This window comes from Rutilus rutilus (genome assembly GCF_951802725.1).
Source record: "Rutilus rutilus genome assembly, chromosome: 14".
NCBI lineage: Eukaryota > Metazoa > Chordata > Actinopteri > Cypriniformes > Leuciscidae > Rutilus > Rutilus rutilus.
This window is the reverse complement of record NC_140219.1, coordinates 13,455,199-14,031,914: the sequence shown is the minus strand read 5'-3', so window position 1 is coordinate 14,031,914 and position 576,716 is coordinate 13,455,199. Positions and strand designations below refer to the sequence as shown.

Sequence of the window (576,716 nt, the reverse complement as noted above, 5' to 3'; positions counted from 1 at the left end):
GGCCTAGCCTATTTTCATGTTTACACTGTTCGATCGCGCCCGCGCCTCACACACACACACACACACACACACACACACACACACACACACACACACACACACACACACACACCATATTCTAGCATTGCAATCTCCTGTTCATTATAGCCATAATAAAATATAATAATAAAATAGTCAACCTAACATATAAAAATTCCACTGCTCTGTTTATATAGTCAGTAGTAGGCTACAATTCCTACCATTTTGCGCATGTGAAGGATGATTTTTTCCGTCGATATTGGAACGTGAGTGAAGTACAAAGCCTATAATAAAGAATAGTTTACCATCCAAATACATCGCAAATGTTGAAACATTTTGATTCTAATTAGAGAGTTACGTGAGCCCAACGCCGCTTACTTTCACTTTCGCTTGAAAGTAGCCGATTTCATTTTGGCTTGTTTATAGTTATTTTTTCATTCTTGTTCTGTTCTGAATATCATTACATTTAAATGATTTGTTGTGGAATATGTTTTGTGTATTTTTTTTTACCACATTTTATTGTTGTGTATATTGGTAGACTATATGCATAATAATACCGCGAAATTCAGTGCGGTCAATCTGACCGTCTATGGCCGAAATAGGTAAATATGTTAATTTGGTTTTTTTTGCCTTATGTGTAATTTATATGAAAAACATTTTAAATGAAAATACAGACACTTTTAGGAAAAGTCAGGTACCAGTAGGAAAGTTATTGCAGATATAAAATTCAAAACGGTCAAAATGACCGTCATGGCAGTTCTAGTGTTAAAGGGGTCATATGATGTGATTTCTTGTTTTCCTTTTTCTTTAGTGTGTTATGTAGCTGTTTGTGCATGTATACGATCTGCAGAGTTACAAACCCAAAGAGATATTCTTTGTAAAAGTTAAGGCTCAGCCACACCTTCCTAAAACGCTTCATTCAAACATGCCCCCACAAATCTACGTCAGTCTGTGGGGGCAGAGTTTCATAACACTGCCCAAATGTATACGCAAAGAAAGAAGTCATCACTTTTACTCTCACTGTCTTATTGTTGCCGCCGGCTTTCTTTTATCAACTTTCTTTTGATAAATTGCATGTTCAGATATTCATATAACAAAATATTCTGGGGGGCCATGAGATTGTTATGAAAATGATTAAAAATACTGGCAGTGGCTGGCAAAAAAAAAAAAAAAAAAAAAAAAAAAAACAGTAACAGGGAAATAGTTAATTAATTAATTTAATTATTAACTTAATTATTTTAATAATAAGCAGTTATTTAAAAAAAAAATGTTTAATGTTGTTAGTGTTTTTATGGTGTTAATTCATATTAAAAAAAAATTATGCTATCTCTCACTTTGACATCAGTGACAAACCTGAATTTGCTAAATGTGTGACATTTAATTAGCATCACCAACAAGTATATGAAGTGCCTCCTACAAGTGAAACATACTTTGTTACCATATACTGTATATATATATATATATATATATATATATATATATATATATATATAAAATAAATCTTGTGTTTTTTGTAGTTCACATTTTGCCACTGCAGTCCCATAGCAGCAAAATGTAAGATACAAAAAATATTTTTGAGATTTAAAAACATTTTTTTTACCGATTGACAGCCCTATCCATTAAATATTTGCAACACTGTTCCCATTAGCTCCAGGGATCTTTAGATTGAGCTATTAGAATTGAATTGTCAAAAGAGCCGCAGAAAAACACTTTAGCAAATGTCTTTTTAAAATAGTCTTTTTTTTTTTTTACCCCTGCTTTTTCTTCCACTTTTTGCCCTTAAGTAAAAAAAAAACGATCTGATTAATTGATAGCAACAGGAAAAAGCTACTGGATTGTGATGCAGACAATAACTTAAATTCCGCACTTTAAAGTTACTGTGCTCTGCAGATGTTGTGCATGGCACACAGTTTGCAGCATTACTACAGTCTGCAGTGCTTTTGAATAGCCTGTTGATGTTCAGCGTAAATGCCTCTGTCATCAAAACTCTGTGGATCTCTGGGTTCATTGCACTTTGGTGAAACAAGGACACCCCAGTCAGAGACACAGGCCATCCCTACTGCCTCATTAGCAAAATAAATGTGAATGAGCACAATGCCAGCTAGTGGGCTTAAAGAGTCATACACAATACACTTAACTATTGTCATTCAGATCTCAGGGTGAGAATCACAGATTGATATCAGACAATACCGTTTCACTAGACGGGGACTGGAGAGACATTCGCTTTTGTTCTTTTTGACAGAGGGGGGCTCCCCGAAACCCCCACATGTCTCCCTTCCTCGCATCCCCGACAGGACTGTGAATTAGCCCTCTTAATTAACATTTACCAAACATCTAGTAGCCGTGTTAAGGTAATGGGACACCCTTTAATCATTAATGGAAACAAATTAACCTTTGAATATCAGCAAGAGGAAGGTTGTTAGTCGTACCCTCATCAACCATGTTCTGTCAGCCTGATTGCAGAAGCACGAAAATGCTGCAGCGCTCTGTGCCGGGCTGCCCTGTTGCAGCTGGGGAGGGAAGTAGCATGTATGTGGGACATTAAGACGCTCATTTTAGTCCTGCACAATCAAATCAGGTCAGCGCAATGCACTGCAGCCCGCAGGAAATAGCCAGTCCAGAAAGGCCTTGCATTGAGTTAATTAGACCTTCATTTACTGAACTGTCACTTGATTGCTTTTTGATGGGGTTTAGAGTAAGAGAGCATTTTTAAATTTAGCAAAGGCTTGTCATATAATTCTCGGGAAGCAATACTTTTCTTTAAAAAGAAGAAGAAGAAGCCTGGTCTGATTTTTCAGACATCGTAATGAAACTGATTTCGGAAGGAGCCGTGTTGTTTCCCGTCCAAGCCCGTTGGTGATCAGCGGCACGGTAATTAATGCGGTTGCAGTGAGGCCGTTCGCACATCCCCGAGACTCTTACAATATGTGACCTTTAAATACCACACTTGGAGCTGGAGTTTGGCAGTAAGCGAGGCTGGGCCGTGTGTGTAAAAGTGGACATTTGGTGATGAGGCTGGAGAATGTTTGACACAGCTGTGAGGTGACAGCTGCCATGAAGCTGTCTGCTGGAGAGAAATAAACACATCAAGTGTGTGTAGATACATTTATATGTGTTTATTTGCATTAATTGTTACATTCAAACCTTCTGAAATGGTGAGCAATGCAAGGAATTTGACTTTCAAATGAGATAACGTAAACCTGATATATCTGATATATCCATTATTCAGATTCCCTCCGCACCAAGTGTCCATGTGCCTGTGAGCCCTCGTGAGTGAACGAGAAGAGCTATTTTGCGGATGATAGTTTAATGCAAATCAAATAGAGCTCGGGCATAATTCAGTCATTCTTTATTCATGAGCGTACTCCACGACTGGCCGCCGCTCTGGCTGTTGTGTTGTGTGGAAGGGAAGGTCAGAGTAAGGTGAAGTATTGGCATGCCTGCGTCTGTGGCGCACTGGAGCGGACCAAGACAGAAAGACAAATGGCCGTACGTGTCCGTTCAGGGCTAGTGGCTATGATTGTCTCTTTAGAGATGTGTGGGTGTCAATGAGCGGGTGTGTGTACAGGTGGGGGCCGAGGTGGGCTGCGCTCGCGTTTAGAGGCTGTTTCCCGATACGTCTCCTCTGTCTCTGGGGTTCAGACTCAAATAACGAAGCCTCGCCCAACCACTCTGAGCGGGGGAGAGCTCCTGGCTCTGTCGCTGCAATAATAATTATAAAAATTAATAAAATGTGTCAAAGCATGAGAGCCAGCGGTGCTTACTAAATCATTTATGTGGCAATGACTCATAGACTAAATTTTATCACAACAAACCAGCAACGCAGCAGAACTTTTCTCCCGCGCTCAATCTTTTACCCTGTTTTTTCATTAGTCTAAAATCAGATTACAGATTGTAGCTTCCGTGCAAGAAATAATAGCTAAATGATACGATGCTTCCTTAAATGTGCAGCGTTCCCACAAGCATTCTCTTTAAACAATTTACTTTCATAAACAGTGTTTATTCACAAGGCATCATTAGTTAACTGTAATAAATATAGTAGATTGTCTTTTGATCATCCGCATTTAGATATTTAATTTCAGCAGTCTATGGAATGCTATAGAAAAACAATAAAATTTTACTCGCTAGTAATCAAGCAGTGTAAATTGGAAGCTCATTAAGAATGACAGCGTAATTACTTTGTGGCCTTATAGTCAGATTTACGCTCATCAATAAATACGGTGCAATCAGCAGGCTTTCATTATGGTGTGCTCCTTTTCACCGGCTAAGAAGCTTGATAATAAAGGAGAAACTATATAATTTACTTGAAGCGTGAATATCACAACAAATGACAGTCATTCCTCCCTCAGTGCAGACTCATGGTGAATCCCCTAATTACTCTACCTGCTTCAGTGTGCTGTGGTAGCACATTAAACTGTGTTTCAATGAATTTGATACTGTATGTTTTTGAAAAGATGCAAGGCATCAGATTATTACAAGGTCTCATGTTCTTGGCAATGAGGGTAGCCATGTTAGACCCATTATATTAAATGTGATCAGATTACGTGCTTGCTGTAAATTAATATGTCCACCGTTGCTAGTCTCATTAGTGTTAGAAATTTGCCAAAATAAAACTATACTTGCCAGGAGTTTCTTAGTGAATGGCCCTCAAGTTGTTGTTTATGTATACCATTCAGCATCAAACATTACACAATAAAATACAGTGTAATGGATTGTTCAATGGAGTGCAGTACAGATTAGCAATACAGCACAGCACAGTATTTCAAGGCAAACTAGTGTTGTGAAGCAGAGTGGCTATTTTTTGTATATATAAAGTGGAAGCAACAGAATCTATTATTAAAGACGCAATGTTCAATGAACATTTCGATTTTTTACTGATTATTGATATGATCCAAAAATGTTTTTGAAAATGATGGATTAATCTGTTTCACATGTGATCTTTTACATTTTGCTTAATTTATCATATTATAATGAAATATTTCAAAATGATCCTTTTTTTTCAGGACACAGTATTGATTCTTTAAAAGATAGATACATATTATATTTTATGCATTTTATATATTTATTTTTACCATGTAATTTAATTCTCTGTATGAAGTCTGAGGGCAGGTGATTGCTTGGGAATAAGTGATAATGCTATGATTTTGATTAAAATATTGAGAAAATCTGATGGAAAATCAGGTCATTTGTCCCACAAAAACAGGTCCGATCAGGTCAGGTCAGGTCACTAACATACCATTAACAATGTTGTGATGAAAGGTTGTCAGTGTTAAAAGATGTGACTAAAATTCTGTATAAAGAGAACAAAACTCATTTACAGAAGATTAAATGCATGTGGGAACGGATAGTTATTTTGACGATTCATGCTCTTAGCTTGATACAAAGTGAATAGTAAAGGCAGACAGACACTCGCCTCGTTCTGTTTAAGGATTCACCTCTTCAGCTGAGAGTTTGAAGGTGCTTACTTCATAATTGGCTGCGTGAGCCCCCGGCCTTTCAGCTGTCAAACACTCATTAGATAAAGATGTGCATATTAAGCTGTTATTGATGGCTTTGTCTGATTTATTTGCATTATGTTTTGATTCGGAGGCACACAGAGGAAGATGGAGTTATAATGAGAATCATCATCAGGGCAATGAGGTTGAAAAGCAGTGGAGCCATACAAATGTCATTACCAACTGTGCAGCAGGTACTCAATGAAAAAATAATGGCTGAGAGATGCACTTATAGGCACCGTGTTTCAATGCTCCCTAAAGAGGAAAGGTAACAAGGCAGATAGCAATGTATGTAATGATACCATAGGGCATAACTTGCTCTATTTTCAGATGAATAGTATTAAACAGGGTTAGACTTTAGATTCAGTGTTTAATTCTGTGAAGTGAACCTCTATCCGGCCTTCAAAATAGGTATTATAACTGTATTTAGTGGTTTTTGTTTGGCTATAAAGGCAATTTCCAGGATTGTGGGGCCAAACTTTGATATAGATTTGAGATATTTTCAGGTTTATCAGAAAGGGCAAACTGAAGAAATGTTTATAATAATACTGGTTTGGTTGGTTTGCCTAATTTAGGTGCCATACATTTATACTAAAGTGATCTCACTATAGATGCAGCATCTATAATAAGCAAACTTTCATTTATGAACATCTTTTGAGGCATGCAAATGTATTTTAATTCCTGAAATATGAAGTCGATTTTATTGTTAATGTTACAGTGCAATATTGGTGTTTTAAGTTTGTTGATGATAATTATGTTCAGTCATACAATTGTGCCAAATTACTTTACTTTTATTTGTTTGATTTTTAAATAATATCAAATTATATATCAAATTATATATTTCATTAAAAAAAAAAAACTGTGCATTCCCTGTCCTCAAAGAGGCTTCCAAAAAGTTTTACCCTCCTAGTCAGGTGATTCGTAAAAAGATCTGTTGAAAGTGCCTCTTTTATGTGCTGTCAGTATGCCCTTAATCGTCTGTTTCGGTCTCTTTTAAAACATAAAAAACATTTTCTTGAAAATGTCTCATACGAGTTCCTATGAATACTAATGAGATTACACTCATACCTAGACTATACCACTAACTATTTAGAGAGATAAATCAACTCGGGTTTCAGTTATCCTGAAATCCTGATGTTCTGCAATACCTGCTGCTTATGCACGCCACCTCGTCATACAAATACATTTATACACCAACACTGTATGAGTAATGACTCTCTGAACAAATTAGACTTACATGAGGGGAAGTATCACCGTGCACCGTGCATGTACACACACAATACAATGCCTTCATCTCAAAACAAGAGATAACAGATCAAATGAGGATGTCAGAGGGGAGGTGAGGAGCTGCAATTGTGTGAATTTTATACAATCAAACAGAAGTGCTTTGTATAAGAAAGAGGCAGCGAATTCTATGATCAAAGATCTTTTTTTGTTACGGAGTACAATTTCATTTCCTCCAATCTGTCTGCAAGATTAAGTGCCAGCCCTGCAAATGACTGTTATTCGTTTTGATGTCAGTGAAGACAGACACTCTGGAACAATGCAATATTGAGCCTACAGACATGCAGATTGTAATCGAGGGGTATACAGTGGAGACATGGTTATAGCAGCACTCAGACTCGAGGTATTATCTCGCTTGCATGTTTATTTAATGGGAACAGACACAAGCGTATGCAGTGTGATGCAGGAGGATGTGTTTTGCGTGCTGGGGAGATGAAGGCAAAAGTGCATTTGGTGGATACAGCTGTCCTTTAGGACCACTGCCATGTCTTGATGACACAATTCAATGCTCTTGTTTTTAACCGGAAAACATTACAAATTAGACATTAGACGAGTGCCAAAGGTGAATCTGGCTCTTAAAGTTCAACAATTTTCCTCTTATTTTAGAGAAAAAATAGAAGTCAGCCACTATAATCACTCAGCGTATTGGAACTGGCTGCAGTGTAATGGCATATAACAGCCACTGGCTGAAAAGGGAGCACACATTAATAACCAGGCGGCTCCATTCCTCCTCTATTAATCATTAAAGCGTATTGATTCATAAGAGCCTTGCTTTCCTCCTCAGTTTAAATGAGAATGAGCTCCAAATTGATCCATCAATCAATCATTGGTTGCACAGTAAGCATCAAAATGGCTTGTGCTTGGGCTTCTTGTAGCCTGAAATTACTGAACACCAGCAAACAATGTGTTTGATGAAGCCCGTAAGCCAGTGCAAGTTTGCACCACACAGAGTCACTTAAAGGTCAGCTGAAGCTGGTAAGTGCTGCTATTGACTCTTTACAGATTGATAGCAAGTACATGAGATGACAATGGTATGGAAAAATATGAGGGCTGTCAGTTTAACACGTTATTTAATTAATTAGTTATGAAGAAAAAAAAAACCTAAGTAGGTCATCTTACATTTCATACAGCTGATTGGTGACGCACATTAGGCAGGGCAACTAAAATTCACGTTTTTGTCCCATATCTATTCCATATGATTAGGCTAGTTAAGCAATATCACACAAGTAACGAGGCAAAATATGACAGGAGTTTTTTTAGAATAGCACAAATGCAATACTGATTTTATACAACAGTTCAATAAATAAGAAGTTAATATTGTCATATATTTTAGACACAATATTGTTTGTTTTTGTCAACGAAAATATTACATATGAAGCCACAGCAGACACCGTTTTTTGAATGCTTTTGCATTTTGAACGAATCAGGTGAACCAATGATTCAATGGCACATTCTTAAAGAGAGCCATTTACTTAATTCCTGATTGAATTAGCAGTCTGAAAGAATCAAATGAATGACTCAATGACTTCCTCATTTAAACATTTACCGCCACCTACTTGCAGTTTTAGTTTCTCATTTAAAGTATTATTTCATTTAAAAATAATTTCATAGTTCATCACTTACTCACACTCATGGCTGTTGCAGCCTTAAAGTTTGTGTAATAAATTCTATTTGATGCTTTTCCCATTTAACACAATAATGACTTCATCTTTTTGGGGTAATTTTTCAGATAAATTTGATGTGTGATTAATTAATCTCCACATCGTGTAATTAATTAGATTAAAAAAACTTTAATCGCTTGACTGCCATAATATATGTCAGTACCCAGTGGTTAAATTGGGCCGGGGCTCTCCGGGGCTCAGCCCCGGCACATAAGCCTGGTCGTTTGCAGTCAGTTGCCTATAGGAAATTATGTCACATAAAATTTGATAAAAGTGATGCTTTTGAAAACATATTTATGATTATAAATGAAAGATTTTGAAATGGCATGTCTATTTTGTCTCGGCGGAGCTGAGATGAGAACAATCGGAACACGGCCGTGCCCGTACTCTTGTTCAGCTGCTTAATCTCGTTGTCAGTCGACCATGATCGCGCACCGCTCGCGCATGCCATGCGCATCTAGGTAGGCTCAGAACTCCGACATGGATAAATGTACGCAGCAATAATGAATGTTCCTGGGAGATCCGTAGTTGCGCGGGATGTGGAAGCGCGCAAAAGTTCCAGAACCTTCTACTGCCTTGAAAAAAAAAAAAAAAAAAAAAAACCCGAGCTGCTGGCCGCCGCTGCAGCAACAGATCAGTTTTGTCAAGTTCAGCACAACGTTGGTTGTACAAAAAGTGCCCTGGCCTTGAATAACAAGGTAAGGAAAAAATGTTTGGCACATTGTATGGGTCACTATATCATAACAAGGTAATACAATGTGTAATCAAGCGTTTTATATTTAATATGAGGGAAATAGGCTACACATGCCGTGGACGTGACACAAAAAATCTTTAACTTTTAGGTGGCAAAATATTTTTTTGTAATTCTGTGAATTACACAAAGTACTACCCACCGGATGAAGAAGGGTTGGCTCTCCACAGAACATAACATATTCATTTTATTTTATTTTTCATGTTCGCATTTATGAGGAAAAAAACATGTTACGGACGGGACCGCTCTGAATGTGGCACTAAAAGACTGTTTAAAACTTTCACTGAGACCTCAAACAGAAAGCACAAAGCCTTTCTTTAAAATTAATTTCGTTTTGTATTAATTGTATCTTAATTTTAATCAATGTTTCATTTCAAAAATAAGAAGTAGGCTAAATATAGTATATAGACAATAGATAGGCTAATCACGACACGGACGCGCCGGCGAGTGAACTGGACTCTCGTCTCATAAATGAACCGAAACTCAGCGTATAAGGGAGCCTACTTGCCTGACAGACCTGATAAATATATCTATAGAAAGCTTGGAAGGTCTTCTTTTCAAAACGAAAGAAAACAGACCGCTGCTTGTGTAGCCTAATCCGTATGAAATGTGCATTTCTCTCTGGCGAGTTTACTACTGCGAAGATTGCATCGTCAACTTCATCTATGCAGGGCACTGACACAGAAAACACTTGTTTATTAATAAACAATTAAAATGTCTCCTTGCTATATTTTACATATTCATAATCATTACTTTTGATGGTTCTTTGTGACAGCTTTTAGGTGCTTTATTGGCAGCGCCACCCTTACATGAACGCGTCACCACCGCATCAGCACCGAAAACAGGACATTTTTTTCAATCCCTGTTTTGGCAGGGGGAAAACTGATCAGAAAATGTAACGAAACGTTGTAGAAATGTAGTGGAGTAGAAAGTATAATAATTGCTGCAAAATGTAACGAAGTAAAAGTCAAACGTATGCACTATTGATTCTACTTAAGTAAAGCCTACAGAAACGAAGTATTTGTACTTCGTTACATTCCACCACTGCTGATTAACAGTAATGTAAATGCTAAATGTCCTAATACCTGTTGATACTACAACAATGCAAATATGCTCTTAACCTTGCAGTTTTTCACATATCATGTAAGACTCAATTTCTCCATTTCTTTGCACAAAACTCTCCAGAAAATGCCATTTAATAGTTTATTTTTCAAAAAAAAATTCCGGGGGGGCATACACCCGGACCCCCCTAGGGAGAGCCCCCCCACATAATAAATCCCAATTTAACCCCTGTCAGTACCTATATAAATGTAAATAGCTCACACCTTTTTCGATAAAATAAACAAAATTATATCGATGGTTTTGCATATTGAATTATTTTGTTTTAATCATTTCTCTCGAATTATCCACTATGTTGGATTTATTTTGGGTATTCAGCTTATCAGTGCATTCTGCTATTGTTTTCTATTTAAAGGATACATTTGATATTGTCTTAGAATTTTGGCCAAAATAAGGATTCTTAAGAGGCAGCATTTTTAGGTTGTCTACTTTTTTGGAACAGTCTTCACATGAGCATGCTTATGATGCATTAAACTTCCGTTTCCATAAGCCGTTAACAAGGTTTAGGAACAGAGTATTAAAAAACTGTACAAAACTGCCAAAGTTTGCTAATGTGTTGCAATTTTCTCCTCAAATGAACAGACTGTTTTGCTAGCTCTCACATTTTTTTTACATTTAGGACATAACCAAAGTGTTGAAGGTTAATTTGCAAAACATGTCAGATGTTAGACTATTACAGAGGACATATAATATCCATGAATACTGTATTAGTTGAGTTTAGTGTGGTTCTTCCTCCATATCAAGGTTAACATAAATGAAAGGGAATGAGAGCTTCAGATGAGACACTAAAGAAATAATTACTCCCCGGTGTTCTCAACTGAATCAATGCATTGAGTATGAAGAGTTATGTTTTATTTAAGCTTGCGCGATTCTTCAGTTGAAGATGCACTGTGGAATAAATGTTCAACACTTTGTCAGCAGCGTTCAGTTGGCTTAATTTGGTCTAACAATAATTCAAAATAACTGATCATGGAAATTGTATTGTATTATATATACTGAAAAGTTCTTGCATTGTGTCTCATGCTATTAAATATTCATTAGTCTTCTGAATACCCTTAAATCAAGGTCTCTGGCATTATCTGTCTCCTCACGGATGTCATTAAGCTCAGCTACAAGCCCTCTTGCTCCACACACACTCTCCGGCGCATAGCAGTCCACAGATGGACACACACGGGGAGGTGTGTGATGGGAGCACGGCCTCAGACGCAGAGCTGTCCCTCACAGCCATGTAATAAAATAAACATGGTCACACACAAACACAAAGCTTGCTACTCAAAAGTAAACTTGTGTGTGCGCAAAAGAGGTCCTGCGGAGAGGGTGTGATTAGCGTATCAAGCATGCATCAGAAGCCCTCACAGCTGTCATTGTGTTCGTGGGACGTCAAGATAAGTAGCTTTAATATTCCGAGTCATCACAGCATAGCAACAGTTGCCTTGCCCCCCGAAGAACGGTGCAGGGGCTTTCTGAGAAGCCAAGCTTTAGAAAGTTGTCTGACCTTTCCCTTGACCCCGCTGCCCTTGCCTTCTTTAGCCCTGACCTTCCGCAAGCTTAGGAACAATGAGCACAGATCCTTAAAGGTGGGAGGCTCTTGGGAGACTACACCACAAAGCAGCGCTAATGCTTTCTGTTTATCCATTTTAATCCTCTGTGGAACTAGTCTGACCTTCTGCCCTCTGCTCTGACCCCACAAACCCAGCCGAAACTCCCCCTGCTCGCCAACCAGTCACCAAAGCTTGTGAACAAACCCCAACCACCCCCTCATCAGCATATTCCTTTTTTATATCCTGCAGCATCCCTTAAGATGGCAGTAGCATGCATTGGAATGAACTAATATATTCTGGAAATAATGAATGACCTTGAATGACCTAGAAGAACCATGCAAGTTTGCTCGTATTGTTCTTCAAGTGTTCTGCAAGCATTCTAAATAATAATGCTGCTGCTATATTTTGATACTCACAACCTTCTAAAGGAAAATAAATGTTTAAATAAATGTCTGAAAAAACTTAACTGATAACATTTGTTATGGGTAAAAGGTTCCAAAACCTAGTGAGCCGACTACCTAGACAGCATTTTAATATAATGTGTTTTAATCAAAATGATGGCAGCATTGTATGTAGAAAGTTCCTCATGATAGACGAGAAATGTCAGTTTGGTCAGTACTGAAAATTTGGCAAACCAAGTAAAAGTAAAAAAAATAATAATTAAAAAAGCATACTTTTGTTGTTAGCTTTGCAACATTTAACTCAAAGCCGCAAATTCACTTTGCAAGTTGTTTGATTCTGTTTGTAAGTTTTCAAGTGGTATCTGTCAATTAGTTTTTTTTTACAAATATGCTAATTCCTACTAAGTAGAGATGTTAAAAAGTAGTAACATTAAGAATTTGACACAAATACTTCTCTATAGGATATGAACTAACATAACTTATAATTACACATAAGACTAATTACACATTCATTATTTATTTACTTCAAACGTACAGTACTTTAATTATAACTATGAGTAGAAATATATTGCAAGGAGGTGAGCACTCGCCTGCTCTTCAGTGTTTTTAAAGCAAATCTTAATCCTCGGTGACAATATGGTGGTATAAGATTTAAGGAATGCTGTAAAATTCCTTTTTTTTTTTTTTTTTACAGTTTTGGAAATGTTTGTCTCTTTAGTTCAGTTTTTTGGTTGTAGTGTTGTTGTGGTGACCCTTCTTTGCTGAGAAGCCGTTTTTCTGTTTTGTCTGTAAATTAGTACATGATTAGGGTTGGTTTGAGTTATAATTGTGAATAATCTTCTAACAAACTTACAACTGAGGACTTCAGTTGCTTCTGAAAGTGCATGATTTTCTTTCTTTGTTCACTTTCTTTATTATCCCGTTGATTGCTGTGTGCCTTGCTTCATTTCTGTGGCATTCAGTTGCTGCCTATGAAGTACATTACAGTCATCTGATTATTAGTTCATGTCTTATATAATAATATAATAATTGATTCACATTTCAAATGAGTTATTTCACTTATGATTAATTAACATATTTGGCTTAAATTTAGCTAAAAGTCTTGTTTTAAAGTTTTCATACTCTCTAGTACAGTGGTAGTGAAAAGAAAAGGTAGATATGCCATCAGCCTTTCATCCTTTTATACTTAACAGGGATAAAATAAAATAAAAAAGTAGAAAACTGTGAAGGTGGATTTGATGAGCAGTGTCCTTTTGTTCTGCTGACCAACTTGAGTAAAAATAACTATGTTCTGAAGCTGTCTTTCTATTCCAGCTGGATATCTGCCATGTTGTCGGATCCATCAAATGATTAATGGTCAAGTCTCTTGGGATGGGTCTGATCAATTAAAAATAGATACTGGCACAGTCTGCAAGAGCGATTGAAAAACAAAAAGCATCAATTACAGAAAGATGTCGGTTCTTGTTTGGTGAATCACATTGATGACTAGACCAAATTTGCCGTGAAGCCATTTTCATTTAGTTTCTAAGCTCATGCCTTGACAACTGACAAAAGAGTCATCGCTTTGCTAGAAGGCAACATGTAAGAGGTAATAATTGCAAAATGCTAAGGACAATTAGCACAAATAAAGGAAGATCACAAATGACTTGAGCACAGATGGTGCATGCAGAAACACATAGCATTTGTCCAGGATGTCTTGCCAGTTTCTTAGATAAATGCTGGTAAAGATTTGATTGTCCCTGCAAGTAGAGGGTTGCATTAGAGCTCTATCTTCTGGAGCAATCTCCACTCAGTACTTATTTATAAAAAAATTGGCACTTTCAAAGACTGCATCACACAATCTATAGTCATCATGAGTCCACTTTTCTTACCTCTCTCTTTTTTTCTTGCGAAAGACAGGTTTGAGCTGTTTGAACTGGAGCCTGACTGATGCATGTTTTGTGAGATTAATTATTTGCGGTAAGTTTGCCCTTGAAAATAAATTCACGGGAGCATAGAGGGCACAGCCACCACGGCAGTGGGAGCTCAAATGAGATTTTAGTCAACTGTACTGGCCACTTACCACTTTTTGCTTTGTTTATGAGTGCCCTTAAGTCTTTAACTCACCCTTTGGCATTGTATGTAATTTATTGACTCCGGGAAAGAAAGCATATTTTTCATTGTGGCTGTAATGGTCTGAAATCTAATGACTCATGACAAAGAATTGCTTTTTATTTGTGTGATCATTTAAGTGTTGTGCCTTTTGATGGATGAAGAAATTCAAGTTATGGACTGCAAGAATATTGGCCTTGAAATGTGAAACAATCGAGCTTTAATCCTAAAGCAAAAGAGTGGTTGTACTTCACTAAACCAATGTACTTTTGCGTGTGGTAATTCAGCTTATTCACTAACCTCCTGCTATCCACTTGCTGCAGCGAACTGTGACTTGTGACACGTTTGCATCAATACCTGATTCACATAATTCCTGTAGTGAATTTGCCACTAATACAAAATAGTCTGCATGTGAACATTTTAGGGAATTCCCCTTAGTTTTGTATTTATTTATTCATTCCAACAAAAAGAAAAATGACACTAGGAAACCAACAAAAAAAAAAGAAAAGATAAATGTATTTTTGTCATCAAAGGTCAAACTTTTTCTTGAAGTTGTCCAGCATGACCTTTTAATGACATTTGAAGACCCGAGTGTAGCTTGACCTTGAAGCTCTGGTGGCCCTACATTGCTCACCATGATGATTCTTCAATTACAGGCAGGGCATTCTCTGACAGGAGATGACATCATGTTTCATCTGTACTGGACAGTCTCTTTGCTCCAATTGCGTTAGTGTGACTTGAGGCAAACCTTTGGCTTTGATGAAACCATTTTGTCCAAAGTTCTTCTTTCTTCCCTATAGAGGCTATGTTGGATCAGTGTCAGCAGATAAATGATAGGTGTATGACTGAAGTCAAGTAAGGCCAAAATAGAAACATATAAAAAGGAAACTGAGCATAAGAGTGGCCTTGTCCCCATGACTTTCATTAGAAAAGTCACATGTGGTTGAGTGCACCAAAAAAGGTCACCAATGGCCAGTGTAAATGCAACCAAGAGTGAAATAATCTAATGTGGGGCAGTGCAGCATATTTTCACTTTTTGTTGTTGTTGCAGTCCTCATCCTTCAAAGGCTACGAGCACAATGACAGTGCCAAATCAATGTGTTTTACAAGCATCTTTCAGAATACTAATATACAATATAGATCACTTTTGTTTGAAAGTACTTGATGGATTTCTTTACTGACAGACCTTGATTGATTGGGCTACCAAAAGTACCAAAGCATTTCAAACTTAATTTTGATCATTGCCATTAAAGGCAAATAAGAATGGTAGCAAGAATCATCATGGGTGCATTTAAAAAAGAAATACTGGAATTGTCTTCTGTATAAGGATTGCATTAAATATCAGCTGATATTAGAGAGATTTTTTATTTTTATTTAGTGTATATATATAACAGCTAATGTTCGATATTTATTTGTGCATGTTAATTTCCCTATGTTTACATTTTATATTACTGCTGTATATTTCATATGCATACATTTATTTTACATTTTTTTTTTAATTATTGATTTGTTTTTAGTGGGTTATAATTTATTTACACCAAATAGTATAGAATTTTAATATTTTCCCATTATAAATGATCAGCCATAACATGAAAATCATTATGTGCTTGCTTATCAGTATCAGCTAGAATTTGTAATATTGATATGTAGGCTAACATTCTTCTTTTGTGACATATCCATGCCAAAATGAAATTAAACTCGAACTGTATTACTATCAATATAATAAATAAATAGATTTAAGCACAGAAACATGTTATGTTTTTTTCTATTTGTAAGGCTTAAACCGTCTATTTTGTAAAGAGAAGCCGGACCAGCAGGGTTTTAGCTTTGTTTAATGTGAATCGCAACCCAGTGTTTGGGGGGGGGGGGGGGGGGGGGAGTCAGCATGTGTTTTGTTATGAACAACAGCTGGTGCAGAGATATAGCCAATGATTTCAGTCACGCTCTCCAGACCTAGAATATGTAATAATTATCTACTGCAGCTTCACTCTTTTGTTTATAATGGATATTCCCTCTTAAAGGTAAAATAATTTTTAAAAATACTCTTATACCAGGTTAATTCAACAAAGAGTCAGCAGGTATAATAGGTTTGAACAAAAACAAAAAAGAAAGAAAGAAAAAGAAACTGCAATTGGATGTAATGAATGAATTAAACGATAAACAAAGATGCAAATACAGTACAAATCAAAAATGCTTGCTGTAGCATGATTGTGGCGGACAGCATGTGCATCTGCATCAGCTTTAACAAAACCATCAATAGGGAAAAATAAATAAGAATATAATAATTGCTCATTCTAGCATTAGGATTTTGCACCTAGCACATATTTGTCTTGTTTTTGAATGTATTTCTTTTGTGTTTAATGCTGAAACCTTGCGCTGTTTACCAGTCTGTACAATGATCTTTGAACCATGAACAAAACCAACACTTTGTATTTAATTTTGAGAGTTTTTGAAATAAGTCAAAAGTAAAATAATAAAAATGTGTTTCTTTTCTCAATGGATGGTATCCAGATTTGGAAAAGCAGAGTTTTAGACTGGCAGCTTCTCTTGGCATTCAATTGCTGACCACTGACATAAATATTCGGTTGATATGACCAATTGCATCTGTCCCTTACGACTTGCTACATTTTATACACTTGAGTTGCACCAGAGTTCTTACAAAAGCAGAAAACTTTTCAGTAATTGGTATAGTTTGAAGACCAACCTTTTAGGGACTTAGTGGGCCACAAGGGTGAAGATAGTCTTGTCAGATAATGCGGCATATTCTTGAAAACTGCTTGTCCTGGCTGACTCTGGAGTGTCAGTGTGCCTTGAAGGATGGAGCCAGAGGTTAGAGTGCCCAGGACTCAGGCGTAAAGCCTTGTGGCAAAATTGAGACTTTTGAGCAAATCACATCCACCAGCAGACAGTCAGAGACAGCAGAGTTTGACCTATGACCCTGCAAGGGGGAACAGCTATAAATGTGTGCTATTTCATTTAATAAGTGTTCACTCAGCCTTGCGACATGAATCCAAACCCTAAATCTTTGAATTGTTGTTGTTAAATTATAATTAGCACAGTTTTCTCAGATAAGCTGTCAAATCTACACTGAAAGTGAATACCACGCTATATGTCTATACTACACTCAATGCATTTCCAAAATGTCAATGTTTTTACATAAATGTAAATTTATTTATGTTATGTCTTTTTTTTTATGTCTTTTCCACAATTTCATGTATGCTGGAAGTTTTTCCGTCAATAAATCCGCTATATGAGATATGTTATCTCTATTGCATTACCTGTTGAGCTGCTAACATCTCAGCCAGATGTTGTAGTGCTAGGTTTGCAAGGTCTGCCTTTCATTTATGCTAAATGTGTTGTCCCACTTTAAACCAATTAGGCTAGCATGTTAAGAAACTGTGAACACTTCAAAAGGCCAATGATTGGTGCCATCACTGCCATTGAGCTTAAACTGAATCGTGAAGTACAGTCTTACCCAAGTCTTACCCAAGCCTTTAGCTAATCCACCTCTCGCCCCACAATCCATAATTTCACGCAGTGCAAAATGCAGAGTTTGGGACAAATATAGGCTATAGGTAAATCAGGGACGGCAGCACATAACATTCCAATCACACTCACGACCTCACACGCCATTTATCTCTCATCAGGCAAACTGATTGTGCCCTAAATATGGAATAAAATGAGGGAGAAAGTGGTTGCTTATCGAGGAACTCCCAGGTGGCAGTGCTTAATGTATAATTATGGCATGTGGAATGCAGCTTTCATTTTGAAGAGAGCAACGGTTTAATTACAGAGCTACCTCTGTTGATAGGAGTGTCTCGGCGTCTGCTGCCGTTGTCAGCTAAAAATCTCTGTGTGATGCCATGTTCAGATACTCCACATGTCTCATTAACCTGCCGGCGCTGCTTGTGTTTTTCCTCGCAGAACTGCAAGACGTTAGTCTTCTAAAAGGCTGTAGAAGGGTGCCTTCAGCAGCTTCACTGTTGAAATTGAACGATTGAAGTTGTAGCTCTATATTTGATGACAGTCAACTGCAGGACGAGATGCAGACGGTAGACGTGCAGTCGTGTGTAGTAGAGGTATTCAGTGATGAATCATCCATATCCATCTCATTATTGTCAAAATGGTAAAATGAGGCTGGCAAAAAACATTGTCAACATAGGTTGTGCATTATATTTAAACATATATATGATCTATATACAGCTAGCAACCGCCATGTGTTATAGGTCCTCTGAGATTCTGAAGCTGATGTTGAATGGCAGTAGTTCTTCTGAAAGCACATTTCAGGTCTCCTTCATTTCAGAGACGGATTTGCAGTAATAAGTCTATTGACTATAAGCTGTCTGTGAGCACCTGAAAGGTCCTTCTAGAGAACACAGGAGCTTGAGTATACAGTGATAATGAACTAAAAGACTAACAGGTGTGATGATCAATTGAAATGCCATGGTAACTTATTAGAGCAGGAAAAGTGAACAGAGACAACAGAAAATAATGAAAAGCAAACTAAAAGTCCATGAAAATATAAAAAAGAATGAACAAACAAATGATTGAATATGTGTGACAAGTGCGATGAAATGTAATGCTTTGTTTTAAAGGAATAGTTTGCCCATGAATTACCACTTATGAAATTTAAGAGATACAGTAGTGGCCAAAAGTGATGCCCAGAGTGGAGATTTATTTTTAATGACCCTACAAGTTAGATTAAACCAACAAAATATGAGTAAAATAAATATTTTATATATTTTAAATATTTTAAATATGAGTGTGAACAAAACACTAAACTGCTAAAGGACAAAAAACACTACTGAAGAATCACAAAAACTAGTCCTTTAAACTCACATTCTATATTCCAAGTCTTCTGAATTTATACTTTGTATAAGAAAATTTAAATCTAAGCCTAAATCTAATCTATTTCCTGATTGGCATATCTTCACTTCTTCTGTATGTACAGTAGTGGCCAAAAGGGATGTCCGCCCATTGGCGCCCAATGAAAATCGGCATCTTCACCCTTTATTCAAATATTATAAAAAATGTGTTCAAGATTTTGTAAGCACATTGTGTAGTTGTGTTTAGAGTCAATTGTTTTATTTGTGATAATGTAATGAAACATGCCAAATTGTGTGGACATAATTTTTGGCAAGGCTAGCATACAAAGACACTATGAACACATGCAAAAATGAGAAAGCCAACTAAATATTAATAACTGATTATGTTGTATTCAATGTATGTTTTTTTTTTCCTGTGAGCTTTTTCTTTTCTGTGCTTTTTTTTTTTGTTACTGTAGTTACTGTAGATGAATATGTCACTACGGCATTATGGTCAAAATATGATGAGGAAAAAAGTAAAGTAACATCAATAAAGGGACATTCTTTTAAAATGGTTAAAATGAAAATCATGGATATTGACAAAACATTGAGGGCCCTATTTTAACGATCTGAAAGGCAAGTGTCAAAGCGCAAAGCGCAAGTAACTTTGTGGGCGGGTCTTGGCGCTGTTGCTATTTTCCCGGCGGGATAAATGACTCTTGCGCCTGGCGCAAATCTAAAAGGGGTTGGTCTGAAGTAGCTTCATTATTCATAGGTGTGGTTTGGGCGTAACGTGAAATAAACCAATCAGAGCGACATCTCACATTCCCTTTAAGAGCAGGCGCGCTTGTTCTAAAGCGAATTCCTATTATAACGGCGGATTTTACCACTGACTTTAAACTGTTTTTTTTCGGTTAGTGGCGCAATTGTTTTCTAAACCTGTAAAATAGCATGAGGGAACGTTTGCGCCGGAACACGCCTCCTCTTTGCGCTGAACCGCCCCGGGGAGCGCAAGTGTATTTCTTAGTTAACCGACGTGCTTCTGTGGAGGGAAAAGTCCGCTTTGCGCGGGTGCAAAATAGGAATGATACATGCGTCCGTGTACAAAGTCAATTGCGCTGGGTGCAAGATAGGGCCCTGAGACTGTACAAATCTCATAATGCTGGACTTAATATCTCATACTGACTTTATTCTCATAAAAGGCCTATTATGAGATTATTCACAAAACATTTAGGGCTGGGGGAATTAACGCGTTAATCTGTGCGATTAATTTGAGATTTTTAACGCATTAAACAAAAATATAACGCAATTGACGCAGCACCTTTTTTTGCCTCGTTTTAATGACTTCCTGTTGCGGCTGCTATTGAAAAGGCCAAAAATATGCCGTCCCGCCCCTCCGTGTTCGCCGATCAGGTTTCATTCTCGTGCAGCTTGTTTAGTAACTTCAGGAGCGGGTCTTTTCCGCTCAGTGTGCGCCCCGCTCTCCATTCCGTGTGTGTGTGTCGGCGCGCTGCGCTCTCTGCTCAATGTGCGCGTTCTGCTCTGTCATTAACGGCCCAAATCATGTACCAATCACGCACTGGAAAAGCAAAGTCTGCTCAAATAACGTGAATTTTTTCAGTAGTAGACTTCTGTTTGCTGAGCTGGTATAGCCATGCAGGGCAACAGTGGAAAAATGACCTTCTCTGATCACATGCTCTGGTAATAATAGCTTTAAATGACTATACTTTATTTTGATAATTAGTCAAAAAATAAATCTAAGTCAAGTCTGAGTATGTTGCATAGAACTGAATGAAGAATAATATATTGATGTTTAATATTTTAATATAGGGCTATTTTCTGTCCAATTTGTGTGGACATTTTTCTTTTCTTCCCCTTTTTTGTGTGTTGTTTAATTTAATTAGCGATTCTACGTTTAAATATTGATGATTACAAGTTTGGGGGAAATGCAATTAATTGAGATTAATCACAGCAAATTGTGCCATTAATTAGTTGCTTTTTTTTAATCGATTCCCAGCCCTAAAAACATTACAACTTTATTCTTGGACTGTTACAAATGTACTATTTGTTCTCATAATTTTGACTTAATATATTGATTTAAATAATTTTGATCATTTTATTTTCTCTCAGTGTTCTCATATTTTATTCTCAATATCAGTACTTTAATTATGTAATGTTAAAATGTTATCCTTAAACATTTTATTCCCATCAAAAGCCTTATGAGAGATTATTCTCAAAACATTGACAACTTAATGTTACAACTTTTTTTCTCATAATTTTTAAGTCGTCCTCTACATTAATTTTACTTTAACATTATTACTTTAATGAATTTATTGTAAGTATTACTACTTTAAAAAAAAAAAAAAACTATTTTAATGTTAGCATTTTATCATACAAACTTTGTGGCTTTATTCTTGTAAAATGTCGGTTATGGATTTATTTGAACGTGGCACTAAAACTCAAAAGCCATACCTTTTGTGTTTCACATAAGAAAGGGAAAATGTACAGGGCGGAACCACTCGGGGTGGGTACATTTTTAGGTGAACCGTTCCTTTGAGCCCTTGTTATCATTTAGGACTGTCAAAATAAGAAAGTAATGCAAAGATCAAAGCAGAAAGACAAGATGAACTATTCAAAATACATTATTCAGTAGTGGTAGATACTGTTGAGACCACCTAGAGCAGATTTTTTAATAATTGCCCCCATAATGGCATTGGCTGTGCTTTTTGATGTGAAAGAAAGATAAATATTTCACATGCTGGTTCAGAACGTCGTCATTAATATCACTATGGCATCAGGATTGACCTGTGGGAATGTGTTCTGCACAAAGCACTTCCTGTGGCATTCCTCTATTTGATTTCCTGCAGTAACCTTGGCGATCGGCTCTTTTGGGCCAATTAATTCAGGTCACAGTTTCATCTTATTGGTCCATACAGCAGAGTACCCAGCACTGATGCAGCCTGAATACCAGCCAGGAAGAAATGATTCTTCGCTCCCCTGGCTCCTATTGGCGCCTGCATGCCTGACACCACTCCCAAACTGGGCAAGTCCTTGGTTTGAACCCAATCTCAGCTGTCAGACCAGGAACCTTTCAACTTCCCTTTTAATTTGCCCTGTGTGTCTTTTCCCTATAGAAAAAACCCCCCCTTTTTTTTAAATTCACAAGTCGATCTTTTGTAAGCTGTCTGTAAGGCTGTTCGTTTTATTTGCGTCTCATGGCAATAGGGTGTAAGAAGACTTTGGCATGTGTGTTTGTGTGTGTTTGCATGAAAATGGGAAGGCTTGTGCTTCTGTGAGCAGCTTGTAGATTACAAATCAGGCCCACATCCTTTGCAGAGCTCGTGAGCCTTAGTCTGAGAACCTCATTACCTATTCAGGTCACTACAGGACAACAAAGCTGGTCTGCTCAAAATAAGCTGAATATAGCCAATGCACTAAGGGACGCTCGGCTTATTCAGGCCCTTGATTTCAGCTCCTCCAATAAAATGGCAGCTTTGATGTCAGGTAGGTAGGCCTAATGGACAACTAATGAGCCATCACATGGTGGCCAGGCATTTTGAATACATGTCTGATCTTAGGATTAAAAGGCCTGCGCGTCTCCATATTGAGATGTGTGCGGCTTGAGACAATGAGATGAAAGATGAAAATGACTGACTGTTTATGTTCAAGGCTTGATCAGCTATACATTATTTAGTGCTCAAGCTTTGCCATGTTGTTGGTGTTTTTATGCATTTCCACTACCGATTACTTGATGCTTTGGCGGGCTTGTCATATGAAAAGATCTTGTAGTGCAAGCTTTTATTTCTTTTTTTATACATGTTGCATAATCCTCAAGGTCATGTAATGGCCTTCAATTCTTCATAAACGCTGTAATTCCAGCCGTTTATGTGCCAGTCAACTTAAAGTCCTGTGTACCTGAGCACTATAAAGAGTCCAGATTGGTGATTGTCGAATTCTTTTCATTGACATAGTTTTAGACGGCAAATTAATAGTTTGTTTGGAACGGCATGATTGCTTTCACTCTAACTGTTAATGTACCAGCCCTTTCATCCTGAAGACCATAATTTGTAGGCGAGCAAGAGTTGAGAGCAGAGCATATTATATTGCAATACAAATTTGTGAATTAGAGCCATTTTGAAGCAGCTCGCCTGTCGCTACTATCTGTTGTGTTATTTTGAAAGGTTATAGGGTTTATAGCACGGGCCTGGCGTGTTTTGTAACCTTTAGTCATGATGTGCCAAGCCCTTGCAGGCTGATTGCTGATGCATTAGTGCTCTCATTTTGACTTCATCATGCAGTGTTTAGAGCGGGACACACTCACAGTTCCCTTTAAAAGCAGTTGTGACCCCTGCTTGCTATGTGCTGCTGGCTTTTCAGCTCGATCCAACACAAACAAGTTTCTATTGTTACAATTCAAAAGAATTGATATGAAAGAGATGTGTAAAATTTTGTCAGTGTTAGACTAAGCATAAATGCCCTTGCCGCAAGGCTCTTTTCTTAATTTACTATATGCACTAAACACACACACACTACTACCATTCAAAGGGCCCTATTTTAACGATCTGAAACGCAAGTGTCAAAGCGCAAGTAACTTTGTGGGCGGGTCTTGGCGCTGTTATAAATGACTCTTGCGCCTGGCGCAAATCTAAAAGGGGTTGGTCTGAAGTAGCTTCATTATTCATAGGTGTGGTTTGGGCGTAACGTGAAATAAACCAATCAGAGCGACATCTCACATTCCCTTTAAGAGCTGACGCGCTTGTTCTAAAGCGGATTCCTATTATAACGGCGGATTTGCCAGGCGCACAATCTATCTATTGTAATAATGTATGATTTGCAAAAATGATAACTGCTGCGTCTGTGTGTAGATGAGAGAATCAAAGTGTATGCGCGTTGTGCACATGCTACATTGATTAAGGCCAAGCATGCGCCCTTAAAATAGCATATGAATAACATGCGCAACGCGCCACTGACTTTAAACTGTTTTTTTTTTCGGTTAGTGGCGCAATTGTTTTCTAAACCTGTAAAATAGCATGAGGGAACGTTTGCGCCGGAACACGCCTCCTCTTTGCGCTGAACCGCCCCGGGGAGCGCAAGTGTATTTCTTAGTTAACCGACGTGCATCTGTGGAGGGAAAAGTCTGCTTTGCGCGGGTGCAAAATAGGAATGATACATGCGTCGGTGTACAAAGTCAATTGCGCTGGGTGCAAGATAGGGCCCAAAAGGTTTAGATAGTTTTTTTAAGTCCAGGAAGCTTTTGTAACATTATAAATGTCTTTACTGTCACTTTTGATCAATTTAATGCATCCTTGCTGAATAAAAGTATTAATGCATTTAATTTCTTTCCAAAAATGATAGTGTATAATGTTACAAAAGCTTTCTATTTCAGATAAATGCTGTTTTTTTGTTTGTTTGTTTTTTTACTTTGATAATAGTAATAAATGTTTCTTGAGCAGCAAAATAAGCCTATTAGAATGTTTTTTGAAGGATCGTGTGACACTGAATACTGGAATAATAATGCTGAATATTCAGCTTTGCCAACACGGGAATAAATAGCATTTTAAAATATATTCAAATAGAAAAGTTATTTCAAATTGTAAAAAAATGTTGAGTTTTGAATCAAATAAATGCAGCCTTAAAGGGATAGTTCACTTTGAAATTAATTTTTGATATGTTTTAGCTTACCTCAAGGGCATCCAAGATGTAGGTGTCTTTGTTTCCGCAGTAGTTTCAATTTTGATAGGTCAAACCGTTCTTGTCTGTCAGTCATATAATGCAGGTCGATGGTCACTGTCTCAAAACACAAGCACAGAGTCCAAATTAAAACAATTCCCCATCGTCCAAATTAAACAATTCCCCATCGTAAGTACACATTGATGGCCTAAGACACGAAACGAGCGGTTTGTGTGAGAAAACGACCAGTATTTATATAGTTGTTATCTCTTGAACACAGCACACGTCCAAATGATCTGACGGCGCGGGCGGGTATAGATATATAAATAGATGTCGCCTTGGCTACGGTTTCGTTCCAATGAACTGCAGTAGCGAAGGCGACATCTAGTGTATACATCTATACCCGCCCGCGGGCGGGTATAGATGTATACACTAGATGTCGCTTGGCTACGGTTTCGTTCCAATGAACTGCAGTAGCCAAGGCGACATCTATTTATATATCTATACCCGCCCGCGCCGTCAGATCATTTGGACGTGTGCTGTGTTCAAGAGGTAAAAACTATATAAATACTGGTCGTTTTCTCACACAAACCGCTCGTTTCGTGTCTTAGGCCATCAATGTGTACTTACGATGGGGAATTGTTTAATTTGGACGATGGGGAATTGTTTTAATTTGGACTCTGTGCTTGGGTTTTGAGACAGTGACCATCGACCTGCATTATATGACTGACAGACAAGAACGGTTTGACCTAAAAATATCAAAATTGAAACTACTGCGGAAACAAAGACACCTACATCTTGGATGCCCTTGAGGTAAGCTAAAACATACCAAAATTTTATTTCAAAGTGAACTATCCCTTTAATTGGTGAGCAGAAAAGACTTCTTATAAAATATAAAAAATCATACTTTTAACTGTGTGTGTGTGTGTGTTCAATGTTATAACGAGTTGTAATTTAAAGGGGACCTATTATGCAAAATTTTACTTTTCACTTTTCACTTTCACTTTTATATTGTTTTTGAACATATTTGTTTTGTCCACAGTGTGCACAACCACCCTATTGTGGTAAAAATCCATCCATTCCATTTGTTATTTTCCCCATAAATCTGAAACAGTGTCTCAAGATGAGCCTTTCAGGAATGTGCTCCAATATGATGTCACATTGGAACAGGCCCTGCCCACGACTGGCACATAATCTGCCCTATTAGCTTAGCTGCCCTCCTGACTGAGCTGTACACAGTCCACCCTGTTTATCTCCTTGCCAGAGCATTTAACAGCAGCATTCAAGTACGATATGTATTATTAAAGCTTCTAAAGTTATTCAACCAAGAGCAGCGAGTGATTTTCTTTTGTTGTTTGACTAACAACATACAGTTTATAGCAGTAGGTGCTGTATTACGCTGCTGTCACTTTAATACGCAGATCTAATACAATTTCTTTCCCTACTGTTTACATTCATAGACATATCTGAATGTAGGTGTAGCTGGAAATGATACTTCTGCTTAGTTCACAGCTCGAAGTAAACTATGACATATTTTACTGAAATTGCACTCTAGCCAAGACAAAGAGGTAATTCGACTTTCATCACCATGTTAGTGGTAAGCTGTGTCATGTCATCAACCACAGGCATTTCATTTGTATATGATGGTTACTTTCTATGTATGATTACATGACAGAAATTGTGCACAGTTTTTAGATCAAGCGGTGACACAGCTTGCCCCACTTCCTAGACATTTTTCTCACCTCCCTCTATACTTAATGGACTCTGTAAGCATCAGTGCAGGCCTCAGATGAAACTGATTGACATTATATGACCAAGACGGTGATTCTGAAGGAGCAACTTGTCTATTAACTGATCCAGTGAAGAGGCGCAGATCTGTGAAAACGTTTTGTCGCTTTGCCTTTATGAATCTGGCAACAGTGTGCTGGTGTTAGAGCTGTACTGTGTGAATATAGATGAGTCTCTGATCCCATTATCTAACCAGTTTAACTTGGAAATCCCCTTGGCTAAGTGATCGCTTTTGAAAAGTCTTTAAATATGAATGAGCTGTTTGTCTTGCTGTAGGGGTTACAGGGTGGATTAAATGATAATCAATGTTTTAATGGTGAAAGGAAATGCTGAAATTAGTCATGATGAAGAATTGATGTGGAATTATTAAAACAAGGAAAATGTATGATTGTGTTATTACAAAATGGGAAAATGGAATTGATCAATCGCTGTCTTGGTGTCATCTTTGCCTACTGCACATCAGGAATATAAAAATGTTGTTCGATTATATAAAAATCTTTATTGCACTTGAACAATTTTCTAATTCAACATCACATCTATAGTCTTACAAGTTTTTATCTATTAACCTGATTATATTGAAATCTCTGTGTGTCGCCTTATAGAATTTATCCGCATGTTTTGTGTTTTTATTAGAAACTGATATAGTTATTTTTTTTATATTATTATGTAAATGCATCTTTGTGAGCTGGTGTCAATCTGACTCAAGATTACATCACACCTCCTATCAATTCACCTTCAGTTATTAAATACAAAAGTAATTATTAAAAACGATTATTACTCTCACAGGAGCTAAATCGCAGAGGCAAATCAGAGGTCAAATTAAAACAGTTTCCTTGTGGACTATTTAAAGAAAGAGAAGAATAGATTCATAAAACTGTAAGGGACCTTTATATTCCCGGTGGAAAAATATTTCCCACACTTTGAACAAAGTTCATGAAGCTTCGATTAACTAAGGTTTCATGTTATGCCTCATCCCATTTCCTTTCACTTTTCAAGGTAGTTTGAAATCCTCTGAGGTTCTGTCTCCTTGTTAATAAAGCACATTATTGTACAATATGCTTTAATAACAAAGCCAAGGCTTCCATTCCACTGCATGTTTGATGTTTGATTGAGTCGTCTTTTTCATTTGGACTGTTTTTAAGGATTGACCTGAATGAGATGCAGTGAAATTCTCCACCAGTTTATTTTGTGTAAGGCATTTTACAGCACAGCTACTTTCCTCCTCTAAATCCCCTCCTCTCTGCTTATCCAGCCGGCTGGAAATCTTCTAAACACCAGCACAATGGGACTGCGGTGATGGCAGTCTGTTTAATAGGAGCTGATCCCCAGCTGTTTAAATATGCATTCTGTTTTACCACGGAAACTTTTCAAGCTTCTTAATTGATACTAAGACTTTTTGAAAGCAATATGGCTGCCTGGCACTGCAAGGTGATATGGACTGGAATGCCTTTGTTCTCTTTACAAATTGGTGGTCTTTAATGAGGACCACCTTGTCTTATTCCATTGTCTCTAGTACAATTAGTAACATGCTGGATTATGCCACCCTAAAGATGGTTCAAGGAAACAGTGAAACAGGCCATAATGTGTTTAAAGCCCCTTTGTCAACAGTGTTCTCAAACATAAGGTTTTATTTGCTTTGTCTGTTTTATTGCCTTTGGGGTGGGGTGTTCTCTCCCTCCCCCAGGGCCACCTTCCTCTTTCTGTTTTTTCCCTATCCCTAACCCCTCTAATCCCTAACAATCTCTTCTTGTTTCTTTCTATGAAGAAAGTTATTGCTTACTTTGTTTCATTGTAGTTGGTGCTGTCAAGTTTCTCCATAAGAAGTGTATTGCTGTCAAATTTCTCCATAAGAAGCGTATTGCTGCCATACAGAATGTATTAGTCTCACTAGAAGGGTCAATATGAGTAGATGATGGAAGCGCTCTTGATAATGAAATGTTGAGTGTGTAGCGTTGCAAGGACAGTAGACACATTACCCTGCTCAGCCAGCTCCATATGCACCTGCATTGTGAATAGAAATGAGATCAAATAAGTATGGACGGAGTCATAGGAGGGTGGTGAGGTTTGTTCCGTAGGGAGGTCAGCATTTTGCCAGTGTTTCAAAGTGCATTTTAACCACACTGACCAAATTGGTATGAGTGAAATGATGAATGGTGTGCTAAAGTTTTATAATTATTTATAAATATTTTTTTATTTGTAAAAAAACGTAACTCTATATCTCAGATTTTTTTGCTTTATGTCTCACAATGTGACTTAAAATAAAAATGTTATCTCCCAATTGTGATTTTATAGATCCAATTCTTACTTTTATATCTCATAGTGACTACATTGCACAAATTGCAGTTTTTTTCATTGCAGGTTACTTTTTCTGGTGCAACTTTTTATCTCCAAATTGTGACTGTGTAACTCCCAATTACTTTAAATGACTTTAAATATTGCAATTGGATTTTTTCTCACTATTGCAACTTTTTATCTCACAGTGTGACTTTATTTTAAACATATATCACAAGAAAAAGCAATTTTAACAAATAAGAAAAAAAAAAGAAAAAAAGTTGTATTCTCCATCTGTCTGAATGGCATCATTAATGCCCCTCATCATGTCCACTTTGTGGAAAATAGACAATGCAATTGGTGGTTCAGCTTTGCTTGTAAATTTGAAGGCATTTAGAAAAAAAGGAGCATGCGTTTGTCCGTCCCCTCAACCTTGATCAGGTCAATAAAGCTCTTGCAGTGGATGATATAAGCTCAATGATATATAGGCACAGAGGTAATGACAGAGCTTAGATGCAGAGTTGAAGAAAATGAATCTGACCTGATATAATAGAAAGGGAAATGAAACGGACAAATATCACTCAATAGAAAGACCAAATGAAATGTCACGGACTGTGCTTCATTCACATGTCCTTACCTGATGATCCATCAAACCATCACTTGTCATGTGTACGCTTTCTAACTTTTTTTTTTAATCGTCATGCACTTGAAAGTTCTTACTTCAGCTATTTGAAACTTCAAGTGCAAGAGGAAATGGCCATTTGGGTGACCTATAAATCCTTCATCGCTCACACAAGTCCAATCAATTGTCTGCAATCCACTCCAGAGAGTTAAGGTCATAAAGTTAGATGTCCCTGATGCTTCTAGCTTTGTCACACTCTGATTCTCCTGGTGCTTTTCCCCAAATTTTGGCATGCTGCCTCACTGCTTTGGACCCTCCTTCTCTGACTCGACTATCAAAACAACTGTCATTAGGCAAATTTGCTTTGGTGCAAGATTATGTTAATTATCGCCAAATTATCACTTCATTAAAGCGGGTAGAGATAAATGATCTTTTTGATGAAATGGTTGCAGAATGGGAAAATAATGATCCGACTAAAATAAATAAATAAATGCAGTCTTGCGCAAATGAAATAAATAACTAATCAGAGGGAGCAGGCGGCAAGCCGTTCTCTCGCTGCACAATGGGATGTGACAGAATGAGTTTTATAGAGAGCCGAGACCACCCGTTCCTTCCAGCACCCTCTGTGTACAGCTTTCTATAGTGGGACCCATACACTTTCCTAATTGAGGTATACATTAATCATTCCAAATACCAATTATAATGAAGGCCTTCATCAGCCTCACACTGCACCCTTTGTTTCCAAAACAAAGTGTGCTGCTCCAAGGAAAGACTGTGGTATAATTTTGTAGATTGATGTCTCCATAATAATCATTATTATTGTAGGTATTATCCTCATGACAAATTTGGCTCTGCTTCTTTCGGGGCGAATGCAATTATGTTTGAATGCCAGCGCGGCTGAAAACACGGCAGTGGAGGCATTCAGACTTGTTCTGAGATGCCATAGCCTTATACCTGAATGTGTGTCAGAGGAGATTATAATGCCCAAGTACAGTATTTTCTAACTCTGGTCTTAGAATGGTGGAAAGATTGGATTGCCATGGCAACGTCAGCAGGGCACCTCATTCCCTGTTGCTGGCCTGTGGTTGGTGGCACATAAAAACAGATGGAATGGGTTTGGCTCAGAGAGCATATGCTCGGATGGGTGTCTATGCCTGCGTTTGGCTTTTGTCCTTAATCTAGGGAGGCCTGAACAGTTCATTGTGTCCAGGTACAATTAGTACTCTTACTGTATTTACTGTATGTTCTTATTTTGATATATTTATTTATTTGTTTGTTAACCTTACTAGTCTAGTGAGTTACAGTCTAACCTTACTACTAGTGAGTTCTTCCATTACCTCTTTATTGGGATCCTGTTGGAATAGAGACAGTCCATAAATCATGCTGTATGTTTAGAAGTTTGATTTTATTTGCCTATTTTTTTCAAATACAACGAGATTACAAATTTTCAGCTGCCATTACTCCAAGTATCCGTGTCACATGATCCTTCAGAACATTCAAAATATTTCTTAGCATTATCAATTTTGAAAACAGTTGTGCTGCTTAATAGTTTTTTGAAAACTGAATTATAAATAAACATTGAATAAAAAGTTTTAAAAAGCATTTATTTACAACATAAAAGTCTTTTGATCAATTGAATGCATTCTTGCTGAATAAAAGTTATTGCTTCCTGACTCTTTTAAACGGTAGTGTAAATATAACCAACAATTGCAAGAATGAAAATGTTTGACATCCTTTTGAAAAAGCATCTCACAGAAATTAAGTTGGCCCTTTTCACTGCATCTGGCTGACCACAGTACATTATAATTATGTTTGATTATGTTATTGTGCAAGACATGTGGTGGCGAATTTACAACATGAAGTTTGATTTAGCTCACCTTCTGTCTGTTAAATCATGATTATGTTTGCCAGCGCTGCGTACGTGTTCACTTGCACAAAGCTTTTACTCAGGCCAGTGCTCCATTTTCTTAGACATGACAGCATCTTAAATCTAGATTTCAGAGTGCAGAAAGATGAAATAAACTGTTGCCTTTGGCTGAGCTGAATCCAATGCTTTTGCATTTAGATCTCTGTGACTTCATGGCTTTTTGCTTTTCCTTTCCTTTCCCTTCACTTATCTTTTCTCTTTCAGCCAAGCAAGGAAATTGCTCCTCTCAATCGGTTGCTGTAGTAGCCCAGTGCTCCTCTGTCTGAGCAAACTGAAACACATAATCCCCTCAGGCGCCACTGTAATGGCACTGCAGCATTGCACTGAAACTCACTCACTCATTGGTTACGTCATCAGAATATAGGTATGTCTTCCTGTTCATTTCAAATTAGTTGGATAAGGTTTGGAAGGACATTCAGCAGGCATAGGGCAACCTCTTCTCGAGCCTCTCCACTGTAGTTATTTACCATTGTCATGAAGGCAATTTTAGGGCCCTTATATATCTCCAAGTTAAGTGATCTGAATAAAGGTGCGATAGCAGCAGAGCATTATTGTGATTTCAGTAGCTCTACAGTTCCCACTTCCCACAAACTGTAGATTGAACCTGCGACCTTTGTGTTGGCGGTTGAGATGTTTTGAATTTAGCATATGATTTGGCCACCGTGATTAAATAAACACCGTAGAGTGGGCTCTCAGTCATTGTGAAAGGCTGTAAAGGCAGACTCCATACCCTACAAGGTTATGGAAATGTCCCGGTGGTGAAGTTGTTTACGGATTATAGACCTTTGTGGTTGTTCTGCTAGACAGCCAGTGCTGAAATATTAGGCATAGCACAAATAAACATCAGTCTAATGAGAGACTATATTTTCCATGTACTAGTCAACAACAGTACAGCTATAAATGTGATCTACTGTATAATTTGCAACTATCTCCTTTCTTTTTAATACAGCTCTACCTCTGATGATCTTCCCAAGTCAGGCTCAAGAGACACAAAATCCAATTTAGTCCTCCCGCTGTACTCCGTACACCTGTCCTCTGAGCTCTGGGCTCATTTGCAGCTTTTTGTTTCCACCTTTAATTAACAACTGAGAAAACAATGGTAACATGCACCACTAAATAGTGCAATGTCACACAGTTCAGCGGAGACCTCCGTCGACCACAATATTACTCTCAAATGGAATTAATCCCATTCTGGCTCACTCGCTTGCAAAGCACACTAATACGCTGTGCTATATTATTCATTTATTCATGTGGGTTACCATGAAAATATATTCCTTTTGTTAATTGTCAGTGATTTTGTGTTTACAGTTGCTTTTAATGCATGTTGATTTCAACGGCAGATATTTTGTGCCAACAAAAGGCATACCATATTAATTTAGTCGTGTGATTTGCTACTGGGGGCATTAAGTGCTTGTTAACAGGTGCATGTTATTGTCTCGTGTTCTCTGGCATCCACAATTTGTGTCCTTTAATTGCATGCACTTGGTTTTGGTTTTCGCACTTGAGGAATGTCTGATTGGGTGTTGATTAGAGAACGAGTTCTCCATATCCACGTGAATGGTGTTTAGATGCCACAGTGAGTGGAAAGATTCAGTTTGTGATAAAGGGCTTGTGATTCAGGGTGAATGGCATTTCATTGAAATGCATAATCTGTAGATAATAATCAAAGACATTTGATTTGGACACATGTATGATATTGTTCAGGCTCCTCTATGACACAGGGAAATTGTGAGGATGGGGAAAACATGCAATCTGAGATGAGATGGGCTTTTCTTTCAATCGTTTTGCTCAGTAACATGAATGAGTTTGGTGAGCTGTCTTGTAGGTAAAGATTAGATGTCAAACACGTATTCCCATATAGTTAAATGTTTCTTGTCTTTACAAATTGGCCAAAAGTTTCCCACTATATAGCTTTACTTGGTTATTTTGCTGTGCCATGATCAGTACACGGTGATGTCACATCACATTACTTAGCAACATAATCTGCATTTGTTTTATTTAATCCAAAACCAACATGCCAACGTGAGCTGGGCTTCAAAGCAAACTGCTTCCTATTGATACTGAACATGTTCTTTGGATGTGAAACAAAGCTTAAGCACGGCTAAAAGGGAAAAAAATCCCACATTTGAGGATGGATCCAGAAAAAATAATTAGAAAACTAACTGGACAGAACATAAAAATGTTAGTGGGCAAGCTAGTGTATCATCTGTTTACTGTTTAAATCGGAGAAGCTGTTTGTTTGACAATGTCAAAATATTCTGTCTCCCTGCTCTCATTCATTCAGCTCTCCTACAGATGGATTTTTTCTCTTTGAGCTTCCTGCCTTATCTGTAACAGTTCAACATTATGATAAAAACTTTGGCTGCACAGGCAGAGAGCTTTTCCCTCTGGTGTGAGACTCCAAGATGTTGAGGAAGAACACAGTGAGTTCACTCTCCTCAGGGCAACAGGGTCACCACAGGGAGATTTTTCCAAAATATTGAAATATTTGCCCAGTACGTTGTGTGTTTTCTTTTTGCCTTCCACAAAATGAATGCCCTGGGAGAAAATCATTTTTCATTATATCATGCATAACCATTGTAATCTTGATCAAAATGACCAGATGAGTGCTTTGAGCTCTCTCATCATGAGGTTTTTGAAAGTCATTGTAATGTGGAGAGAACATTCACAGCATTGTCTGTTTTAATGAATAAATGTAATCAATGTCTGTGTTCTAAAACCTAGTGACATGTACTTTGTGAATTGTGAAATTACAGAGTGCAATACAATGAGCTCCATTAAAAAAACATTCAAGATGGTGGACAAGTTGAGAGAAATGTTCATTTTAAATATTCTTATATTTCATTCAGTAATGAGAAGTATTTATAAGATGCCTCTTTTTATCCTTTGAATTAGGCAGTCCCAAAATGCATTGCATTGAATTACATAAAAAATGTTTATGTGGATGATTTGAGAAAAAATATTCTTTGTGAACATATTTAAGTTGAACTAAAATTGACTACCCAGTATTTGTTTGTTTTATATGTATATGCTTAGAGAATCACGGCGTTAGCATAGCAACAGGCTAACTTCAAATTTGATTGTTCTCGAAACTTGATTGATCTCCTGCGCGCATTTGGAATGGCAAAATTTTATATGACCATAATTTTAGAACATAAAAATTACAGTTTAATCTGTATGAATAATCTGTTATGCATATTGTTTATTCAACCAAAGAGAGTGTGCACTGCGGTGTTGCAATGCAAAATACATCAGCAAGTATGCTGATGATGATGATGATTTGATCTAGTCTCAGAATGAGTGAATACTAATCATTCCTTAGATAAGCTATCCCTGGAGTTCAGCCATTAACACATGCTCCAACACCCTGCCAAAAAACCTTGCCTGCCATCCAAATCTCCCCAACCCAGTGCTGTTCACCTCCGTATTGTATCACGTACACCCTGGGCTCGTCCTAACCTTGGGCCAACTCAAAACCCCGGTCCCCTTGTATGAATGTGGTAATTAATGAGAAGCATAGCCAAGCAGTGTGAATTATGTTGGCTTTGGTACCAGTTCTATGGCACACAGATGTGTAATAAACCTTGCCTAAAATAAGACCTCTTCCTCGAACATAGAGCGAAAAGCAATTAATATAAGTCATCACGACTGTAATGACTCATTTGCACAAAAGAGGAAGAATGGTAATCTAAACACACTAAGAGTTGAAGCTGACAATGAACTGAATGTTTGCATGTTCAGTTAATGCATCACATTTTTGGGTACTCTTGTTTTTGGGGTGAATGGTGCCTCCCAAGACAACTCATATTTTAATTTTTAATTTTTAAATACTTTATCTTGGATAAATATAGGCAAAGAAATCCCTCAAGATAACAAATTTTTTAGAATAAATGGGATACATAGTCTTGCAAAAGGTTTAAAACTATTTCTAAAATTATATTATATTATATTATATTATATTATATTATATTATATTATATTATATTATATTATATTATATTATATTATATTATATTATATTATATTACTTTTTTGTTAGATTTGTGAATTGATTTGAGATCTTTATTATTGTAAACATTTTTGAGGGGTACAATGCGAAACAAATTATAGGATATTTTGGAAATAAGAATTATAGTTAAAGAATAAAAGCAAAAGAAAGTTATATTGCAGATACTCATTGAATATGTCCTCTCTGTTAGCACACAGCAGCATTATATGTATGGAGACAAGTTAAATGACAAGCCTATGTGATTTTTTTCTTGCTAGCCCTTGCACATTTCTGATCTTGCTTGAGAGTGCAATCCATCTTGTCGAATTACTGTAATGTTGGAAGAATAGTCCCAATCATTTTTCAGCCCTTTCCATTGTCACTTTTGGGTTTGTATAAAAGGAGGTTGGCAGAGGAAGAAATGAACATAAGAACTTTGCTTTAAACTGGTAAGATGGAAAGATCTCTCAGGATCATTCGATCCCCGTCAATACAAAAGCCTCAGGTGCTCATGTTCTTTAAGTGTGTGTTTCTTCTTCTGTGCATAAGACAGTCTGGCATATCTGCCATCTAGTCTTTTGCTGCGGGGAAGATGTAGTCACCTCTCATTCTCTCATATTCTCTCATATTCCTTTCAGATTATACCAAGCGTCTGACATATGCTGCCAGACTATTTCCCTGACATGCAGAAAGTTTAGGTCAACTAATCAACCTCTCCATACTGTACGCCTGCCTTACTAGCACAAGAGATCCTTCACCCCGATTGGCGTGGTGGATAATGCAGACTGCAAAAGGCCAGACTTTAATTTCAAACTCTTCTATCGGCTCTTTTGTCCTCTCGAGAGGGGGCATTGACAGCTGTTTCCTTGGATCTTTGGCCCATGTCCGACATGCCCTGGACTGAGAAGGGTGGCTCGGGTCAGACAGCGAGTGCGTCAGCTCAAGACTGGCTTCTCTAAAGGCCACTTTCCTCAGACAGTCAAGCCAGAGAGAGTCACAGCTATCAGGGAATCAGGCGTGGTTATGATATCATCTGTCTGCCTTTAGCCCAATTACTGTGTGGTGGCTTCCTCCCGGTGCCACTATGAATCTGGGCAGCCGGCAGTAAACACAAAACACTGTGTCATTTCTCATTTGCAGGGCTGATTAGGGTTATATTGTGGGGACTACATACAGATGAGGCAGTGTTTGTCAGATTTGTAATGGTGGGTGAGAAATGGAAGGTCTAATCAACCTTGTGACTGACTGTAATGATCGACCTCAGGTCCTGTTCGTGTATAAACGAAGTGCAAATTCTTCTGTGATGCTTCTCTTAATGATGTGCCTGAGCATTTATCCTCGCTAGAATAACTTCTCACTTCTTTGCATTGCTACAATTTAGTACATATCCCTATACAGGGCCGGCGCCAAGGGTGGGGGGCATTTGTGGGGCATTCGTGGGCCACCCCCCCCCCCCCCCCCCCCACCCGAAAAAGAATGAAGAATTGTTATTTTAAATTTGTAGAATTAAAATGAATAGAAATTCAAATACATTTATGTAACTGTATTTTTAACTAAAACGCAAGTTTTTCCAAGACAAACTTTGACTGTTCACTTGCCAAAGCCTCAGAAAGTAAAAAAAAAAAAAAAAAAAATGTCCAAAGCCTGACAATAGAAAGTTTTAATAGATCGAAGGATGGACTTAAGTTTAAGTTTTAAGTTTGCCACCTATTAAAATGTGGTTATCTTTGGTTTATTTATTTTTTTGTTTAATTTACTTTACGTATTTCACGATATTTATTGATTAAACATTTTTAGACCAAATTAGAAGAACACTTAATTTTCCAGAATGTGTTGCATTCATCGTCCTGTCATTCTAATGTGTTGTGGCCAATTCAATTCAAATTCTATCTCATGAATTGAAAGTGAGCTAGTTCCTTAGTTCTGAATTTTCAGAAAAGTCAGTATTTGTGTTGAGTTGGCTCTATGTTGCTCTATGACTTTCAGTGGACCATTTGAGATGGACCTACAGGGGTCTACGGACACCATTTTGCGAAATTCTGGTATATTATGTTGCTTGTGGTAAGACAAGTTATAAATTCAGTCTTGCCAAAAAACCTCAATACAGTGTATTTCAATACAGTGTGTAGATATTTTTTTGGCACTGGATTTTCAAGCCTAGCTACATTTTAGCAATTGATTGAATTAGTACTGGCCACATTATATGGGTACATCTCCTGGCAGACCGTCTTTTCCTTCCATACACTTTGAACTCATTGTTTTGCAACTTGTAAATCCATAACCCCATTCTCTATTGTAATGAACTCTGACTTCCTGCAATTCACACTCCCGGATCCATCCTTTGAAGAATGTCCGAGTTATTAGATGAGTACAGGGAAGAGAATAGGAGGCACTTAACATGAAGAGTTTTCAGAGCCAAGAAATCCGATTCCTTATTGTGGCTAAGTTTAGGTTCCCGCTTTGTGCAGGTGCAGGTTCTTTCCTCGTCGAGACGCTCTGCAAGGCCAAGCCAGCACATACCTCTGTGAGTCAGACAATAGATCACATCATACAAAGGGTCACCTCTGCTTCTTTAGGCCTTTGATTTGTATCCTCATTGACAACACACATGGGCTTCTCAGTTCTTTGTTAATACCACAATTCCCAGTGTTCTTCACTTTCAAATGAGTCTGACCTTCCAGCACAGAGGCAGTCCTCCTCTAGCCTACTGTGCACCCCAGGCATCCCTGCACCTCATGCAGATGGGCTGTATGGCTGCATGCAGACAGGCTCTGTGTTGGCTTCAGGTCGATCCGATTACTCTCCTGTGGTGAGGATAATGGCCTTGCCTGAAGGTGTGGATATTTAGGAGAGGCCATTATCTGCCCGACAAGTCCTCCTTGGTCTTCTGCACAAGGCTATAGTGTCTGGGCCAGAAAGGTAGCCGGTCGCAGTAGCACATCAGCATATCACATGCACTTGACAAAATGACAACATCCTATAATGCTGATGGTAAATAATGTGACATTGTTTTAATGGAGCATATAGTGTTGCAGAGAGAGAGCCAGCCATTGATTGTAATATAGTATGTCCTTCTCTAGTCAGTCTTAAAGGGGTAGTTCACCTAAAAATAAAAAAGTTCTGTCATTGTTTACTCTCATTTTAAACCCTTTTAGTATTTATAATGCCTATAAGGCATTTAGTCTTTTTTTAGTTGGAACACACATGGCTGTTCTTGTCTATACCATGCAAGTAGTATGGGACTGTGGTGGTCGATCTTAAAAGATATCAGAAATACATCAGAAAAGTCATCCATATAATTTAAGTCTTGTGAAGAGGTACAGTGAATAAATATTAAAAGAATGGGCCAGAATATAAGTATTAAAATCTCCCTCTCAACAAATATTTCAATGTATTATTATTATTATTATTATTATTTTATTTATTTTTTTAGTATCTTTCCCACACAAAGCTATATTCAGACGATTTGCTTCAGAACTGTGCATAATTCACTTAGATCACTTTTATGGTGCTTATTTTTTACACATTTAGGTACTTGAATGCCTCGGTTTTCATTCACTTTTAATTGTAAACTGTATAATTGGTAATCTGCAATTGTTGCCATAAGGAGATATTTCTACCTCATGTAACTCTTAAATTGTGTTTTGTTGGTCTAACCTTATTAAGGTTAAATCAATGATGTTAACCTAAAAAAAGGTCTTAGCTGGTAACATTTTAATTAATTTATTTTATTCAAGAATGTTTATTTATTAATTTATCAATGCATGGAAAAGATCAACAATCTTTTTTTTTTAATTCTCCTCTTGTTTCACAATTTGGAATGACATGAGGGTGAGTAAATGATGGCAGAATTTTTATTATTGGGTTAATGTTCCTTTAAGATTTGTCTTACTGTGCTGCTAGTACACCCGCTGTGGCCCAGTCCTTATTTGCAACTATGCCATGATGTGTTCCACAATTAGCATCCAAATTAAGAGTATAAAGAAGGAACACTGGCCCTGAGATTTATTGCCCTGTCCCAAAATGCACTCCCACAAAGGGCACAGCAGGGTGACTGGGTTTTAGCCCAGTACTGACAGCCCAGTGCTTTTTGTCCCCAATAAAGGGTATGTCTAAATTATTAAGCACAGAAGTTGGTTTTTGATATACTTTTTTTACGCATAAATAATAATAATAAAAAAAAAAAAAAACTTTTAGTCTTGTAAATTTAAATGTTAAAGACAAATATTTGCTAAAAAAAAAAAAAATTCTCAAGAAATTTCAGTTTGCCCTCCAGCCATTGCTTGGTGGGCACGGGATTCAGACCTGGTCCCAGAGGTTGGCCTGAATGAACAGTGGGTCACAATGAGCCCTTTCCCCGCTGCTGGAGCAGCTGCAGTCCTTTGATAGAATGAGGTCAATTCAAGAATGGAGATGGCTGGAACTGATTGAGGGGCCTATTCAAAGAAATAAGGTACAAACTGTTTTGTATTGGTGAAAAAAGAGTGGCACACCCCCTCCCCCCTTTCCCTTCCCCTCCTCCCACTTTTATTGCTTTGCTTGTCGGTGTCAGGAATAAATCATTTAAATTGTTCTCTGATTCCCCCTCCTACCATTTGGCAAAATGATAATTGAAACATTAATAGGACATTAATAGGATGTGTGTCCCGGTAACCTTTGAGATAAATCTCTGTATAATAGGATGAATTCACCCTGACCAACAGGAATGTAGAGTAATTAAACATGAGGTGACGAGGCTCATTTGGGCATGTCTTATAATTCATTTGTAGCTCAGAGCAGTGCGCGCTGCGATTGGAACAGATTTAGTAGTCAGAGGAAGAACTCATTTGTTGGTCATTACACCGAGTTTGTTTGCAGTACTAATGATGGGGACTACAAGCCTTTTTGAATTAGATGTGTAGAAGTGTAGTGTCCTATTAGCGACCCTACTTCTGAACACCATTAAAACAACATAATACAGTGCAGCGCACAGTCCAATGCATGTTTGAATTTTGTGGTCCAGGTCCTGCTTAAAATTTGTAACGATGAGCCCCTTTCTCTGTCATTTTGTCTTTTGTCAGATGTTATTTTGACAGATAAGTAGCATAGCATTGCACTGGGTATGAATCCAAGTAGTGATGTACTTGGCCAGAATTGCGTGCATCATCCACTTCAGCAAATTAGAACGAACACCGATTTGAAATTGACACTCCTCAGTTGGATTATTCTCAAACGGCTGCTTTGTTTGGCAGCATTAGGTGTATTTTCTGCTGTCGTTTGTAATTTTTGCAATTAGTGAGAATCAGGATATCTAAAAAGGATGTTGCAGAATGATTTTGCAGGGAAGCATTCAGATTGGACCTCAGCGAAAACTAATTTTCATTTGATTGTCATCACAGCAGCCGCCATTGCCACACACATTAGCATTTTACTTTCGGGGAAAATTAACAGTAGATATTCATATCACATTATAGATTTTAATGAATTATGGCAAGACAAAGGATCGCTTAAGAAAGGATAATTGCTGTATGCTGAACTCGGGTTGCGCTCATTACTTTTCAACAATGCCGTCTCACTCTTTTCCTCTCCAGTCGAGACGGATCTATTCCATTATGAGCCATTTGATGGCAAATTAAAAAGAGTGTGATGGAAACATGCAGAACTGATGAATTTAGACAAGGAGACAAAGTGGAGAACATTTAATAGTTTAATAATAAGCTGCAGTATACATTCAGTGATAATTCTGTTTTTCATGTTGCCAGAAGCTGTTTGGTGAGACCAGCAAAAACATTCAGCTACTAGATCTATATCTTTTTCACACATTGCTGCTGTTTGTACTTTCCACATTATAAAATGAATATTGCAAAGAAACTGATTTTGCAATTTCGCTCCGTCCGCCGCTATGGTAATTCCACCAAATCAGTTTTTTTTTTCTTTTTCTCCTGCAGTAAAACAAACTTGTTTGGTTGGGCTTGGTACAGCGTTCTTAAATGATCTGGAAAAATGGAGGGCTGTACTTGATGATAGATAGCAAAGCAAGTCTGTCTCAGAGCATCTGGGTTTGCTTTACATGGAACTTACTTCCATTTAGCGCCTCTCAAACACTTCAGAAATGAGTGGAACCACTACCAGTGACTCAAAATGATAGTTTTACTCTTACCCTTACTTGAGTATTAAGATTAAACAACAACCTGTTATCTTGAAAGTTTAATGTTTGTTGCAATTTTTTGGTTTCTTTTGCTATCTCACTCTAAGCTCATTGTACTGACACACAACTGTTGGTGTTGATTTTTTTTTTTGACTTTTTTTTTTTTGACTTTTTGTCTTTTTTTTTTTTTTTGCCCACACAGAAACTTGATGGCACGAAAACTGACCAATAAGAAACTCTTTTACAACAAGGTAGACTGCAATCAACAGTTGCCAGGGATAACACAGTCAACAAAAATTCAAGATCAATTGAAAATGTAAAAAAAAAAAGGATAAAAGAAGAAATAACAAAGTCAATAAAAAGGGGACAAATAAAGAAAAAAGCCAGTTAATTTCAAGTATAACTTACTGATAAAATAACTACACAGCATTAAATATTCTCATTATACATTTTAAATTATTTATAAAATATATTTTGGCATATATGTTTTTTTTTTTCCTTTTTGTCTTTGTGTACAAACGCTACTGTAGCTTTAGTTGAACACCAATGTTTATTTTTAATTTTTTTTTACTTTCGCAACAAAACATTAAAGGGATTGTCACATAACAACAGATTATTAAAAATGATAGTATTAAACCCTAAACAGAGTTTCACATAGCAAGACGTAAGTGACGACCCCTTCTATCCTAGCCCCATAGTCAAAATCCAAAAAAGTACAAGACCAGAGCACGAAGTTCTAGTAAACTGCGCTCCACTGGCTACAATCAGGAAAGGGCACAGGAGATTTCAAAAGCAACAAGTCTCATGTTTTTTTTTTTCTTGTTTTTGTCCATATATATATATATATATATATATATATATATATATATATATATATATATGGCTGTAAGTCTGGGGGATCGGTCTCTCCCTATTCCAGTTTTTCGGTGAGCTTGAGCTGATAGCGCAAGTTCATTTAGCTCCATCAGAGATAAAAAATAAGCAGTGTAATGACCTCATGGTTTGCTGACATTGGAATATCTTGAGGGAAACAGAGAGGGGTTGTCTTATCAGACCAGTGAGAAGCCACTGAAATGAAATGAAATCTGAGGGAGTGTTCCTGTGCGCTCTCCCGCAATTGGACGGCTTATGTCATATGGGAAGAGTCTCGCTAATCTGTAGCGTCAGAGAGACCCACGTCCTCTTCGGGAACAGTGAGCGGTTTGGCAGCTGAAGCAAAAACTGCATACCAAAGAAGGCATTAGAAGAAAGTTAGAAGTCTCTTTCGAGTCTACAAGGCATGACTTTACTCAGGTGTCACTGGCGGTGCCCTGGAAGGCCTTTCTCCTCTAAGGGCAAGACGTGAGGGCAGGGTGGAGCGTGTCAGGCAGCACACAGTAACCAGCCTGTCCACTGCAGATAGACGATTGTGACGAACGTACAAGCGTTGTTGTTACTACCAAGCCACGATGACAGTCTGAGCTCGCAGACACATTTTCAACTTAGTTTGTTCGGTCTCTGGAGAATACATTGTGCTGCACATGTGTCTCACCCTTCTTTCCCCAGGCCCGTTCGGCTCAACGCTCGCAAAAAAGCACACAAATATACACACACGCACACGTCGGCACACACTCGTAGTAGCATATGCGTTCTGTGTACACGTGGGAGCCGGTTAAAGCACGATGTCCTTCAGCCGCTTGCTGCCGGGGGACTCCTTCTCACGGCCGTCCTGCAAGAGCGTGTTGATCTCCCGCATAGCCGGCTCACTGTCCTTCCCCTCCGGCTGCCGCAGCAGGCTGTGGTTGGCTATGCGCTCTACGTCCCGGCATTTCAGTGTGCTGTAAGCGGAGGGTGGTTTGGACTGGGGGCTCTTCAGGTGCACTGGGGAGGTGATGGGGCTAACGGCCTCTCGGCCATTTCCGGCCTCGCGAACTGTGCCGTTGGTCTTGGGGCTGCAGACGGCCGGCTCTGCCGTTTGCCGCCTGCCCCTCTGTTCAGCCCGCTCCTCGTCCGGCCCATCTTTGCCAAAGGTGGCAAAAGTCCTTTTGGTGGTGCCACAGTCCTCGTAATGAGGTACGTCCACGGTCGTGGCCTCGATGGACAGAGCGATGACATTGCGGCCGTGTTCGGGAGACTTCACTTTTGCTGGCATCGGCACCCGGGGCATCCAGCAGCGATCCGAGTGGCCAAGGATACGACATTCGTCTTGGCAGTGGAACCCCTCTGACTGATCTGCACAAAAAGAGAGAGAAAGAGAGGAGGAGTTAGTTTTGTTGTCTAAACCAGGGCTTTTAAAACTGTGCATGCAATCACTTGGCTGCAGCTAAATTTGTGTTTCAGTAAATGACACACACACACACACAAAAGCAGTTTAGTCTAGGGCTGCACGATATACCAACATTAAATAGAAATCGCGATATTGCTTATGATTTACAAATCCTAAATGCTGCGATTTAATTGTACAAGTATTTGTGCTAGCTGCGTGTTATATACTTGCAACTTGTAAAAACAATGTTTTCTGTGTCTCAGAGGGGCTCATTTTATTATTAAGCTGCTTGGTGCACATTATTAACGAAACTCGTTCGCATTACACCAGAGAATTCAATTGTCACAAAAGGCTGTTTCAGGTCTGTTCATCTGTTCAACTTAGCGCTGTTATCTTGCAGAGACATGGTTGTAAGAGTGTGTTCTTTGCGTTCCCCTAAGTGCATTTGGCTACCTACCAACACAAGAAAAATATGTCTGTAAAAAGCATTTTACATGTACACACAGAACGAACATGAGAGCGTTTTCTGCGCTAAACACCCCGGCGAGTTTAACACTCGCAGCGCAGATCACAGTTCATATCCAGACCAGAGCGAGCGTGTTTCAAAATGCTATGGACATATTTAATTGAATCTAATGCTCCAAACGTGAACCAGTGGTGTGTATGACGTATTCACGTAAACAGTACTTTGTTGTCATGGATTTATTTTCCCCCCATAGTTCACTTAAAAATATTTTGGTGCATCTTGAGATAGATGCTTGTTTAGGCGGGTCCTGGAATGGAAATGTTTGGGAACCCCTGGTCTAAACTGCCGTTTGCACAGATTCTGCTTATTTGGGGTTTCTTTCATGGATTTCAGGCATGGTTTGTTTTGGGGCTTTCATCTTTCCAGCACATGTCAGAGCTGGAAAAGGGGGAAAAAAAAGACTCTGGCATGCTGAAGAGCCCCGCTCCATTTTAATGTAAGCTGGCACTATTTCTTCAACAAGTTTTAATGCTATAACTTTTTGAGGGCCTTTTAATAAACCAATTAAAGGGTGCATTGTTAAATCAAAAGTGGATCCCCATCTTGTGAGTAATTGTTTCACTCTGTTGCCAGGCTTGATGAAAGGAGGGTTTAGACAGTGCAATCACAGATTTCACAGTGAGGGACACTGGCAAAGTAGCCTCATTGTTAAATGCTGAACATTGTGCTCTGCCTCTGTCATCTAGCTGGCAGTTATTAATATGTAATGATGTTTTAAAGCTGTTGTTTAATAAAAAAAAAAGAACAAAAAAAAAAAAGGATTTGTCTGAGTCAGTATTACTACAGATCTGTCCTTTGTTGTGTTGGAGGGAAGTGCTTTCAAGCTGCTTTTTGTATCATTATAACTACAAAAAAAGCCAAGCTCTCTCTCGCTCAAGTTGAGGAGCTGTCTGCCTCTTTCAATTCCCTTTTATTTAAAAGAGATGCATCTGTGATAATCAAGGCAGCTCTCTTTTTATTAGCAGTCAGCCCAAAACAGCTTTCTGCGTGAGTCCTTTTGACTCCATACATATTTCATTATTGGCCATCTGGATAGACAAGCACGACAAGGGCACTCTCTCTGCTTAAATGTTTGCTAATACACACAAATGGTATTTGCATAACAAAATCACATTGTCAGATTGCTGTTTCCACATGCACCGCTCACATATAATAATAATAATAATAATAATAAAGAGCGTAATTAGGGATGCACTGTTAATTCTGGCCAATAGAGATAATACTAATTATTTTTAGATCGCTGATAACCAAATTACTGATATTAAAACTAGTTTATTTAGGCATCCAAATTCTTATTTGAATCTTTATTCTGATAGCACCACAATATTTATACATAAAAATAATAATAATAATAGCATTATAATATTCATGTGTGTGTGTGTGTGTGTGTGTGTGTGGAACAAAACTGATAAATGTTTTAAAAATCTCTGCTATCAATAAATAACTGATATGGTACCAATATATGAGTATGCCTTAAGCATTACATTCCAAAGTCATATTGATGAATGTTGATATAGAGTTTGCAGTAGTTGTAAAGCCAGAGAACACCTGTTATTGTTGATAACTGAATGACAAGTTCACATCCCATCAACCAAAATAGACAGATAATATTCCACACAGATGTTTGTTGACACATTTGGTCAGCTTTATTGGTAAATCAGCCCAAGGGTTGAGACCTTGCTACATACTTGTAGCCCTCGGTGACAGCGAGAGATTGTGGGAAGGATTCACACATTTACATCTGAAACTCTAGGCTTGACGGATCATCCAATTAAAATCACTAATTATCTGCTTTTCCTGCTCTTTCAGGACTCTGAGGGACAACACAGCTTTGGGGCCTGAATCAATATTTAAAGATTGGAGCGTTACTTTCCTAGATCTCCACAGCCAAAACTGTCACCCTTAAAATGTGATCTAATGAGATTGACAGATTACTAACTTAAGTCTGGAGACACTTCAGATACCCTGCAACACATGTGAGAAGATAAAGGCTCCTGTGTGCTTGTGTATCTGTATCTCTGTGTATTATTCGAGATTTGACCCACATATATAGTCGCACCATTCACACACAGACCGTCACACACGCATGCTTCCTCATACTAAAACTCAGCCGAGCAGCAGGGAGAATGGAGAAATTAAATTGAAAAAGTAAAAAATAAATTGGAAAGTAAAGCTCTGGATCGACTACGGTATCTCAAGTGGCTCAAATTTAGCCCATAATTACCAAGCCCTGTGAACACACACACAAGTCCACATCTTGAAAGGGCTTTTCATCACCAAAAGTCAATGTTATCACCATAGCAACAAGGGTGAGTCTCACCATTATCCACATATACAGCGAGCGAGTGCCGAGGACACCACACCTGCCACGCCGCAATCTGCCTACCCAGAATTCCTCCTTTCATTTCATAAGAATCTGCTTTTCTACAGAAACATGGATTTATCTGCATCCTGTGGATCAATAGGAGGCACTTTAACAAGATTCAAATCGTGTTCACCTCTTGAATGGGCGACACACAAAAATAGAGTGCATTTTCCAATTCCCCTTCCTCATGACAGTAGGGACACGTCCATTCATTGAATGTTGTCATCTTTTTCAGCCTCTGTCCTTTAAGGGGACCCCCATGGAGCGATTCTCTTGTAAATTACATCACTGTGAAAGCAGAACGCCATTAACAGCTCTCTCACATCCTGTCAGCGGTTTATCCACAAAACTCACAGATGTTTCTCTCAAAGATCTGCGCTAACCACAAAACAAATTGCAGTAAGACATGACAGCCTGTCAACCCCTGACAAAACAAGAATTTCTTCCTATCTTTTTTTGGAAGAGAGATAGAAATATAATGGCAACAAGTGAAGCAATTAAAGCTTCAATGCAGCTGATCTTTGAGTTGTGCAGAAGAGAGCAGTAAAAGGGAGATGGCCCTCCTACAGAGAATGTCTATTGAAAGTCATCAGGAAAATACGCTTGCCAATCAGTTCCGGGAAAAGACTTAAAATACAGTCCAGAGCACTATGTCAGAAGGAACATTTGCTGTCTAGGATTTAAAGCCTAATTATGGGCTTGGCTCTTGCTGGAGGCGGAAGCATTTATATTTTCTTACTCTTCCACATTTGTAAGTAAAGCACAGAGTTTATATAAAAATAAAAATAAATCATGGGGATGAGAGTCCCACAGCAGTGCTGAGTATCGGAAATAGTAGGATTTAATTTTTGCACTGAGAGGATGAAAGAATGCACAAGGTGTTTGGGACTGTTTTAAATATGTGTACCACTATCTGCATTCTACAAAGCTGAAGAATAATAAATAGTCCACTTGTAATGCAAAGGCTCTTGTGATAAGAACCCACCACTGCTGTCAGCTTGTAGTAGAACGGCATCAGTTTACTTCATGAGAGAAGAACTCTGTCCCATAATGAGGCTAGAGAGAACCTTAACTCGTTCCTTAAGCCCCAGCTCTGGCAGGTCAGAGGTCACAGCGAATTTGAAAAAGATTTTGCTTTGCTCTCTACCAATAAACAGGTTGTACTCCATTCAGAATTGAATCTGGTATATCTTCTAAATACCAATTCGGTTCATGAGTTTGAATTGATGTAGCAAACACGATGCATAAAAACAGAAAGACAAGATGGATGGATGGATGGATGGATGGATAGATAGATGGATTCTGAAATCAGAACTTTGCACAACACTGCTACCTAAAAAGGGATGTTAATCCATTTAAAATGTCTGTTATCTTAAACATGGCTAAATGAGCTAAATGTGTGGGTGGGCTGAGTTTCGCATACCCAAAACAAAAGGAATGGCTTTTAATCTGGAAAAAAATTCTGACATCTTTTGTGTCACTGCCAGACTTTCATCTTGTTTGGAAGCTATTATGCTCCTTCTTGGAAAACACGCTTTCTTTTCTCTCCAAAAATCCGTGTACGAGCGCTGGAGGTCTGCATTGTTGATGTAATGCGAGAGATGGCCAGAGAAAATGCAGCTAATGTACCTGTTTAAATAGGCTCGGGCTCAGGGAGTATGTAAGGGGAAAGTGGGCATGCTCATACACTCTCAAACCCTCGACTGGGGAGGAAATTGCAACCACGGGGCTCTGCAGTTTTCACAGTGACACTATTCAGTCACTTTGGATTTACAGGCTTGGGGAAAGAATGTCATTTCTTTGAGGAACAAGGTGAAACAGCCAAAGAAACAAGCAAGATGTTCCTAATAAATCAAACTATTCTGAGCAACATGATGCATCGGTTTAAAGATTAACTATATTAAACCTGAGCATGTTTTGCTGCGGTTGTGAGCATAATGATCATATAAATCATATTTAGATGCATTCTGCTTCTTGTTTGTCTCTCTCTATTGTTGTTCCGTGTAGACGGATGTAACGATTCAGCTGCAGCCGACTCCTGTGAGAAATAATGTACTGGAGTGAGAGAGCAGACATTGGTCGTGGCGCTCACTTTTGCACATTCTTTTTTATTATTCTCATTATTATAAATCTGGTTCCCACCAGTGTTTAGAAAGCTAAACGAAACAGTAATGTTAAATTATGTATCTTGTTTACTATTATTATTATTATTTAATAGGCTACTATTATTAATCATTATTATAATTATGGCTATTTTATTGTCTTATTTTTTGTCCCTGTCTTATTTTTATTTATTATATCTCTTATTTATTTATATTTTAGGTATTACCTCTGGACCTTTGTGGAACAAGCACTTGGCAATGGCACATTATTTATTATTTAATAATAAATAATACATTTGTGATTAATTTAATGATTTCCTGCCAGTCGTTAGAAAGCAGCATGAAACCGTAATAATGTATTTTTTTTACATTATTATTATTATATTTTGTTATTTTACTTTTATTTATTATCTCGCTTATTATTTATTTATTATTGCTGGACCTTTCTACTGACCCACACTTTGCAATAGGTGGCACATTAAACTGGGTGTTAATGTTAATTTGGCTATATGAGAGACTTAAATAAATGTCATGCAACTAGGGTTCATCTCATTCGCGTCATTCGTTGGAGGCACAGGAAGTGACCGGGAGGTCCTGGGTGACATTGCAGCACGTCCGTCCAGGATGGGGGTCATGTTGTCTCCACTCTAACACTATCGCAAGCTGCCATGCACAGGCTACAACAAGCCAGGCAGACACTGGGGGCTTCCCACGAGGGAGAGTCCAAGTGCTGCTGTCATCCCAGCCAGGCAATTCAGTCTGTGCACCATAAATCAGCCGCGAGCCCTCAGCCCTGCGGGACCACAAGATGGAGTGTGATGGTCTTGTTTTTACAAACAGTGGAGGAGGATGCGTCACTGAGCCACGAAGACGGCACTCCGTGCAGAGACCTTGCCATCTAGAGCAGCTCTCCAAGATTCTCACTCCATCTGCTTGCTCCCTGTCTTTCTCTTTTTTTTCCTCCCTTCCTCTTTCACACCATTTGGAAAAATAGTTTCTGTATTACACCTGTACATCTGCTTTTCTCTGTCTTGTACCTTCAATTTCTGTGACTCCTTCGGGAAAGTGACCTTGACATTCTCCGTCTTCCTTTGGCTCGGATATTAATTATTGAGGATATTATACCTGCTGCTTAGCCTTGTTAAGGACTGTCACACGGAAATCAAGGGTTCCCTGTGCCCGCTTCTGTGTCTTAACATTAGTACCAGTCAATTTATCAGGAAGCAAATCAGGGTCTGGTCTATCCCGCTCTGGTAAGTGTGTCTGACAGCCAGTCTCCTCAGTGAAGCCACCTGCACTCCTAATCTCAAACACACACTGACAGCTTAACTTATATCTGTGGTTTACTGCTGCATCGTTCTTTTTTTGACCTCTGCCTTTGTGAGAATTAGTAGCACAGCTCCAAAATATGTCTTTCCACCTCTCTTCCCGCCCCATCAGACCCTCTGTGGCTGGTCCTAGTTAAAGAATGAATTTCTAAACTGGTGCTGACAAACAATGCAGTATATAGATTGGTACAAACAGTATCTGCTTAGCAGCTGTGTAACTACATGAGGGAAAAAGACACTGTGATGCTGTATTATGAATCACTTTGAAGCTTTATGTGGGAGAAGAGGAGGGTGGAGGTTAGCAAATGGACTGCTTGATGCTGTGGTAATGAGCTGAGCATGTGCCTCACACAGGTAGCATATTTCTTTACTTTATGGTGAGGGACGGTTTAGTAGCATTATTTGTTTGCAATAGCACTACGATATAATTGTTACAAATCCAGTTTATATAATGCTATATTCTCCTGTTGTGATCCATTGCTCGCTAACATTTACAATTAACTAGGTCAGGGGTTTTAAAAGTTTGTAAAGGCCACCAAATATATGACCTGCTTTCAAGAGACCCCCTCCTTAAAATATGAAGGTAGCTATATATGTCTATGTATAAACACCCATTAAAGGGTTAGTTCACCCAAAAATGAAAATTCTGTCAGTAATTACTCACCCACATGTTGTTCCAACCCCGTAAGACCTTTGTTCATCTTCAGAACACAAATTAAGATATTTTTTATTAAATCTGAGTGCTGGATCACTCCTCCATAGGCTTCTGAGACAGTATAACTTGCTGGCCCAGAAAATGTATTAAAGACATCGTTAATATAGTCCAAGTGACTCCAGTGGCTCAATCTTAAGTATATCAAGCGACGAGAATACTTTTTGTGCGCAAAAACAAACAAAAATAACGACTTTATTCCACTTTTCATTTCCTTCTCTCTGAGCCTCGAGTCTTTTCACGTAGTGTTTAAGCGTAGCGCGTCTGTGTTGCACGTCACCATGTAGGCTCACTATTGGGCGACACATCGTTTTTTTTTACTGGTCAATTTTGAGATTTTTGTGTTGAAAAAAAGTCCGAAATACACATTTAGATCTTTATTTTATTACACTTTGTCTGTTTGCGTCTGTAGATTTCTCATAAATTCAACAAAAGTTCGCGTTCTAAATGAACATTCTGCTCCACGATCTCTGCCGTCAGCCTGTCATCACAGGCACCGTTAGGAAGCTCTCTCTCTTGTGTACAATCCTGTCAGATCCAAATATGGTCATTTCCTTTTTATCAGCAACCAATCGTGAAAGTAAAAGGGCTGAATGCGCAATCTCATTGGCTGATGATAAATCTTTAAAGCCCGTTTTCTCAAAATGACTTTGCTCTCATACTCCAAGTCCGAAATCTCCACTTCAGTAGCACCTATATACACCAAACTTTCCAGACTTGTACCTAGTTATATTATGAAGACATTTACAGAGGGATTTGTAAATATATTATTCCGAGCCTGATTTATATAACATTTTATTCCAAAAAACATGGCGAAAATCATTTTTTTAAGGCTATTGACAGTATTTTCTGATTTACAGGATATTTACAAGTAGATATCCATAAATCCCTCTGTAATTTTTTTCCCATCTAATATGTGAACACAATGAAAAAATCATTTTTAACCTGGCTTTATCCAATACTCAGATATTGTTTTTTAAAATGTATGCAAATTAGTGCATATTTGATTAGATATTGCCTGATTTGCATATTTAAACATTAAATTACAGAAAACTTGTAATACATTTTTTTTCTCATCTTAATGTAGGTAATCAACTGGGAAAGTTTCGTGGTGATATATGCTAGTTAAAAAATTTACCCTATTCACCTGCAGTGTCTCGCCTTAAGATTGAGCCACTGGAGTCACTTGGACTATATTAACGATGTCTTTAATACATTTTCTGGGCCAGCAAGTTATAGTGTCTTAGAAGCCTATGGAGAAGTGATCCAGCACTCAGATTTAATCAAAAATATCTTAATTTGTGTTCTGAAGATGAACGAAGGTCTTACGGGGTTGGAACAACATGAGGGTGAGTAATTACTGACAGAATTTTCATTTTTGGGTGAACTAACCCTTTAATACAGTGAAAAATAAATGAATATAAATATTTACATAAATATTTATTTTCTAATAAGCTGACAGTGTTTCATTTTCTATTCACTATTAGAGTACTTTTAGATGTATAAATGAGAAACCATAAAATAATTTGTGATTAATTTTATGATCTTAAGTCTTTAGAAAGCAGAATGCAACAATTATAATGTCAAAATGTCAAATTCTCTACATTTATTTGTTACTAAATTATTATTAATGTTATTGCTATTTTATAGTTTTCTTCTTTTTTTTTTTTTTTTCTCTGGGCTTTTCTGCTTGCCCACAGTTTTCAAGCTACTGAATTCCATGACTAAATCCTTAGCTGAAAGTATCAACATGTGACGTCTTGGAGCCATTTTGTGGGTAAGGGATCTTAAGAATAGTTTAGTCATAATTGTCAACAGTATATCTGAATTAATTTAACCACTGAAATTAAAAGGTTGATTATAAAGGATGCAGTTACTGTCTTTCTGCTCTTTATTTTATAGAACGCTTCAGAGCCACTATGAGGAGTTGAACTGAACTAATGGGTTAGAATCCCCCGAGGATGACCAGCAACCGATGTCATCTCCCTGTTGCCGTGCCACTGCACCCGTATAGCTCTCCACTGGATGGTGTCACGGCCTGCGAAGTAGATAGCATGCTAATATAGGGTGAAGCGACTTCTTAGAGCCCACTATTATAAAACATGGGGAATATCTGACAGAAAACAGGATATTATGTCTCTGGGTTTGGGAATGACAGATTCGCTTATTAGTTCTGGAAAATCACAGAGAAGGCCATTGAAGTGGTCTCGACCCCAGAGTCCCAAATTAACCTGACTCATAGATCTGGCAACCACCAAGGCACGCACCCTAAGGCAGACAGTCACAAGAGCCGGGTCTTCTTTTCCAAAAGGATTGGTTTGTGGAGGACATCTTTAAATACTCTGTTACAAATGCTGTATTCTGTGTTTAAGCTTGACCGAGCAATGTAGCTAATTTACTCAGAAACCCTTGAGTCTGAGAAGAGCGAGAGGGACAAAGCAGACAGTAAATTACATCTGTGAGGGGACGGGCTGGGCTTTGGGGGTTAAGGGTTTGGGGGGGGGGGGTGGGGAGGGGGGGTGTAACGGAGGATGCAAACTCATTGGCTGCAGCAAATTAAATCATCTGTGAGAAGCACATTGCCGAAGTCGGTGAACTCCTCTGAAATCTGCAGGCCAGCCTCTTTTCTTGAAGCAAGCCTATAAGATATTCTTCTATTAGGGCTTTATTTGCTATTCATAAAGCATCCAGCCTAGAGAATGTAACTTGCTTCAGGGCAGGGGTGGCAAAAATAGATTTGTGGGTGGATGAATGAACAGTTTTCCTTCTATTTATCTGTGTCTCTTGACCTTCATTCTTTTAAGTTCTTCATTCAATTACTGCTTGCATTTGAGCTGCGAAATATAAAAAGAATAATTCATTGCAATATATACAATATATATTATCTTACTTTTCAAACGTTTGAGGAGGGGGGAGTCTGTTGTGCTCACCACGGTTACATTTATTTGATTTAGAAATACAGTAAAAACAGTACTTTTTTTTTTTACTGTACATATTGATATGTTTTAAAATGTAATTTATTCCTGTGACAAATGTGTATTTTCAGCCATTACTCTTTAGTATTAGTCTTTAGTGTCACATGATCATTCAGAAGTCATTCTAATATGCTGAATCAGTGCTCAAGAAATATTTCTTATAATTAAAGTTGAAAAGAGTTGTGCTGCCTAATATTTTTGCGAACTCTTTGATGATGAAATAACATTTATTTCAATAGAAATCATTTTAAATTTTGATCAATTCAATGCATCGTTGCTAAATAAAGCATTCAAGTGAACCTCAAACTTTTTAAAGGTAGTGTATATAAATATATATATGTTAATCAAAAGCCAAATGATTCATGAATTGACCAAAGCAGAAGTGGCTATTTAAATCCAAAAAGGAGAATCAACTTAAAAATCTTAACATCCTTTCCCACAAACTGCTATTGCTCCATTTTCCTCCTTTTGAGCTATTTTTTATTCAGTGGGAATAAAGCCGATGCCCTGTTCCTGTCAAGCAAAGACTGACAGAAACGTACCTGGACACAATGCAACCCGAGTGCATAAAATCAGTGTGTCTTCTCTTCAACAGCTGGGCCCAACTGTGTCAACCGAATACTAATATCTGCAGACTGTCATCCCCTGTGAGACGTGTGTGAGCGGCCTGCTTGCATAGACTGTGTTACATAATTAATGCAGTGTGTCTTCTCATTCAGGCATGTTCACTGTGTCAACCTTGGCTATGCGTTTTATATTCCGTTTTATCTTGTTTTCCAAGCTGGCCTATCTCATTCGCTTTCTTTCATTCTTTTGTCTTTCTCTTCTTCTGTCTCTCACTCTCTTCTTCATGCCCATGTCTGCCTCTTTCTCCTACTTTCTTTTAACTGACTCCCTCATTATTTCCCACATGCCCCTTCTGCCTCTCTCCTTCTTTCACATTCTTTCTTTTCAGATAATGCAGAGAGACTGTACACAGTCTGACTGCTTGTTAACGTTCCATTCGTCTTTATTTTTCGAGTTGATTTTCCTACGCATATAAAGACGGTTGGGAAAGTGCTACCTGTAATGTAAGAACAGCATTCCATCAAGTCATCATTGGCCGGCATGACAAGAGTCAGCAGCCAAGAGGAGGAGCCCTGCTGGCTCACCTGATGCTTATTGTACCGCAGAAGATATATACAGCATTGAAATCCAGGTCCAGGTGCAGTATAGCCGTGCCCACCTCTAAGTCGGTAACCATCTGGCCTCGCACCAGTGACGCCACACCCTGTTTTGTTCTCACATCCCTATGGACACTTATAGTCTCCCTTTTTATTAGTATTTCAAGAGTTTTCACTCCCCACATGCCCAAAACAGCAGCTCTGGCCAACCATTGCAAAACATGGTGTAATACTGAGTAAAATTGACAGCCAGAGCGACACTGCATCTGAAATGGCAGCAGACCTTGCCTTGAATCGCAGCCAGACGGTCGGGAGGGGACATTTGTGATTGCTCATCTACAGTATATGCTGCAAAAGCTTACCTTAAAGAAAGCATGAGTCACGCACTGAGATACTACTGGGGCGTATTCCTCAGTGAAAACCCTGAGATCACAAGCAAGAAGAAAAACAGCACAGTCTAATGTTCGACTCGAGTTGAGTCAAAGGAAGTTAGTGTGTCATTGGCGATGGAAGGCACCCGGTTGTGCCAGAGGGGTGGGTGGGATTGCGAAAGGCACAATGTGGGCAGTGTTGCTGTGGCTGAAGTTAATTGGATTTCCTTGGTGCCCACTCTTGGCCACATGCGGGGCCGTGACATTAAATGCCCTTATCTATGACAGAAGAATAAAACCAAGTACAGAGAAAGCCACTGGTCTTAAGAAGCCTTACTGGCAGTCCCCAGTCACCTCTTGTGCTCTTTCACAATTCCAGCTCAACTGGGGCAGAACTGGACTGCAGGGGTGGGCAGCTTGAGTTTGGCATGAAGAGTGACCCCAGAAAGTATTAGGACACTTAGTCACACTTAAAAAGGTATGAATTTCATTCAAGAATATTAATCCAAGTGGCATCTGCTAACATGACATCTGCTATTATGCTAGCAGAACTCATTTTCCTTTTCCTTTCCTTTTCTTTTTATTTATTTTCGTGGATGTGCTCTACCATTCAGAAGTTTGGGATCAGTAAGATTTTTTATAAAGAAATCAATATTTTTATCCAGTAGTGACTCAAAAGTGACAGTAAAGACATTTGTAATGCTGTTTTGGCGAGCATAAGATGCATCTTTCAAAAACATAAAAAATCGTATTGACCCTTACTGAAGTTCAACACAGGTGTTCAAGCAAAATAGCCCCTGGTCTTGCTTGAGGATCAGAAGCAAAGCCCACGAGAGGAGCTCTACATGGGAGCTAATGATCCCATAAAGGCCAGAGATTAAATTAGACATCTATCACCATTGCGAAATTGTGTAAGTGACAGCGTAGATTTGGATGGAGACATATTAGGCTGCCTTTTTAGAACTTTTGTGATGTTAATGTGACAAAAATTATGAGCAAGATTGCACATTATCCTTTAACAAAGGGCCTGAGCCCCCGCTGTGATGTTTGGCCCATTTGATTGTGTTGATCTCTAGTCTTGCAGTGCAGCGGCCCATTCCAGCCTACTCTTTAATGGATAGTGCATGAGAGCAGGGGAGCATCATTAAAAAAACCCATTTTGAGGCCTCCCTGTCTCCCATTAAACTTAACAGCCAGCCTCCCCCATTAGTTTTTATACTCCTTTTTAAGGGGTTGGGGGCAAGGGCCCTAAAACCATGAAGGTTAATTGGCTACCCAGAGGATGGAGTGATTGAGTTCAATCTCCTCTTTTTGGAAGCCTTGAAAACAGACCGTAGGGGCGGCATGTAGGAAAACAAAGTCTGTTGCAGTGGCACGCTCAGAATGCAAGCCACACTGCCTTTTTTTTCCTCTGAGGAAAACGATTGCTTAAGCTCTGGGGAGAGCTGACCGCTTTGAGGGAAAGAAAAGAGGGTATTTGCACGTAAAAGGGTTGCTGAGGTTTTCTGCTTTGTGAAGCTGACATTATACAGAGATAACGCCTTTGGGCAAAGTGGGGAGACTCCCAGGGTTTGTGGCCGTAAATGATCTCACTCACCAGTTCCTGTCTTTAATCTTTCATCAATAGCTGATAATCTGTCATTTTTATGCAGGAGGAAACTGAACAAAATTTTAACCCACTGAGATCATCTGCAATGGAGTGAGTGAGGATGCAGTGAGGACAGAGGGATGAAGCAGTGACAAGATGAAGGCATCCCTGTGAACTCAACAGCACAGTCATTGCTTTGATGTTGGGTCTGCGTATGCATTTCAGCCGATCATTTATGTTTACACCAGGGCAAATGAATATACATCAGAGTGACAGGATACAGAAAGGGCAGCTGCCCAGGGTTTTAACCTTTCCGTAATGGCTGTAATTACCTCAGATGAGCAGAAGGCGTCATTTTAGTGTTACAATTCACAAGTCGTAATACGGGAGAAATGCAATGCCAAAACGGGTTGTATAAAGATAAAACAGGAAATATAGCATGGAAAGGGAATGGAGGACGGCTTCTATTCACTCAAATGCATGCTGCATTAATAGGAAGGGGGTTAAAAGAGAAATTCTCGCACTGCCGCAGTGACAGAGCAGCCAGTTCTCCCTTGTATATTTTTCTCCACTCTCTTTTCTCGCTCACACTCCCCTCTCTCTTTTCTACCCAGCTGCAGTGATAAATGTCTCTTTGTATTCTGGACAGAAAACTGCCGGGTACAATGTACTTGTCAGAAGACAGCCGATTTTTTTTTTCCCTTTACCGCTGCAGAGTTTATTCGTAATCTTTCCTTGAGTGAGCGAACCCGGTGGTTCTAGAAAAAAATGCAATACAAAATTGACATTTGCTCAAGTAAATAATGTGTGCAACAGATTATCCTGTTTGTATAAGCGTGGGTGTGTTTTGTGAGGGCAGTACATTCTTTTAATCAGCTCGCATTTCGGTGTACGCGCGTGTAGTTTTGTCCGTAAGCTTGAATCAGGAATGTCGAGTTTTAGTGAAGCTAGTTGAGCAATTCTAATGGGAGTTAATGGAGTTGAGTAGGACTTGCTGTGGGTGCTGTGGGCTTCATGCCAGCAAGGATCTCATCCTGCCATCTATTAAACCAACTGCCTACAGATCAAGGCTCACTTTTTGGCAGCACTCGCCACACAGTCCAATCCAATCACTGTCAAACGGAGCAGCTGTGAGGATGAGGGCCTGGTTCAGCTTGGGATCGGTGCTGATGGGATTCTGCTGATTGGATAAATTTCCTAGTTCTCGGTATGTGATCTGCAATGTACGTGACCCCTACAGGATTCAACAATAAGGATTTTTTTTCTTTTTTCTGCTGGTCCTGCTCATATATTCACTGACCCCAACACAAAATAATTGTAAATTTTTATTTAATAATGTATATTTATTTGTGTAATGTTTCTTTATTACATTAATGGGAGTGTTTACACATCTGTTTTATGTTTTAAAATATTTTTTTATATATATTTGTAATTATATTTAATATTTTTCCTTTGACAAATGAAAATTTGCAACAAACTGGAAATGTATACAATGTAATATATCTCCATAAAAAAAGTTTAAAATGAATGTAAAAGATCAGTGAATGCAAACTTTTCGGTGACAGCGCAGCACTGGCCTGAAAGTGACGATCCCATCAACTGACCCAAAAATCTCTGACGCTGGCCAGTGCCATCCTTATTATTGAGCCCTGCTCTATCCCTCCCGGGTAAAAGAGTTTGGGACGGGATGCAAGCAATGCTTACTTTAAGATCCGGGCACCCCAGTAACAGTTGTTACGATGAGCCCATTACAATCCAAGAGCCTTCTACTGGGATGGACTTTGTCTCACCTCACTATTAGTTACATTCCGGTTAGAGCACAGCTGGGGATGCAATGTGGTTAGCTTCATTTTCCCTTCTGCACCCTAGAGGATGCTTTGCCCCTGGGCTTTGTTACTTGTGGATTTTCATGACTGCGAGAGAGAGAGAGAGAGAGAGAGAGAGAGAGAGAGCAATGTGGGTTTGGATAAGGGCCACAAGTCAGGAAGGACCAGGAGTGTACGGAGCAGATGGACATGAGGATGAAAGGTGTGTGGCAAAGAAATCCAGCGTCGTTAAAGACAACTCTCCAAAAACAGATCAATCAGGATAGCACAATTTGGCACACTGCAGACAGCATGGCGCCGCGTTTCAGCTGACCTATCCATCCATCTATCAGGCTAAAACCCTCACTCATTGCTTTTCCTTTTGCACAGTCCCTCTCTCATTAACCCTTAGAAGCACACTTTTTCTTTTCTCCTTCCTTTTAGTCTCCCAAACTGACTTGAGATTGAAGAGCAGCGGTTCTTTCTCACCGTGACTATCAAACAGCACATTACCTTGCCTTAATCTTCTCCTCTGTCGTGCACAAGGCCAATCTCTCAGCATTCCTATCTGCGCAGAATTGTACCCAGTTACATACGTGTTCAACAAACAATTGGGATTCAGCCTGTTTTCTGAGGAGATTATTAACACACAACCGCAAGCATTGGTCCTGAATAGGCAATGGAATCCTGAGCCTTCTTTTCCTCACCCTCCCGCTCTCTTTCTCGCCTTCCGTGAATCAAAGCTAGGAATGTCTGGAAAATGAGCTGTCGACTGAGGGTTCACAATGAGATACATCAACCTCATTGCCAACCCTGGAAATAATGAACCGCTCCTTTTTTTTCCCCCTCTGATTTGTTCAATAAGCTTCCCATAACAAGTGCAGAAAGATAAGAAGCCCCCTCTTGAGCTGATTAAACCCCGTTGCGAGTATTCAGAAGAAGGGTTTTGGAGATTGGGGGTTCAAGGCAGAGCAGTGCTATCAAGAGTTATGTGATTGTCTGAGATGTTTTCATGTTTTTGAGAGGAAGGCACACCTTCAAAGAGAACGACCTCAAGGCCTACCTGCCAGAGTATTGCGGGAAAGCACTGAATAAAAACACGATTAATTTCCTCATTTGTACACAATGTTGTGAAGGTAACCGCTGGAGAGCTAAGCTGTAACACCTTGCAGTAATACTCTGACTCTTTCATTAAAGAAAAATGCTTTAATGCAGGAAAGTAAACAGCACGTTTAAGAGGACGTTCACACAGGCACTCTATCTGTGCTATTTTTTTAATCGCTAGTCTATTTTACACATAGATGGACCAGGCCAAAAATCACGTTCTGTTCAAATCTGTTGGGCTCTGCCTAGCTTGTGTTTTTAAGACATGACATCACACAAAGCCGATGTTCTTTTTTTAAAAATCGTAAAAAAATATTTGAGTCTTTATAGTTTTTGACTTTTGATGGATATACAGAATCCTTTAAATCAGTGTGAATGCGTGTTTGTGGTGGTGTTTGTGGGAAGTGTGTGCGTGTGCTGAGATGATTGGGTATTGAATTATTTATTTGTTATATTGGTTGATTTAATTGTATTTTCTTTAATTTGATATTTCTTTTTTTTTTTTGGTGGCTTGTTAATTGCGTTCTTGATTATAAATTTGCATTAAGGTGTGAATTGAGGTGGTTTGAATTCAATTTATTTGGATCTTTTTGTTTTCATTTTTCTTTCTCTTTCCCAAATGTGACTTATCCCAAGGGATATTGATATTGATATTGACTGTCCAAGATCCGATTTTACAGGTGGCCACTTTGACTTATTCTTTTCCTTTTGTGTGAATGTTATTGTATTTGTAATTTGTGTATTTTTCTTTTTATAATTGTTGTATGATTATTCTTTTACTTCTTGGGTGTCAAATAAAGATTGTACACATCTCTGCTTGTTCTTTCCATTTATTGGGAAACCCTGTAGTTGGGAGCATTTACAAAACATATTCTATATCTTAGGTGGCAATAGCCTCCGCTCACAATGACATTCATTATTTTAGTCCGTTTTACTCTGACTATAATTTTAGTAAACAAAAATAATAAATGAAAAATTAAACCAAATAATTAAAAATGTTATTCATTTACATTTAAATTTATGATTGGAATATTTGAACAATAGTATTCTCTCTAGATTTGTCTACAAAATCTTTATTGAATTGTTAATGTTGTTTTTTCTTGCCATATTTTTGTCAACAGTTCGTTTTCCTTGAAATTTTTTAATTATTGTCATGATGTGCATTTGTCATTTCATCTTCATTATCGTTGACAAAATTGAAACCCTTCATTAACGACCATTTTCATCAGTAATTTCATTGACTAATTTAACACTGCAAGCCACTTAGCCACTTTAAGGCAAAAATGTTTTTCATGACATTTTCATTAATTACATGCCATGCAAATGTAATTAAATGCAATAAGTCCAAATTATATATCCATTTATTTATTTATATACCTGTGTCTCATATCAGGCAGAAACTCAGTGAGACTTTAATGTCTGATTCATTCAAATGTTAATATTAGTTTTTAAGAGAAGTCAGCTGTCATGATGCACCCTTGAGGCTGCAGTTTAGTTCAGAGTCGAGAGAAAACCGCACTAGACTGTCAAAGACATCATTTATCCTGCTCTCTGCTCCCTGCTTACCTGACTCGGAGTCCTCTCTCTGTCTTTCTCTGTTCCTGTCTTCATTTCGACATCTGTCAGCATTTGCATTAGGTGATCAGAGCTCCCCCCACAAAAAAAAAAAAAATCCCACCTACAGGTTTTGGGTAAACCTGGAGTGCAAAACCTGTTATATATAGTTGTCAATTATTTTAATATGAGGAAAACTGGCAGGAAATCTGAGCAGTACAGTGCATATACAGATCTTGCCAGTAACGTGTTGAAGAGAATGAGAGGGTGACCGAGGAGGAGGAGTTTGGGATGGGTGAGGGGGTCCATGGGGGGTGATGGAGACAAAAAAGGAAACTCTTTTATCAATTTCATCAAAATCAATTAGAAGCCAGAGTCTACTGATGGGGTACTGGGTGGTGGAGGCAGTGTGAAATCCTGGGGCATGGGAGGAGATACAAGCCTGTGGGGACAGAGGAATTGATGAATAAAAGACTCCTGGGGTCGGGGACACTCTGAGTGGAACATGCTGGAACTCAGCAACTGCAAATTGAGCTGCCAAAGCTCCTCAATCTCCTCTGGGGGTGGGGAAAAGAAAAAGAGCAAGGAGAAGAATAGCTTAATGGTGACTGTCATTTTGTCTGGTGGGACTGGGAACTCTACAAATAGCCTTCAACCAAACCTCTGGCCTAGAACAAGCTAAATCAGCAGTCAATCCTTGAGATTCACAGATTTCTTTGGGCCCTTACAGGGCCGTAAATGCTCTTGAAGGGATGTGGAAGTATTTTTCATGTTTATATGCTATTTCTATCAGGTACCATCATTCTTAAGAGTCTTCTGCTTGTAAACTGATGTATAATTCAAAGCAGGGAGGCTTTAAACACAGAGGGAAGGGTTCAGTCAGCGACTGAGCACTGTAGGTAATTCTGCCCTAATTCAATCATTAGTCTTGGCTCTTGACCACCACAGCCCTGCTACAGTAGCATTAGCACCATCTCCTACGCTTTCCTGTCAAGAACACACCATCTCCCGATAAGTGGAATGTTTTGTGCCATAGAAGCTTCTATAAATTGCCGTATTCTTGAAAGAAAAGGAGTGCAAACTGCAGGAAATAGACATAGATCCTGGTAATAGAATAAAAAGGCTATGAAGGAAGCACCCCTGAGGAAGTTTGTGTATTGTGTATTAAGAGACTGTAGTCCTAAGGGGGCTTTTTTTCTCCGTTCTCACACCAGATCTCACAATGGAAGAGAAGTTGGGGAGGAGCCATTTTAAATCGGAGGTAACACTGTGTCCCTGGTGCAAACGTTAACTTTTCAAAGAGCTGCGTGAATCATAAACATTTACACTGCCAGGGAGCCTGGGGAACGAGACAGGAGGGAGCTTACTATCCCTCAACTTCCTGCCTCTGTTTGTTTCCAGGAAGAATGAGGGTAAAAAAAAAAACATAAAAACAAAAGCAAAAAGGGGAAACATAGGAGAGTCTTTATATCCAGACTCTCTGTTTATGTCCTTTGGCAATTGCAGTTTAAACTTGTTTCACTGTGCTAGAACAGTTAAAGGGTAGATCAGAGGTATTCCCACTACAACTGCTATATGCCTTAGTGTCTTGGTGAATGAGTGTGTCTTTTTCCTAGCTGGAAATTCAGCCTTAGGTTGTTTTTTGGGGAATCTATGATTGTCAAAATATTTTACACTAACACCAAACTCTGGTGTAGCACCTTTTATGATACAAAATGAGGTAAAAGAGCCACTAAACGTGAGACTCTATCTACTTTCGGCAAACAGTCCACCTGAGATTTCTGAAGCCGTCTCATCCTGGGTTTGAGAGATTTAAATGTTTCGAGCCAATTTAGTCAGTAAGTCAGCTTTAGCAATATAATAAAGAGCAACAGTTCCTGCCCACATTTTAAGTAGCCTTGGCTCCAGATGTAGTTTCTCATACGGATTGTAAAGAGTTATAAGCTATGAACCAAACCAACAAGCAACGAGGTGAATCACAAAACGGCAAACTTTGAGGGAAAAATTTAATGAGAAGAAACTACAATCCCATGAAGCATCGCGAATGACAATAAAATAAAATATAAAATGGAGAAATGTAAAACTATTCGTTTAAAGAAATGTAAAACTATTCATCCTAATTTTGATTGATTTTATTTTAAAAAATTGCAGAATAGTGGGTAATGTAGTTTTTGACTAGGTATTTTGCTGTTAAACATGGTTATAAAAAAAATAAATAAAAAATTGAAATCATGTGAGTTGATGGTTTCAACAAAAACAGAAAGTGACATGGATTTTTATTTCCGGAACCCAACAGTTGCAATTACAATTACAGAGATTGTAATGGCGGATTAATTCCATTATATTTCTGCATATGTAATGTCCATTGTCAGTTCATTTCATAATTATAAACAGGCTATGATACATCTGCGGCTATAGACTTTTAAAGGACTCAAATGAAAGCCGTCTGCTCACTGCATTGCTTACCATTGGGGTAAAGGGGCCAGTAACTGCTGCAGAATAATATGATAGAAGACATGCCTCAAAATGAAAGTAGTATCTGATATTTGTCACCATCTAATGGCTTTGGTTAAAACCGTTGACAGCGACGTTGAAGTGCTTGCTCATTTTGCTTATCTGCTATCCTTTATTTTCAATGTTTGCTTGCTCATGAGCAGATAAGAGCTTTGCTAATGATAAAATGGCTGACCTGGAAAAGCTTCATCTAGTTGTAACATTCTCTGTACATTTTTCTAGTTGTGTCCAATTATGTAAGTGCCGAGCTCGAGGGTATGTCAGAGTGCATTTTATGAGTCCTATACTGTATATTAATTTCTCTTACAGAGAGACGTCTACAACAGCTTAAACTGTAGTCATGAGACATACTAATTGTTCATTACACATTGACAGGAAGTTGGCGGTGAAAGAAATGCAGAAAGATCTCCATCATGGAAACCCAGAGGCTTGTAATTCCTCTCAGCGGTTTCCATAGTGCAGACATAACATGGACGCCACAGTGAGCCTAGCAACGCTCAAACAAATTTACATATAAAAATTTTAATGGGAGAACGTTTCCTCCCTCCGGTTGTCAAGTAGCCATACGTCGTGCGATTCATCTGGAGAACAAACCGGTTAATTAGCCTGCTGGAATTAGCCATAGAGCACACGATCTGGACCAAATGAGATCTTAATTGGTTCACCTGCCAATTCTACATAATTCAGGCTCCTGCTTTACAGAGGGGAAAAAACACAATGAGGAAGAACAAGCTAAATTATTTTATAGCCGTTAACTCTGTCTTTTCTCATCCCTAGCTCTCTTATTAGGCTCTTCTTCTCTAAGCAAGACACCAAGATCTGTAAGCGGCAGTACTATGACTCAGACGCTATGATTTAGAGCGTCACAAGCGAGCCACAATGCCTCACGTTCTTTAAACTCCTATCTGAGCGACCGTCCTGCCGATTTTAATGACCATTTTTTATTTTAATAACGATTTTAATGATTCATCTCCCTCAGAAATGCTCCATTTTCTATTCAGCATTCAGCAAATGTCAAGCTCTCATTGTAATTCAGAAAATTGGTTGACTAATTTCCATCCGACAAGAATAGAGTTTTTCGCTATTGACTATTAGCGACTGCTAGAGGTGTTCAATTGTTCTAAATTACATAGATCAAAGGCTGATTGAACATGACAACACAAAACAATCGGTGCAATAAAACCATTCGGAGCCCTCCTTTGGTCTTCTCCGCGCTTTGATTCTCAGTAGCGCTGCCATTCGTCGCTCTATAACTTTGTAGCATTGAGTGGCAGTAGCTGAGAGTGAACATGACCTCTTACTGACTCCTGCCATCATACCGACTCCTGCCATCATACCGGATGTCTTTAACGGCAGTCGGAAAAAAAAGAAACATCAACATTAATTCCCTGCTAAATGATCCACGTGAATTATGTATGAGGAGACTGCGTGATATGTAGATTTCCACCTTCAACCTTTGTCAGCCTAATTGCTGCCATTTAGGTCTGGATCTGAAGTGTAGCAGTCGACTGCAGACGTTGCTCACATCCGTCAATAATGTTCTTGGGCTCGTATCAAAGACTCCAGGAAGAGAAGTGCTGCCTGTGCATTAGCGAGGCGCCTCTGGGCCAACTCTGCCTGCGAAGCTAAGTCTTGATTTTTTTTTTTTTTCTATATGCATTCAGCTAGTCAAGATCTTTCTGTCTTACCTTGGTCATGTAGCTGCGAGTTGTTGGGGGGTACGGTCATATTCAGTACGTCGTTGACAGCCGTGTCAGCGTAGTGCCCTCTCTGAACATCATGTTCGCTGTCGGTTTGGTCGCTCTCCTCGTGCCCGCTGTCCTTCAGACTGTTTCCTTCCATGTCCTTGAATGTTGACGTGCTACAGCCAGGTGAAGGAGAAAAGACAAGAAAGAAGGATAGTGTTATTTAACTGTCAACTTTGGTTTCATCATTCACTCTCTCTTCACCCCTTGCTACCTTTATTTATCTTCCAGCCACACAGAGAGTGTAGCTGAAAATAGGTGTTTTTTCTCAAATTCTTATATGGTGGGATAAAGGATCGGGGGTCAATGACCTACACTCACTTTGGCTGTGCAGAGCTCTTTTGTGTAGCTTCGGCTTTCTATAGACTGTTTCAGAAATACGTCTGTTGATTGCAGTGGCATTTATGGGGTAGTTGACCCAAAAATGAAAACTCTGTCATCATTTACTCAACCTCATGTCAGACTCTCAAGCTCTGGCTTTCTCTCGTCTATGTAACATTCTCTCTAATGAAAGTAAATGAGGACTAGGGTTGTCAAAATCCAAATTGACTGAAAAAAAAAAAAACATTATAAAAGTGGTGCATATGACAGACCAAAATTAAGGCATATTATATAGTAATGATAATGTAAGTTAATAAAAGTGGTGCCATATATGTCCTGAGAGGTTAATATTTTTTCTTCAGAACAATGTCCAAAATTACTTCCCTCTTTTACTTTCATTGTACTGACACAGTTTTCTTAAAATTCGCAGTAACACTTTACAATAAAAATTTAAATCAAAAGTATAACATTATTTAATAGACCTGAACAAGTACTAACAATGAACAGTTTTATTTTTATTATCTGGCATTAATAATGATGAATAAATACTGTAACAAAGGTACTGCTCATTTTTATTTAGTTAAGGCATTAACCAGTGTTAACTAATGGAACCTGAGGGTGTGTAAAAAGAACTATCTCTCTAAAAAAGTATATTTATATTCATGTGAATCGTTAAATAAAACTGCACAGACATAGATATCTTGTATAACACCCCTGCATACAGATGAGCCATCAATATTTATGGTTAATTTTCCTGGAAGAGAAATACTTTTGAATTTTGACAAAAGCTACGATTCTTTTATTGCATAGTTGTTGTTTTTTACGTAAACAAAATCAGGCCACTTCCTTTTATTTAGGAAAACTCATGTTGGTCACATAAACCCCTGGATGTTTAAAGAAAGAGGTGTAATAATTTTAATAATTTGAGCAAACTGTGCTTTCCCTCTTTACCCACATTATATGACTTGATAAAGCGAGAGGGGTAAAAAAATTAAATAAAAGCTGCCAAGAGACAGCTGCAGTGAACAAGCCTGATTTCCCTTAATTTGATAGTTAGCCCAGTGGAACACATTCAGCCTCTGAAGCAACAGAGGATCAGAAACGCATGCATACACATACACACACTGACATACATAGACAAAAGCATCTCTGCAGCCTCTTCTAAGGAGAAAGAGAGGAGGGAGAGAGGGATTCTAGCAATGTCACCGCAATGGTGGTAGTGCAGCCTCTGATTTTATCAGTCTAATTGCACCTGTCCCAGTCTGTGCGCCCACAGGCTCCAGAGGGGATTTCTTTGTAGTGTCGCAGAGCCAAACAGTCGACACTTGAATACTCTTTGTTTATGTAAACATAGGCAGTGCTTTTTTAGAAGATAAAATTGCTGTAATTGGTTTGAAAAATGCGGTACTGAGGTACACCGGAATGTTTTTTTGCTCCAGGTAAAAGAGGCATTACAGTCCCTGTGCACATCCGTAGCAGCCAGGGCCCCAGGCGGCCAAGGACCTTCATTAGGGACGTCTGCATGCCAATGCTCCGTGCCAGTCAATAGCCTCCTTTTAGGTGGACTGAGGAATGCTAGCCAAGTCCTGCCAGTACAAAGGATCTATTGTCCTTGCTCTTTTCTTTCACAGTGCGAAATAACGTTACCTTTTCCTTATCTCCGTGGCCTTACAAAGCCCTCCTTGTGTGCACTGAGGAAGAATCCTTTGGAATTCCGGGATTAAAATTCATGTAGATTTAGCTATCAGATTAACATCTACACAGATGTAGCTTAACCGCCCAAGCCTCCTCCGCTCTGGGCTACAGTTTTACTATTCTCTAACATGTAATATGTATACACGTTTGCAGGGATTTGATGGAATTATTCATATAAAAAAAGCATGATGAGGATGTGCTAAATCTCTTACAATACTGAATTATTAAAGCTTAACACTGGCCATTTATAAACATTCTGAGCATTCATATCTTGCCTATACGATATGTGACCAACCCTAAGACTTTATTTTTGGGTTATTTTTAATGAAAAATGGCATCTTAAACGGGCCATATCGTAAGTTTTTGTTGTTGTTAGATAACGAGTGTTGTAATTTTGTACTGTACTGTAATTGTATGTCCACCCATTGAAACTAATATGCAAAAACATCTCATTCCGAAATATCTGACACTTGGTACACCCAGTTGACGTGATAAAAAGCAGAATATATACTATAATACTTGTTTTGCTCTTTGCACAGGCAAATAGGATATTTAGCATAATACAAAAGAAAATATGAAAAACAAAACAAGCTATGATCTGACCGCTTTAAGAACGCATCAAAATAAGTTAGATAAGTTAATCTGATTGCTTTATAAAGACATACCTTTTAATTAGGTGTGCTCTGCTGTTTACATAACTGGAGTCAATGGAATAATTCTCCGTCTGGGGGAAAGAGACAGAATTAAAGAGGGAGAGAGAGAGAAAGAAAGAGAGAGAGAGAGGGAACAAAAATGAATTTAATTATGCAGCAACCAAAATAATGTCACCAGTAATTGCCTTTCAATATAAATGTTATTTTACACAAAGACTCTAGTTAGCTGCCTGGGCTTTCAAAGGCAAACTCCCCCATTCTCTTTCTAAGCACATGTGGCCTGTTCTGCTGCAGTGAGTCTGCTCCTGTCGTCACTCCTCCAGCCTCCCCCACCCAAAAAACATCCTTAGTCAGACCACACTCTTCAAAATGTCATTAAGCCAGACTGGGGAATAGAGGAGTGGTGTTGGGGGTTAGAGAAGAAAGTTTCCTCTCTTCGAGTGCTGCTTTTCCTCACAACACTTTTGAGGATGCTAATGTGGAAATATCAAAGAAATAAATATACAGAGGGAAGAAATTAAGAGCGTGCCAGGGGATTTTTTTTAACTTTGCAATTGCAGATGAAAAGGCCTCAATGATCTGCATTTGATGACTCTTTGACCCACATTGAGAAAGAGACTTCAGAGTCTTCTGGAAGGCAGCGCTTTCTAAATAAATGACTAGAAGCACACAGTAGAACTGGGTGATATATTTATTGAGTATTCGCAGTATATTTGTGGCGGTATTGCTAGTGTTGTGAAATTAAATCAACATCATGAATAATGCAAAGACTTCAATGCACTTCATATTTGGTCATTACATTTTGTAAACAGCATGACTAATTTCACAATCCTCTTTGACTTGTAACTTGCAGGAATTAGAGTGTTGAGAAAGACCTGTTCCTAAGTCTTGTTGGTAAGTTCAATTAATTGGCTAATGAATCACTTTAAACTGTTCATTTCAGTGATTCGGAACTCTAGCCCCCGGTTTCACAGACAAGGCTTAAGCCTAGTGTGCCTGTTTGATGCTTGAGCTGTTTTAACTGAAACCAACTTGCACTGACATATCTTAAAATAGGGACATTAAGCAACAGCTGCTGATTGAACGGCAACGGCAGCTGGAAGTAAGTGTTAACTGCTGTAGCTAAAGAGCGCAAAAATCACTAAGCAACAGTAAAGAGGACGGCGTAGGGGTAATTTAATCATCATACAAAATACAAAAAAAGGAAGTGATTTTAAAAAGCAAGAGAAGGGTTGCTTTTGGCATTTAATGATATACAGAAACGATTACAATGCCACATAACCTAAAACATAACATTAACTTTCTTTATCTGTCACGTAGTAACGACTACGGCAAATCAGCTGCTCTCCCGTAGTAGACGGTTACAGTAGAACGTCGCGAGTGCGCAATAGAACGACAGAATGCCGTTGCCGTTCCACCAGAGGCTGTTGCTTAAAGTCCCTAATATGTTTCTAAGACATTGTTTATAAAAGCTACTTAAATGTCCTAATTGAACTAAGGCCTAATCCTGGCTTAATCTAAGCCCTGTTTGTGAAACCAGGGCTAGATTCAACGATTCATTTGCTTGGTCAAAAAGTCTCCACATGGCATTTTTCATATTTAAAATGATTAGTATAAACATATATGCAGCTTAATATCACTGTAAATGGCTGTTGCTTAATTGGTGCATAAAAATATTATGTTAATTTAGTGGAAAAACTGGCTGTTTTCCTGTTTGGATTAAACATTTTGAATCTAACTGGCTACTTTTGATGCATGTGTTTTCCATGGGGAGAAACCTGCCTCTCAGATTCAACTTCAGCTCATTCTAAACTGAGATAGAAAATAATTCAATGGCTTCCTTCCAGGGGTATGTCTAGCCATCAGCCCCTCTGACAACAGCAGTCACCCAGACGATAAGAAGGTTAATGCAGACAGTGCAACAAGACCAATGATTATGCTGCCAGCCGGGGACCTCCACACTAGCTGCTGGGAGACAGATACAAGCTATCATAATCACAGACGGAATAACTCTGCATAAAGATCTATGATCCCAAAAATATGCCCATTTCCTTCATCTGTGTATAGATCCCTACAGCGCAAGTAGTGCATGTCAACAACTACATAAGTGACATGTTATGCAGGATTAATTTCACAATGGATTTATTGGATCCTACTTCTGGAAACATACTTTTACTGGTTTTTAGTATTTTTTTATATTATATTTAGCAACAGCAGCATGCGTAGCAGATTTAGCCTGCCAAGACCAAATACATTAACGTGATTGTCATGATTGAAATGAAGTATGTCATATCTTTAGAGGCCTGTTATATATATTCAAATAAAATAAAATAAAATAAATCTTGTTTTTCTAGTGTAGTAATGCTCATCACTGTCCACCTCAGATCTTCTTCCATCCCCAGTCAATAAGCTGCTGCTTACTGCCTCACCTCCACACATCTTAATTACCTCCACGCATGATAATGTTTTAATTACAAGTGACGGGTGACCAGGCGTCTAATTGAGATGTTTGGGCGGGTGAAATCTGTACCCACTGAAGGTTAACGTTCTCTTTTATGTGTGTGTGTGTGTGAGTGTGAGTGTGAGGGTGAGGGAGGGAGGGAAGGTGGGTGTGTGTGGGGGGGGTTGTTTCCTGTGTGGGTGTTTGCTATGTTTCTAATTAAACCTTAAGTCATTGTAATCACAGAGATAATTTGTAAAAAGCCATTTTAATTAACATTATATTAGCAGACTTCAATTTGGAACATACTCTTGTTTGTTCTCGTTGTAGCTCACAAGTTAGTTATTTGCCTCTTTGTTCTTGTCAGGGCTGACTCCATTAATATCAAAGTAACAGGCATGAGCAAATATTTCAGAACTGAGGTATATATCTAAATATATACATATACATATACATATACATATACACACACACCTCAGTTCTGAAATATTTGCTATATAGATAGATAGAGAGATAGGTAGGTGTGTGTGTGTTTGTGTGTGTGTGTGTGTGTGTGTGTGTGTGTGTGTGTTGTGTGTGTTTTATGCCACCTGTGCTCTACTTTAGTCCCTGTGAGAACTCATTACAGAACCTTTCCATCTCTACAGTCGTCCACAAAAGGACTAATGAATAGCAATGGACTAAGTAACAAGGGGAAAGCTTCATTAAAAAAGACAGTATACAAATTTCCAAATGATGTTCCTCTATGTGGCCGGCCCATAATTGGTTCTGAGCGGCGTTATCCAGATCTCTGCTGGGAGAGCGAGAGTCTGTCCTACTTGTGTATCTACACATACGAAGCTATGCTCTCACTCTCCTCGGCCACGGCACTTAAAACAAATGAGAGCACTGTTGAAACGCAGTTACACTGCATGGATCACTAACCCTTTTACGAGAAGAGTCACTGTCGATGATGCAGGCTCAGTCATCTCAGCAGATTTCCTTCTGTTGACATTTTGATCCCTCCGCTTATATCAGAATGGGCTAATTGGAGTAATAGCTTCAGTTATGCAAATGCAGCTGCTGTTTCATAGAGGCATCTCACTGCTGGAGATTACGAAATGCGCTTCAGTACTGTATTCAAGCAGATATCAACACGTTCTTTGAAGAACGTGATAGATAAGTGCCATTATTCCACAACAAAAGCATCTATTGATGTGTGGTGATGATTCACTAATGGATCATGATAATTAGTAAGCTTCCCCCAAAAAGTGATATCAATTGTATTCCGCAATGTTCTTGTGTTTTTCATTAATTCAGGTTGATGGCCAGAGGGCATTTAAGAGGCGCCCTTGGCCCTTAGAGGTCTTTATGCCAGAGAGCTTCCATGCATTAGCGGCAATCTTCCTGTAAAGTAATGTACTGTATGCCTACACCACTGACCGCCATCAAATCATAAGGACTATCAATATTTCTTTCACAGAGGTTGGGTTTCAGGCTCGGAGATGAGGGTTGTTTAAACTACAGACGAGCTGCCACAAATGGCTACTTAATCAGGTTCTACAATGTGTTGTTATGATCCGAGCGGCCCCAGTTTGGCGGCCAGTGTCACCCTATCCCTGTAATTATCGTTGTGTTTCTTCCCACATACTTAAGGGTCTGGTGGGGCAAATCACACCTTAAGAGCTCTGTGAGCGAAGGCGGAAAGGCCAGAGAGGAAAGTAATGGAAAGAGGGCGGTAAACGAGACCTTCAGAGAGCTAGGCGACACCCTAACCTAATTTCTCTCTCTCTCTCTCTCTCTCTCTCTTTCTCTCCAACCTGCAGCCTCTAACCCCAACCGAACTCTTCCAACTTCAACTAGTGGAGAGGAAAAGCAATCTCCTCGCTTAGTTGCCGCTGTGAGATTTGATTTGCCTTCTTCCCAGCGTGACAATTGGTTCCATAGTCCGGATGCGCGAGCGTTCATTGTACAGAGGCCAGATGCAATGAGCGAGCGGAGCAGGAGTTCTTCAGGTGGCAAAAAAAATGGGAAAATAACATACTTGTCACACCTCTGCCGCAATTTATGTATTATCTCTTCTAAAACTGATACATCAGCCCGTACTTGCATTTACACATGCAAATTATGCACTAATTCAAACTGCACGCCAGAACAGCAATTAATAATTATCAGACTGTACCCTTGTTTTCACCACCGTAGATAAAAGGTCCATTAAATTAATTCCAGGACACAAAACTAGTTAAATAAAAGCTCAAAGTATTATTTTTTTTTAGGTAGTGGTTGGGGATAAAAAAAAAAAAAAAAAACCTGTCTTAAAGATCAAGCGAGTCCCCTTTTCTTCTTTCTAACTCCACTAAAGTTCAGATGCTCCTAATATGTCACAGTCAGAGGTGGAAAAGCATATTCTCCTCTGAATACCAATGCGGTGACTATTAAGATTTTTTTTTTATATATAAAAAAAAAACATGTATTACATGAACTAAAAAAAAAACAATATGAAGGACCTCAATTAAAATTAAACCATTCCATTAACTCATTTTAATAGCAGTTTGGTGCTCGCAGTTATTTGGAAGCTGACTCTTCAGTCATCTTAAAAGCTTATTTACACAGTCCCAAGAGTGTTGAGAGGAAATCGGCACTCATAATGAGTACTGTTGTTTATTTACCTCCACCCACAAGGAGCTTACCGAGGAGAGGTTATCATGAGGCAAAGGCAGGTAGTGCATAGCTATTTTCTTGTTTAAAAAAAATGGCAAAACTGGAGACAGACTTTGTTGAGCAGGGCTTAGTGATAGGAGCAGAAATGAGCCTGTAGCAAGGGTGGCATTTTCCACGGAGGCTTAGGAGATGTCTATATGTCTACAAATGTATTGCTGCAGTGAGGCTGCAGAGAAATTACGTGTGAACGTTTGACTGTGAATGGAACAGGGGAGTCTCTCACCCCCCGGCATATTGAAAGCCAATCTCAACATGGAGTCGCTCTGCACAGACATCACACACTCTTCCTTTTTCCTTCTATGACATGCAGGCCTTCCTTTACTTTTATTTTCATTGTTTTCTTGCCTCCTACTCTCTTGAAGCCTTCTATTTTCACCCCACCATCTTTTTGGTGGGTCTGCAGCATCTCTAAGCCGCTCGTCTCCTTCCACGCGGCACCCGTGATGACAGGAACGGACCACAGCAGCTTCATCTTCGCACCTGGTAGGAGTGGATTTATCCTTCCTTCCCCAGCTCAGAGAAACACAGCGCTCCTCAGCCCGGTGTTAGGTTGCCAACCCCTGATTATAGAATTTCCCATAGATCCTCTGCCATCTGCTAGATTATAGATTCCCCCCCCAGATTCTCTTCCAGACTGTGTGAGCCCTAGGGGAGGCTCGACAGTATAAAGGGAGGTGAAGGAGCGCCTCAGGCTCACCCTGGCATCGGGATGAGATTACGTTTTCTATTTCTGCCTCTTCGGCAGGAACCGTGATGAATATGAGGACTTGTTGATGTTTAATAGCAGCCGGCTACCTACAAACACAAATTATAACGAATCAATCGCTACGGGAGCCCATGTGACAAATAAGCTGCCATATCCCCGAGATCATTCCACTTCATCACCTGTCAATTCACACTCAACTCAGTTTGGCCCATTGCAAATCCATCTTATTATGAAAGGGAGCCATTTTCGAGGATAAATGCTTTTGGAGCTTTAAACTGGCTGTGTGGTGTTCAGTTGTTTCAAAAAAAAAAAAACACCTAGTGGGTTCAAAGTGATTTGTATTTTCAAAAAACAACTTCACAGAAAAATACGTAAAAGAATCATTTTTAAGCCTGTATCCTGCAGTAACCTTCGCACATTCGGCATCGCATTATTCCACTAACTAAAGCATTTCTCCATGGGGACGAAACAGTGTGTTACAAATGAGTAAACACAATACACTTCCCTACCTCATTCATTCAGCGTTGCTTTTCCTGTGAAGTGTAGTAGATATATTTTATTGTAGTAGAGAAAACAATCACAAAGCTCTTATAAACAACCAAAGCAAAAATGGCTATTTCCTAGCTCAACAGCTGCACCGTTAACAGAGAAGGGAAAAAGAAAATGCCCTTCTGTTTGATCCTGTAAAAGACTCAATCTACATATGCTAAGGGCTATAGGCTCCATTCAGTTTGTGTGTGATTAATTATGCATACATTAATAGCAGCTATGTTAATAATTCATAAGGTCATCATATGTCAGAACTCTGCCTTTTTGTGTGATGAAAAGATTTAAATAACCTTTCCTATCATGCATATCTGCATTCCTGCAAGGAGGGTCATTCTGTTGAGTCGTTTGCTAACGTTAGGCCACATTCCTACTGTGACACTCCTTTCTGATCTACTGTACATGCGAGAGTGTGTGTGCGTACTTTGATATTTCTCTTTTACAAGAACACTTGGGTTTGTTGTTGGCCTGTGGTGTTTGGGAATTGATCAGATACTCTGTCCACTATAAATAGCTCTTTGGATGTTACAATATCCTTCTCAACCCGTAGTCTGTGTCTGTGTGTTTCGAAGAATTCACAATCTGCTTGGATGCTTTACAGGAAGCATACTGGTCATAATAGAAGAAAAGTGTGTGTGTAATTGTGGTGGTGTGTGGGTGGGGGGCCTTGGCTATCATGTTGCATTTTCAAAGGACAATTTAGCCATAGAAACTAATGAAACTCGCAGAACTTGCAGAAGTCATTCTATTTCAAATGCTTGGACTAAAAGACATTCACTCCTTTTATTCAAAAGGCTCCTCGCATCCACCTGGCGTCACCAGGGATGGAAAAGGAGAGTCACCTGGACGATAGATAATTGCAGGATGTACAAACCTGTGTCGGTTCACTAGCCTTCAGATAAAAGGATGTGACACGCACAGGTTATTGAGGTACAGTCTTTATTTTCCTACTGAATTAGTAGAATTTTCTTTTAATTGTGGCTCTTAGTATTTTTAGGAAATCTATCATGACTGCATTACTATTCTAAAGATTGTGGTTAGTAATTTTTTGTGTATATACTCACCAAGGCTGTATTTATTTGATAATTTGAGTGAAATATTATAACCATTTAAAATAACTGTTTTCTATTTCATTATATTTTAAAATGCAATTCATTCCTGTGATGGCAAAGCTGAATTTTCAGCATCATTACTCCAGTCTTCAGAGCCACATGATCCTTCAGAAATGATCTAATATGCTGATTTGGTGCTCCAGAATGATCGGAATATGACAAAAACATGTATCCTATTATTATAATTGTTGAAAACAGTTAAGTATTCTTTCAACCAACAGAATTCAACAGAATAGCATTTGTTTAAAAAAATTATATTTAAGTCTTTACTGTCATTTTTGATCAATTTGATGCATCCTAGCTTAATAAAATTATTCATTTCTTTTAAAAATCTTACTGACAAACTTTTGACCAGTACAAATTAATCATGAATATTTTAAAGTATAAATATATGATAATCATATACATTAATTTTCAAACAATTCTTTTTCAAACAATTCAATTCTTAAATACTTAAACAGCTCTGTTTGTATCATCTAGCATTTTTAGTGGTTCTTGTTAATTTGCTTATTCTTAAAATTAGAGGTTTGCTCATGATAGATAGATAGATAGATAGATAGATAGATAGATAGATAGATAGATAGATAGATAGATAGATAGATAGATAGAAGGATGGATGGATAGATGGATAGATAGATGGATAGATAGATAGATATTTTTACACCATAGTCATGCATCTTTCTGTTTCTCTCTCCCTCACAGACACACTCGCTAATACACACAGAGACTCATTCGACAGGCGTGAGCGGACATGAGCGATGTGAACACCTTTACATCAGTGTAATATCCAGCACTGGGCTCCAGCAGGGAGTGCCGACTCATCCATTCTGGATGCTGCTTTTGTTATGAGTGTAAATCATATATCCGCTTGACACTTTGATCCAAAATAATGACATAGTATCTAGGGGTATGTTCTCCCAAATATCTGTCAACGTACTGAGATGTCTAACAGTCCCCCCATCCCCCACACACACTTTCAGCCCATTTGCCTCCCCCGCCGAAAGCCCGGCACCTTTTCACAATGACAAGGCACAAAAGCATCTTTCCAGGATTCTTTTTTTTTTTCCCTGTGGATGGAAATTTGCAGCAACTCATTACAGACTCTTAGTCTCCCCGGATATACTCCCTGTCTCTGTCTGCCTCAAGTGCACTTTCTCTTTCCTCACTCTGTCTTTTCATTTCTCTCTTTTCCCCCTTTCTAAGATGGATTGAGCCAGCCTCCGTATTGACATCTCCTTATTGACATCCCTAACAGATGAGATGTGGGGAGATGCAATGTGCAAACAGGAAGCGGTGCGAACTTCATCATCTTTCACTAATCCCTCCAACCTTCCCCACTTATTCAAACAAACAATGTTTACTGCATACTTGGCTTCGGATCCTGGGCTCCAGAGCGACAGTGCAGTTAGCACACGGTCTAGACATTTTAAGGTGATGCTAATACGGATGACAGATTCAAGCCTCTCTCTCTTTCCACTATGTAACAATCTAACTGTGGCTCTCATAAGGGGTTCTAAAAATCATTCACTTCTTCACATTTAGATCAGCCGCTTTAACAATACTTTCTTTCTCTTTATACTGTATGTTGTTGAGGGTTTTATTCCTCATCCTCATCTTTCTTTCTTTTTAAAATGCATTCAATGCCAAAAATCCAATTGAAAATGCTAAGTTAATATTCATAATGTTAAAAAAAGAAAGGAAAATTAAAGACTTTAAACGTACCTGCCCTTTTAATACTGTTGGCTCCTTTATTTCTTAACTTTTTTGGATTTTAATCCATTTTTGGACAAAATTATCTGCTAAATAATTTGTATTTTTTATTTATTTTTATTACATTCTGTAACAATGTTTTGCTCTGTTTTTCTAGCAAATAAAGCACATCCATTGCAATTAAAGACTGCGAAGATGCAAAAACCAACCCCCGCCTTTTCTCTTGTTGCAGTTTATGCCCTTATGCACTTTACCACCTTACTAAGCGTTGCTGGATGACAGACGTAGTAGTGGCTGGGCGCTAATGCCCTAATGGACAGATGGGAGGATAAAAACTCAACTGTAATCATAACAAGCTTGACCCAATCAGCACAATTCATGATGCAATACTATAAGACTACACATACGAACACATCTGCTCCTAATATTTGAAATGGCCTTTTTTAGCAGCTGTCAGCATCGGGATTGAGAGCGACACTTTACCTTGCCACACATCAGTGGCTCATCTGTAGACCAATGAGCAGATGTTCATCAGGGTGCTGACAGTCTGCCATCACCACTCCACAACATCGTCCCCTCACACCATTGCGTTGTGCGTTACACGAGGGACTGTCTTTCAATTAGCGATTTGCTTCAAAACATTCCCCCAACTACACCACAACACTTATTTAACACCCTTCCCTTCACTCCTTTAACACTGAACAAACAAATAAACCCACATAAGCAGCAACACACTTTACATGCGTGCTGACAGGCTCACACCCTTGTTTTACATTCCCACATCCTGGGCCCGACCACATGTGCACACACACACACACACTCTCCTAAGTGGGCCAGTAGGGGTGCTGCTCTGCTCCAGCTCCCAGAGAGAGCGGAGCAGCTTGTGGGCTTGCTGTGGCGAGGAGGGCCAGATGCTGCGGGCTTGACCCCACGCCGTCGCAGCAGCTGAAACACACCAGGATTATCTGTGCTGACTTTCTTTAATTTAATTTGTATTAGACCATCTTTAGGGCCAAACAGGTTTGGGGGGAGAAGAGCATGGCAAGGGGGTTGTGGACAACAACAAAAAACAACAGCATACGGAAACAACAAGCCCCCCCCCCCCCCCCCCCCCGTGCTTCAAACATCTGCATTTGCGCTGTTAAAAATCAGATTTGTATTTGCCATTGTGCCGGTATAATGAGAGTAATAGCACACCTTGTGTCACATTATTGTCACCAAGACTTCCTTGAAATAAAGAGCTGAAATAATTTGGCTTGCACCGTAAACAATCTGTGGTAATTGTCTCTTATCAAAGACGTCAGGGTGCATTCATGTGCATGCACACGTGGGTGTGCTTGTGTATTTTTGCTTTTGCGCAGCAGTTTTCAAAGCTTGACATATCTTAAGGCTCACTGTGTGTCTGTACAGATTCAGATGTGTTAGTTTGTCTTTGTGTCAAGAGCAGTGGCGAACCATTTCATTCATCTTTTGTCATTCGGCTCCTCCTGGTTAGCGGCCAATTTTATTCCTTGCAGGCTAATAAAAAATGTGATATCCTATAGAGCTGGACTCTTTTCATTTATTCAGAGGGCTCCAACTGCGGCCTTTCCATTTAATCTACATTATGTTTTTCAAAAGCAAAGTGGTGAAATCCCTCTGCAGTTGGACAATTTAAGCTTCAAAACCCAATACTTAACTGGGATTCAAGCTAAGCTTGGGCGAAAATGGTTCCGCCTCCGTATGCACAGCGTAGCTGTATCTCTAATTTAGCATTTTAATGCTGCTCTTCAGAGAAAGTCGTGGCCATTTTGCATGATGAGCCACAGGATTCTCTGTGTTTTTGTTCAGGTGGCAGGCCTGTTGATGAAGCTATCGTGCACTAAAAAAAGCATAGCAACGCCACACAGATGCGAACATGCAGCGTATGCTACGAGAAAAAAAATGAAATAACATCAGTGCAGCACAGACGGATCAAGAGTGCGAACATCTATAAAAAGATAGTACTGCTGGAGAGTGTCAAAGTGGAGAAGAGTTAATCTTCCTCTGTTTTGATGACAAGTGGAATAATTGGTCTCTCTTACACTCATTACACGAGAATAATGCCAACCTAAGAGATCTTCAACAGCTCCAATTTTGTTCAGTTCGAGCTTTGAAAAATAGCACTTCCTCTGATTAGCAGAAATAGAGAAGATCTGAAACCTGGGGTCCTGTGCTGTAGGTTAATAAGCAATTTAAGATATTTTTTGAAAATGAGTCTTTAAAATGGGGTTATAACATCTACAGGGGGAATTTGATGGGAATTTTAGTAGCTTGTGCTCAGGTAATTATTGACACAAAATATGCTGTTTCATTCTTTGACTGTATTTGTCTTCGAAATCCTTGTGTTATCTGAAAACACTCCACATATCCATCCCAGTTTTATCCAGATATGCCAATAAACTACTAATATGGTGAGTGAAGCTGATTTTTACATTTAATGACTAGACTCCTTGTTATTCTCTCTATTTTTCTCATTATAACTAGCACAATCAACCATCTACCTTTATAGATGCCCATACTGAGAGTGTAGTTGGACGAACATACCAAGACTGGCAAACCCCCCTCCGATAAATGCGGGATAATTATTGTCCTGGTTAACAGGTCCGCTTTAATAGAGATCATTTGTTAGACTAGAGACGAGGTCAGCCTAAACAATACAGGGGTATCGGTTCTAGGAGAGAGAAAGCATTTATCTCTCCTTTTGTTCTTACAAAACCAATATGTAGTGATTTCTGATAATATGGGTTTCTTGCATATTGTTAGATTCGCTAATTAAAACCTGAACAGATCGGTGGGATTGGATTCTTTGTTAATTAACACCCAGAAAGTAACTTTAAGGTGAATTCAGAGGGAAAGAATCAAGTGACGTCCCTCTCCCGGTGGAGAACAGATGCTCTCAGGAGCATGCAGTTAATAGGAGGTTACGAAGGTGTCACCTTGTAAACAAGAATTACACACACGCACCTCTATTTTTGCATTGCTCCCTTAGTGATCGTCTCCCCACTGGATACTCGCTTTTCTAGACCAAAAAAGGTTGTGCTCTCTGTGCCTCTGCCCCTGCGGAGTCCTATTTCTCTCGCTCTTCGCCCCCGTGAGACACATGGCAGCCTCTCGCTTTCATGCAATTTCAAACAACACATATCATGACGTGCTGGATTAGTGCTTGTTCCCCTAGCAGCCCTGACAGTGAGACAGCCAAAAACAAAAGAGAAAAAAAGTAACACTTCATTAATGGAGCTTTAAACAAACAGGCTCATTTTGGATGCATTCGCATTTTGCTCTGTGCCTCGCTGCTGCTGCGAAAAAAAAGAAAAAAGTAGATAAATAATTCAAGTAATGACAACCACAGGCTTTGTTCACCAACTTCCTTCTAGATCTAAGAGTTATCCACTTTACAAATGCTTGTTTTGCGGTGTTGTATCAAGCGAGTAAATAAAACTTCCAGCTGTCTTGCCATGTTCCGAATACGAATTGTATTCAAAGTGAAAACTGAAAAGGTGTACATATGCAATCCTGTCAATCCACTTCCTGCAGATAAATAAATAAATAAATATAGGCATAGCTAAACAGCTGTGTCTCGGATTATGAAAAGGATCAATTCACAAAACCAAAAAATGCAGCTTTCATGGTTATGTTTTGCTGCCTAACTATTTAGAAATGAATATGAAGGTTTAATTATTAAAAAATAGATATATGAATGTCTATAGCAAAATTAACAGACATTCGTATTTCTTAATTTTTATTTTCATAAATGGATCTACTCTTATGAATATGACATTCTTAAGAGTTAGTTAAAGGGATAGTTCATCAAAACATTTTTTTACAAAATGTAATTTTGCCATAATTTACTCACCCTCATGTTCCTTTCTCTCTTCTGACAGATAAAAGATATTCGCACAAAAAAAAAAAAATGTCTCAAGTGTTTTTTGGTCCATACAGTGGAAGTCAGTGGGGTTTCTCTGTATGGACAAAAACAGTTACAGGGTTCCCACACTTTGAAAGGTCCCTTCAAATTCAAGGACAGCCCCTCCGATAAAGAACTTTCCAGGTCCAATACCCTCAAATGCAAGGACTTAATGTGGGGACACATTTCAAGTGAGAGCAAAGTGACATCGTATTACCTTGTAAGATACATTGTTACAGTTTTCATCTGTCAAACAACTATGCAAAAAAAGCTCATTTTTTTGCATTTATTTTTGGCCATTTGACAGAGATCTGATATTCTATTTGTCGTATTTATGTTTTGCATAAAAGTGAAGAATATTCGGTACATCCTATAAAAAATTTAAATAATCAAATAAAATATTAAATAAAATAAAAATGTGTCAAGGTTATTTCAACATGACAACTTGACAGCTCAACAATAAACCATGAGAAAACATGAGATGTGAACTTGCAAGAGAACACATATTAGGCTATTATTTTACATTTGATTATTTTATTTATTTCTACATAACTTTTCAGTATATGTTGGTGTGCCTTAAGCATTTATTTACTACTTAAATTATGACTACATTATTATGTAATTATTTGTCCCATTTTTATTTAAATAATTTAGCACTTTTTAAAACCTTTTTTAAATGCCATAAATTGTGTATGACAGATAGGATCATCATTTGTTATGCATATGTTTAATATTTATAAACAATAAATTAATAAATAACATACTGTCTACCAAGCTCTGACAATATATGTTATATTAAGAGATTATCCAAATGTAAAAACAGAAACAAAAAACCAATAGACCTAACGTTACATCTTTAAAAGCACGGATTCATCTCTCATGGCATACTGCTTTAAGTCAGAAGTCCACCGCACAGCGTGAGCAAATGAAACTGTGCAGTTCACCTTACATTCATTATTAGTTACTGGAAAGACCCATTGATACCTATTTTCATATCTGGAGAGGACGTGAGCTCGACATGGTTTTTAAAAAAAACGCGCATTACGCTCGTTTACTAACATGCAATCACCCACAAATGAATGTGTGGGTCTATGTGAAATACGGGACAAATCGCGTCCTGCATTGATTTGATACGGAACGCATAATTTTACCTTTAAATACGGGACAAAAAAAATTTATAATTCTTTGTAATCTTCTTTGGTGAGCCAAATATATTGAAACTTGCATTTTCCAGGCATCACATTTCAGCTGTTTCAACCTATTTTTGCAATGTTTCACAGTGTGTCTGTGAAACGTTGAGGTATCATCGTAGAAGTTTCGTGCACATTTGAACGCTATGGCAACGTACAACACAAAGTACCTCACGTGGAAAACACTTAACGTAACGCGTAACTAACGTAAATCAAGCAAGCTAGTATGCATAGGCCACGAAGTGTTGGCGAAATAACACATTAGTGCAGTGGTTCTCAACCCTGCTCCTGAAGGACCCCCAACACTGCACGTTTTCTTTGTCTCCCTAATCAAACACACCTGATTCAACTCATTAGCTCATTAACCCATGTGATAATGAGCTAATGAGTTGAATCAGGTGTGTTTGATTAAGGAGACAAAGAAAAAGTGCAGTGTTGGGGGTCCTTCAGGGGCAGGGTTGAGAACCACTGCATTAGTGGACCGGAGAGAATAATATGGATTTTGTTCCAGAAAACTTAAATTCAAGCACTTTCAAGGACCTTTTGTCAAGAATTTTCCAGGGCCTTGAAAAAATCAGATTCACAAACTTTCAAGGATTTCAAGGACCCGTGGGAACCCTGCAGTTAAAGCCTGCACTTTTTTTAAATATCATTTAGTTTCAGAGGTTTTTAAATCACTTCTTAAAGCTTAGTTGTTTTATGTAACATTAGAAACTATGCTAGTGTAGTATTAATACTATCATTACTATTATTTTATACTATTAGCCTATACTGTACTATACTATTGTATATTTGTTTAGCACTTTGGTTGATTTTGTTTTTAAATGTGCTATATATGTATATATGTGTGACTGTTTTTTTTTGTGTTCAACAGAAAAAAGAAAGTCATGCAGGTTTGGAATGACATGAGGGTGAGTAAATGATTTTTAGGGGAATTATCCCTTCAGGAATTAGAAATATAGAGTCAAATATGAATGTCTAAATAATAACACAGATATAAAACATGTCCTACTGATTTTCAAGAGGCTAGATTATATCTGACCAATGGAAGATACGTTTATATTTCTAGAATATGTAGAAAATGTTATTAAACTGAAAACAGATGTAAGCTTCCTAACATACTGTTTTCCTGCCTTAGGATTTAATAGCTTCCTACTGCTTGTTTTACTCATTTACTCCAATATTACATGATCTCAGTACTTTCTGCTTGCTTACAATAGGTGTATTCTATAGGTGATACATAATCGTTAATATATGGCCACATTATCTGACTGTAACTAGTGTCATATATACACTTTTTTGGAAGTCACTGGGAAGTGTTGAGGGAAGCTCTGATAAGCAGCTCTTATCCTTTTAAGACTGCCCCTTAATCCGACAGAGGGAAAGCTGCAGCTTTAAGAGATTTAGTCTGGATTATTGCTAGTCTTCCAAATTAAACCAAAAGTCAGCTTTTTGTGGTTGCTCATGCAAGCTACAGCCCACCACAGCACTGTGGCTGGAGCATTATAATTAGAATCACTCCCTGTCTCTCTTTCTTTCCCTATCTAGTCCAGTAAGCAGCACCCAGGTAGCATCTCTCCACTATCTCTGAGCGGATGTCTGCCCACTCAAATTCTCCATCCTGACAGCCTGGTCCTTCTAGTGGCTAAACCTGAGGCGTTCCTCTTAACCAGGGTGAGTTGTCTCAGGCACAACAAATCTGGTCTTAAGTCTGTGGAGTAATCATTATTAAGACACGAACAGATGAAAGAGAGTCCCGAGAGTCTCTCCGACGTCCCCTAATCTGTCAGACATGCTTGTCTGCGGTGCATTAGCACGTCCATAAAGCATTGCCCAGGACCGCAGGGCTATAGATGGCAGGGAGGGCTCGCTAGCACCTGTGTTCTATCTAATGGCGAGCAATGTTTTGAAGTAACTAAATCAGCCAAGGCCATAAAATATGAAAATACCATAAAGCAAACACTGTCAGCGAGAGCCCAGAGCTACATTGTCAAGTTACCTCTCCTGTACCTTCGTATTTCAGGACACGACATAAAAATAGACCACAATAACAATTAATCACGCTCTGTGGGGAGAAGCTAAGAACCCCTGAGAGAAAACTGTCTCTCTCCATTTGTTATATGAAACACCCAAGACATAATAAACAAGAGACCAACAGAGAATAACACCCCTCCGCACCACACACCACCCCCTCCGGCTATATTTATGACAGATCAACTTGCGTGTTCGGGGGCGTCTTCTTGGGCTTTTGTCGCTATAACGGGCTCTGTCAGTTCGCTTTAGGCTAACGACGTCTCAGAATTTTGGGCCGCCGAACACACGTCTTTAGAGTGACCTGCACCCCTAAGGACAAATTAAACCCTTATCATTACAGCTGAGAAGCAAGACTCATCAACCCTGTGCGATTCCAGTCTCTCGTTCACTCACATTCTTCATCGTTCTCTCTTTCAAAGCAGCTGTCTTGTCAGAATGTGGTTAGAGAGGCTGCAGCCCAGGCTGAGAGCGCAGTGCCCAGAAACAGAGCAGCAAATCAGAACACACCGATCTCATTCATTAACTTTGGCTCCCTGGCTGCAGGACATCAAACGCTGGACGTGACGAGAGAGTCAAAGCAAACCTCCATTGTGTCTTGCGAAGTGGTCTCCGAAAAAAAAAAAGGCAGCTTATAATCGTTTTTGCATTTTCTGTTGCATCATAGACATTCAATTTCAGGAGCTTTTCACTCGCTGATGTTTATTTTGGTCTGTTGGGCTTTCAAACGCATTTGACTCTGCATGTCTCAGGCTTTCAGGTAAAAAATTAAATAAAAAAATAAAAAACACACTCAAGAAACAACAAATCGTGTCAGTGAAGTAGGGCTACTGGAATCCCATTTATGCAGGAGGCTTGAGCAATCAAAATGCAAAACAGGATCAAACCTGTCCAACCCCACGAAAAAACAAGCCAGTAGAAAATTCTCACAGCATCTTGCAGATAACATCAACATATTTCTCACTAAACTTCTTAAACTTCTAAACAAGATTCTTGGTGGCCCGTGTCAAGGCTTATATTTACTCACCCTCATGGCTTCCCTTTCTTCAGAAGAAGTCATACAGGTTTGAAACAACATGAGGGTGAGTAAATTATGACAGAATTTTCCTCTTTGGATGAAATATAAAAGTATATAATAAAAGACAAAACAAAGAACAGCCAGAAGCGGTAGGGAAGAAGGGTGGGTTATTGGGTTCTTTGAAAGAAAGTCAAGGGGGAATGGGCAATAGCAATGATTGGAGTGGCTAAGGCCCCTGGAAGGATGAACCTGGTCATAGCCCATTAGGAAAGACGTGAGCGGGTGCTACAGCTCATTACATGCTCTGCCTCCTGTTCTATGGCTGAACAATGCACAATTATGTTGGCCTGCTGTTTTCTCAGCGCTACAGCTATACAGCGGTCTTCCTGCCAACAATCTTGCTGTTCATTAAACCACCTCAACACACACTCAGCACACCCTGCCTACTAGACAAATAACCCCGGTTGCCAATAGACCCACAAAGGGGCTGGTTATTCTTACTCTTGTAAACCCAGTGAATGCAGAAATTAATCTCAGCAGATATTCGGTGCAATATTTTGTACACATTCTCTCAAGAAAGACTTTTTTTTCCTTTCATAAATATAGAGGCGAGTAATAAGGGTGAGTTCTTGATATGTAATTGACTCGATACATCAGAAGATTGTATTAGACGCAGAAAAGTGAGGCAAGCACAGATCAATACATAAACCAATTACATGTTCAGATATTAATCTGTGAAAATAAATGCACAAAAAACAACCAAAAATGCAATATCACACATTCTAACAAACTGCACAAGGCTTTTATAACGTACAACACTGGAGATAAAAGTGCTAGGCACTGTTATGGTGAACTAACTTTCTATCTATCTTTCATATATCCAATTTATGATAATGAACGTAATCCCTGGCACGGAGAGAACAATTTAAAGTAAAAAAAAAAAAAGTACAAAACCAAATTCAGTTTGGCCACTTCAAAAGGTGTGTTTGTATGAGATTTTAGCTTGAAAAACAATATTTATAATGGCTGTTCTTTTCTTTTTTGTTATAATGCCACATGAACTTCCTATACCTCCAAATTCTTTTGGATCCTTTGCTATGGGGTTAGGGAACATCCTGTTAACATCCAGAGTACTGGCCATCAATTGATTGTAAACTGCAAATTAATAACAAGCTTATAACGAGCTTAACAAAAGAATGTTTTATAAAAGCACTTTCCACCTCTGTACTTGGGCATGTTTATAGCATCCCACTTTCAAATGATTCAGACAACATAGTTTATACTGTAATGCAGAGAGTTAAATAGATATTTAATTTCCCTAAAAGGTCTATCCATGTGCAGATCCCCTGGTAGTTTAATTGGCAAGTAGGTGTAAAAATATTTGGAAGGACATCTGCTCTCACAAATCTGATAGTTTGCACATATACATACAACCCACCAGTTTGAATTGCAAGCGCTAGAATTTTCCTGAATTTTCTTCTGGGTTCTTTTTTTTGTTGTTGTTCATGTCAGGGCACTACACATGTAACTGTGAATATTGCACATAATCTGCTAGTTAAAATAAGCGAACAATGGTGTACCTTGTCCATTATCCTCTCTATATAATTTAACGAATCAACTAATATTCTGATAAACCATGTAAAAAGTTGTCTGTTCGTCATTCCCTGTGGCAATGCCTTGCGTTAGAAAATGTAGGCCGACCTTTCCCATCCTATTAATTTAACCACAGGCATTTTCAGCGCTGGCAGCTAAATCTGTGTTAATGAGAGATGAGGCTAAGAGAGAGAGAAATCATTTATATAGTTATTTTCCTCTCTTGTGGGTCTCAACTGTATCTGTATCTGTATCTGTATCTGGCCAGCTACTTTTCCATCAGAAGTCCTTTTTCACAGGTTCTATCTTGTCGCCCTGATCTAAGCGATCACACATTAAGTGTTACTTTGCAAAAGTGTGAAAAAATTTGTTTGTTTTTTATGAAAGTAAACATGCAAAGAGAATAAAAAAAAAAAAATTAAACATGAATGGCTGCTGATTTTAATATACTGTATATGAACATACACAGTACAGTATGTACATGCACAGTATGTATAATGCAAAAAGACTAAATGGGACTGTTAAGAAACATTGAGAAAACCTATAAAAAATGCTTTCATGACCATAAAAGACTATAGAACCATAAAACTATAAAAAATGCTTTCATGACCATTCCAAATATTCAATCCAAGTAAAGCTCTGTAGCTTATGTAACAGTCAATTCTAGGTCTAGTAAATTTTCTTTTTTCATACGCATGTGTCATAAGGGTATATTTATATTAAACTAATTACTACTATATTTTGGATGTAATATTTTTTAACGGATGAATCCTCTGATCTACAGGTTGTTTCATGATAACTGATCTAAACTTCAAGGAATAACTTTATTTTTTCATAGAGATGCCTAAAAATTTGTTTAGTACTGCACCATAATACAAGAAGTTGGTAGCACTTAATGGGGGGGGGGGGGGAAGCTATTTGTCTTCCATTTCTGTTTTTAGCATGTGTCACTTTGCAAATGCTTTCATATTAGGGTGCTTTTCTTCTCTCCATTCTCTCACTCTCTCCTTTTTTGTACTGACTGACTAAAGACATTACATTGTCAGCTTTTTGTCATAAATGTTTGAGAGCGGACATCAAATTATAGTGCTTATGTCAGCTCATGACTGGAGTCACAAAAGATAGCATTAGGGTTTTTTCTTATTCCAGATGAGGCTATGAATGCCTCATCTGCAGGCTACAGTAAGACAATTTAAAGAGAATGAGTTTGCTTGACTATATTTCTCTAATAATGTCTCACTTGAACGTCAGAGTTCAGCGAGTGGTTGAACATCCGTGCTATAATGGAACTGTGGCCCTTTTATTAGATCCAGAAATGTTCCTGTTAGTAGGCGACTCTTGAAGGCAGAATGCCAGCCGAGTCTGTGGCTTACAAATATAACCTTTGAAAACTCCCATCTTCATCTGCCAGAATCCAATCAGAACGCATCGCAAGGTACTTGAGATAAGGCATATCTCTCACTTCCTTATCCTTTTTCTTCCTGCTCTGTCTCTCGTACTGTCTATTTTTCTCTTTGGCACATAACATAAAATAAAGAACAGGAGAGCTCAAGTTGATAAAAAATATGTCAAGTTTAGGCAGTCTGTGTTGTTTTTCGACATGTCTTTCTTTCTTTCTTTCTTTCTGTTTACTAATTACCCACCTAATTGAAAGTGGCAAAATCCAAGTTCTTCATCAGAGCAGCCCAGTTCATTGAACCCTTTCTGAAAGCCCTTCAGGGAGGCAGCATGCTGTGGCCTTTACCTTATCGTGTATGGGATTTAGAATGATTAATTGGCTTAGTCTGACGAAAGTCAGAGAAACACAAAACCCCAGCGGTTCAGTTAAGTCAAAACATTTTCAAAACCCTGACCTAAAAGGTGAAACAAATGATTTTTCAAAAGCAATTTTGTGTTGAAAAACAAGTGAATGATGGAGAAGAAATTTATTTTAAACAGACAAACGTGAAACAAATTAATAAATATGGTAGCCTAATTGCAACTAGTAGTATGCAAACAACAGATCATGTAGCTCTGGAATAATTCTGAGGGTTTGTCAAACCAAAAGTTCTCCAACAAAGGTTTAACTTCATTAATAGGGGCTAATGTATTCAACAACCACTCTTTTAGTAGATAGATTCTGAGCATGAGACATAGGCTAGTCCTAAGTGGCTGAAATGACTGGCAGCAGATGAAAAGAATGTGTATTATTTTTTACATGGCATGACATTGCTTTGTATACTCAAAATGACATGACAATGAGTCTTGTGCGGAGAAACATTATTGTGAAGCTGTAAGTGCATGCTGGATATGCGACTGATTAGTTTGGCACCCAGGAGAATAGGGCTAACATAACATTAACACAAAGTGAATGCATTTGTAGCTTGGCTTCATTATAATGAAAAGACAACTCTCAAAATGATATGTCTGTATCACTATCACTATAGTACTATATGTCAATAATCTCATCAAATGTACATTATAATGAAACTCTCAAAATGATATGTCTCTATAGTACTATATGTGAATAATCTAATCAAATGTGCAGATCCTTATTGACAGGCTGATCTCAAATATGAAAATAAATAAGTACCATATGCTAGCAGTGGGATTTATGAGCTATTTTTTTCGGTAACAGAGTGCTAGCATCTGGACGAACAGTACTTCAATTATTGCTCCAAAAACAGAGACAGTGGGTTTTCACACTCTCCTTAAAACATAAATCTGTTTTAAGGGAACTACAGTACATAAACTAGCAGGATGCTTTCTCCAAGCACCAACGCAAGGCAGATCAATACTTGATGATTTTTAGCTTTTTATCAGTGTCATAGATGAAAAGAAGCCTCGTTTTAGTTTGAGCAGATTGTCATGTGTGCTTATGCTGCAAGATTCGCTACTGATCTTGTATAATCGGCTAGAGAGCCACATCTCTGCTGCGGCTTGAACCTTATTTTGGAGACAACCACAGACAGGTTAACCACGTGGCTTTGTACAAACAATGTGGACTCCTCAGAGACTGGGACCACAGAATCATCTCCAGAGAGTCAGTATCATAAACACAGAGCTTTCCTGTAGCCTTGAGATACAAATTGCTGTTATCTCTATATATCTTCTATATTCTACCCTGTTCTACCCTCGTGTTACTGCCTCCTGAGTCATTGTATTCCTCATTTGTAAGTCACTTTGGATAATCACGTCTGCTAAATGAATAAATATAAATCTTGGCAAGTTTTCAGCCCTGTTATGTGCCCTCGTTCAATGGTGGTCTTATACCACAAGTATATCTGCCACTGCTGTTGTGTTGTGCTCTGCATGTTCACAAAAAAACACACTGTGTGCTCTGCAAAAGCACGCTATCAGTAGCATCAGTGTGCATATACTATCTAGATTATCAGATTAGCTTCATTATCAATAAGCCGGCAGTGTGTAATTTTAATTAATACTATGCAATATTTCTTCACTTGCAGAAAAAAGAAAATTGGCATAGCACTCTTCCAAACATCCATTTTCAGAATATAAGCTCCAACTGGAACTGTAAAGTAAACAAACAAACCACGTCTCCAAATCATGCTTAAATCACGAAACGCTGGAAAACAGCCCTCAGGCCTTGATACTTCATGACAAGGAGATGCTGGTTAATCACAACTGTGTACCAACCAGTGTGTCCTCAGCAGACCTCCGGGAAACCCTGACTTGTAGAGTCAAAAGCTTCCAAGCCCAGACTCATAATGCGTGACAGAGCTATTATCAGTCATTTCACAGCTGCAATGTTTGATTGTGCCCCACATAAATGGATGCGTAATTACATTGAGAACATTTTTCATATACAGCATGTTGAATGGGGAGTCCCTGTATTTTGCAAATGTCACACAGAAGGGGAAAAGGATATGGGCGACTGTAGTCAGCCCATCTTCGGGGACTGGTGGAGAAATATGCAGAAATGTGGTCAAAGAGATGTTTGTTAATGTCAGGTGGAGCGCCGTGCATGATGAAACCAGCATACAAATAAGCCCACATCTTTATCAGGCCAATCACTGGCCCATATGAAAATTGGAAAATGTGCTATAGGCCCTGATACACACCGCCTCTCTCTCTCTCTCTCTCTTCTATGCTGCAGTGAAACAACAAAGCTTTGCATTAGAGTTTATTGTACTATCACACTCAATCAACAGGCTTATTCAGCCCACACCACCCCCCTTCCTTAATTCTTTGTCTTTTCATCAGTTGAGAAAAATAGATGTTCGTTAATCCTGCTGTTTAGGAAGTTTTATTCAAGGATTAAGCTACCATGCCTACCTAGCTACTACATTTGCTGTTACACTCTGTAATTCCTTTGTCCAGCCAGCGTGCAGCTTTAAGTCTTGCGTTAACCTCTGTGTAGTCTGACATACTGGATGATGGTAAGTAGGGCTCTGTCTGTATATTCCTTCATTCAAAAGTTGGATTTTAAATATCCTCAATGTTTTACTTGATCATCTGGTGACAGCTTCAATATAGTAGTGCTATAACTGCGTTCTATTGATTTCCACAGGCTTTACAAACGACCAAGAGGGCTGAATCAGCCAATCAATGAATAGGTGCAAATTTAACCTCTCTCATTTTGCCAGCAGTGAAACTTCTCATGTGTGCTAAGTCTTTTGTGTACAACTCAAACAGCCATTCCACTATAATTGAAACTACAATATACAATTGAGTGCATACGTTTGCATGTAATAAGCTATAAGGTCTTTTTTATTTAGTACTGCCCTTCGATATTTCCCAAAAGTCAAAGTGATAGTGAAACCGATCATCCTTTTCAACAGTGTACATCTCATTATTTCTTAATGCATAATTTTTCCTTATTGAGCATTAATGAATGTTTGCGCCTTTAGTAATAGTTGTGTATGAGTCCCTTGAGGTGGGCATACACAGTGCGATGTCTGTGCGATTTCAGCAAGGTTACCTACTCACACTGAACGAGTAGATCGCATGCGATGTAAAGCCAAAGCTCACGTTTTATGTCCTCACACTATACGGTCCGATCATCGAGCTGCGACTTGACTGCTCACACTATACGTGTGAAATATGTGTGATAAACCCCTGTGCCGGGTTGCGCCAATAGACCATGATATCGTGTATCCAGAGATATTGTCAAAACAAGCATCAGCTATCAATATCAAGAGTATTTAGCATTTCCAATGTATTAAATTATTATTAGTATTAATGTATTATTATTAGGGAAAGGCCTACTTTTATTATTAAATTTATAGGCTATTATAATTCATTTGTCACGCAATAATTTTATAGCGCATCCCCGCATAACCGACATGCTGCAAAGATTAGATAGAAGCTCACTCCTCCTCATTGAAAATTGTCTAAAAACATTTAGGTCGATTACAATGAATTATAGGCCTATAATTAAAATTATTAACAGTCTATGTCCGAACACTGCAATAATCAGTCATCAATGAAAATTAAAAACAGTTTTATTTCAAAAACAGCTTGTTTAACATGAGCATTTAACAAATTAATAAAAGAGGCACGGAAGCTACATCGCAAGACGTGGGTAATATGGTTTATCCATTTTGCAACACGAACTGGAGGTAAGCAACAGTAATTTGTAGTTAGTTTGATATCTACAGAACTTAAAGATCTCCTTCTTTTCGTTTTCTTTCTTACTGCTTTAAAGATCAAATGGTTAAACTTCTGTTTTCACGCAGGCGAAAATCACACAGTGTATGCCCGCCTTTAGTTATCCTCAGTCACTGTTGGGAACAGCTTAAATGGTTCTGGAAAGTCAAAAAACATGCAGTAGCTGGAGGGTTTTTAAATTTTTCAGTGGGCAGCTTCATTACTCGGGACAAATCAGGGACTTAAGCACAGTTGTCACAAACATGCAAACAGTTGTTGATCACTGCGGAACCTACGTACCATCATAAGAACCAAGAGGCATCATAAAAAGTTTATATAGTGTCTAATTTCTGGTTGATTGGTTGATTACGTTACTATTGATTACCCCTGTCATCGCGATTAATCCTGCTTATCACTGTGTAACTCTGCTGCCAACAGATTTAATTTTGCCTTTTCATTTCAGATGTCCACCATAAACCACTGCATGCCACCCATGAAGAAAGAGAACTTGGGTGTGAATCGTTGTTTTGGCAATGATTGTTCTTAATGGTTGCACCTGAAATTACATGCAGTGCTGCCGATTAGCCAGGTCAGTGCATTTGGCAGATGTTCAGGCTACAGCTCTTTTGTTCAGCACGAAAAAGAGAGAGCAGAAACAGAGGTGGCCAAATAATCCACTTTGGCAACTGTCCAATGTTGGCTGGCTCACTTTTTTATTTTACCTATACTTAGGTTTCCAACACTGACAAATAATGCAAGCATGGATTAGTATGCAGGCTTAGTTAAAGGGATAGTTCACAAAAAATGAAAATTCTGTCATTAATTACTCACCCTCATGTCGTTCCAAACTCTTAAGACTTTCGTTCAACTTCGGAACACAAATGAAGATCTTTTTGATGAAATATGAGAGCTTTCTGTCCCTCCATAGACAGCTACGCAACTGACACTTTGATGCTTCAAAAAGTACAGAAATTGAGCAGTTTAGTTCAAATTTTCTGCAGAGACTCGATCGCTTCATATGATGAACAGATTGAATTTAGGTTTTTATTCACATATAAGCATTGATCAGCGAACATAAACAGAAGCTTAACCTAAGCTCCTTGAACGCCGAGAACAAACCTCTTGTAGAAGCTCATTGGTTTTTGCACACGTCAATCGTCTCTTCAGAAATTTTTTTTCTGAATATGGTTTAGTTTTATGACCTCTTTATGAACTTTTTGAAGTGTCCGTGTCAGTTGCATAGCTGTCTATTTAGATTTCATCAAAAGATCCTCATTTGTGTTCAGAAGATGCACGAAAATCTTACGGGTTTGAAACGACATTAGGGTGTGTAATTAATGAAGGAATTTTCATTTTTGGGTGAACTATCCCTTTAAAAGAAACCATATTTAAATTTTCCAGTACTGCAGTGAAAAACAAACAAGAACAAAGGAACCGAGTAAAAGAAACCACTAGCTATCAGTAAGCTAATTTTGCCTTTTTGACTAGGTTGGATTAGCAGCCCTGCGACGGATCTCCCTCTAACCTCCCTTGACCCCTCCCTTGCCGCTGGTAGCCGTGGCAGGCTGAAGGATGGAGCAGACTGGAGCAAATCTCACCTCAGGCAGCGGCATGCCGTTGATGATGAGGTCAGGCTGCTGAGGGCCCTGCCCTGTGAAGGTATGGTGGAAGCCATGGTTGGGTGCAGCATTCCTGGAGTTCTGGTTCTCCACGTTGAGGAAGGTGCTCTCGGAGCGCCTGCAGCCCAGCGGCAGAGTCTGCTGGTGGTAGTCGAAGTAGTTGAGCGAAGAGGTGAGAGACGAACAACTCACCACATTCATCTTGTCCGTCTCCTCCACGTCCCGCGGCACCAGCCGGATGTCGTTCTTGCTCAGCTTCTTCTTCTTGCTGGTCTTCTTCTGGTTGCCGTAGGAGTACTCCGCCACCCTGCGCAGGTACAAGAAACTGAACAGACTCAATAAAGCAGTGCTCTGCCTTCCTCACTGCACACACAGCCAGCACCAGGTCCTCGCCTGGCTCGGGCTGAGGTGCCAGACCCATATTCATTGGCGGCGCAAGAGAGATCGGCCACATTCGAGCGACCTCCGGCCGCCAATGGAGCCGACATCCCTCATTTGTTTGCATTTCCATGCTCGGCGATTCGACTTGTCACAAACACACATGCACAATGCAAACATGCTAAACCACAGAAGCACACACAGCGACAAATGATACTAAGCGTCATAGCAAGTGTAAGCAATAATATTCAAAGCAAAGCCCGCATTTGTCTGCTTCTTCTTTTTTCTTTTTTTTATCATGTTACAAACCAGCCCGCTGGCAGGTGGGTTGTGAATTTCAATTCTCTGAGCTACACTCTGTGGCTACTCTTAACTTGATTTGAGGGTTTTGATTCTAATCACAGTAAATGAGAAACTTTGAAATCTTACCCCGAAGGATGCTTAAGTTGCAATCTAAACATAAACTTATGAGCTCATAAAGAAAGTTAGTGTAGTTATGCCTGAGCTATTCCCCCCTGACCTCTCTCTTTTTCCCATGAGGATCATTACATCTTATATCCTGAAACAATCTTACACTTATTTCTTTCTGTGTCCTTAGAAGGGCACACATTCATCGGAACTTACAGCTTTAGCTTAATGGTACGCTGGCTCTGCCAGCAAAACACAAAGCTCCTCTTTCTGTGCTTTTCATTTGGATTCAGCCTGTGCCTCCCTGCTCTTTACTTTTTTCTGTCTCGGAAAAATGATAACGGTGCAGGACCTTATCTTTTTAGGAGGCATCTAAAAGCATTTTTTCCTCAGTGTGAGTTAAAGCACACACCTTTGATTTTTTTTTTTTTATTAGGCGGCCCAAAGCATGCTTAATAACTGGTCGTAAAAAATTACTATTATGTTGTCGATGGAATAGTGAATTTGTTTCTTTTGTTAAAGAGATTAAATTGCAAATATGTAAGAAGAGATTTAGAGTGGTTACTTTCTGGAGGCTCTTCATATTTAATATGATGATGTGAATTATTATTATGAATATTATTAGGTGGTGGTGTTGTCTGTGTTGTTTTAATAAAAACTATTTGTTTTTGTTCTGTAAACTGCAACAGCATCGGTGTATTTTATTTAACTGTGTTAATGAAGTCGTCTCAATGGTCTGTTTGGTCATACAGTATGTGTTTTGGCTCTCGTCGCAGTGAACACAATCCTAAGAATCTCAGATGAGCCAGAAAGGAGAGCCTGTGAGCACTGCAGAAGAAAACCGTATAAAGCACTCTCACTAACCCCCTGTTGGGAGAGCTGAAAGCCTCCATCAGGTTTCTATCAGGAGAGGAAAATAAATGTTAACAGCAGCAATCTAAACACAGGCCATCTCTAACCATCTTGCGATCACGGCATGGTAGATACTTTGCGTGACTAAACATCGAAATCACGATCTAGCCTTCTTCAAAATGTTTGATTGCATTCGTCTCTGTTAAGATGGATCATTTACTGTATGCTGCTGCATTACAAGACAGAAACATCAACAACAATTTGAGGTAAAAATATGCTAATGGTTTCAGGTTAAATTTGCAAAAGCAATTTATATGGAAATGTTGAGTGGTAATGTAGCAGAGGGAAATCAACACAGTGGCCAATGTTACAGATTGATAAGTATTCATATTACAGTAGATTAACAAAATAATATTCTCCCCTACACACTATGTGTCAAAGACTATTACAGGTCTATACATTTGCATGATTTACCTTTTATGAGCATAATTGTTATTATGAAAGTGTGATTGTTGCCACAGCAACATTTGGTTACTATGTCATTGCTATTGTTTTTTGATATAGTGAACCTCTACGATCACAACCATAAAATGTTGTCATTCAACCCATAAACAAAATCTCTAAATGTATTTTCTAGTCAATATTTTGATTAGAGCAAATTTGACAGAAGACTGAGAGGTCATAAAATTACACCAATAATGTATTCAGGCACCAGTCTCAGTGCAGATGGTGTGTATGAGGAAAGGCCTGTGCTTGCTTAACCTTCCTTACTTAGAATGCATCAGTCACCAAGTAAGGGTACACATATAAAGTTGTTTTTGCTTATTTTAGAGCACCCTATCATTTAGCTTGTACTTTTCTATTGTTCACTTATTTCAGAGATAACCCACTAAACTTAGGTTTAATTGCCGCTTACATTAAGTATAAGTATTTCTATCATTAAAGTGATAAGTTGGAATGGATGGAAACAAAGAGGTTGTTAGAAGAAAATTGTGGGGGAAAAAATACGTAAATATTTATTTTGGTATTGCTATTGTATCTGCTATTTGTTTGCTACGTATTTTTAATAAATGTATTTTAAGCTCATGTAAGGCTCTCCTCATACACGGTTTTATAACTGTGGAATTAAAAGAAAATGATGCAGCTTTGTAAAAAGTAATATTTATGATGGTGTAAATATAATTGATAAACGGTAATGATTACTAAAATTATATCATGTTAAAATTATACTATAAAATTATATCATGTTATGCATTTATGTCATCAGTAATGGCAGCAGCAGAGCAAGGCCTGAAGCGCATGCACAGTTGACACAGCGCGTGCACAGCCAATATACACATCAAACATGCTCTCCTATGTCTTAATCATTATATGCTGTCTCATTCATTAATCATTGTATGCTGATTCATTTTTAGTACAAATATATGCAGGATAGTAAACTAGACCAGAGTGCGAATTATGGGATGGTTGGTGGGGTCTGACCCCCTAAGTAAGGCCTGAACTAAAATTATTTGTTGGCCTTTCCATATTTTACATGTAGGCCTACACATTTAATTATTAGTTTTTCATTTTAAAACAACGTTGGCGGAATTTCTGCCAGTCATTTTCAAAGCCAATTAAGTCAGTCTCGCGCAACCAAAATTGTTCTTTGGCGCCCCAAGCAGCACAGCTAACTACCCAAAGATGTTTGAAATATACAAACTTTTTTGTTATTTACTTATGTAAATAATGATAAATGTTTAATGTGGTCATACAAACAGTAGGCTTAAGTTACTACTTATGTTGTGTCGACTGTCGATATTCCATTCCGTCCTAACGAAAGACCTCGAGCAACGTACTGTTGCTATGGTTACCACCTCAGGTGAACAGTTTTCGTCGGTGAGCTTGTGTTCAGCTTTTGGGTTTAGGCCTTTTATTAACTCTGTTTTAGACCAGTTGATAATTCGCACACTGAACTAGGTTGTTTTTAACTTAAAATAATGTATCAAAGATTGTTTGGGTACCTGCAGTTGTATGTTCGGATTTCCTTGTTATCCCTTTTGCACTTGACTGCCACAAAGATCATTGTGACAAACAGGATGACTGCGATAGAACCCAGGGCAATGATGAAAATGAGAGACAGGTTGACGGGTCCGATTTGCTCCTGTGCATTGAGATCAGGGGAGAGATAAATGACAATATAGGCAGAGGCAGATAGAGAAGTTTGGCCGTGGTCGTGCGCCACCACCGTTATTTGATAGGATGGTTTCGCGTTCTCCCCAAACGTCTTTGTGGTTCGCACCTCTCCGTTTATCTGGTCTATTTCAAAGTATGCCATGTCTCCTTCTGAAATTGAATACGTTAACCTTCCGTTTTCCCCCTCATCGTAATCATCAGCTTTTATTTGCGTAACCAAATAACCAACTCCAGCATTTTTCGGAATTGACACCTCCGCGGTGCCATTGACCAGGGGCGGGGTGGTCATCACTGGTGTGTTGTCATTTACATCCAGTACAACAATGCGCACGGTGGCGTTGCTGGTCAAAGGTGGATCTCCCCCATCCTTCGCAGAGACTTTAAACTCAAAAGTCCGCGTATCTTCGTGATTAAAAGCCCTAACGCCGTATATTTCGCCGTTTGAGTTCACAGTAACGTAAGATTCCACAGACATGCCCCGCACCTCCGATTTGATGATTTCATATGACACAGTGCCGTTCATGCCCAGGTCAGGGTCCCTGGCGGACACCGCCAGCAGAAACGCACCTGGGACGTTATTTTCGAGGACCATGGCTTGATAATGTGGCTTAGTGAAGTACGGGGGGTTGTCGTTTTCATCCGTGACTTTCACTGCAAAAGATTTCGAGCTTCTTAACGGGGGATATCCGCTGTCCTCGGCTAGAATGGTCAAATTGTACATGTCTCTCTGCTCCCTATCCAGGCGGCCATCAACAAGTAAGGTGGAGAAGCTCTCGAACTCGTTGAGTCTAAAAGGCACATTGCCCTGCAGTCTGCACTGCACTTTTCCATTCGGTCCCGAATCGTTGTCTGAGACTCTCACTAGAGCTATTACATATCCTAGAGGAGCGTTTTCGCTCACCTCTACAATCTCACTGTTTTCTGACAACAGTTTGATCTCTGGCGCGTTGTCGTTTATGTCGATTACATTAACAATCACTTTGCAGTGGGCAGGGATTGAATTTGGACCCAGATCTTTGGCTTGGACATCAATTTCGTGGACATGTAATTCCTCGTGGTCCAAAACGCCATTCACTGTGATCACGCCTGTTTTAGGGTCGATTTTAAACATTTGTTTGGTCAGGTTGGAGACAAAGTTTATGAATGAGTAGACCACCTCGCCATTGGTTCCTTCGTCCGGGTCCGTGGCGTTCAAGTCTATGACTAACGTACTTATGGGGGAATTCTCCAGCACGTTTACAGTGTATACTGGCTCATCGAAAACTGGGTTGTTATCGTTGGAGTCTATGACTTTGATGTTAAGTTGCACAGTCCCAGACTTTGGGGGGTCTCCACCATCCTCCGCTGTGAGTTCAAACGTGTAACGCGACTGCGTCTCTCTGTCTAAAGTCTTTTCCACCACAAGTTCTGCGATTTTGGACCCGTCTCCCCTCGTCTTAATCTCGAGACCGAAAATATCATTAGGGGTAATTGTGTACGTCTGAATGCCGTTGCTCCCCGAGTCCGGATCGCTTGCCCCCTCTAGGGGAAATCGGGTACCGGGAGCGGCATTTTCCGAGATTTCTATGTCAATGTGGTTGGTGGGGAAGCGGGGCGCGTTGTCGTTTACGTCGATAATCTCAATTTTAATCACGCAGATCTCCATCGAGTTCGACATCACCTCCAACGAAATAAAACACTTCGGTGTCTGTCGGCAAACAGCATCCCGATCAATTTTTTGCTTTGTGATGAGCAGTCCGGCGGGGCTCAGATTAACCCATCGCGGCTCGGAATTGGAGATAACCCGTAAATAAGGCTGTCGGTTTCCCAGTGCAAAACCCGCAACTTTTGCGTCCGCCGTCACGTTGGCTATCTTTGTGCCTGGACGCAGCTCTTCTTCCACGGTGTATTTCAAATTGAATACGGCATTGACTCCAGCCCAGCACAAGAGAAAGCACAAAAACATTTGTACGATATCCATGTCCTTGGAATGCATTATAGCCTACCTGTTGATGTATGTCTTCACACGCTCATTTGCATGAACTTTTATTAACATTTAAACCTATGAACATTCGGTATGAGGTAAAAATAAATAAAAAAGCTCCAATAAGTCAAACGAACAAAATCACAGTCTGGTAGATATCCTTTAGAATGAACGAAAATGTTTATATCTGCGATGAAATTCATCTGACTTGTAGGCTACTGATTACGCAGTTAATAACTTCCATTTACTTTATCGAAATCTTATCAGGCCACCCATTTCTTGCATTATTTTTGAAAAGCATGTGAAGAAAACTGGTGAATAATTCTTCAAAATGAATGTGAAAACATTGTGAACGAAAAACATGGCTTCATCATGAACATTTGTGTAGTTCAGGATAACCGAGATGTAAACCGACCATTTTGAGCCAGTGAAAGAAATGTTCAATACAAATGTAGGCTAAATGTCCGCTGGAAGGTCCTCAACTTGTGAATGAATGAAAAGAAGGATCCAATTCAAAAATGTTTGCTCTCGGTATCATGATTCGCGATGAACACTTGACATTGAGTTAAAACATCGCTCGTGCCTCAATCCATTTAAAGATGTTAAGTTGGGATGTCTCCTCCTTGATCCGCATTTATGTCCATGCACATATCCAACTGAAACCACAATGATTCCAATTTCAGAAGGAAAAAAATCAGTAGGCTACAATCTCTGAAACTGGAACAATGATGGAAAACCAATATTAATAAAATATCAGTCCAGTTCACAATTCAGTGATATTCCCATTCGAGCAAGAGGTGGGTGCCTTGTCCAGTGAAGATTTCTCTCGACAAGCGTAAATTTCTTGTATGAAGGTATTTCAGCTGGCCTTAGTCCAGAAAGAATGAAACTAAATCCGAATAAAACACTGAGGAAAGATCAGTGGGAAAAAAATAAAGCATTTGTAAGTGCAGCTGGGCTCGTCTCGCCGTGATAAAAGCGCCCGGTCAGAAATATCCAGCCTCTGGATGAAACGAAATAGTTCTTGACATAGTTCTTAAATGTGTATCACTGAGGTAAACGCACGGCGCTCATCTTCAGCGCATACTGTCGAATGCACAGCTCAGTGTCTCGCGCTCAGTCTCAGGACCCGCAATCCCCACAGCCAATCAGAGGTTACACTGGAGAGCTGGATTTGCTGGTGGGTGGGGCAAAACTACAGATATGAACTCGGCCAACTAGCTCTAGTTCATGCAACACACAGTATGTCACGCGTGCCAGTTATGTCTGGACATAGCCTACAGTGTTTGAATTACAATTCTTGATTTTCCGGAGGGGCAGCTTTTTATAAGGAATTCCCGTAAGCAATTTTCAAGGTGCAATTAGTTGAGGTAGATAACGTCTTATAAATAAATAGTATATATTCTGTCTAATGATTCGTCCGATTTTTCGTGTTGCTATTCCTCCCAAAAAATATTTTTCGCGAATTCCGTTTTATTAAACTGAGTTTTGTAGGCTATATAGTTTACCCTAATTTAGATAAGGTAATATATGCTATTAGACCTATAATAACGATACGTTTTATGTCTATCCAAATCAAAAGTTGACGATTAATATTCTCAAGCGAAAGTAGGCTAACTGGACGACTCTTAATAGGCTACCTAATCAATCTATTCAAAATTAGTCCATTTTATAGTGGTATTTTCTTGACCTAAAGCAGGTGTGCATCTATTTCATCCGCTGGTAGAAAGGACCCATGATAGCCTATCAGCTTCATTAGTAGAAATATGAATAGTCTGCCTAATTTTAGATCAGACAGATCTGAGTCGTATCCACGTCATATTAGGCTAGTCTACGCCTGACATTGCCTACGTTTTTTACTCACTTGTCTACGAGATTTAGTAAAGGTGAGATGCACGTGTTGCGCTTGGGGTAGCTGTTTTAAGAAATATTAATGGCATACATGCATATGAAAGGGATCACTGCACAATATCAATACTATAGGGCTTGGAATTATAGCGTTTGCGCTAATTACGAATCTTTCAGGGAGCTGCCTTTCATTCCCATCACTGATGGCGGCCACAACATATCAATGACATCTCTCTCTCTCTCTCTCTCTCTCTCTCTCTCTCTCTCTCTCTCTCTCTCTCTCTCTCTCTCTCTCTCTCTCTCTCTCTCTCTTTGTGACACACACAGACAGAAAGAAATAGAGGCGCGCTCGGGCGTAACATATGAAATGCGAGACTAAGGGACAAATAATATTAATTATTAATAGGTATTAATAGCATTATTATAAATCGGCGTATTTTTGTTATTACTTATTCCTTGTCAATATTACATAGGGTAAACTGGGCCCTTGGGTTTGTTTTTTTTTTCTGTCTTTCTTTTTTTTTTTTTACTTCCTCACAATCTGGCTCATGTACACGCACAAGAAGAGTCAGGAGTCATGTGCACACATGACAGCATGTTGAGGGTAAATCGTGTTTAAAGTCACAAGGCTGACACCTAGCGGCAGACACCACTTTCTCCTCATATTTGAAGAAACTATTTTTTGTTTGTTTGTTTGTTATGCTCAGATATAAATGTTGGAAAACTACAAATACAAATGTACAAATTTATATTGATGCAAAACCCTGATTTAGTATATAGCCCTATTATATAAGTATTTAAACTTATAAGATTACACATTAACAATGCATTTTATCTTATTTATTTATCTGTATCTAGTTAGTTAGTTAGTTACGCATACATCTATGATGTAGATATATAATGCTAAAATGAAAACGCTTCAGATTGCATTTAATGATGCATTAAGAATTTTGCTTAAACTCCCAAGGTGGACAAGTGCAAGCCAAATGTTCGTATCTAGTGATGTTCCTATAATGGTCATAATGGTCTTAAATTATCCAACATTAAGTGATACAAGTTATTCATCCTGGTTCTGGAAGCACTGGAATTCAAGTTTGTATGTCCTTAAATAATGTTTGTTGTATGTAGGTCTATGTTTGTATGTTCTTTTCTTTCTTTTTCTTTTAAAGAAAATATGGATCTAAGGGTCTGAAATAAAGAATGAGTTAGTTAGTTAGTTAGTTAGTTAGTTAGTTAGTTAGTTAGTTAGTTAGTTAGTTAGTTAGTTAGTTAGTAAGTGAAGGAAACATTCTTGCTGCCACTTGATGCAATTAATCTGTATATTCCTGGGGTAGTCGATTCCAAAAGATTTGACTTGACTGACCAGAAACATCGCTTCTTTGTTTGCCATACAGCCATGAAAGTTCTCAAACAGTCATATTAATGAGCAAGCACAGATGTCATCATCTTTAAATATTCCAGTTTGTTTCCAGCTTGAAATGCTTTAGGGACAGCTGTCAACCTGTTGCTCTGCTGACTGTTGAAACCTGCCTTGCTTCCAAAGCAAAAACAAGATACTGAAGGTGTATTTCACAACTAGTTTTAACATCTTGGTGTAGAAAGATTGAATTATGAGGGTGACTGTTTTTTCCTCGAGCCTTTTAAAATTTAGCAGTGCTATGTTCCATCAATAAAACTATGAAGGAAATGATGGTGTACTGTATGTGTGCAATGGACTCCTGCCTTGACAAGTTATTTATCTCACTTTCCTCACACAATACAAGCTCACGTGTTTTGACATGCACCTTCACTTTGACATCAAGGTTAATAGATTTAGCTGGTTTGTCAATGTCAACACACAAATAATGCATTACGCTATACACATTGTTATGCTCAAATAAAGATATTTGTTGATTATTGTTGTGCAACATTCTTAGAATTGTCTTTGATAATACAACAGCATGTGGAGATTTTGATTCTGCAATAAGTAATGCATAGGTATGGGGTTTTAATCTTGCTGTGTTCCATTCATTGTAATGGACGAGAAATGACCATCAAAGACAGAGTGATTTTAGCCCAGTGGGGGGAGAGAGCATAAAATGGATCCTGCATCAAAAAAGCAGTGATGGCTCTCAAATAAATAATAACACTGCATAGAAAAACAAATCCTTTTCAGTAAGGGTTAGGGTAGAAAAAGAGCAAAAAGAATGCGGGATCTGTCTTTCTATCTACCAGGCTGTCCAAATATATTTTCGTATGAAAAATACTTTTGTAAATTATGCTATAATATTGTTTATATAATTTATGTATAATTTGTTTACGGTTTCTAAAATCACTTTCATGATGGAGAATTCAAGTTGTGTTTGTTATTTATGCATTATTTTATTAATTATAAATTGGAGTACTTTTATTTTGAAGGCTTGGTTCAAGTTTATGCGCAAATTAAATCGAAGAACGTAGGCTACTGATATGACGTCATTTCGGGGGGGAAATCAGGCCGAAACGAAGTTTGTTCAGAGTTCGTTTTGGTAGTTCGAACTCTTAAAAACAGCTTTGCGAAAGCGAACTTTAGGGAAAATACTACGTAACAGGTAGGTGTGCTGTGCTGTGTGCACGTAGGCTCCGCCTTCTTTCACGTGAAAATCTTTTCTGGTTCTTTTGGCCTGTTCACTATGGAGTCGGTCGCGGTAAGACGCCCGTGAGTTTACATTTACATTTAGTCATTTAGCAGACGCTTTTGTCCAAAGCGACTTACAAATTAGGACTAAATTAAGCGAGTCAACGTGAAGAGGCAAAAAAACAACGCAAGAAGTGCTCAAAATACGAAGTTCAGTCATTGTTCAGAGTAGCATAAGCGAGGACATAAAGGAAAAGGTAAGGTAGGATATAAAGGAAAAGGAAGGTTTTTTTTTTTGGTTTTTTTTTTGAGGATAAGTGCTCACGGAAGAGAAGGGTTTTCAGTTGTCTTTTGAATGTTGCCAGAGATTCTGCATTCCGGATGAGGGTGGGGAGAGCATTCCACCAGCATGGAACTGTGAATGAGAATGTTCTGGAAAGTGATTTTGTGGCTCTCTGTGATGGAACCACGAGATGTCACTCGTTGACCGATCGTAGGTTTCTGGTAGGGATGTAGACTTGTAGGAGTGAGTGAAAGTAGGAGGGAGCTGAGCCTGTGATAGATCTGTAAGCAAGCGTCAAAGCCTTGAACTTGATGCGAGCAGCGAGAGGTAGCCAGTGGTAGCCAGTGCAAAGTGATGAAGAGAGGAGTGACGTGGGCCCTTTTGGGCTCATTGAAGATAAGACGAGCTGCAGCGTTCTGAATCATTTGTAGAGGTTTAGTTGCACATGATGGAAGTCCAGACAGAAGAGCATTGCAGTAGTCAAGCTTACAAATGACCAGGGCCTGGACGAGAAGTTGTGTTGCATGCTCAGTTAGGAAAGGCCTGATCTTCCTGATGTTGTGCAGTGCAAACCTGCATGATCAAGCTGTCTTTGAAATGTGATCTGTGAAGGTCAGCTGGTCATCCAATATCACTCCCAAGATTTCTGACCGACCTTGATGGGGTGATTGATGATGAATCTAGCTGGATAGTGAAGTCGTGCTGTAGAGATGGATTGGCAGGGAGGACGAGAAGCTCAGTCTTTGCCAGGTTGAGCTGCAGGTGATGTTCCTTCATCCATGTCGAGATGTCCGCCAGACAGCTTGAGATCCGTGCAGCTACTGTGGGATCATCTGGTTGAAATGAGAGGAAGAGCTGTGTGTCATCAGCATAGCAGTGGTAGGAGAAACCATGTGCCTGTATGATGTGTCCCAGTGATGTGGTGTAGATGGAGAAGAGCAAGGGTCCAAGAACTGAACCCTGAGGAACCCCTGTGGTCAGCTGATGTGCTTTGGATACCTCGCCTCTCCATGCAACCCTGAAGGACCTACCTGTGAGATAGGACTCAAACCAGTGGAGAGGAGTTCCTGCGATGCCCAGAGATGAGAGGGTGGACACAAGGATCTGATGATTCACAGTATCGAAGGCAGCAGACAGATCCAGGAGAATGAGAACTGAGGACTTGGAAGCAGCTTTTGCGATCCGTAGGGCTTCCGTGACCAACAGTAGTGCAGTCTCAGTTGAGTGCCCTTTCTTGAAGCCAGATTGGTTGACATCCAGCTGGTTGTTCAGAGACAAGAAGGATGTTACTTGGTTGAAAACAGCTCTTTCAAGTGTTTTCGCAATGAATGGTAGGAGAGAGATAGGTCTGTAATTCTCTACAAATTATGTTTAGTGTTGGTTTTTTAAGCAGTGGAGTTACCTGAGCCTGCTTGAATGCAGTAGGGAAAGTGCCAGTATGGAGGGATACTGAGTTAAACATGAACACACTGGAGGAGCTGCTTTATTGTTGAAAATGAAGGTACTTATGACGAAACGAGAAACTGACACTGTTTTTTATGTTTAATGCGGTAAATTTGCTTGATTTTAAGCTATCTGTTGTATAAAGTGAAATATACAGTGGGTACGGAAAGTATTCAGACCCCCTTACATTTTTCACTCTTTGTTATATTGCAGCCATTTGCTAAAATCATTTAAGTTCTTTTTTTTTTCTCATTACTGTACACACAGCACCCCACATTGACAGAAAAACACAGAATTGTTGACATTTTTGCACATTTATTAAAAAAGAAAAACTGAAATATCACATGGTCCTAAGTATTCAGACCCTTTGCTGTGACACTCATATATTTAACTCAGGTGCTGTCCATTTCTTCTGATCATCCTTGAGATGGTTCTACACCTTCATTTGAGTCCAGCTGTGTTTGATTATACTGATTGGACTTGATTAGGAAAGCCACACACCTGTCTATATAAGACCTTACAGCTCACAGTGCATGTCAGAGCAAATGAGAATCATGAGGTCAAAGGAACTGCCTGAAGAGCTCAGAGACAGAATTGTGGCAAGGCACAGATCTGGCCAAGGTTACAAAAAAAAATTCTGCTGCACTTAAGGTTCCTAAGAGCACAGTGGCCTCCATAATCCTTAAATGGAAGACGTTTGGGACGACCAGAACCCTTCCTAGAGCTGGCCGTCCGGCCAAACTGAGCTATCGGGGGAGAAGAGCCTTGGTGAGAGAGGTAAAGAAGAACCCAAAGATCACTGTGGCTGAGCTCCCGAGATGCAGTCGGGAGATGGGAGAAAGTTGTAGTAAGTCAACCATCACTGCAGCCATCCACCAGTCGGGGCTTTATGGCAGAGTGGCCCAACGGAAGCCTCTCCTCAGTGCAAGACACATGAAAGCACACCTGAAGGACTCCAAGATGGTGATAAATAAGATTCTCTGGTCTGATGAGACCAAGATAGAACTTTTTGGCCTTAATTCTAAGCGGTATGTGTGGAGAAAACCAGGCACTGCTCATCACCTGTCCATTACAGTCTCAACAGTGAAGCATGGTGGTGGCAGCATCATGCTGTGGGGGTGTTTTTCAGCTGCATGGACAGGACGACTGGTTGCAATCGAGGGAAAGATGAATGCGGCCAAGTACAGGGATATCCTGGACGAAAACCTTCTCCAGAGTGCTCTGGACCTCAGACTGGGCCGAAGGATCACCTTCCAACAAGACAATGACCCTAAGCACACAGCTAAAATAATGAAGGAGTGGCTTCACAACAACTCCGTGACTGTTCTTGAATGGCCCAGCCAGAGCCCTGACTTAAACCCAATTGAGCATCTCTGGAGAGACCTGAAAATGGCTGTCCACCAATGTTTACCATCCAACCTGACAGAACTGGAGAGGATCTGCAAGGAGGAATGGCAGAGGATACCCAAATCCAGGTGTGAAAAGACTCATGGCTGTATTAGATCAAAAGGGTGCTTCTACCTAATACTGAGCAAAGGGTCTGAATACTTAAGACCATGTAATATTTCAGTTTTTCTTTTTTAATAAATGTGCAAAAATGTCAACAATTCTGTGTTTTTCTGTCAATATGTGGTGCTGTGTGTACAATAATGAGGGAAAAAAAAAGAACTTAAATGATTTTAGCAAATGGCTGCAATATAACAAAGAGTGAAAAATGTAAGGGGGTCTGAATACTTTCCGTACCCACTGTAAATAAATGTGACTTTTCTAGAGTGCCACGTGCAAGCCATGTTGCTATGATCATATGCTTTTCTAATGCTTTATTAAAATGCATGCTGTTTTCTCAATTTTGTTGTGTTTATTTTATTATTGAGATGAAAGTGTATGGCACATATTTAGATATTCATCTAACCATTGCTCTCAGCAGCGTGGGCGGTGTCACATGTTCGATACCAGTATTTCGACCTTCGTTTTACTCCTAAACGAATAACGAAAAAATAACTTCACCTGAGTATACTGTATCAGGGCCTTTAGTTCCTGCAAGCAAGCGGCAAGCACGGGCATAATGCCTTGATAAACGCTTATTCTCATCAAAAAAGGACTTGAAAGCTCATAAGGAAGATTCAAAGACTAATTCTCTTTCTCGCAGCATGCAGCCAATGAGTTATTTTGTTTTATTTTTCTGTATTTTGTGTCAGTAAAATGCCATTACATCTGTTGCGCAAGCTTTTGCGCATGTTTTCGCTTTGTGTCAAGCTAATGTGATTTCTGTATTATGTTGTTATAACTGTATTTAGTTTTCACAGTGGATTTGGAGAAAGGTCTTCAAATAAACCAGTAGCAAGAGAACCACTTGTGTCTGCATATGCTTGGAGGGAGATACAACTTTCTTAGCGCTGTTGCTGCAGTGTTTTCGGCCCAGTACCCCTCTAACCGCTTCTTTTTTTTTCTTTTTTTTTTGCAGTAACCCTCTGTGTGAATTGCTAAGTAAAGTAGCTCAAAGGTGCACACAGTCTGAAGTCCAAGCTACTTTCTGCAGCGGGAGCCACTCAATCATGCAGTGGTTTTGAACTTTAAGACACTTTTTTTTGTTCCCAGACTTGAGCCAACACTTTCCACAGTACATAGAGAATAACTGATTTGATGCTATATTTTGCTGCTAAAGCATGGCACACTTCTGTAGCCAGTCCCTTCTGCTCACTTTGAAAAGAATATCTGAGCTTGGCTATGTTGCTGCCTTATTACCCTTAGTGTGCAGCAGCCAATCTTCTACTGAATAGCATGGGCGTTCACTGAGACTCAAATCTACAAGTGTCCTTTGGAAAAGAGAGAGAGAGAGAGAGAGAGGGGAAAGAGCATGATTTATGGTGAGATGGAGGCTCTTTCTTTGGCTGGATGTAGCTACAAAGAGGACTACTCCATTATGGTCTTCATCTTAGGGTATTTCAGGCATTTGATTTCCTCCTATGATCGTGGCTGGAAGCAGACAGCAAGATGACTGACAGGCCCATCCTCAGTGTAGCCTTGTCCTCCTATCGGTGCCTTAATACATTGTTTTAAAACATCCTCTCTCCATCTGAGCACCCCTGCTAAGCTGGAGGGGAGCACCTTTGCATCAGTGATGGAGCTCTCAATATATTAAAATGCTTGTTGTTTGTCACTTGGTAAAATGGAGTTACAAAGGGCAGTCTTTTTATTTGAATTACAGACGATTCAGTTTTAGCACATTGTTTGTGTTTGTATCTAAATATTTTAGTTTCATATGCGTATATTTGTTAGGAGACTGAGTGTCGTTTTCAGCTATTACTCAGCATCTTCTGCCCTTTGCTGTGTCTGGCAGAAACTGCTAAGCAGAGGTCATGATAAAATATTCGGTCTATTGAGCCGAGCTACCCTGCACTGCTGATGAGGACCTTGAAGCACATCCTTAAATGTTTTATTGACAGTAGAAAGTATACAGGAATAATTCTCCCGCTTAGCGTTGTCGTGTCTCCTTTTTCCATAGCCTGGCTGATGGAGAACTGTTTAACAATTGAGATGTGATATTAACATGTTACTTTAAACACAATAACTGTTTCCACTGGAACCTCTAAAAGCTATTATAAGGCTCTGAGAGGTTTTAGCGATGGCTGTATTTAAGATTTCATTAGGAAGAAAAAAAAAAAATTGTAGTGTGAAATGAAACTGCTGTTAACTGTTGTTGGCAACTGTTTACACAGCCTGAGTAAAGACTGGCACAATACCAGAAAACCATTTGCTTCAAGTCATCATTTTTCAACAGAGCATATTGTGTCATGTTTTTACAGATGTTTTACTTTGAAGATATTTCATTTTTATAGTGATTTAAATTGCAATCATGTGCAAAAACGAATGACTATTTAAAATGAAAAGTCATAAATGTGTTTGCATGTATTTAGATGGACAACATGTACTATGCTATTAGATTAACTCTAAATGATGAGCAATTAGTCCGTTTAAATTATTGAAATAATATTGCCAACTTGGCCTTGTAATGTCAAAGACTTGCTATCAGCAAGAGCTGGAGAGGGAATACTCAAGGGATGAAATGTACACAGTGGTGCCAGTCACGTCGTAGGATTCATCACTGTAACTGGCACTCGGCACAGCTGCAACCAATTAGATTTTACTCCACTCTAGGCCCAAACAAGATTGAGCTGTATTCACACTTCATTGTGGAACTTATGATGGCTGCAAGTGAGACTAATAATTAGTAACCCAACATCCCATTTGCCTTCACTATGACATGTTTAAGAGCACTGTGCTCTATTTATGCAAGATTAGGTTGAATATTTCAGCATTTAGATAGCAATTAATACATGTAGTTCCACCATCTTTATGGAAAATGTAATCCCTTTAAGGCTCATTTTTCTCTAATTGCCGTAATGGCTTTTAATACATACCTCTTGATGGTGAGTTTTGAGAGCTGAAATAATTTAATAACAATGCAGACTTGATTTATCTTAAAGGGATAGTTCTGAAAATTAGAAGTTAAAAGGTTTTGGTTTGGAATTACAAGGGTCAGTAAATGATGACATAATTGTTATTTTTGGGTGACCTATCCCTTTAAGGGTCCATCAAATAATTTAAGTGCAGTCTTCTGCACTGGAATATCTGCCATCCGACTTTGAATGGTACACAGCATAAAAGCCATGAAAATCACATTTTGATGTTAAACGTTAGTTCTTCTCCAGGGCTGCGTTTCCCAAAAGCATAGTAAGCTAAGCCTAAGTTGACCGTAGAGACCATTGGTGGCAATTGACTTGGCAAAACTTAGGCATACGATGCTTTTGGGATACACAGCCCAGAATAGACACCAATGCCCAGTTTCTACAGTTTCCATTTGAGCACTAATGTTTAGCATTCATTTCCTCACCTCACACTACCCAGACAATGTGCATAATCATGTGTTCAATACACCATGAGAGACTGGAATTCCAGTCATGATTACCCCTATATGCAGAAATCAGTGGCCTTTGTTTAGCAGTCAGCTCAAGTGCAAAGACCACCTCGCACAATCATAACCACTAAAACGTACAATAGCATGGCACGTCCATTCTCGTTGCCTTCTGAATTACCTGTACTATTTTATGATTATTTTTCATTCCTTTTTTTAAGCCCAGGGTCTGATTGATGTCAGAACATGTAGGCTAAAACACCTGGAAATGTGCAGCCCTGGGCGGGGCAGGCCTTTGTCTGATAGCATCAGCAGGATGGGGAGCTTATCAGCCCTCGTCCCCCTGGGTGTGTGTTTACAGCTGTTCTCTAGTCAAGACAAATTAGTAGACTATCAGCCATTAGGCCACTTCAGACGCTTTTTTGTGTGTTCGCAAAGGAGGTTTATGCGCCTATGTGTCTTTGTGTTCTGTTTAGATCAGATAATTTCAGGTAAATGAAAGCCAGTGGGTGGTGAAAGCATAATCGAAAATAGTGCACAGACTTGGATTCGTCTTGGGCACTGCTTGACAGTATGGTAAGAGAACATATGTGACATCAAGTGTATTTATTCACAAGGGCTTAACAGGGAATGACATATTGCTGTTGTTTATTTTCCTTCTAAATCTGTCTGTCTAATCTAATATCTAAATATATATTTTTGAGTAGCTGGGCCAGCTTTATCCCTCATATTACTGCAAATCTCCTTCAGTCTCTCCAGTCAATTGTTAGCTTAATTCACAGAAAGTAAACATGTATTGAGTAGAGTGCAAGTCATCGTTCTGAATGAAACTAAGCGTGTTTATGTGCACTTACAGGTCAGGAGGAATCAGCTTTCATCAATAGTTAGATCAATTAAAACACTATGCTCAGGAATGGTGGTAGTTTTGAGTGTTTTATATAATCAGCCTATTTAATCACACAAATATCTTTTTGAATGCATGTTGATAAGTTCTTTACACCATGCAGGGTCAATACAGCACATGTTATATAAACCTAGTCTTACTATCATCTTAAAGCCTATGTTCTACTTTGCAATTTATTCTGGCCAAGAACCACCCACTTAAACAAGACCATCTGAATATTTCTGAAAGCACTTTCTGTGTTGTTTCTGCATGCATTTTAAGTAGTGCCCTAAACCAGATGCACTGTAAAGCAACAAGCGATCTCTTTCATGTTAAGTAATGTATTTGCCCTAACCATGTGAATCCGTCTATCATTCGTTCAGTCGTTTTTTTTATTTAATATTGAAAGTAGAAAAATGAGAAAACGGTTCCTATTTCGTTTTTTAATTTTTTTTTTTTTTTTTTTGAAACGAAAAACAAGAATTCAGCTTGATTTTTCGTTTTTCGTTCTGCGGTAGCAAAATTGAAGAATAAGAGTCCTCCGTTGTGTGGATTCTTAACGCGTTTATAGCAACTTTTTCATATATTTTCCATCAACCAGACTAATGAATGGCTCGACACAACCCGTACTGGGGAATAGACTAGACAGGGCTTTCTTCTTTGTAGATCAGAGTTCTCAAGTGTCAAAAGGGTTTGCTATTTTCCTATTTTCCGAACCGTAAAGTCACTTTTTTTTAATTTTTTTTTTATTATGAACCACGCTGTGTTTTATTCCTAAGTGACTATAAAATGCATTTTACTTCAAATAATCTAAATGTTGACTTTGAAAAGTAGGCGCGTTAGAAGGCTATTTTGGTTCATTTTTGATGTGCGCCAGAAAGATGTTCAAGGAGACTGAGACGCACTAAAGCAGCGCATCATGTTGTTTTCTTTATTTTTCAAAGGCATGACATTTTGTAGTCATTTTGAATGTACACAAATAAAAATATAAATTGTAGCCTACTGTTTCGAATGACAGAGTATTAAACGACAGAATATTAAGTTATTTACCCTGCTGAGCAACAAATCCAAGTGATGGCGTCGGCGCATCGCTCGCTCACACAACAGGCTATTAGCAGTCACTTCTGGCATTGCTAACTTGACATCGTTTTAAAATAAAACACAGTCAACCAAATATATAAAAAGTTATTCTGCTTAATTTAATTGGTCTGTTGTACAATATAAAGGCTGTGCCGCACAGTCCTACTTGCTGTTATTCCAAACTCATTTCCCTTGCTGTGAAGATGATGATTTAGCCTATACGTGTAGGCTATATTGGGACTCGACTGAAGTATGAAGCCTTCTTTACATTACTAGTTAGCATCCAAATGTTACATTGCAAATATGGAAACTTTGGACCGAATGAGAGATGCGCGAAATCAACGTCGGATACAGTTTCAGTTTCGATTCAAATAAATTTGTTTAGGCTTGGCGTTTAAAATAGGCTAAATGTTGTTTATAATAAAGGACACAATAGGCTATTATTATAAGCTGTTATGTTATATTTTTATTATACGTGGCTACTTATTTTTCATTCTTGTTGTTTTCTGAATACCATTCATTTAAGGATTTGACAGGCTACAGTAAGGGGAAGTAAAATACGCATAGACATAGCCTATATGTTATTAATAGTGTTTATAATGTTAATGTTGTATTTTATTTACCGGTCTTTTACACTATGAATAGGCTAATAATAAAATGCGTGTGTTTCCCTCTCAACATGACCCGGTGCACTGCGCACAAGCGCACATCTTTGAGATATAAATTAATACATTTTAATAAAACTCAAGGCCTACATTATAAAACTCAGAAGAGTATGTATTTTAATATCTCTGTTGTTCTTCTCTGTTCTCCGGTTGTTAGATAGTCAGTCTGAATGACAGTTCATGCATTTACGTTAATATAGGCCTATTATATAGTCAATGCATTATTCTTTTCTTTTTGTATTAGTATTAAAAATATTTGATTTACAACTAATTATATTGATTTATATCTTCATTTATTATTATTTTTTAAATTACTGGGCACATTCGTTAGTCTGGTTGTTTGATGAAAAAAAGATGAAATGTAGTTGCAATAAACGCGTTAAGAATCCACACAACGGAGGACTCTTATTCTGCAGTGCAGAACTGAGGAAGAACTGGTGACGGGTCAGTTTGATCTTCGGCTGACAAATCAGAGGAAAGGGGCGTTTCATTCCCGCCCACGTGTAGAAATCGAAATCGAAAATCGAAATTTTACGTCATCATGAAAGTACTGCGAGAGCAATGAAATAGCAGTCGGCTGGCTCGTTCTATGCAGGATCTTCAGAGCGGCTGCACAAGCTCTGATGACGACACAGCTGTTCATCAAGATTCACAGATGTCAAAGATGTGTGTTTCATGTTTATTTTGACAGTTCCACTAATGCTCACAAATCCTTTTTTTTTTTTTTTTACAGTAAAAACTATTTTCATGTAACCATCATGTTATAATGTGTCATGCTTTATTAAAATTGAACTGCTAAAAAAAATATAGACCTTTCTTTTTGGTCTATATTAACTAGGCTATTATTTACTATATAGACTAGCACTGTAAAACAATCTTTTTTGATTTACTGTGTTTATGCAATTGATTCATCCAATGTATCCCAGATAGCATGCATATCTGGGCCTCATCTGTGCTACAGTAACTATGGCTAATATGGCTCAGTTCTCAGAAGAATGTGGGAGATGTGGGCCACAACTAGGCCAGATGTCATTTACTATCTGGTTATCTTATTTGAATGGACCAAAACAACAAAAAACAGTTATCTCAACTTTTGAGAGTAAGTAAAACTCAAAAAAGCAGGCTACATAAATTTGGCCTATTGAATGAATAGTGTTTCTGTTTGTGTATTTGACAAATGTTGCATCTTATCAACTTCATCCAGATAAAGTACGCAAACACCACTGCGAGAGCGTCACTAGGGGAAGAAGAAAGTGTCCGACTTCACGCCTCCATTTTAAACTCTTCCCCCGACTGCAAGTGGCAAATCTTGCCCATCAGCAAATTCTCCAGTTGTGGTTCGACCACAGCCGAAGTCGATCAGGTAGCCACGCTCACATTGAAATTGGACATTGGCCCACTCATAATGTATAATAATTTTCAAACAAGGATGGGGTGAGACTTATTGTGCAAGTTTAATAGAATATTATATGACCAATCCTTATAGGAACAACACAAAAAAGCATGCATCATGAGATTACAAGCTAAGATTTTATGCGAGCGAGCACGCAAACAGAGAGAAACTGCTCTAACTTGTCATGTTTTGTGACTGATTATGTTGCATTTTGCAATGCATCACATTTGTGCATCTTATTACATCTTGTAAAGACACGTTTTAACACAATCCTTCTTATTTTACAACACAGAAGTAAGCTATCACCTGTGAATGTGCAAAACTTTCATTAGCCTTAGCCATAAGAAGTTGTTTTTACAGCTAAAAATAACTGTAAGTAGATGTACAGGTTACAAATGGCCATGTCCGCTCTAAAGTAAAAAATTAGGCAGCTAAAGCCTATTCATTTCTAAGGCAATGAGAAATTTTTCTATGAGCAATTTGTTTTACTGAAAAACCTGTTGCACAAAATCTACCACATTCCTTCTGCACTGATATTTCATACTTTTTTAGAAAGTAAAATGCCTTTCAGTCAATAATTAAAAAAAAAGTCCACCTTCAGGTTGTAGTACACGTATATTTTTTTCTGTTAAATGTTTTTTTTTTTTTTTTTTTAAGGATTCATCATATTTTCGAAATAATGTTCAAATGTTTGTAGTCTATATCAAATATGACACAACAGGGTTTGGAGGAAAGGGTTGAGGGTTTGCATCTCTCAATCATTTTGCTGCATTAAACGTTTTTCCTCGCAATATTAAAACCACAGATCTTTGATTATAAAACTATAAGCATTTAAATATAATCTTACTAATACATTTTATTGGGAGTTGTGAAGTGGCAACTGATATTAGTATGCATTTTATGTAAGTAGTCTTTTATAAAATCTTGATTTACATTACAAGCCATCGGAATTTCATATTACTTTTTGGCCATAAAGATAAAACTGCGCACTGCAGATATCTGCTCAGTTTTAGGCAGAAAATTCAGGCATTTTTTCAGGCACAGTCTTTGAGTGTGAGCTCACTATATTTTCACTATATCATGTTTGTTTGTCATATATATATATTGTATATAGGCACAGTAAACGGTTCCTTTTTTTAAATATTTTTTTCTGACTTATTTCATATGTCAGGCTTTACAGGGTTAAGCAACAATCCGATATATTACGTAACATAACACAATAATAAACTGCGATAAGAATGCAATAATGGACTGTGATAACTGTTAGTCTGCCAGCAAACATAAACAAAGTGAAATATGCAGTTCTGCTTTATCTAGTTTATTTTTTACTTATTGCTTCAAACACAACTTTTTGTACATATTTTGAAAGATTTATTGCCACTAAGCTAGCAAACGTTGGCAAATTTAGTGTAAACCTAAACCTACATTTCAGGAAAGAGGCCATTAAAAATGTATTAAATGCAAAAATCAGGGCAGACCCCTGTCACAGCAGCAAATATTGATGTTGCAGAATATTGGACAAGTGATATAACAAACCCTTGAGAGAGCTCAGACAAACATTGCCAGAAAGCAGCTCTGTAGTGTGCTGAAACGGTTTTGCCAACCAGGCCCCGCCAGACTCCCCTGTCCAGACGATGTGACAGGGAATTGCAGTTTTTTTCTATCTGGATGGTGATATCAATAAAGGTAGCTGTCTGTCGGGACTACTGTCAATCCAATTCCCTCCTCCCAAAGGAGAGTTATAAATGGCTTCTCTGTTGTTTACGTGTGCATTGTTCTCAGAGGTGTCTCGGACGACTTTTTAGATTCCACACATGTACCCTGCAATGCAATTTGCCCTTCTGCTATTGGATGAGGCTCACATTGGTGCAAGAATTAAAGGGGACGGCAGAGAAGAAAGAAATTAATATGGAAATTAGCCTGTATAATGCCTCAGACGATTAAGGTGCTTTAAGGGCCAATGAGAAGGTGGCAGTTTCCATTGCAGATAGCTGCTGTTCTGCAAACGCAGGGATATAGAGATTTCATTTCTTGGGAGGATCATTCTCCTCCCCGCTGTACGGATTAAGGAAATAGCTTCTGAGAGGCATAGCATGCTGTTTAGTGTGTGCTAATTGCACATCCAGTATTGAAAAGTCTGTTCTGAGCAGATTGTGGCTTTTGTACGTATTTTCCATTTGCTCTCTACCCCTCTCTTTTTCTTTCTTTTCCTCTCTGCAAACTCTCTGGATGAGATTTTTGTTGAGCTTTGACCAGTAGTAGAGGTATACAAGCAAGAATAGCTTTTTTCTTAACCTGATAATGCAAGCAGAAACAGCATGCATGAATACATTTGCTCCTTAAGAGGGTAGGAAGTCCCATTGTGTGTGTGTTCACCGAGAATGGGTCAAAGTATGGTTGTGGGTGGGCTTTTACTAGATTGATCCGTCTATTTTTATCCCTGTTTTTTTTTATCTGTGGTGGTCCACCCCACCCAGGCATATGCTTTGGGGCGAAGTGCATTCGTAAACATTGGCTCTCGCAAGGTAATTGTGGTGAAGATGGCTGCTGGCTTCATTATCTGGCTTTGCAGGTAACAGGCATTAGCACGTACGGGAGGATGGGATGGCCTCGGGTTATGGGAATTCCTTCACTATCAGTGGCAGCCAATGTTTACTCATCCCTCAGGGACAAGGGAGGATCACAGGGTTTCGGGACCCTCGGGTCTCAACGTGTGGGCTGTGCAGACAAATAGAATTCCCTCAGTGTCCCTCAGTCCCAACATTTGTTTTTTTCATTTGTAATTTTCCCAAAGCTAGATGTCTAACAGAACACACATGCACACATACACAGACACAATATAAAAAGGAGAGAAATTTTGTCTGTCTTTCCAAACAGCGTGCTTATTTGACAGCAACAGAATTGTTCAGAACATATCGCCCAATAAAAACGTTATTTACAGCCCATTGTGAATGGATGCTGTAAAAAAGACAGCTCTACATTTTTTATGTGTTTTTTTTTGTCAACTGTTTCGTCCTAGAATATACTCGAAATATACAAGATATTTTGTCAAACTCGGCATCACTGGAGGTTACAAAGACATTCCCCTGCTGTTTTTATATCCTTCTAGAGACAGAACACCCCAGGAATCCTTGATTTGTTATAATTATTGTAGTGACACTTTGTAAGGTTGACTTCTGTGTCGGTATGATCTTCTACTACATAATACTTTCTAAGAACTCCCAGGCACCGATAATTCCTTTTAAACCTTTTCAATATAAAACAGTAAAACCAAAACCCATTTTGAATAAAAACAAGCTAAGCGCTGCCTCCCTCTCCTCAAAGATCTGTAGCAATTATTAATGCAACTATTTTTCAAACAGCAGGTGTGATGAGAAGGTTTGTTGTTAGTTCACATCTTTATGTCCACATGTAGAAAATGTCAATTTATGATATGCATTCTCTGCTGAAAAATCCTGCATTGCTGGTCACCAGCATAAGGTATGTTTTGCACACTGGGACTAGCTTGGGATACTGGTTGGTGGTTTGCTGGTCCCCAACATCCCAGCTAACAAATACATGTTCTAAGACATTTTTTATAACACTCTCATTAGGTTATGAACATGTTTCTGAAAGTTCTCTAAATGTTCAAAACGTTTTAAAAATGAAATGCATTTGTTAAGGGTACATTCCATTTAATCATTTTGGTCCACCAGCTAAACTAGCACTATATCAGCTAACCAGCATAAAGCTACCTGGAATGACATGAAATGGTGCTGGTTTATGAACTCTCAGAAAAAAAAGGTACAAAAGCTGTCACTGGGACGGTACCTTTTCAAAAGGTAAACTTTTGTTCCTTTTAGGTACAAATATATACATTTGTAGGTACTGTTAAGGTACCAATATGCACCCTTTAGGTACAAAAGTGTACATTTTGAAAAGGTACCACCCTAGTGACAGCTTTTGTACCTTTTTTTCTGAGAGTGTGCTGGGTTTTTCAGCAGGGTTCACAATGTGAGGAGGAGTAGTTTTAGTAGTGAGAAGTAGTAATAGGTTTTTGTATTTGTGCATTAAACTATTAATTTAAGAGTCAACAGGATCAGATCTCAAAGCTTATAGTTTGAGTAGGAAGTGGGGCGACTGTTGAACAGGTGACCTCTCCTGTGAAAGCACGTGTGGGCGTGTGCACAAATATGCAGAGAAGATGAATTCAGTTTCTAGAAACCTTGAATTTCAGGGCAACAGAATGTCTCACACATTCACGCACACTGTATACATGTTCCTTTTCAAAGCTAAAATGTCACACAAGAGCGCTCAGGGACACATCGTTTTAGTGTTAGCATTGTAAATAGCATGTGCCAGGGTCTTTGTTTTAACACCAACTGCGGCTGTTTCTTTTCAGTCATACTCCCTCACTGAGACCAAAGAGATTTCATTTTTTTGATCAAAAAGGCCAGAACAGTAGTGTTTCCCTATCACAAGAGATAAATTGTGGGTGCGAAAGGCCAACATCGTTCGCCATTGTTTACTGAAATGGTGGTGCTTGTGATAGATGTGACTGAAAAAGATACCGTAGCATTTTAAATCTGGCTTTGAGCTGCAGTAAACGCTTTAACTAATCTCCTCTTGCTGCATGCGCATATTCCAGGCTGGTTGATTTTCTCTGCCCTCGGGGTGGGCTCCCAGGACAAGAGAGGAGGGCCGTATTGCATCTGCACAGCTTTGCCTATGGAGAACATCAGAGAGAAATGTCTGCACATGCACACGTACAGACAGATACAAAAACAGTCCATGGCTGTTGCACACTGCCACTTCTCTGAAGGCAGGGGTGATCTTTGCCAGCGCTGGTAAACAAAGGAGCAGGGGAGCCTAATCCGCCAGTAAATCTGAGGATCATAAGTAAATCACCTATTTTAGAGATTAACTCCCATAACCATCTCAAAAAAAAAAGAGAGGGAGATGGGAGTGGGAGGGGCTCGTTTGCAGTAGTTCTCGAAGGCGGTGTGGTCTCGTTGGTCTTTTTTCTTTTCGCTCGTCTCCCTCACGTGCATTCGCTGTTAGATAAGAACGTAATGTGATATACTCAAAGCTGGATAACTAATCTGATATTTCACCTCGGTGAGAGATAGGAATGATATAAAAACACATTAGGAGTGGGCACTAAGAGGATTACAGTATGGAAACGGATGTGTGCTGGCTGTCTAATCCACTCATGTTTAACCCTTGCAAGCTAGCCAATCCAACGCAAGCAAATTATTATTCTTTGTTTCTTCAGTTGATCCCGCTTTAGGTTTAGGCCGATGCCGACTCGACCACCCTCTCTGGAATAAAAGCTGATAAGAGCGAGCCCCAGCCTGGCCTTGATTAACACCCTCTGTCTGCTGACAGCACCGTGCTGCGTTTGGGTGTGCAAGCTTTAATCTGCTTGGAGACTGTCATTAGGAGTTTAGTAGGGTTTTACGTCTGGCTGCTGGAATATTTGCAGTGGGGCAAACGTGTGTGTTTTGAATTAACGCTGATTTGCGCATGTGTGCGCTCCATAGCAATTGTTCCAAACTCTGATTGGTACTGGATTGCACACTAAATCTTTGTCTTCACCTTAGTCTTTTTATACCATGACTGGGGATCAGATGCTTTCAAACAAGCTACTGCAGCACAGATTGGCTTAACCCACAGTTCAAAGCCTGTTGCTTGACATATCCGTCATTATAGCAGTGGCTGTAAAGCTTAAGACTTGAGAAATTACATAGAGGTGATAGTCGTTTTACCCCTGCGGGGCATTCTTCAGAAGTTAAAGAACCGGGTTTGAGGCACTGACCTTAGACACCTCCCCTAATTACCACATATTAGAGCTGCATGACCTTCAGGAAAGCCGTAGGGATCAGTTACGGGTCTGAAATAACAGCTGCCAGTCTTCATTAAATAGGATCTGCTTCCTTTCAAAATTCCTTATCTATCATCAATTAAGGGGAATGAGACTGAGGACACTTGTAGTATGTGACATCCTAATTAATTGCAGCTAGAATGAGGGACTGACACCTCCCTTCCTATCAAATCCTCTATGTCACCTTGGACCGTTCCGTAATTAGCCGGAGTGTAACGTAAGGTTCCGGTACATTAAACAAGCCTCTGTTGGACGGTACAGAATATGTACGTGAGATGATACATAAGTGCCAGTGAATTGTAATGAGTTTAAATCTGTGTGAATTCATATGCATGATATGTGTGAAATAATGTGGTTTATTCTGCTTCGTTAATAGACTCTGGCAAAGAGATGTAATGTAGCGGTGCTGTGAAATCACAATTGAAGTTCCATTATCAGATTAGATGTGGTGAATTAAAAGACTTGTCATTTGAATATTTAGTTGACCCTCAAACTTCATGCATTGCTGAAATGCAAAATCGCTCGGACCGTTTTTACCGGTTGATTAGAGATTATTCTCTCAGAGAATAGATGTAGAATAATCAAGTGATGGAAAAGGGCTTCCCACTGAGCAACACTTGAAATACAGAAACAGACACAGATATAACAGTGCTTCCTCACTATAGTAACACAATGGATGACACAGTTCCTCGTTCGGCTCCACTGTAAGTCTCTGCTCCAGTTAAGCTCATCCCTTCTGGGCTGCGGTTCATTACTGGGCCAGGTGTCTGCATTCTGAAGGGAGCTCATTGACTCTGGGTTCCCTAGAAAGAGAGTTAGGCAGTACCATTCATTTTCAGATTCTCTTTACTCTATATACAGGAATGTATTGTAAGGCTTGTACTTCTACAGTTGGCTTTCGGCTGGCAATCCATGTATTAAAAAAAAGAAGCAGTAATATTAATCTGTATGCACTCAAGTGCTGTGAAAATTCAGCCTACATTGATTTCACACAAAATGCCCTGTCATTTCCATTGATAAGGTGTGCTTTTGATGTTTTAATTTACTTTCATTCACAGGCTATCCCGTCTCCATGGTGCTCTGCTTCTTAGCGAATTGTCAGCCAACTTGCTAAGTGAGTTATGGGCCCTAAGGGGGGCTCGACAAAGTGTGCCATTGGCAGTTTCTACCCTGTGTCACTGCAATGCCGGTAATGCCGCACCGATCAGAGCGATGACGGCCCGCCAAAACCGTGTCTGCATGTGACACGCTAAATAACTCAACAACCAAACACCTGCTTCAGAGACAGAAGATGTCTCTCAGGTCAGGACTCATGTAAACACTGTGAGCGGTATTGTAGATGAATCTCCGTCACTTTAAGATGATCAGATGGTAATGGTGTATTCTGTCAATAAATGCAGGTGCATTCAATTACTCTAGGTTCTTTACAAGCAGTGCTAAAACCTCCACAGAGTGTTTGGCACTTCAAGATTAAGAGAAGGAATTTAATTACACTTCATTCATTATACTGAGGCAATTGTCCGAGACTGCACAATGCAAATGTGCAATAGGTACTGACCACACATTTTACAAGATAAGATATTTGCTCAATGACGCTCAGGATATGTCGTGTACCAAATCCTCCGACATCATCCTGTCAGTCATCATCTTACTACATAAGTGAAATCTGGTGTACTAATATGTAACCTGCTACAGCAGCAAGCCTAACCATGTTCCTTTAGGGGATCCGTAGAATGCATCATTCATTCTTTCCGAATTCGGATTTGGGCTTCGGGCACATCCCTTTAAGTATAAAATATTTCAAACATGAGAAAAAAAAGTGTAAATATAGAGCGCCATTAAAAAGTCTGAAATCACTAATGAATGCTTCAGATGATATTTTCTGAATTTGAAATAAAAAATGTATATGCATTTCTAAGTGTTTGGTATTTAAATTATTCAAGCTAGCTTACATGAACTCCACAGGTTTGTGTAAAACATTTTGATCATATTCTCCAGCATGATTTGAGAACGACCCAAAGAGCATCTTGAGCTTCTATGGAAGCAAGAATATTTGACCTTAGCAGTTCACGTAATCAATGTCACAAATTTATTTATTTCGTTAGTGACCTTTATGTGACAACTTTAAGTAACATTTCTGATACTTTATTCTGATTGGTCAATTGTGGCATTCAACGGTCAGTTTTTTTTTTTTTTTTTTGCCATCGTCCATGGCAACACTCTACTGTATATCATTCCGCTCACCTGGGTAATTGAAACTAGTGTGACTTTCATGTCTCAATATCTAACTGCGAACTCATTCTCTCGTTTCATAACGTCATTTCGTGTCTCAGTTACTGATTGCAGTACAATGACCACAAAGGACTTCAGCATTAATACTACTGTAATATTGTTGCAGTGTTTGTCTTGTCGCATTTTGTACATTTTAGTGGACTTTTTCACTCTTAGCGGAAGCTTTAAGATAACATACAGACAGCATTATAAAATATTTGAACTCAAATCGATATTTCCACATCTTTATTTATGATCTGAGTTCTGATCACACTGGCGGGGTTTATTTCGAGTTAATGACTGACTAACTTTACAAATCAAAATTCTGAAATGTTCTATTTATTTCAAGGATTAAATTAGTCTTTGATGTAGTCTTTCATTGTGGTATCATCATTTTGGACCTGGCTGTATAACAAAATACACCAACAATAAAGAGTGGGTATTTGACATTTACATTGTCTCTATCTATCAGATTCCAAAAAAAGTTTTTTAAACATTTTAAATGCAGGAATATAAAGACATCCAACCACCATTAAAAAGCGAAGTGTGGATTATTGCAAAATTTTGACTCGCCAAATGAATAAAGAACACAATTCAGGTCTAGTTTAAAGAGCTGTGTATGTGACGCAGGAAGAGTTTGTCCTGATTCCAGCACAGTGTGAGATAACCAGCAGAATGAAAATGTGTTGCCTCATAAGCGAGACTTGTTCACGAGATGAAATATTAATGCTTGCGGACGGGAGCAGTAAGCATTTGGAGACGCTCGCCTGATGAACGATCACAGGGCTGTATTTGCATTGGAGATGAAAATGTTGAACAAGATTCATGACTGCATCGTTGAAACGTAATATATGTGACTGCACAAGAGATTCTCGACTAATGTCATAATCTATGGCTTGGCTTTCGTCGAAAGAACGCACAAACAAAAGGGGGAGGGAGACCGTTGAAGCCTGGAGATGTAAACACTTTGGGATTGGAGGGGATTTTATTGGGGACTTTTTGGTGATGCAGTGTTTTTATTAGGTCATTGTCTGGCTCTGTTGTAATTCCAACTTCCATTCTGCTGCAGCCTCACAGCTGTTGCACTAATATCCACATTAATTTAAAAGTGACAGCTATTAACAGAGCAACTAAGCTCTAGGACTGAAATGAGAATTTTTCTTTTTGGTGGAAATCTCACAGTGCTGTGCTGAAATTAAGTGAGGGTTCTGAAACAACTGCAGCCTGTAAATATCTGCGCTCTTAAATGAATAAACTTACAAATATCGTAATATACTTACAAACTATCCTATCGTTTAAATATTGTATTTACTAGTTAAGGCAGAGAATTTGGACTATGTTAAATCACATGTACTCACACAATTTAACATAAGGATGTACTCCAACTTGATTGACAACTCATTTCAGAGATGTGTAGACTGATTTCTATTTCAAAATGGTCAAAAAATAATGGACCTTATTCTGACAATTTGACATTTGGAGTTTTTTTTTTTTTAAAGGACAATTTACACAGAAATTCATTCTGCTCATGTTTCATTAGTGAGACCTGATGACATTTGGGAAAAGGGGGCTTGTTTAACTAGCACATATCAAAGACTATAGCGTGAATTCAGGTAAATTGGGCCAGCATAAAAAACTGACCCAATTTATCTGAACGAGCTTACCGGAGTCTAGATCCGGTCTCTGATTGGTTCACTCTGGATTGTGAATCATTTCTCATAAATTAATATAATTATAAACAAACATATTGCATACAGTGGACAGAAAACAAGAGGCCCACTAATTGTGATGACAACAGAGAGCCTGGTGTGGTGCTACAAAACTAGATCTGTATTATAATCAACAGAGCTGTCAGTATGCATGTCACTGCAGATAGGTACCTTTTTGGCCAGGTAACTCAGGAACTTAATTTTCCCTGTCTAACTGAAATAACATTTTATTTACAAAAATCATGTGTGAGTTGATTGCTAAGAACTGTATTCATTTTATCTTCAAATAACTCCTCATCACAAGCCAGCTTGTAATGTGTAGCAATATTAAAGTTTCAGAGAAGAAGGAGGCGAGACGTTTAAGATAAACTTCAATTATAAAATAAACAAACACAAAATTAAAGTAAAGCGGCAGCCCCTCACAGAAGACTGCCGCACAAACATTAAAAAAAGCAATCGCACCACCGGCCTCGCTCCCTTCCCACGGCTCTTGGCCCCGTCCTGCTTGCCACATGATGTTTTTAATGAATAATTAAATTCATATTTTTTTTTTTTTATTTTTTTTTTTACTTTCTATTCATTTAAGAGAATCCTGAAAAAATGCTGGATTCCCAAAAATATTTTGCAGCACAACCTCTTTTTCATCATTGAGTAATAAGAAATGTTTCTTGAGCACCAAATCAGCATATAATAATTATTTCTGAAGGATCATGTGACACTGAAGGCTGGAGTAATGATGTTGAAAATTCAGCTTTACCATCACTGGAATAAATTATATTTTAAAATGTAATGAAATAGAAAACAATTTGTACCATATTTTTATCAAATAAATGTAGCTTTCATGAGCATATAATACTTCTTTCTAAAACATAAAAAATGTCTCTATCGCAGCGACTCTATCCCAGCTTTCATTGGCCAAAGGCCGCCCTACTTGACGTTTGACTGACATGTCAACCAATGCAACCAATCACAGTTGGCTTTGTTCCGTGTCATGTTTAGGGGCGTGAAAATGTAAAGTCAATGTCCCTACGATAACAGACCGGCATGCATCTGATAAATTATTCATTCAAGAATGTTGTGCAAGTTTACTGCAACAATGCAGCTGCGAACTTCACATACTTTTTAAAATGCAGTGTTTAGTTGATCCTGGTAAGCGCTCATTGTCACAGTTGTAAACACAAGGGCGTTCTTCTTCCACTAGGGGGTTTAGCACTATGCCATTTGTTTCCAGGCGGACCATTAAAGAACGCGACACACACGTCTCCTGTAGAATTCAACCAACCAGATGACGACATCCTGAAGTGTTTCCAGTAAAGTGTGCCATATGCATCAGACTTTTTGCTGGACAAACCAGACCTCCTGGAACTAAATGAATAGCCCTTCCTTGTTAATATAAATGTTTATAATTGCAATAATGATTCTTTTTGATGCATTTATTGTAACCCATCTTTCCCGCCACAACAGTCAGTCCTCATCAATATCAGCCTCTTGTTTACGGTTTTGATTCTCCATGCAGCCTGCAGCCCGCTGAGCCAGTCTGGGCTTCATCAGCTTTTTGAGACGGCATAATCTTGTCAGTCTTGACAATGAAGCCTGATCTCCTCTGTTCTCTTTGACGGCAAAATCGGCCTACAGCTCGGCCTATTCAAACAGCCCCGATTCCCGCTGAATCCGTAATCATTTCTATTAAGAATATGAATGTATCCGACTTTGAGAAGTGAAGGCAAGGATCTGCATTCAGCTGAACATAAGCCAGCCAGAGTGAATACAAAATGGCTTCGCTAAATTCCGGCAGCTTCACTACTTAACAGCCCGAGATACGAATAAAGGACGGAGGGAGTGAGAGAAAGAAATAATTTCTCTGAAAATTAGAGTAGAGACAAATGTCTTTGGGAGCATTCACAGAATGGGTATCGGAGGGAGAGAGATGGAGCTTTAGGATCTGTATTAGCACAAGGCCACTTATGCCGCTCTGCAGAGGGCACTTAATCAACCCCTTTGTAATGGAGTATTCCTTTCCTCTCCCTGACTGTGTTCGAAAGCACACTCACCCACATCAAAATCCAAACTGAGAATATCAGCTCAGAGCCGACTGCCTCCTGCTAAAAAAAACCAAGATGATGTTCATTCAAAATATAGCCTTCTTGTGATTCATTTCCATGGCTGGAAAGTAATTGAAGTAGGAAGTTGTATTTTGCTCTCAGATGATCAAAGAGGAGTTCATGATTAGTCATGAAATACTTAAGAATATTTGGCGGCATGAAGCATTGCATTACTGTCACAGTTTAGCTGAAAAGCCTGTAAATGCATGTGCAAAAACGTGTGTATTTTAGTCAGTGTTGTTGCATGGGAACAAAACGATAATTAAGCATCATCACCTTTCTCTCTCAAATCTTGGCAGACATGCACCCTCTCGCAATATCCTCCATGGCATTTCAAATAGGATAGCGGGGAATGTTTGACTGCGAGCAGACTCTCAACCACAGAGTCACTTAAAGATCCAATCACTGCCTGCCTCAGAGAGCTCACTTAGTATTGCTGTATCACTGCATCCTTCCCCTCCAGAATCTTCCACTAGAGAGAGAGAAAAAGAGAGAGACTTTCCTCTGCCAGTCAGTGCTGTGATGAATCTGATAATGTATTATCTGCAGGGAAGGCCTGTTACTTCTTACCCAGTTACTGCGAAGCCTTGCTGTCACTTTTTCCCCCTCCACTGAATCACACATAGTCATCAGTCAAACTCACGTTCTGTCTGGAGTGGCGCAAGCACGTTTCTCCCTCTGTCTGTAGGTGCGCATAGGAGTAAAATTACAACCTTAAAAATATATTTCAGCAGATAACATTTTTGTTCGTTTGACAGAATTAATTTGTCCCAAAGCGTACATCAAAGATCCTATTTTACACTGCACAAAGTTCAGATTTTCACCTGCGGTGTTTGCAGCATTAATCAATGCTAGGGCCCAACTGGGGCCCATTAAAAGGACGATAAATCAATAGCTAAATAGAGCTTTAAGTTAAAGTGAAGGCAGACAGTTGTCAAGGACTCAAATAGATTGAATCAAATTGGATATTGCATTTCAAGTGACAGCTGCAACCCGAAACAGTGTATAAACACGCTGCTGTAACTTAGTAGAAAGGCAGTTGTCAGGCCTAGGAGTTTTTATGCTGGGAGAGAGAGTGACAGTGCGATATGGAGGTGTTGCACTTCTTTTCCTGGAGTAATGGCCCACTCTGCAACAAGCCACTGTGAAGGAGGAATAGAAATTGGCTTTGATTCGAAAGGGAATGGATGAAGGCTGCATCTGTCTCTCTATCTCTCTGACTCTGTAATGATGTCTTTATATTCCTCATGCGGAGGGGATGAGCTGTGTTGGCTTGGAGCCCTTTTGTAGGTATCAGGTGGTGTGCTGGTTTCCAAACATGTCTTTCCAGCTCACATCTAAGCTAATACAAGCTTTTATTCTTAAATATGCTCAAGTGGAATAATTTAAGCCTGCCCTAATTTTACATGGGGCTTGAACATTTCTGTCACACTTGCACATCTGATTACCATTCAAAAGAAGGGCACAGACCTTTTTTAAGATTTTTTTTTTTCTTTTTTTTGGAAAGCACGTCCCTTTTCGTTATTTCATAATTAATGTTTTCCACCACTTGTTCCACCTACACATATATGTACTACAAAGCCCAAATGTTATATTTGTATAGTACCTGAAAAGATCAGCACAAATTTCCAGGGCTGCGTTTCCCAAAAGCATTGTAAGCCTATTATAGAACCTTTGCCACCAAAATGGTCTCTATGATCAATTAGCTCACGATGCTTTTGAGAAACGCAGCCCAGGCTGGTTAATTCTGCTGTTAAACTGTCTATCAATCAAAGAATCCTGTAAAAAAAAAAAGAATGGCTGGCCAAAATTCAGCTTAATGGAATAAAGTACATTTTAAAGGTGCACTATGTAACTTTTTTCTTTAAAAATGAACAAAATCGAAATAATCAATACATCATCAATGCTTCTTCCAAAATATTTTTTTTGTCTGACCCTGATTCACTATGGTAAGCCTATTCTAAGTGATAATATTTTAGACTTTTCATATAAAAACGTAGATATGTCACATGCATGTCTCCTCATATTCGTAAATAGAGAAAAGTTGCGAAAGAGGTCGTAATAAAGCGAGAAGCAAGAAACAAGGCTTTTCGGAAATAGCGAGAACTGAGGGATTTCAAATGTTAAAATGAGGAATTTAAAGCCAAAGCGAAGATGGCTGTATTATTACTCAACAGGTGAGTAAGCTATTTTATTGAACACATAAATTGCCATGTAGCTCTATTACAGAGTTCATTGTAAAGCATTATCTACCATGAAGGGTAATTTCATTATGGGTTGTTTATGGAAGTTAAATAATGACAAATGTTTTTGAAACAAAAAAGCTTGTTGAATTGCACTACTTGAAAAAATATGCATTGCATTAACCCTGCTTGCATTTTAATGCATTGTATTTTTAGGGCTTGCATTTTTATGGGCTGAACTTCAACATGGTTGTATATGTAAGCTGTGAATATTTAAATTCAAAACATTTCACACACGTTTTCATTTTTTTAAATTCAATAATCCATATTCACCCTTCAGATTTCACTTCCAAAATATTCATTCTGTTTAAAAATTCTGTAATATTCGACAGGAAATTTCGGCCCATTTTATTTCGCTTTACAAATTTGCTTCCCCCTAGTTCAAATTCGACAGAAAATTCAACATTTGACATCCGGGAACGGCAGGAATATCAGTGGATTGCCGATTGATAATCTCCATAGCTGTTAGTCGACATCAGCAGCAGGAGGTGCAAATGGCTCTTGATGAAGAAAACTAGGGTGAGAGAGTCATTCATTCATAAAAATGGATTTACAGAAATGGAGCAAGCGGTAAGTATTTGTGATGATTATCAGGGCCAGTATAGCTATGGAAAAGCTGATAAAGACACAAAAGCTGTGTTTACATTTAAGTCTTAACAGTTAGCCTAGTTTTGCACATGTAAGCAGCTTTCTCTACCGTGAACGAGATTATAATGTTATTCCCCGATGCTGATGTACAGATAAAACGTTAAATCTGAGGTAGCAGACATATATTTCTCTCGGTTGTTTAGTTTTCAAAACTTGACACTGTCCTGCAGAACTGGGGATCCCCTCAATACATCATTTTCCAGGATTCCCCTGTGGTCAGGACACTTAACACTAATGGACTAATACAGTGATATAAAAGACCGGACCTTATTGGGGATGTAGGCTGTACTAGATATAGGAACAATTTCTCAGTGAAAAACTGGCATAAAGTTGGCTTGATACTGGATATTCGATATTCGCACATTTAGGGACCGTCTGTAAAGTTACATATGACATTGGTACACACGTTTCTAACTTCAATAGCATTTAAAGAGAATGACTTGCAGTCATAAAACCAATTTTGTTCGTGTAGCCTATGGTGTCAGGCATGATGTACACTTTTTAGATAGTTGATATTAAAATAAATATGAGATCATGTTGGTATGCCTTCGTCGAAGTCTCACGAAGTAATTCTCTTCAAATGCTATTGAAGTTAGAAACGTGTACCAATGTCGTATGTAACTTTAGAGACGGTCCCTAAATGTGCGAGTATCTAGTGTGACGGCAACTTTATTTCACTGGGAATCACTTAGCGTGAAACTTTTCAGGTTATGTTCATATTCTGAATCCGCTAGCCTGTTCCTACAGTATATCTAGTATAACCTATAGCCTAACCCCAATATCGTGCGAGTTTGGTCTTTTATATCACTGTAGTCCATTAAGGGTCAAGTGTCCTGACCGCAGGGGAATCCTGGAGAATGACGTCTTGAGGGAATCCCTAGTTCTGCAGCACAGCATCATGATATACAGTTAAGAAAACTAAACAACTGAGATAAATATATGTCTACAACCTCAGTTTTAATGTTTTATCTGTGCATCAGCATCAGGGAATAACATTATAATCTTGTTCACGGTAGAGAAAGCTGCTTACATGTTCAAATCTAAATGTGAAGACTTAAGTGTAAACACAGCTTTTGTGTCTTTATCCGCTTTTCCATAGCTATACTGGCCCTGATAATCATCAATACTTACCACTTTCTCCATTTCTGTAAATCCGTTTTTATGAATGAATGAGCCTCTCACCTGTTGCTCTATAGTTTTCTTCGTCAAGAGCCGCTTGCAGCTCCTGCTGGTGAGATCAGCTATGGAGATTATCAATCGTATTCCACTGATATTCCTGCCATTCCCAGATGTCAAATGTTGAATTTTCTGTCGAATTTGAACCACTGAATTTGTGGAAGCAAATTTGTAAAGCAAAATAAAATGGACCAAAAATTGCCTGACAAATATTAAAGGTTGTATTTTTAAACAGAATGAATATTTTGGAAGTGAAATCTGAAGGGTGAATATGGATTACTGAATTTTTAAAAATGAAAACGTGTGTGAAATGTTTTGAATTTAAATATTCACAGCTTAAATATACAACCATGTTGAATTTCAGGCCATAAAAATGCAAGCCCTAAAAATGCAATGCATTAAAATGCAAGCATGTTTAATGCAATGCCTATTTTTTTCCAAGTAGTGCAATTCAACAGGCTTTTTTGTTTCAAAAACATTTGTCATTATATTACTTCCATAGTTGTTGTTCTAGCGCTGTGCTGGAATTGATTTTCAAAGAAGTACCTTGTCTATTAATGGGTATAACTCGTTTTCAGCTCAGCTTGAGATACTTTCCACCTAAACTGGTTATATATCCAAAGCCTAGTAGTGATTTGTGAATGTTTTATGAACGATAGAATAATCTCCCTCACTTTTTTAGGGTACATTTACACGACTACAAGATTTCTTTGTAGCCTACAGATGACAACGTTGTCAAAACAATCCCCATCCACATGGATCTGTGAAAACGATGTATTATTCATGCCAGGCTAGTAGTTGGTGATGTCACTTTGTAAAGAGACACTATGTGCCTATAGACTAAACACGTAATAAGCATTCGCATGCTGTCCCTGTTTTCACTGATTAGTTTTTGTAGTTTACCCTGAGACGATAACGGTATCATATATTTTTTTTAAACTTGCACTTGAAAACCCGTGGTCAAAAGTTTGTGTTTTTATGCCCCCAAAACCCTGTTGTTGTGTAAATGAGCGGCCAAAATGCATAAAAAGTTTTCCATTTTTAGTTGAAAACAGTGTCGTGTAAACGCCCCCTTAGTTATGAGAAAGAACCATATTCATCCGAATTCATATTCATGGTCGAAGCACAACCAAACCAATGTTCTTCTGCAAAATGCATAGTTTTGTTTTTTTAATCGCCAGAGTTATATATTATACTTTTAAAATATGTTAAAATAGAAAATGGTTATTTAAAATTGTGATGATATTTCACAATATTACTTTTTACTGTATTTAATTAAAATAAACACAGCATTGGTGAGAACAAGAGACTTCTTTCAAAAACAAACTGACCTACCTCAAACTTTTGAACAGTAGTGTACATTTGTAATAATTCTTACAGTATGATATGATCATTCAACCCAAACCTACACCAATTCATGACTGTAATAGGGAAGAAAGACTTTAAAATGTTATACAGTATCATACAATTTCACTATCTTGTATGAATTATGAGTTGTCTGCACTGTCTAGCTAGTGAAGAAACATCGTTGCCAAAATATCTTCGACCAGCAGTCGTTCTAATGAAGATGCTTAAGATAGTAAACATCTTATTGACATCCAGTACACCAGTATCCAAAACAGCAATGCTGGTCTTTTGACCAGGGATGTTATGCAATGTTATTAACAAATCATTTTATGCATTTGACAGAAATTACTTGCACTTGAGCATGGCTAAATGATGTGTCATGCGATGTTGCAAACAAAGACACTCAACATTAAATAGACACAAATGTTATTGCAAACCATTAGTATCATCTGGAACTTGTGTTTAGACAAATATGTTCTTGTTTTCAGACAGTATAATAGTTTTAGCTGATGAATTTGTTGAATACAAACATGACAATCATGAAAACATGTTTATGCCCTCTCAAGAGGATCCAATGGGTTGTTTAAAAGATTGAATTTAAATAACATTTGGCTGAACATTTTTTGGTAATTCTCTTGTGCTCGAAAGAGGCTGATTTACACCTAACAAATAATGAATGTGGTGTTAAAAATAGTACAACAGAAGGTAGCCTCTTACTGGAAATGATGAAAATATCATGCACATTGTTTACTTGTGGATTTATTAAATGTAATTCCAATATAGCCTATATGTCTGGTCTAAAGGATGTCAGTTTACAGAGAAAGTTTAAAAAGCATTTTCTCTTAATGTTTGTCGCCATGAGTTCAGAAATCAAGAAATATATATATATATTTTTTTAATAGACCTACTGTAAGGCATACAACTCATTACTATCTCCACTGCACGATCAGAAGAACATTGATGTAGATGTATGCAGTTAATTCTGGTCTTCCTAATTCACTGAGTCCATTTGCAGTCACAATGTCTACCTAATAGTCACAGGAAAAGAATAGATTGGAAAGAGAAAGCAACCAATCTTTTTCCTCTACCAGGACGGTAAGGCCACAGACAGCTAATTATGGTTGTCACACCTCCTTTGAGTACTTAACCTTGTTCTGTACACACAGCTTGCAAAGTTGCCAAATCTGCTTATAATATGCGACTTTGGACTTCTTTTTTTGGTAAGTCGCATTAAAAAATCACCGGTCGCGGGTTGCGTTTTTTTTGGGCTTACTTTATAAAAAAAAATATGGCCGCTTGTTAGGAAAATCTGACAAGCAACTTAATTTCTTTACATTTATGGTCGCTGTTTTCTCCAACAATTTGATTAACACTCTTCTCACAGCTAATAGCCAATCAGTGCAATAATACAAGTGCTGTAGACCCTCCTCCCCCTCAGTGGAGAAACATCACGTTTAATGTGCTGGCATGTGACATTGTAAATGCAAGCAATGATAGTTTGTAGACGTAAATAGACGTGTACATTTTCACATATAATGCTACCAACAGAGATGTACAGAGATAGAGAGGAAACATGGGAGATGATGGACGGTGCTGGGAGGAGAGGGACCTAATTCATTTTTTATATATATATTCTTATAATGTATTTAAGCATTACAGGCCAAACCTATTCTGCTCAAATGTGATTGGAGGATGTGTGCCCTCCGTCTTTGTTGCAATTTGATGATTTTTGTAAAATAACTTCTGTTTTTCCTTTTTAAACACTGAGTTGTTTTAGTTTATGTTGCAGGCTCATTTATTGATAATAAATAATATTGGGCTTGTTCTGGGCGTGTTTTTGAAGCTTGCTTATTTGTCTTACGAGAGTTTGCAAGACTGGCAGCTTGGTTATTTAGCAAATCAGATATGATTTGAATTCTTTCTTTTTTTTTCACATGTGTTAACCCTTAGGCAATGACTCCAACTCCACATCTATTTTAGATTAAATCCACTTGAGATAAACAACATTAATAGTCTGTCAATATACCTGAGCCCTTGACAACATACAAAATGTAATCATAAAGTAAGTACATTTTTGAAAATTAGAAAAATAAGTAAATCTCACACATCTAGATGATAAATCTTGGTTTGAAATCTTGTTCTGTTCAATATTCACATTTGTGTCTGCAATGGTTAGTGTTAACATATGGAAGTAGCTTCATAACAGAGATACAAAGTCAAAGGAAGACATTGTTTGATCAACTCCTGTTAAAGAAAGCTATATACCCTGTGGATTTATGAAAGATTTATTAAAGTAACACAGGAACAGCACACAGAGTGCAGCAGAAATCCCTCAGCATGCTGTTGATTTGGCACAACGGAGTAAACCGTAGGATGCTAGATGTCAAGTTTTGTGTTTGTGCTAAAAGTTACTCTCGTCTCCTTTAAAGTTTAATATGTTTATAAGCAACTGAAAAAAAGCACAAATGTAAGGGCATGTCAGAACATCCCAAGGACCCCAAAAACACCTTAGACCCCAGAGGGTTAATAACACATCATGACTCAGACAGAAATGATGTGTTGTACAGAAAAGCTACGATGTTCCATTTATTATAATGTCTCCTGTAGTACTTAGGTGCATAAATAAATCTATAATCAAATAATTCAAAATATGCAATTGCTTTAAGATCAGTACTTTTAGACAGCATTTTAACATCATTAGAATCAGTGGTGGTCAGAAAAGGTGTACAACGCTTTCCGAAGGGTCAGTATATGTTTACCCACTCAAATTATCGACCATCTGCTTGTGTCCTGGATGAGAACATGTAAATGTTCCAGTTTAACCATATTTGGCTTTGACACATTTTCTGCAATAATGTACTCCCAATTTTCAATGTGAAAATGCTTGTATTTGCAGAAATAGTACCTTTGTTTTCCCAGGGTGATAATGAAATACACCAAAATACCAAACAGCGTTGTCCACAGATGTGAATTGAAAAGCAGGGGGGTCACGTCTTTTTAAAGCTGGCTTATTGAAATGCGCTGTAAATGAGACTTGCTCCGCTGTGAAACAGGGTTACACATCTATGAAGCGACACAGGGAGGCCTGTCAGAGCCAGTCACGGCTCAGATGTTGCTACCGCTGGGCTATTAGAACTCTGCTTATTAATTCTGCCGCAAATCACCACGGCCCCTGTTTTCGTCCGGCTAATCTTGACTTTATAACTGGTACATATGGCACGAGTACAGTTCATTACTGTTCGGCTCCGGCTCCTTGGCCAAGTGGTAATTTAATTCCGGCGAGGCGTCAGGTGAACTGAGACTGCATGAAGATAGCTGCTCTCTCTCTCTCTCGTGGATGCACACAATGAGACACACAGGTGTGTGCTGCGGTTCCGATGAGAGGAAGCATGTGCTTAATCTCGTCGGAATGTGAACACGGTTCCTGTTTAGCCGCTCGAAGCTGGAAGAGTTTGTTCTTTGCAGAGAAGGTGAGGTGAGAAATGTTTAAACTGAAATATGCAGCCTGTATTTAAAAACACATTTTAGGAGTGAGATTTAAAGGGATACTTCACCCAAAAATGTAAATACGTTGTCATTATTTGCTCGCCTTAAGACACCCACATGACCTTTCTTCTGTTAAACAAACAGAAATGAGACAATCCATACCAAGTTAATGGTGACCAGGGACTGTAAAGCTCCAAAGCTGACAAAAATCAAATAAAAAATACCAAGCTTTGTGTGACAAACAGACTGACACAAAGCTATTATTCACTCTCCCCCTTTGTTGTAGCTCTCAAATCTCATTTGTGTGATTTGAATATGTGCATATTTAAATTTGGCACATCACATCAGTTACAAGGCACACAAGAACCAATGATGTTTTGCATGATTAGCATCAAACCTGGCATTACAAAAACGAATTTGTCATATTTGAATCCACATGAATGAGATTTGATAGCTGTGTCAGAATGAATATGACTTATGTTTGGGCCTGTTCCTTGTGCCACGCTATTGCATTGCTTGATTTTTGTGGTATCAACTACTTTTATAGTGTTTTTATATATATATATATTATATTTGGAGCTTGACCATCCTCGCTTACAATTCACTTCCAATGTATAGAAAGGAACAGCATGAACATTTTACTAAGGCTAAGCATCTATTTTTACGTTATACTGAAGATACTCACACAAGTGTGGAATATGAGAGTAGGTAAATGACAACAGTTTTACATTCTTGGTGAGCTATGCCTTTAAACATATATTATTTTGCTAGGTGGAGAGGAAGGGAGATAGAAAGAGAGATTTTTTTTTTTTTTTTGACAAGTATTTGTCATGATATCTTGACACCTGTGGATGTCTCACGGGAGACTGACAGTTGTTGTGACTAGCATACCACAACCGTAACAGGTGTGACAACATTAATCTGTGACTCCATGCAAGAATTTTTTTTTTTCTCTCGCAATGTATCATGTCTGATTCTGCTCTTCGTATTTTTTTAAAACAAAAAAAAAGTAATGTTAATGGCATCTGTACTCACAAATATTGTCAATATATCGTAAGGGCAGGTCGTGCAGCTCCATTTCCAACGTTAATTCTTAATTTAATTATTTATTCAATCCATTTATCTGATGCACAGTATGATGACATATTAGCTGTTGCTTTCAGGACATTTTGTCTGCGTGCATGTCAAAAAAATGTCTGCGCACATCGTTTTGTGATGTGTCGAGAGATCACTGTTGTAAATAATTTAGTTTTCAGCTAGACACGTAGTCGGACCTCACTGAGAACATCATGCATATTCATGTTTTCTCAGTTTTTCCCCCCTTTTTTTTCTCTGGGTAGTTGTACAGTGAGCCTTTTTTGAGATTATCACAAGCATTTATTCCACATTGCAGGCTGCAGTGCTCTTAGAGACCTGTTGTTGAAGAGGCTGCTGGGTAAAGGGGCGCATCTAATACATGACAGAACACACATCTCCAACAACGCTTTCTGCCAGGAACTTTATAATTATTTACGAAAGCAGCTGTCAGTCACCCATGTGTGAAGGAGAATGAATGGGGAATAGAAGGGGATTTACTCTCTTGGATTAAAGCGTGCTTGCTGTCAACATTTGAGCAGCAGGACAGAGCAACAAATAACATGCTGTGTGCACTGAAATAAATCTGAAACAAATATGGGCTTTTTTTTGTGACTGGTGAATATAATTTAAACCCCAACGTCTTATTTTGTTTGTTGTCTATATCATAATAAAGCTTTTATCGTCTCCTCTTGAAAGCAATTACTGTCACCATGCAGGCACATGGCGTTCAAGCTGTAATCTCACAAAATAAATGGTGAAATCAATCTTTTCTTTTATCTCTTTTTATATAATTTCTCTTTTTGTAAGTCATGTTAAGAAATCAAGTATCAATGATGGTTTTGAAGTCAACCATTTATCCCCCCTTGTTGCAACAATGAGAATAGTTAAATACAAATTCAGTGCCCATGGATTTTGAATTGAACCACCAGGGGGCAGTATACATGTAACACTTCCCTAGGGTAATCAACCGCAGCAAAGTGTCCCCTCTATGTTACCAAGTAAGTACTGTAATTAACAATCATTGCCTCGGATTCCTACCAACACATCTGCATTCTGCAAACTCGGGTCAAAGCAAATGGGAATAAAACAACTGCAGGTAGATAAACTAGATCTCATATTAACATTCTATACGCTCGTTCCTGCCCACACCTAGCTGCATGCACACAAACAACCTTCTTGAAATCTGAACAGTTGTTTTTCCCCTCTTACATCAATATTTCCTCTATTAAATAATGTTTAGAGCTCTGAGAGCCTGGCAAGGGTTGGTCGTGACTGGTACAGAGACTCCTAACAGATGCAGTGTAGGTGATGTGAATTGAGCACCTTCACTGACACGGCTTCCTGCTTTCGAAAGCCGCGCCATGGGACCTGAGAGACTTCATTTAGACAGCAGGTGTTAAGCCAGAGAGATGGATCACTTTCATGACACCTTGGGATTTTGTTAAGCTTTGTTGTTGCTGTTCACATAAATTAGGCCAGCCAGTCTTTGCTCCCTGCATTCGCTAATGGATGCTGATTAGTGTATAGACACAAACGCTCAGAGAAGGGGATTTGGCTTGTCAGACGCCGGCTGGCCAACGACCTTCACCTAAGGGTCGAGTAGCAGGTGAGGGAGAACACTGTTCATGCCTGAAATCCAATTCGATTCACTTCATTGGGTATTGTGCATTGGGTACACTTCATTGTATTCAGAATAGCATACCACTTGCTATTTCTGCGCTGTAGACTGTGCATAGTGAGGGGGTGTGATCTTTCTGTGTGATTTTGCCATATTTATAAGGATTTCTGTATTATACCTGAGAAGTATGACCCATGTGAATCACGAAATGGCCTTACACAATTATAATTAAAACTGCAAACTGCATTAAAATTCTGCATTTTGTAATGCACTGCAAGAGCTAATGCTGCATCTAGCAACTCTCAGCCAGGGTCTAAAATGAACACTCGCCAAGCACCAAATGTGAGTAGCACTCTGCGTTGGCGAGTCGGATATGAAACTGTGTTTTTCGCCAGTTGGTACAATTATCAGATTGAAAAGGCTGTGATTTAATTACATAAATAAAGTGTGATGAGTGAAATGTTTCAGAGTGAAGCGTGGCACTGTGTTCTTTTGTCAATATTAATAATCATTTTTGATCTGTAAGATCTGTTTTTTTGTTCCTAGATTGCAGAGCTTAAAAATAATGGTTTGTTTGTAAAGAACGTATGTGTGTAATAAGTGTGTGGCATACATGACCACAAATCCACCACATGGTGATATTCTCAACATTTGTTGTTAGTGGGAAGTGCAAAATTAGCACGTTACTCTTACCTTCTCACCTCATAATGATTAGTTATCTGGATGGCACATGGCTGCATTACATTAAAGCATTACAACGTATAAAACACCTCAATATGCATGTTTAGGATGTAGATCAAATTAAGCCCTCGTTGTACATGAGGTAAGTCAATAACATCAGTCAATGTCAGGTTATTTAAGTTATAATGCAACAGACAGATGACTAAGCGACCATGTACAGACAAAATATACTTATCTTTTTTGGGGGAGAAAAACGCCATTCCTGAAGTGTGAATTGTGGAGGAAGTAATGACACAAAATAAGACCGTAAGTGACTGATGGTGTCAGAAAATCTCTTCCTATTTAAGAAATTGAACTACTGTGCCTATTATCTCTCTTTGTATTTAAGGTGTGATAGATTTCAGTCTGTGTTGTCAAGCCTCTCTGGTTTTTATGCTTTCGTCTGAACCTTTTTCTGTAGGATCTGACGTTTATTCGGCACAAAAAGCGTGGCAAAGTGTTTTGTTACCTTGACGAGATTTTTTTTGGCAGTAGATCTCACTCAGTACTTCGTTTGCTTGCTTTAATGTGCTGCATTTGCATGAAAATCCGTTTTCTGACATTTAATTTCAGGCAGTGCTGAGATCCGTAGCAGTTGAGCCTGGCAAAACTGGGTAAAAAAACCCTGTTTTCAGAGCAAACACCATCTGATCTCCACTGCGCCATTGACAGCATGAAAGCCTAATGACTGCACATGTAGTGTGTTCATCGCCTTTTCTCGTCGAGTCACAGGCTAAAGAGGGCGGTGACTGGCATGTAATTCACACTTGTTGAAAAAGCATCAAAGTAGGAGTTTATTTTCTTAAGCTTGGCAGCGGTTTCATTTCCCCCGGTTGCCATGCGAAGTCGAGGGAACGAATGTGGAGCTCCCAGCCTCTCGGTTACACCGTACTCATTACCACTGGAGCACAACTGTCAATATTTATAAGGCTGCTGAAGGGATGGAGAGAGGGAGAGACAGGTGAGGGAGCTGGAGAGTTTTTGAGATGGGACATAGGCAGACCGCCTCTCCAGAGTGTTGCGCCACGGCTGATCTCTCCTCAGTATGTTTGCTCTTATTCACTGCGACAGCTGTGGGCAGCACATTGCCTCTGCTCACCTGTGCTTCTCGCCAAGCCCACCAGACTGGGACATTCATCAAACCAAACAGCCCGCGTTTAATTGGTCCACATCCCCACCTGCTGTCACTCACCTTGGCGGCACACGGGCGAGGGATACAGACGTGACGGCGTGAACACAAACCCTCTGCACCCACAAACCAGGCAGCAACATGGTCATCTGAATTGCAGATGGGAAGTTGAATCTCTCCTTTTCTCGTGCTTTGGTTCGGTTTCCATAGGGGTGTGTGCAGGGACGGTAATGATGTGCCCTATCAGTTTACCTGCAGTCACCCTCAGCATCTGGGCATGCCCTGGGGCTGAAGGCATGAGAGCGAGCTGAGCCTCCTTCGTCTCCAGCGAGCGAGACTTCTTTAGTATTCGACTCTTCTGCTACTTAAAAAAGTTTTCTGGAACCAGCTTAATAACACCGCTGACTGAGTCCCTGGCATAATTCCCTCTGTCTTATTTGAACGGCGCATGGCACTTCAGATATGAATTGCATATGCCCCCATAAGAGCAGAATGGCACCAAGAAGCACCTAATGAGCCTTTTACATTTTACTGTTAAACCTTCCATAAAACATCCGGTGTGTAGACGGCTTCAATGAAATTCCATGGTTTTAACTTTTTAGCTCAATAGGCATGAAGCGAGAGCACCATTTATTCAGGCTGATTTTAAATAAATAAATGCTCAAGCTCTTTTGGTCAAGTGTAGATGAGGCCGGAGCTTTAACTTTGGCGGTCTGAAGAGTTGGTTTAAGTGCGGCACATTTACATTTTTTCTCTTTGTTCATCTGCTTTGTCTGAGTATCTCTGTCAAACTATGCAAATATGGCTGTCCATATCCATTACTGTTCGGTGTGATGGAGACCAGCATACTTTGTTAAAATGAATGTGGAGACAGACACTGGCCTGTGACTTTAAATTACATACTATTGCCTACTTTTATGTTTTTGAACATAATTATCCTAATTTTTCATGATTTATTTTTATTTATTTTTTATTTTAAAGGATCTATTAAAACAATGCTGGGCTGAACCTGGAAAATAGTGGGTATCGTTATTTCAGCTTTAAAATCTTGTTCTGTATTGACCTGGAAAGACATATCTGCAGTGCATCCCAGGAATAGATGGATCCTCATAGATCTCATTACCTCATTATGTAGTTTTATGATGGCTATTAGACAGCTTTGATTAAATCACCAGCACACTATGTTTTTAATAAAATAAGACTGTTAACTCAAATTATTATTAATTATTAGATAAGTATTTTTTAGTACCAATTTAATGACAAACAGTTACTAATAATAATAATAGCTTGTATTATTATTATTATTAGATATTGGAGTTGATGGGCATATTTTATTGACAATTAAATGACTATTATTTACAATTATTATTATTCAGTACTAAATGTTTAATCGCATTGTTATTGTTCTCCTTCTTCCTCCTTTTTTTTCTTTGTAAATGCTATTATCATGAATATTTGAAAGCTGCACATAAAAAGAAAAAGGTGAGTGATATATTTGTGTCCTCCTCATATTTTTGAAGACATTTGAGATGCATTTTTCTCAGGTTAATAGTGAATGTTCAAAGCATCAGCAGCAGAACAAGGGTTAGCATGAAGACACGACCACTGAGGAAGGTTTTGAAAGACACCTTGAGCTAAATTCTTGAACTTAGCAAGGTTCAGAGCAGCCATAAATGTAAAAATGATTGCCTTGGATTTTACCTAGTACTCTCCATCATAGGGCTTTTGCTATAAATGTACTTGAAGCAATCTAAAATCCCTAAGGGGATGAGAATTTTGCTTTATAGAGGATAGAGGGTGCATTCATAAGGACAACGCCTCATTTGAGCGCCACTGTGTCTTTTTGCATAACGGTTATGTAAGTCCAGTAAGACGCCATGGCTTTGATGGGGTCCACCCTTATGTGAGACCCGCTCTGACAGAGGCGTAGCTCCCCGCATTCAGAAGCCTCATTAAAAGGCTTCCCAATTAAAAAGCTATAATTGATCGCCTGTTTTCTAAATGTCTGCTCCGCTCTCGCAGAGGTGGGCTGGAGGTCAGTTTCAAATGCTCCAAAGCCAAGAGATGGTTTGTGTCCCCAGGCCAGGCAACTGGCTTCCTCCACCTCCTTAAAAAGACCCTTAACATCTCCTTTATAAAGAGATGAGTCAGTCCACTTAACAACTCCTGCCTCCCTCCTTCATATGATATCACAGACTAATTCAGTGAAGGACCTGGTGCATGGGCTGTGCTGAGGGAGCTTTAGTTGAATGCAAATAAACCTTTCGTGGAACCTCTTGTGCCTTTTGATTAATAGCCGAGATATAGCAGATATTTGGAGCCTAGTGTTTGTCAAGTATAATGCAAATCTGGGCCTCTAGGTGACAGGAAATGTATTCAGTGATTTAACTCAGTCAGTAGAGCCTAAGAAGTAGATCAAATTTGGTAGGCGTGCATGCGTTGCACAAGTTTCTAGCTGTATATATACTTTATATATTTCAGGTATTTGTCAAATGAATAGATCTTAAATATTATTCATATATATAATTAAAACACATCTGGCAAGTACTTGTGCTCGTTTGAAAATGATGGTTTCATATGGTTCTGAAAAAGAAAAAAAACGTGTGTGTGTGTGTGTATAGGATTTAGGATAGAGGGTGTATATGTAAACCAATCATGAAACCAACATGAAACCATTTTAAACAAACATTTTCCAACAAGTACATTTCTAAGTAGGCCTACTTGACATATGTGTTTTAATTTTTCCTTCCTTTTAAAAGTGTGTTATTTTGTTATCATGGACACCCTTATATGTCAATGACCCTTTCGCATGTTGGGCCTCATGATCACACTATTGGTAGTACCAATTATAACATGAACTCAATTATTACAAACTCAAAGTGCTGATGTATCTGTTCCTGAAATTAGAGGCATTCTCAAATAAGCAACTCAGATGTCTGCTGCATGATTGACTCTGAAAGAAAGATAATGGCAGGATGGAGCCAACTACTATCTGAGACAAAGCACTCAGAAAAAAAAAAACAGAAGACCAAAACTATTAACTGTCCTAAAGCTGGTGCTTTAAATAACTGGATCTGGGTGTACATTTGGAGTATACATAACTTGTCTGGAGCCTCAGATGTCCTCATAGACTCCTTAACTGCCATGTTATTGAGAGAGAGACAGAGCTCAATGGCTTCTGAAGTCCGTCAGCTACAAGGCCTTAATCATCTCTCAATTAGATCTATCTCTTAATATTACCACTGTCTCCTATGATGTGTACACAGCACAAGACAGTTCCGCTGACTCCATTATGAATAGAGACACCGCCTTATGTGGTCTCATTATTGGATAAGTAAGAGGATACAGGAGGCAGACAGAAGTTTTAAGGCCGGCCGGAGTAGACGCCATTCCCATTAGCGGCAAGGCATTAACAATGTCAGCGACACAAATGAGGAGAGGAGAACAAGAGGGGATAGAAGAAGGGAGGGGGGAGGGGGGAGGGGGGCTTTGAGGGACATGGTCCAAGAACATCAACAGTAATCACAGTGATGCTGCCATCTTTCCTCAGATTGAACGTGTTCATGATGATGGTGTGTAGGATCCAACTGCCAAAGGGATAGTTTAGTAAATGTTCTGAAGTGTATGATTGTACGTCTCAGGAGAAGCTATAGTTTCTGTAAAATACATGTTGTTTTCTCTAGATGCTCCTACAGAATGTACCATGGTATTCTTTGGATGACTAAACTAATTAGTACATGAATCAATGTTGTTATTTTTAACTAGAACTCTTAAAAATTGTTTTTGTTAACTGAAACAAAGGTGAAATCAAATATAATATTAGATAAAAAACTTAAGTGAAAATTAGAAACGTTTAACTTAAATAAAATAGTATTTCTAAAACATAAATTAAACAAAAATAAATATAAAAAAACAACCTAAAACTAATAAAACGGACAAAAACATTAAAAATGATTCAAATTAAAATGAAAGCTGTTGTTATAATAGTAGCCTACATAAATAATACTAAAATAACATGCATATGAATATGATCATTCAGAACCATGTTATAAACCATCGCTATACCATGGTACATACACAGGGTTTTTTTTTTTTTTTTTTTTTATGCCATTAAAATTGCTAGTATATTATAATGTTAGTAATATGATCAAATTCAGTGAATATTTATTTCCAAAGAATATTTTTAAACAAAAGTTTAATTCATGTCAATTAACAGTGCTAAAAATGCCTTGGTTTGCATTCAATTTTTTTCTCCATTCAAATTCTTCACATGCACCCTAGCACTCATTGGCTATGGCTGTATTGCGTCTACTTTTCAATTCCAAATCACATTTTTCTGTTTTATTTTGTAATACGCAGTAGTAAAATGGTTTACAATCAGCAATTCACATTGACTTTGACAGCAGGTTTTTATAACCTATTATGAGACTGAATATGCAAAATGCAGTATAAATGGCCTCTCATTGATATCATCCATTACTTTGATAAAAGCACTTAGTAATTATCAATTTTGTTTAAGCACATCACAGAGCCGAGCACGACTCAGTGATGGAAGACAAGTCATTCTGATGTGTGTCACCAAGTCATTAAGCTGCCTTTGAGGGAAGCCTGCAATCTGATTCATCACTGCAATAATGAGCCAGAGATGAACTCATCAATTTAATTTTTCCTAATATTACCCGTAGACCAGCCCTCATATCTCTTTATATTTATTCTGCTTTTCTGTCTCTTCTTCATTGTGTGTATTCTCCCTCTCTCTGGTGCATTATGTGTGAAGGAAGTACTAAAGCAGACACATGTGCAGCCAGTAAGGAACGGGTCTTTAGCATATTTTTTAAGAGGGCTCAGACTGGAGAGTCTGTGCTCCAGTGCCTCGCTGTCTATCTGCCCCCTGCTCGTCTCGTCTTCCTTGTCAAGTACATTCTTCACGACATTGACATGCCTCCTGTCACTGCTCTCTTACTTCCAATAAGCTTGTTGCCTGCCCTTTGTCATTCACCCTTTGTCAAAAAACAATAGCATTGAAACAATGTGTATCACTCCCCTGTTGCCCTAATGTTGATTACAGACATTTTGAGAGGTTACATCTCTTCTCGTTCTATGGAAGGTTTTGTTTGAAAACTATTTGAGGGTGCTCATTTCAAACAATTACTTTAAATACAATACACAGCGATGAGCGCCATAATCATTCCAAAATCAGTGCTTACAGTACGCATGTGCTTTAATTTACAAAAGTCAGTCCTGCTGTGCAGGTATATGTTTTTTTTTTGTTTGTTTTTTTGTCTTTTTTTCTGGGTGAATGACAAAGGGCAGGCAATAAGCTTCCTGGAAGTAAGAGAGCAGTGACAGGAGGCATGTCAGTGTCGTGAAGAATGTACTTGACAAGGGAGACGAGGCGAGCAGGGGGCAGACAGACAGCGATGCACTGGAGCAGACTTTCCTGAACCCCCTTAAAAATAATAATAATAGTAATAATAATTGTTTCATGTGAACTGAGGTGATGAGATGTGACCAAAATGTTTTTTAATAAAGATTTCTATTTTTCCATTGGGTGAATTAAAGAGAGAACCAAAAAAACAACCCTTACTAAAAAGTTACAATAATCAATCCTAAACTTCGTCATTTGTAACTTACCTTTCGCGCCATTCGCGCCAGACTTGTGAATTCAGATAACTGGAGACTCGCTCTGAACGGATCATTGAATCAGTGAGTTGTTGCCTGGAGAACAGTCCAATTCGCAAATAAATCGTTCTGTGTGATTTGTGAACCGATTTAACAGGTTCATTGAAAAGAATCAGAAGAATCGTTCACGAATCGGAAGTATATTTGAAGCAAATTCCTATGTACACTACCAGTGGACTACACTACACAAAAATGCAGATACTCAGAATTAGGAACATATCTGTTTTCTTTATAAATCAATATTTTCAAACAATATAAGTTTATAAGACAGTATGTAAAACTATGTGAATTATTATTTTTTTTAAGTATTTAATAGGCTGCTACTTAGAATACTAAGTAGCAGCCTATTATACCTAGACCAATAATAATGGTCGCCAGGGTGGGCAAAGCAAGGGTGGTGTTCATCATGCTCAAAAACATCTGGGCTTCCAAAGAGATAGGAGAAGCAACCAAAATAAGGATTTTCAACTACAACGTGAAATCTGTTCTCCTATATGGAGCCATAATGACCAAGCGCACACTGCAGAAGATCCAGACTTTCACCAATGGATGCCTAAGGCGCATATTCAAGATCTGGTAGCCTGATCGTACGGAAAATGGCAAAGAGCCAATCAAGAAGCCATCACCCAGCAGATAGGGAGGAGAAAGTGGGGCTGGATTGGACACACATTACATAAAACAACAAGTAATGTGACACGCCAGTCCCTCTCTTGGAACCCTCAAGGAAGACGAAAAAGGAGACGGCCCAAGAACAGCTGGAGGCGAGACACTGAGACAGAGCTGAAGAAGAGTGGTATCACCTGGACTGAAATAGAAAAGACAGCCCAAGACCGTGCCCGCTGGAGAATTGTTGTCGATGGTGTAAGACTGAAAATACTGGTTGAGGCCCTGGTCTGAGACAAAGGGCTAATTACCATTTGACCTCCCCATACGACCTCACTTCCGCAAACTACTAAGAACTCACACAAGAATATGGTTTAATGTGAATGTTTATCATTGACTGTTATGTTTTTGGTGTCATTTGAAATGTCTCAAAGTGAGTGGTACAGATATCTCATATTCAGATAGATCAAATAAAAGGTAATAAGGTTTTAAGAGTTTATGGATAACTGACTTACAAAGGAAGGTGGTCTCTCAAGCAAATGGTCACCCACCCCCATGAAGGTGCGACCACTGCATGCAAATTTCTTTTGTTAGTACATGTTTCCTTGTGAAAGGTTTGTGTATATAAGGAGATGCAGCAGAGAGTTCGGGGCCCTTTTCTGTACTTCAGATTGGCCCGTGAGGCTGAGAGATAGATCTCTCAGCCTCACGTATTTCTTAAAGTTGGGTTTGCATCTTCTCTCTATTCCAGAGCATTTGATGTTTTGTATCGATTATCTTTGAATTGATTATGAAATTGGCATGATACATTTACCTGACATAATAAATCCTTACATGTGATTATTCTAACTGATCTTGACATCGTTCATTTAATGGTTAAAAGGAATAGTCAAACATTCGCTCACTTTTAGTGAGGCACAGATATTATTAAAACCTTTCATTTATGGAGTCAGATGAATTAACGAGTAAATACATATGATTAATGTATTACAAATTTAACCAACCCATACTTTGCATGAGTGAGGACAGAGCACGTGATTCCTTCCCCGTATATTGGCGAACCGGCAATTGGGCCAATATAGCGGGCCTTACAATGGCCTATGCTCCAGGAGGAGCGATGGGCCTAAGTACTTAGAATCGATCAAGAGAATAAGTACAAGTACAGGACAAATATACTTAGACTTTTCAATCAGTATAAGGCAAGTATTAAGTGCAATTTTAAGTATATTTATGAGAAGTAAATAAAAGTAGACTGAAAGTATACTTTCTTATTTTTAGTTTTAAAGAAGTATACTCTTGAATAAACTTCTTTTTCATAAGGCAAGATGTGTTACTTTATTTTCTAGGGTCATTCATTGTCCAGAGTTGGGACTCAAAGATTCCTTTCTGAAGCAGTTGAATGCATTTCCCCCCTGGCGCTTTATGATAACCCATATTGACCATAACTGCAGATTAATGATTCATGAATAGGGGATGTAATGGAGTAGCTGCTTCTCTAGTTGTAATTGAGTGGAGCCATTCTGGCGAGCCGGGGCAGTTAATGTGGCCCACTGATCAAAGCCGAGCTCGCCTCTGATTGGCATGCGATGCATCAGAGGAAGTGATGGCGAGACACGACATCAAGGTGCTGCCTTGGCCCTATTAGCATATCTTTGAAAGGAAGAAGAGAGCCGTCCCATTTCAGGAGCGTCGCTCGTGCTTGTCGCCTCTCTTGAATCCCACTCCGTCCCCTAGCAGGTTGCAAACTCCCACAGACTTTCTCTTTTGACAACAATGCTGATTTTAACGAAAGAAAATGCAAAAGCCAACACTGCCTGGTTTTAGTCCTTTACACACATACTACTTCCCACACTGAACTCAGGGAGCATGTCTTTAATTAACAGACCCGCTTTAGATCATTCCTGTCATCCTGTCTATAGCCGGAGAAGGTTCAAGAGCGCAGTGGAATACGGCTTAATTAAACCACAGTGTACAGGAAAGTCAGGCTATCGCACGGCTGCAGTGCAGCGAGGAGACATGGAAAAAGTCATATCAATTCTGCATGGAGACACAGCAGGTCAGGACAGAATTTTTGTATCTAACATGTAGCAACACCTCTGAGAGACACCACCGCATTATTCAACCTGATGCCAACCGATGCAATCCAGGCTGAGACTGTTATCACACTAGGTTTTTTTTATGGCTTTTTACTAGTGCGCTTGCAAATATTGTGAAAGATGAAAGAAAAAAAAAATCCATTGTGTTCAACTACATATAAACATTATAGAAAATATTCTTTGTCTGATTCTGTTTATCTTGCAGACTGACGTTGTCTGTGCGCACACAGATGCTGAGAGATATATAGAGAGAATAAGAGATAGCAAGAGTGCAAGAGAGACTCTTTTCATCTCTCTTGGAGCATGTGACTATGTGCTGGGTGCGTTCTCCACCCAACCCCTCCATCACACTCTGCTGTGCATGCTGGGAAGGAGGTAATGTTGACGATTCCCCCCTCTTGCCTTGTCAGCCAACAATCCCATGTCACACTTCACCAGCACCACCATTCTCTGACACTGCTGTCAAGAAATGACATTTAATTTTCACACCTCTACTTCTTACATAGCCTTTCTTTATGATTTTTTTCCCCTCTTTTTCTCTTCCGAGAACAGCGGCAACCCAAGGCTCAACCCAGGGCTGTCATCCAGATATCGATACCTCTGACAGTCTGCAAAGTCTTTACCCGTTTTAGTCCTCCCACTCTCACCCTTTAGTCTCTGTTACTTTCACCATGTTTAACCGAACAAACCGAACAGAGGTCACTGGAAGGGTCACATGTACCTCTGAGCGCTTGCATGTGGTCAGTGACTCACATCGATTGGCATATGTGGTAACCGATTCAGCCCCGGGAGTTTTCGCAAATGAAGACTTAGCATGCATGCGAGAGGACTAACAGCATTAAACAGAGTAGAGTTTCTAGTTTGTAAAAGATGGACAGCTTGAGACGCAGCTTCTGATGTGGCGCCACATCATTTTTTATTTATTTTTAGGGGCTGATCTGATTTAATATGCCCACTTTGTCCCTCACTCCATCACATGGAGCGGCAGTTCTCCGGTTTCCTCTGGTTTCCGTTTTATCCACACCCCTAACAGCTGGCCAGATCAATAATTATACCTTTATCGGCTAAATTGAAGGTTGCTATTAGGCATTTTTCCAACTAAATGGTCACGTGGCTGGTGGTCGCTCCTCTGATCTGGCTTTTCGACCTCTGGAGTTTCTTGCCAGTTGTAGAATCACTCCGACTTCCTAAATTAGACACTAAAGGGTCCGCTGTCACAGCCAACAAGCGTCCCAATTTCATTATCAAGAGGCCCAGAATTTGAGATTATAAGTGATTATGTTCAGCCATTCTCGTTTGGAAAATCTCTTTAATCCTAGTCTCCATGGCTGCCTCTGACAGGGCACAGACATGGCCGGCTGGTCAACGGCCATCAAAAGGCAAAAAAGAGAGAGCATACGGAAGCAGGAGGAGCCCTGGCCTTGGATTGCAGGGAAAGTGGCCAGTTGGCCATCCAACAAGAGGTGCGGCGTCTGATCAGGCAGAGGGAGCCGCCGCTTGGCCAGAGATCACAGCGGTCAGTGGGGACGTGGCTGGATCCACTTTGTGCTCTGGGAACACTCAAGGACAGTGTACATCAAGCTGCTGTTGACCTTAACAGCGTCGGTACCGTCTGTCAGGGTGTTATACTCAGCAGCCAGTACTACACCAATCTTAAAGACTTCATACATTGACACAATGAGGCTGAATGTTGTTTTGAATTCTGATGTAGTTTTGATGCTTGTGTAGATGAATCGGCAAAGTCTGAGTTCATGTGGAATGTAATATCTTGAATGAGTAATGGGGGCATGTTGTCACAGTATATGCAGCTAAATTTACATTTATAAACCAATATTGTGACAATTTGCCAGATCAGTTTTTTTGAGGTTGAGGTTGAGATTTCCCCCTTCTATGTAAAGCACTTTGAGTGCCAAGAAAAGCGCTATATAAATTGTAACAAAATTTAATTTTTTATATATTTTTAATTATTAATTAAAAGTAAATGTATATATCATTAAAATAATTGTAGTGTTGTCACATTATGACCAGCCTATTATAAGGCTTTTCAGTTAAATTTAAAAGGTAAACTTATGTAAAATGTTGTTTTGTCTACCAAATATTGTGACCACATTAAGCACTAACACAATAAATTAAACCGTGTAGTAAAACAATTCATAAAATAGCACAATGAAAAATATCCATAAACGTCCTGAGAAGAGTTAATACAGATCTTTATTATCGTTGATCCTTGTATGAATGTCTGCCAGTGTAAATTTATTGTGTTCAACATACCTGTGTGACAACAAGCCCCGGTCTCCCCTATATAGTAGCTATACGTTATAATATTAAACATTATACAACTGTTTGTTTCATTCCTCAAGGATTCAAACAAGCAAGTTCTCTTGTTGCCGCGATGTCTGGAATTACTAATCACGGGTGTTCTTTGAAGAAAATGATCAGTAACTCCCAAGCTAATGCATCTGTTCATGTGCAGTTATTATCTTAGCTTGTTTCAAAAAGCTCTGTAATTGTAATGAGTTCATTAAGACCTCATTAATATACAATTAAGATATTTTTGGGCAGTTCAGACTTTTCTCATGAAGAAAAGCTTAGTTCACCTTGAATAAAGCAATCAAAACAGCTAGATTCATTCTTTAAGGAATGGCAGGATTCGTTTGTGTTTTTTGTAGTTAATGGAGGACACGTTGTGCAGATTCTATTTAAAATTTAAAATTGATGGCCACATATTGATCACCCACAGACTTTTTGCTCATTAAATGCTGCCTGATTGGTCAATTTCACTTGAAAACTCCTCTCCCTTTCATTTACTCAATGACTCTTTTATGCTGCAGTTTTTCAGCTATATGGGACAGAAATAACGAGGGTCTCACTGATCAAAATCAATTTATAGTGTATTTATACCTTCTTCTGCTGTTTTCTCTTATAGAGTTCAAGGTGAAGGGTCATCCTGATCTCTTACATGAGTTAGGCCGTGTGTCCACCAAAGCATTTTTTCACGCTGGCGTGTTTTTTCAATTGTTTTCAATGGAAGCGCCGCGTTTTTAAAACGCCATGAGCGTAGTAACAAGGCGCTGAGCGTCTTTTTCACGCTGAAGCACTGAGCGTTCGGCATTTTTTTACAGGTCGCCAAGAGTTGAAGAATGTTCAACTTTGGATAAAACGCAGCGCTCATTACTGTCACTTTTTACCCAACCGTCCAATCACAGTGGAGGAGGGGCGGGACTAATACCACACCGACCAACCGCCACATTCTGCTTGTACAACTTCAATAGATGACAACAACAAGCATAATAACGGAACAAAATAATTTAAAACAAGAGCTAGAGAAAATACATTACATTGTATTGACATTTTAATATAGAATCAACACAGAAACAAAATATGTGTGAAATGGGATACTAGTAACACTTTCGTGGATATTCCGGATCATAACAAGCAAAGTGTCTAACTGATAAAAACGCAACGCTGGCAAAACACTCTCAAGCGCCCACAGCTAGGCGTTTTCAGCAGAGTGCCTAGCGTTTTCAACTGGCTAAAAATGCTTTGGTGGACACACCGCCTTAGAGGCTGTTGTTTCATTTGTGCATATATTTAAAGCAGTAGTTCTTTACATAGTTTTGAAGTATTCTGTTTATCTCAGTCAGCAACTGTTGCTATTGGCAACTCCCCGGTCAAAGATCTTTTTTGGTCAATAACACATTCAGAAAACGCTTTAGATTAAATGAAGCTGCTGAAAGATTGTCAGGTTGACCATTTCTTTTTATGCTTTTATCCTGTACAATATGTCTCACAACAAGGGCCCTTACGTTTTCTCTTTTACATACAACAGGCCGAAGAACATGTTACTAAACACATTTTTTTAAACAGGCTTTCAGGACCCAAACGAATGTCCTTCGTGGTGTGTATAAATTAATTTCATGAATTCCATTTGCTTGCTGACTAAAGACATGAATGAATCCAGTGAGCAAGACCTGGTTTCATGCAGTCACTGCCCGGTTTTTGACTTTGTGACTGTGTTTCTCCTGCCTTGTTCACAGACAATGAGAGCTTAATGATCTCTTGCAATTAAGTAACTGTTTCGACGCCCTGAATCTCACCCTAATTGCTCGGGATAATAGGGCCATGCTCAAGATTTGTGCCTGATCTATCAGAGTGCGCGAAGAACACTGATCTATCTGTTCTTACAAAGGAGGAATTCAGATACACTAAAGCGCTCTTTTGACTGTATTAATGGTGACCGCGACGAGTGAGGTCTGGGCTGCAGTGGTGGAGGGAGTGAACGCTCTCTCCAACCACATCGCACCCTCATGAATCATTCATTAAGGAGTTAACTGTTTCCAGTGTGTCAACAGCTTGTCTTTGAAGTGATAATCTTAACATTGAGAAGGCCCTTGAATTTTTGCTTTTAATTACATTGGTTAATGGGAAATGATCTCTATAATTCAGTGAGGAGGAGTCGCTTGAGCCTCCTGTTAGAGAAGCTACGTCTAGTGAATTCTTTAGGGAGCCAACGTGTGGGGAAAGAGAGCTGAATCTGGAAGCGGTTTCCTTCTGGTGTTAATCAATTTTCTGCTAATGAAGAAATAGGACTGCGAGTCTGTTTCTCTGAGCTATTTTATTCATTTATTTTATTTTTTAAAATATTTTAGTCATTTTAATGAGGCATTCATACTTTAAGGACAAGCAGAGGGAGGAAATAATGTCTAACCTTGAAAATGAGATTCATACCAAGTTATATGAATTAATGCAACTGAATGAGGAAAAGTTCAGTGTGCAATATTCTCTTTTTCTGTTATGGCTGTGGCTGTTGAAAAGTGCACTGAGATTCAGCGAGGTTTTTAGTAAAAAGCCAACAAATGTGGTGCTGCATATTTCAAGGAGTCCTGTATGAAAAACTAGGACAATTTCTGAATGAGTAATGGCAAGCTTTTCAGCATATTTTTAAGCGGATCAGAGAAAACACCCAAACTCCTTGATTTGGTAGATGCATAGTTTCTCAGTGTTTCGCAAATGAAAATACTTCAGGAATGTGAGATGGGTAATTTCCTCAGTGACTTTCAAAGACACCGGACGGAAATCTCACCATCATTCGGTACTGTAGATAGAACCGAATAGAGTTCTCACCTCCTTCCTGTAATAATAGGGTTGGTTTCAACCTGTCACATTAGCTTCTTCAGTATTCTATACGCAGATATAATAATGCCATTTTCTTTCTCTCCCTTTTTTTTTTTTTTTTGTGCGGAGATGGCAGTCATGGGACCACCATACTTAGTTAATATGATCTGAGACTTCCAAATGGCCTCAACCATTTAATCCTATTCTTGGCTTAGCTTGTAAAGACATTACAATCCAGTGCTTTGTGAGAATCAGACATATGCCAGCAGATTAATACATTCATATGTCTCTCAGTGGGGGGTATGATCAAATATTGCAGTCACTTTTTTGATGTGTAAAGCTCTGGTGTTACTGCAGCAGAGGAAATTACCCCTTAGATGCCACAGACAAGGACAGATACAGATTAAATGTTAATATACCGAGGACACCCTTGTTTACAAACGAGCACTGTCGCACTGCACTTAGATTAAATTTAGATTAAACCTAGATTAAATGTGTGTGAGTGTGTGTCCTTGATACACTCTGAGTGTTTGCTGTGCAGATAAGCACTGCTCCTCATAACTAGGACCCTTCCTCCCCTGTGCCCTAGCCCTTTCTACTCCAAACAAACATATTATTTGATGTGACCCCAGCCTGTTCAAACAAACACTTTGTAATCTCCACTAATGAAAAAGCTAATCCCAGCTCTATAGAAAGAGGCTACAAAGGATGCATTGTGGCTTTCTATATGTCTTTATGGAATACATCCTGGCTTGTAGCTTGTTCATTAGCATCTTTATTATTCATTAACACCTTATTATAATTAACATAATGCACAAGACAGTTGTACAGACTAGTTAAATGGTTCTACCGCGAGTCGATGATTTGGGCCTGTAGTCGCAGATCGAATAACCTAAATTGCACTGATTGGCTGGTGGCACCACAAAATATGCAGTCCTTAAACCTTCATTAGTGACTGTTCTTCTCTTTAAGAAAATATCCTGCTTAAATCATGGTTTTAAAAAATGGCAGCTCTGCCATTCCATCTACCTGAAGTATCAAAATCTTTTTATCCTGTAAATGTAATGATATGACCACCGTAATAATAATCCAGGTGGTAAAAGAGAAAGCCACCTGTCCATTGCAGACCCCCTGTGGTGAAAATCAAGTTTTTAATGTTGTTTATATGTCTATGTGGTGTTTTTAATTTGCTTTAAGACAAACCATGTGCAAATTCATAGTCAACACCATTTCTGAGTATGTTCTCCTTAAAACGGCAGTTTACCAAAGACGCGGTTTGAAATAATCCCTGTTTCCTACTGTCACAAACATATAACCAATCCTGTCAACTTCCGGGATGGGGCTTTTACACAATGAGCACAAGAACAGCTTAAAGAAAGGACAGGAAAAATCGGGTACATATAGCAAAATGGCGGGTGAATTATGTATACAATGTTATGATGAACTATATGCCTTTCTCCTCTTTCTCCTGACTTTCTGTGATGTTCAAAGTGTTTCTAAGGATGCTGATTTTTAGAAGGCAGTTGTGTAATTCTGAGATGCCAAAGGGCACATGGTTTGTGTAACATTAGCAACACATTATTAGCTGTTTGATAACATAGTTAAGCTAAAGGCTAATCATATCAATTACCATTTGTTGTAGAGAGTGATACATAAATGCATTACCATTCTGATACGCCAACTTGTAGACGAACCTGTATAACTCTCTTCCTCGTCTTATGAATGTATGGGAAATGTTTAAATATGTAATTTTGATTACCAAAGAGTTGTTTTAAGGGATCAAATTATTGACGGCAGGAGGACTTTACCACTAAAACACTAATATTCATTATTGATAACAAAAATAAGAAACAAAATGTAATGAGACACGCAAGGACTTCTGGGAATGTCATTTTACTCATTTTCACTGTAAATTACATGGTAATGCATAGGTTTTAAGTTAGCTTAGAGTTAGCCAATTAACAGGTTTTGACTGTAACAGTATTGTTCTGTAAAAATTACATACATTTAAATTTTACATCATACTGGTGAATAAGCAAATATAGGCTAAAAGCTTGTCATGCTTCATTATGTGGCCACAATAATATTTATTATTATTATGCCGGTGGTAAAACATCAGCTATAATATAATGAAATATTTGCATTTATTTATTGCATTTATTTGTTTCATATAAGGGTGTGTTCACAATTAGCAGGTTTGGTTTGATTAAAACGAACTCCATTGCGATTGCTCTGTTAGTGCGTTTCATTTGAATAAGTGTGAACGCTCCCATCCGAACTCTGGTGCGCACCACACAAGCGGACCGAGACCGCTGTAAAAGATGGATCTCGGTCCGCTTTAAAGCGAAATCTGGTGAGTTTCGTTATGAATGCAACAATGACCAAAGACACGTAAATGAACCAAAAACAGGACATGATGTCACACGATGTGACCCTGATTCACTGAAAAAGGCTGATTGCCGAAACATTTGATCTTGATCTACATACAGTATGTGCTTGGTTGCATAATAAAATAATATGTTCATTAAGAAGACACAAGCGAGTACGGATCTTTTATTCTTTATTTTAAAGTATTACAAGATGCGACACTAAAAAAGAAACATGGTTGAACCGAACTATAAGTGTGAACACATCCTAAATTGATATGTTATAGTTTTTAAGCCACCTTCAACATTTTATTTTGACATCCTTTCGAGGGGTTCTGATTAGGTGGGTCAGACCCCCCTAAAAACCTCAAATAAACATTTTTGAAAGGAAAAGTGCTAATACATTTCTTAAATTCATTAGGGATCCAATAGAAAACTTTTTATTTAAGAGCTTTAATATCCCATATGCAGTACCCAGGTATTGCCAGTAGCATGCAAATAAATTCTTTATTAGAAAAGAAAAGCTTGGATTTTGCATGAAACAAATTGAGTCAGAATACTCTCACTCAGCAATCAGGCGTTTTTAAAAGCGTTCGGTATCCCAAAGGAGGCCTGCTTGTGTAATTAAACTATATTTTTAGGAAAATGCCAGACTCACTGGTGTTGCTGCTCAGCGTTAGGGTGATCGGAGCAGCTGTTTTCTGGAGCCTAGGGATGGGATGTCGAGTTGAATGCATTCTCCTGTCAGAAGGTTCTCACCTCCCAAGGCGTCTATAAAAACATTATGCGTAGCGACACGTCTGCGACATCACTCTTCCGCAGAGCATGGTGGCAGTCCGTCACCATATCGCACCCAGCTGTGGGACCGCAGTTGTATTTGTGCACCTGGAATGTATACAGAAGATGAGACAGGACACATTCAATTAAGAAATAGAACAGATAGGTAACTCATGGCTGCTAAATGGTTCATGTCAGAGCAGACAAGATTCAGACAGATGATAATGTAGCTAATTTCACCTGTTCAGACATGCAAAAAGCGAAATTCTCTTTGATAGAAAAATGGGCCGTCTAAATACTGTACTTGACTTGACTAGTTTACATTTTATGTCACTGGAAGTCTATTTTAAGTAATTATTTCACTCTTGATTCACTATGTTGCAGCCAAAAGTAGTTCTAGTGGTTTTTGTTCTTTATGTTTTCTATGCTACAATGATGGCTGTCATTGTTGTACACAAGTTACTATGTCATGACGTTCTCTTTAGGAGAAAATAAGCTATTTTAATCTGCTCATTTTGACTCTTCTGTCCCGATGTATTTTATTCTTTTGTGTCTTATCCCTTTAGAGAAGCTTTTTCTTCATTGTGACGTTCTGTATTGGAAACGGCAGCCGTCTGAATAGAATGGCAGTTGAAAAGGCTGTAGGCTCATATAAGCAGAGCTCACCGTTATTTAGCAGGGGATTGGTTCTCAGCCGAGCGTGTTTGTGGTCTGGCAGATCTTCCTTAAGACAGAGCTTGATCAGACTGTGTTGCTTTCACCTGTCATCACAGAATATCTCCTCTTCCCCGTTTGAGTCTGACCTCTGCTTCCACACAAGCCACCTATGTTTACAAATCAAATTTCTGACAGGACCTCATAAATACAGCTCTAAAACATTAGCGATTAGTCCATCTCATTCTGCACAAAAAGCCCAATCCATCACATAAATCAGTGCAGTTTGGAGGTGTTTCTGATTTATGGTTGCAGTTATATCTAGGTTGACCTGGTTTTTAGTGCGCGTGTCACACGTCTCATATGAAGAGTTGTTAGTTTTTAAAACGTGCTATTAATTCCAATGTTGGAGGAATATTGGGAAATAGTCTTGAGGCAAAGAAAATTGGTTGTCGGTGGGTTTATATGAGCTGATGGTGTTTCAGTGTTTGTTTCACCTCTGGATGCAGTGATATTATAGTTTTATGCTTTATTTCCCTGCATATAATTCTTGAAGTGTTCAACAAAAAACGTGCAAGTTTTTGTGTTTGTTATGGAATCAGACTCACAAGAAAGAGATGGAGGTAACAGGAAGTTTATTGTGACAACAACTGAGCAGATGAACAGAAAGCTGGTAAGTGGTAAGTGCAATGATGGTTTGGAGAGCGGGATGCTGGCAGTGAATAATATGTTTCGTCTTACAGGTGTGGAGTTCGGAGGGAAGATGTGGACGTAGAACACAGGGATCACAGTAGACATCTCTGGGGTGGGAGGGTGGGCACCCTGGAGGCTGACAAGGGCGTGGCCTATTTCGGAGCCAGAAGTCTCCAGGGCGGTACTGGTTCAGGCGGCCAGGGCGGAGCCGGAATGGCCTTTTAACCCTTCCTACATTAATGGACAGCAACAATTGCTTCTCTAACATTAAAAACACAGACAGGAAGAATATTATGCTGCCCTCACTTTAAGACATAATGCACGGATCCAGTACACTGATACTGTACACAAACATGCATTTACGTTCATTTAAGACATAACCGTCTGTATACGAGACTTGCCAAGACAGCCATGTAGACAATTTTTGTGTGAATCAGTCCGTTTAAGCGCAAGAACACATGAAAGCGAGCTCAATTTAGTAGACCATAGATGGAGCATGTGTAAGGCTGGGCAAGGTTTAGCCTTCCCCTGGCGTGAACATTTCTCCCAAACCACTGCCTGCTGCTGCCATTTCTGATTGCTTTTGAAGGGAAAAGTTGCTAATTACTGCAGGTCTAGAATCAGTTTTCTCTGTAAGCACATTGGCGAAACAGATTTGGCAAATGATTGAGTGCGCATCTGTGTTTGCGATCTGGAAAGCGTCAAGTTTTCTATTTTTGCAACATATTTTTGCAGCGTTGGGCAACTCAAAAAAGAAGTTTATTCAATTGTGCTATTAGTATACTTTCAGTTTACTTTTTTATATATTAAGAAATATACTTACATGTACTTGACTTATACTGACAGAAAAGTCTTAAAGGGATAGTTCGGCCAAAAATGATATTTAACCCATGATTTACTCACCCTCAAGCCGTTCGAGATGCATATGTCAATCTTTTTTCAGACGAACACATTATCAGTTATTTTAGAAAATGTCTTAGATCTTTCAGTGGTTATAGTGTGAAGCTATGGGGTCCACCTCCTTCAAGTCCCAAAATGTGCATGCATCCTTCACAAAAGTAATCCATCCGGCTCCAGGGGGATAAACAAAGGCCTTCTGAGGGTAATCCATGCGGTTTTGTTGTAAAAATATAAATATATATAAACTATAAGTATGATGTTAAGTTCACTTACAAGAAAACTTACTAGAATATTTGCAGCGTAAAATTTCTACCCCCGGTCTCACAGACAAGGCTTAATCCTTGTCCCAGACTAAAATGCATGTTTGATCTGTTTTAATTTGCACTGACATATCTTAAATATGTCAGTCTCATTGTTTTGTCTCAAAATTCCCATCAGTAATATTTTTTCTAAGGCACATTTATAAAAGCTATTAAAAATGCCTAATCCTCGCATAATCTAAGCCCTGTCTGTAAAACTGGGCCCTAAATTAGTAGTTTACTGAGAGTATACTTTAAAGTGTACTTAAACTAAAAAAAGTGCTACTGTCACTGTCACTGCTAAGTTCAGTTAGTTTCAGTTTATTCTCATTTGTCACGTGTCTTCCTTGTTCAGATTCCTGCCTCTCATTTGTCTCCTTGGTTACTGTCAATATTAGTTTGGGTATCTGGATCAGGGCAAAATTTCACCACCCCATAGACCTCCCAGACACCACAGGATTTAACTGGAGGGAGGCCGTCGTTAAGTTCCTCGAGTCATTAGGTGTTCGAGCGTCCGGCCCCGATTCAGAGCACAGCCAGACCCAGAGCCGGATTTACCACCTTCGACTGCAGAGAATTTGCGAGAGCCCCTCGCAGACGTTGAGGGATCACCCGCCGCGATGAGTGAGCCAGAGCCCGAGGACAAGAAGGCAGCGCTCACCATCGTCGATCTGACGGCTCCGTCTTGGCTCCTCCCACCTTCATCTCTACCAGAGACACTCAGCCTTGTGGCTCCAACGGTTTCCCTCGTCCCACCTGCTCCCCCTTGGTCAGTCGTCGCTCTACTTCCACCATGGACGTCCGCTGCGCTCTGTCCCTCCATCCCTACGACTGCATCGGGTTACTCCTACGCCTCTGTCCCCAGTCACACAGGCATCGCCCCATTCCTCTGGGACTCTGGCTTCGCCTCATACACTCTCGTTTGTCTCCTTGGTTACCATCATTATTAGTTTGTTTGTTTCAGGTGTGTTTGATTAATTATCTTGTTTGAGTTTGTTATTTATATGGGACCTTCTCCTGCACTCATTGTCTGGGCACATTTATGCATAGGTGTGTGTGTGTTATTCTGCTACCTGTTTGGATCGCTACCCGTTTGGATTATAATATAAGTAAATATTGTGTTGGAACCTTACTCTTCTGTGTCTTCGTTTGCCTGCCTGCACACATCGTAACAGCTACAAGTTTTTAACTAGTAAACTGTCAGTATATTTTTTATTTCACTTATAGTATAGTTGAAGTACAAACAAATAAGTCGTGAACTAAAAGTTTACTATTGTGACACTTGAAGTATACATAAAAGTATACTTTTATACACTAAAAAGTGGGCCAATTTAGTCCCAAGTAGTATTGAAATAGTACACTTACAAGTATACTTCTACTACATTGATATTATATATATATATATACACACACACACACAAACACACTGATGAGTCAGAACTTTATGACCACCTGCCTAATATGCTGTTGGTCATTCGGGTGCCACCAAACAGCTCCGACCTGCCGAAGCATGGACTCTTAAGACCACTGAAGATGTCCTGTGGTATCTGGCACCAACACATAACCAGCAGATCCTTCAAGTCCTGTAAGTTGTGAGGTGAAGCCACCATGGATCAGAATTGTTGGCCCAGCACATCCCACAAATGCTCAATCAGACTGAAATCTGGGGAATTTTTAGGCCAGGGCAACACCTTGAACTCATCATGTTTCTCAAACCATTCCTAAACGATATGTGCAGTGTTGCAGGACACATTATCTTGCTTAAAGATGAGGGCCAAACAATTTGGCCCTTTCCAACATCTCTCAGGTCTTTACCCCTGAACGTTGTGGTACACACGTGAACGGCGTCAGACAATGGTGAGCAAAAAGTATTCTTGTCGCTTCATAACATTAAAGGGATAGTTCACTTTGAAATTAATTTTTGATATGTTTTAGCTTACCTCAAGGGCATCCAAGATGTAGGTGTCTTTGTTTCCGCAGTAGTTTCAATTTTGATATTTTTAGGTCAAACCGTTCTTGTCTGTCAGTCATATAATGCAGGTCGATGGTCACTGTCTCAAAACACAAGCACAGAGTCCAAATTAAAACAATTCCCCACGTCCAAATGAAACAATTCCCCATCATAAGTACACATTGATGGCCTAAGACACGAAACGAGCGGTTTGTGTGAGAAAACGAACAGTATTTATATCGGGAATTGTTTCATTTGGACGATGGGGAATTGTTTTAATTTGGACTCTGTGCTTGTGTTTTGAGACAGTGACCATCGACCTGCATTATATGACTGACAGACAAGAACGGTTTGACCTAAAAATATAAAAATTGAAACTACTGCGGAAACAAAGACACCTACATCTTGGATGCCCTTGAGGTAAGCTAAAACATATAAAAAATTAATTTCAAAGTGAACTATCCCTTTCAGTTTGAACCACTGTTGTCACATGGACTATTTTAATGATGTCTTTACTACCTTTCTTGACCTTGAAAGTTGCAATGATGTTGCTGCCTATGGATGGTTCATAAAGCTCTCGGATTTCATCAAAAATATCTTAATTTGTGTTCCGAAGATGAACGAAGGTCTTACGGGTTTGGAACTACATGAGGGTGAGTAATTAATGACAGAATTTTCATTTTTTGATGAACTAACCCTTTAATAACCTAATGTGTAATAATATGAATATGCTGGACATTCACTGTTTATGAATATTCAGCAGTCTTGGTGTTGATTTGTGTGGTGACAAGCATGTGAAGAATGGGACTTTAATGAGCCGGGCTGCCCACTCAGACAACAACATCTTATCCACTCTAATGGAGGTGGATAATAATAAGAATCTTAATTTCACACCTGTTGGATAGAAGAAAAAACAAATGCTGCTAAAAGGTTATAGATAAAGTGTAAATAAAACATATCTATAGATATGTTACATAAAAATAAATGTATATCTCGGGTACAGAATGATTAAAAAGGGAAAATGTTCCACAGGTTTTTTTTTTTTTTTTTTTTTCAGAAATGAAGAAAGATTAATTATTGAGCGCTGTGAGAAACACATGGCAAAGAGATATTGGACACCACATTGCTGCATCAACTCTCTTTTACAGTGATTTATTTATTCTGCAACACCCCGCACAATTCAAACTGCCTCATCCACCCTTTTTCAGTCAAATGTTTTTTTGAGCAGAATTGCAGTCAGTTGCTCTGTAATTACTGAATATGTTTTTTATCCATACAAGGTGAAGTTCATCTCTCAAGCAGATACAGTAGATGACCACTTTCTTCCTTTGCTTCTCTGGACCTAAAATAAGTTAAACTTCCTGTGCCACAGGGTTGAGTGCTTTGAAGGAGCAAGATTGGTTAAGAAAGGTGAGACTCGGAAAGTGGGTTTCGGAAATGCTAGCTTTGAGGTGGAGGTTAAATGGGATCATTCTCACCGTGAATCATTTTTATGACCCATAGCAGCTGAGTCTGCAGCTTGTCATCGCTGTTGTAAAAGGTATTATGTAGCGAGAGCAAGCATTCATCAACGGCACAACGCCAAATACTGCTTTCACGATCCTTGTGAGTGTCAGTGAGTCGAGATGTTGAGTGTGCTATCAGATACAGTTAGATTGAATCGTGTGCTAAAATATATTTCAGTGCTGTTGTTCCTGAGGAAATGGGCTAAAAGAGAGAGGCACGGGATGACAGCCTCAGAATTAGTCAGTTGGTTCCCATAATGCACTGCTGCAGCTTTTAAGTTGCTTTCACAGCAGGCCTATATGAAATCAGTGCAACAATCACACCATATTAATAAAAATGCTCTTTTAATTAATCAAGCCATAGAGTGAAAAGAAAAATATAAAATAAGGAAAAATAAACAGCGGTGCTGATCATGTGCTAGTTGGCCTACATAGCTTATCTTTTGCTGAAGTGAATAAATTTAAAGTAGTAGAACTTTGATATCTTAAAATAGCTCTTAAATGTAACACTTTGTTGTTGTAGCTTTATATAATGGCAAATATGCTACTCCAAATGCTACAACAGTAGAAGGGCTTTGGACAGAAGAAAAAAAAAATCAAGATGGCATTGGATCCTAAAATGAAACATTTTAGAGCCGAATTACCTTTTTCTTGACAAATTACAGTGTTGCTCTAGATGGTTGTTCAGAAAAAGACATAACAGCTTACGCTGTAGGTGTCATCACATCAGCGAATATATCGTAAATAACGTAACGATGCATGTAGCACTGCTCACACAGAAGTCATTTTAAAACCAAGCAATTTTCTGTTGGTCAACATGGTGAATTTGTGTGACCGACTCATACACAAGTGGAGAACGTTTTCACCCTCTTACGAAACTCCCAATCGCACAGATTCCTGTTGAAATTAATTCATTTTGCTCATGAAATTTCACAAAGGAATGGTAATTGTGACTGCACCGTATGTTTGTTGTTTGTTTGAGGAAACACTGGCACACACTCTAGTGACAAAACCACATATGAGGTTTTCCAGATTAAATTTGAATTAACTCTTGCAAATTCTGTTGCATTTTCAAACATTTAAGTTGCAGTCTGGAGCCCATTTTAGGTAAAAACATAACACTTTGTAAGAAAGTGTTTCTTTCTTCAACAAATGTATGATATGAGTGGTGAAATGCACTTCTTTGGCTTGAAAAGACATTTTCACCTTTGATGTCATGAAACCACGTGTTCTCTTTACCTCATCTTAAGCCCCTTCTGTATTGACTTCTGGATCTACTGACAGTTTTGCAGCAGAACTACAGAGCCGAGAATCGTTTTCTATTGAGACGTGCATTTCATGAAGATTTTACCGTCGTAATAAATGGCTCATTTTCCTGCCTTTGCTTTGAAACTCCAAAACAGTCCATGTGTCTCTTTCCCCCTCCAGCTGATGCTTCAATAGCAGGTGCTCTACTGCCATCAACAGCTGCAACACGGAGTGTAAAACCACGCTTAAACGTAGTGAAACTCAGATGTGGCCGGAGGCTGCTCGGCATGCATTTGAATATTTCCTGATTGAGTTCAAACAGGATTGAAGTCAAAAGAGGACAAGTCTCTGAGAAACGTCTGTACCCGCACATTTCTCATTTCACACATGAGGCCCCGATATGAATATGAGACTACAAGAGTAGTTAGGGGAGTGCAGCGCAGCCATTATATGTATCCCTATTTGTTGCAATGACAAAATTGTCTGCATCTATATTCAAATAGAATATAGTGTGGACAGGATGTGTGTCAAAACAAGGCCATTTTTATAGCTTCCATGCTGACCACTATTGTGTGCATCTGGCTTGAGACACAGAAACATGTTATCGTATATTTTGCACGGAAGGTATATATAGGTAAAAACAGGTATAATATTAAACCCAAACATTATATTACTCTTGTGATGAACACAATAAAAGAAGAATTAAATATGTTTTCTTATTCATTTTGAAGCCGTTATTTGTGCCTTTCTGAGTAAAGTATTCAGCTTCAGGCATCCCTTGTAGTAGTACCATTTGAATGTCTGATGTTTGATCATTTTTCATTGTGGTATAACCACTGGCAACTAGATGAAAATCTGCGGACTGTTGAGAAGCCTCGACAGTACAGTCATTTGCCCGTTGGTACAGAAGCCCCTTTAATCTGCTTGAAGTGATTTGGTATCAGCAGGTTGCATTTACAGACTGGGGTGCCACACATGTTGCATCTATTTAAACACTGCATGAGCTCCATCTGGAGCTACGCCTCTTACTGAAAACACTCTGAATTTACAAGCATTTTGTGTGTCACCATTATAGAGGTCCCTTTGGATTGATTTCACGCTGATCCATTGTGAGCACGCGCATGGCGTGTGTGTCGAGTGAGGAGATTAACAATATCAACCTCAGTCACTGTTCTAATGTCATTCTGTCTTCAATACGGGCGTTACCACTCAGCCGTGATGGAAGGGAGATATTTCACAAAGCAAATGTTAATGCAGTGTCACTGGGAACCAAATCTGAAGGTTTTGTAATTATCTCACGCGATCCGTACAGTTGTTGCACAAACACCCCCACGGATGCGCAAACAAACACACTGAGCGATTGTCGCGCTCGATTGCGCCGTGGCTGAGAGTATGTAACTATTTTACTGACATGTCTATGAGCTACCTGTAAGGGCAGGGAAAGGGGGTAATGGAGGATTGCTTGGGTACTGTCACTTCATGCTCCCTGACCCCAGGGAATGGTAGTGGGAAAGTAATGGCCACGGCTGCCAGATGTAGCAGTCACATTTAATCAAGTCTGGTGCTGTCACTCCCGCTGTATTGATCCCTGTGAACTCCCCAGGCAGCTGGCAATCTCACTAGTTTTTGCCAAACAACAACTTTTCGCTTGCCTTTCAAACAACTCCTTGTGTGGCGGCACGTCTCGGCCGCCTTAATCACATGCTATTCCAAGAGAAACACCAGCCATGGTAAACAAGACCGGGCGAGGGGAGTCACCATCCCGTGTGTTTATTACCGTATATATCTATTGACTTCTGCCTCTTTGAAAGTGGATTTTTGGACATGAGTTTAGTTTAACTTTCAGTTTAATGATGCAATTTTTTCTTGGACCACTTGATCTGTAAGTCTAGAATATTTACTGAAAGCAGCCAAGCTCTAGTATATTCCAGAGAACTAACTCGGTCATTAGAATACGCCACAAAGCCCGACTATTACAACTCATCGAGACGGCGAATCCTGGGGAGAGAGATATGGGAATCTGTTTCAGATTTTCGTGAATTACATTTCCGCTGATGATAATTGGAATTCGCAATCTCATGAATTGTGTTTACACCTGTGAGAATGAAATATGAACAGTTCAAAATTCACTTTGAACCTATAAAAAATGAGGTGCTTGGATCAGTGGTAAGACCTCCCAACCATGAGCCAGCTGAAAGGTCCAGCTTCATATCTTGCCCTGGGCAAATCCTCTGACCGCTAATGTTGTGCCCCTGAGCAAAGCGCTTAAATCCCAGCTGCTCTGTGGTTGCTGTGGTCTGGTTGGCCCTGTGCTCTGACTAATCTCGATGTCTGCATATGTCTGATAAAGAATAAGCTAAATTAATTAAAGGTGATGTGTCATTGTTTTCCATGACAGAATACATATTTTAGTTTAATTTGCAATGACTATAAAAAAGTAATTCATTATTTCTCAGAAAAGTGAAAATATTGTCAATATTGTGAAAGTAATACTTTCAGCATTACTGTGCTGGTTTAAGCTAGTTTTAGGCTGGACTACCTGTTTGTTTTAACAATGTTTGAAAATGATCAGTATATTATTATTATTATTATTATTTATTTTTTTTTTGAAAGTAATACTTTTATTCAGCAAGAATGCAATAAATTGTTCAAAAGTGACAGTGAAGAGATTAACAATGTTACAAAAGATTTTTGGCAACACTTTAGTTTAGGGCCTAATTCTCATGATTAACTAGTTGCTTATTAGCATGCATATTACTAGGATATTGACTGTTTATTAATACTTATAAATGACAAATTAATGCCTTATTCTGCATGACTATATTCTACACCCCTAATCCCAATACCTAAACTTAACAACTACCTTACTAACTATTAATAGCAGTAATTAGGCAAAAGTCGTAGTTACTGGTTAGTTAGTTGTGCGAATTGGACCCTAATCTAAAGTGTGACCAGATTAGTATTTCAAATAAATGCTGTTTTTTTTTTTTTTTACTTTCTATTCATCAAAGAATCGTAAAAAATGTATCACAATTCCCACAACCATATTAAGCTGTGACATTGATAATAATAGGTAATGTTAGTTGAGCACTAGATCAAATCAGCATATTAGAATGATTTCTAAAGGGTAATGTGACACTGAAGATGTACACTGTAAAAAATTTGTAACACTCCCAAATCAAAAATTTCAATTGACCGATAACATCTAAATTTTTCACTTGGCCCAAGTGAAAATCTGTACATTCAATTTTAGAATTTACAGAATTTCACTTGGGCCAATTGAAAAATTTAGATGTTATCGGTCAATTGAAATTTTTGATTTGGGAGTGTTACAATTTTTTTACAGTGTAATAGCTGTACTTTTGACCAAATAAATCCCACCTTGGATAACATGAGAGACTTCGTAAAAAAAAAAGAAATGTTTACAGACTCCAAACTTTTGAACATTAATGATGAAAATGAATTAATTAGTTTATTTGTATGAATGAATCAAGGAAATAAAAACGTGCATTAAACTATAAATCAATTTTCCACTGGTGAAGAAGATTTCACATGTGACTTTTGTCATATATGTTTGTGCATCTCCCTTTTTACCTGGAGCGATTACCTTCCCTCTGCCTGACATTATGCTTTCAATATCTAAGCAGCTTCAAGGGCATGTCAACTGTTTGAAGGACAGCAATGAGATACCGGCAATTTTCTATTCACTAAAATTCTTGCATCGTTTTTTTGTTATACAGATGTGACATTCTGTTGGCAGAACGATTTGAAAGAGAAATGAATGTGTTTTGTGAAATTGCAATGTGTGACTACCAGAGATGTGTGATGAGCTGCTGTGTGAACATGTTGCTGGCTTTCTTTTGCTTTGCCTCCATCTCTCTTTGCTGTGCTTTCTGGGTCATTCCTGTTATGCACTACCTTCAAAAAAAGAAGGTAAAAAAAGAGCTTTTTTAAAAATTACTTAAGCAAGTAATTTAAGCACATATTTATATAAAAAGGTATATAATGCTTTCAGAAATATGCTGATTAATTAACTATATTAATTATTACTTTTAAATATTATTTGCACATCTAGAAAATGACCAAGTTGGAAATAAAGAGATAAAGTAAAACCATTGCTCAGTGAGGATTTGTTAGCGTTAGCTAGCAGAAATCCAGTAGAGGTTATTTTTCATATGTTTTATTCAGTTTTTATATTTATCTATATCATATTTTTATATCAGTTTCTGTATTTTTATCAGGCAGGATGGAAAAATTCAACTTATACCACAAATAGTTAATCAGATCATGCTAATACTTACTGATGTTCGTGCTGTTGTTTTCCTATCACCATCTGAAGAATTATATTTTTAAGGACATGACTTTTGTTAGATAGGAAAATTGCATAAGACTACTGATAGAAAAAGGGAGATTATGGACACAGGAAAACCCTATAAACTGATAAACAATCAAAACCATATTCTCAAGAAAACGTGTTTTGTTTAAAAGAGTTTGAAGAAAAATAAAGTAACACCTGGAATATTTCTATTAGAAGCACCCATGCAGCATCTGCTTGAACCAAAGTTGTGAATTATTTTTAAATGTACCCTATGTTCAATTTATTGTGATAAAAGAAAAACACTAATATGATTTCCATCTTTAGAACATGTTCAGACATATGGTAGGAATAGGGACAGAATAGACTGCATAACAGTAATGACCCATATGGCTCCTAATATGTGGATTGAGAGAGCAGGAGAGAAACTGATTTTTCCATTCTGTAATGAAAACAGGGGAATGGTTATTAAATCAGAACCTCGCATAAAAAAATAAAATAAAAAAAACCCTGTCAGATTTGTCTCTTACAAATGCCATTTCTATTAGAAGCTAATAAAAGTTGTTGGCTGAATGGGGCCAGGTCACATCAATGCAGTGATTTATCCACTGAGATGAGACATAAAGCCAAAGAGAATATTTCTATTCTCTCTATAAGCCCCCCCACTTCCAAAGACTCGGCCATTTTGCTCTTATCACAGCAGACTGCAGCTTCTTGGGATCCTAATCGATAGAGTAAATGCCAAAACTGGGGTTTGGAGGGACTGAGCCCAGCTGTGACTGATGCCTTTATCTGTCCAGCAGATGCTGTCTCTATCTCAGTAGAGGCCAGGGAGTTGACAGCATTACCTTCCTCATGGCCCAATCCACACGTCTGCTCGCCCCAAAAGAAATCATGCCTATTTCACTGGACTCACACAGGGGGCTTTGTGTTGTGTTCCACTGTTCACCGCAACCTCAAATAGCACACACGCCAGTGGAAGAAAATGCCAGCAAATGTGCTTTTGCTGTATACAACCATTTTAAAATGCTCTGTAAAAAGAATACTGCATCACTTTTACTGTTATGAGAGATGTACTGTACTGCACTGCACACTATCTGCAGAAGGTGGAATTGTTTATCAGAGCCTATGGAATTATTAGTACAAGTATAACAGTGCTGTTCAAAGTCAATTAATGGTACATGTTTTATTGAAATCACTGTAATTGGCCCACCAGGAAAGGCACCTAATTATCCTCTAATATGAGCAAAGGAGAGTTCTTATAAAGTGCAGAGATTATATGCTTCTCTTCATTATACCTGTAGTGCTAATAGACGTGCTATTGCATGTATAGGTCTATATTAATCATGCAATGCACATCCTGTTCTCCTCGATTATGTATTAAGCATTTATTTTCTAGAGAATTACTGTATAGCATTGATGGGTTTGCAGTTTTATTCATAAATAAGAAATAAAGGGGAAAATAATACTTAGTTCATATAGTACCATTCAAATGTTTGGGATCTTATTTTTTCAAAGAAATTTATATTTTTATTCAGGAAGGTAGCATTAAATTGCTACAAGAGATAGTAACAAATACATTTTGTTCTTTTGAACCTTCTAATTATCAAAGAATCCTGAACTAAACTGTGAAACTAAATCAGCACCAAATCAGCATATTAGAATTGTCACGGTTGTTGAATGCATTGTTTCCTTCTTGTCTCGTGTCATTGTTGTTATGTGTGTGAGTGGGCGTTGTCCCGCTCACGTGTCTGTCAGCGCTCCAGCTGATCATCATCATCTCAATCACTGTTCACAGCCGCTGTTCATTCCCATTGCCTACATATACTCACACCATTATCTGTTCCAGTGTCGGATTGTTTGTTGAGGTCCTGTGTTGCTGTTCCGTGTTCCTGTGAAGTCGCCGTCCTGTGAAGTTGCTGTGTCTGTGTCTCGCCTGCCTTGTCTTCTTGCCGTCCTGTTCCTTGTCCTTGGATACACCGCACTTCACCGGGATCGGGATTCTGCACATCACAGCACCAGAGCACCACAGACCATCTTAAGTCCCTGCACGAGCCTGAGTCGTCGCCCTTCTTTGTTCCTGAACTGTTTCCTGACCATTTGAGATATTAAACGTTTTTGAGCACCTGCAAACTGTTTCCTGTCTGTTCTATCATGACAGAACAATCCGACCAGTTGATGGAAGCAGCAGGTGGCGCCGCAGCTACAATGGATGACTTTGTTCGTGCAAGTATTCAAAGGATGGACGCCCAAGACCGTCAGCAAGGGGAGGCGGCGCGCGCGATTCAGGCTCTCGTCACGCAGGTGTCCGAGCTGACCCAGCGTTTTCAACAGCTGCAACCTCCCGCTGCGCCAGCCGCACCGCCCGTCCCTCCCACACCACCGATGACCGCCTCCCAGTCGGAGCCACGCCTTCCTACGCCTGAGCCCTATTCTGGTGAGCCTAACTTTTGCCGGCCGTTTTTGACTCGATGCAGCATGCACTTTGCTCTCCAGCCACGGACATTTGAGAGGGAAGAGACGAAGGTGGCCTTCGTTCTCACATTATTGACTGGGAGAGCGGCACTATGGGGGACGGCGGTGTGGGAAAATCGAGAACCATGCTGTTCCTCGTTCCAGGAGCTCTCCTCGGAGATGAGGAGAGTTTTTGACCGCGCGGTCGCGGGAAGAGAGGCTGCCAGGGTCTTATCAGAGCTACGCCAGCAAGAGCGTTCGGTATCTGATTATGCCATCGAATTTAAGACCCTGGCGGCCGAGTGTCGCTGGAACGAGGAAGCGCAGTGGGATAGGTTCCTGCATGGGTTGGCTGACCGCGTCCAGAGGGAGATCTACGCCCTGGATCTACCCCCCTCACTGAATGGACTTATCGATCTGGCTCTGAGGGTGGACGCTCGACTAGCCCGGGTCGGACCACGCGCTCCACCCAGCCTGCCTCGTGGGGGGGGGGAACATCAGCGATCCAGCGGCATGGACGCGGTCGGTCCCTCCGATCCCGAGCCCATGCAGGTGGGTCGAGCTCGGCTTTCCCGGGAGGAGAGGGAGAGGCGGAGATCCCTTGGCCTTTGCCTGTACTGCGGGGGAGCAGGACACTTTGCCAACAACTGCCCGGTAAAAGGTCAAGCCCGATAGTAAGTATGAGGCTACTATCGGGTGGGATCTCCGCCGAAAAGTCCTCATCTACATCCACCATCCTCCCGGGGAGACTTAGATGGTCTGTCCACGATCATCACTGCACCGCACTGGTGGACTCCGGGGCAGAAGGTAATTTTATGGATCGCACCTTTGCACTTCAGCTTCAGATCCCACTCAGAACACTTCCCCAGAGCATCACCGTACATGCACTCAATGGACAGTCACTACCCACCATCTCCCAGGCCACCGAGAACATTACACTCATCATCTCAGGAAATCACGCAGAGACAATATCATTCTACATCACGGACTCCCATCACACCCCCATTGTATTGGGTCACCCCTGGCTCAAGAAACACAACCCCCGCATTGACTGGAAACAAAGAACCATATCAGCCTGGAGCACTGAATGTCATAGTTCTTGTCTTGTGTCTGCCTGTTCTGTTGTCTCTGTTCCTGTATTGCAGGAGGAAGCAGTGGATTTATCAAACGTGCCCGCGGAGTACCGTGACCTGAGGGAAGTGTTCAGTAAGTCAAGGGCTGCTTCTCTTCCTCCGCACCGTCCCTACGACTGTGCTATAGATTTACTGTCAGGTAAGTCTCCGCCTAAAGGCAAGATTTATTCACTCTCGGTTCCGGAGAGGGAGGCTATGGAGAAATATATTTCTGATTCTCTAGCATCCGGGTTCATCCAACCTTCCTCATCTCCAGCGGGGGCGGGGTTCTTTTTTGTGGGGAAGAAGGATGGATCGCTGCGACCTTGTATTGATTACCGGGGGTTGAACAACATCACGGTAAAGAATACTTATCCTTTGCCGTTGATGTCTTCAGCCTTCGAGAGGTTGCAGGGAGCATCCATCTTCACAAAACTGGACTTACGTAATGCTTATCATTTGGTTCGTATCAGGAAGGGGGATGAGTGGAAGACTGCCTTCAACACCCCTAGGGGGCACTTTGAATACTTGGTCATGCCTTTCGGTTTGTCCAACAGTCCCGCAGTCTTCCAAGCACTCGTCAATGACGTGCTGCGAGACATGATCGATCAGTTTATTTATGTTTACCTGGATGACATTCTGATTTTTTCCTCGTCTCTCCAGGAACACGTGCAGCACGTCCGACGAGTTCTCCAAAGGTTGCTAGAGAATGGGCTTTTTGTCAAGGCGGAGAAATGCGCTTTTCATGCACAGTCGGTCCCTTTCTTAGGACACATCGTGTCGGCTGAGGGTATGCGTATGGATCCTGACAAAGTTAAGGCTGTGGTAGAGTGGCCAAACCCAGATTCCCGTAAGGCCCTACAGAGGTTTCTGGGGTTCGCCAATTTCTACCGGCGTTTTATTCGCAACTTTAGCCAACTAGCCGCACCTCTGACTGCCTTGACCTCCCCCCGAACTGCGTTCAGGTGGTCGGAAGCAGCCGAGACTGCTTTTACCAACCTCAAGAGCCGCTTCGTTTCGGCTCCCATCTTAATCGCCCCTGATTCCTCACGTCAGTTTGTGGTGGAGGTCGACGCGTCAGAGGTGGGGGTAGGCGCAGTTCTTTCCCAACGCTCACCTTCAGACAACAAGATGCATCCATGCGCGTTTTTATCCCATCGCTTATCACCAGCTGAACAAAATTACGACATTGGCAACAGGGAGTTGTTGGCGGTCAAGTTAGCCTTGGAAGAATGGCGTCATTGGTTAGAAGGGTCCGGGGTACCCTTTATCGTCTGGACGGATCATAAGAATCTGGAGTACATTAGATCCGCTAAAAGGTTGAACTCCAGGCAGGCGCGGTGGGCACTTTTTTTCGGCCGATTTGATTTTACTCTCTCGTATCGTCCGGGTTCCAAAAACATCAAACCCGATTCTTTGTCCCGTATTTTTGATCGATCCGAACACGCACCTACTCCCGAGCGTATTTTTCCTGAGACCCTAATTATCTCTACGCTCACTTGGGAGGTCGAATCGAGAGTCAAGAAGGCTCTAGAAGGGGTAACGCCTCCGATCCGGTGCCCACCGAACCGCTTATTTGTGCCGGAGAAACTACGTCCAGACGTTATTCGATGGGGCCATTGTTCTAGTCTAGCCTGTCATCCAGGAGTTACTCGCACCCTCTATTTGGTCAGACAACGATTCTGGTGGCCGCTTATGGCTCGCGACGTTCACGATTTTGTTTTGGCTTGCTCAGTTTGTGCTATTGGTAAGTCTTCCAATCGACCCCCAGATGGGTTACTCCAACCGCTGTCGGTGCCCTCGAGACCCTGGTCCCATATCGCTCTAGATTTTGTTACCGCCCTCCCACCCTCCCAGGGTAACACGGTAGTTTTAACCGTGGTGGACCGATTCTCGAAGGCAGCCCACTTTGTTCCCTTGCCCAAATTACCCTCAGCCAAGGAGACAGCGGTTGCAGTCGTTAATCACGTCTTTCGGTTACATGGCCTCCCGACAGACGTGGTTTCTGACAGGGGTCCCCAATTTGTGTCCAAATTTTGGCGAGAGTTTTGTAAGTTACTGGGGGCGACGGTCAGTCTGTCTTCCGGGTTTCACCCTCAGAGCAATGGTCAAACTGAGAGAGCCAACCAAGACCTGGAGAGAACCTTGCGATGTACGGCTGCCAGGAATCCTTCCTCCTGGAGTCAGCAACTGCCTATGGTGGAGTACGCCCACAATTCGTTGCCAGTGTCAGCTACGGGCCTATCTCCTTTTGAGTGTAGTATAGGATACCAGCCACCGGTCTTTTCTAGTCTGGAATCCGAAGTCGCGGTCCCCTCCGCTCACGCCTTCGTCCAGAGGTGTCACCGCACATGGACAAGAGCCCGTGAGACTCTCCTCCGTGTGCGGGCGCGCACCAAGGCCAAAGCCGATCGCCACCGGTCTAGGCCTCCTGTATATGTCGTCGGTTCCAAAGTGTGGCTTTCTACTAAGAACATTCCGCTCCGCTCCGTATCCAATAAACTGGCTCCTAAATTCATTGGCCCGTTTTCTGTCACCAAAATTGTTAGTCCGGTGGCAGTCCGCCTCAACCTCCCTCCAGTGTACAGGAGAATTCATCCGGTATTCCACGTGTCCAAAATTAAACCCGTTTTTTTTTCCCGCATTAATCCGCCTGTCCCGGTTCCCCCACCGCCGCGACTCGTAGATGGGGAACCATCCTATTCGGTCCGTCGCATTATGGACTCTAGGCGGAGGGGACGCGGATTCCAGTACCTGGTGGACTGGGAAGGTTACGGTCCGGAGGAGAGAAGTTGGGTTCCGGCTCGTGACATCCTGGATCACTCTCTTATCGATGATTACAATCGACAGGTAAGGGAGTCTGGGAACGCCGTGAGGCGTTCCTAGAGGAGGGGGTACTGTCACGGTTGTTGAATGCATTGTTTCCTTCTTGTCTCGTGTCATTGTTGTTATGTGTGTGAGTGGGCGTTGTCCCGCTCACGTGTCTGTCAGCGCTCCAGCTGATCATCATCATCTCAATCACTGTTCACAGCCGCTGTTCATTCCCATTGCCTACATATACTCACACCATTATCTGTTCCAGTGTCGGATTGTTTGTTGAGGTCCTGTGTTGCTGTTCCGTGTTCCTGTGAAGTCGCCGTCCTGTGAAGTTGCCGTGTCTGTGTCTCGCCTGCCTTGTCTTCTTGCCGTCCTGTTCCTTGTCCTTGGATACACCGCACTTCACCGGGATCGGGATTCTGCACATCACAGCACCAGAGCACCACAGACCATCTTAAGTCCCTGCACGAGCCTGAGTCGTCGCCCTTCTTTGTTCCTGAACTGTTTCCTGACCATTTGAGATATTAAACGTTTTTGAGCACCTGCAAACTGTTTCCTGTCTGTTCTATCATGACAAGAATTATTTCGGAAGGATCATGTGACACTGAAGACTCGAGTAATGATGCTGAAAATTCAGTTTTGCATCACAGTAAATGCAGGCTTGCTGCCCATTTTAATAGAAAAATATTGTCTGCTTTGGTAACTATTTTTCCTAGAAAATTTTACGAAATAATTTGGTAATAATGGCCAAACCTTTAACCATACCTTTGATATCCTCAAATGTCCAGGATGTCCTTTTTAAGAAACACCAACACCAAGACTAAAACTGTGTCATGTATAGATAATTGGTAAAAAATGCTGAATCCCAGGAGGGTTTGTGTTGCAAATAATGCATGTAAATAATTGATGCTTATTAAATATAGTAATTATAGTAATCTTATTAAGTCTTTACAAGCTGTATTAGGCAATCATTTAGGTCACCGTGATTTTGCCAAGTAATTGCAAAATATTTTGTTGATGCTGGAACAAGATGCCTGTCCGAAAATGTAGTCCTACTCCTAACCATATCCCTACCCCTACCCAACTTAGCCCTAAAATCAGAGGGAAATGATAGGTAAATAACACTGATGGAGAAGCACTACTACGTAAGCCTAAACTTTGACATAAACTGTCCCTCAAATCTGACTGGTTGATTGGTTGAATGTTGTTCCAGGATTAACAAAGATGTTGATCCAGGAACATGCTGTACTTGTTTTTAGTTCTCAATAAACACCAAACTTATCAAACAGATTTCCCGTAGGCTTCATCCGTGATGCGTTTAAACCGGTAACACCCTGACCTACCCTGGCATCTGCTGCTTAATGAACAGACACCCTGTCAGTGGCCGTCTGCCTGAATCCCCTGGGCCGCTCACCTCCGCGTGGCTGATGGCTACCTGTGACATGCACTGGGACCTATGGACCATGCATTATGCATAGCCAGCCCCCACCCCCAGTGAGCAGGGAAGTGAGGAGAATGCCCAGAGAGAGCAGAGACACTGGCTGACTGGAGGCCTTGTTACACAGCCTCTCTCTGAGATGTCCTCATTCAGCCTGAGCTCTGCAGCAGATGTCCGAGGCCAGAGCTAGCTGCTGAATGATGTCTCTCTCTCTCTCTCTCTCTCTGTTTCTTCAGCAGGGACCACGGTGGCTCGTTTTGTGCCGTGTAAGACAGGTGCTTTTACAGTTCCAACGCATAGAACAGTTAGATTTATGACACAGATCTTTTATGCCCGTAAACGTTCGTTTGGAATTGTACCCCTTTTCTCTGTCCTCTTTCTTATTGCCTAAGTTTCTGCCTCCTCTCTTTTTTCCACCTTATTCTCTCTCCCTCTCTGTCTTTATCTCTATTGCATACAAGTAAATGCATGCCTACATATGTATAAACACTGTATGTGTGGTGTTTGCATGCTGCTACATTTCTGGAAATCAAATTTCTACATATCTAGATAGAATATAACATATTAGGAAACTATTATTCAGTTTGTTAGTTAGTTGATTCAGCATGACACATCCATATTTATGAAACATTTGACTGGTTATTGAATAAATGAAGATGAGCGTTTTATTTACCTGGAACATAATTGAAATGAATGGGATATTAGCATGAAGAGCTTTGATTTTTACTGCTGTAGGGAGCTCAGAAGTGCAGAGGTTTTAGTTGTTGGTGTTTCTCAAGGGTAATGTGATCTTTCATAAATGTTGAGTGATGGAATGTAACGTAATCAATTTTAACAAGCTGTCTTTATTTGTATAAAGGCAAATCATTTTTTCATTAACATTCCTATTTAAGTTGGTTTTATATATTATACATTTTCTGTAAATAATTTGATTTAATAGTCCTAAAAATTTCAAGTGGTGTAATCAAGTAAAAAGTTATAAAATATTTCCTTGATGCCTTGAATACACACCCTAATCATTATTTTGATTTTATTAAATTTTTTGCAAAATTTTATTTTATTTTATAATATTCTAAATTGTATAATAATCTAAAAATATTTTAGAATTTTGTTTTATAATGATATAAGTATTTTTGTGGTTACTCAATTTGACCTGAACTAACAAAGGCCAAAATATCTCATATTTATAATAATAATAATAAAAATAATAACAACAGTAAAATATATAAATAAATACATATTTTTATGTTTATTACAGACTCTGGATTGCACCTAGACTTTTCTTTTACATTTTGAAAACGTTAATCATAGATGTGTCTTCAAGTCAATATAATTATTTGTGTGTTTTTGAATAGCTTATTAGATCTGGACCAATACAAAAGAATCACATCATTGACCCATAAATCAATGGTTCTCTCTGTAATGGATAGTCACCCTCTTTTTAAATAACCTTTCATTTATGATTTTGTTGTAAAAGCTGTAATTGTTATAATTCTCTCAACAATTAAAGCATGAAGTGAATGTAATATTCTCAATTCGTGGGAGTAAATTGCAATATCTCTTCATTTGCGCATGCTAAAGCAAGTAGGCCTGCATTTGTCTAATGTAGTAAACACACAGATTAAATACAGTCGTGGAAAGTCAGTGCAGTCGTGGAAAGCAAATAAGGCTTCCCTTAAGTATTATACCACTGGGAAATTTCCAACTACCATTTCTGTCTTGACTGAGGAGCTCAGTTATAAAAAGCGAAATTCTTATGCATAGAAGAGTTTTTGCTTGTGCAAATGAGTATTATACATTTAAACTGCTTCATTTTACCCATTGAGACATGAGTATCTTGAAGTCACAATGATTTAAAATGCCATTCAATTCTGGAAACCAAAATTTCATTCTGTTGTGGAAATTATCTATTAGTCCATTGTCCTGTGTCCACCTTCAACAATTATGATATCCAGTTAGTGATCTAAATTATTTTGGTGCAAAGAAAACATTTATTTTTATTTATTTTCTTTATGATTGCAATGATACTCTCTCTCTCTCTCTCTCTCTCTCTCTCTCTCTCTCTCTCTCTCTCTCTCTCTCTCTCTCTCTCTCTCTCTCTCTCTCTCTCTCTCTCTGTCAGATCACAGCTTTAATTTAATTGCTTAATAACTTATTTAGATTCACTGAGGATTATTGCTGCATCACACTGGACTGAGTGACAGGTATCCATGGATTTCAATGTTGTGACAAAAAGATCAACCGGACATTGTGTTTCTAAACTGGCTCACACAAACCTCTTAAAGCAACTGAAAAAAACCATAAAAACAGGTTTAATATGTGATAGTATATTATTTATCCTTGCGAATGATACAAAATCATACGTTCTGAAATAAACTAATACATTGAATAAGATGAATAAATCAAGTAAATGACAGATTCAAAGGTTCTGGTCCTTTCAGCTCTTATACTGTAGTAAAAGCACTTATGCCCACAAAAGAAAACTGAAGAGTTGTATTTCTTCAGCAAGATCCTTCAGAGTTGACTATTGACTCAAAATAAGGCTCAAATAAGGCTCCTCATGTCTTTGTATCATACTTATAAATCCCTATACATGAATCTTCCTGGGTAAAATGGAGCTGTATGAAAGAATATTGGCGTAATGATTGTGATCCTTAATGCAAAACTTGTGAGACAGCTGGGGTAACTGTCAATGAAAAATGGCTTATTTTGCTATCTGTACACAATGAAAATGCTTTGACAGCACCTCAGAGTTGAAGTACTTTCGGCATTAGTGCATGAAGTACCTATACACACACAAAATGAAACACAAATATACACCTTGGAGAAGAAATCTATTGTTCTGTGATTCATTCATGCACGTAACTCTTATTGGTTGAGAGTTGTTCTTTGTACACTGCAGTGCACCCAGAGCCTGCACTCTTAAATACATTAAAGAAATGTATGTGCTAAGGTCTGGTAAATGTGGAGAATATTTTACCCTTTAAAACCATGAAGCACTCATTAATATAAGTAATTCAAATTAGTCAGGTTTGCTTTTAGCATTATTGTAAGATGAGTTTTTAGTTTTGTTTTAGTTTTAAATAATTCTTTAAACTCTTCGGTTCATTAATGTGCAATGAAGTGACAGCTAACAAAAACGTAAAGATAACAAATGTATTCAACTAATCAAATTCGTTTTATCATTATTATTTCCATGTATTATTTAATGTGAGCTTAAAGAGTTCACAGTGATTATCAGAACATGTTCAGCAGTGGCTAGGATAACTTTTGAACGGTGTATCTCAAAGTTTGGTCAAATTTTTCCATATTTATCTGTGTAGTTTAATTTGTATCCAAGTTGTGTGCCCTAGAGCTGGGGTTCTCAAACTTTTTGGGGCCAAAAAAATGGAACGAACATTTTTTTATTAAAATGGAATTCATTACAATAAGCATTTATTTTAAAGCCTTAACAAATTTGCGTTGGGCTCCTCTCTCACGGCTCAAACCGCAATGTTTCCATATTATTGGAAATCTTATCGCATCGTGTCTGGTTAGGACACGGTGTTAGGCTGTTGAAATTTGCTTTTCAAAGCCAACTCAAGCCAACTGTTTTGTCTGAATGTCAGGGTATGGCAATGGCAACTGACATTCTCTGCCATACGTAAACTGCGCCTGACTCCACTTTGAGAACCCCTGCCCTAGAGAACAGTGCCGCACTATAGAAGAATGTGTCACCTATGCCTGGATCCACCACTAGGGGGCCTGAGCTTCCCTTAAGAGGAATGAATAATAGCTTGCTGCAGCAATCATAAATATGTAGTCCTATACGTAGATGCCATATTCACCCACTCCTGACACGTCGAATCATCCGCTATCTTGGAATGGTTTACATGAAGCTGTTCATCACTCACACTAACAAATCAATTATTTTCATTTGAAAATGTCATAGCATTGTGCAGCACATGACTTTAAAATCACCGAGCTATAAATTCCAGTCAAAATGGGACAACCTTTCAGAGGTGAGAATGTGCTGGTTTGTGTTTTTATGTATAACTCAATATCTATAAGCTTATCACATAAATGATAAACTAAATGCTGTGAAGATCATCTGCTAATGTTTATTGCAGATATAGATATTCATACATGCACATAACTAGGTTGCAGATGCAGTCAACTTGCTCTCTAATGGTCCCAAACCGGAATTGACCATTCCAATATGGCGGATGGCTTATCTATAACAGCCCATAGTAACAGACACTAATGAGGCATATATTTTCCCCCATAAATATGTATATCTTGGCCAGAGGAGAACTGCTCCCATGACTGAGCCTGGTTTCTCCTAAGGTTTTTTTTTTTTTTTTTCACCATTCTGTCACCTGATGGAGTTTGGGTTCCTTGCCACTGTCACCTCTGTCTTGCTTAGTTGGGGACACTTAATATGGTTGACATCACGTGATTGCGGTGTGGTTCATTTATAGCCTATGTTTTGCTTTTTGTATTTAATATAAGTTGTGTATATTTGTAAAAAAAATGATCATGACGAACAAAATGTGTAAGAATCATAAACTTTTGTTTGTCACAGAGATTATTTTCAGCAATACTTCAAAAGCCAATTGGTTTTTGTTGAGGAAATCAGGGTGATGCTAACTTCCGGGTTGGCCTACAAAAAACAAAAAAACATCACTGCAACGCTCTATGTTTAATATGGCAAACCTTTAAATGACCGGTAAGGGAAAGGGGGTAGGTAAATTCAAAATGCAATATAAAAAAGCTGGGTACAGCCGATGTTTTCATAAAACATGAAGAGAAATCAAATAATCACAGACTTTAAGGGTGCTCATAAAATCACAGATTTGTAGTGGGTTAGAGATAAAAGACAAGGGGTTGAACCCTCCTAAATAGGGTTTAGAATCACTTATGCAGTTCAGAACCACAGCTGTAAATCCGGGGTCCATTGGGAAGAAAAGTTCTCCAAGAGGTCTTGCCTGCTAAATAAGATATTGTACAAAATGCAGCAGAATCACAGTGGCTTATGAAACACTGTTTGCAAGACATGTGAATCCTGATTCAAGTGTTTACATTCACCACTCCATAATTCCACATTCTCTGCCACAACGCAGCATTACCACAGTGCTGATAAATCACGTGTACAGTGAACGTGAGTGAGGTTCTGTGATATGGAGATAGGACCAATTATTTCCATAACCAAGAAAAGGCTATTCAGCTTTTATGCTTGTTTCTTCAGTCTAATGTGGAGTGGAAAGCAGGAAGCATCTTAATAAGATTGAGAATTAGCTCTGTGCCACCAGGGTGAGAGATGCCATCTAAAACATTGTGCAGAGGAACATTTTCATTTCACTGTGCTCACCCACTGTTTATCTCATTTTATTTGACTTGTGTTCACAACCACTGGACCCTAATAAAATGCGAAGTTGGATTCTTAGATCCGTAGACTTATGGATAGCAGAGAAATTACTAGGTTTTCACCATTTCAGGCAAATAAACGTTCAGATATTCATAGATATTGCCAAGAATGAGTAACAAACCATCAAGCTAAAGTCTAAATTCTTTTTAGATTTTAATGGTTTCTTAGTGAGCACTTTGCATTAAGTGGGTCTGACTCCATTGTAACTTAAAGTCTTTGGCTTTGTCAGTTTAGTCTGTTCTGTCAGTTAGATGTGTGAAAACAGGATTTGGTTTAATTGATGAGTTTGCATCTATTTTGTGCATTGCTTGATTAAAAATATCACATTCTTCAGCCAAAAGGTCAAAAACCTTCCTAGCTTGAGTGTAAACATTCATTTATATTTCAATTGAACGTCGGTTCAATGTGGATGTTACTGTTTTCTAATGACAAAGAGAGCATTGATACAGTGTACTATACTGCTACAAATACTTCAGCTAGTCAACTGACGTTCAATCTGAAAGATCTCATTGTTAGTCAGTGCTGAACCCAAGAACTAATACATTGTCCATTTCATCTTTCAGTAAAATGCAGTTTCATTAATAATAATGTGTTTTCAAACAATGGAGACTTTTGGTGGTGAAATTGAGTTAGTCGCCCCTGTGTGTATCAGCATATCTGACACTCTAATTCAATAGTGCCCCCATTTCCGCTGCTCTCCCAGACCTTGTCACTTCGGATGAATCTCTGACAGGCTTGAGATCTGACAAGCCACCCATCTGCACTGCTGAGAAGCTCAAGTCTGAGACTGTTATCTTTTGCTTTATCACAAAATCAAGGTGTGACTTCAAGAGCTGAGACACAGCACGGATATTTCATCAGAGATTGATGGTTTTGATTTTACACTGTATCTTATTAGAATCATTCACCAATGAACACTGGCAATGGTCTGATGTCTAATTTATGCTTTGTGCCACTTTAATATACACCCTGTCAAATGATAATGAATTTGTCTCTCATTGTATAGTTGAACAAAGTCTCAGTCCATTTTTAAGACTTACATTTTTGTTTCTATCTGTAGGCTTTGTGAACAGATGACGAATCGCCGGATGCGTGAAGGTGTTGATTGTGTGTTCTGGGTCATGAGGAAAGGTGGCGAGAGAGAATTTGTGTTTCATTCAAAATTAAAACCTTGAAAATGAAATCTAAGAATTGACCAATACAACAGGTCAACAAAATTAACATGCACTGTTTGGGAATGCAGCATGGTTTTGCACAAAGTAAACTCTAAAAGCTATCACAAACACCTCACTTTTATTCCTAACTGCACAACTAAAACTTGATTATTTAAAGTCTTATTATTTTTTAGCACCATTTTAATGCAGTGTATCCATATATGTTAATGAAAAACAAAGCTACCTGCTGCTACATTAATGATTGTTTCCTGTTTCATTAATACCAGTTGCATTTAATGACTCAGACTCACCCAGCTAAGATTCCCTCTGTGATTTTTCTAATGTGAGCTTATCCTGCATGTTTCGTGACTCATAAATTCACCAGCAGTATCTTTTAGTGGGATGCTGTGGCAGAGATCATTGATATATTCATTGCACATTTCCTAGGCAATCAAGCTCACCCAGCCTCCCTCCTAGCCCCAAGATTCATCTCTCTCTTTTCTATCATTTAATCTTTCAGGGAGTTTGAACACTCAGGCAAGGGATGTGCATAACCTCTCAGTACTGCCAGTACGCAAGTGAAGCAGTACTGTGTTCATTTTGTGTAATCCATTCTTATGTGGCAAGTCTTTCGGCACTGTGAGACAGGTGAAGGGACGTATTTAAACTCCATTGTTGAATAAGAGGAATAATATGACAAGCAGCACATAATGGCATGTCTCCCGCAATCAAATTTAGAGGAGATTGACGCTTAATTAAAGCGTAAAGCTGGAGACCCTCTCTGGTTCTTAATGAGTTCTGACCGGGCTCCAGCTCAAACTCATTGAAATTTCTCATCCAATTTCCATTTTTTCATGCTCTCTTCATTCAGCCTGGAAAAACTTTTTTTTAATTTTTTTTATGAACACAGAGGATGGCCTTTTGTATTGGTGAGTGGTATCGATGCATGACTCCTTGCTCAATGTTGTGCCCACTGTATAATTCGAGACTTTATTCATTACATGCATTAGGTCTGTTAATTTTCTAAGTCTTGAACGTGCTACAGACTGTACAGGAACACATTTCTTTGAGAAAGTATCCTCCAGGAATAGTTAAAGGGATAGTTCACACAAAACTGAAAATTCGAATCATTTTCTTACCCTCAAGTTTAAAGTTATTTTTTTTTTCTGCTGAACACAGAAGAAGATATTTTGAAGAATGTGGGTAACCAAACAGTTGATGGCAGCAATGGTCTTTTAATCACATTAAACCATTTTAATAGCAAATCACTGGTCAGGAAATTAGCAAGAATTGCTGGACAAATACTATAGATACTGTCACTTTAGATAACGTAGCATTCCCCAACTTGCAGACAGCTTTTTACAGGAAGAAGAGTCAGTGCTGTTCCTCTCAACGTTAATGGCTTCAAACTGTTAATGAGTAGTTGAAAAATGACTCCCAGTTCAGTTGCAGGGTTCAAATCTGGACTCTGACCAGACCAAAACTTGAGCCTGATGGACTTGTTCTCAAAGCACTTTTTGGTTGTCTTTGCAATTTGGGCAGGCACATTGTCTTGTTGAAAAATACAGTAACATCTGATAATTTCTCTTTAGATAACAACTTTAGATTTTTTGGAAGCAAGGCATTGAGCAATATTCTCCTGTACTCCAAAGCATTAAATTACTTTTCACAAATACCAGCAGCTAAAAAGTCTCTCCACACAATGACATACTTCACCGTGGTAGAGATACATTTATTACTATATTTCTAAGCAGCTTTTCGAAGACACCGCTCTGGAGCATCCCCTTGCAACTCGTATTTTATTGTGATTCATCACTCCACTCACAACTTCTCATATTCTGCCAAAAACGTAATTCTGTCTTTGATGGTTTCCTGAGACAGCAATGGCTTTTTAAGTAGTGCATTTGCTTAAATTTAGCTTATTTCCTGACCAATACTTTATGGTTAAGACAATTAAAAGCTTAGAATTTGGCTTTTTTTTTTTTCTACTTTTGCCCAGGAGTATATTGGGGTTAGACAATGAAACCTCAATAATTTATTAGTATGGTGTAGGGCCTCCTTTTGCAGCCAAAACAGCATCAATTCACCTTGGGAATGACAGATACAAGTTTTGCACAGGGGCCAGAGGGATTTTGAGCCATTCCTTTTTCAGAACCAGAATGCTGGTGGAGGAAAATGTTTTCTGACTTGCTCCTCCAAAATACCCCCAAACTGGCTCAAAAATATTTAGATCTGTTGACTGTGCAGGCCATGGGAGATGTTCAACTTCACTATCATGTTCATCAAACCATTCTGTCACAAGTCTTGCTGTATGTATTGGTTCATCATGCTAATACACTGCACCCCCTTCAGGGTGCAATGTTTGAACCTTTAGGTGCACTTTGTCCTCCAGAATGCTTCGGTAGTCCTAGGCAGTGACGTGCCCATCAAGCACAGTAGGGAATTCCATAATATTGCAGCCCAAACCATCACTGATCCACCCCTGTGCTTCACTCAGGGCACGCAACAGTCCGGGTGTTAAGCCTCCTTGGGGAAGACAGTGGAGGTGGACTCATCAGAGAACAATACATATTTCACATTGTCCACAGCCCACCGTTTTGCACCATTGAAATCAACATTTGGCATTGGCACGAGCGACCAAAGGTTTGGCTATAGCAGCCCGAACATGAATATTGACTCCGTGGAGCTCCCGGCAAACAGTTTTGGTGGAAACAGGAGAATCGGGGTGCGCAGTGAGTTGGGCAGCTGTGGTTTTATGTGTTTTACATACAATCCGGGTTAGTACCTGGACATGCCTTTCAGATAGCTTCCTCTTGCGTCGACAGTTACTTCTGTTTAATGTGGTTCATATAAGGTGGTATGCCGACATTACCCTGAATACCACGGCTCTATACACCACAAAGACTTACAGTCCTGGTCACAGATGAGCCAGCGAGACACACACCAACAATTTGTCCTCTTTTGAACTCTGATATGTCTCCCATTGTGTTGTGTGGATTACAATATTTTATGTACAGCTGTGCTATTGCTCTGCTAATTCAACCTTCACACTCTGATCTTATAGCCTGGGTTTCCCCATGCTGCCTTGCGCGCCTAGGCAGTCTGGACACCATGGACCAGATTTTCCCCTCAAAAAGGGAACCAATCAAAGAACGGGGAGGGAGCAGCAAGACGATGACGACGTCTATGCGACACACCGAAGCAGTTTGTTTATATCTATGGATCCAACATGGCATTAGACGTGAAGTTACCTTTCGATGCAGCCTTAGATAGTGTTCTAAGTAGTTTAGACGGCAATATTCGCTGAACGCCATCGTGTACACATAAATCTTTGACCCATCGTCTTCTTCCTCGTCGAATTTCTGTCGCTCTACATACGTCATCTGGTATAACTGAAACGATTGGCTATGAGCTACGTACAGGCGCATTTGATAGACATTCGTAGCGCCCAATAAACGGCTCTGGGCATTCGTAAACCACGCCTCAAATACGAGAAAATGAACGTGGTTCCCAGACCACGTCTCAATGAGACGAGGTCTGACGTTAGCCAGGCTACTGATCTTACTGATGGAATGTAAAATCAGTGAAGGTTGGCCACGAGGTCACGCATGTATAGGCTTGAACCCGCCAAAATTATATGTATATTCTCATGGGCTGCACGATATTAAAGAAAAATGCAATTTACAATGATTTTTTAAATAATGTGATGTTATACGATAATGCTTTGTGTAAAATCAATTTAAATTATATTTAAATATATTTAAAATCTGAAAATGATAACTGAAAATAACCAATATATTTTTCACATTCTTTCTATGAAAAGAAAGCATCACTACAACTTATGAAAGTGAACAGCAGTGTTTTAGCATTGCATAAAAATTTGTCACAAATCTGACAATGTCATTTCATCATCAATATAATTAGAAAAAAAAAAGAATGAATTATGTGAAATAAATATACAGTGATATTAAAGCTACAAATGTTAAGAGCAGTGAGTGATTTTCTCTTTTTCTTTTGTTGTTTGACCTAATCTATATCATCCTAATATATATTATAAGAATTTGCTAAAAAATTGGAAGTTTTTTTGCCCGCAAAATCTCATCGTAACCTAGCTTTTAAACCAGTATTAAAATGACAGTAGCAGAAAATATTCTTTTTGTAAATTAACATAAGTAAAAATATGAATTCAAGTACAGCTTGGCTTACCTCAAGAATCTTGCTAGCATCCCCGGTGGGATTCGGCGCGAATCATCTCCTCCCTGGTAAAAAAGTTGGTTTTCACGAACAGTTTTGACGCGAGGGGTTGTCGATAACGAAGTGATATGTTATAAATGTTTTATTTTCAACAATATAGAAGTAAAAACAAAATAATTGCTGTCATTAATAGACTATTAACTACTACTGAACTGACTGGAACTTCATCCAGTAGGGGTTCAGTCTTCAGCTGGCTGGCATGTCACGTGACCTGTCAGTGGTTGGCTGGCAGTCTGATTCTGGCATGTCACGTGACCTGTCAGTGGCTGGCAGGAGTCTGTTCACTCAAAGTCACTGTTCATCTGGTGTCTTGCGTTTTCGCTTTGAAGGTTTTTGCTTTCTGTGTGAACCAGCACTAACTCCTGAACGAGTAGGCTATCATAAGGTAAGATGCAGATTTTTTTGCTGTGTTTTAAAATGTATCATGAGTTCTGAGCGTTCTCGCATAACTCTGTCCTCATTCATTTGTATGTTCATCTTTTTGTTTGGGCTGTTTAATATTATAATTTTGTTTAAAATACTCTACCATAGCACCGCCCTGCAATATCAAGCCCCGCCCTATTAAGCCCCGCCACCAGCACCCCCCTGATAAAATAGGCTTGTTCGACTTGAACTGGTGCTGCACAGACCGATTGGTTTATGACATTAAAGTACGGTACTTTGATGTGCAGCGCCGGTTCAAGTCGAACAAACTTAATATTATCAGTTCCTGTGGCTATGAGGAACTGCCTTGTTGTTTATAATAACTGCCTCTATAGCCTAATTTGTGTTTTTTATTTTATAGTTTCATATATAATTTATAGCTACTTGTTTTATTCTTGTTCTGTTCTGAATACCGTTAAATTTGAAGAATTTGTTGTGGAGTGAGGGAAAAATAGCCTAGTTTATGTTTAGCCTATAATGTTTCGTTTTATTTACCGGTATTTAATATACATATAAATTAATATAATTGTTTGCAATTACGAGGTTAACAGGTGTATTTTGGAGTAAGATAAATTTCTCTTTTAATGGGATTACTTCCTCTTATTGGCCGGGTTTCGATTCTCCATGTCGTAAACTCTAGGGGCGAGGCTTCTAAACTGTGAATTTTTAGGGGCGTGATATTCAAATGACGATTGTTTTCAGCCGGCATTTATCAACGTACGATGGGATTGATAGCATACGAATACTTCATAAATCACATGCGAAGCCTGTCGTAAGATGATTTCTGCGCTCGTTTCTACGTTAGATTAATAAATGAGACCCAGTGACTTAGTCCGAGGCACACCAATTACATACTGAACTACTTTCAGATATGAGCCATTCCACCGAATGGGTGACATTTGCTTGTTGTAACTCTTCAAAATTATTTGAAAACTAAATTTTTTATATTTTTTCAACACTGAATCTAATTCTACACATATTTAACTATTCAAAACGTGTGTTGGTCAATCTCAGGCAACTTTATTAATTTTTTAAGATGGACGCAAGTTTTCTCAGTCCTGTTACTGAAACTCATGTGCCATTTAAAAAGCATGTTTAAAAGCATGCCAATTAATTCCTTTGTTTTCCCCACAAGAAAGTGTTTATTTTAAAGAGATTGTTGGTTATATGTTCAAATAATTGATATCTGTGACAACAAAATAATAATTATATTAAGGAAAAGTGTATTTTAATAAAACATGAATAAAACAAGACCGAAGCCTCAGATTTATCTTTTTTTTATATATAATTTAATTCATTAAACAATTGTATAAATAATGGACCAAACAAAACTGATAAAAACAGTGGTTTAAATTTTTTTATTTTAGAAAAAAAAAAATTGTAACAGAAATGAACACTTGGTAACAGGAATGAACATTGGGTAACAGGAATGAGTGTCCATATGTGTGTGCATGAGAGAGAGTGTACATGACTGTGTGTGCATAAGATTTCTGTGTGTACTATGTGCAAGTAGTACTTCACAGCGAAGGAGGTGGAAAGAGAAAGAAGGAGAGAGATGAGAAGAGAGAGGAAGGGAGAAAGAGGGAAGTTAAGACAAAAAGGGAGAAAAGAGAGGGTTGCGGGTGTGTCTCTTCCCTTGCAGGATACCATACAGTAGGTGGGTGTTTCTGGCACCTGCATAGTATGACAAAGACAAAGACAAAACGTTTAAGTCACTTCATGGTGGACTGGCTCCCTGGAAGTATGGCATTCATGTCGTAAAACTAATACTAATGTCTACAATTTAAGTAATTGCAACCTTAAAACTCATAATTCAGGTGAATAGTATTATATCAACTAATATTTACAGTATTAAATCAACAAAACAGAGGACTCTACTCACTCCTGTTACTTTAAAGCTATGGTCTACGATTTCAAAGATTGTTCATTATTAATAACCTCGTTTAGATGCTGGTTATGGTTCTACAATACAATCCTAACAATATGAAGAGAAAAAAGAATTTAAAAAATCCATTCACTCTATTGGGTGTACAGCTGCAGAGAAGTTGACCAATGTAAGCTGTCCGGCCGGACAGCTTACATTGGTCAACTGCTCTCATCCAATCCCCCGCTCCACTTGAAACTCCACCTGGCGCTCGCGTCTCCACCCCGCCCCCCTCCTGCGACATGAAATTTCGCGGGCAAGCAGCTGACAGTCTATGGTAGCTAGAAAAGTAGCATCAGCTCAGCAATGGAGAAAAAACAACCAACAGCAGCAAGCGGCCCCTGCTTGCCCCTACAGTCAAGGTTGGAAGAAAGAGAAAGTCTGTAGAGGAAAGAGCAGAGATAAAAAAAAAATGTGAAGAACGCCGGACTCAAAGTAGAATCAATATAGGGTCCACCATTGACCGTTGGAGGAAGCTTCAGGGAGATTTGGGACTGAAAACCGACGCTGACACGGCTGACTTTTCGTTGAGCAGGTAAGCATTTATTTATACTTTTATGGTGTGAGGAATCCGACATCGCACATGGTAAATCTCTGTTCCGATGTTTACTACCGGTGATCACAACTTGACTGAGTGACGTTGTTCAGGTCGTTTCCCGGTGGGAGGGATCAGGTAGCACAGAGGGGAGGGGGGTGTGTGTGGAGGGGCGGGATGAGTTTTTTAAAACTTCCCAACCGTCTCAGGCTTTCTCGACCGATTTTCAACATCGTAGACTACAGCTTTAACTCACTCCTGTTATTTTTCATATGAGTAACAGGACTGAAAGTAACAGCTAACAGGACTGAGTTTTTAAGGAAAAAGTTATCAAATACATGACATATGGCCACATAGCATACATGCTATTAGCATGAGGATACTAAGCAAATTCTAGTGACTTATCAAAAGTTAATATTTTTAAAATAAACAAATAACATCTACTGAGCTTCTCAGTCATAGTTACAATTTCATCAAATATACATATATATAAATTAAAATGAGAGGACTTACTTTTGGCCTTCCCATTGCCTTCAGAAGATCCAGATGATGCAACTTCTTGTTGAAAGTGTAGGCTTTTGAAAAAAGCGCAGGCAAGACAGACAGTTCTCTCTTCCTGCAGTGGATCAGACACCTGTGAGATCAAAGATGGATATCACGGGATTCACGCTCGTGCACAGTGTTGCTAATAAACTGGATGTAATTTAAGTTCTGTTGCTTCTATTTGAACATAATTATAATGAACAAGATACCCATTTAATTACATACCAAAGACGTGTTTATCAATCATTTTTACTTTAATTACAGACATGTTTTATATTTATATTTTTATAAATATGACAACAATCAAATAACCCATAGATCACACTGTCAGAGAGTTTTGGAATACAAACACATAATTTATACACAAAAACATGAGATCAGAGATTTAAAATCAAACAGTTTAAAAGAGAACAATACATCACGGTTGTTTAAACCAATGAGCATTAAGCTGTGTCGTCAGCAAGTCGTTTCCCATCATGCTTTTGATCAGCGCAGTCGGTGGAGAGCAAGGGGGTAATCTTTCAGAAAAAAATGAAGCTTCCCCGGGGGCCGCCATTGATTAGCAGACCATCACCTGCTGTTAGCATGCCATTGACTCCCATTCATTTTGGTGTCACTTTGACAGCGAATAACTTTACATCTGAGGCGTTTAAAGACTCCATTTGTCCATTATTTATTTCTAAAGAAACACGAAAATGTATAAAAGGCTCCATTACCTTGTATCTTACGTTATGGCCCCGTAGAAGCAGTTTTTGTAAAAAATAGGCTTTAGATTGCATCATAACCACGCGACTCTCTGTCGCACAGTAGAGAAATTACCGTATGGACAGGAGGAGAAGCTCGCGGGCAATCGGGGGGACGTGGAGGCAAAATGACAAAATAATTAATCAGAATACTTAGCAAAAGTTTCTCCTGCTCCTAGCTCATGGACACCTCCTACTCACACTCTCCGTCTCTGCAAGTTTTGGAAGGGAATTATTCAGATTTCTCTTTGCACAGCTACTAGAAGACAGACAGGTTGCTCACGTCACATCTACGTTGTCAAGCTCAGTTTGAGTCTGCGCAGTACGCTCAGCCATTAGGAAGTGAGGGCTTCTAATTGACTTCACTTTTCTCCGTTGAATCCAATGGGGTCGCTGTGTCCATTTCTTTTACTGTCTATGGTGGAGAGCAACTGCGCTCGACTGCAGAATTCGACACGTCTGCCTTGCGCTCGCGAGAGTTTTTTGACATGTCAGCATGACATCAGAGCAAGGCGGACCGCACTAGGATACATTTCTAACCGGCATGCATCTCGCGGTGATCGGTCCTGCGCAGATTTTGCTCATCTCAAACAAGCCTTGTGTCTTGTGGAATATTCCACGTTTTTCAGAGGGGGGAATGTGTTAGGTTAACAGGACTGAGTGAAAACCCGGGGACACGACTAAAATGTGTATTTTATCTAAAATATTCTCATGAAAAAAACAAACAAACATTTAAAGCATAGATATAAAAATTGGATATAAAGTCACACAACAATGCAAAGATGCATAAATAAACAATGCATAAAGAATTCTGAAGGATTTTATTCATTATATTTCATGGTAAAGTTTAGAGATGGGGGACATGCAACAAATGTTATTTTTGTAAGTGTTCTAGTTAGTTTTTATTAATGTTTTTAATTATACATTTTAAATTTGCAGGTAGCTTAATGTGCGGGACACTTTGCTTAATAATAAAATGTATTTTAGAATTAATTTTCATGCATTTTTATACATATAATGTCCTTGGGACAGAATTGTCACCCACTCGGTGGAATGGCTCATATTGCAATAGAGACAATTAAACATCCATTTGAACCAGCTATAAATGATGTGTGAGTAATGACAATTAAGGGTTAGAAAATGATTCAAGACCCACATAAATGAGACCTTTAAATAAAGGAATAAACATTTAAACATTTAGTGGTGTGTTCTACTTGATAAAACCTGTCTCTATGCTAGATGTAATGCTGGACAGTGTTATCACTGCATACAGCACAAAACTTTCTTACTGTATGTTGTGACATTCTCCCCTCCTCATTCATTAACCTGCCAGTGGTGTAGAACTAGTGCTAAATGTTGTTCTGTGCATTGATATTATATGCCAATAATAAGGTTATGCTGTGACCAATGTAGATTTTTATACCACACCACCATACCACTGCTGTCAGTTTTCAATTTTCAATTATAATGTTTAGACCAGTTCCCGTGGGCTCACCACCTGCAGGAGGGACCGTAAGGGACCGGTGCTGAGAGGATCGGGCGGCAGTCAAAGGCGGGGGCCTCGACAACCCGATCCCTGGACACGGAAACTAGCTCTAGGGACGTGGAACGTCACCTCGCTGGCGGGGAAGGAGCCTGAGATTGTGCGTGAGGTTGAGAGGTTCCGACTAGAGATAGGATGGACTCTTCACCACTCTGGAGTTGCCCATGGTGAGGGGCGGCGGGCTGGTGTGGGTTTGCTTATAGCCCCCCAGCTCAGCCGCCATGTGTTGGAGTTCACCCCGGTGAACGAGAGGGTCGTTTCCCTGCGCCTACTGGTCGGGCATAGGTCTCTCACTGTCGTGTGTGCCTACGGGCCAAACGGCAGTGCAGAGTACCCGCCCTTCTTGGGGTCTCTGAGAGGGGTGCTGGAAAGTGCTCCGACTGGGGACTCCGTCGTTCTACTGGGGGACTTCAACGCCCACGTGGGCAACGACAGTGACACCTGGAGGGGGGTGATTGGGAGGAACGGCCCCCCTGATCTGAACCCGAGCGGTGTTCAGTTATTTGACTTCTGTGTTAGTTACAGTTTGTCCATAACGAACACCATGTTCAAGCATAAGGGTGTCCATCAGTGCACGTGGCACCAGGACACCCTAGGCCGTAGGTCGATGATCGACTTTGTGGTCGTTTCATCTGACCTGCGGCCGTATGTCTTGGACACTCGGGTAAAGAGAGGGGCGGAGCTGTCAACTGATCACCACCTGGTGGTGAGTTGGATCCGATGGCAGGGGAGGAAGCTGGACAGACTCGGCAGACCCAAGCGTACTGTGAGGGTCTGCTGGGAACGTTTGGCCGAGTCTCCTGTCAGAGAGATCTTCAACTCCCACCTCTGGCGGAGCTTCGACCGGATCCCGAGGGAGGCTGGAGATATTGAGTCCGAGTGGACCATGTTCTCCACCTCCATTGTCGAAGCGGCCGCTCGGAGCTGTGGCCGTAAGGTCTCCGGTGCCTGTCGAGGCGGCAATCCCCGAACCCGGTGGTGGACACCGGAAGTAAGGGATGCTGTCAAGCTGAAGAAGGAGTCCTATCGGGCCTGGTTGGCTTGCGGGACTCCTGAGGCAGCTGACGGGTACCGGCAGGCCAAGCGAACTGCAGCCCGGGTGGTTGTGGAGGCAAAAACTCGGGCCTGGGAGGAGTTCGGTGAGGCCATGGAGAAGGACTATCGGCTGGCCTCGAAGAGATTCTGGCAAACCGTCCGGCGCCTCAGGAGAGGGAAGCAGTGCCCTACCAACGCTGTTTACAGTGGAGGTGGGCAGCTGTTGACCTCAACTGGGGATGTCGTTGGACGGTGGAAGGAATAATTTGAGGATCTCCTCAATCCCGCCGTCACGTCTTCCATTGAGGAAGCAGAGGCTGAGGGCTCAGATGTGGACTCGTCCATCACCCAAGCTGAAGTCACAGAGGTAGTCAAGAAACCCCTCGGTGGCAAGGCACCGGGGGTGGATGAGATCCGCCCTTAGTACCTCAAGTCTCTGGATGTTGTGGGGCTGTCTTGGCTGACACGCCTCTGCAGCATCGCGTGGCGGTCGGGGACAGTGCCTCTGGGATGGCAGACCGGGGTGGTGGTCCCTCTTTTTAAGAAGGGGGACCGGAGGGTGTGTTCCAACTACAGGAGGATCACACTTCTCAGCCTCCCTGGGAAAGTCTATGCCAGGGTACTGGAGAGGAGAATACGGCCGATGGTAGAACCTCGGATTCAGGAGAAACAGTGTGGTTTTCGTCCAGGCCGTGGAACACTGGACCAGCTCTATACCCTCTACAGGAGCCGCTGCTCCTCCACATCGAGAGGGGTCAGTTGAGGTGGCTTGGGCATCTGTTCCGGATGCCTCCTGGACGCCTTCCCGGGAAGGTGTTCCGGGCGCGTCCCACTGGGAGGAGACCCCGGGGAAGACCTAGGACCCGGCTGGCCTGGGAACGCCTCGGTGTCCCCCCGGAAGAGCTGGAGGAAGTGTCTAGGGAGAGGGAAGTCTGGGCATCTCTGCTTAGACTGCTACCCCCGCGACCCGGCCCCGGATAAGCAGAAGAAGATGACATGACATGTTTAAACCAGTATGAATTAGAGGAAAATATTTGAATGTGGTTACAGAAATATTCTGAAGAAAATAGAGATCAAATTATTATGATGATAACTTTAGTTTTCAATAGTGTAGCTGAAGCACGGCTAAACCAAGCAGCTTTATGTTGATCAATGGTGCGAAATTGTGTGGAAAACCTGATTCAAAATCTACATTATTTTTTCCAATTTCACACGAAATTCCCGATAATGAAGAGACCTTTATAAATTAATGGGTTCTGCACACAAAATTTCGCCAAGCATTGGTAAACGCACCTTTAGACTGTATATTGTACTCGATTTACAATACACAAAATGTTACCTGTAAGGGTGTATTAAAAATGGTCTACTCTTTATTGATTTGATTATGTCTAAAATGTAGTCGTAGTGGATTTTAGTGGAAGTTTGCTGAAATTATGTGATAAGTGCTCTTGAGCCACTGGTGCTGTGCAGGCTAAGTAGCATACAATATATACATTTGCTAACTTTATATCAAATAAGTGACTTTTGCATTATGTCTAATATTTATTACACAGCAAATTAACCAATCAGAAGATGGACCATTTTCTTTGTTCAGTTTCACCAGATTTAATTTATTCAGGTAAGTATTGCAGTAAAACTCACTAAATCATTAATTCATATAAAATCAAGCATTCTAAACAACTTTAGTTTTTATTTTTGCATTATTTTTATCTATTATTAGGCCGAAGAGTCCGACCTGACCAGGAAGGTGCCTAATATGATTTCAGCATATCAGCGCACAGGTGGGTTAACTACTGAGGGAAAGAAAAAGATCATCACTTGGGGATTTCCTGCATGTATCTTACTATGTATTTGTCTCAAACAGCTATCCCTTCACTGCAAACAAGCTGAAATTGGCTAAATCCTTGATTGCAGTATTTACGTCTATCTCAGCATTTTTTGAGAGAATTAAAGAAATGTAAGTATTAAAATTGAATCTGGAATAATTTAGTTTACAGTTCAGCTGAAATGTTTGAATATGCTGAGAAAAGGGTTACTTACAAATATATATTCTGAATTATAGTATGATGGAGATTAAAACAATTTGATGCTTGTGTAACTTTCTCCTCTCTCTCTTTCCCTCTTATATTTTTATATAGTGTTGGAACTGCGATCTTCTCATAAGAAGAACTGAGCACATTTTGTTTACGTTGCGTTTACAACTGTGACAATGAGCACTTACCAGGATCAACTAAACGCTGGATTTTCAAAAGTATGTGAAGTTCGCAGCTCCATTGTTGCAGTAAACTTGCTCAACGTTCTTGAATGAATAATTTATTAGATGCACGCCAGGGACATCAACATTATATTGTCACGCCCCTAAACATGACACAGAACAAAACGAACTGTGATTGGTGTTACGGCCTCAGCCTTATGGGTGTTGCCTGTGTATTTTTGTGTGTGTTTGTTTTGTCTTCTAATTGGGGTTTCTTTCTGAGTGTAGGCTCCGCCCTTGCGCACCTGTGGCCCGTTGCTCTGATGGCTCGTGCTGAGCATATAAGTGGAGTGCGAAGGAGGGGGAGACACGTGAGGGTGAGACACGTAACGGTGAGCTCCGTGCGCATCATGATGCCTAGCCGCTGATCAACTCAAGCTGTGTTCTTTGTACTGTGCTACCATAGTTTGAATTACAGGGACAGAAATATCAGTTTTGGGCCTGGGACAGCTTAAAAGAAGTCGAGAGGACTCCTAACTCACTAAGACCTATTCACAAACCGCTTTTTGTGGCATTTCACGTTGCGATGTTTTGAAATGCGTATGCGGCGGCTACAGGAGCTTCCAATCGCGAGGGAACAATTTTGCATTGTAGGCATAACTAGGGATGCAATAACGCCACCAACAACAACCAAAACTAGGCTACTCATTCATTGCATGTAAACTAATTGTAACGTTTGATTGTGAATCAAATTAAAATGTTCTTCTCTTTGCAAACGTAGGCAGAGGCATATAGTGACAGATTAATTCAATAATGTTGCAAAGATATTGCATCAATCCATATGTTTCATTAGGCTTCTAGGCTATTTGTTTTTCCTTACTCTTTATTCATTTAGGCTATTTATTCAGTTATTCATCATCTTCCGTCCTTCGCACTACTTGTGTAGCGCACGCATTCTCAGACTTGTCACCTGTCAATCATCATCGTAGGGGAGGGGTTTGGAATCATTCCCGCGTTACAATCATCAGCCAATCAAGGTGGTCACTTCAGTCAAGCTCGTGCATGAGTAATGACGTCATCCATAGCAACGAAGACTCACTCTTAGTTTAGGAGTTGTCATTTTTCTTTACTAAGAGTAGGTCTGAAAGGCGTTGTGAATAACTTTTAAGAGAAAACTCCTAGCTAAAATCTTTTAGTGCGATTTTGGAGTACTCCTAGTGGTAAGATAAAATGCTTTGTGAATACGGCCCCAGATGCAGATATCTAAATCAAAGAATATAGGCGGTTTGCGGGTGGATTATTTTTAACAGTGGATTCGGGTGACTCAAAGTGCACCAGATTAATGAATTTATCTTTAAAATGTACAAAATTTTCTTCCGGGGGTGCATGCCCCCAGACCCCCCTAGAGATACCAAGCTCCACCAACAAAAAAATGTGGGAAACACATTAGGCTATATGATGATCTACAAAAAAAAATACACATTTAATTATCTTATTATTAAAATACATTATTATGATTTTACCACCTCCGCCTCATTTTGAGCCAGGAAAAACCCTGAAATAGGCAATAGGCTTCTTGTAAAGGTATTACTTTAATTAGAATGGCATTTCAGTGCACTTAGCTTCTAACTTTTGGGAGTTGTTCAAAACAGTTCTCTTTTGGATATATAATAACAATGAGATATTCTGTAGCCTACTGATTATCAGTTTGTCGCATGTTTAGACTATGTGTGTTGCACAACACATGTTGCACTTGGCGATCACGGTGGGGATTGATATGGTAGTGGACCATGATGGTCATAGAAGAAGTAAAGGAGCAGTACCCCCCAATTATGGTGGGGTAATTCGCACTCTGTGTGCTACTATTTTGTTTTATTTGTTAGTGTTCGTTATGTCTATGTTGACTTTAGTGTAGAGTAAATGTGTGTTTACATGTGGAGAGAGAAAAATTGAGAGACGTGAGTTTGTGCAGTCATTTATTAGTCTTAATAAATGATTTAAACTGCTATTTGCCTTGCGTCTCCTTTTATGTTGCTGAACCCTTTCGGAACGAGCATTTTAACAACAGGGGTTTGTAACAATTGGTTACGTTACATGTCAGTCAAACGTCCTCTTGGGCGGACCTTGGCCAAGAAAAGCTGCGATAGTCTAGGGATAGGTCTGGCTACACAAGACTAAGTTCTGAACAGGAGAAGTTAATTTAAGTTTAGGTTCATTTACTTTTTCCCAAAGGTGGACGAAATATGCTTATTCCCAAAGATTGGCTTTTTAAAGGCTGTTTTTATGATCACTTTTACTCCTATGCTGTGGAAAAGATGGAGGAGTACAGACATTGATGATAATCAGAAATGTTTCTTCAGCATCAAATCATCATAAGAATGGTTTCTGAAGGATCATGTGACACTGAAGACTTGGAGAAATGATGCTGAAAATTCAGATTTGTCATCAAAGGAATAAATTACATTTTAAAATATATTCAAATAGAAAACTGTTTTACATTGTAATAATGTTTCACAATATTACTGTTTTTACTGTATTTTTGTATCAAATTAAATATCTGTTGAGCATAAGAGACTTCTTTCAAAAACATTAAAATGCTTAATATTTTCTAAACTTTTGGCCACCAATGTATATCAATCCAAAAATGTTTGGAAATAAGTGAAATTATTTTGAAGGTGGGGTTATGTGTCATGTTACCTAATGAGATTGTGAAAATAACTGTTTTGTCCTATGTTGGACATTTCCTTTTTGACTGCTTTAAATTGTATAGTTCTATTTTGGATTGAATTTAATTGTTGATATTTCATTATAATAAATAAGATAATCAACCACAGACTTTATATTTATTTTGTCAAATGCTAACGTTTTGTTTAGGATTTTAGATACCTTTTTAACACAATGTGTGTAGCCAAGGATAGCACATAATGTGGTAATGTTACACATGTTTACACATCTTTACGTTAACCTTTCTGCCACATTTAGTGTGTTAAACTCATCAACACAGTGAATGAGTTCAAAACACAGGTTGTGTCATTTTTAACAAAATTCTAAGTGCGGCTAGTGCGTTCACACAGGAAAAACAATGGAAAAGTAGCAGAGTGGAATGTAAAATGAGTTTTGCATGGAAATGGCCATACGCCCAGTTTTCTGTCGTACGTTCCCTTCATAAATGAGGCCCACTGTGTTTGTACATTAATTGCTCGCCATCCTTTCATATCATGCACTTTTATAATAAAGAACCAAAAATTGTCTACATTTTTGCTATGCCTCAATCCTTTTGTAAACACATATTTAAGACCTTAATGTGTTAGCTGGATGTTCACTAGTAGTATGTTCAGCCTAGATATTGCAGTAAACAATATTTCTAGATTTATCCATGTCAGGGACAGTTTTAACCCCTTGACCTTGAAAATAATATTTAGTGGCTCACTAGTTGTTCTTTCCTTATCAGAGAAGACATGTACACAGAACACACATTCTAACTTCTTTCTGATTCCTCTCCCTCTGCCTGGCTGTTTGCCAGAAGTCTCTGGCATTAAATCCAACTCCTATGTTCTCTGAAAACACAAATCCCATCGCCTAAACCTCATACTAATGTGTCACAAATGGGAAGTTTTAAACTTAAAAGTGCATGTTTTAGCAGGCTCTTTGATATCATGTGGCAGAGGTCTTTATGCAGTTGGAGGAAGTGACATTGACTCTCCGAGCTTGTGCGAATTCCTCAAGACATGCTGGAAGTGTTCAACAGATCATAGCGGTGTAATGTATGCAAAGCTGTGTCCTTATGAAGCGGGAATTAATGGGTGGAGCCAGTGTAACTGCCTTAAACAAGGGATTAGCCCACGCTTGATGGGTTTGGGCAGGGTGATGGAATTATTTACATTGCTCCAGTGGCAAGGGCCAGGTGTCATTAAGAATACAAATCCCCTAATAAATTTCAAAAGTGTGAGGATTGAAAAGAGCATTGTCAGGAACAATGCCGAAGTCTTCTACATAGCCTTGGGATTTGCCACATTAATCTCTCTATATTACCAAGTTTGGAGAGAAAAAGTTTTACCTCTTTGTCACTGAAATGTGTCTTGATCGTTTAGTTCTCACAGAGGGACTGGAATTGGAACAATGACTCAATCAAAAAAAGAAATAATAACCCTGGCATTAAGAGACTTGGAGACGTTAAGAGACAGCTGCTTTTAGGGATCTAAAATAGACAGAATCCCATTAAAGGGTTGTCAGAAATACACCATTTAACCCTTCTTTTACCATTGAAGCAATTGACAGTTCACAAATCGCAGCTGAAGAATCACAATTTGCATTTTCAGTCAAAAATAAGAGCAAGCCTAAATAGTAGAATAGGATGTCATGTCATGGCTTTTTAGGCTAAACAGTTTACGGTAAGCAGGGTCAAGAAGATGACCCTTAAAGGGTCACAACCCCTACCATCACAAGTGAAAAATATATTATTTTGCCTACACTGTATATATGAAAAGTATTAGGCAAAATAATATATTTTATAAATGATATCATGATATATTTTTCGCATACATCTTTCAAAAAAAGCTTCTGTTAAAGGTCATCTTGACCCTACTTCAGCCTGAAACTTCATGGCATCCTAAATATCAATACCTCTCTAAACAGTTCACTCATACATATAATCATATATAGTAAAGAGTATGCATATTTGGCATGCTGCCTGAGGGGTGTGTGTAATACATATACAGTGGGTACGGAAAGTATTCAGACCCCCTTACATTTTTCACTCTTTAGCCCCTTTCACACAGAGATTCCGGAAAATACACGGATAAAGTGACCCGGGATTTGACCCGGGTTCATTTGATTTTGGTTCATTCACACTGCCAGTGATTTTCCGGAATCAGAGAGCGCGTTCACACACAACCCGTGTATGTCCCGGAAAGACACGTGACATCGATGTGACTTGTAATGTCTCAGCAGCGTCTTCAGTTTGCTTATGAGCTGCGATTTCTCTCTCGAGAAACCACGCTTGTGCATTTATTTCTCTGATTCGATCATAAAATTGCGCATTTCGTACCGTTTCACAGCTGGCGAACGATCCCGGCTTCAGCGTCATCACTACGACACGGCATTATTAGGGCTTTTGTTCACACAGCGCGCGTCCCGGGACTGAACACGGCAATGTTACTAGGTCCCCAACCCGGCATCGATCCCGGCATTAAACCCGGGTCGTGTTTGCGTTCACACAGAAGGCGTTCCGGCAATTTGCCGGCAATTTCCCGGGTTCAATGCGCTGTGTGAAAGGGGCTTTTGTTATATTGCAGCCATTTGCTAAAATCATTTAAGTTCATTTTTTTTCCTCATTATTGTACACACAGCACCCCATATTGACAGAAAAACACAGAATTGTTGACATTTTTGCACATTTATTAAAAAAGAAAAACTGAAATATCACATATTTCACACAATATAACAAAGAGTGAAAAATTTAAGGGGGTCTGAATACTTTCCGTACCCACTGTATATACCTCATCTCATGCTAATTAGGTGGATTATCTGAACGTGCTCCTCCCAAATTTTGTTAATAAAACATCACAAATAATATCTGTGAGAATACTAAGTACATTTTAGCATGAGGTTGCAGTTATGTTCTCACAGAGGGACTGGAATTGAAACAATGATTCAACCAAAATAAATAAATAATAGCTCTGGTATTAAAGGGATAGTTCACCCAAAAATGAAAAGTACCCCATGATTTACTTACCCTCAAGCCATCCTACTAGGTGTTTATGACTTTCTTCTATCAGACGAATAGAATCGGAATTAAATAAAAAAAAATGTCCTGGCTCTTCCAAGCTTTCTAATGGCAGTGAATGCATTATATGATTTTGAAGGCCAAAAAAGTGCACCCATCCTTCATAAAAAATAATCCACAAGACTCTGGGAGTTAACAAAGGCCTTCTGAAGCGAAACAATGCGTTTTTGTGAGAAAAATATCCGGTAACACTCAAGTACAATAAGGTGCATTAGTTAACACTAATTAATGTAATAATTAACATGAACTAACAATGAGCAATACATTTATTACAGTTTTATTCATCATCTTTGTTTATGTTAGTTAATAAAAAATACAGCTGTTTGTTTGTTCATGTTCACAGTGCATTACCTAATGTTAACAACTACAACCTTTGATTTTAATAATGTATTAATAAATGTTGAAATTAATTTTAACTAAGATTAATAAATGCTGTAGAAGTACATTCTTGTTCATTCTAAGTTCATGTTAACTAAGGTAGTTAACTAATTTTAACTAATGAACCTTATTGTAAAGTGTTACCAAATATCCATATTAAAAAACGTTATATAAATAGTTTCCGACAGACGGCTATACGCATCGATTTACGGTGAAAGAGTAAACCTTGACCTGACGCATGACACATTGACAAACGCGGAAGCGCAGAGGATAGAGCAAAACAAAACACTTGTCATGAATTAGAATGTCTAAAACTAGAACTTTCAAAGAGAAATGTTTGGAGGAGCTTGAGTTTGTTGCCCAGCCCTATTTGTTTGAACCGAGAGAGCCGTCAAAGCTTACGCTACTCCTACATCCTACGTCATACATCATCAAGTGTTACTCTTTTGGCGTAAGTCGACTTGCATAGGCCGTCTGCCAGAAGCTAGTTATTATAGCTAATAAAGTTTTGAAATATGGATATTTTTATTACACAAACGCATCGCTTCGCTTCAGAAGGCCTTTATTAACCCCATGGAGCCAAATGGATTACTTTTATCATGGATGGATGCACTTTTATGGACTTCAAAACAGAAATGGCCATTCACTGTCATTATAAAGCTTGGCAGAGCTTAATATAACTCAGATTGTATTCGTCTGACAGAAAAAGTCATATACACCTAGGAAGGCTTGAGGGTGAGTAAATCATTGGGGTAATTTTAATTTTGGGGTGAATTATCTCTTTAAGCGACTTGATGCTTGGATAACAAATTATTTTTTTAACATTTAGAAGAATTGTGAAATTCCATATGTTGGAAATAAGCAAACCTGTTTTGAAAAACCTGTTTCTCTTCTTCATTGTTTAACTGTTCAGCCTGAAACTTCATGGCATCCCACCAATCCCTCCCTAAACAAACAAACTGTGAGAATTTTTATTTTTTATTTTTTAGAGAACATCTTTTAATCACATTTTAGACTGAGGTTGCAGTTTTGTTTATTTTGATGCATGACACTCTTAAAATGATGTTTGGAGTCTCCTATTATCAGACTTTTTGGAGAAGAAGAAGAAGAGAATAATTTTTTTTTTTTTTTTTTTTTTTGAAGATTGTTTTTAAGAACTTGCTTATGAAGAATGAGCTCAGCTCTTTCATGCGCTAGTTATTGCTTCTAAGAAAATCCATTTTCCAAAAAGTATATTATTTTATGTTTTTGGTCTTTTGAAAAGCTGCTTAATTTCAAAGTAAATGTCTCAGTTCTGTCTAAAGGTCTTGTTAAACTTCTCCATAAAAATGAAATGTGAGGAAAATGTAATTACGTTTTGAAATGTGTGTGGTAGGGTGAGGGCAACAGGTCAAAATTATTTTACGAGATGAAATATCACAAAATGTCTTCAGAATGTCTTCAAACCCAGCACTAGATAATGTTGAATGCAAAGATTTCTGGAAGCAGCATGGTATCATATCCCGTTCCACCCTGTTTGGACCTTCTCTTGGGGAAGGTGTAGGATTGGGGCACATTCATGTTGTTGTCCAGACGGCTGTTAAACTAACAGTTTTTCTGACATCAAGTGCTCAGTTTGCAGAGGGATTTAAAAAAAAATCTTATTAAGAGGGTTTGCTTTGAGGGCCCACAGGAGATGCAGAAAATATATGGAGGTGAATATTAATGTGGTAGCCTACTTGGCCCACAAACTCGGTTTCTGGTTTTATGAAGTGAACAAATTTCTTCACCAGATATTTGAAATATATGTAACTATTTTATAATATATAATATATATATATATATATACATATATACATATATATATAGTACACACACTATACATAAAAAATGATCTTTAATCTCCTTATTCTTAAAACTTGCTTACAACATTCAGAAACTTGATATGTAGGACAGAAATTTGACACATCACAGTTGAAATGTCCTTGTAAAGACATCCCTGAGGGTGATTGGAGCGCTGGTAAGCACACACTCAATCGCTCAAATTAAACTCAAAGGATTGTGGCTATCAATCAGAGGGTCTACAAGTGCCTGCAGCTAATTGTTAGTTTGATTAAGCTTGGCTATGTGAAGTGGGACAGCCTGTTAATTAATGAAAACAAGAGGAGTAATGAGAGAATGGACAATTGAAAAAAGGATGATGGGAAATAAGTGTATGGAAATATCCACTGATTGTTGCATTCACTCCGTTTTGGATTAAGATTTTGCAATCACACAAATCCAGGGACGAATTTATTCTGTTGTAGCGGGTGACTAAAATCAAAAATATGAATTGTATGTGTATTTCCTTGTACTGCTCTAGTGTAGATGGTGTAGTGTCAAAACAACATGCAGATTTATAGTGAGCCAACTAGCTGTGGCAGTCTGCATCGGGGTGATAGTTTTGTGTGTCAGGTATATTTAGAAAGCACACAGGTGTGCCCCACATTTGGGCTGGGCACTGATTTAGGGTTATTAACCTCCATGCGTATTATCTAATTCATCAACCCCACACAAAGTAGGCAATTATACAACACTATGCAAAACTCCTGGCCAGCATTGTTTGCATTTCACCAAGGGTGCTTTCCACAGAAGTGCATTCTCCACAGAAGTGAAGCCACAGGCTGACTTACATGCTGATCAACCACAGATTTGTGTCATAATTTAAGCCTAAAATGCAGCATTATTTTAATAGTTTAGAATTTTCTTTCTTTCTTTCTTTCTTTCTTTATATATTTATTTATAATATTGCTGTTGTTTTTGTTTCCGTGCATTGTAATACTTTTTCATAGCCTGATTTGAACTGAATTACAAAAGATTTGAATAGCAAAAGAGAGAGGCAGAGGGAGGAAAGAAAATGCAAGAGAAAGAAACGGTGCACTGCAAGCTCCACTTCCACACTCCTCCCTCCCTTCTTTAGACATTTGTACTGGCAATGGGTGTTTCCATGGCAACGTAACTTTATTAGCTTTCTGCCCTTAACTATCTGGTGGTACTGTAAATACGAGCATACTCCTAAATCACCCAATTTTTAGTCATATCTACATTAAAGGCATAGTTCACCCAAAAATTCAAATTCTGTCATCAATTACTCACCCTCAAGTTGTTCCAAACCTGTATGAGAATTTTGGTGACCAGACAGCTGACGGCACCCATTGACTTCCATAGTAGTAAAAAAAATACTATGGAAGTCAATGGCTACTGTCAACTGTCTGGTTAGCAACATTTGTCAAAATATCTCCTTTTGTGTTCAACAGAAGAAAGAAACTCACACAGCTTAATGGGTGAATAAATGATGACAGAATTTTCATTTTGGGTGAACTATCCCTTTAATATTAGAAACATCCCAAATTAGTGCTCAATTCTGGACCCAGCTGTTTTTGATCCAATCACCTGAGCTGTAAATGTCATATGACCAATTAATCTGGAGTTCTGTGGCACCAACAATCCACCTTCACTTTAACGTATTGCCAGTCCATAAGATGAGACATCATACAAATAAGATAAAAACCATCAGTATATATAAATGTATATACAGCAGATAAAAATATAATATTGTAATGAAAATTTGAATGATGAATGATTTATTTAATATGCTTTTTATAACATCCATTGCTATCTCTACAATTCTTTTTTGTCTGTATTATAAAGTGAGCTTTTTTGTTTTGAACTTCTCTGCAGGTATTTTTAGTGACATTTTAATTCAGCAGCACTCCACCTCAACCCTGCACTTCAAATGTGCCCCTATGCCTGATTTCCCTACGCTGATTTTGCTACACTGACAGATTGACGCTGCTGCTACTCCTTTATGAGGATTCCTCCCTCTTCTACATGCAGGGTACTGTCACTCAGAATATATTGCTGTCATCAGGGCGTCTCTACTATTTCAGCATGTGTTTGTTTTCATTTTTCATTTCTTGCTCCAAAAATCACTCTGAGGCTGTTTTTAAAAACACTATGGCATCAAGGCATCAAATCCTGCCTTTTTAAAGGTGTTGTGATTGCATGAACAACACCGAATCAATGCAGTAATGCACGCCAGATTTAACCAAATTACACAGAGATAATGCAACCTTTCTGTTAATGTGTATGACAATGATTGCACAGGCTGATGGCAGTGCTAGAGACAGGCTGGGCGAGATCAAAGCGCTCTAACTGACAGCTCAACATATGCTGAATGAATTATTAAACATACAAGTGACCCCTTGCGAAGGAATAAATGGCTAAGGTTTATTTTTTAGTAGCCTAAATCATAGCTTTATTCAATAAGTCATACAGTATGGGCCATGGAGACTTGGTCTATTTACATCTGAAGAGGCAGCCACTCGACTGTTTCCATTAAAAGTGCGGCAAGGCTACACATTAATAGTAACCCTGTGACATGAGAAGTCAATGCACAGTCCTTTTTCAATTCCAGCTCACAATGGATACTGCAAAACATTATAGTCAGGCACACAGTAAGTAAATGCTACCATATTTATTTTCTCACAACTGTGCTACAAACAAAATGGTAACCCAATTAAAAGTTTAAAGTTAACCGTGTAATTACATGCTCGCAGGTTCACATTTGAAATCCATTTGGGCTTTAATGTTGGTTAATGTTGCTAACTAGAGTCCTGTATTAGAGCTTCACCCATATGTACCCCTAAATATTCAAGTGAAATTGAAAGAACTGATTTTCCTGCTAAGACAAAAATCTGACATAAAACTCACCCTACAATAAAGCAATAAAACGCACCCTGGACAGAAGATCACAAAGAGAGAGCACAGGACATTGTCTTGTCCAAACTTATCTCATTGATCCCCCTCTCCCTCCTCCCTTCCTCTCCCCCTGATTCAAGTCACCAAAAGTTCACTAAGAATCACATATGATGTATCTTGTGAATCGATTGTTTTTCCTTTTCATGCTTGGTATCATTTTAAATGTCTTGGTAAACCAATGCGATTGGTAAAATGGTATTAATTTCATTGCAGTCATTGGTATTATGAGAAAGATTGAAAACCAAGGAGAATTCTGGGCCCAGTTCCCCAAAACGTTCTTATCGCTAAGTAGTTCTTAACCTATTCCTTAACCTCTCTCTTAACGTTATGGCACGATTCCCGACACGTTCGTACGCTAAGTATATCTTCTGTAAGTCACACTTTCGTAAGGTTGGTCTGGACCATTCGTAAGCTCTCTCTTAGCATTGGTTGAGCTCAAGACGCTAGTCGCCGCCACTGTGCAGCAGTCTTTAGAAATCAGCGCAGCGCAGTACAAGTCAAACTATGGTATGTTGACAATGTTGTGGCTCAACAATGATTTTATGTTATGGACATTTTAAGACTAATAATAAAATATGTTCGCAATGGATACAGGCCTATTTATGAAGTTGACTTTATTTGGTATCAGAACTAATTATGGTGGTAATTAGCCTAGGCTATTTCGTAATGTCATTAAAGCGTTCAATCACTTTTGATAATTAAATCTGGCAAACAATTTGGCTCTAAATGGCTAAGATCTATAAATGGGTAAGCATGGTGGTGTCCAGTAAGCAACCAATTATGACAGCGATCCAACGTGTCCTTGTATTGAATCAAAGACGGCGCCGGCCACGGAGTCCATGTCAATTTTTTTATTCGGCAAAACTTAAGCCCTTTTGACATTTTGCCTGACGTCCTGCCAGGACCTCGGTGTGCCTGATCCAGAGGCAGCCATCTTCCTTGCTATGTCGCTCCATAGCTCTTTTTTGTTGCTGTTGCACAAGTTATTCCGAAAGCTGGAAAACAGTGTCACCTTGTGCAAGCTCACCTCGTCCAGCAGAACTTCAAGTTCCTCTGACGAGAAGCTTAGTGCCCTTTTTTTACGTTGCTTCCCCACCATATTCTGTATCTAACTCTCTCTCTCTGTTCATTGTAGATACAGTAGGTTGCTTTTTATTGAAAACATTAACCAATGGCAATTAATACCGCATTAAACAGAAGTAACTGGAGCTGCTTGCCAATCAATTCTGATTGTAAAGTACCTTACCATTAATATAAAAGTGTATTACATAATTTTTAGAAGTCGTTAAACCCATGTCAAGAAGCGGCACAAGTGGCACAACGGGATAAGGAGGGTGGATGGTTAGCGAGGGATACCCGGTTCGTCTACCCGTCACAACATATCGTGTGAACATATTACTGACAATTTGATAATTTAATTAATAGTCTATATTTTACTGATAACTTAAATCAACTAATTCAGCACCTTCACTTGGGACAGCGCCTTTGTAACGTCGAACGTAAGAGGCAGCGTGTTAAGAAGCTTCCTAAGGGACACTTCGGGGAACACACTTAGGAACATAAACAACTTTGGTAAGATATATCTTTCGAGTCTTCTTAGCGCGCTAAGAGTGAGCGTTATCGGGGAACCGGGCCCTGTTCTCCTCTTTGGGTGATGATATCTCCCCCCTCCCCCAAAACCAGGTGTTACCCCCTGGGGTACATGAATTGACCCAAAACAACTCTAAAAAATATTGGTATAACCCTTTGTTCTGGTCTAGGTATTTAAGGGGAAGTGGCAGAGCAGACTTTGGGAACCTGTAACCAGGAAAAAAACCCATACAGTGCTGTCCCGTTGGAAAACACTCACACACCATCTCTGTCAGGAATGCATTTCTTATGCTTGGAGTCATATTTGAGCAAATTATGTCATGTATTTATAATTTCTGAATTGGCTTTTAATCATTTACTTGTGTAATTTGCATGATACAATTTTACCTGACAAAAAACCTGTTATATTTGATTTATTTTGAATTATTCTGAAATCATTATTTTGGTTGATTATAAGGAGGCTGATGCTAACGCAAATCTTAGTTATAGGGTAGGTCAAACTAAAGGCGCATGTATGAACGGAGCAGTAGGCACGTCATCTGAAGACCTTTTGATTTCTGTCTATCACTGACTTGGCAAGTTGTATGAAAGTGGCTAAAATAAACTACACTTTTTTGTACGAGTGAGCAGTAGGCAACCGACTTAAGTGGTATTAGCAAACCCTGCATCCACTGACTAAAGTCAGAGCTGACAAGTATGTGTCCGTGAGAAACACGATCTGGCCGACGTGATCTCTATGCGGCATTGGGTCCATAATGAATTAATAATTGAAAGTATGGATACTCAGAATAATCAAAGATCTAAATTAAATCATAATCAATATTTAGGATTATTTTCTAATAAGAAACACAATCTAAATTTGATTATCATTTGAAATTGGAGTCAGCTTAAGCGTAGAGCTAAAGTAATATTGAAACTAAATTCTAATAAATTAAGTGAACTTCACTGGAGCGCTGAAAAGACATAAATGCATTATACCTTTGCCCACACCGTTGGACTCAGTCTTTGGGCCAATGGGTGGTCTTTACAAAATACTACAGTAAAACTAATATTTTCTGTTAAACCCTACGGGGTTTCATTTTAATCTTTTGCCGAGTTTTTGTATGATTTTACTTCATTTTTTGGTATTCAGAGTTTGGAAAACAGGTCAAATAATTTACATTAAGGTTTTTGGTCTCTTTCGAAACCACACCTGAGCTTATTATATTGTTGCCTTAGAGTTTATTGAGCATATGTAGCATCTGAGGTATTTGCTCTTGTAGAGGTAGAAACAGACATGAGTCTGAGGATGAAATTTGTTCTGACAAGGTGAGGCAACGAATTTAGCAAATAACTTTCTTCACTCTGTTCTCTCTCTCTTTCCCTTCAGTGATGAAGAGCCGAGAAAAGGTGCATGAGAAATGAGATGCACAAATGAATTGGTCTAATTACTCCTTCACTCAAACATTCAAATGAGCCCCAGCAGTGTTAGCAATGTCAGGGCAATTAGATATCCTGTGCTTAGTGGTTATGCCTCTTCTCTGTCTCATATTGCACACACTGTATAGGCAGGCAGATGCTAGGCAATCTCTGGTGTAATTGATATTAGTAGCATTTTAACAAAAATGGAACGGAAACAAACAAATTGCATGTGGGGTGAAGAATTCAGATCAGGGAGAAGGTGAGGTGTTCAAACACATGATATAAAAACTGGTCAAAAGAGGTCCCTGTCCTCCATGAATTATGGATATGAACACAACAACAAATATAATCGGCCTTCTGGAGTGATTTTAAATGGCCATGAAATAGCCTCACACATTGCCATAAGATGGCATTAATATGAAATGGCTCTCAACGTTGTGTTGTGACCCAAGGGAGGTATAAATCATCAATCCAGGTCTTACTCGTCTTTTGAGCAAGCAGCATAAATGTAAACCACCTGTCAGACCAAAAAAACACCAGTAAGTGAGTTTTCTTTTTTTATTTTGTTTGCTTTCTGCAGTGAGGATGGTTAGACAAATGAAAATACTAAATCTCAAAGCTAATTGAATACATTTTCAGGGAGAACCAGGGCATAAAAATGAAAATCCGACTTTCCGTCTAATCCAAACAGTAGAAAAGGTAATATCAAAAGTATCACTCTTTTTGCAGGCATATTGAAAACTACAATATTTACAAAGAATGATTCTATGTTTACAGAGTAAATTACATTGCTCTACCTTGTTGCTAAGCAAGCATACAAAGTTAAGCAACTGTACATACATCCCCAAACTAATACAAAGTCAATATAGCCCACAAACAGTCTGAAGCATTAAAAAGCAAGAAACACCTCAAGCTTTTTTGTTTTTATCAGGCCAGCAGCCAATACATACAGGTATTCAATAAGAACCAGAACCAAATGCCTCATCCTTGAAAGGAGAGAGAGAATAAAAGTAATGCAAAAATATGCTGTAAATATATACAGTAGCCTATATTTCCCATATGCAAGTTTTTAATCACTGCACGAATGTTAAAGGAGGCTGATAGAATAAAGGCTCCTGTCTGTCATTACTAAACTAACCAATCAGAAGCAAAATTTTAAATGCCGCAATAACGTAAGCTTCCGACCAAAATGCGTCTGAAAAAGTCTGAAAGGGATAGTTTAAAAAAAAAAAACTAATTAAGTAACTGCTTAGTCTTCCAGTTGTTCAAATTAGGCATAGGCATATCAATACTGCTGTATCGATATATCAGTACTCACAAGCTATTTATTTGATATCGATTCCTTTAAAAACATATTAATATTAAAATAATATTACAAATCTTTGGTTCCTGCATCTCTTACAAATGTTAAAATGGTATCAGTATCGTTTGTAACAAGAACGTATTGGTATCGTATCAAATATAAAAATTTGGTTTCGCCCATCCCTAGTTCTAATGCCATATTCAAAGGTTATTTCCTTTTCAAACCACAAAAGGAGAAATGTTTTTGGAGAACATTTGATCACAGAATGATCCCTCGGGGTATTAACATGACTGACTTAAAACTATTTTTTTTTGGAGGGGGTATTAACATGCCAAAGACTTTTGCACAGTACTGTATATTCCAAGTGCTCTTTGGGCATACGATAGGCTTTGGTAAAACGACAAACTGAAATGTATTATTTAATGGAAATCTTGACCTTGGCCATTGGTCTGCTGTGCATGACTGCACGTTCCTGAGACTGTTTTAGCGATGACTGTATTAGCGATGGAACAACAAAGCGAGTTTAACTGTAATTACAACTGTAATTGTGTAATTTTCGGGGCCACATGATTTGTGTAGCGTTTTTGTTAATCTTGATTTATCAAAATGGTGCGCCTGTGTGCTTTTCCTGTGAGAGCCGGCGTAAACTACGGCGCTAATGGACGGTCTTGATGTATAGTCCACTTGAAGGAGTGAATGGGTGCGTGTCATGAATCAGTGTATCGTGTTCATGAATTCGGGGACTGGTAAGGACATAAGGACCCTGGCACACTACACATTGAGACACTGATGACTTTTCATCACTATTCACTTTTCAGGACTATTTCTGGTGACATGACAACATCTTCATTGTTCAACACTAATACACAATGTGCGAAGTGAGGCAAAATCAAATTCAAGGACCGGAAAAATACTATTTAATAATAATAAAACGAATGTAAGCTGGGGTTTTTTTGTTTTGTTATTGCACAATCATACATTACATTTTTAGTAATTAACTCCAGAATCGTCAGAGCAACTCGTGACAAAAGAATATTTGTTTTTGTTTGGTTGGTAATGTATTTTCAGTCAGTGCATTTCTCTTCATGAGACTCGAATAACTTTTGTGTAATAAATTCAAGCGCACCATTGCAAATGGCTATTCTTGCAAAAACTAACACCAAGTATAATTATTGAGAAATGAGCATGTTTTAAATGTTTTAAGGGGTATTTGTTGCGTATGTGTATGTGCCACCTTGCTCAGCCCAGTTATCATTTCTCATGGAAACATAGGGGATATGAGTGTGGGCACCCACCGGCGAAACCATAACTCGGCGCTAATTGCAAAATGTTTCTCTCGTATTTTCACAATAATACAATTCATTATTATTTTTAAATTATTGTTTTTAAAATGATAAAACTAATACAAATGAAAATGTTCAGTTTCACACTAAATGGTGTGCTCTAAATAATTAGTGAAGATTCACTTTGCTGAGACCTAATGTGATAATCCAATTTATGAGCATTGATACTGTGTCACTGGCTCGGAGCTACAGGGTGTCATAAAATCAGCCCACCCTTCCCAGAAGCACATTACTAATGACCATGTGATTAGATTTACCAATTTAATGAACAAATTAGTCAGTGGTGTGTACTTTCATTCTCACTCCTGGCATATACTAATAATTCCAAAATGATATCCTACATTACCATCATTTGCCACAAGTGCTGAAGTCAGAGGACATTAACCTTTTTACAATTTGTGCCTTCTTTGAGTAAAAGCTGTGGATTACTGTAAACACACACACACACATACACTGACATTCCAGGCTAATGAGTGCCTCTCTGTGAAAGGGAAAGACACAGTAGGTTGTTTATTCATTTAGCTGACATTTTTGCAAATGCCACATATCCACATGGTTTTGGCAATGACTAATCCACAGTATGTTAATATCAACGTCCATATCATCATACAAATTAGCCATTAAATATCATGTGCCTTATAATTAGGGCCTGTTTCACATATTAGATCATCTTGGGGAAAAGAAAATGAATGAATAATGGTTTAATGAATAATTCCTTCCTTTTAATATCCAGCTGTGGGAAACAATACCTTCTGTACACCCAATACAAAGTTGCTTAATTAATGATGTGGTTGCTTCTGACTAAAGCGCCTGTTGGGGATATAGTTTTACTGTATGCATTATAGTGTAGATTGTCTTTATAACTTCAGTATGATTAAATTAGTGAAGTTAAAAATGCCAGGAAAATGTCCATTTCATACAGTTTACTTCGGCATCATACAGCCAGGGTTTCACAACTATCTGAAGCCACAGGTGCGCTGCCACACACAGAGCCCTGATAAAACGTTACTATTCCACACAATCTGCCCACCCTTCCCACCACCAACAATAAAGCCTGGCTAAATGAAGCAATCATCTCTACTGGAGGCATCAGTCAGAGCATGATAACTGCAACGTATATCGCCATCCGCCATATGGTAAAAGTAGTCAAACCTAAACCAATCGCTGCTTGCCGATTTGTCACGGTGAAGCCAGACATGATTAAATAGTTCCGTGGATAGCTTGGAAGCTAGAAAGTGTCTTTGGCCACTCAGATGGTCATCTTTTCCTGAGATTGAAAGTGGCGGTAACAGCTGCTGGATGCACCTTGTTTCATTTCAGTATATATATATATTGTTTATTTAATTTTTCTGTAGCTGCAGGCACACAATGTTTTATCCAATTTTTCTTTTCTTTTTTTCCTGGAATGACTGTATTCTTTTGTATTTGCCCTCAGATGCAGCTCAAGTGAGTCACACAAATAATGAAAAAAAAAAAAAGCAAATACAGGTACACGGTAAAAAGATTATTAAGTAGTACTAGTACTAGAAAAATACTGTTTTACTAATAATATTATTTTACAAGAAAAAATATATACAAGTCCTTCTTTAATTTTTTTTTAGTTTTGCCGTCTTTTTGTAATTAATTGTGAAGTGAAAATTATTTCAGAGTAAATCCTAGTAGTTCATACCATGAGAACAAAATATATCTTAAGCTAGCTTAAACAAATATAAACTTTATTTTAATATTTAGTATTTTTATTTTTATCTTAGTTTAAACTTTATTTTAAAGTGTTTTATTTGATTGCGAGAAACTGTGCAGAAATTGGTTGATGTTTTGCGGCGGTAATAGATGTGTATGTACTGACAAGGTCCGTTCATCTGAATATGAAAACATTGTCAATTTCACTCAAATTTAGAGGACATCAAAGCTCAGTGCTAACATGCTTTTTGCCTGTGACCTTCACAGTTTGTGTGTATCATCTCCAAGCCTCCAGCTCATCCAATTTACTCTGACTGTCAAGAACATGATTAAAATGGCTCTTGGAGGACTGCAGACTAGGACGAGTTCAATCTATATTTGACATTATTTTTCATGCCAAAGATGCGAAACTCAAGAAGAATAAAAATCTATTAGAAATTAATCATACAAAGATGACTGTGAATGTATATGACTGTGCCTCAGCAGAAAGCCTTGAAAATGAATATAGTCAGGCTAATCCTGCTGAATGAATTACACAGGACAATAATAAGGATACTAGCATCGAGAATACTGCAAGGCAATTTCCATTTGTCTTTTGTACCGCTCACAGATGGAATCCATTGTGTGGCGTTCAAATATTCGCCCATTCTGGTTTGTGGGGATCCAAATCAATAGGAAGAGCTAGACAGCAGACAGGGACTACAATATTTCCACCGACTTCTTCATCATTATTTCTCTGATTGCTACTTTAGCGGTTGAGCTGAAAATTTGCAGATTCTAAGTGAGCGTATTGATTTATTTTTAATACTAGAGAAGGGCTGTGAGAATGGAGTTGATGAACTTCAGATAATGGCCTTTAGATCCTTGAGTTGAATGAAATAAGTTTACGACGTGATCTCTTTTTTATTTTCTGGGATTATATCCGATAATATTTCATTTTCAGGCATACCCGTAGTTAAAATACAGATGTACAAGCTCAGTCCAGACATACTGCACAGCATTAGGAGCATTTAAATATAGGCAACGTGCACATAAGCACCTCAGCATATCTTTGAAGTGATAATATTTCAGTTTCCTTTAATAAAATGCTGCTTTCTTTGGTTCATTTATATCAATATTTAACCCCTGTTTGGAATAATAAGCCTTTTATTAGCCTATAGTCTTACTGATTTGAAACACGGAAAGAGTTATGCTTTGGTGTGTAATGAATGTCCATATACTTTATTACGATTAATGAAGAAAATGAGAAGAGGAAAATGAGAGCACAGGATGTGGTATTCAGCCTAGCCCTGAAGTGATGATAATTTGATAATGAGTCTCAGTGAGTAATATAACTGCCGATCAGCTCTCCACAATGCTGTACAAGAGTTTGTGGAGAATTTATTTGATAATGTGTCGAGGTAATGGTAAAATCAGGCAATCTCATGTTTACTTGTATTCAGAACACTGCAGACCATAAGCATAATGCATATTTTGTACATCATAACTTGTTTTTGTTACCAAAAATGTCTTAATAGTAACTGGAGAGTCATTCCTTTCTCTGCACTATTTTCAGCCGGAGTCAAAAGATGTTATTCTAAAGAGAGGGTGAACAACACAGAAGCAATTTTCACACGCTTGCTGGAGAAAGTGAACCGTTTCCAAGAAAATACCAAAATGATACTGTGAACAAAGGACGAGCAACCCAGCACAGAGTCTTTCAACTCAAAACCTTGCATTATTAGAACTGTTGGTGTTCCAGTGTGTCTCTTTCTTTCACTTTATAAATCATTTGCCTTGGACAATTGCCTTTGTGAAATTAATCAGTGACAGCCCCATAAAAAGTCCAAATTAACTCATTATGTCATTATGGTTCAGTTGATATAGTACTTTCAAGTGGTTCTTTTACTTATAGTCCACAACTATTCCTAATAAAACACTTTTCTCCCAGACTATTTAAAGCATTTGTGGCCATAGCAACCATCTCATTATTAACTCTCCTTTGTTGCATGTTGACTCTGTACAATCTCTTGAACTATTTGTTTAGCCATGTAGTGGAATGAGAAATACTTTGACAAGAAATTATATAATTCTGTGTTGTTCCAAAACAGAGTTTTACCATGACATTAATTAACCGAGTTTTACATTTAGAATACAGTCACTTTGCTGTAATGGAATACATTGTGTATTTATGTTGGTTTACCTAATTCTGCATTTTGATCAAATGGAGTCCTAATGCTGAAGAAGAATCTGAGGATTCTTCCGTTTATAGACAGCATCCTTGTTTTTGTTATCTCCTATAACAGACAGTCACAGCAGCCTTATTATAGTTTATTGTCAAAACTACCATACAGTAAAACAACAATGAGGTGAGGATGAGGTGATTTGGCCTAAATGTGATGTTGTACTGACTACATTATGGTCTTTATAGTTTTTAATAAATTAAACATTTATAATATTAGTTAGCAAAACTTTTATATATTGCAAGCCTTTTACTAGTACTAATACTAGTAGTACTAGTACTTACTTTACTCCTCCTCCTCCTCCTCCTCCTCCTCCTCCTCCTCCTCCTCCTCCTCCTCCTCCTCCTCCTCAAAGCGTTAACCCATTCTGTGGGTTAGTGGAGAGCAGCAGCCAGAAGTGTACATGCCAGTAGGATCGGATGCTGCAAATTCAAAATAAAGATTATAGACATTGACAGATGATTGTTTTAAAGTACCCTGGTAAACATCTATTTTCTCCCCTTCCGTTGGCTTCATTGGCTGTTACTTTATATTATGAATGCCTACTTAATTAACACTTACTTCGGCTAATTTAGTTTGTTACCATCAGTAACGTGATGGCAGTCACAAGAAAAGACTCTAAAAAGCACCTCCGACGTTGCAGAGTTGCGATTTTCTAGGCTGATATGGCTAGGAACTATACTCTCATTCCTGCGTAATAATCAAGAAACTTTGCTGCAGTACCATGGGTGAAGCAGGCGTAATGATATGACGCAGCACATGCCGCCTGATAATAGGCTACTGAGCTGGGGACTATTATCAGGTGCTGCGTCATATCATTACGCCTGCTTCAAATTTGATAGTTATAAAGCAGCTTATGAAGACAATGTCATCATTCAGCTCAATTGAGTTCAAGTTTTTCTCCTCCAATAAATATCCGTTGTTTTGTATGCATCAAAATTGTTTATTGTGACTGCTTTTGTGACAACCATCCTGAGTAGGCCAGAACAAATTGCTTTGCATAAGCTTTTCCACTCAAGATTGGTTCAGACAACCCAAGCACCACATGGTGGCACACCACAGCAGCCTTTCTTCTCCTCTGCTCGGCACTGCCATGCACATAAATACCGTCATCTCGAGGTCCTTTCATCAGGGCAGAGTGTTACATCAGTGTTGATACACCCAAATCTACAGGATTTGATAGATAAGTAGGAATGCATCTGCTGACTCTAAGTGCAATGATTAAAGATTTACCTCTTGTCATCTGTGAGATATGGCCTCTAAAAAAGCCTTGCTTAACATTTTAGTCCAGATAAATAGATTTAGTGTGGTGGAGCTTAGAAGTTCAGCATATTATTGAAAACCAGTTTTCTGGATCACAGGGTAAATGGGGGAACATACTTCATATCAGAGATTCCTTGGTGTCAAATAGGCTGTCTATAGGATTAACACTTGCTTCAGCAGATGTTCATTTCCAAAACATATGTCAGTGCTTAAGCCTGGTGTAAACAGAAGCTGTGGGCTGGCTTTATCAGTTTTGGAACAGACTTCATATTTACAATGCCTTAAGCAGTTCAGTTGCACACGCTGGCCACAGGCAGTTGAAACATTGCCATCACCTGGACATAATAGAGAACTCAAACAATCATAAGCAAATCCTAGAACAAAAACACTGCATAACTTTAGATGAGACAAAATAAAGGTGGAAATGGAAACTGGGGGAATGAACTCAAGGAGAAAGTGCTCGAATGAGGCATTTAGCTCAGCGCCACAGGTAGCGTTATAGCATCTGCAGCTTAGAGGTGTTTTAATGTGTTCAGCCCGTGGAGAGTAGGGGAGTCTTCCATCTGTTTCTACTCCAGTTTAAGGCCAGAGAGGGTAAATCATCTTCTCTCCAGACCATTTGCATCTGTTGCTTATATTCACTGTTGGATAGGCTTTTATCTTCAAACAGAGCAGTTTCATCTTTAATTTTTTTTTTACCTTTGTAAACAAATGTACTTATTAATCTATTCATTTATGAACATTTCAGTTGTCCAAAAAGTGTAATCATTAAAAAAATGTATATATCAGTTGCATCACTTTGCATTTTATGAACCCCTTTGACCTAAAATACTTACTTGAAATACCCTTTGAGACTTTAATTTAATATTTGGATAATTTAACAACACAATATCATGTTCACGGTTCTCTAATGCCGGTTTAATGAAAAGATTAAATGAAATATTTGTAATTAAAAAATGTATCATTTTTTTTCAATTTATGATTCAATTAATCACTAGCTTTTCATCAACTCACGAACCTCAGACATGATCATTAACCTACATTAATGTATGCTATTAAAGTATTATTCTTCTTTTATTCATAAAACTTAATGCATTAACTAATATTGATGAATTGTACCTTATGTTACTGAAATATTTATGATAATTTCAATAGGAAAATAATCATATAGGACAAATTTACAGGACAGAAAATTGGAAAAAAGGCTTATTTGCCATTTTGTGTATCTTTCTCATTATATTGTAATTACAGTATAGAGTAAAATAGTTTCAGTACGTTGAAGTCAAAGTGTTTATCCGCGTTAACTGTTTGTAGCAGTCATTTTTCCATACTTTTCAGATATCTTGTTCTCAAATCAAGAGCAACCCCCATGGTGGTCTATTACAGCATGTACACTGAACAAACTTATAAACGCAACACTTTTGTTTTTGCCCTTGTTTTTCATGAGCTGAACTCAAAGATCTAAGACTTTTTCTATGTACACAAAAGGCCTATTTCTCTCAAATATTGTTCACAAATCTGTCTAAATCTGTGTTAGTGAGCACTTCTCCTTTGCCGAGATAATCCATCCACCTCACAGGTGTGGCATATCAAGATGCTGATTAGATAGCATGATTATTGCACAGGTGTGCCTTAGGCTGGCCACAATAAAAGGCTACTCAAAAAAAAAAAAAAAGGGTTGTTGATTGTGGCCTGTGGAATGTTGGTCCACTCCTCTTCAATGGCTGTGCAAAGTTGCTGGATATTGCCAGGATCTGGATCACGCTGTCGTATACGCCGATCCAGAGCATCCCAAACACATTCATTCATGCTGACTGCAGGAATGTCCACCAGAGCTGTTGCCCGTGAATTGAATGTTCATTTCTCTACCATAAGCCGTCTCCAAAGGTGTTTCAGAGAATTTGGCAGTACATCCAACCGGCCTCAAAACTGCAGACCACGTGTAACCACACCAGCCCAGGACCCCCACATCCAGCATCTTCACCTCCAAGATCATCTGAGACCAGCCACCCGGACAGCTGCTGCAACAATCGGTTTGCACAACCAAAGAATTTCTGCACAAACTGTCAGAAACCGTCTCAGGGAAGCTCATCTGCATGCTCGTCGTCCTCATCAGGGTCTCGACCTGATTGTAGTTCTTCATCGTAACCGACTTGAGTGGGCAAATGCTCACATTCGATGGCGTCTGGCACTTTGGAGAGGTGTTCTCTTCACGGATGAATCCCGGTTTTCACTGTACAGGGCAGATGGCAGATGGCAGACAGCGTGTATGGTGGCGTGTGGGTGAGCGGTTTGCTGATGTCAACATTGTGGATCGAGTGGCCCATGGTGGCGGTGGGGTTATGGTATGGGCAGGCGTATGTTTTGGACAACAAACACAGGTGCATTTTATTGAGGCCCATTGTTGTGCCATTCAACCACGACCATCACCTCATGTTGCAAGGATCTGTACACAATTCCTGGAAGCTGAAAACATCCCAGTTCTTGCATGGCCAGCATACTCACCGGACATGTCACCCATTGAGCATGTTTGGGATGCTCTGGATCGGCGTATACGACAGCATGTTCCAGGTCCTGCCAGTATCCAGCAACTTTGCACAGCCATTGAAGTTTGCATGTTCGGACAGCCAACATTCCACAGGCCACAATCAACAACCTTTTTCAATACAGTAAAACTGCAAATTTTAGAGTGGGCTTTTATTGTGGCCAGACTAAGGCACACCTGTGCAATAATCATACTGTCTAATCAGCATCTTGATATGCCACACCTGTGAGGTGGGTGGATAATCTCGGCAAAGGAGGAGTGCTCACTAACACAGATTTAGACAGATTTGTGAACAATATTTGAGAGAAATAGGCCTTTAGTGTACATAGAAAAAGTCTTAGATCTTTGAGTTCAGCTCATGAAAAATAGGGGCAAAAACAAAAGTATTGCGTTTATAATTTTTTTCAGTGTAAATATAATGGTTCTCCCTCTGTCACGAAACCTGGAAAATCCTTAATAAAATACTGAGAGTGATTAGCTGAAATGGAACTCAGAATGGACTGATACAAGGCTAATTATGCGCATACTCAGGGCGCCTGTGTCCAAGACTAATGTACTGTGTTATGTAAATTAGGTTAGGAAGTTACATAAGGGCAATCAAATAGCAAAGCCATCAAATAAATGAGTTCTCAAGGACTTGGCAGCACCTCAGCCCAGCATTGTCTACTCTACCTCACTTGATGAATTGGAATAAAATATGATAAATCATAATTTGGAACTGTGTGAAACAGTCTTTCCATTTGCAAGATTTCATGATTTTTCGCTCCATTCTTGTTTTAATACAGTTGTTAGCGTTGTTAAATTATTTTGTTAAGACGGAGTTGTAACATGCTCTCTGTCCTAACTAGATGTGACATGAAAATCATTAAAAGTTATTTCTTATGTGAAAGGGATAGTTCACACAAAAATTCTGTCATTAATTACTCACCCTCATGTCGTTCCAAACCCGTAAGACTTTTACTCTGGTAATCCAGAGTTCTCGCGAGAGCACAAGTTGAATTTGCTCAGCGGGTTACTCTGGTGTCGAGTAATGATGCTCATTAAATATGCCCCTCGATCTGAGCTGCACCAATCACATCGGGTTATCTGATATAGACGGGCCAGAGGCGAGCTAAACAGATGAAGACAGCGCTGTGACGTCGAAGTCATTAGTAAACATTGCAAAATGGCTATGGATGAACACCAGTTGTTTGAAACGGCTTTGGTCGCTACAATGAATGAGTTAGACTTGGCTTTTTATCTAAAACAGGAACAGAAGACGCCGCTCCAATCGTTCCTTTGCAAGAAGGATGTTTTTGCTGTTTTGCCGACTGGATACGGTAAGAGTATAATCTACCAGTTAGCTCCGCTGGTAGCTAAGCGTATGGGGTTTATTGTTGTGATTGGCCGTAGTGTTATCCAGTTGCATGCAGTGAGATTTTCAAATGCATGCTTGGTGCCGCCCCTCGAGCTGGTCGATTTTCATTTGTCGATGCCAGATCATTAATCTTTTAGATTTAGGTCTGGATTTCCAGGCTATAAGACTTTAGTTCATCTTCAGAACAGAAAAGAAGATATTTTTGATGAAATCTGAGAGCTTTCTGTCCCTCCATAGACAGCTACGCAACTGACACTTTGATGCTTCAAAAAAGAGATTGTAAATTAATCCATATGAATTGAGCTGTTTAGTCCAAATTTTCTGAAAAGAGATGATCGCTTTATATGATGAATCTTTATATGTGAATAAAAGCCTAAATTCAATCTGTTCATCAACTCACACATCAGTTGTGGTAAACGGAAGCTCAAGAATGTTCTCTTGACGTGCGAGAACGAATGAGATTCATTCTCGTGTGTTACCCAGCACGTTTGAGCTTCCAGAAGAGCTTTGTTCTTGTGCGTTAAAGCATGCATGATTGAGCTTCTGTTCATGTTCGCTGATTGTTTATATGTGAATAAAAGCTTAAAATCTTATAAAGCAATCGTGTCTCTTCAGAAGATTTGGGCTAAACCGCTCAATTCATATGGTTTAGTTTTACGATCTTTTTATGAACTTTTTGAAGCGTCAAATGGTAGTTGCGTAGCTGTCAATGGAGAGACAGAAAGCTCTCATATTTCATTTTATACTGTATGGAATGACATGAGGGTGAGTAATTAATGACAGAATTTTCATTTTTGGGTGAACTACCCCTTTAATCTGAGATTCTGTTTTAAAGAGGCACTCACACTGACAAGTAGCAGCGAAAGTGACCTGAAGTCATTCATTTTCAATGGAGGAGATGATTTCTGTTGACATGAAGAACAGCGATTCATAATATCTTGAAGTTTAACTACAAATGAAAGTGATAGACAATGGAGCTCACATGACATGATCCATCTCCTGCAAGATGCCGCAGTTGAATACAAGACAGAGGAGAAGTTCATTTCACTGTTCTGTATGATCCGTCTCTTCCTACATGCAGAGAGATAACAAATAGGAAATTGTCAGCATCCTGAGTGAGTTTCATCCATGCATTCATGCATCCATAATTGTTCACCTTGTTCATGATATGATGTGTTATACACTGCAGCAATTTATAAAAAAAAAAAAAAAAAAATCTTGTACAATGTTCATTTTGGCAGCATGAAAATTGATTCCTTTTCTAAATAGAATGGCATATAATTCCTATCAACAATACATCTGATTTCTGATTTTCAAAAGCTATGGCCATGGTGCAGCCTAATGATACTGTGACCTGGTTTGCATTTCTTTAAGGTAGCCAGTAAGAAATCTTATTGGTCCAAAATTGCTGCTCCACATAACTGTACAGTATACACTGAATATCTTCTGATTGCCTGTGATTGCATTGTACCTGGAATCCTATGGTGTGAGAAATCATAAGAGAATATTTAAAATTATAAGCATGCACACACACTCTTTATCAATGATTCACAAAGTCAATGACTGTCATGCAGAATGATCCATACCTCAGTATGTTTTAAATGAGTATAGTAAACTTTGCCAATTAAACTTCACTCTTCAATACAAAATTTTGTGTCCTTGCAAGCTATTCTGGTTGCATTAATTGATAACAAGAAAACAAATTTCATTCAGGCAAACTGACATCCCCTCTTCCCTCACTTCACTTGGACTGACGTCCACATAATAAATGTAAATAAGTCAGTTCTATAAATATGTCCATCTTGTATTATGTAGATGAATGATGATGAATCAAAGCGTGCGCTCAAACCTGGTGCTACTGCCAAGGCAGAGAAGAATTATTAGGCCTGCTATAATACAAAAGAAATACAGATGGATGTAGTGCAGGTGAATATATTATATTGCTTTTTGAAGAGTATTATACACGGTGCAATGCAAATTATGTTTGTTATACATGATTGTTTTCAATTCTATTGCTGTCTTTTCTTTTCGACTGTCTGCACAGGTACAACGTTGATTGCTGCATTTTTTTCATTGAATGGTAAGGAAATCCATTTTGTTTGTGACAGAAAATATCAGCATTTGATGTAATTACTAACAGTTTGTGGCTTCTGCATGCACAGAAATGACTGAGAAAAATGAGAATATTTCATTTAAGCAATAGTCCTGTCAGGAGTATCTCAAACCTCAAAGTACAGCCTCTGTACTTTGCTTCGATTTGCCTCTGGATAACTCAATTACTAAACCTACTGCAGTCAGCAAAATGAAAATGAAGATCTTAACATCGCAATCTCACCTAAGACAATTTATTACGAAAGTCTAGGTAAAAGTCGTGATTTAATGATCGGCCAGTTGATATTTTAGAAATAACAGTAGCCAAGTTTTTTTTTTTTTTTTGTGATATCAGTTCACCAGTAATCTACAATGTCTCTTAGGAAGTTCATTTTTTGGAAGTTAGTATAGGGACTACCCTATACCCTGCTTTGATCTGAGTGTAGTTTAATGGCCCAAGGTTTAATACTTTGCAAAGTTTTAAAACCAAACAATTCATACGGTATATATGTTTGGTCTTATTTCATACTTGATGGATATGGACTTTATATTCAAGTGCTTCCAAAGCATCTGTTCCGATTTATTCATGTTCACATGCCAATTTCTCAAACACTTAATGGCCTTTAATCTTACCATCCCATCTCACAGCTTCAGGTTTCAATAGCTTCATACTGTAAACAGCGGGCTTCATTCATGTTGAGGTTGTGATTGCTTTTGGAATGATGGTGATGATGACTTGAGAACAAGGGCAGGGACTTCATCTGACTTTAGTGTACACATGTGATTCAATTATTTCAAGCATTTGTTCATTGAAGCATAGGTTAAAATTCAGGGAAATGCGTTTTAAAGTGGATCGCTCTTGGGCAAAGTCCAAAGTAAAAATATTTGCATTTGAAATTCTTTTGCAAGTCCTTGTTGCATTTAGAGACATTTAGGGATATTTCAGAGGAAGATGCCCTTTGCACACAGGTCTGATGAATGTTTTATTTGTAAGCATGCAGAATACTTTGTTCTTAAGCAGAAATGCACAAGAACTCACACAACGCTTCTTCTTTTTTTACCCCATTGCGATTTATTATGCTTTGTGCCTCTACATCAAATGCCTTTTTATTTATTTAAAATGGCCTTTTTTCATTCACAGTGCTGCAGAGAAAGAGAGGATAGGAAATGATGGAACAGTGGTATTGTAAAATATTGCAAATCTTTTTCAAACTTGTGCTGCTTTTTTATAATAATAATAAGAATGCTGTTTTAAGAGAATGCTGCGCTTTTCTTTTGGTACGTAAGTTGAATAACTGTCTGTGCTTGTTTTGTTCATTAAGGTGTTAAATTCTACAGCCTCATGTGTCGTATTTGTGACTTCCTGACACCACAGCTGTTCTTGACAACACCACAGCCAATTAGATCATCATATGGGTCTTATAGCTAACCTGATACAGGAATTTTTTAAGTACTGTTTTAATTTGTGTTATTTTTTAAAGGTGATGATATAACTTGGATCCATATGGAGGTATATGGTTTCTCTCTGTCATTACAATATATTGCTTTGTTCCGTTTTTTATTTAAAGTATGTTACCTGTACACTATAACTTTTGGTCCGCTTTTAGATGTTTTGCTCAAAACTATGTCAGTTTCAGAAAAAGCTCCTTTTTTCTACACTGTAAAAAATTTGTAACACTCCCAAATCAAAAATTTCAATTGACCGATAACATCTACATTTTTCAATTGGCCCAAGTGAAATTCTGTAAATTCTAAAATTAAATGTACAGATTTTCACTTGGGCCAATTGAAAAATTTAGATGTTATCGGTCAATTGAAATTTTTGATTTGGGAGTGTTACAAATTTTTTACAGTGTAATTACACATTTATTTTCTTAACCTAGTGAACAGCATTTTAGTCATCATATATCCAGTGGTGGAAAGAGTACTAAAAAAATGTATAGCTAATTAAGAAATTATTTACTTGAGTACAAGTAGAAGTTCAGGAAAATAATATGACTTGAGTAAGAGTAAATAAGTAGTTTGCTGAAACTCAAGTTGCCACGTTACAAAGTACTTTAGTATATTGTTCTCCAAAATGAGGCGATGTTAGCAATACGGAGAGCTAAACACTCTCATGTAATTTATGTTTCATTCACACTGGAGGCCAGAGGGTGCCCTTATAGGAAATCCCTGGACATCAGATATCACTACAGCTGAATAACATGCAGATAGAGGCGTTTTGAAGCATTTGAAACATGAAGTAACAACAATAAACACTATTTACAGTGTTTATCTGTGTTCTTCAAGCCATCTCTGGTATTTTCATAAGAATGTTGTATATCTATAATGCAACACTAATGAACATAGCCACATAGCATAGCAACATAGCAACATGGGACCACAGAAGCAAGTTATTTCTAACACGACTGACGTGTTATTTTGGAGCAAAACATGATATTAATCTCATAAAGTGTCATGTTTGAAACTATGCTAAGCAAACATAGGCTTCTAGCTCTCCCTGTTGCCAAGAGCGATTGTTTTATTGCTAATTTTGAAAAGTAAGTCCTTGTAAGATTAACGTTATTTGAATGTTTTTTTTTTTAAGAAGGGCAAAAGCAAAGAATGGTAAGTGAGATGTCAATTAAAGAAAAGATGGATTAAAAAATAGTGCCAGGAAAACAGGGTACGGGTTAACATGTTAAATAAAATGCTATTTCTGTCTAGATACAGAAAATCTCTGTTTTTTTACAGAAAGTGTTCCAGAACAGAAGCCCACTGTTGCTATAACAATGAGCTACACTTTTAGGTAAATCTGATTGACAGTTAGGCCTAAATCATGCGATCTTATTTCACTGTTGTTGCTAATGTTGAGGTTATCTCAGCTTTGAACAAAGTTTGCTTCGTACATTTAGAGGGCAAGCTAAAGCATTAAACTCAACTGAGTGCGTGCATTTTAGACACTTATATTTTTCTTGCTCCATCCATACAATAACTGCATCCTTGAGTCGAGTTTTCTATTTACTTCAACTGCTCACTGCTCTGGTAATATCTATGACATGAAGCATTTCAATTTAAAATCAGAATATGAGCATAGTTCACTTTCATTCACTAAAATATTGAAACTTCAGCGATACCAATTCAAAACACGAACGCCAGTGAAAGTGAATGTCAAAGAAAGCGCGATCGGAACGCCCGCCCCCCCCCCCAGCTGAATTGGAAGTTTTGATTGGTTTTGCACCCGAGTCAGACCTGTCAGTTATTGGCTGACGCGCTTCAGACGTGTCTGTTATTGGCTGAAGCGCAGGGCTCCACCGCAGTAGTTTGAAAAGTGCCTGTTAAATGTCAGCTCGCCCTGTTGCTCCATCGGCACACTTTGTACTTTTGGTGAAAAATAAATGTAGCGAAGTTGAATACTTTATTTTTATCCTACTCAAGTAAGAGTAAAAGTACCACAATTTAATTATACTCAAGAAAGTAGGTTTTTTTTTATAAGCTACTCAAGTAGGCCTAACGTTACTGTAATGAAAGTATTTGTAATTAGTTACTTTTCACCTCTGCATATGCCTGCTAATATAGTAATGCCTTGCATTTACTGGGAATCAAAGTAGATCTCAGATGTTTAAAGCTACACTGTGTAGGATTTTCTCCCATCTAGCGGTGAAATTGTTTATGACTACCAACTGAATATTACTTTCTAGCCCCTCCCATTCCGAGGGCTTTTTAACTCCTACAGTGGCCGTATTATTTCAAATCTGCCGGCAGTCGCGAGTAATCTCCCCCTCGCATTCGTCACGGTGCCATTGAGTGTCAAAACACGAAAGGGGAAGCTTGAATTTCCAGGTTGTCCCTTTTTGGCTAATGTATTTTCAAGATGGAGGCGCAACATGGCTGCCGCCATTCGAGCAACTCGCTCGTATGTATTCTAAATGGCAGATTCTACGCTTACGAGAATACTTGATTAGTTGGTAGAAGTAATTACACATTAATGAGCACATATCATTTTGAAAGAACAAAGTGTTTTTTGCTAAGAATCAACTTACAAAATTACACAGTGTAGCTTTAAGGCAATATCTCTCTCTGACAGTTGTGTATTTTTTACTCTTAAGAATAAGTAAAGCCTTTAGATTTATATTAGACTTTTGCCTCAATAAACTCCTAATTACTGCTTATTAAAAGTTTGTAAGATAGTTGTTTAGTTTAGTTATTGGGTAGGATTAAGGTATGTAGATATGTGCTTTATATGTAGGCCCTACTAATAAACCAATATCTTAGAATGCAAGCTAATAAGAAACTCATTAATAGTGAGAATTGGACCTTAAACTAAAATGTTGCTTCTTTCCCTTATAAAATGTAACATTTAAAGGATGATCATTTTTGAGAATACATTAGAAACCGTTTTAAAGAGATTTGCTAATATTCAGATATTACTGTGAGAAATATTAACAGCGTTTTTTGCGTCGAAAGTGTTTGTTAAAAAATGTTTAACTCCAAATGTTTGTTTGTCATATGAAAAGTATTAATAACATTTCTCAACAGTTAAGATACATTTGCATGTGAAATTGCCTTTTCACATGAGTCTTTACCAGTGGAGTAATTATGTAAATTGAAGTAATTAGGAGGATATTTTCTGCTTTAAAAAAAGTTCAAACTTGTATTAGACATTCATCTATAGAAGCCAAATGGGAATTTCTACCATGTGAAGCAGAAGAAATCTGCATGTATAACTGACATCCGCACCGCCCAAGGATATGGCAACCTTGGCAAAGAGTCTATTTGCCAGGATGGAGAGAGACTTGTGAAAGTCAAACACCTACTTATGAGACGAAGGTGTGTGCCAGCTGACATGAAAAATCTGGTGCCTGGCCTAAGGGCAGGGTGGGGTGTTGATAGTGAAGGCAGTGAGAGTTTGGATTTCTTCCTGGATCCCGCAGCGCTCGGCATGAGGAGCCATAACTACAAGGGCTTGGACATTTGCTGTGACCTCTGGACACTGGTCATGTAGAAAAGACGTATTTAATATTTAGACTCTCATCAGTGTGGTAGAGCATACAAAATGTGATTGCTAATTCCAGACTTCATAAGTCTTTTCATTACCATAAAATGAATGTCATGGCTGTGAGTTATGAAAACAAATCCTTGTTTTATCCCTGAACAATTTTTTAAAAATATAAAACATTTTGAATTTCAACTGACAACATTTTTCACAATTTGGGTAAAACAACTGGACAATATAAATATATTTAGAAAATATCAAATAAATATGCAGTAGCCTATTTTAGCAAATATTTTGAAATATATTTAAAATATATTATGGGTCTGATTATATTTATTTTTGTCTAATTGTCTTTGAATTATTACTATATTTACATTTAATTGTCTAAGTAATATAGTCTTATATTGACTATAGAACTGTTTAAAATAAATTATGTTTAATTCCTTAGTGTAATTCAAAACAGTTTATTGACCTTAAAATAAAGATGTACTCTTCTACGCCGGAGCTGAGAACATGCTGTCCTAACAGTTAAGAAGTGAGAACTTCTCAGGACATAGTAAGGCAGGTGAGATAAAACTCATTATTATATTATGAACTACATCCCTAATTAAAACGACCAAATTACCATCACTCATTTTTAAGTGACATTAAATTATGGGTGTATTGCAGTAAAAGTTAACACTCCTCTAAAAAAAAAGGGTAATAAAAAAAGATTTATTGAATAATTCAGTTTCTGGGCTAATCCAGCTAGAGAATACTTTAAAATTGGCCCAGAACCTCTATATATACTGTATTTTGTGTTTGTACAAGTACAATTAGCACTCCTGTTGATTTGTGATGGCATCTTTATTAAGGCACGTTTGGGGAAAACATTTATAGTAGTTTGTGATTGCACTTGTGATTGAGGGTCCTTGGAGATAAAATGTCAAGGCTGTTATTTTCTTTCCATTTTATGTGATATACCACCTTTGCAAACCTACATGATAGACAGACAAAAAAAAAATTGCTCCTATATCTAGATTGGAAAGCACTTTCAAATCATAAAGAAGACTTGCAAAGACTTGTGAGAAAAAGGTTTTGCATTATTGCTGCTTAGATAATTTCTGAGATCTGCTTTTTCTGGTGCTCTGAATGGCATTAATATTTAATCACATTATGAATTGGGAAAAGGAATACAATTACCAAAGTAAATACACCTGTCCCACCATGCAAGAAATTGCAAAAATCCCACAGCGCACAGCTTTCTTCCCTGAAGGTAAGGAGCGGGAGACGATTGCTCTAACTTTGAGATTTGCAACACTGTAATCCTTGACTCTATTTATTTGCTTTCCAGCATGCCGGTTCAAAGGGTCTCCATTGAGACTGAGTCCATGTTATCCCTCAAATATTTATTGACTCACTTTGCTTGCTCTAAGAAATCTAATACAATTAGCAGGCCTCAGGGACAGCCTGCACCTGTATTCATCTCTCAGGTCTATGTTTCGTCTTGAGCATCGAAGAATATAATGGAGAAATATGAATTATAGAGCTCCATTAAAAAGGTCAGTGTGCTTTAATGCCAATTAATTCAATTTTAAAAATACTTTCTCCATCTGAATGCCTTCATTGAGTAGGTTAGTGAAAGATTGGTTAATCTAGCTTTGTCAATGCTTTCATTTGAAATAAAATTTTAATATTCAGGCTTGTGTGCTAAAATGGGCAAAATAAAACACATTTTATCATTCACTGCTCGTCAGATTCATAGTCACACAGGCGATTGAAATATGTTTCTTTTCCTCTCCTGGATACAGTACAGTGAGGAACACAGCTAAATTTATTCTGTGGTTAATAGGTTCACTTTTGTGAAACAGCAGGCTCTCGTACATTGTAAAATAAAATAAAAATTACATTCATTTTCTTTCATTTTAAATTGTACTCAAAACTCGAAAGCAAACACTGATCACCAAAATGGTGACATCAAACTTTATTATTTTCAATAAAACATCAACTTCTAAACCTGTTATTCTTAATAAGACAGTCAGTATGAAAGAAATAAAGTCTGGATTGTAATAAGTGAAGATAGTAGAGCCTGTGCTTCAGTCCAGCATGAGCAGAGAAACACTGATGATATGCTGCATGTTGCTTTATTTAACAGACAGTAACTGTGTAGTTGCTGATGCAATGACGTATAGTCACAGTAAATCATGCATGTAGTCAACTGCAAGAAATGCACTTTTTTTCAGTGAGTGTGTTTGTTGGTAAAAATTCAGGAAATATATGTGAAATAACTGTTTCTGTGGGGAAAAAAATGAATGAAGATTTCTGTAAAAGTCTTTTGCACTTTATTTAAATTAGGATATTTTACATTCATTTTACGTTTTTTTGTATGGCAGCCATAGCTGACAGTCATTTGACCGTTTTTTATGTTTTTTTTTGTTTTTTACAATGAAGGTGTTTGATCGTAATAGAAATAGCTGTAAAATAACAGTGTTTTTCTGTAAAACATTTAAGGAAAATTTCTGTAAACGTTTTTTCCACTTTATTTAAATTAGTTTATTAATATTGTACTTTATTTTTACGGTTTTTGTTTGGCAGCCGTAGCTGACAGTCATTGACCGTTTTTCTAAAGATTTTATTTTTTACAGTGTAGTCTCTGTTGGCAGTGTGCGTGGGTGTTTTTTGTGAATCTTTGACAGAGGCAGCATTGGCAATAGAAAAGAGAAGATGAGAAGAGGAGGCTTTTGTGTTACATGAAGTTGAGTAGGAGAGCAAAGCTTCATCATAAGCAACTGAAACTCCATTTAAAGTACAATCAGACATGGACAACCTGTTTGTGATTCAAGTTTAAGTAAACATTTTTTTTTTTTATCATGGAGAACATTTTTTAAGTCAACAGAGGAACTTAAGTTAGCATAGATGGATAATAATGTCTGGCATCGACAAGCATGTGTCATAAGCTTCATCATAAGCAACTGAAACTCCATTTAAAGTACAATCAGACATGGACAACCTGTTTGTGATTCAAGTTTAAGTAAACATTTTTTTTTTTTATCATGGAGAACATTTTTTAAGTCAACAGAGGAACTTAAGTTAGCATAGATGGATAATAATGTCTGGCATCGACAAGCATGTGTTTACAGATGGCAAGTAGCTGACGGATTTCTCAGAAAAAGCGTGGTTGTGTCTGTGATCCTATTAATTAACAACTCAAGACTGCGGTTCAAGTAACAGTGCATGAAACAACAATGGATATAGTGATGATAACAGAAAAATAGCATTAATGCACATCAAGGTGAAAACCTTGGTGAAATGAAAGTGTTAGGTTCACAGTTATGCCTTATTTGTCTGATTGGTCATGAGAAATGCAAAGTAAGTCACCCTTTTTCTTCTTAATCAGAAATAATTGGTATGTCACCCCACTCTGTATGTAGTGGCTGGTTTCATCTTCTGAACTGGCTGAATTTTTCATTGTTTTCTTTGGCCTTCCAATGTCATTCAGTGCTTTGAAGTGTTGTTTATGTTTTATTTTTATGGCTCAGAAAGCCTCCCTCTGCTGTCCCGAGTGCTGCTGGGTTGGAATGGCTGTCGATGGGAGCTCCACTCTTATGTTGAAACAGATTTACAGATGAATTATGCAAAATGGAAATGCTAGTGCAATTTTAAAGATTTAGTCAAGCTGGTTGCAGAGAACCTGGATGACAAACTCAGTACCAATATGTACAAATATTAACCTAAAACTCTAGTGTTTGCAAGCACCTCAAATCTCTGCTCACATTTTGAAGTCGACTGTGATTTCTGTAAGGGAAGGCCTTGCTGTGTAACTTGTGAGAATTTTGCTCCTAGTGAAGGCAAGTGGTCATTTTTATGTTCTCTTCAAAATGATTTAGGTCGCCTTTGCTTGTTGAGAAGTGTTATTATCACAGAAGCTATAGGTTATAAATATCACAGCTTTTATCCATTATCCACAGGCCTCAGTGATACAGATCAATAAATGAATCGCTCTCTTACAGGGATATTGCGTAAACTTTCTTTGACTAAAGTTTGCTAGTCAATTCTGATCATAAGAAAAACATCATGCTTTTGATACTTGTGCTTACATTTAATAAGTATCCTGTTTTAGAATGAATTATTAAATATGGTTTCAAATTCAAAATGTGGGCTTGGAAAGTCTGTTAAAATCAGGGAAAGCAGAGTGCAATCTTTTGCTGAGCTTAACTCTGTTTTTCTCCTCTATGTAAACTTGAAACCCTCTTAGACATTTCCAGATGTGATTGTGTTGCCTACTAAATAATGATGGCCAAGTAGGTAGGCCTATAGCTAATTAACAGTAACTATATAGACTGTAAAATGTGTCGCCTGACTAAATGGCACTAAAGAAGAAAAGTGGAAAAAAAACCTGAGAGACCAATAATGCTCACGGCAGCTCACATTAGCGTAATCTCATTTAAAGATGAATTTCAGGACATCTGCTTTGACTAACCACAGTAGTTAAAGTTGTTCCATCCCATCTGAAAGAGGAACCCTCCCTCTTGAACAGGCTCCCAAATGACCAATGGAATGAAAAGTTTGGCTCAGTAAAGATTTCAGTAAGAGGGACTTCTGGGTGGAAGAAGGTTTCCAGAGGAGATCATCTTTGCTCCAGCTACAGTTATGGAGAATAACCCTTACTTCAGCAGTCAACAAGTCCTTTGCAAAGATGTGAGTATTTCATGTGCATTTATATGCTATATAAATTTTGATTTTTTTCTAAAATCTCAAAGAAAAAAATCAAACGCAATGCTCTATAGGAAACAATATTCAGACGGAATAATGATTCTCTCTTTAATGTATACACTAAACTAAATTTATACTATATACTATATATACATTTCTCGAAACACTTAAAATGTTTAGTAAAGATCATTTGTGAGTGGGAGATCTCAAATGAATTTTTAATTTGTGTTAAATTGCGCTTTTTAAAGGCTGTGATGTGAATTTCAGGTTGGATGAAATGTTAATAATTTCTGACTGCAAGGCTTTTTGAGTGTTTCGTTTTCTCACTCGTTTTCCTTTTCTCCAGTTGAGTGGCTCGCTGTATGGCTAGACGTTTACTATGTGCAAATTATTCCACATGACTTATAATTAAGCAATCAAGATAATTTTCTCAACATTGTATATGCAATCATATGTCTGCTTTGCTGAAAATCAAGTGGGTGGATTTCTTATAGAAAATAATGTAACAACAAAATTATTAATATACACTTTCGGACTAGCATAGAGCCAGTGATGATAAATATGGATTTGTGCAATTGTACAACAGTGTGCAATTTCTTTTAAGAAGAAAGACCTCTATCGCCATCAATGATGTGAAATAACAGACAGATTAGAGGGGGATTCTGCTCGGTTCATCCTTTCAGAATGAAAATTGTTTTAGTGCAACCGTGTCTGTTTTCCTTCCTTCTCTCTTGTTCTCTCTCTCCCTCCACATGTCCTCTCTCATCTCTCGGCCTCTTTTCTCGATCCCTCCCTCTCGCTTTGCCTCTCTCTTTCTCCTCTTCGCCCTTCCTCACTCTCTCTCTCTCATCAGCAGGGGGCCCTCGGCTCCCTTCTTCACCGTAGACTCGCACTCAATCCCGCTACAGCAGAATTGCCTCGCTGATTCTTAACCTTAAACCGGTTTAATACTGTTTTGCTGGCAGCCGTCTGTATATTTTCAGAGCCATTTATATTCCGAGCAGATGGAACGTTGTCCTCCAGTCAAGTTTCCACTGCTTATGCAACCTCTGGATTTCAGCACTATCTCTATTCATATTTTTGCTTCATGCAAGGGAAAATTCTTCTTCAGAGGAATTTTAGGCTTCTCTAATTGTTTGTCCTCATGTTTCCCGTCATGTGTAGTGAGAGGGCTTAAGCCTTGATTTTTTTTTACAGGGTTCTCATGACAAATTCGATGTGAAACTGTCTTATTCAGCACATTTAATTGTGCATACTTTTCCAGCAAATCTGTTTTGAAAGCCAGTGTGTGTATATATATATATATATATATATATATATATATGGTCTAATTCCTATGTCTCAAACTGTGAGATAAAGTACAATCATAGTAGTCACCACCATGGGCGGGCTTCTGGGACTTCAGCCCCGAATGATTTTTATCATCTTGTCACAAATTTTGTCACAAATAATATTATTCAGAGCTGCAGGCTGCTCTATAAATCAAATGTGGTCTTGCAAGCCAAATTTTGACTGTTTTGCATAAAGTCTGCCGCATTTTGTTATTTATTCTGTCACAAAGCGAAAGAAATGATGACGCCGCTTTTTTTAAGTAATCAGAGAAAACTGCGTTGACTTTGGTCCAGCCAGATATCTTGTCAAAGTAGAGAATATTTTAGAGACATAACTCTGAAAACAAAGCAGAACATACATTGATAATACAGCAACTATATTTGTATATTAGAACTCGTAAACAACACATGCCGACTCAACACAAAAATGCTAATGAAGATCGGGTAACACTTTATTTTGATGATCCCTTTTGAAATTTCTGTTGACTATAAGTAACTTTGCAACTACATGTCAACTAACTCTCATTATTAGTAGACTGTCTGCTTAATATCTGCTAACTCTTTATTATGATGCTCCTCCAGCAGACATTATACTGACTATAATTAACTTTGCAAGTACATGTCAACTTATTCTAACCCTAACCCTACCAGTCTACTAATACTCTCATGTAGGTCCATGTGTTAAAGGGAACATCAAAATAAAGTGAAAAAAGAAAGTGAAACCGAAGATCGGATCGTAAAAAGATGAAAGGGAAGAAAACTATTGCATTTTAAAGTTGTGAAACATTTAAACAGTTTTATTATAATAAAGTGCATTATTCAATATTTCAAAAAATGAAACCATGCACATTGATAGAGGTCTGGGCTATAGGCCTACGCTCTGAATATCCACTGAGCTTAGAACCGCACATGGTCACCACTGCTATTTCTGTTCTTTAAGCTTCTGTTTCGGCTAGAGACATTTGCTAATTGAAGCTTGTTCCTCCATATTTCATAATTCTGATTGGCCATGTCCTGAGAGATAGTGGAGCACACTACTGTGAATAGTAAGCTTTTAGACTCTCCCTCCTGGAACTCAGCCGGAACAAAAGCCTTTCTTTATTAATTTGCGGCCATAAGCTCCGGGAATTTAATCGAACAGACGAACTTTTAATTTGGGACAATTTTAATAAATGTGACCTTTTGTTCTGCATCCCGGAAGAATTCAAATTGCCCTTGTGATTATTTCTTTCTCAGTTGAGCACTGTGGTGCAATACATTGAACGTGTGAAACCTTTATGCGGAATCACATCATATAAATATACAGACGTACAATAATGTGAATGTTTTTATAGGTTGAGCTGGGGAAAGAGAAGGAAAGAAAGGCCAGGTATCACTCTTACCAGTGTGCAGCCATCATTCTGAGTGTTGTATTCCTGACACTGGCCCTCTGTATCTTCAGTCTGAGATATATATGGAGCCCAAACCCTGGGAAGGTAAGAGAAATCCAAATCTATTGTGCAGACCAAGAGATATTACTGAGAATGGTGCATGGCTGTGGACTAATTAGGAAATGATTAGAATAACAATCGTGGAATGGAAATGAAAGACACAGAAACATCTGCACACACTGTTTAGTATTCTTGGAACTGACTGAATCCAATCTTGATTTCCTTGGCATAAACAATAGCATCACAGAGTTGGAGAAAATGCCAGAATGAATAGATAAATACATATAACGTTTTACATAATAAGATTGCAACAATAATCGGAACTGCAAAACATAGATATTAAACATTATAATTTCCCAATTCTTGTTGATTCTCAGAAATGGTCAGCATGCAAGTAATTGGCAATACCGATACCGAGTGTCGCAAACCTTATGCTTCGGTATACTACGTTATGCATAAAATCCTCCCAGAGGATGTTACTCGTTTAACAGCCAATTCTTTTAGCACATTTACTAAAGCTCCAGTCTAATTTCTGCATCAGATATTTCACGCTCCAGCTTGAGGAGTCATCATTTTGAGCAGCAGAACCAGTGAAGATTCTCACAGGGCATGTAATGGGCTTAATGACACTGGAAGTCTGGGCTGTAGAGTTCAAGAGCGAGTGCTCACACTCTCAAACTGCTGCGGTTGGCTAACTAAAGGCCCGTGTAGTCACTGATATCCAGCAACGAGCAATATAATGGTGCTTTAAAACACAATGATAGACCTAACTGTTCGGCGGTCTCTTCTCAAAAGCAGTCAGGGGTAAATGTGTGTGTATGTATGTCTGTGTGTGTGTGTGTGTGTGTGTGTGTACACACAGTATGCCTCAGGTGCTGACATCAACAATGAAACCTGAATGTGCAACTATTGCAGCTCTGGGCATTACAATTCTGCAGCTTAGATATGAATTTTTCAAACCAACACTGCATATTTAATAAGCCACGCCTCGCCTTATTTTAGACTTGAAGAAATATGAAATGTTTCTCGCTTTCCTTATTTTGCTAGATAAGACATCATCAATTATTCCCATGCTCTTAAAAGGAACAGCTCCTGACAAACTAATTAGAAGTCAATACATCAATAGAGCAGGAGATTGTCTTTGCCAATCCCTCCATGTGGCAGCAGGGAGAGGCAAAGCGGTCTCCTGTGTCTAGCTCTGCATAAACTGTTGTAGAAAGGTAATTTGCTCTCCATATTGTATTTCAATATGACATGGTAACCACTTGGGAACTTCTTTTAATTACTTACAAACATATGTTGTTACAGAAGCCCCGGGAAGATAAAGAGTTAGCCATCATTCTCTACGCTACTATGTGTTTAAGAGGGGCTGCATGTTGTCCAATGGCGCCATCATGTTTTTATGTCCTAATTATTGTTCTCTTGGTTCCTGTGGGATTAGATGCCTGTCATATCACCTAATAGAACTGAATTTAAAGCAATTGCCTTTAAAACGACACAAATAGTAGCACTGCTGCACTTTTTAAAAAACATCTGCTGCAGTAAACTGATGTCATCAATTTTTCTGACCTTTCTGAAAGCCTGTTGTCTCTTAAGGAACCGTGGTTGACAGACACGCGTGCAGCAGCCAAGCCGAATACTTTCAGGCTCCCTTATCAGGCCTGAACCACAGGCGTCTGTCATATTGATCGTGGTGTCGGAGAACACCTCGAATAGATCACACGAACAGCGGCGGAGAGGGGCTGTGAAATTGCCTTCGCCGCACACGTCTGTCAGGCTCACGAGACGCCCCCCATTATTCAAGCTGAAATTACTTCGCTCACCTTGTTGCTATGTTGTGTTTGCAAGCCAGCCTCGCAAAATGTGCCCCCAACCGCCTCTTAAGGACTTCTGTGTCCTGATGTGTATCTTAATGAACACAGTTGCACCTGCTCTCCAGTAATAGTGGCAGGTGCCGGGCAAAGAACGCCCCCCCCACCGAGCAGCTTTGTTTACTAGCCATGTACAGCAACCTGTTTTTTTTTCTTCTTTTTGGACTGTTGTGTTGGTTGCAGAACCTGATTTCACCAGGTGTGACATTTTCCTGGATGAACATCTCTGTTGATCCTGGAACAACATTCCAATCAACCAATCAGATTTGAGAGACAAGTTTAAAGTTTAAGTCAAATTTAGGCTTACAACCTGGGTTAGGTGCTTCTATATCACCTGCATCTGTTATTCACCTATCATTTCCCTCTGATTTTAGGGATAACTTATATGTAGGGTTATGTTAGGGGGTAGGAAAAAGGGTTAGGACTAAATTTTCGCCAGGAATGTTGTTCAAGGATCAACAAAATATGTTGACCCAGGAACACGTCTAATTCGGCAAAATCAGGACGTGCGTGTTGGTCCCCTCACAAGAAAAGATGGATAGACTCCAGGAAGGCATGATGGTGGCACTGTCGGCTTTCTGAAAGCGGTCCTAAAATAGCCCAAATCTTTGTGCCCCCCTTCTCTCTCTACATGGAAAATCCCCAGGTCTTCGGATCTTGGGGGAGAATAATTTCAGTAATGAAACGGACTGGCCAATCCGTGCAGCTGCCTTTGGAAGCAACTCCATACGGGTGGTGCTTTCGGGTATGCAATTTTCTTTTATTTTACTCATCAGACTCATTTATTCACTTATGAGCTTGTATTTTTACTGGGCTTACGCAATAGTCTCTGACCTCCACCTGGCTGAAGCAAAGTATTCCCTTGTAAAGGAGAGGCAGGGACACATGACACGTCCGCTCGACACAGTCAGGGGCTCTCAGGTGGACTGTGAATGCTTGTAGAAGTGTTTTATATGTTTTCAGGTGCTCCCCAGGATTCCTATTAATTATTATGAACAGAAAAGTGAGAGCCTGTGCAAAGGTAATAAGTCTAGCTATTTTTATGGTTTTTTGACATGTTATATCAGGAACAATGACCTCATAGACAAAGACAAGCAAGAACAGACAAAATTCTAATTTATAAAGCAAAACAAAAAAATCATATTAGAATAACTGTTAATTTATAAAAAAAAAAAGGGACAGTCAACAGCTTGACTTTAAACAACAAATGTGGTTGTGTGCCAGTTAGTCGAACTGAGGTAGAAAACAGGATGGAGAATTTGAATTTGAATTTGAATGTTAGTATTGAAATTCAAAGATTTTAACTTTTTTTAAGACTCATTTTAACTAAAATAGCAATGTTTGTGAAAACAAACTTTGAATGTTGGCTTGACAACTCCTTAAGTCTGAAGCTTCATACGCCTTTCAGAGAGCGAGAGAGAGACTTTATTTCCCAGAATGCAATTCCTTGACTTTCTCTGAAATACAATTCAGTAAATTACTCTTCCTGTTATTTAATTCAAATGTAGCTTTACATTTCAAGTGGACTAACAATTTAAATAATTAAATGGGTTTATATTAATTTACGAAATGTTATCACATGCATATAATTCACTGTACATTTTCTTGTTCTTTATTATGATTCACACACCAATTTCACATGCTCCAAACAGAGAAATTGTCATGATGTCATGATGTCATGGTCATTCGTTGCTCTGGCAACAGCTGAACTGCCAGCAGCTCCACAGCAAAGTCATATTAACATCAGTAAAATTTAAGAAAACTCAAATAGTACTTTAGATAGACAAATCGAGATTCTAGAAGCACATATTTACAATGACGTTATTGGTCTTTGCAAGCAACACATAAAATATTCTCCACTTAATTATGGACGTGTGCTACCCATTTCCCTTACCCTCCATTGCCTCTTCCTCTTTCCCATCAAGACCCTGTTCCTCTGAAAATCAGAGAACAGAACAGAGATCAGTTCTCTTTCTCTTCCACAATTTAGATTCTGATTGAGCTTTCACATCCTGTTTCGATTCTACACAGGGTGCCAAGAACTAAATAGTCCTGCCACACAGCTCTCTAACAAGAGAAAAAATTTTCATCAGATTAACTTTCCTGAAACCACTCTTAACACCACCCAGATCCACGGAATGTGCCTCATTATTTCAAATGGATTAAGGGTTAAATCTGTCAGTCAGATATGTTAAATTCACAGTCATTGAGATGTGGCCAGCAGTTGAGGCGAAATTCTCTTTCTGATGTTAGATCGGTTTCTGAATTATATCAATATAACCAGCTTAAAAATGGACTCAGTCACCAATCAATGTGATGACATTGTTTTGTTTTGTTGCTTAAACGTGGCAGTTTTCAAAGGTAGTTTCCCAGAATACCTCAGCAGATGTGCTTTTGTTAGTCATTCAGTGTTAACAGCCCTTTGGGGGGATCCTGCTCGATTCAGTGATAAAATATTAAACACAAAGATGATTGGCATCTCCTAGTGGGAGCTGAATGATTTCCAATGAGAGAGGCAATGCTTGCAAAGTATTGACCTTCATACTGGTCGAGGGCTGACGTGTTGTTAGAGTCATGCCTTCAAATCGTCAACATCGAAATAATAAGAAAATGTTCATAATGCTGGCAAATAATGGATTTTTCATGACCTGTTGAAAGCATGAAGTATTTACATCACACGCAAAAAAACAAAACTGACATTAACAAAGTGCATCAAATAGAAGTGTGTAAATAAAACATCACATTGCAAGCTTTTCGCTTGACATAGCAACAATCTCACCAACAGACACCTTGAAATTGATCAGTGCATAATTTATCTCTTCAACATGTTGTATATGAGGCAATCTGCCACAGTTTTTAAATGAAACAGAAAACAAGAAGCGATTGTCTATCACATAACAATGAACTGCTTTCATTTTAGTTTAATGTTTAAAGAAATGCTTCTGTTTTAACATCGACATCGCGATGTGCGCATGAGCGATAGTCACATCGCCGGAATATGCGATGTGAAGGGTAGTAGCACCCATGGTGTATTAAGAGAATGATGATTTCGTACCAAAAAGAAAGTCAAAATCAGCTATTTCGGCTACAAAAAGGAGGATGTTGACCAAAAAGAGGTACTTTGCCTGGAGTGTTATAAAGTTGTGGATGGTTGTCTTTTTTTAAAAGTCTTTTGTCTTTTATTTTTCGTGTTCGCATTTATGAGGAAAAAACAATGTTACGTGACAGTTCTCCATAACGGACGCGACCGCTCTGAAAGCGGCAACACCTGCAACAATAGGTGGTGCCAAATACATGTAAAACGAGTGTGCCAAGAAATACAGTGTGTCAAAGTGTAATGTTAGAAGAGCGCAAGCGCAAAAAGACAATCTTAAAAACGCAAAGTCAAAGAAAAGCTTACCGTATAAGAGCCGTGTCATTTCACTTCTACTGTTAATAAAAATATTGGTAGGCTACATGGTTACATTCAATGCAAGCTTTTCACTATGAGATGGATAGCCTTATTGTTATATAATTCAGATGGTAATAAGGTAAACGCTGGATTTGTGTGTAAAATTCACAGTATAAACTTTTTAAAATGCATCAAAGAGTTTTACACACCAGTCTGTTATTGTAAGGGACATCAAAGTTAAATTTGTACACCCCTAAACATGACTCGGAACAAAACGAACTGTGATTGGTTGCTTTACATGTCAGTCAGATGTCTCTGGGCAGTTCTTGGCCAGTGAAATTGCTATGGAGTCCAGACCTTCTGCTGCCAATCTAAAGGTCTGGCTATGCGAGACTACGTTAAACAAATTAAACTCAATGTATCTACTACTGAAATTGATTTCTGGACATGGTAATGTTATTTTTTTCTGCAATTGTTATTGCTGATAAATCAAATCAAGCAATCGCATGTCATGGCATCGCTCCAGAAAACACAAATAACACATACTGTTAAGTGCATGCATGTTTGCATCCTAATAAGCTACATAAAGGAGTCAAAATGCACAAAAAGCTTGATTAGCACATTACTGGTTCAATTAAATATGTCAATCTTTCATCTAACTCCTCACCACTGAGCTTCCGGTGAAGGGAAAATGCGATTTTCAGAACAGCAAAGATGAGGTACATTGAATAAGCACCAATGACCTTGCAGATATTTTCAACAAGCTTCTGGAATTTGAAATGATTTTGATCAGCAATGTCAAGCTCATTCATCTACTAATGACACAGCCAAAGTTTGTAAGAAGAGTAAACATGAGGTGTTGATTCGCTCATGCACTACACCAAGGTCTATAATTTTGCTCTCTGCTTAAAGAGGCATTGACGGTAGACAGCGAAATCAAGTCAATTTAGTTCCTGAAAGAAAGTCATTTAAAAAAACCTCAAACAGTGTCGCTATTTGCCGTAAACACAGATGTATTCCGCAAGCCAAGGTTAATACTGAATACGGCTCCCCAGAAAGCCTGGCTGAGAGTATTAGCTTATTTTCAATAAGCTTTGAACATGCTTTGAAACTCCTCATCATTTAATAACTGGGCATGTCATTTACAGATTTTAATGAGGCAAAATGATGAAACATTAAAAGATATCTGATTGCATTGGGAATGTGAAAAATAGCTGCATGCATGTATAATACATTAGCTACATGTGCTATATGTGATAAAGTGACATTCAGAGAGCTCTCTGCTTCCTTATCCACTTGAAATCCTCAGTAAATGGAAGACTTTGTGAACCAACTTGCTCTGCATTATACCGGAAAAAAACTAGCTGCTAAACTGAGGTGCGAGCAAATAGCGAGAAAAAAATGCAAGAAACACTTCATGATTATTGCCCAGGGAGGGCTGTGACACGTTATACTAAACCAGTTTTTCAACTATGCATCAAGTATATGAGAAATCATTGCTTTTACTGAAAGATAAAACACACAAATAAAAGGGGAGAACATTTATGGATGCATCATACTTTTCCAGTTGTGTATTCGATCATGAAGATCAAGTGCTACTTAGACCATGTTTTACTAAATACATGCATCAGTAAAGAAATGCCTTTAATTTTGCTAACATTAACTTTAGAAACTACTGTACACTTTTGGCAGAAATATCAGATTTGTGCAAATAACATAAACATATTAATTTACTTTACATGTATTATATTTACATATATTTATTTTAAATGTATTTATTCGTTTTAATGATTTTATTATTTTACCCTTTTGTGCGGTTAATCGTACACTTATTGTGAAATTAAGCATACGCCATTTATCTTGTTTAGCACGTTCATTTTGTCATCATTTGCTATTTCTAGCAAAGTAAACCAGATTGAAGGGTGACTATCACAAAACTGCAAGCGTTTTTCAAGGTAAATTTAGGTGTCTTTCCAAAAAAGGACACTTGGAGACTCCAAAGAGTGTGTGTGTGTGTGTGTGTGTGTGTGTGTGTGTGTGTGTGTGTGTGTGTGTGTGTGTGTGTGTGTGTGTGTGTGTGTGTGTGTGTGTGTGTGTGTGTGTGTGTGTGTGTGTGTGTGTGTGAGAGTGTGTGTACATATATATACAAAGTCATGAAACTCTAGATGGTGCAGGTTGATCCTTAACTTACTTTGTTAGCGATCACATCGTTATGTACCTAGCACAGCTGATTGGTCACTGTAGCATCAGCAGCCAACATTCAAATACTTGCCATTGTTTGTTATTAACAGTCAGCAGCACGCTTTCAGAAACTCTCCACCTTCCCCAGCTTCACCTGTATAGATCTGCTATGTGGGTTATACTGTACGTGCAGCAGCAGCAGCATGTCTTACACGCTCACAGGCAGCATGTCTGGCAGTAGCAAGTATCGGTACTTGCTCTGCAGCAGCAGCAGCGTAGCAGATCTATTCCGCCAAGAGCAAATACCTTAACATCACCATTCCCATGCAAATCTTTCCGAGAGTTGTCATGACAGAAATGTGTATATAATATGTACGCGCGTGTGTAGTATACATGTAGTATATATAGTAGTATATATATATAGCCTATATATATATATATATATATTACACACACATATATAAACAAAATCTTTTATGTTAGATATAAGTTAGATTTATAGATATTTGTTTTGTGTTAGAATTGATTTAACAGCACACAAAAAAACATTACAGAATTTTTTATTATTATTATTATTATTATTATTATCATTATATTTTATTATTTGTACAGTGCAACAGCAAAGAACTTGTTTAGACAAGTCAAGTTGCGATACCGAACAGGACCATGCTTGTGTATCGAAGTAACGAACTCACTTACTGTATTACTGTTACTGTTACTGCTTACTGTATGACTCCTTTACATCACCGCATTTGTCTTTACCTTGATTGCAACCCTCATCCATCAAAACTTCACTAAAGTTTGCGTAGGCCTATAATCTGGTCATACAGCGGTGGGATGAACTTAGTTCAGTCTGTATTTGACACAGCATGATGTGTGGGCTCGTGCTCTTCAGAAACAATGACAGAGCTCGTGTTTTAAAGCGAAACACACTCTGGAATGAATAGTTCACTGAAAACGCAACGCAAGTCTCTGTTCTCTCTGCCATCTCTGATATAATCAGTCTAATTTCCTTTACATTATTGCTGTTTGAATGAATTCGCTTAGCCAACTGTATAATTGGACTGAACACTTTCCCTGAGTGTAGCGACTCAAAATGATCTGATCGCAAACAGAGATGTGAAATCGGGTTAAAGGGTTTGAATAGAAATTTTAGCCTACCTGGGTTACAGGTGCTTGTGCCATTGTAGATGCTATCCACTTCTAAGATCATCAAACTGTGTGACGTAAATTAAGTTAATGACGCAATATATATTACTGATAAAAAAATCAATTGATCACAAGTAATATAGTTTCTAAACCACATATTTTTCATAGCAATTAAGTTTATCTAAACTTGGTAATGCGATATACATGTTTTTCACTGATCTTAGTAAAAGTAGGCTACAGTTAAACTATGGTTACTATGCAAGAAATAAGGAAAACCATTGAAGTTCCAATCGGCTAGTTACATTAGGAGCTTAATAACTTTTACCAATAACTTGAAATTCTATCGCAGATTTTAGATTCGTATTTGGTCCACTACTAAACTGATCTGTCAGATCACAACTTTTGGTGAATTTACATTTGAAGATTTAGTGGGAAATCTTGGCAAGCATTTGTTTCCATCCTTTTTATGTAGATCTATGTCTTGAGCTAAGCTTTAAAGACCAAAATAAACTGCTGCCCCTCCGATCACCCAAGGCAAAAGCACAGAGACCAGAATGTTGTTACTATGCGAGAGATACACGATGACTCCCATCACTGGGGCTTTGCAGCAGCAGTAATGCTTGAAAAACACTTTGAGAGCAGAGCGATTCTAAAGCTCTCTGGTCTCAACACTTGCCTCAGGTCTCCCTGCTTGCCACATTGCAAGATGGAGTATCAGATAAGTAAAATTCTGGTTTTAAGACAAGAGCTCCTATGAGATCTGCTTTGAATTAAGTGTGACTTACAAAATAAATGATATTAGGAGGGAAAGGATTATTATCTGACCCTAAAAATTCCAGGTTCTTCTGTTAGATTTTCAGTCAAGCTGTTGTACTGGCTACACATAGCAAAGTAATTTTGCATTCACTATGTACCTTTTCATACAAATTAGTGAACTAAAATAGTTGTACTCTTAAAAAAAAAAAAAAAAAACTCTAGTTTCTTGACATTAGTCAATGGTTTTAATTGAAAACAGCTCCTTAATAGTTATCCTCCTATGAAAGAAAACTTGTATATGCAAAATAGAAAGGCAATATGTAAAATGGCAATGTATTTCTGTATTGAAAATGCAATCTGAGCTGATCATGTCCCTGCCCCGCCCTGTCAATCATTACATCAAGGCAGGGCCAGGTGTTGGAAACATGGCGGAAACATGGCAAAGATGGGTTTAAACATCAGAGTTATTTTTTCTATTAATAATATTAGAAATTATTATTATTTATTAGGCCTATTATTAGTCTTTGGCTATTAACAGTGATACATTTACTGACAGATGAAGTGAAGCAAAAACAGAGAAATGTCAAAGTTCCTGAAGATTATTCACGTCCGTCCATGATAGAACCAGTATGTTATTAGAAACATAGATATGGTTAGAAGAACTTCTCGCAGAGAACGCACCTGGTGCTCGTGCACCTTATTATTTTGCTACAATTTTTGCTTCAAAAATATCTAATCATTTCTGTAATACATTTTCATTTTCATTTTGCAACTTATAAAACATTAACATATATGTTTAAATTATACGTTAAAACTAGTGTAGGAAATAGCAAATGTAAATTATATAATTGAATTTCAATTAGTATTTTGCTCCAAACATTGCACATTGAAAATTGCTACCCATAAGCTTCCATACTCCTCAGCCAAGCTACATTTCTTTTCTCATTAGCGGCTAATGCTGTTAATCAAATTATCCTGTGCATCTGAAAGCTTGAAAACACTCTCACTGCTCTCACATGCAGTCTGAATGCCACCTAGCCACAGGAGTATTGAAAGTCTTCAGTCAGTTTAGTCATTTTTAGTGAGGCTGAGAAACAATTAGGGTCATCATGTCCTCTCCCACTGTAAGATAGGTTACTTCCTTCGCAGCTACATGGCTCTGGACCCAGTGCTTATACGGTCATTTAGCTCCATATTTGCCAATGCAAAATCTTTTATATATTCGCAACAATGTACCAGAGTGTGCCAGCATTTTGAGCAGTGTTTGATGAATATTTCATGCGGTACCCTGTACCCTATTATGACGGAAGATTGGCCTGCATTCTAACACTGCAAGGCCATTCAGAGGGACAATCAATTATAGGAATCATCGTGTGTTTTTCACTCGTACAGCAGTCGCTCAAACCTCGCAAAGAAAAGAGAGAAAGAGGAGGAGGAAAAAAAGTTTGAGACTTCCCAGTATTCAAGGCAAAGGTCTTTTGTAACCTCTTGGAGGTTTTATTTATAAACTCCACATCAGTTGTTTCCACCCTTCAGCACAGAGATATCAATCACGGTTGTGAGCAGAAGCTTGGGAGTGTTGCATCACCCAATGTCCTGAAAATGTTCTTTTGTCCTGTTGAAAGGGCTTTAGTTTATTTCCTAGGGGACAAATGTTGGAAGCTTCATAGCAAAAAAAAACAAAAAAAAACAATGTACCAAAACACATTAAAAAAATGCATGTTGATCTCTTTTAACCTATGTCTAAATATAACAAAAATTGCACGTTTCATGACTCTGATATCACTTTTTAAGCCAGAGTTAACCCAACCAGAAGGGTATTAAACGGCACTTGCTTGTTGATTTTTAACGGATCATAAAAGCAAACAATGATTCAAAGTGCAACGTCCCAGTCCCTGAGCCTGCCTTACAATTGCGTGCTGACTAGGGAGAAAACGCAATTGCTCCCAATGCTCCACGGCCTCCCTCCCTCCTGAATATAGCTCTATTACCCGCACAGTAGCTCAGATCAAAGTGATTTATCGCCAGTGAGAGCTCAAGTTGTTTAAAATGGCTAGTGCGATTAGTCATGTATGTGCTGGCTCTGAAGAAAGGGATCGGGGTGCCCCAGCAAATTAAAAGCAGCTGCGGATGCGAGTCTACCACGGCAAGGTGGTCATACGTGGCAAACGATCGAGACTCGCAGGGGATCCGGGCGGAGAAAATGGGTCATTGCACTCCCTTCGTGGTGAGGCCCTCGCCTGTGAAGGAATTCTCAGTGAACCTCTGGAGTATAAGTATAGAGGAATGAGCTTGCAGCTCTCAAACAATTGAGCTGCTGAAATTCCTTCTCTATAATTGCTTGCAATTATGCATTTAAAATTCCACTGAGAGTTCAGTTCTAGCTATAAAGAGGCATTTTAAGTCAATTGAACAATTTACAGTGCCTAAGATGTGAAGTATACCGTGTGAGTTATTACATTTGTATTGTCTGCATCAGACGGTACACAGCGTTAAGAAATATGTTCTGCATTACTGCATCACTCTGCGTCCACTAATGTGATTTGTACTGCGATGAGTGCCAGCCCACTCTCCATTGTTTATTATTTGTGGTGCACATTAAACGTAGCTAGTTATAGACAAGCAGTGATTCATATCCCTTCTGTTCTGCATCCAAAATGTCCGCAAGGGAGCTCACTTCTATTTTTAATAGTTCGCTGTGGCTTCGGGTGAAGCAAAAGTTGATTTTAACTTTGCTGTTGACAGAGTTATAATAAGAACTGAACGAGGCACAAAAGAGCCTTAAAAACAAGATGCTCTTGGCCTCTGTTCCTTATGTAAATGGCTGTAATTAAACATACCATAATAACAACCTCGTGTATTTTCACGGCATGTTTTTTTAAAGTCTCATCTGAGGTAGCCATTATTTTCAGATGTGCTTTTGATGCTGGGCCTTTCATTTGAACAAACAAGACCTTTGCGGGTTAGCATTGCTGCTAGGCTACAAAGATATTGAGACCTCCCAATTTAGCCAGATGTAGACCAACCTTTGGTAGTATTTCTTAAGATGATAAACTATAACCTGACAAAGAAAGCGAATGGTGCTCCTTGAGGAATAAATGTCACCTATTAGCTAGTGACCATCATTTTATTCCATTTTCAAAATAGGCGGCTGTCGAGAAAGCAACTGCTTGTCTTCATCGGACATCTCCAGATGCTGTGCTAAATGCATCTGGCAGCCCTGAAAGCATTCCCTTCGCATTTATCTTAACTGTAATAGTCATACAGCCTGACAAGCCTTGTCATCGGTGTCTGCTTCTATAATTCCTTTGTCTCTGAACAGCAAAAAAAATCATATTTGCCTTTGTCCCCAAACCAAACACAAACATAGTGAGAGGTCTGCGGCTAATACCTGAAACCTGAGGCTTTTGATGGGAGAAATAAATGGAACAGGAAAGACATTTGCATTTCATAGAGATGAACCTGTGATGGAAATGAACCCGCTGTTATCTGCACCATTCAGGGCAGATAAAATGGAGTCAGACCAGATCAGGGCGGTAATGAAGAGCCCATCAATGGGCGAATTGTTATCTTTAGAGCACGCTGAAATGAGAATATCATTTAATTCCTAGAATAATAACTACACAGTAGCTCACACAGTGGCTTTTGACATGCATTGAGCACATGTGAATGCCATCTGCACCGCTGTCTCCAACTGATCTGGAGAAGTTATTTCCTGAGGGGATCTTCATTTTTCAGCAAAATACCCTGGAGTTTCTTTATTCTTTCTTTCTTTCTTTCTTTCTTTAGGGTGTCTAATTTTTTTGAGAATCCAGCTTTCATTATAGCTCATACACTAGTGTCTCTTCATCTTTTCTATGAGATGAAAGCCAAGCTGTCGATCGAATGAAGGGTGTCTTTAATTTTCCTTAAGGCAAAAGAAACCGAAGGAAATAGGTTGTAAAAGTGGCAGTGTTGCTGTGGGGGCTGTTGTGACAGTTGCAGCTGTATTCGTTTTGAATATGTAAGAAAAAATGTACTTCTTTTTCTCCCCCCTCCTAAAAGAAAAGTGGAAAAAAAGAGATAGGAAAGATAGGGGGGGGGGAAACTCCTCTTATAGCAACATTTCAGAGGGGAGCTCAACCCTTTAGGGAGGAATTTGCTCTGCTCATGTGACTACCCATGTGAATAGTAGTTGTTAAATCATCATTTGCGGGAGTGCAGGGAGCATGTGGAGAGTGGGGTTGCTGGAGAGAAGCAGAGGAGAAGAGACGAACGCACACCCTGCAGGTGATTCACGTATTTCAACCAAACCAGAACAATATCTACAGCTGTACTCATACTTTCTGCGTCAAAGTACTACATTTCAGTGCTGACTGAAAGCCAGTTAGTGTTTATTTTGTTGGGTGGCATCTGTCAGCCCTCGAGTCAGATGGATTTTTTCTCTCACTTTGTACATCTAGAACAACACCAAACCCATAATGCACAGAAATAAAAGAGCAATTCTGAAAGGAATATGGATATTCCTGAGGCACACACTGAAAAACAACTCAATTACCCGAATTTATTCAGCCACAGACAGGCTGGCAACATGGCGGTGCTACTGACCCTGGTATGTCTCAGCAGGGTAAGGACACAAGTGAAGTCATCGTCTCACTTCTGAATGACAGCCATCATGTTGTGCTCTGACGGGCGGTCATATCTCTAGGCCCTTAAGGACAACAAGGGGACACGCTGTCATGAGCATACTAGCCTCTCTCCTCCACTCACCTGTGACAGTGTCTGGACGACCTTTAACGCACGTCCTCAGGGGACCAGTAGGGCACGATGATGCAAAACACTCAGACTTCATTGGCTTCCTAGTCTGTTATTAATTCTCCTCGGGGTGGGTCTCTCCTGAAAGTCTCTGTATGCTGCATGACAAGAGCCACTTTAGAGATCAGATGAAAATAAGTAAACGAGAACTCTGAAAACTTCTCCACGTGTTATCTATCATGAGTACTTGAAGCATATTGAAGCCAGGTGGCATCACTGGAAAGTAGATTACTGGGTAACCCACGTGAATTCTCAATGCGTAGAGCGTCATAAGTCTGAAAAGCTCCTGTGGTGGACACATTCTGACATACCTGAAAAAATGTAAACAAAAGACTGTGTTTCTCAAATGCCTCTTTTATAAAGTAATGAGTTTAGCAGGAATTGAGAGCTCAAGGCCTAGGCACTAGGGACGATTTTAACAATATATCATGAGCAGCCCCTGAACCTGCCAGTACATTCTTATGATCTCCAAGGGATACAATATTACATTTTCTCTGTCCTGTAATAAAGCTTTTTTCTTTTCTTTTTTTTTTCTTTTTTCTGTTTTGAGACCAACTAAGCGAATCAATATTGTGGGCAAAAACATGGAACATAGGAAATAGTGACATGAAGCAAAGGACAAGTTGAAATTTATTTTAAAACTAGGACTGTCAATCAATTTAAAATAATAATAATTAAATTAATGACATGACATTCCAATTAATGAGCCACAAGACTTTAAGTCATTTTTAAGTCATCACTCAAAATTAATCCAGCATGGAAACACATATCTTAATTTAATTTGTCCCCTCAACAGCTGTTATTTTTAATGAAGAACAGTTCTTGAAACTTCTGGAATTCAAAATAAATCACAGTTAATCATTTTTTACTACTGATTGTAATAATATCAGAGTATTACTACATGTGGAGGGCCTTAGAGAAACAAGGTTGAGAATCACTTGAAAATATCAATATTTACTGAGAAAAGCCCTCAAATTGAATTAATTCAAAGACATGAGATGATTGAAGCAAATTAAAGCATTGCATATACATTACAAAAAATCATAGCATTATTTGTTATATTTCTATTTGATTAAAGGTACAATATGCAAGAATTTTGCATTAAAATATCCCATAATCTCAAGGCCAGTGTTATATATTTTGTTAAGTTGATTACTTACAATATCCCAAATGTTTCCAACTATTTTTAAATCGTGAGAAAATTGCGATTTTAACCAAGGAAACGGGGCGTTAGAGCAGGGGGGAGCTGGGAGTCGCCAGTCAATTGCGTCATATCCGCGTTATCCTCGGTTTCCGCTCGTACTGCGTGGAGTCCTTGACAAATGCGGAAGTTGTAGTTGTAGCGTCTATCAAGCAACAAACGTTAGCTTGTTTCTTGCAGTCGTTATGGAACACAATTTTTCTTTACCGATTGCAGCTGGTTCTGTCGACAAAGCATGCTTAATTTTATATTTTCCAAATGTAGCATTCGGTAATAGTTATGTTTATGTAAGGGAAGTATATATTGCTTTAGATTTGTGTTTAGTTTATTGACATTGTTTATCACGTCTGGTGTTTATGGCCATGTAAATAAATATAGCATGTGTTATACATAAAGATTAATCAGTATTTTGGCAAATGATGTGGGTATGTTCGAATGTACTTTTACAACAATTGTTTAGAACACGTAAAACTGCGCAGCGTTATCACAACAATGAATTCGACATACAGTAACATCTATGATAACCAATTTAGTATTAAACCTTACTTTTCTTGCGGTTAATTCATTTTAATGAAATAAAAGTGTGATGAGGTTCAAGAGTCAGGAAGGAAGAAGACAGGGGTCGGCGTGACTGGGACTCGTACTTTATTAAAATAAAGCAAAACAAACAAAAGTCGTGCACAACGCGCATTCACCGTGGCAACCGCGGCGGCACAAAACAGTTCAAAAATGAGAGCTCGGATCCATCGGTTTTCTTTCTCTGCGTCCAATTTTCTCTTCAGTCTCTCTCTCGTTCCAGCGCGCGGCTTAAAAGCGGTCTCTCCACGCGGATCACAGCAATAAGACACAGGTGTTCGTCATTTGCACTTGACCTACTTGCTCGTCTCTTCTCTCTCCCATTACAGACAGCGCTGAACCACGCCCCCCTCGCCACAAAAAGCACGTCATTATAAAAAAAGAACTTAGCCTCATCCATGAACATGATTTTTCGATTCCCGTCTGACTGATTTACATCCACGGTGGAGTTTAAAACGACAGTTCCCATCATTCCACGCTCCTTCACATCGTCATCAAGCTACGCCGTTGTTGTTGTTTGGAATGGAGCGCCCTCTAGAGGCCAAAAATTCTTGCATATTGTAGCTTTAAACAGAAGTCTGAATTTATATACATGTAAGATCAGGAGGCATGATTAATAATGTTAATTTAATTGTATTTTTTTTATCGTATGCCTTTTTTATGTAATTAAATCACACTAACTGAACATCTTACACTGATATGCCTATTTAAAACAGTTATTTTATATTTATTAACATTGTAATAATATCACCTCCATTTGCAATAGTTTTAATATGTTCTGTGAAAACTATGGCATGATAATGGTTAAACTGCATAATATTTAAACATGCCAGGCATTTGCATGATCACCGCAGGCAGGGGTTAAATTGGGATTTATTATGTGGGGGGGCTCTCCGTAGGGGGGTCCGGGGGTATGCCCCCCCCAGGGAATTTTTTTTGAAAAATAAACTATTAAATGGCATTTTCTGGAGAGTTTTGTGCAAAGAAATGGAGAAATTGAGTCTTACATGATATGTGAAAAACTGCAAGGTTAAGAGCATATTTGCATTGTTGTAGTATCAACAGGTATTAGGACATTTAGCATTTACATTACTGTTAATCAGCAGTGGTGGAAGTAACGAAGTACAAATACTACATTTCTGTAGGCCTACTTTACTTAAGTAGAATCAATAGTGCATACTTTTGACTTTTACTTCGTTACATTTTGCAGCAATTATTATACTTTATACTCCACTACATTTCTACAACGTTTCGTTACATTTTCTGATAAGTTTTTCCCCTGCCAAAACAGGGATTGAAAAAAATGTCCTGTTTTCGGTGCTGATGCGGTGGTGACGCTTTCATGTAACATGTGAGGGTGGCGCTGCCAATAAAGCACCTAAAAGCTGTCACAAAGAACCGGTAAAAGTAATGATTAATATGTAAATATTATAGCAAGGAGACATTTTAATTGTTTATTAATAAACAAGAGTTTTCTGTGTCAGTGCCCTGCATAGATGAAGTTGACGATGCTATCCTCGCAATCTTCGCAGTAGTGAACTCGCCAGAGAGAAATGCACATTTCATATGGATTAGGCTACTCAAGCAGCGGTCTGTTTTCTTTCGTTTTGAATTGTTCTGTTTAAAAGAAGACCTTCCAAGCTTTCTATAGATATATTTATCAGGTCTGTCAGGCAAGTATAGCTCCCTTATACGCTGAGTTTCGGTTTCATTTATGAGACGAGAGTCCAGTTCACTCGCCGGCGCGTCCGTGTCGTGATTATATTGTCTATATACTATTTTTACTTCTTGTTTATTACAGGCAATTGTTTGATGAAACATTGATTACAATTAAGATACAATTAATACAAAAAGAAATTAATTTTAAAGAAAGGCTTTGTGCTTTCTGTTTGAGGTCTCAGTGAAAGTTTTAAACAGTCTTTTAGTGCCGCTTTCAGAGCGGTCCCGTCCGTAACATTATTTTTTCCTCATAAATGCGAACATGAAAAATAAAATAAAATAAAATGAATATGTTATGTTCTGTGAAGAGCCAACCCTTCTTCATCCGGTGGGTAGTATTGCTTTGGTTTGAAGTGTAATTCACAGAATTACAAAAACATATTTTGCCACCTAAAAGTTAAAGATTTTTTGTGTCACGTCCACGGCATGTGTAGCCTATTTCCCTCATATTAAATATAAAACGCTTGATTACACACTGTATTACCTTGTTATGATAGTGACCCACAATGTGCCAAACATTTTTCCTTACCTTGTCATTCAAGGCCAGGGCACTTTTTGTACAACCAACGTTGTGCTGAACTTGACAAAACTGATCTGTTGCTGCAGCGGCGGTAGGGCTGCACGATTTGGGGAAAATGTCATATTGCGATAATTGAGGTCAATATTGCGATTACGATTGCGATATGCGATATAATAAACAAATGGTTTCATGAGTCAACTTGCTTGTTTCTAAAGGAAAATAAATGCACACACAGATTAGTGATAATCAGCCTAAAGAAAAAAGTTCTTTAGTCAAGAGCAGTGAGTGTTTTTCTCTGTTCCCTTTGTTCTTTGATTAACTTTTGCGACATTTTTTTTTTTTTTTTTTTTTTTTTGCATTTTAACAAGAACAAAACATAATTTACATACAAGAGTACATATCAGGGGTAAAGAAAAATAATAAAAAAATTAAAAAAAACTTTAGTGACAAATATAATTAGTGGCTACTGTGTACTGTCCCTTTAAGACCAGCTGCTGTCAGAGACGCGGATCTCACACGCGCCTCATTCTTTCACGAGTCATCACAACTCTTCATGTTCATCATAAGACTTACTACTCTTATGTTATGACACTCGACAAAAAGACATTTTGGCATAATTGTGTGTGTGTTATTGTTCGTTCAAGCTCGAAAGAGAACTGTATTGTGTCTTGCTGTTTTGTGCGCACGCACGATATTAGCGCGAGTCTTTCTGTCTGTCACAGTCAGGACATTCACAGGCAGCGCGTTCATTTTGGCATACATGTGTGTTGTTCGTTCTACCGCGAAAGAGAACTTGATACTGGCGCGCGTCTATCTGTGTGTGTGTGTCAGGAGGAGGACATTCACAGGCAGCTCGTTCTTTTATGTCTTATCGCGCATGAATGGTTTAAAAGCATTTGCATTAATAAGTGCGTTAACAGCGCTAATTTGTTTATTTTATATAAAATCGCAGCATTTTGCGTCATATAATAGCGTAGGCTTGACATCGCGATTGCGATTGAGATACGATTAATCGTGCAGCACTAAGCGGCGGTCAGCAGCTGGGTTTTTTTTTTTTTTTTTTTTTTTTTTTTTTTTTAGACAGTAAGGTTCTGGAACTTTTGCGCGCTTCCACATCCCGCGCAACCACGGATTTCCCAGGAACATTCATTATTGCTGCGTACATTTATCCATGTTGGAGTTCTGAGTATAGTTTATCTGTAGATGCGCATGGCATGCGCGAGCGGTGCGCGATCATGGTCGACTGACAACGAGATTAAGCAGCTGAACAAGAGTACGGCCGTGTCCCGATTGTTCTCATCTCAGCTCCGCCGAGACAAAATAGACATGCCATTTCAAAATCGTTCATTTATAATCAGAAATATGTTTTCAAAAGCGTCACTTTCATCAAATTTTATGTGACATAATTTCCAGTAGGCAACTGACTGCAAACGAGCAGGCTTATGTGCCGGGGCTGAGCCCCGGAGAGCCCCGGCCCAATTTAACCACTGTCCGCAGGCTTATTGAGTGTTGAAATTTGAAAAAGCAAACACTATCACACGAATCAATGCAATGCTCAAAGTATCTTCATAATGGAGTGCTTGAAACCCATACTTTCGGCTTGAACCCCATACTCTGCTGTAGTGCTGAGAGCAAATTTACTTTTATTATCATTATTTCTTAGTAATATCTAGCCCCTTTTGTCATCTATTCGGGTAACTTGGATTCAACAAAGCACAAAGTAGGCAAAAAATGTGTTAGGTTAAATATGCTCAAGGGGAAGGTCTTGTGAGGTTTGTCATTAAACAGGAGAGCAATAACAACAAAAAAGGGAAGGGGGGTTTAAAAAGCTCTGTGATTTTTAATCAATAAGAACGCCTGCAGAAGCTTCAAGCTGGATTGACATCGACAAGGACCTTCACAGGACAACCAGTTCATTAACTCTTGATCATCTCTTAAAGGAATAGTTCACCCAAAAATTCAAACTGTCATTATTTTCTCACCCTCATGTCATTCCAAACCTAAATGACTTTCTTTCTTCTGTGGAACACAAAAGGAGAATTTCTGAAGCATATATCGACTGCTCATTTCCATATAATGAAAATGAATGGCAACTGGGGTTGTCACTTTTCAAAAACAATCCAAAATACCTTTAAACAGTGGACCATATGACTATAGTGTACTATATTCCAAGTCTTCTAAAGTTATGCCTATTTAATAACTTTGTTAGATAAACAGACAGATTGAAAGTCATTTCAATCAAAATATCATCAACAGAACAAAATTAGCCCCTCAAACTGCAAGAATAAAGCATCCCCTATCAGTATTGGAATATTCTATATGTTGTTGTCTTTACAACACACTGTAGTCAAGTAATCAGTTATTCTATAACCACACTCACATGCTTATGTCTACATAACTTCCTCTTTATATGGATGAATGCAAATTCAGATTTGTGCAGAAGTTACTTTCAAGCTAATTTCAATACACTCTCCACAACAGAGCTGAGTCGATATTAAATGATGTGTTTACTGCTCTATGCTACACTGCATAAAACACTTTAATAATCAGAAAACGCGTTGATTTGTGACATTTATCTTAATGTAGTATTATATTTGTGCATGTGCATCTTTTGCTTTACGTCTAAGCATAACATATTACTCAGAAATGCTACTGAGACAGATGAGGGTGAGCTCAGCAGAGTAATTTCTCATCATAACACAACACACACATAAATATTAATAGCAGGGTTTTTGGCTGGTGGGCATGAATCACTTTTGTAGACAGAGAGGAGCCACCCATGCATGCCCAAAAACAGCATTTAAGAAAGCGCTGAGATAAACAGCAGCGCTGCAAGCCCCGGCAACAGGGGAAAGCCATCCGAGACCTCAGACAATTCAGACATTTGTTGAGTCTACTTGAAGCATACATATGGCAACTAAGCGCAACTACCAGATCGCATCCATTAATAGAGGATGTAGTCATGCTGTCAGTCAAGCCTGAGCAAACGTCTGCACTGACTGGCTATGATTCTTGGACAAATTCATATTAAAGGTGCTCTAAGCGATGTCACGCGTTTTTTAGGCCAAAACATTTTTTGTCACATCCAGCAAACATCTCCTCACTATCCGCTAGCTGCCTGTCCCCTAGGGTGACCACCTGCTAATAAGCCCAAGGGGGGACAAGGGGTATGTTTCTGAGGGACAATGTGGGACACTGCCCGGCGCGGCGGTGCCCCCACCCCACGGGCAGACTCACTGGTTTACCCAAGCACATACCACCTTACATGATATTAATAATGCCCTATTTCCCTAAACATGTGTAATTGCTCATGTATGCTCATGAATAGGCCAACCAATGTGTATTTTTTTCTAAATAAAGATTCATAATATTTTGAACATTCAATGAATTGACAGATGCACTTCCACTTACGATTTACTATTTAATTTTGTTTATTTTTCATTACAATTTATTCACTTTAAATAAATTATAACATAAAATTATAGGATTAACAGGAATTGTAGTTGCTCAACACCACAGGAACAGTAAAAAAAAAAGTATTTAAAAATAAATAAATAACGATTGACATCGTATTCCCCTCCATGTCCGATTGAGAAGAAGGACGTGTTGCAAATGTCACAAAAAGCCCTCTCGGTATCCCCCTCAACACCTTTCAGCCACAAATATTCATTTTCCCAGTCTTTCTTGTACCCACACCTTCTCTTTTTAATTGATGATGGCGGTGCCTCTCAGACAGTCTCTCTTTCTCCATTTTTTCGAATTGGAAAGCGCGCATCTAAAAGTTCCTTCCCAGTGTGTCTGGTATGCGCGTGCGCGCGCTGTCATGACAACAACGAAAAAGTTGACAACAACCTAGTCGTCAGCCGTTCAACTAATAGCGGGTGGGTGTGGCAACAATAGCGTGCTGAAATGTCAAGTAATGTTCGTTAGGCTGCCTGGGGCTCGAGGATATAGAGCGACCAACTTTTTTTTGAGCAAGCATAGATTATGCGTGACACGGTCTCAATTTGCGGGACGCATGAATTGGGCTTCAAACGCTGTGCGCGCACGCGCTACGCGGGACGGGTGGTCACCCTACTGTCCCCTGAACACACTGTAAAAAACGCGGTCTCTGTAGACAGCCCAGGCTCCACAAATGGCAAGAAAAACAAACTGGCCCAACCTGGACCACGAAACATAACAAACAGTGTTCCAGCCAATAACAGACAAGAATGATTTGGGGGTGGGAGTTGGGGGGTTAGTGTGCGTGCACATGAAGGGGGGTGTGGGGAGTGGAGGAGAGAGAAGCATGAAGAGGGAAGTTAGTAAGAGGAGAGATGTCCTAAATCTAGTTCCTAGATACAACATGATCTTGTGGGCACTTAAAAAGTATGAATGGCACTGCATTATATTTAACAAAATACCATATACTATATTGTTTATCTTAAACAAAACATTTTATAAAGGTTTTTTTAGGGTTTAAATGGTAGGTTTGTTAAAAATGACACAAAGATAAAAAAATAAAATAAAATAAAAATTTATGTTAATAATTTATTAAAGTATTAATCATAGACACTTTCTGGTTTTCAAACTTTTTATTTATTTATTTATTTAGAAAAGGGACAGTGTACATTAATCAATATTCATGAATGTAAATGTACCCAAATTAGCCTGAACGCAAGTTTTCATCGGTAGTCCCTTTGCCAGATGTTATTAGGCCTAAAACTAGAGAAGAGGGTAAAAAAAAAAATATATATATATATATATATATATATATATATTGTTATGAGTTAAATAATACTAATTATAATAAAAATTATTAATAATAATAGAGGAAGCAGCATTAATGTTCACATTGTTGATTATGAAGAAGCCATTTGCAATTATGCTTAAATTAGTTAAATGATGACTTACTCTGTTACTCTGTTTTCAATATATTTAAATTGAATAAAATCAGCCAGAGGAGGAGGAGCTAAACCATAATCTTATGAAAACAACCATTTTTAAAGTTAATGAGATTTTCCCAGCTAAACAAGTTATACTTATTTAAAATGTGTGACAATGATGAAAACTAAATAGTTTATCTAAAATTTGAAGTGCTTGTTTGTATAATAATTCCAATGGTTTTAGAACTATCAAATGTGTATTAGACCAGCTTGTCAAACAATACGTGACATGAGAAAGAATCACAAAGTGAAAATATATCTTTGCAGCCTCTTTGATAAAGAATTTCTAATAAATCTTAAATTAACCAAGTTAAATTGAACCTTTTTGCAAACCTTTTTTATGTGGGTTTTGAAACCAAGACAGGAGTCCAGATGTACCCCTAGGTATTTACATTCTGAAACAACCTGTAATCTCTCTCCCGAAATAAAAAAAATATCCTTCTTTATATCAGCACTATGTCCTTTAGAAAAGAACATACAGGCTGTTTTTGACACATTTAATTTCAGATAACTCTGATTAAGCCAGGATGTAACTTTTGTCGTGACATCTGTCAACTTTTTTGCAACCTCTTTTGCATTTTGTAAAAATGACTGTATCGTTACATTGTTGACACACCATGGGTAAATCATTAATATACATGCTAAAGAATTAGTTTGGACCCTTGTGAAACACCAGTTGATAGACATAATAAATTAGATTTAAAATTATAATTTTTTACCAATTGAGAACTGGAAAAAAGGTAAGATTTAATTAAATTTACAAAATCTACTGAAAAAATTTAATTGAGTAGTTTATACAAAAGATTATTATGGTTTACGGTATCAAATGCTTCCTGTAAATCAATAAATACAGCCCCTACCACTCCACCTTTATTCATTAATGCTTTTACCTTTTCTATAAAGTAACATGTTGCAGTTTCTGTTGAATGATTTACCCTAAAACCAAATTGCACCAATTGTAATTGTAAATTATTAAGATGATCAATAATTTGTTTGGCCACCAGTTTTTCAAAAACCTTTGATATTGTAGGTAGGACTCTGATGGGCCTATAATTACAAGTTAAACGAGGGTCGCCTCCCTTAAATATGGGAGCCACAACCGTTGGTTTCCAAGAATTAGGGAATATCCCTTGATCTAATGAAATATTAATAATATGTGTTAGAGGGTTAACTATTGAAGAACTCATTTGTTTCAGTAAAAGTGTGTCCATACCATAAATATCCTTAGCCCTTGAGGACTTCAGAGACATGACTACTCTTTTAACCTCTAACTTAGTTACTAGTCTTAATACCAAGACTGTCTCACTAGCATTAATTGTTTGTAAATAAGGTGTGCTGTGAAACTTTGAGCTATTTTATCCACTGACTCAATAAAATAGTGATTAAGGGCATGTGCCACATCAATTGGGCTCTGTAAAATTGACTTGCTTTAATATTGTTTTGACCAATCAGTTTTTTAATCTGTCTCCATATTGTTTTTGAGTTACCATGAACATTTTCAATAATTGTGATAGAAAAATACTCTTACTACCTTATTTCTTAATATTACAAATTCATTTCTATCATGGACCATTTTTGTGAAACACGTCCATAGTTAATGTGATAAACTACACGTCTTTTCTGCTAGGACACCTGTGTGAACTTGACAAAAATTGACTTCATACATCCACTAAAAGGTACTGACACCAATAGACTAAAAGTAATTATAAATTTTTTTTTAAAAAAGTTAATTTATCTCTGTACTAGGCACCTAAAGGGAAAAAAATATGAGATATGAGAAGTTATGCGATCACCCAAGGAAAAAAAAAAACATTTGCGAGAAAGCTCAAAAGCAATGACATTTATTTTTTCCTCCATCACCATCCCTTTAGGGGCTCTGAGAAAATCTCTAGCATAATTTGTTTGTAGATGTTACTTGATATTTTATCTCATGCAATAAAATCCATTTACTACAGTTTTGAATGGAACATGGTATTGTTGCTGATGGGATATTTTAGTGGCACTGTGTTTTTAATTCTGTATGTTGGGTTGTATGTGTCCAAACAGGTATATGATCATCAGTATAAAGCTGTGCTGGATGGAATGGAGACTGAGAGCATGATGGAAATCCATCCAGCGCAACGCATCGAGATCTTCAGAATGGGAAATGGCACAGACGAGGTCCTGGAGGTGCACGACTTCAAAAATGTAAGGGTTTATGACATACAAGTGAAATATTTTCATTGTGATGTGATAGATTCAGCTCACATTCCTGCAATCTGAGACTCAGCCTAGGAACTGCTGTCAAAATACAGACAGAGCGTTTTTCTTTTTCTCTCAGACTGATGATATTGAATCTCCGAAAAGCACTGTGCTAAGCAAAAGCAAACTGGCAGCGATGACATCTTGCATCAGCATTCAGACACACTTGTTGTTGGCCCCATCTTCTTTCTAAATTACAATGGTCAGTGGAGCAAAGCCACAAAGCAGATTAGTTTCATTCAAGGCATTGCCATGGGAAAGCAAAAAACAAGTGAATAGGTAAAATCATTCAAATCACTTGTTGATATAAATGAAAGGGGAGTTTGAGCTCCGAGCCCTCTTCGGCACTTCTTGCAACTTCTGGCTCAGGGCAGACTTTTGAATTGATTTTTGTGAAGGAGGGATGTTGCAAGTCATTACACACACTAAAACTACAAACCATCTCCATAGAGCCTGAAGGCTACAGCACATGAATGGAAATGCAGTGGTGATGCCAACAGAAACACAAGCAAAATCCTTTCTTTATTGTTTTAGTCAAGTTCTCAGAGTGTCCTCCAGAAACTTACAAGTAATAATGAGAATTCCACAACAGCAGCTTATAAGGGAAAGCCAAGGAGACATATCACATAGACTGCCATAAAGTGTCCTTCAGCTTGAGAAAAGGGAATAATCCAGCAATATATTTTATGGCAATGCAAGGTACCAGTGAATTACTTTTTTTTTATTATTGTTCAGGAATCACTGCATATACACCATTGTTCAAAGCCTTGGGGTCAGTAAGATTTTTTATTCATCTTTTATTTATAAATATTAAGTATTTAATATTCAGAAAGGATGCATTAAATTGATCAAAAGTGACACTAAAGACTTGCTCCTTTGACTCTTTCTTTGTTTTTTTGAGTTATCAATAAGTAAAAAGTGTGAATATTTTCGTAACTTAATATTTTCTATAATAAAATTAATTTCAGTGGACTTCACCATAAATTGATTTTACAAAACTAATTTTAAAAGTTTATACCAGACGTAAAAAGACACGACCCGCCCATTCAAATAAATTGCTGTTCTAATATGCTGTTCTTTTAAAGATTATATTTACTAAAGGATCCTGAAAGAAATGATCACTGTTATGTTATGTTACACATGTTTCTTGAGCAACAAATCAGCATCTTATAATGATTTCTGAAGGATCACGTGACACTGAAAACTAGAGTGATGTTGCCATCACAGGAATAAAATACATTTTAAAATAGGCTACATTAAAGTAAACGGTTATTTTAAATTGTAATAATATTTTTAATGTATTACTGTATTTTGATCAAATAAATGCAGCCTTACTAACCATTTTTTTCACAAACATTTAAAAAATCTTAGACAGTAAATTTTTTAACTGTATGCTATATGTGATTCTATATCTCAACAATTGCACAACTTTGTCTCTTGTAACTTTGATAAAGTCAGTGTGACTTTAAGTTTATTATTTTAAACTTTAAATTCAATCGTTTTAATTTTTTTTTATGAGGTGGAAATGACCTTCAACAATTCAAGAGCTGAAAAAATAAAGCAAAAGCATTTCGTAATGTATAAATGGCACATTTTTCTCTAATCGTTGTAGTCTTGTAAAAAGTAGTTACAAAAGTGGCTGAGAGCAAGGGTTTAAATGATTTTGCCAATACTCACTGTCTCTGTCCATCAGTGTGGAGAATAACAATGATTAGTTTGTCCTACAGGAAGACAAGATGAGCTATCTTACCGCCCATTTGATGATACAAGAGGTCAGTAAAGATGCAGGGGGAATTTCTTAACAAAGTCAAAGTCCGTTTACAACATCCTAATACAGAAACAGTATACTGCCAGGGTCAGCTTCCCAGACACAGATTAAGTCTCATCTTAGATCTAGTAATGTTGTTAACAGCGATTCTTTGGTGCTAATTCGGTTTAGCGCCAGCCCTTGACTTCACCTGCATTCAGGAAGCAGTATTTGTTGTCTCTCAAACCAATAACTGGGCATCTACATGCAAGTAATGTGCCAATGATTGGAGCAGCGCTTCTTTGCCCTCTGCCAATTGCATCATTCATTGCTTCCATTCGAATAATTTCTCAGTGCGTGCACACATTTAATCTGGCTAATGGCAAAGCTGTACTTCAACACTCTTTCTTAAATGACATTCTTTTCCTATTTTTTATCCTTGTAATAAAGAGTCTCTCCATTTTCCAGTTGACCAGGCTCAGCAATAAACGCATTTCATCAAGAGATAGGTCCTTCTTGCATGCAAAAGCAAGCCATTAACAGGAATTGAAGAGCAATTTGTCACAATGATTTTCGGCACCAACAATGCACTCCTCTCATAACTGTTTTTTTACTAACCGGTGAGCTTAGGTGAAAATGACAATTATTAGCATGCAGTCTAACATTAGTTATGAAAGCACAAACACATGGATTTACAAAAGATGCTTTCGTTAATACTGCAGAAATAATTCTCTCAGTTTTCTTATGCTACAACAGCAAAACGAGAGCAACTGTGGATTACCTAATGTATTCCCGAACGCTGGGAGATATTGTTTTTATCCTTCTGAGTGAAGACTCTGTAACACGATAGCCTTTATTTCCCTTCGAAGACTACTTTCAGACAGTAAAGCACTGAGAACTTTCTTCAGATGCTCCTGCTAAAATGTTTTTTTCTCTTTTCAAGTGAAAAGCAACAAATTCTGTATGGCAGACCATCAGCTGTGGCTTTTAGGAAAATAGCTCCTCACTTCACCAAACAGATTAGCTTCGCAACACAGACCATAAGTACTGCAAATCAATGGGTTTTGCCTACATATAATCATGGCTTCGGCGGTATACCTCTCTATATTGCCTGGGGTTGTGGACCCGTAATCTTGAATTGGCTAGGAAATGATTCCTGTTGCATTAGTTACTGTATAGCATTCGCTATATCTGTGCTGTGCAGTAAAAGCTTCGGGTGTCAGAGAGTATTTGAAGTCAACTGCTGATTTTTTGTATTTATTTTTTTAATTGTGGAATAAACATTCATTAATATCTGTGACATTCAAGGGCATCATGGGAATCCGTTTTGCCAAGCACCAGAGATGTTACATCAGGGCTCAAACCAAGGAGCTGCCGAAGCTGGACTCAAAGACCATCGACGTAGAGGTATTTTAATCTCACTAAACATATCTTTAAGCAATTTGCTCTCTTAAAACAGGGCGAAAACATCATGAATTTTGCAGCTCATCAGACTGTGAAAATGAAACATCACCATCCACAATCCAACTAACCAACAACCCCAACCCACCCCCACCATCATTCCCTCCAGCATCTCCCACAAAAGTATAAACTTGGGTCTCCTGTGGCCATGAATCCATCTGAAAGTCCACAATCCTATAACCCCTTTGTGGCACACATCAAATGGTGTCTGCTGTCAATCCTGAACTAATATTAATTTTTAATCATCTCCTCTGAAGCCTCAGCCCAAATAGCCTTAAGGAGAGAGAGAGAGAGGGGTCCTTGGGAAAGGTAAGCCATTAAAATGGTATTTGAAGATGTTTGCTCCGTAAATTTCACTTGACTCAGGGCTGAAGTGATTCATCTCTGTTCTCCTGCTCTAATGGCTGTCTGTGATGCTCTGCAAGAGTGATGGGCGAAATTCTATCAATCAAACATCCAATTTATCGGTGTCATGGAGAATGGCAAGCGGTTTCACATGCGCCAAACTCTTTCCATCGCAGTTCATATTGAAAAGGGGGTGTGCAGCAAAGTGGCACGCCTCTCTGATTTGTATTAAAAACACATTGATGTATTGTTGTCGCAAGTTCCCAGACATCCTCTTTGACTTTTGGAACAGAAGGTATTATAGGCAGAAACAGCCTGCATGTTCTCTCCCTCATCGTTTTAATGTCTAATCCATGTTTACAGATACTAATTGCGAAGCAAACGCCATATGTCGCTGCCATTTCTCCTTTTTTTTGCTTATTGTGAAACCTAATTAGATTTTTCGGCAAAGCTTTATTTCACAGATGTGAAATCAATCAGAGTTGGCCAGGGCTGAAGCAGTGGGGCTGGAGAGAGAGGGTAGATGGAAAGAGAGCGAGCGATGCGCCTGGTTCTCGAGGGGGGACGGGGACACATGGTGAAAGATGGAGCAAGCTGTTCATACTATAAAGACACAGCTAACCAGGAGAACATTTACACAAATGATCACTCATTTATTGGATAAACAGACTAAGAAGTGTAAAATGCAAAAAATGCGAGCTGTGGGCTTTACATGAATGTGGCAGAGTGATTCAGGCTTGCTAACTGTCTGTTTACATTCCTGCTTTCTCTAAATCTTTGATTTGATTATATACATAGGCCTGAGATAAATCAGGATGCTATTGAAACCAAAGGCCACTTGTGTATGGACGAGAGAGAGAGAGAAACAGGCCATTCTTTCCAAGGTTGTGAGCATGTTAAGGAAGTAGAGGTTAAAATCCATATTATTAGCTCCAAGTGCAGCTGAGCCGCAGGATATGCGACTGTGGTCCCAGAGCAAGCTGCCTTAACAAGCTTCACCACAAGACAATGCTGGCTAAGAAGAAACTGCATGCCACTGATAAGGAAATAAAGCAGCCTGCGAGCACGGCCAGGTGACAAGCATAAATTGTATTCTGCCAGTTTGTTTACCATTTTCAATTTATTCAGTCTGGAAAATGATGAAAGCGGTAATCCCTGAACTTCCCACTGGTCTCCAACTGCCCAAATGTCTCAGATGAAATCACACCCTGTCTTCCCGCACACAGCGCTTGAGTCTCAGGATTAATTTGGCCTTTTGGTAACTCTGTGCAAATCATCACTTTCTCCGTTTCTATTTATACTTTCTTCCCTTAAAAAAGTTTTCATTAATTAATTGCATTACTTATTTATTTCTTTTATAATTATTTTGCCTATAGACCCAGGGTTTTCAAACTGGGATGTGCAAGGTGAGAAAGAAATATGTTTGCAGTATATTTCTGCTTTTCTAAATCGTAAGACTGATTTGTGGCTATTTTATTCAATTCACAGTCCTAGTTTTTAACATTAAGAAAAAAAAAATAAGTTTCAGTCTCTCCTTACAATGTAAAACCGTTCATGATAAGACAACACAGCTGTCGTTATATTTTGGAAAGAGGGACCATCGCAAGTGAATCATCATATTTGGCATTAAAATTGAATCCATTAAGATCCTTGGCATTAAACATCTGAAAACCCCTGGTATTGCCCAAAGAAAGTTATCCATTAGCATTCCCATTCAAGGCACTTGTCTGCTGCAGGACCTGTTTGGAAGAACATGATATGAATTCTGCCTTTTGCTCATGGGTACATTGAGCCAATTACCTGAGGCATACAGTACTGTTCAAAGGTTTGAGGTCAGCAAGCCTTCTTTTTTAATGCTTTATTCAGCAAAGATACATTAAATCAATCAAAAGAGAAACAAATACATGTTTAATGTTACAAAAGATTTATATGTCAAATAAATGCTGATGTTCTAAACTTTATTTGAATAAAAATGTATCACAGTTTCCTCAAAAAGCAGCACAACTGTTTTCAACATTGATAATAAATGTTTCTTGGTGACCAAATCAGTAACGACTGCTGAAATTTTAGTTTTGCCATCAAACAAATTACAAATGATAATATATTAAAACACTTATTTTAAATTATAATAATATTTTATAATAATATTCTATAATAATATATATTTTACTGCATTTTGATTGATTACATGCTGCCTTGGTGAGCATAAGAGACTTCTTTAAAAAACATTTTAAAATCTCACCGACCCTAAACTTTTGAACGGTAAAGGAGGTGCAAAGAGTGAAGCTTTTAATCAGGTGTACATATCATGTGACGTCAGATTACTTTGGATCCACAGGACAATTGTGTCCTCACAAAAGCTGCGTTTTCACTGTCGGTCAGGGGGAGTCAGGGCTTTAAACGGGCCGTGCCGGGCTAAAAGCCTCGGGCCTGTAGCCCCGGGCCCAAAATCTGCTGCGTTTCCACTGTCGGGCCAGAAGCTCTGCAGCGCTTCACTAAAACCTGCCCGTAACATGCCTCTCTGGAACAACGTGCACACAAACCCATAATTTCACCAACAAATGGAAGTTTTATCATAAAACTAATCAGAAAGAAATCACTGGAAACACCGTGATCGCAAAACAAACATGATAAAAGCAACCGTTTACTGGCATTTTTACTTGAATACTTAAAACCCAAGCATCAATGTTTTACCACAGGTTTACAATAAAAAGTGATAAGCCTACATTGATCATAATGAATCAATTTGTGTCAAAATTGCACATTAGTCACAAAGAATAAAGTGGTTAACAGTTAACACAGAACGTATTTTTGGGGGGAATTTGAAAAGGTACCGCCACAGTGACAGCTTTTGTACCTTTTTTTCTGAGAGTGTACCTGAGTGATCAGAATCCACACCGGATCACACACAGAAGGCATTCAAACAGGAAAGTGAGTTTTGAGGTAAATTATTTTAAAAGTCTTTAAAGCTGACAGAATCATCCGGCGCTGCCGTCTTCAGACTCAGGTAAACTCCGCCTCAGTTCGTAACCACTGACTCATCTAGCCCGAGCTGGCCCTTTGGACCAAGGTATTCAGCGGCCCAGAAAACCCTGGCCATTGGCCCAGAGGAAGCCCCGACGAGGCTCGATCAAGCCCCGGAAGTGACAGTGGAAACGTGACTGGCCCTGGCACGCCCGCTTTTGGCCAGACAACGGCTAATGCTGATTGGCTGATGGCAGCCTTCACTATCAACTATAATATAATTCAGTATTTGTCATTTATTTGCATGCCATCAATGGAGAAAGAGCCATTTTTATGGTTCAATTTCAGCATCGACCAGCTGGGATCATACTAACGGGGCCATGCTAACCAGCCAAACTTTGACCCCTTGGTCAATACATAATTCAGCTTCGCTCTTTACTTTTCAGTGCCTCTTTCGCAACCTTTAGATGTCTCAAGAGAAACCACTCTTAAACTTATACAGCTAATTTAAAAAAAAATGTGATCAAATATTGCAGGATCAGTGCCCTACCCTTTGTTTACTCATATGAAAGGCCCGCTTTGCTTGAGCAGCTGAGATGGCCAATTAAAGCGTTCTGCTTGCACCGCTGGCCCTAGTTTTAATTTTAAGGCTAAACCAGCATCCTTCACTGCTTGAGTCATGCAGGCTGTCCTCCTAGTCATCATTAGTTAAGTGTGATTTGAGAGAGAGGAGGCCAGAGCAAAGAAACTGTCTCAAAGGCACAGAGAGTGAAGCTTTTAATCAGGCGGAACTGGAACCGCTACAGGTCAGTGCGGTGTCGCTTCTCAACAAACAAGAAACGGCACCGAAAATGACTTCTAATAAAACAAGAGCAACGGGATGAAAAAAGAGGGTTTAGGGGGAGAGCAAATGAAAGAGAAAGAGGGGAACCTAATATAAATGATAGTAGCTCAGACAATAGCCTCAGGATTCTACATCAAGCTTAACTATGTGCAATTAAGCTTTAGACTGGGAGAAAATCACCTTGTAAAAATATTTGTCATGTGAGCCGTTTCTCTGGTCTCTGCACTAATTAACAAGGGAACGTAGTAGTGTTTGTTTGTACTTCTATTTACACATAACTATACAGCAAAACAAACATATACCTCATGTGATTATTTTCTAGATTAAATTTCTAAATCTCAATTAAGTCACTGACATGTAATCGCTATCATTAAGCAATAATAATTTACTTAACAGCTTATGAACTGTAGAACTAACAAATTAAGTACATTATTATCAGTTGTATAATTAGTTGCATAATTGTGACGGAGTAGATGCACCACAGTGAACTTTATCGTGCCTACAGGACTGAATAACCTTCTAGACCAACACAGACGACATATTTGAAGCCATCTTAAAGTCAGATACATTTCTGTATTTCTAAGTATTGCTGTAAAAATTTAAATGCAACACCACCAGTGTCTGCAGAAAAGGGCACTTTTTCACAGCTAGGGAAGAAAAAAGTCTGTTTCATAAGAAGGTAAAGCTATGGTCTTTAAGAGAGGTCAAATAAAAAAATTAGCCATGGTCAGCAGTTAGTTCTCTGTTCCCTGAGAGGGAGTGAAATGATCCAAGGCAATAGCATAAAGCAGATACTCCAGCTTTATCTTGCTTGGGCTGTGTGAACGAGACTTAGGATGCACAGTAAAGAAAGCACTGACGAACAGAAATGAGTTTAGAGGGTAAGGAAGGAATTGGGTCTGTTTCAATCAAGCCAATTGGGCTTCTGAAAGTACAACTTAAGTATCAGTACTTTGCTCTCGATCCCCACATACAAATATTTAGCCTAAGTGTTTTTTTAAACTTGCAGTTTTACAATCAATGCATAAAATAGACTCCAAAGTGAAAATACGAACTGTGTTAGCAAGTTGGGTAAGACAGGAACTATTTCTTATCTTACCTTACGCAGAACTGCTGAAGGACACAAGCAGCCAGCCGCAAACCGCTCACGCCGCTGACACTTCACTCACAGCCTTCAATCAAACGCAGACTGGGGCTTTGACAAAGAAACATCATTCACATTAAAGTCAAAGCGTAGATGTGACATTTATTATAATGGGTTTGTGTGATGATTGTTTAATGATTCAAATTATTTAAAAGTTGAAATTGATTTTATAATTGTTGTTAATAAATAATAAAAAAACTAAAGTTGAGTGCTATAATTACTTATCTTTGTCCTATCATAAAAAATAAAATAAAAATGTAATAAAGGTATCAGCATGGAGTCTATTAACAATCACTTCCGTATTTATCGTGAAATAAATTAAATGAAATCTTGAGGAAATGTTCCACAACAGGACAAAGCAATATTGATACAAGCTTCTGGAACTCACATTATGTTTTAATGTACTAATGTTATGTTTACTATAGTATAATAATATACAGTTTTAATAATATTATACAATTGTTATTGAGAGTTATTAGAAATATGACAGAAAAAGTTTCCTATGGGAAAATAAATACTAAACCGAAAGCTAACGTAGCACTAACATTTCAAGTTCTAGAACAAGGCAAGTTCTAGCAAGTATCTGTGTCAGATCATCTATCCCTATCTATGACAAAGCATTTTGTGCAGGCACAATAAGGCATTAAAATGTGCTTTCTTTTCACAGGTGAGTGAGACAGGTGAAGTGGATATTCAGATGGTAGACTCTCAGATATGGATCCCTGCTGAGGAGCCCATATCCAACAAAACATTCCTGTTGAATTCCAAGATCTGGGAGATTTGCCGAGATCTACCCATCCACTGGATCCACCCATCTCCTCTCAGAGGTTACAAACAGAGCTTCACCAACTCGAAATCCAATTCAACCCTAGTAATAAGGTTTCAGAATAGCCAAGTCAAGGCTGTAATTTCTTTTGCTCTCCACTGTTTGTTTGTACTTTCTCTTCAAACACAGAATTCTGTGGCTAATGCTCTAGAAATGTCCAAAGCAATCATTGATTAAGTAATCAAGGACATGATACACCATGTTTGAAGAAATATTATGTTCTTAAGGAAGATCAAAGGGGCCTTTCACAATATCCATTTTGTAGCAGCAAGTGTTTAGCAGCGTGACTGCATCGTCGTCTTTCCTTCTGTGATGCAGATGCTGAGTTCCATGATGTAGAGGATGTGGAGGAGACCCCAGAGCTGGAGGCAAGAGGGCCACGTCAGGCCCGGGACGTCATGGACCAGTTACCAGTAAACGACTATGTAAGTATGAGCCCGAGGTTCATTACTAAAAGGCGTGTTCGACTGCGGTTGAGCTGGATAGTCATGCTCTCTTTTTTAGTATAAATCGTTCATTAATCGAAGTTCCCTTTCCGAACTTAAAACAGACCATGTGGACCACAGGGCATTGAAATTGCTCTATATATCTGCTTAAATCAGGCCAGCTCACTTAAGACTCCCTTAATGTCTTACTGCTAATGGAGAGGGATATTTAGCCTTCAAAGGAAGCAAGTTTGCTTTGCAGTATTTTCATGCCTCTCTTATGTAGTTAGTGATGTACAAAGACAGCCTCCCAAGGTCACTCATTAATGAATAGATATATGTATTAATCATGCTTTAATTATCAAGGCATAAAGAATCAAACGGCCAAAGAAAGTCCTTTATTGCGTTCATGAAGTGAAGCATATGTTCAATGATTAATTATCCTGAAGTCGTAGCACTAATGCTTCACACACCTACGATATACACCTCCCCGTCTAGTATGCGACTTTTAGCCTCTGAGCGCAAGGATGAGAAGACGGCGAAAAGAAAGAACTTCAGGTGGGGGGAAAAAAGGCATATTTATCTGCAGAGGTCCAGGAACGACTTGCCTTCCCACCTCATCCAGCAAAACGGACTGCAAAGTTACATTTAATTAAAGCAAATCCAGATGAAACCACCTTTTGCTTTTGAAATCTTCTCCTTCAATCAGCTGGTTAATACATACCAATCCAGCCTATTCCAAGGCTAAGCACAGGCGGGCTGTGTTTGTGGGCAGAGCGATAACAAAGGCTTTTGCGAACGTCAGAGGGGATGTGGCTTCCAGTAATTGGAGTCTGGAGTCATGTAGATGCTGCTGGGAAGCCAGATATCTCAGACCTTTCAGAGGATCCTAGACGCAAGCCCTTCTTTTAGCTCTCCCACCGGCAGACGTCTGCAGCTCGAGGAGGGAATTCATATTTTGCTACAGGTCTCTGTACCCTGTTGTGTACTTTTTATAAATAATCATCAAAGTTCCTGTGACAGAAGGCCTGAGATATACGAGGCTGACCTTTCCCCAGTACTGCCACGCTGATGCGTTGTGTGCCAGCACAGCTCTGGATATCTTTCAAACTGAATAACTATCATCTGGCTGCACTGAGAAATTGCATCATGGTCCTTGACCTACATTGGGAGGATAAGCCTCTGATGATTGGGTCCGGTCGAATCTCAGACTTGTACGCCTGCCGCAGTTGTTGATGGTAGGCATTGTGACCCCGCGTTCTAGCTGAAAGCATTCTGGCTTGCAGATCCCTGATTGAACCTCCCTCCCCAAGTCTGAACTTAAGATGCACTTTCCAGTCAAGGACCCGAAGAAGATAAATTCACTTTAAACTTATGATCCTAAAATGAGGCAAAAAAAAGTGTCTTTATACATCTGTAATTGGAAAAAATGAAGAATGTCAATAAATTAAGCTGTGTAAAATTAACGTGTTCGCACATGCAGTAAAAGGGAAGAAAATTATAACACAGGTCTGTATTTACACTATCAATCAGATATGAATTTTGAAAGAAGTCTCTTATGCTCAATAAAGCTGCATTTCTTTGATCAAAAATACCGTAAAAACAGTAATATTCTGAAATATTGACATAACTGCTTTCTATTTAAATATATTCCAAATTATAATGTATTCCTGTGATGGCAATATGTCAAAGATCTGATCGGGTGTTCAAGAAACATTTATTATGTTCGTGTTATGTTGAAAACAGTTGTGCTGCTCAATATTTTTGTCAATGACACTTCTTTTCAGGATTGTTTGAGGAATAGAAAGTTCAAAAGAACACAATTTATTTGAAATGATTTGTGACAATAAAGACATTTATAATGTTACTCTTGATCAACTGAATGCATCCTTGCTAAATTAAGTATTGACTTCTTTCCAAAAAAAATAAAAATCTTACTGCACCTAAACTTGAACGGTAGTGACTATCAATACACACAGGAAATGCAAACATGGAAATGCAAATCTGCAATAATTTAATAAAACAACTTTCTTCACACTTAATCGCACAAGCATAAAGATGTGTTCCTCCGCAGGTGTTCGCATTAAAATGAATGATGGTTCAGCTTCAACGATAATTAAATTCTACCATACAATGAATGCAAATGCTTTACTTTTGTTCTAAACAGTGTGCATGGGTTTGATTTATAAATAAATAGCCTGTAAAAGGAGTCTTTCCCCCATCATGTACCGATAAACGGGTTCTCCCCATAAGACTTTTGATCCACTCTGATCAGTTCCAATCAGCTCTAGATGTTCCGATTAGTTTTTAGAACAGAACAAAGCGTGTATAATGTCAAATTGAATAAAATATGCATTCACAGTGTTTAAATAAATAAATAAACAGCATGTTACGCATATTTAATTGTTTAATGAGTTAACTTTGATAATCCTGGGAAAACAAATAATAATAATCATTTGATGCAAAAGAATGTAGAGTTTTCATACTTTCTCACATGAAATGCTACATCACGCTTTAACGGCCTGTAACACTAAACATAACATAGGACGTGACAGGCTTCATGAAGCTAATATGGAACGCTATAGTCAGCTTTAGGCACCTGTTCTTAATTGCTCTTACTATTTTATTCATGACTGACATCATGTCCCAGAGTGCTTTATTTCTTTCATCTCCGCATGCAACAGACAGACAAAAAGTCCCAAACATAAAGTAATAACACTCACTTTCTCATTGCAGCAGGATAATCAGTTTGATTAATATGCCTCTGTGGAACAATACCATAGTCTGTTTGTTTTATACTAATCACGCATCATTTCACTCGAAAAAAGAAAACCTCTTATTTTCCCAAATAACATCCACCTTTCATACTGGCAGGATTATTTTTTTTTTCTCTCTGTGAAAGTCTGATAAATCAAACAGTTCTATAGCGACATGCTTTGTGCTGTTACCAAAATGAATTGTTGTCTCAACACTCCTGACCCTAAACCCGACAAACATTATGAATCAGTAATTGTGCATTTGTGAGAGTAATAAATCAAACCATACAGGCATCACCCTTCTTTCTCTTGCACTAGTCCAATCATTAGGAGAATGCAATTTTCAATCCATTCATCATTGCATAGTAAGCTCATGAAAACTCATACATGCTTCGTTTATGGAGAACAAAATGAGAGATGGGACCAGAGGAGAAATGCATGCCATTATGCATCTTCACACACACATGCACAGGCACATTATAATTCACTGCGCTTCATCTCAAACCCCCCAAAATCGATAATGATAATAATATACCTGTTTATGCTATACAAACACTATGTATTACCGTGGATAAATGTCATTTTCTTCCGGGCAACACATTTCAAAGCAATTTCTGCCGGCGTCAAGTTTATTTGCGTCATTCCCATTAGGAACTCTGAAGCGTTGCCAGACAACCTAGAGAGATCTGGCTTCATCCTCCAATCTAATGCAGATCACAGGAGGTGACTAGGTCAACGATGGTGTTTTTAATCAGCCGGATAACATCATATTGTCTGTGTCGTAAGCTAGGGGAGATCGAAACGCAGTCAAATGAAACAGTGAGTTGAGGGTGCTATCTGCTCCAACAGTTACGGGAGATAGAAAGTTAAGTGGCACTTCTCGGAACCCATCTCGTAGCGGCTGATCAAAGGCATGGCACTCAGCCCTGGGTAATCTGGAGAGGGCATGCGTACACGATCACAATGGAGAGGGCCAAGGGCCATTAATTCTACCCAATTTACCTTTCACTCCGCTTTCATTTAGCCCGTACACCAATTCACACCCTGCCTGCGAGAGCAAATAAACCGATCCTTGTTGGGCGATCATTACCCCGCTAATTGCTGTAGGAACGTGCCATTCGCTTTATGCCAAAGTCAAAGGAGGGCATGAGAGTGCATAGGGGAGGGTTCTCATTTCTGAGCTCAAATGAGGCCAGGGTCGCTGCTCGGACTGAGGCACCGAAGCTACGCATTTATGGGAGTGGGAGGGCTGGGATGAAAAAAACAGTGTAATTATCTCAGCGTCTGCCAGTGTCAAACTTGCTCTGACTGAGAACAGACAGGCAGTGGGGTTAAGGGACTTGAATCTGAGATGCCAAAGCCATGCGATGTCACCGGCGGCGTAATGGAAAGGTCAAGGGCATTATATCATATCAGATACCCTGGCTTGGCATATCAAAACCATCTATTTTAAATGCCACTCTGATCCTTGTGACATATCCGAGCATGACAGGGTTTTTTGTCATTGCATGTCTACACCCCATAATCTCTCTTCATTCCCCTTCAGAGCACTGCACCTTTTTATTGCTAAAATCAAACTATAAGTCACGCACCCTGTGGAGATTGCAGGTATTGTTTGGCTGCGGTTCTTACCCTGTTGACTCACTCTCTTCGCAGAGAGAAATGGGGCTGGAGCTGGACAACAGCCTAGATGAGCAGGGCTACTGCTGCCAGTACTGTCGTCGTGGGTACCGTTATTGTCGGCGATACTACGAGCCCCTGGGCGGCTTTTCGCCATATCCTTACTATTACCAGGGAGGACGGGTCATCTGTCAGATTGTCATGCCTTGCAACTGGTGGATAGCACGAATGCTGGGACGAATTTGAGGATCCTGGGGGGAACCAGTGGTGCTATGCTGCTCAGGGGTACGCGTAGACCAGCTTCATTTGTTCTAAATGTCATGTATATGCTCAACGTTTTCCTTTCTTTGTGTAAAAAATCTGCTGAAGTGAGGCAAAACATTAACTCAAAACATCCTCAGTGACCTGGTCACTGTCATAACTATTCTTCATATTATGTATGGGTAGTTGATGCATAACATAATCAAGATAACATAACATAATCATGTCATTTCCCTTATACATTTGGGAATGTTTGTACAAGGGAAATGACATTTTAGGCCCTGTTTTTCACAATTTCACATTTTTGCCTTCATTTGTTCAATTTGTGGTACAACTAATTCATTTTTAATAGTACAAATATGCTCCATCTCAAACTATTTTTAACAGCATTTTGCTTGTAATAATTATGCATGCAGTTTTTATGAGCATATTCATTTTGAAACGACATGGAATATTAGTCAATTAACATGTTTTAAAAAACTGTTATTGTATAATTAACTGCTTAAAACAGTGAAAAATGGAGTCTTTCATGTCAAAATACAGAAAGTATTTCACGTCAACTATCAATATACATATACACATATATACATATAAATAAATAAATATATATATATATATATATATATATATATATATATATATATATATATATATATATATATATATATATATATATATATATATATATATACATATATATATACATACACTTTTATACATGGATGCTTTCTGTAAGCTTATTTTCAATGAACAGTGTTTTGATCTGTCCTTGACCTATACGGTAATACTAAAAGTACCACAGAAACGGTTGCATGGAAATTGTCAGTTACTGTAGTCTACATATTCCATGCAGACCTTTCAAATCAATGGAGAACGTGTAGGTGGAGACATAACTCAAACTGTTTTAATTTGCATGTGAAGTTCATTACGTTACCCTTTCTGACGGACCTTTATTTGTCTTTTTTTAAAGTGGATGAGAGGCATTATAAATAACCAGGTTACATTTACACTAGTGTGCATGTTAGGATTGTTTCTAATGTATTTACTGTACGCTTAAGTAAGTCCCTGAAGAACTTTGAAAATTAGCCTTTTTAAAAGCTGTTATGTGAATTTAATGTGGCGTAGAACCATACTGTACACATATCACACGGCTGTATTTACGTTGTGACATTGCTAGCACCATAATTGCAGCTCTGGGACTGTTTCAATCAATTCCTTCATCCAAGCAAATGGGTGCTCTATAAATTGCATGTACGTAATCTTATGCTCCTTTGAGTTTTTCCAACAACTTCCATCTGAATAAATCTGGTAAAACTTTCAATGTCTGCTACTAATTTACTGCTGCGAATAAACATGCTAAGAGACATAAAAAGACACTGTGAAATACAACATGTCATCAGGGCTGCCAACTCTCACGCATTCATGCGTGAAACTCACGCAATTGACACTTTCACTCTCACGCCACACATCCATTTTCTAATGCAGAGGAAAAATCGCGAAGAAGAGGACACTGACACCGACAGACAAGACAGAGCAGGTTACTTTTCATATGAAACAAATATGAGCCTCTCAAATTCTGTCAATTTTATTATGAAATTCAAAAAATAAATACTGTTTTGGCGCTTGTAAATGTGACGTGACAGATCGCTGGCGCCTCAGTTCAAGCGGTACGTGAACCGATCATCTCTTACTCTTACTACTACTAGTTAATAGTAAATCAACACGAATGAACAATAGGTATGTTGAAAGATACAGTACAACTTACCGAAATGTATATGCCTCATATATAATATCGATCAATCAGTGTTTTTCACCCGTGGAAATGGTCAATAAAACAGCTGGAGAACATTTGTCACATAACGTTAGTTACCCATTTAATGACCATAGCACGTTAGTTGGCTAGAAAAGAAATGCTATAGAGAGGAGTATTTTGCTAAATTTTGCACCAATGCTATATTTTCTAACTGTCATAATCATTTGTTAACAAACAAGTATTTGAGTTCATTGTTTCTGCACTAAATTATTACATTGTTTAAATTAACACATTTTTAGCTAACTGTGACTTTGTATATGTACATTTCTGAAATACTTAACTTAGACAGTTACCTCTGATTACAGATCACTCTAAATTGTAATATGGACTCATGCATTTTCTGTAAAGCTGCTTTGAAATGGTGTATTGTGAAAAGCGCTATACAAATAAATGTGAATTGAACTGAACTGAATTAAATATCATGTGCACTATATTAACATATTATATTTTTACTTATATCATTAAAATATTATTACGTTGTTATTATAATAAAAAACGCATTATTTATATTTTAGTTGTTATTTTTAACCTTTATCTATTAATGTATCTACTGTACCTAATATTTATCTAAATTAATCGAGATTGAATCAAGATCGGAATCAAATCACAAGAATTGAACTGAATTGAAATCAGGAAATTTGTAAATTTGAAATCAAGCAATAATAAAAACAGTGGCCTACCAGTCATTGTACCATGTTGAAACATGTTGTCACTACAATTGAACTTAATAAAATTCTGTTTAGTTACCAAATGTTTTGACAATCACAATACACTTATTGTGGTGTACATTTGTTTTGTTTTTTTACATCCCCCCTCCCTTTCCATAATTCTCACTCTAAAATCACAGCTCTCACTCACAGCTAAAATCAAAAGTTGGCAATCAAAAACATGCTGATAATTACAGTGAGGGACACTGACACTGACTTTTATTCCAAACTTTTTTCAGATGTCTAAGTTTGTGTTCTTTGAGAATCAAATCCAATACCTTGACATTGTTAGCGTCATGCTCTACCAGTTGAGCTCCAGTAAGACCAAATACATGACTGAGCTATATAAGACCTATTAACAGACACAGTACAATTATCATAAAGAAAAGCTTGTACACTGAAAGCATTCAAGATGCATCTTTTCTAAGAAACCAACAAAAGAGCAAATCACAGGGCTTTCATCTTGAAACAAAGGATGCCACATCTGTGACAAACAACCACGCAAAGCCACAAATCAAAGATGGAGGAAGTTAAAGCTCACCTTGATGTTTATCTATTTCGCTTCCATGGTCAGTTGTCTAATTGTGATCTTCATCAGCCATATCTTTCCTCAAAAGATCCTTTCCTTTCCTTCATTCGTCTGCAGATGGAAAGATCTAATTCACTAGAAGCCTGAGGTAAATGATCAAAGCACAAACTCAAAATACCCCATAGAAAGCTTATTATATTGGATCCTGTTTCTTTTATCACAATACCTGAATTCATATGAGACACCAGCACTTATCTTGATGCGATGCTAAAGGAAGTGATCTCAAAAGAGCCTCTGTACAGTGGGTAAAATAGCAGCATTAAATTCAAATGAATTTAGCATGTAGTTTTAGACCATAATTCATAACATCTATTTGCACACTATCATGTTGTTCAAAACATGTATGACTTTCTTTTCGTGCTGCTTTTACCTTTACCTTAACGATGGATGAGGACCGGGGCTGTCAAACTCCAAAACGGACCAAAAGCACCACAAAACCATGATAAAAGTGATCCATCATGTGACGGTATTCCAAGACTTGTGAAGTCATACAGTAGCTCTGTGTGAGGAAGAAAAAGAAATGTTGTTAGTTATTAAAAATCTTAATTTGTCTTGATAAATCTCCATGTTTTCTTGGATGTTTTTGTTCTTCATATTACTAATATCAATGTTCTAAGCAACATATAATTTCCTTTTTAGAATAATACAAGGCAAAGAGTAAGAGTACAAATGAAGAAATGGATGTACAGATAAACTAATGAATTTGAGAATTCAACCAAGCCGTTTATAATGTCACTGCTGTGCTGTCACACTTACGTTTGTGATATGCCGTATCCATATATAACTACCTTCATGTTTTCATCGCTATTTCCAGACATACCTGAGCTGGTTTGTATATATTGTGTATGACAACACGAATGTATATTTATGTATAATAACCTGTAGGAAGGATTCATGACTTGAAATGTAATTAACTAAAGAATAGTAGCCTAGGCTATGCACATTTACCGACCCAGATCCATACTGAGTCTTGTACAACGATTTCAGATTTAAAACTACCAAACAGTGGCAATTTTCATTTGTGAAAGCTCAGAGCTGCTTGTATTTCATTGCCGAGAGACGCAGAAAGTGAGCCTGCAGCAACAGTGACTGTATAAGACAGTGCAAGGAGGCAGGATTGCACAGGTAGGCATGTGAATTAATTCCTTTTGTTAGCACATCAAAAGTGCATTGTTATTTACCTCCAAGCTGTTTGTTTTAGTTCTGAGGATATAACTCGCCGATTTGTGTACGTGGAGCAGGTAGTCTGTGTTTTACAGGCAGACTTTCTGCTTTAGAGCGGTACACGATGTACAAGAAGAGAGCAAATTGCTTGTTAAATGTATTTTACTGAGGTGTGACACTACTGCCCTCCAGTGGAGCCATATGGATATGACTATATTATTGTGCATTACTAATGCAGCATTAGAGCAAAAGGGTTTTCAAAATGGGGGCCATAAGGAAATGCTAGAGGGACTATGGAAATGTTTAGAGAAAACAGTGTAAAAAAATAAATTCATTATAAACAGATTTTTAAAAAGATCATTTAAAATAATGACATAAATAAATAAAATAATACATATTAGATTTGTTTTTAAATTGATTAATAAATTAAAATAAATTATAACATTTAAATTAAAAAATAAATAGATTAAACAATATAAATTTGATTAAATAAGAGTGTTTGCACCTATACGTCAGATACTCGGATGTAAATAACAGCATATTGCAGTTTATGTAGGCCTACTACTGAACACACTGTTACCTAATTTATGATATCTAAACCACGGAAAAAACGCGTGGAAGCTGCTAAATCATATAGACAAGGACTTAGTAAGCAGGAAAGAGCGCGAAATTTTGACAAACTAAAGTTATGTGGTAAAGATCAGAACGCGCTAGCTTCTTATTCGTGGACTGACGACCCGACAATTCTTCCTTCTATTTCTTATCCCGACTAGTCTACGTTCAGACTGTCAGTCCAAATCCGATTTTTGTTCATATCCGATTGAAATCTGAAATCTTACCAAACGTGAACAGCAAAAAAAATCACATGAAATCCGTTTCAAGCTACATCCATATGTGGTTTGAAATCCTATTCAGGAAATCCACTTCAGTCTGAACGCTCTGATCGGATTTCGCGTGGTTTATGTGACTTTCTCACACCACGTAAAATGTGAACGTCAGACGTTCACTGTTAAAAATTACCAGCAATTCACAATAATTAACAGTATTATTTTACAGTAACTTGTTGTAATTAAGTTTCCCTGTAATATCCCAATGAATACCTGTAAAAACTACAGTATCCTTGGATTTTACAGCATTTAACTCTTATTTTACAGTAAAATATTGCAATCTAAAACCTGCTGTTATATCACAACAAGGTCTGTAATATCACAGCAACACAGTGAAAAAAAAAAGGATTTCACAGCATTAAACAGTATTATTACAGTGAAATATTGTATTGAAATTATGCCCTGGAAAGTCACATGACATAACCGAACTGTTTTGAATTTGAACTGAAAAGGCGCGGTCGTGTCCCTCTTCTGAATTTCCGGGCTGAATGGATAAGGTGAGTAGCATACATGTTTGCAGCACTTACACCCATGTTATTTTAATATGATGATAATATTTACTTTCAAATAAACGTTTATCGCATGACACAGTTCACATTTTGTTAGCAAGTGCCCGGAATTGTTGAAAGTTCTCTCACAGCATTTGCTAATAGTAGTAATGTTAGTAGCTAATGAAGAGAGTTTCGCTATAATTTTTCATGTCACTATCACCGTTTAGACAAATCTGGTGTTTGTAAAGTTTATGAAAACCAATGATGGGACAAACATTACTATTTATGTGTGCACATTTCTGTAATTAGTCAAGGTTATCATAGATTAGCAGGGCTAACCGTTAGCTGTTTAACTTTAATAACTTAGTGATTCAAACGGTCCATGAAAAAATATTTTTTTCAGCGGATATCCTAGTTACAACATGATTGAGCTAACTGTTAAGGGGGTCGCACACCGGATGCGCAGCTCGGCGCCGCGCCGCGTCTTTTAAATTCGAACACATTATTCTCTATGAGAATGTAAGAGGAAGATATACATCTCTATAAATGTAAATTTTATATAAAACCATGTAAATGGCGCTCTGTGGCGCGGCAGGATTTTGAACACGGTCCTGAGCCGTTGCTGGGCGTCGCGGACAGACGCCGAAAGGCGCCGCCGGTGTGTGTACTCTCATAGAGAATAATGTGTTCGAATTTAAAAGACGTGGCGCGGCGCGGCGCCGAGCTGCGCATCCGGTGTGCGACCCCCTTTAGTCTCATGTCGTGTTCGACAACGGGAGGGTTTTAACATTAGGGTTTCCCACTTGTCCTGATATGAATGAATAATAATTGTAAAAGTTGTAAATGCACGTTACATTGAGTGAGCAATCTCAAAGTGCTACAGAAAAAAAACACTATTATATACCACTATCATTTTTGACATACGGCTAAAATTAAATTACAATGATCAATGATCATAATCTGCATTCAAACTGAAATTCTTATTTTTGGTTGCATTTGTGTAATTTCTCCTTTTACTTTTCTTTCCAGGTCATCAGAGAGAGTTTGATGCTTGAAGTTGATGTAAGATTTTTTATTCAAATATTTAAAATGCAAAATGAGTGATTACATTATCAACATTTACCTTGCATGATTTACTACCTCTGACCAATGAACAATATTTATCCTTTATCCTAAATCCATGCTATTGTGTGTTAACTATGTTACAGCCATGTGCCACTGGTCAATACTGCAGAACTCCCCAGCAGCCCCTGCTTGATCATTCAAGGTAATGTTACTTTGATCTAGTATCGACATTTCTAACTCATTATTTTGTTTTCATTCTAGAAATCTATAAGACCACAATAAGTAATAATAATTATAATAATAATAATAATTACATTTGTATAGCCATTTGTATCTTAAGCAGATCGCAAAGTGCTCATAACACATAATGCTGTATCTGTTCATTTCAGGTGACATGATGAAGCCCTCTGGATGGCTTATATCCATCGAGGGACATGTCGTGATGGGCCCACACCCTTTCTTTTTACACGGAGTAGCTGCTTTCTTCAGCAGCTATTACGTCTTCAACCTTGAGTATCCTGCCACTGGATCGTCAACGCTGGAGTTCATTCAAAGGTATTTTATAAAGATCACATTTAATCTTGTAATTCACATTATAGTACAGGCTTCCAACTCAATGATTGTCTTGAGGTCTAAAATGCTGACAAACGAGGTACCTGAGGCCCCGTCCACACTACCGCGTTTTTGTTTAAAAACGGAGACCTTTTGCTACGTTTACACCTCCCGTCTACACTAAAACGGCAAAAACGGAGACCCAAAACGGAGAAGTTTAGAAACGCTGCCGACCCGTTTTTCGTTTTGAAACTCCGGAGGGCGTTTTAGTGTGGACGGGTCAAAACGGAGGACTTTAGAAACGATGACGCAGAGGCTCGCGCTCGGCTCTATGATTGGGTGTCATCAGTCATGGAGTATACACAGGTAATATTCAGTACCAGTAAACTCCACCCGCTGGAACAGTTTCTTACAGTAAGAAGAAGAAGAAACTGCCTCTTGGAAGCGTCTCAGGTGCGGCTCGCGCAGTAAACGCATAGCACTACATGCTATATAGAACCGACGCCTATTTTTCATGCGACACGCAAGCGTGTTGGAAGCGTTTCCAAGAAAAATAGAAGAGGAAAACATGTTTATATGTCATTTTGACACAAATACATATTAATAAGTTTACACCGGCACGCGCATGCCCAGTGTTGGTGAATGGTCACGTGATACGCGTTTTCAGTCGTTTTAATGTGGACGGAGATCAATTCTAATATGCAGCTAAAACGCTGGTGTGGACGGCGATCGTATTCGTTTTAATTCTCCGTTTCTAAACTAAAACGCAGTAGTGTGGACGGGGCCTGAGGCTAGCCTGGTGAGACCACCCTGATCTCGCGAACTCATTCAATTTCGCTCTGCAGATCAGTCTGGGTTTCTACACATGTTATGCTGACAAATACCTGCTGGTCCAATCACAGCTATTTATTTTGTTTTGGGGCAGGCTATGTGATGATGATTTTGAAACGTCTATTGCGAAATGCGAATGTATTGAATGAAGTAGATGAAATTTTCTTTCAAAGCAGAACAAAATGCTCTCAGGCCCTTTATTGAAAAGGATATGTTTGTCATACTTTCAACAGGGTTTGGTTTTAATTTACCAACTGGCCAATTGCGTGAAGATGCATTTCAGTGGCGGCACACGTTGATATGGCCTCTCATAGTAGAAAATCAACCCTATTTGCCTCAGGCAAACCTAACCTGAGGCACCTTGGCTAAAAATGGCTAAAAAAAAATTATGGTGAGAGTAAGATCTAACAAGTTTGGATTATAAATCTATTAGGGTTTGATGTGGGGAAAAAGCACAGCAAAAAGCACACCTTGATAAATGCTGTCTGCAATACATACTGTAAGTCTATTTGAAACTGAAACTATCTTTGCTTATTAACAGGTGCTTCCTGGGCATCAATCCTGAAAGAGGCTCAAAGACCAAGAAGCGGACAACAATGAACCCTCATGTGAGCACCCTTTTGAGGAAACTTATTGACTTTGAGTGGGCATCATAGTTTTTTTTTTGCAGCGGTAGTTGTCAGGCTCAGTTTTGAGTAGCCTTGTTCTTTTTGTAATTTTTCAAGACAACTTTGCACTACAAGATTTTTACACAATGCTGTTGCGTGTGGACTCATTATAATGTTTGAGACTGAGAGGAGCGCCTGACCCCTTTACGACATTCCTTCATCGCTCTCTTATCTTGCCATGAAGGCCTCATTCCCATCCTGTCCATTACTGTTATTGTGACAGCTAGTTGAATTGCAAGTTTGCACAATTTCTCTGCATTTTCTGACTTTTATGACTAGAAAGTTGAATTTCTTGAACTCTTGAAGTTCTTGGCATCTGCTGTACATTGAAAAATATGTATTTGTTAATAAATATGCCATTGGGCTAACATTGACTTTACCTCAGAGTTGTTTGTTGGGGGGAGGGGGTTAATTGTACAATGATTGTAAATTCACAGTATATTATTGTCAACTTGTACATTACTTTCAAAGTACACACTGTAAAAGTACAGGGCCTTGTAACAATGTACAGCAAAAGATTGTAATTCCCCAGTAATGTACTGTAATATCACAGTAATTGCTTTGTCATTGAAGCTGTGAAGTTACAGTATACAGTTGTGCTTTTACAACAATGCATTGTAAAATCACAGATATAAAATTACAGTAAATTGCTGTGAGTATATTTCACAGTATATTGCTGTAATCCTTACTGTGAAAGTCATGCAAAATTTATCCAATTCAGGGCTCCAAACTGCGACTAGAATGGTCGCATTTGCGACCAAAAATATTTATTTGCGAGTGAAATTTCTGCCAAGGTCGCCATTGGCGACAATACAAATTTACTCCCTTTGATTGTAAAATTTGCATCCTACGTGCATGTTTTATAACCAGTAGCCTATCGTAGGGGTGTGCGATATGACGATTTTTCATCATGGACGATTAAAATGTCTCCACGATCTGCTTTTGAAGAAATATCGTAGAATCCTGCACTCTAGTTGCTGTTCTGGCGCCTCTGTCCCGGTCAAAACATACTGAACAACGCGACGTATATTCACATGTTAACGCAGCGGAACGGGACACTGCAGTTCACAAAAGTTAATAATTTGCATGTGCTTTAATGCCTTGTCGGTTAAACATTTAATTTGCGTGCTGATGCGCTGTTCTAACATGTGCCTTTCTCAGCGCGTACATGTGAAGCCCACATGCACTAAAAGCCTGTCTACCAGCGCCTGGATACTGGACTAAGTTATATTTTGAGTCTTATTGTGCTAATACTGTTAAATACACACAAGGTTTACATAAACAAAGTCGGTTATGTCTAAAGTGAAAGCAAACTTGAGAAAATTGAGAGAAAATCGGCTTGTCAAATGCGTGTACATTAGACGTGTCGCGCGCAGCTCTTAAGAGACAGTAGCAATTGTAAACACGCTGCCGCTTGTCCTTAAAGGGATAGTTCACCCAAAAATAAAAATTATCTCATTATTTACGCACTCTAATGTTGTTCCAAAACTGTATTAATTTCCTTCTAATATTTTCTAATATTAATAATTTGAAGAATGTGGGTAACCAAACAGTAGCTGGTCCCCATTGACTTCACTGGGGTACATCAACTGTTTGGTTACCCACATTCGTCCAAATAACTTTTATTTTCAACAGAAGAAAAACAAGTTTAAAACAACTTGAGAGAGTAAATTATGACAATTTGAATTTTTAGGAGAACTATCCTTTTAATGTTAATGAAACAACAAAATGCAAAGATAAAATTACTCACTGCTCTTGACTGATAACTTTAATAGTAGCTTTAATAAGTATCAATTTATTATTTATACAGTGAAGTCTATGTTTTGTTTTATTTTCATATTTGTTAATTTAATTACTTTCTTCAATGCTACTGTTAAATAAACCTACTGTAGCTGAAAACATAAAGCACTGTTTATTTCATTTGTATATTAAGTTGTGTATGTGTAATGTTTATCTTTGATCTTAATATTTAATAACAAAGAAAATAATGACTACATTTTTTATCTTCGCCCCTTTCTGCCATTCTTTTTTATTTTACATTTTGTTACCTAAGGCTTTGTTTTTAAAATATGGACATTAGTTTGGCTGTAATGCTCAGTCACAAAATAGTAAAACCAACATAAAAAGAATTGTGATAAAATCGTGAATTGTGATTTTCCTGAAAAAAATTGTGATATGATATTTTTGCCATATCGCCCACCCCAAGCCTATCGCTTCATTTGTTTTGTTAACGTCATGAAATGAGATGCTTTGCGTGAACGTTTCACTGAGTGAAAGCGCCAAAATATGAACTTATGAAATAGTTCATAAGTCGGAAGTGACATTCAGTTACCAAATAAGCTCCAGTTCCCAGAACATTCACAAGATGAAAATGCTGAAACTGTAAGAAGAGGAGAGACATGCACACAACAGGGAGACTAAAATGTAAGTGCATTGTTATGTGGCTCTTAAAAAAATTATTTGGCGCCTGTTTTTTTCCCCTATAGGAGCCATTGGCTCCTTGATAGTTTTTTTTGTTTGGAGCCCTGCAATTATTTATTGTAAATTCACAACGAAAAATTTTGCAGTGTTGTTATAGGAAACTTCCAGCAGAATCTTGTCCAAGGATGCTTTGAAGAATAGTAGCCTAGTATAAGCAACACTTAGGCTATATTGCTCTGGTATTATATTTATAGAACTGTCTTGCGTGAGCTGAAATATAAAGAAACAATACTTGTCTTTATAAAATAAAATGTATTTATACAAAAGATTAAGATACTGTTTAAACAATAAAACAAAAAAGGTTTGTAGCAAATCAACAAAAGGTTACAGGTTATAATACAGGGTGGGCCATTTATATGGATACACCGTAATAACATGGGAATGGTTGGCGATATTGAAGTCCTGTTTGTTGCACATTAGTATATGTGAGGGGGCAAACTCCTCAAGATGTGTGGTGACCATGGTGGCCATTTAGAAGTCGGCCATCTTGGATACAACTTTTGTTTTTTCAATAGGCACATCATGTGCCATGTGACACATCAAACTTATTGGTAATGTCACAAGAAAAACAATGGTGTGCTTGGTTTCAACGTAACTTTATTCGTTCATGAGTTATTTACAAGTTTCTGACCACTTATAAAATGTGTTCAATGTGCTGCCCATTGTGTTGGATTGTCAATGCAACCCTGTTCTCCCACTCTTCATACACTGATAGCAACACCGCAGGAGAAATGCCAGCACAGGCATCCAGTATCCGTAGTTTCAGGTGCTGCACATCTCGTATCTTCACACCATAGACAATTGCCTTCAGATGACCCCAAAGATAAAAGTCTAAGGGGGTCAGATCAATCCACTTTCCAGGAAACTGTTCATCTAGGAATGCTCGGACCTGGCACCCATAATGTGGTGGTGCACCATCTTGCTGTAAAAACTCAGGGAACGTGCCAGCTTCAGTGCATAAAGAGGGAAACACATCATCATGTAGCAATTTCAAATATCCAGTGGCCTTGAGGTTTCCATTGATGAAGAATGGACCCACTATCGTTGTACCCCATATACCACACCAAACAGCAATGTGCAGCACCTGAAACTACGGATACTGGATGCCTGTGCTGGCATTTCTCCTGCGGTGTTGCTATCAGTGTGTGAAGAGTGGGAGAACAGGGTTGCATTGACAATCCAACACAATGGGCAGCACATTGAACACATTTTATAAGTGGTCAGAAACTTGTAAATAACTCATGAACGAATAAAGTTACGTTGAAACCAAGCACACCATTGTTTTTCTTGTGACATTACCAATAAGTTTGATGTGTCACATGGCCCTCTTCCTATTGAAAAAACAAAATTTGTATCCAAGATGGCCGACTTCTAAATGGCCACCATGGTCACCACCCATCTTGAGGAGTTTGCCCCCTCACATATACTAATGTGCCACAAACAGGACTTTAATATCACCAACCATTCCCATGTTATTACGGTGTATCCATATAAATGGCCCACCCTGTACTTTCAGCTCTATCCTATTCCAGGGCAGTCCTGTGAATGGATTTACAAGGGCTAATTACCTTATAAGCAGTTCAAGCAGTATATATGGTTAACTCGTCCTCGTCCGAGTTTGTCAAGTTAAGAAATACAGCAGAGCAATATCAATCAAAGAATCTTAGTAAAAACTAAACTGAAGATAAACTATATTCTCTTCAGGGCTGCAACGACATCAAAATCAAAAACGCAACAACACTCATACAATACACCAGTATATCATAGGAACGTTGGTTACATCAGTTCCTGTGCCATGCTAAGGTTTTTTCCCAGAGGAAGTAAAACCATGTGACTAGTAAATCATATGACAATGTAAAACATGTAACAATGTAAAACATGTGACATACATAAATCATGATACAATGTGAATGCAGTACCACATTTTATTAACTTTTGGGAATTGTGTTTTACCACAAGTGTGGATTCATATCAGCATTCTTTCTTCCTTTCCTGCCCATCCATCGTGGGAACCTATTGGTATGTGTTCGTGAATACAAGTCAGGAAATGGAGATGTGTTTGTTAGAGCATTATAAGCTTCAAAACTTATAGAATTTTCCCTTGCACCATAGAAACCAATGCAGATATTCCGGAAAACGAAAGAGCTGCATGGACACATCGATCTGAACAGTTGCGATATACAGAGTGGACATCATTTTAGATAAGATTCCAATCGAATACAAAAATATTTGGATTTGGACTGACGGTGTGAACGTAGCCATAGTGAACTACTTTACGTCAACATTTTAGCCATAGTCAACGCTTCACACATGTGGTTGATGAGCTGATGCTGTGCCTCTCTCAACCACAAACGCCTTCTTTCCTACCTAGAGATTCTTCTTCATCTCACTGGAAGTTTCCCGGCAGGTGTAGGAGTAGGACCCATCCGAAGCATACGTTTTAATTTGGCTTCTTTGCTCAAATTGGCTCATAGCATAGCTAAAATGTAAATCTTGGGAGGGGGACAAACAAGATTCCATTACGTTTACTGACAACGTTACAATGTCAAAACCACATTTATTGTTTGAATTTCATTATAAAATTGACAAAATTGTAAACCTCAGACTTAGTTTCTCTTTTTTTGTATTTGTTTTAAAAAGAACCTGCTTGTCTTGTCTTTAGGCGCGTTGTCAGTGTCCACTTTGCTCTGTGGAGTATTTTTCACTATGTGCTGAGAAAATGGACGTGTGGCGTCTCACTGGCCCCGTTTACACTAGTTTGTAGTTTTAAAATGGCGTTTTAAAATGAAAACGATCCTCGTCTTGGCGTTTCCACTGAGTTTCAGAAACGATCTCCGTCCACACTACACTACCGAATACGCATGTGACATGACCGTTCATGCACACTGGGCATGCGCACACAATTGTAAAAAGTTGCCTCTTGCTAAGCAGCAGCGGTATTAAAATGCAAAGTTTAAAGGGTTAGTTCATCCAAAAATGAGAATTCTGTCAGTAATTACTCACCCTCATGTTGTTAAAAACCCGTAAGACTTTCGTTCATTTTTGGAACACAAATTAAGATATTTTTGATGAAATCTGAGAGCTGGCTCACTCCTTCATAGGCTAACTAACGTTAGGTAATTGCAACTGCCGGCCCAGAAGAGTTAGTAAAGACATCGTTAAAATAGTCCAAGTGACTACAGTGGCTCAACCATAAGTTTATCAAGCGACGAGAATACTTTTTGTGTGCAAAAAAACTCCCAAAATAACGACGTGAGTTCACGAGAGCGCCACGACGCATGCGCGAGAACTGAGAAGATGACGCTCACGATCATTTGATGGGAAACTGTGAAAGGTAAGCCATTCATTTTGCGGCATTAGCACTTTTACGTTTTCTCATTGGAACCATTTTAAACACTACATCGAGACCCATCTGCGTAATCTTCACAATTCTAGCGCATGCGTCGTGGCGCTTTCGTGAACTCACGTCAGAGAGGCCCACACGGAAGAAAATGAATAGTTGAATAAAGTCGTTATTTTTGGGGGGGTTTGTGCACAAAAAGTATTCTCGTCGCTTGATAAACTTATGGGTGAGCCTCTGTAGTCACTTGAACTATTTTAACGATGTTTTTACTAACTTTTCTGGACCGGCAGAATTAAATTACATAGAAGCCTATGAAGGAGTGAGACAGCTCTCGGATTTCATCCAAAATATCTTAATTTGTGTTCCGAACATGAACAAATGTTTTACGGGGGTTGGAACAACATGAGGGTGAGTAATTACTGATATCATTTTTGGGTGAACTAACCCTTTAACTGCACAGTGCACACTGGCTGCTGAAAGGGACCACAAAGTCATCAAAGCTTGCAGTTCCATCTCCTTGTGATTGTTTACACGGTCGGCGAGGCGGGTATGTTACAGAGCCTTTGAGAGAGACGGCTCCGACTGAGCTGCGTTTCCCCTAAAGTATTGTAAGCCTAAATTGATCGTAGAATAGGGAGACCAGATTTCTCATGGTGGAATACCGGACGGGATGGAAAAGCTGTTTCCTCACAAAAGCTTATGCAGGGTATAGAGTGGTGCTGGTATGACATCACTTTGTAGGCAACACGGGGAAACAAGTTAGCATTTCAACACTTCCGGTTCCATCCTCCCGAAGTCAATGGGTTTTTTGAATGGGTTTTTGGTTAAATAGCTGAAATAAGGTCTGTGGTGCAACACAAGCAATACTTTCACGTTTTATTCTACGACATAAAATACAGACCCTTTCCAAAAAATTAGAATATTACATGAAATCACACAGTAATTATACAATAATACCATGGTCATTGAACCAGGTTTTGGTTATCTTGGCAGTGTGGGCAGGTGCAAATCCTGCTGGAAAATGAAGTCAGCATCTCCATAAAGCTTGTCTGCTGAAGGAAGCATGAAGTGCTCTGAAAATGTCCTGGTAGACAGCTGCATTGACTCTGGATTTAATAAAGCACAGTGGACCAAAGTCCTCTTTTCTGATGAGAGCAAATTTTGCATCTCATTTGGAAACCAAGGTCCCAGAGTCTGGAGGAAGAATGGAGAGGCACACAATCCAAGATGCTTGAAGTCCAGTGTGAAGTTTCCACAGTCTGTGTTGGTTTGGGGAGCCATGTCATCGGCTGGTGTTGGTCCACTGTGCTGTCCACTCAACGCAGCCGTCTACCAGGACATTTTCAGAGCACTTCATGCTTCCTTCAGCAGACAAGCTTTATGGAGATGCTGACTTCATTTTCCAGCAGGATTTGCACCTGTCCACACTGCCAAAATAACCAAAACCTGGTTCAATGACCATGGTATTATTGTGTAATTACTGTGTGATTTCATGTAATATTCTAATTTTTTTAAATCCTGTTTTCGTGGGTTTTATGAGCTGGAAGCCCAAATTATGTACAAATAAACAACTAAATACTTGAAATCGTTTAAGTTGTGGGCCCTGAATCTATAATCTATGGAAGTTTAACGTTTTGAATGGAATTATGGAAATAAATAAACTTTTCCATGATATTCAAATTTTTTGGAAAGGGTCTGTACATCAGTATTACCCCACTCGTGATTTTTTAAGCTGTTGCGTGTCTTGAAAAATGTGGTTGATAACAAGTGGCTAAATGGGACTACAGAGGCTGTCTGGGACATTAAATGTCATCACGCCGAACAGGTAAACTCAGTCAGCTTTTAAAGCCTCGTTATGCAAATTGTGCTTTTACAAACTTTTCTAACTTTGCGGGAAAATGTTTTTAGATAAAAACTGAAAGAGTTGTCAGAAGCTTAATGATGGCGACGTTGGACCGTGTAGTTCATTTATAGCCTACCTTTAGCTTTTTACTTACCTAACTTGAGCTTTTTCACTCCATTTGAGTAGCCTGCACCAACAGTTTGATTGTGGTAAAACTCGCATTTCATGTCTGTGGTGTTAGAACTCAATATCTGACTGGCAAAAACATCAATTTAATAATCAGACCGTCTATCCTAAAGTAAATTATGAATACTGCATTGTAATTATTTAATCATGTATTTTTGGTTTAAAATGGATTGAATGTAGTAGCATGGTTGATGCTATAGCCTATACTAAGATTTAGGAATGAATGTTAGATAGAAAACAGTAAATATATTAAATAGGATCACTAAATGCATAATTATATTAAAATATGCAGTCATTTAGGCTGTGCTTGGTGGAATGGATGAATGTATAGGCCTATATGTATGCAGACAGAAGAGTTAGGCTACTAACTTTGCATACATTTAATTAAAAAAGAATTTCTGAACTGCCATCTATGGAGAAAGGGCTGTTTTTCAGTCACATGATGTAGATAGCTACAACCAACAAGGGCTAATGGGGCCATAATAATCAGCCAAACCATGACACTATGCTGGTTATGACCTGGGAAATATAAAATCATGGTTATTGTTTCAGTTGCCAATGGAAGAATTGTATCAATTCATGCAGTTGAGGGATGTAGGTTGAGAAGTTTAATAGCTGTAAGAGTATTGCTTTTAGCTTCTATAAATTCCAGCTGTGAGACTGCTGCTTTAAAAATTTGATGTAAATATAAAGTCATGAACAATGGACGTAAATTGGAGTGGATGTCATTACTCTTAGTTCAGCAACAGAACGAAAGCATTGTTTAGTTTGTGTGTGTGTGTGTGTGTGCGGCAGTATCCTGGTGTGTGAGTAATCTTAGCGCAGCCCCTGACTGGAGGCACATTTCTAATGACCACCATCCCTCAGCCGTCCCGCCACTCCTCACTAGAGACACTGTGATGCAATAAACACTCGCTCTCTTCAAGCATGTCATTGGCCCCCAGCTACTTGTCGTCTTGCTTTAAAAATAGATTGTTCCTTGAGCTGATTTTGTGCAGCTGTGTTGATGTAAAGACGCGGTTTGACACTGGTGAACCACAGCTGTCTAGAAATTCAGCATTAATTTCAATATCTTTTTTAAGCTTTACAAGGGTTATTTCGGTTGAGAAGCTTATGATTAGTCATAAATCATGTATGGTATTCAGAAGTGAAATACCGATCACTGCAAGCTGTCCTGTTTAGTCTTTTTTAATGCTGCATGATTGCCAATGGGGAGTCGTCATGACATGTCAAACAGCTACATGTGTTTCCTGCAGCATGACATGCTATACTTCATCTTTATGTTAAACAACATTTTTATTTATTCTTGGATAATTATTATTATTATACATCCAGTTATGACGTTATGAACTGAGGAACTACAAAGAGCATTATATTACTTCAAAATGTATTTGTCACACAAAAAGGTGAAAAACCTGAAATGATGACCAGTTACAGAACCTAAAATGCTAAAAAGGACCAGGGCTAGTTGTCACAAGGGCAGCTGTACATTATCTCAGTAAGTAACTATGATTTTGACTTGGATGATGCATTCTTCTACCAGTGTTTTTGGTTTCAAAACTGTCTGCATCATTTTTTTGGTGAATTAAATTCTCCCAACCAAAAATTCAGAACGCAATGAAATAAAACCACATAGACATACATTCACACAACTATACAATATAATATAAATAGATTTCATATTATAATAAAGTTGTATTACATTTTCAAACACATTCAAGAGAGGGATATTTTGGGGCAATCTTTCATGTGTTTTATATAATAATGTATCTATAAATATAGATATAATATAGATTATTGACACGCTCCCATTATGAATACTTCCTGTACAGAAATTGCCTTTAAAAAAAACATACCCACCATGAGACAATTTCGTTGTACTAAATAATTTGGTCGCCCCTTCCTCTATATTTGAATTCAAACCTAAAGACTTTACATTGGAAATGGAAAAGTTCACAGCTATAAGCATATTATCTCCAATTCACGTAACATTTGTAGTTGTGTGATAAAATATCTTCCCATTTTCACAGGACACGTTAGCGCTGTGCTAATCGTTTTAACAACCACTTTCTGTTGCCATTTTGCTCCGTCCATACTACAGTTACCTTTAACAGCTTTGATATTGTGTTTTTCTGTATGTTATTGTTTTATTTGTCAGTGTTGCCTGTAGGGTTCAGAGTGCTGGGTAATCTGCAGCTGTGTGTGAATTGTAGACTTGGGGGTAAGAGCTCCAGCATGTACCAGGTGCCAGATGGCTCCATCAACAGACACACATGCCCATGGTCGCGCACACACTTCACAGAATAAGACCACAGAAAGCCTCTCCAAACCCAGACCACCAAGTAGTCACACAAATAACCATTTCTATCCTCACAGCAAGTCCGGCACACACAGAGCTGCGGGAGTGAAAACCGTTTTGTGTTCTCTTGCAGTCTGTGTTAGTTGTTTAAAGATTATTTGTCCACAAGACTGCAGAAAAAAGAAAAAAAAATGCTCACATAAAATAATGGATATGGATGTGGATATGTTAGATGAATTCCATCATTTACACAACTTCATATCATTCCAAACCTGTGATGTCATTTTTTTCTATGACACACAAAGGACAATTTTGAAGAATCTCCAAGCAGCTCTTTACTACATGATAGTTCATAACGACCACTGGCTGTCAAGCTCCAAAAAGGGCAAGGCACCATAAAAGCAGTCTATACAATGGAGTCTAATATGCAATCCGTGCCATAGACCTATAGAGACTTTTTGGAGGTTGACAGTCACTAAGAAATGTCATTGTACAGAAAAAGTATGTTTAAACTCTTTTTTGTGTAAGTTCCACACACAACAGCATACTGGTTTGAAATGGAATTTTTTATGACAGCATTTTTTCATTTAAAACGCTAATTCTCTTTTTAACCCACTCAAACTAAGGCATCATTTAGCTTCCCATGCCTGATTGTTCAATAACTCTTAGGTGCTTTGCTTCCTGTAGTTAACAGATTGCACTCACATCCGTCCTTGCTGGAGTTGCCGCGTCGCTCTGTAGTCTCCAGAAGGAGAAGATAAGCTGAATAAGAGCACATATGGCTGGAAACAGAGCTCCCCATAGCAGCCTCGATTCACAGCAAGATGTGCGAGATACCTGGGAGTGCATCTGACCTCTGTTAATTCACGTTAACAGAAGTAACGCTTGAGGAGATGCACCGGGAGGTATACTTGTTTTAATATGTTGGAACAATGATAGCATCTGCCTTATGGGCTTTGTGTTGTTTAACCAGTACCCAGTCAATCTGTGATCTTGAGATTCAATTTCCACAGCAAAAAGGGAACAGATCACACGTTTACATTAAGGCAAAATTGGTTTTTTATTATATTTATTCTCTTTTGGTTCTCTTTTTTTTTTTTAGAAAAACAAAATCTAGTATACTAAAAGACAATTGGAAAAATAGGAAAGCCCCAAGAAAAGGCAAGCTGAAATTATAGGAAGAGCACTGGCATACCTTTACCCCAAAACTACAAAGCGTAAAGCCTACGGTCAGCAAGACCAGATCCAAAGACTGATTGTCTTATTGACGTAAACTTGCATAATACAAGCTGTAGCCACGATTGTCAGAGCAGCACCAGAACTCTGGTGTTAGTCAAACAGAATTAGAGACAGAGGCCTGATGCCTAAGATCAGCGTCTTGCCTTTAGGGAGCTCGGTCTTCAACAACTTCAGTCACTTCTTCCAATTTAGCACAAATTTGGTTTGGATCAACAAGGCTCTGTTTACTTGTGGACATGCCACTATTAAGAGACTCTGCTCTGGATTCATTGGATATAAATGAGGCGAAAAAAGAATGGAGGCCACGGACTACATCAGCTACAAATAAATACATTTTAAAAATCGACCTAAATGTCACAGACCACACCAGGTCTGAGACAATCTGTGATCTGAAAAACAGACATGTAAGGCATCAGTCGAACGATATGTGGTTGATACAGGGTAAAAGTATGACAGCGTAAAGGCAGAAAACCAAAGGACATCGCATTTATAGCACGTATGCTCTGTAAAAATGGCTTTAAACACATCACAGTGAATAAGAACAGCATGATAGCTCAATCTCATAAAGCTATGTTCGGATCCCCTTATATTGAAAAATAGATAAAATATGAAAGGTGTGCGGGATTACATGGAATGCTTTAAATTGGAAAAATACAGCTCGCAATAAACACACATACTGGATTCTTATAGGTAAGATTAGCATACTGCATAATTTTCCCTCATTTTTGCATTTGTTTAAAAAAGACTTTTTACACAGAATTTAGAAAATAAATAAATTTGTGGCCATACATCAAATCTAAGTTGTATATATGTATATATATATATATATATATATATATATATATATATATATATCAGTATTTATATATACTGTGTGCCATTTCATATGAACAAGATTATAATGGGGAAATACTTAAGCAGATGATTTGGGAATTTCTCACTATATTCTTTAGTCTTTTACTATATACAAACAAGGTCCTTGGACAGGCAATGCCCATTTCCATAAAAGCGCAGTGCTTTTAAATTTGTGTGAAAATAATAACCTCGTCTGTTCTGCCAGTATGAAGGGGATGAGATAATGTCATAATTCTGTATTAAAAACAGAGCGAATCATACAATCTTCCCCTTCAAAACATCACTTCCAAAACAAAGCATTAACCACCTAGGCACTCTTTCAGTCTTATTCCAATAGGCATCCTTTTGAAATCCGCTGAGATGGCTACATACGAAAAAACAAAACAAATGTTTCTCCATCTTGTATGTCCCAAGCAACTGCGTGTGTGCATTTTAATCCTAAAGTCAATGGTGTGGTGTTGGTTTCATTTTGGCCTCCCACCAACTCTTCCTTTGGTCCCTCTGCTGGATCAAGTCTTTGGATTTGTCTGTGGAGATGAGAAGAGACTGAAACATCTCAACTGGCACATATGGTGGGAATATCCCTGGTTGGAGAATGGCTGCTCTCCTGTTGGGAGTTTGGGGATGACGGAGAGCAAACCAAAGAGCTTTTATCATGACATCATGATCGATATCCCTTAAGGTTCAAATTTAGGCACAATATCACAATAACTTTGAGTAAACAAGTCTTCAGGTGAACGCCCATTCTAAACAATCAAGAGCAATAAATTACAGATCATCTGCTCCACTGAAAAAAATCCTTTATTTTAATTTTTTTTTCATTTGTTGGTCGATTGTGTCCACATTCCCCTGCTTGGGCTGATAGTTTAGGTCTCAGCCGGTTCCGCTTTTACCTGGATGAAGTGGGAGGCGGATATCTGCATGGTGACCGGCAGTTCCTGCAGACCTTGAGAGACCTCCGACAGCTCTTTGTCCTCAGGCTCTGGATGCAGGGCCACTTGTCCCCTCACTTCCAGCTCCTCCACAGGGGTGAGGCCCTCACTGGGGCTGCTGGCCAGCTGCGAGCTCATGTCTGAGTGTCCGTTGAGGGTCTGGCCCAGTTCCTGTCCTGCACTGTTGATGATCACAGTTCTGTAGCTCAGTTCCGCCACTCCATCCTCAAACTCCTCTTTGCAGAATGAGGCCAGGCTAGGGTTGCTGTTGACCAGAGATTGGAGGTAATGTGGGTCTAGGATCTCCTCCTTCACCTGCAGGTTTTGAAGTTCACTGGGCTTCAGGACAGTGGCGATGACCGTTCCGGGCTGCTGGGCTACTACGGGCTGCCCGTTGGCATTGAGGGTGACCAAGCGGGTGATGCCGTTAAGAGACCCGGCTTGCTGTGGTGTGGTGACCCCTCCACTGGATGAGCTCAGAGTGGACATGAGGAGCTGCTGGTGCTGGATGCTGTCTGTCGTCAGAGAGGCCGTCTGGATGGTGAGCACATCTTTACCCCCGGGGCTGGAGGAAGGCACAGTGTGGAGAATGACCCGAGGCGGTGAGGTATGAGTGGGGGAATCCCCATTGGTCAGAACAGAGGACAGCGGCAGGGTCTGCAGGGTGACTGAACCTCCTCCGTGAGCTCCTGACGTGAGGACCATGGGAACTGACCCTGGCATATTTATTGTCCTGAGAGAGAGAGAGAGAGAGAGAGAGAGAGAGAAGGGCATGGGGTTACAAAGCGGGAACACCTTCGCTGAAACCAGAGACAGATATAGAAGAGATTACTTTATTGAGAAATTATAAAGCTCAATATAGCGCAATATTAGGGGTGTAATGATACCCTAATTTCACGATTCGATACATATCACGATACTAAACTCACGATACGATATTATTGCAATACTCCAAGACATATAATAAAAGGTTAAGAAAAAATGTACTGTTGATTAACATTGTGGGTGTAAATGAATAGGCTTGGACAATGGTGACAACAGAATAAATATATTCATGATTCTGAACCTGAAAATACAGAATTATTTTAGATGAATATGCTTGCACTCTGTCACTGGCTAGATATATTTAAAATAATGTAGGCCACTTATTACTGGTAACATAAGACTTATAACATAAGCATTATCAGGACCCACTAATATTCCCCCATTATTATACATTATATTCAACATAATATATTGTAGTTTAATGTAGTACTGACTCTGAAAACTTAAATTTATTCTCACAGGGTCATTTTTATTTTGGGTGAACTATCCACGATACATATTGTCACTATCCACGATACATATTGTTGCATTTTTGTATTGCGATATATTGTGACACGATATATTGTTACACTCCTATGCAATATAATTCCTTTCCTCGTTTTAGTTAAATGGCAACATGATTTAACTAAAATGAGGGAACAAATTCTTAATTTGTGGCCAAAATATCTTGTTTATTCCCCCCCTGAATGTCATGTACTAGGCTCTGTAATTCATGTTACTGTCTAGGAAAAGTGTTACAGATGATCACTAATGTACATTTTGGTTTAGATGCTGTTGCCTAAGAAGGTAGCCAAATATGTAGGCAGCAAAGATAACAAGGCAACTTACTAGATTTAGGAAAAAACTGTGCATTATAATTTGTTTTAACTTTCACTTATATGTGAGGTTGTCTGTTTATGAATTAGTATACACACACACAAACTCACCTTAAGGAGTGTGTAGGTGCTGGGACAGCAGCCCCTTGATTTGGCTGCAGAACATGGACCGTCTGCAGCATCTGTTCTGCTTGTTTTCCATTGCTGTTCAGACTGGGACTCATCTCTCTCTTCAAGGACTTCAACTGCGCACTCTTCCCCTGCGCACGCGATGAACCGCGGCCCACTGCCCGTCCGTGAGGAGCAGACCTGTGCCCTCCGTAGCCAGAACTGCCGTCGTCCCCTTGGCTATCATCCTCATCAATAATAACCAGATCTGAGGGCATCTCCTTAAACTGGTAAACAAGCCTCTGTCCTTCAACCTTGGCCAGAATACCCCTCTGGTAATAGTACCTGAAAAAGAGCAAGAGGAAGCAGGAGGTCAGGAAAAGCAATTCCTCTGGCATGATTGGTCCCTTTGGGTGAAGTGTTTGTAACCATTGGCTCACCTGAGCGCTCTGCCCATGGTTTCGTAGTTCATATCAGGCTTGTTTTTGTGCTTGCCCCACAACTTGGAGACGGCCTTGGAGTCCACCAGCTTAAAAATGCCTTTCTCTCTCTGCGTCCATTTGATGTATTTGGGACAGGTGTTTTTGTCTTGCAGCAAGGCCAGGAGGAACTCCCACAGGTAGATAGTGTTGCCTACAAGAATAAGGGTCTTTTATATTTCTCTGACGACTCATTAAAAGTTTAGATTTATAAAAAAGCTTAAACAACTTTCATATTTCACATGCGAATCCACAGGTCTTATTTAACCAGCAGAACTGGCAGAGGTGCAATTATTGTATTCTTTCTCATAACCTTAATAAATCAATTCTCCCTTCATGGTAGCCTAACGCTGGGCTGGAAATTAATTAGAGGGGCCTGGCACTAGATTATTCTTGTTTGTCATGTGCTTTGGTCAGAAGTGGTTAAAAACAGCTACCCCGGCAGTGCGAGAGCCATAGAGAGAACAGGCCGGCGTGTCAAGGTGATGTATATGTATGCGTCCGGCCTCCTCTCTGAGCTGGGAATGGGGCGCATGCATAAGGGGCCTCTATCAGGACAGCATCGATGTGCCCTCCAGCCTGCAATCACTTTTAGTTCCCTCACAAACGCAGCACTTTGAGAGCACCTCATCAATTAAGCAGTCGCAACACTGCCTCTCTCTGGCAGTAAGAGCGACTCATGATGCATTCAGGAGAGAGAAAAGCGATAGCTTCCAACTTTTTCTCCTTTACTACCGTGCGGTGATCCGAGATAGCGCTTACCTTTGCCCTCTTTGCTCTTCTTCTTAAGCGGGAGAGTTGGATTGGTGATGGGAGAACAGGGCCGCACTGGTCTTGGTTTGCGCACTGCAGGATGATTGCAAGAAAATAGTTACCTCCCAGACCATCAGATCAACTAAATATATGTTAACAACAAATTTCAAAAAAAATCTTTCATTCTTTGGTCTCATCTTCAGTTTATAATATAATGCAGCAAAAAAGAAACAAATCAAAAAAAGGTGTACACTGCCTTCTACTGGAGGGTTGTGGTACCTTTGGTTTTCCTGACAGGCTTGGAAAGGTTCTTTTGAGGGATCTCATCCATAGAGGACGTCTCCTCATCCAGGGGACAATCCATGCAGCCGTTTGAGAGCTGCTCTGGACGCAGGGAAATGTAGGTCAGGTCTGATTCCAGCATAGTCCCATATGTGTGAACTACAGAAGGGCAGAGTTCAAGTATTAGAATGCTTGTTTGCTTAAACATTCACAGACAAGACTGAAATGAGAAATAGTATCAGTATGTGTGCCAAGTGACTTTAAGAGGTCTTCCCACAATCATTTCTAAAAAAAAAAGGACCATGTAAACTGACAGTGAGTCATCACATACTCATGCGTTTCTCATCCAGGATGTTATTGGGGGATTCCATGTTCAGCAGGGCCTCAGCCGCCTCGATGGTCTCCATATTGTCCTCTCCGCCTGAGACAGAGGTCTCTACTGTGGATAAAACATTTACATCACTTGACAAACATTAACTTTGGGTTTCACTATTATGGGTTCCACTTAAAAGTGTTTGAGAGTAGTTTTCTTGGATATTTAAAGAACAAATCGATAAAGGTGATTTGTCACGCTGTCCATTATGGTTTTAATGTTTTTCTATACAGACCTATACAAATGTGTAATAAGTTTTTGTTTATTTATTGTGAGTTAAATGACAATTTCACACTAAATGATCTTTTTTAATATTATTTTCTTATTAAATAGGAACACACTACAGTTCAAAACTCTGGCAAGGATGCATTAAACTGATCAAATTGGACATTTTTATTTCAAATAAATGCTGTTCTTTTGAACTTTCATCGAAGAATCCTGACAAAAATGTATCATGGTTTCCACAAGAATACCTGGATTAAGCAGCACAACAGTTTTCAACATTGATAATAAAAATATATTTCTCTTGAGCAGGAAATCAGCATATTAGATTGATTCTGAAGGATCATGTGACACTAAAGACTGGAATAATGACCGCTGAAAATTCAGCTTTGCCATCACAGGGAAACAATACATTTTAAAAGATATTCAAATAGAAAACAGTTATATTGTAATAATATTTTACAATGTTACTGTTTTTCTTGTATTTTAATTAAATAAATGCAGCACTGGTGAGCATAAGAGACAAAAACATTAAAAAGTCATGTTCTGGACTGCTTCAGGTGCGAGGAATACTGGGATTTATGTTTTTTTTTTTAAACATGCCATCTATAATTGTGATCACTTATTGGACTCACCAGACAGCCCTACATCTCCCATGATGTTCTCTTCCACCACATCCTGAATGGCGTCCACCATGATGCCATTAGTCACCTCATCTGCCTCCAGTCCAGAGTACACCTGCATGAGGTCGGCAGCGGGCACCTGCTCCACGATCACCGCCGGGAACACTGAAGGGTCGTCCAGCTGTGGGAGAACAAACAGAGAGATAAATGCACCATTGATCTAAAATCAACCGCCATGCAGTGCTTTCAGCAGAAAGGCAGTAAAGTGCACCATAATTGCTTTAAAACACATAAATTTGCCCCTTCCCTGCAGATGAAAGCTTCAAATCCACAATCGTCCAGGTTACTCATTCTCACAGAGGCAGAAGTTAATGTCCCATTCATAATGGCTTTAACCTGAGCCGGTTCAGTCACTTGGTTGGACTCTTACTATGTGTCAGTATAACAATAAGGCTAGAGACAAGCCTGTGGTATCATGTGATTAAATTATGTAAGCACAAACGTATCATAGTTCCAGTAAGGTTCTTTAGACATGACCCTGTTTGGTCTCAGGGTAATGAGCTTCATGCCAAAAAACCATTTCAGGCTTCCTCATTTCCACCAGCATTCCTGAGTGAGGGTGGAGATCACATTGAGGGAAAAGAGGAAATGGTTGGTACCGGACTCAAGCCACAAGAGACCATTACTCACCCCCCACCACAGTCAACACTGCCAAAATACACCAACATACTTAATAAAAGATGTCTTTATGCTTTCTTATTCTTTTAGGCAGTCTAGACGAGTCAGGCATGTTAGTAAAATTAACGTGAAGGGCTTTCCTACATAAAAAAAAAAAAAAAAAAAAAACAACACACACACACACACACACACACACACACACACACACAATCCATTTCCAGGGAAAACTAGAGCTGATAGTATCGCTGAGTTAGTGACACTGTGTGTGTGTGTGTGTGTGTGTGTGTGTGTGTGTGTGTCCAACCGAATCTCATTAGCCGGCTAGCAGCTCTCATTAGGCCTTTGGATAAGTGCAAGCTATGCAAAACATGTCAGAATAATAAGTGAACATTGACAGAGCAGGAATAATTCAAGAGAAACTACAGTCTGATCGAAGTCTGGTGACCTTTATTTTGACACTTGTAAGAGGGCCGCTTAAATTATGCAACTGTTCATTGTGAGCCTTGTGCCGATCCTCCCTATACGCGAAGTACACAAGTTGCGTAGGGACCCAGAACACCAGGAGGACCCCGTTGCTTTCAAAGATGATTTAAGTAGCGTTTCACTATATAGGCTAATGTAAACATGACGGTCATACTGCGGATTCAACTTGGAGTCATGTAGAAATGTCTTTTTTTTAATACTTAATGATTTAATATTTTTAATTACTGTTTTGGACACGGACACCGTGCAGTGTGGCAGATAATGGTGTGTCTTGACATATGGCTAAGGCTTCCAAATGAACCAATCAGTCCAGAGCAGAAAAATTAAAGAAAAAGCACCAGGAACGTGAAGCAAAAGAGCAAGATTGTATGTATTTTTGTAATATTTGAACTTATTAGTCTTATTTAGTCTCGACAAACCATGCAATTAATTTATTAAGTCCACTGGTTCGTTAGAAATGCCCCATGAAGCAATGTAATTTTCAGTTTGTGTCAGTACACATCAATAATCAAAACGTTCTTATAGATATTATAAGAGATAAACACATTCCTGGTCAGTCATACAAGCTGTCGTGTGACTCCTGTCAGTGCTTTAAAAACAATGTGCATTAGTCTAACGTTGGCCTATTTAGAGAATTATTGAAGCTATATTTTTGGTGTAAATACTTTTATCTTTTGCTCTTATATGAATGTGATATTTAAATAAAAACTAGAAAAAAAATTATTGAAACGTTACTGATATCATGCATCTGCACAGTGCACTGTTTTAGGCACTAACATTGGCCCCCTAAGTTTTGCTTAGGGCCCCCAGAGGTTTAGGACCGGCATTAATGACAAGTGATTGCTTTTCCACAGGGACTACATTTTAGGATTTATTCTGCCCTTTTTTTTAATTCACTAGGAATACATGAATGCATGTGTCATGTAACCACTAGGTGGCAGTAGAATGCAGTTTTTCACCTTTCCAGTTGTACAACTGTATGAAGATGATCAAAACAGGAACAACATGCAAAGACATAAATGTTTTTGCTTGTTCCTGGCCAAAGAAATTAATCACATACACGCACGCACAAACAAACACATTTAACAATAACTGATCAATGTAATACAGTACTGCAGGAATGCTTGAAATATTGTCTCTTTGGAAACAATATTGTGAAACACATAAGCCATCTTACATCTTCCTTTGGCAGGATTTTCTGTTTTTATTCCATCATGCTTGGACTATTTGCTGTTGTTATGGCATTTCCCCCCAGAGACTCAATGGGTTTGGCTTTCCAAATCTCAGTTCAAGGCCAGAATAATGCATTCAGTAGTGTAACACAAACTCCAAACTACTATAAACAGATTCAATGGCGAAATCGTTTGAGGATGCATAATAGAATTTAGCTATTGCTAAATTGAAAATTTTAGCTACTGTTTAATCTGGATATACACTACTGTTCAAAGGTTTGGGGTCTGTAAAACTACATTCAATTGATCAAAAATACAATAAAACAGAAATATTGTGAAATTTTACAATTGTTTGGTATTTACAGGGCATCTGTTCAGGATGTCCCCTGCCTGGGGCCCAGATGCTGGGATGGATGAACGAGCTGATTGATTGATGTTTTCTGTTTTAATACATATTCCTGTGATGTCACAGCTGAATTTTCAGCAGCATCATTACTCCAGTCTTCAGTGTCACACAATCCATAGAAATCATTTTAATATGCTGAAAGTTTAAAAGAATAGCATTTATTTGAAACAGAAATATTTTTAAAGATTTTAATTGTCTTTACTGCAACTTTTGATCAATTTAATGTGTCCTTTCTGAACTAAAGTATTCATTTCTTTAAAGCATAAAAATTCTTACTGACCCCAATTTTTTAAACGTTGGTGTACACCAACTAAATGTTAGATTTCTGTATGTGTTGTTCATCAGTATACTAAGAGAAGAGTTTTAACAAGGCTAGACAGACACCCGGTGAATCCCATAAGCCATGACTGCTGAGAACGTGGGAAATTTATTCTGTGCATTTGTTCAGTCGCTGCCTTGTGTCCTGCCATACCTTGGAACTACAGACATCAGATATCAGGATTATGCAAAAAACTTTGGTGATCGGTTTACATAGCCTCTCTCATTCTGCCAGACAGGTAAATGCAAAATAGCAGAGCATGTCTGTTAAAATTAAAAATGTCTTGCATTAAATGCTTATGTCATTTGACCACTTTATGATGTAAATCGAACAGGTCTGCACTGATAAATAAAATATTTAAATGTTAATTCAGCTTTTTTTTTTTTTCAGCTTTAAGTAAAATATCTTAATCTTGCACATTAGTAAAAAAAGAGTACAGCTTCTCTATTTTTTTTTAAACAGACTATCATAAACCTTTAACATCCTCTTTTTTTCAGAATTATCAACCACATTTCTAAAAGGGAAACATCAGATAAAGATCAGTTATTTGAATACTTGAGTTCTGTGTTCCTACTGTGTGCATAAACCTGATAACATGCGCCTTGTTCTGCAGTTCCACTCTCTTCTGCTTTACCTGATGCTAACCCACTGATACAATACAAGACCCTCACTAGCAATGTTGGAGACAGGTTCTTTGATGATTCTCTGTGCACTAACCAGGCGTGATGCCACAGGTTTTCAGTAATAAGCAATTCGTCTGTTGACCGCTAAAGCTGCGTGATGTCACGTCATCACAGCTATAGGACATGTATGATGTGGCAAAAATAAGTTATGTAAGCCTGGCTCTGTCATAGAGCAGGTGATTTTATAGACTTGATGCAAAACAGCTAGAGTGTGTACTTGTTAAAAATGCTCTGATGCCAAAAAGCATAGCTTTTGCCACACAAGAAACACTGACAGCCAAACTACAGTGTATTGAAGAAATTCCACTATTTGACATGCACTACCATTCAAAAGTATTTTATGCTCACCAAGGCTGCATTCATTTGACCAAAAATACAGTAAAACTATTGTGAACATTTATTTGTATATATTTTAAAATGTAATTTATTCCAGTGATGGGAAAGCTGATTTTTTAGCAGCCATCATTCCAGTCAGTTTCACATGATCCTACAGAAATCATTCTAATATGATGATTTGGTGTTCAAGAAATTTGGTGTAGAAAATAGTTGCGCTGCTTATTTTGTGGAAACCATGATTCATTTATTTTAAGCATTCATTGATGAATATAAAGTTAAAAAGAATAGCACTTATTTGAAATATACACTGCAAAAAAATTATATGATCAATAAGTTATGACAACATATGCTATTACATTGCCTTAACTCATCAAAATAAGTTAAGCAATTTTTTACTTTTTTATAAGTAATACAAGATTCAGCTCATTTTTTTTAAGTCAGTTTCATGTAATTTAAGTTGAAATGACTTAAACATCCAAGTTGATTGAAAAAAAGAGCTGCTGCCTTAAATTAAGTACAGTGTAGAACTTCTGTAACATTCTAAATGTCTTTAATATCACATTTTATCAATTGAATATGTCCTTGCTGAATAAAAGTATTAATATATATATTAATGACGCCAAACTTTGAACAGCGGTCTAAACTCATTGGCAATATTGTGGGAGCAGGTGCACAAAGTGCATTGAGGCCAGTCACAGACAAGTGACTTCATTGAGTGCTTGTTTATATAATGTCAAGTAGTAGTGAGATGTTTGATTAATTATAGTTTACTTTGTTATACACAAAATGTTGTCTTTGTTTACTAAACTAATTAAAATAGGTGATATGATTCCTACATTTGCTATCTCTCACCCAATACATTATGCTTTTAAAATAATTTAAGAGGTAATGTATTTTACTAGCCTGGCTAACGTCAGACCTCGTCTCATTGAGACGTGGTCTGGGAACCACGTTCATTTTCTCGTATTTGAGGCGTGGTTTACGAATGCCCAGAGCCGTTTATTGGGCGCTACGAATGTCTATCAAATGCGCCTGTACGTAGCTCATAGCCAATCGCTTCAGTTATACCAGGTGACGTATGTAGAGCGACAGAAATTCGACGAGGAAGAAGACGAAATAAACTTGCGTTCTAAACTACTTAGAACACTATCTAAGGCTGCATCGAAAGGTAACTTCGCGTCTGATGCCATGTTGGATCCATAGATATAAACAAACTGCTTCGGTGTGTCGCATAGACGTCGTCATCGTCTTGCTGCTCCCTCCCCGTTCTGTGATTGGTTCCCTCTTTGAGGGGAAAATCTGGTCCATGGTGTCCAGACTGCCTAGCAGCGTGAATAAAATTGGCAGCATGGGGAAACCCAGGCTAGTATTTTACTTAAAAATACTTTTAATATAAAATGTACCTTTTATAAATACCTTTAATATTAAAATAACTTTAAAATGTCCTTTTTACACACTCTAACCTCAAATTATCATTCCACTGTCCTGTGGATACTTGCCCAATACGTGCACTCGGCCCCTAAAATGTGATCGGTGATTCCTATTTTTATAACCTAACAAATAAGTAAACTTGCACGCACAAAGCTCATTCTGAAAACCTGACGATGCAAGAAAACCCTGTTTATACGAGAAATTATTTTGTTTTGACATCAACAGACATGCACATGAGACATGCGCATACTAAATAAGTCACCAGAACGTTGGTGAAGGTGTTTACATACAGAGTGAAAATGAGGTCATGGGTAAAAATCTAGTTGTGCCAGTTGTTTTCTGCCTAAACGTTTACAGCACTTAAGAGGTTGTAACATTATGTTGTCGGGCTAATCTGTGATTATCAGTGTAAGATTGTGCATGTAAATGCATTAAGTGACTTTGGAGATCTGGATCTAGTACAGAACTGCTGTTGCGTGCTGAAGCTGAAGTCTGACACGGTGCCTTAATATCATTTCACTCCCATTACACGACAACTTGACTTATGGGGGTAATTATTGGCTCTGCAAAGTCCAGCACGGCTAATCATTATGGTCCAGAGAAGCATCTGGACATATTTCACAGCACCCATGTGTGGAAAACCCAGCACACACAGTGAGAAGAGTCTAGGTTTATCTTGTGCAGTCCCCCAAAAAGCCCCTCTATTGTTAGCAGTGGGAGTCAAAAGATATCTGAGACTGTAGGGCGACTGGTAGAGCATATTTACGAGGGTGTTGTAATAGAGTGAGGGGACTTAGGGAGTGACCGAAAAGCCAACGTCATTTAAAAACAATAGTAGATTTCTGGGTGGAACAGGACTCTTCTCCCACGCTGCAACAAGTTAGGCAGGTTAGGCCTGAATCTAGATTTCAGTTCCCTTTCAGTCAGTAAGGGAAGAGGCCGGTCACACCTGATCCATTCACATGACTGCACAAACACACGCTTAAGATTAAGATCATGATTCTAGTCATCTCAACTCAGAGAGAGTAGACAGAACAAACCAAAACACAACAGTACGACGGCTCGCTGGTATCCAAAAATACAGGGGCCCAAAAAGGATTTGGACACTTAAAGGCACACTATGCAGTTTCCGTTTTTCTCAAACAGCGACCCCTAGAGTCGCTGTGGAGTACTTGTATTTAACGTTACTGGCGTAAATACCACTAACGCAAAGCCGTCTCTGCACTCTTCCAATCGTGCTATCTTTGTTGACTCTGCCTAGCCTAGAAATCTAGACGCACCCTAGCGGCAGCAAAATTATTTTGCAGCCAGGGTGGGTCTAGCAACTCTCAATAGACCTTTTTGCTGCAAAAACCTAAATTTGGTCAGGCCAATCACGTCGTGTATAGAGTAGGCGGGGGAGGGCTTAACATATGACGACAGAGTTGCGACGGCTCCCTGCCACTTGAAAACAAAGAATGGCTGCTGCGGATGGAGAACAGCGGTCTTTCGAATCGGCTTTGGCCGCAACTCTGGAGGAGTTGGAGTTAAGTTTTTCTTTGAGAAAATAACAAAGAACGGCACTTAAGTCATTCTTAAAAAAAGGAAGATGTGTTCGTAGTTTTGTCGGCCAGATTTAAAAGTTGAATCTATCAACTAAGCTCTGCTGTTGGGAAAACGCTCTGGTTGGTTGAAGCGCTGTCCTATTGTGTGCAGAGGGAATTTGAAAGACAGCCGTTTATCCCGCCCATCAGATTGACCGTGTCTATGGTGAGTTGCCAGACTAAACATCTTGATGTACGTCTGGCTTGCCAGGCTAGACTCTGCCATGATTCACGTCTGAAATGCGTGCTAGTGTCTTCCATAGAGACTGCTTCATATGTTGTTGATGTATATGACGTGATGCCGTAAAGCAAGTTGTGATTCTCGCGAAATTTGTCAGGGCGCCACCTCTCAAACTTGCATTGCTGGTTTTGCCAGCGCCAAAAGAAGACAAAATATCTTGGACTTTGTGGAACATGTTTATCCCAGGACACCTGTGTAAACTTGAGGAAAACTAACTTGAAATAACAGAAAAAGTGGTTCAGAAATGTTAGTCCTGAGAAAAGCCACTTGATTTGATATACTGTATCCAATGCAATGAAATTCAAATATTCGTAAAGTGTGACTTAAGTGTCCAAATACTTTTTGGGGCCACTGTATGCAACATAATAAAGCATCCTGAAGCTGAAATGCTACTTTCATTCTCAACTGGGTTTTCGTATAAGAATTCAAATACACTGAGTTCAGACTGACTGGCGATTCGTACATCTCAGTCTTTCCATCTGAATCCTGCCAGCAACCCACACAGTGATCTCCCAACCCTCTCCTTGCACTCTTAATGTTCCACCTTCCTCCCTCCCTTCCCTTCATGCCCAGCATCAAAGGCACAGACCTTTGAAAAACCATTGTCCCCATTTTAAGACCCCACCTATGCAGCTGGATAGACAAAAAGAATACCTAAACATAGAGAAACCAAGTTTACGTGCCTAATAACAAAAGATTGCTGATGCCAAAATATTTCAGTGCTTTCAGGTCAACGATGAAGGGCCGATCAGAATATTCTCACACAGAAAACAACAAATGTGGTTGTGATGTACCTGATTGATTTCATCCATCCCATTGCTGGCGAACTCAAAGACAAGCTCGCTTGACTGGACCGCAGTGGTCATGGTGTTGTAGGGAGAGAGAGAGGGTAGGACACAGGATGACAGGCAGAGGGTTCCTACCCCTCCACGCACTCCCCGGACGTTTTGCTCCACACCACACCCCTCGGCACAGGAAGCACTCTGAAGCAGGAACACTGCTGAGGTAATCTGCTGCTTTCACAAAATGAGAGGCACTGTTAGGTAAAAACAGAGTTCCCTTTTTTGGTCCTGCACGCTGCTGACTTTTTTTTCCTCCAGATGACGAACAGGGTGGCAGAGGACTCAGGGCAACGGTACTGCGTGATGGAGGAGGTTTCTCGCTCCAGCTGTGTCTGGGGCATCTAAACCTTCAAGAGAGAAACAGAGAGGAAAAGGAACATTATGCAACTGCGACTGAGCAAAATGGGCTGTGTCACATTATCAGAGAGAGAGAGGGCTGGGATGGCCGGACGAGCCTGAGACAGTACCGCTGGGACTGAGGCGAGAGGCTAATTTTCGGACTCTATGAAGCGTTCGCTCACTGCTGGGGAGACTTTCGGCTCACCGATCCCATTCTTGGCTCCGAACGCCCAAAGCTGCCTCAAAGACAGACTCCGAGGAAGTCTGGCCGGGCAAAATGAAAAAGGACGAGTGGAAAACATACTCTGCTTTCCAGCAACACATTCATCACTGGCACGCTTCATTTTCTTTGGCTCTGACTCCTGTTTACCTTCTGAGATCATAACAATACAACTGTTGCATCACTGTGTCGCCCTGTATTCACTTGGAATCACAATATATATCAGCCAATTATTCAAAATAATATTTTTAAATATTCAGAGTAAAAAAAAAATTACTTCAAATAGGCTACTATTTTAAATAATTTGCCAATGACACAGATCATTTAAATATATTTACAATATTTCTATTATTTAAGATTATTTTAATTATTATTTAAAATAATATTTTAAATATTTACTTAATTATTTAAAATAAATAGATTGTGTTTTTATTTTATTTTATACAAAATGTATCAGTTATCGACCATACCATGAAAATAATCGGCTAATAGGTATCAGGTAGAATTCTAATATTGGTATAGTACTAATATCATTCACACTATTCTGATTGAATGATGTTTCAAATGATGGACAAAAATCACTAAAAGCAGCGAGACAGCTGGTCTACTTTCATTTTGAATGCCTGGTTTAATTCGTCAAGGTTCAGATGTATAAGTGAACCTCTTCAGTGGCAGTGCGGAGGAAGGGATGAGGGGCATGGATCACACAGGATATGAGATCACCCAGCCTGATCAAAGGGGTACTGTAAACAAGGTTTGGTTATCAGAGTAGAAGGGCCCAAACACACCCTCATCCAAAGTCCACATTCACTCCTCACACTGAAGCCAGCTGAATTACGGAAACCCAAAAACACAAGAATCACAGGCCTATGAGAGAAAGAGTACCCTCTTCCCAGCCCTGAGGTGGCGAGAAGGAACAGAAGGGTCTGCAATCTAGTTAAAGATTAAACGAGTGCTGTGGGGAGAGGAGGGAAGGTTTAGACGAACCACTGAAGGGGGGCGTAAAATGGCAGGCAGTGGAGCGGCCCACGTCTCCTCTGTGGCAGGGTGGGGCTTGTTTGCTTTGAAACGACAGTGTGTGTGTGTGTGTGTGTGTCAACAAGTGCATACCAGGTTGAATGGTGTCTGGGGGTTGGGGTAGGTGGGGTGGGTGGGTACAAGGGTTTAATGGGGGCAGTTAAAGAGAATAGGAAAGATAGGTCCGTGTGGGTGTAGGTGGCAGGGAGCTCAAACACATGTTCTGTTTAGCTCAGTCTCTGCCCAAGACCTCTGTAGCAGCTGGAGTCTCGTCTTCAACATGTGGCCTTGTGCGGCCTTGTCTCTACAAGAGAGGAACATGATGGTGTATCCCATGACAGAGAGGCCCAACCTATTATTAGCACTAACCAAACTAGGTGGTTGCTATGGTGTTCTGGTAGGTTTCTAGGGGCTTACGTCAAATAAAAAGAGGTCATCCTCAAGTCTCTTTGATGATCTGGTAGAGTATGAGTATATTAAGAGAGATATTAAAATTCTGTATGATACTAATACTAAATTAATTATTATTATTTTCATGTTAATGGCCAATAACCAGCAAATGGCTCATATTATACTTTTAAACTATTATGTCTAAATAAATAAAACAAATGCTACAATTGCTACATTATAATGTACAGTATGAAGAAAAATAAAAGTTATCGGCCCATACAGTATATGTCTAAGATCGACTGCCGTTCAAAAGGTTGGGGAAGGTACGATTTTGTAATGTTTCTGTCTCTTATGCTCACCAAGGCTACATCATGATCCTTCAGAAATCATTCTAATATGCTGCTTTGGTGCTCAAGAAACATTTCTTATTATAACCAATACTGAAAACCCTTGTTTTGCTTAATATTTTTGCGAAAACCTTGACGCATTTTTTTAGGATTCATTCTTTCAAAAGTTCAAAAGAACAGTATTTATTTGAAACAGAAATCTTTTGTAACATTATAAATGTCTTTGCTGTAACCTTTAATCAATTTAATGTGTCCTTGCTAAATAAAAGTACTCTTTTCTTAAAATATCAAAAAAACAACAACAAAAAAAACACATTAACAAATATCGGCTGATGCATCATGCATCCCTATATATTGGTTTTCTAAATATGGAAAGGGTTCCTACTTCAATTTCTAAGGCAAATCGATGGGGTATTTTAGAGCACTTTATATCAAGCAACATTTCTTCTCAACAAACTGCACATATCCGTATAGTATAAACAGTGCTAACAATTATAATCACAACTATACTGATACCAGGCAAATCAAGACCACACAGAGTGGGTCATGCCTACCTCTGCAGTCTGGGAAAGCACTCGCCCATGAAGTCTCTGTAGAGCGAGCCAAGGGTCAGAAGTCGCCAAACAACAGCATGGCTGAGTTCTGCCTCCTCCTTTACAGACTAGCTCAAAATGGTCTCATGTCATTTTCGGTTCTTCTTTCCAATTCAAAAAGCTCTCCGTACCTCATACTACAGCTGCATATGCCACAGCCAAAGCTCACAGCTTGAAATTCTATTAGACGATCTTGCCATGGTCTACAACCCTGCTTTGGAGTAATGAAGTAATTCACACCACTTGACGGTGATGTGCTGGCAAATGAAAGCGTGATATGGGATTGATGAGAACGTTTCACACAGAGAGATGAGCCTGGTGGGGAGCAGAATCGTGCAAATCTGTGATCGCATGCACCATGCTGCTCTCCGTGCTGATTCCCGGTTGTATATAACAAGACCTCGTGCCGGGCACACGGTGAGCGATCTACGCCACCGTGACGGCAGCCTGCAAACGATACAAGGGGATGCGACAACAGTTGCCTATAGTCCCAACATGTGCACACAAACAAAGGCCTGCTGCACGTCATCCAGAGGCGCCGAGAGGGAGGTAGAGTTACTCAGTACTCAAGACTTCAGTAAGCAAACACTCCAGGGTGGGGCTTGCATGGAATCACTCCATGGCTGAGGTCTGCCAAGGATACACACTCAGCAAACAAGGTAAAACTATGAGGTGTACATGAAAAACGTCTGTCCGAGTCCTAATGCAGCAGCTGGTACGAGTCTGGCAAAGCGCCTAGTCTGTGTTGTCAAAACAAGTAAATATGAAGCAAGACGCTGACTAAAATGTTGGACAGAATAACCAGTTTTGAAGGGAGAATGATTACGAACAAATACATCTTACCCTATTGACCCTGTCGACCCACCCGCCCCTGTAGCGTCCTCAGCTGAGTTCAGTGTTGACCATGAAAGGATGTAATTTAATCCAACCGAATGACTAAGCCATGAGTCACCCTGACAATGGAATTCAATCAAGGAGCAAGCAAATTCAAACACGAATGATCATCTAACATAGGTGAGCGGTTTGATGGGAATGCTTATGGATTCAAGATGTGGTGTGAGCTGCCTTATTCTTATGACATCACTAGGATGGATGGAAATGGTTTTGAAGAGGGCGAAGCAATCTCTAGTTACTCTGTGGGGAGTGACGTCATGGCAATGGTGATGTCAACACATTTCAGAAAAACTAGTCTCAAAATAGCTTGGGATACTATAGGCTTTTGGAGAGACACTGACTAAGAGAAAGCGTGAGGAAAGTGAAGCTCTTTTCTTGCTAGGTCAGGAAGGAGGACTGGCATTCCTGGCATTCCTGGAATTTCAGAACATGCCAGTCTTGAGCGTTTTAGCAAAAACACACTCCACAATGCTCGCTCCATCAGCAAAATGTGACATTAAAACACCTCCAGTGAGCCAGTGAACAGTGTGTCGTGTGAGACATCTGAAGGCTTGTTCTCACTTACTAAAGGGAAGAGAAACCCTGAGGGTGGAATTAAGCCAAAAGCAGCCTTTAAATCAATATGGAGGACAAAGCCTCTTTTAACAGGGTCATCTGCTTGACTCAGCCGAACATGGATGTTTTTAGCCCAGTTCCTGTGAGGATGTGATGCTTCAACTCAAGTGAAGTCCTGTAATGCTGTGATAATGAATTTAGGGACTGTGGATAATGAACTTGAATGTACTCATCTATATGGTCACATATCATTTAAACTGTCTTGACAAAAGTTACTAGCCTGCTGCTGCTTTATGTCCAAGTAATACCAATATGTTAAACTTCACAGTACACAGCACCAATTTTGAATAATATACAACTGAACAACCTTTTTTAAATATTTAATATTAATACTGTTCAAAAGTTTGGGGGCAGTAAGATTGTTTTATTGTTTTTACATAAGTCTCTTATGCTCACCAAGGCTGCATTTGTAAGGCTGCAAAAATAGAACAAAAACAGTAATATTGTGAAATATGATTACAATTTAAAACAACGGTTTTCTATTTTAATATAATGAATTTTCAGCATCATTACTCCAGTATTGATTGACACATGATCCTTCAGAAATCATAACATGCTTATTTGGTGCTCAAGAAACATTTCTTCTTATTATTCATGTTGAAAACCTCCTAAAAGAACAGCATTTTATTATTATATATATATTTTGTAACATTATAAATGTCATTGCTGAATAAGAATAAAAATAATAATATTTTAAAAAACATACATTTGAATGGTACTTTAAATATAACAAATTAAATTGGCAATTAAATAACAATGCAATATGTAATTAAATGATTTATAATAACTAAATGATTTTGAACCAGTGATTTGTGTCTTCTTTTTATCAAAATTATGTTATATGTTAATTAATCAATAGACAGTTAGATTGTTGACATATGTTCTAATTTATTGTCCCACTTGTTGACAATAAGATAAGACAAAACTGACTATGTATACATGTATAGATCAAAAAGCATACATTATGATCAAAAAGCCCATGTGCCTGTTCATGCACTCGGCCGCAGTTTGCATGCAATTATGCACGAGTATCCGAATATGCACGTCTGAAAGCAGCCACGTCAGTTAAAATAACGAAGGCACCATACCGAGTACTGCAGAAAGACTATATACATTTCTTTTTTAGTGTCAGCACTGGTATTTGATATGCCTACATTGATGAGAAAGGCTGGCTTTCTCTTCTTCTAAAAGTGATGTGAAAGTATCAGCATCACACACCCCTTTTGTTGGTCACAGAAGTGGAGAAGAGTATATTATACATCAGGGAGAAAGGTCAAGGGCCTGTGAGGCGAATGTTTGCTAATTCAACAGAACAAGAGAGACGGCAATTAATGAGACGAGCATACAAGCAACTCCCATGGCCACATCAGCCTACAACAACACGGCACAGAAGTCGACATTTCACAGTGTGTTTCCAATACAGACCCAAAAAGTGTTTTGAGGATAAAGGCATAAAACCAGGTAAGATAAAAAAAAAAAAAGGACATTATAAAAACTTGAGCAATCTTTGTGAGGGAAAGGGAATGATGAAAAAAAGAAGCGGAGAGAGAGACAAACGCGTTGCTTCGAGAAGCGCCACTTCTGCTATGCTAAAACCGAGAGAGAGAAGAAAGGCTTTACCTTCTGCTAGCTTTGCAGGAGATGAAGCAAATTTAATCTGATCTCTCAAATCTTGTACTTTTCCACTCCCCCTCAAGGTGCTAGAAAAAGTCAAGGGGCCCACACCCACCTGAGACAGGAGCTGTTATCTTTGAGCCTGGAGCTCAGCTCTCCAAACATTAAAGGCTGGGGAGGAGAGACTGAGGCCAGGTGAAGGCAAAATCCCTGCCACTAAACTCAGTAGGGTCTAAAGACGCTTGGTTAACATCAGTTGTGTTGATCTCTCCCAGATGGAAACTTGTTTGAGGAGATGAGAGAGAGCATCCCCCATTCATGATTTTCCAAACAATTTTAAGATGATTCAAACTGCATTTTATAAAAATGTAAACTTCGTTTACTACCAAAAATTATACAACCTACACTATGAAATGAGCTTCCAGTTGGTCAAACTTTAAGCCATGGTAAAGGAACCCTAAACTAAACACATTTAAATGCAAAAGGAAAAAGAACAGCCACAACTGACCTGTGAATCGTGCAGTGACAGGAAATGCATCACTGAGCAGTCGGTTTCTGCTACTTCCTGACTGTTAGACCACAAACAAGCGAACACTTCTCTCTCATTTTGAGAGTGGAAACTTCTTCCCCTTCCTCTTAGATTCCGTATTTCTCACTTTTTTGTGTTTTTGACATGTTTGACTGCAATATATTTATATTTAGTTGGTAACCACTATTGGAATAAAACATTATGCTTTAACAATAACAGAATGGCAGACGGTCTACTCATAAATTCACATTTATTTTTTATTTTTATTCTAAAGGGTCCCTTCTTTTACACTGAACCCCCGTCTTCATCACCATCAGATCATGCCACCCTTCAGTGGTTTGTTTCTGAGAAGAACAAAACAAGTCTGGTTCTCCGAATTCTAAAAAAAAACATCTTCAGACACCTTCAAAAAGCTTCACTTATCTCAGATATCATCCTAAAGAGCTGATACCACCACACGCACAATCAAACAATGTATTATAAACTAAACCCATCAAGACCGAGCTCACAAACACAAATCTCATGATTTAAAATTGCATATATTCTCAATTAGAAACCAATTGTTTTATAGACTCAATTGCATGTAGCATGAGTGTCACAGACTGGGGTTAATTACTGAGAAAACAACATGAGGAACAAAACTTGGTGCACCCTTACTCACTTCCTCTCTCACATCTCTTACTCTCAGTCTCAGGGTTCATCTGCGACTAATCGCTTAGCTATTTCCTCTACGTGGATGTAGTGTCGTCAGGCATTGGTACAGATGCTGATGGGCAAGAAAAGGGCTGATGTTTAAAAATGTAAGCAGATCATATCTTACCAGCAGCAAGCTGAACCCAACTGATGGACTTCTTAAAAGGCACATGGTGTGTGCTACATAATGTTAAAAATGTTCTTCCCCGTGATCTGTTTCTACTATGTGGCAACAGGCCGCACACCACAGATAGGAAGACACGTCAGACTTGTGAAAACAGGACAGGAAATTGCTACAGGGGCTAAAAAAGACAAAAGTTATTGTTGTACTTCAAACTTTGAGGCCCAAAAGGTAAAAGTCTGCAAAATGGCATCGTGGTATTGGAATGATAATAGGGAGGCTACATTAACACAGATAAATAAATAAAAATATCCAATATCAGCTGTACAAACACATACTAAGGATTTTTATTTTACCATAAGATATCATTTTCCCAATGTACTGATTGAATGTATTGTAACTATACAACGGTTTCATTTTGACGTGCTGCTTGAAGAACCTTCCAGCATCTAAATGTTGAAATCTTTTGAACTGCATTCTGCGCTGTTTCCAGCGGCATAGGAAATTTGAAAAACATTTCAGATATTTCAGTACAATGACTAAATGTTTTGGCTTCTATGCAGGAACAATTCAGAGCATGACAAGACTGAAGAAACTCATGGCTTTCAGCCTGATACTGACTTCAAACTCCTAAGCCAAGTGTTTGCACCTCCCTCTCACTCACAATCATCTGACCATGTTTAGAATCTGTTATCTATGACACACTGTGTGACACTTGCATTGTTTTATTCTGTAAAAATATCTAGAACATCTATCTCACACTTGAGTAAATAAAATTCAACTAACTTCAAAATGCAATGAATTCAACGCCTGTTTGGTTCTACCATGGAACCTGGAAGAAATCAAAGGCGTTTGGGGACGTTCTAGCTGTCCTGGGGCAGTATTTAACATGCTTTCGTCTATGGCGACATATGTACTGTTGAGAAATAGCGCCACCCCCGCCATCTTGACTCACCCATCCCCGATGTGTTTACACTCATACCAATACCAACATGTCACAGCATATGTCTGCACAAGGAGGGAAAAATGCACCCTGAATACAGCAGAAAAACATGTCTGCCTTGCACTTGCATGCTACAAAATTAAATTCTAGGAACCAAGTGATGACACAGCTCGCATTCTACAGTTGATAAGACCATAGACATCACAGGGTTTTCACTAGCCGTAAAGCAGTAAAATTCAAAGTTCACATTTTAGTTCACTGTCACTAAAAGAGAAACTAACTGTTTGAAGTTCCTTTCTGTATGCTTGAGGCCTTGTGGAAAAAAAGCATGCATGAGAAACACAACTCTTGCCTGAAATCAGCTAAAAATCTGCAAGCTGGGGGTACAACGAAACTGAAGCTGGCTGTTAAATGCAAAGAGCATTCCAAACAGGTCTAGACATAAACTTCATGAGATGTCCACATAAGCAAAAGCTGCATTTGTATGCACAGTCTACTAACTGAATCATTGTTGTCATTGTTCTAGACCCTTCAAAATATTTTGAAATGTAAAACGTGCATTTATGCCTTCATCCAAATCTATCTAAACTGAACCTGGGTATTGCAATGTAGATATTTTATTTGTCTTTTTTTGACAGACAGACAGACAGATAGACATATAGAAAAAAAAAATCAAGCTGACTAAATTCCCGCCAAATAACTGCCGTCATTTTCCTGACTATACCCAAATTAGAAAGTAATTGGAGCAACCCATATCTGTCTTTGTATTTATGAGTCTTTGTATTTATGAGTCCAGCAGACATTGATAAAACCACCATGCTCTAAAACTAAGTCATACACTCCTTGCTGCGAGGCTGGCACTCCTCGATTATAATGCATCATAAAATACTTTATAGCTGACACAACTGGCCCAAAATAACTGACATTCATGCCATTTATCATAAGTTATGTAAGGTTTGCCTTTGGCCCTGTAGAGCTGCAGGGGCCGTGTGCAATATGTGGTGTAGTTCTCTTCTAGTCACGTCATGCGGTCTTGACTATGACAATATGGAAGAGGAGGTGCAACATGAAAAGAGGTCACTTACATTTCCATTAAGTGATTACATATCAGTTACATGGTATAAATCTGCAGACTAAGTAAAAAAAAAAGTCCAACTTTATTCTGATAAGGTGGTACTGGGACCGACTCTTCATTATGAAGAGAGACCCGGAATATACCCAGGGATGAAATTAAACGCATAATCCAACCAGCCGCTTCATCTTTTATCTCCAAAATAGCACAGGTTTATTAAACTACAAAACATACTATAAGCTCTTACCAACATGTTGTGGTATTGTCCATGAGTCCATTTACTCTGAATGTGGTGATATTATTCTGTGAAAGGCTGATGAGTCCACAGTACTGTAAGTGATATGTTTAGACAGCTTTCAGATCCATCCTGGTTAATACAACCCCATGGGAAGGGTGTACAGGAAGACCTTTCTTTTTACCAACTACTAACTGCAGCCTAATTGCATAATTATTTAGTTATTACCCATGAACCAACTCTGCAGCGCCAGCTACTGTAGCAAAAGACACATTTTCAGGTGCTGAACCAGAATAACATTATGAAATCTAGTATGTGTATCAATCATTTTCTTAATAATAACACACAAGGCATATACTCTTGATACGATTCATCATCATGATACGTCATTTACTGCTGGAAATATTTGAATGAGCTGATGTGAATGTTGGCCCGGGCATCACCTGTGTAACCTGCGGAGAAAAACAGCGCAAAGCAAACACCACCGCAATAAAACACACCACTACAAAATAACGCTCCCCTTCCCCCATTCATCCATTCAAATCTCTCAATACAAGAGACGAGAGAGGACTGGAGTAAAGAAGAATAGCTGTAGTAGGTAATGACTTTCAGAGATCAGTGATGGGAGAGAGATTACACATAGCCATTTTGTTGTCGTTGTTTGTCGGTTCGTGCAGGCGGTATGCAGATGCTGGTGGTAGGTTTTTATTCGGGTCAATATTTGAGAAGGAACACTAGCCTTTGTAGAGCCATCGTTTGCACATGATAGCAACACGATGAGAAAAGCCAACCATAATATGCGAGGCCGTAAACGAGGGAGCTTAAAAAGAAGTAGTCATCATCTCAAATCTACTTATACAGATAGTGACAATATCCTGAAGTGAGGCGAGAACTACAAAACAAACGAGTGAGTGAAATACAGTTAGTAAAAACACAGTTATCCATCAAATCAGCAGAATCTGATAGTGAAGCATTTGGGCTCGCTGCAAGGTACCAATAACAAGGCACTAATTTGTGCGTATGCAATAGACATAATATCTCTTGAGGATTAACACTAAATGAGACTCACAATGAAAATGTAAACAAGGAGTGGTTGTTGCTAAGAAACCGACTGTGAGGTGACCTATAGCATGTTGAGTGATATGACACAGATACAATGGGTAAAAATGAACCAACCAAGATATGTTGATAATATAGTCATATACCATGATACTAATCAATAGCCTTAAATTAGATCATTTTCTTCAGCAGACTGTATATCTGTAAATGAATATATATATATATATATATATATATATATATATGTGTGTGTATTTGTATGTATAAGTGTGTATGTGTGCATATATATATATACAGTCTGCTGAAGAAAATGATCTAATTTAAGGCTATTGATTAGTGTTGTTGATAGCACATCAAATAATCTCTCTTGTAATGTCTTGACATCTGATCCATTATTTTGAATATCACTCCAAATACGTTTGCAACACAACTGACAGAAACCAATGAACATAGGTATGTTTTTTAAGCAATTAGGGTTGATATGTGGCCTGAACTGCAACCAACTGGTATCCTCATACCATAACTACAGTGTGAAATGGCAAAGATCTTCTCAATTTAACTAATAAATATATAGAGCTTTTCTGACCATACAGAAGTTAATTTATTTTATAGTAATAAGTTTGAACTGTTTGAACACTGATAATGTAGGTTTTTCAAAGGCACTACTTGATGAATATATCAGTTGAATATATATGAATAGATCTGCACCATTCTGGATAAATTGAGAAATCACACAATTTTTTTTTTTTTTTTTTTTAAACAGAGATCACGATTCTCACACAATTCTGAACAGACAACTAAATAAAATAACAATTAAATTACTGGAGGTTCTGACAAAATATAAATTTCTACTGTCTATTTCAAAACTTTTAATTAATTAGAATGAATTTTTTTTTTTTTTTTTTTTTTTTATGATTCATCATAAAGACTTCACTTGTTTCATTACTGGATGAATCAGTGTTTTTGAACGAATCTCTTGATTTAATGACAAATACACTTTTTTAACAGTCACTTGTCATCACCTGGTGGCATTACAGAATCGTTATTTTAAGCGCCATGTTACTTGTAAGGGGATGGGTTTTTGAATCGAGATCGCAATATTTTAACAATAATCGTGCAGGTTTACTTTAAAGTAATGCTGTAAACACACTTTCTGGAGGTGGGGCGGGTAAATGACAACCGCCTCCGGTCTGTAGAGTTTCCATGGGTCTCCATTGTTCTGGGATTTCAATTTTCCACAGCTAAAATGTGATAATACTGTAAACACCTTCAAACCACTCTCAGCATTATTATCAACACATACGCATTATTTTAAAGGATTATTTTAGTTATCTTACAAAGAATATTCAATCACCCCCATAGGTTATGATGTAACTACAGAATTTGTGAGTAAACCTTCCTCTGGGTGATGTAATATGTTTCTATACTAACCGAGGATGCTGTGTTCTTAAACTGGACACATTTGGACCTATTAAACATACAATTAAACGGCACCACCAGCTTCCACAAACCCTTAACCAATAAAATATTGGTAACACTTTACTATAAGGTTCATTAGTTAACTACCTTAGTTAACATGAACTAAGAATGAACAATACTTTTTCAGCATTTATTAATCTTAGTTCAAATTAATTTCAACATTTACTAATACGTTATTAAAATCAAAGGTTGTATTTGTTAGCATTAGTTAATGCACTGTGAACTAACATGAACAAACAATGAAAAGCTGTATTTTTATTAACTAACATTAACAAAGATGAATAAATACTGTAACAAATGTCTTGCTCATTGTTAGTTCATGTTAGTTAATACATTAACTAATGCTAGCTAATGAACCTTATTGTAAAGTGTTACCAAAATATCAATGTCATTTAAAGGGATAGACAAAATGTTGTCATCATTTACTCACCCTCAAGTTTTTACAAACCTGCATGAGTTTCTTTCTTCTGTTGAACACAAAAGAAGGATATTTTAAAGAATGTTGGTAATCAAACAACTATGGAAGTCAATGGCTACTGTCAACTGTTTGGTTACCAACATTCTTCAAAATATCTACTTTTGTGTTCAACAGAAGATCGAAAATTCATATAGGTTTGGAACAACTTGAGGGTGAGTAAATGATGACAACATTTTCATTTTTGGGTGAACTATCCAAAGGTTGTCTCTATATAGGCTTAAAAGAACATCTAAAGTAAAAAAATAAATAAACACTAATATAATCATTCCTCTTCTACCACAAATAGATTTAGTTAGAATCTACTAATATTATCCTTTAAATAAACTCTAAATTGGAATCTAAAACACACAGCATAAGCACCTAAAATGTAACAAAGTAAAAAAAAAATATATATATATATATAGCTTTACTTGGACATTTCCAACAGCCAACGTTTTTATTTAGCATCATTTACCGATCATACGATGCTGTACATGCAAACCCTAGTTCACATCAAAACCATACATCCTAATTTTAAAACTCACATTAAACCATCAGAAACTAACACATTTTCATTAGCATGTCATTTTAGAGCTGTGACTTGTGGTTTAATGTTCTGTTAAACACAACCGCCCACAACTTGTTCAAAGCCTGCGTGCGTTTCTTTAAAATGCTAGATACTTGCTTAGCTGCTCACCACACGTGTTGCTTTAGAGCTTGCGAAATGGTCGCTTCTATTCACAACTTTCAAACTGTGAAGCTTTTTGTTTTCAGAGTCTTTGTGAGCCTGAATTGCATGTAATTGCATTTCAAGGCTGGTATCTGCCCTGAGCTGTTCCAATGAAAAGCAATGCATTGTCATGACGATAACCAGTCACATGTCTGTGTATTCCATGTTTACCAGGCAGACTAGAATATTAGACACAGGGGCTGCCCCTGCACTGTAGTTATGGAAGGTAACCACTAGTCCTCATCTGGTTCATCTCTTAAGTACTTGTTAGCAACACACACATTCATCTGTGAGCGTCTAAAGCTCTAGAACAGATATTCAAACTCTATGTCTGGGCCGAAGCATCCAAGACACTGGTACACAACACTAAACTGGTGTCAGCAGTAAACCTTTTTATTGCACGGTGCAAATGGGACTATGTCACCCATGTTGCGTTGAGTCTGGAATGGTGCAATGCTGACAGCATTCCTCCTAAATGAGAATGCCAGGTGGCTGACTGGACTCAAGAGTGGCAGTAGAGCAGGTTACAAAGAGACAGAGGCCTTTCTATCAAAAGAGGAACTTGCAACTGTTTTGACAAAAGATAGGCGCTCTGGAAAACAGTGTTTGCAATGCACTGTTTCATAAGACTGATTTCAATACAGCCTTTGAATGTGTGTTTTTTTGGATGGGTATGGTCGTTTGGTTATTTTTTAGCACTTTGTCATGAGAAGCTTGGCAATGTGATGTTTTTGTGACTAATTTAGTGAATACACTCTAAGCAAAAAAAGACTAAGTAGTGTGGTTTACATGGGAAGTGGTCTGACATCGAACATGTGATATCTAGCTCATCTCTGGTGAGATACAACAACGTTAATGTGGAAAGTGATCTTCAATTTCTGACGCTCAATGACATAAAAGCATAAAAAGACACGTTTGATTATCAAAAAACACATTTAGTCTTTCTAAAGTTGTCGTCACATTTACAAAATTTCACAGCCAAAAAAAATCCATTGTCTATTTCCATTAGTGTAGCGATGTATGAAGCACAGCTCACACTGAAATCACTTTCAAACCAAGAAGTTTTCTGATGGTAAACAAGATGAATGCATGCGAGTAAAACTTTCAACCTCACACAAAATTCCCGATAGCTTGGATTCCTATTGAAATAACTGAAAATTTGCAGATCAACAGAAAATGTGATCACAGCTTCACAAAATTTCAACCAAAACTGCAACACTTAGCTGCTACGTGGATCTGAAAGTTGACTTACAGAAGTTTCTGTAGAAATGCCTTCTTAACCAATTAATGTTCTTGTTCTTACTATTGAGGCATACTATTTGGTTGGATTTTTTTAACATAATTACTCAAAAGCAAAGAAAAACCTGGTATACCACATGATAACCTATGCCCTGGGGAACAGGATGTAAATGAACGTTCTCAACTCCAGAACAACATAAAGAGCCATTCAGTGGGCAGTTTCAGTGGAACATCACCCACCAAAGCATGAGATAAAACCAAAACGGGTGTAGCAGGTGGGTGGGAGTCGTCAACTTCTTCAACAAAAGGGCATTTCCCAGAAGAAATTGCGGGCCACTCTTCCTTATGATGCTGAGGACGTATGTTTATCTTGGTTAAACTGACTGACCATTCGTTCCGCTTTCTTTCCTAAACCATGATGTAGTGTATGTTTGGACAAAATCCCATTATCTCTAGTTGTTCGTATGGATTAAATAAAAAATAATTTATCTGGTATACAAATTCACTCATTTTCTTCAAGTTGACACTGAATAAGTTATTATGTAATAGTCTGTGATAGTGAATCTTCTACCAGTGTATCTGGTACCTGAGAATTTAGGCATGCCAGTCTGAGCTTGTTTTAGGAATCAGAAAGTTTCGACACTGAGAATGTGTGTTGCTCAATGGAAATGGGGAGAGCAGTATGAAAATGTGATGCAAATCTCCACTAGCAGTAAACAACATATCAACAAAGGAATGACTGCCTGGACTTTTTCAGCAGAACACTACTGCTTTCAGTAAAAATTCAAAGATACCCAATGGCGACACAATTGGTATCTCATATGGTGATCTCATTTAACTTTTCACTTATAAATAGTTTGGTTTTTTTTGCAAATTGTTGTCATGGTCACATTAGATTTATTCAAATTGTAGTCAGTTTCAACTTTTCTAAACATTTCTTAGAGTATTACGTCAAATAGCTCAATGACAATGACTGCACTAACTTCAAAAGCTAAGATTAAGATCTTTCTAAAGACTTTATGCTCTATGACAGGAACTCTTAAACATTGAAAAAAAGACAGATGTCCTCAAAACCTCTAATTAGCTACCAAACTGGTTCCTCAATCTACAATTCCAAAAACTCAATCAAAGTTGGAGGAATGACAAAGCACAATTTCGAAGAACTGAAATACTAAGAAAACGTAGTCTCCAATATAAGCCTCAACAACAGCTCTCATACCATCCACACTAGGGCTGCACGATATATCGAAATATCGCAAACGTACATACCGCGATATGCATGATTTTTAATACTCCAAAAGATTACAAAAAGTCCACGTTATAGGTTGACGCAGAGAGTAGACTGGACACATGACTGTTACATACTTGTGAGATGCTTAATGTTATTAGGCGCAGTAAGCGAAGTATTCACACGCACAGAAAGCAACCTTTCAACCAGACTAAAAAACAACCCATGGCAACAGTGTAAAAGTAGCCAAAAATCATTTTACACACTTTTTCATTTTACACAAAGAATTATCATATCGCATATTGAATATCGCATTATTTAACGAGTTATCACATATCGCATTTTTCTTCAATATCAAGACCTAATCCACGCCACACAATGCTGTGACAGGAAGAGGACAAATATTCTGTCTCAGGTCCAACCCTCTTCTGTTCTCCATGCTAGACCAGCTAGAGCAGTTTGGTCCAACCCTCCTGCTCAGCAGGACCTAATGATCCAATTACAGGCAGGGACTTGTTGATGCTGTTTTATGTGAAGAGCCAACCTGACACTACCGGCCTCGCTGCCAACTGTGACAGAAACTCAGACCTGAAGAGAAGCCCCAAACAAAGCAATCCACAGCAAAGGGGCCTGTGTTTGACTACTGGCCAACTCCAGGTGCCCTGGCTCATTTACAATACAAATCAGGGACAGCCGGGTGGGGGGCATAATAGTTTCAGTGGTGTTGGTATCTCCCGCCTAACAGGGGGTCTGACAAGATAACAGAGCCATTAAAGTAAAATCTGATATTGCCCTGAACACCTGAGGTCATATGACATAGGGTGTGTTGGATGGGGGAAAATTCCCTAGAAGTCCACATTTTCTGACCTCCACCAAACTGCTTTCATATGTGAATCGAATGTAATTGTATTGTAATATTTTACATTAACAATATTGCATATAAGAAGCTCAATGTGATATTAGTTAGATATCTATAAAAGACCTAAAAAATGTAACTAGGAATATTACCGAAACATGAATTAAAGGTACAAGCAATGACATTGGCCTAAAGCTGCTGCCCATGTGACTGTCTGTAACTTAATTTGCTAAAAACTCTTTCAACATCACTTTTGGCCACATGCTTGAATATAATTGTGTCAAAAAAAATTACTGTTTTCTCTAGCAGACTGATTACCCTGCTACTTGCAAGCTAGTCTCAGCACATACCATGGAGATGATGACACAAGTTACTATAGTAAGTATGGTGTCAGGCATAATTACACGTGGTGAACTCAGGCAAAATTACGTTCTGCGAGGGTTATATCTCATAAAAAGAGAAAGAGCAAAAAAGAGGTGCTCGGGTACACTAAGTAGATTTGTTTGTCACTCTCCTCTCTCCTGAGTAACTGTGGTTTCTTAGCACAACAGGATGAGCAACATTCAGACCAGGTTTCATGGCAATGATGAGGCCTGATAAGCCAGTCTAAAATCAAACTGAAATCTACAAGCCCACGTAATGGAATCAATGACACACTACACAACAGCAAAAGCAAAACCATCACTTACGCGAACAAAAGGTACATTGGCGCACTGTGCAAAGTTGGCAACTTTGTAAGCATATAGCTAAAACAGGCTAAGATGTAATTGAAAAGTTTATTTTGACACTGTAACCCACTCTAACCGTCGTATGGGCTTGGTCAACAGGCTTACAAAACACGATTGCCTACCTCACTCTCGGTACCCATATAAGGCAATGATACTTTGCAAAACATGTGACTATAAACTTGTAAATACCGCACACTATATCATAAATACATTTCGTTAGATTTGTACAACTGCAAAATGGTCATGTAGGGAAAACGGTACAAAACACACGTTTTTACACACGTCTGCAGCAATTTATAATAAAATTGTCAATTATTCGACCAATAGTTGATTATTAAATGTAGACTAAACGCACAGATTATTGATTGCTTAGCTGCATCGTAATAAATATATATATATATATATAAAAACTGTGTTTAAATGTTGACCTAAAACCAGAAAATGTCATTTCATAACAAACACAATATATATTGCATGGAAAAAAGATGAATAATGCTTACAAAGTGAAGAATGCAGACAACAGATACTTGGCGCTAACAGATATACAACAGCATAATATTACGTCATAAAGATATAAAATGGTCACTAACCTTATACATTCAGGGGTTTCATGTCAAACTCCATGGTTATGGAAATAAACATACATGAAAATGTTGGAGAAAAAAACTCAGATAAAAAATGTATTATTTAAAAAAAGAGAAAGATTACATTGACAGAAGTAAAAAAAAAAAATGTAATCCAAGGGTGTGTCTAAAGCGAATCGAATGGCATGTTCAAGGTGTTGAACACTGACCTGCCCTCTGCCTCTCCCACTCACTTCAGTGGTAGAGAGAACGAAAATGAGAACATTGTAGGGGAGGGCAATGGTTGCGCGTTGAAATCTTTAAAAAAGAGAAGTACTGCAAAGCAAAGCTCTCTCTCACTGTGACTCATCCCCTGAGTAACCACTGACAGACAGGCTGTAAAACAGAACTTCGCTTGGAACCAATCAGATTCAAGGGCAGACCTAATATGCAAATGACTTCAGGTGAGCTCAGGCTGTGGTTTGGATTGGATGGGGAGGGCAGTGGGGGAGGGGGAACCTGGACAAAGTAACAACCAGACTACACCTTGAGCTATGCGAGACGGGTAGCACAAGATTGTGTAAAGGTTTTCATCAACTCGACGTAGACGTGGCAGGAGTAAAGCAGGCACGGGGATTTCTACCCAGATGAAATGCCTTTTAAAATTAGATGTTTCAAGGAGAGCGAAGGCCAAAATGTATATCAACTGACTAGATCTCTCTGTAGTTCTTGTTTTGAGTGCTGCCAGAGCTTTTATTTGAGAAGGTGAAATGGGAGTGGCCCTGCAGGTCATATGACACCTCATAAAGCAGGCTTTATGTTTGATATGAGGCATGAAAGAAGCCATCCATTATAAAACTGGAAGAGCTGCCCCACCGGGTTTCACCGTTGAAAAGAACGGCCAAAAGAAACACTTTCAAATCGTCAGAGGCCCTACCACTGGTATCTACGTCACTACGTTATTCCAGTCAAAGGGAAAGTACAGAATTGTGACTCTGCTGCTTGCTTCGGCTATATTCCCAATATTTCAACATTAAAGGGATAGGTCACCCAAAAATGCAAATTCTGTAATCATTTACTCACCCTCAATGTTGTTCCAAATGTTTTTGAACTGTTTTTGCCCACAATAAAACTCAATGGAGTCCAAAACAGCATTGGATTGGAATAAATAACAGTGAGGCATTTTTTTAAATATGTCAAAATATTGAAAAATAAGTCTTACAGGTTTGGGACGACATGAGGGTGAATCCTCTGTGCCAAACACCTTATAGAATTGACCAATATATCAAATTAATGTCAATATGCCCATTCTGCCTTTAGGTTTCTTCACTCTATCTTTGTGCATATGCAGCCATAGCCTTTGTTGAGCATTTTTATCTGAGACAATCCAGCTGACAAACAGGAAGCCAGGGTCTGTGGCATGGCTCAAAGAAAAGCGCTGAAAAGCAGTGGGTTTTTGTCAACACACCATTTAGACGAGTAGGTAAATGAGACAGTGAATGCAAAGAGACAAATAGTAATTTAATTGACACTTTGCCAACTACAGCAGCGGTTAAGTTAGGGCTTACGAGCAGTGGCGTGCACCGGGGGGAGGGGCCGGGGGGGCTCAAGCCCCTGCCCCTGCCCCTTTTGTCTCAAAATGTATTGTGCCCCTCTCTGATAAATGTAAATAATTATTATTATTCAAATAAATATTATAATACATAACAATACACTTATACACCATTGCCACTAACAATCTTTTTTTTTTTGGCGGAGGTGAAGTGGTAGGCGGAGTTTCCTTTGCAGCGCTATGTACGCAGCAGTTCGCCGCGAGTCTTCAAACTGCACGGGCAGCAGGTAACATTAAGCTAATACGGAAAAGTTACATTTATCCTACCATGCTACTGTATAAGTCGCGGCAGCATGCGAGTTATGATTAACAATCATAAAAGTATAACTTAATTGCAGCCGCATTCTGAGTCTGACAATGTCATTAGTTTTTGTCCAAGGCCATAGCAAGTGTTATTAGCTTGGGGAAATAACGTTACATCTAGTGAAAGGACATTTTAAGTCCATGTCCAGCTCTAAATTGTAAGGAATTTATATCTTTGATTTCAAACTAAGTACACTTTACAATAAGGTTCATTTGTTTATTATTTATATTAACATTAACTAATCATGAGCAAAACATTTGTTAGGCTACTGTAGGCCTATTTGTTAATCTTAGTTAATAATAATACAACTTTTAATTGTGTGTTCATGTTATGTCACAGTCAGTGCATTAACTAATGTTAACAAATACAACTTTTGATTTGAATAATGTTTTAAATGCTGAAATTAATATTAACTAAGATTAATAAATGGTGTAGAAGTGCAGTTCATTATTAGTTCATGTTAACAAATTTAACTACTGAAACCTTATTGTAAAGTGTTACTGATTTCATGATAGCTAACACTTTAATGAATACATAGCCTACATAAAATTTATAACATCAACATAACTAAATATGAGTTCCTCATAATTACCTACTTGATGCTCTGTTTTGTTTGGTAAAGTAAATCATTTAGTAATATTATCATCATTTCCCTATTTTTGTTTGATGTGTTATGCATTCTAATTGTATCAACATCTTTTCATTGGTAATGAAGAGACGCTCTCTGACCTACTGCTGCTCTCCATTGAGCGAGATATTCCAAATAATTGTGAGGAAGTCATTAAAATATATAAAAACACAACAGACAGACGGGTACTGCTTTAAATACAGTTTTTAAGGTTTTTTTTTTTTTTTAAGTGCCCTTTTTGGTCCTTCTGCCCCTGCCCTTGAGGAGGTCTGTGCACGCCACTGCTTACGAGCAACTACTTGTCTCTTTCTGAAAAAATCTTAACTGTACCAATGAACGGTTGGGGAGTAAGAAAAAAGCAAAAAAGCAGTCAGGCCTTTTGGGTAACCTTCAGTCTCATGGGTGTGTTGTCAACTTGCTTAAGAAATGAAGCCAGTACATTATATATTGCATACACGCTGTACTTTACAGATAAAAGAGGATTACAAGGAAGCAAAAAAAAAGGTAAGAAAAGGGAGAAAAATAAATACCTTGGCTTAGATTGCTGGGGGGCCTATTATGTTCAATTCAGCATCAAGCATGTGATGGAAAATGTGTAAACACGTGGCAAGCACCTGTCCCTCTGTGCCAACAATGATATATAAACCGTCTGTGACACCAAGCGGGACACATCAAACAAGTCCAACAGGCTACACATCACTGCAATAAATGCACAAAGAGATGACATTTGCATATAATATTAGTGTTTTGCTAAAAATGGCAGTGGCACCAACAAAAAGATAAAAGAGTAAAATTGTCTATTGAAATATTTCTTATAACAACAATTATTTCATCTCAGTATCAGCTGATAAACTGTCCAATCCAGTATTACGGTCATTATCTACTAATTAAATGTATATGTTCAAGCCATAGATTGATAATATAATAATATTTAGTGCTGTCAAATCGATTAATCAATATATATATATACACACACATACACACATGTATTATATATATATATATACATATTATATAAACAAACTTTTATAATAGAGGCGATTAATCGCGATTTAACGATTTGACAGCAATAAATATAATATAATATAATATAATATAGGCCTAATATAATATAATATAATATAATATATGTGTATTTGTCTACAAATAAGACCTTGGATTGATTACACAGTGCGAGTAATTTACTTCAAACCACATTACAAGTAAATTGCAAAAGAAATGAATGAAGAAGAAAAAAACTTTGTCTGTATATGCTCTACAGAAAGTGTTGGGAGAATTCAATTGCCCTCACAGCAACCAGACCATGATCACATGCCTCTGCTGACAAAGTTCAAAGACACACCTTTCCTATAGAGCCTAAAAATAAAAACCAGCCCACTCGCCTTTACTAGCACTGCATGACTGAATCCAAGCTAAACACAGCCGAGCCACAAGAAGGCCTCATTTTCTGCTGTGTGCCTGTTTTAAAACGTAGATGGCACACTTTGGTTTTGCCCATATCCGGAGTGGATCTTTTTTTTCCTGTTACCTCCTGTAAATTTACTTCAAATGAATTGCTGACATAAAATGTAACTGTGGCTTGAGTACTCTCAGGAATGCTAATGTACACTCATTCCTAGGTTAAAGTTAATTTACTCTAACCAAATGACATTTTGTCTTGATATAAAACCTTTGATGTTTGTAAGGAGAACATCAAGTAAATTGTAAATTTACTCATTTTCAGTGATACAACAGAACTCCATTGTGCCACTTATAATATTACTTACATCAACTGTAAGATGTAAAACAGTGGCATAAGAGGACTGGTCCAAAAATAGGCATAGCCCTGAGATAATCGACAAAGACAAAGCACTTCTCAGGGCTGGTCGTGTTGTTTGTGAGAAACTAAGGTCAGGTGGTGACTGCTTCAAGAGGCTTTGTGCACAAAGAAAAGCCCTCCCTCCGTACCATCCTGGTTAAAAGCAGTCCTCAAAGGACCAAGGGGCAAGAGAAAAGGGCAGTGGAGCATTCTAATTAAATCCAGACAGAAGGAACATTAAGTCATTCCATGAGGAAGATGCTGAAGTCTTGTAACAACTGTGGTTTTAAATGGAGATAAACATGCCTGTACTATGTGCCTGAAAAACAAGGTTTTGCTGAGAAATTAGCCTTACCTACAATTTTTCACTACAAACATGCCCTTCTACAGTCCTGGGTGACCAGAATTCAGTTCATTGCGTGCTTCAATACACTGACAGAATAAAGGTTAATTGAATGCCACACCACAGTCCACAGGATTCCAAGGTAGAAGCCTTTGTAAATATGATTGTGGACCAAAAGATTACATCTGGTCAACCTTGAGTAATCCTGTCAGCTAAGAATGACAAGAAATGTGGAATTATGAATAGATACAACATTCCATGACTTCAGAAAGAAACGAGTGGATGTGAAGTGGGATAGGGGGAGTTTCAGAGGAAATTCCGCTACTGCACTAAGATGCTGAGTCATTCCTTCCATGATATGTGATAAAGTGTCCATGACTCTAGCAGGTAAATAAAGATACTCCCACTGAAGAAGAAACTAAGAACCCTCCATACTAGTTTTATACATTAACCTTAAGCTCCACAGACTCAAGATTTGTTATCAATGTAATTTAGCAAATTTCTAACTACTGGTTAGGTAATACGGGAAACATAATAGGCGGGAAGCAAGTTCATCGTCGTTTAGGCAAAAACAATTGTTTTTAGAATGTTTAGTTTTAGAACAATTTATAATTCTGAACAGTAAGAACAATTTAAAATTTCAAAATGAAAATTCTGTCATTATTTACTCACATTCAAGTTGTTCATCTGTGGAATACACATTTTTAAATGTGCACACATGCAAACAACATTTGAAAGCTATGGCTGAGGGCAAGATTATTTAAAATATTTCTTTTTGTGTACAACAGGGGGGGATCATTTTTGAACTGTCCTTTTAAAACGTATTTTGAAATCTGGATAGGTTGTTTGTGCTGGATACAGTTAACAAGATTACTACAATCAGGTATGTGAAAGGAAAATATAAGTTTACACCATTAATGGTGTAACAATGCCATCAAGACATCAATGTCTTCTTCATTATCTCTTTATGATATGAGAGAACTATTATTTGGTCTGCAGAAGAAAGTTTCTACCTCTTGCCAGATAGTATACGATCCTCACAAAACCTCAACCAATTAAACATTACTCAAAGAGCAAGGCCAACATTCCACACAGTTCAAATCACACATCTGTGGATGGAAAGTATTGACCAGAGCAAAGAGGGGTGAAAAAAACAATCTAACAACACAGAGACAGTTGACACTCTTTAAAATAAACTAATTCTTTATCAGTCTAACTCGTCATTTATCTCAGACTGTGAAAGTGCCTGTGCCTTTTACTCACATTATAGTGAAAACAGCACTATAATGTTAATGATGGTTGTGGGGTCTGTTTTAGAGCTTAAATGGTCAAATGATATGTTTTCTCTCTGAGGACCAGACACTGGAAAGCATTATGCTAGATGAATACCTAATGTCTCAATCTATTTAAATTATTTAAATCCAAGCCTGAGGGATGAAAGAAAGACCAATTGTTCTGAAATTGGCTTTTGAAATATAATCAAAATAAATAATTAAATAGCTACAAAGTACATGTTTTTTACTTTGATTGCTTTATTCTTTCCCTGTCTAGCGAGACAGTCGCTGAATGGACCTTTTACTGGACGGAGTCGCTCTGCCAATGGTGAGCAGTACTAACAGACTCCCATTTAACGTGCCGTGATACTTCACACATTAGACAGTTTTTACTCTCAAGTGTAAATCAGCTGGACGAATTAGTCACATCTGCCACTTTAATGGACCATCTAAATCTCAACATATACACAACATCTGACCTACGTCACTTCTTTCACACATTGACTTTTAATGAAAAACAAATGTTCTAATGTCATTTGAGGTCTACTGAAATAATGACGTTTTGGGACCTGAAAACATGAACGTAACTTCATTGATAGATAATAGGTAACTTATTGAAGATAATTGGCATTTTACAAAACTGTCTCTATATTAAAAATTCAGTCATTGTAATAAACTGTCACTGGAGAGCAAATCCAGCTCTTACCGACATCAGCCATCAGCAATAAGACGTGCCTGGCTAAAAAATACCCAAGCTTTCCATATTTCTCTTTCCTTAGTCAAAACAAAGGCAGTCGTCCTTGTATCTCTATGCTTAATGAGACTCCCACATATTTGGCTACTGCCACCTGTACAGCAAGGTTACAGCAGCATGACTTTCCTCTAACCTAAATATATCATTCTATTAATCTAATGTGAAAGAAAACAGGGGACAAGATTTCTTTCTAAATTAGTTATGCTAATTTGGTAAGGAGATGCATCAGGCGTCAAACCAAGATGACGATGTCATCCTCTTGAGTTATTAATAACTATTTCTCGACAGTAATTTATATAGGAAACAATACAAAAAGTCCCTAACTTCTCTATGTTTATTTTCTAATAAAAATGCTAAGACTTGAATAATTAACAGAGTGAAGGACAGCAACAACTTGGGGTATTCACTGAACTGTCTTAGTTTGTAATATTACAAACAGTGAAACTAATGACTAATAAGAAAATCCTGATTTGTGTCTATTTATTTAATCTAATGTGTCATCAGGGCAATGATTTTGTGTTCTGCGCAATTGATTTTTTTTTTTTTTAGCAATGTATATTTATACTTGCTGGAAATATTGATATTTTAAAACAAATGGGGTTAATATATTTTTTTTAAAGTTTACAAACTTTTTTATCGATATTTATTTTCTTGACAGTAGGAAATTACACGGATATAATGTAACACCACAATTTCATTTACTCACTTATTTGTCTTTAGTTTTCAACACATTTTCACTGTTGATTTCGATGTCAAAAATCATTTTTGCATTTTCAACAAAAAATGTTGTTGCTTGCCAACTGTAGCAAGCTTGATAACATTATTTTTGCAGGAATTTGCAACAACAATGGTGAATGCATCACAGAAAACCAAACCTGAGCAATAAATAAAAACGAATGTCCAGAATTAACCAATCGATTTCAGTGGCAGCGCTCAGGCCCAAAAAGCCAAGTGACATTTCTATCAATTGATCTTGGGTCATCCTTAGTGTTGTTGAGCTCAATATATGAACACCACCACCTTGTGGAAGCCTATGGACTTTACATTTCACCCACCCACTCTACAGAGACATAACATTTGTTTTGTTCTTGTCATTGTTCTAGAACTGAAATATTAGTCACAGTTTTGAGAAATTACTCAATAGACAATGTCAATACATTTTTGCACATGCTGTGTGTTTGGTGAAGTCTTTCCCACAGAAAAATGAGGTGTCATCTTATGCACATTGTCCTAGCACACTCCAGATATCTTTTGCTGATGCTTGTAGTCTGTCTGCAGAGGCGGCTCATGTTGCAGCAAGCTCTCAGCTGATGATGCCCTGGTGATGCAGTTCCTGGATGCCGAGTTTATAAAGACTGATGTCTTCAAATGTGGAGACAAATCAATAGCCAGCCCATTAAGTCATATCTCATGTGATTTTCTTTCTATATACCATCAGACCAAGAGCAGAGTGGAACGAGTTAGGTCAATCTGCCCTTTTAACTTTCCTTGACTTGGCTGCATATTCCAAGGTGGGCAGATGGGAGTCACTGTCATGGCCACATATTCCAGCACTGGGGATGTTCCCTACATAGAGGCTTCCCACATTCCTCTCATTGTCATTCTGGGTTATCTCAGCCACGTGCCTCATCTGCTAAAAGAAGCAGTAAGAGCATCTGAAAGCCCCTTTGTGCCTTCTGGCTCTCCAGTTCAAAGCCACAATAGGGTCATTGGGCATGAGTTCTGAGACAAAGTCATAAGGAGAAAAGGGGACTGTATTTCTAAAAGAAAAGAGTCAAGACAGCACCAACTGGGGTATATTTAGAGCCTCTCATTGAGGATAATTAGTTTCAGAAGACTGGAATTTCCAGCTATCTAAAGGCCTCTAGGGTGTGTGAGGGCTGGGGAGGGGGGATGTTGTAATGGGAGGGGTATCAGAACCAGCTGATAGCATTTCTGGATTAACCGAGCTGTCTAATATCACATACTCCCAAAGCAGGAGAAAACAAGCACTCCCTGACCTCAGCACCACCCAATGGCCGAATGCTGAGAACACTACAGCCAAAGAGATTCTTCAAAATGCATGTCTCACAGGGGAGCTTTGTATCCCCCCAAAAAAGTAAACATCTGGCAAACATTTAGACAAATAGACAATGGGTGAGACATCAAGCCACAAATAAAGAAAACAAATGAAGGAAAACTACCGTGGCAAATGAGTATGGGAGTCTCATCTGCACCAGCAGATGGATTTGATACTCTGTTACAATATGAAATTACACACGAATTGCTACATGTTGTAAGAAGCTAAGTTGGAAAAAGAACTAGGATTTGAGGTTCAAGGCACTTAAACCCTTTTTTAATAAATAAATTAACCTAACATCAAATACAAAAAAAAAAAGAAGAAGAAGATATATGTAAATAATTCACTATGTGACAAGACAATAATCTGCTAGAATATGTTTTACATAACAAGCTGATCACTAGGTTAGGCTATATCAGATAAACAGCACTTTTGCCCACACACATCAAGGGCATTTTATTCACTCTGTGGCATTTTTGCCCTAAGCCTTGGCTAATTTCTTATCCCGGTCACAAGTAGTGATAAAGACACAAAGACAAACCAGTTTTAAATATAAACATCCACAAATGAGAGCTGGTCTGGATGAAAACGCGGATGCACCACAAGCCCAAGCACTGAGGACTGGAAAACTGATTGTTCACACTCATGTGAAGCCCTTACTGTGTCTTGACCAGCGATGTCAGCCTGAGACAAGAGATTCTCACACTGAACCAGTCATTATGGTCACATGTCTGTAATCATGCTGGAACAACTCAGTGCACAGTTATGGGAGATGGGTACAACAACAGAGCAGTAGGTCATGCTATCCTAGGGGCTATTCAGATCAGAACGGTCATATAAGATCAGAATGATGACAACATGTTGGTTTAGTAGAATGTCAGCAAATCCAAGTGGCTTCCCCTAACCTGAATGAAATAAACAATGCTTGTAGGCTACATTCAAATACATTGCGCAGTCACCGTTACAATAAGAAGAACTTCTAAAAGACATCCTACATCTGAAACGCACCTATATGCTTTGAGAAATAACTTTAAAAAGTGCATAACAACTATAATATCTTAAGTAAAAGCTTTTGCAATTACATGAACAAGTTAGAGAGATGGTACACACTTTACAAACGCTTACCTTCATCTTAATGTGCCATCATTTACATGTTTCAAGGTTAATAAGTAAGTGATAGAAACACTTAGATCATTTCAGTGAAACAATCCCTGAGCAATCTGTCATCGTCCGAATCCTACTCCCCGATGCAGTCCAGTTAAATAGAAGTGACTTTATCCTCTTTGGCAAAGACAGAATCTTCTAAAAGCGCATTGTTTTTGAAGCTATGAGCAAGTTTCGTCGCTTTCTTTTGCTTAACATAAGGTTACACTGTTTTCAATGCGTGGGGAATTCCTTGCGCTCACATTTTCCCTCGAAAGCAATTGGTCCAGCGTTCCGCATCTACACTGCAGGCGAGCGACGCGTCAAACGCAAACGCTCCCATGTAATCAGTGAAGTGACGCGTCTTTCATGGTTGCAGATGGGATGGGTGACGTCGGCACCTTGTCGACCAATCAAAAATTTGTTTGTGTGAGCAGTGTTTACAGTTTTGCTCATTTTCATTGGGCTATGGGACGGCATAGACAAAAACATGAGAGACATCTCCAGTTGTTCCGTCAGTTAACATTTTATCAGCACCTTGCAATAAAACAATTTAATCCAGAGTAACATTGCACATATAATATCGGATACAGGCTACAAATTATTTGGGCTAAACTATACCCTAAAAAATATTGTCTTTGTTATGAGGCGATCTTTCTATGTTGGCTGAATACTGTCCTTGTCCCGCAGGTGAGTGAGCGTTAATTTGTTATATCGAACAAATTGAGACAGTCCCTTAACAACACTGCGCGTTAATTCGTGATGTCAAAAATTGCAGATGACCCCTAAAGGACACAGTCTGCCCCGCCCATTATCGGAATAGCCTGTTTGGGGAATTCAAGGGTAATAGTGATGTTTGTGGTCAGGGGATTTACTTATTTATACTTAATTTGATATATTGTGCTCAGACAGACTTTCAAAAGTAAAAATAAATAAATAAATAAAAATACCCTTTGGTTACACCTCCCTGGAATCGGTAGTACTCTCCCATTTCATTTTCAACATTTACAAAGATACAAACTACACATTTCCCATTTACTAGCACTGAGTTCATATTTTTGGACCATGATACATTTACCTATATTAACCACTTCATCTCTACCTTTTAACTATTCTGTTCATGAATATCTTTGGGATTTTACAGAATGAGTCAGAATAATTCCACATCTTTTGGAAGTAATGTTTAGCGAATTTCCCTTGAATTTTAGTAAAAACAAATAATGGTTACACTTTATTTGAAGGCGTCATTGGCACAGTGTAATTATATATTAAAGTAATGAGTAATATTAAGCAACTACATGTAGGCCTACTTACTATATAGTTAGGGTAGGATTATGATTTGGTTGAGGGTTAGTTGCATGTAATTATGCATAATTTATGGTAAGTACATGTAATATGTGTAACAAGGACACTGTAAATTAAAGTGTTACCAAAATAATAAATATATATATATATATATATATATATATATATATATATATATATATATATATATATATATATATATATATATATAAAAATCTAATTTAGACTTACTCAATTATCTTTTTAATAAATCTTTTTTTGTTGTTGTTATTTTAAACACAATTTACTGACCCTTATTTTTTAACTATACCCTACCTGCACTTTGTAGATAGTAATTCAGGCTTGTATTGTTATTGTTATAAAAAATAATAATAATAATAATAAAAAATTATCATCAGTGCAGTAAAAAAATATAGTGGTATATCTTTACCCACTCTTAATGATATTAAAACACGTAACACACATTAGTGACAAAAGATTGGTTACGTGGATATTTAATGAAATAATGTAACAGCAATTTTTTAAATAAATAATTGATTATAATTATTGCATTACACATTATTCTGCTTGAACGCCTCCAAGCAGTTAGCTGCTTTGTTTTTGTTTAATTATTAGCTGAATCATTTAGCTAATTATTTTCTCGAAATTTACACGTAAATTAAAACGGTACTTCCCATACCGGGAGTCGAACCCGGGCCGCCTGGGTGAAAACCAGGAATCCTAACCGCTAGACCATATGGGACGATGTATGTACAGCTGGTTTTTATGTACTCATTCATGTGAAATGCTCTAAACTTTCTGTGTTTTATATAACAACGGAATTATTATTACACTATAAAAGTTCACCGAAAAAAATACCATGTCACCACATTTTCAAGAAATTGTGTAAATAGACTTAAGCGGCCATGTTCTAGTGTAAGCCGGGTTTTCAATGTGTAGCTGCTTCTACACAACGATACAGCAGGTGGCGCTGAAGCGCAAACATGCTCTGAGCTTCCGCAAAACAGTTCATCGAGGCACAGTCATAATCATTAGTAGCCTACCATTTTAGCTTCTCTCTTACAAAATCCATCTTATAATTCATGATAACTTTACTATTGCAATAATTTTATGTTCTGGATATTTTAAAGAAACGAATCTTTTTTTAACATTTATTCCTATGTGATGCTATTATGAGATAGCCGGTATATGTAGCGTTAGCCTGTTAGCTTCTCGGTGGTCTAGGTGAGTATTTTTTATGAACACGCTCTTATTTGATTATACTTTTACCATTTGTCACCCTTGGATAATACTATTATTCCTTAAAAAGGGTTTACCTTCTTTTCAAAACCTTGTACATATTCTGCACACGTTTTATTAATTTGCACACTCCCTTGTCAGTATAAAACCATTGTCTTGTTTTCCCTTTCTGTGCAGAATTAGGAGGCAAAGATGACTTCAAAAACTAAAGGTATCATAATATACATGCATACATTCGTGAATTCACTCTATTTCTCTCTTCTACTAACACAAAAGTACCATGGTATTACTATGTTTTGAACAAGTAAAACTGTGCTGTCATGATAAGTAGCGTAGAACAGGGGTTTTCAATCTTTTAGGTGCCACGGACCCCATTATGATCATTCCCATGCAGGGGACCCTTATCCTAAAATGTAAAAGTTATATATTTTCAATTATATAGTCTAAATTAATACTCTGGAAAAACAATAATATTATAAATGTGTCTATTACGCTGCATTGTGTTTTTTTCTGTTCTCTGTTGTACTGTACTTTTAAATGTATTATTTTAATATTTTTTTTAATTTAATGTCAATTAAAATGTATTTATTATTTATTTACTAGCATTTATAATGATCACATATGCTTTTTATTATTTATATATTTTTTACATTGCTTTTCTCTAAACTTTTCCACGGACCCACTAGCACACTCTGTGGCCCCCTGCTGGTCCCCAGACACCCGTTTGAAAAACCCTGCCTTAAAATACCATGTGAATACCATGGTACATGATCTTGGTAATCCTGTACTACTACCGTGGTATATTCCAAAGCCCATGTTTTAACATTTTGTTCAGTAGGCTATAGTTTATTGTGTGAAGGCATCTACAAAACCCCATTATCCTCTTATAAATGTGAGCCAGTAAGTATTATTTCATGACCGTTATCTGTTTCAGTGGGAAAGGTAGGCTCCAAAAGCAAAGAAGATGCTCCTCATGAGCTGGAGAGTCAGTTTGTTCTGCGGCTTCCTCAGGTCAGTTTGTTTCTTCATTTACCGCACCTATATTAGTGAAAGCCAGTATTTAAAATCAGTGAGTAATGTACACACTCTCAGAACAATTACATTAAAAAATGCATCTGAATAATTGGTCACTTGAGAATGTTGTATGATACGAGTTGTAATTATGCATTTATAAGTACAGTAAATCAAGAACTATATGTTCAGTAACATACTTTACAATAAAGTTCCATTTTTAAACATTAGTTAACTACATAAATTAAGTAACATGAACTAACAATGAAAAATACTTCTAAAGCATTTTTTAATCTTATTTAATATTGATTTTTACATTTGCTAATACATATCAAAAGTTGTATCTGTTTATATTATTTAATGGCCCTGTGCTAAGAATGAACAGTGTAACGTTAACAACATTTAATATACTGCAACAAATGTATTGCTCATTGTTAGTTTACGTTAACTAATGAGAAAGAGCTGTAACTAATGGACCGTGTTGTAAAGTGTTACTAAATAATCATATAGACGCGTCATTCCAGTCAAGTCATACATGAAGGAACAAAGTTCTGCAGGGCTCTGTTGCTGTATTTACATGCAGACTGACCACAATTATCACAATGCTCACAGGACATTGTGGGAAACACTTTAACGGCTCTGATATACTCACGGCGAAGGTCTGTTTCCTTTGGAGTAAAAAGAAGTTTGAAATATGTGAGCAGTGGTAACGTTATTCTGTTAGCGAACATCCGACACCGCCCGCGCTACTGAGAGCGGTGTTTAAATGAAAGGTTAAAACCCTTTTAGTAACGGTGTTTAAACAACAAAACACATCCACTTGCACATATTTTACAATCGGAATATCAGATATTTCATGCTATAGCTGAAAAATATGTTAATATTTGAATAAAAAAGGAAAAATGAAATAAAAGCGGATCATCAGTCATTCAGTGGCTGCGGTGTCACGTGATACGTTCTAAATAACGGTCGCCTTGAAAAACTCATGCTTGGGGGTCCGCCAGAATATTTAAAATTTACGTGTGAAAAGGTTAAGGCTAAGTAAGCGGATAACCTCAACTTTCGGTTCCAAAACCTGAGGTAACTTTCAGAGTATGTAAGTAACGTTAGCCATAGCAACTTACTCTCTGAACATAACCTCCGGTGCAGGTTCTATTCCAGCCAGGGTTAAGTTTACTTCAGGTGTTCAGCGCATGCGTGCCTTATTGATGACGCTCCAGTGGGCGTGACAGATTGCGCACAATATTATAATAAAGCGCTATTAAAACAAGGTAATGTTACTCACACATCGTTGATCTGCATTCAGAGGTTTTTTTTTTTTTTTTTTTTCTTCAACAGGACATTTTCTATGCTATAATGTATTTCTATAATAAAAGACATATATTATATGATATATGAAAGAGCTTACCTTTCAAGCAATGTGGAAGCAAAATGACAAAACAAAAAAATAAACTTATACAGCCATGTTATCTTTGCAAGCACAGACTGTATTTAGTTTAATCAGTCTTTTTAATATATAATTAGCATCAAACAAACGATATAGTTCTTATTCACAGCGTTTAAAGATTATTAAAACGAAAAGATTGAAAAAGGATTGCACAACCACGAAATAGGTGGTGATATGCACTAAGTTTGTAAATCAGCATTTAACAAAAGAAGAAGAAAGTAGTAGTATGCCGCACTTTTTCTTAGCGTCCATTTCCATGGTGATTCATCGCTCTGTTGAGTCTGGTGTGTTAACCATGAACATACTCTACTTACTCCCGGACGTGTTTTTGGAACCAGCATACCTCAAATAAGCAAGGTTTGGTTTAATCAACCAAATCAGGGTATGTTTGACAGTAAGATAGCCTTGCTTTCTGGAATACCCCCCAGTACTGTTCAATCTAACAAAATAATGCCAGTCTGTAGAGTAAAAAAAAAAAACAACCTTTATTGATTTAATCTAAATTGATTTAAATTTGTGAACATTATAGGAATTGTTTGATTCAATGGCACGATGCTTTGTTTTTTAGGAGTATGCCTCTACAGTCAGACGGATCGCCCAGTCTAGCAGCATGAACATAAAAGACAGACTTTCTGTAGAGTTGCATGGTAAGCACTGCTGACAAAATTGAACAAAGAAACACTTTATTTACTTCAGCATATTACATTTTATAAAACTGATATTACAGTCTGTCATCAATTTATTTAGCAAAAATATTGCTCATGGAATTTGTTATATATATATATTCCTAGCTGATGGTCGCCATGGGATTGTACGTGTGGATCGTGTCCCTTTAGCATGTAAACTAGTGGATTTACCCTGCATTCTGGAGTCATTAAAGACGGTTGACAAAAAGACCCTGTATAAGACTGCTGATATCTGTCAGGTAAGATCTTTGTTGATAACCTTCGTAGGGTGTCTTGCATTACATTTCCCCTTTGCAGTCTCCTAATGAGCTTCAGCACATCTGCGAGGCCACATCTCTATTAATTCCTTTTGACTTTCTGTTTAAGATGCTGGTGTGCACGCTGGATGGAGACCTCTACCCTCCTCTAGAGGAGCCTACGGGTACTACAGACTCCAAAAGTAAAAAGAAAGACAAGGACAAAGACAAGAAATTTGTTTGGAACCATGGCAGTAAGTACCTCCCACTCTTGGTTTGGAGTGAATGTGGAGGAGACAGCCTATCAGTACTAGAATGATTCAAACTATTTAATGTCCAATTAAATCTGTCTCATTCCAGTTACCCTTCCTCTGAAGAACACAAGGAAGAGGCGGTTTAGGAAGACAGCGAAGAAGAAGGTAACCTCATTTGGTTTTCCTCTCGCATTTCCAGCTTCTGCCGTTGTTGTTTTTTTTCTCCTTAGGTTTTTTTTTTTTTGTGATGATTCTGCAATCCTTTACCAGTTCTAGTTAAGAAAAAATGTTTGCTCTTGCAGGAAAAAAGAAATGAATTAATGGTAAAAGCTAAGATTTACATATAAATAAAGCATTCCATCTTCATTTGCCACCAAGGTTTGCAGGAAAGCAATCTGGCTGTTCCTTTGATTGAAGTGACAGCAGGGGGGGTTAGTGGCAGGTTCTTCTCTCTGACTCTTGAATAAATCTCCGCTACGTTGCAGCTAGCTATTGACTTGGGTTCCTTTTTTAATCGCTAATGTGTTCTCTGGCATGCAGCCAGCCTCTACCGTTAGTACTATGTGTGCATCTGAATGCGTGCATGCAGTTTTTGAGGTTGTGTTCCTTAGGGCTGAATTCTAATCTGATTTATCCTGCAGTACATCGAGTCTCCTGATGTGGAAAAGGAGGTGAAGAGGCTCTTGAGCACAGACGCCGAAGCCGTCGGTGTTCGTATCCTTTATTTTTTGCTTTTGTTTACCTGTCATGTTTTGTTGGCGCAAACCCTGTGTCACAACAAATCTAGATGCTAATGTCATTACTAATGTTTGTTAAGTTACTGTCATACTTAGCCTTACCACCAGGTGGCAGACTTGCTCACAAATTAAATGGAGGGACTTGTGCAAGACTTTCAGTTGTTTAAGCTCAGCATTACAGGAAAAATGTGGCATGAGTCACATATAAATTTGTGGAGCTCAGCAGCACCAGTGGGTATAAAAAACAGAATAGGCCGGTGCCAAACCTAAGAGGATGAAAAGATAAAGGGATTATTGATATATGAACCTTGACACTGTGGTCAGGATGGGAGGTGATTGCTGAGGATGAGACCAAAGAACCTGACAACAGCTTATCACTGTCCAACCTGGAGTCTTCACCTGGAACCTCTGGACACAAGGGTCACGGCTCTTCAGGTGAATGATCTGAACACAAGTCTGTCTGCCTTATAGATATATCTTTCTCTGTCTAACATGGTTTTATCCTAATGTAGTTCAACATGACGAGCTACGCGAGATCTTCAACGACATCAGCAGCAGCAGCGAGGATGAGGACGAGGAGGGCGAACGGCACGAGGACGAAGACCTTAACATAATGGACACTGAAGATGACATGGTCAGGCAGCTCCACGAGAAACTGAACGAGACAGAGGGAGACAGAGACGAGAATGACCGAAACAGTCAGATCGGTAGGGATGGCGGTACACAAGTTGTCTGATCAATTACAGTGCATTGTCAGGACAGCAGCTCAAGCCCAATTTAAAACCACAATTCAGTATCACAGGCTGGCAGACCGGCAGGCAAACAAAAGCCGACCTAGATTAGCATTTGAATGATGAGCCTGCTGCGGTATTTAGGTCAGATGGGTGTACCGGTTGTCTGGTGGTGTTTTTACCGATGCCAGTAAGTGATAGACATGCCTGACCTTGACATCATCCCACACACATTGGCACTTAACCGGCAAAAATGAGCCATGCTGCTCAGAGCTCTGCCACTGTGTGTTTTGTTCACATATTCTTCAAAGGAAAAGGTTCAAGTTCACTTTATTTATATGGCACATTTACAACAGCCACTAGGCTGACCAAAGTGCCTTACAGAACAACCAGATAAATAATAAGAAAATAATACCTGCATAATAACACATAAAACACAAATAAAAGCAGCAAAGCTAAGAGCAACCTTAAAACCGGAGTAGCAAAACAGTATCAGACTCAAATATAGAATGGAAAGACAGGAGTGGCAAAACAGTATTAGACTCAAATATAAAATAGTAAAATCAACCTAAGAATAGAGATCAATACACTAAAGAAAACAGGTAGGATTTTAACAGAGACTTGAAGACAGACAGGGTTGGGGCCGTTCTAAGTTCCAGAGTCGAGGGAGGCCCTGCCACCACATTATGGAAGCAAAATAATGGCAAATATTTTTGAAACAAAAAAGCCTGTTGAATTGCACTACTTGAAAAAAATAGGCATTGCATTAAGCATGCTTGCATTTTAATGCATTGTATTTTTAGGGCTTGCATTTTTATGGGCTGAAATTCAACATGGTTGAATATTTAAGCTGTGAATATTTCAATTAAAAACATTTCAAACACATTTTCATTATTAAAAATTAAATAATCCATATTCACCTTTCATATTTCACTTCCAAAATATTCAAACTGGAAATACAACCTATAATATTCCACAGGCATTTTTCGGTCCATTTTATTTCGCTTCCACAAATTCAGTGGTTCAAATTCGACAGTAAATTCAACATTGACATCCAGGAACTGCCGGAAAAGCAGTAGATTGCCGAGAATACTCTCCATCTGCTGTTAGTCGACCTCACCAGCAGGTGGTACAAAAGCGCGTGTTGTTGACGAAGACCAGCAACATTTAGAGCAAGCCATTCATTCATACAACTCATTTACTGCAATGTAAGTGTATTTGTGATTATTATGACGGCGGTTGTATGTTAAATTCAGTGTCTTCACGGTTACTTTTCCTGTGTAGCCTTCATGCATCTTTCTCTACCGTGAACGAGATTATAATGTTATTCCCCGATGCGGATGTACAGATCCAATGTTACATTTTTGAGGTTGACATATATTTCTCTTGGTTGTTTAGTTGCCTTTTTTTGGAAATAGGCTCATTTTACAACTCCCCCAGAGTTAAACAGTTGAGTTTTACCGTTTTCGAATCCATTCAGCCGAACTCCGGGTCTGGCGGTACCACTTTTAGCATAGCTTAGCATAGATCATTGAATCGGACAGGGCCATTAGCATCTCTCTCAAAAAAATGACCAAAGAGTTTCGATATTTTTCCTCTTTAAAACTTGACTCTTCTGTAGTTACATCGTGTACTAAGACCTACGGAAAATGTAAAGTTGCGATTTTCTAGGCTGATATGGCTAGGAACTATACTCTCATTCCTGCGTAATAATCAAGAAACTTTGCTGCCGTACCATGAAACGCAGCGCCTGAAAATAGGTCTAATAGGTTAGACAAACTTAGTCCCGGTCACGTTGGAAGTTACCGAGCTGGGGACTATTTTCAGGCGCTGCGTCATATCATTACGCCTGCTAGAAGGAGCCAAAATAGAGCCCTGTGGAAGACCACAGGTCAGAGGTGCCATGGAGCTGGAGAAATTACCCATCTTTACTAAAAACTCAGACAGGTATGACTGAAACTATGTCAGAACAGAAGCTTTTATACCCACCCAAGACTGTAGTCTAGATAGAGTCGGGTGGTCAATGGTATCAAAAGCTGCCGAAAGATCTAAGAGAACAAGAACCACAGTATCTCCGGAATCATTGGAGAGATAAATATCATTTAACACTCTCAGGAGGGCGGAGATTAAAAAAACCTCATACAATTATTTGATTTGAGTTGATCCAGCACAATTTTCGCCAATAGCTTAGAAATGAAAGGTAAGACAGAGATAGGCCGATTTTGTTTTTAAACAGAAGGATCTAGTGAAGGCTTCTTGAGCAGAGGAGTGACCGTAGCCTCTTTAAGATTGGCAGGAACAGAGTCCGCTTTGAGACACTTGTTGATAAGAGATACCATACCTGGACCAACCGAATCAATGATTAATTAAAAAAATCTAGGGTGAATGATATCATTAGGACAAAATGAAGGTTTGAGCTTGACAGACGTCCTTCAGTGTCTGGAGGTTGATCAAAAACCAGAAGTAGGTGTCAAGAAGTTTTATTTTTTATTTTTTTTATTTCAAGCATACAATGAAAAAGTGTACAATATGTACAACATAAGACAATAATCGAAAAAAACACTGATGATCAAACAATAAAATTCACCGCTGCTTGAAAAGGAGTGGGATGAAGTTTAATACTTGTTAATTCCCACCCCCTCTTTCAAACTCTTAATACATTAGTTTTACTCTTAATACATAAGATTGGGGGGACAGTTTAATTAGGGCAGACACTAAGTCTTAAGTTAGTGATTTTGTTAATAAAAAAGTCTTCACATAGAGCATCTGAGGCAACAGACAATGTGTTAACAGATGGATTTACAACAGACTGAATGACTGAAAACAGAACCTTTGGGTTAGAGTGATTGGATTCAGTTAAGTTAGAAAAATAAGCAGCTTTCGCAGACTTAGCAGCATTCTGGTATGATGTTAGAGAGTCTTTGAACATTTGGAATGAGACAAGTAGCCTGTCCCGTTTCCATTTGCGTTCAGCCTTTCTACAAATTTGTCTTTGGTGACGAGTGTTAGAGTTTTGCCACAGTTCAGATTTTGGTTTGCACTTGTGAGGCTTAAGGGGAGCAGTCACATTTGAGAGATATTTAAAAAATGTTTAATCCCACCCCTGTGTCCATTCGGACGAGGAGAGTTAAAAAATGTACAGTCAGCTGGAACCAGTTCTGAGAAGGGTGTTAAATCACCAACCTTTATCCAGGATTCTGTGATGAACATAAAATCCAGGTTATGAGATGAGTATTAGTCATTTAATAAAAAGGTCTTATTCACCACTGAGCGGGCGTTTATTAATGCCATCTTAGGCGGCGGAATAGTGACAGGAGATGAAGACGCTGTTCTCAGTGAGCGCAGATTTTCATGATTAACTCCTTGTCGCCGGGAGCAGAGGTCAGCTCTGTGGAGATCAGCCCGAGCGACAGGACTCGGGTCTAGGGGAAAAACAGGACCGCACCGGTAAACCGCATCCAGCGGGAGCGAAGAATTTGAGTGAATACCAGCTCGTTAATGAGCCCTCAGTTTCGCGATGTATCCTCCGTGGATTCCTCGTTTCCTCCTTTGCTTTCTCTGCGAGATGTTGAGCGGATACCGTGCGGGATGATCGTTCTGAGCGACTCGTAGGATTTGTAGAAGGGGCAGTCCATGCCCAAGGTGTGAGAGTTTGTGAACGGGTCTACAACAGAGACGCCGATGTCTAGGAGAGCTTGACGGTCGTATACTAGAAGCGTACAGCAGGTTAAAGACACAGCAGACAACCAGAGAAGAAAACACGAGAGCAACAGACGGCAAGCCAAACACACAGGTGCCATCTTGGAACCAAGTGCTCAAGGATCTACAATAATCACCTTCAATTATCATTTAGCTAGACATCTTGTTTCAGTATAGCACGAGACACTTTTTTCTTGATAAATGATATCGCATCCATTATAAATGGTATGTGTTATAAATGCTTTGTTTTACAATGCAAGTCAAGTACCGCATGTCCGCATTCGTCAAGATTATTTCAGATATGATAAATAATCAGTCAATTCTTATAGGATAACCACAAAGGTGTTTTCTCATATGTAGTTGTATAAGCCTTTTTGAATTCTCAGTCTCTGAGAGTGCTGAACATAAGAGGTGCCATTTAGTATTTATGCAGGGTTGTGCGGTTAGAGTGTGAAGGATTCACCGATAATTGGAACCTTAGATTACATGAGCATTTGCAGATTAACTAGCTCTCAAAGGTAAAAGAGTGCTCAATATGACATCAGGGCCTGTGACTAAACTGATTGCATGTTAACTAGGGCTCATGTATCTCTATTTGATCTACAGTTATGGAGTACCAGGTGCAGATCAACAATTTGAAGGCCAGGCTCCAGGAAACCCGTGCCCGCAAGAAGCAACAGGAGAAATTGATCATGGAGGTGGAAAATCAAGCTCTGAGGGTGAGTTTTCGTTTACCTGCACTAAATGATGGAGCGTTCCACTTTCTCTGGCATGCTACATCATGTAAACGCATAGCCTTGGTGACACTGTTTTTGTGCAGTACAGCTCTTTAAAATGGCCTTGAATAAATCCAAAGAAAGCAAGTTTTTCTGCCATAATTTTAAGGCATAAATATTGCATGTCTGCCTTTGGCTGCTTTTACATAACTCACCAAAAAAGCTCAGAATTCATTGCTCTGGCAACTGCTCCATTTGGAGGATTTAGACACTGCGAAACGGGGTCAAATGTGTGGTTTAACAGTGTCACTTCGGTTAAACTGTGTGCACTAAGCTATCTGTATTTGTCCGCGGTCATTACAGTCACAGCGGACAGGGAAAGGTCATGCACGTCTGAGCTCCATTCACAGGGTCATAATTCACATAGATCTTTGTACAAGCAGTTAAGACATTTACAAACGGCTAGCATCAAAACAGCATACTGTCAGCTAGATAAAGTCTCTTTGCTTCTCCCCGACAGGATCGCTTCCAGGGTGCTTTGAATGGAATGATTCATCAAGAGGAACAAGAGATGGAACAGGTGAGCTTGCATACGTATTACGTACCCAAAACCTGCATGCTTTTGAAACGAGTTCTAAATATTTGTTAGATTAATCGCGATTTGAATGTTCTCAATATGGATTCTTTACCATTTTGACCAGTGCATTGTGATTCACAAACAAATGACTCTTATGAACCAGTTCTTTTTAGTGAATCGAAAACATGAAGCATGCACAATCAGTGACTTATTCCCATTGAGCTTAGTGTGTTTACTTTCCATATCTAATATTGGCGAGTAAAAGATCTTGATAAATATACATGCTTTGCTTTTTTGTTTGTTTATTTCTTTTTTATTATTATATGTAATTTTTTTAGTAACCCTTGGCCAATGTCAGTTTCTTCTGTCACTGTTTCGTCCTAAACTGACAAATGGCCTACTGGAAAAAGTAACAACGTTGGAGGTGTTGTTGAACATATTGCACTTAGCCTTCAATTATACCCCTACTGCTAGCCATCCATCACTGCTATTCTGTTCCAACAGCTGGCCTCCCTTCAAGAACAGCTGGACTCACTGATCGAGAAGTGATGCTCACGATTGCCAAGATACTGCAATACAAAGACTATGACCAGAGGCGACTACTGAACACATGACAGATTTTACTCTACTGCATGTATTAGCTGAATTTAAACATCTCATTTGTGTTGTGAGACTCTAAAATAGTTATCAATATATTTGACTGATGTCTCATCACAAAAGTTTCTTTGATTTCTCAAATAAGATTGTGTATTTATACTTTTTTCATGTTGGATACACTATAAACATTTTTTAGTTAACTGCAGTATTTCAAATAAATTCATATTTGAAATAAAGTTTTGTTCTTCTGGCGAGTTTCTTCTGCTCAGCAGAGGTCAATAAACTGGAAAATCATACTAGAGACTTCCAGATCATTCTGTCTGCAGTAGTTCCCACTGAATTATATTAGCAAACTCCTGGGATTACTGAACTCTATTGCCTTCTAGAATGATCTCGACTGTCTCCGTACTCTGAGTTCCGCTCTCTGGTCACCCATCCCTTCACTTCTTACAGGGGATTATACTGAAGATTCAGGGGGGTTGAAGGATTAGCCAAGGCAGATTAAAGTGGCTATCCTCAACCTGGTAATCCAGCCATCTGTCAGAAAGCAGCCAGGCAGCATTGGGCTGTAGGGTGTGATTTGTCTCCCTTTCTCAGATTGCTAATTAACACTGCCAAGGACCAGCTCTCACAGGCTACAGGACATAAAGTCTGATTCAATAAAGAAACACTCTTCAAAAGAGTTTAAAATGGAGGAGACATATCTGCTTGACCATCCTGGAGTAAAAAAGAAGATTCTGCATGGAGGTCGAGGACCGCTGCCACATTTTCCGAAGGGAACTAAGGTATGACGCATATATGGTCCTGGATAATGCTTTTGATTGGTTATTTGTTAGGATGGGTTCATGTTTAACCACTTTTTTGATTAGAAATGGTTGTAGCTTAATTCTATTGGTGATAAAATGGTTTTGGAATGACAAAACATTTGGTCCATATAATTGCACAGAAGTTTGGCAACCTATAATTTTTGACAGCAGCTGAGGAACACCGTATCTGTGCCAGGTGACTTTTCTCCCCCCTACTTGTCCAGCCATATGGCCCTCAGCCTGGAGAGAATGACAAACATTTTCCATGACAATGCCAACATTAATCTCTCCATTTACCAGCTGTGCTCTGTATTCGCTCTGTGTGCTCTCGTTCCATCAAGGTGTCTCCATCAGTATACTTCAAAAAAGACTATACATTTAAATGTCTTATAATGAAGACAGAGTTGGACTAGGAATGAAGCTATTAGGATGGCATAAGGAAAAAGACTTCCTGGCCTGCTTGAAAACCCTGAATTTCTCTCACCAACATATATGAGCATGTAGCAAGTTACAAGATGTGTATGGTGTACTAAGCAGGAAAATATCTCTGCCTTCTCTTAATCCTGTTTTTATTCCCTCTTTTTTCTCCTCTCTGCCTTCCTACCCACAAAGCTGGTGTTCCACTACCAGACTCTGTTGGACAACTTTGAAAGAACTGTGATTGACGACAGTCGCAAAAATAAGCTTCCCACAGAGATTTTCGTGGGGAGGATGTTCAAGATGGAGGTGTGGGAGGTGCTTTTAACCTCCATGAGGATTGGAGAGGTGGCAGAGTTTTGGTGTGATGCCACTGTAAGTGTTTGAAATCAAACTAAACCTCTTTTTTGCCGTCCCCGAAACACAGGCAAAAAAGGAGCAGATAAAAGCATTGCTTATGCATGTCTTTTAATGAAACTTTCAATTGTTGAAACTTTCAACCACATTCAAGTGTTGATAAAAAAAGAATACTTGAAGCTAGAATAAAACAGTTTTTGTTTGTTTGTTTAAAAGGAGATGGTCTGTTCTTTCTTTTGATATATTGCATGTTCAGATATTAATATAAGAAAATAATCTGGGGACCATGACATTTTTGTGAAGATTATCAAAAATGCTGGCGGGGAAAGAGCTAATTAATCTTCACATAAGGATGGAGGAGAAAATATACATATATCTGATGTATTTTGCGGCCTACTCTATTTTCCATTAACATTCTCATTTGCTGTTTTTATTCAAACACATGAAAGCAAATAAATAATCTATTCTGCAAGTCAAATGAGACTAAAGATTCCAGTTAGATGGTTGGTGTAGAAAAAAGTTGAACAAAAGGTCACGTTATGTTTACTGTAATGCTCCCCCTCTGCTGAATCTTTCAGCACCATGGCAAAAAGAAGCTGTGAATGCGAGTTTGTGGCATGTATTGAAAGTGGTGCAATTGAAACACTATGTGCTACAAAATAATAGCAAGATGTTTTCAGCAAAAACATACAGTCCGATTCACAATCAAAATGATTATTCATGCTGTAATTAAAACAATACAGCATGATCAGGCCCGGGTAGTCTGATTCCTGAACAAATTACTCTTCTGAGTGAATCAAAAATATACACTGCAAACAGTGTAGCTGTTTTTTTCTTTTAAATGTACAGTTTTAAAAAAATGGTTACCGATTTAAATCAGTCTGAGCTGAATCGATCAGAGTGGTTACTGACATCTGTCAATCAGTATAATAAACAAAGTCAATATTCATTAGCATTATTTTCAGTGATGTCCATAGCACAGTTAGGTTTAGTGTTTTGCACTGATAGTACTGTATTGCTGCAAAAACAGTAGAAAAATGCTAGGTAGTTCAGCGGGAAACACTGGCATGTGATAATATTTTTCTTTTATATACTTAGCACACAGGCCTTTATCCCATGGTGTCAAAAGGAATGCGACTGGCTGCTCAGGGAAAGGACCCTCTGGATGGCCAAAGACACATGTGTGGCATGGGAAACGTGTTCCACTACCACTCCACTGGTTTTCCGGAGCTCGATGAGATAATGAGGACACCTCAGCCTCTAATCTTCATCATGGAGTTAATCTCGGTGGGTTCACATAGAGCAAAGAAAACAAGCAAATACATGCACGCACCTTCGCACAACAACACACTCATTCTAGTTCCACTCCTCCACCATCAAGAGATATCTCACTGCAACCCAAACAGGGTAACAGAATGTTACACAATCAAGTGCTACACGCCAGGAAAGAAATGCTGTTCCCAATTCTCAGACCGTGTTTTCAATCCTCAACCAAGCGAGACGAGCACGCTCCAATTCTCTGTCTTCCTCAGGTGGGCGACCCGTTCTCTTACCAGCGCGAGTCTTGGATGATGGAGAAGGATGAGAAGCTAAAGGTTGTGCCCTCGCTGCATCTCTTGGGCAATGCTCTGGTCAAGCAGGGTCGGTTCCGTGAAGCTGCAGTGAAGTATCAGGAGGCTGTGGTTCTGCTGCGTACAGTCCAATCCAGGGTAAAAGAAAATCGATATGACATGGGGGTTATGTAGAGAAAGCTTCAAGATACAACATTCAGTAAAGCATTTGATGAGTACAGCTGAGTTTGTTTTCCTTCTGGTGTAGGAGATGCCAGGAGATGAGGACTACATTAATCTGGGCAGGCTTATCATTCCTCTGGCACTGAACTACTGCCAGTGCATGTTAGAGCTGGAGGAGTATTACGAGGTCATAGAACATACAACAGAGATCCTGGATAAACACAAAGGTAAAGAATTTTTAGAAGGACTGGCTGGTTAGCATGGCCTCATTTCCCTGCTTGTAGATGCTGTAACTACACCATCTTTTCCCATTGACAGACATTCAGAAGTAGCCAGGAATTATGGCTGTGGATGAAATCGCATACTTCCCTACTATATAGTAGGTGAAAAACAGAATGTGCCAAAATAAGTATGTCCGAATTCACAGTACTCATAAAAGTATAGGCAACTTCCAACTTCCACTGAGATTCTGAAGTGGGCATACGATGGACACTTTACTATCCCATGAGGCCTTGTTAATGGCAGTGAAGCGACATAATGAAGTGTCTGGAGTAAATTCTTGCTAAACACATTCATATTATATAGGACATACTTTTTCTTTTTTTAGCAGCCGTGGAGTAATTACTTATTCAAAATAAGTACCAACTCAGAGTATGTGATTTCAGACACAACCCAGAAGTAAGCTTTACCTTGGTTCCCTCGACAAAAAAACAATCAGCTTTTGGATTATTGCATAAAATAAGATCTATGATCAAGAAAAGTTTTATGATTCTTACAAGTTAACCCAACTTTTATACATTTTGAAGCCTAAATGCAATCGACAGAAGTAAAAAGCTAAATTTATCGTCACATGACTTCAACGTCACCACCACTAAGCTTCAGAGTATAAACATAATGAGGCTGTAAAAGCAGACTAGTGAGTAGATGAGTTTATCTGTTTGCCATGATGACGTTTCAATCTCCCAGTCAACCTCAGTAGTCCCGTTTTTCCACTCGTCAGCAACCGCCTAATTAAGAGTATTGCAGCACTCTTTTTCATTAAATAAAATTTATGCTGTAATATTTCTTCATATTAGAGTAGATGTTTTGCCAGTGCCCAAGGAAGCATCCATGGCAACAGTTCACTGCTCAAGCATTTTCAATCATTATCATAGCATAAGTCCGCCCATTATGTAATAGCTTATTATTAATACACACATCACAAATGTATCACAAAACATTTGGTGTTTAAAAATTAAGATTTAGGATTTGCAAGATTAAACTCAACCAATGTTGACTTTCCAACATCAAGTCATTGGATTCTCAGGAAAATGACAACCAACACAAATTAGCCAGAGACGTTTAGCTTGAGTTGAGGTGATGTAGACCAGCTTAGTATCAGGCCATCTATAGAATTAGCCTTTGCTTTTTTGGTTATCATAAATAATCCAATTGCATTCACTTTCATAATTGTACTCGGCAGCATGCATAGTAATCTCCGTCCTCTGTGGTTTGGGTTTGTTTAAGCTCGGCTGGCTGCATGAGCAGTAGGGACAGGAGTTGGTCTGTGTAGCCCTCTTGAAGCATGTGAAGTGACAGATGTATGGTCTCTCGCGGTGGCTCCAGAGGCAGTGTGGGTAGCTCTCCTAATGAGCCTTATGCATATGCAGCCGGCACAGTTCCCCTTATCGAGGACACTCTCTCCCGTTTCCCCGTCCCCTCTAATTCCCAGTATTCATTTCATTCTGCCGCACCCCATGTGTCACCCACACCTTGTTGACTGTTTTGGTTCAAATCTTCCATTTTTGCTCTCTTTACTGTTTCCCTTGTGTGTCACCTGGGGAGCACATCCTTTTGAAATGTGCTCACAGAATCTGCTGTGTTTTTGCCAGAGGCTGACGTTGGCTGTGGGAAGTCTGAAGTTAAATGTCGGCAGAGTTAAAGATTTATAGAGGAGCATGTTCAAATGAAAGATGTTGAGAGCCATCAATAGGGAATCTTAGCCAGGCTCTCCAGACCACTCAAGTGTGTACTTGGTGCCCGACTTGGGTTAAAATGGTGTATATGTAGCATTGCTCCTTTTTTAATGATATGAAAGCGAATAATACTACTTCATATGAAAATACCTGTATATTCATACACGTACACCAGCTTCAGAAAGACTATAGCCTTAGTAGGTGAGTAACAGGAAGAGTAACTTTACAAATTAAAGTCCCATTAATGATCTTTTCCAGACTGTGTCAAGGCCTACTACAAGCGAGCGAAGGCTTATGCAGCTGTGTGGAGTGAGAGGGAGGCCAGGAAAGACTTCCAGATGGTCGCCAACCTAGACATCACACTGTCTAGGTTGGTGCAAAGAGAACTGGATCTTCTCTCTGAGAGAATGAAGGAAAAATACTGGGAGGATAAAGAAAGGTACTGGAACATCTTTGAAGAGAAGAAAGAGAGAGAAAGGGAATCAGAGGAGGAGGAAAACTCTGCGATGCCTACAAAAGAGGAAAGCAAGGTGGAACATTCTCAGTCCCCTGAAGAGGTCAAATATGCTGAGGAGGGAATGAATCCATCTATAGCAGAGGAAAATAAGCATGACACCAAAAGTGAAGATTCAGCAGGAGACGCCAATCGCAGGATAACAGCTCTGACCGAGGGCAAGGACTGGCAGCAGATGCTACGGCTAATTATGCTGCTCCAAGATGAAGGCAATTTCAATGTGAAAGAGCATAAATACACTGAGGCGACTGTCAAGTTCAAGGAGGCTCTAGAATATGTAGATCATCTCCAAACTAAGGTGAGCGTGTTGACTGAAAATAACGATACATGATGATCAGGGCTGCATTTCACAAAAGCACTGTTGATCGTAGAGACCATTGGCTACATTAGTTACCATTGGTTCATGATGCTTTTGGGAAATGTAGCACTGGTTTGTCATACACTTGATAGCTGTAGAAGGCACTGAGGATAAGTCCCACCATTTAAAAATAATATATTAAGAGCTTAATTTTGGAATTGTAGCCAGCCTCATAAAATGTGGAATTTAAAACCATGCAGAAGCCTCTTACTTCAGTAAAGGGTTAGTTCACCCAAAAATGTAATTACTCACCCTCATGTTACAGAGAAGCCTATGGAGGAGTGACACAGCTCTCAGATTTAATCAAAAATATCTTAATTTGTGTTCCGAATATGAACGAAAGCCTTACGGGGTTGGAACAATATGAGGGTGAATTTTCATGTTTGGGTGAACTAACCCTTTCAGTAATGGACTGAAAGCTTGTAGCTGTAATCTGAAAAACAATTACTGCCCACTTATCTAAAAACTACTGGGTGAATGCAACATCGCCTAATTAATATTCATGAGCCAAGCAGATAACATTTATTATATGTCCTCCCAATATTTGAGATTATTGGGACCCAAGTGGTGCTTTCTAATTCAAGCATCGCTATTACTAATGTGCAGTTGGAAATTTTAACAAAACCTAACCGTAAGTACTATGGTCATGAATGAATCTCAAATTGTGTGGCTTGTTTAGGATAAGTATGCTGTGTGCTGTCACTTTTCATCAGACTTTCGGATTTGATGGAGTGATCTGAACACTATGAAAGACAATATCATAGAGACATGGGCTAAACACCTACAGAAAACGCTGTCAAAAATGATTCAGAACATCTTTGTAGCTGCACAGTTCCCTGGCAATACTCACATATTCCTCCGAACTTATAGTAATATATACCTTCTCATATCCCAGGGGAGATGTACATTGGGGATCCAAAAATTACTTAGCAGGAACGACAGGGAAGCTAAAAAATCCCCATGGGGAATCAGCAACTCAGTGCTCACTAAGCCATATCTATCTCTCTGTGTGTTTTTGAGGTGGAACATGAAGGAGAAGACTGGGAGTCTCTGGAGAACGTCCGTCTGCCACTCTGTCTAAACCTCAGTCAGTGTAAGCTGGAGCTTGGGGAATACCAAGAAGTGGTGGATCTCAACTCTAAACTGCTGAAGAAGCATAAAGGTGAGCTTATATACTCATTCACTGCAGAAATTAATATTGGGCGGTTGGATAAACTGTTTAGACTAGTCTTACCAGTTAGTCATCTAATTTTTATCTTCAAGACTGGTCATACATTTTTGCATGTCAGTTATATATAAATCATATATGCCACACACCATACACCACGTGTCAAACTCCGCTCTTGCAGAGAGTAGATCCAACTAGGGCTGTACTCAACCAAAGAAAATCTTGGTCGACTGAAGTCCTGAAATTTTCGACTAAAAATCGACTAAAATCGACTAAAAATGACGTTAGAAAAAAAAACGTTAAATTAATTAGATGTGCACTGTGCGCAGTACTTGGTAGCCTTGTTGTCCGCCTAAATGAATTATAAATAAACATAAACAACTAGTAGGCTATTTGCAGTATATTAAATCGTTTTTGACCTAATTATTTTGCACTGAAATGAGTCTGACACTTGAGTCTGTCAGCTCTGACAGCGCTGCATCACGTGAACCTGCGCAATATCATAGCTTATGATTTCCGAAAATAGTACTATGTTGTCAACTAGTGATATCATCACAAGAACTGTTGAGGAATATGCAACATAATTTAGACAATTATTTTTGTCATATGTTATAATAATAAGTTATTATTAGTCAGACACTATCATTTCACCGTGCATGTCCTCGCACCGAGCGAGGCTGAGCTTAACGTTAGCTTAGCAGCTGAGACACGAATAGACTATTAACTTAAAGCTTTTACTCTTAATAAACACAAAAGGCACGTCCACTTTAATAAAAAAAGAATATTTATTAAACAAACCAGATCAAGAGCAGAAACGAAATAAAGTGCATAACTGAAAAATAAAGCATCCTAGGCTCAAAACTAACACAACCAACAGCACAGCGCAATTGCGTATTAGGCTCCAAGTAAAAATTAAAAAGTTAGGTTATCACACTAAAACATTGAAATATGCAAATTCTGATATGTTCATAGCTTACTCAAAACAGACAGGGCAAGTTAACGCAGACAAGTGAGCTTACCACTTTTAAGGCCTCATTATACTTCTGCGTCGGACCTACGCCGGAGCCTATACGCCGTAGGCAACGTGTTGGTTTTAATTTATACTTCTGTGTCGTTGTCCGCGTTGACGCGTACCTAGGAAGCGTGTGAAACCCCGAGGGAGGGGTTCTGGCAGACCAATCACAGCGCTTGTGTCCGCGTAGAATTGACGCGTTGTTACATTTTTGGAGAGGTGCACGTCAGGGTACGCCGTAGGGTACGCGCGCTACACACAGCCTACGACGTAGCTACGGCGGCAGTTCGACGCAGAAGCATAAAACAGGCTTTACAGTAGATGATATGTCATGTTTGTCGTCAAGCTGTGGAAAACTGTTGCTTGCAAACTTTGCATTCGACCTTTTTCCTGTTATCAATTTTAACAAAATGCTGCCACACTGTCGATTTCTTTGTTGTTGACATGTTAGAAGAGGACTGACTATTAAACGCTCTCACAATTAAATAAATAATATTCAGCATCAAACCTTCTACGCTCGACGCTCTCTCTTGGGTTGGACTAATCCAAAAAAGGTGAAAACAAAGGGGGGTGTTTTGAAGACAGACTGTTACAGTGAAACAAGGGTGTTCTGAAAACACCCCCATTAGCAGAACTGCTTTCCACCTGATGAAATGAGCGCGCCTCGATCAGCGCGGCAAACTGATGAAATAAACGCGGCAGAAAATCGACCAATCAGAATTTTGGTCGAACCAGAACGTATCGACCAACTAATCGACTAATCGACTAGGACAGTACAGCCCTAGATCCAACCAGCTCCAAAACACCTAACTGGAAGTTACTAGTAATCCTGAAGACCTTGATTAGCTGGTTCAGGTGTTTAATTAGGCTTGGAGCTAAAATCATAGGACATGGGCTGCATCCGAAATCACATACTTCCCTACTATATAGTAGGCGAAAAACAGTATGTGACAAAAGTACTATGTCCGAATTTACAGTACTCCTAAAAGAGTAGGCAAAAAGTACCCAGATGACCTATTTCTTCCGGCAAGATTCTGGAGTGTGCATACGATGAACACTTTACTATCCCATAAGGCCATGGGAGAGAATTTGTGAATGGGTGCTTCTCGGAAGGCTCCATCCTACTAAGACTGCGTCCTTCCTAGTCCAGTCCTTCTGAGGCTTGTAGGCTAATGTCCTCCTTTAGCATTAAACGCCAGAATGAGACAGTCAAGTAAGTGCGCATATACATCACACATGTTCGTCACGGCACGAAAATACTATTACATAATAATAATTAAAAAAAAAAAACGTTGTTTTACAAATCTTTATATTAACTGGCTTTCTATTAATGCAATACAGTGAATGACAGCCGTCTGCGGTCTCCCAGTGTCTTACATTATTGGCAGTATAGTGTTAGTGATTAATGTACAGCAAAACAAAAGTTAACATCTATCCTTTCATGTCAGAAAATATTATTTTTGGCTTACATTTCATAATAAACTCAGACAAGCTCAGTACAGACTCGTTTTCCATCAGTTTATTTTCGTGAATTGGAATGTGTGCGAAAGATTTTAAGGATGCAAAGGATACACTTGATGCATCCTTCAAAACGAGCTGAATGAAGGACGCGAAACGAAGGCTGCCTTCCACGGATCATTCAAATTGAGACAGTCTTTAGTGGCACTTGATGACATGGGAGCAGAGATAATGCAGACTTAATAGGATGCAGCCTTTGGTTTGAAAAGCACTCTACGACATAGACACTCATTTGGTTGTGTTTAAGCAGCAGCAGATATGGATTGCTCCTTCACCACCCAGTGCAAGTCAGCCAATCACTCTTTTATTGTCTGTAGTAAAAACAGAGCCTTGAGCAATGTCAGTTAGAATATACACAACTTCTCCCTATAAGCAACCACATCTCAATGCTTCACTTTGTCAGTGGACCCAGGAAGTTGAGCCAATTGCATCATTCACCATTTGAGATATCCCTTGGTATCTCCATGCAAAGAGCAAAAACTGTTTATTATTGTATGAATTATTTATTATGAAGCCAATGTGATGTGGCAGGGCTGGTCTTCACTCTCTCGCTTTCATCTCCGCCGCAGACAATCTGAAGGCCATGTACCAGCGGGCCCGGGCTCACTCGGCATTATACAATGAAGATGAAGCCCGCAGGGATTTCACTAGGGTCCTGCAACTCGATCCCACATTCAAACCTATCGTCAAGCAGGAGATTAAGAAGATGGGGGAGAACATCAGAGTGAAGTGCATCAACGAAAACAAAAACTACTGGACGAGCACTCAGGAGAAGTGGAATAAGAAAGCACAGGTCAAGAGGGGAAAGAAGACTAAGAAAGGAGTGACATGGGCAGATGAGAGTAAGATGCCGGCAGGAAATGATGAAGGACATTCAGGCGGCAGTTGCAAATCAGAGGAGAGCTGCAATGTCAAAGCAGGTAATAATGATGAAAGACAGGATGAGAAGAAAAAAAGCGAGAACCAAAGGGACGAGAGCTCTCTGACCCTGAAAGAATCAAATGCAAAAAATGATAAAACGGCTGCAGATAGAGACAGGGATTCAGTCCAAATCAATGTGCTGGGAGATAGTACACAGAGATCAGGGACCGATAATGACTTGGAAACTCCACTGACCAATGACGTTACAAAGAAAAATGATGGCCAAGATGAGATCACAGATGGAAAACAACAGTCTCCTGAAAAGTCAGACAAAGATGCAAGCAGTGGAGCATCAAGGGAAGAAAGAATGACGGACATGACTGGAGATAAGGAAAGAGAGGGAAGCAACACAGCAGCTGAATTTAAGATGGAGAAGACTATTGTCGAGGAACCAACAGGAGCATCATCTGCGAAACCTGAAAAATCCACCAGAAAAGTGAAATGCAAAAAGAAAAAGAAATAGATATCAATAGCATATCCCATCATCTGAAGGAAGACAAACCAGACCAGGTGTATACAACAAATAAAAATTTATTTCTTTGTACACAATGAGTAGAAAGCAGCCAGTAACTCATTATTTTTTAAAACGCATTCTTTTTACATTTTGTACAGATTAAAAACACGAAAAATTATAGTGTTAATAATTAAATTGCACATGAAAATAACACATATTTTGCACCATAATTTTATGGTGTGTAATGACGATGCCACAGGTTCAGAGGTTAAATCAGTAAATGCCCTGTTGCTTTGTTCAACATTACAAACAAGCCTGCAAACCCAGAGACATATTGGGGTGGTGACACAAAAGTCTGCTACATACAAACAAAAAATAATGAGTGTATTTGTTAATGAGGCAGATGGCTAAATTTAGCTCGGGCAGCCCTTAGCAAAGCTGTAATTTCACACAACCCACAAACTCAGCACATCTCATTTTTTAAAAGGAGAAGACAAGGGAACTATTATGAAACGAGTTAAAAAGATCATATTAAGGAATACTGATTTTACATCATGGAGAATTATTATATTTTGCAAATGGTATGCATATAGGATAATTTCTATTCAATGTATTACATAATGCTACATGATTTGCTACCATGTTGGAGCTCATAAAAAAAAAAAAAATCTAATAAATCATCTCCCTTTCTATAGGCTTAAAAATAATTTTCTAAATCTGTATTTCTGTCTTGTTTTCTTGTAAAATGACCCAAATACCCTTTAAAAGGATGAATATATTGAATCAAAGTCCCTTTCAGAGAAAGTCTGTTCACTCTGCGGTCATCTCTGTGCAGCTATTTCGGGCAATTTAAGACCAAGTCCTATCTACTTTAATCAGCAACAAAATCTGACATAGACTGTACCTTAAATGTTGTTTCTTATGCTCAAATAGGGTTAAAAAAAAAAATAACAACCGGAGCCACTGCAGTGACGCAATGACTTTACCAATTGCTGCTTAGCTTTTTTGTTTCAAAGGCGGGACTTCTTCCGCGTTGCACTTTCTCCCATTCATAATAACTAATATGAGAACATCTAAAGTCTTTGTTTGAATCTTTATGTTTTCATATCCGATTTTATTTTATTTTTTTGGTTATTTAAGAAGAAAAAAAAATCTGAAATTAAAATTTGCTTAAGATGTAATGCTTTCAGTTAAGATTACATTAAAATAACTGCCAATTGGGTAAGAAATAAATAAATAAAAATATTTATTTTTGCATCATTTAAATCAGGGTTCCTCAAACTCGGTCCTGGAGGGCCACTGTCCTGCACAGTTTAGCTCCAACCCTGATCAAACACACCTAGCTGTGAGTTTCTAGTGATCCTGAAGACATTGATTAGCTTGCTCAGGTGTGTTTGATCAGTGTTGGAGCTAAACTTTGCAGGACAGTGGCCCTCCAGGACCGAGTTTGAGGAACCCTGATTTAAATGAATTCAGGAAATCCACGTTCAGAGCTCGATCAGTTCTGACTGTTTGGCATGGAATAAAGCAAACAAAACGCAGTGTGCATACTTCTGTGTGCGTTTGTATGTGCTCCCCAAATAAGCATTGGAATGATAAACGGGTGTCGCTGTGGATATAACACCAGATGTTGATCTTAATGAGGAGCCATGCAAATGAAACAGAGGCAAGCATATGGGGCGGAAGGGAGTTGAGTTCCCCTCTCTCTCTTTCTCCATGTGCTTATTTGTATCTCCTCCATTATGATGCCACATCACCTTTTCAAAGACCAACCTTCAGCACCGTGTCCTTGGGGACAGTTTCTTAGCAACCGCATCAAAACAAACAGACAGCTCGCTGCTGTGATGTAAAATGAGATCACAATACATGCGTAAGGGAGTCGGCGATAGCACAGTGGGATTCACAGAAAAACCTACAGTGCAACTAGGGTCACTTTGTTTTTTGATGGAGAATGGGAGAACAAGGAGTCGTCGTGCTTCCAACATCTTTTAGCCAAAACAAATGGAGAAAATCTCTTGTTCTCTCAGCTGCAATAATCTCAATCCTGTTTGCAGGGGCTGCAGTGTCACAACCCATCACAGTGAATATTTACACACTTTTCTCTTTCCCATTTGCAGTCTTTCTTTCACACCGTAACGTTATCTGTTCCCGCTCTCTCGCTCGCTATCTATTTCTCTTGTCTACTCACTACACCCCCAGCATCTTCTCTGTTCATATAAATCTGACACCCCACAGTAAATCCCTCGACAAAAAAAAAAAGCAGCAGCCTTTTTTTCTCTGTTTACAAAGAGCATGATCCATTTGCCGCCCTCCTCCCTCGGCATAATGTAAAATAATCCTTCCACACACTCACTTTCATTTCCCTCCTCAGGTTGAGGAAATGCTTTTATCTGGAGAACAGCGTTTGGTAAACAAAATACTTAACGTTACATCAGGAGGACAACAATAAGACAGAGAGATGTAAGGCTGGTATTCTTTAATAAAAAAAAAGTCTTCGAAGTTTTAAGGCATAATAATAAGAGCTGTGCTCGTTTTAAAATGAATCAGGCTGTGACTTGGGTGTAAAAGACCCTCCCCAAGCCGAAGAGAAAAGCCAGGGCGAACATACGTCGAATCGGCTCCTCGGGTCTCTACTTTCTTGTTCATGCCATGCTGGACAGCTGTAATTTAACGGCAAGCGCTCTGACAACAAAACAACTGTACAAATCTCCTTTGCTGAGAGACCTTTCCCTTGTGACCGGAAAACCAACAGCCAAGAAATCCGCTCATCTGTGCAATAGATCCTTTCTGTATGAGTGGCTGCACTGCAAAAAATCTATTTCTTAATCAGGATTTTGTCTTGTTTTCTAGTAGAAATACTTAAACATTAAAAACGAGTAGCATTTACCTGAGAAGCAATTTTAAGATAAGACGTGTTTTTCAGAGAATAAATCTTGAATTAAATGTTTTCCTCCTTGACTGAAGCACAAAACTCACTAAATATAGTTGGATTTATACTATAAACAAAATAGGCAATGTCTTTTGAATAATAGATCAATTTAAATGTTTTCACAATCAAATTAGAGTAACTGAAATGTATTCTCTTTTTCATAATATTTGAAGAAATAAAAAAAATGCTTTTTTTAATGCTCACCAAGGCTTTTATTTATATATTTATTAAATGTATTTTAAATATTGCAATCTAGAGTAACTGTTTTCTATTTTAATATATTCAAAAATATTATTTATTCCCTTGTTGGTAAAGCTGAATTTTCAGTATCATTACTCCAGTCTTCAAGTGTCACATGATCCTTCAGAAATCATTCTAATATGCTGATTTGATGCTCAAGGAACATTTCTTATTATTATCAATGTTGTAAACAGTCGTGCTGCTTTTTTGTGGAAGCTGTGATGCATTTTTCAGGATTAGAAATAGAACTTAATGCGGAGGATTTCCTTAAAAAAAAGACTCACCTCAAACTTTTGAACAGTAGAGTGTATATGTATATATATATATATATATACAGTACCAGTCAAAAGTTTGGAAACACTACTATTTTTAATGCTTTTGCAAGAAGTCTCTTATGCTCATCAAGCCTGCAGTTAAAAAAAAAAAAAAAAACCAAAAAAAAAAAACAGTAATATTATGAAATATTATTACAATTTAAAATAATGGTTCTCTTTTTTAATATACTTTAAAATGTAATTTATTTTTGTGATGCAAAGCTGAATTTTCATCAGCAAGTACTCCAGTCTTTGGTGTCTTATGATCCTTCAGAAATCATTCTAATATGATAATTTGATACTCAGTTATTATCAATGATGGAAACAGTTGTGCTGTTTAATATATTTTTTTGGAATACTTTTTTCAGGATTCATTGATGAGTAAAACGTTAACAGCATTTATTCATAAAAACAGCATTTATTCAAAATAAAAACATTTCTAACAATATAAATCGTTACCATCACCTTTTATCAATTTAACACATCCTTGTTGAATTAAAGTACTAATTTCTTAAAAAAAAAAATTGTTATTGTTCCCAAACTTTTGAACGGTAGTGTATATTGTTACAAAAGATTTCTATTCTAAATAAATACAGTTCTTTTTAACTTTTTATTCATCAAATAATCCTGAAAAAAGTATCTCAGGTTATAAAAAAAATATTAAGCAGCACAACTGTTTCCAACATTGATCATAAATCAGCATATTAGAATGATTTCTGAAGGATCATAAGACACCAAAGACTGGAGTACTTGCTGATGAAAATTCAGCTTTGCATCACAAAAATAAATTACATTTTAAAGTATATTAAAAAAGAGAACCATTATTTTAAATTGTAATAATATTTCATAATATTACTGTTTTTTTTTGTTTGTTTTTTTAACTGCAGGCTTGATGAGAATAAGAGACTTCTTTCAAAAGCATTAAAAATAGTAATGTTTCCAAACTTTTGACTGGTACTGTATATATATATATATATATATATTTTTTTTTTTAAAGATGTTTATATATTTGTAATGAAAACAATGCAAAAATACTATCAAGAAAATGATTTTTGCAGTTCATGTCTCTTTATACTGTGTATGCAATTAAGAGTGATTTGCACTTTTAATGAAACAGTGTTAAATGAAAGAGAGAAAGAACAGGGGTAAAATGGGAAAGAATGTCATTGGGCACTTTGGCATCTTAAATAAATGATGGCCTCAACCAAAGACGTGTCATCCTTACAGTGTAAATAAGCTTGCCTTGTGTCCCGACAGTTCAGGGGAATCTGTTCTTTTCTGCTTCACAGAACAAGGGCCACCCATTGCCAAGCATGACTTAATGGTATGTGTGTATTTGTGTTTATGTGCACGAGTGAGTCAGACAACCATTTTAAAATGAGAAGAAGAAAAAAAAAAAGTAAGTAAGTTGCTGGCACAGGGATACCTAAGGAGAGACACTTTCTGCATGGTGCAAGTCTTGTTTGTGGTTCTTGTGCTGTAGTGAAGCCACTCAAGTTGCATTACTACACGTGTTAGCACAGTGTCCGGATCAGTGCAGGCCTTTGGCACCATGTAAACATTAGTTTGTTTAGTTAGCACTCAGATAATCCCACAGCTCTTTGGGATTGGCAAATGGCTGCGTGCTGAGAAGGTTGTCCTGAAACTCTTCTGCTCCCTTCTCGCAGTCTGTCCTTTGATTCGCCAGCCCCGCACTCCCAAAACCCTGCCCACGATAAGATGAGCAAAATGGCACCTGAAAAATTCAAGGAGGGTGATGCGTCATCCAGACAGATCAATAGAATGCAAAGATCAAAAATGTTTTCAAATGTATTTCTCTTTAACACACTGGGTAGGAGGTAAGCACTGCATCTGCATTGTATACTAAAATAACACATTTTTAAAAGAATAGCTCGGCCAAAAATAAACCTGTATGACTTTCTTTTCATGGAGCACATATGTCTTCTGAAGACTCTCAAAAACAAACTGGAAGTTGTTCTGCTGAATATCTTCCTGCTTTAGCACTCAAATTTGTTTTGAGTGCATTGTGTGCATTTAAACAAGGTGGCTCAAGATGTGTCACACAAGATTAGAAATAAATTAGGTCCAAAATCATTAGTTCTTAAGTGTATTGAACGAGAAATCAGTTGAGAATTGAGATTCCGCACAAATCAAATCATATGGCTTCAGAAGATTTGGAATACAGTGCAGGAATCATACAGCCCACCTTTACCAGACGTTTATGGTGCTTTTTTTTGTAGTATAAATCACCATCCACTTACAGATTCTGATAAACTTCTTTTGCGTTTCATGGATGAAAGACAAGCATACAGGTTTGAAATGACACGTTTAATTCAGAAATAAGCAAACCTGCACAATGTTAGGCCTCGTGAGTTTTGCTTCGGGTTCTTCATGGACCAGGCTCAGATGGGAAGACGTTCCTCAGCTGTTCGATTACCTGTTGCAGCTGCAGTACGGTGTCTTGCTCATGATCAAAATCCTCACCTACACAACATTAAATGCTACAATTAAAATGAACTCAACAGAAGCATAACATAATCAGCCTTATTCAAATAAGTCTCATCTCTTTGCATCTCATTATGGGTGGATGATGGCACTGATTAGGGATGTCCCGATCCGATCCACGGCATCGGTATCATGCCGATACTGGCCCAAAACGCTAGATCGGATATCGAATAAATAATTATCCGATACCTATGATCCGATACCTATTAGGGGTGGAACGGTACATGTATTCGTAATGAACGTACGTTCGGTGCATGGATTTACACGGAGAATACACGGCATAAAAATAAATAAAACTCACGTGCACAGACATATGCGGGAACGTGCGTCTGTATCGCTTCAAACGTTCGCTTTATCATTATACGCGAGCAGCGCGTCCTATTCGCTTTGGACGCGCGAATGGATTCAAACTGTTCAAGCATCGAACTAGACGCGATAGACGCGAATTTGACGCTCTATTCGCGTTTGGTGTGAACGCAGCAAAATGAACAGGCTGCGATGTCAAGATTGCATTGCTGGAATGTGTGTGTGTGTGTGTGTGTGTGTCAGAGAGAGAGAGGCACGGGCGCGATCGAACAGTGGAAACATAAAAACATACTCTGTCATTTTCATACAGGACATCATTAAAACTGCAAAAAGTGTTTACACATTCTACATTGAATAAAAAAGAAAATCAAATGTGTTTTTAAAAGTAGTATTATTTTATACAGAAATAAATTATTTATAATTCAGATGAGAATAAAGTTAAAGTTAATTAAAATTTTAAGGAAACAAATATATTGATCTGAAATATAGCAAATTAATTTTAAACTCATTCAGGTACAATTACCAAACATATCTCAAGGTCTTTTGAATAAAGGGTGTCAGTCTTTCATTATCATCTGTTGTTGTGGACTATATACTGGAGAAGTATTTGTTCTCCATTTGAGTGAGATGTTTTTATGTGGCTAATTGAGCAAAGTGCTTCCATATATTTTATTATTAGTAGTATTAGTTCAAGAATAAAATAAAAATATCGGATTGATATCGGTATCGGCAAATAGCCAAAGCTGCGGTATCGGTATCGGAAGTGAAAAAGTGGTATCGGGACATCCCTAGCACTGATATGCAAGGTTGTTCTAGGTCTCACCTGCAGCTTCTGTGTCTGTGATCTCTCTGCTGGGAGGCTCCCCCTGGTGGCCTCCTCCTGACACGGGAGAGGACAGAGAGGAAGGAGCCGAACCATTGGCCTCAGAGTCGTCTTTGGGCTGGGAGACATGATAAAATGATAAGAGAACAAAGAATAGTTAAATCATAATGAAAACAGTTAAGGATAATACTATTACTATTTCAGCAGTATAAACACTACCATTCAAATGTTTGGGATCAGTACAATTTAGTTTTTATTCAGCAAGGATGCACTAAACTGAAATGATAGTAAAGACATTTATAATATTATTTAAAAAACTATTTAAACCAAATTCTGTTCTTTTGAGTATTATATCCTGAAACATTTTTATCATGTTTTCTGCAAAAATATTAAGCAGCACAACTGTTTTCACCATTGATAATAATAATAAATGTTGTTGAGCACAAAATCTTCTAAATGAATGTAAATCAACATATAATAAATGCCATCACAGGAATAAATTCAGTTTTAAAAATGCATTTCTTTTAAACTAAATTATATTTTATAATATATATATATATATATATATATATATATATTTTACTATTTCTGATCAAATAAATGCAGCCTTGGTAAGCAAAAATTTTTTAACTTTTGTACAATAGTGTAGAACGTATACTGTACATAGCATGCACATTTTCTGTACACATTGTAGAATGCATGGAATTTAACATGTCGCATTAACATCAGAAACATTTGTCATTGCTTATTGTCCAACACTTCACATTAATAGTAGACAATATGTAGTATATACTATGTATGCAGTATGCTAGCCTAGCCATGCTCTAGACAGAAGACAGTGTTGTTGGGTTATCTGATGAGAAAAACAGTCACACAAGTTTTCAAATGCTGCCAAAACTCCAAACTTTGGCGTTTATAGACCAGGGATTTGCCTCGGTTTCCATGTTACAAAGGCGGTGTATTTTCTTGAGGGATGAAAACAAACTGATAAGAAACTCAGGGATGGCTCGCCTCTTTTTTTCCCCACATTTCAGGCAAATGAGTTGAACTGAGGCTGTTTGCATGAATAGTACCTTAAATTTATTCTTTTATTGTTCTACAGAGATGTCCACAGAGGTAAGACTGTACATTTCCCAGCAAACTTCTAGGGGTGCTGAACAAAGAGTTCAAAACTCCATAATCCCAGCACATTATTGCTTCGCCGTGACACATCCCTCACTCGTTTTTGTAGGTTAAGTCCATCTCTCTTCCCTCCATTTCCGGCTAATTCCTTTTCACCTATAGCTACAGCCTCAGTGTTTTTGCTCCACTCTCTTTCCTCATCCAGCCTGCCAATCATATCTCTACAGCACTACCTCTCTTTTTTCTGCACAACCACCTCTTATACTATTCACTCAGCACTGCCTGAGCTTTTCTTTTCCTCCTCGTCCTGCTTTCTGTCTTTCTTTCAATAAAGAAAAGAATCCTCTTTCTGCCCACTCAGTTCTGTCCATCTCGTTTCTTAAGCTCTATGTTCGTCAGCTCGACAAATGACTTACCGTCCACCCACTCCATCCCTATGATTCCATCTCCATCAATAGTGTCCCCCCCCCATATATAATCTGTCTCTACCTCTTCCTTCCCATCTTTGCAATTTACCAGAAGCAATTTACCAGAAGTTAGTGTGTCTTCTCTGCACTAGCTTGTCCTCAACTTCTTTTCAGGCCTTAGTAATGGGTACGTTTTTTCTGTCTCAACATCTCTTCTCCTTTCACTTGAGAAAAGTCTTTTCAGTTTCCTGTCACCCTTGTCCTTACCCAACCTGCATTACTAAGCATCTCTTTACCCTTCTACATGTGGTACATCGAGGCAGTCTATATGGTCTATCCTCTGTTCAATTGTCTTCCTACTCTTTTTGCCGAAAGCTTTAAATAAATCATCATCTTCCTCCCCTCTGCCCCCCTTTATCAGTATATTTTGTCAGCCCAACTTTATTTCTCACATAGTGGCTGTTTTTAAATCTCAAAACATTCCTTCAGTTCAAACCCATTAACATTTAACATTAAAGTATTCAGCACAGAAGGCCCTGATTTACCCGTTCATGTTCCTCCCTGTGCAGCGGTAACATATCCATACAACTCCCTACACACCATTCTTTCATTGTTTCTATCACAATAATCTATGCTGGCTCACATGTTGGTACACGCTGTGGGCATACTCCTAATTTTCAAGGTATATCAGCATCTGTTAACTGACCTGCAGCAGTAGTTCTCTGAGTCTGTGCAGTTGGGACTCCAGTTGCTTGTTGTGGTCCTCCAGAATCTGCATGCGCGTCTCCAGGCGGGTCTTGTGCTGTCGGAGGACTCGAGCCTCAGCTAGGAGCTCTTCGTCTTGCTGATCAGCCGGTGAACCAGGACCCGACTCCAGCAGCTGGGGTGAAGCTGCGGCCTCTTCGTGCTTCCACTTCAGCCGCCGATACTCACCCTGCAGCACCCTGTGGGAGACAACAGCATCATCATTACTATTGCCTTCTTGATCATTTAGATTATAATACCGCTACGTCGAGACAAAAGTTGATATTTTAAACTAATGTGATTTAATCAAATAAATTTACTTCATTTTGTCTTAAAACTTGTTTTTACATAAATTTTACAAAAAGTTGATATTTTATATACATATTTATATTAAATATTTTTTAAATGGCAAATTATATATATATATATATATATATATATATATATATAAAATTTGCCATTTAAAAAATATTTATATATATATATTTATATATATATATATTTTTTAACATTTTTATGTAAATTATTTTATTAATTTGTTTTAATTTATTATATATAATTTTCTGTATTGTGGCATATTTTATATAGAAACGTTGATTCTTTAGTTATTTCTCTACATGTAAAATGAGAAGAGAGCAAGAAAATTATGAAATCCTAATGAAAACAGTTAAGAATATTACTCACTATTTCTGCAGTATAAACACTACCTTTCATAAGTTTGGGATCAGTGCGTTTTTATTTTTAGTCAGCAATGATGTACTAAATTGATTAAAAAAAATACAGTGAAGACATTTATAATGTAATAACTTCTATTTCCAATAAATGCATTATATCCGTCAAAGAATTCTGAAGAAAAGAAAACTGTATCACGGTTTCCGCAAAAATATTAAGCAGCACAACTGTTTTCAACATTGATAATAATAAAAAATGTTTCCTGAGTATAAAATCTGCTAAATGAATGTAAATCAGAATAGAATAATGGCAGCTGAAAACTCAGCTTTGATTAAAGTCCATTTTAAAATGCATTCAATTAGCAAACTGTAAACTGTAATAATATTTCACAATATTACTGTTTGTGCTGAATTTTTCATCAAATAAATGCAGCCTTGGTGAGCATAAGAAATCTTAAACCAACCCTAAACTTTTAAATGATAGTGTAGTATGTATACTGTACATAGCATGCAAAATAATTATTTTATTAATTTGTTTCATGTTATTGTATTGCATTGTCTTTATTGGGTTTTGGGTCTGTATATGTTTTTTTTTTTATTTTTTTATTGTTCTTATAACCCCCTTAAATGAAATTGAACTGAATGACAAAAATAAAAATAAAAATCACTCAGCTCTTTCTGTCCTAATAATGACAGCGGGAAGCCCTGATTTATACAGGAGTTTAAGGTTGCAGATCCCCTGCAGACACTAACAATTAATCTTGTTTTATTGACCTATTACTCACATAAACAAAGCAAGACCCCAGGAGAGCATGACTTAAAGGTCAGGATTTACGCAGAAGAAAAAACTCATAAATGACTCACAGCTGTAACAGTAGCCTCTGGGATGAAACAAAATGGTAGTAGACCTAATATACTTTTTATGTTTCTGTAGATGTTTGAACCTTTGTTTTAAGGTCTAAAGATCACACCTCTTTCATTGGATGCGGGTCAAAAGATTTTTTTTTGAGCAAGTAAAATTAGAGTAACCATCATAATAGTAATAATGTCCCCATTTTCCCAGCAACACATTTTATCTCAACCAATTAAAAACTATTAGTTCTATCTTAATCCTCTAAAGAGATTTAAAGGGCCAACATGAAGTGCAGTCAATTACAGACAGAAACCAAGAGTCACAAATACAAAGACAAATCATTTTACCCCTCATTATTTATAACTAGAAAGGTCAGGAGGATAACCCTCAGTTAAAACTTCATATCGATATGAATAAATAGACCACCATTGTTTTGTTTCTCTACAAATTGGTTTGGTTAATATAAAAACATTACAACAAAAAATGCAAACTGGTATGAGATATGAGGAACAAACATTCACTCTTCTAAACAAAGTAACATTGTTACATTTATACTCCATTACAAAAAGTCCCTTTACAGGTACTGCTGTCATAAAAATACAATTACTTTTGTTATATGCAGATTTTGAACCTTCATTTAACTTCCAACATGAAATATTTTAGCTAAATGTGTAGTTTACTCAGAGTTAATGCGCTCTGTTTGTTTGATGTGTATGCGCACGCATGCAAATTAAGTGAATTCATGACATGAACAGACAAGGATACAACCATAAAATGTAAGTTATGCACTGAGGAAACACGTCTCAAATGCATACAACAGCACACGCATCTGTCAGAGCATTTGACGGCGAGCCACGTTAAACATTATGCTGATGCATTTGTTTGGGAGTACCTCATATAAAGCATTCTCAGGTTTTCGGCAGCATGGATTGTACAGTTTTCCCACAGCAGGGCGTGACAGGCTGCGCAGCATGCAGATGCAATTAATCAAAAAACTAATTTGTCGTCAATTATTTTCATTATTGATTATTATGGATTTAATCAATTCATTGTTGAAGAACATTCATCAACGCACACATCAGATCTGCTAAACGGAAGCTCAAGCATGTTCACATGTGAGAACCAATAAGACTCATTACCTTGTGTTATGCAGCACGTTTGAGCTTCCACAAGAACCAATAAATTTGTTCTCACGTGTCAAGCAAGTCCAGTTGAGCTTTTGTTCGTGTTCGCTGATCAATGTTTATATGTGAATAACAGCCTAAATTCAATTTGTTCATCATTTAAAGCGATCGAGTCTCTTCAGAAAATGTGGACTAAACCACTTTTTCATATGGATTAGTTTTACGATCTGTTTATGAACTTTTTGAAGGTCAAAGTGGTAGTAGACTGTCAATGGAGGGCAGTGAAAAACAATGTGTGTTCCAAAGATGAATAAAAGTCTTTCAGGTTTGGAACAACATTGAGGGCGAGTAAATAATGACAAAATTTGAATTTTTGGTGAACAAACCCTTTCAGTAAATAAATGATATATTTATTATAATTAGGGCTGTCAATCGATAATTTTTTTTAATCGCGATTAATCGCATATTGTCATGAGTTAACTTGCGATTAATCGCATTTAATCGCACATTTTTTTATTTGTTTTAAATGTACCTTAAATTAATACTTTTCAAGTTTGTAATACTCTAATCAACGTGGGCATGGATACATATAGATGCTTTATGCAAATGTAGCCTATGTTTATTATTGAAACCATAGTCAATATAGAGCATAAAGACGAGACATGTTTCAAAGGTCACAGATGTTTTTCAAAGAACTTGTTCATGTCTATTAGACACGTAGAAAGAACAAAAAAATGCCAGGTTACCATTACTTCTCTTTCTTTGCACTGAGCAATTTACTAACACAAACATGTTTGGATTTTTGCATGACAGGGCAGCTCTTCTGAAAATGCTAAATGTACATTTATTATTTATTAGCCTATTACAGTTTGTCTCTCTCTGTGCCAATTTTGATGAAGCTAAATTCTCAATACAACTGTTTTCATTGCTATATTTTCCTGTTTCTGTTGTCAAACAGCGGAATGAATTTGAAATGGTGACTGAAACGCGACCCAATAAACATAACCAGCTCTCCCTTCCAAGATGTTAAGTTAATCTGCCCAAAAATTCTGATAATCGAGCCATCGTCTGGTGAAATCAAATTCACATAAGATAAAGACAATATCTGTGCTCTGATTTCGGCTATACTTGTAAAATTAGAGAAGCAACATAATATCTGTGCTTAACTGAATAAAGCGCTGCTCCTCCGCGCGAGACGCAGAGAGAGAGAGAGAGAGAGAGAGAGAGAGAGAGAGAGAGAGAGAGAGAGAGAGAGAGAGAGAGAGAGAGAGAGAGAGAGAGAGAGAGCGAGCGAGAGGTGCGCGCTGGTGCTGGGAGAGCAGTACCGGCGATTCTCAGAAACTAAATAAGGTTTGGGCTCTTTGTTGAAGAAAAAAAAATAATAAAAAATAATAATAATTCGCTAAAGGGGTCTGCAATGTCGCTAAGTTGGCAACACTGTGTATCTCCATTTCTCCAACTGGGGTTGGGCCACGGGTCAAACAGAAAATACGCGCTCCGTTAATCGCGCGTTAAAAAAATTAGTGCTGTTAATATGATTTTGCGTTAACGCGTTATTAACGCGCTAACTTTGACAGCCCTAATTATAATATAATTGTTATGCATAATTATATATTTTAATAGATTAATGTTATCTATAATTTGTTTTTTTGTTTATTTTTATTTCATATTATATTCATAACATGTAGTTTCTATATGTGATATAGTTTTGTTGTCTGGTGGATCATAAAACAAGCAAAAACAAAACAACTTACATTGAACTAGCAAACACAAAAACAAAATCTAGCGTAATTTTTTTTGCATGTTTTGCATGGTTAAATGCCATTCATATTTTCTTCAAAAAATGGAAATTTTGTTATTTTTGGAAATCCAATTAGTGCTGCACAATTTGCCCATTTCAGCTACAAGTTTGAAAATGTGAATGTGCCCCTGGCTGAGCCCTCACCTGTTCTCGTTCTCCAGGCGGTGGAGGGTGCACTGCAGCTCTTCTCTGTCCTGGCAGTCCAGGTGGGCCAACAGGTGGCTGTGGGGGGAGTCCTCCTCGAGGGCAGGGCTGGAGTGACGTAGGAGGTACTGATCTTCATCCCTGAGTCCCCCCACATAGGAGACAGCGCACACTGAACACATTAGCCGTGCCACGCAGCAGCAGACACACAAACACACACGCGGCGCCAAGCGTGCACACAAAGCAGCAGGTACATAAGCCAAATGCACACAAAGCACCAGAGGCATATCAATACAGCACACATGTACGCATATTCTACATAAACTGCGGATGGAGTATTTAGAGTGTAGAAAAACAGAGCAATGCACACCATCATCCACAGAACAAATAGCTGCGTAGATGCTGAACAATCGGTAATCACACAAACACGCACACTCTTGGAAATCCAAGCACTATCCATGGCATCACATAAAAAAAGCTAAAGAGGCACAGCCAATATACAGGCACACAGGATGAGTGAAAAAGAATTACCACTACACAAAGGAAGCAGGCAAGTAATCAGCACTCTCATATTTGGCACATCAATAATACAAAAAAAAAAACAGTTTTCACGCAGTCTGCTGTAATTATACAGGTGCCATTACATGGACCATCATTAAACAAAGGCCCTTTATAGAGCGCTGGACGAGAGAGATTTGGTAACAGCCAGTGAAATGGCACCTACGCCCTATCAAATATATTAAATAAATGAATCACTGTTGCACTTTCTCTCTGCCTTTTAAATGAACAATTTTCCTAAAAATACAAAGTGAATATTTACTTAAATGTGGGTTAAGATTTCAAGCTTTTTCACACAAAAACCAAAGTAAATTTTTTTTGTAACTTATTCTGTTTATTTTTAATTTATAAAAACTTTATGATATCTTTATAAAATATATTAATAATATATAATTTATATTAATAAATATAAATATATATTTAATACATAATGTGTAGTTTTAATTATTTATACAATCTCATTGTGTGCTACTGTTTATTTCAAGTCTTTTGAAGTAATGCAAAAACATTAACTAATTCTCTTGGCTCTAAAGTTTGACTGTGAATTGTTCTTTATAGTTGGATCTCTTCACTGAATAAGTTGATCCAGTTCACGAAATGGTCTAAATCAGGGGTCGGGAACTTTTCTTTTTTTGATGGAGAGCCATTTTTTCATTTTCTGTTAAAGGAACACTCCACCGTTTTTTGAAATAGGGCTTATTCACATTCTTTCATACATTTAGATAGGAGGGTAAATGCATTTTTGTCTCAGTGCATGCATTGTTTTAGTTTGACAGGGTCAGCGCTAGCTTAGCTTAGCACAATGAATGGAATCCTTTGTTGCCAGCTAGCATGTCCTGAGTAAAAGTTATCAAAAAAAACCCCAAAAAAACCACGTAATTACTTCTTGTGGCCTGCGTATTCACAACGAGTACAAATAGCGATGCAGATTAACACTAGGTGATTTCTTAGGCAGATATTGACTTGGGACTATATTATGGGGAAGCACAGGCGAAGCACGGCTACTTAGGCGAAGCACGGCTACTTGGGCGCAGAGATATCACGCAACACATGAAATCCCACGACTTCCGTCAACATACCGGTGTGAATAGTAGCTGCCTGGCTATTTTCCCAACAGTACATGAATGGCGATGAACATGGCTGATTTTGTGTGAGCCAGAACCATACCTATATACAAGAGTTTACAGAAAATGAGTGGAAATAGAACGACAGGAGGAGGTTGCGATCGCTCAACAGCCCGAGGACGTGAGGATGAGAGCCAACATGAACTGGTGGTGTGAATGTGGGGGAATATGCCGACTGAAATAGTGTCTGTGCTGTGGCGAGTGGGACAAGTTTCTGCCATCGATAACCAGGCTCAACGTGTCAGATCAAGATGAGCGTGCCCGCAGTTGTGTCACAGCTACCGCGGATTTCACGGCGTTGATTCATCCGGCAGTACTCGATTTTTTTTCCCGGTGTGATAAAGTGAACTGGAAAAAACGCCCCACGCCGAATAGACCAAATGGACAGCTGTCCACAGAGTAAGTGATTATTTTAAACATGACACATGTATAGTAAACTGCTTGTAGCCTTCTCCTCTCTAGTAGTTATACTAAAACTCCTGAGTCAAAAGAACCAGGCTAACTCGGTGAGAGAAATATAGCTAACTTAGCCCTCAGTCATTTCATTTTACAGGTAACGGTAACAGCGATTTTTATTTTAGTTTGGTTGTTCATGCTAAACAGGTTGAATTCAACATGAGGTTATACTAGAGGAGGCTAACGTTATTTGAACCGTAGTCTATATACAGCTTCTCAGCATCTATCTTATAACCGAATGATTAACATAAGGGAGAGTAATAAAAGACAACTTACATGTGCACTTTGTTCTGCCTGTGCTTTGAAAATAGATGGGATGGGGACAGCCGTATGTTTCAGACGTAGTACCGTCTTTCTGGGCCCATATTCAATTTTTTCAAAGTAACTTAGTCCTCCGGTGCAAAATGCTCTGTGCAAACACGATACTGTTTGATTCTGTAGAGAGGCGTTGAAGTACAGATCTCCAGAGCAGCTAGCCATTTATTTCTCAGTTCCACATTCGATGGAATTCTGTGAAACATTACATTCGTATATGTCCTTTGCTTGTTCTCACAACCTTTTGCTACGCAGATAATTACCATGTTTGCTGTAACTTCTCAAAATAAACAATCCAAAAGCGAAGACACTCGGTGCAGGTCACGCATGTTGTTTTTCTGTGTTTTGACTCGTTGCACACCGGTATGTTGACAAAAGTCGTGGGATTTCATGTGTTGCATGATATCTCTGCGCCCAAGTAGCAGTGCTTCGCCTAAGTAGCCATGCTTCGCCTGTGCTTCCCCATAATATAGTCCCAAGTCAATATCTGCCTAAGAAATCACCTAGTGTTAATCTGCATCGCTATTTGTACTCGTTGTGAATACGCAGGCCACAAGAAGTAATTACGTGGGTTTTTTAAACTTTTTTTAGCACTTTTACTCAGGACATGCTAGCTGGCAACAAAGGATTCCATTCATTGTGCTAAGCTAAGCTAGCGCCGACCCTGTCAAACTAAAACAATGCATGCACTGAGACAAAAATGCATTTACCCACCTATCTAAATGTATGAAAGAATATGAATAAGCCCTATTTCAAAAAACGGTGGAGTGTTCCTTTAATGCAGTTTTTTCCAAAAGAGCCAATCCAAAAACTGGATTAAAAAAACCTCTCTTTTACTATTATTAATATTTAAAAAAATTCCAATAACATTTAAATAAAAATAACTTTATTTAGGTCCAAAGTCCAAAAAAAAAAAAAAAAAAAAGGCAACAAACAATAGGTAATGTTTCATTATGCAATTAATTGTGCAGGGCACACAATGAGAAAGAACCACTCTACACTGCACACATGCGTCTCTCATGTGTGTGTGTGTGTGTGCCGTGTTTTCATTTTTGTTTTGGTATCTTACAGATATAAGCTGTGTCTGTCATGTGAAGGTTTTAGATTCAGTCTCGGTCTTCCATCGGAGCTGCATATTGTGTGGTCAGTGCTTGACTCAAATGCTTCGCTCTCCACTTGGGTATAAAAGCTGCTGTCGGTTAATTAAGGTTTGAATGCTGAACTCAAGCAGTGTCGACGGTGGGTTTTATGGACGTCTTGGATATTTATTTTAATCACTGTCATGGTTGGTTACAGGTGATATTCATGGCAAGCGTGACTTAGTTGTTTGATCATACAGAAAATAGGCATATTTCAGCCACTACAGTAAGATGCTGTGCGAACAGAACATTTCGAGAATCAGATAATCAAATAAATCAGATAATCAAATCAGAATCAAATAAATGCAGTTGTCATTTCCAAACTGTGTGAGTGTAGCCATAAAAACAAGTGGTTTGCCTTAAAATGGTGTTGCGCACAGCACTGCATATGCAAATTGGTCTGAACAACTTGAAACATTATCGTTAATTGACTTTTCATTAACTTTGGTAGGCTGTACAACAAAGCAATTGTAACTGCATTGTTACAAGATTGTACTAGTTCTCAAGTCCAACAAACTGACCCAATGATCTGGTCACAATTAACAATTGTGATGAAGATTATCAGTGATTGACAACTTGAATTCCTCACACAAGTTAATTTTATAGTTTTAGACTTGGAATCCAGTGCATGAGACATGTGGATCACTATTATGACGGTTACATGGACCTTTTGCATGCCATTTAAAGCTGGATAACTTATTGTAATTGTATAGAAAAGCGTGATTCTTTTGTGTTCCATGTAAGAAAGAAAGGAATAAAGCACAGGAACGACATGAGGACAAGTTCATTTTTGGGTGAAGTATTCTTTTGAATTTCCTTTTTTCCTCTCTCACTCATGCACACAGTCATTTCCAGCACAAAGCATGCACTGCCATGACTCTGGGCTGTGATGGTCTGACCTCTTTTATTAGTTTTCATTTTGTGAGGGCTGACCTTATTTCACCTATATATGCTTATAATTCAGTGGCTTTCGCTTGTCTGCCAGCCTGTAGCTCTTGTTTGGTAGCATTTCAATAGCCCCTCTCTCTCTCTCTCTCTCTCTCTCTCTCTCTCTCTCTCTCTCTCTCTCTCTCTCTCTCTCTCTCGTCAGCATCCAAGCCTGCTCTATTCATCCCTACTGTTGTGCTCCTTAATCACACAGACTTAATATGATGGAGGGCGAACGCGCACATTGCCATGGGTCGTTTTCATTATCTTTTTTAATTAATGTGACTGCCCAGCTACACCAAACATGAAGGAATGCATGCATGGCCATGCGCACATCCACACGCCCATGCATGAGGACTTAGCAGCTGTGACAGATTCTAATGTGGGTGGGAGGTGGTGTACTCACAAACTTTCATCCGGAGAGAGACTGTCGGTGAAAAAGGAACAGTTCTGGTTCTCCATTTCTGCCAACCTGAAAAGAAAAAGCAAGCGAAATGAAAATGTCATATTATGGAGCATGGGTCACAACAAACAGAGAGGCGTACAAAGGCAAAGCCACTGTGCACTGTAATTTGTTTGCAGGGCCAAGGACTGTGACTTCAAACATGAGGCAGAGGAATGGAATTGCACATGGTTGGCGGAGGAAAAGACGACGACAGCTGTGACTCATCGAGACATCTCAGCGACTACATACGAGACACCTTAAAGCAGTTTCTCCAACCCAAAAATCACATGCTGTGATCCTACCCTGACATTTCAGATACCGTGTACAATTAACCTGGGTGGCAAATTATCATGCAACCGCCGAAGCTGTGCCTCCCGGCTTCACTCTCTATTCTCTACCACCATGACAAAGCCAGGGGAGAATCTGTTCCCATTTCACTTCATTTGTCAAGAATTTTTATGACATAAATGCCTCCCCTGGGTATTTTCACCCAAACCCCTTGCAAGTTTTCATTCCCTGCCACAAGTGGCACAGTAAAAACAGAATATAAAAAAGATCTCCAACAAGCACCACAGCTTACATGTCACACCACAGACATGCCATGCCTGAACGTATACAGTATGTACGCTTTATGGTTCACTGCAGCTCGAGTCCTTGTGACATCCTGAAGCCAAAGTAAAGCTGAAATGTGCAATTTCTATATATCTAGCCACACCAAACGCAATTGCAATAGTAATGGAAGCAAGACTCTGTGGTCATCTTGAAAATATTTTCTATGCAGGCAATTAGGCAGAAGTCCTATTTACTTGAATTTACTAATGAAATCTCCAAAACTGTTTGTCAAGATTACATTTCAACAACATATACTACTGCTAAAAAGTTTAAGGTCGGTAAGAAGTTCTTTAAAATAAGTCTTGTATGCTCACCAAGGGTTTTTGTTCACAACATACAGTAAAAACTGTATTAATTAATTTTAGTATTAGCATTAAAGCTGTATTAGCTTCATTTTTTTAGGACTCTGATGAATAGAAAGCTAAAAAAAAAAAAGATTTATTTGAAATAGAAATCTTCTGTAACGTATTTAATGTCACTTTTGATCAATTCAATTTAAAAAAAGAAAGAAAAACTTTTACTGACCCCAAATTTTTGAATGGTAGGGTCAAATCAGCAACAAAATATGACGACATTGGTATCATACATTATGATATATCATATCGCCACTGCTTGATTGCTTGTTTCGTCACCAAAAATGTAAACCATTTAAATCACCCAACTCTAATTTGCTATATATATATATATATATATATATATAGATAGAGAGAGAGAGAGAGAGAGAGAGAGAGAGAGAGAGAGATTTTAACCTTGTGATCTTCTGTAAAGCTGCTTTGAAACAAATGTGTATTGTGAAATGTGCGATATAAATACATTTAAGCGAAATAAAGATAAATTATATTTCTTTAGTTTAATCTAACAATTTAGGCTGGTCCAGCTTATTACGTCACATCTGTTTGTGTAGCACCTTTCACAAAACATTCTGTTTTAAATCCGTTTTACAGAGCTATCTCAGATAAATAGGCATGATATAGAAAAACAGGTGTCTCCAAAAATGAAGCCAAAATATCCCAGTAATATCCGTTGACATCTTGCGCCAATTACGTTATTTGTTGCCTGAGCAGTATAGTGATCCTGAGGTGAACCCATGGTATCAAGGTCCTGCACATACTCCAGCAGGACTCAATCACAAGCACAGTTGCCAATCTTGAAGCATCAAGATTTTTTAAAGCATCAAATAACTAACTAAAACAAAACTTACCGGAAAAACAAACACTTGAACAAAAATCAACGTGATAAGAACTACCTCAAAATGACAGAAACCATCTCTCGGAAAAATATATATATATTTGAAGTGTAAATGGATTTTTTATTTTGGCTTGCGTCTCATTTGGATTTCATGGACAGGACGGGATAACTGTAGCCAACAAAGGGGGTGATCAAAATGTGCGGCAGACTTGATGCTACTGCTCACTATGGCAACTTTGAGAATGCAACAAATTGTGCTCCAACCCAAGTCAGAATCCAACAATGTATAAAAAGAGGTTGCGTGGCTTATAGAAGGTTCACCCTGTGCCTCCAGCAAACTTCTGTATGCCATCTAGCACAGACAAGATTAACCCAACACAACAGAGGTGTTTTCAACACAACAGGGAGCTGACAATGGTCCCTGTGCTTACCATTAGCAACACATGGGTGAAACTTTGCTTTTAGCAATGCACTGCACTTTCCCTGCCTTAGCTTACCCTTAGGTGAGAGACTGGGGAGATTTCACTGCCTTACCAGGACAGCCTGTGAATTAGCAACAATATAAGAGCCTCTATAGAGAGGCTCCGTAATGAGGAGTGCTAAGTGCATTCATGTCATGTTGCTTGGAAAGCTGCCAGAGAATGGTCTGAATTCAACTTCAGAACACAGCAGACTATAGAACCCACATGCAGGATGGGGCTGCCTCAGAGAATAGCAGAAAGTCGATACACATTCACCCACCAGGTGTCCTTCAGCCAATGACGGTGGTACTGGCTGTCCTGGTTAACCCCTCCGCCTGGCTGTGACGCCTCCTAATTGAATCCGCAGAAGTATCCATCAGTTCAGATCCAATCAAATGTGTAACTAGGAACAGCTGATGATGCCACAGATTCTAGGGTGCGAGGTCAAATGGAGTTGATGGTTATACACGCATGTATTTGTATTTGTTTAAATGGGCATTTCTCAGTGTGTGGTTAGTGTGGTCTCTTGTTACAGGGAAAAAGAGAGGTCACAAACACAAATCAGCGAGTACATAAACATTGTGTGTTAATATTCAGAACAACGGCTCATTCTTTCTGATATGCTGTCTGCTTTTCAGATGAAAGGCCATCACTACAGACCACTTACTCTGTCATATGCAGACTTGTACAGCGAGTCTAGAACATCAAATGCCAGTGGATTTATTCTCCCACCCGCTCTATCTTGAGGTCCTCCAGCCATTACTCTGGATTAGCCTATACACGCACATACAATCTCTGTTCTCTTGGCTATGACGTTCTCTCTCTGCGCTCTTACTGCAGATACCACATCTGAGACATCTGATGAGAATTTAATTTTCTATTAAAGTTCAAAGCAAGTCTTGTCGATGTCGAAAATAAATAATGTACCACCTCATTTAGCACATGCTCTCTATCACTCATATTTTGTAAAGGACTGAACTATCAGATAAAATTGAATGAAAGGGATTTTCCAATGGGCTGCAAAAGAGATGTGGATTTTTCATTCTTTGTAGAAGCATTTTTACAGCTATAAAATGCTTGTCTTTTCTTATTTAGCCAACACTTAGATCAAGCTGTTTAGTTTAAGAATGCACAAAAGCATGAAGGGAAAAGGACATGAATAGAAAGCTTGAGAGTTTCCTGAAAGCACATCAAGATCAAAGAATCAAACGTGAACATCCAAAGACAGAGTGAGGAATTTAATTACAAAGAATGATACCTGTCAGATAATGTTGTTTATCACCATGTTTTTTTATGTCAACCATATTTTAGCAGCCAAATTCAATAAAGAAATAATGCAAACTAGATAAGGCCGCAAACATGTGACCATTTGCAATTTGATCACAATTTGTGACCAAGTAAATGTCTAAATAGACGCAAGAAAAAAAAACACTTTACTGTAGTGAAGTAATAATACCGGACGAGCCCCCAGATATTATATATAGTAAGCTGTATGTTTTATGGAGCTGGAATTTGCCTTTTTCTACTGGACATACCACTGGTATATGCATTAACAAAAACTGAATGAAATTTTAAATATTCAAGAAAAGAAAAAAACAAGTAAAAAAACTAATTTTCTACTCTAATTTAGTCAAGGCTGCTAACATTCTGTAAACTGACGATCCCTGAACATTGTACGCATTCAGTCAGATGCAAACGGACACATGTGAAATATATTTAACAGGTGACAGTTCAATAAAAACAATGAATGTTGTTCTGAGCAGGGACAACTAACGCAGACGGCACTGATGTGTGTTGAGGGAAACCAGACATAGCATAAGAGAGACACAAATTTGGGGAATTAAAAAGGACAAGAAGAGAGGAAAAAATGGGATACAGTGGGTGATTGATGGAAATGAATTAAGACATTGAAAGCAAGGAGTAGAAATCAAGCATATGACAGAGGAGGAGACAGACAGATGAAGACAAAAGGACACAGAAGTCAAGAGAGGGAGTGTGTGCTCTGGTCTATTTGTAGTACAGATAAGCTGCAGAAGGCTGTGAGCAGAGACAGTTGGCAGCACAGTATGCTAGGGCAGGCAAAGGGCTGATCTGTGCGTTCATGTGTGCATGTGCTTGTGTGTATTTAGGTAGTTGGCAGGGAAGTTAGACGGGGCAGAGGAGCATATCTCTGATCGTTTGCTGCAGTCAAACCAAACCAGTCACATTGGGCCGTTAGCTTCACTGCGCTCCCACAGCTGAATCAAAGGGTTAGTTCAGCAAACCATGAAGATTCTGTCATTTACTCACACTCATGTTGTTCCAAACCCATGCGATTTTCAACTTATTATGTTTTGTAAATGACCTGATTTGTTAAATAGAATTTGCACAGACTGTATTGCTTTTGTATCTTATATTTGCATTGAATTGTTGGTTTTCCCTTTTATATTGTATATTGTGCATCTCACTAAAAGGGTTATAAGGTACATGATTTAATATTTATTGCTTAGTAATTGTATAATGTGAATTACTTTTGTCGTATTGGTTATTATTATGCTAGTTTTATTGTGTTGATAATGGTCTCATACAGTGTTTGTTTCTCTTTGTGTTTTGGGGATTTTTTTGGGATACATCATTTAAGAAGTATTGACCATTAATTCAGTGGGGTAGCAACATCTATCCCCCCAGCTCATAAATTTGCATATATTTCATACTCATTTACATTTGCATATATTTAATGCCATCATTTAGCAGTAAAATGACAGAAATTGTGTGGCATCAAATGTGTGTGTGAGGGTGACATAAGCCTGAAGCACTACTGTACCTAATTCTAAACCCCACTGGTATAACTAAGTATAAACGTTTTAACATGTTCGAGTACAAGTGTATGTCTGTATGTTTGTTTGTTTCCTGAGTGTGTAACATGCACTCCGTCCAGGCCAGATGAGACTGATCTGTGCTAGCAGCTCCCTCGAGCCCTCCAGACCTTGTGTGCTTTCATTCTTCTAATGGAAAGCAGCTGACCCCTGTCCACCCCTCTGAATGCCATCTCTCACCCTCTCTCTTTTGATGTCCCTCTCTTTCTCACATCCTTCTCACTTCCTCTAAGGCTGTTGTTAAGGCCCTGTTGTTTGGTACACTGTGTCCATGCAAAGAGGATCAATATGCCAATCAGAGCTCAGGAGAGTGAGCAGAAGTGGCTGCTGGGAGAATATCAGAGCCAAATTGATGCGTGATCACTGTCCGTGTGAGACTGAACCCTTACCTGCTGGCAAAATGCTCAATCCGGCTGTGTGTGTCCGCATGAGGCAGCCTGGGAGATGAGCAGGGTCTGTGAAACCACACACACACAGACACACGTCTGTTAGCAAAGTAGTTTGATATGTATGAATGTCTGTGTTCAAGCTGGTTTGCTGGTCTTAGAACTTGGTCAGACTGATCCGTTGGCTTTCTTTAGAGGAGTGTCTGACGCTTTTAGCTAGCCAGGACGGGAAAACAGCTAAACCAGCTGAAGAACAGCTTGGCAAGGCTGGGAGACCAGCTTAACCAAGCCAAGACAAATAAATCAACTAGGCTTTTTTTAAATAACATTTTTCCACAAAACCTATCTGGTTTTAAGGATGTTTAAATATTTTAACTGGGAAACAAGAGAAAAAAAAAGAAAGATGGCTTGTGGGTCTTAGCTAGTCTGCCAACCTAGACAGGCTGATCCATTTGCTTTATTTAGAGGAGTTTAGGGCGTGTTCAGATATTTAGAATGGGAAAACAGCTGGACGACCAGCTTAATTCAGCCAATACCAGCAAACCATCTAGGTTAATTTATTTATTTATCAATAAAATGTATCTGGTTTTAAGGATGTTTAGATAGTTTTACTAGAAAATAAGACAAAAATAAGACAAAAATAAGCTGTCCTAAGATGATCTGCGGGTCCTTCCAGCCTGGACAAGATGCTGTTTAACTGATTTACCCAGACATCCAGCTGGTCTCCCAGTCTGACCAGTCAACAGACAAGCTAAGGCTGGCTTAAGATGTTTCTTTTCAGCAGGGAAGAGAATAATTTTTGCAGTGCACCGCATTCAGTCCCACAGTTCTCCACTTATAAACCTACAAAAAGAACGCAACAACACTTAGGTGTGATTCTCATCAGCGGAGACAGGAAGTCAGACTCACGTCTCAGAGCTCTCCACCTCCAGTACTGATTGAACAGGCAGGTAGCCCCTCTGAGGGTGTTTACTAAAATACTGCTTTGAGCGAAACTTGTTCTTTAGTGTCTTTGCAAAGTCCCTCATCTTCTCGCCTGAGGTCGTCTGGAATGATTCAGAAAGAGAGAGACAGAAAAAGAGCCAGAGGAGAGAAAAATGAGAGAACATGAGCGATTGAGACACAAAACATCCTCTTCGTAACATTCCTCCGACACACAGCCAGTACATCAGTTTCCACACAGAACATTTGTCTTCCTCCCATCTCAATCTATCATCTCTTGAGCAGCTACAGAAAGCCGGAGCATAATAAATACGCCCACCTATAAAACTCAGACTGGAGCATGGGAAAACCATTAAGCAAATGGCCTTATGCTGTATTTCACTGCAGGAGATCAATTCGGTTCAATTCATATTTATTTTGCGTAGTGCCTTGAATAATAGTGATTGAATTTGAAACCTTTGAGCAAGCACAAAGCTGCCAGCTGGCAAAGAAAAAACCTCTGCAAGTAACAAAGCATATGTACCGGGGTGTAGTACTCCATGATGGGGTAGTGTAGTTTCTTGCCCTTGGTAGTCCGGCCTGTCAGAAAACACGTCTGGCAGATGTCCACATTGAACTGTTTCAGACTTCGGTATCTGAAACAGTGATGAGGCGGAGACACATTTTATATCCAAATGTAGATGTGTTAATTTTAGGATTACGAATAGATTAAAATAATGAATCATGACGACCCTGCTGACAATAACAACTTAAGGCTAGCAGGGTGGTTTATGCTGAATACTGATGGTTTAGTAGTACTGGTGGATCTTGTGTTCACCAGCAAAACTTGGCCCTTTCTAGTGAAGTAGGTTTACTAAGATAACCTTCTGGTTAAACTAATCAAGGTGGGGACATTAAAAAAAAAAAATAGCATACAAATCAATATCATTTACTGTACACTACCATTCAAAAGTTTGGGTTTGATAAGATTTTTTGGAAGAAGTCTCTTATGCTCACCAAGGGATACAGTAAAAAATAGTCATATTTTGAAATATTATTACAATTTAGAAGAATTGTTTTTTATTGTAATATATTTTAAAATGTAATTTATTCATGGAATGGCAAAGCTGAATTTTCAGCAGCCTTTATTCCAGTCTTCCGTGTCACATGATTCTTAAGAAATAATTTATGCTGATTGATGCTAATATGCTAATTTGGTGCTTTGGCGCATTTTTATTCATCCATGTTGAAAACAGTTGTGTTGCTTTAATATTCTTGTAGAAACCATTATACATTTTTCGTTCAAAAGATTTTTACTGTCACTTTTGATCAATTTAATGTATCTTTGCTGAATAAAAGTATCAATTTCTTATTGACTCCAAACTTTTTAATGATAGTGTAAATATTGCATTAAGTTTTTTTTCAGCAGGTAAATCTCTTTAGAATTGTACCTATTTTAAGCATATACTGTATTACATTCAGTTTTAACACATTCAGTTTCTCTTTGATGGAAAGAAAGCAAATATAATAGATGAAAATGTTCTTAAAAATAAATATATAAAAAATAAATGAAAATATGTACAGTAACAAAGAGTTTTGACAAATTAATATGTTATATATTATACACACACGCATATATACACAGTATCTCACGAAAGTACACACCCCTCACATTTCAGCAAACATTTTAGTATATCTTCTCAAGGGACAATACTATAGAAATGAAACTTGGATATCTTTTAGAGTAGTCAATGTGCTGCTTGTATAGCAGTATATATTTACTGTCCCCTGAAAATAACTCAACATACAGCCATTATTGTCAAAATTTACAATATTGCGGGCAACAAAAGTAAGTGCACCCTAAGTGATAATAGCTGTACGTCGTTTAACCATGCAAAGCCACATGTCCTATTCATCATGTTCATGTTTTTGTCTGCTTGACAGGACTATACAAATTTGTGCATCTTGTATTAGAGCAGTTAAAATTTGTGCTTTGAGTACAGTTCTCTCATACTGACCACTGGATGTTCAACATGGCACCTCATGGCAAAGAACTCTCTAAGAATTTGAGAATTAGAATTGTTGCTCTCCACAAAGATGGCCTTAGGCTATAAGAAGATTGGTAACACCCTGAAACGGAGTTACAGTACAGTGGTCATACAGAGGTTTTCTAAGACGGGTTCCACTTGGAACAGGCCTCACAAGGGTCAATCAAAGAAGTTGAGTCCTTGTGTTGTGCGTCAGGTGCAGAAGCTGGCTTCAAAAAAACAGACGCATGATCGTGCAGCATTGCTTTAGAGGTTGCAGAAGCAGAAGGTCAGCTTGTCAGTGCTCAGACCATACACTGCAACCAGTAGGTTTGCATGGCCGTCGTCCCAGAAGGAAGCCTCTTCTGAAGCTGGCTCACAAGAAAGCCTGCAAACAGTTTGCTGAAAGCAACCTGTCCAAGAGCATGAATTACTGGAACCATGTCCTATGGTCTGATGAGACTAAGATAAACTTGTTTGTCTCAGATGGTGTCCAGAATGTGTGGCGATGCCCTGGTGAGGAATACCAAGAAAATGCTGTCTTGCCTACAGTCAAGCATGGTGGTGGTAGCATCATGGTCTGGGGCTGCATGAGTGCTGCTGGTACTGGGGAGCTGAACTTCATTGAGGAAAACATGAATTTCAACATGTACTGCGACATTCTGAAGCAGAACTTGATGCCCTCCCTTCAGAAACTGGGCCAAACGGCATGATAACGACCCCAAACACACCGCCAAAATGACAACTGCCTTGCTGAGGAAGCGGAAGGTGAAGGTGATGGAGAGGCCAAGTATGTCTCCAGACCTGAACCCTATTGAGCAGCTGTGGGGCATCCTCAAGCGGAAGGTGGAGAAGCGCCATGTGTCTAACATCCAGCAGCTCTGGTGAATTACATGGCCAGGAGGATTAAGGCAGTGCTAGATAACAATGGTGCTCAAACAAAATATTGACACTTTGGACACAGATTTGACATGTTCACTAAGGGTGTACTCACTTTTGTTGCCAGCTATTTTGACAAAAATGGCTGTATGTTGAGTTATTTTCAGAAGACAGTAAATATATACTACTATACAAGCAGCACATTGACTACTCTAAAATCTATTGAAGTTTTATTTCTATAGTATTGTCCCTTGAGAAGAAATACTAAAACTTTTGTGAGATACTGTATATTTATGTGTATGTGTATGTATGTATATGTGTATATATATATATATTAGGTGTAATATATTAGATGTAATATATATAGATGTAATATACTGATTCTGATACTGAATATATAAGATCAATATAATAATACAGTATACACACACCTCAGCCCTATTTATTTTACAAACACAAAACCAGTCCATTAACAACCCATGTATATTACTCCATGTGCAGTTCTCTAATATAGTGCTATTACCACAAAACCTGTGATCAGCTGAAAGAACAATCATTTATTTTGACTAGCTAAAGAACACAGATAGAGAGGTCTGTGCCATCTTTCATCTTTCTCCAAGAAAAGACTCAGCACTGCAGCAGCTCACCTGAAGCCCTTGATAGGGCACTGCTTACAGATATAGCAGCGTGCCTGGTGCTTGGCGGTCTCAGCCACAGTCACCCGGTGCAAAACAGGAAGCCACACCACCGACTGAGGCTCTAGAATCATCCACTCCAGGAAGTGAGAGACCTCGATTGCGGACTTACCTGGAGCCTAGAGGTAGATACAGAAGATGCACAAGAAAGAGAGCACAGAGCAACAAGTAGCATGAATCAAGATACCCAGTGGCCATATTGTTCATTATGCATGCCTAATTAAGGACCAAAACATCTTCTGGTAGCTGATGGGCACAAGCACCCTATTAGAGCACATGCCCTTAAAAGAACTCATGTGATACAGGGGAATCACAGCCCCATGAAAGGGAAAGATACAATCTCAAAGAGGTCGCCCCTTGTTACAGTGACCTGGTGGGAAACGGATGACAGGCAATAACCCTAATAAAATAGGATGACATAAAAATCTGAAACATGCTAAATTCTCATTAAATACGCATCGAAGATGCATTAAAAGGTTGATTTCCCTTGGGCACACTCTGAAGCTTGGTCAGAGATTTATAATTAACATGAGTATCTCTAGCGTGGCCCTTAGTAGTCACTGGAGTGTACAGTCTCAGAGGGCACGGCAATGTGTGTGTGTGTATGTGTCTCTTTAACAGTGCTTAAGGTCTGGGATTGAGACCAAAGTCTGCAGTGTAGAGCTGAGAGGAAAACTTCAGAAGTTTCAATGAAACAAGAAAAAAAGGATCTTCTAAACAGTCCACACCACAGGGAGAGCCAAGAGTATCTCATGAGATGGTCCATAACTTCAAACAAAGTGAACCAGTCTTTTCATCTAGAAACACGCTGCAACACAACACAGCCAGATGGCTGATCTGCATCGTTCTTGGCCTGTCTTGATTAATGCAGCTGGGTGAAAAATTGTGTAATTGGAAAGTACTGGTTACCATTACAGTGGCATTCCTTCCAGTAATAAAAAGGCAGACATGGAACAAACGTGAAAAGGAATTTTAATTACGTGTGCCTGCAACTGCACACATGTTCTTAGAACAGGATTTAATTAAGGACTGGCGCACTAAGAATGAAAGGTTTAAGGCCATTGTACAGGAAACCTGTGGCCTATACCAATTTCATAATCAGGCCTTCAGTAGAATGAAATGCCAGGTGGTCACGTTCCACTGTGATGCCCATGCAATTTCTGAATTACAGCCTCATAAGAGTGAAGAGAGATGAGAAGATGTCAACAGGCATTACACCTTAATTTTTCTTAATTATTATAGACTACTAATTCCTATTACGTTGGTATTTGAACCTAAACTCTTTTGAAAAAACTTGATTTCACATAGTTGTGTTTTGAAATGTGTCAGAACGCAATTCATAATGCAAGTATGCACTGCATTATCTAATTTTTATTAAGCTGCTATGTCTAGCATTACAATTTTATTAAATGATCAATTTTTGCTTTCAGGTAAATTTACTTAACCATTCAAAAATCAGGGGTCAGTAAAACATTTTTGTTTTTAAAGAAATGAATACTTGCATTCAGCAAGGATAGAATAAACTGATCCAAAGTGACAGTAAAGACTTACATTGCAACAAAAAAAGATTTCTGTTTCAAATAAATGCTGTTCTTTTGAACTTTCTATTTAATCAAAGAATCCTGAAAAAAATGCATTACCGTTTCCACAGAAATGTTACACAGCACAACTGTTTTCAGCATTGATAATAATAAGAAATGTTTCTGAACGATCATGTGACACTAAAGACTATTTATTATCAAATAAAAGCAGCCTTGGTGAGCAGACTTCTTTCAAAAACATTAAAAAGTCAAATTGTCCCCAAACTTTAGAACATACTGAAGAGAATCTTGCCAATAAAGTTAAAGGTAGGGTAGGCAATGTTTTTCAAAAAAAACCTTTTTTTATACTGGTTGAAACTCTATTTGAAAAACCTGATAGCAATTAATAATAGAAGTGGCATAACTACCGTGATTAAAAGATGGAAACCCATGACATTCTACTCAGAGCAGTTCATGTTCTCAGACTCAGATTTATGCCTTTCTATGGCAACACTATCAATGGCTAAATGAATCTGCAGCAGTCAGGTGGAACAAGTCAGTGCCCTTTAAGTTGTTTATGTTTATAATTATTGTAATGTTATGTGCTTTGAGACATGAGGTAATTTAAGGCTGTCTTTCGTGACACTTTGCAGACTCATCTATTTTGGAGGAGGCCTGGCTTTGGAGACGCTCTGAATTGCCTACCCCACCTTTACAGTTTTTCTCAATTGCTAAAACACTAAACCCTATTGTCTGAACCAAATGCTCAGTTGCCTGAACCCACTGATTGAATCAATCACTCTTTTGGCAAAACCATAAGCACTTTTCACCTGTTTAGACACAACTTGCCAACACATTTTCATTGTGATGCACCCGTGCTGCATAATGGTGAGCACAGGTGACAAAAGTCAAACACAATTAAAGCACAGGTGTCACCACTTGAACACAACAACTCAAAATTGATCACACTTGTGGCTAATGATTTGAGGGAACATATACAGTAAGCCAGTTCAGAGAGCACTGGTTTGTGAGGCCCTACAATGGATAGAAATCTGAGAGGAAGAGTTTGTGTGAGAGGAGGTCGAGGTGGTCGAGGTGGTCAGCGAAGACAAAGAACAGTAATATCTGATGAAATCAGAGCTACTGTGATTGACCATGTTCTTGTCCATGGTATGAGCATGAGGGAGGCTGGACAAAGGGTACAACCAAACATCAGTAGATTCACTGTGTCCACCATAATCCGAAGATTTAGAGAAGAGAACAGGTAATTACCTTTTTTTGACATTATAGTACAGTATGTAAATGTTGACAGCAATTACTGTATGACATACTATATACTGTACCACATATGTTTCAGTACATCACTGTACAAATGTACTGTAGTATTGTAATGGAGGGTTGGTCTAACTGTTTGTAGGCCTAGTATTCCATGTATGTTTTTTGTAACTCCATGTTCTCTTTTTGTAGAATTGAAAGACTGCCACATGGGGGTGGGAGGACAGGTATGTTCTCCCCACACCAAGAGACCCTAATTGTTGATATGGTCTGTGAGAACAATGCCATTAAACTGAGTGAAATTCAGCAGATGATCATTGAGGACCATGTAAATTTTGAGGGTATCAACAGTGTCAGCCTCTCTACTGTTGATCGTGTCCTCAAGCGCAACAGACTGCGCATGAAACAGCTATACAGAGTGCCCTTTGATCGCAACTCAGACAGAGTCAAAGAGCAAAGATTCCAGTATGTACAGGTTGGCATATATCCAGACACATTCATTGTTGATTATTCTAAGTAGTGATTTACTGTAGTGGCCTAAATCACTTTTTCCATATCACTTACAAAACTATATCTATTTCTACAGAGGGTTTTTCAACTGGATGCAATGGAAAGACCCCATGAATACATCTACATGGATGAAGCTGGGTTTAATCTCACCAAAAGGAGAAGGAGAGGCCGTAATGTGATTGGCCATCGGGCCATTGTTGGTGTTCCTGGGCAGCGTGGTGGCAATGTCACATTATGTGCTGCCATCAGCAATCATGGGGTTGTCCACCATCATGCCAACCTGGGGCCCTACAACACTCACCAGCTCCTCATTTTCCTCAATCACATGCGAGATGCTCTGTTAGGGCAACAGGATGAGCATCCCATCTATGTTGTTGTTTGGGACAATGTGAGTTTTCACAGAGCCCTCCAGGTTAGAGAGTGGTTCAATATGAACCAAGGTTTTATCAATCTTTGCCTTCCACCGTACTCCCCTTTCCTAAACTCCATTGAGGAATTCTTCTCCTCATGGTGGTGGAAGGTATATGAACGCCAACCTTACACCAGGGTAAATCTGCTCCAAGCCATGGGACTTGCCTGTGGTGACATAGGTGTGGAGGCATGCCAAGCCTGGATACGGCATGCCAGGGTTTTTTTTCCCCCGTTGCCTGGCCAGACAAAATGTGGCCTGTGATGTGGATGAAGTCCTGTGGCCTGACCCAGTACGGAGACATGATGCTGTGGCTGAGTAATGCACTTATTTGTATATTTTTGTACTTTATTTTTACATGGGCTTACTGTACACAGGTGGCAAACGCATACGATTTCTGTTTGTTTTTACAAGTGCTACGTGTAAATGCACAAGATTTCTGTTTTGTCTTTTTGTACAAGTGCTAAATGCAACTTTTGCAACATGCATTTAGCCTACAGTGAACAATAAACATTTATTTCTCCAGCTTCATGTCCTGAGCATTGTGTTTTCTATTTTTCTACGTAGTGTTTAGTGACTGTTCAGTAGTGTTTTTAATTTTGATTGACTCGGGGCATGATTTGACAACATAGTTCAGTTTTGAGTACAGATTGAACTGTTTTGAGGTGAAAGTTTGGTTTTGCAAGAAGAGTCTGAGGTTTTGTGAATGTAGCTTGAAAATTGGGTTTTGTGTTCACAGTTTAGAGAAAAGGAGAGCAGCTTTCAAGAAATGTGTCTTAGCAATCGAGAAAAACTGTAAGTCAAGGGTGTAATTTCTGCGCCTCTTGTGTCAATACTTCCCAAAGCAAAAATACTTCCAAACAGGTTTCCCAAACATTTGCAAATTAGACTCTCCAGTTATGCCATTAGCTGAGAGGATGATATGTTTACATTTTTGGAGAAAAATAAAACTTTGAAAGACAGAAGGAAGCAACTTTCAAAAGATTTTACTATATAATATAGTTAAAATCAAATACTTTCCTGTATCCTATTTATATTAAAAGACAAAAATATAATAGCTATTCTTGGTTGATTTCCCCAAAAAGTTTAACCTGTGTCTCTGTGGTGCTATCAAAATATGTAATGGCAGACAAGAGTGTTTGAGAAAACGTTTAAAAATAGCTATTTTGTTTCTGCTATTCTGTTTAGTGTCGTTAATGGCATTGAAATTACACACTTCACTTTTAATGGCACAGATGTTAGAAGGTAACTCTATTGTCCCCTTGAGTGTGCAAGTTTGATACTGGCACAGTAAAGGAGAAATACACATTTAATAAGTTCAACAGGACAGCCAAGCACTGACCAAGCATTTGTGTTGAGTATGTTTCTGGCCAGTGACTCACTAAAACAGCTCTTTAATCTCTGTACGTTCTAGCCCGAAAACCCAGGAGAAGCAGTGCACAGTTAGGACAGAAAATGAGAGAGAGAGAGAGAGAGAGAGAGGCCATTTCATCATCTGAACAGAAGGCATATCAGAGAAAAAGAGAGATACTGAATCTCTGAGATACTGTAATGAGATACTGATAGAGAATCTGGTTAGCTGAAGAAGTCTTACCATCCGAAAGCAGCTGCGGACACTGGGCTCCACGTTGCTCCCCCCAAATGCCGCCACCTCCCCGAGCTGCCGAGGGATCTGAATGGCCTCGTGCAGTAACAGACTGAGATGTTTCTGATCTGTCAGTCCACCTGGACCACACACCTGTCTGAAAAGGTCTGCAATACATAAGCAGAAAACCTGGTTGAATACTCCACTAAAAGAAGAGACTAGGGAAAAGAAGCTTTGTGCCAGTGTGCAGAAGTCTGGAGGTGGGAAAACTGAGAATGTGTGACTTAAATGCCTTTAGGTTATAGAGGTGTGAGGCGAGATGTCTAACACTATGATGTGCAATGTATTGCCAGTGCCAAAATAAAATTCTTAACCATTGTTTTTTTGTGTGTGTTGTGTATGTATAGTTTGTGTTTAAATAAGTAAATCTATCTTGTTTTAAAGATGTTTAAATATTTTTTTAATGGAAAATACAAATATTTTAAAAACTATGACCTGGTGCCTGGTGAGATATGCATGATGCATGCACTGATTTAAATGTGGACTAAAGGCTAACATTAGCCGAGAGACCTAGAACAGCTCACACAGTATGTGTCAGGAAGCCATCAATGAGCAGAATGATACTGACAGGAGTGAGAATATTCTCTGCAGTGCCAGTAAAAATAGCACTATCTAAAGTGGCTGGCACACATACACATTCACACCCACATGCAAACCAGCCTCACACATAGTCTAGTCCAAGGACAGATTATGGACCGGGTCAATCAGTGCAAGAGCCCTGGGCCTCTAACTGAGATGCCGACTATGGCCCAACACCTAGAAACAAGCCACTGCAGATGTAAAATTGATATAGACAGATGAACAGTGTTTTATGCCAGTGGCTCTTTGCATGATATGAAATAAACAAAAGAAATGAGTGATGTTATGTGTTCCTGGCCACTCTTTATCACTAACAAAAACCTTATTGCAGATTTGATGTTGTATACTAGTCATTGCACATCGTTGTCTCTTTTGCAACATAATGCACACAAGGTGTATTTATTTTTGCAACTGCAACATTATTGCATTTTTATTGCAACTTCTTGCGTTTGTGACTTTATATATCCGAATGGTGACTTTATGATAAAGTCTATTCCTAGTTGGAAAATCTAGTAGCTGGTTATTAGTTTGGTCTAAAGGCCTAGGTATACTTAATTTCCCGCATTCCGCTCCGTCTTGTGCACAGTTGAGTGCGCAAGCATTTCAAAGTATACTCCTTTGGCCGTGAGTGCAGAAAGACGGGTTCGGTGCATGTACACTATCTAGTGGACATTATTTTCAAGTTCTCAATTCACTCGCACACGCGCTGTTATATTCGCACCATCTGTGCGGACACAAAAATTGGGCTGCATAAGGACAGCGTGCGTGGGCGGCCGAAGTATACTTTGGACTTAAGCTTGTCATTGGCCATCAACAAACCAGCTACTTATGGTGATCAAATTGGATTTGGAACATGGTGGCTGGTCAACCAAATAATGAACAGTTTGGACCAGTTAATGGCCAGCTTAAACCAGATAAAAACAAGCCACCATGTTCCAAAAACAGCTTAAACAGGACTTACCAACAGGAACAAATCGCAATTGCCACAAGGGCCCTGCAGGAGCATAATTTGTCCATGGCTAATAGGTCTCCATCTACACAGTCTTAGTAAGGGTGGATGTGCTCTTTACAACTGAAATGAAAAAGTAACTGATGACAGAGAGCAACATTGATCCTTTAATCAGTGCTCACTCTCTTTACTGATGTAAAACTCACATTTTAGGCAATGTTTGGGTGTAATCACCAGATTGTATTCTGACCCAAGGATGTCCACCTCTGGCTTGGACTCTTCTCCTCCAATGCTTTCTGCAGTGCATTGCACATGACTCTTATTTACTGGGTCCCGCTTGTGACTGCGCTGTCAAATTACCCTCTAACCCACACTCTTCCAAAGGCAGATTTAGGCCACGGATGAAATTTTAGAGCATCAGAGAAAGTCGAAAGAAAAACCCCATGACAGAAAAACTATTTCTTTGACTTTGCACTGACACTTTTTTCTTTATTTTTTTTTTCTTTAGTGATACTGGACCACAGATTCCAATAAAGGTAAGAGGAGGTGTGTGGATCAGGTGTTGCTGACATTGTGGGGACAAAAAGTCCAAACAAGGACAGTAAAACCTTAAATCACCTACAACTACCATTCACATTTGGGGTCAGTAAGATTTTATTTGTATTTATTTATAAGAAATTACATTTATTCAGCTAGGACGCATTAAATTGATCAAAAATGGCAGTAAAGACATTTATAATGTTACAAATGATTTCTATTTTAAATATATTCATCAAGAATCCTGAACAAAATTTATTTCAGTTTCCACAAAAATATTAAGCAACAACTATTTTCAATAAAAAGAAATAATAATAATTAAAAAAAATAATAATAAGAAATATTTCATGAGCACAGAATATGAATATTACAATGATTTCTATGGATCACGTGACACTAAAGACTGAATAAATTGGCTGATGAAAATTAAGCTTTGCATCACAGGAATAAATTACATTTTAAAATATATTAAAATAGAAAACAATATTAATAATGTTTTAATAATGTTAAAACATTTTTAATAATGACAGCTACGCAATTACCACTTTGACGCTTCAAAAAGTTCATAAAGAGATAATAAAAATAATCCATATGAATTGAGCAGTTTAGTCCACATTTTTTGAAGAGACTCAATCACTTTATATGATAAACAGATTTAATTTAGGTTTTTATTCACATTTAAACATTGATCAGCGAACATAAACAGAAGCTCGACTGAACATACTTGGTGCGCGAGAACAAACCTCTTGTAGAAGCTGAAGAACCTCTGAAGAAAACCTCTGAAGAACGTGCTGCGTAACACAAGAGAATGGATCTCATTGGTTCTCGTACTTCAAGCGAACATGCTTGAGTTTCCGTTTACCACCGCTGACATGTGAGTTGATGAATGTATGTAAAAAAGAGCCTAAATTCAATCAGTTCATATAAAGCGATTAAAAAAAAAATCTGGATTAAACCACTCAAGTCATTTCATATGGATTAGTTTTACAACCTCTTCATTAACTTTTTGAAGTGTCCGTGTCAGTTGTGTAGCTGTCTATGGAGGGACAGAAAGCTCTCAGATTTCATCAAAAAGATCTTCATTTGTGTTCCGAAGATGAACGAAAGTCTTACGGGTTTGAAACGACATTAGTGTGAGTAATTAATGAAGGAATTTTCATTTTTGGGTGAACTACCCCTTTAAAAACATAATACATCTCTACTCACATTTATACTTTTCCTGGATGTCTGCGTTGCATAGAATAACCAGGCCCGTCTTGAAGGAGAGCACTCGGATCTTACCATTACGACCACTAGAGAAAGGAACACATGCCAAAAATTTGAAAGAAATACAAACACAATTTCAACATTCAAAACTTCACTGAGGTTGTTCTACATATTGAAATTATCCTGTCAGTTAGTACGACCGTGTAGTAGGTAACCAGCACCAAACAGAACTGAAAGGCCCTGCATCGTGTGGTCCAGTCGGCTCAATGTCTCACCATGGATGTACAACACAATGCAGAAAAATCATCTCAGCAACTGCCTCGGCTCACTACTAAAGTCGTTAACAAGCTATCACGGATTTATGGTCAAAATATGAAGTTCTGGAGGAGTTACTTCCTCCAACCCATCTGAATCCTACAATGAGGATGCTGCCAGGGGCTGGTACTGCTAGCTGAGCAAAATAGTGATGCAGCAAGTATATATACACAGTGAACCTTTCAGATATTTGTATAGTGGTACATTTATTGCCTTATTCAATGTCGTATGCTTACAGGAAAAGACATTTCACATTTACTGCACCAGATAGACCTGTCAAAAAAGACTAAAGCAGGTCAGGAAGCATTTGAGCTCCACTGAGATCAAGATCTCACCAGCAAATCCAAACAGATTGCAGTACAGATCCAAAAATATTCTAGAAAACTGATCAAGCACTACCAAATCACATTTTGCTGTGTATAACAAGGAATCCCCTGTCAGTATTGCTACTAAAGGGGATATTTCCTACCTTGTTTGGCTTTCTTGTTCGACTGAGAGCTTTTCATTATCATCCTCATGCATGCTGCTCATTCTTATTCACATTCGTTTGTAGCAAAACAAAAAAGCAATTACTACCAATTATTCACAGGGTGAGAGCTCCAGTCATTAGCAGTAGGTAGTTAAGAGTCTGGTCTATATTTGAGACACATTCATGATGGTTAATAGAAAACAAACAAATATATCTTTTTTTATGTTGGCAAAGAAGCCAAAAGCTTGGCACAGTATATGATTTTTAAAGTCAAGCAGAGAACATTTTTAACTTCTACAGTATGATTAGTTGCCTGCTGGTGATTTCTCAGTGACATAGTCATAATTTCATTCACTTAACTGTGGAAAAAGGAGAACACCTAGGAGAACACCTTTGCCTACTGGTAAGAGATTTTAGAGTCAATAAGAGTGTCCACACTAGGCAGGTTCTTAGAAACTAGTCATTATATTCATGTTGCTTTCATATTGTTTTGAAAATGTACACAATTTCTTATACTTATTAATCTGACTTAACTTAGTTAAGTAGAGTCTACTTAATTTCATTTGTTAAATGTACTTAAATCTGTGTGCAAAAACTTGCGGGGAAAAATTAAGCAAATTTAACTTTGAAACCTTGAATATATTTGAGTGTACACATCTTAAAGGGATAGTTCACCCAAAAATGAAAATGCTGTCCTCATTTACTCACCTTCATGTTGTTCCAAACCTGTATGACTTTCTTTCTTCTGCTGAACACAAAAGAAGATATTTTGAAGAAAGTCGGTAACCAAACGACTGATGGACCCCATTGACTTCCATAGTAGAAAAAAAAAAAAAAAACTATGGAAGTCAATGGGGACCAGCAACTGTTTAATTACCAACCTTCTTTAAAATATCTTCTTTTGTGTTCAGCAGAAGAAAGGAAATCATACAGGTTTGGAACAACATGAGGGTGAGTAAATGATGACAGCATTTTCATTTTTGGTTGAACTATCCCTTTAAATCATTACTTTTCGAAAACAGTTTAAAATATATTTTTCTAGTTTTCTATATTTTTCTAATTCATAAATATCATTACGTTGTTGGGAAGTCAAATATCATCACAGTTTACAACAAACTAACCTTGTGTTGTCATAAAAAGGTCAGACTATCGGATATTTATTCTTTGTCTGTCTGTACCACATGACTTTGAGAATTCAAGAATACATTTTTTCTCTTTATTATAATAAGACCAATATTGTTATTATTACTTCATATTACTACTAAAAAGTGTTTATGTTCATTTAAATGCTGCAATGAAACAAAATGTAAATATTAAATGAAAACTTACAACTTACAGAATAAATGAATGCTAAATAGAAATATCAAAAAAATGTATTAAAAAAAAATAACACTGATCAGAACAGTCATATTACTCTGAATTTTTTTTTTTTTTTTTTTTTTTACTTTTCCCCCAAAAAATATCACAATTATTTTAATGCAGAAATGATTAGCATTTTAAGGCATTTTTAAATAAATTAACAGATAGGACAAGAGCGTCATGTCATAGACCCTTAAATCACAGAAAAAGGGCGCGCCTTATACACAGGCTGTGACTGACCAATAAAAGTGTCTTGCAGACAGCAGGAGGACGCAGAGTTGGTTTGACATCATTTGTGGGAGCAGATCAAAGGGGTTGTGGGTGACATTACCGTCAGTACCTGTCGTAAACGTTCAGCAGCCAGTTGAGACACATGTCGACGCACAGGGGGATATTGATCAAGATGGACCTTTCCTCCTCTAGTCTCTCGTACAGGGAAGTGAGTGCGTGGATGACTTCGACCACATCCATCACATGTTCGGCGTGCTGCAACTCCTGTTCTCTAAACACGTCCACCACACTGCTCAGCTTCAACAGGTCCACTAGAAAACACACACATATAGGCCAGATGCTTATTACTGCATGTGGAGTGATAACTAATGAGATTTGACTGTTCTAACATCAATTTATCTGGCCATCTCTAGTGCATCTGTGAGAGTATAGGCTAAAGGCTGTGTGCTGAATGTCATCCCAATTGGATAATGAGCTGAAACATGGAAGAGGCAGAGTGGTCATGGTGCTTTCAGGGTTAGGTTGGTAGACAGAGACACTAACAGGCTTTTGTTGATGCTCTTTTTATACAGCCATCCTCAATCATCATCACAGTTTCTGTAGCAGCCTGGTTATTAATTCGGCTAATGACATAGAATAGCAAACCAGGAGTCAAGGTGCACAAAGAGTAAAGAGAGGGAATGAAAGAGAGAGAGAGAGATGATGTCCTGAGAGACACTAAAATGCACATGCCAAGCTCAATAGTGGGTTCAACCTAATAAAGTAACATGAACAATTTATTCATGTTTTCTTCATGAAGATCATTCTACAAAACAGGTACATATGTGAAAAATGCTCACATATGTACATATGTGGAAAAAAAGACTATCAACAAACAGCTGATGGCAACATTTACTGTGCTACTATAGACAGTTGTGTGTTCGTGTGTGTGTTTAAGGTATTTCCCATGGGGACATACAGTAATTGTAATACTTTACATAGTAGGCTTATACCAGAACTTTTCGATCTTGACAAGTTTTGGTCCCTATGGGGAAAACAGCTTATAAAATCATATTAAATTAGGGTTTGTTTGTTTGTTTTTTTAAATGTAAAAATGTAGAAAGTTTTCTGTGAGTGATGTTTAGGGGATAGACTATACAGTTTGTACAGTATAAAAACCATTATGTCTAAAGAAATTCCCCATAAAACATGGAAACCATGTGTAAAAACAATTTTACTGAAAACAGGTTAATGGCCATCTGTGATTTTATTTAACAATATGAGCTAGTATTAATTCTGAAATTTCTTTTTTATATTTTTTGAATGGCATCACCATTTCAAGATGTGAACATTTCAAGGACTACCTAAAGTCTCCTCTTTATCACTTTTTTTGACAAGTCTGTGGGTTGAGGACAATCTTAAACCTTTTTTTGAAAAGCATTGTTTTGAAAAGCAGGACCTTGTAGTTTCAAAACCCTGAGGAATAAGTCTGCAATGTCAGATTAAACTGTAAAACCATCAACCTTCAAGAAATCACAACTTTCTAAAGTATGTCTTCAGAAAGTATGGTACAATGCATTTTACATTTTTACTTCATTACTTGATTAAATACACTTATCAAATGGGAAACGGACAAGTTTTATAGAAGTATCAATTTATCCTGTTGACCACACGATTCAAAACTCTCCACAAAGGAGTCAAGTTTGGCTAGTTAGCATGGCCAAGCCCCTGCTGGTAGATGTTGTACAACTACATCAATTGCACAACATTTTACAGTTGACACATTCAAAAGAGGCAAAAAAGCAAATCTTTTGCAAGACACATATGAATCACAAATATTTCAGAGTATTAAAACAGATGTTTTACCACAGCGCTCGATTACTTCTTGTTAAAGGCTCTTAAAAGCATAAAACGGACTTATATGGATCCGTGTATATTTATATTCTGTGCACAGTGGAGGGGCTGAGGGAAAGAAGGGAACTGCCAACGAGAGAGAGCTCCTGTCTGGACAATGGCAGATAAACCTCCACCCGCAAAGCGTGTCACAGGGGGAACAGTGGTTAATTCCTTATGCAGACTTCTTAATTACCACCCGCAAAGAAGTACAATCACACCAATTATTAGGCTTAATTAAGCTGCATAAAAATCACTGGGCTCTAATGAAACAGACAGATCAGAAGCCCACAGCAGGGCCAGCCTCGTACAAGAATAATCAATGACTTGTGCTCAGAGAACAGGAGAGGAAAAGGGCAAACCAATGTGGGTGTTGCTTTTTACATACATCTTAAAGCCTTCTGCACGTGCCTCAGCTTCATGGCCGTCCTGTATGCAGAGAACTTGATGTTATTCAGGTCCGCTGTGAGAGAACAGCAGGGGAGATGGGACAGTAAAAAGAGAGAATAACATAAGGAATGAGAAAAAAGCTGCAAAGGAATTAGCAAACAGAGAGGTGGAAAGCAATGTGTCACTTCAGTGGAGTTGAGCGGTTTATGCTCATACCGTGCCGGAGTGTTTAGACTACCTGGGTCACGTCGCATAAGATTAACACACACAGTAAACCCCTTTTAATCATTAATAATTAGAAGCTATAGTTGTGGCCCAGCTGCCCTCGGGTTAACACGAGAGCTGTCGACATCTCTGGGGTGGGATGAAATATTAGGTTATAATTAGAGGTCCAGGTAAAGAAATCCCGCTCAGTGTAAGACCATCTTCTACTTGGTGTATTTGAGCTTGTGTGTGTCCACATCACGGTTCCCCAGTGGGAAGTAGACACATAGAAGAAATAAGAGCAGAGTTTAACTCTCACCCAGAGCATGGTATAATTCAGTCATCTTTGGATGGTCCCAGCAGGTTGTCTGGGCCTGATGGCTATAAAAGTGGAGAGAAAGAGAGAGAAGTGAAGCAGTGAAGCCAAAAATAGAAAAACACAGAGAGAAGAGGGAGAACACATGCAAGAGACCCTCATGCCACTCCAAAACTGAAAAATGTCCCCTCTGTTGCAGCTTTGAAAGCAATTCGCATATTACACACCGCTTTAAAAGTTTTATGATAGAACAAAAAAAGCCATTGGAATAGTGACATGATGGTGCAACTTTAATTCTTGGGTGAACCATCCCTTTAAGTGTACAAATGTTTTGTATATAAATCCATAACTATACAAATCAAAAAATGCTACAGTAAAAAAAAGTTTAATTGTGTTACCTAATTGTATGCATTGAAAAACTGTAAGTGGTTGTAAATATATGTAATTTTATTGTAAAATACTATCATATTTTGTTTTTTACAAGTAAATCTAACAATTACTGTGTAATTTGCAGTGATGAACAGTAAAAGCACTTTTCCAGAAGTCTCTGCATGACAGATCACATGATTTTAGTTCAAATAATTTAATTTCTTCTTATTTTTGTTATCAGTAATGTACATTGGGGTGTTTTGTGGTTCATCTTCTGTTATTTGGTTATTGTTTATTGCATTATTTTAGTGTCATGTGTGTTACTCTAAAGCTGTTTTGTCTTTGTGTGTGTGTGGGAACTGGCCGCGTTTTATGATCAGATCACTTATGATGAATCTAATTCATTATGTAGCTTTTATTTGACCACCTGCATTATTATGGTGGTTGGTTATCAGTACATTTAAGGTAAAAATTAAGGTCAAATGCAGAGTTCAAGGTGATTGGTATATTCACATCATAATACATCACTTAATTTGATATGCAGTTATCAGTTGTAAAATATACAGGCATCAATACGCAATCCCTGAAACATTGCCATAGTATGGAGTGAGAGACAGAGAGCGAGCACTGACAACGATCTCGAACAAAGATCTCAGTGTCATTAAGAGCTCATATCCTCAAACATAAGGGTTTTCTTTATGACATTCAATGGAAAGCTTAAATACTACACATGGCTCGAACAGGCATGTACAATAAGAGCTAGATAAATCTGATACATGTGTGCTACATGCTTTACTGCAACAACCACTCATGACTTCCTGCACTTTACAGCCTATATTGTACCAGCAGCCAAAAAACTTAAATAAATAAGTGAGAGGACCTGAAGAGGGCAGTTTGCCAGCTGTTCATTCACTCATCATTACTTATGCTAGTGATTACATTGATTGGCCAGTGACATGCATGAAAACCTTCTGTTGCAAATGTTTTACCCTGTGGCTTGTTCACATGGACCACCACTGTATCCCTTCTCACCATTTGAGTTTTAAAAGCATGACATGGATTTTTCCCTTTCTGCTCCCTTTGACGTCAGGGTTAGTCATGTGTTCTTGTCATTCTACCAGCCAATTGTAATTCCATCTGCAGTCATGTATATTTCCTGTGACTTCAGAATGATTAGTTATATGGCAGTCTATGGCTTTCAAAATATGAATAAATGCTATAATAGCAAATAATTAAACTAAAATAACACTGATGGGAATCACATAACTTTTTAAAGGTGACATTATGCCCCTTTTCACAAGATGTTATATAAATCTATGGTGTCCCCAGAATGTGTCTGTGAAATTTCAGCTCGAAATACCTCCCAGATTATTTGTTATAGCTTGTCAAATTTGGCACTTTTTGGGTGTGAGTAAAACACTCCGTTTTTGTGTGTCCCTTTGAATGCTAATCAGCTGCTGCTCCCCGCCCCCGTTCAGAAGACGGCCGATCCTTTACACAAGCTTCGGATACAATAACAAAACACACGAATAATATCTCACATCCAAGATCTCAGAAATAACCAGTAGCGGATTGCAGCCTTACAGAGAGACTCAGGAAGAGGTTGCCATTTTTAGACTGCACCTAGACGTTTCTGAATGGTTAGTGGATACATTGAGTTACATTGATCCATCTAATTCTAATCACCTTGCATGTCGTTAGCCTCATAGCATAATTGCCTAAGTCATATTTAAAAAAAAAAAGACTTAGGCAATTATGCTATGAGGCTAACGATGTACAGTCATGCTTAACTAAAGTTGACACAGTTTCCTGAGGCCTTTATAAGACAGCTGTGGCATATTTTGGTCAAATAGTGTCCTGTGCAGCCAACGACAAAACAGTTTGCATGCTTCACTCAAACTTTTAACATTGCGTTAGAACTGCTTACACTGTTGTTGCTTGCGAAAACCAAATGGCGGCACTGTGGGTTGAAACGTGCAGATTAAGGGCAGTAATATTATAAGATTCCCTTCCTACATCAGAAGGGGAACGAAATCTGATCAGCTTTTTTTTGACATGCTTGCAGAGAAAGGCTTACCAAAACAAAATTACTGGGTTGTCACCACACAAGTTTTCTGGGTTGGTAGATGCACCGGGGACCTGATTATGGCACTTAAACACGGAAAAGGTCAGATTTTCATGATATGTCATCTGAGCTGTAGCTGTGATTCCCATCAGTGCTATTTTCAGTTTTAAGTTTAGGTTTAGTTTAAGTTTCAGTAATTTTGTTGTGCTTTTGTCATTTTATTAGTTTTTGTTTTTTATATTTAGCTTTAATTTATTTTTTTATTTCAGATTTATTCATTTTACAACTTTATTTTATTTCTTGCAATTAGTGGCCAAGGTAGCATTCTTAATTTTTAAGATTTTCATCAAATATTTATATTTTATTTAATTACAGCTTTATTTAATTTACCAAAAATGTTTTTTAATAGTTTTAGTTAACAATAACACTGATTGCTATGAATAAAGATTTTAAACGGTAACATTCCGGGAAGCCATACAACTACCACTGAAAGATTTCTTTTAGCATTCCAATTCATCTCAAAGTATTACAGACCTCCTTTCTCTCGACTAAGGATGTTAACCTCTTAACAGACTCTGTCTGTTGTGACATATCAAATTATTAAAAATACACCGGGCTGCGTGACAAAAGGAATGCCACAGTTGAAATGTTGCAGCACAATAATCTTCTGCACCAGGGATCAGTAATTGAGTTTGCTTTCTATACCTGATAATCTGACATGCCCATCCCAGTTTCACACTGTCTCTCACACTTCTGATGCTCATAGATGGCTAATAGTTTACAGCTGGACTTACTTGATATAGTATGGCACTTTGTTTGGGGAAATGGCACGTTCCCAAGGAATCTGCACGGAGCCTGGAGTGACAAAGAAAGAAAAAGGGCAATATCAATCAGACAGACATGTCGAGCATGAAAAGCTATTTTGAAAATCTCAAATGGCACAGCTCAAGGTTCTTCAAGCATACTGTTTCCACACAGAGAGGTTATTAAACAACAGCACCTCAAAAGTGTTCAGAGTGGTAGAAAGCTTTTCTGTAAGTGTGGAGCTGTGTAAACTTCTTTATGTGGAGCTTCAAAGGTCAAACGCTGCTGTGCAATGATATACAAATGGTAAAAACTGAGAACTACAATCACTGAGCACTCAGCACCCCTGTATTCCTTCTCAGCTGCTTTTACAATCTGAAATGAATTAGGTGTCAACACCCTTAAAATTCTCGGTTTATGTAATGTTACATGTATTATACTTCCCTCTAGTCAGTGGTGGAACGAGGCCCAAGAGAGAAGACAGTGTGCCACCTCCGCACATGGCTTTCATAAGTACACTATACCTCTTTATTTCTCTATCCGAACTCCCTCTCTGATCCAGGGAAATCCCAAAATAAAGTGCCGCAAAATACGTCAGTAATAATTGCCAATAATAGTCCTCTGAGCCTCATATTCAGATAAGGGCCCGAGCTAAAGGCTAACCAAACAAAATCTTAAACAGTGCACTCTGTTTAGGGCTGGGTACCGAGTTCGATACTTTTTAGGTACCGACCGAATTGCCTCGATACTATCGAGTATCGAAAAATGACTTGTTTTTCGGTACCAGATTTCGATACCAAAGGGGTTAACTCGTCAACGTCAGTGCTCAAACAAATACATAGGCTATGAAATGCACAACGACACGCCTAAAGTCGCTCACGCACATACACGCAAACTCTACACACACGAGACGCGCGGAACTCTCTGCGCACATAATCATATGAGACGCGCGCGCGCGCACACAAACTGTCCACGCACATTCTCATATGAGACGCGAGCACACACACACAAACTCGCGCACATACTCAATGAGACACGAGCACACACACTCACAATACCCTAAAGATGTGGAAAAGTCGATCAAAAGTGTGGCTACATTTCTCCAGGCTCAATGCTAACAGCGCGCGATGCATTTGTGGTAAAATAATTGCTGCAAAGACCTGTACCGCGACAGATATGATGAAGACCTTGACAGTGCACGGAGTAAACATAAGAGCAGAAAGTTGCTCCGTTTTTGACTGGTAAATGAAGAGATACCTTGTTGATCACTCTGACAGTGCTTATATTGCAATTTACTGAATGTACACTGCCGTTCAAAAATGTGTTGGTCAGAATTTTTTTTCAGTAAGGATGCATTAAAGTGATAAAAAATTACCTTAAAACATGTGTAATGTTACAAAAGATTTCTGTTTCAAATAAATGCTGTTCTTTTGAAATTTTTATTCATCAAAGAATCATGAAAAAAATGTATCATAGTTTCCAAAAACTGTTTTCATATTTCTGAAGGATCATGTGACACTGAAGTAATGATTTTGAAAATTCAGCTTTGACAACACAGGAAAAAATTACATTTTGAAATATATTCAAATAAGATTTTAAATTGTAATACTATTCCACCAAACAAATTCAGCTTTGGTGAGCATGAGCTCTTTATAAAAAAATATTTTGTTCCTTATGTATATGTATGTATAAGGAATATTTTGTTCCTTTGTGCTTTTTTTTTTGTTCCTTTGTGCACTGACTAAGGAGCATGAGTCAAACTGAAAAAATAAAACCAAAGTTTTTCTGAGTTAATGTGTTATGTAATCTTGTTAAAATGGATTTCATAAAATTGGTATCGAAAAAAGTATCGTTCAGGAACCGGTATCGAAATCAAGGTATCGGTATTGGTATTGGTATCGAAATTTTTTGAACGATACCCAGCCCTAACTCTGTTGGTCGGTTTCGCAGACAAGGCTTAAGCCTAGTCCCAGAATAAAATACATGTTTGAGCTGTTTTAAAGGTGCTGTATGTAACTTTTTTACTCTACTAAAGCATAAAAATACCATGTTTGCAGATATTTATAAACTAAACTAAGTTCACATACTCATTTCTCTGAAAAACACCTCTACAGCCTTTTTTTTTATTATTATTATTTTACACATTCCGTGTTGTCAGTCGGTTTTTGTTTTGGTCTGTGTGATCTCGCCAGTTCATTCTAGGGATGCACGATGATATCGGCACAACATCGGTATCGGCCGATAAAAGCTTTAAATGACCATCATCGGCATCGGTCGATATGATCATTTCTGCCGATGAGCCTTGCCGATAGAGTGGCGCGTTTCCTATGTGCACGTGACGACCGTGCATGAGGGCCAGCAACTTAACATGTGGAGGCATTTCGAGCATGGGCGTCAGTTTGGTTTGAGATGTGCTGGGGACAGAGACGCATTCGCAAGTGCATTTTCAGAAGTGCTGGGTACAATGACGCAGTAATTTTTTTTCTCTTTCGAGGCAGGTCATGTTTTGAAAGACGATGTCCTGTAGCTTACTAATGTAAACTCTCCAAGCTACTAGGCTCTCCACAGAGCATAAAATATTCATTTTATTTTATAAAAAATTTTCGTGTTTGCATTTATGAGGAAAAACAGTGACAGTTCTCGGTTACGGACGTGAGCGCTCTGAAAGCGGCACTGAAAGAGACTGCTTTAAAACTTCCACAGAGACCGCAAACAGAAAGCACAAAGCCTTTCTAAGTGAATTTCGTTTTGTATTAATTGTATCTTAATTTTAATCAATGTTTCATCAACCAATTGCCTGGATTTAATAAATAATAAGTAAAGCAGTTAATAGATAATAGATGTCACGACACGGAGGCGCCCGCGATTGAACTGGAGCTAGTCTCATAAATGAAACGAAACTCAGCATAGCCTACTTGCCTCACAGACCTGAGAAATATATCTATTATCTACAGAACGCTTGTAATCACATTTTTAAACAGAACAATTCAAAACGAAAGAAAACTATGTAATCCGAAATGTGCATTTCTCTCTGGCGCGTTCACTACTGCGAAGATCGCGAGTCATCGTCAACTTCATCTTTGCAGCCGACACAGAAAACACTTGTTTATTAATAAACAATTAAAATGTCTCCTTGCTATATTTGACATATTCATAATCATTACTTTTGCGGTTCGTTGTGACTGCTTTTAGTTGCTTTATTGGCAGCGCCACCCTTACATGTTACATGAACGGGTCGCCACTGCATCAGCACCGAAAACAGGGGAGCATTTGGTAGACCTGTTCAAGTAGAAGATGTACATTTTTTAAATTTTTTATTTGAAAATTTATTTTTATTTATTTTACTCCTAAGGACTGAAGTTTGAAGTCTGAACTTAAAAATAAAATGTGGCACTGGCATATCATTTATTCTCCAAGTGAAATAATTTGCCTATTTTTCAGGGGTGAATGTCTGTCTACATTTGTAAAATTATACATTTATGGTAGAGTCAAATGTTGTTTTGTTTGTCTTGTGTATTGCCTTATCTACAACACATGAGTGTAATACGGTAAAGGTAGTACAGGAGAGAGACTTGGATTTCTCTTAAGTAAAATTAAAGTGTAAATATATCAGGGGGAAAATGTGTACATATATCGGTATCGGACAAAATTAGTTTGAAAATATCGGCATATCAAATATCGGCCAAAATGCAATATCGTGCATCCCTAGTTCATTCAATAGTATTTCGACACCCTGGGATGCCGGTTGGCAGGAAACACAGCGTATTGCAGCCTTGGAAATGAGGAAACAAACTGGGTCAGATATTGCAGATTCCACAAAACCTAAAAGCCTTGATATCTATCTAAAAATCTCTATGAACCAGAGCATATTAAAATGCGGATAAATCAACTCATTAACTTACTCAGTAAGTCTCCTCGGCTTTCCTTGTCAATTGTGCTCGTTCCTTTTGCGTGTACTCAAACTGGCAACCCAGTTTGAGTACAGTCTGAGGAGTGTCGAGTCTGAGGAGGAGGGGGCAGGGGAAACAACAATCTCCCATATTTTGAATTTGGACTGCAGTACCTATCTCAACCACTAGCTGCCATTCTTACAGACAGCACCTTTAATTGAAAGCAACTTGCACTGACATCTCTTAAAATATGCCAGTGTCATTGTTTTGTCTCAAGATTCACACCAGTAATGTTTTTTCTATGGTATGTTTAAAATATCCTGGCTTAATCTAAACTTTGCCTGTGAAACTAGGGGCCCATTCTTTGTACGTGGATTACTCTGGATTTTAATGTTAAAGATTTGACATGATTCAGGATTGTTAGGTTCTTCGAAGATCATCCCGGAGTTGCTGTAATAGCAACAGGTCCATAAGCTCAAACCTGCACGGGAGCAGGCTTATTTCATGTGAACAGGATTAGATTGTATTTTTTTAGGCGGATACTTAAATTGATTCTTAAAATCTGTTTGAGCCACTGCTACATTTTCTTACAAGAGTACCTTACTGAATCAGGAACAATAATAATTTTAAAATAATAATATTATTATATTGTTGTGTAGTCTATCATAATATAGACATAGATGGGAGTGGCTTGATGCAGTGCATGAGATGTGCATCACAGGTAAAAATTAAATGAATTGCTAATAAAGCCTGGCCTGTACAAATACTAGCAATGAAAATAACTGGGAATCATGTAACAAACAGTACACATTTAATTTTTCTATCATAACTTATTTCGTTAAGGTCCCTTGGCTGTTTCCTTACAAAGGTCCAGAACTTCTGCAGGTTTTTCGCCAGGTGTGTGATGTTCTTAATTAATGTCATTATGTTGCTGTCTTGTTGTCAGCCAATCGCTGCATTACTGATCATGGTTTCGAGTATCGATATATCTGCCCTTTCCAATGAACACAAGAACGTGCAGAAATCTCAGACAACTTAAAGGGATAGTTCACCCAAAAATGAAAATTCTGTCATCATTTACTCACCCTCAAGTTGTTTCAAACCTGTAAGAATTTCTTTTTTCTGATGAACACAAAAGAAGATATTTTGAAAAATGTCTGTAACCAAACAGTTGATGGACCCCATTGACTTCCATAGTATTTTTTTTTCCTACTATGGAAGTCAATGGGGTCCATCAACTGTTTGGTTACAGACATTTTTCAAAATATCTTCTTTTGTGTTCATCAGAAAAAAGAAATTCTTACTGGTTTGAAACAACTTGAGGGTGAGTAAATGATGACAGAATTTTCTTTTTTGGGTGAACTATCCCTTTAATCCAGATATTTTAATCAAATCCACAAATACATTTGAAGAACCAAATAAGCCAGAGATCAGCTATCATGATTAGAAGATCTGGCATCTGTCACATCATCTCAGATGTGTTAAGGGAGGTATAAAGAATGGACCCCAGGCCTGTACGTTTTTGCTAACTTTTATCTGGTTCTTAGTTGTCCCATAAGTAGACTACCTGTCATTCTGGACTCTATACTCCCACCTATCGCCCTGGATGTATGAAGTTTGTTCTTTTTTGACTATGTTTTCTTTGTCTCTTATATCAGTGGTTCTCAACTCCAGTCCTCGGGACCCACTGCTCTGCACATTTTGTATGTCTCCCTTATTTAACACACCTGAATCAGATCATCAGCTCATTAGGAGAGACTCCATGAACTGAACTGAGTGTGTCAGATTAGAGAGACATACAAAATGTGCAGAGCAGCGGGTCCTGAGGACTGGAGTTGAGAACCACTGTCTTATATTATACCCATCCATTATGGACATTCTTGGATTCAATCTAAATTGTTTGTGCATAGTTGGTGGTTTGCATTGATACGCTACTAAAGCGGAATTTTATAGAATACTTTTATGTATTGTCTCTATTTTTATGTGTATGTCTGGATTTTGCATCTCATTTGAGTATAGATCACAATGATATTTCTCAAAAGTTCTTTTCATTTATTTATGTGAAAACTTAGTGGGTGGACATTTAAAATTCCGCCAAAAATGTTAAAGAGCCATTCTCTTTTGTAGCTGAACTGCGTGAGTTGGTTGAGTCCAAGTCAAGATCTGAGCCCAGACATTGTCTAAATGTCACTGTCTTTGTCCTGGAATGTTTCACCACTGAGCTCCATCAGCCCATCCCTCGCTCTCTATGGCTTCAAATAAGTTATACCACACTTACTAGAAAGGAAGTGCTGTGATCCGGGGCCAAAATCTCTGTGGGCATCTTGCAATTGTTTTAGACGTTCTTCAATAGATCCCTTGAGTAGAAAAGGAGAAAGAGGAGTTATTTTATATACTAAATCATAGTTCTCTGATCGTATAATGGAATGGTTCACCAAAAAACAGAACGTCAGATGGGTTTTAAACACCATGACGATGAGCAGATGACAAAATTTTCATTTTGAGGTCCCTTTAAGTTTTGTTTTATATGGACCAGTGTACCAGTCTACTGCCCCCAATCAGTTTTTGAAGAATTCATACTGAATAAATAAGCACTGACTCTGGATAAATGCTCTGAAAAGAGTGATAATAAGAAAAGTGGTGAGAGTGTTGCACAAGTTTCCCAAGAGTAATCCAGGTCTGTCGTTGTCGCCACCAATCAGACGTCTCTGGGGAATGGTGGATTACCTAATTAAAGTTATTTACAATGTAAATCATTCAGAGGATGTCAAAACACTGATATGAAGGCCAACAAATCCACTTAAGCATGAAGTATTTTATTTCCCTCATTCTCTTCCTGTATTCTCTCCGTTTCTGTGAGGCATTTCAAGGACAACCAGCACTGCTTTGCAATATATATATATATATATATATATATATATATATATATACACACACACACACATACATACAGTATATATATATATATATATATATATATATATATATATATATATACACACACACACACCTGCGCGACACATCCGTCTCGTATCTCTCATATCTATCTGTCTGTCTGTCTATCTGTCTGTCTGTCTGTCTGTCTGTCTATCTATCAAATATATAAATAATAATATAAATAAATAAAAATATATATTATTTTTATATATTTTTTTAATGACAATTTTAATCGATTGACAGCCCTAACAAACGTAAATACAACCTCAGATGGCCAACAACAACACATGACATATTACAGTGTCATAATTCATTTAACAAAAATAAAGCCAAAATGGAGAAGCCATGTGTGACAAACTAAGTACACCCTATGATTTATTGGCTTGTAGAACCACTTTAGCAGCAATTATTTGAAGTGATCATTTTCTACATGAATTTATCATTCTCTCACATCATTGTGGAGGAATTTTTGCCCGCTCATCTTTGCAACATTGCTTCAGTTCTTTCAGGTTTGAAGACATTTGTTTATGCACAGCTCTCTTAAGGTCCTTACACAGCATGTTAATTTCACCATTGACTGGGCTATTGCCACACCTTGATTCTTTTCTTTTTCAGCCATTCTGTTGTAGATTTGCTGGTGTGCTTTGGATAATTGTTTGACCTAATTTCAGCTTTTGCTGTCGGACAGATGGCCTCACATTTGACTCTAGAATACTTTGGTATACAAAGGAGTTCATGGTCAACTCAAAGACGAGGGTCCTTGGCTGAAAAACAAGCTCAAATCATCAACCCTCCACAACCGCGCTTGACAGTTGGTATGAGGTGTTTGTGCTGATATGCTGTGTTTGGTTTTCGCCAAACATGGAGCTGTGCATTATGGCCGAACATCTCCACTTTGGTCTTGTCTGTCCAAAGGACATTGTTTCAGAAATGGTTTGTTCAGATGCAACTTTGCAAACATAAGCCGTGCTGCCATGTGTTCTTTTTTAGAGAGAAGAGGCTTTCTCCTGGCAATCCTTCCAAACATCCCATACTTCAGTCTTTCTCTAATACTGTCATGCAAACTGAGGCAAGTAGAGTCTGAGGTGCAGTTCTTGGGTTTTTTGCAGTTTCTCTGAGCATTGCACGGCCTGACTGTGGGATGAATTTGCAGAGACGTCCACTCCTTGGAAGATGTATAATAATGTGCTTCAAATTGTTTGGAAATGGCCTTGTAACCCTTCCTAGATTGATGGGCAGCAACAATTGCTTCTCTAAAATCATTGCTAATGTCTTTTTAAAGACATTTGATTAGCAGCGCCTTACTGCTACTTACCCTATTAATTCATATGGAAGCAGTAAGGGTGTACTTAGTTTGTCACACATGGCTTCTCCATTTTGGTCTGGTTTTTGTTAAATAAACCTTGGACCATAACTCATGTGTTGTTGTTCATCACAATTTTAAGACCTGCTAAGGACCAGATGATTTTTTATTATGTCCTGATATGTAAAACCATAGAATTCAAAAGGGTGTACTTTCTTTTTCACATGAAGTTTATGAATGTATGAACATGTATTAATGTTTAAGGATTAAAAGCCAAGGATTTATCAACACAGCATTTCTCATTGCATTCATACTACAAACACCACAAGAAATGCTCAGATAATAGTCCTGTGTGTTTTCCCTTACATTAGGTCACACACAAACTGCTGCAGATATGCATTTAATAGTCATTTTTCAATAACTGGATTCACACACTCACATGTACTTCTCACTCTCCCTGCATCTCTTTCTGGCTCTTTTAAGCTCCTCTTACACATAAAACAACCAGATGCAATCGAAACACTCAATTTCATTTTACATCTTCTCTATTTTCTCATTGGAAAGGCCTTTGTTTTCCCATGAGCATGTAGACAAAAGGCACTTCCCGTGACCGATGATAATGGAGCCATCACCGCTCCCAGCCAGGCAGGACCAGCTTATTATATTCTATCTCCTTAGCTCCATTTTTCATAGTGCATATGCACAAACTTAGTTGGATGGAGTCAGCGCTGGCAATGGTGACCGGTGTACTGTATGATCTCCATAGGGGTCCATTAGTCATGGTGGGTAGGTAAGGATGAGATAAGGATGGTGTGAGTTCACTACCTGCAAAAGTTTCCATCTGTTGTTGAGGTGCTCCAGGGCTCTGGCGTTCTCCATGGACAAGTGCACGTCAGCTATGGCCAGCTGATGGGCCAGGTCGTTTATGTGTTTCATTCCTTCCTTCACCTGGGCCAGCTCTTCTTTAAACAGCTACAAAAGAAAGAGAAAATGAGATGGATGATCAATACATATATAAATATATGATTCCTCACTGAAACTTTCCATCTGATTTCTGAGTGCACTATGCATTGTGTTACTACTGATGTTACATTTAAGTGTTACAACTATGCCTGCTTTCCACTACAAATGATTTAAAGGATAAAAAAAGTTGTGATACTGACAGGCTAGCCACAGGGTGGATATTTTAGATGTTTAAAGGGATCTTTTATTCCATTCACAGCCTACACTTGTCCATTTTCATTCAATCCGCCACCACTGCTTGCTTCGTTCCACACATTTACATTGAGGAGCTACACTGGGCATAATTGCAAGAAAGATCCAGTCTGTTGATAGCAGTGAAACTGCACCAAATGTCTAAGTGTGACTAGACCCAATGTGTGTGAGAGAACTGGTGACAAGTGAAAAACTGAAAAAAATGCAGAGAGAAATGTTTTTGAAAGTGAAAAGCTGAGTTGAAATTCACCACCATTTAGGGTTGGTACGATGGTATTTGTTTTATTTTTTTTTATGTTTTTGAAAGAAGTCCCTTATGCTCACCCAGGCTGCATTTATTTTATCAAAAATACAGTAAAAACAGTAAGATTGTGAAATGTTATTACAATTTAGAAGAACTGGTTCCTATTTGATTATATATATAAAAAAAAAAATTATTCCTGTGATGCAAAGCTGAGTTTTTAGCAGCCGTTACTTCACTCTTCAATGTCACACGACACGATCCTTCAGAAATCATTCTAACATGCTGATTTGGTGCTCAAGATTTTTCTTATTATCATCAATGCTGAAAACATTGTTGTGCTGATTAATATTTTTGTGGAGACAATGATAAATTATTTATAGGGGTGTAATGATACACATGTCACGATTTGATACATAACTCATGATACTATCACATTGTTTTAAGTCTAAATAAAAAAAGAGTTTTTATTTATTATTATTATTACTTCTAAGACATAAGGTACAAAGTTCACAAAAAAATTATGTTGATTAAAATGCTAAATTTGGTATGAACGTGGGTGGTGGACTTGAATAGACTTAAACTTGGTCTTGGTTCCCAATGCACAGTGCAATGGAGACACCAGAATAAAAATATTCATGATTCTGAAGCTGAAAATGTGTCGGACACATACAGTATGCTTGCACTCTGTAACTGACACAAAAAAACATAGGCCTTTTTATTTTACTGGTAAAATGAGACATTTGGCATTATCAGGACCCACAAATATTTACCCATTAAATTATACATTATATTCAATGTTATACTGTATATAGTAGTTTAATTTAGTACTGTCACTGAAACTCCCGCTATTAATGCACTTACATGATAAGAATAAAACAACTAAAATACTTTGAATAATCATACTACTAAAACTAAATGCGATATGGTGATTTAAAGGGGTCATGAACTGCATTGTTTTATCATTTTATAATGTGTCCTGTGGTGCACTTATAATGTTAGTATGATTTCTTTTGAATTTAGAAATAAAAGGCATTTTTCCTAGCCTGATTTTAGCCCTCTGATATGAACGATCTGTTTGAAGTGAAATATCTAATGTGAGACTTCAGTCACAGAATGAATGCAGCGATCTCCTCACGGCAAACTCGATTTCTGCACATTAACGAATGCTTTCATCAGAACTAACAGTGCAAACACATTATAAATAAGAGATAAGAAATAAGAGATTTTTATGCGGTACATTTCACTGTGGATTCTTTGGTAAATCAGTCGGAATTTCGGCGCAGGCTTTGCAAACAGACTTTTACGATATGGACTCAACAGTAATATGATGTAAGTATCCGTATTAATTTTAATGGCTGATCTGTGACCAGTGATAGATATATATATATATATATATATATATATATATATATACACAGTGCAATGCATAAGTGAATACACCCATGCTAAAGTTGACTAAAAAGAGGAATAAAAAATCATATTTTGGAAATTGAACTTAATGCCTTAATTAAAAAAATTAGGAAAAATCCAACCTTTAAGGACACCAATTTTCTTTGTGAATGAATAATGTATCGTAAATAAATAAATAAATGTTCTTCCTTAAAATACATGGTGCATAAGTGAGTACACCCCTATGTTAAATTCCCATAGAGGCAGGCAGATTTTTATTTGTAAGTATTTTTTTTTTTTTTTTAATTTAGGATACTATGCATCCTGATAAAGTTCCCTTGGCCTTTGGAATTAAAATAGCCCCACATCATCACATAGCCTTCACCATACCTAGAGATTGGCATGGGGTACTTTCCATAAGATCATCTCTCAATGCAAATCAAACTAGCTTTTAGGCTAACTGAAATAAAATCATGCCAATCTCTAGGTATGGTGAAGGCTATGTGATGATGTGGGGCTATTTTAATTCCAAAGGCCAAGGGAACTTTATCAGGATGCATAGTATCCTAAAATTTTTTTTTAAAAAATACTTAAAAATAAAAATCTGCCTGCCTCTATGGGAATTTAACATAGGGGTGTACTCACTTATGCACCATGTATTTTAAGGAAGAACATTTATTTATTTACGATACATTATTCATTCACAAAGAAAATTGGTGTCCTTAAAGGTTGGATTTTTTCTAATTTTTTAAATTAAGGCATTAAGTTCAATTTCCAAAATATGATTTTTTATTCCTCTTTTTAGTCAACTTTAGCATGGGTGTATTCACTTATGCATTGCACTGTATATATATATATATATATATATATATATATATATATATATCATTTACTGTTGAGCCCATATCGTAAAAGTCTGTTTGCAAAGCCTGCGCCGTAATTCCGAATGATTTACCAAAGAATCCACAGTGAAATGTACCGCATAAAAATAAATAAAGCTCAACTGAGACATTTACATTGCTGAAAATAAATAAACTAATCACATTCCTAGCATTAGGATCCTTTGGTTTGGTAAGTTATTTTTAGTCCAGTAAACCAAAGTTCTGAAATTTATGGGATATTCTTATAGTATGATGACCTCTTTATATGTCAAAAGCTCAAGGAAAATTTGATTTCTCAGTTCATGACCCCTTTAAATAATGTTTGCCCTTTCACTTTGAGGAGTGCCGCTTTAAATGATCTTTGTGCTTTCACTTTGAGGAGTTCCGCAATAGAACGTAAATGCTTCATTTGATCAATGCAATCAATCACAGTTCTAATTGCAAAGCATGTCAAAATGACTATTCCCAAACTTAAAAGTTAGTTCATCCAAAAAAAATGTATTCTGTCTCCATTTACTCACTCTCATGTTGTTCTCACATGTCATGCACACATTTGAACATCTGTATTTAGATTATACATCTTGTATTTGGATTAGACCCGCTCGATTGAGTATTTTTTACTTTGCCTTTATGACCTTTTTTTGGATCTTTAGACATGAGGATGAGTACATGATGACAGAATTAAATAATTTGGGTGAGACCGATAACACTTACTCATTTATAGTTATATATAACTAATTTAACTCAAACCATATAGTTTACATCAATGATATATTTTGTCGCATTTTTATATCGCAATATCTTGATATAAAGGTGTATCATTATACCCTATTTTTTAGGATTCTTTGAATAGAACATTCAAATGAACCACATTTATTTGAAATATTAATATTTTGTAACATTATAAATGTCTTTCTCAATTTTAATCAATTTAATTCATCACTGCTGAATAAAAATATCAATTTCAAAAAAAAAAAAAAAAAAAAATTTTTATCAACCTCAACTGTAGGCTATAGGGTATTTTTAAATGTAGCCTAGTTGTTGTCGTTTTTTCCCCAGGAATAAATAAAAATGAAAATCCCAGATTTTTAATGTGGTCTCAGACTTTTGAACCCTACTGCATGTAAATAACTGTAGGAGCCTTGATCTTATGTCCTGTTCATAACCTTGACATGCAGCCAGGAAAACTAATGGAAAAAGTCTGTATGACTTACCATGTGCTTGCTGGTTCTGACAGCAGGGGAAACATTGATAAATGCTCCACCTCCTGTCAGAGTGTAGCATGAACATGTCAGTTCACTAAGTCCTGCTTCAGCCTGAATTAAAAACTCAACATATTGCATCAGGGTACAGCTCCAGGCAGACAAACTATTATTTAATTACACGGCTGCAATGACATGTACTGTACTATTCACAAAAAGGTACATTACATCACAAAAACATGTCTACATTAACAGAGAAACAGAAATACCATTTCCACACAATAAGTAATCTGTTGGGACTCGAACAGCAGAATAGAATATCTGACTCACTGATGCACAAGGTGGTGCTCCAAATAGATACCTACACTGTTCCATATTTATAATAACTCTGCTTATCTCCACGGAAACAACCATGATCATATCGTCAATAAAAATACCTCCTATTGTACAGCTGTGGGAGTTCAGGTCGCTACATCATCAGTGGTAGATTACGAGGGGAAACATTAGGGAGATACGGTTTTCACTCAAGTCTTTGAAATAGCATGGTAGATTACAGGATAACATATTCAGATCCCTCATCTTTCAGTGCTTTTATTATCACCCTAATCTCTCGGTTTAATCACAGTCAAATGACTGAGTACAGTATCTTTAAGGGCAAAACTAATAGCAGCATACAGCCGAGTGAGCTATACTATATAAGAAACCCATAAAACACGCAGGCTGGAAACCATACACAGGACATCCAGAAAGTAAATGGCCAGAAAGTAAAAATGCCACTGGACAGACTATGACTTTCCATTTGCTTTCTAGATCTCATATAGTACAGTACATAAGTAGACTGCAATATACTGTTAGGATAGTTTGATGACAACTGGTGTGGACCAGCCCAAACTCCAGGATCTCCAGACTAAAGAAACAGGCAGGTAACATCATCACATCTCACCAAGGACACATTTGCACTTCTGCCCTCAGGCAATTGCTATAGTTTTCTGTGAAGAGAACATCCAGCCACAAGAAAAGTTTTATTCCACAGACCATCTCTACTTCTAACAGCTAGCATAGTACCTTATTCGGAAAGGCACAGATAATGGCTTCAAACCGAATAACAAATTCCACCGAATATAAAAAAACGACTGTACACTCTGAATGAACTGATTGCGACTCAAATAGCCGTGCTGCATTGCAGTCTCTGTGCGTCTCTCAGAAATCAGAGCTTGGCAAGCAAGAGTAATATCAACTAAAACACTACAGTACATTATACCAAATTTTAGGGCTGTGCAATTTTCGAATTTGGCTTCCAACAATTATGAAAACAAGATAATCCACGTGAAACGATTATTGTGCCGCTGCCGCGTTCTGTCCCACACACCTTCCTTTACTTCACAACGGTGCACTTTCGTTCCTCCCTAACAGCCCAAACTTGACATCAGCCAAATAAGTGAGTGTTTAAAATGCAGTCTATTGTTGCTAAACTGCGGGACGTGCTTGATATTAAACAGATACGCACCTAAACTGTCAAATAGCCTACACATGTAAAAATGCCGTTTTGATAATTATCTTTGTAAACACAGTCAGTTATGTCTTAAGTAAATGTAAACACTGAGAAAGAGCGCGTGTAACAGTATATTGGGCCCGTGCATTAGTTCTTAAAAAAACAGCAGCCTAATGATCTGCTGCAGTGATTATTGTTAATCAAACAACAAAAGACAAAGATAAAATCACTTACTACTCTTTAATGAATAAACTGTAGTTTTAATAAGGATTAGTATATATTTAATATGTTCAGGAGTGTTATTTTACAATTATTTAATTTCTGTTGTAGGCTATCACTTATCTGAATACCACTGTTAGTAGGCTTCCTAAAAAGCCTAAAGCACTATTTATTAAATTTGTATTTTTGCTCTGTTGCATTTTTTTGTCGGATTAGTTTGTTTGTTCATATTGTACTGCTGACTGTTTACTTGTCTTCTGTAACTGTTTTGAGGACTTTTACTTACATTAATTAACCTAGTATTAGTTTTTGCTGAAGTATTGATAATTAAAATTTCACTGACATTTAAAATTTCACTTAACATGAAATATAAGACTTTGATCATATCACCCACCTATAATCGTTAAATAATCGTGATTTCAATATTGAGCAAAATAATCGTGATTATGATTTTTGCCATAATCCAGCAGCCCTAATTTCTACTATTTGACATGTCTATTTTAATTATTTAAACCTTGTTCGATATGTTACACGAATTAAATAAATAAGCACAGCACGATCGCAAATCAAATAGTAGTCTCATGTAGTCTCTGCACGCCTCTCAGAAACCAGCTCTCTATAAAGAGTAATATCAACAAATTTATTGAATCATACACATATTCTACGCGCTACTTGAAATGTCTATGTAAGTGTTTTAAATCTTTAATGATATGATGGCTGCATGATATTTTTATCTTACTCTCTCGGAAACGGCAAACATTTAATATATTCATTATAATGTGTTCAGATTTGAATTTGTATGCATATAGTAAAAGTTGTTTTAGCCGGTTTCAACCACTGAATATTTACTTGCAACTTCCATGTTCTCTAATCAGCTATTTTATATAGAGTCCAGCTCCTCTTATTTAAGGTTAATTGTGGACGATTGTCCTGACATTCTGTACACAAAGTTCCTCTGGATCTTTTAGTATTATTGCTCTAATTAGAAGATTTTAAATATTTATTTTTTGGGATCGGAAAAGGTCCACGATCCGGGATTTGAACTCGCACCACATCTCGAAGCACTGCCTATAATTATAATAAAAATAATTATTTTATGAGTTATACAAGGCATTTTTGTTAAATGATAACTACGAAGGGAACAAAATGACATTTAAAACGGTCTTCTCAAGTAATTTTCTGAAGTACCGGCTAAAGCCCCATCCACTTCTGCTTTTATCCAAATACAGATACGAATAATTTTGAGATTGTTACAGATAGAATACCTACTACTATCTACCTGTTTTTATTGTTCAGTATAATTATATTGTTTAGGCCATATAGGCATTAGGCACTAGATACTTATTATGCAAAAAAAGTAAATTATTGATACAATCGTATATACAGCACTTAATGTGCATCTGTACATACATTCTTAAAAATAAAGGTTCCAAAAAGTGTTTTTTGCAGTGATGCCATTGAAGCACCAAGTACCAGTGAACAGTTCTTAGAATAACCATGTTTTTCTAATGCTGGCAACACACGTAACAACTAGCTGAAACATTCTAAGACTGAACTGAACACACTTACACACTGTTTCCAAGGACTGGAGCAGATTTTAAACACCAACAGTGAACACCGACTGAACGCAACTGTCTCTGACACGGCATGTTTGGGCATGATCAGTCTTAAGTATCAAATTACATTCATAATCGGACTTAGTCGTTAAGTGTGTCCCCGGCTTTAGTGTAAAGAGCATTTTAATAATCTAAAGAACCTTTTGTGGAATGGAAAGGTTCCATGGGTGTTAAAGGTTCTTCATGGAACCATAGATGTCATTAAAGAAACTATTTATTTTGTACTTTAAATCTACTGCTTGAAAATCTACAATCTAGATGTTTATTCTTTAAGATTTTTATTTTAATTCAACCTTTTAATTGTTCTTTTAAACCTTCTAATTTGTTTCCCCTTTCTGTTCTTATGTTATACATGTATTCATGTCTATAAGCACCCAGAGCTCCTGGAAACCATACAAATCCCATGTGAGTTTTTGTACACTTATGAAATAAGTTTCTGAATAAAGCTTATTCTGAAATTAAATATATAAATAACACAAATAATTCACATCAGAGGCAAATCACATCACACATTCACAGTAAAATTAAATAAATAAATAAAAAATCACTTCCTTGAACCCTACAGTGAAATGAAATGAGACAAAAAGTGAAAGACATGCTATGCCCCGTGGATCGTCCCATTGCAATCTGGCTAAAATTCTTAGAATTAGTAATTGAGGGACATGTGAGGTCCACTAACAAATGAAAAAAGACAGTAAAAATATATAAAGTCCATCAGAATGCCTCACATAATACATCAAGATATCAAAATGCATGCAATAATATAGATGCACACTGAGCCTCTTTATCTATTTAAAGCAGCACATCTAGAAGTAAATTGGGTACATGCATCACAGGGTTTCAGCAGCCAACCATACAAAAGTCAAATTCAAGTTACTTTTTCACCTCCTAAACATTCCTACCAATGCAAGATGTAATACTGTTTGGATATTTTTTTAAATTTCATTTGCTACTACCAAAATAGACCTAATTCAGCGCATTGTAGTTTACATCAATCCTAGACAACTGCCTACTCGCATATCAATCAACTATTGTGTCTATATTATGGATAAACTTTGACAAATACAAGCAGCTTTAAAAAAATAACTGGGACACATGGTAACTTCACAGAACTTCACAGTTTTCCTGATATCATCATGCAGTGACACAGATCATGTGAAGCATGACATGCATGACTAAAATAACCTCAAGAATTCCACTCAAAACTTCAAATATGCAGGGGGATTGAAGTAACACTGTGCTGTGCTGACTTGTTTTGTGCTCTTTTATGCTTTGTGTATGTAGTAACACAATGAAGTAGCAAATGATGTATGTAGTCACCAAATCAGAGACCATTCCTTTTAAAAATCCAATCACAAATGTGTAAACAGTGATTTGTCTGCATTAGTCACTTGTGATCAGGTCACCGAAGACGTATTACCTTGGTAGCATCTATATGGTCCTGCAGCGAATCAATGAACAGGTCTCCTACAGGCTCCCAGGCGTCCCTCACCCCCTCCGCCTGCTCCAGAGCGGCAGCCAGCTCCTCCATGGCAGCCTGGATCTGCAACAGCCTCTCCAGGGTTCGCTCCATGTGCCGGTGTCGGTCCACACAGCGTGCCGTCAACTTCTCCCACAGGTCACTGGCCACGTTGGCCTGCTTCCACACAGAGCGACTTACATTCAGCATTCGCCGGCGAGGAGAGAGCTCTGTGATGGAGAGGAGGGGAAGAATGGAGATTAACAGAGTGAAATGAGCCAACAGAGTGAAAACAACAGCCCTGATCTCTCTATTATTAATTCCTCCATATGACACAGACACACTCATGATGACATGTGGATGCAGAATTGGGCTGATGACCTACATGAGGGGAGGCAGCTTCTCATCAAGGATTGTAATGCACCTGTGCTGAGTTAATGTTGGGTTAAACTACCTGAAGAGCTATCCGCCAATAGCTAGGTGTCCATCCACATATTTGTATGTGATTTTGGGATATGCATAAAATATGCTGGATGGAAACACCAAGATGCAAATTCACATTTCAATTCAATTCACATTTATTTGTATACTGTTGCACTTTTCACAAATGCAAATCGTTTCAAAGCAGCTTTACAGAAAATGCAGGCGTCTACATTACAATTTTGAGTAATCTGTTATCAGAGGTAAGTGTGTCCAAGAATTGTATCTCAGAAATGTACATATAAAAAAATAAAAAAATATATAAAAAATTCACACAGCTAGTTAAAGTAGGCAGGATTTTTCTAAAAAAACTTTTTCCAAAATTTGTTTAAACTGTCTTTATATACCAATACATAATAAAAATGTAAGTACTCTGAAAAAGAGAGTATAAAAATCGAGTGTCTCTCTAGTCCTCTCAGGACTGCAATAAACACAGCTACTTATTTCCATTCACTCCCACCCCCTCCCTTCTGGGCTCCTTCCAAAGCCACACCCCCAAAACACATGAACGCGCGATGCCGACCACTCAGCTGGAGGAGGACCGCAGTGCATGTAGTGACATCATGTCAGAATCACATGAAATAAAATACCTAACTTTATCATTATGAATATAAACAACTAACATGGCTGTTAGTACTCACTATCAAGCTAGCATATCGAAACTGGTAAAGTTTAAAATATATTGAGTTTGATTCGGTAACGAGCTAGTAACATAAGGCAAAGCTAAAAACAGTTTGCATTGATACACATTTTCCCATTACCATCAGTTACACTGTGATGAAGGTGAATTTCGTGTAAGATTCATAACATATACGGTGTTTTGCATGTAAGAGCTTCCACGATGAAAGCACTGTTGGCTCTGATGAGGACTAACGTTACACTCAGGTGACAAGTAGCCTACCTTTCTAGTTCCTTTTTTTGCCTTGTTTGCCTTCGCTGACAGTATATGCAGGTACTGGGAATTTTGACTGCTCTTTCTCTGCCATAATTGTGATTCTTCCTAGCTTCCGTGCATCTCTCTCTTCCGCTCCTCGAGTCAAACAGGTGCGTGCATGTGGGCAGCTCCTGTAGCGGCAGTGGTGGTAGCCATGGTAGCGAGGGAGAGTGACAGTCGCCCAGCCAATCATTTCATTCGTTACGAATGGAATAAGAATCTGTGTTTATTGCAGTCCTGAGAGGACTACAGACACTCGATTTTTATACTCTCTTTTTCAGAGTACTTACATTTTAATTATGTATTGGTATATAAAGACAGTTAAAACAAATTTGGGAAAAAGTTTTTTAGAAAAATCCTGCCAACCCTGCCTTTAAAAATGTATTAATTTACAGCAGAAACAATGAGCTCATTGAAGTGTAAGAATTGAGAAATTAGAAAATGCCGGACAGTCTGGTTGAGGAACGACCACTCCCCGAGAAGACAAAGGACCTTTCTCGAAATTAACATTTGACTCTCTCTTGAGAAACTAGAATCCGAGTCAATCGCCTCACCCATATTGTCTCTCTTACGCTGAGACCACCAGATATTCACCCAAAAATCTATATGGATAATTATCATACAGTATTATACATGTTTGGTATCATTTGAAATGTCTCAGTGCAACTGGTACAAAGGTATCATCCCCAAAAAAGTAAAACAAAAGGTAATAAAGTTTTTAAGAGTTTAGAGATAACTTGCACACAGAGGGTTGGTGTATCTTCCAGGCAAATGGCCTCCCGCTCCCAAAAGGTGTAAACTCTGAATGCAAATTCCCATTGTTATCAAATGTTTCCATGGGAAAGAAGTTTCTGTCTGAGTCTGAGTACTTAAGGAAATACAGCGAGAGGCTCAGGGCGATTCTGTAACTCAGATTGCCCATAATGTTGAAGGACCTCAAAGACTCCAGCATTATGTATTTTTCTAAATGTCGGGTTTAGCCTACATCTTTTACTCTTTATCTCAGAGTATTTAATGTTATTATATTGATTATCTTTGAACTGATTATGAAATTGGCAAGATACATTTACTTGACATAATAAATTGTTACATTTGATTTTATTCTGAATTACTCTGAAATTGTTTTCCCGAATAGATTAAACGGATTTGTATGTTACCGCAAGTCTGTGTCAGATTAGTGATGACTAATATTTGGCACTAATTCAAGTGTACTTGGTTTGCAAAGACAAGAAGTGAATTTCCATTTAGGACAGCAAAAATGCTGCTAGACCAACCTAAATTTAATTAATTTAATTTAATTAAAATAATTTAATGTTACTTTAGATAAGTGTACGTGAGAAACCACGGCATGGCCAATCCAAAGCTATTATAAAAGAAGTAATGTTGGTCGACTTATATCTGTAGTAGTGGCCATACCTCTGCCTGAAGTAAACGTTACCTTAAATTCAAGTGTATGCAATTCCATGGGGGCTATAACAAAGTATCTTTGATTGTGTAAGCGTGAATGCGACCATCTCAGGTATTTAGCCAATTACCTCTGTTTATTGACCAAAAACTGACGAGCTTGTAATCGTGAGACCCGCGTTAAACAGAAGGCGAGAGGACCTCTGAGCGACATAGCTCGAATAAATGAGTAAAACAAAGTAAAGAGTTAAATAGAACAATCAAATGTATTGCTAAACTGTTATATAATTGACTAATAACCAATTGGCAATCTAACCTAAATTTGAGGTTGTGATAAAATGGAGTCAGATAAGTTTAATTGGAACTAAATTACTTTGCCACGCGGAAAGACAGTAACGCGCAGAGACCTTCACCCGTTCTATCGGATACCGCCATTGGATCTGCCATTTAGACGGGCTTACAGAAGTAATGATTACAAGTTGTGAACATCATGATTACAATATATAGAAAATTTGCATTGGTGCATGCTGATTCAGAGTTCGCGTCATATAAAACGTCCAAAAATTATGTCCTCAAAATTATACACAAAAAAACCTATTCTTAACCTTTAAAGACCGATACAGCCGCCCGCGGCATAAAATAACAATCGTTCTAAAATGTTTAATAACTTTTGAGTCGCTAATCCAATCTGTATGCTTTAAAATGCACCGTAAAGATGAGATTCTCAGCTTTCCCGTGTTATCACGGGTGTCTCTATTGGTCATTCAGTGGCTCCGTAGTGCCGGTGATTGCGTCATCAAAATCTGCAGCAGTGATTCGTCAAGGAAACACATGTGGTTTCTTTCTTTGAGCCAAACAGGAACGATTGTTGATGCTTAGTCCCACCCCCATGCCCAGATTCGTCCAAACGGTCATCAACTCAACCAACAAACATAGTGATTGGTGATTTTAACAACCAATCACGTTTCTTTATACATTTTTAACAAACGCAATGCATTGAAAACTACGCATGAAAACTAACGGATGCAAAGTTTTTGACCATAGCGCAAAACACGAAAGAGCGCAAAACATGAAAGAGCATAAAACACGAAAGAGCATGAGTATGTAAAAAAAAACAGCAGTACAAATCGGGAGGATGTGTTAGAATAGATTTTTTTAAACGAGTCGTTAGACCTGGTGGAACCTTCCGATTCAGAAGATTGTTTGAATCATTTGCACTGTTTATCTATTTGTATTTAGTTTGTGAAGATTATTTGCACTATTTGTTCATTAGCACTCAGTATATTACCCTCAATGAACCATTTCTTCATTTGCACTGTTTATTTCTTTTTGTATTTAGTTTGTGAAGATTATTTGAACCATTTGTTCATTTACACAATGTATATTGTATTGTTAGTATTTATATTGCACAGTTGTCACTACTTGTTATATTGTTTGCATTTGTTGTTCATGGTCAAATTATAATATAATTTTCTGAAGAAAAATGTTTGCTTCAGTGTTCTGTTGTAATATAACAACTTTTCTATTTACTTTACTTCCTGAACTTATTTGGACACATCTACATTGTCAGTAAATGTAATACACCTGTTTTTACTCAAAAACGCCTAGAATAATATCATAATAAATGGCTATAACTTGCTGAGGGACTGTTACATGTAGACAAAATTTCATCTGGAAGTCTAAAACAACCAAGTCTAACTTTCTAAAAGAAAAAAACAAAACTTCAGGAAGTTCTGTTTGAGTTCACACTGAAAACACCACATTTTTTGCTGCTGTTTTTCTTAAAATCCTGTTAATTTCATAAATTCTCTGACAAAAGAAATGTAAAACTGGGACTTTAAATGAGCTAGCTGGAAACTTTAGGTTCTCCTGTTTAAAATGATATATGGCACTTGATGCTTGCTGCTAGAATGGGTTAGAAAAACAAAGAAAAGTACAGGTGAGTCAGGCGCCCCAAAAATGTTCTAGGTCTTTAAGGGTTAATGAGTACTTTGATTTGCCGATTAAAATATCTAAAAACATTTATACAAAATAAATGTACTAAAGAAACTACAGTGCATAACATTAAGACTTAAAATTTGTTCACTTGTTTTTAGTATAAATAAGCTTACGCTACGTCTACGTCATACGTCGGGTCAAAGGCTGTCCTTCCATTGGAACTTGACACTCTTGTGAACGTGCGCATGACCATTGTTTTTGGCAGTGTACCATTACCTCCTTGAACTGTTTGACACATTGTGGAAAACATTGCTAGTGGCAGTTGATTGACTGGCACAGGACCCACTTGTTTTTGAGCCAATTACCTCAGCCCTAAATATCATGTGACTAACTTTTCAGGAGCCGAAGTAAAACAACATCATGACACTTGATTAAATGTATCGAAATGGTTCATTAACCACTTTTCATCTCTAGGGAACAGACCTTTCCCATCAGGCAACGTCTCCTCAGGCTCCTGGAAAGGGTGTTGTGCCAGGAAGGTCTGAGCCGACTCCAACACTGAGTAGATGTAGGGCCCTCTGGATTTGACATCTTCCATGAAACCCTGCACACAAGAGCAGATGTTTACTAGTTTACACACTGACATGATCAAACATCATGCACAGGCATAAACATGAAAGCAGCATCACTGACTAGAAGTCTGCACGGGCTTTAAACTGCCCGGCCCGTACCTGAGATCGCGCCAAGATATAAGCCAAGAAGGCTTTGTAAAACCTACACTGCCCATAATCGCCGAGCTATTTATTGGTTGAAATGACAAGATCATTCCATACAAGGTTTAAAACATTTACATGTGTAGATGTTCTACCACTTGATGTATCTGATTCAGAGAGACGCACAGAGGCAACACAGCCATTTGACTTGCTATCGCGCTTTATTTCATTCATATAGTTTACACATTTATTTACCATTTCGTACAATGTTTTAAACATTTAAATATACATATCAAATATTAGAAAATGTGTATGATGTAGTGTTTTGATTTGCGCTGTGCTCAGTTTACACTCATTCACTTAACACACATTATTGCATAGTAATTTTAGAGGTTTATGTATCATTTTGTGCTATCCCCTGGCTGACCTGTTATCCAGCAAGCTCGAGGAGTGACTGTGACTGATGAATATTTTGGTAATTATTATGTAGAACACTTTGCAGTGCAGCTTTCCTTGCATCATTTGGCACTGTAATACGTTTCCCCTCAGTAATTGTTTACCTTATCGCACTCATAGTTAAAGGGTTAGCTCACCCAAAAATGAAAATTCTGTCATTAATTACTCACCCTCATGTCGTTCCAAACCCGTAAGACCTCGAATTAAGATATTTTTAATGAAATCGGAGAGCTTTCTGACATCCCATAGACTGCAATGTTATTACCACTTTCAAGGCCAGAAAGGTAGTAAAGACATCGTTAAAATAGTCCATGTGACTACACTGCCGTGCAAAGGCAAAAGAACGTAACTTCGTTTTTGGTCGAAAATGAGTTATTGATATTTTTGGCACATTCAAGACCTCCTTTATCATGTGGATATTCCGTTGTTTTTTCGAGAAAATAATGGGTTGTCTTAACAGTAACTTCCAAAAGCCCATGAGAAACCAAGGCAGAACACCGTAACACCAGTTACCGCTCTTTGGCTTTGTTTTGGAACGCTAAAATTGAGTTACGGTACTCTGCCTTTGTTTAGCCGCGCGTCAATCTGAAGTTACTGTGCCGGTGTTCTATCAAATAATGCTACCTATCAGACTGTACGGTGTTCTGCCTATGTTTTACTGTCCATTAAAATTTTAATTATGGTATAGCCTGTATACTTTGTACAGCTTCCATCAGTCCCTGTAACTTCTGATGTCCCCAGAGCTTTGTCCTGCACAAACTCGGTCAGAACATTTAGTATGGTCTGAACCCGCTCCATCGACAAATGTGCGATATTGTTCGCGAAGGATATATGCAGAGTTGACAGAAAAATGTTACACATGCCGTAGCAGATTGAAATTCTTGAAATACAACAAATAACTAAAGCCCCGCCTCACCCAGTTCGGGTACCGGCCTTGTTGAAACACTCATGCATCTAACTAAGTGCCAAAACTTCGCCGGCGCCTTCAACACTGCCCTAAACACGGCCGAGCCGATGTGGGAATAATATGTCACAGGGAGTGACAATAATGAAGCAACAAGGGTATATTGGTGCATACAACATAATGAAGCAAATGCTGGTGCATACAACATCAGACCAGCTGTTACAAGCGGGATATACATACAATCACAGCGTCCGTAATAAATCCGCGGGACGAGCGATGTGCACAAGCACAATAATAGGGCAGACAGCTGAAACCACCGCATACTGAAAAGACGCAAAACACAGAAGGTTGTGCAATAAATGCATTAGTTATCTAGGTAGTCCACAACACGCTCCCCACTGAGTCTCAAAGGGGAAAGCACTGCGTTATTCGTAACCGTGAGGAGCGCGACACCTTCGAACATGAATCTCGGGAAGCGCCTGTGATGAGGGCTATCTGAATGTGAAAGTATATGGGTCTTTCAGATCCACCGCTATAAACCAGTCCCCTTGTCCAATGTGCGCAAGGATCTGTTTTATCGTGATCATTTTGAACGCGCGCTTAGCAAGTCTTATGTCACTCGGTACCAATGGAAGATATCTTTACCGCTATGGAGGTATTTTGTCATGTCTAATGTATTAATAATGCCATCAGAATGCAACCAAAGCACAGGATAGCAATAAGTAAATGGCTATAAGTAATTGTAAATCATACAAAATAAACGCCATGATCACTAGATTTATACAGGTGTTACTATGCTTTTGTTAATGGTGATAAGCAACGAAATATTGATAATGTGGAATTTACTGCCTTTTGCCTTGGCATGACTTCTCACTTTTTGCTGACAATGCAAAGGCAGAGTACAGTAACTTTAAAATGGTCGTCAAGTTTGAGCTCAAGATTTTTTTATGTAGATCATTTTCATTACTAAACCATCTAATTGCCAGATTTCCAGTGTCCTACCTATAATTAATTTGGCGGGAAAGTTATTTTTCTCAGTTCCACACTCTAGCGAGTTAAGGTCTTTTGCCTTTCTAGAGCAGTACAGTCCATGTGATTTATATATTTTTTATATAAATTGACTTTATTCAACAATTTTTTCTCTTAAGTGTCAGTCTCTTGACACTGATCACGTAGTAAACACCTGGTTGTACATCAGAACGCTGGCTCAGTATTGGCCGGCTCCTGCGTCAGCACCACACCCATGTGTCGTGGTGTTCCTGTGAACAGCATCAGAGACTGACACAGAGGAATATATCGTTTTTCTTAGTTACAAACCCGAACTTGAAGACATTCATGAAACCACCCGAAACCCGTGAGTTCTTCAGCTACGTTGGGTAGCAGACCTCTATCACTAACACACATAAACTAGCTCACAGACAGTGAATGGGAGCCCTACAACATCCATCAACCCCTACGATCCTCTTATTAGATTTTAAATGTCTTCATGGTTCTGCCCTAATATATCTTTCTAATTTGTTGAATAAATATACTCCAGCAAGATTGATCCGAACATTCAATGGTAACTTGTAACTTGTTAAAACGGCTAAAAATGGACAAGTCAGCCTTTGGTCATTTCGGTCCCAAGTTTAAGAACTCTTCCTGACAACCTATGAGCAATCAACTCACTATGCACTTTTTTAAAAAGCATCTCAAAACATTTGTTCACTAGGGCCTTTACTTTATTTATTTTATAATTGTATTTTGTTTTCTTTATTTTATTCCTATTGTGTGTGTATGTATGTTTTTTTTTTCTTCTTCTCTGTGAATGCACATATGTATTTCTCTTCTGTAAAGCACTTAGTAAACACTGTTTTTAAAAGGTGCTATATAAATAAAGCTTTACTTACTAAGGTGTCAATCTACCGAACAGAACCTGAATAAAGCTTCAGCTTTACTTAGGTAGATATTGTCAGATTATTATTAATGGAATAGTTCACCCAAAAATGGAAACTGTGACATTGTCTACTCAACCTCATGTTGTTCCAAATCTGTAAGACATTCTTTCTTCTGTCAATATAAAGATGATATTTTTAGGAACTGTTTTTGTCCATATACAAGGCTCGGAATTGCGACCATTTTGGTTGCATATGCTCCTGAAATTTAATCTGTGCGACCTAAAAATATATTTGGGAGCATTTGTGCAAGTGCAGATAATGGTTGTGGTGCGACCCGTTTTAATTTCTCTACAAAACGTTCGCAAATTACTGCACAGTGTGTACCTTATGAGCGCTGATACGCGGTGGCCGGACCATCATTCTATCCAACGTTACATAACTAAATCAAACTTCATCCTTATGTTCTTAACTTTAAAGCAGATTTTAGATTGGTTAATATTAGCTGTCAATCACTCCCACTCCCTTTCACTGCGCTCCGTTGTCACGTGACAGGGAGCTGACAACCACGCAAAATTTAAAAGGCTGAATAAGAGAGAAGATGAAACGCTGAAAGATTTCTTTTGTAATCTGTCATCTAAAGTCAGAGTTGGTGATGTGGTTAATGTGGATCCACCAGCTGAAAAAAAATCGTACATCTTTCGGAGAGAGTGGCTAAAAGATTTAGAGTGGCTCCGCTATGCTGATGGTTCAATGCATTGTGTTCATTGTGTTCATTGTAAAGCCTGTGGGACAGAGCTTGCAGGTGACACAGCATTCGCAACTGAATTAATACATTTTAAGCGCGAGAGCTTGGTTAAACACAGAGAGAGTGCAAAGCACAAAGAATACAGGGACAAGTGTGTTATTAAGGCTTTTAAATCGCCAGGATGCTGCCGGTCGTGCCGCTCTACTGGCAGAGCTAAACGTCAAATTTGGTGGGTGCTCCTAAATTTTTGCTGGTGCTCCTAACTTTTTGAATTTGGGAGCACCAGTGCTACCAAGTAAAAAAGTTAATTTCGAGATCTGTTATAATGAAAGTCAATGAGATCCAAAAAAATATTGGACCCAATTCAGACATATTTTTTGTTCCACAGAAGAGAAATTCATGCAGGTTTGAAACGTGGACTTCGAGGACCAGAGTTGAGAACCCCTGCATTAGACAGGGGTTATGTTACGCAGCATGCTGGTTATGGATATTCCCAAAAATGGCTGTGCAACCGTATTTGGAGTCACTCCCAGTAACACGCATCATGTCCTTATAACCAAATTGAATATCGTAAATTGAATTAGCTACCAAGAAACTGTTATCTGAAATCAAACAGCTAAAAGTAAGAATATACTACTGTGCTGCTGGAATTTAAGAAATCTCATGAGGGGTCTTTGTGGAAAGCCCTCTTACCCATGTCTTGCTATTCCATGTAATAACTGAGGCCTGAAAATGTTTTTATTCCACTTAAAGTGAAAATTTAATAGTAGCTAAAAATAAAGATTTAATATCACTCATGTATTAATTATACATGTGTAGGAAAAGCCGCAAGAAAGGGTTGTTTCTGTCTGGTGATGTCTCTGTTATTTCCTCAACTAAGTAGTCACTAAAAACTAATGATAATATGTACTTAGTCCTGAAAGACTCATGGGAAACCATTATATTTTCAGTCTAGAGTGTTTGGACAAGCTTCAATATATACAGTTTTTAAACCAATCCAAACTATTCAAAAATGTCAACAAATGCAGAAGAATTAGCACAGGGGAAGACAAAAAGATTATCGCATTAAAACACAGAGGAAGAAATCCACTAATGATCAATAATTCAAATTTCTTAAACCGCTGTAATTCTCTGCAGAGCAGCATATGTGTTTTTGCTCTCTGCTTTGTCAGAAAAGTTTTAGGGCAATGTGGCATATTGGGAACATGAACATCATACATTGCAGGCATGAATTGAAGGAAAAGAGAACAGTGTGTGGAGGGTGGAATGATAGAGCAGGACAGGAGTGCATGCATGTGCATATGTGCATGTACATATTTCATTAAGAGCCAAAAGGGAACAGTAAGGGAGAAATAAGTGAGAGCCAAGAAAGGGAAAGTAAGACACAGGCCTGTTAATTTGGAGACTGATTTCACAGTGTGTCAGTCACGGGAAGAAAGAGCTTGCTATCTCTCTCTCTCTTTCTCACTCTCTTGCTCTATCTTTCCTCTCAATCCCCTATTTTTTCCTGCTTCATTCAGCTGACAGCATTGGAAATTGGTGCTAAGATGGAAGCAGTATCCTGCAGTAGTACAGGACCAATTACAAGGTGTGTATTTATTTGGCAATGTGAGTTTGTGTATTGGGAAAAATAACATGTTTGAGTGCAGAACATAATGTGTATGCACAGGAGAGTGGTAATTATTTAAAGGGATAGTTCACCTAAAACTGAAAAAAATCTGTCATTGTTTCCAACCCGTATGACACAAAATCCTGACATCCAACCCCAGCTTTCCTTGGTTCACATGTGTTCATCGGAGAAACATGACGTGTGATCTGTGAATGAATCACTCTTTTGAGTCTGATTGCCTTAATGAATCAGGTAATCCAATTCTGAATGAATCATTCACAAATCTGACTGATTCTCGAGTGACTTACTGACTCAATGATCTGGTAACAATGGTTAGCAGCTCACTGGAGGGGAAGATTGTCAGCAAATAATGTAATTTTTGGCCTGTTTCTCACACAAAAGGTCATATGAACCAGTTCTTTGATTCTTTTCTAGGGCTTTTGTGTCCATTTTTGAAGCTTGAAAGCTTCCGTACCCATTCAATGTACATTGCGGTCTTCAACAATTTCTCCTTTTGTCTTCCAATGTCAGAAAGAATTTTAAATGGGTTTGGAATGACACAAGTAAAGGTCTTTTGGCGAACTATTCCTTACTTGGAGAGAAAAATGTGAGAACATACAATTTTTATTGTTCCTGCATCTGTTGGTGTCACTATTCTCTTTGTTCTATTTTTAGCGATCTTTGGAACCTCTTTGTGGCTTATGAAACGGGGGGGGGGGTTCAGATTTCTAATTAACATGTTTCCTTCAGGTCTACTTTTGCATCTTGATAATGGATTTAGCGGCTTTTTATTAGCTTACAGGCAGGTGGGCTTGAATCTTTAATATCATTCTGTCTGAACTCCTGCTGCCATATTGCAATCTTAAATATTGAATTGATTCTGTTATGTTGATAGATGACAAGATTAACCGTGTTCAAGAGCAAAGTCAGTAAGAGAAAAGATATGCTAATGTGGGTAATGACAGCATGAATAAGTGTACATGTGTGTTAGGCCAACCTGGTGGAACTCCCGCTGGTGCTGCACCGCTCCGACGTCACCACCTATGGGCAGCTGCTCGGACATCTCCTCGTCTTTAGCTGTCAGCCATTCGATGATCTCCTGCAGGGACAGCTGGAGCTTCCCGCTGTTGTCCGAAAAGGCCTCCAGCCGTACCCTGCCAACACAGCAGACGACAGCCCGCCACAGGGCACGGACCCATGGTCAAATCTTAGACAGCACTGAGATCACAGCACTGAAAAACTGTCCATATATGGAATCTCAGGACATATTCATACGGCACCTTGTCACCATTTCTGTTTTATTATTTTTGAGGGTTTTGCAATGTTATTCCCTGGTGAACAGGCCAACATAGCAAGACAACAGCATTTGTTTGGATGCATATGGATGCTGGTCTCTACCAGGCTTCTTAAGTATCTACACAAAAATAAATAAATATTACTCATTTCATAATTAAATTAACTTAAAAAAACAGATCTGAAACATTTTTGCAAAGAAGAGTCAAGTCAAGATGTGCCAAGATGATAGAATCCTATCCAAACAGACCGAGTGCTGAAATAAAATCAAAGATTCATTAGTTGAAGTGATTCAACTAAGTATTAGTTTAGGGGTGTACACACTTATGCAGTTTTTAAAATATTTTTTTCTCTTAAATGTGTCACTTGTTTTCAGTGGCATTGCATAGGTTGTAATTTTTACATTAAATGTACAAAAGTTGTCATACAATTTATCTTTGTATCATTTCTGACAGGGTGGGGGGCGTGGCATCACGATGGTGGCTCTCCATCGTGATGTCGGTCATCGTCCATCGGCACAACCCTACTTGTGATGGATCTTAAAAAAAAAAAAAAAAGTATTATTTACAGGCTCAATATAAAGTATTTTAGGATTAACCCTTCCAATACATATTCGTACCTGTAATTAATTTAATTCACAAAGGTATGTCAAAAGAGAAATAATGAAATATGAAAATTCTAATTCCTGGCTTGACAGTAATACTATCACTCCAAACATCGAAACGATCATAACACAAAAATCGCTCCGGTCTTAGTGAATTGACATTAGTTCCTCAACGTTTACATGTGCACCAATAATGCTATTATTTCCAATAATAATCTACTATGGTTATTCCACAATCAAACAGACATACCGGCATACCGGCCACTGTTTTAATCTACTCGCATTAAATTCAAAATACATTTTTATGGACAAGTTACTGGATTGGATATTGTTTGTGCGCTGCCGTTGCGTTCTTCACGGCGTCTGAATGGAGATACGGAGAAGAGACTGTGCAGAGGGAGGTGTGATAACAGAGTTTAGCAATTTGGACAAGAGGAAACTTCAGAATAATGTCACAGAGTTAATTCATGAAGTTGTGTGAACAACGCATCCGTATAGAACCGAATATGAGCACTTTGGTCAGAGAGATTAAGGTGTTTACATGCCTGTTTATTGCAAAAAAACGCCACATAGTTACGGTTATAGCGAATAAGCTTTTCCTCATGTAAACGCAATACTTCGATAAAACTAATGTCAATACGCTCATACCCAGCAAACATGCCAGTTCTGATTCACCAGGGGTGTGTAGACTTTAAATCCACTGTTTATCTATAAAAAAGAAATGTCAGGAAATGGGATAAAAAAACAAACACCACAGGCTACTTGCACTGGTAGTAACCCTCCTCCATCTCCAACTCAGGGATGTCAAAAGAAGAGAAATGTAAATGCTGAGGAGCATAACACATCTCTGTGAGGTCCCAGCATGTGATAAAACAGAAAAACATGTCTCAACCCATTGCCCTGCATTTACATGGAGGAAATCGTGGGATGAAAATCACATATGATAAATAAAATATAAAGTGAGTCGTTTAGCTACCTGCCCACACAGACTGGAATTGTTTTAGAGACCGGCTGGTTCTGTCAGCAACCAAGCTGATGCTGTACAGAGGATTAAGAGAGGAAAAACCTTGTTTCAATAACCCCCAGTGTAGGGTTGGGTATTGGTTGGGTTTTATCCGATACCAGTACCTACTCTGTATTTTTTAAACGGTTCCGGTGCTTAAACGTTTCTTGAACCGGTACTTAAGAAAACGAAACCGCACACACTTTATCAAAAAAATAATACCTGTGCGTGTGTGTGTGTCCAAACTGGACACAATATTAACTTAAATCTATAAAGATTTTCTGATTTCTGATTAAATGAAAAATTGCGCCGTTAAATAGGCTACTGATGTAGCCTAAAACACTTAAGTTAAGATAAAAATTTTGTCTTCTCATCTGAGCAGAAATATTTAACACACACATATACTTGATATACTTCATACTTAATCTTGCATATCAACTTGATATGCAAGATTTGCAGTTGGCATTAAAATACTAGACTTACCATGTCCACCACAACACTGGCAGCTGAATTTGAACTTTCGTCAAGCGTGTCAGAGCAGTTTTGGGGTTCTAATCCGCATTCGTACTAGAGTTTTTTTTTTTTTTTTACCGATTATGCTCATCAGTGGTTGTATATCAAGCAGGGACACTTTTGTGTGCTTTATATTTTGTGATTTCACCGGAACGAATAGAGAGTCTCCGCAACGTATTGAAGCGTGCGTCCGAGTAAAGACAGGGCGGTGTGCGCGAGCCAATAAAGAAAACACTGTATCAGCGCCACTGATCGCAGCGGCAACGAGCACTTTGATCACTTGATTTAAAAAACACATTTCAGCGCTAGATCGTCTCTTATTTAACAAACGAACGAAATGAATGCTCTGCTGGTTAACTGGAGATGTTTTATTATTGGAACATTCGTGCCGCGAGATGTTTTATAGGGGGCGGTAAAAAAAACCAAAAAAAACAAAAACAATCAGGCACCGAAGGTTTCGTTCTTATTCGGTCTCGTTACTACCGTTTACGTCGGAACCGGTTCCCTATTGGAACCGGGTTTCGGTACCCAACCCTACCCCAGTGTCCTCACAATTGCACTATTTCTAGCCTGTTATATGCCACTCAAGAGCATTGTCAAAGTTCAGGGAACGGGGGAAAAAAAATAGCTAAGACAAAGGGATAAACGAGAAGAGAAAATATATAGTGCATTCATTCATGTTATGTGCATTCAGATTTTTTAATTACTAAAATACAGTATATTTTATATTAGTAATTGCACTACCTTTCCAAAACATTGCAAAGATAATGCAGCGATGACCGCATTAAGTCATGGGTGAAGTATGTACCAATTCAGATTTTCTCCAGGCCATGCATTAAGGTTAGTCGCATGATGGTTGTGCAGCACAATTTTACTGTGTTTTTTTTGTGTTTGGGATCATGAATTCAGCTCCAAGTATTTGCAGCATCCTGTCTTCCTTCATTTTAACAAGATGCTCAACCTCTGCTGATACAAAAGCGGCCTCACAGCATGATGCTGCTTCGCTGCAGGTACGCTGCTGTTTGAAGTGTGGGCAGTGTCAGATTTGCAGCACATATATCTTTGAAATGTGGATAAAAAGCTATATTTTGGGCTCATCTCAGCAATATTTTACTAGGTCACTACTACTATTGTTTTTTGGCTTCAGGTATGCTTTAGCATGGGTCTTAATGGGCTTATTTTGTGCAATAGTTCTCCCAAACAGGTTATTAGCTTGGCAGTGGTTGCATTAGACTTTCTCATTGTCCGTTATTTTGACAGAGAGGGTCGTAAAAATTCTGTCATAATCTATATTACCTGTCATTTAGATGTTCATATTTTAATGATAATAAAACATTTTATAGCTTTTGTTTTTTGTTCACTTGAACTTACAGCATGAGCATATAGGCTTGTGCATTTATTTATTTATTTATTTATTTATTTATGAAGAGAACAGATTAACAGTCAGATACTGTGCGTCACTTGTCATGTTCAACACCACAATGTTTGTTTGTTTGTTTCCCTGTAGTGACAGCAGAGGCCACTAAAATAAGACCTTTGTGCCTGAACAGGCAAATATGAACAACGCAATATTACAAAATACTAATTACCATTAAAATATGAACTAAAAAAGTTTTTAAAAAATTAACTGAATAAACTCAATCGACTTTCCGTGTCTGCCTGAACTCAAACCTTTCTCTTAAACTGGATGCTCGCATGTGCATAAACAAACGCATCAACGGCCTCAGACTTCTTGTGGCAGTTTTAATTTTGTTCTAGAAGTTGAAGTTACAATTGATCACCCTCAGTGTAATCTGTCAAAATGACAGACGACCTTCAGATTTTCCACACGCTGCTAAAAAAATATATATATATACAGTACCAGTCAAAAGTTTGGAAACACTACTATTTTTAATGCTTTTGAAAGAAGTCTCTTATGCTCATCAAGCCTGCAGTTAAAAAAAAAAAAAAAAAAAAAAAAAAAAAGTAATATTATGAAATATTATTACAATTTAAAATAATGGTTCTCTTTTTTAATATACTTTAAAATGTAATTTATTTTTGTGATGCAAAGCTGAATTTTCATCAGCAAGTACTCCAGTCTTTGGTGTCTTATGATCCTTCAGAAATCATTCTAATATGATAATTTGATACTCAGTTATTATCAATGATGGAAACAGTTGTGCTGTTTAATATATTTTTTTGGAATACTTTTTTCAGGATTCATTGATGAGTAAAACGTTAACAGCATTTATTCATAAAAACAGCATTTATTCAAAATAAAAACATTTCTAACAATATAAATCGTTACCATCACCTTTTATCAATTTAACGCATTCTTGTTGAATTAAAGTACTAATTTCTTTAAAAAAAAAAAGTTATTGTTCCCAAACTTTTGAACGGTAGTGTATATTGTTACAAAAGATTTCTATTCTAAATAAATACAGTTCTTTTTAACTTTTTATTCATCAAATAATCCTGAAAAAAGTATCTCAGGTTATAAAAAAAATATTAAGCAGCACAACTGTTTCCAACATTGATCATAAATCAGCATATTAGAATGATTTCTGAAGGATCATAAGACACCAAAGACTGGAGTACTTGCTGATGAAAATTCAGCTTTGATCACAAAAATAAATTACATTTTAAAGTATATTAAAAAAAGAGAACCATTATTTTAAATTGTAATAATATTTCATAATATTTTTTTTTGTTTTTTTTTGTTTTTTTAACTGCAGGCTTGATGAGCATAAGAGACTTCTTTCAAAAGCATTAAAAATAGTAGTGTTTCCAAACTTTTGACTGGTACTGTATATATGTCAATGACAGAAAAAAATTCACCCTTTGAAACTGGGTTTCCATCTACATATTTTTATGATTATTTTGTAACAACACATAAAAATGCTGTATTATATTATGGAAACACCAAATTAATACGTGGATAAGTAGATAAGACGTAATACGTCTTGTAATACGGTAAGAAGACATGAGCATATTAAAACTATGATGGAAACATTTCTTGAATAAATTCATGTGCATCAAAACAGTCATGTTTTTCATGTCATGTCACAGTCATTTGGTCAAACAAACTTGCTCAACGCTGTCGATTTTGTTCTAGTGAACAAAATGGGATGGAAACACTGCTATACTTTTTTTCCCCTAAATTCAAACATGGGTCTTAGCAAACTTCCAAGGGGGCCGCAGGATGACAAACTATTTAAATGAAATATATTATTATTGTTGTTATTTTATTATTGGTTTGACTGGTGCAAATGTAAGCTCCATTCTACTGAGCTCTAAAGACCAAATCAAAGATGGTGTAGCTTTAAGGATCTGGGCCAGACAGTACCCAAAAAACAGGTACAAACGCCACAATCCATGAGCTGTCATCATTGTGCCCTTGAGCAAGACCCCAGGTTGCTCCAGCGGGACTGACTGTGTCATATATAGCCCCTTTGGATCAAAGCGTCTGTTAAATGACAGAGTAAAAAGACAGTGATTGTTGGCCTTAGTGTATCTTCATTTGAAAATCCACTTCTGGTTCACACAGACTGTTTTGAGGAATTACTTTTTTCAACAAGGCTAATCGTAGCCTCCACTTAGTCATAATTGAAGCGACAGTGTCCACCGGGACGTCCAAACACTAATGTGCTTGTTATTTTTAATAATTCGCAGAAAGAGGCCAATTGTCAGGCAACTGCGTGCTCATTAGGACAACACAGTCAGATTTACAAAACTTAAGCAAACGTGTTTAATTTAGCTTTGTTAAGAATATTTTCAAACAAAACAATGCCACACAAAAAATAAATAATTTACTTGTAGTTTTAATAAAATATATCACAGAGCGAAATCACATTCTCAGTAAAAATGAAAGTATTGGCTCTTATATACAGCATAATTACAGACCAAGAGATACAATGAAAAGAGAGAAAAGTCAAATGAGAAACCGGCTTCACCTGTCCAGACCTCTATAGAGCTGGTAAGTCCCGCCCATTCGTAAAACCCCAAGTGGACCTCTAGGTTGAAAAATCGTCAATGCAAGTGAATGTGAGAAAATAATTATTTTCTGGTCCCGTTTGAATTGTGCCATGAATGTGAACATATGTTGTCTGTGAATTTTTAATATAATTTTTAATGTTACGAGTTTGACAGTATATTGATTCTTTGGCTTGCAGTTGTGGAAAAGACATAACGAGAAAGACTACATGTCGCCTATGTGACGTCATCACCCCATAACACATTTTCCCTCCACTTGTCAAATCACGGTGCTAATGCTGCGATAATCTATGGAGACAGATCGAGATGCCTGTGTGTTTTGTACCCAAATGTCACCATTCAAGCCAAATGGGCTGTTCTTTCTTTCAAACGCGTCGAAAGCAGCAAAGAGTTGTAGTCCACAAAGTGCTCTCACACAAAGTCTAACCGTATCAAACTTCTACCCACTAAATTGTAGCATTCTTCACACGAAAAATTATATTAAAAATTCACAGACAACATATGTTCACATTCATGGCAAAATTCAAACGGGACCAGAAAATAATTATTTTCTCACATTCACTTGCATTGACGATTTTTCAACCTAGAGGTCCAGTGGGGTTAGCGGAAGGGGTGGGACTTACCAGCTCTATTGCACTGTGGGAGGGTGGGCACAGCGCTCCCTATAATGATGTGTTATTAGACTCAATAAAGGTAGCCAGGCTGCCAACATTTCATTAGAGAGCCTGTGTGTTCTATAGTTGCCTGAAGGCTCCTTCATCATGCAGACGCAAACACAAACAAACACATACACCTCCTCCACTGGTGTGACTGTGTGGCGGGTAAATCAGCACACATATGCACCCACACACACATACAAAGACAAGATAATTTAATTGAGCCCAAGGAAAATTCTGCTGGGGTCACAGAGCAAGCTGTAGATTCTTGCACTATATTCACATCAAGGATCAAATGAAGCTCCTGACTCTGTGAGTTCACGTAGCGTTTCTAGTCAGTGGTGATGGGTTGAACTTACTTGGAAATGGAAAGGTTCTTGATCTCGTTCTTGTAGTTCTTGAAAGAGCCTTTTGTCACACAGCTAGCCTTCAGCTATAACAGGCACATATTGCTTTTGATACAATTACAGGAACGTGTGTTTGCTGTAGTTTTGTAAATTAAAGTATGTTAGTGTGTTGTAAGTGTATATCAAGTACTGGTATAAAAAGTATTCTAAAAAGGATTGTTCTGGTTCTTGATCCGGATTGGTTAAGCCGTGTTCGAACCCGTTGTAAATTACTCTACAAACATACACCTGTGACCTCGTTACATCAGTATTACTGCGCCACTGCAATAAAATTAAAATAAATATTTTTAATGGACTCCACTCCGCGCCTAACAACACCCCTAGCTGTTCTAAATTCACTGCAAACCCAGGCTTCTTAGGACTTATAGCTTTAATTGAACATTATAATAATGTAAATAGAGCCATTGGTGCAAACAGTGCCAAAGGTTCAATTATCAATAAACGCGAATACTATTGAATAAAGTGGGATCCATATCTGAAACCATCTTGAAGATTTTCTTCATTTAAACCTGGTAATGTTTTAGTACTTTATTAGTAAAATATATAAAATGAAGAATTGTTATGATTGAATGAAGAAGTTCACAGTACACAGACTATAAAAATAAACAGAACAAAAAAGGAATAATATAAAATAATTCAAGATTTTTAGGTCACTAATCAAATAACCAAATTTGTGACACTTAACGTGAACTGCATCCTACAGACGGTTTCAGCATCAAATTCAGCTTTTCACACAAATTGTTATGCTGATAATTCAATAATTTTAACAAGTTTTTTTTATTAAATTAGAAATTTTTTAAATGTAAGCATATGTGATGCGATCTGGGAAAACCCACAACATGGTGAAATTTGACCTATTACAGGTTTTGATACCATATTAAAGCTGATACCATATTCCAAATCTGTTTGTATTTCTTTCATCGTTGGTCTGTAACAAAATTATGGTTATCTGAAGTCGGCTGATCGCTATGATTTTCAGGAATGGAATTTTGAGAAAAACGGGTATAATTAACAGTCACGTCCTGCTAGCTGGACGATTGGCGCTCTTTTTTATTGCCCTTTTTTCATACCACATATTTTAGTAATCATCATAGATTATGTATCATTCGAACTCAAAATTCATCCTGTGAAAACCGTTTTGAAATTGGACGATTGAGAGGCGAGCAAGATCTTTTAAGCGAACAGCTACAAGACTCCGTTGTTCTCATGTGCTCCGCTCCGCATCTCACCATAAGGTTGGGAAATGAACATTGATTTACCTGTATTCTGTTATGTGGTTTATTTTGATAGGTTAACTGTCTTTGTAGTGTTAAGAGAAGGAGAGCTATGGGCGGTTTATTTTATTTTTTTCGACGTGGACATCACATTAAAATATATAAAAATCACATTGTGAGATACGAAAAAGTTGCATTTACAAAAAATAAAGCCATATTTATGAAAAAGTCATAATTACCGTAATTCGTTTTTTTTCTTACTCTGAGGAAGAAATTGACTTCTATATTATTTAAACGTTTACCAAATTAAATGTAAACGTAGAGAGAAAAAGAGACTTTTTACTCGTACTGTTACACCCATTTACTGGATGCAATCATAATTTCTTTCTCCTCTTGTTAGGTTTGTCCTCTCGACACATTTGACTCAATCAGAGCAGTACCTGCATCTAGAGCTCTGAGCATCCACAGCAAGACTGTAGTATCTCAAACCTCTGGCATGTTTGAGCAATGCACACCATCTCTCTGCCTCTCTCGCCATCACAGATATAGTGCATTACATCCCGTACACATCCTGCACAGCCTGCTGGGTTTCTGCAGCCCTTCTAAATCCTCAGACTTAGACCATCGATCATCTCATCTCTCTCTGAGGCTTTATGGGGATTCCTCCAAAAGCCACAAAATCAAACAATGCCTCTGCCGGACAAGCATCCAAATCCCATGGTCATTTTTACAGAGGAGGAGAAACAAATAAAATCCCAATGGAATCAGAGCAGGGCAGTATTATAGACCTCCGCGCTTGGTTCCAGGTAGCAAACTCAGGTTAACAAATGGAGATTAATGGGGGGCTTTAATGGATTGGATAGCAGTACTGAGATGGCACATGCTGGAGACATCTGGATCGGTTCGTTGCAGGAGCTGGACGGCATGTTAGTGTGACTCCTGGCTGGCCATGACTGCTAGCAATTGGGAAGCAAACAGGTAACAGCTGTGCGCAGTGCTCTGGCAGTCTTGTAACGTTGCTTGTTCAATATGAACCATCAAGCATGATGGCTAGCATAGGAAATAGCAATCAATACAAGAGGCCAACCAGGAGCTGTATTTAAATGTACACATTGCGATATGCATAATCTGATAACTTGTTAGCCTATAACTGAAAGATTTTAGAGAAATAATAAACCTACAAAAAGTTAGTTTGATGCAGATAGCAAAGAATAGACTGGGTGCTCCAATGACATAATTTGCGAGACAATCATCAATCGTGATGCTCTCATAGCAAAGTAGTCTGAGAAGATCAAATATCACAACTGTCTTTAGTACAAATATATTAGTACAAATACCAGTGAGATCAGGATGGAGTTTGATTCCCAGCAAACGTACTGAAAAAATATATACATTAAATTAACATCGTAAGTTGCTTACAGTACATTGTAAGTTGAATCAGATTAAAAAAAAAGCATAAAATGTAAATGAAGAAACCCTAACCTGTCTCAATTGCACACATTAAAAGCAAAATAAGAACATAAAACTCATTCAATCTGTCTCATTAGTCATGTTTGCAAATGAGTTGTCCAATCAACCTGGCATCGTGTACTACCACGATTGTTGGCTGTTTGATGAATGCTTTGTTCTTTATCTTTAAGTCGCATTGATGCTAAATGCATAAATGTAAATGTCTCATGATAACTATTAGACGGGGTCGCTTCAGGGATCAGCAAATAACTAAATGCTACAGATAAATTGAGGTGCCTGGTGATATCCTTTCTCTTTCATTTGTGTTTCTGTTTCAGAAGCGTAGCCTACGGCTGCGCCATTCTCTTTGAGGCCTGTCCTCTCAATGATACCAGCCTCAAAAAGTAACACTGAATGAAAAAGAAGGGTGGGAGATTTGTCTCGAGCACAGATCCGTAGAGCAATGAAGCCATTGGCTATAAAAAGGCGTTGGCACCCTGGGAGAAATGAGCCTTACAATTCAGCATTGCCCGTCTCGCCTCTTTCATTACCCTACATTCTGTTTATGAGACACAGTTAAGCAAACACAATGGGCTACTGCACAGGCACTTGCATGCATACAAATACCGCACCTGTATTATCAACCAGTTCCATACATGTCATTGTGTATGCATAAACACTCCACTGGAACACGCCATCGGAATATTTCATATGAGCACTGAAATGCAAAAAGGAATAGATTTCTTTCAAGAGAGCTTTAGATGTATTCATATATTCACTCACATCCAATAAAACTCAGCTTAAAGCATAAATTATCTGTAGAGACATGTGTACACAAGTTTTTTTAAGGGCAGATAATGGGCAGATGGGAATAAGCAGACATTTGACTTTAACAAGACCCGGCAAGAAAGCATTAAGTCTGAGCTACCTCAGTATATGAGTGAGAGAGAGATAAACTGCGGAAACCCAAAACTATGTCAGGCGGTCCAACTGTATCATTAGCTTCCCCAATGCAAAACTTCTGCCAAGTAAAGGATAATGAGTGCCACCTAAGTGCCTGGCAGCTTCTCCCGGCTAAAATTTGATTCAGCCTCACTACAATTTCTCATTTTTCTAAGGGACAGATATTCACATGCTGAGCACCCCATGCTGTTGGTTGTTTATGTCAATGCATGATTACTATTTCTTTAAAGATTTGTAGGAGCATGAATGTAACTGTCTCAGCAGTGCATCGTGTCTACCAAGCAAAAGAGAGCGATCCGCTTGGCCCCACACTAATAGATGAGACTGCTGGACAAGCTTTATTTGATTTAATCCCTACAAACACAGCCGGGTAGACTACTTCTTAATAATTCATGCACTTCGAAATCCCTTTTGACTCATTCTTTCATTAGGGTGTCTGAATAGTGGGTTTATTTGCAAGGCCTAGCAAAAAAACTCAAAACACCACAGCATAACTTTCACAAACATTTCCTTTTTTTGTTGCTTTTGATCTCTGGTCCCATGTCATGATGCAACTGATGCGGTTTATAACCGTATGAGGACTGAACAACTGTCTGGTGCAAACACAAATATGTGGATTTCAGCAGAGTTAGAAAAGGTTGTGTTTACAACTGGCTGCAACATTTCGAAATTTCCTCATAATGAGTAGACTGTCAGGATATGAGCTGAACTCAAAATAACCCTGCTGAAAAGACAGGCACAAATGTCTGTGGTGGCCCAGGCTGGATGGTAACCGAGAGCTGGTTCCATAAAAAAAACCGCATGATGTTCAGTTCCATACCATGCTCAAAATAAAAAATGTACGCCAACGTGGACGAAAAGAACAACACTATGACTGCACTGCTATCAACCACAACACTTACATAACACTTGTCAAAAATATTGATATTTCGATATGTATCGATACTGTTTTACGGTTTTAGTTTTTTCCTGTGGTATCGATTCAGTATTGGTATCGAGGTATTTTAGTCTGGTATCGTATTGAAGTCATAGTTTTGGTATCGTGACAACACAAACATCTTATTTGGCTGTTGAATCAGCAGGGTTATTCTGGTGAAGCTTGCTGACCAAAGCAAATCTTTCTGGATAGCCCAGTAGACAATATTAATTCTCCCAACACATTTAATAGAAAGAGTATTTTTACATTACTTTGAAATTGTTATTTGAAGCTAGGGATGTCACAGTACCAAAAATCTAGTAGTCGGTACCGATACCACCAAAAGTACACAATACTCGATACCCAAGTCAATACCATGGTAAAAAAATGAAAAATAATACTTAAACATTAACTCCATTATTTAAACTGTTTAACATTACAAAAACACAACATTAGTGACACTTGGCCTTCAAATAATAAATGAAATGAAACAGTTTAGCTTTACAAAAAAGATGTGCAATGCAGTCTACATTTTTAAGGCACAGCTTTACTATTGCAATACCCGACCATTTGAAGTCATGGCTTCTTGATGAACAGTGGCACATAGCCTTCAAGTGTTTAAAGTCCCCCTGTAGTCAAATTTCCTTGAAAAAAAATTCTTCATGCCGTAAAATAGCTTGAATGTAACTCTACACCCTTGCCTCATTTAGTATACGCGGTTCTATGATTATGCAAATTAACCCCGCCTCCACTCACTCGCAGTAACTCAAGAGATCCACTCGTTGATGATCACACATTGGTTACAAGTAAGTTTGTGACGTCAGAAACACTAGCAATTTCAAACCGTGTTTTTGAGACTGTCTTTGGTTCACTGCAGTTTTAAGGAGAAAATACTCAGCAATGGTGTCGACATGAATTTGCACATGGTTTGTCAACACATAGACATATAAACAACATTAAAAGCTTGATTTTCACTACAGGGTGACTTTAAAACAATACTGTGATTGGAAGTAAAATAACTGGAACAGAAATTGCAGTATCAAGACATGGGCAAGTAAATAGAAAGGTAAAAATACGGGATATACAGTTGAATACTGTAATTGGCGCTGAATTTGACAAGCAAAATAATAACAGCAAGCTACTGTTTTTCTTACGAGATAATACAGTATTTTTTAGTCTAGTCAGACGTGCGACGAGCTTGCTTGAGCCCGCTCTTAACTGAGGAAAATCACGACGCATCAAGTCCCATCAACAGGCGTACAGTCAAATAGGTTTAACATTACAAATCTTCAATATTGTATTACGTTCTTCCGTGTGCTTGTAGGCTTTATTCTTCTTCTTTACCCTTTAAGGTCTGACTGAAACACTTCTAGGCGTACTGTATGTGCTGCCCCCACCAGTTCCGGAAAAATTGCAGCCTCGCTACCTTCGTTACCATTGGTACTTACACTACTGTAGAAAAACAAGTTTCGTCAGGATTTTAAAATGTTGTTACCGACTTGGTACCGAAGTATCGGTTCTCATGACATCTCTTTTTGAAACCTCATTCATTTCTGTATTTGGATCCTTAAAGGGATAGTTCAAGCAAAAAATGAAAATTATTTTACTCTCCCTCATGTCAGACTTCCTTTCTTTTGTGGAATTAGAACATAAAACAAATGCTGAGAAATGTCTCAATGGTTTTGTCCATACAATAGAAGTCAGTGGTAACCAAAACTGGTTGGCTACCAACATACTTAGTAATATTATTTTGTATTCCACGGAAGAAAGTAAGTCATACAGGTTTGGAACAACATGAGGGCAAGTAAATGACGACAGAATTTTCTTTAATGGTCTTCAACTGACAAAAGATTCATGCTGCCTAGTGCCCACACAGTTAACCATCTACTTTTAATGATTTAAAGAAAGTTTAAGAACATCTCGTTTCCAAAACAAGCACAAAGCCTTGAAGGAATATTCCATTTCCTCTCTCTATTGCAGACTGCACTCAGATGCACAAAGTACATTTAGCACATGTCAAGTTTGACATGACAGTAGACCCATTAGCAAAAGGGGTTTTAACATTCTAATCTCCAAGCCTAAAGAAAGGACAGCAATTAGCATGCTGTTAGTGCTCAATTAAGCCCTTTTTCTGCCTGTAGTTGAAAAGATGGGACGCAGCTTTGAGGATAGCTGAAAGGTCACCAATTCACTTCCCTGCCGTTTAGCGCTGAGCATTGAACAGAACAGACCTGAACCAGAATGCCCTTCTTTTTATAACTTTTACCACTGCAAGCTCTGCACTTACACTTCACAATGTAAATCTATGTGGAATGATATCAACACAGAGCTTTAACTTCAAAATACAGCATGATACAGTCCTGAATTATAACCAAAATTGTGTCAGTTCAGATGTGTTGATTATTTACAATCTAAAACAAAGAGATGCTTTGAACAGATTTAAAGATGTGGGATTTGAATCGCATCATGAGCACCCACACACAGCTGCGCCATCAGAGAAGTGAGAAACATCCAGGCACATCTGAAATCACACATTCCCAGCATGCCTTTGTCCACCCATATACCCCCCTCAGCCACATAGCCCCCCGGTCACAGCACATTCACAGCCGTGTGTGTGGACCCCAATGAAGCCAAACATTCTGATGAGAATGACAAAGACAAGCTCTGTTCTGCCCCGCTAGCAAGTCTGTTTGATTTATTTCTGTCACAGTGCCTTAGAAAGAAAAAACTGCTAAAAATTTCAAGTAAATTATTCATGTTGTTTTGTGCTCTGAAAAACAATCCACAAAATCAAGCAGTGATTCAGTATTAGGCAAAAAACAAATAATGTTCTACAGTTCTAATGTCAATGTTCTACAAAAGCACCATTGCAGAGACGAAAACCTTTAACACTAATCCATTAATTATATATATATATATATATATATATATATATATATATATATATATATATATATATATAAAATTGCTTACAAACTAAATCAGAAAATTAAAATGTTTTCTAAAATGTCTGCCATTGCATTTTACAGATGCCAAAGCTGAAAAATCAGGGCATTAGAAGGAAGAGACATCTGTCTGTCAAAACACAGCCAACTGAAAAAGTCAGCCGCTGAATGCTGGTGCAATATAATCCCAGAGGGTCTTTTGTAGAGGCCACTTAGTATTCCATCCATTTCCATTACATCTGATGTTATATGGATGTATCCTTCCTTCTGGGCCAGATGATGTCAGCATACTGACAAGGGTTCCGCTATTGCTGGATATCCTTGGATGATCTTATTATTCTGTGCTGCAGGGAAGATGTCTAAACCAATCACGCCCTGTTAAAAAGTTGGGGTCGAGACTGTAATTATGAGGCTAAGTATGTAAACAAAGCACCTTTCATTACAGACATACAAATGACATTCAAAACAGCCCAAACTCAATCAACGGTTTCATTAGTGGCTCTGATACTCGGAGAATTTGCAATATGTGCATCTCTTTCTGGTGCTATACTAAGGAAAGGTTAATAATCCCCAGAAGACAATTAACCTAATAGAAGCGTGATACAAGCAGATGGACAAAAAAAATGAGGTATACCTGATGTTGTGGGATTTGCGCTTGATCTCATTCCAGCAGAGATTCATGTCGTGATCAGGGTGTTTGTTCCTCTGCCCCCTGCACTGGGTGGGCAACTCCTGCCCCTCAGGATCCACCGCCGACTGGCAGGGTACACAGTGGCATCCCGGCCACGAGGGCCGCCCTGCAGCTGCAACACACAGTTAAGGATTTAGAGAACTCCCATAAATCACACTAATTATTATAAAACTCTGTGCTCAAGTTAAAAGTAGTTTAAGTAAAAAAAAAAAAATTAAAAAAAAAAAAGTTACTTTTTTTATGGTTTTTTTTACACTTCCCTCATCTTGTGTGTCATGCAACGATTAATTCTGATGTGGTTTTCTTTTCATTAGTGGAGCAAAATAATACAAAAAACAAATGAAAGTTTGTTACAAAAAAAAGTTACTTGATATTAACTGCTTGTTTATGGAACAGTGTAGGCTTATGAAAGCAATATCACAGTTGGTGCCCACATCTGAACCACGGCTCTGTTGATATCCTGAAGCACAACACTCTTACTTGCATAATATTGCTCGATTATACAGTAGCCTTTTTTCATCATATTACCTTTTTATATTGAGAGAGATTAGAAGTAAGAGGAAGAGATGACTCACTCAAAAAAAAAAAAAAAAACATTTTGCCACACATTATATGGCGGCTGTAGGAATGGAAGTCCCACTTTTCCATTAAAAGAGCCAACTGGCTGTTTTTTTAATCCTGGAATTAATGCCCATGTGCCTAAAAATACTGCAATTTTAGCTGAAGAAGCAATTTTAGGATACCATTGTTGTCAGATATGGATATATTTGCTGATATAATGATAATTTTGACAAACAGCTTTGGCGATTTCGTCTTTTACCATTCAAGTAGAGCTGTACAGTATTCAATTGAAAAGAAGGTTCTCTGCGCTTCTGTAATCCACAAACAATCCGGTGCAACCAGGGCAGGACAAAACAAACAAAAGGAATCGCCGGTGCAGCACAGATGTCTACTAATTAAAATATTTATTTAAGGTGCATAACAATGAATGACTAACGTTTCGATGTAAAGTTACATCTTCATCAGAGTCCTTGGAGAGAATGAGCAATGAAGCCATTAATAAGGCGTTGGCCACCCAAAAATACACCCCTCTAAACCAAGGTGCCACACTCACGAATCAGTCAATAAAGGGCAAGTACCCACATACAGATTAAAAAAAAAAATATATATAAAAATAATAAAAAATAAAAATAATAAAAATAAAAAAAGGGAAGAAAAGAAAAGTAATATAAAGTTCACAATACAATGGGAATAAAAGTATATTCATCTTAGGTACTGTATTTTAATATGCTTAAGTGTTTAGAGAAAGCATGTTAAACTCAATTCTTCATTTAGACCTAAAGGTTCTCGAGTGTTAAGTGTATGTATCCAAAACGCTTCCCTGCATAGGAGTTTATTGATAATATCACCACCTCTGGGTGGGGGTGTGATTTTCTCAATTCCCCAAAACTTCAATGATGCAGGGGAACCATGATTGGCCTGCTTATAGTGCCTCGCCATGGCATATGTTAAGTTCTGGGTACGAATTGCTGTTTTGTGTTCAGCTATCCTTAGTTTAAGTTGACGTTTTGTTTGACCTATGTACACCAGTCCACAGGGACACTTTAGAAGGTATACTACGCGAGTACTGTTACAGTTGATAAATGAAGAAATAGAATATTTCTTACCAGTGCGGGGATGTGAAAAATCTTTCGCATTGGTCGAATTGGAGCATTGCACACAGTTGCCACATTTATAGAAACCCAGAGGTGGGCTGGGAAGCCAAGTAGTAGAGGGTGGGATAGTCATATCTGAGTGGACCAATCGGTCACGAATGTTGCGGGCGCGTCTGAAAATGAACCTGGGCGGCTCAGCGCAGATGTCTTTAAGTGTCGGGTCACTGTTAAGAACGTGCCAATGTTTGCGAATGATGTTCTTTATTCTTCCTGCTGCTGGAGTGTAGCTAGTGGAAAAAAATACTTTGGATGTCGTGTGAGGCTTAGGTTTTTTTCTTTAACAATGAGGCACGGTCTGTATTAAAAGCCCTATCCCATGCTTTAGAAATATCAGATTTATCATAACCTCTTTGATCGAAAAGACGCGCTAGGTGGGCTGCTTTTGACATAAATTCACTTGTGGTACTACAATTTCTTCTGACTCGTAGGAACTGGCCCACTGGTATATTGCGAATCAGATGAGGCGAGTGATTACTGTCTGCTCTTAACAGGGTATTCCTGCTAAGAGGTTTACGGTAGATAGTAGATTGTAAGATATTATTTGCGTCCTTAGAAATGGTAAGGTCTAAGAAATCAATGGATTTCTGCTTGTTAAATTCCATAGTAAAAGACAAATAATCTGTAGTAGAATTTACATAAGTCAAAAAATGATTTAACTCACTAGGTGTGCCCTTCCATATTAATAGAATATCGTCTATGTATCTGCGCCAAAGTGACATTTTAGAATGGAACGGGTTATTTTCAGTATTCTGTATATATTTTTCTTCCCATAGACCCATCACCAAACAAGCATATGAGGGTGCAAACGAGGACCCCATTGCAGTCCCCATAAGTTGTAAATCGAATTTGTCATAGTATTTGAAAAAATTATTAGATAGAATGATCTCGACAAGATTAACAAGAACTTCTGATGGGGGCAAAACATCAGTGGGGCGTTTGGTAAGGTAATACAATATGGCTTGTAGGCCTATATGGTGGGGTATGCATGTATAGAGACTTTACATCCAACGATACAAGGACATCATTGCTTTCACACTCCCAATTATCAATCAAATTTAAAACATCAGTTGTATCCCCAAGGTATGATGGTAAACTGTGAACATATTGTCTTAAAAAGAAATCAACAAATTGTGAGAGAGGCTCGGTTAGGCTTCCTATGCTAGAAACAATAGGGCACAAAGGAGGATCATCAAGTCGTTTGTGAATTTTGGGTAGACCATAGAATACTGGACATCGAGGATGGTCAATAAGCAGAAAAGCCTTTTCTTTATCGGTAATCCAGCCTTTTTTATGAGATGTATCAATAAATTCATTAATCATATTTTTTGTGCTGGAGGTAGGATTGTGAAGGAGGGGCTGATAATGTTTTTCATCATTTAATAATTTAAATATACCACAATCATAGTTCTTTAAGCCCATAACCACAACAGCGCCCCCCTTGTCGGCTGGACGAATAATAATGTCATGTCTAGATTCCAAAGAGCGTAGCGCATCCAGTTCACTTTTTTCCATATTTCTATTTTTAGAAGGAAAGGGCCTACTTATTTTAGCCATGTCTTGCTCAACTAGCTGACTAAAAGTGACAATGGTGGGATTTAGATTAGAAGGCAAAAACCTTGATTTCTTTTTAAAGGGGGTCATTTATCTGGGGGTCTCTCTAGTATTAGAATCATAGTTTCTGCATACAGTATGACCGTTGGATAAGAGATTGGACCTAGAAAAGAAATGTTTAAGATGAAGCTGTCTAAAGAATATGAATGAGTCCACTTTAAGAGAGAAAGAGTCACTATGATTCGACGGGGCAAAGGAGAGTTTAGAGGGGTGTATTTTTGGGTGGCCAACGCCCCCTTTATCACACCTGTTGATGATCCTTATTAATGGCTTCATTGCTCATTCTCTCCAAGGACTCTGATGAAGATGTAACTTTACATCGAAACGTTAGTCATTCATTGTTATGCACCTTAAATAAATATTTTAATTAGTAGACATCTGTGCTGCACCGGCGATTCCTTTTGTTTGTAGAGCTGTACAGTACTTGCATGCCTAGGGGTGGGTATCGTTTAAAATACTGATTTTACACTCAAATACACTATACTGATACCTTGACTTCGATACCGGCTCCTGAACGATACTTTTTTCGATACCAATTTTATAAAATCCGTTTTAACAAGATTACATTACATATTACCTAAAAAAAAACTGTTTGTTGACTTTTTACAAACTCAATGACTCATATTGGCCACTGGGAATATTTGCCTCGCGCTCAAGTGCACGCATAAAGCTTGCTGCAAAGCACTGGCAAAAGTAGCCAAATGATTATGAATGTATCAGGAAAAAATAGCAAGGAGACATTTTAATTGTTTATTAATAAAGTAGTGTTTTCTGAGTCAGTGTTGGCTGCAAAGAAGTTAATGTTGCTGACTCGTCATCTCCGCAGTATAGTGAACGCGCACATGCCTTATAGAGAGAAATGCACCTTTCATTTAGATTACATAATCGGAGAGTATTTGTTTTCGTAAAGTAAACATTTCAAGCTTTCTATGCCTATTTGTCATGTTTGTGGTAGCCTATACGCTGAGTTTCGGTTTATTTGTGACGCGCTCTTGCAGTCGAAGACGAAGCAACTTTCTGACAGAAAAGTATAAGGGAAAAAGGGGCTGTGTTTTGGGAAGTAACCTGAGCCAGACTTGAACTATACCAGTCACACCACATCTACATCATATACACAATTATAATCAAACAGAAGTGATCCCTAAAATAACCATAAAAAAACAAATACCCATTTGTACATATGCACCTCAGCTGAACCCTGAAGCACACGGCAGATAAATACAATATCAGTAATGTCTGAGGGTCACGTAAGCGCTGTTTCTCTCAGCCAGAGCGGCAGTAACTCTGCTGTTACTTAAAGTATCGCTGGAATTCAGCACACGTCCAGAGCAAAGGGACGGAGACACAATCATTCCAGCAAAAGTCTCATGATTAAGGAGCTTTCCCTCAGTCATGAAACCCTTGTGTCTTGTTCAGTGCCGCTGTCAGACTGCCTTTATGTTCCTCTCTTTGCCTTTCATTAGTCCCAGGGAGTGACTAGCCATAGGGAGCACTACATTTCCAAAATGTTTGCACTAAGCATTTTCCATCAAACACTCAAAGTTAATCTTTAAAACACTAACAGTTTAATATCATTAAAACGTTGTGATGCCTAATTTATGTGGCATTTAAAATAATTGATTTTACACAAAAAACTATATAAATTTAATATCTGCCATTTAGCAGTGATTGACCATAGCATGAAAATAATGGATCATTACAAATTCACCAAGTAAAAAAAAAAATTATAATAAAAAATAAATACAACCTTTCTATTTCATTTATTGAAAATGTTGTATAGTCATCCCATCCCGGTTTAGCCCCATCATCCCACAAATCATGTACAGTACTCAAGCCCTCCTCTGAGACCCCCTGCTAAATGACCATAACGACATACTGTCACCTAGTCACTGCTGCACAATCTCAGCCGACATCTGTGCAGAAATAAACACATCCGGCTGTCCGGGCCCATACGGCCGTGACACAGCCAAAACAAACAGAACCTGAGATGTGTCTCAATGAAAAATTCTGTATGCTATGTTCCCCAGAGCAGTAAGTGAATTAATGTCTCCACACGGCTCTAATGCGTCCCTCCTCAGGCGGTTCCTCTTAATTCACAGTAATTTTTCAGTCTTTCTTGAATCTCTCTCTCCCTGTTTAATGCACTGTCTGTGTGATTAATCCTGGTTGTTTATGGTTCATCAGATAGCTAGATGAGGGCGTCAGATATTGTTAAAACTCAAAATGATCTGAAGACATTGAGGGGTGAACACCTGCAGTGCAGGATCTCTTCCTGTTTTGTGTTTACGTGCCATTACGAGTCCCCGCTCACGCCCTCAACCCTCAGTGATTTGTGTGTTAGACAAAAATTTTGCTGAATCGGCTCAAAACAAAAACGGTTGCGGAAATGAGCCTCTGGCGAGGACTTGCAGAGAGGCTTCTCCTCCAATCAGAGACGACTGGATGGAGTGTGTTCCGCTGTCCACTGCCAGGACCCTGCACCACTTCATTGGGTCCAGGCAGCACATGGACTGGCATGCCTACAGAAATCCTAGGCCTCCCATGCCAAACATACACAAACATGCACAAATTTACACCAATTCCTTGTGGATGCAATTCTATGGAATTCAAATGGAGTCTGGAGCTTACTGTCATATGGTCAGGACTTGACAACAAGGACTACCCGATGGCCCAGGGCCAGCGCGAAAGACACTTGGGCCAGTTGAAGGAACTGTCACCATCCCGATCAAACCAATGCTGCATCTTCATGGAAGTTGATAATTAGCAATTTTTTATATTAATATAAAATGTAATTAAATTTAACAATTTAAAATGTAAATATTCAAGCGCACGTAGAGGCGAAGGTACCTGCGCCTCTCAGTTTGGTACTCGCACTCTGTGTGTGTGTGTGATAAGTTTTGTATTCACAGCAACACACATCCAAAGCGTGCGCCCAGAACACCGCGTCTCACAGTGCGAATTACTCTTACGTATTCCTGAGCTTGCACCGACATATTCACACAAAATTATGTCAAATTGCCCATCTTGTCAAGTATCATCGTAAACAGTCGGTTAGAGCTGCACGATTAATCGTTAAAAGATCGCGATCTCGATTAAACCCAACCCCCCACGTGATCTTCATCCTGCATTTCTACGATCCTGTCAATGATATTCAACGAGATAACGCGCTAGGGGTGGAACAGATCGCACTAGATTCGGTTCGGCACGCATGCCAAAAACCGGGACTCGCGCATTATCTGTCCGCACAGGCACAGCCACACACGCTCGAAACGCAGAGAGAGAGAGAGAGAGAGAGAGAGAGAGAGAGAGAGAGAGAGAGAGAGAGAGGCGCGTTTCAGACAGCGCTCGAATGAAGAATTGATTCCTCTTTCGCGTTTCCTTGCCCTTGAACGGACACATAAACACAAAACTGTCAAAATACCGGTCTAAATGACCGTTTATGTCATATGTGAACAGCTGAGAAAGAAACGGATATTTGTCAGTTTTTTCCGGTCCGTGCAGTCGGTCTTAAAGTGACAGCACACACTTAATATTATACATAATACTGTTTTGTGTGTCATTGATATAAATAAAACAATAAAATACAGCTTTATTAACAAAGATTAAACTATATTTAATTTATACAGTGACAAATAGTGTTATTTCACATTTAGGCTTAATTATTCATTTCTGTACCTGAATATACTGTTCGACTTTGTACACTTTGTTATTTAGTATTAATCTCTGCATGTAATTTGTGTATTTGTTCTTATTTTATTACTGACTGTTCACTTGTTTTAAATAATGTGTGAACTTTATCAGTTAGGCTAGTAGTTTTTAATGTAGTAGCTATCGAAAAACTTCAACTGAGCTTTAAGTAATAAATGAAAAGCAAAGTTATTATAAACTTATCTCAATTAAACACTTATCTTAAACTACAGCATGAGATGGTTAAAAACAAAACTGCTCAATCACAAAGTACCAGCGGCCAGACGAAACGAACGTCTATAAAAGCAACGCTATTCAGCGCAACACCATACCCAAAAATGTTGATAGTGTTTCTTGCTAAGAATCTTTAATAGGTCTAGCCTGGCGTAATAGGCTACCTTTGAATGTTGTCAATGTTTAATTGTCATTTTTTATTTATTTAAATTATTCGTTTACGAGGATTAGTCTGATCATTGGCAGAGGTATTTGTACACCATTGAGGGCATATTTATGAATACAAATATTGATGTTAGATAATAAAATACCTAAAAAGCTACACATTGTCCCTTTAACATAAGAATAATTAATGTGCATTTAATTCTTCAAAGTAATCATATTTTGGCTGTTGGCTAAACAAGTGAAAACGCATTAACATACAGTTAGACAAGAGTCCCCTATAAAATGAAGGCAGATTTGAACTGAAGGTTATTAATTGAATTAATGATTTTTTGGTATTGTTTTGTGCCATATAATTGGTTTACATTTTGTGGGGGGAAAAGGGGCATTAAATAACCTATAACAGCTGATTTAATGGAAGGTTCCTAATGTGACAACTTACCTCATATACATACAATCAGGGCTTGACATTAACACCCGCCAACCCGCCAAATGCGGGTGGATTTTGCTTGTGGCGGGTAACATAGTCACTCCAACTAGCCACTTTGGCGGGTTGAATAATTGTAGTCTTTTCAAAAGGCATCTGAAATAAGTGTGACACTACAACTCCCATGAGTATTAGGGCTGTCAACGAATATTCTAAATTCGAATATATATTCGAATAGTTTTAAAAAACAGAATTTCGAAGGTGAAAATGAATATTCGAATGTGGAAAAACGCCCGCGGTAGCAGAGGCGCGGCTGTCTGCTTTGCGAGTTGGCGCGCTGCCTGAGGTATCAGGGACAGGTAACAGGAAGAAGCGTTAACGTTAAACAGAAATATTACTATAGTGTGGGCTACTGTACTGACTGAATAGATATTGCATGAATAAGGTAGGTTAGATACAGCATTTTCATGCACTGCAGGCTTCCACTGGTTTGATTATTTACCGTTTCATGTCAAGGAAAAGTTCCATGTTTACCACAGCACAGCTCGCTCGGAGCGTTCAATGTCGGTTCTATATAGGCTACTGTAAAACTTCAATTAATGTTAATAATATTTGTTTCAATCACTGAATGAAGCCTGCTATATAAGAGTCTATATAAGATAATATAGGCTATAACTTAAATTGCTTGCACAAAACTCTTGATCAGCACTCAACATTGGCTTTGTTGTTGTTCATTTAAACCGTTATGCGCAGAGAGCGTGACGCCTCATTCGCGCCGCAAGACCTCCAGACGCGCGTAAACGCGTCTTTACAATGAAATCACTCGCGCCAGACGCTCTATTTGGTGTGAACGCAGCATGAACGTGAGGGCAAGAGAGAGAGAGTGCCTGCGAGTGAGCGAGAGTGAGGTCTGCGGTCTTGGCCATTAGTTTATTTACTTGTTTTTGTGTAGGTAATACGTTGTCAAATATGTTTAAACTTAAATAAACTACCTATACAAGTAGTTATGTCTCTTTGTATTAATTTGTCCTGTTATTGACGTAATGCGCGTCATTGACAAAATGCGCAACCAGATGTTCAAATAGTTCAAATATAGGCTATGTGTTTTTTTTAGAGGGAATATTCGAACGTCATTTTTTAGCAATTTTGACAGCTCTAATGAGTATTACATGCACACAGTGTTGCCTTGCGCTTGCGCGCTAGTGACCGACAACACAGAAACGAAGAGACAGCTAGCTGCCCTGCTGGAGTTACGTCGTATGTCGGTGGAGCTATGTGGCGACATATAATACATAATACATGGTTTTATTAAAAAAAGGAGCTTTACACACAACCTTATCAGAGCTAATGATAATGACCTGTATTGTTATGTATTTATGTAGTCTTGATTTGGGTGTGTACAGTGGTTTTACATTTAAAAGGGTTGTAAATCTTCATAATAAATTTTCAAGTAAATTTTGCCATAGTCAACTTTTATCAGGTAATTTCACAACAACAAAAATGTGGCTAGTAAAAATGTTGTGTGGCTAGTAACTTTGGAAAACCACTAGCCACATTGGCTAGTGAGCAAAAAAGTTAATGTCAAGCCCTGCATACAATATACCCTACAATAAAGAACTGTATCTTTTGTCCCTTGGGAAATAAAATTGGAAGCAAAAGTAGCAAAAGTATATGCCTACATAGAAATTTACTTTCAGAATACAGAAAATTAAACTACACTGAACATACACTTCCGTTCAAAAGTTTGGGGTCAGTATTTTTTATTTTTTTTCTAAAGAATTGAATACTTTTATTCAGCAAGGATGCATTAAATTGATCAACATTTTCAGTAAAGACATTTATAATGTTACAAAAGATTTCTATTTTAAATTAATGCTGTTCTTCTGAACTTTCTTTTCATCAAAGAATCCTGAAAAATGTATCACAGTTTCCACAAAAATATTAAGCAACACAAATGCTGAAAATTCAGCTTTTGCAATGACATGAATAAATTACATATTAAAATATATTATAATAGAAAAGATATTTTAAATTGTAATAATTTCTCACAATTTTTGTTACATGCAGGTGAGCATAAAACTTATTTTACATTAAATATTATAATAAAAAATAATTTAAAAAAAAGTTCTTACATACCTAAAAATTTTAAATGGTATAAGTATATTCACTGGTTAAAAAGTTCATTTCATTGGATCTTTGTTGCTTAATACACATTACAAATAAAGGTCTAATTCATTATGCAAGTTCATGTATACAGTATATTCTTTCTTCTTGGTTCAAACCATTTTATGCAATACAAGAGAAAGTTATGGACAGACTTCATTGTATCTCTAGTTGACTCAGAGGTGCACAACATACAGTATACAAAAGGAAGGTCAAAGCTGAGCAAATCTACTGACACACTATGTGCAGAACATTTCACTGACCAGTGCTGAGCCACAGAGCTTTAAGTACTTCACTTTGCTTTCAAAGACAGACTATTTCCATGTCACTAAAATACAACACTCAGTTGGTAGAGCAATGTCATCTCAAATGCCTTAGAAACATGAAAGTCAGGTGATCAAAGCATGTAAAGGAGAAATACAGGATATGTAACATTTAAAAAGCCGGCCTCAGACCTCAGTGCATTGTGAAAAACGTCTGTCTTTGAACCCTACAGTCAACAGGACAGTGATAGTTCTTACCTCAGAGTGGAGACCACTTCAGAAGCTCTGCCTCTGACACCAGCATGTGCATTCAAGAGCCTGTCTCTCGTTATATACACATATGGATCCTCTCCTTTGTCATCCACAGTGGGTGAGTTAGGCTTACAGAGACGGCCTGCTGTTTATGGTCTGGAAGGAGTGCTCAAATGCTGCAGAAGTCCTACAATCAAATGCACTATTGTCCTACACATTCCACATCACACCAACCTGACTTGTCCACCCACCGGGCTAGCAAAATGCCATGTACATAATCCGGCAGGCTGCAACTGGCTGCCCGCCTGTCTAAGTGACACTCAACACATGGCAGCTGGCCACTGTCCGCCTCTCTGGCCTACCCAGAGTCCTCCTGTTGTGCTGAGTTTTCCCTACCTCTCCAACAAACTCCAACTCACCTCTGTGTATTCATTACTTCGTGGCTGGACCAAATGATGTGATTAGGTTTATCCGTTGAGGCCCAACTCAACTAAAGGTAGTCTTAGTCACATAATGCGTTTTCTTACAACGAGTCGCAAGTTATAAGAAGTTCAACTTTCAAAAAACGCATTTCTAGACCTTGCGCTTTTTCCGGTTTAAGCAAAAACTCGTTCTGTGAACTGGCCCTTAGGTGACTTCTTTCAAATAATTACAAAACTTTTGAACGGTAATTATGTACACAGCTAATTTTGAATGACTGTGAATGGTGATCAGCTAACGGTGCTATGCTAAACAGCCAAACCTTGCGCATTACATACAACCCTAGACCAAGCCAAAATCTGCTAACGAAAGCAGAATCTTAGGTTTCAGTGCAACTTTGGTTCGGTTTAACAGAGCACAAAAACAGTTTGCCCTCTCCAGAAAAGCTATTATCCCCTCAATGACAAATAGTAATCTTCTGTACAAAAACATGCCACATGCACACTTATTTATGAAGGCAGTGCCCTTGTTTTCCACTCTGAGAGCAGCATTGGAAATTAGACCTCCATTTGCATTAGCAGTCATTATCCCAGGCTATGGTATGACAGGACATTATTCCGGCCCTTGCGTAGTGCACCTTTTGTCTCTGTGCATCAGATGAACAATTGATGAGCAAATGTTTTATTCATACGTGTGTACGAGTACACTTAAGTGCCGAAGGTCTAGCAGACAAACCTCAGCAGACTACTTATCCATGCCACAAACTGATTGGAACCTAGCCATGCCCCACGCAATAGACCTTTTGCTGGATTGGAAGAAAAAAAAAGGGTGAACAGACTCTGGTCGGAAAGGAGTGGAGCCCTCTACACCAAACTAAATCTTCTGAGTTACATCTATAGATCTCTAGGCTGGATAGACTCTCCAGTAAAGCACCTCTCATATGCCTGACTCTCTACTCAAGGGGAGAAGACATCAGGGAAATACAGAAAACCAAAGTAGCAACCTAAAGTGATGTAGACATCGTTAAGTTTCAAGCATGTTTTCTCCAATTGAGCAGTGCTTCAATGTGATTGGAAGGTTAGGCTTATTAACCATTGTGAGTATCGCTGAGAATAAATTTGAATACAGCTATATAAGGTAAAGCCCTATTCGAACGGGACTAGTTTTCCAGGGGGATGTTAAAGAAATTCTTGTTTCACAGACGTACTTTGCGAATTGAATCCCTTCCAAAAAAAATTGTAAAAAGTAAAAATTCCAGACCTACGTGTTTTCGGCAAACTCAACGGTCCTCTGAGTAATCTAATCCCATCTGAATGTGAATGTCTGTGATTCTTGATGTTGTATTATCCTAATGCTTTGCCTCCTATATATTTTTTTATATATCATTAGCACACCAATCTTCAGCATGTTTTCATTTCGTTTCAACATGGATGGTATCTGACGATAAAATAACATTACAAAATGAATAAATGGAGCCAAATCGCAGAAACTGTGAAGACTGCCCATTTTAATATCAGTGTCAGGTAAAAGTAAGATACTTGTCTAGATTTCTCTTCTTACTTATGAAAGTTTATCATGAACAGCCACTGCTATAAACTTGTGAGGTTTTTATAAAAAAATTACAATTATAATCAACAACTAATACATTTCACGAGTTCACACTTACAAATAAGTCAGATAGTATAAATGTGTATTCCTCTTCATTTACCGTGCCATTTAAATTACTTAAGTAATTTACCGCACGCACCAGCATCAGTTGTGCGCTTGGTTCTTTTAGGCATTAATTTGCCACCATACATCTGTTATACGTAATCCATGTAAGCAAAGCAGATGACCTTTTGTAAAGCCTACATCTAGAAAACACATACTCCCACCTCTGTTATAATCATAGAGATGTTAGTCGTCCTAATCTGTACATAAAATCACACATCTAGTGATAAGGATTGTAACTCAAACATTGTTTAGAAAACTAGTCCCGTCCGAATAGGTCTTTAGTGTGCTGTAGAGCTCTTGCAGTTTAGTGGCATGACAAAATGCACTTGACAGCAGACAACCAGTTCTCATTGAGAGGTATTAAAATAATCCAATTTTGCTCTTTGTAAAATATCATAAAAAAGAAAGGGTGAGTAACATGAGCAGATATTTGAGAGGCATATTAAAGAAAAAACAGACCCAACAGACTGAAGCTAATGAGTTATGAAGGTGTGAAAATTTGTGACTGACTGAAAAGAAAAAGGCACAATCCGGTCAGTGATCATGTCATTGAAATTGTATATGTAATCTGACTCAGAGCAAATAACCATCAAGCAAACTCTTCAGTTGAAAATTCATAAGAATAATCTATTGAAAAGAAGAAGAATTGGCAATTTTTACAGGCTGGTTCAAAAATCCAATGTCCAGTGCAGTGTGCATTTATTTGTGCATTTATTTTCATCACGTCTTATAACTAAGACGATGGAGGGTCTGAAGAAATAATCAGTGGATAAAAAGACTTGAAAAGCTGGATGGGTGGAAAAGGAAGAATCAACAGATGTTGTGACATTTTTACAAGTCAAAATGGCAAACATGCCAATTACAGACTATGGAGCCATGTCTCTGACAGGAGTGCTGACAGCTTCTCGTTGCTATGCTAATGCTCTTTGTATGCACAGAACTTGTGTTTGGAATACATGCACATACAATATTGCAGAGTTATGACACACATAAACAGTGCAGACGGATTGAATTTATTCAGAGATTTATGCATGAAAACCTGTGCATATAAACATAGCTATTAATAAACATAGAAGCATATATAAATGCAATATATACACATCACTCGCACACAGTGATGGGAAATCGTGCTGCACACACAGAAACATTCAGGAGCACAGACATTTGTCGTCAACGCTGCCCCGCAACTTTTATTAATAAATTAGCTTCGCTACTGAATCACTACATTATGTTACTTAGCAACAAAGTGGTAACATCACTGTTTTTGAAGTAATTAAACGTAGGCTGAGTCCCAATTCGCCTACTTATACTAGTCTACGACCTAAAAGTATGTACTTTTTTTGTGAGGAAAAAGTACATACTTTTGAGTGTGTAGCAAAAGAGTATGCACGTTCTGGGACATACTTCGATGACGTCATGCAAGGTGAACGAGAACATGGTTGCCTAGTTACGCACACCGCGACTATTAACAAAACATTTTACATTTCATTCATTCTTATATGTCCAATATAATTTTATTTACTATTCCCATCTTTTTTTCCTCATTGTTTTTTCCACAATACATTTACAATGTGTTCTACCAAATTGAGGAGTGAAGCAGGGCGTCGTCGTAGATCAACCAAACGCAGGTCGTTTGTGAGGCGGCTGGTTCTGACGTTCATGTGCAATGTGTGTAACGAAAGCTACTTATTTTCTGAGTTAAAATATTTAAAGTTTATAGTATAACTATTGTTTAACGTATTTTATACTTATGTATAATACTCAAAAGTACCCCGATGAAAATGAACCATGCTTTTACTATAGTAAAAGTGTAGTAACCATCTTTGGTTGGACTGATAAAGTTAACATTTGTACAGCCACAGTATTACTACAAATAAGTCAGTGTGGTTAAACTATGGTTAGTGTAGTAAAAGGTGTTTATTTTCATAAGAGTTTATAGTAAGGTATAAATCTAAGACAGAAACATCAAAATACATAAAAAAAGACACTTGCATGACACTGTACTAGAGCCTTTTTATTTACCCTACAAGATAAACACGGTACTTTTTTGGCACAACATAACCCCATTAATATTACGATACAATATAAAATATAACTTTAATTAGGGTTAAACATTTGAATTCTTACACTTAAAAACTGAGGGCGCATCTCCGCTGCTGCATCCGTCCCTCCCGCACGCAATGGGTTGTGGGCAATATTAGCCGTTAGAGTGTGCATTGATCTGCACTTCGAATTCTAACCGGAAATAGTAGGCCATCCGGGTATCTTTGGAATACTCATTTCAACATACGATTTGGGACATACTAATTCTAGTTTCGCATACTATTTAGGACGGATAGTATGCGAATAGGGACTCAGTCGTAGCTTTATTGTTAGTAGAGAGACACTGCACAGGAGAAGGTAATTCACACACAAAGATTGGCTCGCGCTGCACTGACATTGGTCCAAAACTGATAATCGGTCCGTGAAGCACAAGTAAGTAGCGCAGTTTCATTCCGCTTTCATTCCATTTGCCATTTGATGTTGGGCAACGTTGTGGTGGTCGCGCCAGCGCAACTACTAAAAAACTTTTGGTTGCACCGGCAGAAGGGAAAAATGGTCCAACGAATCGTTCGGTTTGTAATGCGTACCGAACCGAAAGCCTCGTACCGAACGGTTCAATACGAATATGTGTTACACCCCTAAAACTGGTGCCACAGTGTCGGTGTCCGTGCCGGTACCAGTGTTCGTGCCGTTGTGTCCGTGCCTGTGTCCGTGTCAGTGCCCGTGTGTCCTTGTCGGTGTCCGTGTGTCCTTGTCGGTGTCCGTGCCGGTATCCGTGCTTGTGTCCGCGTTGATATCCATGTCGGTGTCGGTGCCCGTGCCAGTGTATCCGTGTCGGTGCCCGTGCCGGTACCACGGTGTCCGTGTCGGAGCCCGTGCAGGTACCAGTGTCCGGTGTGGTGTGTCCGACAGTAACACTGCTCTACAAAGGCAAAATACCTTAACTCACTAGAGTGTGGAACTGAGAAAAATGACTTTAAAGATTTTTAGTTGTCCCGCCAAATTAATTATATGTAGGACACTGGAAATCTGGCAATTAGATGTTTTAGTAATGACAATTATCTACATAAAAAAATCTTGAGCTCAAACTTGACTTTTGACCACTATTTTAAAGTTACAACAAAAAGTGAGAAGGCAAGGCCAAAAGGCAGTAACTTCCACATTATCAATATTTGGTTGCTGATCACCATTAACAAAATCATTATAGTAATATGTATAAAATCTAGTGATAGTGGCATTTATTTTGAATGATTTACAGTTACTTATAGCCATCTACTTATTGCTATCCTATGCTTTGGTTGCATTCTGATGGCATTATTACATGACAAAATACCTCCATAACGGTAAAGAGTATTTTCAATTGGTACCGTGGGTTAAGACTTGCTAAGCGCGCAATCAAAATGATCACGATAAAACAGATCCTCGTGCACCCGGGGACTGGTTTATAGCGGTGGATCTGAAAGACACATATACTTTCACATTCAGATAGCCCTCATCACAGGCGCTTCCCGAGATTCATGTTCGAAGACTGAGATTCAGCTGTCTGCCCTATTATTGTGCTTGTGCACTTCACTCGTCCTGCGTATTTATTCCGGACGCTGTGATTGTAGGTATAACCCGTTTGTAACAGCTGGTCTGATGTTGTATGCACCAGTACACTTGTTTCTTCATTATGTTGTATGCACCAATATACCCTTGTTGTTTCATTATCATCACTCCCTGTGACAAATTAGTCCAGTGTTAGCTCGACCGTGTTCAGGGCGGTGCTAAAGGCGCTGGCGCAGTTTTGGCACTCTGCAAGCTAGATGCGTGAGTGTTTCAACAAGGTCCGGTACCAGAACTGGGTGAGGCGTGGCTTTAGTTATTTGTTGTATTCACCTACTACAGCATGTGTAACATTTTTCTGTCAGCTCTGCATACATCCTTTGCGATCGATATCGCACATTTGTCAATGGAGCGGGTTCAGACCATACTAAATGTTCTGACCGCATTTGTGCAGGACAAAGCTCTGAGTGCGCACATCCAAAAAAAATTAAAAATCTCAATAACTCATTTTCGACCAACAACAAAGTTACGGTCTTCTGCTTTTGCACGGCAGAATAGAGATCACTTATTTGACATTGGATATATGAATAAAACTGCCCTGAATACAAAAGTCCTCAGATTCTCATACTGTCTTCAGATCAGTTACACATCTGCCTAATGAACAGTGGCTGTCTGTCACCATGCAGAGAGCTGAGCTCTAGAGGCCTTTAATAAGGTTAAGGAGGGGTGGTAACATATGTAGGATTCTGATGAGATTAGTCTGTGCGGTGTAAAACAGATGACAGCACAAACACTGTGCCTCATATCAAAAGAACTAGGTCTCTGCGTTGTGTAAGACTGCCTGAGAGTAAAACTAACTACTGCAGACAGGGGCAATTAGAGAGAACTCATTTAAGAACTTCATTCAAAACAGTTCATGTAGTTCTTTGTCCACTCTGGCTGTAAACTCACATCTGAAAATTGGTAACGGTTTACTGAGTGGTAAAGATATTGAGTGCGAGAGAAGGCAAGTGTGATTAATCTGCTGAATTACACATACACTGTTAAACAGGGTGGCAGATTGGTTCCTCTGTGACAGTCTAACATGTTCTGTCATGTGTGGAAGGAATACGTAAAAGGTTATATAGGGCTGGCTCAGTCATCAAGCTTAATTCAGGGAATAAGTTCTCAGAAAAGGTGATATTTACAATCACTCAGTCACTGAAAATGTTCCCCTTCACAGCAACTCATATATCATCGCATCTGCACATATTCAGACTTGGGGCATGAACAACGACTGGTGTCACACAAGGTTTGACATCAGTGAATGCAACTTGCCAAATTTAAAGGGGGATTCACTGCTGGAAAAATGTGTTTTCAGTAAAACTTGGCTGCCTATGTGGTAGAAAGGTGATTTTTGAAAATCGGTTCTACCTGGCTTCCCTTTTGCCAAATAGATAGGAAAACTTCAACACCCATAATGAACTAGGCATGTTGCCGTCCAAGGCCACTCTCAGTCTGCTTCTATTGGATAGGCTTGACCAGAGTAAAAACTTGAGTAGGAAATATTTATTAGCAAACTTTTAGTCATAATGGTGTCGACTTGTATTGTTCCCGGATGCAAGAATTTAAAGAGAAAACGTTTAGCGAGAGTGGGTTACTTTTGGTTTCCAGTGAAGGATCCAGTACATTGCAGGCAGTGGCTGAAGGCTGCAAAAATATGTGAATATGGAGAAAACACTGCGATGGACAAATCTGAAAAACCTCTGTTTGTAGTCAACATTTCAAACAGGATGTCTACGAACACAGGGCAAACAATAATTAAAAAATTAATACATTGTTTAAATTAATACATTATTATCTAACTGTGTGATTCTTGGACACTAGCTACATTTACATGGACACCTTTTGGTTCAATCAGAATGAATGTTCAATTTGTCATGTCTATTGATTAATCCGAACACGGTGTATACATGAACGATAAATAAAGTAATCGGGTTGATGTTCGCATTTATATGTCACAAGTTTCAAATCGGAGTAGATTTTTTGATATGCGCACACTGCACAAATATACAGAGTTTCCCACTGTTCACACATAACTATTCTCCTCTAACAGCAGACGTAATATTAATCCGTCTCTGGTCATGATTTGGAGACAATGAGCATATTAACCGTTTTGCCGAGCTTCTTATATTTATCATGCAGTAAAAATGCCCCTCCCCGCGGCCAAAACCAGTCGTTTGTGGATGAGAATCCAAAACAAGGACTGGTGGGACGTTGTCCTGCTCCACTTCACAGACGCTGAGTGAAATGAGAATTTTAGAATGACGGGACACTTATTTATATGACAATTTATTCAACATGAAGAACCGCTCATTCCGCGCATCATACGTCATTACGCTATTTAAGGTCATTGCACATGCGCAGTCCTTTCAGTTTCGGTTTTCAATCCGATCAAGTGTTTACATGTTCTCTCAATCGGATTACAAAAGGAATAAACCACACCTTTCAATCCGATCGAAATTTCATTCGGATCAAGCTCAATCGGATCGATTAAGGTTTTTACATAAAGGTTTTTTAGTCCGATTGAGCCGTCAATCCGATTATAAGTGTCCATGTAAACGCAGCTACTGTCACCTCTGATAACAGATCAACAGATAACAAACCTGTATGATCTTCTTCTGTTTGTGTAACACAAAAGGTGAATCTTTGAATATTAAAATTAAAAAATTTAAAAAAGCCCTAGCCACTGGGGCTGTCAAGCTTTCAAAAAATATATTCTTCAAAAATGTTTGCTTTTTTATGGTAGAAATAAGTCGTACAGAAGTCATACGGTTTTGGAACAACATGAGTGAGAGTAAATAACAGAATTACATTTTTTTTTGTGAAAATACAAACAATAACAAACATTTTTTTAAGTTCTTGGTAAAGTTTATTTTGCCAAAGAGTGTGTCAATGGAAAAAATATGAATCAGGCTGCCTTTGTTCAAGAAATGTATTATTAACTGCATTAAGAGCTGAAAAGTGCCCTCCATTTCCATTTAGTCAATTTCACTAAGTCTAATCCAACACCACAGATACCATGTATGATCTTTTGACAAGCAAGCACCAAAGTTACCTTTATACTCTGAGCATAAGAGAGCACTTTTGACTAAGATCCTCTTGTTTCTAGGCGACAACAAAGCTGCAAACACAGATTGTGTTTGTATGAACATCCTCTCATATCAGCCCACGTTCCTCTCTCTGCTAATTTTATCAAAGCAAATATGCATGTGCTGTTTAAACCTAATTCACCTTTGGCAAAGCCCCGCCCCCCTTAGTTACTGTTGCTACGTCCGACAACTTCATCTGGGCAACACGGTGGTGGTAACGTTAGTCACCTTCAAAACTACCACAACAGCGTGTCTGTAACATTAACGTTAGGTGTTTGTATCTTGAATAACAAAGTTAGCTAACATCCAGCCGCTAGTCAAAACATACAATCCTGACTTACGTGATAACTAAACTATCGCTAAGCTTGCTTGCTAGCACCTTGATTCTTCATTAATTAGGGTAGAGAACCAAAATCATAACCTAAAACAGCATAAAACTGTCTAACTAGTATAACTTCACAGTAAGGTTAAAAGCAAAATTTACCACAAAAGTGTACTTGTTGATCCTTGAGGGGTTTAGCTGACTGTGAGGACGTCCACACAGTTTAATCCAAAGATGACACCTGTCAGGATTTGACTTCGGTTTTGGGAAGGGAAAAAAACAGACACCCCCCTCCAACCTCTCTGGGAAACGCGTATCTGTGTTATAAATGCCCCAGGCACAACGTTTAACCATATTTTTGATAAAACTACGACGGTAATAGCCTGCCGAGACCAAAAATATGAGACGCCTGTGTTTAAGTCAATGGAGCGCTGTGAAAAAGTGTCGGACCTCTGTGGGAGCTCTTTCTTGGCTGCGCTGTGATTGGTCAATCTACATTCTAGGGTGTGGCTTAGCCAAAGGCGAATTAACAGAGATTCATACATGGACAATAAACACACTCCTCCTTGGTCTCTATGCATGGAAAAATCGAATTAATACTCCACTATTCTTAAAGGTGCTCTAAGCCAGGGGTCCCCAACCTCCGGGCCGCGGACCGGTAACGGTCCGTGGGACATTTGGTACCGGGCCGCACAGAAACAAATAACTTACCGTATTTTCCGGACTATAAGTCGCTCCGGAGTATAAGTCGCATCAGTCAAAAATGCGCCATGAAGAAGAAAAAACATATATAGCCTAAGTCGCACTGGACTATAAGTCGCATCTATTTAGAAATTTATTTCACAAAAAATAAAATAATAATAATAATAATAATAATAATAATAATAATGTTACAGACGGGACAGTTCTCTGTTACGGACGTGAGCGCTCTGAAAGCGGCACTATAAGACTGCTTTAAAACTTTCACAGAGACCTCAAACAGAAAGCACAAAGCCTGTCTTTTAAATTTTATCTAGTTTTGTATTAATTGTATCTTAATTTTAATCAATGTTTCATCAACCAATTGCCTGGATTTAATAATATAGTAGAAAATAGATAATCACGACACGGAGGTGCCGGTGCGTGAACTGGAGCTGGTCTCATAAATTAACCGAAACTCAGCGTATAAGGTAGCCTACTTGCCTCACAGACCTGAGACATATATAGAAAGCTTGAAATGTCTACTTTTAAACAGAACAACTCAAAACGAAATAAAACAGACTGCTCTCTGCTTATGTAATCCATATGAAATGTGCATTTCTCTCTGGTGAAGACTACTGCGAAGATCGCGAGTCAACATCGTCAACTTCATCTTTCCAGCCGACATTGACATAAAAAAAACTGGTTTATTAGTAAACAATTAAAATGTCTCCTGCTATATTTGACATATTCATAATCATTAATTTTGCCGGTTCTTTGTGACAGCTTTTAGGTGCTTTATTGGCAACGCCACCCTTACATGTTACATGAACGCATCAGCACCGAAAACATGGAGATTTTTTTCTTTTGGGGGGCATTTTGTTTGTGTTCAGACTTTCTCAGTTGTCTTTAGGAGTGAGGACGCTGCTAATAAAGTTGCGAGTAGGCCTACACATTGGATTCACGTTTATTATTATATTTAAAAAATACCCCAGTTTTTATGCCGGTCGTATCATTTTATTTTGTTGTATTTATCCAACACACCTTAAAGGCCGGTCCGTGAAAATATTGTCTGATATTAAACCGATCCATGGCGCAAAAAAGGTTGGGGACTGCTGCTCCAAGCGATGTCACTCGTTTTTTAGGCCAAACCATTTTTTGTCACATCCAGCAAACATCTCCTCACTATCCGCTAGCTGCCTGTCCCCTGAACACACTGTAAAAAAAACGTGGTCTCTGTAGACAGCCCAGGCTCCACAAACAGCAAGGAAAAAAAAAAACTGGCCCAACCTGGACCACGAAACAAACAGTGTTCCAGCCAATAACCGACAAGAATGAAATTCAGGTGGCTCTGTTTTTGCTGGACAGGTGGGTAAATCCAGTTTGGTTTTTCTAAATGGTTCATGACTGTTTCAGGAAGCACGGAAGGGATGGGGGTGGGGGGACGGGATGAGGAGGAGGGAGGGTCGAGCTAGCTTCCGTTTTGTTTGACAATACTTTGAACGTCAACAAGAAGTGACGTCACCCAACATCGCTTAGAGCACCTTTAAGAACCACTGATCTGTAAAGCAACAATTATTGGTCCAGCAAATCACTAATTTAGCCATCCTTAATTATGACAGCAGCTAATCAAGACTCTATTGTAGGAAGTTAGTGCTGATGCTACATATGTTTACAGTGCAGTAAAGTTCAGCATGTGACACAGCAACAATGTTGTGAGCTAGAAGTCTACAGCCACTTGAATAGATACAGACTGCTGATGGATATATGTTCACACACCGCTCACCTAAACGCACACACGCCAAAGTCACGGTTGCCGCCGTCAATAATAAGGAGAGCTGAGACAGATCGGACTACGGTTCATTTGAAATCTGGGAATCTCATTAAAAGTGAGAGAAAAGGCTTTTGACAGCCTTCTGTGTGACATCTCACCCTCTCCTGCTCGTCCACGTGGGCTGCCCTGTCAGCCGTGTCACTTCCTGTTTGCAGAATGAGTCACTGAGATTCTATGTGATGGGAGTCAGGTTGACAGCTTGTTGTTAAATTGAAAAAGACGGCCATAAATTATTAAATCCCCAAGAATATTTTTTGTATAGTCCACCCACCCACACTGCAGTAGTAATGGAGGTTGTAGTCAAGCTGAAATGCTTCCTAAATTATTTTGAGTCAGTTGAAGTGGAAAGAAGAAAAATCAATGGTGATCAGACATTGTATATATTCACGGTCCACAAACTCAAACAGCATTACAAAGAAAAATGAATGGGTTTTAGTTTTAGAACACAGATACAATAGAGATCAATAAAATGCATCATCTGCCTTTGTTTAATATTGATATTATCGAGCACATATGTATATATATATATATTTAAGTGGCCTATTATTGAGATACTCTTCTAGTTTTATATATATATATATATATATATATATATATATATATATATATATATATATATATATATATATATATATATATATATATATATAAGGGGTGGCATGGTTCACAAAACCCACAGTTCGGTTCGTATCACGGTTTTAGGGTCACGGTTTTCGGTTCTGTACGGTTCTTGTTATTTTAATCTTTAACACTCAAAATTTACTTCAGCATATGATATATAGCTTAATTATCTATTTATTTATTTATTTATTTCATAAATGGGGCGTGTTTGCAAAACGCAGCTTCTCATTTCCCATTCCGAAGTAATATAGTGAGCGTTGCCCTGGAGGTCCATCCATCTGTAGTGAGAGCTACGCGGGCTGTGTCGGACAGTTCTTTGTCAATTTCTCCTCGTGTCTCGTCATCATAGGTGTAATTAATAATTTATAATATATAGCATATAGCATATATTTAGTTTCTATTTTTGTATTTTCCATTTTCATTTTAATTTCAATTTCTTAAAATGTTTTTATTTGTTACTATTTTGTAAAAAAAAAAAAAAAAAAAAAAAAAAAAAAAAAAAGATTTATTTCAGTTGTAATTACTTTAGTACGACTGGCAACTAGCAGAATATTTTTTTTTTACATATTCTTTTTTTCACGGTAAGCTTTCGATTTCAGATAAATGCAATTTCTGAAGGATCATGCGACACTGAAGACTTGAGTAATGACGGTGAAAATTTACCATCATATTCACCAATAAATTCTTCATTTTAAATTGTACAAATATTTCACAATATTACTGTTTTTGGTGTATTTTGGATCAAATAAATGCAGCCTTGGTGAGCAGAAGAGACTTCTTTAAAAAAATCTTACCGATCTAAAACTTTTGAACGGTAGTGTGAATCTGAGACCAACAGCTGCAGGCAAAACCGTGTTTGCCAATAAGATAGAGACAGCATTAAAAAGTGAGCCAGAGAGAATCAGAGACAGCAACATCTTTCTCACCTCTGTCACGAAAGCATTTGAAAGTGCCAATCACGTGAGTCACGTGGCATGAAAATAAAGAGCCACGGGGCAGAGGAGGCCTTGTCTGGACTCTGTGGGGGGTTGATATATCACAACAGTTTTGTTTCTATTATCCAAACTGAACAGTCACTTAACAGCAGCCGGGTTCAGGTCCTCAGCCTCATTTTGCTTAAGAGGGCACCGAATGAAGCAGGTCTGAAGCTTGTATTCCACAGTCGTAACTGGCCTGTGCCAAGAACACTGTGCATTGGCACAGGAGGGGGTCTGGTCTCACTGTCTGCTCTGACAGTACAACTCATTTCTGAATTATTGCTGGCTTTTCAAAATGAGAACAGAAGCAAAATAAAACATGAAAAAAAAAAATTGTTGCAACGCATGCGTACATTTTAGCAAATGTCTCTTTAGAACCAAAGTCTGTGTCTATTCCCCAAGCATATTAAAATAGCCCTAATGAGGCTGAGTTTTTTTCGGTGAGTTTATATTTTAAGTCGCAAATATCTTTTAAATTGCTTTATTCCGTGACAGAAACAAGTTTTCATAATGCCCAAGGAAATGAAAGATTAAATACTCTGCTTCAGAGGTCAAAAGGGGCCACATTTAACAGAAGCAAAGTGCTGCCGTAGTTTCAGCCTTTTGCATCTGTTGTGGTTTTGATAAAATATGTATCTATTCTCTGTGAACACCAACATGGTGCAAATTTGTTTGTTTTTTGTTTTTTTAAATATAGTCTACCCACCTAAACTCCAGTAGAAATGGAGGTTTTAACAGAGCTGAAATGCAATTAATATTTTGAAACACTTTAAGACTACATTACATGAAAAACATGAGTGTTTTAAAGGAGATATGAGCAAAATGAAGTGGTTCCATAAATCAAGAAACTTTCAAAAACATGTCTGTAACTAATGCCTGGTTTAAAACTTCAAAAAAGTCAGGTTTGATGAATTAGCTCTTGTGATAAATAATGTTGTCATTTGAATGGTATTGCATTGGAAGCACAATTAAATGAGTCATCTTGAAATGTCATACTTTGGGGGAAAAAATTGCAAAACTGCTCAAAAGTTCAAAAGATTTTTGTTTTGAAATAAGTCATGAAAGCTCAAAAGGCTGCATTTATTTGATAAAATAATACAGTAATTAGTGAAATATGAAATACTAAATTAAATATTAAGTTAAATTAACTGGTTTGAACAATCCTGTGATAGTAAAGCTTAATTTTTAGCAGCCATTACTCCCGTGTTCATTGTCACATGATCCTTCAGAAATCACTGTAGTATTTGGTGCTTAATAAACATTTATCATTATTATTATCAATATTGAAAACCGTTGTGCTGCTTAATATTTCTGTAGAAAAAGTGATGCATTTTTGGGGGGGTTTTATTGAATAGAAAATTCATAAGGACAGAATTAAATTCATAATGCATCCTTGCTGAATAGAAGTATTCAATTCTTAATAAAAAAAATAAAAAATCATATTTATCCCAAATTTTTAAACAGTAGTGTACATTCATAAATAGGCATGTTAGGGGCCACAAAATAAAGCAATAACAGGTCAAATGATGTGGGTACCTGTAGTAAAGTAAAGAGTAAAGTAGTAAATAAATGAACACAACACAACATAATAAAATATACTCGATTATACAGAAGTGTGCATATGGAGTTCTTGGCAACAGCTACGAGTCCAGAGAAGGTGGGTGCTGATGTGGGCAGTGTAAACTTATTCTAAGGAATGGTGGCCTTTCGGATACACAGCGGGGGCAGAAACAAATGAGAGAGTGAGGCTTGCATGACATTTTAGCACAGCGAGTCAATCAACTAGTGTGAGGATCTAATACAAAAATACAACTTTTATTACTTTGCATGCCTGTCAAATGAACAATAGCATCATTTCAGAGAGAGACTGAATTTTTCTTATTTTTCATGGCGGACTGCAATGACATTAGAGACTCATGATAAGGTAATGGTATTTTGCGTCGCAAAAAGGTATTGTAAGACAGCTCTTTCATGAGTTAATTAAATGAGAAAGGCTGCCTATAAGAGGGGCCATAGGAAAGGAATGAGAACAAATATGATGTTACTGAGTGAAACGGTAGGCTAGATTAAAGAATGATGTTGTTATCAACGAACATAAAACATACATAAACCCACTGTTTGTTAGCGAGGTACGTGTTCAGCCTGGATGGATGAAACCTGTAATTCTTTTATCAACACCTTCGCATGAACGAACACAAGACATTGAACAAATAGCTTCCATCTGAAGTATAAAAAACATATCCTCTCTCGGGTCTATTGACAACAAAGGTAAAAGTGAACCAGGGTTGTACAAAACAAAAACAAATAAATCAAAAGTGAAATGCCTATAAAGATATCCCATACATCTAAAACGTTGGGGTCAGTAACTCTTTTATGCATTAAAGTGACAGCAAAGACATTTATAATGCTACTAAAGATTTTCATTTTAAATAAAGGTTATTACTTTGAACTTTCTAAAAAAATGTTTAGTCATCTGTGCCGGAATACTATTCTGGATTGTTCCAGCTCAATTTAACCCCTGGTTATGACATGAGTGTCTTGAAATTTCCCACCGTCTACATGGACTCAGAGGGAATCAGAGCTAATTAGCTTTAGATTGCATTTTCTTCAGCACTGTAAATGCGACTTGTGCTGACCTTTATTGCTATCCTTTGGGTTTTATCTCCGTCTCTCTCCTGCATTTAATGAGAATGACCATATTTTGATTCACACACTGTAGTGAATATAAAATTCAGAGTATACACTCATTTCAAATTCATGCATCTTCTGGGGGGGGAGAGGCATGGAGCATTTCAAAATACTTCAAATGTAAGTTGACATCTTCCCTTCAGAGCTTTTAACACTAGTTGTATGAATTACAAACTGACAGATTTGTGTGCTACGCTATGTGTGCTGGGTTTACATTACGTATGGGATTGGTTTTAAAGCAAAACAGAACTTAGATATTAAAAAACAACTGGTGTAAATTGGTCTCAAGGCTCAGGTTTTGCTGTTTGAGATGTTTGTGACATGAAAACAGGATGCAAAATGATAACAAAACAGAGTAAGAAAACTTTTGTGGCCTGAGGTGAAATACAAGGTGAGAACTGACGGGTGGTAAACAAAGAACTGAAAGATACATGTTCTTGCATTCTCATCCTCATTTCTTCCATTGAAAAGAGAAGAGAGAGGCAGAAACTGCCAGTTGTACCCTAAAAAGAGTGACACTGTGATATAGTGTGACTGTGCTGGCGGAAATTTTAATTACCCGCTGTAACCTTTATGTCACTAAGATATATCTAATCCAGCCTTGAACAAAGCTTAATTTGGCATTCTCTTGTTAGAGTAAATGAAAAAGATAGTTAATTTGAACATGGGGTGGAGAGGGTAGAAATGAGAAAGAAAGAGATATAAATGTAGAATAACTTTGAAGTAGCAAAGCTTTCCCCGCCTGAGGGCAGCTTACATGTTGCCCCTCCTGAGCAAGGTTAGTGTGAGTGACTTTGAAGATCACAGCGATGCCACAACAGTCAGTGTGTGCCTCACCAGTTACGATGGAAGAGAAGAGCACTATCTCTCTCTTCTTCTGTCGTCTCCTTTCATTCTGTCCCTCTACCATCGGGCTCACTCTCTGCATTGCTTTGCAGGTCAGCTACATTCTCTCTCATAACTTATTTTCTTGCCTCATACAGAGAACCACACGGCCAGCTCAATACTTCAGCTCAGGCAAACCCCTGGGACAGCAGAGGTTCAGTTCAGTGCCTTACAGAAAATCTGTACATTCTGCCATTATTTAATCACTCTCATGCTGTTTTGATCACATATTATTGTTTTTTCTTCTGTTAAAAGGTGAATTTAAGAATATCCAGACCAATCATTTGGTTTAATATAATTAAAATGATTGAGGACTGAGGCTGTCAATCTCCAAGATGGCAAAAATACACTACAGAAGTGATCGATATACCTCTGCACTCTATTCCAAGTCTCCTGAAGTTGCAAGATTTATGTAAGGAACAGACCCAATTTTTAACCTTAACTGAAAATCCGCCCTAACTCTCCTTTGAGCGATCATGTTAAAGGGTTAGTTCAGCCAAAAATGAAAATTCCAACCCTATAAGACTTTCGTTCATCTTCGGAACACAAATGAAGATATTTTTGATGAAAGTCTTACGGGTTGGAACAACAAGAGGGTGAGTAATTACTGATAGAATTTTCATTTTTGGGAGAACTAACCCTTTAATAAGGGAAGCAATGTCCGATTCATGAACGAACTGTTCTATTGAGTTGAACCTTTTCAATGAATTGGTCAAGTTCACAAAACCAGTCAGAGCTGCATTACCCAAAGACGAGGCAAATTGCAGGGACCATTGATGCCAAATATTTCTACTTAAGCTAACAATGCTTTTGAGAAATGCAGTGCAATGATTTGTTTACAAATTACACTGATGCAGATTAGGAGTTTAATTCACTGACTCAGTGATCTGGTTGTTCGCCTAAAGGGCTATTTCACGCAAAATAAATACATAAATAAAATTCTGTCATCATTTATTCACCCACATATAGTGAGCAGAGTACAACAAAGAAATTTCAGAAAAAGTTGGTAGCCAAACCTTTTTTTTTTTTTTTATAACCACTGACATCCATTGTATATACACAAAAATAAAAAATTTAAGTATCTTCTATTTTCCACAAAAGTAAGTCATACAGGTTTGGAACAACATGAGTAAATGATGACAGGATTTTCAGTTTTGGATTAACTATCCCTTTAAATTTAACAACTTAATTTCTAATACTGAATAGGCCCCACTATTTTGGATGGATAAAGTGCAAATTAAGAAGTGCCTATTCTTTTCTTCTTTTTTATTAGACCACAAGGATACCACAATTACTACAGGAAGTGTTTGGATGATTGCAGTAGAGCTGCATGTGATAAGGCAGAAGGCAGAATACATTCATGTTTGTCAAGGAGTTCCACATCTCCCAGTTCCAATCCCCTGGCGTGTCTCCTAGAGCTTTATGATTCAACACACTGATAGCATGTCAGTATTCCTAAAAAAAACTGTGCAGTAGAACTGGTTCCTCGAGGGTAAACACAATCTTTTCTCTATCATTGGGCCTGAGGCGGACCTGTCCAAAAGAACATCGTTTACATGAACAGCTCTATATTGGATAAGTCCTCAGTGGTAGTGGCCAGAAGTGGGCTTGCTTTGAGCAGTGGCGCTGGATTTTAGACTTCAGTTCCACTGTTTGTGGGTCTCAGGTGGGGACAGTTGACAGTGACCGGTCACGGCATGCTGCCTAGCACCATTAAGGGAAGCCATCATACAGCAGCACGATGGGAATTATTTATGGCCCAGAGAACGATGGCAAAAACTGGAGCTTGCCCTCTGGGTGCGGTGTGACAGCCTGCTAAATCACCATCTTACTGCAGCCTCTAACGCTAGAGTTAGCGCCACACCATCCACGGTAGAGTGAATTACCACCCTATAGAGAAAATACCATGATGAATACATTCATTAGAATGCTGTTTTCCTGATAAAACCCCTGAGGCCATGCATAGACCTCGCAAATAACAAGAAATGGCCCACATTTCAGTCGAGCCTGTCAATGCGAAAAGATCACTAGGTTAAAAAAAATAAAAAATAAATCACCATGAGACTGTATTAACTTATTTGTTCAATTTCCACAAACCACATAAGTTCTTCAGCCACCCATCAGTGTTTGTGGTGGTGAAATGGTAGAGCTCTGTATAATTTATATGCCGGCATTCAGGTGTGGGAAATTATCCCTCATGGGGGGGGGGCACTCAATTTTGCAGCCTTCCATCTGCTGACACTGTGAAGTGGGAAATGGTGAGGATATTTGCCTAATATAACAGCACTTCAATTTACTGTACATGCAATTTTTCATCTGTCTGGCTCTCCTGCTCAATCGCGCATTATCCCATGTCAAGAAAAGCCACAAATGGTGGGCAGGCTCTTATTTACGAGTATTACGTACATGAGGCATGTGACATTAGAGAGGTCCCTCTCCACTAGAGTAGCACTCTGTGAATGATTAATCTCTCCTTTAGCATGGGCTATTTATTGCTGCACCTACATTCCAGATAGCAGCTATGCGACCAGTAATTAATTCCGGTTCCTGCAAACATCCTGGTTCTTTGATAAGTTAGCAAGATTAAGTTATGTGGAGTCATATGATATGCCAACCTCTTAAAATACTCAACCTCACTCAAGAGTATCCTCTGAATATTCAGCTGTTCCTGAAACAAATCAGCAAAAAATAATTAAGGGGTTTAATCAAGCAAATAATTACATTGATTGATTCATATGGGAGCACACTGACACTTCAGACTCATGGAAGAAATAAAGGATGCTTGGGAACAAGCTAATGAAAAGACAACATGCTCAGCCAAAAAGGAAGAAAAAAAAAAATGTCCACACATGGAGAGGCCACGTTTAATGGCTCCTAACCCCTGGCGGGGATCTAAACTAAGCCAAAATAAGGCTTGGTCTGCACTTAGTCTCAGCATTTTGTGGAGAGGATTAATTCTATCGTAATTAAAGGTTTTGTTGTGGCTCCTCTTGAAGCAGTAGTGGCAGCAGCACTTTCTCTTCCTGAGTGGGATGAATTAGCCTGAAGCTCAGATGTTTAGTCTCAGACTCTACAACCCTTAGCTGTGACCTACTGTACCATTGAAAAGCCCAGTGTGGTAAAAATAAAGCTCTTTAAAAATACTCTTTCCACCTTATTGTAATATGGTTCCTATATACACACACACATACATACATACACATATACATATTAGGGCTGGTCCGAATACCATTTTTTGAGCTTCGAAGCTTCGGTAGTAATGAACGTCGAATATTTGAAGCTTCGGAGAGAGGGTGCTGAACATATTCTTCTCTCTAATAAAGGCAGGAATCTCTACGCGTGTGTCTGTCTGTCTGTTTGCATTTTGATTATTTCGCGAACCGTTCATCCAATCGACTTCACAAGGTGTGCAGTGTAGTGTGTCGCATTTGGTGCAATATAGATGGACACGTGAGACGCCACACATTCAGAATGAATAAACTTTTAATAAACTACAGAACAGCGCGAGCAGGAAGCAGCCTCCACAATGTCAAAGCAATGCAGCTTATCCCAAAATACAAGCTCAGGCATGCACTTCTGTCCATACAAACTCCGCTGTTCTGCGCTCTAGCCAGAGATAATCCCATTGCAGGAACACTTTAGTAGGCCAAGAAGCAGCAAATATATTTAAGTATAACGAGGTTGGGTTCCTTCAACTGTCCATCCTATTAAATGGCTAGGCTATATAAGATAATTGTAAAAAAAAATAAAAAAAAATAAAAAAAGTATTGTATTTCACCAGATTTTATAGTGTTAAACATATTCAAGCGCGAATGAGAACCGTTTCGAGGGGGATGCCAGGTGTGCAAAAACAAAAATAAATAAAAAACACTGAATATTCGAATGTCAAATTTTCCATCCATACGTGTGTGTGTGTGTGTGTGTGTGTGTGTGTGTGTGTGTGTGTGTGTGTGTGTGTATATATATATGTGTGTGTCTGTGTGTGTGTGTGTGTGTATATATATATGTGTGTGTGTGTATATATATATATGTGTGTCTGTGTCTCTGTGTCTGTCTGTGTCTGTGTCTGTGTCTGTGTGTGTGTGCGTGTGTGCGTGTGTGCGTGTGTGTAAGCACAAAATAAACTGTTGCAGAGGAGTTTTACATTATCCTGAAGGGTTTTCTTATGCAATAACGACCAGCAAGAACAATGGGTAAAGTATAGTAATAAAGATACGTTAAAAAATGTAATCACTACAGAAAAATATTTCACGTCAGAATGCTGCGAATGACCAGTAAGAACAAAATATTGCAGATTTCTTTTTAAATTAAACACAGACCTGTGCAAGTTATAGGCAATCAGACAAATCTTAAAGTATTGTAGAGTACTCTGTAAATGGGGTTGGGAACCGAGAATAGGTTCTTATCCAGAACCGTCAGCGTTTTTGAAAAATACAGGAGCCGTGCGAAATTCCTAAGTTTCGATTCCGAAAACGATTCTGGTGCGATGTGTGGGCGAAGTGCTAGGAGCTTATCCTTTAATAGCGATGTCTCTCCTCATGAATATTAAAATAGTAATGAATGCACTGAAAAGCCCTCGTGCTACTCATATACATTTAGAGAGAGAGAGAGAGTATAAAAGACAGTAGAGCTGCACGATTAATCTTTAAAAGATCTCGATCTCGATCTAAACACCCACGTGATCTTATTCCTAAATAACAAAAACTTCACACCAGAACATTCAAATCTGTTTGCGTTGTCAATATATATGAAACAGCTTTATTTTCACAGTCTTTTCAACCACACAGTATCCATATTTGTGTGTTACAAATATTCAAATGATCACAAAAGTACGGAGATAAGTTTATGGTTTGAGTATAAACACTGATGTCTACGGTAGCAACCAAAATAGAGTAAATCACCTTTTGAAAGTCGCTTCAAATAACAAGTGTATCGATTACATCTGATGCTTCAAAACATTCATAAAGACGACTGTTAAAGCTGCAGTCCGTAACTTTTTTTGTGTTCAGAATTTACTAAATTTATATAATGAGCGAGTATATCATGAATGCCTTTTTTCCAACTGTGTTTTTGTCTTATCCTGAATCACTACGGTAAACCTGTAATAAGCGTTTATTCTCGGACTACTTTACACCGGTCAGGTCGGCACCGCTGCGGAGTATCCCAGTACCTGTGTGACTTGTCAGTTGTCAGACATAAACAGAGAGAAGTAGCTCTGGCTACAATGTTCTTCCGCAAGACGCATGCAGTTCTGTTTATTAACTGCTAGAGCGCTGATTCATCCAGTAATGAAACAAGTAAAGTCTTTATGAATCAATCATTCAAACCAATAAAAAAAATATTCTGTTTCACCTGTCTGGATCTTACATGTGTATTCAAGCATATTCTACCCTTTTTAGAGGGTATTCTCCATACAATAAGCTAGGAGAGATCCCAAATTCTCCTAGAGAATGCAGAAATTTTCCTTGAGAAAAATTTATTTTTGCAAAAATTGCTAAATAATATGTTGAATTTGTTGACATTTAACAAACTCATTTGACAAGTATAAGAAATAAACACAAAAAGATTGTGCATTTTTCCCTTACTACTAATTTTTATCAGTTGTTTTAATAATTTTTATTGAATGGGAACCGAAACTGGAAAATGTCTTAAGATTCCCAACCCTATCCCTAAACCCTAAATTAATATAAATAACTGTACAGTACTGTACTGTGCAAGCTAGACACAGATTCACAATTTATTTTAAGATGTTGTGTCTTTTGCTTTAATGTGTCAGTAGAAATGAAGTCAATAGGAACAACGTAACAGATTTCCAAACAACACTGAACAGTACTGCACATCATTATAATATAATATTTATTCATATGCACTGTGTAGCCAGTGCTCTTTACACCTGTTTACAAATAGAATTGCAATACAAATGCAATTGTCTAGAAATTATAGTGTCGTTTAAAACTGTAAAACAATTTCATTACTTTGACCCTGAATTTGACTCTGAATGACTCCTTGTCATTACGTTATAATTAGGCTGCATACTGATCAGGAGTCATACCATCACCTTTATCAAATCATATTTGATCAGTAAAGATTAACTTTTTTTTTACTTTTTTTACTATGTGAATGCACAATTTGGATGTCATGAGGAAAAAAGGCTAATGAATTTGTGTAAATCTGCCATCAAAAAAGGAGGCAAATGTCAGGCAAGAAATGGAGCACGCATCTGTCTTCAACCAAGAAAATGTCATGTCCTGTTAATCTTATCTGAATGCCTGCCCACTGATGTGCATTTAATTGCACACATCCAGTGCATCCAGTCAGACTTTTGCTTGATTTCACAATGACATACACAGACACACATAGAGCATTGTTATTTTCTGAGAAAATGCTTCCACTTTTAGATATCTACAGAAAGCAGTACAAATACACCTTAACAGAATGTCAATGAACCAACTCACACTTGTAGACAAACACAGGAAATTCATGTCAACAGAACTCAATCAATCTAAATGTAAACAAAAACAAATCTTCCTCCAACAAAAATACAAGATAAAAGCTTATCAGCGTCAGATTGAGCAAAGTATTGTGAACCCCATGCTGACACAGGTAGGGAAAGAATTCTAGCATCTCCAAGTCTGCAGGCTACCACCTTATGTCTCTGTACGTCAGAGGCACGCACACACAGCCACATATGGGCAGCAGTGACGCCACATTAGCTCAGCTTCAGGTTACACTACAGGAACGGAAACATTCACAGAGAACTTCTTAAATATAAAGAATGAGGAGGAGAAAGAGGTGGGGGATGAGAGTAGAGCTGATGAGTGAAAGGAGAAGAAAGAGGGCATGTTTGATTAACACACTTGTTTTGACAATCATTCAAGTAACGAATGACTTGAAAAAATTGACATTTATACAATAGAGCGTGCTCTGATGTGCTCATAAATGCCTCATTGTTACCATTGTCATCAACATCATAATCATGAATAATGGCATTCATTTTTTGGTGAACTATCCATTTAATTTCATTTGCTGTCATTAAGCTGTTTTATGTATATATATCAGAATTACATCAATTACATTCATCATGATCTCTAGATATCATACTGCAACAATGGCAGCTGAGTAAAAATTCACAATAAAACCATCAGATTTTCACATATCTCAGCATCCCTGCATATGCATTATTTATTTTATTACTGTAATCTTGAAACAGACAGACTACAAATAAACTGATTACAAAGTTGAAATATACAGCAAAAACATTAGAGATACACCAGTTAAAATTCTGGGCAATATCGATAAACAGATAATTGCTTTCGAATTATGGCTGATATTAAAATGATATACTATTTTATATAAATTAATTACAAAATAAAACAGTAAAAATGAAAATCATCATTTTAAATGCTACAACTTAATTTAGGCATCACAACATTATAATGTGCAACATGAAAATGGATGTTACTTAATTTTGAGGTTTGCTAAAGACCACAAATAACAATGTATTATTGATGTTTTAAATAGTAACTTTGAGCATTAATGACAGCAAAGATAAACCTAAATGGGGTAAATAAGCATGTACATTTAAATATCCAATATATCATCAACAACAACAACAACAACAACAACATCAAATAATGGCTGATAACAATCATGTAAATATAGCCTCCCTAAAAACATAATGTGCAACAAAAACAACAGGGGTTTCCAATGATATTCCAAATAACTGAGAGTGACAGAGAGAAAGAGAGCAAGAGGGAGAGAAACAGAGCACACATTCAGTCAACGGTGAGATGTACAGTTCCACTGAGTGCACTGCAGACTAGGGATGCTAACGATTAATTGACGATCGATTAAGCAAGGTCATGCGCGTGCTGCTCAACCGCGAAACACGTAACGCCAGCAGACACGAGGAAAAATGATTAGAGTTATGTTTGGGACCATTTTACGTTAAAAGGCTATATACCTTCATGAATAAAAGTGAGTGTGCATTCGCAGCCTTTTGTTTTGTGCAAATGTAAGTTGTAATATTATGTTTATTTTGTGTAGGCCTATATACATCTGGTTTATCTCGTAGGATGCATTTGGTTAAGAGTTACACGGTATAAAGCGCACCGGTGATCATCTTCGGCGTGCGCAGCTCAAACAGCAATGCACGACTGCTGACTAATAATAACTACGATTGGGACTGTCATATTACATAACATTACATTACAAAGAAAATAATATTGAAATAAAACGTTTCAGCGTGTTGCTCCAGGAAGACCACATCCGTTAGACATTCTGACTTGCATGTAACTAGTTCAAGTTCACTTGTGCATTTGCGTAATTTTGTGCAGATATAATTTGTAATAAAATGCTTATTTTGTATATCTGATTAATCTTACATAGGATGTGTTTCGTTAAGTTAAACCCGCTAGTAAAGGGCTTCAAATTACCGGTGTTTATTCAGCGCTTCAGCTTGCGCAACTCAAACAGCAATGTATGACAGATAATAACTATGATTAGGACTGTCATATTACATAACATTATAATGAGAACACTTGTAATAAATCATTGTGAATTCATTGGCTTTAGTTGCAGTGTTTCAGCACGTTGCTCCAGGAAGAGCATATTCACAAAAGGAGTTACACATTATGACTAGGCTTTTTTTAATAAGCATTGGCCAACACGTTTTTCTGTTTTGACGATGTGTTGGAAGCGGGACATTTATTTTGACAGCGCACCATACTTTTATTTTGATGTTGTGAGAACGGCAGAGCCTGAGCACACAGTGCTCCCGTTCTCCGTCTTCATCAGTTATGGTCTCAGTTTTGTCTGATATGTAACTAGATATTTAGTTTGCTTTTATATTAATAGACTATCATTATATATTATCATTCTTTCTTAAATATTAATTTATATCATTTAAACAAGTCTTTGAATATCTAATAAACATTTAATTTCACAAACCTTGCAGACTTAGTCGAATCTATCGAAGCATTTTTAGTCTGCATGAACGCGTTACTCTGTGCGTGATGGTCAGTCCGTGTGAATTTAATGCGGACAGAAGAGTCCAGCTTCACCTGAGACGCATGATCAACAAACTATAAACCCTTGATTTCAAACTATACTGCGCTATATTATATACATCGGCTTTAAATCGACCACCCTGCTCTCTATAAGATACCAGCAATAAAACAATATATTTCGTGCATCACGAACAGTAAGCTTGCTGTGCTTGTTAAAGTTTTTGCTCTGCAGCCGTATCCATTTCGTAATATTTCCACAGAAATTACATTTTGGGAAATGATCGCAGTGCAGTGTGTGTGCAAGTCCGAAATAGAGTTTGGCCAAAATAAAACTAAAACCAGCCATAAATCGGAACCAGCCGGTTTTTGCTCCAAACACATGACCGGCAACCGGCCAGTTCCGATTTATGGCCGGTCGACCGGTGCATCTCAAAGTAATTATGCAAATCAGGTAACAGAGCAAATGCACATAAAAATCAGTGCTGGACATAATTTGCACCGCAAAATTCCTTATTTTGCACTGAAATACCTTGCGCACAATTGAATCTGGCCTTCAAACCTGCCACGCAGCTGCCCTGAACATGCAAAATCCATCTAAGGACCATTCAGCCCCCTCCTGCGTAAATGCCCTGAGCTCGAACCCACTTTCAACATACGCCAATCACAAACAAACAATCCCATCATTCCAGTAGCTTCAGCCAATCTGACTCTGTTCCTGGCTTATTGTACAGCCTCAGTCTCCTGCAGTGCAGATGTGTGCTCCGTCAGTTTAAGCCCAAGATAAGGGAGGATTTACTGGCAGATAGAGAATGATTGACGCAGCTCATGCAAGGTCAGCTCACCAAAATGAGGGCTCACAGAGGAAATGTGGGTATTCTGTCTACCGCAAAGAGCCTGTGTGTTTGTGACTGTGAGCCTGTGTCTGTGAGCCCTATGAAATCCGGTTGATTGTGTGGGTGAGATGTTCCAGCAATCTCTATGTGAGGAATTATGCATACTTTTAACTATTATTATGTTCTCCATTGGAGATAAGAACTTTCATTTCACGTATTACTCACAGAAATCAGCATATGCAATTAAAAAAAGTGGAACACAAAATAACTGGCTCTTTAATAGCTAAAAAGAGCTAATTAATTACTAATTTAATTAGTAATTAGCTATTTTTCAAAAAAAATATGAATTGCATCATCTATCCATCTATCTATCCATCTATCTATCCATCCATCTCTAAGGCCTAACAAACCTGCAAACGTCAGGGTTTTTAAACTTTTCAAACCTTTTTAAACCAAAAGGTTGCATACAAACTTTGATTTTTACAGTTAAAATAAAATTTCTTTTAAATCAATTCATTTGAATTCTACTTAATCCATTTTAAGTTCACCATAGACTGAGCAGGGTGAGAAAGAAAGTTGCACAAAAAAAAAAAAAAAGAAAGAAGATAGAGAAGAAACAGGTAAACTCATAAAGCCAAAGTCTTCTGTTTACAAAGCCAGTCTCATGAGGTTCCACATATTGGGCTCGGTAGAGTATTTTTGAAAGACACCAAAGGCTATTGGCTTAGTCACAAAGGTCTCTTCTCCTAAAGAGCGTCCTTTGAAAATTCACAGGTGACATGTAGCCAAGCAGGAAGCTCTAAAATGACTGATATTCTCTACAGTGAGTCGCCTGGATTCGAAAGATGCATAAACAAAATAAAAAAAACTGATCACCCCCCTGGAGATTTGAGCAGAGCTTCAATGGCAAACTGGTCTGTAGAAACAAGCTCAGTCCAGAAAGCCTCAGGACTGTGGATAAACCAACTGAAGAGAGCGTGTGATCTCTTCTCAAGTGAAGACGGCTACAATTTGCACTTGAAATAAATTACCCAGATGTGAGGACGTGATTGACGTGGCGGCAGTTTCCTGGTGTCCGAGGCAGCGTGGAGAGGAGGCGTTCTCCAGAAGCCAGGAGCAGCTAGTGGAGCGGAAAGGAGAGGATGAGAAGACCTGGCAATTTGCGTATCCAGGGACCTACAGGAAGAAGAAGATCATATCGTCACCCTATTGCCGGAGAGAAGATGCGATAAGAGACTAAAGCGAACAGAAAATCAAACAGCTGCTCATTGCTTCCCCATGAAACTCTTAAATCTGGGCTGCATGCCAAGGCAATGTCTCACAAATGAAACTCAGCCCAGGATACCAAGCTTTTCCATTTCAGAGTTTGACAAGATGCTGCTGACCAGGCCTCCTTGTTGTGCTAATCTGGCTAATGGCTAAGCAGTAGAGACTGCCTTATCAGAGGACAACATGCTTTGTTCACACAATCCAAACAGCCATCCAAGCTCACACATGGCCGATGGTGGGAAAGCTAGGCAGACAGTGAGCGAATGCCAATGAGCATTGCCGGCCAAGCAGAGATTTCATTACTTCCTGGACGTGCTCTCGAGCCACAAACAGCTGTAGGCTGGGCCCGAGGTCTGCCACCTGTGCCGAGTTCCTCTGTAATCCCTAAAGTCTCTTTGCCGCCTGACCTTTAAGAGTGTCGATGGGCACAAATCCCATAGCGGATAGCGGATAAGGGACATAGTTCCATCTACAAAAGGGCTATGTGAAGCTGCGTCACATGCAAAACTGTCAGCGCAAGTACATAGGTGAGCATAAATTCTGAAGTTTAAAACAGAGCCATAAAAGTTTAATTTGTGGCTGGTAGGTAGTAACTAGCCAAGGCAATGAGACCAGCTATTTTGGAGCTGTAGCTTTCATTCATAATTTACATTATAGTTTCAGCTGAGAGTAAAAGTCTCTCTCTGTTTCCCAATGTCCCTGTCTCTTGTCATGCACACAAGGCTGTGGTGTCACTTAGCTGTGTATAAGTGAACTGATATGTGCAGGGGCTCTAGAAACACAGGCCAAATGAGAGCAGGAACCAGAGTTCCTGAGGGCTGACAAGCTACAAGTAGTTATTAATTTTAACATCTAAACATAGTCTAAAGACTAAACATCTTTAGTGTTATTTGCACTGTGGTATCTGTGACTGTAGTTCACCCAAAAATTTAAATTGCATCACTATTTATTCACCGCCATGTTGTTACAAACCTTTTATTCTGTAGAACACAAAATATGCTATTTTGACAAATGGATCATTCTCATAACATGTTTCAAATTCAAAGTGATCTCTTTTCAACTGAATGAAAGCAAAGACATTGGGAAGGGAAGAATTTAGCACTATTTAAGAGATAGTTGACCTGAAATCACCAAAGGACAGGGCTATTCAACTAGCTTCACTCGAAGGCCAGATTATCAAATCGAAAAGTTGAGGTGGGCCGGTGGGTTGGTTTGGGGGTTTAGCTTATTATTGAAACATAACAGTTTCAATAAATAAGTTAAAGTAAACCTAAAAAAAAGTATGGTATTTACTTGGAAATGTGGTACCCAACAGTATGCAGATATATAAAACCATAATAAATAAAAACTTTTTTCCTTGGAACAAATAAATAAATTATACAAACTCATAGCTATTGGTGAGAAATAATAATTATTTTATTTACAATTGTTATGCTTAAATGAAAATATTCTGACAGTGAGACTTGATAACCACAGGCTACTCACTCCCACTGTATAAAAAGAAATGCTTAAACAGGTTAAAAACTATACCCACCTTTGCAAAGAAACTGACATAATTTCATAACAAAAATTATATAAAATCTAATGCAATATAAATCACTATAACATATTATTCAATATAAATATTGCACATTTCTGCCCAACCCATGGTAAATTACTACAGTACATTTATGGTAAATGTTTGTAACGGGTGGTGATTAGGGGATTTAAAGTCTTCTAATTTCGTTCATGATACAATGTTTCTCCTGCTTTCCTCATCAGTCTTGTTGGGAATGTTGAGGCCGTTTCATACGATTTAATACTAGTTAAATCATCGAGTGGTTTGTGGTTTGTAACAAAGAAGTCTGTCGAATTGAAACGCTTCCCACTGGTTGTCGCAACGGCGTTTAATATTAGTGACCGGGAGTAAACGCAACTCTGTGCTGGGCCGTGTTGAAACAACGAGTGAAACAACTGAAAACAGCGCTATTTGTTGTTACTGTACTGACCGAGAAACCGCTTCAGTTTATCCAGTGACAGAGCGGTCCGAATGAATCCACATAGTTTTAGACCGTTATGCAAGCGCGTTTAGAAAGAATCGAACCAAAAGAATGATTCATTCACGAATGATTGGTATCGCTGTTTCAGTCGACATAAATTCGGGACACATATAATAACTGCTGAAATATTTGCACGTAAAACATTTCTCAGGTCAAGCGCGAGTATCAAACTAAATTTGCCGCAGCGCCAGGAAAAGAGGAGGGAGGTTGGTGCCGTCGGGCCGGATGGAGATGATTGGCAGGTCAGATTTGGCCCGCGGGCTGCCAGTTGAACAGCACTGCCATAGGACCCCACTGACCCCAAAAACAACATTGTGCCCAATTGAAAAAAAAATCCTTCAGGTTTGGAAGACATGAGGGCGAGTACTTTTTTAAATTATTATTATTTTTGTGCAAACTATCCTTTTAAAGTTAAAGCACAAACAAGTGCTAAATTCTTGAGGGAAGATAACTTCGCCTCCGCTCCATACATAAGCATTCAGCCGGCTGAATCGAGAGTGTTTTAAGACCCCTCTGCACATTCTTACCAACAAGAAGTCTCAGGTGGCCTGGAAGTGAAACTTGGAGAAGGTTGAAGAGACAGTATGACAGAGTGAATAACTACAGTGAAAAACACTCAGGCTATGTACCAGCCAGCACCAAACTGTGCCGCAAAAGGACCAACGGCGTTTAGTCACAAAACTACACAAACAGAGAGCTTGTCACTTTAAGTAAGGCACCATGCTGAAGTGTATTTACCTCACAAGCTAATCCATCATTCACCATGTTAGCTCCTCTGACATTCCCTTTGCGCCCTGATAACGAACCATTTTTGTTGCTAGGAATCAGGAACGTTCATTCAAATAAACTTCAACATGGCTTCAGGAGCATGAAATGCTTTTTGATGGTGGGTCAAATCAAATCAAATAAGCTTTATTTACAGTGCAGATTGTCACAAACATGGTTTAAAGGGAGTCAGGCTTATCCTCAATACCTTGAATGCTAAGGGGAAAAAAACCTTCGGAAGTGAAAGGATAAAAGAGCAATCTTCTTCAGGTCAGCCTAGTTGAATAAGTAATCAAAAGGCTGTCACTTACAGGTGATGCACCAGATTGACCTGAATGGCTCTAATGGATGTCACTCTATTTGCAGATAATAAAGTATATAGACCGTAGCAGAAGGTAATGTAATTAATAAAAACACCCAGTAAGAGCACATAATGTGCTTTCCCATCAGCCAGCCACAAAGAGAAACACAGATTGGCTAGAGTGTGCATTTATGTCAGTGAAAGAGACACAGAAACTGAAAAATAAAAACAGAGGCAGTTAGAGAGGAAGAGAGTGGTAGGTTGGTGGAACAGGCAGTGCAGCTCGAGAAGTGCCTCCTGCCACTCTCACTTGCACAAAGCCACGTCAGCGTCCCCAAGGTTACCATCTGCCTCTCAGCAGAGCGAGGCAGCTCTCCACGAAACACACTTAATCACCGCGCAACCTCTTATACACTCATTTCCTGTCTTTCTCAGAGGAGGCTGCTCCTAACAGAGGGGATTTTTCAAAGTGCTGATACGCACAATGGCTGTCTCACTAGGGCTGTAATCAACCAAAGAAAATCTTGGTCGACTGAAGTCCTAAAATTGTTGACTAAAAATCGCTAAAAATTATGAAAAAAAAAAAAAAAAAAACGTTAAATTAATTAGCTGCACACTGTGCGCAGTACTTGGTAGCCTTGTTGTCCGCCTAAATGAATTATAAATAAACATAAAAAACTAGTAGAGTCTGTCGGCTCTGACAGCGTTGCATCACGTGCACCTGCGCAATATCATAGCCTATGATTTCTGAAAATAGTACTATGTTGTCAACTAGTGATATCATCACAAGAACGTTTGAGGAATATGCAACATAATTTAGACAACTGTTTTTGTCATATGTATTATAACAACTGACTAGGGTTGCAAAGGGGCGGAAAATTTCCGGTAAATTTCCGGAAAGTTTCCAGTAAATTTCCATGGGAAGTTAAGCTGGGGAATTTTGGAAATATTCATTACCACGGCAACCGCTTGCGCGTACACTCTGAAAGTAACTGTACACATAAGAGACGGATAGATACATTATTTAAGGTTATTTCTATTCGTTAGAATATTGATATATGAACTTGTTGTCAAGTAAGCCCCGTTGCGAGCATGTGCGTCTCTCTAAACTTTCAGTGTGCTGCACTGCTCTAGTTGACTTCTGCACCTTCCCCCCCGAAAATATCACGTTAATTTTGAAAACGTAATAATTTTTGCGGATCCTCTTGGTCATTCTTCATGTTTCTTTGACAAATATCAGTGTCTCAGTCTCACGCACGCTGCACGTGAGTTAACCACGCCTACTTATTTACATGTCGCGGTATACACGGAATAAAAAAATCTGTTACGGTTGACATTTTCTTCCATGGTAACGATATATACCGTCATACCGCCCAGCCCTACTTATGTGGTAAATAAAGTTATGCTAGCTTATTTAGCATCTAACTTTTCAGCTTGCTATCTACTAGATGAATACATTTGTATGTGATATTTGCAATTTAAACATTTAATAAATATATTTCCCCATAATATCATCAAAACTTACTTCACTTTGTTTAGTCCACAGGCTCAAATGTGTGCCTTCAATAGTCTTGTGCTTTGGGCTTCTGTACATGTGATGGAGGCATGCACAGTGCCAGTAGGGGGTGTGGTCTCAATAGCCATGCAGTAAGCAGTGTGCTATGTGCATGTGATTGAGGAATGGCATGGATATTCAAGTGTATTTGAATGGCATCTGTTTGTTTTAGTCAAGATTATGCTAAAATATACTTTCCTCAACTGTATTTAAGTTCCCTATGAAGAGCCAACCCTCAACTTTGAAAATTCCCAGTTTATTCCCATAAATTCCTGTTAATTCCCTTAAATTCCCATTAATTCCCATGGAAAGTTTCCATCTTTGAAAATTCCCAGAATTTTGCAACCCTACAACTGACAGACACTATCATTTCAGGACACGAATAGATTATTAACTTTTTTAAAAATGCTGCCACACTGCCGATGTCTTTGTTGACATGGTAGAAGAGGACTGACTGACTATGAATTAAACGCTCTCACAATTAAATAAATAATATTCAGCAAACCTTCTAGTAGCCTACTTTCTTCAGTCTGTCTCTCTTCTCCAGTGGGTTGGGCTAATCCAAAAGAAGTGAAATCAAGGGGGGTGTTCTGAAGACAGACTGTTACCTGTGAAACAGGGGTGCTCTGAAAACACCCCCATTAGCAATTAGTGCTTTCCACCTGATGAAATGAACGCGGCAAAAAAAAAAAAAATTCGACCAATCAGAATTTTGGTCGAGCCAGAACGTATCGACCACCAAATAATCGACTAATCAACTGGGAGATTACAGCCCTATGTCTTACTCATTACAAAAAACACAAGTCTTCACGTTCACACCGCAGTTTCGCTCCTTCTTAGGAACTTTGTTTCAACTAGCCACTGGCACACTGGAATCAATTCATCAAAAGCTTAAGCAGCTAATGAACTGAAGCAGCTAATGAACTGAAGGATGGAGGAAATGAGAGCATTCAAGGTAGAAAGAATGGATTAGAATATTATAGGGCAGAGGTCCTGTAGTGTTTTTGATGGTGATTTTTGATGATGGTGTTAATATGCTATATTGTAGCGTTTTACATTAAAAACTTGGGAACAAATGATATGTCGCGAAAAGTCTGAGCTATTTATGATGAGAAAAATGTGTTTTTCTGAATCAGTCTTAAGCCTAAAGTCTCTGAAAATAATGCTGGAGAATTCCCTCTCGGTATGGCTGCTTCCTCATTCCAAGTTCATTTTCAGGAGGCAAGTTATTTCTTTGTTATCAGTTTCCAGAGATAATAAAATATGTGCATATTTAGCACTGCGAGACCTCTGCAGTCAAGCTAGCCGCCTCAATACTGCTGCACAAGAACAGACAACCCACATCACTTTGTGTTTACACCCGTGGTCAAAGATTTGAAGAAAACAAACATACAGTACAGCTGCATTTACATAAACCCACATCTTGAACATATATATTCTCACATATTTGCTTTAATGCAAAAAGTATCCACACAAACAAAGAAAGAAAGACCCTCATTATCCGACTCAGAAGAATTAAAAGAGAATGATCTATTAACTCCAAGGCATTTTTTTGGCTCAGTCACACTCAAACACACCTCCACACATATTGGCTCAGTCACACTCAAACACAACTTCACATTTATCAAAGGTTTCTCAGTAACTATATCCTTTAGGGCTGAAACGATTCATCGAGTTACTCGATTACAAAAATTCCTCGAGGCAAAAACTCTGCCTCGAAGCCTCGTTAAATTCCTATGACGCGCACTATACGCACAGGGATCTGATTGTTTCACACGGACCGTTGTTCAATGTTCAGGAAGCACACCATAGCGCGTGATACATTTTGAATTTAGTTGGCGCGATGGCGGAGAGTAAAGATGTCCATAAACGGCAGAGAATGTCTAAAGTTTGGGATCGCTTCCTTTCAGCGTCGCTGAAACAAGGTAACGATTCTGTCCCCCGCATTTTTTTTTTTTTTGATCCAGCGCCAATATTTTCGCCCGTGCCTAAGCCTATACATTGATGTTCGCGGATTTTAATCCCATACTGTATTTGTAGTGATGTCGTGATGCGATTTGACTAGATATGATGTTTAGCTTTGATGTTTTTAAGTAGTAAACGTATTTACGTTCAATTGCAAGAGAGTATAGCCTAAAAAAAGAACCCCTTCACACACACACACGCACCCTCGTCATTGCGGCAATGCATCACGTATGCTTAAACTTTTATGTAGCCACGCAACAATTATTTCAGCATGCATTCACTGTATACACCGGGACGTGATGGAGGAACAAATATTGTATTGCAGTCTTTGCGAGACCTTGTTTGTAGGCAATGTCACGTCTGCCAAATAGTTACAGACAACAACAAAAAATGAAACTCCCCAGCCTGCTTCTCCAAATCCACTCGTACTTTTGGGGAAGACATAATCGGCTACCAAAGTAATTGAGCATAGAACATTTTCAATTAACAAAAAAATATAATACTACAAAACGTGCTAATATACTTCAACTAGCCTAAGTGAAAAACAAAATGCTGTTCTTTTTCTATTTAACAAAATGCATATTTGCAGTAAAACATTCCCATTTTCAAAGCTACACTTATTTTTTTTTATAAATTGTATACATTGTGTACCTGTTTGGCTTGATATTTTATATTTATTTCATTTATTTTTGTTCTCCGGTGGATAATTTTCAGAAGGTGCAATCCTTTTTTTGTAATGTTGTATTAAAGGGTTAGTTCACCCAAAAATTAAAGTTCTGTCAGTAATTACTCACCCTCATGTTGTTCCAACCCCGTAAGACCTTCGTTCATCTTCGGAACACAAATTAAGATATTTTTGATGAAAAAAATATCTCCTCCATAGGCTTCTATGTGACCGAAACTTGCTGGCCCAGAAAAGTTATTAAAGAGATCGATAATATAGTCCAAGTGACTCCAGTGGCTCAATCTTAAGTATATCAAGCGACGAGAATACTTTTTGTGCGCAAAAACAAACAAAAATAACGACTTTATTCCACTTTTCATTTCCTTCTCTCTGGGCCTCGTAGTGTTTTTGCGCTGCGCGTCTGTGTTGCACGTCATCACGCATCACACACATGACCGGCGTCGGCCAATAGTGAGCCTACGTGGTGACGTGTAACACAGACGCGCTGCGCAAAAACACTACGCGAACCAACTAGAGGTCCAGAGAGAAGGAAATGAATTGTGGAATAAAGTCGTTATTTTTGTTTGTTTTTGCGCACAAAAAGTATTCTCGTCGCTTGATATACTTAAGATTGAGCCACTGGAGTCACTTGGACTATATTAACGATCTCTTTAATAACTTTTCTGGGCCAGCAAGTTTCGGTCACATAGAAGCCTATGGAGGAGTGAGACATGGCTCAGATTTCATCAAAAATATCTTAATTTGTGTTCCGAAGATGAACGAAGGTCTTACGCGGTTGGAACAACATGAGGGTGAGTAATTACTGACAGAATTTTAATTTTTGGGTGAACTAACCCTTTAAGAAGACAAAACTAAGGCCAAATGGCCTTTACTATTTAAGTTTGTATTCATAGTTTTACATGTTATACATGTTTTACAGTAAGTTGACTTAACTGTATTGTTATATAATTGTTGGCACTGGCACTTATAAACACTAAATGGGTAAAGATTGGCCTTTACTATTTAAGTTTGTATTCATAGTTTTACATGTTATTCATGTTTTACAGTAAGTTGACTTAACTGTATTGTTATATAATTGCTGGCACTGGCACTTATAAACACTAAATGGGTAAAGATTGCAATAAATAGGCTTAGTTTTGGAGCCAAATGTTGGAGTTGGAATAAATACCTCATTTTCGTTATGCATTATTTGTTTTGGTTGTTTAAAAACACAAAAAAATTTTTATCCGATTACTCGATTAATCGATCGATTAAGTGCTAGATTAATCGATTACAAAAAGAATCGATAGCTGCAGCCCTAATATCCTTCCTTATAACTTTCTTCACTGCATACACAGAATGCCAGTGTCTTATTCAAGTTCTGCACGCTGCACGCTGCAATAGAGCCTCACCAGAGGGGGTTAAGTAAGTAGATGAGCCTGAGGTGCGACCTCCCATGACTTATGCACACTTCTCCGCAATGGAACCATCTTGGCAGGATACAGATTTACAAACGGGCTCCAGCGTACCCTGGCCGCTACGCTACACTGCACGCACAAAGAGAAAAACATGAAAAGCTCAGCAGAGCCGGGTAATGAAAGATTATATGAAAGATTAGAGGACTAGCTTAACCATCTCAGAATTACTCAACCTTTACAAGCTCTGATGTCTCCATAACTATATTGGGGAGGATAATATGATAGGCATCATCTCCATCACTGACAAGTGAAGCATGGCAGAGAACAATAATCAATCCGGTCACGTTGATATCCTCCATCCGAAAGCTATGAAACTCAATCATGAATGTTTATGGGCTTTAAAGAATAATTACGATGCCACTTCATGTTATTAAAACTTTAGATGTTACATCTTGGAATCTGCTTACCACAAACATGAGTGTTTAATATGATAATATGAAGTTAACAGCTTTGTCTTGGTGACACCAATGACACAAACAACATTTTATTTAATTTACACCTTTCAACAATCAAATTTAAGTGTCTTAAAACAATATGCACTACAGATCCTTTTGCAATTTCACACGCATCAAACCTCATTTGAATATTCAAGAAATGGTACACGGTTACTTTATTTGCATATTTTCTTCCACGCGCTGATTGTACATTCAGAGTCAAAAATGTTATGAATAACTACAAGTGCTCCCAAGTTCCCCCATTAAGAGGCACATCTCAGAGCTGTATATTTCCTCACGTCTCTACGCAGAAAGAGCCCATCAACTGCATTCCAGCAGAAAAAAAAAAAAAAAAAAAAAAGGAAGCTTTTATCGGCCTCAGCCCCTATGTGGTTTTGTGCCGTGATTGTCTTGATGGAACAGCGAGGCTGATGGCCACTACTTTCCACATCCAAACCCAATAGATATGGGGAGAGTGATGCCCTTCAATGTGTATACAGCCCCATTATCAGGCCTGTAATCACACTTTCTTTTTCCCTAATGGAGTTTTGGTCGACTCTGTGAGATTGTTCCTTCTTTCAGGTCGATGAGAATACATCATGCTCATATTCTGGGTGATATTGATCTAGGACTAGTCAATAATGCCTTTTCGGAGATACAACAAACAACAAACCATACCAACACATGCAGGAAACTGATATGTTTGTTGAAAGGGGAGACTCTAAGAGGGAGGCCACATCCAACCTCTTTGATAAATAATTAAATACAAGCATATTCCAAACAGTAAGATATGGATAAACTATAAAAAGCGTATCTTAAGTGCGAGTTATTTTCAAATGGCATCCATATTAACAGGAAAGATCTCCGATAAAAAATTATAAAAAGTTAATGCATTGTTATTGAATTATATATTACATCTTGTATAGCAAACACAGTATCTTGTACTACTGTATGAGAAGAAATTATCTCAGTACTGGAAATTGTGAAAAAGTGTGAGAAAATCAAAACCTGGAGTGCTGTATAACTACTTAAACAAGCCATAAATCATCTAAGGTTTTTTTTTTTTTTTTTGAGGGCGGAAGTTAAGGGGTGCAGTTGTCCTCATCCATCTGGAGGCTTTGGACCATATGACAGCACACATGGACCAACTTCTCTCATGATGGGCTGATGTCTTAAATCGGCAAAACTGAATTCATACTCAAATAACTCTATACCAGCAAGTCAAAGGTAAGATAAATGAAAGGTATTTCAAAAATATATTTCAAGACATGTAATGCTATAAAAGTGATTGGTGAGGAACAAAGGGTCTATACTTGCTTATCTCCGGAATACTTCTGATATTACTAAATTCTGAGTTAAAGGGCACCTATTATGACTCTTTTCACAAGATGTAAAATAAGTCTCTGATGTCCCCAGAGTGTGTTTGTGAAGTTTTAGCTCAAAATACCCAACAGATCATTTTTTACAGCATGTTTAAATTGTCATTTTTTGGGGCTCAGAAAAACGAGCTGTTTTAGTGTGTGCCCTTTAAATGCAAATAAGCTGCTGCTGCACGGCACAGGGGGCGGAGCCTCATGAGCTCGCGCTCAGAGCCAGGACAATCTCATCTGATAATATCAGAACAGAAACTCTCAGTTGCGGTGTTCATTTCGACTTGGAGTCGGACAATAATGCCTACAGAGCCAGAGAATATATGCTGTAGAGATAGAACAGGTATAGTTTAGTTTAATTATGGTTATAACTTATTTGTCATCTGCTTTTATCCACTATTAATACAAGCCTGCTGTAGCAGACCCCGTCCGAATGATGACCAAAATATACTGATGAGTTCAATGAAGTTTATTGTACATCACACAAAAGATGAAGCGTTAGTTTTACTCCAGAGAATCACAGTAAGAGCCAAATAAACACAGTATAAAGAAGTGCGCATTAAAGTCTTATCCATTAACTCTCTCTCTCTCCCTTTCATTATCATGGAACATACACAGCGAAATAGACAAAACACTCGTTACAACTAACAGTAAACAAATACAGTGCAATGCATAAGTGAATACACCCATGCTAAAGTTGACTAAAAAGAGGAATAAAAAATCCAACCTAACGCTGTAGAAATTCGTGACCACCATAGGGGGATGTATTTATCGATTCTTACACTTAAGTCCAATAATAAATATTTATTTAGGGCTAAATCATATGTTGTTACTTACCATGAAGCACTACATATTTTAACCCCGTCAAAGTAAATTTGGAATTTAAATGCTTAAAATTGGAATAAGATAACTACACTGAACAACCACATTTTAATTTAACAAAACATATTTGTAATCCATGGCATTTCTTTTACAAAACATGTTTTGTGCCAACCTTGCTTCACTCAAAATGTGTTAGGGATGAAGGTCAACACAAAAATGGCTAATGCTTTTAACTAGCAAATATCAAAGCACAACACCACATTATTTACAGCCAATAATCTTGTTGAGCACACACAAAAAAAAAAAAAAAAAAAAAAAAAGAAATATTCCCATTTAAGAGTTACATCTTGACTAGGCTCATATAATTGTAAACATTATAAAATAAATACTGCAAGATAAACTTACCTGTTTGTACCAAGTTTTATGATGCCAGTTCTTTAAATATGTTTCAAAATACGTTAAGGTATAGTAATAAGTCAAAGGTAAACATAGCATTCAACAGACATTCTACTGACAATAAGTAACTTTTCAAGTACGTCAGTGTATTCTACTGACATGTAGTTGCAAAGTTACTTATAGTTAGAAAAATGTCTAAAGTATACCATCAAAATAAAGTGTAACCTACAACAACAACAACATTTATTTGTTGAGCCCCGTTAAAAGACTTCACTATGAATCAGGCTATTAGCTGAGTTATTGAAGAAAAGCCCTTTACAAATTCACAGACCAAACACCATTTTTATTAAAACATTTGATTACAGTGTTCTTGAGCCGTTTCCATGGTGAGTCTGTGATCATTCTTCCATTCTACAGTATGGCGTTCATTTAATAGTTTTCCAGCTCATTTTGAGATATATTTTACATATCTATTTGTATAATGTTTTATTCCAACACGCATTACAAGGGTATGCTTCTCTTGCACTATTAAAATCCTCTGTTTGCAGTTGCCCTGTACTGTGAATTGAATTTAATATTATCCTTCCTTGTAACCGACAAGACCGTGCAAACATGCTTTTCGAACAAATACACAAGGAATGTCTCTCTCTTGTAAGTCTATTTCCACTCATGTCAGCATGGGCACAACTGCAAACAAAACGCATGCAACATATCACATTTTTTTTATCTCTTTGAAATATACAAGCCTTGTCCATGCAGTGAGCCTCATCATATCCAGTGTCATAGCCACAGATGTCATGACACCACACACAGATGTCATGATGTTTCTGTCCACAAAAAAAAAAAAATCCATTCTGTTGCATGTATTCACACTGATGTCAATGAAATGACAGTAATACACGTGGGACCATAACTATGTAGAACTGACGATATGAGTTACATTATGTTGACAGACATGTTGAAACACAGCCTCCAAAATTATCCTATTCAAGTGACATTTAAAGGCACAATGTGTCACTTTTGCCAATAGAGGTCGCTTATTTAAAACAAAGGCATAGCTTGATGATGCCATGAATGAGTGTGGAATCATGGGAGTGGTAATCATCTCTACAGCTGATGGAAAGCAATCTGACGACGGGACTCATCAGAAATCATGTTCATGGTTGAGCTACTGCATTAAAGTTTTATTAGCATTACTGTGGTATGAAGCAGAGCCTGGGACATTTTACCTTGCTGTCTATTATGCATATATGCCGCAGTCAGCTGCTGCCACTCCTTTAGTTTTGTTAGTTTTTTTACGATTAAAAGTACGATTGAAGTTGCATTTAATGTCTCCCTCCTCCTTCCCTGAACTGTTACAGTTGCGTTTGATCACTTAAATTCACATTATTTTATCTCATTCTATTGAAATAGATGCTGTGCTGAATTACTACTCATACAGGTTGCTTTATCTAATGAATTAAAATTGTGGGATAATGCAGCACTGTTTTACTTGGTCAAAACAATCACACAAATACATTTGAGTGTGTTGAAAGTTATGTTAACGTTACTCTGTGCGTTCGCTCAGTGGCTGGTATGAGAGACTTGTTGCACACTGCAGTAAGCTAGATCGATCTAAGAATATAATTAATAAAAGCTGGATGGCTTGTGTTGCTAAGTGCCATGCACAATTAATTTAATAATATATTATATGATGGGGAAAATGCTGTATTACTTTTATTGTTAATATATTAGATTAAGATAATATTATTTAAAGCAAAACTGAAACTGAAGCATTGGGCTCAAGTAGCCAACCTCTCTCATTCCCCACGAATCCAAATGTTTCCATATTTGTGATGTAGGCTATTTGGATGCTATTTGGATGTTAAGTATGTAAACTAGGCTTTGTACTTCACTCGCATTTCATTATTGACGTAAATCATCATTCACATGTGCAAAAATGTGGTTGGTATAACACCACAGTAACTACTTGTCGCAGTCTTTTTCTTTCGGTTTGTCTCAAAACATTTTATTTAAGTGAAATAAATGTTGCATATTTATTCCTTTTACATATAAATAATTATTTCCATTCATAGAAGAGCTGCAGATGCGTGATGTGACGATATGCAGCTATTTGCGCATGTAAAACTTAAGCCCTGGAAAACTAATTTTGTTCTTTTTAATGGGTCACAGACACTTATTTAATTCTAATTTAACAATCTCATTTAATGGTTGATGAAAAAAAAAAAATGTATGAATTAAAACTAATTTCATAAAAATATTCCATGAGTGCATGAACTATGTTTATACCACTTTGATGATAGTCAATATGAACTTGTATGAACATTTAAAAGGAAAAAAATATTATTATTTTTTTTTTTTTATTATTATTTTTTTTTTGAGCATACAGGTTTTGAACAACAATATCTGAACTTTGCTGGGTGAATAATTCCTTGATTAATAAAATTTACTTTGGTTTTCTTGTGCTTTGAATTTTCTTGTCCAATTCAATCTAGGTTTGATTTTAAGATGCAACCTTACAAAGTAATAGAAGAGGAACAGAATGTCTCTGTTGTTGACACATGGATCTGAGATACAGAATCATTTATTCAGCTTCCTGCAAGAGTGATTTAAAATAAACAAGATGCCTTGATGACACATCAAAGGGGAGCAAAGAAAGAAAAACCCCTTGCATATCATCTTCAGTAAAACTGCACAAAAAAATTAAGATGATGTGATCAAACATCAGGCAAAAGCCAGAAGAATCATCTCATTAATGTGGTTATAGATCTAAAGCATGTGATCAGAGATAGAAGTAGAGCTCTTCACATACTATTATTTTCCCCAAAGTTCTGGCGACTTGGGCACTTTTGCACTTTCTCCATGTGCTCAGTCATCAGTCTCCGAAAGAGCACAAGGTTGGCAGGGTTTTCCTACCTGTCCCCTGCTGAACCTCAGCTCCATGTCCACTCGACATCCACTTGTCTAAAGCCCTTCAGCTTGACAAACTCTGAACCCGCTACTAAAAATACAATCCCAAACTCTTCCTAGCCATATGGCAGCCATCAATAAAAATTACATACGCAGGGTTAAAAAAAAGTAACTTTAGCCATACCCACTGAAAGTGAGTGAATTGAGAAAATTGAATACATTAGCCATAAATATTTTGAAAATACACTATAGACACTGGCCTCGTTTACACTGTCAGTGAAATGTGACCCAATTCCGATTTTTTGCTCACAGATTGGATGTGTTCTATGGCGGTGTAAACTGGCGAACTTAGCATAGGCTATGTCGCAAAGCTAGCATCAAGCACATTTCGCGTTTGCCCATCTGTGCAAGAACCCCCTTTAAGCATGCACGATGTTTCAGATAGTTTGGCAAACGCATAAATTGGATATGGGTCACAATTGAAAGAACATGTAAACGGACGGTAAATCGGAGATAGGCAACAAATCAGAATTGGGCATCAAGACCGGCAGTGTAAAAGAGGCCTAATAAACATTTAAAATTTTGGGGATCAGTGAGAATTTTTTTTTTTTTTTTTTTTTTTTTTAATAGCAGCAAGGACAGATTAAATTGATCAAGTGAGTTGAAGTGACATTTTTTTTAATGTAACAAAATTTGTATATTTCAGATAAATACTGCTCTTTTGAATCCAGGGGGGGAAAATGATCAGTTTCCACAAAAATATTAAGCAGCTACATATTTTATTTAGAAGAACTAAAATTGCAGCAGAAGTGGAGCAAAACAAATCATCATTTTTACATTGACATACACTATAACACTGGGTAAAAACTTCATTAATTCACAGATTCTAATTAAACAGAGAATTTTTTTTTAAATTAATCTCAGTCTATGGGTACAGTCCTTTACGCAACACTGAAATCTCTCACTTCAAAGAGTTATTTTATTAAGAGGTTGTCAAACAGACAAATAACACGAAAACCTCTTTCCGACACTGAAGCCCCTTAAGATTCAAATCAATAGGCATTTTCATTGAAATAACAGAGTACATTGCTTGGGAGTCAAAGCTGGTGGAAACTCACGCCTGTTAGCCACACATATCTAACAAGAATACAGCATTTCCACCACCAATCTTATAGCCTGTGCAGCAAATTTCATACAAGCGCTTTGCCTTATGCCGATAAAACACTTTGAAATCCCAAACCACAAACAATGCCTGGAGAAGGGGAAGAATGCCACTTGCCTTTGAGCCAGTTCCCCCCTCCCTCTCTCTCTCTCTCTCTCTCTCTCTCTCTCTCTCTCTCTCTCTCTCTCTCTCTCCTCTATTCCAGTGAAACAACACAAGAACAAGCTGAGGCTCTCTCTTTCTAGCGGGTGACTCATTCCCCACAATGAACAGTTCAAATCACTTGGTACAGATGACCCCATTATGAGCACTGTATTTAGAGACTCAAATTAATATGACAGCATGCCAAGAGAAAGCAGTAATTGACTCTGTTTGAACGTGTAAGGTGCATAATCAAGGTTCAGTAAACAAAAAAACAGAGGTACTGTAATGTGCAGCACGAAATTGTTCCAACTGTGGCTGTTCGTTCAAACCAGCATCCCACCACCTCAGGCCTTCATCTGTCTCTGCTGTGCTGAACCTTTGACAAATAAAGTGACAAGGCTCAGAGTGTTTCAGCATTTAAAAGTTAATGTGAGGGAAAATTAAAGGTGCTCTAAGCGATGTTGGGTGACGTCACTTCTTGTTGACGTTCAAAGTATTGTCAAACAAAACGGAGGCTAGCTCGACCCTCCCTCCTTCTCATCCCGTCCCCTCCCCCTCCCCCTCCCTTCCGTGCTTCCTGAAACAGTCATGAACCATTTAGAAAAAACAAACGGGATTTACCCACCTGTCCAGCAAAAACAGAGCCAGCTGAATGTCGGATTGGAAGCCCTTCTGCCTGCCGGCGGAGTTCTCGCCACCTTTTGAACGATTTTCCGATGTAAATTCAGGACTTCGCGTTCCTTCTCCTTTTCCCTATTCTTTGTTATTTGTTCATCGGAACGTCGTCTCTTTAGTCGTGTGTTGGCCATATCAAAATTCTCAAGAATATACAATTTTAACGTTAGTCGTTGTTAGGACATCTCTCCTCTAGCTAACTTCCCTCTTCATGCTTCTCTCTCCTCCACTCCCCACACCCCCCTTCATGTGCACGCGCACTAACCCCACACCCCCACCCCCAAATCATTCTTGTCGGTTATTGGCTGGAACACTGTTTGTTATGTTTCGTGGCCAAGGTTGGGCCAGTTTATTTTTCTTGCTGTTTGTGGAGCCTGGGCTGTCTACAGAGACCGCGTTTTTTTTACAGTGTGTTCAGGGGACAGGCAGCTAGCGGATAGTGAGGAGATGTTTGCTGGATGTGACAAAAAATGTTTTGCCCTAAAAAACGCATGACAACGCTTAGAGCACCTTTAAATGGATTACCAAGTCAAGGTTGGGGTAAATCACGTTCTGTTTCCGCCTCATTGAAGTTCCTCATCTCTGTAAGGGGAGGAGACCAGCCTCAAATGAAGACTTTCTTATGGGTGCAATACACTACTCTGTCAACACGAGAAGAGAAGCAGAGCGTAAACTGCAATCACACGGCGCCATACCTCCAACCCTGGAGTCCAACGTGAGAGGGCATTCGATTATGAAGTTGATCTGTCTCCAGGGCAGCTGTATGATGCACTACTGTGCACCATCTTTCCACCCGATGGCTCATTTAGAGACATGGAGAATGATTGGCTTGAGAACAAGACTTATTCTCTTCTGCACATCTTGCCATTTGTTTATATAATCCATTTAACACAGTCATGGGTTATATAATCTGTTATTAAATCACCATTATAGACCTTCACATTTCTGCATGAAGCCTACATATAATGCAAAAAAATGTGTACATCACTGCAATCGTGGCTAATGTCATTTTGCACATTTATTTACTGTTACCACTTCTCCCTAATATTGCCATATATTAATATATATAATATATGCTAGTTTAACAAATACAGTGGGGAGAACAAGTATTTGATACACTGCCGATTTTGCAGGTTTTCCCACTTACAAAGCATGTAGAAGTCTGTCATTTTTATCATAGGTACTCTTCAACTGTAAGTGACGGAATCTAAAACAAAAATCCAGAAAATCACATTGTATGATTTTTTAAGTAATTAATTTGCATTTTAGTGCATGGTCTAGGCCTACATGCAATAAAATGTAGACCATGCTTTGTAAGTAGGAAAACCTGCAAAATCGGCAGTGTTTCAAATACTTGTTCTCCCCACTGTATATAGGCTATCAAAAATGTTTTAATATTACAAAGATTAATTATTCAAAAATACAATACAATACATAACGTAATATACTACCATTCAAGTTTGGGTTCATTAAGATTTGGGGGTTTTGAAGGATTGTTTTACTGTCATTTGATAAAAAAACATTTTATTTAAAATAAATGCTGTTCTTTGAACTTTCTATTCATTAAGGAATCCTGAAAAAAAAAAAAAAAAAAAATGCATCACAGTTTCCAAAAAAAATTTAAGCAGCACAACGGTTTTCAACATTGATAAAAATCTTTATCAAGTTTCTTGAGCACCAAATCAGCATATTACACTGCATGTGACACTGAAGACTGGAGTAATTGTTTTTGGAATAATAAATAAATGGAATGGATTACATGTTAAAAATGTATTCAAATATTTTACATTATTACGATTTACTGTATTTTTGATCAAATAAATGCAGCTTGGTGAGACTTTTTAAAATATTACACAAACCTCTTGAACGATAGTATATAAATGTGGTAAATGAAAAATTGTAATATAAAAAATTTGATTTAGATCCCTCCAAAAGGAAAAGGCCAGTGGTCATCACAGTCATGTGGAAACCGCAAGCTGCTGAATCATGCTGAAAGCATCCGTCCGGCACATTACCCCGTCTCCCACTCACAGACTCAGCTGTAGTTCTGTCTCATTCAGTCCGACACCCACAGCAACCCTGGTGCTGAAATCTGACATTCAGACACACATTTCCATTGACCGTGTAACGGAAAGGAGCTTTCAAGGTCAAGCTAACTCCTCCACTGGGGACTTTGGTGAATAACAATTCAAAGGTTTCAGATGTGCTTAGACAAAAGATGTCTATTAGCAGATGTATCATTAAGCATAAGGCCAGCTGGTCAATCCTTTTCTATTTTTGTCAATTGTGAGTGCCCTAGACAGCAATTTCGCTCTGCAAATTTCACTTTAGATATGATTTTTTTTTTCCTACAGATGAGTGACAGTGTAGCCAGTGACAATGATGACAGGCCATTAGCCACTGGAGTGTTGCCCTAATAGTTTTTGATGGAGTGGACAAGGCTCGTGAATTTTTTGATTGAGTCGAGGGTGTGCAGATCAAGTGTGAGTGCCGCCCAGGTGAGCCAGAATGTGCATCACTCTGCTTTAGGCCCCATCCACACTACTGCGTTTTCGTTTAAAAACGGAGACCTTTTGCTACGTTTGCACCTCCCGTCCAGACTAAAACGGAGACCCAAAACGGAGAAGTTTAGAAACGCTGCCGACCCGTTTTTCGTTTTGAATCTCCGGAGGGCGTTTTAGTGAAGACGGGTCAAAACAGTGGACTTTAGAAACGATGACGTAGTAGAGGCTCACGCTCGGCTCTATGATCGGGTGTCATCAGTCATGGCGTATATCTTTGCTAGCAGCTGTTGTGCAAGTAAATTCTGCATTTTACAATGCTATAACTGCCTACATGCGCCGGAGGCAAGCTATTATTCGAGCGATCTGTGACAATTCCCGTGTGCAGCGGTGGTATCGACCGTACATGGAGCGTCGGTTTTGGGTTAACCCGGGAAGAACCAGCGCATGGTGGGATCATTTTATGAATGAAGTTGTGTTTACACCGGCACGCGCATGCCCAGTGTTGGTGAATGGTCACGTGATCCGCGTTTTCAGTCGTTTTAATGTGGACGGAGATCAATTCAAATACGCATCTAAAACGCTGGTGTGGACGGAGATCGTATTCGTTTTAATTCTCCGTTTCTAAACTAAAACGCAGTAGTGTGGATGGGGCCTTAGAGACAGACTGTTAGTCTGCAGAGCAAAGAGGAATGCAAGAGCACATCCTAAAGGCATCCTTTCAATTGGCCTGTTTTCACAGCAAGAGGGCATTGAGTGCACTGCCTATAGAGTAAAAGACACCATGGTGAGGACACAGTAAGGGAACAAGGGAAGCCTGAATAATCACAAGGACAGCTTGTCCTTTAAAGAGCAATCATAAGGTATTCAAAGAACAGAGTGTGACTCTGAACACTTATTTTATGACATGCTGAGCACATCAAAATGTGATTAAAGCTTTTTTTCATGCCAATTGAAGGCAATTACAGAAATACAGTGCTTAGTTCTTCCCCCACAAAAAAATAGATAAAATATATCAACTGAACTGTATAATAATTTTTCAATATTAATTTTCTTATGGAAAATGAAATTGTTACAACACTGTTACTATAATATGGGTCATTTTCAAATACAGTTTAAAATGCTGATATGTGACTTTACAGTTGTCTAGAAAAAACAATTATATAACTACTAAAAGTAAATGGGCAAAACTAACACTATAATGCACTCTTATAATGGACAGAAATTGTCATTTAAATCAATAGTTTTAGGGAAAAAAAAATGTCAAATTGAACATCAGTTTAATGTCTTGTTGGATACAGTCATTATTACAAAAAATAATGAGACACCAAAGTGTGTTGAAAAATGCCGGCTCATATTACTTACTGGCATGATTCTCAAGTTCATAAACCAGCACATGAGTCAACGAACAATGTCTACTCTGCATGAACAAGTAATTATTCCAACAATAGCTGTTAACACCGAGGCTATAATCAGAATGACAGTAACTATAGGAATTTTTAAAGATGGTGACTTAACACCGGAAATAGTTATTTTTATTTAACTATTTAACAGTTAATGAGTCCAATCAAGGCACAAATTCATCCATCAAATCTTAAATAACCAAGAGCAGCTTTGAATTCTTCTTATTTTTAACTGAGCATGTATTTAGGTCACAAACAGACCACAAAACTCACGGGAGCAGCTTTTGGTGGAAGGTAGTGAATGGATCTAAAAACTTCAGATGAGACAAAGCTCATATCTCCCAGAACTCCACATAAAACAATGCAATGCATGCAAGATACGCATGAAAAATTTAAGATTGTCAGTTCGGTTATCCCTCCTGTTCATAAATGAACTGTGTGTGAACATAACCGTATTTAGGAGTCTAAAACAAAACTGTATTCTGCCCCAGTATGAGCGTAGTATTCCTAGTGCTATACCAGTAGGTGCCAAACACAAATGTAAGCCAGAGAATGCCAGCTAATTTTAAAAAAGCAATTCGATTTTTAATGCACCATTAGGAGCAATGCATTCTGAACAATGTTATATTGCTGAATTTTTCTTTCTCTTTCTAAAATCTCTTCTCTGGAGCTGGAGAATAAGAGCCACAAAGGCAATTACAGAACAATTCTGGCAGCTGGAACGTCTCATCTTACTTCCACCCTTACATATTACAGAGTAATTAATTAATCCTAGCAATCATCGTTTCCCAATCAGCGGTAAAAGGATTTCAGTCTTAATGTCACTTTCTAAGGACCGATGGTGATAACTTTGCCATTCTCAATCATAAATCCAATTTAAGTTTGCTAAGTAATGGCATCCATATTTATTGAAAGCCTATATCTCAAATCAAAGACCAATAAAGCCTGTAAATCTTCTACAGTACATCACAGGAAGCGAATGAAGGGGTCTTCCTCCAGTCACCACCAGACACACTCAAAGGCTGTCTCTCTTGCTCATAAATCTGTCAACTGCCTATCATTTTGGTTGCGTTTGATAACGCAAACTTGTTTTAACTTCGGGCAAGAGCAATGCAGCGGATCTCCAAAGTATTTCTGTAAGCAGAGGAAAGAGGAAAGGGAAAACTAACTTACAACATTTCCATGCTACACACAGCTAGAGTAATCTTAAAGGTGCGTTGTGGTGTTGTCAGGTCTATGCAGAACCTTCTGTCCTCCTTATTAAAACCCCACCAACATTTCCTCCCTGCATTAATTTCACTGTGCTGATGAGAAATGGAGACAGAGCTGTAACAAATTGCTTTGGTGTTACAGAGAGAACACCCCCTGGAAAGAGAAGAGCACGAGACGCCTCCTCTAATTAAAATGCTCCCTTGTTTTAAAATGATGAGACATAATTAAAACCATTTAGTTTAATTTAAAATGTTCTACTTTTGCCTCGAAATGGCAAAAAAAAAAAAATTGCTGAATAAAATTCCCACCAAAGAACTGCAAGAGAAGGGAGTTGCTTTAAAGAATTCGATAAAGGAAAGATACTGGGTTCAATATAATTTAACCTCAAATCAACAAAAAAAATAATTGCCTCGTTCTCATTAAAGAAAATAAATAAATAAAAAGTTAAAGTGAGGCACTTACAATGGAAGACTTAAAAGAAGAAATGTGAAGCTTATATAACCACACAGATTCTTCTGATAAAAATCAAGCGCAGCATCAGTTCTGACAGGTCACGTTAGTCAAGCTCGATCCAGCTGCCTCTCAGCTGATACACGTCGTCTACCTACAGGATTTCGATTTTTTTTATTCCAGAATCGAAATTAATTCAAATACAATTGCTTTATTTTTGTCCTTGCTTGTAGATGAGGTTGACAGAAGTTAGCCACTTTCGGAGGATGAAATGGGTCGTTATCTATGAGTGTTCCCAAGTGGACGCGCGAAAGCGGCGTGAGACTGAATGCACTGAAAAGCCCTCGTGCTACTCATATGCTGAGAGAGAGATAAGACAAAGCTGCACAATTCATCTTTAAAAGACTGATCTCGGTTCAAACACCCACTCGATCTTTCAATTCGTCTGTCTATTCAACTTTGACAAAATCATATCGCAGCATTCAAATCTGTGTTGGCGCTGCCGCTGAGTTGTCATAAAATAGCTTTACAACAGTCTTTTCAACCTCATACTAACATTATTTCTGTGATGCAATAGTTAAAATGATCAGAAGTACTTGGATAAAAGTTTAAAGTTCAAATATGAACACTAATGTCTACGATAGCGATCAAAATCAGCTTTTGATAGGAACTTTGTGCTTAACGCATTTATCGCATTTATTTGTTTCGTCACTAAGTGGCGAAAAGTGACTGTTAAAAAATGTATTTATTATTGGATCATTTATTCAAGAGAATGTAGTATTGTATGATGCTTCTGAAATAAAATTCAGAAAGATGTGATTTGTTTTTGTAAATAGGACTCATCTTATACATCATGTACAGTCTGTATAAGTGTAGGATTTAACTTTTCCCGATGGTCTAGTCAGAATCTAGTTAGATTCTATAGTCAATATAGAATCGCAATACTTGTAGAATTGCAATTCTTAATGGGTTATTGCTGCTCCCCCTGCTATTATCCATGCTAGGCTGCATAAATGCCCAGGGAATTCTTGCCCATAACAGAACCATACCGCCAATTCTAAGTGTATGCTAATTGTCAATCGTATTTGCCGATAGTGGTCCTGACAGAACTGGTGTATTATGAGTTGTCAGCCTCTTTAAATCATAATTTTACTGTCTTTTCAGTTTTTTAGCGTTAATCATGGCAACAAAGTTGTAAAATTGAATATCACAGTAACAGTGCTTCATTTGTTACCATTAGATAACTAAACTAACAATAAAGAATACTCCTAAAGCATATATCAATCAAATTAAAGATTAGCAAGCAATTGTATCACACTAATATCATGTTAACACGCATTGTTAATGTCTTGTGGCTGTATTATTGGAATCATAATAACTATTTTAATGTTTATGGATTGAACCATTAGATAAAAGTGCCTCACTGTAACCAAGAATTTAGCTCTTTTCAAAAAAATTGGAAATAAATTTTTCAGCAATAAACATACAACTGTGGATAGATGACCATCACAGCAGATGGCAGGTTTATTCCTCAAGAGCACGTCATACAGAAGCAAACTAATAATGCACACGCACACTTCCATCTATCATTCTCCTCCTCTCTCCATATGCATCCAATTTATGGCCCTTTCTACTTCATTTCAAGCAATATGCACTTATCACCCACATGCAGAGGGATTGCCTTACGCTCCAACCTCATTCCTCCATCAAAACGCAAAAAGTGCTGTAAAACCTTCAGGTCCACAGTAGACCCTGAAAGGTGTGATGCATATTTTTGAGATTACTTAAGAAAGAAAAAAAAAAAAAATCAATGTCTTCTGTTATTGATGTTTACTATCTTTTATCTGCAATGAGCGGAAGTCGTCTCACTTTGTCTGATTTCTAGGCTGCAGTGGATGAGTAAGAGGGGCTTGCTTTCCCCCCCATTTCTTCTGACATAATGAGCTTTGCCTTTCTGTGGGAAAAATCCCAGGGTTTATTTTATTTATTTACTTGCTTGCTGCACTGAGGTTGAGTGATGACTTCTCAAAACAACATTTCTGTACATTAATAATATTTTTTTCCTTTTTCTTTGTGCTCTCAGTATTGATCAGAATTGCATTATGGAGGTCACAGCCGCCACTATTACAGCTTTTATAGCTTTATAAACTTTCTAAAAGATATATGAGAATTGCTTTTTTCAAGCTTTTCGAATAGGCTACACACTTGTCGTGCTGTTTTTCTTATCAAAAGAGAAAATACCTTTAAAGACTTTTAAATACTGTAATTTTCCATTAAACTTTATAGCATGCTGCTGGAAATAATAACAAAAAGTGATAACTTTTAAAAGAACTTTTATTCCTAGTGAAACCTAGTCCTGGTGTTCCAACTTCAAAGCTATTAAAAATATACGATGCATGCTCACGTGTGACTGGACATGAATAGAATTCTATACTACAGTAAATTAAATCAAATAACTAAATGTAAAACCTCTCGTCTTATTGCTTTATTAAAAAAACACCACTACTACCTTCATGCTGTGTGACCACAGATTACCCTGAGTAAAACAAAATGTTTCAGGATATATAAGGCAAATAAAAATTTGCAATGTTTACCAAGGACTCACATCAAAGGGCACAGTTTTTGTCTTAATTTGACAGTAAAATGGATGAATATGATGCCATTATGAACATATTCTGGTTAATGGACTGGTAAATGCTGGCAAGCACAGAGCATCTTAATAAACCCATTTGTCAGAGAACACCAGTGAGGGACCTTTGATCGATAGTTTCCAAATGGCCACGTCTCTGAGTGCTGTGTTAAAGGAACGTTTCAGGTTCAATACAAGCTAAGTTCAATCGACAGCATTCAATGCACGATAGCAATTACCACGGGAAAATACTTTTGACTGGTCCCTTTTTTTAAAAAGACAAAACCCACTGTTACAGTGCACTCAAAAAAAAAAAAGAATAATTACCTGTACTTCATTTAATTAAATAAAGTTTTAAATCCAATTTAAAGTTTAATCATTTTAATTAAATCAGTTTATTTGGGTTAAGTTGGATTAGGTCAAATAAAATCTACTGTAATAATGTCTAACCTAACTTTATTATATTTGTCAAACTACATTTTCTTGTGTTGGTCCCACTTAATTTAATAAGGTTTCTCTTTCAAACAATACTCACTGTTGTCAGGTAGGCTTGCTGCGATAGTCGGTGTTACCGATGATACACGGTGTTCAGCCACACACCGAAAATTACACTGTAAAAATCATTTAGTTTAGTAATACAACTGACACTACAATTAGCCTAAACTCTGAACGCGTCTACTCAATTCAGCATGAGCCGAACTACAGTCGCAGCACAGATCAGCAGCAGGAATCAGATTTCATTTATGAAGTTTATCAGTTATCAGTCAGATTTATTTCAAAGCGAAATGTAAAAGTGCCTATTTAAGCAAGTTTGTCATTGTACCGTTTTATTGTCGCCCCTAATTGTCGCTAATTCTGAATGAAATGAAAACGCTCGCTCTGCTCCGCTCGTTCCCACCAGTTGAACAAGTGATTTAAAAGCGAGGCGCAAAAGAGGGAAAAACTCCAACGTGATTTTTTGCGCCATCTAGTGGTTTAAAAGAGAATAAAGTCAAATGCCCGTTTTACGCAGGTGCGCCTTTAGCCCTATTGTAGCCTACCCTATGTAGAAATTCTCATTAACCAAAAGGGACCCACTTCATATTAAGTGTCTTTAACTAGTACATAACATTTTAATTAATAATTTGATACAATGCACTTATGTACATGTACTTTATTTTTTTAATATTTCATTTAAATACATCTATATTTAATTATACTGTCTATCCCTACCAATAACAGCAAAAGTGTTCTGCCAAACAAATTTTTTAAAGTAGCCTACAACATTTTTTATTCAATTATTTTTTACTGGTATTTCAGGTTAGTCATTGCATTAATTGATGTTGACATACAGAACCTTTTAGCAATGCGTTACCAACGAGTGTATGTAAAAGCACATATTGTATATTAATATAAAATGCAAGGGATGTGTCTGCATTCGTACAGGTGACATGTTAGTAGCTGACTGCAATCCTTCTTCAGTCTGTCATCCTCTTTCCTGCTTGGTTGTCAAAGTATTCCCAGATAAAACTCAAATTATCCCAGACACGCATCACCGAAACAAGTAAAGCAATTCAAGTAGATGTGACACATGAAGACCTCCCTAAGAAAAGAGGGAAAGCAGAAAGCACATACAGATCTTTCTCAATGATGAAACAGGATTCACACCCTTAAGCTTCATAAAGGTACAAGCGATGACAACATGCTTTGATGACAACAAAGCACGATTCGTCAACAAGAGAGTATCACAAGAGCTTAGCATGACACTTCACAAAACACATCTCCCCCCAAAGGAGTGATGGAGCTTCAGCCTTGCCTGGAACCACACACAGCGCACGCCTCCTGCTGTGGAAAAACGCATAAGCTAGAAGTCAAAGCACGTGCACCAACAAATCTACGTCTGTGGAGAAAGAAAAACCCAAACACACAGAAATCTGCTCCTGTTTTGTGAGCAAGACTTAGACTCTGCAGTCAGACTTCATCCTGGTCTATCAGCCTCAGCCGGCTCACCCACAGACCACCCACAGTGTGTTTACTGACCGTCTGGATGCATATACCACAGAAAACATGCAGAGAACTGGCTGAAATCCACAGGTCTCATCTGACTGGCTGGTGCTATGCAGGGATGCATCATTCTGCCTAGAAACAAATTATGTTTATAAGGTACCGGGTTTATACGAGTGGTTTTCAGAAAGAATGAATAACTGGATTTGTTTGCCAGGATAGTGGAACCAAATCTTCAAAAAGCTGTGCTTGAGAAACATGGTAGCGAGTCGAATAGATATTCACAATCAAAATGGTATTCGCAATATTGTAACCCCGCCACTAAATTGCAGGTGATACCAAGAGCCAGCCCCAGCGCAAACCCTCTTTTGGCATTAAAAACCTATTGTCAGGATTTACTAAAGAGACAAATAGTGATGAAAAGGTGTGGGCACAGTTATATTTGCAGCGGACCTTTAATGCATAAGCATTTGTAAGAGTTTCCCTTTCAGACGCAAAATTTATGGGAGTAGAGAATGTAAATAAATAATCCAACATGATTTACTAAGATTTGTGGGAATCAATTTACTGGTATTTGTGGGGGGAAAAAGCATGCATCAACCCATTGTTTTGTGCTCTTTATTGTTCTACTGAAGAAAAAGAGTCACATACATCTTGGATGGCCTGAGGGTGAGTAAATAAACAGCACATTTTTTGGGTAAACTGTCCCTTTAAGGAATTAATTAATTAAAAAATGTATCATTTACTCACCATCTTGTATGACTTTAGCAGGGTGCACACTGTACTATTTATAATAGTCCTTTACGATTGTGGCTTGTCAGACTGTACGAAAATTATCCTCGTTGTAAGCCATGTCACACTGTAAGATCTCAGTAGTCATTAATGTCAGACTGTATGGCAGTCAAGACGCGTTAAACACGGACGCACACAAGAAAACTCGCCTGGAGTTTTGCATCATCATTCAATGACACGTTCAGTGACGGTGAACTTCATTACACGCGAGATTGAAATGGTGGCTACAATGAAATCTCTAACGTTAATTTTGGTCATGACTCATGACTTTGACGTCGTTGTAGAAGTCTAGAGTCAAATCTTCTGACACTGCCAGAAGGAAAAACTTGATGGGCTGCCAGTAAACATGTAAAACTACTCAAAGACTTTTTCTTCAGCCTAGGATCAGAGGAATCTTTTAGGATTTACAAAATTTGTCCAAATCGTTGACAAAATCGTAGTGTGTACTGTGCACCCGGCTTTAATGTCTGGGCACATTAACAATATTTCTGCAAAACACTGCAGGCAAAATTAGTCCATTGTCTACTGTCAATAGCGTAGCAATGTATGAAGCACAGCTCACATAGAAGTCACTTTCAAACGAAGCAGCTTTCTGTTCATCGAATTTGGATGACCAACATGAACATAAGCCAAATCTGCAAAGGGAACTCCGGAATGCACAAATTCTTACTGAAATTAAAGCATAAGAGAAGTATCTGATTATACCAACGTTTGCACAAGCTCTGCAATTCGACACTCTAGTAAAGGCACGTCACGTTTATTTATATAGCACTTTATACAATAAATTGCTTAAAACCAAGCAGATTTACTGTATTAAACGTGATAAAACAATGAATGTCAGTGTCTCATTTCATCAGAAGTACAACTTCATTTTGTACCACAAAGCAGCTCTCCAGTATGTTCATGTTTTCACTCGCGGACGTCTGACCTCGACCGACTGAACAGGAGAAATGAACTGGAAAAGATTTCCACGTGAAAGAAGGTGGAGCCTCCGCGCACAACTACCCATTATGTAATCGCAATGGGCCAATGGTAGTAAAAAAGGTGTTTACCAGCCATAGCGGACTTTTCCAGAAAGTTCACTTTGGCAAGCTGTTTCGAACTCCCAAAATGAACTACAAACGTTGTTCGTTTTGAACTGATTTTGTTCTAAATGATGTCACATCAGTTCGTTCTTCGATTTCGCTTGAAGTATAACATTTAAAGGCCTTAAATGTAACCGCACGTTTAATATCTTCTACAGAACACAAAAGATGATATTATAAAGAATATAGATGTTTTTTACTTGATTTTGTCGATTCAACGAAAGTCATTGGGGTCCACAAAAAAAACGTGGCTACCTGCTGACGAAAAAACCCTCTTAGTTGGTGGCAAAAAACGTCTAAAATATACAAAAATATGTATATATCTACATATTGCGCAGCTGACAAAGACATACTTGGCCATTCCTGGCACATCGGTCAGAGCTGAGCGTGTTTTCATCAGCTGGAAACATTGTCACTCGCTGCAGATCAAGTTGACCGTCTGGTGTTTTTGACGAACAATATGTAGATGTGTAGTGAGTAGAAGTGGACTGTTTCTGAATGGAAGTTTGCCATTTTGTGTTCATGTAGTACATTACGCTGTCTGTCTGTCAGCTTTTAGAGGTAAATATAAGGTACAAAAGTGTACCTAGTGACAAGCTATACCAATTTTTCTAATTAGCTAATTCTATATGAAAAAAGGGCCAGTGAGTTCAAGGCGGCCAGCAGGAAGCAGTTAGAGATAGCAAGTTGTGGTGTGATGTCAGGTTTAATTAGCCAACAGGGCCTGAGGACTCATTACTCACCGAGCAGAGGACAGGAGACTCAGAGGGAGAGCTGTTTACCACACATCCTCCTCTCTGGTTCCTGTGCATCACCATAAGGTCTTGATAAAGGGCACACAAAACCACCAACGACCCCCTTTAGAAATATGTCAACCATTTCAAAACATAACAGGAACAATTATGTGCATCTACTGTTGGGTATGAGCAAGTCAAACACAGGTCAGCGATGTTTGGAATCATGTGTCTAATAGGGAGAGGGAGAGGGAGAGGGAGAGGGAGGGAGAGAGGGAGAGGGAGAGGGAGGGAGAGAGGGAGAGAGGGAGAGAGGGAGAGAGGGAGAGAGAGAGAGAGAGAGAGAGAGAGAGAGAGAGAGAGAGAGAGAGAGAGAGAGAGAGAGAGAGAGAGAGAGAGAGAGAGAGAGAGAGAGAGAGAGAGAGAGAGAGAGAGAGAGAGAGAGTGAGTGAGTTTCACTCACTTCTTTTCATCCTATCACCCTTCACATATTCCAAAGCCTAAGCTCTTATTAGTCTGATATCGAACTGACCGTGGTTTTAGAACTGACATGTTTGCTTGACAGCGTTCGATCGATACCGTTTGCCTCGATATGTGTGATCACTGACGTTGCAATTACAGAGCCCCTTCAGTGATCCAGATGTGGTTCTTTTGACATAAATCATTCAGGATTTCGCTGGTGTGAGACCACAGTCCGTTTCGGACTGATTAACAGGATAAATTATATCAGCAGTATAATGTTGCCCAAATACATAGGACGCATTATAGTCTAGTCTTTAATGTCTCTGATGTGAAGCATACTGTGAATACAACATTAAAACTAATGGTTAAAAGTTTGAAATAATTACGTTTTTTTTTTTTTATGTTTTTGAAAGAAGTCTCTTACAATTTAAAAGAACTGCTTTCTGTTTTAATATATTTTCCAATTTAATTTATTCCTGTCGTGGCAAAACTGAATTTTCAGCATCATTATTCCCGTCTTCAGTAGTGTCACATTAACCTGCAGCTCAGTTATTGTTTAGTTTGTTGGGGGTGAGAAAAAAAGGATTAAAAAATTAACTTAATACTTTTCTTCAGCAAAGATGCTTTGATCAAAAGTGACAGTAAGGACATTCATGATGTTACAAAAGATTTCTATATATAAAAAAATATATATAAAAAATGCTGTTATTTTGAACTTTATATTTATCAAAGAACACTAAAATAATATATATAATGCTTTCCAAAAAAAATATTACATCAGCATTGATAACCATTCATAATAATTTAGCACCAATATTAATTATATTATTATTATATTATATTATATTATATTACATAGCATGATATTATATAATAAATAAATTGTAGGGCTGGTTTAAAGTACTTCTTCCTGTCTCTATGTATTAATGTTCATGGGTAGCCTAAATGGGTTCCATTCAGACCTTAACATTAAGTATGTTATGTGTCAACAAGACATTTTCACCTGGCTAGACCCAATGTTTAGATCTGTCATGGTATTTATGCAAATTGGCACATACACAATTAGATTATGCACCGTTTGTCCATGTTAAAGGGATAGTTCACCCAAAAATGAAAATTCTGTCATCATTTACTCACCCTCAAGTTGTTCCAAACCTGTATGAGTTTCTTTGTTCTGCTGAACACAAAGGAAGATATTTGGAAGAATGTTTATAACCAAACAGATCTCGGTCCCCATTGACTACCATAGTATATTTTTTTCCTACTATGGAAGTCAATGGGGACCGAGATCTGTTGATTACAAACGTTCTTCCAAATATCTTCCTTTGTGTTCAGCAGAACAAAGAAACTCATACAGGTTTGGAACAACTTGAGGGTGAGTAAATGATGACAGAATTTTCATTTTTGGGTGAACTATCCCTTTAACAAACAATTTCAAAAACTAAAATTTGTGTTTGTCTTGATGCAAGTAATCAACTCAGTAATTTTCATGGTGATATCTAAAGGTTAAAATTTTTACCCTATTCACGTAAGAAAAAGAATGAATAGGCGTATGAATAGGCTATATTTGGGTCTTTTTCGAAACGTTCTCCCATCCCAATTTTTTTACACCAGCACGTCCTTCAGGGGCTCCGTAATGTCACAATCACAGAAACAGAACCACTGCACGTTTGCTGAGGGTTTTCACCAAGATAATTTTTGGCGCCCATCGAACGCCCATTCACAAATATACCGCGACTTCTTTTCTTTTATGAGCGACAGTAGAGATACTGTCTCCCGATATTAACGTTAATCACTTTGCCTTCTCAGGCAACAACGTTCATAACTTAAAAAAAAAAAATGGTTAAGCTTACCCGTCTCTGTTTGTACACGAGGACATTGCTGGTCTTGTTATAATGCATTGTTTTTCATTTTCCCTTTGTCTTTTTCTGTTCTGCGCCACAAAACATTTCCCTCCTCTTTTTTTCTTTTTTGGTCATGTGACAAATGTCGAAGGGTGAGCGGTTGATAAAATAAATTTTTGAACTCATTCAAAATGCTAAACAAATTAAAATGTTAACAATTTTAAAAAATGAAAGCTTTTGATTTATAACGTTGTTTATTAAAGGTAGCCTACACTGTGCACCCTCTAGCGGTTAAAAACAACAGCGTGCTTTTGCGGAATAACACTGTTTTGGTTGTGCTTCGGTTCTGAGTGACTGTGCGGATGAATAGGTTCTTTCTCGTAAAAAAAAAAAAAAAAAATTCATACTGCTCATAAAACATTCAAAACTAGCCTTAAGAGATATAACAAGGAAGGATCTTAAGCTGACTAGCGGCAGGCCTACTTGGTAGAAAATAAATTCCAGCGCAGCTATAACAATCCATAATGAAATGACTTTTTACAATAGTTAAGATAATGCTTTACAATGAACTCTGTTAGAGAGAGCAACATATCTGTTCAATAAAATACCTTACTAACCTGCTGAGTAATTAAAAGACCATCTCCACGTCGCCTTAACATTTCCCTTATCTTTGAAAAGCCAAGCCAATGATTCTCGTTTTATTACAAGCTCTCAAACACACGTCAAAGTATTCGCTCGGAGGCGGAGCAACTTTTCTCTATTTAAGGATATATGACGGAAGAGTGACGTGAAGTATGTACGCAATTTCCTGCAAAAACTATCTGGCTAGATCTTTAAAGGCATGCATAGTGAATCAGGGTAAGATGTTTTGGAAGAAGGATTGATGATGTATTTATTAAATGTTTTGTTAATATTGAAAAAGAAAAAGAAAGGTAGGCTACATCATGTACCTATCAAGAAGATTTTACACCTTATATGCTCTGCATAAATCATTTTTGCACCCCTTTTCACAATATTACTGTTTTTACTGTAGGCCTACTCTTGGTTAAATAAATGCAGCCATGGTAAGCATAAGAGACTTCTCACAAAAACATTACAAAATCTTAATTATGATCAGTGGTGTGTATATGTGAAACAATAATTGGAGAATCTCACAGCAGCCATAAACACCCATTTGTTAACAAAGCAGGAATCCATTTCATCCAATTCAATCACATTTTGGATTGGATAAAATGTATTTTCAGACCGAGTCAGATAATAGTAGGGTAAAATGATGAACCAAGTCTGGAAGCTATGGATTGTGTTTAATTACGCTTAGCTTGGGGCATATTGGTTATTTCAAAGTCTTTGTGTTGGTTTGATTATTAGAATGCACCTGTTCATTAGTCACATTTACCTCCATATTAATCAGCACTCTCAAAGATAATAAAGGCCATCCATGCATACTAATTGAAACAAAAAATGATAAATTCAATTGATTTTTGACAATATCGCCAGATGCATCAAAGCAGAATAAATTAAGGTAAAAGAGGCATTTGAGGTAAATGATTATAATTTGGTTAGCATCCTTTATTTATTCAACTGAACGCATTTAACTGATCCTTCCTCAATGTGTTGCTAAATTAAATGATATAGGTCAACGAAAACGTTCTTCATTTTAAACCTAAGATTGCCTCAAAGCAGATTCCACAAAAAGCCAGAAGCCGGTCCTCTGAGTCTAACACTCCATTATTTATATGATTCAGAGCCTCCTGTGAGCTGGTCTTTGGAGGATGTTCCAAGTCTCTAACTCTCTTCCTCTTTCAATGCTGTCGGCGCTGAAGGCTCAATCCCTCTGGCGCACACCTGGCTAGTTACAAAGACTTGCCTTAAATCATCCATATTTGTCCTCTAGAGTCAAACAGCAACAGTGCATGCACATACACTAAGAAAGCTGTGTTGGCTTATTCAAATCTACATTAGGTCTACATTTGAGTGTAACATGAAACACACTCTCAAGTTTATAGAGTATTAACGTAAGAATACTTCTTAGTATGCAACTGATGGCCTGTATTTGGGAGATAACTTTTATGTTGAGGCTCCATCAAAAACTGATATGATGGGAGCAGAGGGAATGTGGTACAGGAACAAGCCAGGCTTTCTAACATCAAAAAATACCTGCTGTGAACAAACATTGAGGTATTATTGAAGGCAGTGCTTTTTCAACAACGTTTCTGCCATCCATTACAGCTTTAGCAACAGACGCCCCGGTGTCAATCCTCCAATAAAACCAACTCCAATGGGGAAACATATCATTTATGCAGGGTCATTTGCATTTAAATTCAGATCAAGAATTGAGGATGTCAAGCTGGAAGGCCATGAAACAGAAAATGAAGCTTCAATAAACTGGGAAAACTGTTACACACAAAATCAGATGATGATCAGATCTGCTTGAAGAGGCAAGTCGATAATAACAGATGAGAAACTAATGGATATTGAACTTACTAAAATACTAGAATAATTGGGACTTGATTATCTTGGAGAGCCTCCTTCTATCCAGGTTTAATGTGCCGACAGTTGGAATAAGAACAATGACATGGACTGTCAATAGTGTTATAGAGAATAGTGTAGATGATGTTTGCCAAGGCTTGGTTAATGAATTCTCTCCTCATAAATATTCATTTAGTGCATTTACCAACTGCTTCTGAATCTAATTAACCCCTTAAGCCCTGAAGGCATTTTTAGAGTTGTTTTTTTGAGAGATCTACACAAAAGAACAGACTCATCATAACTCCAAACCTATAGCAAGGAGAGTCCAAAGGTAGGTATCGTCTGATAGAAAATGTTTTAAATTTGTAGAAAATAAAATCATTACATTTAAACATTCTCATCTTGAGAAACTGCTGATAAAAGATAATTTTTTATTATAATTTCTACATATCTTTCTTATTTGACATGCAATAACTCAGGAAGGAAATAAGGTAGGAGGACCATTATTTTTTGGTGAAGTTCCCCTACATGTGAGCTGCATCTGGATTTGAATCTGAATTTTGTGGTGTCAAAATGATCTGAATTATATTTGTTTCTTCACGTACAAAAACTCGCTCAAAACAATTGATTCTACTCCATGATTCTACTCTGTGAGACCTTTCAAATGACATAAAACATGCTATCTGAGCTGTATCATGTTCTTGACATATTACAGTACATAGTACAAAAAAGAGTATTTCATTTATTCTGAATTTTCATTTTATTTTATCAGCAAATAACTCAGCACTACTTAGGAGTTAATCAAATTGGCTGCATTGCATGCATCACATAGCATGCATTGTAAAGTTCAAATGACACCTATTTTTTGTTGATCAAGGCAAAGTAGTTTTGAAAAATATGATTTTTTTTTTCATAGCTAGGTGGCGTCCACAGGCGGTACACTCTGTTTTAGAGGGACAACTCAGCACTCTGTAGGAGTTGATAGATGCATTAAAAAGAGTTTCTAAGCTTTTTTAGATTTCAAAAAAAAAAAAAAAAAAAAACATTTTTGCAGGGGTGAAAAACTTTACTTCAGGTTTAAGGGATAATAACATCAAGGATGGTTTAATAGAAAGAGTTGATAACTATTCCAGTCCTAGAAGACCAGATTTTATCAGCTGACCAAATAATCAAATCATTAAATCATTTTGCAGCCAGTAAATTGAATAGTCAAACTATGACTAAGTTTAAGTCTGAAAAATGACTTTCATACAATCTGGACTACTGGTTATTCAAAGTCAAATGCAAGACAATAATTTCAAGAAGAAATGTCATAGTGAACAAATTTGCCAACAGCTCAAATATTGTGCCAGTTTTAACAAGATTACAGTGAGAGGATTATACAACTATGAAGCTTTCTTAAATCTGACACCCCTGTCACAGATGTGAAGCCTAAGCAGTGATCGTCTTCATAAAAATGGCATTTATGTCACTGCTATATATTAAACGGGCTATAAAAAGAAATACGCAATGTGAACGAACATTAAAGGAGATCAAATGTGCATAGACACTTTTTGCCTGTAGCGACTCAGCAGTAAAACCTGGTTAGCACAAGTAACTTAATACTGTTTAATTGAATCATGTCAAGGACAAAAGCATCCTAACACTACATTAGAGACACTATACTTGCTCCGCTAAAATTGATGTTTTAGCCTTTCATAGAGGACATTACAAATCAGTGTTTGCACTCTAGAGGGAAAATACATCTCATATAGCTACACAAGATTATGCCTTGCGTAGTTTTTTGCCAGGTTAACATTCATTCGCCTTTCTGTGACTCATCACATTCCTCATCAAAACAGATCAGGAGAGGGAGAGAGAGAGAGCGAGCACTCAGAGGAGATCAGCTCTATAAATAAAAAGGATAAGGCATGATTAGCATATACTTCCTGCCCCCCTTACTTATGCCAGTGTCTCAGCAGACAGGAGGCAGCAGATTGTTTCAAATCTCCGGCCTCTCCAGAGCGCCACAAACACAGACCACCTCTTCACGCTATTAGCGCTGTGACCTCCAGAGTGTTAGATCAGGTATTGGGTGCAAAACTAGTGGGGAAGAGGAAGGCTTTGTCACGTGGTGTTGAGGTGTCTGGTTTTAAACCGTCCTCAATCGTACGTGGACATTCAAAAAGGTCAAAGCCAATCCAACAAAAAAGGTCATGCTTTGACACAATCACACAGCCGAATCATTTGGATCTGGTCTGTTGAACAGCTTGCAGGCAGTTTAGAATTGAAAACTTTAGGTTAGATGAGAGAGAAGGTCAACATCATGCCCTGGTAGATACAAAAAGTTTAACAAGAACGCCACCTGGAAAGATAAATCTCGTAATTTTGCATATAGATTAGCCACAAGAATACGTTTGTACCTTTGTGAGATCCCTGTTTCCATAGGAACATAACGTTTAACAGCCATCAGCACTGTCAAAATGAAGCAACAGACAAGAATCAGGATCAACAACCAGAAAATAATGCGAGAGAAGATAAGGAGGACAGTGTAATGATTTATATCTGTGTTCCTCTGTCCTGTCCCGTGTTCAGCAGTTCCCCGTTATGTTGATTAGTCTCCCCAGGTGTTTCTGATTAGCCACGCCCCCTTGTTATCTTGTTTAGCTTGTCTGTCTGTGTATTTAAGCCCTGTGTTTAGTTTAGTCTTGGTCAGTTCTTGTTTATTGTTGCACCATTGCGGTTGTTCTGTTCCCCGAGTCTCAGTCCTGAGTTTGTGCTTGTATATGTGAAGTTTTGAGTTTATTTAATAAAAGACTACTGCACGTGGATCCTGCTTCCTCCTCTGCTTCAACCAAAGATATAACAGACAGAAACAGATTATAACAATTGTTAGCAGATAAAACAAAGCGTCCCTTAAGCTGATGCATTTCAGATGTAAGATTAAAGGTGAACTAAGTAACTTTTTTACCTTAACTGAACAGCTTCGGAGTCATTGGAATGGTTATATTACTTATTTCGGGTTGAATGGTGGTCGTTTCGCACCCCCCTGGTGCCCGTGAGCGGAAAATTCGCACTTGCAACTTTGAGCCGGCGGGCCGCCGGCCGCCGCGTCAGGAAGTATCGCGTGATATCAGGTCTCGCGATGTAAACAATTGCTTTGCGTCCAAAAGAAATCTGCTAAAATGCTGTCATTATTGCGCTCCCTCACGCTGTTCGAACCCAAATGAAGACGACGTTTTAAAGAATGTCCCATCTGCTTTGATGTCGTTGATCTACTAGCCGCTGGTGTCTGAGAATCACCAACGAGTTTTTACAACAGTGTTGTCAAATATCTATTCCGAAGCTGTGGGGGAGCTCTAGAGAGAAACCTGCGAGCAAAAAGCGAGAATACAGCGAAGAAATCCCGAAACTACTGAGCCCCGCTTTAAATTGAAAGAATATGCTGGATAAATAATAAAAGTATAAATAATAAAATAAAAATTATAACTTTATTATTGCTGTTTTTGTTGCTATTTATTATTATTACTATTATTTAAATTCAGTTCTTCAACATCATTTTCAGTGATATACTGTAAAAAACTTCAGTGTGAGTCCAACCTGAAATTCCACCTGCAGCTATAATTCATTCTCTTTAGTACCGCAGTACAGTGATGACATTTTATATAATAAAGTATGGAGGTGCAATTTGAACAGTGTTTTAAGTATCACAGCTCTCTTGGGAGATGGCAAGCAAACGGACTCAATTAATAACCCAACAATAACAAAGACAAAAACAGATGCTGAAGGCAAAATGAAAATATTCTGCCCTCACTTTCTTGTAATGGTAATACATGGTAATTCTTGTAATAATGATCAAATGCTCTAATGAGTCACCGCTTAATTAAAACTTAGAATGAATGCATGATTATACTTAGTTATACAAAGAGATACTTGCCTTCAGATGCAGTCAAACTGCCAGGTTTAAAGGGATAGTTCCCCAAAAATTTTTAATTGTTATTAATTACTCAACATCATGTCGTTCCAAACCCGAAAGACTTTCGTTCATCTTCGGAACACAAATGAACATCTTTTTGATGAAATCTGAGAGCTTTCTGTCCCTCCATTGACAGCTACGCAACTGACACTTTGACGCTTCATGCTTTTATTCACATTCTGTATACACTGATCAGCGAACACAAACAGAAGCTCAACCATACATGCTTTAAAGCACGAGAACAAACCTCACTGGTTCTTGCAGAAGCTCAAACGTGCTGCGTAACACACGAGAATGAACCTCATTGGTTCTTCTAACGCGACAAGCGAACACGCTTTAGCTTCCGATTACCACAACTGATGTGAGCGCTGATGAATGTTTATATCTGAATAAAAGCTTCATTTAAATCTGTTCATTATATATAAAGCAATCGTGTCTCTTCAGAAGATTTGGACAAAACGGCTCAACTCAAATGGATTGGTTTACGATCTCTTTAAGAACTTTTTGAAGCGTCAAAGTGGTAGTTGCGTATAGACTCAATGGAGGGACAGACAACTCTCAGATTTCATTAAAAATATCTTGTGTTTTAAAGAAGAATGAAAGTCTTACGGGTTTGCAACGACATGAGGGTGAGTAAATGATGACAATTAAAAATTTTGGATGAACTATCCCTTTAAGAAGCTGGCAGGCAAGTTGCTCTGAACAGGTTTCGTATATGCTAATTAGAGAAGAATAACTTCACGCCTGTAGAGGTCTATCTGTCCTCCAAATCAAAGAATGAACAACATCTTGATAGGAAATGATCTGAAACCATTCACCTTTAATGAATGCCGCCCCTCTCCCATTCCAGCAGAGAAACTATGCAATGTAATGACACATGCCACTAATGAAGAACATTTTACAATGCAGACTCCAAATAAAATCAGACAGAATTAATTACAGTGAGGCAGACTGACCTTTTCAGCTTGATAAATCATAAAGCGGCATTAGGCCTGTAGACATACTAGAATGCCTGGCTTTGATAAACAGTATCCTCCCTCCTGTATTGACCCAAGAAAAACACTGCACAGATATTATCAAACTGAGTTCTGACTGAAAGCGACTGTCTATCCCAGGTATCTAAAGTATTTTCTTTCTGGACCCATCACATATTTCATCATTTAGGCTATCAGTTCCTCCAATTGCATTCTATCATTCCAACTTGAGCCCAAACTATCTTTTTTGGGGGGAGAAACGGATCCCATAGCTTTAAAAAATAATCTTTTAACACTATTTCTAAAGCAGCTGCATGTTCTTTATACCTCTTCATTATAAATTGCCATTTTGATTGGTACATTTCAATCACAAACCTATTCACAGAACTCATGATTGACTGAAGCGGGAAAGAGATTGAGCACTTGACAGTTGCCAAAGAAAGTTTTTCCCAATCCTGAAGGAAAATTAAGCTCAAATCTTTCAAAACCATTCTTTGATTTGACATTTAAATGCCAGCTACACAGAGAAGTATGTTATTGCCTGCTTGATATTAATAAGGTTTCATGACTTCTTAAGAAGACAGTTAATAGAATATCTATATTTTCTTGTTACCACAAACACACAGATACATGTACGCACTGCTGAGTGACAAGCCTGTACCAAAAGCAATTACATTTATTTATTTTTCCTACCAGAATCTAGAGGTAAAAAAGCTCCAATAAATATTTTTTAACACACCTGTGCACAAGGCTCCTTGACCTGAATACAAAGCAAATACAAGGCAATTCACAACTGCTGATGACTATAATTAGTACGCACTGGCTTACACGATACTTGGACTGATCATTTCAAAACATTCACACCCATTTAAATGGGTACAGAAACCACCATAAAGACCACTGTGTTAGCTACTGTGCTTCCACGAAAAAAAACATGTAGAGACGGTCAAACATAGAAATTTGCTAAATGCCTTGGGCCATTAAGACAAATTAAAAGCAATGCACTGCAGTAGTCCGCCCTAATGCACTAATGTTATTGATTGCAAGTCATGGTTCCAGTTTGAGTCTCAGTCCGTAACAATATCTCGCACTAGAGTAAGAGAGGAGAGTGCTGCAATATTTAAAAAACCAGCTCTAAAAGCCCATCCAAATGCTGGTCTAATGCGGTTTTCTCAACCACTGATGCATAATTGGATGTTTGTGGTGATATAAAAGTAGGTCTGTGTATAGAAGGTGATGAACTCATCAGAAAGCCAAAAAAACTTTGGCTGCATCTCATTCTAAATCAGTAGACAATTTTGGGGACTATCAAGAGTTCACTATATACGATACGGTTATCTGCAACGTGATTATAATATGAGGTTGAGGATTAAAACATAGGGGTTGCACAGACTAGTCGACATTAATCATCTGCCATGATGCTTTAAGCTCGACGTCGACTAGTTGCTGATCATGGCCTAGAGAGGGCGCAACAGGATAAGAAATCTCTAAAGAGAGTTAGTTTACATGTAGTTAGAAAGTTACTTTTAGTATAAAATGTCTGTTGGGGGACCATCAAATTAAAGTGTTAGCAGATATAAATAGACAGTATACTAATTCCCTAATGACTGCTAGTTGACATGTACTTGCAAATTAAAGAGAGTTAGTTGACATGTAGTTGCCAATTTACTTTATAGTTAGTAGAATGTCTAAAATGGACTATAAAAATGAAGTGTAAACATATAGTGTAAATGTAAATATATAAATATAAGACAGAAGAACTAATTGCCTTGACAATTAACTGAAATAAAATATGTACTAAAATGACTAAAACTGAATGACTGTGTAGATGAAAATGGTTCTTTCTCATCTGGTTTTTTCTCATAATTAAAAAAGAGAGAGATTGGATTATCCTTCTGCTCATAAAACATTCACTCTTAGGCTAAGAGATCTACTAAGAGATATAACCAGTTTGTATGGAAAGGATCTCAAGCTGACTAAGTGAAGTTGTTACTGTATCTATACCCATTAAAAGACAATACACCCTTTCAGCACAGCGCTACAACAATCCATAATAAAATGACCCTTCATAGTAGACAATGCTTTCCATTGAACTCTGTTAGAGAGCTACATGGCAATTTATTTGTTTAATAAAATACCTTACTCGCCAGCTATAATACTTAAAAATGAAAAAGCTATCTCCTCGTTGCTTTTACAACATTTCAAATTCAGTTCTCGCCGTCTCCAAAAAGCCAAGCCAACGGTGATTCTCGTTTTATTACGAGCTCTGTCGCGTTCTCTTTTTGCCAGCAGACTCTCCTCTGTTCGCCATTTTATTAAAACAGGTTATTCCCTAGAGGTTTGAGATGCCACACCCACACTATACACACGTCAAAGTGTATGTATACATTTCTCTATTTATGTATACAGTGGGTACGGAAAGTATTCAGACCCCCTTACATTTTTCACTCTTTGTTATATTGCAGCCATTTGCTAAAATCATTTAAGTTCATTTTTTTTTCCTCATTATTGTACACACAGCACCCCATATTGACAGAAAAACACAGAATTGTTGACATTTTTGCACATTTATTAAAAAAGAAAAACTGAAATATTACATGGTCCTAAGTATTCAGACCCTTTGCTCAGTATTAGGTAGAAGCACCCTTTTGATCTAATACAGCCATGAGTCTTTTCACACCTGGATTTGGGTATCCTCTGCCATTCCTCCTTGCAGATCCTCTCCAGTTCTGTCAGGTTGGATGGTAAACATTGGTGGACAGCCATTTTCAGGTCTCTCCAGAGATGCTCAATTGGGTTTAAGTCAGGGCTCTGGCTGGGCCATTCAAGAACAGTCACGGAGTTGTTGTGAAGCCACTCCTTCATTATTTTAGCTGTGTGCTTAGGGTCATTGTCTTGTTGGAAGGTGATCCTTCGGCCCAGTCTGAGGTCCAGAGCACTCTGGAGAAGGTTTTCGTCCAGGATATCCCTGTACTTGGCCGCATTCATCTTTCCCTTGATTGCAACCAGTCGTCCTGTCCCTGAAGCTGAAAAACACCCCCACAGCATGATGCTGCCACCACCATGCTTCACTGTTGAGACTGTAATGGACAGGTGATGAGCAGTGCCTGGTTTTCTCCACACATACCGCTTAGAATTAAGGCCAAAAAGTTCTATCTTGGTCTCATCAGACCAGAGAATCTTATTTATCACCATCTTGGAGTCCTTCAGGTGTGCTTTCATGTGTCTTGCACTGAGGAGAGGCTTCCGTCGGGCCACTCTGCCATAAAGCCCCGACTGGTGGATGGCTGCAGTGATGGTTGACTTACTACAACTTTCTCCCATCTCCCGACTGCATCTCTGGAGCTCAGCCACAGTGATCTTTGGGTTCTTCTTTACCTCTCTCACCAAGGCTCTTCTCCCCCGATAGCTCAGTTTGGCCGGACGGCCAGCTCTAGGAAGGGTTCTGGTCGTCCCAAACGTCTTCCATTTAAGGATTATGGAGGCCACTGTGCTCTTAGGAACCTTAAGTGCAGCAGACATTTTTTTGTAACCTTGGCCAGATCTGTGCTTTGCCACAATTCTGTCTCTGAGCTCTTCAGGCAGTTCCTTTGACCTCATGATTCTCATTTGCTCTGACATGCACTGTGAGCTGTAAGGTCTTATATAGACAGGTGTGTGGCTTTCCTAATCAAGTCCAATCAGTATAATCAAACACAGCTGGACTCAAATGAAGGTGTAGAACCATCTCAAGGATGATCAGAAGAAATGGACATCACCTGAGTTAAATATATGAGTGTCACAGCAAAGGGTCTGAATACTTAGGACCATGTGATATTTCAGTTTTTTCTTTTTTAATAAATGTGCAAAAATGTCAACAATTCTGTGTTTTTCTGTCAATGTGGGGTGCTGTGTGTGCAATAATGAGGACAAAAAATGAACTTAAATGATTTTAGCAAATGGCTGCAATATAACAAAGAGTGAAAAATTTAAGGGGGTCTGAATACTTTCCGTACCCACTGTATGACAATAAACGCACAAGCGAGTGACATATCTACGCAATTTCCTGCGAAAACCATCTCCTCCTTTGGAAGAAGAATTGATGATGTGTTGACTTATTTAAACTTTGTTAATTTTGAACAAAAAAAAAATAGTTACATAGTTAGTTACAAAGTAATTGTGAGCTGCCAATAAGACAATGGAACATGGCCAAGTCCCTGGACAGTGAACTTAACTAGAGAGAAAATAAAGTCAGATTGTTGTACAACTGCAGACCAAAGAAGGTCTACTTATGACATTTTAAAATCAAATGTAACTGAACAATTAAGTGTTCTTAACAGTCAAAACACAACAGCCAACAACACCTGAGTCAACATCTTCGCTGTGTATAGTCACCATTATTACTATCTGTTCCATATTCAATCTGTCCTTTGTCAGTCTTAAAAAAAAAGAGAGAGAAACTATAAATATTTATTCAAGGAGGTTACACCGCATTCTCCTTTAATCTCCCACAGCGTGTCAGACAAAACAGGAGAGCAAAAGTACATTCATCAATGCACCTGTGGATGACAGGGATGAAGAAATAGTGTTGTTTCTCACTCACTAGCGTCAGGCTGATAGACCTTTCTGGATGGCTGATATCTTTTCAGAGCACCTCTGTAATACTGAGACAGTGGTGTCTCACTCCATAAACAAGAGGGTGGATAAAAGAGAAAGAGTGACCAGGATTCAAGTGCAGTCACCAGATCGAACACTTTCACTCACCCTTTATTCAACTTTGTCCTTAAAGGACTGAGTTCACTAAAGTTCTCTGGTACATTTAAAGGGAAAAACAAGACTTTGTTCTCAAGGGGTATCAGAATATTAGATTTTTCTGGAAGCAGTATATTTAGTCTTAAAGGGGCACATTTGTCTTTGTTTACTCACTATTAAGTCTTTTTAAACCAGTACAACAACATTTCTTTTGTGGAACTTCAAAAAAGATGTTTAGTTGAATGTCCGACCTGCTCTTCCAGACAATGAAAGTGAATGGGGAGCAGGAGCTTTCAACCTTCAAAAAGTCAAATTAAAATGAAAACAAATTAAAGTGATCCATATGCCTTGTGCACTATATTTCAAATATTCGGAAACCTTTCAAGAGCTTTGTGTGAAAAGCTCACCTCGAAAAATCTTGTTTGTCAGCTGTGGTCACCATTTACTTTCATGTTATGGAAATGAGCAGCATGGACATTGTGCATAAGTAACTCCATTTGGATTCCTCTGGGGAAAAAAAAGATTTTCATTAGAATTTTTTTGAATGACAAGGCAAAATGGTCTTTCAATAAGTAAACTTTTAGACATAATGGTGTCGACTTGTTTTGTTCCCGGGTGCAAGGATTCAAAGAGTAAACGTTTCCACTGAAGGATCCAGCACGTTGTTAGCAAAGAATCGTAAACATGGAGAAAATATAGTGTTCGTATTTACCATTTCAAACTGGATGACAATGAACATAGTGTTTTAGGCCAAACGGAAGAAGAAAGAAGGAAACTGACGTTTTATGAGTTTCACCCAACACCCTGAAGCAAAACAACGTCGCATACAGTGTATCTTAAGTCTTTGGTACAGGTAAGAAAGCTGTTGACAGTGTTCCATTTTTACCATAATGCTGCTAGTATACAACCTACGATACAAATTTCAGTGATAACCCCACTCTTACAATAACTGTTTTGTTAATAAACCCCTGTCTGTCCGTGGGCAAGGATACAAAAAGCATAAGTATAATCTTTCACATAAGATCTGGAGCTGTCAACAGTTTTGCAGAAAAATACACTTGCATTTCTCAGTCCAGGTAACACGGAGAACGAGTTAACTCTTCCGACACTGTAACAATACAAAGTGGGTTAAAAATTGGTGAAGTAACAACTTAAAATGACTTTATTATTAGTAAAGATTTCTATATTAATTAAATCCTGTTCTTTTAAACTTTCAAAACCATTTGTTTTAAGCAATAAGAAGAATAATTTTTTAAAGCTCCAAATCAGTATAAGAATGATTTCTAAAGGGATAAAGTGACACTGAAGACTGGAGTAATGATGCTGAAAATTCAGCTTTTCCATCACAAGAATAAATTACATTTTAAAATATCCCAGTTAACACAGAACGTTCCCCTAATGTTATTTTTTGGTTATTTTTTTGGGAACCAAATACTTACGTTAGGGGAACGTTCTTTTTTGGTTTTATTTTTATGTAACAATAAAATAACGTTCCCAGAACGTTGCTGGGTGGTTACCATAAAAAATAACGTTCTGGGAACCATAAACTAACATTCTGAGAATGTTCTGGGTACCAAAAACTAACGTTATGGGAACCAAAAATTGTTAGCTGGGATATTCCAGTAGAAAAACTTTATTTTAAATTGTAATAACGGTTCGCAATACTACTGTTTTACTGTATTTTTGATCAAATAAAATGCAGCCTTGGTGACCATTAAAAAATTGGCATAAGAGCAGGCTTACCAAACGGTTACCAAAACCTTTGAACAGTATATACATTTTTATAGTACTTACACAAATTCAATAAAAGGAATTTAAAATAAATAGTTAATTAGCAGGGGCTTTTATCCAAAGTGAATTGCAGAAGTCTTATAGGAGGTACGATGGGAATAACTCATGACTTGCACTATGTGGGGATCGATTCAGAAGACTTATGGTCACCAGCCTAGTGCTTTACCTACTACTACATTATTATTTAATTTATTTTACATCACTTTCTCTCTCCCCATCCGATAAACAAACATACATACACACACGCATTTTATATCACCACCTAAAATAACAGAGAACAGGCTTTCACAGGCATCACCTTTGCGGTTTTAGCATTCTGCAACTTGTGATGTAGTACTTTGTGTCCCCTTATCAATCCATATTAAGGCCGTCTTCTGACTTTCAGTCTAAAGTAGTTTTCGGGGGCCCTGCGCGTGAGGCCATGCGGTACAAGGCAGTAAATAAAACACATAAATGTGCCACAGCAGACAACCAGCAGACACCAGCCCTTTCAATGTTAATAGGAGAGCATTGGTTACCAGAGTTTAAATAACGGCCTCCTGCTTCTATCTCTTGGGTCAGGTACCCTAGGTGGCTGGATTTATTGAGTTAGCAAATTGCTTTTCTATCCTCATTCTTTGCGCCTCTTTCTGTCTGGTCATCCTTTCTTTTAACACAGCACGTGGATGATGGTGGATGATTGGCCTGTTTTTTTTCACTTCCAGAGAACAGGACGTGTCTCAAGGCCAGGGGAAACCACGGAAAGGTGCTCATCAAAGGCGCGACTCTGCTGACACGTACAATTACCAAACCGTTTCTCACAGGACTAAAATGTTTTATTCCAGCATGGTTGGAGATGAGGCACCGCTGATGCTGCTGCCAGTCAAGAGTGATTGTGATGACCGAGGATGACTCTGCTTTTCAACTTCCACTACTCAGAGCCATATTTGCCATATCCCTTGACTACTGGGTCACATATGATATATTCTATCACAACTTTCCACAACTAACAATCAGAGGTCATGTGATTGCAGGCGAAAATATCAAAAGCCAGACAGGAGGAAAACAAGAAGACCAATTTATATAACCAACATGATATGCTCTGTACCAGTAGAACTCGCAAGACTAGAAGAAGCTAGACAGATGTGTTTATCACAGTATTGGCAAGGCACTGTATTGATATTCATCAATAATCAAATTCTAGTTTGATCCCAAAACTGATTCTTAACAATATTTTCTGCCTTGCAAGCATTGGCATTCCCTTCACGAAATGCAAATCTAGTTTATTTAAAACATATGTGCCGTCATATATACATATCTTAGTCAGTGCCATTGTTTTGTCTCAAGTAAACACCAGTGAGGCACATTTATAAAAGCTACTTGAATGTCTTAATTTAACTAAGGTCTACGCCTGGCTTAATCTAAGCCATTTAATTATGATACAGTATCAGCAGAACCTTCAAAGCAAACTTTGAATAGTTCATAATTATTTTTTCTTTCGCCGAATCTGTTGCCATAACTCCTGACATTTTTAGATCCCTCCTCTAAGTGAGGCAAAACAAAAAACAAGGTAAACTTCCCCTGATACTTCTTTGTGTACAAGCCACCGTCTGAGCAAATAAATAATGTAGTCCAAAAGTACATGCTGATGATGTGCGTAGGGAAAACAAATCACTAAGAAAATGAGTTACAATTCAGAGGTAGAGGCACACACTGCACCAATAAATGTTCTTGTCAAAACACATTTCAAAACGTGTCATCAGACTACACTTGCTGTTTGTCACATACACAATGACGACTTCAAGAGAGGTAATGGACATGCATGATCTGGGGGAAAAGAGAGGGTTGTGACAAAGGAATACATTTTGAATGATTGATAAATGCATTTTCAGATTACACAGAATGATAGAACATTCATGGTTCCCACAGACTGAGAAAATGATTTCGGTTTTGAACAGTTCATGATTACTGCACTAGTATTTTCAGAATATTTTATAGAGATTGCTGGTGAGGATTTACAAGTCAGGTACCACTCTTTTGAATTACAGTTTCAAACATTTATTTTATTTTATTTCAATGACTTTTTCATGACTTTGAACATATTTTCAGGTTTGCCATGACTGTGGAACATAAAAAAATAAAAAAAAATAAAAAATGGTGACAGCAAGGGAAGAGGATGAACATGCATGATTTGGAAAGGATCTAAGTGGAAGAGGGTTGTGACAGTGGCATAAACTGAATGACTCGTGAATAAAGTAGATGAGCTGATGACTCAGGCCAGGCGGATGACTCTTGATCATTTCAGCAGGATCTACTGTATATAGCATTAAGATCGGGTACACATTTATTACTTTTCCTCTTTTTGTGGCAGTTCAGCATGAACCAGCTCCAAAGGCTGACGGCATTTCAAAGAACATCAAAGCACGAGTCACAATAGCGCTTTTAAAGAAGCTTCTTCAACCTCGGATTACACTACACAACATTGGAAATTGATGAACGTGATTCGGGGACAAATGTCAAAACCCGCACACATTTCATTTTCATAATGAGAAGTTAGACGCTATGTAGGCCTATGTCTGTCTGGAAGAGAAGAGAGACATTTGAGTTCGAGTAATTACAAAGTAAAAGAAAAATCAAAGAAATACAGCCAGAAACCTTTTCAGTGGCTGTGCTCAAAAGAAAACGTATAAAGTGAACGGTGTTCTTAGAACCAAGAAGGAATGATTCTATGAACCGGTTCTTTTAGTGAAATTAAAAACATACCGTTATGCGATTTCTAATCGAATTAATCTGAGACAGTAGGCCTAGCTTTTTGTAGTTTGATGAATTCAATATGAGGCGTTTTTCTTGGTTAGCTACTGAATAAAAACAGTAAATTAAAATAATATCACGTTTCCTGCACTACTAACACTGAATCTGCAGTGGAGTCGTGGAGTTCTTTTCGTGGAGTCGGTTCTTTTGGTGAATCAAAATCAAATAGCGTGCTGTGTCTAGTCCGATTCTCGAATGTCCAGGCTCGTTTTAGTGAATCAAAAACACTTCTAAATCAGTCGGAGCGTCATAATATTTAACTCGAAACGCTGAAATTAACGATCACATAGCATATAGCTGCCAACCGACAGCAAAGGGCAGTGAATGCAATAGGAATTAACGTTACATTTCTTCCTCAAAAGTAGGCTACTAAAAGAACGGATGAAACAGGAATACGTTTCAAAACCAGAACGTAGGCTAGTCTAACGTTAACTTCCCGGTAACATATAATTTACTTAAATCAGCTCATAAAGTCACTGGCAGATGAATGTCAAATAATTTAAGCATCACTTGCAAGATATTTTTTCTTAGACCATCGGAAAATATAAACCACAAGGGCTGCTACACTGGACATGTCAACCGGTAAAACAAGAAAGATTGACAGTTAACAGCAGGCCTTTACACGATATAGGAGTTGGCATTAATAATAATTAGCATAATGTACATCACTATAGAATAATTTATCGCGCGAATCTAAATTTAAACTGAACGCTTTACGGTTCTAACAATCAACACGCTTGTGAAGTACGGCAAATAGTGTCTTACCTTTTCTTTTGAAAGGCGAGAAACAGTGAAAGTAAAGCACTTCAGATTTCCATTTTACACGGACGCTCAGATAAAAAGAGGAAAGCTGCGGGATGAGAGTGGAGAAGTGATGAACAGGCGGTCGGCGGTGAGCAAATAATCTCATACATGAACAAGGACATCAGCCGAGCAAGGGAGATATCGCGTAGTTTTGCGCTCGTGGAATTCATCGTTTTAAGTTCTGCACCTGCCTCAATTCATGATAACGCATCAGCTGTAATCCCGGAGGAGTGCGCATATTCTTCATTCACTCCAGATGAAGTTTGCTGGACGGCATCGTGACGAGCTGTCGCTGAAAATAGCACGGTCGAGAGAAGCTACACATCGTCGCGAGGAATCTCCAGAGCCCGTCATAAACACGAAGATGTGTCACGCAGAGTTGAAGGCGCTCGCATTTATGAAACGGGCTGTAAAACGTAAAGCCGTAGAGCTTTGCTCACACTGCCTTGATGCTGAGATTTCCTAGGATGCACTTGGACCAAGTTACCTAAGCTTACAGTGTTCCTGTGGAAAACAATGGTCTTTATTGAATTTTAAAGGAGCAGTCTTTATAGCGAGAAGCATAATGTATATCCTTTGCATTTCAAACCACAAAGTCCAGTTTGAGGTTTTTGAACAAACCAACCTATTAAAAACTCTACATTTTTACAATTTAGGTCATCATCAAATGGTGCAAATATGTGTAATCTTCTTAAAATGATCAGTACAATCAGGCTTTTTAAATGTTAAAAACAGACTTGTGTGATTTACTCTGAAAATAATACAACTATACTTTGAGTCAAATATTATACAAAAGCTCAATCATTACAAGTTAACAGGTCTCCAAACAAGTCCTGTTTCAAGTCTAGTGGATCCTGGCAAATGCCTGCAACACACAATGCTACATCTGAGAGCAAAGGATTCATTTTAATGTGAGACCGGTCAACGATACATAGCCGCATGGTGTTTATAGGAATAATAAACAAGACTTTTCATCAATCTTTGACATCAGTTTTAAAGCGCTATAAATAATGAGAATTGTATTCTAGATGGCAGTTAAAACAGTCATAATCATGTTTTTTTTTGTTTTTTTCAAATATTAAGGTTCATCACAATGTTTTAGTTCTGTTTTCTGTGCACAAATGATAAAAATGCAACAAAAAAAGGCTAAAAATATACACAACAGTAGAAAATACTAGAAAGTAACAAAATGGCTTGTAATGTACATTTAGTATTTACAATGATGCAAGTGGTTCCTTTCTGCCCTCTTAAGGAGGATGATTTTAAAATATATACACGTTTTATGAATCCCCTGACACCTGGATTTCCTGCCAGCATCAAGTCTGACTCGAGGGCTGCCTGTCATCTTGACAGCTGGAGCCGTGGCCAGTGTTGGTCTGAATAAAGTTGTTGAGGCCATCAAAGCCTTGATTAAAGAGAAACTCCATATACCAGTTCCAGTACTTCCCGGTCTGCAAACATGAAAAGAACAGTTACTGTGTATGACTGAGCTCAAGCATGCTCTCGTGTTGATCAGAAATAAAATCTATGAGAGTCAAACATCAGAAAGGTTTTTAATAAAAAGATGACGATATAACATTAGTACCTTTATGGAACCAAGATCCACATCCTTCCTCTCCGGCCAACACTGATAAAGAGAGCATAAATATTCATCGTTCTCCCTCTGCTTTAAATCTCAGTAGTACACTGCTGAATGTTGCAGTCGGACCAAAAAAGGTACTTGTATTATTAAAGATGATGAAAACTCCAGTCTCACACAGCTTCCATGAATAATAAAATGTGATTCTGTATTAATGGATCCTCTATAAAAGATACATTAATACCTCATTTGTCTCTTTGTCCAATCTTAAAGTTATTAGTGAAAAGAGGAGGCTGCCCTGTCCCCAGTAGTGACACAAGGCTTTACACTTGATGTAATATAATCATCTAATTAGCTTGCGCAGCTGAGTCCCATTCCTCCTCTCCAAATGAGATGACAGTCAAGCATCACTGTACTATTACGAGCTCTTGTGCTATTAAATGGCACTAGTGTGAGAATGTCTCACTCACCCTCTGATGAAATTCGATGGCATAGCTGAAAAGTGCCGGGTGGTGGATGAGGTCGAAACGGCACCAGGGTTCTGCTACTTTGCTCAGAGCAATTAGATCCTTGTCGATCTCAAGGTCTGAACCAGGGATGTCCCACCAGGAATTCCACATGGAGTTCACCATGGCTTGAAGGTTACGATTAAACTCCTTGTATGTGTTTCTGCTAATGTGGAAGGTTTGCTGTAATGTAAAAAAAAACATTCAAAATGAAACTAAACGAAGTCAAGACTTGTCAGATACAAGTGTTTGTGGGTAAAATAACATCTGGTGCCACTAAGGGGATCTTCATGATTTACACAGTGAGACAAGAACCACCTTGTGAGTGAATAAAAACCTTCACCCACGTATTTTAAATGACATAAAATTGCAATGCTGTGATCAAATTATTTGGCCATTTTATTCTCTGTAATGCCAGTGCCATGCTCATATTTTGAGGCTTCTTTGTCTCACTGGGATTCAATCATGAAAACTCCTTTCATCCCCAGCAGGTAAGGTGAGGATTACAGCAATAAATTGTAAGTTCTTAAAAGCACAGCTTAAAGGTCTTTCTAATTGGCCTATTATGAGTAAATTATTCAGACACAAAACCTCCAGCATACACAATTGGCTTTTCATGAATTTGCTGTGTTCGTTTTATGACACAGTATCCCCTCATTACCTCTCTCTGCTGCTCTTGTTTCTTAGCCAAGGTCAGATTCTTCCGGTATCTGAGAAAATAATAAAACAACAGGATTTTATTAATAAAATCATCATATTATACAGAATTAATCATGTTAATAAAATGAGAGACCATTCAGGTTCAGTAGTTTGGGGTCAAATCATTAATAATTCAGCAAGGATGCATACAAAATCAGCATATTAAAATGATTTCTGAAGGATCATGTGACACTAAAGACTTTAGTAATGAAAATTCAGCTGCCGTATTGCTTCGGATGTTTGTTGGGGTTTTTTTGTCCTTTTTGGAGCTTAGCAGTATAATTACCCATCCAGTGGCTCATCTCAATGTCTATTTATTGATAACCACAAAGTCATACATATGGCATCATGGTGATTTTTGGATGAACTATCCCTTTAAGTCTTCACAGCAGCACTGAAAGGTTTGCGTGCCGAAGCAGATGAAAGGATCTTCATACTTCATTTAATCTATTGCTTACAGGCATCATACCATGGCAATGTAATGCATTTGAAGGTTCAGCTGTTGTCCTCAGTTTAGCCAGCAGCACACAGGTGTCCCACTGCCATGGGAACTGCACATGCAATGAAGAATAACTTACCCTCACATGGCTCACTTACCCAAAAGTACAGCAAACTCTTCCAGAAGATGCTTGTGATCTAGTATGGTCAGGCTAACATCTCAAGCAGAAAATCTCCAGGATTGACCAGAGTGATAAAATGACCCATAAAACTTATATAGCTCACAACATAGTACCTGTACATGATGTAGCCGAGCCGATCCACACTGACAGAGTCTGTGGCAAAGAGAGCTGGGTAGAACACCCCAGCCGGAGGCATGATGACAAGAGGCAAGCTGTACTTCAGGAACATGTCACACACCTAGACAAGACAAGAGAGAAATATCTGCTTTAGCACAAAGTCATCAAACATCAGTGTTTCTGGTACTAAATCTACTCAACAAAAATCAGCACATAAATCTTAGTGAAACTCAGGCAGGAACTTCAGTGGCTGTCACTTTGCCAATAACATCATGTTAATTAAGTTAATCATAGCTGAGTGTACCGTCTCATAGAAGGCAAGTGTCTGGTTGAGCAGAAGAATGTGGCAGTTCTCCAGACGGAGTCCCTCAGATGCCAGCAGTCCTACAAAGCGCACCAGCTCCATAACTGAGTCCATGAAGCCAGACAAGGTCATAGTCCTAGAAAAGGGAGTGTATTATTCTTTTCACTCAGTTCACTCACTTTTTTTTTTTTGGAAAGCATACACAAAATAACATGTGAAAAACAAGTTCTCCTTGCAGAGCGAACTATATTTCTCCAAAAGAGAACAATAAATCAGCTTTAAATCACACCTAGTATACACCAGATGTGTCTTTGTGCTATGCTTGGCACTCACACAATTCGCACAGCACAGAGACTCAGAGCGAAAAAGGGAATAATAGGTGTATCGCATTGATGCAGGGCACACTGGAGCAGTCAAACAAGGTTTTGCCCTTGATCATAATTTCTCCTTCAGCTGTGCACTTCAGTAATGTAATAAAAAAAACAACCAAATCAGCAGTGGGAGAAAAGCAATACACGACAGGCGAGGGAAAAAAACCCCACCACACTTCATTACACACCGTTCCACAGAACACTTTCGGGGTAAACGAGGTTCAGACAGAGCCCAACCACAGAAGCAGTTCATTGATCTCTTTTAAATATAAAATATTAAAAAAGCCATAGTGGTAAACCTCAGGCAAGGCTTTTAAGAGTACAAATCCCTGGAGTGTGGTCCTATTTCTTCACTCAGTAAAGTGCAAGACATATTTTAAGACAACAGCATTCACAACTTTTATAAATTTAACTTCTATAAAGCAACACGTTTCCAAGAATATTCAGTTGGTAGTAAGGGGAGAAAGTTATTTTATTTTGTTTTTTGAAAATCTGTTGATAATAACTGATAAATTGTGCAAAATAAGACTAGGGATTATTATTAAACATTTAATACTAAACATGATTTTTGGATACTCACATGGTGCTGTTGCTGTTAAGACTGATATCCAAACCGCCCTCCGATGCGCTGACGGAATGCCACGTCAGCCACTTCACCAGCATGCTATTCAGACATTCGATGACACTACACTGAGGAGAACAATGTGAAAAGGCACAGATAAGGGCGGGAAAAAAAATCAAAACCTGCTTTCAACTGCTGCAAGCTTAACCACAACACCACTCAAACATCACAGGAAGTGCTAAGATGCTAAGGCTTAAGTGTGGAAAGACTAATTCAATGATGTCTGAACTGTTTGAGCATTCATTGACATAATCTGGCTCGTGCAATACTCATGCTTAGCCCGATACAAAAAATAGGAAGGAAACAAATAAGAGTACATTTAAAAAATAACATACAAACCTTGAAAAATACCGTGGAGGTAAAATAAAGTTGCTTCAGTGGCTCGAATAGAAGTTTATGCATGTCTACAGACAAAGAAAAGAAACACTGTTCAAGTTATAGTTTTATGCACAGGATGAATAGAATTTTCTACCCTGACCAATAAAATATTGTTTATCAATAAAGGATGTAAAAACACCATTATCATTAGGGAGTAATTATCTATGATATTGCTACCTACTTTTGTTTTCAACAATTTCCACTAAACCAGCAAATGCAAAGAGCTTTTTCAAGAACCCTGACTGTAACAAAAGTAATTGGGATACTTACAAAAGCTGGGCATCAAGGGAATGTCACTGAGAAGATCCAGGATCTGCGGCCGGAGCAGAGAGCCATCCCACACACTCAGGAACTTATAAAGGAAACTCTCCGTGCTGGAGAATCCCTCCTGAAAAAAACGTAGACACAAGCCCTGTCAACATGGGACTTGAGGATTTAACAAATAGGGAGATTATTCAGGAATCAAAAAAGGAATAAAGCAAAGCAGAAAAATGATTGATAGATTTGTGGAATTAACTGCAACATGTTTCTCATGAACACATCCAACTTTGAGGCTACCAAGGTTAATTTCCTATTGGGTAATATATGTCTTCTGTTGCTCGGCCATACCTGCAGGAACTGCTGTGAGAAGATGATGGTGCTCAGAAAGCGACATGCTTCAGAAGTGTTGTCATAACTCCCATCCACAGGACATAGTAAAAACTCTGCCAAAAAACATGAGAAGTATAACCATATTATGGTACTGAACTCAACTCATAAAACAGAACTTGCATTTTAAAAATGGTAACATGCAGGCTGGGAGTGACTACAGAACTTTACATGTGACTAGAAAGGTTTGGCATTACAGCATGAAATATTTACCCTCTTGCAATGAGTGTCCAAGCCAAAAGTTAAGGCGCAGGAAGGCAGATTCATCCTGTACACAGTCCAGGTAATGCAGAGCCAGCGCTGATCCCAGCAGCGAACCCATCTGGGCAGGCAGCTGAAAACGAGTTATGACTTCAGCAATGAGCAGCAAAATGCTATGCAACGTGCATCCGCACAACAGAGACAGTATATCATATACAAGAGCTGTCAAAACAGCTGGAGGCAAATAAACCAATTCAGTCAAACTTCTGGCTCCTTCAAGACCTGCACTGAAACCAACAATTTGTACAACAGTTAAACATTCTGCCATGCTACATTCTCTCACTATTTCCAAAACTGTAATTTGTGTCACTCTACGAACAGCTGCCTCTCAATATGGGAATACAGCAAATAATAAATTAATAAATCTAAGTGACAGATTGACAACGGACATGGCTGATTCTTTCTGTAATTAACGAGCAAATGTATCATTCATCTGAGAAACGACTGGTTCTAATGATGGGGTTGCCACAGGGAGAAAGAATCAATGATCCTTCCCAACGGCCAAAACTGCCTTCTTTCTTGATCCCTCCCTTTTGCAGACTGCAAAATCACTTGAAACGTGGCACAGGAACACTGTGAAAAGGTTCATTTTGTCCAAAATTAAGCCTAAATGTCATCAGACCTTTAAAAGAGATTTAATAAGCCTTATGTCAGTGGATCTGCCAGGTAGACTGTTTGCAAGACTGTTTGCTTCATTTTTTAAATTTTTTGTCAATTGAGACTGCAATATCATCACCTTCCTAAAATAATTGCCCAAGTAATTTTTTCAGGTTTCTCAAAAAAAAAAAAAAACTGAACCAATAATTGAGGTTGAGTAGATTTTCGTTCTTCTTGATGCAGCTGCCATCTGGAAAAGCTTGTAAAATTGCCTATGTCTCATTGTTTTTTGACTTATGCAAAATAAAACGCCCTAAGTCACACTCCTAACATAGGCCATTATACTACAGGGGTAGAATTGCATGATCTGTTCAACTGAGGATGTGGGCGATTTTACCAGAGGTGGAAAAATAAAAATCACGAGAGAAGAGCTTCAATCATTTTAGGAAGGTGACGATATGTTGTTTAGTTACTTACAGAGAAGCCTGTAAGCCTGTAAGAGTTGTTTAATGTTCATCTGGAAAGTTGTCTGCTGTGAAAGATTGGGCAGTAATATCAAACCAATATAATGAGGTGGAAGATTTAATGACGTGCTCATTGATTAGTCTTGTGAAGGCTTAGCTCCACCAAGTGGCCAAACCACAGTAGTGCAGATCTTTGTTTACAAATCACATCAGGTGAATGCAATGTAAATATTATGCAATATGACATTCTGCATTTAACAATCCCAAGAAATCTATCCTGTTTTATTGCTTCAGTTCTATAGATAATGCATATTGTGAGAAAGAAAAAGCTATGTGCATTACCTCTATATTGTGAATGTTCTCCAATAGCTCTTTGAAGGAACGGAGCTCTTGTAGACGGAACACCTTCTTGCTGGAGTTGCTGTCGAACGCTGAGCTCAAGGGAGGTATCGCTAGATGATGTAGTTTCTATGAACATTAGGTAGTGAGAAACATTTATTTCATAAACTTTGATTTACTTAATGTCCCCCATTCCTATGATTTCACAGCATGACTTGTTACGGCTGGAATACACTAGACAACCTTTGCCAGTCAGCCTGCAGATTTTGGACCGCTGAAGTTGATAGATTTCACAGAAAACTGTGCAATGTAAGATGGGCACAGACTTTTTTTTTTTTTTAAGACTTCAAACTCTGATTCCATTCAGTCTGAGGTTTTATGTTTGTTTGTTTTGTTTTTTATGTATTTTGAGCTGATTTTAGAATATATTGTTATCCTTTGTCATGCATCTCCTAGCAACAAAGTGCATGTTTCTGTGCGAGTTTGATGTTTGGGAATATTTAGTTGTTTAGTACATAATGCTCAGCTTTTATCTGTAACCAGAGACAAAATAGACAACTGTGTGATGCCTATTGTTTTAAAATCGGTTCAAGTTGTGATGTATTCCGGCCTTTTGTTGACAAGTCAGAGTTCTGCGAAGCTCTTTACAGTATTACGCTGATGACATATTACCCTCTTTCTGGAAGATGGCTTCTCTTTCACATCTAGGCTCAGGCTCTGGTCAACTAAAATTGCACCCTTGTTTTTTCTCTGTACAGCACTCAGAGCCACTTTCCAGGTGGAGTTGTGATTCTTGAATCCAGTCTAGAGAACAAGAAAAAAAAAATTGCAGTCTAAGAGCCTGAAACATTGATTTCTGCTGGAGAAAACAGTAATGAAAACACTAACCCTCACTCTTGCTGGATGAGAGAGCATCACTAAGTCTGGGCGAAACACTTTGTAGAGTACTAGAAGTTGTGTGAGAAATGGTTGTCTGCCCTTATAGAGGAGAAAGGGAGAAACAAAGTCACACATTGTCAGATGAAATGTATTGAGTTAAAAAAAAAAAAAAAAACTAACACTACATTTATAATAATGGATATAAGGCATTTATTTTAACTGTACCATTTTGGCTTGGATATCCAAAAGTTTCCTGACTCTGTACGGGTGAACTATGAAGGTGGTGGTGGTGGGGGGGTTTTGGGGGGGGGGTCAGAAAAACAAGCAAATAACACGTTCATGTTCTAATATAGCATTCACAGACATACAATTTAAGCCACTTAGTCGACAACTCACCATGTTCCCGCATTGTTAAAAGGTACAACAAGTGGCAAATAAAAGGGCACTGGAAGAAAAATACATATAGCACATTAAATTAACATTGAAAAACTTATTTTAATGAAATTATAAAACATATGCCAGTGGACTTCACAACATGGATATATTCTTAAATTAAAATAAGCATTTGCAAAGCACAACCAACCAGATTTTCTTCAGTCACAAAGCTGAAAATGAAGCCATAAATGGATCTCAAGTTGTCTTTGCAGTCAATCAGGTCAAAAACAGTGAGTACCCAACGGACAAAGAGAACCTAAAAAGAAAATATGTTACTAAGAGAGTGAACTAAAAGTTTCAAGTCACAATGAAATGAGAGTAATGACAGATCTTTTCTTCCATATTGTGACATACATCAACTTGTACTGGATTTTGAAAAGAAAAAAATGTAGGTCGGGAACTTGGTTCTATGCATCCGGTGTTGATTAGATTTTGAGATCTTAAAAATGTAAGCAGATGAATGTGAGTTTGTGTGAACTCCAATGATTGGAGAAGTTCTGCGCGTCACCAGTGAGAAGTCTGTTGTTTCACCGGAAGATCAAGTTATGACATTTTTATTAAAATAATAATTAGAGGTGCTCTAAGCGATGTTGGGTGACGTCACTTCTTGTTGACGTTCGAAGTATTGTCAAACAAAACGGAGGCTAGCTTGACCCTCCCTCCTCCTCATCCCGTCCCCTCCCCTTCCCTGCTTCCTGAAACAGTCATGAACGCGTTCATCGGAACGTTGTCTCTTTGGTCGTGTGTTGGCCATATCAAAATTCAAGAGAATATAATTCTAACGTTAGTCGTTGTCTAGGACATCTCTCCTCTAGCTAACTTCCCTCTTCATGCTTCTCTCTCTCCTCCACTCCCCACACCCCCCTTCATGTGCACACGCACTAACCCCCCAACTCCCACCCCCAAATCATTCTTGTCGGTTATTGGCTGGAACACTGTTTGTTATGTTTCGTGGTCCAGGTTGAGCCAGTTTGTGGAGCCTGGGCTGTCTACAGAGACCGTGGTTTTTTTTACAGTGTGTTCAGGGGACAGGCAGCTAGCGGATAGTGAGGAGATGTTTGCTGGATGTGACAAAAAATGTTTTGGCCTAAAAAACACGTGACATCGCTTAGAGCACCTTTAAATGAAACACGCAAATGAATAACATGTTCTATAAATGAATGCAATTAATTAATTCTCATTTCATGCAGACAAAAAATGCAAAAATGAAATGGGCAGCCATTTCACCAATGACCAGGTCAGACCAATCATCAGCCCTTACCTGTGCATTTATTGGCATTTTCCCTACACATAGCCATGACACCCCCTTCACGATGGCCTCCTGTGGCACCACTGTGGCAGGTATTAGAAACTTTAGCACTCGGGTACAGTTCGCAGTTCCTGTTGGATAAACTGAAGTTGATCATCTGTGTGATGAACCACTAAAAGGCATTCAGCAGAATGAGGATGAGCAACCCCTGACATTTGTGACTGATCTCATCGCTATAGTGTTTCTCATGATGGATTCCTTCATGTTAAGCAAACAAATACAGGTAGCTGAAGAAATCCGTGTATGTCCTCCTGATTATATTACCTGCATTAAGGCTCAAAGCCAAGTCCAGCAGCACTGTGATGACTTCCGGAGAAAGACCTTTACTGACAGCCACTGTCTCCACTACCACTAAATTCCTCTCCAGCTCATCATTCCCTCTGACTACGGTGCCAGCTTCCACTGTAACATACAAAAATACATGTAAATAGAGATTATGACACTTGAAGTTAGATGTGATACAGCATCTGATGACGAGACAGTCAATACAGATAAACAAAATATCTAAAAGTCTGAATTCGTCCCGAGTCGTTGGCAGATTTACAAAATAACGACCGAAATAAACAAATAAATATGTTGTTACTGTTAAACTGTAAACCTCTAAACTGTTTTTGTAATACGTTTCTGTTATGTTTTCTGCTGCACTCACCCTGAGACAGATACTTCACCGCGAGACCAAAGGGATCCGCCTCGCCTTTTCTTTTTTCTTTTTCTGCCAAACGCAGACTTCTGTTGCTCGCAGAAGAGGCGAAGGAGTCTATTTCTCCCGATGGTTCGGAGACTAACCCCGTAAGGTTAGATAAATCGGCCATTTTTTCACTACATAATATTATTTGTTATTTCTCTCGTGTTTGTCTGCAGTAGCCTATTCAAACCAAACGCCAAATCCGCCGCGACCGTTTGGACATGCGCACTGGATCACTTCCTGTACAACAACCACGCTACCTCAATGAACTGAAGTGGAACAGCTATACTACTCCTATATTGTTAATTATCTACTAGTGTGTTCTAAAATATAATTGTGTTGTTAATTTTATTTAATTTTTTTTCTCATTTAATTTGTAGTTTACATTTAAAATGGTGAAACATGTTTTCCGTTTTGTGTCTTTTGGCTCAGAAAGCCTCTATCTCTCTCTCTCTCTCTCTCTCTTCTTTTGTATCAATCGATAAATTAATATACTAAGTAATATACATTAATATAACTTAATTATAAATTATAAGATAAATTAATATAACTATTAATATACAAAGTTATATATATATATATATAACTGATACAATGACGAGCTAAACCAGATTTGACAAATTTCTGACAAATTTGGCCAAACTGAGACACCAGTTTGTAAAATCACTAGAACAGCTTTAATTTTTTTAGGTATCACAAAAACATCTAAATGAATAAAAATCACTAGCAGGCCTACTACTCAGAGCCATAGACAGTAAAATAAAGTGCTCAGTGCACTGCCGATCCACTCTAGTTCATGTAGTGTTTTAACGTAGAAAGTGCACCTCCGCCACCTACTGGACTGGGGTGTACACTGCAGCGTCAAGGTGGTTGAAATGTGACATAAATATGCACTAAAGCAGCAGAAAATTGCCAAAATCAGGCAGAATTAACAAGATAATGAGTTGACTATATCTGATAAACAGAGATGTTGCTATCAAAAGGTAAGAACTGTAAATAGGGTACAATAACATTATAGCCTATTTCAAGCTATGAACGCTATATGCTATACACACTATGTAGCTATATGCTATGCTTTAAACATTTCTTTTGGTGGATTGAAAATGACTTTTGTGAGGATATTTATTTTTGTTTGTAAAAATGGTTTCCACTGCATTGAGCTATAAGCATATTCATGTTAATATATAGTACAATATGATAATTGTATTCAAAATAATTTAGTGAAAAGTGTGCAAGAGATGAAAATCACAAGTGTTTTTAATACTGTTATCCAATCTCAATGGTAAACTGCATAGAGGTTTTATTCTCAGCATCTGCATGCACAAACATTTTCTCTCACTGTCAAGCGTGTAACATGACCCTTTCTGTTTAAACTAAGAATGCACAATTCATTTCTTGGACTATTCTGGAATGGTTTTAGACACAGGTCAAATCCATGGTATTTTTACTCAGTACAAACAGCATATTAGCAGTATACATACAAACATTTAAGACAATTTTCCCAATTCTACTCCTTCCAGCACTGTACATTTTGAATGTATGAATTTTTTAACACACCTAATTCAACTCATCATTTTCTTAGTAGAGATGCATAACATGAACATTATGTAAAATTCGAAAGACACCTCAAATGTGCAGTGCTGTGCAGAACAGTATAGAGGAACACATTGATTGAAAGAAAATACAATAGATGGAAAAAATCTGCAAGACACAGAAACAATTTTCCATTTTAGTACTGAAAATGGTTAAAGAAAGAAAATGTTGTAGTCCTGTCCTAAAATAAGGAGAGAAAAACAAAAAAAACATAAGATTCCAAGGATAAGATTTTTATTGGACTGTGTATTTTAAGAATCAAACTAGAAAATTGATAACAGAAACAAACCATCCTTACAAGTAAAAATACACAAAATAACAGCTACAGTAATATAATATGCAGAACTTCCTTGTCTCTCAACAAACTATATATTTTCATTTTTGATGTTTGTAAAAGATTTTGAGGCTACAGAGAAAAGGTCTACCATGGGCCAAGTTGAACCTTTTAACAAATGATGTACAGCATTTCTTAATAATAAAAAAAAATCTTAAAGTAAACAACTGGTTTTGTATAGTACTCATCTACAGTAATTCAAAAAGTAAATAAAACATCAAAAAAATGGCTGACATTTGAAGTTAATGTACAGTCTAAGTGGCATTTGGAATATTGTTCAATGCAGGGCAAAACATGATATTAATAAATACAGTCAGCAGGGAATAACAGTAATTTAATCTTCTGCTGCAAAACCACAGCCAAAACGGTTGCCACAACGGTGACTGTGGTGAGGATTTAGATTAAATTCAAAGACATTTTCAGGTGAGACACGAGGTAAAGGTAACATAAGAACTGGTTTTCGGGCTGCTGGGACATAAATCACCTTTCGGGACTACTGTCTTTTTTTTTTCCGAGCATCTTCTCTACTATCAGAGAAACACAGATCTGCTGCCCGGTGCTCTTTGTTGAACTGTGGAGCTAAGAAACTTTGACTTTGTTCTTTTCCTGGGCATTGATCTGCTCTTCTCGTCTCTCCTCCCTCTCTGGCCGATCCTCACCCTGACGAGTAATGAGCAGCCGGCATGTCAGCAAAATACCAAATACCAGGGCATGGGCATAGCGTTTTAGAGGATCTCCAACCAGCTGGTGGAAGAAGAGCACCGCTAGCATGACCAGTAGCAGAATAAAGTTGGCCACGTCTTTTGGTCTCCCAGGCACAAGCGTCAGAACAATTCCACATCCCACCTCAAGAGTACCAATAATCTTGCGTAGAAGTACAGAAGAAATGCCCATTTTTTTCAACACTGGAAGGGCCTTGGCATAACTTTTGTATGCTCTTTTCTGGAAAAGGAACGTAATTATGGAATTTAGAAGCAGGTAAAATGCAATTTTATCAAGAATATATAACAATATATAAGATAAATACATGCATATTTTGGATTTTAAATCAGCCAAAACGTGTTTTTATTTAAATGCAGTGTTTTGCACATTTCTGTGATGAGTATAGGTTTAGGAGGAGGGGTTGGGTTAAACAATAGAAAATATCATTAACCTGATATAAAATACTCACCTATAATGTCCTCACTAACAGGCTATAGTAAAACAAACAGTGTGTGTGTTGGATGCAAACGTTTGATTATGCTCATATTGACCCAACTGTACTGCACTGAATTGTAATGATGAACTTTTTATTAAAGAAAGAAAAAAATGGAATATGTCTATGACATCACAGCAGTTGCTGCACCTGCAGATGGAAGATAGCCTAGAATTTGCTGGAAAGCGCCGCCATTGCCTTATCATGATCCGCTTCAAAATAATTGTTTCAGAACGATATCACAAAACAATCACACGTATTTGAGAGCGTTTGTTCCATTTATCATAGGTAATGCGCATTGTGATGTCATAATTGACCTATTTATGCGGTAATAAAACAATGTTGCGGCTGTGTGCACATAATTCGCTGTTCAACTGCTCCAATGATGTTCAGTTGTTTTACAGTCCGACTCATTATTAAGAATCTAATTATGTCTGTCATATATTTTAGATTATAGTTAGAACTATTTGCAGTTTTATTTCTATTCAACTCGATAGCCAATACAAAGAATATATATATATATATATATATATATATATATATATATTAAATATACAAGCAGGCACCAACAGCACTAGCGGACATTTTATAGAAAATGCATAAACAGACAATTACATTCGCAGCCCTCCTAAAACAAAGCCGGCGCGTCCAGCTAAAGCTTCATTTGATTATTATTATGAGCGCTGCTAAACGACGATGACTTACCATTTCACTATATGCATCTTTGCTTAATCTCGGTGTGAGTTTAATTGTACCCATGAACACGAAAAAGAGACCCAGTGCAAAGGAAAGGGCGACAATGGTTATTGTTCTTGGCGAGGCCATCTTCTGTAAAGTCTCCCTTAGATTGGCATCCGTTGTCCCGCTCCAGCTTTCTTCACTGTCCTGCTGAAGATGCTGAAGGGGGGAAGGGCTTGAATACTGTCAAATATGGCTGCATGTCATTCCGCTACACTATATTAAGAAGCACCATTAGAGGGCGCTGTTGTCAATGATATCCAACTGCAGTGCAAGCAGTGGTTCTCAACATCAGCAAACTTCCAAGGAAAAAACAAGTTCTGATCGGTTTGTAGTTCCAAAATTCCTCAAAAAACATTCAGTTAGTTTAAACAACTTTGTTTGTGAATGGTGCCTGATTAGAAATAATAGAAAAATCACTTCACTGTGTGGATTTACTTTCTTAATAATGCTAAGCTAAAAAATATTTCCAATTGTTTTTTAGTTTAGTTTTTCTTCCAGTTAAGCCTGCCCTTCAGATAGCAAGCGAACAGCTAGTCTACTGGTTTAAAGGGTTAGTTCACCCTAAAATGAAAATTATGTATTTCATTATTTTTTATTTAATTTATTTATTTATATATAATTTATTTAATTTATTATTTATTTAATTTAATTAATTACTCGTCATCATGTCGTTCCAAACCCGTAAGACCTTCCATGATATCGGCCCACCAATAGTGAGCCGGGGTTCTGACGTGGAACTCGGAAGCACATGTAAACATGTCTATGTTTACATAGACATGTTTACAGCAGCGTATGAGTCTGGCCCTGTCCCAAATGGCACACTTCATATAAGCACTTTCGGTCTTGTGGACTTTACAATGGCTGCCGCGTGCGCGTGTCCGTTAAGTCAATAGACTGTAAAAAAGATTGAGACCATATGGTGTCCCATTTGCCATTTTAGGTTTCAGAAGGGTGCTCGCGACCGACCCCTTTGGGGTCAACATGTGCCCTCGATGCATCCACAAGACCGAAAGTGCACACTCCATTTGGGACAGGCACATAAGAAATTGTTGAATTCTTTTTTTTTTTTTGCACCAAAACGTATTCTTGTCTCTTCATAAAATTAAGGTTGAACCACTGTAGTCACATGGACTATTTTAACGATGTCTTTACTACATTTCTGTGCCTTGAAAGTGGTTACTAAATTGCTGTCTATGAAGGGGCCAGGGAGCTCTTCTATTTCATCAAAAATATCTAAATTTGTGTGCCAAAGATGAACGAAGTTCTTACGGGTTTGGAACGACATAAGGGTGAGTAAATGCTGAAGAAAGCTCTTAAAAGGGATAGTTCACCCAAAAATGAAAATTCTGTCATCATTTAGGCTACTCACCCTCAAGTTGTTCCAAACCTGTATGAATATCTTTCTCTTGCTGAACACAAAAGATATTTTGAATAATATGGCTAAACAAACTACTTCAGCAGAAGAAAGAAATGCATACAGGTTTGGAACAACTTGAGGGTGAGTAAATGATGAATGAATGAATTCAGGCATTTATATAGCGCTTATATGATGGCAGAATTTTTGGGTGAACTATCCTATCCTTTAAGTCTTAGAGTCAAACAAGTTTTACTCAAGCTATTTCATCTCCAAAAAAAAAAAAACAACAAAAAAAAAACAGGTGTATAAGCTTAGATCAGTTGATAAAAAAAATAACACACTGTTTTGATCTGGATTTATTTGTTCATATCTGGTGGAAAAACTTCAGGGACGAAAAATCCCATCATGCATTTTTTTCTCTCCTTATAAAACCATGACACTTCTATAAAAAGTACAAAATGGCTAAAATGAAATGGATTCATATTTTTAAAAAGGTACATGTACAAATAAATAAAATTTCACAAAAAAGGGTAGGCAACTTCTTATTCAAACCTGTAAAGAACATCTCAGGTTCAAAGATAAATAAGTCATAGATAAGTCATTGCAATGTACACACCATGGTAAACCATCAGATTGATTCATCGTATACTTTCTTATGTTTACATTGATAAAGATATGAGTATGTTAATAATATAAAAGTCTTCACTAATAATACACTATCATCTTCATAGGAAGGCTAGTCTCTCTTCAAGACAGAACTTCCTGAATGTTTAATTCTTTCTCAGTCATTACTCAACAATCTCTTAATACAATTACAATACAAATTATAAACATGTTCTTATTAAAATTACCTCAAAAAGTCTTTACAAAAGTATTGATGATGACCTTCTAGCCAATACAAAACAGTAACTAGTTTGCAGATGGGCTCAGCTCATCATCCATGGGTAAAAGACATCGATACGTGGTTCAGCAAGCCATCCATTTCTTCATTCTTTGTGATAACCTTCATGATACTTTTTCTTCACTATCCAGAAACAATGTCCTGTTCCTGTCGGGCTTTGAGAGCCAAAATTGCTTTTCGGTAAAGGTCTGTAGGAAACAGGGAAATTAATTGCTTTAAATTAGTATTTTTTGAATTTATTGTTTTAAAATCAATGTAGAACAATTATTACCAATAAGTATAAAGTTCATATGCATGTGTTTTAAAATTCCAAGAAGAACAGCCCTGATTAAAATGAATAGTGGTTTAGAGGTCACTGATGCTCACCGAATGTAGTTGAAAGATCAACAGGCTGTGCATAAGCAGTGGGAACTTCCTCTGTGTTTATCTTGTTCTTTCGTTTTACTTTAACAGTCTTCTTTTTTCTCTTTCTTTCCTCTTTTCCTGTGAATAAGTAGGTTAAAAGCATGAGAGGGAAATGTGATGCTGTATTTCACAGTTTTAAGGACATACACTCCAAAAAATGAAGGTTCCAAAAGGTTTTTTTTTTGTTTGTTGCAGCAATGCCATAGAAGAACAGTAGCCGTTCTTAAAATAACCAGTTTCTTCTTAGTGTAAAAAACATTTTAATAATAACTTTAACTTTAGTCAAATGGAAAGGTTTCATGGGTGTTAAAGGTTCTTCGTGGAACATCAATGCCAATAAAGAACCTCTATTTTTAAAGGGATAGTTCACCCAAATCCTGTCATTAACATTCATTCATTTGTGTTCCAAAGATGAACGAACGACATGAGGGTGAGTAATTAATGACAGAATTTTCATTTTTGGGTGAACTAACCCTTTAAGAGTGTATAAGCTTCCGTATTCAGCTGCTGACACCATGTACCTCTCGAGGGTTTGGAGACCTCACTGTTGGGGGATTCAGGAATACCCGAGTTCTCCTCTTTTACTTTAGCTTTGCGTTTCAGCTTTCCACGTTTTGGTGGCAGCAATGCACTGCTGGCTTTCTCTTTCTGGCTGCTGTGTTCCTGTTCTGCTTCATTTCCTTCTGTCTCCTCCACCTCTTTTTCATTTACTCCTCTGCTTGGACTCTCCTTCTTAATTTTAACCTTCACTTTCTTCTTTTTGCTTAATTTCTTTTTTAAAGAGTTCTCCTAAAATGTCAAGAGGTAAATCAATAAGTGAACTGAGTTATATAACAGTGTAGATTTGTTAAGATTTCCATGATAAAGATTTTTAACCTTATTTAGAATATTTTTGATTGGTTGCAGAGTCCCATTTTTCCTCTCAGTTTCACTGTGATGTTCTTGACGGATATCTGTTTTGCTTGTCCGTGTTCTGCAAGACAAGAACATCTTAACTAATTATTATATGTACACAAATTAGCATATATACACTCCCGTTAAAAAGTTTTGGGTCCTTACGATTTAAAATTTAATTCATTTGATCAAAAGTGACCGTTAAACATTTATATTGTAGCAAAGGTTTTCTATTTTCTATTCATCAAAATATCCTGAAAAAAAAGTATCACGGCTTTCACAAAAATATTAAGCAGCACAAGTTTTTTTTCAACATTGATAATAATAAGAAATGTTTTTAGAGCAGCAAATCATATTATTAGAGTGATTTCTGAAAGATCATGTGACTTTAAAGACTGGAGTAATGATGCTGAAAATTCAGCTTTGCCATACCAGGAATAAATTACATTTGAAAATATATTAAAATAGGTTGTGTGTGTGTGTGTGTGTGTGTATAAAGCAGCACTCACCTCTCCTCTTTAGATTTGTTCCGGCTCTTCTCTATTTTTCCTCTCTTTTCCTTTTCTTCTGGCCCTAATGGTCGCCTCCCGTCTCTCATCACGCGGGCACAGAGGTCTGGGTAGTCCAGGCACACGGCTCGCAGTAGCCATCTGAGGCCTCGCAGGGTCTTTCTGTCTGACCAGCGACGCAGGTCCGTTGAGGCAGAACATGGCTCCTGTAGATTAAGATCAGCTCAAAGTCTATGGTAATACACTACTGGTAACCTTTAACATTTACAAGTTGACAATACAACATAGGAACATATTATCAGTTCCTCTACTCCATAATCACTTCCTGAAGGTTTATCACATGTTTTGCATATGTCAGATTTTTATTTTATTGGTCCACAGTACTCACAATATGGCAAAGGGACCGGCTCTGGTTGACCAGCCTCTCAAGGGAGAGAATTTCAATGAGTTCATTTCCCAGCAGAGCATTCATTTTGTCCTGTTTATTGGCCAGCCTGTTAGGAGATATAGAGATGGCCAAAATAAACTGGCCTGCAGGCAAATTCCAATAGTCACAGATTAGACACTGAATATGGCTTAGGGCAGCAATTGCCCCAAGTACCTTGTTAAAATAGATTTTTTTATATTGATTTAAAAATAGATTTTTTTTGTAGTGCCGTTTGCCTTTTTTCCATTGTGGAACTGGACATTGTGTTGCCATGGAAACAGCACCTTTTGACATAAGATTTTAAAATTGACATGTACTTGCAAAGTTACTTCTAGCCAATGGAATGTCTGTTGGGGACCATCAAAATAAACAGTTTTAAGAAGTATTAGGCAGACAGTCTAATAATACTGTAATGACTGCTAGTTGACATGTAGTTGCAAAGTTACTTGAAGTTAGTAGAATGTCGAAAGTGTCTTCTTTAAAAAGCCTCTTTTTGGTCTGCTTTGGTCTTTTATTCTAAAGCATTCATGAATTACAGAAATTTAAGTTCAGATGCTCAGAAAGGGGGTGACAGTGAACAGGTTAATCAGTATAGCAGTTGTAAACAAAGGTATCTTACACAAGAAGAGGCTTTCCTGCTACTCTTGGATGCTTCAGCAAGTCCACTAGAGCTTCTTTGACCTCTTTTATTCGTTGTCTGTCACTGGAATCCACCACAAAGATGATGCCATGAGCTTCACCGTAATGCTCTCTCCAGGACCCCCGAACCTCTTGAGCCCCAGCCATATCCAGTATGTTAACCAAGTAGTTCTCCAGCTTTAATTCAGTGCGGACACATCCATGAGTGGGGCCTACTTCTCCAGGGGGCACTGAACAAAGTCACATAACATTAAAATGCAACAAATTGCAGTCAATTTAGTATCTACAAATCTCTCTCTAATATACATTTTCATTTATTAAAGTTACCTCTCAACATCCCTCTGACACAAGATGTTTTTCCAACCTTGTCCAAACCAACCACTAGCACTGTGATCTTCCTGTGAACATTTTTTAAACAAGGTTAATTCAGTTCTGTATTAAACCTTAGGGTTCTTTCTATATAAGGTGAAATGTCTTAAAGACCCCCTGTGGGGAATATCACGTTTTTTAATGTTGTTTTTTAATGTTGTTTATATGTCTATGTGGTGTTTTTAATGTGCTTTAAGACAAACCATGAGCAAATTCATCAGTCAACAACATTGTTATCTTCGTCACAAACATGTTGTAACCAATCATGTCAACGTGCTGGCGGGCTTTAGCATATCATCAACTATGACCAGAGTGCGAATTACCCCACCATAATTGGGGGGTACTGCTCCTTCACTTCTTCTATGACCATCATGGTCCACTACCATATCGATCCCCACCGTGATCGCCAAGTGCAACATGTGTTGTGCAACACACATTGTCTAAACATGCGACAAACTGATAATCAGTAGGCTACAGAATATCTCATTGTTATTATATATCCAAAAGAGAACTGTTTTGATCAACTCCCAAAAGTTAGAAGTTAAGTGCACTGAAATACCATTCTAATTACTAGTAAAACTCCTTTACAAGAAGCCTATTGCCTATTCCATGGGTTTTCCTGGCTCAAAATGAGGCTGAGGTGGTAAAATCATAATAATGTATTTTAATAATAAGATAATTAAATGTGTATTTTTTTGTAGATCATCATATAGCCTAATGTGTTTCCCACATTTTTTTGTTGGTGGAGCCTGGTATCTCTAGGGGGGTCCTGAATTATGTATATGATGTATATTACGATGTTATGATGAACTATATGCCTTTCTCCACTGACGTTCTAAGTTGTTTCTAAGGATAGGCTACTGATTTTTTGAAGGCAGCTGTGCGATTCTGAGATGGCGAACGTGAACATGGTTTGTGTAACATTAGCAACACATTATTAGCTGTTTGATAACATTGTCAAGCCAAAGGCTAATATCAGTTACCATTATGTGTCCAACATAGAGAGCGATACATAAAACACATTCTGATACATCGGCTTGTCGACGAGCCTGTCTATAATTCTTCTGAATCAGTTTCTGGTTCAAACATTAAGGCTGAATTCAACCAGTATTTCCACTTGCAATTGTGTAGCGTTTACTACAGTAAAGTTGATTGAGTGGATCAGGTAGTCCGGGCTGGTGTGATTGAGTGGAGGCGGGGACTAATTTGCATATTCATGGATCCACATATACTGACTGAAGCAGGGGTGTAGTCATTCAAGCTATTTTAAGGCATGAAGAAAAAAAAATTTCACAGGAAAAAACCTTTTAATATGTCATTTTGGTGATCAAAGCTAAGGTTTAAGGGATACAATTATACAGGGGGACTTTAAAATATTGCATTGTTCTTCCATGTTTAAAGGGTTATTTAAAACTTTTCTAGTGTTTACGAGCGGTTTAGTTAATAAAAGTTGATTAAAATGAATTAATGAATTATTAATTGAAGCAAAATCCATAAAATGATCCCATGATGGGAACCCCTAAAAGGTTCTATATAAAGCACCTGAAAGAACACTTTGAGGTTCTATATAGAACCCTTTCTGATCAACAACGAACATATAGAACTGTATAGGATTTGCTTGGATGACTGGTACCTCAGGGGTTGCTGGAGTTTGGAGACCCAGCTGCAGCAATTGCTCATGAGGTTGAACATGTTGACCTGAGGAGGAGAGAACCAGGGAGAGCACCATCGTCTCCTTAACTCGTACCTGAAAGCAGATAACGGGACACTCAATCACTGTACCCAACGCCTTATGCACGTAAACCTCAGCTGTTGTGTCTCGCACAAGCATTAACCTCAAGAATTAAGGATTCATTAGTAACTTCGAATTTCTGTCACCCATGCTGTAATACCTGTAATGTTTTAAGTGGCCTAAAAATAAGATATCAAGCAGTACGATAAAAGATAGGATCCGTTATGAGAAAGAGCTGTTTTCACTTTGGTTTTTAAAGTATTTTTTATTATTATTTTTAAATATATTTTTTTCTCATTTTGAATATTGCTTTTGCTTGTTTATGTAAATATTTTCTTCAACACTTTTAATTAAAAAATACTTTTATAAACCCTTCATTTTACAGCCAAAAAAACAAAAACAAAGCAAAACCATATTTCTAGCCATCTTTTCATACTTCAGCATTTTTTCTTTATTTTCATGGCTTTACGAGATCACAACACAGCAAAAGAGCTGATTAGGCATTGTTTTTGAGCCGACTAGCAGAATGAACTCTTGAATACAAAGATAACTGGTTACATTCACATACTGTAGCAGCTGCATGTATAAACACACAGTAGTCTAATTACATTCACAGGTGTCTGGGATGTAGGGAGGTTTGTTATCTTAGTGCTTGGTCCATCACTGGACATCTGTTCAGCCCTGTAAGCCTTTAAAGAATAGTCTGAGTCCATTATGCTGTTCTCATTCTGAACACATGACCCCCTTTTCCAAGCAGCATGTACTGCAACAGCCCACCTATCAGTTACACTGTATGTCTGGAATCGAAAAATAAGTTGAAACAAATTTTCTATATAAACATTTGACTGACACCTATAACTAAGGATGCTACAACTGTCAGTTCTAAAAGGCACATTTGACCACAGAGACAGTACATCAACATATTAATGTGGATTAATTTATAAATACAGTGTAAACTTATTCTAGAACCAAAACATTTTTAATATCAGAGTGTTTCAAAATTTGTAAATAAAAACCCATATTATATTCAGTCTACCTTCTCTGCACGATCACATATGATCATTAACAGCATTGATGAGTATAGGAACATATGCAGACACACAATTAGAACATCATATCATAGGGTTTATACAGTTATTAAACAAAAAAATATATACACATCACATTACTCACAGTAGTATGTCAGAATCCATGCGTTTTTGCTTGTCTGTCCAGAGACATTTTGCACAAGGCTGCTAAAAACTAATCAGGCTCTACTTATTCTTCTAATCCCGTCACCTCATGCGGGAGGAGCTTGGAAGGAACACCATCACATCCTTACAACCAATCATATGGTCTAGAAGTTGAAAATACTGGCAAGCTGCCATTCTCTTTAACTGGGTTAAATGTAGACGTCAGCCAGGTTATTTTAAGCCAACTGTATGTAAACATCCTAACAAATACTTCGATTTTTTATTAATTGTGAGTTATATGAAATGCCTATAAGACATCTGCTTAGAGTTAAATGAGAAATATTTTATTTACTATTAGGCTATTATTTACGTTATAACATAGAATGACATCATACTGTTGTTCACACCTCTGGCAAATAAAGTATCCAAATTCTGCAACTTCAGAAGATTATTGCTGCTGCTTATCCAGAGTTAAAGTCACAATGAAATAAAAATTGACATTTAATTTTTTTTTATTTTTTTTTTATGGAATAGCCTAGCCTACTGCAGAATAATTTTATTATTCACGTGACCGTATAATTAAAAACATCATCTTCCCCTGCCATAGACATAAAAAAACATGATACGTAACATATTTTATATTTCTTTTATATTCCCGGAAGTTGTTATCATCACCCTGGTTCTTCCCTCGACAAAAAACAGTAAGATTTTTCCATAGGCTTGCAGAAAGTTAATTCTGTAACCAAGAAAAGTTAATAATTCTTACACATTTTGTTCATCGTGATCTTCACAAATGAGCACAACTTTTATGAATTTTAAAGCCTAAATAAAATCGCCAGAAGTAAAACAATTATTACACCACGGTTGTATGAAGTCAATGTCAACACCATCAACTTACGACAACTCTTTTAGCCTTTATTTAAAAAATAAAAATAAAAGTTGAGTTAGATAGTTTGCCAATATAAACACATCGAGGCTGTAAAAGCAGACTAGCGAGTATATGACTGTATGAGTAGACCTATACCTGTTTGGCTGATGATGTTTAAAGGAGAACTCCGGTCAATTTTAACATTGAGCTCATTTTTTTGTACATTTGGAGTGCTGTCAATACAGAGAACAACGACAAAAATCGGTGTTGCCTACACTGAGTTATTCTATTTTTAAAATTTGCACCCTATTGACTTCAATGGGGCAAGTAGTAAGCCTGCTTTTTAGCCTCTTAACATCCTTTAAGTGTCATTACAAGTGCACAGAAAATGTGAGTGATTCCTTCCGAGTGAACACGAGTGGATCTGACTGCAGTAGATGTTAGAGATATTAATAAAAATGAAGTTAATTCAGCCAGCGCTCATACCTTTGTTTACATCCTGTTTTCGGTGGAAGGCCATAGTAATCGATTGTCGAGTTCACGCGCATAGGTTTAGTACCTATGATCACGCGCGTGAACTCGACAATAGAATAACTCGGTGTAGGCAACACCGATTTTTGTCGTTGTTCTCTGTATTGACAGCACTCCAAATGTACAAAAAAATGAGCTCAATGTTAAAATTGACCGGAGTTCTCCTTTAATGTCTCCGACAACAACCTCTGTCATCCCATTAGCTACTTGTTAACGATCGCATTTTTCAAGACATGTAAAAAAAGCTTCTTTTTTTTTTAAATCACGATTGGGTATTACTGCTGTAGTTGTTTATGTCGTAGAATAAAACGTGAACATTGAGCTCGTTTTAACCACAGACCTTATTTCAGCCACGTTTTGGTAAATTACTTGTAATTCCGTCAAATAAGCTTATTTGATGGTATTATAAGTAATTTACCAAAACGTGGCCCATTTTAGCTGACTTCACTCCTACGTTTTTGGTTAAATGCCTGAAATTTACATTTATGCATTTGGCAGACGCTTTTATCCAAAGCGACTTACATTGCATTTCAACTTACGGTACACAGTTACATTCTTATCAGTTCTTGCTTTCCCTGGGAATACTTATTTAGATATTTTGCTAATGATATTTTTATAAATTATATCTTTTTTAAACGTGAAAAAGTTATAGTATCAGCAGGTACCTTCTTCAGCCACTGCACAATTCAGGTAAAATGGGCCAGCTGTTCAGCTAAAAGAGAACAACACAGGTCATTTCTGCTGAAATCCTTTTATTTTTAACAGTAAATTGACACTATTGTCTTTAGCGTGCCATAGCAACACCAGTAATGTATTTCATTTAATAGAAAGTTGAAGAAATATTTCATTAAAAAAGGCAATTAAAAATGAACTGATCATGTTGTATAGGTGTATTTCTGTGCATTAGTGTCTTTTGTGTGCATGTGTGTGTTTGTCAAATATTTGTCAAACATTTTGTTAAAGATTATCTACATCTCAATTTCTGTGTAACTTCTGTGTAAAAGTGTGTGTGTGTGTGTGTGTGTGTGTGTGTGTGTGTGTGTGTGTGTGTGTGTGTGTGTGTGTGTTTGCAGCCCAGCCCACTTAAGCTGGAAATTGTAGCCCATTTTAGCTTAACATGCCATTCATTTCAGCAGCCACATCACCCTGACTGGTTGCCAACTGAAGCTAAGCAGGGCTGAGCCTGGTTAGTACCTCTCCACCAATAAGCTGGTGTGTGGTGAGCGTTCTGGCGCAATATGGCTGCCGTCGGTTGAGGAGATTCCCCCTTCCATATTAGTAAACGAATTATTATGAATTATTATTATTTCTACCTAAAATGTCCTTTTTCACAAAAATCTAAGTTTCTTTTTTAAATTAAACTTTTTTTATTTGAAGGAGCATGTCAAAACGTTGTTCATAAACCTTTGCAACAATGCAAGATCAGTTGTGATTGGCTGTAAAAAAAAAAGAAGAAAAAAAAAAAAAAAAAAAGTAAAGAGATAAGACACAACATTATTTGGCCTATTTGAGCTGATTTCACCCAAAAACAGAATTCTAGGTAGATAATAGTTCATAGAAGAGTAACCACAAATGTAGGTCACATTAACCACGAGCAAGACTTTGTCTCATTTCTATATTATATGATTTTGAAAACTTTCTTATCTTTGATATTTTGTTAATGCAATGACATTCAATACATGTTTAAGTGGGGAAAATACTTTTTGGAGCCATTGTATGCAGTTATTGTAAGTATACATTTTACACGAAGTTTATCAGCATTATATGAGTCAATTTCAGGTCAAAGTTTCAGCAACCACACCATGACTGTCTTTCCTGCGCTTAATTCATATCTGGTAGACTGTAATTATGATAATAAAAAAAAAACTTTGTCTGTGTCTGACTGTCACAAGAGTTCAAGTCAAAGGTTGTTTTAAGCACAATAAACAAACTGCATTGAATCTCAAACTTTATCTAAATCAACTTAATTTGAATGTACAAATATGTGCCATAGGCGTTAGTAAAGATGATCTGCTCTGATCAGTGTTTTATCAGCTGCTTTTTATTTTCTAAGAATTCTAGAATAACAGTTGAGAACACAGTGTTTACATCTGATAGAGTCACTGGGAGGGTATGATAAACTGCAGCATTTCTTGAAGTGTATGATATACTTTTGACCACCAGAGGTCTTTAAATTTTAATTCAAGACATTTATATTTCTGTTTAGTCATTCAGGATCTATTATTCAAAACTACACTTAATATTTAGCAATATTATTGATCTAACTGCACTGACACTATCGGAGGAGGACCGAACTGAGCTGGACAATGACATCATTAGTATCCCCAGAGCTGCTTTACAGCTGAATTGAACTCATTCCATACTTGATTATTTTTTCACAGTTATTGAACAAATCAACACTGAACTGACTTCAGCTGAACGATGACACAGTCTTCTTTGCTGCTTTACAGCAGAATTGAACTCTGTTTGCATTATTGATCATTAGGGGCCAAGCACTGAAAGTGTGTAGGCACCTATTGAAATCGTTGGCGTTCTTATTATTCTTCCGGCATGGAAGTGTATGGCAGGCAGCCCATAGACCTACTTGCGGGAAAGTTATGAAATTTGGCACACTGATAGAGGACAGTCTGAACTGTCACCATAGCAAATTTGGAGTCTCCAACTCAATCCCTCTAGCGCCACCAACTGTCCAAAGTTTCACTCATGTTTATGCTAATAACTTTTTAACCGTAAGGGCTAGAAACTAAATTTATTTTTCCTCTGATCCCTTAGCTCAAGCCAGCAGCCATATAACCCTGTAGCCCAAGACTGGTTGTCCACTGAAGCTAAGCCGGGCTGAGCCTGGTTAGTACCTGAATGGGAGATATCTTGAGAAAACCAGGTTGCAGCTGGCAGAGGTGTTAACGAGGCCAGTAGGGGGTGCTCACCCTGTGGTCTGTGTGGGTCCTAACGCCCCAGTATAGTGACGGGGACGCTATGCTGTCAAAAAGCACCATCCTTCAGATGAGACGTAAAACCGAGGTCCTGACTCTCTGTGATCATTAAAAATCCCATGGCACTTCTCGTAAAAGAGTAGGGGTGTTGTATTTTATGAACATTAACATATCGTTACGAAGCTCGGTATGGGTCATCATTAAGATGCCCTGAAGGAGCCTGAGAAGTTTCGAACCAGCACCACCTAGTGGTAAAATTTTATTTTCAAATGCTTATAACTCAGGGTGTGGTTGACTGATTTTCACGGGATTCCTGAATCCTTGCTGAGTCCAACGATACCAAACATGCTAGGTTTCGTCTTAAAGTTTGTGTAACGTTGTGATTTAGCGCTTAAAAAACATTTGCCAATATCTTCAAAACTGTTAGACCGATTGAGAAGAAACCACCCTAGGAAGTTTGGAAACATAGGTCGTTGGCTAAAACGCTAAAGCCCAAATGTCAAAATATTAATAGTAAGCGACAAGAAAATGCAAACAAAGTCAGGTGTGGGTAATTTTTTATGTGTTTATACATATAAATGTCTATAACTCCAAAACAAAATGAGATATTTTCACCAAATTTGACACACATGTATGGTCTCACTCTGAGGACACATAAAAAATGGTGGGATTTGGCCTATTGTTGGCCAAAACATGAAATTGCCATTGACTTCAATACAGTATTGTGATATAAAATGCTATACTTAACGAATGCATTGGTGTAACAATACGAAACTCATTATGTGCCATCAGCACCATGCCCTTAAGGTACTCAAAAGATTGAGACATCACCCCCTTTTGGTCAAAAGTTATAATGAAATTTCCACAAATGCTAATGAATTTGAAATAAATTTGCCTATTGCAATGAAACTGGTCTTAATAGATCTCTTGGGTCACGCCGAGAACATAGATACCAAGTTTGCCGTATTTGGCCGAACTTCCTGTCCGCCATTTTGATTTTCATTCAATACCTACTTTTTCCTAGAAAAAATAAAAACTCCTCCTAGACCGTTTGTCCGATTTTCACCAAAATCGAATACTATCATCTCCAGACCATGCCGACTAAAAGTTATGGATTTCGTGTCGATAGACAAAAACATTTTCCTATACAACATATAGCACCAAAGTTGAGGCATCATGCCAAAATGACTATTTAGGCTTTATCTCTGCAATGCCTTGACTTATTGACACCAAACTTTGTATGTGTCATTGTCACCTCACTCTGACCACACCACATACATTTTGTAATTGCGCCACCTATTGATCGAAAGTGATAATCCATTAAATCATATTATTAGCGACTGTATTTATTATTATTCAGCACTTTTGCCTATATCATCTTAAAATGTCTTTAATTGCTTCTTGCTGCAGTAGGTCTGACACACCATCTTGGAATGTCTTATCGTCTTCTTGCACTTGGCCCCGATAATTGCTGCTTGCAGCTATATTTATGTCTATTACTGTAAAGCTGCTTTGAAACAACCTGTATTGTATAAAGCACTCCAGTTGACTTGACTACAAAATACTTTAGGCATGCATCCACATATCTGAAAGTTAAAATTACTGAAGAATTTCCATTTAAAACCGGATCTTAGGCCACTGCCAAAACAAAACAAAAGCAACATCCTCTTTTCTCCTATGTAATCTGATCTGATTAAGTAATTACTGGCAAGCGCTTACTTCATCTGCTGACTAAACTCATGCAGAGACATGAATGCAGGCACAGCCCCCGTCAGCTGGCTATGACACAAATGGAAACAGCTCAGTGACCATGTAGCCAGTCCTTACACCCGATTGAATCACAAGCTGGACAGCTGCACATACCATATTATCTAAGGTACAGTTCCACAAGCTCATGTATTTCACTAATCTCTGCATTATCTTATGATTCACTGGGCATTTGTGAGCATGACGGGTGTGGATCGGAGTCAGAGCAGGCCATATGCATTTGTTCACTGGTCATGGCTTGTTCAGTCTGGGACAATGAATCTGTGGGGGTGGGACAGCAGAACAACAACAACAGCACTACTGTGTGTTTCTCCTCAAGTAGTGAAGACATCCAACCAACACACTGAATAAAAATCTCTATACTAACATTTAGATTTGAAAAAAAAAGAAAAGAAGAAGCAGCAATGAACCAACCGTCGGCAAAAAAATTTCAATTTAAATTTAAACTGTTTCTAAATAGGAACTAACCATAAATATTAGTTATGTTTTAATTGAGGTAATTGATATTCTGGGTATCCCATACTTTCAACTATTAGTTTATTAGGGACCCATGTGATAATGATAATAAATGATTATGCAATTGTGAATCACATTGTAGCCATCTAGCAATTCTGTGTTCCAGTACATGGTTTTACTGCAGCTATATGGTAAACAGTTCCATGTACGAGACAAACAAATTCAACAGTCACACATGTAACTTGAAATTGCTGGACAATTCCAGTCTTCAATTTTACACAAGACACATGTCTAGAATGCATAGCATCTACAACCTAACTTTAACCTAAGTATAGCATACAACAAATACATAACAGCAGTTGTGTGTTTTAAAGAATAAAATAAACTAGTCTGTTTACATGTAGTAGCACAAACAACTATAATGTGTGTTCTATCAGCACAATGTGTTCACAATACCTGACAGCGAAGAGACGCACAGTGGTATGTGAATGTTCTGAGTGCAGGACTTACAGAAACTGACATAGCACTGTGTGGGGGGTTTCTGGTTCCAGAATCCCCATGACCATTGTCCCTTGAATACACTAGACAAGTGGCCTGTTGCCTGAAGCTGGTTTCAGTTGCTACCCATATTCTAGTCTCAGCCTCAGCCCTTGGCTGAACATCTGATGCATATGGCACACTATAATCCAGATTATACTACTAACATGGGTAGTCTCGCTTAACCAGACCTTCAGACTGACGGCAGAAGGTCTGGTTAAGCGAGACTACCCATGTTCTGATGCAATAAAGCCACTACAGGGGAAGTTGCTTTATTGCATCAGAATCAGATCTCAGCATCAGATCTTTCGCTCCAAATTAAAGCAGTTTAGAGTTAAAGAATTTTAGATTTCTTACATCTTAAAAAAAAGAAATTGCTGCAAATTATTTATTATATTTATATTATATGAATTGTAATTATGTATAATTCATGTACAATATTTATATATATATAAAAATACATATAAAAAATAAAAATCACACATTGGATCTCAATGAATCAAATATTCAACTTGAAAATATTTATTTATATACATTCTATAATTAACAGCCAATGAAAACCAATATCATCAACATAGCATGGATTCAAAATCATACCAAAGATTTATGTAAAAAACTGAAGTTACAGGCAGACCCAACTTGCATGAAGTTCATCACAGCAACTCATAATGTAAGTCAGAAGTGTGTATAGCCCCCACATGCCTGTATGCACTCACGATAATGTCTGGGCATTCTCCTGATGAGATGGCAGATGGTGTCCTGGTGTCTCCTTCCAGACCTGGATCAGGTCATGAGTGAGCTTTTTGACAGTCTGTGATGCTACGTGGCGGCTTCGGATGCTCCGATACATTATGTCCCAAAGGTTCTCAATTGGATTCAGGTCTGGTGAATGCGAGGGCCAGTCAATGGCATCAATGCCTTCGCCATCTAAAAACTGCCTACACACACTCTGGCCATATGAGGCCAGGCATTATCATGCAGGATGAACCCAGGGCCCAATGCACTGGCATACAGTCTGACAATGGCTCTGAGGATTTCATCCCGGTACCTAACAGCAGTAAGGGAACCACTGAGTCGCACATGGGTTCTGCATCAAAGCAAGTGAAACTGATTCACAATCACTTATGTTTCCTAGTTGGACAGATTGATATCCCTGAAGTTTAATTGACTTGAGGCCTGTTACATGCAGCTAGTTGAACAAACTCTGAGTTTCAGAATAGGTTTGGAGAATAGGAGTTGAAACTTCCATAAAAATCCAACCTGGTTTAGATCAGGTTCAACGGGCTCACAACGCTTGGTATCGTTCTCTGTCAAACGACTCAACTCAGCCTTATTCCATAGTTTACTCCGAAGCGCGTGCACCTGAAAGTGTGTCACGTGCAGCGAATAGCCAATCACACGGAACACGGAGAGCGTCAGTTTGATTCACTTGATTCGAGAGCCGCGCAATTCAATAAGATGAATTGCATGTAATGCATTTACATGGCAGGAATAAACAGTGCAAACGTTTGAGAAGGCAGAGGAAAGAAAAAATCGTACTATATCAATGCATGTAAATCAAACAAATAGGCCTAATAATTTACATAGTTTCACAAAGAGCTCAACAGAATACACGTAAGTTTAATATTTTTAAAATATTTTTATATTAAGGGATGTATTATATTTATTTTAATTTAAAAGCAAAGTTTAATATTGTCAATTAATATAATAATTGTATAAATATATATTATATGAATTATCCATAATTATAATTCATATAATATAAATAATTTGCAACAAAAGATGAGCAATTTTGTCTCTAAAATGTTCTCATTATAAAAAAAAAAACTGCTTTAAATTTGGAGTGAGAAATACAGGGGGATTGGCTTTATTGCATATTACTCACAGCTGATTGGTCAAGTTTTGGTCCAGGATCTCCAACCCAAAATAAAACCTGTTTTAGCCAAATTACCATAGCAATGAAACCCACTAAAAACCAATCCACCTTGTTGAACCTGAAAAAACAGTTTGCTCAAAATCTGAAAAGGCTTTGAGTAACAGGCCATACACTGTGATAATTGAATGTTCCCTTCATTTTTTTGAGCAGCATAAATATGAAAGAAGCTTTAATTTACGTATATTCTTTTGAGCTCTTTGTGAAACTATATAAAGGCCTATTTGTTTGATTCTCTTGCTTTGAAATAGTCAGATTTTCCAGAATAGTCAGAACTTTCCACTGCCTTCAAACAGTTTATTCCTGCCATGTAAATGCATTTCATTTAATGATTTTTTAAAAATATAATATCTTCTCAGATAAGTGAATTGTGTGGCTCTCTCACAAGTGAATCAAACTGACGCTCTCTATGTTGCGTTTGATAGGCTGTTTTCCGCACGTGTCACACTTTCAGAGTTAATCGCAAACTCTGGATTAAACCAGAATTGACAGAAAAAGTTTGTACTGAGCGTTGTGAGCCCGTTGAACCTTCATATGGATTTGTCAGTTACTTTTGACAGACTACTCTGAAACTCAGAGTTTGTTCAACTAGCTTTGTGCAACAGGCCTCAGAACAAAATAGGCCTCAGAACATTTATATTTTTGGAATTTGGTTGGGCCTATCTGCACCAAAGGGTTGCACCTGGTTTCAAGGGTGAGGAGTAATGGTTGAAGACTCATCAGATGTCTTGAAGAGACACCACCCAATAAGGAGAACATAATTCTCCTAAGTTTTCAGTCTTTCACATAATAAGAGTGACTGCAGTCAAATTGAGACCATTTTACCAATCACACTGAGACCTTGAAAATGATGCCAAACATGAAAGGGAAAAATAATAGATTCATAAGATACATTATGTGGTATGGACATTGTTGGTGAACCTTTTAGTGATATGAGCCAGGGTGAGTGGAGGGGAGTAGGGAAAGTGATGCATATAAGCGAGGAGAGAATATGGGCAAGGCGGTGTCCTATACACTCTTTCTTTGAGATCTTCTCTCCAGATTAATGTTATTGTTTTATTGCGGGGTGTTTGATCTCATGTCTTAGCAGGAAAACCAAGATACAGGTGTTTTCAAATGTTTTACTGTGGCTGACTTGATCAGTGGCTCCTGTTTGCATTGTGAGTATTTACAAGGATGGTTTATGGTCCTGTAAGGTCCTTGATTTCTAAAAACCAGGAATGAACAAGAATGTTGCAATTGCGAGAATGAACACACCACATGTGTAATACATTGAAAAAGCAACACCAATGTACTAGTAGGCTTATACAAAATCAAAGATGAAGTACGGTGTTTTTTAGTGCTGAAAAGGGTCTAGATAATATTTCTAATTTATTAATTTATTCCATGTTGTGCCAATATGCACTGGCACAGATTCAAGCAGTGTTCATCTGTATATCAGTTTAACACCTGCAGTGGCATCTCAGTTCAACATGGTCAGAGACTAAGGTCAATTATCCATCCTATACAAATGTATTTTGTAGAACTGGATAGCAACTGAACATATAAAACAACCATTATTTGCATTGTTTTTTTTTTAAGCAGAAATATATACTGTACTGTATATACAGTGTATATATACAATAGGATATTCCCTATAAGTGTGTTGTATATGGTTAGAATCAAAATATGCCCTCAAATAGGTAATAATGTCCTTAAAATGTATCCAAAAAGGCAAATTCTGCGAAAGTAATATAAACAGGTAACTTTTCTAAACTATGAACACATACGGGTGAGTACCAGCTGGTACTGCTGCTTTCTTCTTTTATTAGAAGTTTGTCCATTAAATCTTTGAGCAGTATCAAAGCCTCACTGCTGTCCCCTGCCCTATAGCATTTCATGTTAATAAATAGACAGCCAAAAAAAGAAATACATGTTATTTTAAGGCCTCAAAGATACTGCCATCAGTA

General features: G+C 38.3%; 10 protein-coding genes and 2 long non-coding RNA genes across 22 annotated transcripts; 5 read left to right on the top strand and 7 right to left on the bottom strand.

Moving 5' to 3' along the window:
• Nucleotides 1-42,403: 42,403 nt before the first annotated feature.
• Nucleotides 42,404-101,377, bottom strand: pcdh19 (protocadherin 19). 3 transcript variants are annotated; one of them, XM_084430137.1, is made up of 5 exons: nucleotides 98,146-101,377; nucleotides 94,484-94,811; nucleotides 68,338-68,396; nucleotides 65,600-65,772; nucleotides 42,404-43,770 (listed from the first exon to the last, which is right to left on the bottom strand). In XM_084430137.1, exons 1-5 carry the CDS (start codon nucleotides 100,290-100,292, stop codon nucleotides 43,211-43,213), a joined length of 3,267 nt encoding a protein of 1,088 aa, XP_084286263.1. In that variant the 5' UTR covers nucleotides 100,293-101,377; the 3' UTR covers nucleotides 42,404-43,210. The 3 variants fall into 3 exon arrangements, with proteins under 3 accessions (XP_084286263.1, XP_084286262.1, XP_084286264.1); XM_084430136.1 differs by having other exon boundaries at nucleotides 94,484-94,829; nucleotides 98,146-101,364; XM_084430138.1 differs by having other exon boundaries at nucleotides 94,697-94,829; nucleotides 98,146-101,364.
• A 116,036-nt stretch (nucleotides 101,378-217,413) lies between these two features.
• Nucleotides 217,414-280,024, bottom strand: LOC311303952. The gene is made up of 6 exons (XR_014629857.1): nucleotides 279,923-280,024; nucleotides 279,713-279,780; nucleotides 279,499-279,597; nucleotides 236,673-236,757; nucleotides 223,184-223,272; nucleotides 217,414-217,458 (listed from the first exon to the last, which is right to left on the bottom strand). It is a non-coding gene; the product is annotated as an uncharacterized lncRNA (long non-coding RNA).
• Nucleotides 233,836-277,021, top strand: tnmd (tenomodulin). Its single transcript, XM_084430706.1, has 7 exons — nucleotides 233,836-233,944; nucleotides 236,625-236,765; nucleotides 261,850-261,990; nucleotides 265,100-265,198; nucleotides 271,217-271,376; nucleotides 271,694-271,800; nucleotides 276,213-277,021. Exons 1-7 carry the CDS (start codon nucleotides 233,897-233,899, stop codon nucleotides 276,420-276,422), a joined length of 906 nt encoding a protein of 301 aa, XP_084286832.1. The 5' UTR covers nucleotides 233,836-233,896; the 3' UTR covers nucleotides 276,423-277,021.
• Nucleotides 280,025-283,073: 3,049 nt separating the features above from the next.
• Nucleotides 283,074-285,583, top strand: LOC311303951. The gene is made up of 4 exons (XR_014629856.1): nucleotides 283,074-283,150; nucleotides 283,297-283,355; nucleotides 283,543-283,708; nucleotides 285,078-285,583. It is a non-coding gene; the product is annotated as an uncharacterized lncRNA (long non-coding RNA).
• A 12,095-nt stretch (nucleotides 285,584-297,678) lies between these two features.
• elf1 (E74-like ETS transcription factor 1) lies at nucleotides 297,679-339,261 on the bottom strand. Of its 5 annotated transcripts, none has more exons than XM_084430800.1 (9): nucleotides 338,895-339,261; nucleotides 310,989-311,383; nucleotides 302,875-303,043; nucleotides 301,976-302,083; nucleotides 301,642-301,803; nucleotides 301,372-301,455; nucleotides 300,571-300,763; nucleotides 300,134-300,475; nucleotides 297,679-299,115 (listed from the first exon to the last, which is right to left on the bottom strand). In XM_084430800.1, the coding sequence occupies exons 2-9, from the start codon at nucleotides 311,058-311,060 to the stop codon at nucleotides 298,317-298,319; spliced, it is 1,929 nt and encodes a 642-aa protein (XP_084286926.1). In that variant the 5' UTR covers nucleotides 311,061-311,383; nucleotides 338,895-339,261; the 3' UTR covers nucleotides 297,679-298,316. The 5 variants fall into 5 exon arrangements, with proteins under 5 accessions (XP_084286926.1, XP_084286924.1, XP_084286925.1 ...); XM_084430798.1 differs by lacking the exon at nucleotides 338,895-339,261 and adding an exon at nucleotides 329,025-329,360; XM_084430799.1 differs by lacking the exon at nucleotides 338,895-339,261 and adding an exon at nucleotides 318,415-318,510.
• A 1,878-nt stretch (nucleotides 339,262-341,139) lies between these two features.
• Nucleotides 341,140-352,445, top strand: taf7 (TAF7 RNA polymerase II, TATA box binding protein (TBP)-associated factor). Its single transcript, XM_084430511.1, has 13 exons — nucleotides 341,140-341,441; nucleotides 341,634-341,667; nucleotides 342,391-342,467; nucleotides 344,483-344,561; nucleotides 344,706-344,839; nucleotides 344,967-345,090; nucleotides 345,197-345,255; nucleotides 345,732-345,804; nucleotides 346,152-346,262; nucleotides 346,340-346,534; nucleotides 350,864-350,976; nucleotides 351,494-351,553; nucleotides 352,055-352,445. Exons 2-13 carry the CDS (start codon nucleotides 341,649-341,651, stop codon nucleotides 352,097-352,099), a joined length of 1,089 nt encoding a protein of 362 aa, XP_084286637.1. The 5' UTR covers nucleotides 341,140-341,441; nucleotides 341,634-341,648; the 3' UTR covers nucleotides 352,100-352,445.
• A 241-nt stretch (nucleotides 352,446-352,686) lies between these two features.
• Nucleotides 352,687-364,067, top strand: LOC311303954 (uncharacterized protein). Its single transcript, XM_084430710.1, has 8 exons — nucleotides 352,687-352,932; nucleotides 353,566-353,745; nucleotides 354,826-355,014; nucleotides 355,260-355,436; nucleotides 355,546-355,687; nucleotides 357,674-358,227; nucleotides 359,308-359,449; nucleotides 362,555-364,067. The coding sequence occupies exons 1-8, from the start codon at nucleotides 352,837-352,839 to the stop codon at nucleotides 363,367-363,369; spliced, it is 2,295 nt and encodes a 764-aa protein (XP_084286836.1). The 5' UTR covers nucleotides 352,687-352,836; the 3' UTR covers nucleotides 363,370-364,067.
• Nucleotides 364,068-367,722: 3,655 nt separating this feature from the next.
• Nucleotides 367,723-543,130, bottom strand: drp2 (dystrophin related protein 2). Of its 3 annotated transcripts, XM_084430709.1 has the most exons (24): nucleotides 542,623-543,130; nucleotides 493,135-493,279; nucleotides 454,835-455,003; nucleotides 439,260-439,416; nucleotides 432,442-432,562; nucleotides 427,164-427,432; nucleotides 418,311-418,457; nucleotides 415,524-415,602; nucleotides 409,346-409,406; nucleotides 406,121-406,182; nucleotides 405,596-405,670; nucleotides 403,445-403,646; nucleotides 400,962-401,047; nucleotides 397,640-397,797; nucleotides 392,284-392,450; nucleotides 389,275-389,386; nucleotides 388,719-388,855; nucleotides 387,813-387,878; nucleotides 382,269-382,334; nucleotides 377,344-377,484; nucleotides 372,713-372,950; nucleotides 370,478-370,595; nucleotides 369,193-369,327; nucleotides 367,723-368,578 (listed from the first exon to the last, which is right to left on the bottom strand). In XM_084430709.1, exons 3-23 carry the CDS (start codon nucleotides 454,879-454,881, stop codon nucleotides 369,233-369,235), a joined length of 2,604 nt encoding a protein of 867 aa, XP_084286835.1. In that variant the 5' UTR covers nucleotides 454,882-455,003; nucleotides 493,135-493,279; nucleotides 542,623-543,130; the 3' UTR covers nucleotides 367,723-368,578; nucleotides 369,193-369,232. The 3 variants fall into 3 exon arrangements, with proteins under 3 accessions (XP_084286835.1, XP_084286833.1, XP_084286834.1); XM_084430707.1 differs by lacking the exon at nucleotides 493,135-493,279 and having other exon boundaries at nucleotides 542,623-543,104; XM_084430708.1 differs by lacking the exons at nucleotides 493,135-493,279; nucleotides 542,623-543,130 and adding an exon at nucleotides 465,412-465,525.
• LOC311303957 (uncharacterized protein) lies at nucleotides 394,746-396,383 on the top strand. 2 transcript variants are annotated; one of them, XM_084430712.1, is made up of 3 exons: nucleotides 394,746-395,115; nucleotides 395,319-395,601; nucleotides 395,713-396,383. In XM_084430712.1, the coding sequence occupies exons 1-3, from the start codon at nucleotides 394,892-394,894 to the stop codon at nucleotides 396,307-396,309; spliced, it is 1,104 nt and encodes a 367-aa protein (XP_084286838.1). In that variant the 5' UTR covers nucleotides 394,746-394,891; the 3' UTR covers nucleotides 396,310-396,383. The 2 variants fall into 2 exon arrangements, with proteins under 2 accessions (XP_084286838.1, XP_084286839.1); XM_084430713.1 differs by having other exon boundaries at nucleotides 395,319-395,591; nucleotides 395,713-395,961.
• Nucleotides 543,131-543,548: 418 nt separating the features above from the next.
• Nucleotides 543,549-553,745, bottom strand: cenpi (centromere protein I). The gene is made up of 20 exons (XM_084430711.1): nucleotides 553,439-553,745; nucleotides 553,054-553,191; nucleotides 552,742-552,860; nucleotides 551,629-551,736; nucleotides 551,442-551,490; nucleotides 551,271-551,317; nucleotides 551,055-551,144; nucleotides 550,839-550,970; nucleotides 550,170-550,295; nucleotides 548,719-548,839; nucleotides 548,467-548,561; nucleotides 548,128-548,245; nucleotides 547,819-547,883; nucleotides 547,438-547,547; nucleotides 546,487-546,622; nucleotides 546,179-546,303; nucleotides 545,408-545,456; nucleotides 544,711-544,929; nucleotides 544,247-544,288; nucleotides 543,549-544,112 (listed from the first exon to the last, which is right to left on the bottom strand). Exons 1-20 carry the CDS (start codon nucleotides 553,599-553,601, stop codon nucleotides 543,978-543,980), a joined length of 2,187 nt encoding a protein of 728 aa, XP_084286837.1. The 5' UTR covers nucleotides 553,602-553,745; the 3' UTR covers nucleotides 543,549-543,977.
• Nucleotides 553,746-554,715: 970 nt separating this feature from the next.
• Nucleotides 554,716-557,490, bottom strand: tmem35 (transmembrane protein 35). The gene is made up of 2 exons (XM_084429882.1): nucleotides 557,302-557,490; nucleotides 554,716-556,343 (listed from the first exon to the last, which is right to left on the bottom strand). The coding sequence occupies exons 1-2, from the start codon at nucleotides 557,419-557,421 to the stop codon at nucleotides 555,981-555,983; spliced, it is 483 nt and encodes a 160-aa protein (XP_084286008.1). The 5' UTR covers nucleotides 557,422-557,490; the 3' UTR covers nucleotides 554,716-555,980.
• A 1,551-nt stretch (nucleotides 557,491-559,041) lies between these two features.
• arl13a (ADP-ribosylation factor-like 13A) lies at nucleotides 559,042-565,834 on the bottom strand. 2 transcript variants are annotated; one of them, XM_084429601.1, is made up of 10 exons: nucleotides 565,744-565,834; nucleotides 564,472-564,585; nucleotides 562,797-562,867; nucleotides 562,450-562,699; nucleotides 561,792-561,897; nucleotides 561,404-561,609; nucleotides 560,877-560,973; nucleotides 560,522-560,789; nucleotides 559,962-560,078; nucleotides 559,042-559,783 (listed from the first exon to the last, which is right to left on the bottom strand). In XM_084429601.1, the coding sequence occupies exons 1-10, from the start codon at nucleotides 565,761-565,763 to the stop codon at nucleotides 559,719-559,721; spliced, it is 1,314 nt and encodes a 437-aa protein (XP_084285727.1). In that variant the 5' UTR covers nucleotides 565,764-565,834; the 3' UTR covers nucleotides 559,042-559,718. The 2 variants fall into 2 exon arrangements, with proteins under 2 accessions (XP_084285727.1, XP_084285728.1); XM_084429602.1 differs by having other exon boundaries at nucleotides 560,567-560,789; nucleotides 565,744-565,833.
• Nucleotides 565,835-576,716: the final 10,882 nt, after the last annotated feature.

Coding starts and splice junctions, on each gene's coding strand:
- pcdh19 (XM_084430136.1), bottom strand. CDS start 100,292: ATGCATTCCAAGGACATGGATATCGTACAAATGTTTTTGTGCTTTCTC. Junction 68,397..94,483: donor ACGGCATGCCGCTGCCTGAG/GTGAGATTTGCT, acceptor TCTTTCCCCCAG/ACGGAGAATTATTCCATTGA. Junction 65,773..68,337: donor AGAGCACACCTAATTAAAAG/GTATGTCTTTAT, acceptor ACCTGGCTGTAG/CACGTCAACATTCAAGGACA.
- cenpi (XM_084430711.1), bottom strand. CDS start 553,601: ATGGCCGATTTATCTAACCTTACGGGGTTAGTCTCCGAACCATCGGGA. Junction 548,562..548,718: donor TGGACACTCATTGCAAGAGG/GTAAATATTTCA, acceptor GTTTTTTGGCAG/AGTTTTTACTATGTCCTGTG. Junction 546,304..546,486: donor CACTTGCCTTCTATGAGACG/GTACACTCAGCT, acceptor TGTCTTGTCTAG/GTGTGTGACATGTTCCTGAA.
- elf1 (XM_084430800.1), bottom strand. CDS start 311,060: ATGACCACTGCGGTCCAGTCAAGCGAGCTTGTCTTTGAGTTCGCCAGC. Junction 302,084..302,874: donor GGGAGATGTAGGGCTGTCTG/GTGAGTCCAATA, acceptor TTTTATCCACAG/TAGAGACCTCTGTCTCAGGC. Junction 299,116..300,133: donor GCACCTACACACTCCTTAAG/GTGAGTTTGTGT, acceptor TCTCTCTCTCAG/GACAATAAATATGCCAGGGT.
- drp2 (XM_084430707.1), bottom strand. CDS start 542,767: ATGAGATTATTTGCTCACCGCCGACCGCCTGTTCATCACTTCTCCACT. Junction 432,563..439,259: donor ACCAGCGGGAGTTCCACCAG/GTTGGCCTAACA, acceptor TCTTGTGTGCAG/GGTTTCATGGAAGATGTCAA. Junction 397,798..400,961: donor CATCCAGGAAAAGTATAAAT/GTGAGTAGAGAT, acceptor TATGTATTGCAG/ACCTTTTCAGACAGGTGTGT.
- LOC311303957 (XM_084430712.1), top strand. CDS start 394,892: ATGGATAGAAATCTGAGAGGAAGAGTTTGTGTGAGAGGAGGTCGAGGT. Junction 395,116..395,318: donor AGATTTAGAGAAGAGAACAG/GTAATTACCTTT, acceptor CTCTTTTTGTAG/AATTGAAAGACTGCCACATG. Junction 395,602..395,712: donor AAAGATTCCAGTATGTACAG/GTTGGCATATAT, acceptor CTATTTCTACAG/AGGGTTTTTCAACTGGATGC.
- LOC311303954 (XM_084430710.1), top strand. CDS start 352,837: ATGGAGGAGACATATCTGCTTGACCATCCTGGAGTAAAAAAGAAGATT. Junction 355,015..355,259: donor TCATCATGGAGTTAATCTCG/GTGGGTTCACAT, acceptor TGTCTTCCTCAG/GTGGGCGACCCGTTCTCTTA. Junction 359,450..362,554: donor ACTGCTGAAGAAGCATAAAG/GTGAGCTTATAT, acceptor TCTCCGCCGCAG/ACAATCTGAAGGCCATGTAC.
- tmem35 (XM_084429882.1), bottom strand. CDS start 557,421: ATGGCCTCGCCAAGAACAATAACCATTGTCGCCCTTTCCTTTGCACTG. Junction 556,344..557,301: donor AAGATGCATATAGTGAAATG/GTAAGTCATCGT, acceptor TTCCTTTTCCAG/AAAAGAGCATACAAAAGTTA.
- taf7 (XM_084430511.1), top strand. Junction 346,263..346,339: donor CAAGGGTCACGGCTCTTCAG/GTGAATGATCTG, acceptor ATCCTAATGTAG/TTCAACATGACGAGCTACGC. Junction 350,977..351,493: donor TGGAAAATCAAGCTCTGAGG/GTGAGTTTTCGT, acceptor TCTCCCCGACAG/GATCGCTTCCAGGGTGCTTT.
- tnmd (XM_084430706.1), top strand. CDS start 233,897: ATGGAGAATAACCCTTACTTCAGCAGTCAACAAGTCCTTTGCAAAGAT. Junction 261,991..265,099: donor AGGTGCACGACTTCAAAAAT/GTAAGGGTTTAT, acceptor GTGACATTCAAG/GGCATCATGGGAATCCGTTT. Junction 265,199..271,216: donor CAAAGACCATCGACGTAGAG/GTATTTTAATCT, acceptor TTCTTTTCACAG/GTGAGTGAGACAGGTGAAGT.
- arl13a (XM_084429601.1), bottom strand. CDS start 565,763: ATGGATTCTGACATACTACT. Junction 560,790..560,876: donor TCAAAAATATTCTAAATAAG/GTTAAAAATCTT, acceptor TTGACATTTTAG/GAGAACTCTTTAAAAAAGAA. Junction 560,079..560,521: donor GGTCTCCAAACCCTCGAGAG/GTACATGGTGTC, acceptor ACTTATTCACAG/GAAAAGAGGAAAGAAAGAGA.